Below are 567,767 nucleotides of genomic sequence, written 5' to 3'. Positions count from 1 at the left end.
TGAAAAAACGAGACAAGTTTTTCATCGAATCATTGCAAAAACTATAAAAGAGAACGCGTCGTTGTCTTGCTCAATTTCATAAAACAATGTAAAATTTTAGAGCGCAGGAAAGAAAGCCTGTCTTATATTTATCTGCAAAAATAAAGTACACTCGTAAATTTTACTTAAATCGATTTTGGTGTAATCAAACGAGCTCTTTGTCATTACATCAAGTTGATTTTCTTTTCAGTTTTTACGATACGTCGATATTAACAATGAATACGATTGACCCATTAGAAAAAAAAACGAATTCACACGGACAAATCTGCTTATCGTTTTCGATATTTGACCGCAGATGTATATCATATTAATTTTGAAAACTGTACCAGCATTTACTTAATAAGCAAAAATTGAAACCTATCCTTTGCTTTGTCATTCGATTTTCATTTAAAAATTAAATACCTATTGTAAATGCGAGTTATACATATATTGTTAAGAAATTGAAGATTCAAGAAATAGTTATAAAGATTTCAAATCAAACTGATATGTAATGCGTCACATTAACATGAGCAATTCCAGTTAAATTCTTCAGTAGAATCTGGTTGTATTTTTATTCCGTTTGAAATACTGACTGGCCGCGAAAAAACGACCAAGATCAGGGAAAAAAACAACTTGCCATAACCGAATCACCTTGAAAAAACGGACGCGTTTAAATTTCTTGTACGTTCGATAAAACTGGTTTTGGAGGTACAAAGACAATTTAATTGAATATGCTTACGTGTTATACCCGAAAACAACGCGCACGTCAACTGATTAAATTTCACTCCGTCTATAATATAGCGATTCCAAAATTATGCGGTTACGTAAAATGCGATATATATATTTAAAGGAAAATCAATGGAATTTTAATATATAAATGAAATAACAATTCGTGTGCACGCGAAAATTTTTGTTCGTCAATTATTTCTTGATAATTAATTTCTATAAACATACGCATAAATATTTTCTTGCCAATGATAAAGTATCTTTGACTGATTCATTCATCGGAAATGAAATCATGAGTTTGTTGATTTATGAGGATAAAGTTAATAACATTAACATAACGAAACATCAGGAGGGAAACTGTGGAAAAATCATTATTACGCTGTTTTATAATGACATTCAACGAGTTGGTTTTACAAAATATGAATATATTTTCATTGTCATAGTTTACCAAACAGACATTGCTTACGGTGTGAAGTAACGATTTTTCCTAAACATACAATATCGTTACAGTAACGTTACTAACTTCATACTAATGTTAATTTCAATTTCCATAAGCACGGCGTAACAACGTACGGGACATATTTAAAGACCCGCGTAAATCATTTCCACGTGAAGAATAAATTTATTCGCGTGTCCGTGTAAGAAAAAAAGACGATTAATTATCGCTGTTTTTCATCAAAAATTCCATGACGCAATATCTACAATAATAACTACAACCTACCTTCCTAAAACATAAACGGAATTACTTCGAGATAAACGAGAAATATGAGTATTTTGAAAATGAACAACTTCATAGGGTACTGTTATTTATTTAAATCCGGTTTGAAGCCATGCTAATTATTATTTAAAGCTTGATTTCCGACCTCGAAGTCATGCTTCCGACAGTCGATAATCGTCAGTAAAAAATTATGCGGCTTTACGGAAGCGTATTTCGACAAATTATGGAAACTCGAATATAATTGTGCACAAAAATTGTTTAAAACATACATCCAGAGACTGCGATAATTATCGGACGTGAACGGGAAGCACTGAGTCGAATTCAAACAATAAAATCAGCCCTCGTTGCCCGAAAGATACGGGTTACTTCATTTCATCCGGGTCACTATCTATTCGGTATTCCAAATGACGACATTCTTATCGAACATCGAGTTCCAAGTACGCGTGCCCCAGACTTTGAACTCTGACAATAAATTGCCTGCATCTGACACGCGTTTGAAACTTGATCATATCGAGATATGAAAGAGAATTTGTTAGTCACTGAGCATTGTGACGAGCTTTGTAATGCGTTGTACACATTCTAGATTACCAGAGTCACGTGATGTTTTTACAGTGCGATGGTAAGGCAGTATCAACTACACATGTTTGTAAAGAATGTATGCAATACGCGGTTCAATTTTCCGGTTGTTCGATGGAACTTCATGCGTCGCATACGCTTGATTTGCAGTACAACGTATCATGTATGTACTAAGTGATCAGCGGCAATGACATTCCGTGAAAATAAGGGTCGTTAGAAAAAAATGCAGATTCTACTATGCCGACTCGATTTTACATTGGGATCAGATAAGACGTGTCGGTAAGTGCAGGGTAGTAGTTACCACTAATAATAACCCACGGCTAGGCGATCATTACTGTGCCTGTAAGTTTTATTTGCCACTTTAGGGAAACAAGATGTTTCCTGTACGAAGCTGCCGATTAGCTGATTTTTGGATATCGACCAATCATAGGCGTGTTTCACTGTTCTTTCGTAGTCGAAAGGAGGCAAATAAAACACACCCTATATCTTCAGTCAATGCTCTTAATGCGAAAGAGCAACGCGCCACGCTTGACGAGTGTGTTACACCGGTTACACCGCGCGTACAGGTGTGGAACTTGCGTAGCCAATGCTCGAACGTGTTGTGGACATAACCTCGTAACAGGACGGCGATAATCTCTCGTATGTGATTTCTCGTTCCTGCGTGTCGTTTATTATCGTCGACTCCGACCTCGCTAACCCCGCTCAATTGTTTCGATAGTAATGGGCGTAATGTATAGGAGTAAACAGATGAACCCTCACGCATGAGCGTAACAAAAGCAACTCGCCGTGACCATGTATTATAACTTCCGTGACGTATAAATTACCTGCGACCAGAACGCATATTAAAGTAGTGAAGTTCCTCATTTTTGGCAGTTGATCAATTTACTCTTGCAACGTTATCACAAGTAACTCGAATATTCGTGCCAGCGACGTTACGGGAGTCAGATTTTCACGCGCGAATTACAACGCGAAGGACCACTAGAGAGATTAAGTTCAAAGCTATCACTGCATCTTTGCGTCGAAAATTAGAAACACAAATCCTCCACGATTTTTCCCTGTCTCGTTATATTACGAATATCCGTTTGCACACTTGTGTATTATACCACAATCAGCAGCTTCGACATCCACACTCAAAACGTTCTATCGCCAACCACCGACTGCCTGACTCAGCGCGTGCGTCTCGCTCTTATAACTTCGCAATCTCTCCTACCCAGGAGCCACTGCAGTAAATGACTGCACTCCCCCTCTCCTGTGATGAACGAAGCGCGATCGCTCTTCTCTCCGCTTGATCAATCGCTCTCTCATTTTCAATGTTTTTTCTTGAGCCTTTCAAGTACGATTGTTTGGTTTTGATTCGTTTTTTTTTTTGTTATTATTGTTATTCACGAACCTGTAACCATCGGTGGAATCCAGTCAGAGCCAGGGGCCTCTGATACAAAATGTTGGTATTTCCTGGCCTCCTCTTTTCCGAATGCAATGAAGAGGATTTTTTTCCGGCAATTCCACGTCTAATCGTAAGATAATTGACCGAATATTTTTTATGATCGATCGAAAACTTTTTTTACGTTGGTTATACGTAAAGAAAAAAGAGAGAATACGTACAAAATTAATCGTCCGAAATGATGTTTTTTTTTTTTTTCAAAGATTGCAAATAATTTCATAAAGTTGACAAGTGACCGCGACGTTTAACCAAGCATTTGAGCTAATCAACATTAATATTTAATGTATTTGTATACGTACGGTTTCATTCGTTTTAAATAGCGATGAACAAACACGAATTTTTCGAAGCGGTGGGAAGAGATATTTTTAAAAAAACTCGAGTGGCTCAAAATGTAAGGAATTTGAGTCGACAAAAGCTATTGAAATATTTTTTACACGGAATTAGGTCATTTTAAACATTGAACAATACTTGAATAAATATGTGGATAATTTTTTCTTCCGCTACTATGAAAAGTGCCAAATTTTGTGATAAAAATTATTTAGACATTCTAAATACTTGTAACAATTCGAATATCTTCCTTTTTCAGTAAATTCATTAATTTGTACGAAATTCTGTTTCTTCTCACCGCTGCAAAATGTGCATTCGTTCATCGCGCCAAATGATGACTAAAATCGGGTATATTAATCGTTAAGTTTCGACACCACGCTCACTGTTTAACGATATTCAACACATATTTTATCATTCTCGAAAAATAAAATCGACATTTCGATTTGTTTATTCAATACGAGGTTGAAAAACTTCCAAATCTGTCACGTTTGATGTTGAACCGGTTATTCTCGTCTACAATTTACTTTAACCAACATCATTTCAAGTATCAATTCAAGTCAAATGCTCTCAGCTTTTTATGTGACAAAAATATTCGTCGCTACGCTGAACCAACGGTCATATTTGTCGTACCTATCGCACCACGCTTTCCTTTCATCACCGATCAAAATTTACGAAACTCAAGTCCTCGGTAGTATAGTGGTAAGTATCCCCGCCTGTCACGCGGGAGACCGGGGTTCGATTCCCCGCCGGGGAGGATAATTTTTTTTTCCACTTCTTCGAGATATTCGCAAACCATTCCAATTCTCATCGATATCAACGTAAAATTTTTCGTTTGCAAATTTTGCAATATATTTATATAGGTATATAATGTGTTTGTGTGTGTGTGCCTAAATCTGGTTAAATGCGATAGATTATGCTCATTATTATATAAAATACATTCACTGTATACGCACAGCATCGGTGGTTCAGTGGTAGAATGCTCGCCTGCCACGCGGGCGGCCCGGGTTCGATTCCCGGCCGATGCATTTTTTTTTCATCTTTCTTCTCGGTCTGATCCATAATCATACAGAAGAAATTCGATTCCTGTAATGTAGACGTGTATAAAACCAAGCACTGTCGAAAAATTCATAGTATTGACAAAAGTCCACACCGATTAATGTCAAATTAAACATCATCGTAGTAAATCATTCGATTCTTAACACCAAGTGGTCTTAAAATCAACACCAAAATAATGAGGACTTTTATAGAATAATTTTGGTGTTACGTGTAACATCGCATTTCTAACATTGCGTTCAAGGAAATGCACGAACGGAATAAACCAACCTGCAGTTTGGATTTATCACGCAGTAATCACGGCTACAATTTATTATCCAAGGCATACATCATTTGACAATCTTTTTCGACCATTATCATGTACAGATTACCTCCAGCTAAGTATATCGGTATGCAATAATTACTGCACGCAACGCGAATGACGCAAGAGAACCGTGATTATGCAGTACGTTCTATCAATACAAAACGACCTGCTGCAACTGCGGCAGACGGCGAAGCAAAGGTTAATTATTATTTGTTTTTTTTTTTTTTTGAATTCGTTATCGTCGATGAGCAGGGAGGATAAAATTGTGGATTAAAAAATGATGATCAAGAAACAGCGACGGGAGAACGGGAATCTAAACATTTAAGTTACTCGCCATTGACCGAAATTTAGTCTCGTAATTGACTAATCTAAATTGCTCTTGATGACCTGCATTTGGACTGTTGCAATTATAACGAAAGCCACGATTTCTAAAGCTATTGAAATTAGAAGTGAGTTACGAAATTCTGTTTCTCTCCCGAAGTATATATATATGCAATAGTAAATTGTTTAATTACTGCAATATTGCCTTGATTCTGTATCGTAAAGTCCTCGAATCTGCAATCCGCATTATAAGATCAAGTATCAACAAGGCAAGAAACGTTTTGTTTCTGTTCACTCGTCATCTGTTTTTATAAATTTACCTGTGTTTTTCTTTTTCTTCCGTTTTTCTTGATTCATTCAACCGTTTTCCGTTAAATTCTAACGCAGCGTCAAACACAGGACTTGCTGTATTTTATGTTATTGTATGCATTTGTAATACGTAGAGGTGTTGACACACAAAAGATAACTTCAACATGGATGAGCGATAAAGCGAGTGCTGGGATGCGTGATACCCGTACCTAACTTAGTTACTCATACTTAGAAGGCGTCAAAGGGGATACAGTATGTAATTTGGTATGTAGCCTTGATTGCAGCGCCTCGACGTCGATAGAATTTTTTAACTCGAAACGCAACGTTATACGCCAAGTGAAAAATGAAAATTATTGTTCGATTCACCGCGATTGGATGTTTGATATTATGTAGTTGAAACTACATAAACGTCGTTTAAGTAAATAGTACTAATGAGTAAAACGAAAAGTATAAATTATGAATACATATTTTATTCCACTTTATACGCAGTAAACAAGTATAATAATAAAAATAATAACATGCCGGTAAATATGTAATCACAGGTTAGTCTAGACTTTTGGAGGTAATTAATAATAACACAACCTAGCTCCGGGGTATTATTATATGAAAAAATGTCTTTTTCTTTTGACATATTGTAATAATTTACGAACAGAACATTTGATACAGCAACTCACAAATGCGTGTATAAAATGATTGTGTCTTTTGCAGATATATAGATATATAGGATCTATAATTTGTACGCTTGACGCATCATGAGATCGAAGTATGCATCGTGGTCGATACTGGCGCTGATCGCGCTGTAGTAATTCATAAACTCCTCTTCGGTAACCTGAAAATTCAGAATCTATAAACTCGTGATCATTCGTTTATCTATACAGAGAAAGGTCCCAAATCGCGCCGATCTTAATCGAGAAGTGGATACATTTACATGCTAATGTGATCAAGGTTTAATCTTCGTTGCGGCGTAACTTCCTTGCAATCGACACAGTTTGGCAAAGCGTAAGGAACAAGGAAATATCATAAAAATATCAAAGATCTAAGAGGCATCATGGAAGTATCAGAATTAATAGAAGGAAGTGTACGATATACAAGGACTTCCGTGATTTCTAATAAGGAAAGAATTGAGTTGAAAAAAAAAAATGACTCACGACTCCATTCTTAGTCGCGTCTTGTTCAAAGTTCTCGAGAAACTTGTTGAGAATGCTTTCCTCGGACTCCTCGCCGCTCATGTAACGTGGATGAGATTTCACGTTGTAAACACCCTTCAAGTCCTCCACCGTTATCTTTCCATCTCCGGTTTGGTCCAACTTCTTGAATGCCTGCTCGACAACCTTCTTGCGCGAGTCGTTCATGTGCGGCTGAAAAAATTCAAAAAGCTTGTGAACTTTTCGAATTACAGCCCCGTAAAATAATCCCATAAATCGTAGGTTTAATTAACGACTTAGACAGCGAAACGGATGTATCAATTTCTCACCCTGACTGCCACAAGAAATTCCGTAACGTTGACCCCGCCGCTTCCATCGGTATCGAGAGCCTTGAACATCTCCGCTATTTCTGCGTCCGATAAATCAAGCCCAGTTTCGCGAATTCCATTGCTGAGTTCCTCCAGGCTCAGTTGTTTGTTTCCGTCGTCGTCCATTCGTCGAAAGCATCTGGAAGGTGCCGAAATAGTTATATGTGATTTGTTTGGAATGAAATCAGAGCGCACGAAACTGATTCGTCATCGGGCGTCATGCAATCAATGGTGCAGCGATGTCGTCATAACTACGAGGGCAAGTTAAATACGGACACAATGGCCTGCCGCTGCTGCAGCCTCGTCACCAATTGCAAATCGCTTAATCGCAATGGAAAAACAATTATTACCTAACGAGTATAAATACAGTATTCTGGCCATTATTGGGAAAGTTTTCTTCCACCCGATTCAGATATAATAAAACTTCAGAATAGCGACAAGGACCCGTTCGAATACGCAGATTATCAATACTTTGGCCTGAATATTCTTGCTCGTAGGTTTTTTAGGGTCACTGGTCACGAATCTCAAGTCAGAATTTGATAATTTCTAAATCCAAGATGGCGGATCCAATATGACGGATGAAAAATCGAATAAACTATCAAAATTCGACGATTCTGGGCGAAAATTAGATTTTTCCATATTCTAATAGTCGTACGAAGTTGTAAGTAAATTGTGACAAGGCAGCTGGGACATGGAAATTTTTTAGGTAGGACGCTGAGCATCTCAATTGACCCGAAGCGATTTCTATAACGAGTGCACCATTTATAAAATATTAGTTTGTATAAAATATTTTCAAATCATTACATCCTCAATGTCGTAATAACAGTGTGTACTGAAATTTCTCAATAATATTTTTTCACCGGCACAACGAACGAGTCATTAAAGTTAATATTACAGCAGTTAATAATACCCATGTATGGTCATTATTACGTCTAATTATAAGTGTTCAGTAAATCAACCGTCCAACAACGATCGTCAATTCCACGCTTGACGAGTTGTATTTGAAATGGCTACTAAAATGGACATTCATAAGCTGATCATAAATGCATTACCAGTGCAATTGATATATATTGAACCCAATTGTGTATAAGTAACCGCGTGATGTGAACGAGTTTTTCGCTTTCGTCAAGAGCGCGAATCAAGATGGCGTGAGAGTAAACCTTATCTACTGGACTTGCGGTTAGTGCAGCTGTTAGTGCAGGGCTCTGACAATAAATATATAATATCAGTGGTGCAGGGTGAGTAGATCGGAAATCGAACTCACCTACCCAAACCAAGGATGCCGTTGGCACCCCTGGCCAGGCAGAGCAGACGCAGCTTCTCCAAGATGTCCGTGGTTCCGTGTATGGCCCGTTGGGCCTTGTTCATCATCTCAGCCTCCTGTCTGGTAGCCGCACTCTGCGGTCTGTTGAACATCCCTGGAAACGTCATGCGAACCTGAGTCTGATGACTCACACGAATTCCTCCCCCCTCCGGACTCTTCCATTTTCCGTTTCTCTCTGGCAACTGCACGGCATTTAAAATGCGAAGCGATCGCCTCTCATCGCGCTGATAAAGAGGGAATGAGAATATGCCGTGCGTGCGACAAGCGTGTTCAACTGTGACGCAGTTGACTTCGGTGAACTAACTAGATAACTACATTCCCGGTTGTCTGCAGAGAGAGACGGCGAACGGCGTTTACGAATTACGTAATACAGTGAGTAATAATTTCAAGATCAACCAAGTAGGGCTGTATTATTTGGGCGTAGACAAGAGCCGCTTCGCGCGTGTACCAATTGCCTGGTAACTCGCTTGTGATGTGAAAATTCTATGGCTTAAGAAAATGATGTAGTCTCTTTTTACCGGCCGAGTAAAATGTCACTTATTTTTACTACTATCGAAACCTACGCAGCACTGATACGAAAATACCGCTGTCAGCGCAATTTCACATGCAATACCGAATAAAACTATGAAAGATTTTTTTACCATCGTGTCAAAATAACTCAAGGTAATTCAATTGTAGGAATACAGTTCTTCAGGCATTATTGTTGGGTAAAACAAATTTTTTTTTTCATTGCATTCCACTTAGCATGTAGAATTGCGCTGACTGCGATATTTTCACATCGATGATAAGCAAAATAAGTGATATTTAACGTGTTCGGTAAGGGCATCCTCTTAAGGGAGCATTTACAGGAATTTCAGAAAATTCCTGAGTATTTTAGTTAATTTTTTTCTCATATAGGAACATTTTTTTAAATTTTAGTGGTTTTAGGTATGCATTTCTTACATCTTTTAGAGTAAGTTTTTCCATTAGATTCTCATTTAAATGTACTAGGGTGATGCACCGAGTGTAAGCTTAATAGAGTCTAAAAAGACGAAAATTCATTGCTCGCAAGGTTTTTCACTTAATATTCGTAGCTTAACATACGGATTCTTCTGGCACAATCCACTTGCAATTGCCCACAAGTTGTCGTAGGATTTTTTCAATCGCTTCATTTTCAAAGCAAATGTATCATTTTTGAGAATCGTGACAAAAAATTACCCGTTTTTCAACATAATATTTAGGATATCTTTCTCCCACGAAAGAATTTAAGCCAAATCCTATGATAATGTGTGAAGAATACTTGAAAAAAAACAACGTGTAAAAATTTTACGTGAATCGATCAGAAAGTGTAGGAAAAACCTTACGCGTAAGTTTGAAAAATAAAAAGTGGATGAAAATGCATTTAAAGTTTAAATTCTCAAAGAGTTGCAGTATGCAGACTCATGAGAACCAAAGGTTTTCACCCCAAACATTTTTTTTAGGGCAAAAATCGATACGGGGATCCATTCAGAGGAGGGGTGAAAATATATAAAAATGTGAAAAACCGAAAATTTGTTTTTAGCCTTAAATGCCGCCTTAACAGATGTGCAAATTCAGCTTTGATCGGAGATCAGAATGTGCAGCAGAAAATTATCTCACGGAGATATCATGAAATCGCTCCAGAAGTGATAGAAAAGAGATTCTTGTCACAATTTCATGCTCTGATCATATTCTGTGACACAGTAAATAATGACTAAACCTTGAAATATTTGGTATTTGATCCAACAGAGCTGATTAGGTTGTATTATATTCAATATTATTCGGTGTTGATCCGAATGGTAAGAAAGTAAAATCAGTACAGATGTTATTCTACCCTGGCCAGAATTTATCACTAACGAGGACTTTACCTCTATTTTATAGGTATATAATAGAATTCAAATAGTGTTGGATTGTCGTTAGAAATTTTTTTTTACGGCTGGAAAGTTTTCGGCTTAACTGCGTTACATCCTTACATGGACGAAAATATTGACTTGCTCGGAAAGAAAAACGATAAACACACAAAGCGTAAAGTCTAATTCCGCGATTCGAAAACCTAGACCAATGTGTCCATGAATTTAGGTGTTTACTGATTCGGTATTTTTTGATTTTACAATTTGGTGTAGTGTTGACAAGTAAAAAAAAAAAAAAAAAACATATATCAGACGAATACTTTCTTCCCTTTCCCATGGCAAATTCGTTATTTTGTCTCATCGTTAGCGCCAGTATTGTACAGCTAGTAATTAGGACATAACCAAGTCACGTTTTGAGTCATAAATAATGGCTACGGATACGGTGTAAGGTCCAAGATCGTGACCTGCGCTCTGGCTTGATTCCCGACAGTTTATTGCATATATCGGTAAATGCCGTCAGATAAATTATTCAACGAATCCTTTTTTATATACAGTCTGGAGGAATGATAGCAGCCGGACGTGTTTCATGGTACTTATATGATCACCATCTGCAAACAGTCCAGGTCAAAGATGTCGCAGGCATGGCTTGCACATCTCATATGTATACGTATGTAGGTATGGTTTCACTGCGGTGAAGTTTTTTATATGTAGTACTACTGGAAAATTTCAACTATATGATCGTTTCCCAAATTTTCAAGAGTTTATACATGAATATTGACCATGCACTCGCTGACATTATACGCGATACACGTGGGCTTATGCGCGTGGGTATTTATTCTCCAGCATCACGGGTAAGATATAAAAAATACGGAATAAAATGAAATACGACATTCTGAACAGGCAATATTTATTTTATAGTGCAAGGTCACATCCATATCAGATTATCATTGGCTTCAGGGTGATAGCAGATTATTCAACCTACTAAAATAAAACACTCAATCAATGAGTCGAGTATGCGTGCCTGTGTGTGATCTTCCTTTGAAAGTACAAGCTTAAGGAAGATCAAGAGAATCCGAATTGGTTGGTGTCTATATATTTTTGAACCACGTGACGCGTTATTTATACAACTGGGCAAAATACTGCACGATTCTGGTCATGAAAAACTTAACAATATAATCTTTCGAGTCTTTAAAGCATTGCAGAAAGTATAAGTATCCGGAGCTACCGTAAAAATGAAGAAAATTGTATTAGTGAAATAAAGAAATTTTGGTAGAAAATGGTCGACACTGTATCATTACGACATCAATTATATTATTACACATTTACACTGCATCCACGGATGCGAACTCACTCAGCGACGTATTTTTATGTTTAACCCTCCAATTAAACATAATGCCAAGTTTAAAGTTAATTTGTTTTTATCCCTGAGTTCAGCCGAGCCCAACACCCTCAAAATCGCTTAAAAATTATTCCTTTCCTCCCTGTACTAAAACTCCCCGTGAAAGTTTTCAACCTCGCCTGATCATGCCGACACAGTCACTACTGGCCGGTCAGTAGTTCATACCCCCTGTGTCCGTAGTCCTGAACGTGTCTGACACCGCGTTGCTACTACCCCTGATCCATGTGTTATATACGCCGAAACAACGGCGGAAGTATCGGGGGGAAAATTCCAGTGGCGTAACCCCTCCAGGGTTCAGGGAGAAGAGAAATTTGTAAGAAAAAAAAAAAAACATCGTAGTTTGGAACGGTCAAGTTCCAAATATTGGAGACATTTTTTCCTTACATCGTTCTCGAAACATATTTTGAGAAGGAAACTTGGATATTGTAAAAGAGCGAATCGATTGAAATACACGCAACGTTTAATTAAACGTATACGGGAAATCGATCAACCAAAACGTATTCGAAGTTTGCACTTTGAACGACGATATATATCTGATATAATACGCTTATCATCGGATATTCTATAACTGGCGGATTAATAATGTCTGTAAGGTTCCTCTCGTTAAGCGTGGCTGAGGCCTTGATAACTCGATAATATTATAACATAATTTGTACAAGTGTGGTTTTTGCTCATTTATTCGAAAACTTTTATATCCTCTTTGACAGAAAACAAGAAAAAAACAAATTGACGATTCTTACACGAGTCATCTGACGAATCGCGCGGAAGTCAATGAGGATGATTTATTCAAAACACAGGCGCGCATTCTTAATTTCGAGACACCGGTTTCCTGTTCTATGTTATGTTACGTTATATTATGTATAACCCACCTTATGTAACCAGCCGAATTAATAATCGGCCAATTATACCGCACCATTGTATGCGGGTCACGGCACGTGAATGCGGGCAAGGCTACCGGCGTCTTCTTGGTGTAATAAATTCAACTTCCAACTTTGCGATTTCGTTGCTTTCGGACTTGGGCCTGAAAGAGTGAAGCGGTGGGGTTCACGGGGGGCAATCGATCAAATTCTATACATTTTTAAAATTGCACGAAAGTTGAACGAGCGTCTGTGAGTTCGGGTCAGCGACCCGTTTCCAACCGACGACTCGACATGACCGAGGAAATCAATGGATAAGTAATTAATGAAATTTTTATGCCTCATTGCCTTCGCAGTTGCGATAATTTTTCTGATTTTCAATCGCACATGCATGCGGTTGGATGAACTTTCAATTGGGATTTATGAAAATTTCATCAGCAGACGGCAATTTGTTTTGCAATCCTATGATCAGGGCCGTTATACCCAATTCGTATATCCTATGATCAGGCAATGAACTTCGTTCCTCCGATATAGGTATAGACCCTCATGATCGTCGCTATCTTATCTATAAAGTATTCAAATACGAGCCTTGTACTGTAGATATTTCGCACGTGGGTTTGATGTCGAAACACTTTCGCGGTTTCGTTTCTTCCGATAAATCTGTTTCTACGATAACTCTTTCCTGTTATAAACCGTTTACATTTTAACCTTAGTATAAATATAGCGTACATAACATATTTGAGGCAACGTCAAACTGAATATCAAAGCCAATTTGGTTTTCTGTTTTCCCTGTATTTGAACTCGTTTGAACGCGTTTGAATATAATCCGACGTTTCCAACTCTAACATATATAAAATAAGTCGTATTCGAAGGAAAGCTGTGGTCGTGTAATTACAAATTTTTTTGTCTATCGATTTCACGTGTGTCGACGACTATTTTCGTCGTATTATAGTGACAATTTGGGGCGGCACTCCTCCATGTAAAGTGTTATGACTGCTCCTAGAAAATAACGATCGTTGTGTTCGACCTGCGGTCGTGACGTGTGGATGACCAAATATATCCGCGAATATTAGTGAATTTGACAATTAATTATGTCACATGTATAATCGCCGTCTTTGGAAAAGCATACGTTGGCACTGAACATATTATTTGTGTTAGATAATTAGTGTTGTTTATGAATTATGTATTGACAGTCCAACGGTTCACAATCTTTCTCGACTTTCAAATGTACACACACACGCTGCCTCAGGGGACTATGGCAACATCACCATGTGTACTAGAACGGTTTATGATGATTAGATTATTTACTCTAGTTCCAATCAGTTGAAAAACAATCGTGTGAAATGCTCCAGATTAATGTGCATATAACAGAATCGAACTACCTGCAGCGTGTGAATGCTGACCTACGCGAAGAATTAGCAGTCGATTTCCAATACTTTATCAATAAAAACTTATTCCTTGAAAGTATGATCACGTCGATTTGTCGATATGTAACTACCAAACGATTTCACCAATTATCGGTTCGTTGCTGACTTCGATCCCAAGTGTACGGCCACATAAAGAGTCATACGTACTAAATTATTTATTACTACATACATGTTAGAAAGAATGGAATTAACATCCTATGACAACACTGCTGTAACTACACAAGTGATATAATCCACGTCAGCTCGCTGCAGAGAATAAGCGAAACAATAAACAAACGAAATAAAAAAACGATTATCATATAATAGATTGTTGATTGAATAAAAAACTTGAATATGTATGAACCTACATACATTGTATGTTATACTATGCAGCGGTTTACAAAAAATGCTAACGACCGACATTGAACTTTGCACTTAAATGTTTATTTCACTCCATGCGAGTATATAAATTTATTACCACCGCTGTAACAGCGTAGATTTTACAATGTTGAAACGATGAAATAAGACATTTGGCCGGTACGCGGTATTATAGCTGTATAACATAGATGCAATATTACTCACCGTTGGAACAATTCTTTGGAAATGACGAAAATCGTGGGAAACTTTTCAGCCCTCGGAACTGCGGCAGCTGATCCCGCGTCTATTGGCGACAGAACGACTGACTAATGACCAAATGCGATATTAACGCATCGACGACAAAAAATTCAGAGGCTTGTCTATCCGGCGTTTGAGAACAAAGTGGAACGATTCGAAATGAAGTTGAAGAAGACCGGAAGGCAAGTGACAGCGTCTGAGGGCTCCCGGTCATAGGTGGTATTATACACATGCGATTGTACGTATTGCATGGAGGCATACGTATGTATACACACCCCTATACGACATGCTCCTACATGCATGACACGCGCAGTGCCGTAGCTGATAACTGTAAAATATCCCTCACTCCTTTTTTATTCATACGGTTTGCGGCCAGGGTTGGATACCATAATATGTATCAGCTGATGTGGTCGATTTCGAACCGTTTACCCCCCTTCGTTGTCTTTGTACGTGCATTATGGAGTGATCCGTATATACTGACGTCGGCATTCCGTCGATTTTATTTCGAGCTAACCGATTTCGGTTCAATTTCGATGCGTCATTTCCTACTGAACTACAATACCAGCTTTTAGAAGCAGAGCATTTGGTGATAGTATTATGGCTGGCGACGCTACTTCGGCTTCGCTCGTACGCAAGTTTCATTTTTACATGTATTTGGGCATCGGTTTACCACTCACGGACACGTTGGTGGCTTGCAAAGGTGTGTCTGTTCCGTACGATACATGCACGATACGCAATCGGATAGACTTTGCGAAGTGTGAAGCACATGTGCGGCCGTTCTGCGTTCTCCGTTGCGTATGCACGTCCATGACAACCGTTTGTCAAAACACTTCGAGCAAGGCTGATTATCCGAGAATCTGCGGGTACACTCTTCGACATAGTCTATCTTGATGTCTGCATGGTTCTCAGGCACAAAACACATACAGTTCGCATTTTTGAAACTCGAACACACGACATGATTGTTAATTGTATTGGTACCGGTAATGTATACGGAAACGTTTTATTTTTCATTTGAATATAAACCTAATATGTTGTATGTATAGAGAGCTAATTAAAGATTCAACTGCGTGCAGGAACTTCATTCTATTGTTATATGAGACTTATACGTTGTATATATCCGCCGGCCCATTGTCTGATCGAGATGTTGGTACAGCAAATAGAGCATGAAGATACTTAATCTGTTTATTACACAACGTAAGCATACTGCCATTGTCGTTCGGAAATATCGTATTTCTTCAACGCCCGGATTACATGTAAGTATGACCTTATGTAGTTAATGAATGCATCAAAATATTCTTCACTAGATCCAATTATGGTGGAAGTTTCAGTGATTCCGATTTCCCAATCTTTGATTATTCTGTTTTGTTGACCCGATTCTGCATATCGTTTCAGTGCCAGAGGGAATGCAGAGAACCTTATCGCATATGGCAGTACCAGGTTAAAAAAATTAAAAAATTGAATTACATACGGTCGAGTTTCGCGATACACGAAAACATTCGCCGCCTGATTACCAGGGTATTTTGATGATAAGAGCAGCGGCCGCGTCAGGTCGCTTCAGTTTATGAACTTTGACCCCACGCGATATTAATGTATCAAAGGTAATGTCGTACAACAGTTGCGATAATTTTTTATTCACTTTTATTTTGTTATAACTAACTCATTAGAATCTGTAAACAGTCTATTCTTGCAGTGAGATTCCCGTGACTGCAATTTTTCACCAGCTGTAACTCAAAAACTCGAGTTTTCAATCGGATTCCTTTGTTACATAGACGTTCGAGTGTTTTATTCATTTCCCTATTGTACTGTAGCAAAGACCGATTAAATTTTTTTTTTTAATACAAAAATGTAGAAACAATTATAAAACGTGATTCGCTAGATCAACTTTTTCCCACAAGTTCAAGTCCCGTGAGAATCTCTCTTCACTCGTCCCTCGATGCCAAGGACCTTCCGGTCGGTAATGTCTGCGGTCATATAATACTACTCGGTCAATCAATACTCGGTTGAAAAGGACCCTTTACTACCGACTTACCGAAATCTGGTACCAGATCGTGCTGTTATCGACAGATGATGATTTCCATATTATACCTGGTAAAAAGTTTATCGTAACGTAACCAGAAGACTCTGTTGATAAGAAAATCCGGTCCGTTGATCTTGAATTTTCTAGAAGCAAAGTAGAAGTGTAGTCAGGGATGATCAACCAATGAAAACGAGACATATGGAGTCGCTAACACCGGTTGATCTTTGATTGGTCCACGTTGACTGCGTGGTCGAACACCATTGGCCGAACCCGAAACTCGCATCTTCCTAAATTCCATTTCAACTCTGAGTCTGTGACAGTCGGCGAGAAGCAATTAAAGAGAACACAGTGTGCCAAGGAGGCGTTTTGTATTTTGTGTGTTTTTCACCGGTTTGTTCTGCTGCTTAGGAGGGAGCGATGAAAAAGTTTTTCCTCTGCGTTGTCGGGCTTCTTTTGGTCGCCGGTAAATTATTTCCTCGTTTTTCTGACTCGCATTAATTAAATCAATCGTGAACTATTCGTGGCTCATTTCTACTCTGATCATCTCGAAAAGCATCCATCATAATTCTCTTCCTACGTTTAACCAAATATTAACGATTATATATATTGCTTTTCAGGCTTCGCCCGGGCCGAGGATCCCGCTGATGATGTTGGAACCGTCGAAAATGACCTCGGATCAAGTCGGGAGGGATCGAGAACAGGTAATGCATTATTTCATTGTATTACTCTCATGTTACCTGATTTTTTTACTTCAATTTTCTTACTTACATTCCGATCTTTTATATTATTTGTATACGCAGTTTCTGTACGGCATATCTTGTTATGTTGCGACAGATGGTGGCATGTTAAACCATATTTTGTCACAGCACTATTCTTATCAGTCTCTTGTCATTGTGAAAAGTAACCAACATTCTGTTTAACGATGTAATGTAGTATTTCATTTATTTTTTGTATAAAGTCTATGTGAAAAACATCAAAATAAGATGACGATTATAAGAAAAATAATGAAACTCCTCAAGTCAATAAACATATATGCAAAATTTATGATGAACTAAACACATTGATGGCACTGTTGTGAGAAGAAAATATTTTTCCAATTCTTACATTATCTTCCATGTCTAACAAAGTATTGTTGTTTTTTTTACCAGATGATGAAGTTGTGCAAAGAGAAGAGGAAGCGATTAAACTTGATACGTTGAATGTTGCACAACTTAAGGAGCTTCGAGACAAAGCGGAGAAGTTTACATTCCAAACTGAAGTAAATCGTATGATGAAACTGATCATTAATTCGCTTTACCGCAACAAAGAAATCTTCCTTAGAGAATTGATATCCAATGCATCTGATGCTTTGGACAAAATAAGATTGCTCTCATTGACAGACAAGAATGTATTAGAAACTAACAATGAATTGACCATAAGGATCAAGGCTGACAAAGAGAACAAGATACTTAGCATCACAGACACGGGCATCGGTATGACCAAGAACGACCTGATCAACAATCTTGGAACTATCGCTAAGTCTGGGACTGCAGAGTTTTTGGGAAAACTACAGGACACTGCTAACGCACAAGACATGAACGATATGATCGGCCAATTTGGAGTTGGATTTTACTCCTCATTTTTAGTAGCTGACAGAGTCGTAGTTACATCTAAACACAATGACGATAAGCAATGGATCTGGGAATCTGACAGCACCAGCTATAGCATTGGTGAAGATCCACGAGGTGATACCCTCAAGCGAGGATCGACAATTAGGTAAGCATTTTCATTTCTAAATTGCAATGCAAACAGTTAAAATCACTGGTTATTAACAAAATTTGTTTATTCTGCTTACTACCTATTTCTCCAACTTTACTTTATTTTTTAATTTTTCAAATACTATAGCTTGGAACAACCCTAATTTCTAGTTTTCAATGACAATTTTTTCTGATACTACTATCTTTTCAATTACAGCCTGCATTTGAAGGACGAAGCTGCAGACTTTTTGGAACCTGATACACTGAAGAACTTAGTGAAAAAATACTCTCAATTCATTAACTTCCCTATCTACCTGTGGGCCAGTAAGACTATGAAGGTTGAAGAACCCCTTGATGAGGACGAAATTACGAAAGACGAGGAGACTGAAAAAGATGATAAGACCGAATCTGAGGAGGATGATGCTAAGGTCGAGGAAGCATCCGAGGATGATAAGCCAAAAACTAAAACCGTTGAAAAAACTATCTGGGACTGGGAAATCCTGAACGATTCCAAACCTATCTGGACACGAAAACCAAGCGAGGTTGAGGACAGCGAATACAACGAATTTTACAAGGCACTTACAAAAGATACCAGCAATCCTTTGGCCAAAACCCACTTTGTTGCTGAGGGTGAAGTTACGTTTAAATCTCTGTTGTTTATTCCTAAGGTACAGCCTGGCGATAGCTTTAATAAGTATGGCACCAAGGGAGATAATATTAAACTGTTTGTCAGGCGTGTGTTTATTACGGACGAATTTAATGACATGATGCCAAATTATTTATCATTCATACGAGGTATTGTAGACAGTGATGATCTGCCACTTAACGTCTCGCGTGAGACCCTGCAGCAGCACAAATTGATCAAAGTTATAAAGAAGAAACTGATCAGGAAAGTATTGGATATGATAAAGAAGATCCCCAAGGAAGACTACGACAAGTTCTGGAAAGAATACAGTACAAACATGAAACTGGGGGTCATCGAAGATGCCAGCAATCGTGCCAGACTATCCAAACTCCTCCACTTCCAGTCCTCCAACCAAAAAGGAACGACGTCTCTAGGAGATTACGTATCCCGCATGAAGGAGCAGCAACAGCACATATACTACATTGCTGGATCATCGCGTGGCGAAGTAGAGAAGTCTCCGTTTGTTGAGCGACTTTTAAAGAAGGGCTACGAGGTTTTGTACCTAACTGAAGCCGTTGACGAGTACGCCATTTCCTCACTTCCAGAGTTCGACGGTAAGAAGTTCCAGAACGTTGCTAAGGAGGGATTCACCCTTGACGAAGGAAACAAGGCCAAGGAGCGCCTTGAGGAGTACAAAACCACCTTTGAACCCCTCACCAAATGGCTGAACGACGAGGCACTCAAGGATCAGATCAGCAAGGCACAGGTTTCCGAACGTCTGACAGACTCGCCGTGTGCGTTGGTAGCGAGCATGTTTGGATGGACTGGAAACATGGAGAGATTAGCGATATCAAATGCCCATCAGAAGGCGGACGACCCACAAAAATCGTACTACTTGAATCAGAAGAAAACTTTGGAAATAAATCCAAGACATCCACTGATCCGCGAGCTGTTACGCAGAGTTGAGGAAGATCCAAGTGATCCAGCGGCAAAGGATATTGCTGTTATGATGTTCAGAACTGCGACTTTGCGATCCGGCTACATGTTAAAGGAGACTTCGGACTTCGCGTTGAGTGTTGAACAGCTAATGAGAAAGACTCTGGGAATTCCACTGTCCGAGACAGCAGAAGAAGAAGAAGATGGTGAGGAGGATTCCACTTTTGAGACTGAAAAGGCGTCAGAACTTGACGCTGATGAAGAAAAGGAGGACGAAGAGCACGACGAACTGTAAAGAAATTTCTTAGCTTTAAGATATTAAAAGGAAAGACATTCAAATCTTCGAAGTAAGCTATACAATGTATAGCAGCTTCAAATAAATAACATAACGTTACAATTTTTACATGCAAAAGAGTCAAAAATTGTGCAGCAGGATTTAATTTGAACTTTGTTTTTTTTTGCCCGTTGATTTGTTCATTTTTTATTCGCAAAAGATGTGTAGCTGGATTATTATTAGCAATCAAGGTCGACGGAGAAAATGTGAGACTTGATATTCCGTACAGTGACAAGCTGCATACGTGATACATAGCATCGCAATTGTTTATAGTTGCCTGTCATGCTCGATTATAACAGAATATCAAGGTAGGATCGTTATAACATATTCATTGGTAAATTTTTCATACCAGTTGTTGAAACGCAATGCATTTAATTTATTTTTGTTCTTCCATCACCATACTTCGTGTGTAGTAATCGCGCAAATATCAATTGCGTGTCGTATAGATCCTGTGTATGCTTGTGAGAATGTGTGAGTGTAATTTGTACAAAAAATAAATAAAAACATTATTCAATTTAACTCGTCCCCGGACTTTTATAACAGTGTATAATCACTTCATCATATCTACGTCGTTATATTGTTCTAACGTACAGATATGCTTTTTGATGATAAATAAGAAAATTTATAGAATTTTCTATGTAAGAAAAATTACCTACTTGCGTATACCATGCGATCTGCATATATGATATTGATTTCTGTAGGTATGTAGACGTTATTTGATTCGCAAAATCTTAAATCAAGGCATTCGCGTCTGCCATTGTTCGTTCACGATAAAACTATAATATTCCGTGTTGAATTTATAAACCGGAATATTATGTATTACGCTTTTGAGATGTGTTAATATTTCTCAAGGATTCAACGTCGATCCGTGCTGAAATTTGCGGGCATATTCATATGTTCATTTTATTATTATTGTTATTGTTATTAGAGCTGATTGAAATGAAAACATGAATGCGAGACAGACACAAACGCAGCTGCTGCTAGGCGTGATGAACAATTGATTTGTTATTATTGTTGTAAGGAATAAAAGAATTCGTTATTCAACGCCGTGTTTGAAAACAAGACGCGTCTCAGGCATCCGTCGGACATTTTGAATTTCCGTTAAATCGGACGAATCGCGACGAACTTTTCCACTAGAACAAAGTGTAACGGGACAAGTTGGCTGAGCGTGCCCGAGTACATTTCCGTTTTCGAACCCGACGTCAACCATAGTCAAAGTCCGTGTGTTTTGTGTTTCTTTGGAGCCACAATGATTTTCGCTAATTTAACGTGAGTATGTTACAAATAACTGCGATAATCGAGGCCCTAAGTCGCTCAGCTAAACGAAAACCAAATAGCAGCCCACATGCTGATCTAGACGAGCTTGTTCTTTGAGAGATTCTGCCACCTAAAATGCCGTTTTCGCCATGCCGGCGAGGAAATTCCTAGCTAATGTTGACCGTTTTTACGTTGATATACTACTTCGAATAATGGGACTTGTTTCGAGCTCGGCTCGCCTCTTTTAACCGATAAAATAATTCATGACATGTTATACGTTGTGTCGTTGAAAACAGCATTGCTGTACACGTAAACAAAATAAATGGCGTCTCTAGTCACGCTTCTTCGGACACAATGCAGAATGGAAAATTTACTATTCTCGACTGTTCTGCAAATGTCCGAACGTAATGCACATCTTTTTTTGCATTATTTTATACTTCTAAACGGAACGTCCCGATTCATATGCCGACAAGCTTGACGGATCTTGGCTTATTCACTCCTATATTGGGTAATCAAATTAAAACCTCTATTTCACGGAACTTCGGCAATAAACCACGTCATGCTCTACCAGGAGCCGTCAAGAGACTGACAATAATAAAGCAATCGGAGTTTATGCGAACCATTTCATGTTCGATGTTCCTACGCGTTTTTCAGCGTATTAGATTTTCATGAAACTCGGCCGAAGTCAAAGTGACTAAAATTTATTAGATGAAGATTTATCTCTCAACTATTATTATTATGCTTTCTTCTGGGTGGAATAAAACCACACCAATTGTTCTAAACCTCTGTGCTAGCCGTTGATCACAAGTAAAAATTAAACTTGTCCTGATTGCATGATTATGTTCATTTTACTCCCGTTCTGATCTCATTTTTTTCCATGTAATAATTAGATCACTTTCAACGAAATATTATAATTTAGAGATACTTTTAATTCTTACAACTATTTTCGATTCAATTGTCAACTCATACTTGCCAGGTGTAAAGTTACTGAGCGAATAATTGGATCTAAAATAGGTACTTGTAGTTTTAAATAATGAGATGCAACGTTATCTGATATATTACTGTTAATGAAATATAGCTAATAGTTTGTAGCATTTTGAATGACGGTTGATATCTGATTAAGTTACACGAGAGATTTGATTATGTAGAAGCTTCAGATGTTTAGGATCAAGCTGCTGCCTGATACTAAAGTGCATGAGATTTAATATGCCGGCAAGAATAATCAAAGCTTTGAGCGTAAAACAAATATTCTCAAAGCATAATTTTGACTAAAATATCATTCACAAATCTAAAAATGAAGTAGATATAAGTGACATTTTGATTTTTTCTTTTCAGCTTTCGACTGTTGAAATTGGAGTTGGACTTTTCTACCTATTAAAGGAAAACATTGAAAATCTAATAATATATAATCTAGAGAAAAGTAAAAGAAATAAATGAATTGTTGGCTCTGAAAAATAAAATATCAAGATAAAAAAAAATAGTAACATTTCATTAAACAGTGTAAAGTAAAGTTGAATAAAAACAAATACTCTCTTTGTAAAGAGGAATATAAACCTGTTGCAATGGGTATACAAGATTTACAAGCATTTTTGGACAGCAATGCCATTCAAGGTGGCTCGGTACCTGTAGACTTACTGAGAATCGCTCGTAATGTCGCTCAGAGACAACGCAATCGTTCTGGAAAGGGACAACAACAGTCACCATCGTCCAAACTCAGATTAGTTCTTGATGGAGAATGTTGTCTGGACAGATTGTACGGCGGCTATTTCTCAGGTAAAATCATTCCCCAAACTCATTTGATTGAACTGGAACGAATTCTTAAAAAAAAAAAAATTTGAAAGTCGTCAGTCGGTAAAGTAAAGTGACTTCTGCACTCACATTTTAGACTGGGCTTGCGGTGGTCAATGGAACCGGATGGTACAATTCCTAGCAGTGTTGACACAAGCTACAGAAATGTCTGGAGTAGAGTTGGCTGTGTTTTTCAATGGATCCTTGGAGTCTCCTCGACGCCTTGATTGGATTCAGCAGCAATTGAAAGTTCGAATAAAAGTTAACAATGTAAGTGTCTTACCCAACTTATTTTATGAAATAGAATCACATTAACATACATGCATATAAATTGGATGTAAATTCAATCTCTGTTATAGGTTTTGAAACACATCACGACCAAAGGAACGCCTCCTCCAAAAATTTGGTGGACACCACCAGTCTGTCTACGGACCAGCCTTCGCATGGCACTCCGGCACTTGAATGTTGCAGTGGTAAGAGCTTATTTTTAATACATCTTGTGGAAAATATAACTCACTTTTCAAATACAGAAAATGATAAGTTTGGTCGAAAAGCGTCAAATCATGAGCTATTTTTAGTATTCCAAGATGTGTTAAACCCACAAAATATATATCAGGATATCTTTTCTTATCACGACGTTTTTAAAGACGTCTGAACGACCGGAGGACAGCTGATGCGAGAAGTTGTAAAAAATTTTTGTAAATTGTATTGCAAGGGTTGATATGATTAGTATTTCTAACAGAGGACGCTTATTGATAACTGTCGTCTAATTGAGGGAATCCATTTCTTTTTTCTCTTAACTGAACAGTTGTGCAGCATGGATGATCATCACCAAGAAGTTATCGCCTATTGCCGTGAAAATTATTTCAACGGATTGATAGCCGATGATGCCGAATATGCCGCATTTGATCCACCGAGGTATTTTTCGTCGGAACAATTGAAATTAACCTACAAGGTATTCAATACTCATTTTAACTAATTCGGTGTTCATAATTTAAGAATGATTTTTATAGAATTGGTTGCTATTTTTGATCGCAAATAACTATTGGTAGCTGCTGGTTGATTTTTAAAGCAAACTGCAGATTTTATATCGAATTATTATACCTCACATGTACTACGAAGGTTGTTTTTGTCATTATAGGGTTCCTTGGAAACAAAAGAATACATCATCTCTGAATTCACAAAGTCGCTCAATCTGCCATCAGAGAGACTTTGCATCTTGACTGCATTGCTCGGCAATTATTTACTTACGGAACAAGATTTAGCAGACTTTTACAAAAAACTAAACTTGAACACTAACCCAAATAAAGTAACAGCTGAACAACTAGTCAGAACAGTGGCTAATTTTGTAAAAGATTTGCATTCTGTTGAATTGGATGTTGTAGCACAAAATGTTTTCGGCTCTCTATCTGACCCAAGATGTGTTAAACTCAGACAGTCTGTACAGTACTACATTAACGGAACCAAAGAAGGATTTTTACATTATAAGCCAGTGAAACCAGCTAAAGGTAATTGACGAAGATTTTCTGTAACAAAATGTTGCCAGAAGTTTCCGGCATATTATGACATGTTTCATTCACTTATCTCATTACCAAAACAATGCAGTTCCTACATTTTTAATATTCTGTACAGCTCGCAAATCCGAATCTAAGCAAAATATACCAGTTCAGAAAAATATAGCAGAGGTTCCATCAACAACCTCTGAAGACGATGCTAATTTAGAAACATCACGTTTCGCCTCAGAGACTTTAGAGAGTGAACGTGACAGCTTGCAAGCGTACAAACAAGCAACAGCGAATGCCCAAGCTGCTCCGCAAATCGTAATTGAACCACCAGGAATTCAGGGACATGGAGATGCTGATAATAACCGAACCGATGAAGAACAGAGTAAGTCTAAACTAGCAGTTATGTGAATTAAATTTTCAATTAGACGCCAAACATCCTAGAGTTGATAAATAGAAAATATTTCATTACGCGTTCTGATCTAATTTGATTACTACATTTTTCCTTTTTGACAGATAACGGCCATGCCATAAATGGTACTCATAATCTACTGATCAGTTCTTCGAGCTCGAGTAGTAGTTCAACAGCTACATCTCCATCGCATATTACGATAGATTCCACTAAACAATCTGAATCAACAACAAGCATTCCCAGCACTGTTCCGGAAGTTATGCGTACAGCTTCAGAACGACATCAGAAAGGACTGATGTCTCCGCATATATACCAAATTTTGATCGCCGGAGAACTAAAATTGCCAGTTCTGTTAGAGGATGAAAGTCACAAGGAATTCCCATCCATCCACTTGATCTACAGACCTGTGAGGCAAATGGTTTACGCCATTTTGTTCAATGTGCACCACCGCATATACCTCGCCACAAAGAACAAGGAGAAAGGCGGTAAGTCAATTTCCGCCAAAAAATTTAATCTATGATAACAATCTGAACTTGAGGAACATTTGTAGGGCTAGTAATTGCTAACAGTACCTCGTCACTGAAAAAAGTGACGTGTAAAATCTAACGAGTTGTAGCATACTTTCAGTAACTTCTTACAGGAAGATTTATGTCACATTCACGATATTCATTATATCCATAAAAATTTTGATTAGATGCCGCAGGAAAGAATAGAAGACCAGACAAGAAAAGTAATCACCATTTATTCCTCTACCGCATGGCAATTAGATTATTTATTATTGAGTTTTATTAGGTTTGGACAAGCGATGTGTCATTAGACTATCAACTTCAGCATTTAGCATTCATTTACCTTTCCAAATTACCATCACCCAACGATATATCCAATTCGTGGAATAAGCTTATGGTAACAAGCATGTATAAATAAACTACTTTTCAACACGGTTCCTATGTTTCGGTGGATGCAGATTTAGTCCTAGTTTTTCTGATATTGCAACTTCCTGGTAGTCATGATCGATAGTTGTGTAAAATTTTCCCAACGTACCCATTTCGGTATTACTTTCCAAAATCAAAATCATGAAATCATTCTTTATCTAAAAAGTTTTCCGACAGTACAGCTACCAATTTTTATTCTCAACTATCGTGACAGATAACGAAAAAGTGGACGTACCTGACGTCGTGATCAAAGAATGGGTGTGGTCAAAAACGAACTGCTACCAGACACCCGAATTGGTAAAAGCTGAGCAAATTGGATGGGGTGTTCCTACAATACAGCGTTTATGGTTTGGGTGAGTATGGATATTTGATACGTAGCCTCATTTTCTGTTATAGTGATTGGCATAGCTGAACATGAAAAACAAAAAAACATGACTTTCAAAATTGTCAGGGCCTCATGAAGTACAGAATTATTGTTTAGCTTCTTTATCCATCCAACATACTCGTTCGTTGCAGCTCCCATGGGCATCATAGGTATGTCCACTGATGTTTGTGTTGATGTTGTAATTTGGGGCGAACAGAATCAATTTCAAAGTATAGCAATTCATAGCCATGTTTCGTTTAGCTTATATTTTAAATTACTGATTGCCTTGCTTGGATACGCTAAAGATGCGAATTTCATTAGAAGAAATGAAGTGGACGAAATATGTCTAGCTTGTCATGAACAAAATAAATTTAGTCTCTTGCAAAGGATTGCAACTCATAATTATCGGTTAACTTTTTTCAGTACAGGGATCGACGACAAACGCCGGAGACTTCGAGGATTCTTAACTTGCCTGAAATCAGACACACCTCTCATGTTGAATCCTTCTTACGTTCCTCAACATTTGTTGGTCATGGCTTGTGTTTTGAGGTAAATATAAATTAAATTATAAGTTATTGAAATTTTTTCACTGTGACTCAAAACAAAAGAAGATTCTTGTTTCGACCAATGTTCACGTCTTTTAACGTGTGAAAATTCATTCTAATGACATGACTTCATTCTCCCACCTTTTAAAATGGTTCAACCATTACCAGACCTGCCATGTCGAGCTTCCTTAGCATAGCTATGGTGTGAATATTAACTTACCATAGTCATTAGAGGAAGTAGAGGAAATGAAAAACTTAATTTTTGAGTGAATAAACAGCGTTAAAATATCAAGTATTTTCAAATATGGGTGTAGGAGTAGTTGAATTCCTTGTCAACTGTTTCTGAATGATATTTGAAACAAACTTGTCTAGTTATGTTCATGAAAATAGTATTTACTTATCTCTATTTTCAAATCTGCAATAGCAGGTGTCTTTCAATTTGGCTGTTTAAATCTTAGGTACGTAATGTGTTTCAACGACAAGGTCAAAATACTGCGACGTCAAGAACTTGATGCATTCATCGCACAAGCTTTCTCCCCGGAACTTATGAATGCTCAGTACCTCCAAGATTTACAGGTAAACATAATTTAATTTAATATTTAAGTCAAACGACTTGTGAATATTTTGAACAAACTGATTTCAACAATCGAAGAAAAACTTAACAGGTTTACAAATGGTTCAAAATATAATTAAAATTTTTTAAAGCTACCTCTGGTCACATCTCGTGGAGTTCAACTAGCGACTCTGTTCATGGCTGGTGTAGAAACTGCATTACTAGCAAATGATGCCTGCGGGGCTCCAATCCCCTGGCTGATGTGTTGCCCTTGGCTCTTCTTTGATGGTAAATTGTTTCACCACACCCTCGCACGTGCTACAATTGCCAAAAACCTTTTGGAGCTATGTGGCGGGGACATTGCAAGAGTTGTGAAAGTTGAGAGAATGCGAAAAGCTGTCTTGGAGGGAATCAACGTTGTCTTTGCTCGCCCCCCACTACCAGTTACCCCCGGTAAGTTCGAAATAATCCTCTAAAGAAGTAATTCTGACTTGTAATTTGCCGGACAATCGTTCTTTTACGCATCCAATCAAACTACGTCGTAAATTAGATGTTTTTCCAGGCATTCGGGTGTCAGTCCCACAAAATATCCTGCCTGCTGGATGCACCATCAGCGAAGGTCTGGTCCGTGGTCGTGGAACTGGGAACATTGCACAGCGTGGACTGATGCGACGTCCAGTACCATCTAGAGGAGGTCAATTGGAAGTAGCAGGCGTAGTTGTAGGGCAATGGGGCCCTAATTATGGCTCCATGCCACCAGGCCGTCTGCCACAGCCCATCCAAGGTCATACTCGTGGCCGACTTCCACCTCAGGTAGGATATCGCATGTGCAATCGCAGTCTCACTATGGTCCGCTACCGATGTGTCTATATGGGACAAGATTCTCAGGAGCCAAGCTCGATGACTGGTGTTGAAAAAGATGTTGAAAATATTCGATAGAATATTCATTAACAGTCGTTGTGCCAAAACAAAAACAAATATCACAGCCAAATTATTTCTTGTAATTTTTAAGTGTCAGGTGCTAAGAAGTTTCATATTTTTATAATAATGACGGACATATTTAACAAATGACCACTGCCTCTTTTTTTATTAACTTTTAATACTTTGATTTCGATCTGAATTAAATTTATTCGAATAATTCAAATATTTCATTATAATGTTAACATTGCGATCGTTTATTTTTTCAAAATTTATAAGGAGAGTGCTTGTTTTGGTGGTGTGAATTCTTGAGGATTCCGTACCCTCAACTCATTTTTTCTTGCACGGAATGGTTGCATTTTTTTATTCTGCATGAAATGTAAATTAAAATCTATTTCCACTGTACTATCAATTATTGCTATTCCCGCAAAACTAAACTAACAACTACTAAACTTACCCTGGCCATTAACAATTCCGAATCCTTTGGTATAGTAATGCAAGAAAATCATTTGGTAAGAAATTGTATTGAAATTGATGTTTTCTTTTATTGTCATTCGTTTCTAGTAATTTTTATATGTCTACGTTTATTCATTGATAAAAAAAAGTTCCTCGTCTTGTTATGTAATTTTTATAATTTTCTAACGTACTTACATGTTTTTATAACCCGCTTTTATTATATTCGTGAAAATAAAGAGACTTCAATTTTGTTGAAGACTTGAACTTGTGTTTCTTATTTACATTTTTATTTATTTTTTTCATTCAAACTCGAAAGACTCTAGGCTACAGATTTTTGAACATATATTTCTGAAGCTTAGATCAGGCTATTTCTCTTTATTGTCAATTTTTACTCAAGAATATAAAAAAGCCAACTCATACCATACCAATATTAAGTTTGAGCACAGCGAATGCGATGTACCTGGAATATAGCTTGTGATAAACGGACTGGGATTTTTCTGCATTCTTATTGAACTTTTGGCTAGAATTCGATTTGGCGAACATTCAAAATTGTTTGCATAGAACATCATTATAAAATCAAAAATGGATAAGATGCGTTCAATTGATCGAATAAAGCAATTTTCACTCATTCATTCTATTGTTATTGTTATATAATATTAATATTAATCCTACCCTTCTTGTCAGTTAGAATAAAAAACTGTTGTAAAAAGTTCAGGAATTGTTGAAAACATCGATTTAATTGTTATAGGTAACATCTATCGGTGGTCTGAAGTATGGTCTTCCTCGTGGATTTAACCCAATGGGTCGACCAACTTTTCCTACTCGCGGAAATAACAGAAACCAAATTGGTGGTCGTGGAAAAAAAACCCAAATGAAGGTGAAATATTATTATGCAATTAATTTCAATACTCTTGTAACATTTGAAAAGAGTGATTTTCTACACTAAGCATGAAAAAAATTTTAGGCAACAAACAAAAAGAGAAATAACAACAGGAAGAATAAGGAAAACGAAAAGAAAGATAGCAGAGGTCGTGGCATTACCGTTGAGGGCGTGACAGGTGAATACGTGTAAGTGGTTTTTTGTAATTACGCATTTACTCTTTGTTTAAAAAAAAATCATTTGTCATTTCATTATAATCTTTGTGTTAAATGTAAAACTGAATATTCCATTAGACAAGTTGTATTCTATGATTTCAATTTTTGGCTATAGAGGTGCAATATATTTCATATTCAGGTATAAACATAAAAAATTTGTTGTTACAGCGGTTCAGTTTTACCTGTGAATGGCACAAAGGAAACCACTTCAGTACCTGGCCAGTTTGACGATGCGCCAGAAAATGGTAAGCCTGTTGAAAAAGGGCAGGGTGATGCTCCGCTAGTTACAGTGATTCCAGTTGAAAATTAAATTATACAGAAAAACAATGCCCCGTATCAAATAATACGAACCTCTCGGATATGACTTAAGACTGCAACCAATCAATCTAGCTATATGTCAGTTGAGCAGCTACAGCAGCTACGTTTGCTAAATTATCAATGAAATCAGTGGCACGTATTTTATTACTGACATTTGTATCATACATTGTGGATCACTCACTTTAAATATAAAACACCAACTTTATTATTAACGAAATTGAATTGACAAATTTCGTCGTATCTTTCAACTTCAATCTTTTCCGTAGGCGCTCTATAACAATTTCTCAGAAAAGTGTTTTTAAGTTACTTCAAATATCAACTCATACTGGAAAATTTGTTCCATATTTATAGCAAACTTTATTGATGAAGTAGCTGCTCAAAGCATATACAGTTCTGGTGGGGCCAAACTATAAAATAACATAGGTAAAGTCACCGAATGGCGCCTAAAGAATAATTGAAAAGGTGCAAAATTAACCAATTTTTGACTAATACTATACGATGTCCTCACTGCCAAATTCACCACACTCTACACGATAGAAGAAATGTGGTGGTTGTGCTGACAGGCTCTACCGCTTGCATTGATACTACGGATAATGGATAAAACAAATAATAATAAAAAAAAAAACTTGACTGATTAGTGTACAATTGCGCTAATGTGTATCTAAGAAGAAGAGTCGTCAAACTGCTATACTATGTATTTAGTTGTTAAGAAGCATGATTATTTTTTTTACAAAGAAAATATATATTTTCCGGTATTATATGAAATGCTCGCTTCGGAACGTCTTGGCACTCATTTCCCTGGTGAGGATGGAGAGGTAAAGTATTGGCTCATTCTTAGAAGTCAGAATGAATTTCTTAGGCTGCAGGGAATCGAGGTCCAGGACAACCCTTAGCGTATGGAGACTGATGCTTTTCATATAAGTAAAATATATATTTATACATAATTTAGGTTTAGGATTCCCATAACGATGTAAATTATACCTAAGGTATGAGCATAGAGAAAGCTTGGCAGCGTGCTTGAATATTTGGAGAGAATGAAAATTACTAAGTATATCGTTTATATATTAATTATTGAGTTTGTGACGAGGGGTCGGCCGGCGAGGGCAGGGGGGGGGGGTGTACATAAAAGGCGCGGATATAATATTACAGATTCACACACACACACACACACACACACACACACACGCGCGCGCGCGCACACAGGAAGAAATATATTTATTAGCTGTTGTACTTGAGACTTTATGGATGGGGCTGTTTTGGTTTGATTGAGAGTTTAATATAAGACAGCTTTGAAATTGTTTGAGAAATGTCTGAAAATTAAATCTGCTGGAGTGATGTTATTACGCCCAGCTGACATGGTATGACAACCTTTTTTTCGTTCTTTTTTCAACGTGTAGCTTATCAAGTAGACATGTATAGTTGTGAAATTATGCCACACAATATTAGATCGCATGATGTATCCTCTATGAAGTGAGTAACTCTGAATTAATTAACTGGTATATAATTGATGAGAGATAGTTGAAAGTAATGTTATATGCTAGTTTTCAATGACGACGGCTATGAGAATATTATTCAGGATCCCTGAAGAATCAATTCGGTACGCATGCGCCTATGTCTAATACGATCATAATGTTGTGTTACAGATTTGACAACGTGAATTGTAAATAAATGTTGGTTAGATGTAAGATACAGTGATTACAGTGATAGTATGAATGAAGATGTATATAATAAGCAACGCCCAAGTGTGCCATTAATGCACCGAGGCTGCTAAATGATTGTGTTGAAAAAAATATTCTATTTATGTGTAGTATAGTCAATGAGACTTTCTACAGAAGATCACAACCAATTTGTTGATTAGAAAACCCTTTTGTTTTTTTTTTGTTCTACTTTTTCTTATTGTTATTGTTCGTTTTTACTAATTACAACAATCATGTAATGTAGTAAATTTTGTGGGGGGGGGGGGAGGGGGGGGCACCAGAACGGTGAAACACGATTAAATTGAGTAACTGACAAATACGAACAATTAAGGGGGAACGTATGAGTGAATACCTTATGAAAATGGTATTTGCTGCATTTAACAAAATCCATTTACTGAGATAATATAACGAGACGTGATCAGATGGAAAGGCTATATTTTTATAGATTTGTTATTGCATAAAAAGGCATTAAGACAATGAGAAAAAAAATCTTGTGACACGTAAGGGAAATAATGAGTTAAAATTTACGATCATATCGAGGTTGAATAATATGATTACTCCAAATCATATTCAGTATGTTAAATACATTTTGGGCAAGAAATTGCCGGATTGATCAAGTTTTAAGTAGCTCGTTGAACAGATTTTGAACATTATTTTCTGTTCCTGAAAAAATCCACTTTTCACTAGTGTCGCGAAAATAGCTGCCACTGATTCAAAAAATTCAAATAATTAAATCATTCGCATCTCATTGATATTGAATTCCACGTTTTCGTGTGTTTCATATTCTTCAATATTGTTGGTGTTGTTCAAGACATAATGAAACTAAAATAAAGTATGAATAAGTACAGAAAAGGAAAGAAATTTCAACCTAACGTCAGCTATGAGAACACGAAGGCAGTGTTGATGAACGTTAATTCAATATTTTAAATGGGTTACCTTCAAAGAGGCTGCTACATACAAAAAAATGTCACTAAAACAAAAGATATAAATACGATGAATTAATAAATGAAATCTATGCCGACAATACAGAGCACTGTGAACTTTCAAGTCTGAAACGAAAAGTTAGCATATACACATTATTTACTGAACATATAAGTAATACCTGATAATTGTATTGCAAACGCTACATTCGTTCTCAGTCTTTGATCTGTAAAGTAAACGAAATGTTTGTGATTTCAAATGGACCACGCCCTGACATATAACATTGAATATAAATCATGGAATTCGAGATTAAATGCCACTTTACGCTTTTGTAAAGCTAAATGATTAATTCTCTTTTCGAGAAGTCAACCTCTTGATAATAATATTAAATATATTATATGATATATCGTTGAAATGAATTACATGAAAAATAATCAGTTGCTGCTGCACTGATTTTAGTATTTACAGCATCGCATAATAATACACAATTCATACAAAGACAATGTGAAAAATCAAACTTAACTTAATATATATAACATAGAACAGAAATGTGAGAACAAGACAGCTTGAACATGAAAATAAACTAATATGGTCTATGCAAGACAGGTCCTCTCGTAGCGACCTGTAACTGATTTTCGTTGGAAGTGTAGAATAGGGGCCCACAAAAATTGTTTATGACTTGACATTATACTGTGAACAATACCTCTGTTATATTCATAAGTTAGCTTCTGTGTTGCGTATTAAAAAATTTCGCATCTTATTGTAATATGTGCGATATTAAACATTTCTATTTGTTGTAAAGCACGTTCATTGAAAAGAATATAAGTGAGTAAAGAATCGCCTTCAGCGGGTTCATTTATTTATTTATTTATTTTTTTTTTTCGATTATACGCAAAAAAATAATCAGTTGGGGATTCTTAGCAGCAATTTTCCATATTACTTTGAGCACAGCAATTTTACAACTTATAACATTGCAAAGGTTGTACTGACCAATTAATTTATCTGCAGTAAAATTAATCAATTTATTATTCTTTGTTTCAAAGAAAATTTTATTATTTCATTTTCATTTATGGCTCTTGCCGCTTATTTTCCTAGATACAGTGAGGAAAATTCAAAGTATAAAAGTAAAAAAAAAATTATCCCTAAAAACTTTCATTTATTAGATATACCTTTATATATTTTAAATGCTTATTTATTCAGCAGAAAAAAATCTTAATTGAAATATTTTTCATTTCTGCACATATCTTAGGTACTCACAAAAGGATGTGCATTACAATATTGAATTTTTTCATTACGTATTCTTTTGTTGCATTATCTATGAATTGAGTAATGAAGGTGCGACTCTAAATATTATCAATAATGTGGTATGTGGTTTTTAACAGAGATATGAGTAACGCCGCTCTTGTTTATAAATTATAAGTTTCTTTTATAATGTATTTTTGCTTGTATATGTAATATCAAATAGATTAAAGTATATTAGCAGCTCAATAAATAATAAAAGTAAAAAAGAAGAAAAAACACTAAGAAAAAAAAACAAAAAAAAAATTCAATTTTTATCTATCGATATAGCTAAAACCATACGTGGGCCCCCGTATTTATGTATTCTTAAATAAAATATTACATAACGTATATTCTGCTATCAATTCTCATAGCTAAAGGTGAAGAAAAAAGTAATAAATGAATTTAAAATAAAAAAAAAAAAAAAAAAAGCACCTACATACACGATATATTTTGTATGTTTGCTAACAACTTATATGTTTATTCCTCTGTTTAGTTTTTCTCTGGAAAAAAAAGTTGAATTAAAAATTTACGTAATATTATGTAGCGCATGGGCAGAGCTCTAGAGTTAAATATACATGTTTATTGAAATTTATTTCTTTGCTGATATTACGAGTAATATTCAATGTTTCCAAATGATTCATAAATGTTTAAATAAATGCATATGAAAAAAACGTTTCATTTCACAAAAAGCATTCCATGCGCTAAAGTATTATCGTTGATTGCATAAGTTAATATCAATGAGTTATAACACGCCAATGTGGTCGACTAAAGAGCTAACAAATGAAGTATAAATTGAACTCAAGACATCCAAGAAACGAAAATTTGAAAAAATTGAAAAAATGAACTGAGTAAAAGCAGAATTTCGCTTCTGAGTTAATTAATCATTGAAACTGTTTACAAGTAATAAAACTTTTTAGTAAATCTGGCACATTTTACACTTACCTGTGAACCGGTTTGACTTTTATGTCAGTGGGCTACATAAATGGATGTTTGATTGGTTCTATTTTATTTGTGAGCTCTCTGGAGCCAACCTTTAGGTCCTTGCATTTATTATTAAAACTGGATCAATATATCCTCATTGTATTATTCTATCTTATAACTTACTGTCGTAATGTGTAACCATTCGTGTCTAGTGTCAAGCACACCTGATTCTATGTCTTTACAGCTTGATAAAATGAACAGAGAAAAAACGCTTTGAAAACTTGTAACCTTAGTTTCAAACTACACTTTCAGAATTCATGGAAGGCTGGAAATAAAAAGTAAATCATCAACGGAATTTTAATAAGAATCAGTGTTGGCAAAAGCACGAACCGAAATATGACATAAAATTATTATTTTAAAATATGAATTCACATTTAAATATTCCTAAAACAGATACATACGTAAGTAAATATTTGGAACTTAGAATCTAATAATAATATTGTAAACCTAGTGGCAAACTATAGCACTACCAAAAAGAGGGTATAAAATAAAAATGATATATTCAATGATTATTCAAAATATAAAATGCAAAATGCACTTTTAGTGGATGTTGTAAACAATTTAGAATTATTCAAATTTCATGAATATTTGCCTGTAAGTCTCAGCAGAAAAATCCTACTCTGTAAATTAATTGAGATGTAATCGGTTCTTTACAATTGCAAGATCAAAAGTTTTGGTTGCATCTACAATCAGAGGATTCCAACTTATAATAAAACAAAATAAATAGAAAAAATACAATTTCTGGAGTTCCATACTGATATCTTTGAAGTAAATAAAGTAACCGAGTAGCCGATCAATCTGCAGACGCATTAGGTTTCGTTTTTGCAAGAAACTTCATTTTTATTTTTCTTACATGTTGTAACACAAAATAAATACACTCATCTACACATAAACACAAAGTACAGGCACTAGAGTGGTATGCAAATTAGATCCTCTTAGCCAGCTGTATATCAGTATAAGTATTTTGTATTCGTTGCTACATCATTAATAAATTTATCAGTACTATATCATTACTTCAAATATTGGCTGAAGAGGTTCTGGCATATAGTTGGCTGACATTTTCGCAAGAATAAATGATTCAATGAAACATGTTATCATATATTAAAAACAATAAAACGAATATAAAAAATATAAACCGTACAATTATAATTTTTATCGCAAGTAATCAAAAGTATTAATTCTTATTTATATATTAAATTACGACCTGTTTCTAGTTCATACATCTTCCCTTCCTATTCCAACTCTAAAGAACCTATTCTTAGATCAAAATGATTGGCAAAATATTCTAATGAAAATCATTGAAATCTGTGCTGTAATGTTTTCAATATTCTTTTTCAATTTTTTTCTTATTCATGTGGGATACAATCATTCATATAAATGAAAGTATTTTAATTTTAATCTTATACTCAGAATACAGAGCTGCCAGATAAAGTTGCTACTTAGAAATAATTTTCTATTTTACGATACCAGAGTAATGTATAATCAACTAACTAGTCATTTTCAAGTCGATAAATAATAAATGTACAGATAAAATATCACAAAATGTATAAAATATCTCCATGTACAGTTCTCGCATTCATCTCTTGTTTCATCAGCGTCTCTTCTTTTTCTCTTGTTTTCGGAGTCTATGAGGCCGTCTGGGTGTTACTTGAGGGCTGTTTTCGGAGCATTCAACATCACTTGGATCGTCCTGTGAAATATACCGATTATAATTTCTGATTATCCGTTAATGAGCACAAATTCTTGTTACCTTTAGAGCAGTCACCCCGTCTGATGGTCCTGCCTGGTACACTACAATTGCCAGGAGACAGATAATTTGAAATACAGCTCCCAGGTAAAGACCAATTCTCAATAATTGCTCAAACAAAGTTTCCTCCGTAGGCAACAAAAGCCTCTTTATTTGAGGGTCGGTGTCCACCATCGCAGTGCTTTCTGAGAGAAAGAAAACATTTCTGATATTGAGACCAAACCTAGACTGTTTGACGTTGAATCATGTATTAAAATTTTGAACCACGTCAGAAAAATTCAATCAAGGTAGTAACTGCAGTTCAAACCTGTACAGGTATGTTGGATGCGGGTTATTTGCAAACTGTTTAGATTGACTGCGTAAATTTGAAAATGAACTAATTGGTCTCTCCCCTTGAGCTGTTAAATCTTGAAGGCTGCCAAATAAAATACCAGGGAAATTATCAAAATGTATGATGTGAAATGTGAATAAAGTTGAGGATACATTGTTGTGTACAAGAGATGAAGAAATTCATTTTTATCGTTAACAGAGTGATTTTTACCTCCAACTTGCAAGTGCTGAATCTAAATTCTGACGGACTTGATATAATAATCTGTGTAAAACGATGTTTTTTTTTAGCAGAACGTGAAGAGGTTCGAATGCTCGAACGTGATTCGTGCGGAGTAGAAGTGTTTATTTTCAGCAATCCTTTTTTGATTCAAGGTTTGCAGTCGGCTGTTTTTTTGTTTCAAAATCTGGCTGAAGCATACAGCAGTGAGCAGTAGCACACAGAAGCCAAACGATCAGTATTGTTTTTTAAAAAGTAGTGTCAAGCTTCGCTAAGCACTAATTATCCCTTCGGGTAATCCGAATGGATCCAAATGATACTTGTGTAAATACGACAATATACCGCATGCCAGTTAGCACACAATAACTATCATTACATGCCTATGTGTCTTCTCCGATTCCTCTATTATTAAAACATATATGCCGCGTGTTGATCAATAATCCAAGTACTACATCGCCGAGGGCCGAGCTTAGCTTCTCAGTATCTATCTGCGAATTCTCCGATCCGAAGTTGCTGCATGATCGACAGTCCTGCCAACGTCGTCATTTGTCATTGTTGTTGCTTGGAACAATCGCTGCTGTGGCGCACGCAGAAACAGCTTGTGATTCAAAACGCAGCAAGCCTTTAGCGTTATATAGAAAGGGATAAAAAAAATTCTTGCGTCAGTTTTACAAACGTGTGCATGTCCGAAAACCGCATCAATTCACGATTCATGTCGTATAAGCAAAAAGTTTGAGTGAGAGGTGCGAATTATTCCAGCTGAAGTTGGCAACAAGAGGTGTATACTCTGAGATAACCGACCACAGATGGCGCTGCGAAACCATGAAAAAAAGAACTCATGAATAATTACGTTTCGGCTTAAGCGCTGACTGTCGGATTTTACTTGTACTAAATTCCCTACTAAAATTCGCGACGAATAACCGAAAATAATCCAAGATACGACTGGGAATAGCTTGAAATAAAATTCGCAGTACATTTGTTTATCCCAAATCTAGGCGAAAAGATCTCCCGCTGTGTAATTGTGGTGAAAATGATTGTTGCAAAAATCACTTTCGAATGTATGCGCCGAGACAGCAGCGCCGGAAACCGTCTGGGTTCGAGGCTTCGTTGCTCCGGAGTCCGTGGATGTGAACCTTTGTTTTGTACAGAAGAATGGCTGCCATCTTTAGTTTTCGATGGATGTTTTCCGAAGAGTTCGTGAATTCTTATATTTATTGCGGTATTTAATAACGTAATTAAATCTGAAATAGTTAGATAACGTTCAGCGCGATGTAACGAGTGTTCAATGCTCATCAATTTAAGCTGCCCTAGTGTCAATTCCGTTAAAAAATGCCTGTGTTTACATCCAAGTTTGAAGTGAGCTTCTGTATTCCTGTCATATTAAGGTAAGAAACTAATAACTTACCATTATTATCCTACGAATCGATGTTATATTTCGGTATGCGATGATTTCGCAGGCAAATATGCCCGCAAACTAACAACGAAACACTCCAATAGGGCGACTGCAATTGCACACGGCATTTTTCATTTCTGACGTACAAACCAACGTTTTAATATCAATTTTACCACGATTACTGAGTAAAAATGACTATTCTTATAGTTTTCAAAGGTTGTTCAATCTTCCCCGACTATTTCTTCAAAAACTCGATTTGTATTTTCGATGCATTAAACCCACACCTAACCAAGTAAACGTCGCTCGTACGTTGAGTTCTTTATCTTCACGTGAAAAAAATTACTCCTTTCTACTCTTACCGATCGTCAACCCTCTGGTTCATTCGATTTTTTGGTTAGCTTTTTTTACCATCAAACATTATAAATTTTCTTTTTCACTCTCGTATGATGGCAGCAGTGCCTGTTGAAGTAGCAAGGAAGGCCAGGTCAACCACATCGTACATACACACACTTGCTTCATAAATCCAACTTGCACAGCCATCAGCCTTTTTTGAACTTAGTTCGCAATACTTACAATTATCTAAAATCTTCAGCTCGAAATATTGAAGACATAATTCGGTTTCTTCACTCGTCAAATCGCTAGTACGATCAGGTGTTTCTGCCGTTGAAGCCAGGAGGTTCTGTAACTCTGGTATTAACACACGAAGAGTTCGGTATTTCTATCAGTGAGAAGATAAACACGCACCTAACTCATTTTTCATGTAAACTTTCATCCAAGAGTGGCAAAATTGTGTCAGTACAATTTCATTTTCTAATCTATGTAAATCAATTTCTTTACATAACCACCGTTTGTCTTGTTCGTTGCACGTAACTATTAAGATAAAGAAAAGGGGTTACAAAATTGTCAAAGGAAAGCAAGATTTTCTCTGAACTATTTTATTTTCAATATAATTAACCTCTTATCGCTGAAGTTATAAATTTTGGTTGTAAGATACAATTTCCCTAGTATTTACATCACGAAAGATGAGGACATGCTCTGAAGCCAAACCATATGTTTATGGTCGGCAGTAATCCGACTGTTTTTATATGTGCCTAACAACAAAGTTTGTTGGGTAGCTGACCCTAATCCTTTTTTGATCTAATCCACCAATAATTTCTATCTTGTGCATATATTAACTCATTCAATGCTTGGAAAATATCATCATCTTTGAAGCCATCGCTGAAAAGTTCGGGTCGACGTTATTGAGATTAAAACTTACAAGAGGTCTTGAGGGAAGCTAAGATCGTTGTTAATCGATATAAAACTACAAATAGAAACTTATCTGTGAATTACTTTCGTACATCATTACCTGTTCTCGTATTTTATTTATTGGTTAACAGGTCAGTAAGTAGCCAAATGAGTTAGACCCATTAAAATCTTTGACTCGTTGATTACAATTATAAATATTGTATACCTTTTGCAAAAATCAAACATATCGATGATGATTAATACGAAGTGGAATGATGGATAACATGGTGATTTATCGTCGTGATGTTAGAGGCTTAATTTACTGTACCACAAAACTAAAAAGTAAGAAGTAGATTTATTTCACCTGTAAGGAAAATTAAAAACGCAAACGATATAATTATAAATAAAAAAAAAATAGAAATAAGCGTCGCGATACATAAATTGTGAGACGTATGTAATTTTACTTCCATTTTTGTTATCAGACAGCGTTGCAACTTTTAGGTTAGGTTATGAAAAATGAAAGTGATATTATAATTTTCTTCGAAACTACAAGTATAAACAATTGAAAGACGTTCAAACTTCCAATATTCCGTCCAGGCGGCGCTCTGTTCGCAGGTTGGCAGCCATGTTGTTAGTTTCTTGACTGCCGCTCTGCTCCTCTCTCCTTCCTCCCACTCTTCCTCTCTTTTCCCTTCCCACCGCCCTTCATCCCATCGTTGCTAACCTGCGCCGCGGCGTTTCAAACACTGCTCATCGATTTTTAAGAACGCCATGATACGATTCCCCGCTTTCGAGAATCTACCCAAAGCCAAGAATTCAATTGTTATTTGCACAATATGATATAGCTGTAAGACCAATTACCCTATCTACAACAAAGTTGTTCATTCATTTTTCTCATTACACAATGTTTTATCATCTGTCCGTTATCATCTCTGTTGCTGTATGCATATAGGGAACGGATCGCGGATGTCCGGGTTTTACGTCCAACTGTTAAAACGTTGTTTGTTGTTTCGTTGCTATACCAAACGAGAGAAAGCCAGGATTGTTTTCGGCACATGTTAACAATAAGATACACGATGTAGAACGGTATAATAATCGCGATGTTGTTGTCGATTGGATATATGCTATACATTATATATTATCTCGTTGTCAGAAGGAGAAACGTACAGATATTAAAACCCATAAAGCTCATGTTATATTATTTTATTTTCATACGCCATATTTACTGCAGCGTAGTACAGACATGTACAAATTTATACAGGAACTCGGAGCATGGGCACTGTACTTTTAAGGTGGATAACGTTTTACATGGCTTCCAGCACAGGTATACTAAATCGAAATATACACATTCCTCTCTTGATGGGAGGGAAAAATTCGATTTTCGTAGTTGTGGAGGAATCTCGAGCTTTATATTTAAACTTTACCGACACTGCGGCGACTGTGGCGACTGCGGCGACTGCGGCGGCTAGGAAATAAATTACTAGTCTGAGTTAGATTATTATCTAATCTTGAAGAATGTAGGTTTTTTTTCCTTTACTTTTTTATTTTTATTTTCTGTTGTTTTCTTCGCTACGCGGAAATGACTGTTCTCCGTGGCAATCCGCGCCACATTGTAGATCATAAATACGGCACGAATATTACAAGCGATGAAACGTTAATTCGCATCGAGGCGTGTTCGTATCGTTTCGCATGAAATAAAACGATTTACCATATGCGTACCCTCGGAACTTAAGCTTATAATAGATGTGATAACATGTGTAACGTTACCATACGCCTCGTATATTATAATGTTTTGGATTCAATCTTCTTTCGTTCCTCTGCAGCTTCTGTATGAATTCCGATAAAAGATAATAATATAACGTTTATACATAGAAGAAATGATGTATATTTTTCGGCAAAATCGTTTATGGATACGGACAACGAAAGGTATGCATATATATATATATATACACACACACCTACCAAGGCTGCGTGAATGTTTTGAAAAATCGTTTTTCATGCCTCGGAATGTGGCGCTCATGGTAGATCGTCGTTAAGTAGCTGACAATGCGACTTATCGCCATCATTAAATAAATGATTGTTTTCTTGTGAGATATATTATGAAGAACCTTGCGTACATTTCTGGCTATAATATAAAAATAATTTTCAAAATTTTAATTGCAATTCTGGCAGTTCTTACCTATTTACATATTACATAATCTAAATAATTTTTGAAAATATTTTCATCGTATACTCTACGATGTGAATGTTTTCCGATTGGTGAATACGCTAGAAAGAAACAACACCAAACTCGAAGAAGAAGAATAAGAATAAGAAGACTGAAAACAACATCGAGGTGGATCAGAGAACAAAGCGTTCTATCTGCATAATATGTGTACAGGTATATACGAGGAATGTCAATGTATTGTACATACCATCGCGAATATACACGTGCCGTAATGCCGTATAATATTTAATGTATGTATGTATGTGCTGATCGCAATCCGGCTATAATATACAGCGAGAGGGATATATTTCATGGTCATTGTACGTGTAACTTAGAAAATCATCGGAAAAAAAAAAAAAATTAAAATTAAGCAAGAAAATGTTCCAACCGTCACGACACGACGAATCAATATTCAAAATTAAATTCGATCAACTTCAAGACGAATCCGCAACTCACAGCGTTCACGACTCACTCGGCACTACCCTTTGTCTAACAACATTCGTACTTGGTAAACCGAAAAATAGATAAAATGGAATATTCCACATATAAACTAACTCGCTATTATTTGAAAAAGACAAGTGCATATAATTCGTATCTAAGGTAGATGCAAAAGTTTAAATTGTAAAGTTGAAGAGTCGAAAAAAACTTTGCTTGAGTACGTATACTTCGAGAATACTGAAAATGATATGAGATATGTATATATTATTATGTATATACCTCCTGTAAATGAAATTTAAAAAGAAAAATATTCCCATGATGGAAATGTATGCATGCAGTCTACAATATCTCTCAATCTCATCATCATTTTAACGAATCGCTTATACTCTCCCCAAGCTCTAAAAGCGAGGTGCGTATTTATAATATGTATACCTATATAAGCCAAGCTTCTATGCTGGCCTCTATACCTAGTATCCTCTGATTCTAGTTCACGTCTAGAGTTGGATCTCATCGGGAGAGCGAGTGAGCGAGATGTGGTATATATGTATAATGATGCTGTGGCGGTCGGAACGTTGCTTCATGGATTTTAGGGCTCGAAATGAGAGGAGCAGTAGGCAGCTCTTGGTGTATAACAGAACATAGGGATACGCGTGTTTCATCTCACGCATTATTCATGTGTAAACATGATCCGTGTATACGTACACGCATCAATGTTTTGACGAACGGATGGGGGCGAATAGTCGTTATTATTCACATCCGTACCCCAGTCGGCATTTCGATTATTATATCGCCATTTTATGTTATACAATGGCGCGAGATTGTTTTGCGTGTATTTTTATTTTTATGATATGGTTCTCTTTTTTCGAATTCGAATACATTTTCATTTCTTTCGGTTTTCAACCTGATAAATTTGCATCGCCGTATTATCCGCATCACATTGAGAAAAAAAGTTATATTCTAAAATTTTGAGAAAACTCAGCGCAAGATAAATCTGACGGAGTTTGGTTATTAAACTCTTCAAGTCCGACACCCTGTAATTTGGTTGGAGAAAAATAATTATTCAACTTCTAAGCAATGTTAATCTTCGTTCGTCAGAATATGTGGAAAAAGAAACAGTTCCGAGAAATTGGGTTTTCTAATTTTTGTTATTATAAATAAACAAACTTCGGCAGTTCTAAATACTGTTCTTTACTGTGACAAAAAGTTAATAAAATTGTTTGAGAATTTTTTTGTTTGAAATTTATCGACTTACACGTTATTAGGACGTAGATAAATAAATAAAATGAACGAGGCTTTCCATGAATTAAATTCGTAACGTTTCTATATAAATCGGCGTAAATTTTTTTTAAACGATTCGAGGGTATTCGATATAGTTATAGATATAAGTTTGTGTATTCGGTCTTAGTCGCGGTGCAAAAAATGACATAATTATATTAAAAAAAATAAAGCAATTAATACGCGCGTGTAAAAACATCGGATTTGCGCTACAATACTGTAATTATCGCAGTATATAATATGTCTGAATTTGGGGCACCACCCAAAAAACCCCTGCGAATAAGGGTGTGCGACGAAATCCAACAATCTGTATACACATAACCTGTACATCGTGTCGCGTACATACGTATATCGACGCATGTAAACGACGATCAGCGCGCTCCGTTCCGCGGCTAAATTCATTCTTGTTAAACCGCCGAATGACGTCACAAACGCACGACGAGATACGACGGTATCGCCGTCGCCGTCGTCGCGCCGTTGCCCCGACCTACGCCCACGGAGATGTCGGGCGACCCTGTTTTGTCAACCGAATTGCGTCCTCAGCCCCACCCCCAACGATTCTCATCCCATACTCCTATAGGTAGGTACGAACTTCCTGCCGACGCGCAGCGAAGCTCAGCTTGCGTGGGCGTCCGACACGTCCGTGGCCTTTGACTAACAATAAGGGTCGTTCGCCGCGAGTCGAGGGCGCAGAAATATGGGGGGGATGATTCTTTCGAAACTCGTCGCCGGAGGGCGACACTGCCTCGGCAATAGAAACTTCGATCCATAGAGAGACATTGATATAGTTTGCAGAGATGCGGAGAGCAGAGGGAATCATCAATTTTTATTATTTATCGTCACTTCTATACATTTTTTCTTGTATTCTTTTTTTCTTTTATTCCCTCTGTACGTGTATGAAATTCAACGTCTCTCTGTCTAACTATTCGTATGTTCGCTTATAATTCCAGAAATATTGAACCGATTTTGATTATTTTTTTTTCTGTGAATAGCTACAATGTCTGGCCAGGTTTTAGGATATGTATCGTTACAACTAGATTTATAGTTTTGGAGATATAACGATCTTTGTAAGTAAAGTCGGAATGGCTTCACACACGCTTGACTAAACTCTTACAGATGGAGCAAAAGTTATGTTTAAAGAGTTTTCAAGGTTTCGATGAAGCTATACAAAAAAATTTCGAGAGCACATGACTATGTCTAATAGTTTTGTCACGAGAAACATTTGAAAATGTTAAAACCGGCGGAGCCGCAACGGACTGCCTAGTTCCATCATATTATACCTGAAAGCATTTCTTATCTTGCACCTGTAATATACATGTATATAAGCTGAATATCGTGGGTTGCATTTACATAGAAGCCAATTTTCTGATAGGACAAAAAGGTGTGAAAATTTATCGTTATTATATCGGTGATAACTTTATAGTTGATTATCGTAAATATTATGACATAATGACAAAAATCGAATAATTTTGAAATATGCTATTTTCTATTTCTCATTCGATACAACTGGACAATTAACTGTTTCTTACCGAAAAAACGATTGGTTCGTTCGCTTATATACGGAAAATTTCAGTTTTTTGGGGTTTCTTAATAGTAAAAAAAAAACAAAAAACTGTAACTATTGAAATCCGCAATGAAAGGATAAAGCATGCATAAAATGCACCAAACAAGAGTTAAGGAAATTCTTAATTCTCGTCTAATTCTCTGTATTTTACTCACCAAGCCGTTATCTTATACTTTATTACACACATAATAAACATAATAAAGAATTCACGCTTGTCTGCGTTTGTCGGTTTTAGGTTCTTCTTTGTCCAAGAGAGAAAGCCTTATACCTATGTGTTTTTATACCGTATTTAAATTCATCTTGACATATTTAAACCCATATGTGTCGTTACTAGGAATCCGGAGTCCGAGGTTTAAATAACGATTCGTCGACCGAATATCCGGCTGCTTTCCTGCTCTGGGTTGTAATTATTCATGCTCTCGTGTCGTTGGAAGTTGGCGCTATGCAAACTTCTTTAATTAACTCGCAATCCCCGCGACGACACTACAACAATATATGTAGTATACATGTTCGTTGTACAATTATTTATTTACAAAAACATGTAATTCGACCATATCTCCTATTTTTACAATATGCATTCTTTACTACAAAATTTATACAATCACACCATACCTATACGTACATATAGATTTTTGGTCACATATTTCGTCAAGTCCTGAAAATAATGATTTAGAAAAATTATAGAAAAATCCTGCATAAATTGTCTACGAATTGATCTTCAATCTCCAAAATACTTGCACAGAACTTGTACCACGTTACCAGTTATTAACCCTGTCCCAATCGTTGATATTTTTTTGGTTGTTCTGTTTGATCCTTATTTCTAAAATTACCAAAAAATAAATTTGTGCCGTCAATTTATAATTTTGATAAATGAAAGGGTCAATAATTGGGTCTAAACGTGTCTATAACTGGCACGCTTACCTTATATACCCTCTGTATTAAATCAAAGTTAAAGATGTATGTAATAGTTAGTCTGCATCGAATTGCATGCGGCGTAATCAGCGATGACGTTATCTAATTAAAAATTGATACGTGCTTTTATTTTAAATTGAAAATCTTACCTTTCACCAGCGTTAGGGAGAATGGCGGCAATACGGCACTGGCTGTAATGTAGTTTGACTTGAAAAAGGAGGAAGATAAGCACAGATTTTCTTATTTATACACGTCTTACACCACATATTCTTCGGTTAGTTCTATTTTTTCGATACTTGTAGTCTCTGCAAGATGTTTCCGCTTCGTAATATTTGGATTTGATTTAATAGAATAGACGATTTTGACGTTTGACGGATGTTTAGAAGAATATATTGTATAGAGCAGAGAAGTTTTTCAGGTGCACTGAAGTCGTGATAATATCGAGAAACTGTGATTAAATCACGTTTTCTGCGTCTGTAATTAAAACAGTTATACATGCATAAACACTTGGATCAAAAAAAAAAAATCACTGCGAGATTTCATTGCGTGTTAGCAAAGGGCGTGGTATTTGAATTTCTTTATGGAACCACACACTCATCGTTGTACTATAGTATACTATACTTGGGTAAATATGTAATTTTCTATTACGCTTTGAAGAGTAAAAGGTCCGCTATAGATATAATCGTATCTTGAACCATATTTGTAAAATCTTTCTTGGAGTTCTAAACGCTCAGGTGTAGCACTTTACCAAGGAAAAAAAAACCACTAGAACGGATCCGGAATTACAAATTTAAGAATACTAGAATATCTGGTACTATGAAAATTTTTATGTTCAGTGGTAGACGATTTTACAGTGAAAGACTGCCACGCGCAGATTTCACAAATTCGTTTCATGACAAACTTGGAAAAGTCATGATAATTAATGAATAACAATCTTAAACGTTGAGCCAAATTCCTGCAGTTAGTCTCATGGTGTGATCTGCAGTTTACAGACTGCAGGTGAAGTCACGCAGGTACATATACACATACATATACACGTAAATACCCATGCGATGGAGTACATGACATAATCTGGCAAATTAATTAAAGCTCCGAAAATGTCGCGTAAAAGGCGAATGTGAATAACCGCAATTAGCTACAAACCATTCCAACTTAGGCATCGGGATTGAGCTTCAGCGCAGAGAGCCAAACATGGAAATTTAGCAATGATTTAAAACGTTATGATAATTATAAATGTTTTAGCGAATTTCCGATATTCTTCATTACAAAATAAATTCTTTATCGTATGTTTTTTGACGACAAAGAAGAAGAAGCAGAAAAATCTCAATTGACGCAACTGTGCTGCAGGTGCAGAAAAGACGAATTAAAAAATAAACAAAGCATTTAATACTCGTACATATATACATACATCCATTTACATTACGTCAATGCTTGTGTTTCATCGAGCAAATATCGAATAATTTTTATCATATTACGTGTAATATTATGCACGTTATAATAAGCGTCAAAAGGAACGTCAATTCATATTTACTTTGTCATTTCATTTACTTTGCGGTATTTTATCAAACTTTTTCTTTTTATTGTATATTACAATAGATGCGCGTTCAAATGCTCAATTTTTCTCCATATCTCTTTTTCACTCCGCTTCACGGGTGATAAGGGGAAAAAAAAAACACAAACAAAACTACCTTTAAACCAGCTTTTATTCTACTTACTGCTTTTCTCTTATTTCTCACAGCTAAATGATATGAGCAATAAACGTGTATAGTTATTTAAAAAAATATACATTTATTCTTTAATTATCCTTTTCTTTAAAATTGAAATGAAAAATTTTGTTACAACAAAACGGTCGACGTTTTTCATTCCGAGGTCCACACTTAGGAACTTTTGCCAACTACCGTATTGTGAATACCTACGCGTAAGAGATTTGTATTTATGTACATATGTGTGCGTACAGTGTTCATGTCCTATTCCGAAAATATCACACGTGATATTATATATGCGCGTGTATAAACGAGGTTAACTTTGTTTACATATTACGTCTTTATCTGCGACGGAATTAATTTTTTATTCTTTTTTTTATTTTCATTCCTTTTTTATCACTTTTATGATACCAGTAAGCATGTAATACATGTAATGCATTCGGAACGATTAACGAATTACGTTATGCAACATGTATATCATGGATTTTACACGCGATTGCGTTATATGTGTGTGTATGTCTGTATAAGGCTGGCCGGTCGCAGTGAAAGTTTCAGCACGAGTTTTAAATCGAAGATCACGTTTCTTCTCCCAAGTTTCTTGTCGTCTTGTCGTCTTGTTGTTGTCATTATTTATTCTTCGTTATTATTACTGTTGTATATATGTACACCTTCGCTTTTACCCTCGAGTGTGTATCCATGAGACCCGATTAATGCCTCCCGTTATAGAAATATATATATATATATATATACATACATACATACATATATATATTGCATCGCAGCAAGACTCGTGTTTGTTGCAAATTTTCATTATTCTTTGATCAAATTTCCCCAATGGATTATACAGTTTAGAATAAGTTTTATATACATATACGTTATAGTGTAAAAATTTGTGGAAGAAAGGGGAGGAGGAAGAGGGAGGAAATTGAGAAAACGGTAGTTGATTGCTTGCGGTGTGTCACGGAGAATGCAAAGCGCTTCCATATACGTATGCTTTTCAATACTTATAATGAAAGCTATTGACTCTCTACGTATAAGTCATTGTGCGATAGGTATATTATGTATATACTACAGTTACGTCAGTGGCCTTTATACACCTATGTATTAAATGCGGTACATAACGTACATTATACCTACCTACACACGCATTAAGCACACAATTGTGTATGATATTTGTGCAGATGTATAATAACGTTGTAGCTTTTTGCACATTGTACTTATTTATTTACATGTCCCCGTTACATAAACGCGCGGCTGTTGTTTTCTTTTTTTCTTTCTTTCTCTTTTTTTCATGTTTGTATAACGTAAGGATGTATAAGCGGGGCGAACGATAAGCCGGGAGTTTCGGGAGGACGGGGATCACAAGGTGGAAGAGAAATAATCTAACAATAGACTAAACACAAGAAGCGAACAACAAACGGTCAACCATCGACAAGTCACGAACGAATAGGTCCCACCTCCCATCTTATTAAGGGCACTGGTTCACTTTGACAAATGGGAACAGTATAAATACAGATTCAGTAGAGCTACATGTTCCAATTGATATTTCGGGAGACTAGATTCTTTTTTTACTACATAAGTATTATATAACTTACAGAAGGATGCCATATGAGTCAAAGTTTCGTTGATTCATTTCATTGTTAATTATGATATATATACACACACACATATAAACATTTACATTGAACTCCGTTTTCAGACCACTGATGGTTCGATCTTGCAATTTAAGGTACCCGCATCATTTAACACGCTTTCATATCCGTCGCGTATATATCATACGTTTTATTTACACGCACGTAACCGAGACATCTTGCGTGTACTATCGCTGATACCATGTACTATTGTGTATGGTTTCCGTTTGCGTGATCCACTTTTTTGTTTATGGTCACATATACGTTTTATACTACAGATGAGAGGAAGAAAGAGAGAGAAAGAGCGATAACGAGGACCACGCTGCTTATTTATACCGTGCGTCAAGTTTCACAATGAATGACGGGGAAAAAGAGACAATAAAAAAAAAAAAAAACTTGGGTGCGCCGGCGGTTTTAGTGGTTTGATCATAAGTAGGGCGCGATTTTATTATCAACGATGAACGTACACAACGATGACTTTTTCTTCGTTGCATCGACGCAAGTTTTGTGACGAATCACTGACGCAGTTTATCACAGTTTATAATCGTGATGAAACTCACTGTCGATGTTATACCTTTTATACTATCAAAATACCATCTATAATGCACGATTTCTGGATATCCTGCATTGACCTCGTCTATGATGATGGACTGAAACACTGACTTCGATAAATTGATGTTTATAATCTCTTTTCAAGAGTATTGGGCGAAGGAATAAGAAAGATAAGAACACGCTCGTCAGTGCTAACTATCGGTATATCAAGAACACGAAATCGCCGTTAAACGAAGCTGAGTTGTTATTGGTCACCTTATATCCATCAAACTATTATGACTGTCAGAGAAAAGGAGATATCGCCCACTACATAACAGTCATCGTTCAGTTTCGTCTAATCGGTGCGAATGCATGCGTGATGTTAATTTTTATAATATTATTAAACCCTTGCTGTAGGCAATGTTTCAGGCTTGTAAGAAGGTAGGTAAAGAAAAAGAAAAAGAACAACCTGCATGCAAATGAACGTGAAGTGCGCTCTCGTACTCTGAACGAAAAGAAGCAACCCTCTCAACAGACATTTTACCACAACACGATCCCTCTCGTTTCACCATGCAGGTTTACCTCTTATACATACGTGCCGTAGGTATTATACATATAGTCCAGATCTCCAACTCGGCTCGCTTCGCACGTGTATAACACAATTCACCGCGGGTCTCCTCCTCCTCCTCCTCCTCCTCCTCCTCCTCCTCCTCCTCCTCCTCCTCGTCCTCGTCCTCCTCCTCCTCCATCTGCTGCTTCTCTTCTCTTTAACTTGTTTAAGTTAAGAAATACGCGGAGATACGTACCTGTATATATATGTATATATATATATATATATTTACATTATACACGTGCACATATATATGTCTCCATCCATGCATGCAGGTATCGCCGGATGTCGCTGTGTGTCGTGTGCGGCCTGTATGGTTTCAAGGATCGATAGAAGCTGCCTGCCTTTGCCTCTCCTCCCTCCTCCACCCCTTTACGCGTTGTTCTTCTCTCTCCGTCTCTCCCGTTACAAACATTCTCCATTTTCCATCCTCCTACCCAGCGTAGCAGAGCCTCACATTATAGACAGAAAAGAGAAACAGAAGAAGTAGAATAAGAAGAAGTGGCGGCGAAGGGGGAGGAGGAGGAGAGTAGCAATACCGGTTATTGGTGAAGAGACCACTTCTCTTCTCTACTCCGAACTCCGTACAAGAGTATGAGAAGGGAGGGACCAACATTCGTCGTAGGTCCCATTGTCCAGCCTATTGTATTTCGTTATACTTACATACCCTTCTTTCCTAATCCTCTCTGGTCTCGATTTACTTTTGTTATTATACTGTGTCATTCTTTCATGAGAAAAAAGGGCTTACCTTCGACTCCATTCTTTTTTTTTTTTTTTTTTTGACACGATCATGTCAAAATCCTTGTGAAAATCTTACGCAATTATCGAAGTGCCAATACCTGCGTATGAACTTACGTACTTGAACTTAGTTTGACCATTGGTTGGCTGTTCACAGCAGGCGGTAGGTTCGATAGAGTTCAATTAGGTATAACATTATTCGTTGATGCCTTAACCTTACGGCTAACTTGTTTTCGGTCCGAAACAAAATGCGAGTTTAAATCTATACGGATTATGTGACAGTGACTCCCGATTCTCTTACGTTGGCTGCATTGCAGGTCACTCTCACAAAATTCGTACAGATTTTTAAACTCGCATTTTGTTTCGGACCGAAAACAAGTTAGCCGAACAGTTAATGAATATTATTGTATCCTACTCGGTGTGCCGTTTCTGGCATTGTAAATCCATCACGGGTCGTGATGCAGAAGGTTATAACAGAGAATACGATGACTTGTTCATTTTTTCTTCTTCTTTCTTCCTTTAGTTTTCTTTCAAACGCTTCTTTCAGTTGACCCCCGAGGGGTTTTGGCGTGATTTAATAACCGTTATAATCTTATAAATGTCTACGGTCTAATGCCCATTGCGCATAGCACATATATACATATAATATATACACGATGCTGATGAGAATTATTTTTGTTCGTAAATTGTATCGAATCAATGCAGGGTCGAGGGCCGCCAAGTAGGTCGCTGCAAATCCCATTGCTATGCCAACTAAACGCAAGGCGACGACGACTTACACGCGCTCATTCACTCGCTACTCACTCTTCGTGTACTAACTCTGTTCTGCAGCTGTATAATACGTATTATAGGTTTATCCACTCTGCTGCACGCTAGTTTTGCGCGTACCTCGTTTCACCGAATCGACTCCACCTGGACACTGCTCCATTTCATGCACAATGCTTTACGCTCAGGTCAATTCGAATACACCGATGTTATTCGCTCGTCTATTTGGGGCGTAAATATTAATGCTTAGTTATATCATCGATTGCACCACACCATTATATAGTATGAGATCCGGGTTAAAAATAATTATTTTACATTATACAAGATACTTTGATGTATTATTTGGTTATAACCTTTACCCATCAGACTTGTTTCAGATCGTTGATTATACCGTTCAAATCAGAGGCTTTAGATATTAAGGGTCATTTATCGTCGAAAGTAGTCGTCTTCTTATATCAATTGGGAAAAAATAAAAGGAAAATGAAAGAAAAAAGAAACAACTATAACGTAAGAAAATTACTTGTATACTTCAGAATTAAATCGTAATACTATATCTTGAATAAATATTTTTCCAAGAAGAAGAAAAAGAAGAATGAGAATCATTTTGAAGGAGGCATAAAAATCAAATTACCGTTACTTTCTCGCAGCATTTATAAGGGTTAGTAAACTTTAGACGTGCAGCATAACATGTACTTTCTAATTCAATCGCGATACTTGCACGGTTGGTTCTCTTTAAACTCTGCTGATATATTTCTTACATGTAGTCCTATAAATTTCATTGACTATAACTAAATGAAAGCAGGAAATGATAGTGTCATAGTCTTTACTGGATGTAGTTACACACGGAGAATGGCAGAAAAATTAGTGCCAGTAAAATGTCGGAATTTATCCCGAATGTAGGACTCAAATCTGCACAGATATTGCATGAGTATATTCCGTATTGTTAAAGAAAATTCTTAATGTCGTAGTTGCCGTTTGCTGCGTGGATATTTTCATAATATAATGCCGTGTCCTAGTCTAACAAGTACTATTTCTGAGAAAATTATGGTTCTCGTTCTTTTCAGAATGACCACCTCTGCATGCATGTGAAATAACCTCGGAAATAACATAACGCCTATTACGATTAGCTGGCAGTGAAACAGCAGAGTAAAATTAACTTGCGGACGGCGGGTTTTGTAGCCGAATCATATAAGGGTGAAGTTAGTAACGTTGGCGTAACAAAACATTTGGGGGAGGGGAGGGGGATTACTATTTTGCAATTTTGTGGTGACTTTGTAAGTGGCTAAATATTGAAAATGTAAATCACCGCTTTGCCTTATAGTTATTATAATGTACTGCATTTCAGAGATTCCTAGAAAATTACAAAATAACGGTTTCTCCGAAACGTGAATCATTACAATAACGTTAGTAACTTCAACTTCGTCAAATCATAACGTCGCTTAACTCTTGTGTTCCGACAGGCCGCAGCAATTCTTGTGATGTATTGATGTAACACCTGTGCTATTACCTGTATTGTAGTAATATGTTCTATCGAGGAATTGTTCTTTTGCCGAAATGTCAAAAAAAACCAAACAAACAATAACAACAACAGCGCGTTTCCCGTAATCTTTTTCTTTTCTTAAATGCTTTTCGAAGAATTAAAATTTTTTTAAATCAGATTCTCAATACACGTACTGCACTCTATTTCTTTCTCTCTTTTTCTTTGCCAAAAAAAATATAGTCGAAACGCATAAAGTGCATGCAGGGCTGTTTGTTCGATATTTAAAAATAGCCGCAACTCGGTAGCTATTTGCATTTTTCAACCATTTTGAACGTGAGGCGTGCACATCATCAGCTATACGCTCGAAGGGGTGAATTAATTTTCTCATACTGAAAACTCGTCGGGACATTGTGGAATGGATCGATCGTTTACATCGAATTCTTCATTTTGGTCATACTTTTTCCTGTACAGGTATTATCGATTACTTATATATGAATTCATAATAGCCAGCTTGCCGATTGTTCGTCGGCGCAGTTTATCGTATAATATTTGCCTTACTTTGAACCAATATATCTGTTGTATCATAATCTTTGGGAAGCGGCAATGTCACGTCTAGTAGACGTTGGAATTGATTGGTGAGGTCTGACAATGAGTAATCAATAATTAACTGCCTGAGCTGTGAATAGTATAAACGAGTTATTGTACATTGACGATGCAGATAATTATTCAATGTTCACTTGGCTCTTTGATTAATCAATCTCTAACGGTGCAGCTTATATCTACGATACATTATGTATAAGTACACATACCGTTGTTTATTCAATCCAACTGCCTAGTCTAAAATGTTAACAGGCCTTGACGTAACTTGCTCGAACGTCCTAATAACTGCTTATATTGCAGCCGGATTTTTACTATATGTATACGTACGATTCGCAAAAAAAAAATAATAATAAACAATGTACACATATATGTATATGCATATGTGATTATTTGCGATGCTGCAAATTCTGCGTCAGTGAATCGAACCGATGCGCTATGGATTATACCTGCAGGAATTTGAACATGGTTAATGGAAATTACTTAATCATCACAAGTTATAATTAACGCTTCCTTGAAGATTGGCCTAATTAAGGTAACGATGGAACCTCGGCACACGGATGTCGTTACAATCTCTGGAGTTGAGAAGATGCGGCGGACGGACGAACGCAAGGATGGATTGATGGAATGGTGGATGGACGAATCGACAAGCAGGGGAAACATTCAACGTCGTTAGTTAAACAACGTTTGCTTGTAGTAATCGCGCTGCGCAATTCTTTGCTCTTTACGCGATGAACGGTGACTAATTTCTTTTTCACAAACTGCGTATGAGCTTGTTTTCGTTATACATAAAACGTATCGACGAATTGCGAAATATTCTGAATCTGAGCTAATGCATATTGGTACCGATGAAGCTTATCTTTATTCACTCGATCGAGTGGGAATATGCCGTTTTCAATACATATGGTAGTACCTACATATTTTTAGTCACGAGTAAAGACAGACACGGTTGACAACACAATGAAGTCATTATGCAGAGAAACAAGGCCTTGGTTCGCGACTATCATTATTATTTCAGCTTATTCGTGTTACCAAGTCAAGAGGCGGCAATGCTGCAACTCTGAACGAGCCTGTACACAGCCCATATTTGTGGTTGATATTTTGAAATTTACGTTTCTGTTGTTCCCTCAAGCTTCTAATGTGATCTCGACTGTGATTTGGTGCAAGTCGTAATTCTTAAATTTGAAACCATTTCGTACCACTATATTTTTAATCTTATATAAGGGGATGTTGGATTATAAAATACATGTTGAAAATTCAATCGTTTAAAATATGTATGTTCAATGCAACGATTTCAGATCATTCACCTTTTACCGAGTTTTTACTACAGGTCTTGTACTAGATATATACATCGACTGAAATGCCATCGTCGCGGCGTCAACTTCACCCGTCAATCACGTTTCTTCGAAGAGAGATTTCTCTGCAATAGTTATTCTAAGTCCCTGCATATGTGATGTTCATGTGACTACATTCTTCTTTATTTTTCTAATGCCTTATATGCGAGGTAGTAACAGCTGCGAGTACTTATCACCGGACGGTTGAATTTCGCTTGGAACTACAACTTTTACCTTATCTCAACAAACTGATAAGCGTGCCGCGGGGTAATGCAGGTCAATCTGTATGGATTCTTTGTGTCACGATCACGATCGCATTATATATCTACCTTATAGTAGTTGAAAACTGACAGGCTATAGATTGATTATCAAGAGTTAATTGTTAGTTATGTATGATATTATTTTACGCTAGAATTAAACGTTACTGCGACGTAGAGATGATTTAAGTTTTTTATGGAAATAAAAGTACTGCTCCAAGTCGTAATCGCTATAATAAGGAATTGTAACCAGGATATGATTAATTTAGGTTTTTTGTTGACTCGCTGAACTTGTAGCACGTGAATTTTTCGACACAGTCATGTAACCGGGATCAATTTTTATAGAAAATAACAATCACCCGTGGGTTTTTGTTTTTAAATTTATTTTCGTACAATGAGCGTCCGTTGGGGTGTTCCAAGAAAAATGGTCGTTTTCTTAGCAGTCCTCCTCCCTCTATCTAGTTTAAAACAGATCTACCTTGAAAGTAAAAGAAATTTCTCTTTTTTTGTTGCAGTTTCATAACCGAAATCCTCAAATAGCTCAACGAAGGAGAGAAAAAACGGATATTAAAACTGTAGTGTCAGAAGTTATTGTTGAAACAAATTTCGTCAAATTTCAATTTGGCGAAACATCAAAGCCTCCAAGACGTCGACCCCATCAGTGATCAAGTTAACCGGGGGTGGAACAGGTGGGGGTGGGGAACAGGTGTCCCCTGGCCCTGGGCTACCTCCCCCTGTCACCCCTGCAGAGCTAAATGATCCAATAGATAGTAAAAAAACCGGATCGGAGGCGGTTAACACGTTTGTACCAAATGTAACGGACGCTACCATGAGTTTTGTTCTTCAATTAGGTAGCGTTGAAAAAACATCTGAAGAAGTTAGCAACAACAACACTTCCGTACTACCTCAAGAATTGGCTGGATCGATACCGACGATCAGTGGGGTGATTGGTAAACCTTTGATTGCAACTGGTAACTGCAACAACAAAACCCAGAACTTGCAACAAAATTTAAAAACTGTCAACATCACGACTGTAACAGCTGGCTCTGCTTTATCGCCTACTGTAAAACCTGTAACTGTTACTTACCCGGTAAACAGGACTGTCAGAGATGCCCAGAGAATCGGGGGTACGCAGACCAACACTACACAAGTCTTGACTACTAGGGTTATTTCACAGAAATTACCACAATCCACCTACCAAATACATCCGACTTCTTTACCGTTGAATTCTGCTGCACACGCCGTTCATTTACCAATAAAATCATTGCACTCACCTGGCACCAATGTACCTAAGATCCAATCTTTGCCGTCTCCGACGGTTCCGCAAAATGCGAATGTACAAACTAAAATCTTGGCCACGCTGCCGAATGCGGTTCAAACTAAACAGCTGCAGCCGGCCACGATAACAAATTTCCAGACGACCATGCATCAGAAATTACAAGTTTCTACGCAACAAATTCTCAGCACAACTGGTGTGAAAACCATCACTACAACATCCGTGCCAAATGTGCAAAGGATACAAGTGAAGTCCCAAGGTATCGGTGGTAAATCGCAAACCGTTAATTTGCAGAAGGTCAAAACAATTACCAATGTAAACAATCAAACCGGGCAGCGAGGAGGCAATTTACCAAGAATACAAACTGTACCCAAGTCTCAAGTAATCACTCCGACAACTCAAACCATGCAAGTTTCAATGAGTCAAGTAATGAATAGCGCAAATATGCAGAGAATACAGCAGGTTAATTCTTCCAATGCACAACAACAACAACAACAACAACAACAACATGTGCAAAAAGTTAATCAACCATTGAACATTGGAAATGTGCAGAAGGTGACGCAAGTATTTAACAATCAGAAAGTTCAAACTCAAGTAATAACCAATACGGCCGGTCATGGTGTTCAAAAAGTACAACATTCTGGACTGCAACAAGTACAACAAATGCCACAAAAAAGGGCTCAGAGAGCCACTCATAAGGGACTCGGTGTACAGAGGCAGCAACAACCTGCTACATTGAATAATTTTTCAAAAACTGTCAACTCTGTAGCTGGTATACAAAAGATACAAACAAATGCCCAACAGCAGCAAAAAAATCTGCAAACAACACAACAGCAGAGGCCACAGAGTATGGAGGTTCTTCAAAAATCTCAAACACTTGCAACGGTAAATTCGAACAAAACGCAATCTGTGCCTAACATCACAAAAAGTAACAGCGTTCCAAATATTTCTAAGCTGCAGCATAATCAAAATTTACGTAATGTCGCCAAGCAGCAAATTGCTAGCCAACAACAACAACAACAACAACAACAACAACAACAACAACAACTAAAAGTTCACACTCCACAAATATCTCAGCTTCAGCAACAACTGATGCATCAAACCTCGCAACCTCAACAACAGCAGCAGCAACAGAATATTGTGCAAAAGCAACAGCAACAAATGAACGTTGTTTCCCAAACACAGAAATGTCAACCTAATACTGGAGTACAACAAAAAGTGGCCACTATTACGTCTGTTCCAAACAATCAGAGGGTACAGGCAACTGCCAATTCAAAAGCTCAGCAGCAGCAACAACAACAACAACAACAACAACAACAACAACAACAACAACAACAACCTCAAACTCAAATGGTGCTGAGGGTTGGTCCGCAGAAAAATCAATCTCAGAATATGCAGCCTGGAAATTTAAAGCCTGTTTCGCAGAAAATGATCAACAGTGTGAAACCTTTGAACCAGCAAAATGTTGTACAGCAATCGAATCGTACAGTAAACTCCCAGCCAGTGAAAATAATTCAACAGCAACAACAAAATATCATTGGCCCTCCGAATACCCAGAAACAGCCGGGATGTATTAAGACTATACCACCTCAAAAGCCGACGCAGAGAAATCATGTGCAAAAGATGTCCGGCATCAAGACATCTTTGAATACTAATTTAAGCTCTTTAAAAGGGCAGGGAACACCGTCATCGATTGCACAGCAGAAAACTTGCATTAAAACCTTACTTCCCCAACAACCTGGTGGGCCTAATGTGTTACCCCATAAAAATCAACCTGTCAAGATTCAACAGCAAACAATACAACAAAAACAACTTGTCATTACTGCTCAATATCCACAGCAAACCAGAGCTCAAACTGGTCAAATCAAAACACTCTTACCAGTCGCAAGCGCGGACACTCGCAGGGAAAGTGAGAACAAGTGAGTACATTTTCGTTTCTGAGAAAGTTTAATACACATCTTGCCATGATTAAAAAATTCTCCGCATCAGACTCACAAAGACTCGCCTGTTTTCATTTACTTACAATTTACAGTAACAGACTTTGCACAAAAATTGATAATAATGTAAATCCATTTCTTTAATAATAATCCTGATAGAAATGAGACTGAAGCTTACTCAGCGAAAGATGACAGCACACAGCCAGATCCTCAATCTCCGGTACGAAGAATGCCACTTCCGTACGAGGTATTTATAATTCTGAAATTGTTGTAAATATGCTATGATATGACTTTACAGTGGAATTAGTGTCTCTCTTTAGATTACCCTATTACTTCTTACTAAGGTGGTAGTTGTGTGCTCCCCTGCATGGTTTGAACAACAGCTTCTCTAATTGTAGTGTCTCCAGTTTGTCCTACAAGACCATAACTACGGTGCGCCTCCACCGAGGACACCTCCCCCAGCATCACCTCCGCCACATCCTAAACAACAGCCCATCAATGGTGGAACAAGTTCTGCTGCAGTGTCCCAGCATCCTTTCATTTATGGACAAGGTAAGCATGGAACGAAAGGTAAATTTATCATCTCGGACTGTTCTCAGTTACGGATATGATCATTCTTTATTGATTATTTAGCAGTGAGCAGTAAGAATGTTGAAGACGATGCAGGTAGTGCGATAAGCAGTGAGGCTGGAAGAGAGGCAGAACCGGAAGGTGAAGAAACAGAGACAGCACCAGAAGGAGAGGGAGATGACGAAGATAGCGTGACAAGATGCATTTGGTAACTATTTACAGTGTGCATTAGTCATTAATTGCGAATATTTGAATTTGTCCGTTGTTGGTTTTTGATGTAGTTGCATCACTAAACCTGATCTATATCATTGACAAAATTAACTTTTCTTATTTTTACAGCGAATTCGAACATGATGATGGATACATGATCTGCTGTGATCGTTGCTTGTAAGTTGACTATTTTTTTTTTTTTTTACTGAATCCTCATTCTGTTTGGTTATAATAAAGTATTAGTTTGTCTAATTTTCTATTATGCTGATCATAGCATGATAGTTAAAAAATGCAGGATACTTTATTGAAAGTTTTCCATATATTCAAAATCATTTACAGTATTGAACCCAGTAGAATATCCCGGTAGGCTATTGATTTGGTGCTGGCGATTATCAGCTCATAATAATGAATTAACAATAAAATACTTTTTGCACAGAGTTTGGCAACACGTGGATTGCATGGGTATAGATAGATCTAATATACCTGACGAATATCTATGCGAAATGTGTCGGCCACGCCGTGTCGATAGACAAAGAGCACGCGCGTTGCAACTTCGAAAGCGCGAGGAGCTTCTGAATTCAGACACATCTTCCGATTCGTCGTCTACAAGCTCAGCCGATACTGACGTTGGCGTAAATCCAGTACAGAAGAAGCGAGCTCCTCAGCAGCAACAGCAGCAACAACAACACCAGCAAGCCCAGCAGCAGCAACAGCAACAACAGCAACAAGTCCAGCAGCAACAGCAACCGCTACCGCAACTACAACCTCAGCAGCAGCAACAGCAGCAACAACAACAACACCAACAACACCAACAACAGCAGCAGCAACAACAACAACAACAACAACAACAACAACAACAACAACCACAGCAACCAGCTCTGAGGAGAAAATCTGATCCTCCACCGCAAGTTAGACGATTAAGCACTAACAACAATAACAATAATGTTGCAAAGAGACAAAGAAGGGATCCTCATCCAAGACAGACTAGCGCAGTGCGTAAAAAGGAAACTGTCAAACGAGGCCTGGGCAAAAGAAAGACTAAGAGAAGAATGAGCCTGGAGGATAGAGAGGAGGATACACAAGATGCATGGGGAACCAACATGGCTCCTTTAAGACAATGGATAGAGCGATATGAAGAGGCTGTAACCAATCATTATAGTCCTGAACTTCGGGCTAGGATATCCAGCATCAAAGTTAATGGCGCTCATGGTGACTTGAGACAAAGCAATATGAATGCTGCTGCGACTGGGAAATGTAGGCTTAATGTGCACAGTAATAACCTGAGAGTAAGTATCTGTGATTTTTTGTATGCAATCAAAACTTTTCAATTTGATAAAATGCTCTTGGAATTGTCTGCTTGATTTTTTGCATGAAATAACTGTTTTAAATGATATTTTCAATCCTCTTTTTTTTTCTTTCGCAAATAGTTCCTGGTCGCCACTATGTATTTGCCACCGAACACTCCAGTCGTTGAACTTCGTGGGAAATACATGCTGAGTACTCAGCACAGGCCTTCGCATCCGCAAGGTCGACAACACGCACAAAGACCAGGACCTTTTGTGTTTTTTTACCGACTACCACGCGACGGGACAGAAGTTTGTGTTGATACAAGAACTTATGGTAACGACGCGAGGTTCGTTCGTCGAAGTTGTAAACCGAACGCTGAGGTGAAACATTGCATAGAGAAAGGAACATTGCATTTGTACATTGTCACAACGACAAATATCGAGAAAAATGCTGAAATCACTATCAAGCATGAGCAGCACGATATCATGCTCTCTCCGAATCCAAATTCACCTGTTGCACCACTTATTTGTGCTTGCAACAATACGCGAGAGTGTCAAGTCGCCAGTATGGGACAACCAGGTAGACGAGGAAGCAACGGAGCCCTTGCAGAAAATGCCGAGTAAGTATCAGTTCGAAGTTATTTTTTTTAATTTCAAATATAAATATCTCTTAGCACGAGAATTTTTGTTTATACATGTTTACAATACCGTTACTCAATATCCAATATTTTTATATTTTCCATCAGCGGTAGGGAAAGAAGACGGCGAGGCAGAAGAAACACAGTGTGCGAAGATAGTGACTCCTTGTCTGCAGTTTCTACTATAAGTGTTACTCAGACGACTCCAACACCTGTGCCAGCACCAACGGCAGCTCCTCCTCGAAGAACTATCACAAATGCAAATATAAGTGCAACAGTGACACGTCAGGTAGCTAAAGAAGAACCATCAACTACAGTGCAGCAGCCTCTTACTTCGCCTTCTATTACACCATCGCAAGCTCCAGAGTCAAATAAAAAGGACAAAAAGAAAATGACGAGGGAAGAGCGTAAGATGGAAGCGATCATGAAGGCTTTTGAAAGATTGGAAAAAGCAGAACAAAGGAAACAGGAAGTTCAGGCAAGAAATGCACAGAGAAAAGAATCTGGTGGTACGCATAGTGACAACGAGGAAAGTCAAGTTACTTCTGCCCCTCCTTTGAAACAAAAATCCCAAAACACGGAAAGGCCTGTTCGACGAAAGAGGAGAAAGGGTCGCGCGCGAACAACCAGCAGCTCTCATTCACAGCAAAGCAGATGCAGGACAAGATTAAATTCGGCGGACTCTGATATATCGTCGGGAGAAGAGAGTAATTCTCTGCAGTCACCACCCCTTCCGAATCAGAGTTACCCACCGATACGGGGAATGCCTTCTTACACTTCACATCTTCATACTCCAACGAAAGATGTGACCGATAGCGGCAGCGTTGGAGCTGCTGGCCATCATGGAATTCCAACAGCTGCTGGCTTGCTACTTGCTTTAGCAAATTCTAATATACCAGGGCCGAGTTCTCCACCTCTGCAGCAGCCAACTCCAATCAAGAGTCCTACGTGCGATAGCGGCGCCAGTAGCAGCTCCCAAAGCTCAACTCCATCTACTCCTCTATCTTCCGCTTGTTTACTGGTCGCAGCAGCTGTCGGGCCATTAGCGCCAGGTTTCAAGTTTCCAAAAACTAAGAAGGTCCTTATGAATGAGTGGCTGAAAGAATCTCCAGATCCACCTCAAACCCATATTCCTCAAATATCCCCAATACCTGCTGTGCCTCCAGCACCATTGAATAATCCTGTCAATCAATTGAACAAACCGACCGACTTCTTGTCACCAACCGATCCATCGCCTGAATTTCTTACTCAAAGTTATGCAGCTAAAAGTTTGGCCACTTTGGTCCAGGCCGCGAATTCTGTTTCCGGAATTTGCGACTCTCCTCCTCAGCGAAGACAAACTATAACTGGAAATTCGTCGTGCTCAGGATCTACCGGCTCTGCAAAAAAAAGGTGGCTAAGACAAGCTATTTCTGAAGAATGCGATTCTCCTAACAGCAGGCCAGAGAGTCCACCCAACGAGATAGTTGCAGCTCCACCCAAAAAAAGAAGGATCGCCAGGGAAAGTTTGTCATCTGACAATTATACGCCGCCTACTACACCAACTCTGCTGACATCTGAACAACCCACACTTTCTCAGCCAACATGTCATAATGAGGTAAATTGATGAAAACAAGTTCGAATTTCATGTGATAAATTCGTTCTGTAATTGCCCTTGGTTATTTAGCCTATTTTTATTCTCAAATGTCGGCAATTTTTTTGATCTATAACTCATGTTGAAAATTCAAAGGAAAGTTATAAGAATAATCTACGCATGTCCAAACGAAAAACCCCAGTTTCCCGTTTTTTAACATCTTATCCATATCTTACGGGAACCTCGTCTTTTTTTTCAGGATGAATTCGTGGATATGCCTCAATCCCCCATTAATGAGAGATCTACACCGAATTTAGAATATGGACAAGACAATGTGAAGGATGAAGTTGATTCAGAGTCTGAAACAGCAGATGTGAACGAGGTGAAAGAAAAAATCGAGTTCACAAATTCTAAATTTGACAACCCTGAGTCAGCACTTTGCATAAAAGATGAGAAAGATGACGAACTAATGCCAATGGTTAAAAGCGGATCGGTCTTTCCAGAAAAAGCGCTAAGTAACGAGTTTGTAAAAGACGAAAAACCTTTGAAGAATTCACAGTCCCCTTGTAAGTCTGAACCAGCTGTTATCAAAAGTGAAATTTCTGATGCTCAACTAATGTCTGTCAATAAAACTGAACCAAATCAGGTAAAAGATGAGCCAACAGAACATCAAGGAGAGTCTCAACACATCAAAAAAGAACCGATTACGTTAAAGAAGGAAACGCAAGTGGTGCTAATTGAAAAAGGCACAGTGGAAATTGTCGATCAGAATGAACCAGACACAGAAATGGAAGACCTAAGTTCACCGATTGCTGCAATGGAATCGGACGCAGTACTGAAACAAAGGGCAGCTGAAATGCGGCTTGAATTTAGTGGCAGTATTGCAGAAATAGTAAATATTGCCAGTGAGAATGAAAAATCCGACGATGACAGGAAGTTTGAGAACAATAGATCCGATGAAGTGAAATCAGACGACAACATGTCTATTGATGAGTTTGATGTCGAGGCACAAATGATGAAAATTACTGGAGACGATGGAAACGATTACAAAGAGAAAGTCGATACAAGTTCGGAGAAAGACAAAAGCATGGACGGCATTGAGGGGCTAATGGAAAGTTCGAAAGAGGATTCCGAATCCGAAGATAGAGACATGGATGATCTTAAGGAGGAGAGTATTTCGTTTAAAGAATTCCATATAAACTCTAAGATGCGGGCATTTAGAGAGTTTGAGAGAAAACCCGAGAAGAGAGACTTCATCGACTTCGAAAATAAGCAAACGACAAATCGCGACAATTTCGAACCTCCGAAGGTAGACAACTTAGGTGAGTCGGTAACTTTGTCAGAGGAATCTATACTCGAGTCAACGTCGTCGAACATTGATGTGGAATCAATTGCAGATGCTCCGCAAATTCAATTTCCCATTCCACCACTTAGCGAAAGAATACGTAAAAAACCTGAACAAACACAACCCGCCAAGTTGCAGCTTGATTTTGAAGCATCGATCATTGAATCCACTATTGAGATTGAAGTAGGTAATGCTTCGACAGAAGATGGACAAAAATCAATGCTCTCTTCGGCCCTCAGAGAATTATTAGAGGCAAAAATTGATGTTGATCCAGAACCAGTGAAAATGGAGATACCCAACGAAGAAATGAACGTTATTTCTAATGATGATCAGATGGACCGAATTTCATGTACCAATCCTGTTAAAAATGACGATGATGTCATAAAAACTGATAAAGATCCTGTACGTGTTGAAAACGTTTCTGAGAGGGTGGAGGAAAATGTTCCAAACGAACCTAAACGTTTAAAAGATCCTAGAACTATTACGCCTACGGATATGCCAGCACCACCTGCCTCGAAGCCGGAGATTCCTGCTCCAGTCAAGCGCAAGGTTAGAACGGTAGGAATGTGGTAGAGAGCCTGTCTAGGACAGAATGCTTCTTCCTTTTTTTAGTTTTCTCTATTCTTTTTCGTTCTCTCGTAATTATTACTACTCGCAATGGCTGAATTGTCTGAAACATTTAGGGTGTATGTCGTGTGTGATAATTCAAGTGTATGGCATGACTGAATGATCCTTTTACACTCAAATTCATAAACACAATGCTATATAGATGTCACTGTTATTACATTGCATTTATTACATAACGGTCGCAAATTTATTATAGAATGGCTGGATATAGAACTGATTATATCCAAATCTCTATTTTAATTATCCAAAAGTACCGTTGATTTTATTAGTAACTCAAAATATATTCCAAGTTACCAAAAGCGTAATAAAGGTTGTGCATGATTTGAATACAAGCAAACGTCGTAACAAGTTATAAATTAACTCCAATCTATTTCACGTATGTTGTATTTATTCAACTATTTTTCTTTATATTTGCAATAGAACCAGACATTGTTTTTTTTATATCCAGTTATTCTCCATTTTGCATGTATTCATAAATTGTTTTCATAAACTGATATTTTTCTTTCACTCCCGATTCTAGGTGTAATCCATTGACGATTTACCTAGAATCGCCAAGACAAAAAATATGCTTAATGTAAGTAGGTAGTTGTAAAAATAGCTGTATGTTTAGCTTGTGATTAATTTGAAATACGTGTTTTTTTTCGATTCACATTCTTTTTCAAACCTACTTTCTCTCGTATAAAAGCAACAAGATGTAAGCTGGAAATCACGTTAATCAAGGAGTTCGATGTACCATTTTAGCGTTACCCTGATGAAAAATCTCTGCATTAAGTTGAATGTTTCAATAACTAAAACCTCGGATTCTGATTACTGACCATTTAATTTTATATGAATTGAAATCACTGACGTTAAATGTACAAATCTTAATCATACATTTCAGTAGCTGAAAGGATAGCAAATTGTTATTCAGTAAGTGTCACCTTAAATAGTTGAAAGAGTCTATTAAATTACGGCAGCAATTGGGACATTCATCTTAGCAATTTTATTCGTCCTTGAAATTGGATGATTGCTGTAAATACTTCTGAATAGGCTTTGCGCATCATTAGCAAATGTGCTATTCCATTACATGTGATGCGTATGTTATGAGCTATGATTGTTCAAACTATTCTCCAGCTTAAAATGATCAGATGCATTTGTGTGAAGTGAAATTTGAAAAGAATTCACCAACTTAGAAAACGTAGGCTTGCATTGAAGTATTATCTTGCACTGTTTTGCAACTAGTGAAAATCCCTAAACTCAGATAATCAATGGAGGCATTCAATTTTTTTGTAGTTGTCAATATCAGAGTATCGAAAACGTAAGCAACAGTCTACTGGCACGCCACCTGAGCCAGAACCAGAGCCATCAACTGACATGTTGTCAGAACGGGGGGGTGCAAGGGGTAGATCAGACAGTGCTAGTAGCGGAACTTCTTCGCTAAGTTCTGATGAAGAAGGAAATTCAAAAGTTGCATTGGATCTACCAAGCTTAACAACTCTACCACTGTTCATCAACGTAGATAGCGATGAAAAGAAAGGCGAGTGATCCTTGGAGCACTTAGTAAAAGATTTGCATATACAGTCGCTGCCATTACCAGTGAGCATAGGGATAGAGTGCTGGATTCAGCGTAAACATCTTTCGGTATATCGGCAATCTCTCGCAGGTCAGTAATTTAGACCTATATGTGACAAGGTTTTCTTAAATCTTAATGTTCTTCTACTATTTCAACAATGATTCAGAATAACTGATGCGCTTCAGAAATGAAACGAAACTACCTACCAGTCAATGCCTTGTTATAACGTAGCAAAGCACTAACCGTTCAGTATTTTGATACTTGTTTTTTTTTAACGTAGCATCCAGCACTCGTCTCTATTCTAGCATAGAATCAATAATAAACAATGCTCAAAATATGATAATTCTGGCACAAACTCTACGTATGAATAGGCAACCTAGGTAAATGAATTGCACAATTTTACAACTACTTTCACTACTTTGGTGTCATTTTATCCAGAAGTCTTCATAAATCAAAATTCACAATATTTTTCATAGATAGCCTTTAGGTCTTAAGACCTTTGTCTATCCTGAACCTATAAATTACAAGATTATACGAATTTGAACGATCAATAGGTGGAGAAGAAGGAGTAATGGGCTGGTCCGCTGCCCCAACTTTGGTTGAACGCCAGCGAGAGAATCTTACCGAGAGACTAAAACGCGAGTTTGGACTGTTTCTCAGTGATGATGAGGAAGAAAGAGCCCGCAAACAAGGTAGAAATCCTTCATCAATTTTCTAATGTAACCACATTTGAATCATTTTGCTTAATCTCTGACATCAGCATCTGCTATATTCTATAAAACGTAATTGAAAATATCAAATTTTGGTTCTATTTGCAGGTTTGACTGCAGAGGCAATTCTGAAGGCCCGAAAATTATCCCCTTCTGCTCATGCTCCGATTCCTATTGCAGCAACTGTGTATCCATCTCCGCAATTACCTCCTCAACCTTATATACCACCTCCTGGCTCAGCCCCGATCCATTTCCCTCAGTTTCAAGCTAAACCAGTGCCAGTGCAATACTCGAACTTTGCAGTGCCTCAAGCGGTGTCTCAGCCGATATATCCAAGCGCAGCGGCACAACCTTTGCCTAACAAACAGCAAACGCAACAATTTTTAATACCTCAAGCACCACCGGGTTCTAATCCTTACCCACCGCAGTTCGTACCATCTTCGTCGGCTGTTCCAGCCCAGAGATTTCCAACTGCGCCTCCACCACCACCACCTCCGCCACCGCTGACTGCTCAATTTTTTCCACCGCCATCCCAGGCTCAGAAAACGTTCTTCAACCATCCGGCACCAAGAACATAACTCACGCTAAGGCTAGTAACGTTGCAAATTTTTTAGTCAAGTGAAAGAACTTTGAAACTGAAATATTTGTTTTGTTGTTGACTACATTGATATTGTCAAATTGTGTATATGCTGGTCCAGTAATTATTATACACAAGGTTTATTACTCCTGGACTGCTGATGAAGCATAAAAACTTAGAAAGTGTCCTCTGAGTTTGAGACACTAAAAAAAAAAGGCTGTGCGTGACAGATGTGACGAGCCTTCTTTCAGAATGTTTTGTACATTTTTTCTCTATCTTTTATTCTTTAATTTTTCTTCTTAGTCCCTCTGCATTATTTGTATGCTTTCTAGCAATTACTACGAGAAAACAGTAAGGCATTGGATATTACGAAAAAAACATACCGTACTATCACCCAGTTAGGTCTCAATTTGGTTGTACATATATAAACAAATACGATTGGGGAGTATTTTTAGTCTGTTGTATTTATTCTGACTGTAAGTTAGTGCTGAAACCGGTGTTGCATTTTGTAGTAATGATTCGTCACATTAGTGTTGCGTCTTTCTGATGAAATGTTTTATGACAGAGTTCACCCAGCTTTCGATTGACAAGTTTAAGGCATAGTATTCAAACAGGGAGTGGGTGTTTTTGATATTTTGTTATGTTTTCAAAACGTTGATAATTCGAATATTTCATCACGCGTATTCTCGACCCCCTTTCTCCTCATCTGCTCCAAGAATAATCAGTTTAGAAGTCATACACTTCTCATAAACGAGTCATCCTAATGTGTTGAAACATAGCATTAATCTGTTATCGATAAAACCGATTTCAATTAACACAATATAAGCTGGAGAGATCAATCTCAAGATTTGTTTAATCAACTACCTTACGAACTCTGCTTTAGTTATAGAACAGAACGTAATAAATGATTAGTTCACGATCGTTACTAAATCGAAGATCCGTACGTATGTACATCTTCAACATTACTTGTAATATGCACATTATATAAATTTGAACCTACGTTGTCCATCTTGTCTGTACATATTATTTACATACATGCATAATATAATATAACGATATGAAAATTATATATTTAACTGTAGTTATTTTAGATTCATATATAAACTTATGTCGTATAGGTAAGTGGGGTGCTGTTAAATATTATCAGCATTATGCCCAAAATTCTCTATATTTTATATTTGATTGTAAAATGCCCAATGATTAGTTATAATAAATGAAAAATGCTAAAATTTATTTTTGCGTTTGGATTCGATTTATTGTATGACGTACTCATACACAGGTTAAATGGTCGGACTCTCCAGCTCTTTGCGACAGTTAACATTGATAGTTCAAATGTGAAAGTGCATTGATAACCGTTATTTTTATTTTTTATTTTTGTCGTTGCTGGAGCTGATCGACCAATTTGTTACGGCCTGGCTTAGCATTATCTAATAAACTTGAATCAAAAAATAATAATTTTTCTGAATTCCTCGTGTATTTGAAGTTTTGAAAAAATGGCGTTTATTTTCTGTATGTCAAAATGAAATTTTTTTTTTTTATGATACGGTTTTCGAATAAAAATGTTTTAAATTATATGTATTTTTAGTTAAATAGTTGATAGAGGTACAAATGTATATTTCAGTTAAATGAAAGCAGTAAACACAAGGCGCAAATGAAAAAAGTAAAAAAAAAAAATAAAGAAGAAAAAAGAATCATTTTTAAAACATGGGAAAATTATTACCCCAAAACTTAACATTCAACTAAGTACAAAACTCGATGAACGGCGAAAAAAATTTTTAATGTTTAAAACATTAAAACTAGAGTAAAGAGAAAAATATTTATCATGGCAGGAGAATTGTAGAAAAAGTTTTTAAGTAAAAATATGCCATTGCCATTAACATTTTTTACCTCTGTGTATCGCAGAGAACCAGCTCAAATTCTTACATTTTTGGTAAATTCATGACAAAATAAAATCAAAGCTTAAAAGTTTCATCAATAAAGAGCAGCTTTCATGAGAAGCGTGGAACTTTTCAGATTTTCAGATGTATGGAATTTCTGAAATGCATTGAAATGTAGATTGCATTTTCATATTTTTCCACTTTTGCACACACGTTGAAGATTTCTGATTTTATGACGTGCATGTTTGAAATTTCTTTCTATGGGCAACATTAAGTAAAAGTATACAGTCACACGTATACATATATATATAAATATTTTTTTGAATAAAATAATCTGCTAGTTACGCAACTACCCAGTGCATAATAATTATATTGCGTTATACATCTACATAGATAATCAATACTTAAGAATTAAGTCAATCTAACTATTGTATATGTGTACATAGCGTAAGTGTATGATGACTGATGCAGCAGTTAAAATTCGTCACAGTCATAAATTTTTTAAAGATAGGTGGGACACATGCTTTTTTTTAACTTAAAGAATATGTGATGTCAATTTTGCTGTAATTTTACATTGAGTTAAAGTATGAATCAAGTATGCAATTAATTCCATAAATTCTGTTGCATCTTACTAATTTATAAATTGGCTGAGTTTTCATCACATTATGTAGTTTGCTGCACACAATACATGTAAAGAACACATTCAAATATATGGCTAGCACTGGTAGTAACATCATCCTCTTTAGTCCCAATGAACCTTTCACGCTCATGGTTGTTTTCAAGCTGCATTATTGGTGCTGACGGCAGATTTAAAAATCTTGTACCTTTCGAATAAGCTTAAATAATGATGCTTTTCTTACATTAAGTTGTAAATTCATTTGTAAATATGTAATTCCTTGGTAAATTATAACTTATTCAATTCGACATTGAAGCAAAAATACATATGGGGCACTCTACGCCAACTGTACCAACGTTGGACCCTCAATTTTTTGATTTTGTTTGAAATTTTTTATGCCATTGTCCCATCTCCAAAACAGTACTCTCAATTTTTCAGATTATTTTCAGTTAATTTGCTTTATCTATGATTTTTGAAAACCAACATGTCTTATGGCATAATTTACAAACCTCATCAAATTCTCAAAAATCATGTGTTGGATATAATAATTGTCAAGCTGAGACTTAAAGTAAGCCGGGGATCACCTTGACTCTTTTGTAAGCTCTTCACAGACAAAAAAATATAAGAAAGAGTCAGTTTACTATGGACGTCGCTCAAATATTTTCTCATGCAACACCACATTTTTAAACTATGACATAAGACGTGTTGGTTTTCAAAAACCATAAGTAATATAAATTCACTCGAAAAATTCTGACGAAATTCAGAGTATTGTTTTGGAATAGGCACAATTGCATAAAATTTTTTTATCGAAATCGAAAATGGTGAATGCCCTATATATTTGAAATTGAAATATTAAACAGATTCACAGTATGACGATTTACAAAGCAACGAACAGTTTATTGTTGTTTTTTTGAAGCTTCTATTTGTGGTGGCGATGTGATATAATATTTCATTGAAAAAACTTCTATTGAAATAAATTATGCACAGACTAAATTATAAAGCTCCAGTGTATTAAAAAAATTTATTGGTCAATTCATTCTAATCAATCTTCTGTATTTTGATGTTGAGACGCAGCTCAATGCAATATATTGGTACAAAATTATGATAAATATAGTGTTAGTTGTTTTTATAAAAGTTCTTATTATCCTCGTAAGGTTGGTTATAAATTGGATGTCTTTATCGAGTACTTCAAATTTCTTAAGTTTTGCATTTTGATACTTGAGATAGAAAAAATGAACTATTTGAATGCTGTAAAGAATTACTTCACTTTATATCTTGCATTAGTTTAAGCTTCTCTGTATGTTATACAATGCTTTGCATCAACATAATATAAGCGAAGACTATTTCTGAGGTTGTGTGCAAAAGATTTAAATAGTAGTAATCTGCAAAAAAATAAAACACAAAATTCACGTAAAATTTCTTTAGGCTTGCAAAGAATGAGATCTTTGAACTTGACTTTTGCAATATAATTTTTCACATAAATTGCAGTGTTATAGAAGTATGATATGCTAAAATACCTCAATTTTGAGCTGCCTACGTTAAAGAACATTTCTTTTCTGTTTCAATGTACTGAGGCATAAATACAATTCATCCTAGTGCAGCTAACTGATCTATTTTGATTTTTTAAAAAGATCGAAAAACAGCTTCAAACAATTGCAAACATGGTTTACTCTATCAAATTCTTTTCATCTTTTGCATGTTCCTACTGAGAGTTCAAAACTAGTTTTAATTTAATTCGTTTTTGTAAGCCATAAACATGTTATGTAAATAATTAGTATCCTTCGAACAAATATTGTTACACTAAATATTTTATTGCTTTTTTTTTCTAATATGAAACTAATCATAGGTACTAACACTTGTATTACGTAGGGTTTCATGCATTGCAAACGCTCAATATTCTCTTGGCACTTAAAAAATTTTCTTTTCAATAATTAGCTACACAGCAAAAGTTTTGGTAGAACGGATGTAATTTTCAACTTCAACCAAGGAAACTCCAATAATCGTTACGCTTGCAAGACTTAATACATGTTTGAATAATAGGACGATATAACTGCATAGATAACTGATGATTCCCGTCTGGATTCATGTACAGTAATTAATGGTATACAATATTAATACTGTTTCAAATCTAAACACTTGAATTACTAAATCTGTGATAAATTTATCAAAAGTTCGAACTTTCCAGAAATACATTCATAGACCAAACAAGGGCGCAACTATTTCAACTCATCATTTCAAATCTCTGATTGTACTACTTCTAGTGTTGTTGTTTCACAATCGGTTGTACTTGGTTGTAATTGGAAAAAAATTCTCACACAATATCGTCTTCAACAAAGCGTGTAAATTTTTTTCGTTGAATTTAGATTCTTTGAGTATATTATTTACGTTTACTGTATCTTTTTTCCTACCATAAATTACATACATATGCGTATCGATAGTTCCGATGTTAAAATTAGAAGAAAAAAAAAACAGCTACACCCTTACGAATGAACAATTTGTGTGCAATCTCAAACAATGATACAGCATCTGTTTGCATAGTATATTATATGTACAGCGTGTAATCAGTGGTCTTGATATAGAATGAAGTATTTATTATGTTTGCATACAAATAAGATTCAATCTGGAGTAAAGAAGCTTGATTTTTTTTCAATTGTAACAAGATATCAGCACCAAAGTTCGAAAAATGTCTTAGTATATGGTCATGTGTCGCCCTATTTTAATATAAGCAGCATCTACAATCTCACAGTTAAGAGCACCAGTTTTATTGACATATTAAAAAATTATCCATCTCAAGACTCAATGACCTTAGGTAGTGAAAAAACTTACACTTCTAATACGTCCGAAAATAGGGTGACAAATTACCAAACAAGTAATTGATAAATCTAAATTGTGTTCACATCTGTATTTCAAAATGAATCGAAATATGCTTGCATAGCTTGTTGATTTTATTTATGCTACACACAGTCTTGGCTTTGCCTTGATTCCGTTCAAATGGACGCAATTAAGGAGTGACTTCAACGTGATAGCTCTGTTGATCGTCTGGCAGTTATCAGACCTTTTCATTCTGCACTCTTCTTGGATAGGAAATTACTGTTAAATACGTACTAAACTGAGAAATTAAGCAGATTTATACGATTACGCAAAAAATATAATATAAAAATACAAGTCTAAGTATCTCTCATATATTGAATATGCAGTGAAAAGTGTAAATACAAGATGTATAAATTAGTTTAGCTGTAGCACATAAATTTTGCAGACCTGTCTCATTTATTGTAACAATTGCAATCGCTTTGCTTGTAACCAACTTAACAACTACCCTGAATATTGTACAATTCTGTTACAACCCTGCTATATTTGTATCATAGATGTGTTAGCATAATAAGTAATTATTCGTACTATTCGACATAAGGTAGCATAAAAGAGAAAGAATTAAAGTGGTCTAAAATAATTGTTTCAGTGTTGTAAATAAATTAGAATATAGCTAATAATAATTACATACATATATACATATATATAAAAATATATACATAAAAATTTGAAATATTAATATTAAAAATAATATCAGAACACATATTATAATTTTTTATTTGCGATTCGCTGTTACATGTATGTGCCTAGATATAGCAATGTTATATGATATGATAAATTAATTCATGTTATTAAGTAATAAGTGTAACGAGTTCTTCAATATCAGATATTGGATATGGTATAAATTTATTATACAATATTGTAAAGAGCTCATATTTAGGCATACATGAAATTTAATAAAATCGAAATACATTTTACGAATTAAAATACAATTTCTTCATAGTTTTTTTTCAGAGAAAGATAGTCCTTCACTTTTTACCATCATATTTTTCAAAACGTGATATCAACTTCAGTAAAATAATGTTTAGACTTTACTTCTTATCTCATCCGAGTCAATAACTGCTTATCATTTAAACTCTTAATAATTTCCTGCAAATTCCTCAATATTTAATTTAATTATTAATTAGATCCGAACGAATTTAATTCGTATCCGAAAATTGGGTAACTGGAACGAGCACGACGATTTGAAATTATTTTCATTACGTGTGTGGATGTGATTTTAGTTGTTCAATTAATTCACGCAAATTCATTTACAAAATTATTCAATGTGTACATCTGTGCTGGATCTGGCAACTTGTACTCGATAAATAACGTGCTATAAATCATCGTCTTGTCTTATCTCTGACAATATATGGGCCTGAGTATCTACGCGCAATACGTTATCAGAAGGTAACTACTTTGAAATAAACGTTTTTACGTCGTATTTATCACAAGCTTACATGATACGTGTGCTGTATAAAACAACACGGGTAAGCATTGTTACGTCTAGCCAGTTCCATAAATATCCATTAAATATCTTGTGTGTAGAACGACTGAGGAATTAATTGTAAACAGTCTTACGCAGCCTATTCGCGAGGAACAATATGCTATTCAATGCAAGCAAGACGCCACTGATAATTGACCTAATAAAATACAAGTGAATAATGGTCCAGTTTTAATAATTGTTATCTCGTGATAGAGGACGCCTTCAGAGTCACTTTTGAACAGGGATTTAAATTATTGCATCTCGTGCCCCACCTACGCGCCACTCGAGATCGCGTAACGCGATTGGCTGAACGCCGTGACGTCATTATCAGGAGAATATTTCCATTGGTTAAATCGACGCAAAGCGTCTGCTATGACAGTCGCTTCACGGCGTCCGACGCGGCGATCCGATCAGCAGGTCACGCAATGTCCTCGCTGTACCCGAAACAGTCTCAGCTGGAGGCAACAGCTGTAGAGAATTTTTGTGAATATCTCCGAATACCAACTGTCCAGCCCAACGTAAATTACGGTGAGTAATTCGGCGATATATCACTGATAAAGCCTCGTATTCCAAGATTGAAATTTTCTACCGGCCGATAATCTGGTGTGAATTATAAATTTAAATTGAACAGTTTAAAAGTGCGTGCATAGCGATTGAACGGGGTCGTCCAACAACGCGTTTCCTCCTTAGCTAAATTAGCCGATCATTACCGGAGACCGACATCCGTCATGATTTCAACCACGGCCAGATAAATGTGGGCGTGTTGCTTGTGCCACGATAGTAGTTATCTCGGCAGCTTGGTCGAAGGTGAACTCTGAAAAGGACGCGGCGTCCAAGACGCTATCCAGCCATTGTCTGCCCCACCCTGCATGTATCAAGAAATGGTATATTACTCGTTTAGTCATTTTTTTTATCCATAGAAAGCCGATCCGTTTTATCGAAAAAGCATTCTGCAAAATTCCTCCGGCTTAAACGGCATACGTCTTTATTTAAGGTCTATTTAAAATTATCCCCCGCCGAGCACAGCCGAACTCTTTATTCTCAGAGTCCGTGATGTGTCTTTTTTTTGTCGCTACGTGTTTTTTTTATCCTCACGCCTCTTTCCCGGACCCGGAATCTTTGTTTACGATTTATGTGGCCAAAGTCATTGGCGGATACTCCGCGATCTGTTGTTTAGACACTCTGAAATACTCGCAATATTCGCGCATTTCGTTAAGTTTGTGAAACGCATTTTCGAAAACCTTTGTGCCTCACGCAATCATTTTGCGTTCGTATACCTCTACGGTCGCCGGTGAAACGATAAGAGATTTTCAACGTGAAAACAGGTTCTCATGTCGAGCGTATATAAATTTTTTAAATCGCAACTGATTATTGATTCGTGGTAAGGCGTTGTTTCGTTAAATTGATTTTTTTGCCAGCCAAGAAACAATAGCGTCACTTCTATTCACGTATACAATATTGGTTGCACGTCAGTTTCATCACTAATGGTCATTTTTTTATTCATTTTTTTTTCATAACATACTCATTCAAGTAACTATTCTCTTTGTTATAATCGTGCTAAATGCGATCTGAAGTTACATCCGCATTATACCTACACTGCAATTTGCATTTCAATTTTTCAATGAGATTAAAGGAACTACTCTGCTAATTACAAACATTCGATATTTTATCACAAATTAGTCTTGGAGGTATCTTTTAATAAACGAAGTAAAACAAATACCTTTGTTAATTTTAAATCATAGTTTGCAGTTCACGAGCTCAATTTATTACAAAAATTTGACAGCAAGCTCGTTCTGATGATCAATAAAATGGTAATAAAATGAAAGTACTAGTAGTAGTTGCAACACTTGTTGATTGTAATGATTGTGCAATTTTGCCCACCATTTTACGTTCAATTTATTCTTCTACACAATTATTTAACTATCCTGCTCTACAACATACCGTATTTTCAGATTGAGAATGCCTTTGCTACAATGTTATAAGCCATTCTCTGGCGATATTTTGTCAGTTGGCTAAATTTTTTTATGTATATATGTATTTGAAATTTTTTTATAATAAATTTACGACTTCATAGTTTTTAATTTTATTTTTGAATTAATCCATCAATGATTCTGGTGTAACTAACAAAGTAGATTATGAAGTTTGGGAACCCGTTCTACAGCAAGTTTTCGATTTCAGATGACTGCGTCGCTTTTCTACAAAAGCAGGCAAAGTCCCTCGACCTGCCACTCAAAGTGTATCATGTGCATCCTGACAAGCCAATCGTCATCATCACCTGGGAGGGACTCAAGCCATCCTTACCTGCTATTCTCTTGAACAGCCACATGGATGTCGTGCCAGTTTTTGCTGTAAGCAATGCTTCTATATTTGACTTTTTACCATCGCGCAGGTTCATCTTATTCTTGTTCCAAATCGCAAAAATTTCAAGCAACTTGATCAAATACTTAGTATGGGTACTAATTATGTCTGTATGGTGTAATTGTCTATGGAAGCGCTCAAGTTAATCGATCATCACTTTTGATTCACTTTTTATTACTTTCTGCAACAGTTTCTGTACAATGATGTAAAACTGTGTAACAATTCGGTTGTTACGATACTGGAAGTTTGTAACAACTGTCACTAAATTACAGTCTTTTGGCTTGGAGTAAGCCATGAGATGAATTAGAAAAATTTATTTCAGGATCAATGGACGTATCCGCCATTTAGTGCGCACATGGATGAGAAAGGAAATATATACGCACGCGGAAGTCAGGATATGAAATGCGTCGGGATTCAATATTTGGAAGCAATACGACGCCTGAAGTTGAAGGGTCAGTGTTTCAACAGAACGATTCACTTATCCTTTGTACCTGACGAAGAAATCGGGGGAGTACTTGGAATGAGAGAGTTTGTCCACACAAAAGACTTCCAGGCATTGAATTTGGGTTTCGCTCTGGACGAAGGAGTTGCATCACCGACCAATGATTTTTTTCTCTACAATGGCGAGCGATCTTTGTGGCATTTATGGATTTATTGCCCAGGTAATCCGGGCCACGGATCGCTAATGCTGGATAATACAGCTGGAGAAAAAATCAGAATTGTTATTGACAAATTCATGGACTTTAGAGCGAAAGAAAAAGCCAAGCTCAAGGATCCAAAAGTCAAGCTGGGAGATGTGACTTCAGTTAATCTCACGCAATTACAAGTAAGCCTTGAAACGTAATGAATTTTTTTCATTTCTTTAAATTCTGTTCATGTCATTGCATTTCGTTCAATTTAATTTCTTTCCTTACTCTTCGAAATAATGTTGCTTTAGATTTAAATTTAACTTTATATAAACGCTGTTTTACTTCAAGTATTACGAGAACTGGCAATTAAAGGTTATATGACAAATTATTGAAAGTTTAATCCGATAATTCCAGCCTGAGATCAAATCTTCGAAGATTCTAGGCTCCAGTATAAATTTCAAAAAGGCACTTGAATCAATATGATTTATTCATCCAGATATAGTGTGTGAAATGAACTTTTCTCAAATCTCTCATTATTTTTGATAATGATCGTACAATAATTTGAGAGTAAGCTACGGGATGCTTGAAAATACATACATTTATTAGGCGTTGGTCAAATTACTTTTCGCAATGTTTTTCTAAAAAATCAATTGCAAGATCAACGAATCTCTAAAGAATTCGTTTTTGTTTTATTTTACCATGCCTTGATCACTAGGATGATAATATTGGTGAGTAGCCTTGAAATCGATTGGAATATGAAACGTTTCTGACGATATTATAATATTTTTTTGGTAATTTTTGTGTCCAATTGTGCGAATATAATTTCAATAGCAGCCTACTTCTGAAAAAGATGCACTTCATAATAATGCAATCTTTATTTTTCAGGGAGGTATACAAACCAACGTAATTCCAGATCAATTGGTAGTTGCATTTGATATTCGTATTGCTGTTACTGTCGATGAAAAAAAATTCGAAGATATGGTGATGGGATGGTGCAAAGAGGCTGGAGATGATGTGCATGTTAAATTTGAGCAGAAAAACGAGAAAATCGAAACCACTAAAGTAGACAGTACAAATCCATTCTGGGTGGAATTCAAAAAAGCCAGTGATAAACTGGGAGTGAATCTCGACATCGGAATCTTCCCTGGAGCGACTGACAGTCGCTTTGTGCGATCGGTAAAAGATTTAAATATAACGCTAAAGAAAACCAGAGATCGAGATCGACATATCTTTTCAGAAGCGATCTATGATGCATTCGAAATTCGTCTTTTTAAATTTTTCGCGTCTCCAACAACTGTCTCGACCGATATGTGGAAATGACTTTCCATGACTTCATATAGACCACAGATCCGTACATTTATTTACAATTTTTGTATAAGATATGATTGAAACTAAATTCAACCCCATTAAAGGGAAAAAGAATTCTACATGTTCAAAAGACGTTATTAATTGCTTATATGACTTATTAAGTGCACGTACACTTCCGTTTTTTAATGTATGTAAATGATAACATTGACTGAATTTAACCAGGTTGGAATCCCAGCGATTGGTTTTTCACCGATGAACAATACGCCGATCCTTCTTCACGATCACAACGAGTATCTAAATAAGGATGTATTTTTGCGTGGTATTGAAATTTACACGGAATTGATACCAGCTGTGGCAAATGCTTAAAATTCATCACAGATCGTCTGAATATGAATTTTCATGACCTGATATTCCAAGGAAGATGAAGCAGTACGGAGTGAGAAGTATGAGGCATGAAGTGTGGTAAGAAAATATGAAATATAGTTGGGGTGAAAAGTTTGTTAAAGCTCAGATATATAATATTGTAATTTAATGATGACGTTAAACACAGTTTGACTGAAGTGAACTGAGACAATAATCAAAAATAGGTAATTCCAGTAATGAAAAATCGTTTTTTAAAACATTATTGAACAGTCAGCACGAGGTACATCCCAAGTTCTATGGATGATTCAAATTATTCTCAATTAAATGAAAATATATTCATGAGTAATGGTAAACTGAAACTTGAAGAAGAAAAACCTGATTAAAACAAAGCCCGGTGTAATTTGAACAAACATGCAAACAATGCAAGGTTTGATTTTTCATTTTGATCATTATTATTTTCGTTTTTGAACGATTTTTCAAGGATATATAATCATGTGAATATCATACGTTGATTGAACGAAAAAATTATAAATGTGTAATCGATTATTATCTTTTGGATGGGGTAAAATGTTGAACATTAATTTTGCCATTGTGCACTAAAAATGCAGTTAAGAAACATAAATTTGCTGAAGTTCTAATATGCGGAAACGAAAAATGTCAACATGAAAACGATGAAGTAGAAAATCAAAATCATGGAAATCAATGTCTAGAAAGAAATGAAACAGTGAAAGAGGAAAAGAAATAATATGTTGGAAGAGAAGATAAAAAAAATTATATTTCTACGTATGCGTACGTGCACATAGATATATTCATATATTTTTGAAATAGTTATTTTAAGCGTGTTATAATAATCATTAAGCTTGTTTGAAATATTACATGTTATTACATTAAAAAACACAAACAAAAAAAAAACGCATATCAACAAACGAAGACATCTGCATTGAACCCGGAGTTGATAGATTTGATATCGCGTCGTTGGCACCGCAACAAAAAAAAACAAAAAAAAAGACACGTAAAATTTGTGCTGTAATTTTCTCTTCATAATACCAGAATTCACAACAATAATTATTTTTCGTTTTCTTTCCTTTTTTTTTTTGCCTAGTGTGCAGGTGGCGGTGTTCAGCTGTCTTCTCTCTTTCTCTCTTTTCCTTCGCAAGGAATACAACGTCGGCTGTATCTCGATGTGTAAGTGAATGTGTCTCGTCTTCCCGCCATTATCTTACGGCACGTTAGAGCGAGTCAGAGAGAGAGAAAGAGAGGAACGAACGGTAAATACCTTTGCGGCTCAGTTTCATTCTTAACGGGGCAACCCGACTCCCCTTTATCGTAAAGATAATGGACTCGTCTGTGGCATGTGTATATCCTCCGCAAAATAAATCTCAGGGAAGGTTAACTTGTTAGAAATTTTGAAGGGAATCGATTGAAATTTTTTTTTTAATATTATTCATGACGCAGATATATCAAAATAACTCTTCATTTCTCTAATAATTATCTATTTGTACGCTGCACTTTGGGTTCGGCCATTTTGAAGAAGGGGGGGGGGTAGCGACGTGTAGCGTGCCCCAACCGCACCTGTCAAGTCGGTATAACGTTGTCGATAGGAGTAGGCATCGAAGACGTTAATTTTGGCGAAAATTGTATCGGAATAAGCCTGAGAGAGTGCACGAGTCATTTATACATGGTGAAATCAAGATGTATTTAATTTATTTTGTCAGCCATGTGCATTGGTATAGAATTTAAAATGATCTCATACCTCAATACCAGTGGCCCAATAAACGCCGAGCGGTATGTTCACGTGACACAAACCAGCCAATAGGCGTAGAGAGATTTGAAATTGTGCGTGGTCTTTGTTCACGAGTCCCCCGTCAACGTTACTTCAGTTCCGTAAAGAGGGCCTTGTGTCAGTGTTCGTTTATGTATGGTCTCTGCCTAAAATCGCATATTTTTCGGCTAAAAATTTATATGTGAAAGTTGTGATTTTTTTCATAAGACAACAACGTTTCGTCCAGACTGTTTAACAACCGGTAAGTGAAGATATTTAATTCCTAACATTAATCACGAAGTATTCATCGTATTTTACTTTGTACAAAATAATCACGCGGTCGAAGGAAGATGCCGGTTTTTTTCGGTGGGCTCTTGTCATACTATTACGCGCATACCTGGGATCGTTTCGATTCTTTTTTTTTCACCCTCGATACTTTTATCTGTGTTCGAGCATTGATCTGTTTACACGTTACAGTCTACGACGAATGTCACGTTGTCTCGTTACGTTTTACACCATCATGACTGATTTTGTACAATTTATTTTTCCTGTTACAATTCCTCTCTCCAATATATAACTACGTGTCAAACCTGACGTTGGTCGTGCGGAATTTTCAGTGCATATTATATTTTTAACCGCCGAGACGAGAGTCTTGTTACTCACACGTTATTCTATTTGTCATCGTTTTCCTCAAGGCGGGAACAGCTTGTGGTGTTGGACACGTACAGTTAATAAATTTCATTTCTGTGAATTTATATATCCCATCAAACGTCATGGCAACCGGGTGTACGTACCACTCATTTGTTAAACAACAAAGAATCGATACGATTTTCTTTTCTGATTTGACGGAAATGCGTGTCTCTTCATATCGTGAACACATCGTCGGATGTTTCGGCGGGAAAAATACATGCAATAAAAAGAGTAGAAGACCGGTCATTCCCTCCTTACCTTTCTCTCGGTGTGGAGATTTACCCGCCTAAATAGTTTACTATTCTTACTCGTGACACGTAGCTCTCGTCTCAGATATAATAACTATGTAAATTATACGCGCGACTGATTAAATTCGACATTTACGTTTGCTCGGAGTAAGATTACTTGATTATTTACCAAGAATTATTCTCTTCCTGTTTGCCTCTGTGTACGTACGTGTGTGATTTTTTTTTTTTTGTCTACCATTACGATTTTACTACTTTCCCGCGTAAAGCATCGATTAATCTGCCGTAATACACCGTGTGGCGTGTTTACAGACTTATCGCATTGCCCGGTTTACGAACGATAACCGCTTCGTTACTTGTTGACACTTGTAATTTGATAAAACAAAAAAATACCCGCTATACGCTATACGTTTATTCTTAATTCTTTCCCATTCGTTTTCTAGTATCTTTACTAACAATTTTTCTATCTCCTCTTCTCTTTTCCCACCGTTAACTTTCATTCAAAATTGACAAATATATAGTTAACACGCGTTAACTATATATCATGATAACGTTGAAAAAATTAAAACCTTGTATGAAATTGATTTCAGTCTCATCGTTCAATCCGTAGCGGTTTTAAATCGCAGTTATTCTTTACTTTGTACATCTTTGAACTGCGTTCAGAGATTTAATTTCGGTATTTTGACGTAGATTTAGTAAAGATAAATAAATAAAAATGTTACTCAATGAAAAAAGGAAAAATAAAATTCGATGATAGATCGTTCGTTTTTGAAAAATGTTTAGTCAGACACATTCCAGGTTAAATAGTTATTTCAACCTCAAAGTGGAAATTTTCCAAAAGTATAATACCCAAATAAAAGGCGGGGGGCTCTGAACGCATTTCAAGGGGTCCTTCTCCCGGCAATCCAACCCATGGTCGGGAAATTTTTGACCGTGAGAAACATTCTGGGAACTCCAACCCTCGCCATATGCCCAACACCGGACCCATCCTGCGGGCTTAAACCGAAATATAATCTTGCCAGCTCGTGTGTATATATATATATATATATATATATATATATATATATAAAAGTTTTATTGCCTTCTTTGCACAAATTGCGTGTTTATCTTAGCAGTTTTTTTCCTCCTTCCCATCCACAATCCCGTTCATTGAACGAAGTTTTTCCTTTTTTCTTTCATCTTTTACTAAATATTATCGGGTAGATTATTCAAATTCATCGTTCGATCTTGTCTCTCTCGGACAATACAATTTGCCTCTATACATAGTTTCCATAATAAGGCAGACAGGAAATTGAGAAAGTTATGCATGTATGTACAAATAGACTTTCAGTCTCTCATGTGTTATGTGCCTAAGGTACCTATATAATTCAGGCTCTCAGACCCTCAGGCGCGGAGTTTTGTTCTTTGCGTCGGAATAATCATCGTTAGAAGGAGGGAAATGCTGCTCGGCGCAGACCTTACACACATTATATACCTACCGATGTTTACATTTTCATTACCCGGTTCAACTACCTAAACGAATTTATATCTATATCCGTAAACGCGGTATATCCCACCTATATTCGAATATTTTTACACCCCGAGTCTGCCTGTAACGTGTATATTGAGTACGGTATATAGGCAGAGGTACGTGTCGAACATCATTTACGACACGCGCCCACGAAGAAGCTGCAAACATTGAATTATAAGTTCCATGAACCGCCGCTTACCGAGGACTTTGATATTATTCACGATATTAGACAAAGCTCGATCACGAAGTAGCGGTTCATTTTCTGCGATTCGTTAGTTGCGAAATGTGTATTTAATGTTTTCAAGTACGCGGTACTCGTACATTTTATTAAAAACATTCTTTCATCTCGACTAATTGTGAGTTGAAATTTTTTCGTTTTTTTTTTTTCTTTTGGTAATTTTCAAGTTATTTCTCGACTCCTCGGTCAATCGTGTCTTACGAATACATTTACGAAAATCTTATCCAAACGTAACAACCAATCCCCTTTCATATAAATTTTCAAACCATCCGTTCGTCCCCTCGTCGTTTTACGCAGAGAGGGTGCAGACAGTCGGGCATGTAGCAGGGGAAATCGGATCGATAGTCGAGAGGGTAGTAGAGGCTAAAGAAAATACAGTCGGTCCAACCCGAGATCATTCATTTTCCGTTTGCGTCTTTGCAGTTAAAACTGGCTCCCGTGTATACATCGTCGCAATATAGAATATACTATTTGTATAATTCATTTTGTAGGAATGTTTGACAGACTAAAATTGTTTTTAAAAAATTCCACGAGTTAATTTTCATCAAATTTTTGTTCAGAAATCCATTCCGTTCTTACTTTCATTCGGGTCAATATGGTATGCCAATAACTTATGGTGTTTGTACGTACACGTATGTAAAATGACGAGCATGTTATAACTCTCGCTTCGAAATCCCCTCGTACACACATTTACATGTATCTGTACGGCTAATCAACAGCTAATCAAACAAAGATGCCTTTCTTTTTGCGAACCGCAAACTACATACCGTTATACTCTAAATATAGCCGGTAGATATTTTTATATGCATCTCATGTATGCTAATCGGCGAAATTTATCAATCGATGCCGATGACAAACATTATATATTGTTTCTAAGTTTATAGTAAGTATATTCGTGATATAACGAATAATGTCGCACCATAAATCGGCGCAGCCAAACAGTAAAATATACAGTGTGCGTAACACGTGTGTGGCGTTGAGATTATTCGTCTTTTACTTCTTTTTTCATATTCCCTACCGAATTTTTTTTTTTCGAATTAATATACGAGCGCCTTCATGCAGGAAGTGGTCAACCGCCTTAATATACGTATCTACGTGTACGTATATATATATATATATATATATATATATATCTGCCTGCGATGTAATAATACTATCAATTCGCGGTCGACGTCTTCCCGCATATACCTCTACATTATAATATTCCGCGGTTATTAAATACTTGCATCATTTCGGTCATACGCAAGTTATTATACAGGTACAACGATGGGTAATATATCGATGAAAATCAGAATTTGTACAATTATAATAATTCCTCGTATGCACGATCGTTTATTTCTTTAGCTTACCTGAGTCTCTACCTAAATTGAGGATCTGTTTTGTACAACAATAATCATTAATGCCTTATTACCCTTACGGTTATTTGGTTTTCGACCGGAAAGAAAATGCGAGTTGATAACGATGAGTTCACAGAATGGAGTCCGTTGACACATAATTGGCATAAAATCGAAATCGCATTTTGTTTCGGACCGAAGACAGATACTCGGAAGGTTAAGGCATTAATGAATATTGCTGTACCTGACTGACTGCCTTACCGATTGAGGGATAATGAATCATTCCTTACTTCGGGGTAGGGCCAGTGTTAGAATTTATGGCATATACCTGCGGTCCCAAGAAAATTCCATATAGGTAGAATAAGAAACTGGGTGAGTTGGCAAGGGCAGGGACTCGGGTTCTTTGAAACAAACCTTAGGTATAAACTAGCAGGGTGCAAGGCGAAAAGTTTCACTCGAATACTCTCCCTTTTTCTATTGTCATTTACCCGATTTAGCAAGGATAATCCGACCCACGTTATACCCGGAAAAAGATTAACAGTCGAATACTTCCGGGAATCCGGGTCCTAGGCTTTTCGTCGGCTTTGGTATGCCTGAAGTCGTAAAATTCGAAAATCCAGACTCGACGCTATTGCTTCGGGGGATGGAAGGTCGGCGGGTGGTGTATCATTCAAGTGTACTGAATATAGATCTGACAAACTTACTGCTCATTGCACGATCTGCATATTCCACATTTCATCGTTTATACCTATGTCATAAGAATCGGTAAAAGGCGAATACAAAGTGCTTTTAAGGCGGAAAGCACGAAACTAGGAATAACCGTACTGGTTTTACAGTTTTTGTAAATATGTATGTATATATATGTATATATATATATACATATATATATATGTATGTGCGTATATGCATATGTATGCATTACATATCTACTACCGTATTATACTTATGCTCGAAGAAGACTCTTGTATGTCGGATTGGACCGAGGCATCGTCGTCGTCGTCTTATGAACGTATACTCGAGAAGAAGGCAGGTTCTCTCTCTTCTTTCTTCTTTGTGATCAAGAAAACCGGTTTTCATTCGGGATACTCACGAAGCTTGTGAAGTTCACCGAGTGTGAACTAGGCTTTCGGACGCAGTGATGGTACTATTGGTGTAATATTGATTTATTACGGTTCATCTCAGGGATCATTACATCTATGGAGGAGATGTATTCTGTTCTTCTCTTCTCTGATCTGCTCTGATCTGCTTATTCTCCCAATGCCTGTACAACGCCGCTGCAACATTCCGAAGAATTTCTATCCGTATCTCGGATCTTTCTATTGATCTTCGTGTTGTGGTTCGTTTTTTTTTTTTCTATTTCGGTTACTTCCCTCCCCCTTTAATTTTGTGCTTATCTCACCTTGCCGACAGATTAATTTATACGTACTGGACGAGTTTTGATCACGTGTAAAATGTTGAGAGGAATACAGGGCATAAAAATTTTTTTGAAATAAATAAATAAACAGCAAGGGATTGTCCAGCGATGCGGGAAGAGATATTTCCATTCTTCTATACTATAATTCTGACTCGAAACTCGGAACAAGTTTTCGTGATCACTTGACGGTTCGTTACGCTTTGCGAGTCGAATCTATCCCGTTAATTACCCGCCCAGGTCAAGTGTCACGATGCTATTAATGGTACATTAAATTCTCCTTGTTCCGCTCCCTGGAGTTTTTAAAGTCGTTCCCAAAAGCCAATTAGAAATAGGAATATTCATCAACGAAATTGGAAGTTAAATCCGTATCGTAAATATCCTCGAACCGCGGCTTTTATATAGTTTACCATCAACTACTTCCCGTCGACTCAACCGCTTCTTCTTCTTTTCCTTCGCTGCTACGCAATCAGCCAGCGGCTATAAGCCATGTGTCTCTCTGATATTCGAGGAACAAATTCTTACCAAGTCAGTTTTAACCGAGCCTCGACGTTGAGTCAAATAACCGCAATTTAATTCCGGTCCCGGAAATTGTTGTCTGCAAAAATCACCGAATTACAGCAGAATGTTTCTAACTTTTTTCTTTCCACCTATTGTAATCATTTTTCATCACCGATGATTACTTTGCAAACAAAATTATACATTTCAGTTTCGTTGTACTACGTTAGAAAATCCAATTATCTCTTGCCGATTCAGTTTCCTTCGGTTAAACATTGTCCGTTGTTAAACTTGTGTGAGAATTGGGGGGGGGGGGATACACAAACACGGAGAGTTATACGTTGCAGAGGCGTATAGACGATCCGACGGTCAGTCAATGGGTATATGTAGTAAAAAGTTGCGACAGTAAGCTTATTGTTACTCAGTCGAGTTACTGTACGCAGGGCATGGCACCACGCCACATGGTAATATCCACCGCACACGTTTGAATGGCCAGACTTGAAAACAGACGAAAAAAGAAAAGAACTAAACAGCCAAAGGCCCAAGGTTGTTCTTGTTTGGCGGAGAGAGCAAGTGTGAAAGACCGCCGACGTTCGTCTCTAAAGAGAGACAAAAGATTCTAAAATTATGCACGGTAATTGTTGCAATACCCGACATACGTAACAACATTTTTTTTATCCCTTTCAATTTTACTATTGGCTTCGGTCCAAAGGAAAGAAAGAAAAAAAAAAAAAATTGTACGCGTACATTGACCTTCGAAAAAATTCTGTTTTTTTTTTTCAACCTCTCACTATCAATAAAGGTCGTTGCTCCGTCTTAAGAAGCGCAAAAGAAGAAGAAAAAAAAAGTTACATCCGAGTTAAAAACATCAATTTTCAATATTCGAATATCCATGTCGTTACTAATTATAATTTTATTATTTTTTCATTTTTTCATTGCATTTTTTACTGTTTACCAACTTCAATCTTTCCGTCAAGGATAACACAATTTTTTTTCGCCTCCTTTTGATGCCAGAGTTGGTTTTTTCTTTCTTTTTCCCACATATATCCACATGTTTATAGATATTGAATATAGTCCTAATTTATGACTCGAATAATTCTAAAGAAAGCTGTGAATAAATATGGAATATTTGTATCTTACCCAATGTAGCGTTCTAATGAGCAAACGCATGTCAATTTGAAGTCGTATGTCGAAACAAATTTTTTTTTTTTTTGCATATGATGCTAATGTATGTTCATTTTTTGATACAGAGAGAAATTTTTGAATTAATACGATACAAAATAATGATTTATTCGCCATTCTTGGGTTGGGTCTGTCAATCAACTTATCAATAATATACTGTGTGATATGCATTATTCATGTACCTATACAATTGAAGCAGGGTCAGTTCCCTAGTCGACGATACAAGTTTAGTACGCTTAGTAATTGCTGCTTCTACGAGGAGTTGGCTATTTAGCATTTTACACTACTACGTGGCAGTACGTAGAGGTACCACTCCTCCTCCTCCTCCGTTGAAGTAAACTCACTATCGCTTGGAGTACTACAGAACTCTACACATTCTATAGTAAATCGGCTATAGTATTATGAGTCAGTCACACCCACAAGCTTAGCCTGATGCAGGAGTTCAAGACCCTCTCAGCACACATTCACTCCTCTCTGCCGCATGCGAGGTCACGTGTATACTACTTTATTGTACTGTATACCTGAACTCCCTTGGCTGAAATTCTATTGACTATACCTCGGATCACGTTACAAGATTACCTGGCAATCTAAATAGGAGCAAGACAATATTATGCACCTAATTAACTGTACCACAGCACTACCTTATACTTCTCGTATATCAGTTCTTCGACCCAACTTCAGGAATTCCTTACTTGCGATATTTAGTCCGTTTAAATTCTCGTAGTATTCTTTCCCGCGCCTCCTTTTTTTTCATCTCTTATTTCACATTGTTCTTGTCTGCCGATGCCGATAAATTTTCTATATTATCAACCCACCTTGTTATTACATGATGTCAAGCTGAACGGTTTCAAATCTTGATGAGAAGACGAACCGCTGGCAGATATGCTGAAAAATTTATTTTCTTGTCCGCCAATGTATTGTCAAACTGTAAGCTCGTCGAGTCGTATTTGATACCTTTGCAGACTGGAGGAATTGCTAGAGAAATATTCATGATTGAAAATGTTTTTTTTTCCAGTCGCGTGAATGTTGGACACGGAGAGCAGACACAGTACCGGGTTGGATCAAGGGTCCACAAGGGATCCTTGGCTCACGATGGACTGCTACCTAGGGACAGACAGCGTATCCTTGCAGGAGATGCTGGATGTTGACATAAAGTGTGAAGTCGAAGGAGTCATCGGAGGCCATCCAGAGCTAGGCTTCAATTTCACCGATTTGTCGCCCCTTGAGATGGATGACAATCCCGTCGGCTGTCAGGATGATATTAATGGCTGGTTTGGCTCAGCTAGTCTGTTGAATGGAAATAGCAATAGTTCCAACAGGTATGTGAGGTAAAAAATCGTTCAATATAAACTTTGGGGAAATAAATCTCCTTAATATTTTATCGCTGATAACAATAAACGACTTAAGTTTGGATGACAATTATGTTTGTATATACTTATTTTGAACAATTTTCCACAGCAATTTCAATTTGGATATTTCTGGAGGAGAAGCAGCTTCGGTGATGGTCAATCCCAACTCTGTGATGCCACACATAACTGTGAGAAGTCCAAGTCCGCACAGTAATCATCGCTCTTTTTCTCTCTCTGTGAAAAAAGATATCAAAGAAGAGAAAGTCAATGTGGAAGATGAGAACGATTCGGACGGAGAACAGTATGAGCATGATATGACAGAAACTGAAGATGAGGAGGAGGAAGAAGAGGACGGAGATGAGGAGGAGGAGTCGGAAGACGAGCAAGAACTTACAACGACGATAATTCCGCCCAAACTAAAGCAAAATTCGCTACCTACAAACACTATGATAAAAACCATATCTCCTCAGATACCGAAACCTCAAATGCAACAGAAATTAAACACAGTTACGAATATAAAAGTACAAAACTTCAAACTACTTCAGAATTCGCATCACGCTCAACACGTTAGAAAACAAAACTACAATAACAACGTTCACAACACAGTTACGACAATAAAAAGGGACAAGGAATTTGACCTCTCAGATTACGACGAAAGACCATATCCAAAGCCGGCGTATTCATATTCCTGTCTCATAGCGATGGCACTGAAGAATAGCCACACAGGGTCTTTGCCAGTTTCGGAAATCTACAATTTTATGTGGTGAGTTTGGTTTCTTATTTGTAGAGCTTATTGTAAGACTTACACGACAGAATAAAAGCTGCATACTAGCTTTTGTACAGAATTACGTAAATGTCTTGTAAATGCTGCCTTAGGCTACAATGATGAATCTCTTAGAAAACTTTTTAGTTCGGATTCAACTCCGCTCTTTTGTGCAGAAATTAGTGCAACTTAATCAAGGCCGTGTAGAATAAATTTCATGTACACACATCGATATTACTGAGACGTTATGGAATTGTGAAAACAGTTTATCACTCGGATAAGGCAAGAGACTTATTTATATTAATTGGTGGAGCAAGCTACATGCACAACTTTAATTCAATTTAGCTTCCTTGATAAACTGTTGATAAACTTCTTCAGTTGATTAAATTTTGCTCTGTGAGATGGTGATGTAAAAATCCTTTCAGAGTTTTATATAATGTCCAAAGAAGTGTGATATGTGAAACATGACATTAAAACTTTACTGAAATTTCTACAGCACCCTAAATTTGCTAAAAGATAAGGCACTGTTATTTTTAATCAGGAAGTAACTCAGACTGAAATTACTCGTGCATGAAACAGGATTTCATTACTTGTCTGAATAAGTCAAACCGGAAAATCTAGATAAAATGAATCAAAGCAATGTATCTATTGACATATTAGGTAACATATCTGCCCATTTTTGGGATTTGATACGTTTACGTATGTACATCTATTTATCTATTATTTTGGGGCTATTACTCAGGAAGCCTCACGTTATTACAAGTCATTTATTATCGAAAAATTATTGTAATTAGAACCATTCTTATGATGACTTGACATTCAAATAGACGTATCATTAGACAAAGGAAACTGGTGTGCATAATTAGTCTAGATTAAACAAGGCAATTATTTAAACAAAAAGCTAAAGAGCTGTTCATTCAAAGCTTGACAAGTATAACAAATTACGAAAGTAATTGCGATTAATAATTACACGCTTATTATCGCATTTCTTTAAACTGTTAATGCAGTTGAACTTTTTGCCATGTGGTCTGATGGTGCAAAATAGATTGAAACCCTGTAAGTGTGGAGGGGGCATGAGATGGAAAATTATTGTCCATGTCCCTTTATTCACAGGCTACTAAGGGGGGAGCAACCATTTTGTATGGGGCCCTTGGAGCACCAGGTGCATGTCAGGGTACAGTCCCATTCAAAACCTTTCACTTCTTTCTTTGTTTACGAACCCTACCATGCTGTTTAACATGATATATTTCGTTATAATTCGTCACAACGCGTGAATGTATAATTATAACTATCACCATCTACATTATTATCGCAATACTGATTCTTCGACCAAGCAATTTCAGTTTCATATATTGTTGTGAATTTTGAAAACTAGTAGTTTTGGCAATCTTTACTGCTTAGGCTATCATTTTCCGTAAGATAACTATAGTGAGTCTGATAATAAGAAATTCTCAAATTGATACTTTTTTCAAATACACTTGTTATCTTATATTTTAGTTTTAAAAAATATTTAAATCAGTGGAGCAAGTCCGACTCAAAATAGATGTTAAAAAAAAAAATTTCATGAAGAATGCTTGCGGACGTTTCAAAGTTTCCAGTTTCCAACATTTTGATCTATAAAAATTAAAATTCTACTTTTCATGACTAATTAAGCAGCTCTGTAGTTTTTGTTTAATTCGTCTATCCCAAATACTAATATCTCTTGAAATATCTTGGAAGTATTCTTCTAAGCCAAGCTTTTTTCTTTTATTTATTTCAGTGAACATTTTCCTTACTTCAAGACAGCACCGAATGGTTGGAAAAATTCTGTAAGGCACAATTTGTCGCTGAATAAATGTTTCGAAAAGATAGAGAAGCCTGCAGGTAATGGCAATCAGAGAAAAGGATGTTTGTGGGCGATAAATCCGGCGAAGATAGCGAAAATGGACGAAGAAGTGCAGAAATGGTCAAGAAAGGATCCTCTTGCAATTAAGAAGGCAATGATCTATCCCGACCACTTAGAGTTACTAGAACGGGGTGAAATGAGGTATGCGGGGAGCGGCTTTATGTCAGAAGAGGCGGAAAGCTCTGGCGATGAAACCGCGGAAGAGAATACAACGTATGATGAACCTGTTCATAATCATATTGCAGCAAATTCTGTAACAGACAGTTATGACGAGAGCAGTCAAGATTTTGACATAGATATTACTGAACATATCTATGATGAAATTGATATCGAGGATAATAAGGACACATTGCACATGCAGCTAAATATCGCTAAGCAGCCAACGTTTAAATATCAACTTAGTCCTAGCACGAAGAGACAAAAAACATTGACGGGAACGTTACAAAGAAACTATGTCTACCAACCTGTTACGACGACACGAAGGAAAACTCCTCTACTCTTAAGGCCAGGAGCGACGCCGAATTCATACCTTAAGATTGAATAAACGTTAGAATGAAATTGACGAAAAAAATTCATACATTTTCACTGTATAAAAAATGCATCAATTTTTTTTCTACCTCCGTTCACACTGGTAGTCGAATTCTATTGTGAAATATCGATTTGAGGTGTCCATGTTAATCTAATTTACCAGTTTCTATTCATTGTCTTTTTTCTTAAAACTCTTGACTTTCTACTCTAAGTCGTATTCTGGAAGTTCAGTGAAATTAATTCATTATTAATTACCCTCTTGTTACTTACTGTACCTAACTACCGTTTTTACGTATTTCACTTTTATTTGAAATGACTAATACAATAATAATATAACTCGAACATCGAAGACCAAACCAAAAAAGTTCGCAGTACTTTTAACTTATCCAGATATCATTTTTTCATCTGATATTTTCTTTTATCACATTTTTAGCAACAAAACGATTTCATTACATGAGAAACAATTGCAATGGGTACAAATTAGAGTATTGACAAATTTTTTAATTTGTCAGGATCGTGACCTGATCTGATAAAATTAATGATTATATAGTTCGAATTTATTGATTGGTTAGTTTTTTTTTCTCACAATAATAAATGAAACAGAAATGTTTGTATTAAATTTATGGAAAACAGCTGAACAACTGCAATTTTGAAAGCATGCAAATCAAGTCTCACTTTCAACATAGCAAGACTTTCTATAATTATGCATCTAACTGGGTAAAAACAGTTACAGATTTTGATTACATGGTAACGTTTTGAAACTTTGGATGATGAGCAAGTATATTTAGTAGATACTACTTAAGAAACAAAAAAGAAAAACAATTTAGTGCTCATGCAGTCAATTCATTACACAGCAAAATTTTGCAGTGTTCAAGAATTCCCTATTCGCACAAATTGTGTATGCAATAATATATTGCTATAAATAAGTCTTACGAATATAGATTTTGTACTATTGTTCAAATCCGTTTGGTTGATTTAGCTGGAAAAAAATTATTTTCATCGGCAGCAATCTTAAGATTTTAGTGTATCATTTTTTTAATTCGAACACGGTATATCGGATGTTTACCATATCTAGTGAAATTGAAAATAATACTAAAATTTGAGGGACGTTTTACTACCAGTCTTGTCACTCTTCGACATGTTGAATCCGATCCAATTAAATTTTGAACCCAAATATATAGACAAATTCACAGAACACTTTGTAATATGTGTATAGGTTCGTTACTAATCTTGTCTTTTAATAACGCTTACCTTCTAATAGTGTGAAAGAATACTTACATCATAATGGTGTAAAAGTACAACTTTTATTCTAATTCTTACATAAGTTTTTTTTTTTTTTTTTTTGCATTATCTCACTACACAAATTGTCTTTACAGTCAAAAATTTTTTTCACGAGCTAGTACTTTCAATTCTTACAATAATTATTCTCCATCGTTTGCATTGAACAACTGTATAGAATTGGCAAAATGACACATGATATAGATTAAGCAAAATTACTCAAAACTGGAAAAAAAAAATTGTAGATCAATAAGTATTTGGTCAAATATGTTGGCCAGACTGATGTATTATACATTTTTTTATATGTTGCTGGACTAAGTAAAAAGTGTAAATGTTTTTAATTTTTTTTTTTTTCCAACATAGAGATAACTGGATATATAATGCGACTTGACTTATTATATGTAGAGTACAAAGTGACAGCTATAGGGAAAAATTTGAATTGTAAAGTTTTGTAGCATAGCAAGTCAAGAATGATTATATATATATCCACTAATCCTGATTTAAACATATAAGTATCAAATTCCATTTCTTTCTTTTACTTGTCGGAATTTGAAAGTTAATTTGAATGTTCATTGTCTAATTTGAAAACAGGTCATCCAGTTTTAGGCCAGTGGTATGTTAAATAATTAAAAAATTATGATATCGAAAAAAGATCATTTATTATTAGTCTAAACATACGATACTACTTAACATTTTAGTATGATAAATATAGGTGACATCGGTAGGAGTTTGTAAAACCACTTGCAACGTTTCGATCGTAAATATCGTTATTTGGGTTTAATATTTCCGACAAATTTTATATTTTCACGCCTGTGATGAAAAGCAATTACAAATTGTAAAATCCCCGCTAATGAAATTCGACTAAAATTGTATACGAGAAAATGGAGCATAGGCAACCGCTGCACACACCCCTTAGTACAAATCTACTAATTAAAACCTAGAAAATGATTTTCAAATGTTGCATTTGGTTAGGTCGGAGTCACTGGTCGTCAAGCAACTACAAAAGAGAGTGCTACAAATGTATTACTAATAATAAGATTGTGCAAAACTGTATATACCTGGTAACCAAAAGATGGTAAACATCTAAACTCTAGATGATTAATCAAGGTATGTAATATCAGAGGATGCATTCATTGTATCATGAAAAATATGATATCAAGTGCATGCGTGATGCTATAAAATTTCCAATGACGTGGAAGGTTCCAGCTACGTTTTAGCTCTGTTTTACAATCGTTGAATGCACGTTACCAAATTTCAATTGAACTTTGACTTGCATTTAACTATTTTGTGGCAGATTTTATCGAAATCATTCGTCACGGAACAACTTGCTTCGCCCAGTCAATAACGGCGACGATAATACGGTTTCATTTTCATGCAGATAGAAATCGTAATTAATATCTCACTATAACTTTTGAAACGTGATCTCATTTACGACAATGACAATTAATGGTGAAACCGATGCAGTAAATGTTCTTTACCTTTATCTGACAATAATATGTGTTTTTCATTTTAATTTCAAAATGTTTTCTTATTATTTAGACATTTTGGAGCTGTGACTTGTTGACTCACAACTCCAAAAGGTCGTATTTAGAACAATTATTATTTCAGGAGTGCTGCACAAATAATGACATCCTGATGATTTTTCTTGTGAGAAATACAAAGTTTAATTTTATGGTGTACAAAGTCTCAGCAAATAAATTAGCATTAAAATGGGACCAACCACACAGAACTGTTTCTTACGATTAGTTACAGATTTATCGTATAAGTTCTTTTTTTAAGTTTACTCTCATAAGTATGATCTGGATCTATTTAACACGGAATAGATTTTGTATAGCCAGTGTTTGTATTGTTGTAAATAATTTTTTTAGAATAAAACACGTGTAGTTTTTAATTTATACACATACATTCATTTTTTTCATCTACTTTTAAAGCAAACCGTGACCCACTTGATATTCTTCGTTTTTCTACTTGTATACTTTTATTTTGATGAACAACAAGATTGTATTTCCATTATTTGCTATAATGTTCTGAAAGCAAAGAAGCTACTTGGATGTATATTACGACCCAGAATTGGCCGCTAATCAATTGATTAGAATTTTTGAAACGCTAGAAAATTTCAAGGTGCCTAATCTTCTTCATAGGAGTAACGAAAATCGTAGTACATGTGGCAATATGGAGTAAATATCTCGAAAATTAGCAATTGAAAAAAGTTATTCACATGCTGTGCATCGTACGAAAAACAATGATACACTGATACGATCATGTTATATCGTATCATGCTCTTTGAAATTTTTTTATTTTATTTTTATTTCCTGGGAATGCTGTGTTTTATCAAAAGTTGTCAATCACTCTTCAAAAGGCTGTTTTGCAGACGAGCTACAGAGTGCTAGAAAGTGTTTTCCCATTATTCCTAAAAAGAAATAATTTTAAACTTTTTCTATTCCATGAATGTTTAATGATGAATGATGAATTCCTCTCTAACAAGAACGAAATAGTTTAAGTTATCCCAGTAAACTGAGTTCGATTATTAAATTCGACATTTGAAAAATTCCGGATTGGAACAAATTGAAAAGAATTGACCGCTTCAAAATGAATTTCCGTTAAACCGGAATTTTCCAAATCAACTTAGCATGGAATAGTCAGTTTATAATTATGCTATAAAGTGCTAGACATTAATTTTCATCTATGTAAAATGCTGGCTGGAGATTACGAAACTATGCCATGTATAACTCATATTATATACAATGTACGTATAATGTGTAGTTTCGTATAAAAATAATGAACATAATGGAGTACACATTGTTTAGATGAACTTCTGTAATAAAATGTAGTCTAGTAGATTTTGTACCTGTTTATAAAATTTATATAGTATTATTATTATTATACCATTAGCCAATTGGACATGGTTATTGAATAAAGTAATAAAACAGATATGGCATTATAACGACATCTCATATTCATGGCACTAATTTCAAATGTACACAGTGATAACCAACGACGGTAAAACTCAATTGCGCCAAAAAAAAAAACGTCAATTACTAGTATTCTGTTCTTGAAATTTTGCCAAGCCCAAGCCAAATTCGGATTTTTAAAATTAACAATTAAAAAACAAGAATTTTATGTATACAATTAATTTCTGGCGCTTTTTAATCCCTATTTGAATTTGGCCAATGGTAGTGGAGCGAACCTAACCTAACTCCGCGTATCTTGTTTTCATTTCGCTTGTCGTAGGCATGGAAACACTGATATATATACTATACATATTAGTGGTAATAGCTTTATACGACTTCGATGAAACGGAATAGGCAAGGTATAAAGGTAAGCATAAGTCATAAGTCTATGTGTGCAGCGCCGCATTCTCTGTGACTAAGCCTTAACTATTTCAGAGCATTGGGGTAACCGCAGTTTCTTAAATTATCGACGACGTTGGTAGAGAAAGTTCTTCATAACCAACAACTGTTGTCACAGGCAAACTTTGTATGGTATGTATGCATACAACTGTTCAGTGGTACATGTATATATACCACTGATATTTGAAATCAGTGGCATACGTACATAGCTATGTATTTTCGGACCGCATGCGGCCAACAATGTGACGGGTAATACGCATGTTGCTCTAGCTTGAAGTTGGGCGGTTATATCCGTCATCTGGCGGCGAATGCAAGGCAACACGGCCAACATGATCAGATCACGTGACCGCGGCGTATTGAATACGTGTCGTTGGAGTGAGCCACGATTTGCTGCCATTTGCCAGCCGAGCGGTCGACTTTCGTTTAGTTTCCGACTGCTGGCTTCGCCCGAGTGGCAGTGTTGACCGTTTAACGCTTGAAAAAGCAACGTTGTTTAGTGTATAAGAAATATCAATCCAGAAATCATCATGGGCAGTGAGTATTAAAGGATAGTTGTGATAACTAGAAATAATTTCATTCATAATATCGATACAATTTCGAAGTTGTAACCTCTTGAAATGCTGTTGTCACGGATACTCGCTGCTGTCTGTCCTGAAACCGCAACGCAACATATTGTTGATTTATCATTTCTATGATAGTCGTTGTAAAAATGTTTTATGCATATAGCCTTTTTCATTTTCAGTAAAATTCCTCGAGGTGATCAAACCGTTTTGCAGTATACTGCCGGAAATAGCAAAGCCCGAGCGAAAGGTAAGTTTACCGTTTCTATATAACCGTTATACATGCCATATTTTATAATACATAAATTGATCCTCTACGCACATACTTCCTATTATTTGTACCTACTAGATACAAATCTCCAACTATCACACATGTTTGTCAATCAGCTAGCCTTACCCATTCCATATAGTAAGATATATTAATATTCTCTTCAACTCAGTTACTGCAAATTTTTCAGCATTGTACTATACAGTATTACACCTAAATCTAAGTAATTTTCCTTTTTTTTTTGCAGATCCAATTCAGGGAAAAAGTATTATGGACTGCCATCACGTTGTTCATTTTCTTAGTATGCTGTCAGGTGAGTTTACCAATGATAAATCTTAATTGTGACCTCTGTAAAGATATCAGTATGGTTCTATTACTCATCACTGAAAACTTACTCAATTACCATCTAAATGATGTTCTACTAATGATACTGTCCATATGGGATTCATTGTCAAGATGGTTCTCCCGGCACTGGATCACTGACATACTTCTGAATGGTGCACATGATTTTGACATTTTAGGCTTAGCACAAATATCTTGTATTACATAATATTGATATTTTAATACTCGAGACTTATAGAATTCAAAATTTTTTAATTCAAAGTATGTAGAATCGCAGCAAGATTAGTGGAATGATTAATTGTTATATATTTCCATTTGAAGGAGAAGTTGTGGTTCACCAGATACTTCTCATGAATCAGATTTACTTCTTTTTGACAAATGAAATGAGTGAGTTGTTTTGAGGCGAGTGCCTCTCCTTCATAGAAGTTAATCATTTAATTATATTTTTTGCAGATCCCTCTTTTTGGTATTATGTCTTCAGACAGTGCCGATCCTTTCTATTGGATTCGTGTTATTCTTGCCTCAAACAGAGGTACGCTGATGGAATTAGGAATATCCCCCATAGTTACATCCGGTTTGATTATGCAACTCTTGGCTGGTGCAAAAATTATCGAAGTTGGTGATACCCCTAAGGATCGAGCACTCTTCAACGGAGCTCAAAAATGTAAGTGGAGTTCTGCAATACTTTTTCCAATTACGAATGTAACCTGAATCAGCACGTCAAACAATTTAGTACTTTTGTACATTAGTGATACTATCAGTTTTACAATTGAATTTCACATTTCTCTTTCTTATCACTTTTCAGTATTTGGTATGGTAATAACAGTTGGTCAAGCCATCGTTTATGTCATGACTGGCATGTATGGTGATCCTGCCGAAATTGGTGCTGGAGTTTGTCTGTTGATTATCATCCAACTATTTGTTGCCGGTTTGATTGTGTTGTTACTCGATGAGCTTCTGCAGAAGGGATATGGTCTAGGGAGTGGTATTTCTCTCTTCATTGCCACAAATATTTGTGAAACTATTGTATGGAAAGCATTCTCTCCAGCAACTGTTAACACTGGTATGTATTACATTTTTTAAGCATTGCACAAAAATTTATCTCAATGAGTCATTGTTTCAAATGAAAATTGGTGAAACAGTTTCTCGGCGGTCATATATGAAAACTCAGACAGATTGCTTGATGATTGAACTAATTTATTATTTTCTGTTTCCAGGTCGTGGTACTGAGTTCGAAGGTGCGGTCATTGCACTCTTCCATCTCTTGGCCACCAGGCAAGACAAAGTGCGAGCTCTCCGCGAAGCCTTCTACCGACAGAATCTTCCAAATTTAATGAACTTACTTGCCACTATCCTAGTTTTCGCAATAGTCATTTACTTCCAGGTAAGCTTTTACTTTCTAAAGCTAAAAGCATAACGGGATATTAAGCCATTGGTTGGTAATCAATGTATAGCATTTTTTTGAACACTTATTTATGCTCACATTGTTTTGAGACAAATACACCACACATTTTCAATATTTATTCATTGACATATAAACAGAGTATTACTCACAACTATTCTATGTTTCTAATCGCAGGGCTTCCGAGTAGATCTGCCAATCAAGTCTGCCAGATATCGTGGACAGTACAGCAGTTATCCGATAAAATTGTTCTACACTAGCAACATCCCGATCATCCTGCAATCAGCATTGGTTTCCAATCTTTATGTCATCTCGCAAATGTTGGCTGTCAAGTTCCAGGGTAATCTTATAGTCAATTTGCTTGGTGTTTGGTCCGACGTTGGCGGAGGTGGTCCTGCTCGCTCGTATCCAGTAGGCGGGTTATGCTACTACCTATCTCCACCAGAATCTGTAGGCCACATTGTTCAAGACCCCGTTCATGCCTTTCTCTACATCTTATTCATGCTTGGATCATGCGCGTTCTTCTCCAAAACGTGGATTGAAGTCTCTGGAAGCTCTGCCAAGGATGTAAGTATTGTTGATGCTTTAGAAGATCTTCAAAAATTGAATATTTAATACCCATATATCACGTACACTAATCAACAAGTAGTAAACCATAATTAAATATCTTTTCCGTGTATTTCGACGTCACAGTTACATCAACTTTCAGGTTTTAGATATCGGAATAGCTGAAAAAATGTTGCGAATTTAATTATTTTACATTATAGGTCGCTAAGCAGCTCAAAGAACAACAGATGGTGATGCGAGGCCACAGAGATAATTCGATGATTCGTGAGTTGAATCGTTATATACCTACCGCTGCAGCTTTTGGAGGTCTATGTATCGGAGCTCTCTCTGTTTTGGCCGATTTCCTGGGAGCTATAGGTTCTGGTACTGGTATTTTGCTCGCAGTGACGATAATTTACCAGTACTTCGAAATCTTTGTGAAGGAACAAAGTGAAATGGGCGGCATGAGCACGCTACTATTCTAAGCTATAACCGCTTAGGTTTAGGGCGTAAATTTTTCAAACCTCACAAGAACTGAATAATAATTTATTGCCAACAAAGTCCAGTCGGCACTGCCCGCTCTGTTTATTGTTTAACTGTGGGGCTTATTGCGTAAAAAGTAAGGGGCTGCATTACCCGAAAAGATGGTGAAATATGTATGTATATTTACAGATTTCGTATTAAATTATTAATTGATAGAACTCTGTATTACGTGCAATTCTATTTACCTACAGTGCGCGTGGTGAAAATTCAGGTAACTGAATTAAACAATGAAATACCTAAAGAAAACTAAAATTATATTGCATATTAATTGCATTCGCAATGTACTGTAACGCAAAATTTTGATAACCTCAGATAAGGACTTACTGTTGACACTTTGGCGCGATTCTCCACTTATTCTGAACATTAAACTATAAAAAAAACAATTACGTTGGGTGCCAGACGCGTTAGCGTCGATTTTCAAACAATAATACGAACCAAGAAAAATAATACGAAACCATATGGAAAATAACTAGAGAACCCGTTGTATGGCTGGCTAGGCTCAGGTACTCACGAACTGGTAGAATAGCGGTATTTAAGGTAGCTAACGATAATTACAGAATTAAAGAAAATAATGAAATAAAGAATAAACTCAAGTAGGGGAAAAATGAACAGGTCAATCAGTCATATATCGTCGAGTAGGTTACAGGGTTAAGACAGGCAAATGAAATAGTATGGATAGCGGTAGTTAGTAAAATAGGCAATAATTGTTCACCAAAATTTCGATAGAATAGAATTAAATGGTAGCTTCGAAACGAGAGACGATAGGTAACAGTGAAAAATGAGCGTAGGTCGGGAGAAGCGATATAACGCAAGAATTTACTTAAAACTACACATCACTGGGCAACGTGATCTTACCCAAGTTGCAAATGACGCTACGCCAATCATTATTTTGTCAATTAAAAAAAACGAAAGTGAGAACGTTATTGCATTCGGTAGAAAACAAAGTAACGATAGATCGGGACATAATAACGGAAAAATACGACGAATTTACCATAGATTCTAACCAATACGAAAGATTGACATTCATCAATAATTTACAAAATCGGTAGGGTAAATGATCGACTAGATTTACGGTCAAGTACGATAGATAATTTTCGGGAGATTATTCATAAACGATTGAATCGATAATTTACAATAGTTACGGATCTGAAGAATTACACAATGAATTCTTAAATATAACTTTCGAGAGAATACAAAATTATGAGAGAATACAAAATTACGAGAGAGTGAGAAATTCGGAGAGTTTGCAAAATAAAGAAATACACTAAATACACCTCAGCACATACTCAGTAAGAATAATACGCAGAACTTAAATTAACACGGAAATGCGATACTGCAGACAGATACAGAGAAAAGAATAACAAGCAAAAATAATATAGGATTGCCAATAGCAATGGAAAAAGATGCAGTAGTATTTAGAGGCTGATTCTACTCTCGGTTATACTCCAAGGAACTCGATATATGATACAATAGGCAGGAAATAAATAAAAATATAATAAGCAATAACAGAAATAAAATATAAGTCACACTACTATTACAAAAAATTATGAAACGGAAGATAAAGCCAATAGGGCTCAAAATACGATGGAAACTACAGAAGCAGACTAATAGAAATTCATAAATACAAAAGAATTAATTATTCGGCAGTTACGAGGTTGCTCAGATTATTAATTACTGAAATCATGCAGTTACACGGCGGCTTACCGCAACTCTAAGCCGTGGACCATGATTCACACAAAATCGGCATCATACGATGCAACCAAGAAACGGTAAATACAATAAGAAAAAGAATAGAAATTATGAGCAACTTCGTAACGATACAATACAAAGGCAGAAGCCTTACCTTAGGGGATGACCTCAGGTACACAACATTGAAGTTACTTAAATACAAACTTATACCGAACAAGGGAAAACAGGAAGGAAGGAAAGAACTTGAATTTACAGGAAGAATCTAACAGCAGAGCAAAACGATACTAATAATGAAACGGTAGCGATAGAGGAGGAAGTATCGAGAGTTAAATCGGGAGGATGCGTAAACTCGTATCTGTCACTCAGCGGGTCAAGCGTAGAATTGCGTAGATAGACGGTGGTCGGAGTTCGGCTCGCCGATCTCGCCGCTGTCGTGAGGTGATTCTTCTTCCCTTTGATTGGTTGGTTGACCCCCACCGCAAATAGGCCATCCCCAGCCATCCCCCTGTCGCGAAAATCGGTTACGGCGTGGTCATGCGTTGTCGAAGATTACCGCTGGATGTGGCGTGATGTGCTGCTCGTGATTTCCTCGTTGACACCAACTCGTACGATTTATTAGCGGCTTCGATTTATTGTCCAGGTTGCCTATCATTGGGGACTCCTTTGACATTTAAGCATACGCAGGGAGCCTCTCGGTCAAAGTTACCGAGCGGAGAGTGACGCCTCATTGTTCACATCCACCGGTTTCGTTGTATTAGTCTAGTCGATAAGCTCAAAATGGTCTAAAATAGAGATACTGCTCTTAAAATTATGTGCGATAGCTCATTGGATTCGGAATGACGCCTAGACAAATGTGCTAAAAAAGTTTATCAGCACATAAAAAATTGCAAAAGTTATAAACAATTAAAGATGAAAAAAAAGTATTTCGTTTTTCGCTAATATCTCATAGGCTATTCATATTTCTGAAATTTTTTCTTGTTACTTTATAGAGGACTGTCAATTATGATTTTTAGATGAAAAATAATTTCTTAACTAATTATTTAAACAATAGAATTATAAAAAAAAACGATTATAATCAAGTAAAAATTGTTGCTAAGAAATAATTTTTTTTTCAAAAATCATAATATTTATAATATAATACAGTTGTCAAAAAAAATGTTGAAAACATATTCAAATAATCAATTTGTTTGTAAAAAATTTATGAACAAATAGTGGAAAAAATTTTTTTTGCAAATAAATTAATATCTTGTATTAATAAAAAAACGATAATATCATGATTAAGAAAAAAAAATTTTTTTTCTAACAGTATTACTTGGATTTTTCAGTTTTTGTTCGAGTAAAAAAATTATTTTAAACAAAGTATGAATATTTCTTCAACTATTATGGCGTGATATTGTTGAGTATGTATATAAGAAAGGCTCCACGAAGCGAAATATTTTTGCAACAATTATTTAAACATTTTTTTTCATTTACAATGAAGACGGAAGTTCGAGACAATTTTGTTACTTAACAATCTATTAACTTGTTTAATTAACTTTAAGTAAAATTTCCAACGGGGATAAATTTTTTGAAGTGTTCAAAATACACCACAATTATTTCAAATTTTTAAAAAATGTTCAATACCTTAAAATAATTAATCAATGCGTCGTACTCGCTTTTGACCCCGCGCGCCTGACCTAAAAACGAAGAGCGGAGACCCATTTTCAGCGTTAAATAAAAATTATAAATAATGGAGATAGAGTTCCGGGAGCTGGGACTTTTTTATTGGAAATTTCCTCCTTTTTAAGAATCTTTTTTTAAAATTTCAGAAATATGAATAGCCTATGAGATACTGGCGAGAAACGAAATACTTTTTTTTTCATCTTTAATTGTTTATAACTTTTGCAATTTTTTATGTGCTGATAAACTTTTTTAGCACATTTGTCTAGGCGTCATTCCGAATCCAATGAGCTATCGCACATAATTTTAAGAGCAGTATCTCTATTTTAGACCATTTTGAGCTTATCGACTAGACTATATGTATAGGCAGTGGCCGGCTGCCCATAATATCGAGGAGATCATGCAGTCACACGGTGGCTTACCGCGACTCTAAACCGTGGACCATGACTCACATGATTAGTCCTTGCTAATAGGAAGGTTGCGTCGATCCTCGAAACGAGGGCCTTATCAATCTGGACGTAGTGGTTTGGGGTCAGTCCGGTACCAGGCCGGTAACTCGGAAGATGGCAGGCTACGGTCTGCCCTGTATGCCATCCTTACGGCATCCGATAAGGCGGGCGGCTGGATTCTCCTTGAGGAGTGGTGCCCTCGGCTGTCGGGAGGAGTTTGACCTCCCTGTTCACCGGCAGTCGAGGCGATACGAGAGGTTCGGGTGAATGCTATCCCAGGTGTTTAGAAGTGCACCAAGGTAGCCAGTGTGGTATTGTTAGATCGTCGGTAGGCGAAGTCGTAGAGAGCTGGAAACGGTAGATATCGGTAGCTGTTGATCCCTCAGTGGCCGGGATCGTTGTCGTCCAAGTGCCTTATCAGCGTGCGCCGGAGCGCGAAATACAGAATTTACAAAGAAAGAATTAGTTACGAGTAGGTATTGCCTATTTTGTATAGAGTTCGGTTGGAGTACCCCGCTGAGGACGCGTTTCCTAGAAATTTCCTTTGGTTGTGTGCCCTTGTGACGGGCGACTCTAAAACGCCACGTTACAGTACGTATGAGATTTGTCTTTATTGCTGCGCAATGTTAGGATAATGGACGACATATTACTGGAGTATAGCAGTGACCCTTCATTATAATAAATGTCTTGACAACAAACAGAGCGGCACTGAAGACTAGGTGCGTGTGTGAGTGAGAGGCCACATCATGTTTATAAATATTTGAACATTGAATGCAGTGTAATAATTTAGACAGGACGAGACACCCACCTAGGGTATTCGTACAGTAACTGAACAAAACGTGTTCGCTCATCTTAGGTACCATCATTCCTGTATTATTATTAATAATACGATATCAATAATAATGATAATAATAATTAATTGTCTTTTGTATTTGCGAGAATGTGTTTGTATAAAATCTTGAAATTACTTGGATGCCTCTTCAATTACCTCTTTATCCGATTCTACAGACAGTTCGTCTGGAATCTATCTATTAAATACCTGTTCTGAAAAGTTATAATACAAGCTTACAAATGACCAGATTTTGTTTTGATAACCCTTCAGAACAAAACAACGAAATAAAAATGACTTGATCTTTTGGATACATATACATTTATCCTGCGTCACACATGTACAGCTATCACATTGACTTACTTATCTTTTTTTGAATTCTTGGGGTACAACCAATAAAAAAAAGGTCCTACAAATCGATTCTGAGACAAAAAGTTTTTAGTCCAAAAATTACGAAAAATTGTAGAATCAATTCATTTAGTTGCTCAATCAACATAAAGTCGCTGCGAACAGTAAATCGAAAGTTTTAGCCCACAAAGGGAAAATTTGTTTGTACTTTTGCCGTTTTCTTTTTTAAAATTCCTTGGCGCTCAATTAGTCTGAAAAGGGTTATTTAAATCGAAGACAAAAGGTTTGTGGGCTCCAAAATTCGAAAAAAAGAAACATTGGCTTTGGATTTTTTCAACCCATTTTGGGCTGATTTTAAAATCGGAAAATCATATCAGAGGACAACTCAAACTGTATTCACCAAACAGCAAAAATCGTCGATCTTCAAAATTTTGGTTGTGATTTAGTTGTCACCGAAACTGTGCTTGGGATTCGTTAATTTTAAATAACGTTGCTTAATAGAAAACAAACAAATAAAAACGACCCAAACTGCGTACAATTAATATAATAATTTTACTCGTTGAGCGTTGAGAGGCAGCGTGGCCGAGCGGTCTAAGGCGCTGGTTTTAGGCACCAGTCCGAAAGGGCGTGGGTTCGAATCCCACCGCTGTCAACGTTTTTTATTCAATTTTCTAACTTTCAATTATAATGAAATCATTGAACGAACAAGTAATGCAAGATCGAAAAAATAATTTTAAAACAATTTTAGATTAGTGAATTGTATAGCGAGTGAAAACTTAAAAATCAGTGAACTTTTGTATAAACGATGTTTCTAACATGCAAAAATAACTTTTGTAATTGTTAATGGTATATTACAAAACTTAAATTAGCAGATAATTAGATTGCAAAAATATAAACAGGCACTGTTGAAAGAGATTTACAACTTGACCTTCGTAGCTTACTCAATACTTTCAGATATAGACATATCACATTACGTGATATAGACATAGATATATTCTATATATCGGAGGGTAAGATTAGATTTTAATTTACTGCAGCTGTATTTACAATTCGGTTAACAAGAAGATTGTCTAATTGCGTGGATTTTCAGATGCCGTCTTCTCATCACTGAGAGTATCATTGTGGATCAAAACTTTCAAGTAAACCCAAAAATCTAGAGTACATGAGGTCTATTTGCGGTTGTGTAAAAACAGAGCGGAATATAGAGCCCCCATTCGATGTATATTCGCCAAAACAATGAGGCGAAGCGTTTCTATACATCGAGGATTCAATGTTGAGGCGTCTGGATCGCGCCATGCAACATTGCTTCCTTCACTGCGTGTAAACAGGGCTGGTGATGGTACGTTTTCATGCATGTAAGCCCATATGCACTCCCTCAATACCAGATTAATCTGTAAATAAAATTGTTTTTAGTTAGTTATTGAATGACTTCAGTTTTGCTAAAGATAGGCATCATTTGATAAATGTCATGCCGTTCACATTGCTCAAATAAATTTTATGAATAATAATAGTATGGCTTACTTGATGTTGTTTAATATTAGGCAAAACATCTCTGATACTCGCTAACGGAGGAGGTAGCAGCAATCCAAGAGCCATAACATTTGCAAGTAAGACACCTTCTACTGGACTCCAGTTAGCTAAAACTGTTGCAGCAATAGCTCTTAGAAGTACAGAGCAATAAGCCAGAGCAGGACGATAGCGAGCCGTCAGTTCTAGGTGTGACCACAGTAGTGGAACATCTTTGAACGTACGCCGTATTTGCAAGTCTCGTTCAACTGTTACCTGCAATCATATCACCATTATTAATAAATGCACAAAAATTTATTAAGTAAATGTTACTATCAACGCAACGCTATACCTTGGTAAATTCTTCGTCAGGCCAAGGTAGTCCGTTGTACATAACATCGGGGGAAACCAATTCCACTAGGAGCAAACTGACCATAGATATAGCATCCAAATTTACTGGATGTTGACCTAACTCTGGATTGCTGCAGCAAGACTGTAGCGAACAGGTGGCAGAGTCAAATGTTTAGCAAAATAAGTAATTTGTTAATATAATAAGTTGAATGATCTGGATTAATATTCTACTCAAATAGACTCCATGAAAGAAAAATGAAAGAAAGGTTGTTTGAAACCCTGTATCTTTATTTACTGTTATCATTTTACCTTTATTGCATCCATAAGTAGAGTTGTATTTAGAGTTATAGTTTCCTTATCGATCAGATTTTCTGGTGGTGGTTTTCGCGGACCCTGGCCTATCACGCCAGCATGAAATACAGAAGAATGTCTTTGAGCCAGCATTACACTGGTGCCCTACAACAAATAAGGTGAAATAATCCTGCATGAAGGACTCCATCAATCAGCAGCACAAGAATATCTCGCTTTACCGCACTCTACCTGTTTATGATTTTGTTGTAATAAAAGGATGTCTTCGGTCTGAGGATCAAACTTTACTTTCGCACCAAAATATTTAGCCGGTTCATTATATATACTTTGCTCTAAAAGTTCTCTGAGAGCTAAAACTCTTGCACATTGGGAGTAACAAGTAAGAACATGAAGAAAACGACAGACAATTTTGACACCCTTCACTTTCTTGATCACATCTGTAGAAATAAATATAATAATTGTTAATTGAAATACCCACAAATACCATAATTGCTAAATGAACAATGTGATCCACCAACTTATAATTATTTCGATCTATGTTTTGATAATGCCTACCATTTTCCTCAATGCAGATGAAAAAATATCGAATCATTGACCTAGTGAGCTGTAAGGCGAGTTGAATGCTTGGAACATAATGATCTCTATCGGGAATGCAAATTAGATTTAATATTCCAGCTATATCGTGAGCAAGGAGAGGGTTGTCTATTTTCATCAGCATACTGGAGATCTGTTGTAAATTTGATCTAACAGCACGTGTAACAATCCCCGACTTCAGGATAAGCACTTGATCGCTTTTCTCCCATCTGAAAGTATGAATGTCAGAAGTTGCTTTTCAACTTCTTTCAAAGGTATACAGGAAGCAGCTGCTTATGACTAAAGTAGACTTACTTCAATAGTGTTATTAGATTTTTGAACAACTGCCTTCCCTCACCATCATTTGATGAAGTTGTGAACTGCGATTCCCTGATTGCTTGCTCGACAGCTTGTGAAAAATATCCATTTCCCGCAACAGTGTTTTCATTATCAGTTGTATTGATGGCAAAAGTATTTACATTATCTGTGACGAGCCTCATAAGCGCAGCAAGGTGAAATTTGGTTTCTCCTTTTCGCAACATAAAAGAGGCGGATGATACTAAGACATTTGGACTCTGTGCACCCAGAAGAGAAAGGATACGAACTGCAGTTTGAACCCTTAATGGATTCGGATTGAGAAGTAACGGAGTAATAAAGGATAGTTCCTGTTTCACAGAATTTAACAAAGCTATGTTTGATGATTGCGGGCCGTGTGCTCTCACTAGGGAGTCAATCTCCTGAAGAATTAATTCAAGTATTTCTCTACAGACATTCTTGACACTTTGAGCAGCATTCACACTGTGGTAACCAACGTTGCTTTGATTTAAACTCGTATCCAACAAAATATTCACGATTTGGGATGCACCCTGCTCACACCCCAGCGCTAAGTGAACTGTTAAGTCTATCAACGCTTCTGGTTGATCATTGAAATATTTGCACCAATCAGAAGCAAACAAAGCCAACTGTGGTATTATGTCAGGCCTCACTAAAAATAATCAGCATTAATTCATACATTTGTTTAACTACCATTTACCCATGTGTGCTCGAATGTTAAAGTATGTGTATTATTAATTTCTACTCATATTTTAAGTAGTAATTGTTTGAAACCAAGATAATTACAAGTTTGTAGAACATCAGTCGTAAGGGCCTTCAAGAGTGTTTGTGACAGGGATGCTAAATTCAATAGGAATGGAACTGTAGCGAGTTTTTGTGATTTGGTATTCTCATCCAGATTGATATTTTCGTCCAAACTCCACTGTGATTGGAAATTTGCAATTTGTGTTATATCAATAGAAAAAATTATTTAGTCATCTTCTTGAAGAACTTACCCTGAACAAATCAAGCAGTGCAGTCCTAATATCATTGACATGACTGCCTGCCAAATGTCCGAGTATTCCGACAACGGAATTAAGTTTTGGATTTTTAATATTCTGATCGTATCCCATGGCACAAAAATCCTTCAATCCACAGGTCAATACTCTAGTTATAACGGTGTTTGGGAAGCAGCTACCAACATGAGCTACGACCCAATCAAAGTGGGGGCTATGGGACACGCTGGTGTCCAATAAGGCTTTGATACATGATTCGGTTTCTAGGTGCATCAAGCATTGCAGACACTGCGTCGTTATGTCAATCAACGTCCGTGTCGCTCGGCATGACATCCATTGCTGAAGGAAATCGTTAATACCAGCATTTTTCGGCAAGTTACCTCGATTAGCATAATCCGATGATAATTTGCCTGAGAAAATTGTACCCTTAGTTTACAAGAAGGCTGACGATCTTTAATAAAGTATTAAAAGTGAAAGAAGTTTATTTACCGAGCAATTCTAGGGACCATGCCGAAATGATTGGTGCCCAGGCTTCTGGATTGGCATTGACAAACGCACACAAGACATTGTGTATCTCAGCTATAGTCGTTTCTTCGTGTATAGGTTGATTCTGGTTTTTCTATAAGCAGAGTCGACTGTTTATACATTTTGTTCGTTTAAGCAATTGACACCAGTGTTACGGGAAATTATTTTATTTATCGTAGTAAATGCGTACCTACCTCGATCTGCCTAACGTGTTTGCTTACGCATACAGAGAATACAGTGCAAAAATATTCAAGTACAGCATCTCTCGCAGCAGGTAAATTTCGCAGAAGAGATAGAGCCGTTCTCGCTAATTCCAGGGTGTTCGTACCATGAGTATTTCTCACAGCCCCCGAAATGAACTTTCTAACCTCCGCTAGAAGGTCCTGGGGTGATAATATATCCGTGGATTGTTGCATTTTGCTTATTTTATTCACACGGTATCTTATTTCCCATCTAGAGTCATGACGAAGATACGGTCAAATTCAAAATCAAACTTGAATTCAATCTACAACACCATTTTATTTATTTACTATCATATATAAAATATATATTTCTTGTATATTTTTAAGTTACAGTAGGTAGGTCGTTGACTGAAGAATATAAAGACAGTTGCCCTAATGGGCTTTAGTGTGACAACCGAAAATCCTCGTGCGCTTGCGCCCCCTGAGATGTTCCAACGGTAGAGTTGAGAACTTTAGCAGAACATCAGAGAGTTACCGATTTCAACATGGTGCTGGCTGCATTCACCTTCCGATTAACTACCTCTAGTCTCCATGGATGAACCATTCAAAATGTTCAAAAAAGGGCGGGGTTTGGGGGTATTTTGAACGATTCATTCAGGAAGACTAGAGGGAAGGAGACCGAACGCTATACTGGGAACGTGGTCTATGAAGGTGGAGAAAAGTTTTATCGTTAAATCCGATAGGGGTGCTGCTGTCGCTAAGATGGGCAACAGAGAGAGAGAGACTGAGAAAAGAGAGAGAACGCTATATCGAACTGAATCGAACTGAAGAATACGTCAGGTCAAGGCCTTTGTCCCTTGTGCAGTTTCTTAGGTTATGTATTTGTTTTTAAATTTAGACCGTAAAATAAAAAACCTAAAAAAAATGGGACATAATGAAATTCTAACCTTTATAAAATAAAGCACATATTAAATAATAAATAAATAATAATAATATAATAATAATAAGGGCCTTCTCCCTTGTGTAGTGTTAGTTTGGGTATTTGTTTTCAATCTTTTGTTTAGATCGTAAAATAAGAAACCTATAAAAAAGGGCCATAATGAAATTTTAACCTTCATTTGCAAATATGCGAAAACATGATGTCCGACAAGAATGCGATAAACAGACGCCAATTAATACTTGATAATGATTTCACCATACTCCCTTCACTACGTTCCGAACAATACAAACGACAGTCTTCACGTCCTATCTTAGGAACACGAGCGCTCGTGGCTGAATTTTTAACTAAATAATTTTCTCCACTTTTGGCTACCACGTTTTCAATACTTGCCCCGCTTGCCCCATATGCGTTCGGTCTCCTTCCCTCTAGTCTTCCTGGATTCATTGAACTATTTCTCCCACCCTAACCCGGGAAGCCCAGCGCCGTTGACTATATTTTTTAAGTCAACGCCAGCGCGGAACAGGCATGCCATTTTAAAACAATAGATGAGAATTTTTCTAATTCAAAAATACAAGAAAACTCTAGTCATATAAAGATTGTTTAATTTTTAACCGTTATATGTCGAATTAAAAAAAATATATCTTTCACGAGTTTCAATAATATTGATATTTCGGTATACATACGTTTTCATGTAATTATTGAAACATCTTGAGCAATTTCTCAGCAACAAAATATCAGAATAAACGGATAATTATTGAAACAAAACTGCGAATTATTTATTGTGAGACAGGCCGGGTGTCACTGCTTTTCAGATAGGAATATAAAGCGTATAAATGAGTCACGATGTCCCTGCGTGCGTGAGGGCGCATTAACGACATCCAGAGAGCCTTCAAATAATTAACATCAACGATATAAAAGGAGAGCAGTAAGTATCTCTGAGCAGTAAGTCCCTGGAGAGGACCTTGCTTGGAGTTTTGCGCCGTAACTTCTTAAAATACTCAAGGAACAGATTTTTTTTGTTTTATATTACATTAAAATACACAAATGTCTGAGCCGCATTACAGATTGTTATTTAGAATGAATTCTTTTCGTAATTTACATAAATTATTACGAATCGGATAGCAGCAGTCGTTAACAAACAATGATTCTATTTTTTGTATGAATTGTTTTCTTTTCTACCAACATTCAATTCATGGGAAAAATTTCCTCACATTTTTATAATATTATTTCCCCGGAATAAATAGCCTATCGTTATTTGGCATTGCGATTGGCTGGATATACGTGAAGATTTTTCTTGTAGCCCACAATGTCTGTAATATAATACTCAGGTGGTTTGATCGTCTTGTCATTTGTTAGGTTTGTCAAAAACTCCAACGGGAATTTAGAATCACTTTTATTCTCCACAAAAGAATCACCTGCAAAAAAAAACTACGTATTACTACAAACATTTTTAAAATTTTCCCACGATATCGCAGGGATTTAAATTGTGCTCTCTCTACTTGCAAAAGTATTTAGAAAAATAAAGGCATTCATTGTACATGTTAATCAATAAACTACGAACTGAAAATTCACTACTAAAAAAACCGGTGGGTAAATTACTACTAAAGTGATATACTCACGTGATTTGGCGATACCATTCTTGGATGTCCCATTCATTCGCTTATTTTCTTCAGCATTCCTCACTACCTCAATTTGTTCACCAGACTCATTTTCAATTTCTTTCTTCTCTCGTGGGTTACCAACAACTTGAACGCTCAATTTTCTAAGATTATTTCCACCTAATACGTGATTTTCCATCCATTTTCTAAGCTCGACAATTTTTGTGCTGTTTACTGCACTGATTTCTTTATCCTGTCTGTCAAACATGTAATCTCTAGACGTAATTTCAGCCCAATTTCGATTAACTTCTTCTTTTAAATGAAGGTCTACACATTGCTTTAGTTTCACTAAAGCAACTTTAATATTGTTTAGTTCTTTTTCAGACATCTTGTTTAAGACTTTCAAGAACGATTTTATAAATGTTTCTATCCTTTCGTCTACGTGCTCGGTGGTAAATTTGTCGGCTTGCGTGCAAACGGTGATAGAATAACCGAGAATACCGAACGTATCGCGCATGAGGCAAAAAACATTGTAGCCCAATTGCTCTTGCGTTCGAAGCTGATTAAAGAGAGGCTCTTCCATTAACATCTGAATAAAATAGATTGAAAAAAAAAATTAAAGTTTCGTGTGGAGTTGAATGAATTATTTCAGTTATTATAGCTATTATTAGTCAATTAATTTTCATGTAATTTAATATTTTAGAATTCACACTTACTATTAGTAATTCAATAATGACGGAAATCTTGGTAGACCCGATTCCAGATTGGTAATAATTAGTTACCACTGAGTTTGTATCAGTCGTGTTAAAATTTTTCACCCTACAACACCGGACTCCAAGAGGTATTTGAGCTACTCTCAGTTGAGGCATAGTGTCTGGCAATAATGATTGACATTGTAGAATCTCAAGACAATTGCGCGTGTGGTTAATGACATCTTCATCCGTAATGTTTCCTTGTACAAGACATTGTATATAAATGTTGCGAGTAAATTCCTTGGCAAATGTTTGGAATTGTTGAAATTCAATACCAGAAACTGCTGCATGTCTGTCTACAGCTGCCCAATGTACGAGCATCAAAATAGACAGCCTCACATCTCTAGAAAAAATTGATACGTTACGCAACCAAAGGGATATTCATTAACTGTTGTAAATTATATGGTATTGATTTTTTCAAGTTCTAAAATAAATGTTAAGTCAAATTTAACCAGAACTTCAAAGATAAAACTACAAATCAAATTTTATGCAGATAGTATCGTATATATCTCATACTTTACAAGTTTCCCAGGCTTCAAAAACGTATTGTAGTAGACCTTTAGCTGCTCAGCTTTCATAACGTCAAACATACTTTGTGTTGCTAAATTTGGGCAGTCAGCTATGTATTTTGTTATTGTAGCAAGTAGGAGCTAGGAACGAGTGAATAATTAGTTAGATAAGGTTTGTTCATAATGAATGTGGATAATTTATTAATAAGACAATTTATTCGTAGGAAACGTAGAAACTCGATTTTAATCAAACTCTTACCGGCAATTTTTGATTGAATCCGTTTACTTTGACAATAATACCCTTGTCGCCTGTATAAATTAAATAATTAAGTTCAGCAGCATTTGCAGGATAAAGTTCTTCGACCAGTAATTGTTTCAATATCGTGACTAATAAGTCCATCAACGCCGCACTGAAGTAAAAAATGATCTTTACGTTTCTAGAAAGAATTAAATGTAATATACAAAGTGAAAGAGACTCACTTTTCAGGAGAAGTTAATGCCAATGGTGATATAAAGTAATAATACATATAGCATTCTGGAATTTTGAACTTTGGATCTGGTCTAAACCAAACTTCAGACATAGGATCACTGTGTATTTTCGTTGGATACTTGGGTACATCTTCTGGCAATGGAACTAAGGTAAAATCGTCTGTAAGGAATATATTGGGTTCAGGTAAATGGAATTCTGGTAACGGCTCAATAGTTTTCCAGTGCTCAATCCAGTCATTTGGTATCTCTGTATCCGTATATTTCGTGTTGAACCATGGTTCCACTTTATCAAATTCAGAGTCATTGAACTTCTTATCAAACAGTACTATATTCACATTGTCTGGAGTTAAAGCATCCATACAAGCTTTAATACCCTCTGGATTGTATTCAAAGTACAAGTCACTGCCGGTTATATAATCAGTTGATGCATATAAACGCATACTTTCTGACAAATTCTCAACGTAATCTACGGCAGATATTTCGTCTGTGAATCTGAAATATGATAAAATTTAATTTATTCAATTATATCAAGTAACTCAAAGACATCCAGCAATGCTAGCAGTATGTTATCTAAAGGAGAAAATTTACTAATAACTTTATTTAGCTTCAGAAGTCAGAGGATTCAGAGCATATTGATTACCTGAAACTATTTTCTTCAGTCTGATGAATTTCATCGTAAATCCGCTTCTGTGGTCCAGATTTACACATCAACTTAATATACGAAAATACGGCATCCAAAACCTCCTTTAAGTGCTTATGCCCATCCTCTGTCAGCACCAACGATAAACTAAACAAAGCATACAAGGAAGTATGCTCAAACGCACTCTCTCCGTTGCCGCTGAAAATATCCAGGCACCACATTTTCTTGCGCAAGTAGCTTATTAAAGATCCTTTTCCCTCGTGACCGATAATCCAGGAAACATACTGGTGAGGTTTACTCTTGTACAAATGATGCAAAGAAGGCAAAGCCCATGTTAGCTCTACCTGGAAATTCCCCAGAAACGAATTTTGTTTAAAAATGACTGGCTAAGAGTCGTAGACCAGATGGTCAAATTACCTGACAGACATCTTTAACTGGTTTAATTTTATATATCCTTTTGAAGTCAGGCGTTTCAAATGATTGGGTTCCCTTGAATCTGCTGAAATCTTCGGGTGGTAAGTTATTATTCGGTACAGTTGAAAAGCAATCCTTTACGTATTGTTCTAATGTATCCAGAGGTAACCTGGCCTGTTAAAAATAAATATTTTGTTTGTTCCTTTGGTACAATTTCACACAAATCCTAAGAGGAACTAGATAAATGAAAAATTGTATATTCACTTGTAAGGCTAAAGTCATTCTATGAGCACTGTAATGTCTCTCTCTGAATTTGTGAAGTTCTTCGTACAATTTGTCATCCACGACATTATCCCTTAAGGTAATTAGATTTCCCCAAGCAAATTTAGACGCTGGATGACCGGGTTGGGCCAAACTACAAAATAGTTGCTCCTTTCGGTAAAAATCAGATGGTAGGGCCATTTGGAATTCTAAAGTATTAAATCAAGGTGTTATATAGTTACTTCTATATTCAGAGGGCTTTACTGCAGATTGGAAATTAAAAAAAAAATTACAAAATGGTAGAGGCCATTACCATAACTTTGACAAGAGAATTATTATACGATAAATGACATCACATTCATAGACGTTTTCAGCAAATTTTAGAATAGGAATAGGTATGTAGGACGAACCACTTTCAATCGCTTCACGTTCACGGGTAATGGCATCTCTTTTCATCAGAGGGCTTATGAAAAATTGAGCAAAGCGATCTAACGCGGAAAATAATTGTTTTTCTTGAATTTCAAAGTAAAATGTTGTCTCCTCGTATCCAGTTGAAGCGTTATCAGACCCACCATGTTTCGAAACAAAAGAACTGAAATCATTTTCCTGCAATCAAATATAATATTGCATTCATTACTTTACCCATAAGGTTCAAGATCTGAGATTGTTGATGAGACAAATAGCAGATATTTAAATATAACCCATATGATTATCTGTGATCGCCTCATAGGTCGTTATAGTGTACAAAGTAAGAGACTCTAGCATAAGTGATCAGGGCATCATAAGTCGGAACCGTGTGTAGTATTTGTTGTGCAATAAATTCACAGTAACTGCCATGTTCAGTTCAACTGAAGACAGATGAAAATACAGATCCGTATATAAAGTTCCACATGAAGCCTTTGCACGAAATGAGCTCGTATGATATATTAACATACCTGAGGATACTTTTCAGAGCCCATGAACACCATGTGTTCCAAAAAATGTGCCATACCCGGTATTTCAGAGGGATCGCTAAAACTACCAACTCCAACACACAAGCCACAGGCTGCCTGAAATAAAAAATTTCGTTGATAGGTAATATTTGACTTAAAAAAATTCAACGCTATTAGAATAATTCATCCTAAGTTTACATGTATGTATTTTCAAACCTGGCACGGCACTAGACACAGATGACTTCAGATTTGGGTTAACAAGATCGAAATAACGAAATATGTACCATTTTCTCTTCTCTTCTTGGAGGTTTATTCCCATGAGAATCAATATCTCCATCGCTCAGATCACTCGCAGCATCGTTATCCTCCACTTCTTCGTCAGATTCAGATCCACTTTCTTCAGACCCACTTTCTTCTTCATCAGCTATGATTAAAATGCAATTGTTAGTAGAACTCCAAATCGAAAGTTGAATATATTAAATCATAACAGAGTATGTTTTCAAATTTCTATTAGTAACCAAATTGTTATAAAAATCCCTTTCCTCTGAAATGACTTGTATATGCACTATGTTATAAATTTATTTACATGAAAACAACGATTTGTTTTATGAACATGGGTTTTCCAAAATTCTAAATACTCTGTCGACTCATGCTAACAAGACTAACTATAATCATCGTCGTCGTCATCATCGTCAACTTGATCAGCAGAGATGGATCTAACATCAGATATGAGCAGCGCTGTCAATCCATTTGGCAGTTTGATAACTCTACAACATGTAATGAATATAAATCAGGGACCGATTACGAGCATGAATAGTTGAAATATGAATTTCACATTGGATCCATGTCAGTATAAAATCAAATAAAAATAGTAACTACAAAACATCTGATTCAGGAAAGTGCCAGATTAGGTTATATCTCGGTGCGAATACCTGTAGTCCTTTTTGTCATTTTCAGACTTGACTGGTGTGTCGAGGTACTCGCAAGTGGTAGAATTTTTCTGAATACATTTTTCCAGTTCAGCCATATTTAGGGATTCGACGGGATGAGGCTTATTCTGAGGCTTGTCAGCCTGAAGGGGGTTTGGATCTTCCGTGATGCAGACAGGCTTTGGCATATTAACTGAATCGTAATTTAATCTGAACTTTTTCTTGGGTGAATTCGACTGCTTGTGAGAAAGCCGCTTTGGCATTATTTGACTAACAAAGATTGTTTTATTTATGCATCTGTTTAAAATTTTGAACAGACTTATTTTTGAAGATACCACCATGTGATATGTGGCGGATGATGGCAGACGAGTGTAGGGCAGCCCCGTGACACTCACCACTGCTCGTATACTAAAAAATTGTACGCGTCTTGTCCCCGTTTTTTAGTTCCTCTACGTAGCGCTAGTAGACTTCTGACACGCTCGCTGTCCTCGCTGACCGCGCGCAAGCTTGTCATGTAACTACTAGCGCCACTAGTGGTGGAAATTGGCGGCAGAATCGAAGGACATTTTGCGAACCACTTTTAGCAGTGTGTGTCAGGGGGCTGGTGTAGGGATGGCAAAGTCAACTCTGAATTTAGTCGAAAATAACTAATAAAACGGAAATAGTCGATTATTCTGATTTGATCCTTCTCGCTTCAAGTCGATCAACATCCAAGTTTTTTTCAACCAAATTTAATATCTGGAGGTTTCTCTCTGTATCTGGGCTGTATCTGGATGGTGAAGCTGGTAAGTGGTATGTAAAAGACTGTGCACGGTCTGTGCAAATATGTACGACAGATTTATATTGCATATTTACACAGATTTATATTTGATAGGAATCTGTGGTGTGCACAAAGTTGAAACCGTCATAATTAGAGAGAGAGAAAGAGAGAATAGAATAGAATAGAGAGAGAGAGAGAGGGAACAGTATAAGCTGGAGCTGGTAACAATGGCTACTAAGTCATTTAAATCAGTAAAAACTATCCGATTAATCGGTTATTTCGTAATGTTTTTTTTTTTTTTCAAACGGTGCATATGAAACCAAAATTTCATAAATTTCAGTATGTAGTCTTAATAGCGGAAAAGTTCTGTGATAATTTATAGTTTCATTCAAAATATGTTGCAATTTCGGGTGAAAATATTCATTTATCTTTCGCTTATTAAATCAAATAGGATAAGTAAGTAGGACAATGATAATAATTTATACTTCAATCACATAAATTGATATTGCATTGCGTCGTTCATGGGAGTAAAAAACAAAACCGATTGTGAATCAAGATAATGGAGTCAGTCGATTAACCGAGTTTGAAAATAATCGATTATACTCGATTGATCGTGAAAAAATAATCGATTTAATCGAAATCGATTATTCTTTAACATTCTCAACTCCCCACTCTTTAGATCGTGTATCTAAATGCCAGTAAGGCGAATGAATCAAAATGAATGACGGTTGTTTAGCGCATCTGGCTCGTTATTACTGCCCTTTATATTTCTGAATGGCAAATTTATTGCAAATATACTATAAGGCTTATAAAATGCTGCAGCATATTATTTTATGAAATTGTTTTTATCTCAATTTCAGTCGCCGGGGTTTCCCACAGATAAAATTAACTTTCCGGAAATATTTTTGTATTCGCAATCATGCTCACGAGGATAACTGTCATTGCTGAAAAACCGCATTCATAAGAACACGCCGCTCTCTTTCCTGCATACGTAATACACGCAAAATCACTCCTGCCCGAAGTACCGGTTATGTTTTGCGGGTTGCGCTTGCTCAGGTAGACCGCAAGCAGTGATCTATAAAAACGAGCATTTAATAATTACGTTCAGAGTTACAATGCCGATCATATTATTCGATCTTTTTATGAAATACACTCTAGATCTAAAAAAATTCAATTTCACAAATTTCAAAAGTCGAACTTTCTTCGTGCTTAATTCATTATTTTTCTACCAAATGCTTACAGTACCTTTAATTTTTAATATGTTTAAGAGACGTCGTATGAATTTTTTGCTTAAATAAAATTAACATATTGATACGAAAAATTGATAGGAATAATATTTCACCCGAATATCAGGGTATCTGCTAAACAAATTATTAGGTCAAAATAAATATAAGGATTTATCATAAATGAGACAAAATATGGACAAGTAATAAATAAAGATTTACCTTTGATAAAATGTAAGCAGCAGTGCGTATATTTAAATTAATACTGTTTTTATGCACTCGTTGCTCCTTATTCGAGGTTTTATCTCTGAGTATTTGTGATGGCGGGATGACGAATTATAAATAGTGATTCTTATATAATTTGGCAATTTTAAATTTGCTTTTCGCTCTAGTGAGTCGGTTAGTGAAATATATAATCATAGGAATCAGGAAGTTAACGATTATAAAATTTTTATTACTATTGCTCAATATATTCGATGATATCCAATTGAATTGAACAGTGATACATTACACTGCATTATTATATAATTTTTGTCAAGATGTTATTAACGGATAGAGTTTAAATGTAGAATTATAATAATATATCATGTGCGTAATCGTATAAGGACGTATGCGCCAAAAAGGCGTACGCGACGATAAATGAGCGAATAATTTTTTTTACTGCATTCGCTACAACCACTCAAAACACATACCTACACTAAAGTAAGTCGAAAAAATAAATAAATGTAGAAGACCTTATGTTTGGTGGATACGCCCTTTCAGCACCAAAATATATTTTCATTTATCGCATTTATGAATGGTACATCGCACGGCCATTTTTGTTTCTTTTAACCTTCGAATCATAAAAATTTATCGATTTCGCGGAAAAAATTTTAATTTCTCATTTTCTCGAATTATATTTTCTCAAAAAATGATATCGAACGTGACTGCGTAAGGTCATATGTCGGCACATCCGACCTTCTACCGTTAGTTGATCCATTTTTCAATTTCAACGTTTTTAAACGTATTCACATGTTTTTCGCGTATATAAAAAGGGAAAAAGCCCTATACCTTTACGCGTGATAAATGGTCGTATATTTTAAATTGCATGATAAAATACATGAGCATTTCGGTCCTAACGCTATGTGATTTATCAGAAAATAATTCTCAGTAGAGAACAGTTTATAAATATCATCATGTGTTCATAATATTTTTCAAAGGGTATGAAAATGTTCGCAAGCTTCGTTGTACTATTCAATACTTGTAAAATTTTATATTAAAATTATTATTATTAATAGCTTGTTGGTAATGCGTCTTGTTGCTGTGTCAATCGAATACTGATCAAAGAATTACCAGATGCGGCCTATTTTTAAGTGTGAAAATTGAAATAGCTCTGGGGAATATAAAAGGCAAACGCGCGCTAGCTTGGCTTTAGTTGATTTTGAAGCGTATGCCGCTCTAGCCAATCACTTATAAAAATGCAATCTCACAGTACAGTGTTTATCTTCGGTATAATTCTTCTACCATTCGTTGCACTTGCCTCCCCAGATGAACTGTAAGTGAAAGTTGTTATAACTGCACATTTACTTTTCTAGTATTAAAGATAAAATAGATCTTTGTGTATTGTCTGGGGATAATCGCGCTGATCAAGCATTCAATTTAATTTTAAATAACAGTTATCATACTGCTATATTTTAACGGGAATAATATAAAACTGGAATTTGTAGGGCCACGAATATTTATGACACAGTGTATAAATATTGAAGAGTGATAATTAGACATTTCATTAGACTAATATTACGCTTCGAACGTATTAATTCAATACCTGAATACTAGCCCATCATTATATAAATTATTAAATGCATCCATGAATATTCATGATCTTATATACGCAAACAGTACACTTTTTTTTTTTAATGGATATTAAAGCAATAGTGAAATATATCTGACGAACTCGTCAGTTTGGTAACGAAAATTTCGCAGGGTACTTTGATTATTGCAGAGTAAGATTGACACTTTGATCATTGTATAAAATCATTGAGCCTATGATGGTCACAGCATGATGATGAAATCAGTTCGAAATGTATGCTAATGTGTGCACGAAGGTCATCACCATCATGCGAAAACATTCTTGATACATTTCACCCGTGTATATCTTGTCCATAGGTTGAGCAGTCTAAATATATGATTCTTTTGCGTTTCATTGTTTGGTACTGTTCAAACTTCTGTTTAATTTACATGGTAGATGAAATGTAATTGTAATTTTATTATTTGCTGACTTGTTTGTTTTTTTTTTTTTTTTGCTTTAACTAGATGATCCCGTTCGAAGAGATGAACGTATGTGTAAATATTTAATATTCACACAATTTATGATTTATTGTAGGCCGGTGATTACTGAATGCCTATAATACTGAAATAATGTAGATACATACATTTGAGGCTTTTCTTATTTTAAGATTAATGTAAAAAATATCCGAGAGGTAATCGTAATTTGTATTAAAAAAAAAATTGTGGCCAGACGTCACAGTTATATTTTAAAGCAATAAAGTAACAGTGTGGAAGGTAAACATATAGCTTACAGCAAAAATAAGGCAACGTACGAAAAACGGTAACCATGCAATTGTATGTATGACCGTACGTGAATAAGCATACTGGCATTTTCTGGCAATCCAGGGATAAATTTTGCTATGTAGGTGAAATAAAATGAATTTTTATAAATTTTTGAGGCAAAAACACTTTCACTTGCCCGTAAATTTTAGAGAACCATGATGTGGTAAGTATGTTGCAACGCATAAAGCATACAACGCAACTGATATTTCGGAAACCATCAAACTTTCAGTAACTAAACAAATACGTTTACAATTCCATGCATAGATCAAATCCAAGGGATCAGGAATGCGTTCAAATTCCAAAAGTAGTTACAGTGGAACAGGTCACTGAACCAGTACAGCATGCAGAAGGGCCTCACTGGAATTATCAATCCCAAACATTGATCTTTGTTGATATTCATGCACAGAGGATTTATCACCTGAACACAGTAACAGGAAAATTGACATTTGCTTATATAGGTATTTTTGATTAATCTTTTATGCATTCTCCCGCCTACAAGGTCCGGCTTGATAAATCCACTAATTTCTATCATTTTTATGTTGTGATTTTTTATTCAGCCAATGGTCCAGTCGGATTTGCAATTCCCGTTGAATCTTCGCCGGACCAATTCATAGCAGGATCTGGAACAGATCTTGTGCTTGTTACATGGGATTCTGAAACTAATTCATCCAATCCTCAAATTGAACTTTTGTTCACCGTCGATCGTGATCGCAATGGAACTCGTTTCAATGATGCAAAATGCGACTCACATGGACGCCTATGGGCTGGTGACTATACATACAATATATAAACAACAATATATCATGCAATATATAATCAACGCATTCATTTTGGAGAATTAATTCTCTTTCAAAGAACACCCATAAGGACTTATTCGTTACTACGTACCCAAAATCTTCGCACCATTTCCTGGAATCAATAGTTTTTAAGGATTCAATTTCTTCTTTTCATAAAAAGGAACTATGGGACTAGAAAGTTCAGCTGGTGATATTGTGCTTCATCAAGCATCGTTGTATCGGATAACGTCTGATTTAGTTCCTGAGAGAGTCATCGTACCAGTGAGCCTCAGTAATGGTCTAACATGGAACCATGGAAACAACAAATTTTATTACATTGATACTCCAACGCATCAAATTGCTGCTTATGACTTCGATGCTAATACAGGAAACATTTGTAAGTAATTAAGACATTTCGGTTGATGCGATAATGAGCGAAATATCTTTTTCAGCAAAGAAACGGATCGCATTTGATCTAGAAAAACATAACATCGGTGGTCATCCTGATGGTATGACCATCGATACTAACGACAATCTGTGGATAGCAGTATACGGTGGAAGACATGTAAGTAGATATTGTAGCAAAATAAAATATGTACACTATAACAATACAAAGTCCATAAACAATACAAAACAGTGGATACTATATTAATGTAGACATAATCTGTATTCACCTTCAATTTAACTTTCAATTGTGTATGTATAGATACTTAACATCGATCCAGTCGAAGGTAGATTGCTTCGAGCCATTGAAATTCCAGCTGACAAAGTGACAAGTCTAATGTTTGGTAGTCCTTCGATGGATATCTTATATGTGACGACTTCTCGGTACGGCATGACAGATGCTGAAATTACAACTCAGCCAAGGGCTGGCTGTGTTTTTGCAGTAAAAGGCTTGGGAGTCAAGGGTTACCCAGCAAACACATTCACCCGAAATGGAACAAGTTCTTAAATTAATAATTAACACATTACTGACCATAGCATATATTACTCTCGTGAAAGTTCCGCAGAGGTGATATTTTTTATACAACAGGTAACTGTGACAATATACATGTATGTACATACATCTATCCTATGGATCTGTTAATTTATTTCAATTTTCTGTAAGGCAGATTTGTATTCCAAAACACTGATTGTTTTTGTATATTTTCATATTTCTATGGTAGAAAGGTAATAGCTGTACGAGGATCAACAAAAAGTTCAAGAAATTTTCAATTTATAAAGTAATTGGAATATAATGTATGAGTATGTTATGGATGTAATAATAAGCGATTCGCTCTAAGGCGTCTTTTTTACCTTCATTTAATATCAAATAAAATATAATTTAATTCATAATAATTAAGATACAAATTTTTTTATTTCACCTACACTTTAAACGCAGGGGAATATTATTATCACATTTAAAAAGTTTCTGCTCTCTCACAATCAAGATATGCTCTTTAAGGAGCACGATATATGCATGTAGTTTTATAAAAATTTTATCTATATTCTTACAATCAGATTATTCATTTAAACACATTCATTCGCGGATAATTGTGACTTTGTTTGCGAAGGAAGTTATACTCTTTTGAGAAATATGAGATTAGTTAATTGTGGGAGTTCCTATACTTAGAAGCCTTGAGCATTAGTTAATAACATAGATGTACTGATGCAAGACGGTATAAGTATTCATTTGCAATTCATAATTAGCTTTAGAAATTTACTGAAACATAATAACATATAATACGTATATACTAATATAAACAGAAAAAAAATACACTAAGGTTGATTAGCTCTCTCGAATGAAGCGTCAAATTATAAAAACATGAGTTCGTGATTACTTCGATAGTCAATTTGTGAAAATATAATGGCGCAATTCCGCCTGATTCAACTAATTGTGGTAGCGTCCAAAAGTGACCTGATTGATAATGTAAAACACAATGCAGCTTACTCTATTATCGTACTTTACTAGTTGGCAGTTATTTTTCATATGATAATAATTAATAAAAAAAATATTATTCTAATCATCCAAAGTGATTATTTCAACACCGTCTTTTTTCAACTTTTCTGATTTTTTCAAAGTACTACTAGATGTAGTCATGGGTTTTCCTCTACTGAGTTCGTACACAGACATGTTATCAGTAACGGGGGGCCTGAGTGGGTCGGAAGCGATGATTTTTTGTTGAGTAACACTAAGCGACGATGGTAGTCCTATTGGGAAATCCATACCGGGCTTGGGTTGGCTTTTGTGCTGCGGAATTATTTCCAAATGGGAATGTTGTTGGAGTTGCGACAGTACGGACATCGCTTCTACGGATTGCGATTGACAGATGGGGTTGGAGAGAGTACTAGCTACGTCTGTTACTGCTGATTTTGATTTATTAGATGTTTTTCTGTACCCAGTTCCCTTTGAGCTCGACCCCTTTGATCCGGATAGTGGAGGCAGTTGGCTAAGTGAAATGCCACTCAATTCTGCAGAAAGATAAGGCGCTTGAGACATAGACGAGATGTTGGGTATACTGTTTATCAAATTTTGGTAGCTGCTAGGAATTGCTGGAAGCTTTTTTGCTGTTTTCTGCTTTTTGGGTGGACAGACTATGTTTGCTGATAGGTGGGCCTGTTGATGTTGTTTCTTAGATAATAATTTATGCTGCAAGGACGTGCCAGAACCCTGAGACGGCAAGTTCATCTGAATCAGAGGTTTCATTGCCATGGATGAGCTGATTCCAGAATGTGCAGCCTGGGGTAGAGAGGACGGACTTGTAGAGCTGGCACTCTTTAAAACCGGTGAATGCGACAATGAACTTTTGTGCGCAGGTTGAGGCTCGGTCAGGGTTTTGGAAACTCGAATTTGCGGAGCGCTCATTTGCTTTGGTGGTAAGGATTTAACTTGCTGAATTACCGAAGGTTTTAATAGCGACACTTGTGTTGCTGTTTTTGGTGGCTGGACAATTTGAGACTTGGAAGTATGAACTGACAATGGATCGTTGCTGGAGCTGCTTTTAGAGGATTTAGTGGAAGATTTGTGAGTGGATGAAGTATTAACAGGAGTTATTGAAATATTGGGCTTTTCCTTGGTCATTGTGGTCGTTGTGGTTGTTGTTGTTGCTTTTGGGGTGGCTTGATGATAAATGGGAGTAGTTCTGGATATAGACGATGTCGTATTACTCAAACTTAGATACTGTTGCATCGTAAGATTTCCCAAATTATTGAGATTGCCCAGATTGCCCAGGTTTCCCAGATTTGCCAAACTCCCCAAGTGACCTACATGGCCCAAGCTACCTGCAGAATTAGCACTACTACTTGCGGTACTCATCGTTGTGACATTACTGATGTTTGGTACAGTACTTGAAATCGCATTCAAACCACTAGCCATACTAGTCATAGTGGATAAACTATTCTGATACTGTCTGATAACTTCTTGATACCCTCCGATTCCGCCTACTTGATTCAGATAATTCAAAGTAGCCAATGTAGCAGGATCGATCATGTTACTACTCATGTTAGCTAGCATAGCAGTTAGAACATTCGTATCCATTAGAGGATTCATGAAATATGAACTCAGAAGCCCAGAGCTGCCATGTTGACCAAGGTAGTTGCCAAAACCGCTTTTCACACCGAATTGGTTAAACATGTTTGCATTTTGTTGCATCGTTTGGTGATATTTGTTGATGTTTGGTGGTCGTCCTCTTGGACGACCGGAACTACTTGATGAAGTTTTGTAAGGCTTACGACTCTGAGAATACTGCGTGAAAGTTGTCGTAACCGGCAGCTGAGTAATTGTGACCTATAATCAAGGAATGTAGTAATGGGTACAATAAGTTATAATTATTCACAATGACACTTTAAGTAGGTTTAAAATTTAGTAAAAAACATCATAGAACCAGAATTAAACTTACAGGAATTGGGCTAGCGATAGCAGCTGACGCAGCTTGTGCATTGACAGTCGGAGCACTAATGGGCACTGCAGTTTTATTCAAAGCTATTTGTTGTTGACACCATTTAGTTGCTGTGTCCAGAACATTTCCTTCAAGATTCTAGAAAAAATAGGTTTTTTTTATTAATGCGCTGTTTCTAATTTATGAATTTTTTGCAAATTGAATAAAATCTCACCCTATTTCCAATGTATGATTTATAAGTATCCGACAAGAGATCGGCAACATTCTTCACATCCATATTCGTGAAATGTTTCTGTACACATTGATATGTTTTGTAAACATCAAGAAGAACTTGTATTCTAGAATTGTTTTTCCACGAGGACGTGGTTTCGGCACCAGTAGGAGGACCCATTGTTGAAACTCTTGTGCGTAGTGATTGTAAGCATAACGTCATTGCTTGATCAGAAAGTTGTTCTCTTTCAGAGTCTCTTAAATATTTCCTGAAAATGTTCACACGTTATTTTATTAATTTTACGTAACTTAGAAACATGTCTCAATGGCTTAAAAATAAAACAATTATTATAATTAGATAATGCAATAAAAAGTATTTCATACTTATCATATTCAGGTTTTTTAGAAAGCTGTGATCCCAGTTCCATAAGCATATCGCTGTCATTAGTTTCCTTCAGAACTTGCATAAGAAGCGTAATGCACTTGGACATATGTGAAGCAAAGCTGCCACCTCTATCAACTTCCTCGACAGGAATTCGCCACACACCCTATACACATTATTTTCCGATTGAGACTTTGATTCTATAAAATTAATGGCAATATGTACTTACATTAAAAAAATTGGAACTTTTTCTTTCATAGAAAAGACCTTGGAATGATTTTCCTGGATAAAATTGGCAATTATATGTGCCCAACAGTAGATCTTTGCATTTTGTAATATCTTTAGTTTTATTATTAAAAAAGAAGTGCGAGAGACGATAAAAAGATTTGTAATGTTGTGGGAAACGCAGTATGCATTGCTCTAGACCTGCTAGGCAATAGGCCGTTAAAGTACCAACTTCTTCATCGGTTAAAAATTCTTCTGAAAAAGAAAGTGCTTATCAGTGAATGGAGGTTAGTCTATTCATTAATCACCTTACACAACTTGTAAAAAATTAATATTATGTGTGAAGACTAATCGGACGGTACATGAGAAACATTTCTGACCTGTTTGTTCGATTGTTTTCTTTTTCTTTTCGGCATCACTGTCAGAGTCACTGTCACTGAGACTGGATGTATCACTATCAGAGCTATCGTCACTGCTGCTCGAATCATCGCTGCTGCTTGAACTTGAGTTATTAGTTTCAGTTGTAGTTGTCGTCTGAGTTGTAGTTGTACTTTCCTGCGATCCTCTGCGGCGCAAAGCCACATCATCTTTGATTACTTCAACCGGTAACTTTTTTTTCTCTTCTTGTCTCTGTTTGATTTCTTTGCCCTGTTAAGTAGGAAACATGGCTGAATTAGGTAATCGCAAAACTGTATTACAATGTGACTGAGATTATCCAGCAGATGCCTCAAATATTTTTGTAACGCTACTACCAATATTAACATTATCTAATACATCGAGGAATTGTTTGAAATAACTTTACAGTAATTGGAAATCGGTTTAATTGAAAAGAAAGATCAAAAATATGGATGCCTTGTGTTGAACTATTTGATTAAAGTAACTACATACTGAGGAATCTTCATTTTGTAGCCACCTTCCTTCAGATTTTCTAATATCTTCATCATCAGGAGATGATTGTTGGGTTTCTTCTTGGCTTATTTCCATTGCTTGTTTCATTAGTACATCCATCAAATCCTGAATATTTTCTTCCTTTACTACGTTATCAACCTGTTCTCCCATTGCCTTTGATGAGTCTGCAACGTTGCCTTTGGATTCCTCAGTCTTTGCCTGTGTACAGTCTGTGTCAACTCTTTCCACAGCATTTAATTTATGCTTCTCAGATCTCAAGTCCTCATTTTCATCGCTAGATGTCAATGTGACGACGTCTTCCTCTGAAGTCTCTTGAGAATGAGTAATTTCGCAAACTTTTGTTATCAAGTCATCTATCAATGCAACCACGTCTTGCATTAATTGTAAATGCGAGATATTATTTAATTTTACTCGTTTTGTAGGATCGTTTGTGTCCTCTCTAGAGCGTTTCTTGGTTTGATCGTGCAGCTTACCAGCTTCTAATCTATCTTTGGATTTATCAATAATCTCAATTTCTTCGATACTATTCGAACATTGTTCTAATGTTGTGATGTGTCGAGGATACTCGATAATTTTCCTTGTATCCTTAGAAATAATTCTACTATCAGAATCTGACCCATCTTCTTCCCCTTTCTTAAGATTGCTTTTTGACTGATACCTCATGAAGGCACTATTTGCACAGTTCTTTAAATACTGTTGGAACAATAAACCCAGAGATTTTTTCAAAGGTTTTCCCTCATGCTGCTCAAGATATTTTAATATACTCGCGTGTATTCTATAATAAACTTCTAATGCTTCAACAGAAAGGTTGTGAGGGTTGCTGTAATTGATTTTTCGAGGGTAGCTTGCGTTGTTTTCGTACAGAAATAAACTGGCCTAAAACAATGATACCCTGATATTAAAATAGATAATCAAAATAAAAGATAAAACGACTAGAATCACGTTCACTATAACCAATACTGTATCAATCAATTTATGTATTTTTACCAACCTTATGATAATTTTCTAAAAATACAGGAGGGTCTTCATTTTTCTTCTCGGCAATCTTTCCAAGGATATAGTAAGTCAACCATCTGTCGTCCTGTAATCCCGCAGTTTCATTCAACAGCCTATTTGCTGATAAGAAACAATGAGCAGCAAGTTCAAGCATCGTATCTTTCCTTGTTTCCAATATCTCAAACTTCTCCATACTCAACTTGTGAGCTTCTTGTTTAAGAACTCGAGAACAGAAGGAGTGAACCATGTACACAAAATTTCCATATTCGATCCAGGTAACCGAGTGTCCAGGAGTTAATTCACTAGCTCGCTGATAACTATATTGAGCAATTTTAGCTTTGTCCAAAAAGCTATTTTCGTTTCTAATAACACATGCGAAAATCATCAGTTACGTCGAAAATATTGTACTCTTCAGAGTTTCTGAGTCCAACGCGGTATATTAAAAATTTTTGTAACATATGAAGATAATTTCTTTAAAAGTATACTCACTTAAGGGTTTGGCAGCTATTTAATCTGATTTGTAGCTGCGTACCAGTAGCCATGGCGAGACCAGCCCATGAATTAAATCTTAGAGGATGTAGGCATAAGTCCAATAAATAGTATCGAATACCATGCGACCAATCGCTCGACTTGAAATAGTAGTCTCCCAGCAAGTAATAGATCGAGGATATCTGATATGGCAAAGGTTTTGAGACAGTAGGCATTTTTTCTCTGTCTCTCCTTATATATGCCAACATGTCATCGGCTATTAAGGCTGGATCGCTCTCCGGTGGAACTAAGCGTGTTATTTTTTTGAAAAGGCTCTCCATTTCTGACGAAATTGACAGTACCTTGTAATCATCTATAGCAGGTAATACATCAAGTTTATAGAAATCGTATAACTGTTGAGCTGCTTCCCAGGTCAATTTCATTTGCGGCACTCCGTGCTCCTCCAAATATTTTGCTTTAGATTTATTGGTTTTACTCGGATAGGCATACAAGCAGTAGAGAACTTGCTCAACATATTTCCAAAGTTTATCTCTAATATGATTTAGTTGAGGCGTTTTTAACCGTGGTATTGTGACATTCATAACGAATAGCAATAGCTTTGCTTCGTTGATGCAACACCAAGAACGTCGTCCAAGAAATTCATGAGCCGTGAATAAGAGCATTAACGAAGCAGGAATGTCTTCTTCTTCATCATCAGAGTCGGAGTTGTTAAAATCATGCGATTTATTTTTTTGCTGTACTATTGGCTTAGCCCGTTCTTTGTCTTCCTCACTAGTTTTATGTAAGAAAGCAATCAAGTCAATTATAAGTAAACAAAAAAAATCTACTACAATTTTTTACTTACTGTTGCAGAATATGATGCAACAGAATCCAGGGCAACACTGTTTCCAAAGGCATTTCAATAGCATTTTCCGGTACATCTAGTTGGTAGCAAACTATATGAACCAAATTTTGTACCAATCTCGTAAGACGCGAGGCAGGTAGATATCGTACTGTGAAAATCAATGAAAACAATATATTAAAATAAAATTTTTAGGGCTTAGATTTCAAATCATGAATTCAAACTTTCAACTTAGACTTACCTACAAAAGTACTGACTTCTGAAACACAAGCCTCGAGTCTTGTGAGACAATTTAATACAGCCGTTGTCCACTTTTTTTGTTCTATTTCATCGGTGGCATTTAAATAATTGCGCCATGCTTCATTCAGACATGCCTCTGACCAGATGTAACAATCCTGCAAACATAAACAGCTTAGCTGACAAATCTTAGCCAACAAAATAATAATAAATTAAAATATTATTCAGAACTGTCCAAGAGGTTTCAAATACAACTTGTTCAGAACTCAGAAGTTTGTTAAATAAACAATCATCATGTTATTTTCATACCTCATATTGTCCAAGCTGCCACAAGCTATTAAGTAGCATCGAAAGTTGCTCAGCTCGATCAATAACTTCATCATTATTTACCATTAGCTTGTTCTGTTGTTTCGCAAATTTGAATGTATCTTGCAAAATGCTAGCTAACTCGAAATACTTTTTCTCTTCATGCAAGTATTGAATCTCTCGAAGTTTTTTGCCTCTATGAAACAAATAAGTTGGTTAGGATATTATCAGCTATTAATGCGTTGAGAAAAAAAAGTTCAGTTCAAAGTCAAAAGAAAAGTCGTATATTGCAGGATGTCAATAAATTTATAACAAACGCATAAATTAATAACGAAAAACATAACGTTACTTGATAATAAATCATCAACAAAATAATAATTATTCTTTACTCGCCGTATTTGCTTAATAATATTGTAACAACTTATAGATAGTTTTATAGACGAACTGAAAATTAACAATACTTGAATTATAATATTTTGGGCACAACAATTACCTTTGTACTGAAATCAGCATTTTTTCAACAGATTTAACGCTTATATACGAATTATGTTTGCAGTTCGGAAGTTTCAGAAACATATTGTCACCTTTGCCTTGTAATTCCTTTAGATGACATAATAGCTGAAATTACAATAAACGGATAGAATATTATATTAAATTTGGTCGAGTTGGTCTATTAATTATGTGCTTAAATATCACCCCATGGTGCAACAAATCTCTCTACTAACAAATTCAGCATCTTACCGATTCTAAGCTTTCAATCACGATATCAGTGTCCCCTTGGCACAAAAATAAGTTAGCTTTTAACCAGAGGACTCTGAAGAAGAATAACACGTATTGCTCATTGAACAAATCATCTCGAACACTCGTGAATATTATTTGACCCAACTCCTCGGATGGCAGTCCAGTGCCCATTTTATCAACACTGCAACATAAGTTGACTGATAAGTTTTTGTACCTCACAAAGTTACTATCGAGATAGATACAAAAACTTACGTTGAACTAGGCAAAATGCCTGGTTTATTATTCAGCCATCTATCTGTATGCAATTCTCCATACAAAAGTGTCATCTCGGCATCAAGTTTTAAAATATTATCGTCCGCATCGTCATTGAAGGGTGAAGGATGCGGAATGTGCTGCCTATCAATGTAAAACAAATAGGAGAGGCAATTTGAAATCATTTAAAAAATTTTAAGTAATATGCCTATTTACTATCTGACATTTTTTTCTATAATTGGACTATATCATTTTTAAAAATTTTTTTAAGACAACTCCGACATACTCTGAATACATGCAAGCTTTTTAATGTGCTTTTTAATAGTGCTCTTACCTGGTAAATACATATGTTTCCAAATATACTTCAGGCAATCCTTTGGGCCAGACATGATTCCATTTTGTGCACAAAAATTCAGTAAACTTGGCCATAATAATCATTAGATTACTTTTTTCGGTATGTTCAGCGATGAATGCTGCCACATCAGCTTTTTCCTTGTCCGTGCCAAAGTACAGCTCTTGATTCTCACTAAAAAGAAAATTGGTTGCTCACTGTCCGATCTCAGCTCAGAACTTTATTTTTGTGGATCATAAGATCATGTTTTCCATATTATTGATTAACTTTAATAAAATAATATTTACTTAGATATAGGACTGCCAGGTTTTGAGCTCTCTGAACTCTTGGAACCTTCCGTAGTGTTGCTTCCATTTTCACGACATGCAAATAGTCTGTACAAATCCATTGTATCCATTGAATCCTCCATAGATTTCAGTGGATTTTCTTTTCTGAGGCGCACAGTGTCTGGTCTGCATATTCAAAGTTATATGTTAATCTCTTAAGTGATCGTAGTTTTGTTTGTCTTTCTTTTTTTTTTAAATATCAAGATGCTGCGCTAAGGTCAATATTTCAAGAACTAGGATAAATATAAGCTGCAACATGTTTATCAATTTGCTACTACTCCTTTACTTTGAACCGGTTAGAATCTTTAATAAAATAAATAAAAATACGTACAATAAAGTACTGGGGAATATTCTTTTGAGCGATTCTTCTAACTGAACATCATCTCGTTCCGCCTCGCGTCGATTTGAACTTCGAACTCGTGCCGACCTCCTCATACTTCCACTGCTCCAAGCCCATTGTTCCAAAAAACAAAGTGAACTTCTACGTCGCTTCTTTACTTTCCTACCTTCTTCTTTGTCGTCTGTTTTTTCGCTGGATTTATCTTCAGTTTTCGAAGGTTTATCCAAAGATTTGTCTGTGGCTGCACCATCTGACTTATGACTTAGTTTCTCATCTAACTTTTCGTTGAGCGGTTCTTTTTCGCTCGACTTATCTTCCGAACTGACAACTTGCTCCCTGCATTTACTAGATGAGAATTTTTCTAAATCAGTCTCAGTCTCTGAGGTAATCTGATTCGACTTTTTATTAACAATTGGTTCTTCCAGTTGCAGGTCTTCTGGATCCAACATCTTTAAAGGATCTTCATCTTCTATTATTTGAATATCACTAGAAGATGATTTCCTTTCATCTTCCATATCGACTTCCATATCAGTATCAATGTTATCTTTAAGGTCAGAAGTCGGCGTATCATTTTTTCTGTCGAAATGATCAGCGTCGTTTTGGATATCATTTTCACTATCTAACGCTTGAACTTCATCTCCATCTTCGTCGACAAGCATAATGCTTTTATCTTCAAAAATTTGATTATGCGTTTCTTCGATCCTAACAAAATTTATGACGCTTTCAGTGTTTTGTTGTTTCTCATTCCCTCCAGGTTCCACATCGATGCAGTTTGCACCTGTGGCATTTCCATCATCTTTTCCTCTTGTGTCTGCCTGGTGTATATGGAGCTTAATGTGGCTGACAAAGTTACAATTATTGTCTGTAATGTGTGAATGCATGCTGATTAAGCTTTCTCCTAAATTGAGCCACGTCAACTCAGCGATGGGTTTGTTTAAGACCAAATCTGGAAGTGGCTTAAGGCAAAATTCTGGTCTACAAGCTTCAGACCATTTTTCAGCCAGGTCTCTAGCCTCTGCCAATAATTTATCTCCAACAACGCGATCATATTCTGTGTCTATTGACGGGTCCAATTCCCAATCGCTATTGTAAACCTTGTAGCATTCTTCAAAGCTAGGAATATCTTTGAAAATTTTATCTCTGAAGGCCAGTCCTTTAATGTAACTGGAATCTCTCTCCAAAGCCATTGAAATATATAAAAGGCAACTCATATAATCAGGAACTGCATACAAGACAGTTATTATGCTATCTAGACTTGGCCAATGATTAGGATTGCATTTTAAACCATATTTAAAAGATGAACAGGCTAATTCAAGGTTGTAAGTCTTCGTAGCCAGAGTTCCCAGTTTGTACCAAAGCATCACATCTGTATCGTCGAGATTCGTAGCTTCCCAGTAATTGTCTATCGCGTCTTGATAATTTCCCATTTGTGCCTGTATCGCGCCGATGTTTTTAAAACAAGAATATTTGAGGGACAGCATTGGCCGTGGTCTGCCATCGGGAATCTCAGGCTTTTCAACTTGATCTAATAGTTCAGTGTCAAGAAGATCTTTCAGGAGCGTCAAGGCGTCTTCGTTCCTATTCTGTCGAAGTAGGTCCAAGGCTTTGTTGTACTCCGTGAGCGCGATTTGTTCCTGTCATTTTTATTATTTTGATAGGTTAGGTTAGGTTAGGTTACGTTTTAGAGGTTAAAATCAGATATAAACGAAATTATATGCTACAGTTTACCTGAGCTTCCTTAGTTATCGTCGGTACATCCTCGTCTTCGCTCTCCTCGCTTGAATCTTCGTTCAATGCGGATATTTTAATCATTTTTTATATTTAACCAAATAACCATCACTGTTTTTATGTACAATTGTACGGTTTTCGTGCCTTCATAAACAAATCACCGGGTGCCAAAAAGTCCAAAACTCGAGTCAACCTTTCATATTACGAGTGCATTCTGATTGGCCTGCGTCGAGATAATTCGCAGATAAACTGCAGTCAGACTGCAGTCATCTATAACCAGCGATGTCCCGTTGTAATAAGGGATGAGATTGAAATAAGTTTAAAAAATTCATGAATAGTCGTTTATAGGTAATTGATAACATTTCATTAATCTAAGATTTATTGATTAGAAGCCAGAAGATTATTTCACATGGGAACGGCTTTTCATGATTCAATTCAGGGTCTTATTTTTTCTGAACTTTATTCTTGATATTGTAGTTTCATTAGCGGACACCCTGTACATACATGTGGAACAGTAAAATGAAGCTAATAGGTTGCTAGTGAATGTCATAAGTAAATAAATCTTACTGAGACGTATTTTTTTTGTCGTCTTATAATAAATATTTAGCAGTGAAATAAAAATAACTTCGAAACGTTGAAATATATGCTGAGGCAGAAACATATTTTGAAAAATGTATGGCTCCCACTAATGCGATTTCAATGGAATATATCGTCTCCAAGTATTTTGTTATCGTCATTAAACACGACTGAGTGTAAATAACGTTATCAATTATGGGCAGAAAACAAGTAATACATACCTGTTATAGTTCATAATCACATCAGTAAGAATAAATATGTAAAATCACCTCATTTTGTACTTAGATAATTGGTTGATAAAATTATCTGCCAACTGGAATAGATTTTACAATTGAAATAAAAACAATAGCACCTTTGACACCACTTATCTTGTTTGAACGGAAAACAGGATAAAATATAATGTTTGATGTCATTTTAAGCTGAGACATGAAATACTACTGCCTGGTATAACATCGTTCATGAGTTCTACTATAACTAACTGTGCAATTAAACAAAAAGAGAAAGAAAACTTTTTTATGTCACACACTGGCCATATGACTCGTTGTAGAATAAACAAATACTCCAATAAAGAGTGTTTCGAGCTGAGGAAATGTACATATCATGGGGTAAGATGAAATTCAATACAGTTAAACTCTCATAAATTAAACGCAAAAACGCGTCATCATCACCAGTAACTCCAGTCTATCAATTCTTGAACTACGATTTTAGATGTAACTACAGTAGAGATAATTATTAGTACATACTTATGTCACCACAATGTCCGAGTGAATTAAATGATGCATTATAAACCATGTATATTTGATATAATGTATTATTAACACATATGACAAGCTTGGTACGGAGGTATAATTTTTACAATGGTACAAAATGATTAATTAGAATGTAGCCATCCGAACTCAGTTATGACAAAAGATCGAAGAAACAATACGCTATATTGAAAGTTTGCATGAAAAACAGAGGTAGATCGAGCCAGAACTGTTTTTAAAGATTTTTTATCGGTTATTATCAATTTGGAATAATTACCAATAATTATTGTAAAAATATACATTGCCGAATTGTGTTTAAGCATCAATCATTAATTTAGAATTATCACTTATTGTAATGTATGATCACTTCATTTAAAACGACTGATTGATTTAGATATTCTAAATATACTCGTAAAATATATAAAATTCCTCTTTGGCTGTGGCACAGACATTTTATAAATGTATACCAAAACCGTTTACAAAATTATGTTTTTATTGTATCATATCAATGAGAAATGATTATAAAACGGCTATTACAAAATTTGTACAAATTTCAAATTAAATACCGTTTAATGCTATCAACATTTAATCCATAAATACGATACTATCTGACTTTTTATACTTCATTAGTAAACTGGTAGAATGTGTACTGTTCAACAATATGAACAAATCTCTAGAACAACGATATCGTTGCAAAGCAATCACTTTGAAATCTATTTCATTGACTGGTTGAAAGGTGAGCAGCAGACGCTGAGGTATTATACCTCTCATTTCTCTGTAATCAAAATAAACACCAGTGTTACATGAAGAGTTAGTGAGCCAGGATACAGTGGACACAACAATGGCTAGTATTACTGTGGTTCGTTTACTTTCAACTTTAAACTTTACAGTAGATACTCAAGTAGAAAGTAATGGAAATAAACCACAAAATTTATCAGTCCTGACCATTGACTGTAATTAACATTTAATCAGCCTAACCTATAACCCATAATTCTGAATTTCATTGTTAGTATGGTGGAGCCAAATCCTAATTTTGGTATGTTACAAAATTGCATAGTATTGAAACCAACGCCAACTTGTTTTCTTTCCAATTGTTCCTGATGTGAATTCTATCTACAACCTAATGCTTTTTTTTAATCAATTGACAGATGCTGAATTGAAACATCATTACTGGGCAGCATCGTTTTTTCTACCGTTTGGCTCGATTTTTGTCCTTGCTATCGTGGTTCTGCTAATGGTAAGATTATTCAATCTTCAAACGTTTCATACTGATTTTAGCCTTGAAGTTAGTGAAAACAATTTGCAATGTTTGTTAGAAGAAAACGAATTATTGGAAATATTTTAGGAAGTTAAATTCTTGTAATCAGAAAATGTGTTAGAAACCTTAGGTAACCATGTTTACTAGAATCGATTCATAGGTGATCAATGTAATTTAACCCGTTGGTTATTCTTTGTAGGTATTATTTAAAAGATGTCCATACGTAATAGCTGGAGTTGCTACATCACTACTTGCCATGACTGTTATATTCGTAATTATCACGTCCTTCAATAACACACCACTTTACTCTTAAAAATGTAGAAAAGAAAACGTGTTCACCCACATTTTCCAGAGGTTGCGATTTTTTCTTTTTCACTGGCAAAATGTGGTGCTGATTTACTGATCATCATTGTTATCCTACAATGTTCCGAAAATATACTTACTGTTAAACAACTCGACTGTTTGTTTTCATTTGTATCATATCTTCTGAAACTCTGATAACTGTTTCGATGTAGTAGTCTAAGGTTTCTTTCAATTCTTCGTAGCTCTGAAATGAAAAGTAAAAGCTTACTATCAATAACAATAGTACACTTCAGCTCTACCAACAGCTGTGATCAAGTAACTCTAAGATAATAGGAGAAGATCAGAAAACCGCTGAAGGTAGAAAAAACTATTTTTGTAAATATTTTCCAAGAAAATTGGTTTCTACCTCTATATACATGGGATCTGTTTTGCTAGCATGTTCAAGTTCTAGTAGAAGCAATTCTAATGTGTTCAATGGAAGCCACACAGCAGGTGACGTAGCTACCAGTGGTGTTGTCAAACCAAAATACTCTTTCCCTCTACCCAACACAGCACCAATGTATTCAAGAGCTATTGCATTCGCTTCTAAAAGTCGACCGGAATTTAAAATGAGTCTCAGAATTTCTGCCGCATTGCGTTCCTGAAAATAAAAATATAGGATATGAACTTAATTCGCTATTAACAGAGTTAGGTCCATTTTTTCTGCAGTCTATCACTGCGAGAAGAATAATAGTCAATGAGTAAAAACACTTCGGAAGAGAAATTACTTTGTAAGAAGACATTAGCCACTGTGGAAGAAAGGCACCGTGATGCAGTAGATTTTTCGTAACAGCTTTGTGCAATTCACTGCTATTATCCCGTTCGTGTTTCAATGTGAGATGCTCCAATAATCTCCAAGCAATATTTGTGACATTCGAATCTGATACACCTTTATCTGTAAGAAATATATGCATTCCTTGAAATTTGTCGACCTTATATACTCAATGTATAATTCCATACACAAAGACATTGTGAAATTAGCAAACAAATAAATTTTAACTTACCAAAAATTTCGTTATGTATTAGCCAATCCCAAGCGTCGATGTCTTCTTGATAGCTCAGAGTTACGCATTGTGAGGCCAGATTTTCAAGTACAGAAGTTTTCGATAAACTAAATCGGTCACACAAGTGTAAAGCAGTCGTGTACAAACCAACATTGGATAAAATTGCGACAAGTTCGGACGGCCCTATGAAATTGTATAAGAACAATTATTCAAATATTCAACTGTGGACTATTCATTGAGTATGTCCAAAGAAAGTCGATGTACATATTTTTAAGAAAACTCACCAGCATGTGCGATTGTTTGTAACTCCGGACTTAATTTGGCTAATTTTAATCTTGCTGTAACGATGTAATACTCATCTTTGATCTCTTTCAATTCTAACACTTCTACTTGTTTCTTCACTTTATAATGCAAAACTTCCCTGCCATCTATACTCCGTTTTTTTACGGGATCAGTTTCCCCCGATTGCCTTTGATCAGCCACAGGGCGCACAATCCATCTATATCTTTCCTTTACAAGATGCAGTGCATTGATACAAGCCAACAAACATCGAGACTGTTTCAGTATAATTGCAGGAGAATGGGATTCCTGTCCTAGTCGCATGCCTTGTTCGTACATCACTGAAGCAGCTGAAAAAATATGTATACATTACGAAATGAAATGATGCACAAATGGGAGCAAGAATGTATTTTCACTTGATACTAATGAATCGTACCTTTTCGCATGTTTCCCTTATTTATATGGAAGCTATAGAGAAAATTATAGTAATTATTTTCCATAAGATCCATACTCCGTGCCCTGCCTTCAATAATTCTTTCCAGATCTTCGTACATCTCGACATAAGGAAATGTAACTAATTCCAGTAATTTGTTCCTCTCAAATAATGTTGCTACTAGTTGCCTCAAGCAGTCAACTTTTCGGGAAGGATCTGGGTTAGAATTAAGCCAATGATATGCTTCTGTATGATGTTCGAGATTCAGATGTTGTCTAAATACGATTGAATGGAGCGTGGGCAAATTTGGGTTGTCATCTTCAGCTATTGTGATTGCAGTTTCTGCCAGCTCTATTATACAATCTGCGGCATTATGATGTTCAAACAGCTGGATCACCTTCAAGAAGTAATTAACTCGCATGCTACTTTCAGACACTATACAGGCATCTAGTAAGGTGCTGGCCAAAAATGTGTCTGTCAAAATCCCGTTGCACGCTCCAAGGAATTGATCACAGGCCTTGTGTGTTTCACCCATTTCAAGCAAAGACACTGCCATGATAAATTTGCGAGAGGCGCTGTTCCATTCGCACCAAGTACTTAACATTCTAACGTACTCTTGAACAAGCAAATGCTGACAGCTTGATAAAAGCCATTCGGGAAAAATAAAATTTCCTGATATTGGCCAACTGTTTTGAAAAGTCAAGGAAAAAGAACTAACGTGATTCATTGGATTTCATTAATGTATCATATGTTTCATAGTGTGATTAGAAGTTATTTTCTCAGAAAACTCTTTGTTGAAAGGATACACGAACTGAGCCATCAGAGTAACATGTGTTAGCATACTTTCATGCCATGGTACAAGGCCACACGTATCAGTTATCGTATGAGCCATCAAAGTGTGGGCATGTTTTGCACCTCCGCTATGCATAAACAATTCTAAAAGAGACAATGATCTCTGTTGTCTCTGAACAATATTTACTCCAGAATCTGAAAGCTTTAAAAGGCTTAGATGCTGAATACTGGTGTCTCTGAAATTCAAATTGAAATATATTAATTTCAAAAATGGTTTCAGAAATGCTAGGTACGAATGGATTGGATGATGTAGCATAGAAGAAATTGACTTTGAAGCAAACGAAAAGACTAAATTCTGCTAGAATCTCTTAGTTACATAAAAATTTGCACTTACAGTAAAGTTTGAGTTGGTGACGAACTGGCGGTTGATTCACAAATCCACATAACTGCATAATACGCTTGTGTTAGAACAACCGTTCTAGGTGCCAGTGAAGAATTTATGGAGTGTAAGGACCTTGGATCAAATGCTTCAGGCCGCTTCAAAACTAATTGTTGTAGGATCAGCAGATTTCTACAGATTGAAAATCTGAGCTGAGTAATTTGCGATACGCTTTCAGTTATGGCTGACATTCCTAACTGGCTGCTGAACAAGTGACTGACATTCAGCAGGATTCGAGAGGCTTCCTGCACCTCATCGAGCTGCAATTTACTTGGTTGACCAAGATCATAAGTCAGTGCTTCTACCAGCATAGCCATCGCTTGTGAGATGTCATTGATGTTCTCTATTTTACGATTTAATTCCGATTGAAAATCGTAATCGGATAACTGGAATAAAAAAAATGGCTTAGGTGACGTTATACTTAAGAACTTCGCAGAGTAAGTCTCAATTCTCTTCACTTGGTAAAGATAATAAATAAAATGGGCTTTAGGTAGTGTTACAAAAGCTTAAATAGAACTACTCACAGGGTCTTCAGTCTCTAGTACTTGTTTGCATAACAAATCTTCAATAATAATGTCTGGACTGCGTAAATGATATAGTTCGCGTTCAATTCCACTTTTCAAATCCTCAGTCAATTGATTGTCGAGCAAAACTAATGCGGACATCAATGTGATTAAATTTTGACAAGTATCTTCATCTTGGGACAAGACTGGTGTAGTACTGAATCTTTGCACATATGATTTGTCATTGCATAACATTAAATGTTCAAGCGCCTCCATTGGCCGTAACAGGGAAAACGCTGACTTTTTCAGCAAAACTGCCCCATATACATTTGGTAATAACAACAACCCAACAGGTTTTGTACCATTGGCGTAGTATTGGATTACACAGGAATAGAATTTGGACCAGCAGCGATTGGCTATCTCTAAATAGTCATCATCTGAAAGCTCGTAATCCATTACTTCTGCTTGAATTTGAGCTTCTACTGCCATACACACACGTTCCTTCAGAACTGCAGGAGACAGCGACGTGTCTGTTATAATGTTAGAGCGTCGATAAATGCTCAAGGCACGAGTTATGTCCGCTAACGGAAATTGACCAGGATGAAAAATATAGCCAATGTATGCCTGCCTTGGATCTGTTCCAGGATCACTCACGATGTAATCTCTGTCTGGCGGTTGCACTAGCACTGCAGTTTCCCATTCAGAGTTTACTTGTGCACCATTCAATGGTAGCCTTGCATGTGTCACGGCTACTGTGTCCATGTCTGTCGTTCGCCACACTGCCCACAGTCGAGTTGGTGTGAAGGAAAAATCGACCAAATGTTGCTACACAATAACGATTAGGGTGTTATGTTTAAATGGCAATAATGAATTTGAAAAACTAACTAATTCACCAATAGATGTTCAAGTGGCGCGTGAAATTCTTCATCTTGAAAAAGTTTGAAATTTGCAACAATGATTGTATACTTACATCTGGCGCAAATAAAGTACAAATCCTGACAAATTTGAAGAGTCCAGCATCCTGCAGTGGTTTAAGGATGCTAAACTCGCATCCAGTTCCAAATTTTAAAAATGTTCCCAAATAAAGTTCGTTGTCATTGACTCCAACTGTTTTTTTCAAAATGTGTCCTTGCACTCCCTGCAAAGGAACTCTGCTGTCCATGGCAATATCTGCAACTGCCACACACTGGGCTTTACTGCAGGCCCACATCCTGACATTTCCTTCCCGACATAGAGCGAAAAGGTACATTTCGTGACCATACGAATGTAGGACAAGAGACATTGGGACGTGCCCTTCAGAATTTCGGCCTCTAAAAGCAGTCGCGATGCCGGACAGAAATCGGGGAACAATTGAATCTTGTTTCAATTCAGTTGTATGAGTAAGCCCAGTCATTGTATCAAGACGGATTAATAAGATGTTTCCAGTGCTGTATGCGAGCGCAAACAATGCTTCTTCTTGAGGTAAAGTCAGCCATGAGGCTGCTGCATGTGGCACTGATGTGTCTAGAATAGAGAAACATTTCAAATGAATATTTTCAAACATTATAATATTGGTAAGTACAAATGTCAGCTTACTCGTTGTCCCTGTATTGGCATTAACAATATTTTTCGATGCATCGTTAAGGATTGATGGAACACTAAGGTCCGGGTGAGAGCCCAATACATGTTCCTGCAAAGGATATGACTTTGAATAAAACTGAAGATTTTAAGGTATCAGAAAAAGAAGATTAAAATTAAGTGTGTAACAAAATATTGGTCCTACCTGTCGATGTATTTTATCTGGATGTGGAAAAGTGAGTTTGTGAACACTGGATACAGTGACCACTAATATCACAACAGAGTTAACTGTCTCATGTATAGAAATTCCATCCAAGAGTGGCCGGTCCGTAAATTTGTATCTTACTTTACAGTTGGCAAGATTCACATCTAGACTGTGCTCGACAAGTTCAAGAACGTCGTGGGATATGCGCCAGTAGATGAAACGATTTCTTGTAAAATGCTTAGTGCTGTCTTTGTAAGAGTATCCGCCCGCTCTCTCAGGGACTTTTATATCTTGTAAAGTACTTTGACTACCGCCTGTAATAAGCGAAGAGTTACTGAATAGTATTGAACCAGAAAAAAAAATTAAGGGTTGTGACAGTTATACTGTACGAATTTTTATTGAATGCAATAATGCTCATAATCAGAGTATCAACAATAGTAATGAGGTATAATATTTGTTGGGACGTAAAACATAAAAGGAAAAATACGTGTCCGTATAAATAGGAGATAAACGGAGTGTTTGAATGTCATACATGTTTTATCGAGCGTAATTATTAATCGGTTCATACAAGGAATGCGAAAAATAATTCTTCATCGGAAGTTTGTGTGATAGAGGTTAGGTTATCTCACCGGCATTTATCACGATTTCTTTCCACTTCTCCGGTAATGTTTGATCGGGTATAACTTCCCTGTAACCAAGAGGGAACTCCATGTTGTCGGTTGCTATAAGTTTCTTTCAGATATTAACCATATTAAGGAATAATATTTGAAAAACCTTTAGCTCAATCTTCATGCCCAAAAAAGACGCTTTTAGTTGCTAAAATTTCCGCGCGCGGGTTTTCAGATCAATTGGCGCGCAGCTCGAGGGGAGTTTCGTCGTCATGGAAACCCCGGTAGATGGCAGCAGTGTTCGACAAAACATATACAATTGAATACATAACCCTAACTTGGATGAAGTAAAGATGCTCAACCTAACCTGTAACCGGTGACGTAAATGTCAGAGAATATTTATCGCGGCATAAAGATCTCAATAATAGTCTGAGAAAATGAACAAAAGAGTATTAACATTTCTCTGCTTAGTACTAAATATATTTTTTTCAATACTTATTGTATTGTTAAATAAAATGGTGTACGTGAGGATTGGATTTCCAAATGTCACCCTGTCCATGATACACTTTGCAATAACATTTCTTGGGCTAATCATTTGTGAAAAATTGGATGTATTTTGTATAAAAGATGTTGCCATTAAAGAAATGGTACCTATCGCCCTAACTTTCTGTGGGTTTGTTGTCCTTACTAATCTGAGTCTGGAACACAACACGATCGGCACTTATCAAGTTACTAAAATGCTTACAACCCCCTGCGTCGTTGTTATGCAGGCAATATGTTATAAAAAGAAATTCAGTTTGCTTGTTAAACTAACATTAATACCGATCATAGCTGGAGTTGTCATCAACTTTTATTACGACATTAGGTTTAATATTCTTGGGACTATTTACGCTACTCTAGGTGTTATTGTTACATCTCTGTATCAAGTTGTAAGTAGAATAACTCTCATTGCTTTATGATGAATTCCGTAACCTGTTTCATACTTGAAGCTCATGGTTTTGCACATTTTTTCCAGTGGGTCAGCAGAAAGCAAAAGGAATTCCAAATGGATCCTATGCAGCTCCTTTATTATCAAGCACCGTTATCTGCAGCAATGCTGTTTGTGATCGTACCATTTCTGGAACCCATTGGTAACACCCTCCAGCATAGCTGGACATTTACAGATATTGTAAGTTGAAAGAGACTTTGACTACTTTTCAATACTAAAGTTTAAACATTTGCTAACTAAAGGGATAATTTTTTTATTTCCACAGCTGATGGTGCTGCTATCGAGCGTCGTAGCATTTTTTGTGAACTTAACATCGTACTGGATAATAGGATACACATCACCATTAACGTATCCTTATTCAAACAAGGAATTATTATTTTAAATGAAATTTTTTAATTCGATGAAAGATTATTATCTACCCAATTTATTTTCCATGCGCACAGCAATTCTCAATATGTTCTTACATAAAGTTTTCCAGTTATAATATGGTTGGACATTCGAAATTTTGCCTTCTTTTACTTGGTGGCGCTATTATATTCCACGAATCACTTGCACTGAATCAGGCTATCGGAATTACTCTGACGTTGATTGGAATTGTATTATATGCTCGAGTCAAGGCAAGTATGTGTTTTCACCGTGCTGGTAAATTTACGGTGTGAAATTAAAATCAAATATGATCATTTTGTTTACAGATGAAAGACGGCATATCGAATATTTCACGTTTGACATTGGAAGAAGGCAAGCCACTTTATAAGACGTAGCACTTGAACAGAAAAATAATAAAAAGAAAATTGTGATACAACGTGCCGATTTTATTATTTATTTAATATTTCCCTTACTCAAACCTAAGAATATTGAACAAATAGGTCTTTTATAATGATGATATAACAAAAGTTTCAAAACATGTCCAATCTGTTCTGAATTCTTTGAATACAATTTTCCCCACCTAGGAGCAATCAAATTTTTTTTCCTTCACCCTATTTTCTCAAATATATTTAAACTGGGTGAAATAAAGTGTCTATTCTATTCGCCAATAGCATTAAAATTAAAAATTATTGCAAAAGCAGGTCGAAGTCATACCTAGGGCTGAACACTGAGTGCAGTATTCAAAGAAATGTAATGGTACTGTCAAATTATATCGATTTATTAGCTTTTATCCCAGGTAAATCGGACCCGACGGTTTAGCTGCAATTTGGGCTTATATACTGAATGTAGCAAGATCATAGTACTCGCGAGATTGATGTAAAAAGCTGCAGACATCTGTTGGTAAAAAGCATAACTTGACGGGATGAATCCGATTGGATGATGTCGTATGTACGTCACATGCCTACCGACGCATGAAAACGGTGAAAACATAATTCACCGCGGCAAACAAACGTAGAACGTAGTAACACCGCACGCCGCGTGAGAGATTTGAAATTGCTTGAAATTTTGCAAAATTTATTTAATTATCAATAATGAAGATTGAGGAGGTGAAAAGTACGGCAAAAACCCAGAGAATTTCTGCACACACGCATATTAAAGGTCTCGGTCTTGACGAGAATGGTATTGCAATTCAGATGGCTGCCGGTCTCGTCGGCCAAGAAATGGCAAGAGAGGTTAAAAAAAATTTTCAATTATTTATTCCACACCTACTTCTACCCGTGGATACCCTTTGAACTTAATGTTGTGTGCCTGTGTTTTCATTTTTATTTAAAATTCAAACCCGTTCCTTCTCGTGTCGTCGTCTTATAGATATATCAAAACAACATCGTACAATCTAACCTAACCTCACATCACTGAAAACTACATACTCCAAAAAGCAAAATACAATATCAGATTTAACAACGGTTTAGAAATATCTCATAAACTCAACAATCTGTGTGATACTTGGGTATTTATACTCTTACCGTTCTGAATGATATAATAAACTTCTTGCCCAGTGCCACTGATTTGTTCAACCGCTGTTGAAACAACTATTTCATCATTTATTTCTTTCCTTTGTAAATTGATCATTGTCGCTAACCCACAGCTTGAGTTATAATAACCAATTGTTCATTACAAAGAATTATTTTATTTTTACCTCATTCTTGAATGACATTAATTCTACAGGCTGCTGGTGTTGTCGTCGATATGATAAGATCGAAGAAAATGGCTGGGCGAGCAGTCCTGCTTGCAGGACCACCTGGAACAGGGAAAACAGCAGTTGCCCTTGCAATAGCGCAGGAACTGGGTAACAAAGTGCCATTTTGTCCGATGGTTGGTTCCGAAGTATATAGTTCAGAGATAAAAAAAACAGAGGTACTTATGGAAAATTTTCGACGAGCTATTGGGTTGCGAATAAAAGAAACCAAAGAAGTCTACGAAGGTGAAGTAACGGAGCTGACGCCTGTGGAAACTGAGAACCCAATGGGCGGCTATGGAAAGACAGTTTCCCATGTGGTTATTGGGTTGAAAACTGCTAAAGGAACAAAACAGTTGAAACTTGATCCATCTATATACGAATCTCTCCAAAAAGAAAAGGTTGAGACCGGTGATGTAATTTATATCGAGGCAAATAGCGGGGCTGTGAAACGACAAGGACGTAGTGACAATTTTGCAACGGAATTTGATTTGGAGGCAGAGGAATACGTGCCTTTGCCCAAAGGTGATGTCCACAAAAAGAAAGAAGTTATCCAGGATGTCACGCTGCATGATTTAGATGTCGCTAACTCTAAACCACAAGGAGGACAGGACATCATGTCAATGATGGGACAACTCATGAAGCCCAAGAAAACTGAAATCACCGGTAAAATTTGATTACTTAAGTGCAGATTTCTTTTAGAAATATATTTTTTTCTCGTAATCAGTATCAGTATTGTATTGATCAAACTTCAAGTATTGATTACTGTAGTTATATGCCTTAGCAACAGACAGTTCTGAATCTCATTGAATTGTCACCGAATATTTTGAACTTCTCAAAAGAAAAGTTGCAGATGATAAAAATTGAATGACACTTTACAAACCGGATGAGTCTCTATTTTTAAATGTGTTACATGTATATTTTCAGATAAACTGCGGAAGGAAATAAACAAAGTTGTGAACAAGTACATCGATCAGGGTATCGCAGAACTGGTACCTGGAGTTCTGTTTATAGACGAAGTACATATGCTGGATATCGAGACATTTACATATCTCCATCGTGCTTTAGAAAGTGCAATTGCTCCAATAGTTATATTTGCAACAAACCGTGGTCGTTGCATCATCAGAGGCACAGAAGACATTGCTTCGCCACATGGAATACCACTCGATTTACTTGATAGATTACTAATCATAAGAACTTTGCCATACTCGAGAAAGGAAATTGAACAGATTGTTAAATTGCGGGCTACGACGGAAGGCTTACAAGTTGAAGACGAAGCTTTGCAAACTCTGGGTGACATTGGAACTAGGACAACGCTAAGATATGTCGTTCAGTTGCTTACACCAGCTGCATTAACTGCCAAAGTTAATGGAAGAACTGTGATTAAGAAAGAAGATGTTGAGGAAGTCGGAGCTTTGTTTTTGGATGCTAAATCATCGGCTAAAATCCTGACACAGCATAAAGATAAATACATGAAATAAACGTGTTGCGTTGTTAATCCTGAGACTCGAATATTATTGAACAAATTTTTAGATTCGACGTGGTTATTTTGTTTCTGAACACAATTATAGCAGTTTTACAATTAGTTTCACATGACTTTTCTGAATGAAAAGACTATCACGAAAGAATACACATTCGCCAGAGAAAATACAACTTATATAAATGTGTTCCAATTACCAATATGTTGTAAATTTAAGATTCCCATAATTGTGAATTGTCTGCAATTTTCCAGTTTTATGTACTTCATATTTAGATTGTAATATGTTATGTTCCATAGACCATGTCAATAAAATTCTTTCATATCCTGCGAATTTATCAGTGTACTGTTATTAGATATAAAATTAAATTTCATTAGCCAAACAAGATGCTGCAAGCAAAATGGATTATATAAAATAGTACAAGCATTTGGTAACGGAATGAAATATTTTTTTGACTAATAGGAAAGGAAAGATTTCATTTGAAAAAGCGATTTCAAGTTATCGCAGATGTGAATAACATTCCGCAATGCACTAACACAGCGTAATCTCCATTAACTGATAAATTATTGCATTTCAGTCGCATTTTCATTGACATAGTCTAAGAATCTCCGTATTGTGCCAAGGTCAACAAAGTTCAAATCGCAATCGAGAGACGCGCACACATCACGTGGCGTCATCGCCTTCAAGTGGTATAAAATCTCAGCTCACGTTTTAAACTCTTAGTTACGCACGGTTTAATAAGAGAGTACAGAGTTCGTTACCAATAGCAGGGAAAACAAGTTTCTAAATATCACTATCAAGTATTAATTTGAAATAATTTAACACGATGCAGTCAATAATTAAAGTTTCTACCTGTTCCGGACTTTTACACACTCAAAAACATACGATCAAGTATGCACGAGCCTTAGTTTCAAACAGTATTAATGTATCCAATTTCGAGAAGTTATTTCCAAAGAGAGAAGAATTCCAAGTAAGACACATTGGACCAAGGGAACATGAACAATTTGAAATGCTCGAGACTATTGGGTTTAAGGTAAAACTGAAGTTTCATGGACATGTTCGATGATTTACGTTCATATTTTACAATAATCACGGAAACATTATTTTCGCAAAATTAGTTATTTGAAATGTTTTGCAACAGTGCTGTCTTTGTTGAATATGTAAATGTACATATTACACAGATGAAAATCCACTGTAACTAACTGAATTCCAAAAGTACTGATACAATTTACAAACTTGTATAATGAAAAGTGAAACAAACGTTTCAAATCTTTGTAAAATCTAACTAAACTAAAGAACATTTTTCTTCATCTTAGAGTTTGGATGAATTGACACGATCTGCTGTACCAGAAAAAATTTGCTTGAACGAGCCTTTAAAAATAGAGGAGCCAGTTAGTAAGTACAATATATTTGAATTTCTTAATAAACTCATAATCAAGGAAAAAAGAGAATTGTGTCACATACATTGTTTTCAATTCACGCCTTATTTTTAGTATATCATATCCAGTGTCTCAATGGAATTATAATTCATTTCAAAACATCTTTTTATGGAACAAGATTGTTGAAAGTGATAAACTAACTACGTATTTGGAAACGTACTTGATAAGTGTAAACAAGTTTGACAGAGCCCCCAGCAGAGACAGAGGGTCAAGTGTATTCATTGGGTTATCACAGGGTTGCTAATACGTAAGCTTTGCATATAAGTGGATGCCTGCATGTTATTCATGTTGCGCCACACATATTGTGCGATCTACTCGTAATAATTGAAGTATAGTACTTTGCCAATCGAATAGCTTAGAGGTCTGTCCGTGAGATTTTTTTTCAGCACCGTGACGATTGCATTAAACTCTTCTAATTCACACTTGACAATTTGGTGAGATTCAATTCATCACCGATAAAAATACAGAGTTAAAAAATTCAGTTTTACTATTTCTCCTCAATGAAATTTTTCCATGCAGACACGAGTTGGATAGCATGTAAAAATATCGCGTTATTTATGCGGAGAAATGATATTGCACATTAAACATGAGAAGTGGAATGAATTGATAAGAAACATAATACACACAATCTAGTATGGTTATTCGAATAACAAATTGTGGTAGAACACGTGAGGTCAGATAGGGGACACGAGAGTTGAGTTAATCGCATAAATGAATGTTCCATAGCTGATATAATCACTTTTTATAAAGAGCATACTTATCTTCGGTCAAGAGGTGAAACTGTGACTTGAGATGTGTACTCACGTACTTTTCCTATCAACATCTGACAATTTTCGTAATTGATTTTGTCGAATTTAATAACAACTTAGAACAGACTCAAATAATTTTATCATCTCGTCGGTGATGACTCGTATTTACACATATATTCATTCCGAATATCAAACCTAATTCTCTCACAATTTCTTTTGGCAATAATCACGAAGAAAGAAAGAAATTTTGATTACTTGAATACTTATTAATTCCGTATCCACGATCAAATTTTCCATTTCCAGATGAGTATGAATTAATTAAAAGAATTCGAGAGGTCTCGGAAAAGAATCAAGTTTGGCGTAGCTATATTGGTATGGGGTACCATAACTGTAGCGTCCCACATACAATATTGAGAAACATATTCGAGAATCCAGGATGGTAAGCAAACTTATCATTTAGTACATGGTTATTATTATGTGTCAGAGCATCAATTTCGGCAACAATTGTTTGTGTGTACTACAATCCATCAATAAACTATTAATAAGAATCTTAACTGAATAACGTTAAGAATCCTATCGAAGTTAACTAAAACGTATTCATATTTGACAATTACATTCCTAGGACGACACAGTATACGCCATACCAACCAGAAATTTCTCAGGGGCGATTGGAGGGGCTTTTAAATTACCAAACTATGATTTGTGAGCTAACAGGGATGGAAGTAGCGAATGCTTCTCTTCTGGATGAGAGCACTGCTGCTGCGGAAGCGATGTCGCTTACTTACAGGCATACTAGAAGAAAGAAAATGTTTTTGTCTGATAAATTACATCCCCAAACGATAAATGTTGTTGTAACAAGAGCTACATCGCTGGGACTGACTATCGTAGTTGGAGATGTATTTAAAGTTGACTTGGCAAAAAAAGATATTGCTGGAATTCTTTTACAGTATCCAGATACAACAGGGCAGATTCGCGACTTCTCAAATGTTGTTGAACAGGCCCATGCTAATGGAGTAAGCGATATTTCTTGTATAGAACAATGTGGTTGATTGCCCAAATATGAAATACGTTTCAGATCTAAATTGTCCACAATTCATTTAGATATCGCTGTGTCGTTGCAATCCCTTATTAAAGTATCTTGAATTTTCTCTTTTACAGACCTTGGTGTGTGCAGCGAGCGATTTGCTTTCCTTAACATTGATCAGACCACCCAGCGACTTTTCAATTGACATATGCATTGGTACAAGTCAGAGATTTGGTGTCCCACTGGGATACGGGGGACCACATGCAGGGTTCTTTGCTTGTCGTCGAAGCCTAGTAAGGTTAATGCCAGGAAGGATGATCGGTGTAACAAGGGATGCCAATGGTGTTGACGCTTATCGTCTAGCACTTCAAACCAGAGAACAACACATCAGAAGAGACAAGGCTACAAGTAATATCTGCACTGCTCAAGCTCTACTCGCCAACATGTCCGCTATGTATGCAGTTTATCACGGACCATCAGGATTGAGAGATATAGCAAGCAGAGTGCATAATCTAACTGCAGTTCTCGCTGGTGGATTAAAAGCGGGAAACAACAAAGTCCAAACCGAACACTTCTTTGACACAATCACTGTACTGCCTCGAGATGATCAAGGAACTGTAAGAAAAAGAGCAACAAAAGTTAAAGTTAATTTGAGGTAAGCAAGTGTAGTGTTATAGTAATCAAGACCACGTAAATGATGTATAATCTTGTTTCCTACAACTATTGCGATTTTCAAGGTATAACGATGACGGGTCAATTGGAATAGCATTTGATGAAACGACTACACTGAAAGACGTTGATGATCTTCTCAAAATATTTGGCTCAAAGATGACGGCTAAAGAAGTTGTAGAAAGTGATTCGAAAGGAATTTACAGCATCATTGACTCCCCATTTATGCGTACAAAACCTTACTTGGTGCACCCAGTTTTCAACACATATCATTCTGAAACTCGAATTGTACGGTACATGAAGTCTTTAGAAAATAAGGACGTTTCTCTCGTCCATAGTATGATTCCACTGGTAAGTGAAAGCTGGAGTGAAACATTGGTCAAAAACACTATTTACGTTACAGTATGCTCATAAGTTTTCAATTTGAATTGCAGGGCTCTTGTACAATGAAATTGAACTCAACAACCGAAATGATGCCATCCAGTTTCAAAGGTTTCACTGATATACATCCTTTCGCACCAATCGAGCAGGCCAAAGGATATCAGCAACTCTTTATGGAACTTGAAAAGGATCTTTGTGCCATAACAGGCTATGATAGGATTAGTTTTCAACCAAACAGTGGTGCGCAAGGTGAATACGCAGGATTGAGAGCTATCCAGTGTTATCACGAATCGCGGGGTGATGCTCACAGGCAAGTTTGTCTGATACCAGTTTCTGCACACGGCACAAATCCAGCTTCAGCACAAATGGCAGGGATGCGTGTTGAGCCGATTCATGTGAGAAAAGATGGTTCTGTCGACATAGTTCATTTACAGGAAATGATAGATAAATACAAAGTAAATTTATCCTGTCTAATGATCACTTATCCATCCACCAATGGTGTCTTCGAAGAAACCATTGCCGATATTTGCGAAATGGTCCACAACGGTGGAGGGCAGGTATACCTTGATGGAGCTAACATGAATGCACAGGTTGGACTGTGCAGACCTGGTGATTACGGAAGTGACGTTTCGCATTTAAATTTACACAAGACATTTTGCATTCCACACGGCGGTGGAGGACCTGGCGTAGGGCCAATTGGGGTGTAAGTAGTACAAGATGATTCTCAAAAATTGACTAAAATCAAACTGGGCATGATAAGGATTTTTTCGTTTATAGCAAAAAACACCTCGCACCATTTCTACCTTCTCATCCCATTATCAACCCACTGGCTGATGACACGGATGGCGGTAAACAGAGTTTAGGAACAATTTCTGCGGCACCTTACGGCTCGTCCGCGATTTTACCAATTTCATGGGCCTACATAAAGATGATGGGACCGAAAGGCTTGCGGAAGGCAACTCAAGTAGCAATTCTTAATGCCAATTATATGAGCAAGAGATTAGAAGGTCATTACGTGACGTTGTACAAGGGGACCACTGGTCTCGTAGCACATGAGTTTATCATTGATGTGAGAGATTTCAAGAAAACTGCCAATGTCGAGGCTGTTGACATTGCTAAGAGACTCATGGATTATGGTTTTCACGCGCCAACAATGAGTTGGCCAGTCACTGGAACTTTGATGATAGAGCCAACCGAGTCAGAGGATAAGCCAGAGCTTGATAGATTCTGCGAAGCTTTGATTAGTACGTTTTCGTTAATAAGTTACTATTGTTTACTGGCCTCTAAATAATTCTACATACTGTTCTTCATTTTTCAAATAATACTATCCCCTTACAGGCATCAGGAACGAAATTCGGGAAATAGAAAATGGTAAACTAGATCCCCAAATAAATCCTTTGAAAATGGCACCACATACCCAGGAGCATGTTGTTTGCTCAGAATGGAACAGACCATATACGCGCGAACAAGCTGCCTTTCCCGCTGTAAGAAATTAATAGACTATTAGTATCTTCAACTTTTCTTTCTCAAACACTGCAAGAATTTCAGATCCTTACCTTCTCAATTAGTTATAAAAAAGTATAATTTTTCTGTGCACTTAATCGTTTTTAAAACAAATGTTTTATTGTTGCAGCCATTTGTGAAAACCGATACAAAGATCTGGCCAAGTGTTGGAAGAATTGATGACATATACGGCGATAAGAATCTGTTCTGTACATGTCCACAGATTCTGCCGAAATATTAGTTGCCCATAATTAGTGCTATTTATTTATGTGTAAATATTTAATGTAAGATTAGGATTTAAGATTGTACTAGACATATCATCTCGACTCATTAACTTCAGCATAGCATATATTTATTGTATGACGTCTCATAAGCACAAGTATCAAACAATTTAATTCGATAAAAGCTATATTTTTCATAACACAATGCTGTATTTTCAGTTCTTTGCATTAGTGACACTATGCCTACAGACCGGGCATGATGTATGCAATATTGTCGAGCATTCGAGAAAGTGTTTGAGGTTTTGCACCATCTGTCTCTGGGACTTGTTGCGTAAGACAGATTAATGGACCGAGAGCACAGAGTAGTGAGTCTAACAGAACCGAAAGACTACCTGAAACTGCTATTTGGCCCTCGTGTTCTTTTAATCGTTCACCAATTATCGTCAGACTTTCACCAAGCAATTTCAAATGAGCAGCTACATCCACAGGCTGCATTCCTATCACTTTGTACATCCCTGTTCCAATGACTGGCTCATTTACTAGATCTTTACCACCACGATTAGATGGTGGTGAAACTGGAATATTTCCTACCACGGAAGGTACTCCAAGCTGTATTGTCTTTTTTGAAGGGGAAGGTTTTGTTTCTTTACCGTTTCCTGAAAATTGACGAAAAGTTAACTTAATATTGGCAAACCAGCTTCGTAAAAATTGAGCTTTCAGATGATCTTCAACATGTCCTTTACCAATTTTGTTGATGAATTTCTTTTTCGATGAAGGTGGAGGCATTTTCCATACTGATTCATCTTTGACTGCGATTGCTGCGCTGGGCTTTGACGCTAGACGTTTCGCCCGTCTTCTCCAATTGTACTTTTCCAAGTTTGGCACAGTTGCCCATAATTCACCAAGACGCTTTGAAATAGTTGCAAAATCTGAAGCAATCAATAAATCTCTTTCAACATGTAACCGGAAAGTTGTTCATTTTCACGATACATAAGATCAATTAAATAATTGATATTGAAGATTGTCATATCATAAAAAAGCAGTAATATTTATCAACGTTTGAAACCTTCTCAATGAAAAGAGACGTAAGGAACATCATACCAAATCTTTCAAAAATTATATCTGACTTCAGAGCATAACTAGCCACTATTTTTATCTACTAAATAGCGAGCATAGTATACGATTTTACTGCAGCGTATCAACATCAATATTCACTCACCCATTTCAGGATATTGCTTCATTAATTCGTGTCTTATCTCTTTTGCCCACAGCATATAGGCTGTGAAGCGTGTTTTCTGTAAGATGAAATTTTATTCATTTATCAATCAAAGAGCAAAGCAACATTCCATATGGTTAATTTTAGGATGATTTGTCTCTCCTACGTTTGAAAAGTAGTCATGAATAATTGAAAAGTAAAAGATATTATAGTTTACTTACACCCTTATCCTTTCGTTGAGCCTTCATTCTGCCAATAATCTTACCATCCTTGATAATTAATTTCTTCTTGCACTTCTCAAGCATGTACAAACTATTTGCCTGTGAGGGAGCTTCCTGACCAGGTGGTTCAAGTCTCCTGAATCCAGTTTCTCTATCATCAATCAATAAGGGATCCACTTCATCATCACTACCAGATTCTAAGCTATATCTTTCTTCTTCGTTCATTGCCGTATCATCTTCAGAATAAGAGCCAGAGGAGTGTCCTTCATTTTCGGACAACGGCTCAGCCTTAACTCTGCCGATGTGGGATCCAGAGTTTTTGCGTTGCCGTTGAACAGGGGCGTCTCCATGCTGAGATGAATGACTTTGAGTAACTTGCTGACGATGCGCCTCATAACGCTCTAGCAAATGCTGTGCGTGTAACTGTTGGGCTTTTTGTCGTTTGTATTTATTGTCTGCTATGTCATCAGGAGACTCAAAGTCCATAAGTTTAGAGGACTTTTTACGCACGCGACCACTACGTGATATCCCTGTAACCTCTAAATCTGAAATGTAAAGCCAACTAGATCTTGCCAAAAGAGGATCAGGGATAAAAACACATCGCATTACATCTAACTACGCTTTTAAATCCAAATGAAAGACTTGAAAACTACCAAACTATTGAAAAGTAGGATTCACTACGCAAATTGGATTTACTGGTCAGAACTGATGAAGGGTCGGCCTATATATTGGGTGTAACTCAAATAAAGTATTACTTGCAGCAATTTTCTTGCCAAAGTTAATTACGATGTAAACTTACAGGGTTGTTGCAAAAATTTTTTTTCCAGATTCTCAAGCTTAACCAGTTTTCAGGAACAAAGAGATGATTTCTCTCAGATTGTTTCAAAGTATAGCAATTTACAGTTTCAATACGTCAAAATTATCACATTCCAACTTAAACAATTCTAAATTTCTTTTAGCAATAAGAAAATGCTTATCAAGTTAAGTGAGATATGCAATTATTTGGGAACCATTGAATGAACAAAGTCCAATAGCACCCTGTAATACTGTTTTAAATTTCAACTTTACACAATTTACTTTATTATTCGCAATTATAATAATAATATTGATTTGCAGACAGCATTTTTTGAACACAATACAAATGTATTACTCCCTACGAACAGAAATCTAGTTCTCAGGTCCCTCTTTATTTCACAGGATGATTGACTCAAATTGAGTGGCTTGACTTTAGAATGGGATTAAATTTCAGGGTATTTAATAGAATTCTTTGGCTACATAGAAATTTTCACGTGTGCGACGACCCTGGTATTGGAAAAATTTTACGTGCGACTTATTGTGAAAAATTACGTAACATAATATGCGAAAATTTGTTCTAAATATTCGTAAAGTTGAATTAAATAATTGAATGTTAATTTATCGATCCGTTCCAAACTGCGCTCAATTTACGCGCTGATGAATTAGTTCCAACGCCGACCGCGACAAATACACAAGCGCTAACTACGTGGCAAGAGAACGAGAAACTACATGATACGGAGAATAGGCTAAATCGCAAAAACGAACGTTACTACTAAATGAATAAAATCCATGCGCCAATGTCTACGTAAATTTTGACACAGTAGTGTTTAGGATGCAGCTAAGCTAACCAAATTGCTTATATACGCGTTTTGGACGTATCTCACCATCCGTTTTTTGATGACGTTTCGGGGACGCGAACGATTCCATTTCGTCGAGCTGGTCGAAATGCTTCTTACGCCGCTGTGCTTGGGGGTTCTCAAGTTTTGGTACTTGTTTTCGAATGTCCGCCTGCATGACGGAGTTGTTTAAATTAAAATAAGCTTCAAGTTTAGTTAAATGATCGTACTTCTTTTTCAGTGCTCGTAATTAAATTAGACCAATTTTACACACACACAATTACCCTGATCTTTTAAAAACAACTGCAGCGTTGCAACCGAAACTGTAGTGCGCATGATCCGTCCATCTAGGTTGAATTACTGTTTCGTGGCGACTCAATTTGCGCGCGAAACTGACATCATCAATGAGTTATTAATAATTGTAAATTACTTGAAAAAGCGCAGATGATTCAAACATTCAATATTTTCCATTGAATGCACTGAATATCGAGTTACATAATGTTTAGAAAAAATTAAGGGTTAGATTTACGGTAAATGAGAAAAAGGTAATTTCATAGCTGTACATACAAAATTCATTTTATTTATAAAAAACCATATGTCTGACTTGAAGTGCATCTAAAAGTCATCTTCCTGTTGCCACCCATCTTCCTCAGATAAAAACCGTCTTTTATGAGTAGTATTCATGTACGGTCGCAAGGCCCACTCTGAATCAGCAGCAGCAGCATTGTCTAATGTGCCCAATTTGATTTCGTACAATTTAAGTTGAAACCTGGGACCGACTTCAGACATTTCAATATCCTTGCCATTTATTTTCTTGTAATTATGATGACGGAATGAAATATAGTCGTCGTGATTAGCAAAAGTGATTATTCTTTTGCTGTCCTCCTTAGGTACAGGAAACAAATGCTTTAATATGCTGACAGTCCTCTGTCCCAGTTTAGTTTTAAAGTTGTGAAATATTAAATGCGGATACTGTTCAGACATTGTTCCAATGTCTGGAATATCGTGACGCATGACGACGTCTGACATGGTGAAATAGGCTGTAGGTCCGTAGGGCAGATGGCAGATAACCAGGGTGTCTGGAATCCCTCTATGCTCGTGCACCATGATGAAATCGGTCACGTCATTGGCACGACAGGCGTGAATTAGCTGTTTCATTTCGTAATTACCGCGATTCATCCTTTGGGAGTTTGGAAATATGAGTCTGAGCTCTTTGACGAACATTTTCAGCCGCGAGCTGGGGTCTCGCGATGTCGTTATAACTATTTTCGGGTCCTCGACACCTGCCCATCGGTATTCGTCGTCCTCGTGCGTGCCCATTGCTCCTCCCATCTCCGTACCGATCGCTACGGCCATTTCGGGGCCTGCATCTTCCCACTCGATTTTTTTTTGCAAATGCAATGCATTCTTCCTCAGGTCGTGATGGATCGGAGTATTCTCTTCTAGGCTATGTTTTAACCTCTCTTTCTTGTCCTGGATCGTCTTCATTTTGTCCTGTACTGACTTTCGATAGAGGTATTCCCGCCTCAGTCGCGCTTGTCTTCTCAACATCTTCGATTTTTCGTTTTTATCAACCCTTTAGCACACAATAATGCGTTATTTATTTTTCACAATTTGCGAGGCTGCCGTCAAACAAGCATCAAATCCGATGCAACACACGTGTTTTGCTACTCGTATTCCATAGGTTGAGTAAAAAGTAGAGAACTTACGCTACAGTTAGATATGAATAGCTAGACATCGGGCAATTCTCGAAGTTTTTAAATTCGTCTCAAATTCGGTTGAAGCGTGAAATAAATAATCGACGTGCTATAATTATGAACGCATCTTGTAAAAAACGAACAAGGCTATGCAGTCTACCGTACAAATAATGATATTTTCCGCGCGTGTTGGAGTACGTTAATCATTTATTTCACGTTTAAATCAAATTTGACTCGGAGTTTCAGCCCTTTTTAAAGTTTTAACTCACGGCCACCAGCAGAGCGTTGCGGACACCTAAGACAACGAATTTGATGAAAATTTCGGACAATGTGCGTTACTACATCGCCCGTGAACACAGGCGTGGATGACAGTTGATGATAGATGCAGTTTTCTAGTGGTTCGTACAATCAATTTTGATAGATCATGGAAGAAGCACCGTATAAATTAAGTTCCGTGTTAGTTGGTCACAGTTCTGATGTGCGAGCTGTAGCGGCATTTAAGGATGGAAGTCTGGTGTCAGTCTCGCGCGATAAAACCGCTCGCCTTTGGAGGCCGAATGAGTATGTCGAAGCTATAACCTATATTCCTTTGAATGTTCCACAACGAATTATTATTGTCCCTGTGATCGAGGCAACGTGTAAATCAGGGATTTTCTTTTCATTGTCAAGCTCCCCGTTTCGTTGTTCCATAGTTGACTGGCGAACGGAAATTCGCTTCGTTGCTCAGGTTTTCATGATGCTTGACCCTCCGCAATAATTAACTTTCAGATTAAATGCCGGATACACGGAATCCGCAGTGCTAAAGGGTCACAGCAACTTTGTGAGTTCAGTATGCGTAATAAATCCCTCTGAACAATTCCCGGATGGCTTTGTAATTACTGGGAGCAACGACAACAATATCTGCATTTACCTGCCTGGGGAAGAGAATCCGCTGCACACTATAAAGGCGCACCAAAACACTGTGTGCAATTTGAGTGCAGGTAAGGAGGAGGGAACATTCCTATCCAGTTCGTGGGATCTTACAGCAAAATTATGGCATATCAACAAGCTGGATTCACCACAACTGACTCTGACCAGTCACACGGCAGCTGTCTGGTGTGTGGCAGATTTGGCCAATGGCGTCATAGTCTCAGGATCGGCTGACAAGCTGGTTATAGCCTGGCGCAGAAATGGCACCATACTCCACAAGTTCTCAGGACACACAGATTGCGTTCGTGGAATATGCGTGATCAAGGACGAAGAGTTTTTGAGCTGTGCCAATGACGCAACCATTCGACATTGGAGTGTATCCCTAGGGACTTGCCTCGGCACTTACTGTGGGCATACGAACTACGTGTATGGAATAGCATCGACGTTTCTGCTGGGCGGTTCACATGTTGTTACTTCCGGAGAAGATAGGACTGTTAGGATTTGGCACAACGCTGAAATCCAACAGACTTTAACACTCCCTGCGCAGTCCATATGGTCAGTTGACATTTTGCCAAATGGAGACATTGTCACTGGATCTTCCGATGGATTAGTTAGAATTTTCTCTGCTAAACCTGAACGTTATGCCGATGCTGCAACTTTGCAACAGTACGACGAGGCCGTCGCTAATACCCAGCTTAATGCTGAGCAGGAGTTGGGTGGCATCAAGATTAGTGAGTAGGTATTCTTCCCTGTTTCTTGTGAAACTTTTCTTTCATCTTTGAATATTACTTCTGGAAGAGAAGGGTGTACGTTTGATCCTACGCATCATTGACTTGTTCTAAAATGACATAATTTTAGAATGATTGTGCGAAATTTTTAACATCTTATGTATTTTGATCAAAAACATTAACAATGATGATTCCTGGTGACCCACAGTCTGCCAGATGCCAAAGCTCTACATCAACCTGGACAAAGAGATGGTCAGACAAAAATGATAAGAGATGGAAATACCGTCAAGGCTTACAGCTGGTCGCAATCAAGCAAACAGTGGCAACATGTGGGAGATGTGATGGGTGCCTCTGGTGGTAGTCCAGCCACATCTGGTAAACAATTGTATAATGGTATGGAGTACGACTACGTTTTCTCAGTCGACATTCAAGACGGTGTTCCACCTCTAAAGTTGCCTTACAATAATGGCGATGATCCTTGGTGTGCGGCCCAAAAGTTTATCCATGATAATAACCTTAGTCAACTATTTCTTGAACAGGCAAGATATCAATTTTATCAAACAAAATGTCTTATGCACATGGCTTACGAAGACCCTTCAATGACATTTTCCTGTTTGCAGGTGGCAAACTTCATTGTAAATAATTCTCAGTCTGCCCCAGTTCTGAACGCCGAACCCCAGTTCGCTGATCCTTTTACAGGAGGAAATAGGTACATACCAGGATCTGGAATTCCTGGAAGAACATTACCAAATAATGTGCCAACACCGTCGGCTAGCTCTTCCAGTAGTTCTGTGTCGCAGACATACATACCGCATACTACCTATTTGAAATTGGAGCAAGCCAATGTTCCAGCTATCACTGGTGATGAATGATTACATATTTTTTGCACATAAAATACCAGTAATTTTGTTACTACTAAAAATATACAACAAATAATTTGCTAAAATTTCCAGAAAAATTACTAGAGTTCAACAGAAAGATTGACAATGGCATTCACACAGTTTCGGAGGAATGCTTAGACCCATTTGTAAAACGATTGTGCAGTCAAAACGGAGACGAGGTTGGAGCTGATCCAATTGAAATGTTGAAAATATTTTTGAATTGGCCAAATAATTTGGTGTTCCCAGCACTGGACATTGCAAGGCTGGCTGTACTTCGACCAGATGTTAACTCGCAGCTATGCAATGACGGATTGTTGGCCGTGCTGAGGCGGCACATCAAAACTGACGCACTTCCAGCTAATCAAATGCTAGCTTTTCGAGTACTAGCTAATATGTTCTGCCATAGTAAGGGTGAAGCATTGGGTCTACATTATAAAGACGAGTTACTCAAGACGATACTCGACCTTTCGTCTCTTGGAAGTAAACATAACCAGGTATAACCGGTACTTCAACATTTATTCTGACATGCGGGACGGTTTGATCAGCGCCAACGTTCTTAGAGCTTCTATCCGTACATGTTTTCAATCGTACAATTAATCAATTTACAACTGTTGTTTCAGATTGCGATAGCGAGTTATCTGCTTAATCTAATAGTGGCATTGAATAAACTTGACGATACACCTGGCAGAACAAGGGTACTTAATGTGATGTTTGCCGTTTTGCCGCTCTTGACTGAGCCCGAAGCAATATTCAGAGGGCTCGTTGGGTTGGGTACAATTTTGGCAGCAACACCAGACCCCGAGGATCGTGATAAATTAATTACAGCTGTGCGACAGTGCGAAAGTGCACTGGCTGTTATCAAGACAATGTCCGAATGTTCGACCAATAGCCCTGCACAAAATAAACTTTCTAATTGTTCCAAGCAAATTATTGATCTAATTATGTAAAGAATTCTTACTGTCAAACTTTCGTATTTTTAATACTGAAGGAGAAAATATTCATTCGGCAATTCGGATTTCTCAAAATAATTAAATTCGCGATTTCTTCGTAATTGGTTATGAGAGACCTAGTTACTCGAATAGTCTACATAAAATTTTTAGGCAACAAATTCATAGCTTCTCGAAATGATTTGGCTCCAATTCGTGGAATTGGGACGGTTTCTTGTTCACGCGAGACCTGCATCAATTATGTAATGTTCATTTATGATGATATTTTTGCATTATTTACTGAATTGCTGTGTGAATATTGATTGATTACATCCATTATATGTACAGTGTGTAGTAGAATGTGCTACGTGTTACCCATTAAAATTAGCATCATTTGGAATAAAAGCAGTGTTCAAATTTATCGAGAGCACTTTTAAATGAAAGAGGCGAAAAATTATTTAATGATTGTCCCACAACTGTAGCATTGCTGGAGAAAATCTTACGTCTGCGTGTGGTAACAAATTTGACAATAATTGCGACCTTTGATACAAGAATTTTTCTAGTTTTTTTTTTTTTCTTTTCTTTTAAGCAACCCACAGGGAGTTTTTAATTTATCAGTGAACTTTACTTCCCATGTAATGTCTTGAATTCAATGCAGATCAAGTTTTTTTTTTTTAGTATTTGATTCAACATTGTCAGCATTGTAAGCTTCTATGATTTTTCTATTTAATTCGAATAAAATGCCGAATAGTTTAACGGGGAAATTTGGAGCGACAGAGAAATTGATGACATGTAATAGTGACAGTGATAAAACAAAAGTCGCACATGAGGTAAGATAACTTGTATATCTAAATAAAAATGAGCTCAAATATGTACAACGACGAATATAAAATAATAATTTATGTAATATACATATTTGATTTAATTCTTCGGACGTTCAATCCATTAAACATACAACAGACAACGGTGTAGTAGTAGAATATTGTTATTATAGTAACGTCAAATATATATTTCCTTAACAGATAAACGATCGGTCTTGAGTGATCAAGAGCCGGTTCATCTTAACTTTGTAATTAGTTACATGAAAAATAACATTCACTGTATATATTCATATTAATTTCAATTATGTTCGATGAAAAATACATACTATATATTGAGATAGTTTGTTTCAGCCATGTAGATTTAGGCTCGCGACGGGAATGTGAATGTGTTGGCTTTTTTCTTTGTTTTTTTTTTTTTGTTTTTTTTTACAAAAATAATTTTTTAATATATTCTTGAGATCTGTAGGACGATATTGCAGAAAAGTGATGTTGCTGCTCTGAAGTTCGAACAATCAATCAAAAATGTGCAGATGATTCAGACTGCGATATTCATTATTCATTCATTTGCTTAATTAATTAATTAATTAGTTATTTACTTTCTTTCACTAGTATATTATCATTATCCCAAGTACATTGGGCCACCGAATGCATATTTCAACAACCAGAAAAAGCAGTTTTTAACGCAGCCGTTACAACTTTTTAACAACATGCGTACTGATCTGACTATTCGATTTATCTTTTTTTTTATTTTCATCTAACACTAGCAAACCACTAGAGCAGTTTGAACCAATTTTCTGTTTCATGCATATCACCGTACACGTAATGTAAAATTGAGACAAATTATGCACGAAATGGGGTAGGGAATGCTCTCCAAAAAAGTATACCGAATAAAGATTTTACCCGAGGATTTCTTTACTCGTTCAATGTATCATCATAAAGTAACCGAGGCTTCGCGAAGTTTACAAGTCACGTATTGTGGAAGAACAGAAAAGAAATATCAAATTTAAATTTCAAATTTCAACCCAAACGGCGTTCCGGAATAAAGGTATTTTTTTCCTTCTGGTTTTTATCGGATAAATGAAAAAAATTTAAAACGAAGCGTATCAAAGTATCTTCAACTGTTAAAGACCCTTTCAAAATTCTCAGATAAAATATTCTTTGAATAAATAATAAAACTATCCTCGTTCTTTTTCCCGTATACCCGTAGCAATTACGTGGCCGCGTTGGGCTGAGCTGGGCAGAATGAATAGCTGGGAGGGACCTAGAATTTGTATTGGGTCCCCCCAGCCCCGTCTCATTCTGCCGGCGTACTAGCCGCCCATCTATCAAACTCAATACCTGAATCAGGACTAAGACCTAGATCGATAGGACTTAAAAAGCTAGGTACGGGACAATTGCAAGGACCTCCAGGTCGGCAGGCGCCGATACACCTTCTGTCGTTGCCTTTACTTCTATCCCCCCGATTCCTGAGCTCTATTTCAAAGCTGTGCAACTGTTCCATGAAGTGAAAATTCGGAGCTACGTTTGACTTCCGGCTTCGTACTAAATTAAAAGCGTCATTCAGGCTAAGGCTGCACTTGTGCATAAGGTAGGCAACCGTTATTGTTACGGAACGTGATACTCCGGCTAAACAGTGGACCAGTACACCTTTATCCGAACTTCTTGCTTCCTCTGGAAAGAAACGGAAAAAAAATCAGAAATCATTATCACGAGAGTTATCGAGGCTTATAAACGAGGTGGCAACGTAAAGCGTTCGTAAAGCAAACTTGTGACCAATATTTCGTCGATTACACATTATAATTGTATTCGACAGGAAGTTATGAAATGTTTGTAATATCGACGCATTTTAATGAAGCATATTAATTAGTTGCGGGAATTTCTCCAGGAAACTGTTTGAAGGATTTTGCGGCTGCCTGCGGAGCACGTATTTCATTACGCAACGCGAATTTCGTACTGTAAACAATGAAAATATTTAGAATAGAATTTGAATACTTCATAAAAATACAACGGGGCTCTCATTCTCAAACGGTGCTGTAGCATAACCGGATATCCGTTGTTTAATTGTCTAGAGTAAGTTCGCCCGCCACGTGGGAAAGTTTCTATTTATAAGAATCCCAATTTAACCACCGCGACTTTCTTAAACAGGAAATCCTGTTTAAGAAATGCTTAAATCTTAGAAATTGAGCTGAAAATTAAAACCCGTATACCGCGGCCAACGGAAAACGTACGTAAACCCGCAAATATTATTATTTACTGTATTGTTATTATTATTATTATTATTATTATTAAATAATATTTGCGGGTTTACGTACGTTTTCCGTTGGCCGCGGTATACGGGTTTTAATTATTAAATAATAATATTTGCGCGTTTACGTACGTTTTCCGTTTGCACCAATTTTGGCATTGTTTGTGAGCGACTTTAGTAATTTGATCTCTTCAAAAAATACACAGTACATCCAATTAAACACACTGGTAAACAAATTGAAGTCAGTTCTGTCTTTTTTACCGTTATGCAACTTTTTTAGACAGCCCATAATTTTCAAATACGAAATAGAAAACACGTTTATAAATATCCAATGATCGAAGTAAAAATGATTTACCGATGAACTGAATTGCCTGAGGAAAAAAGCTGGCCAAGTTTTGACTCCAGTGATCGCTGATAGGTATCTGCATGTATTTGATAGAGCCAGCATCTTCAAACACATTTGGTAAATCAGGTGTAACGTTCAGGATATATTGTATCCTGTGGCGAGCTAGGGCATCTCTGTCTTCGCTGTTGGCTGCATTTCCTAAATATAAGTGCGGTAGTATTTCCACTGGAAAGTCTTTGTCTTCCTCTGGCCCTACATAGAGAATAAAACATTTTGTAAGTTTGCAATCTTGTGTGTTCAACTTGATACTTATTAATTATACACATGATAAGACACTTCGTAAAACAACTTCTCAAGAGTAAGCTCAACAGACCTCCTCAACCTGTCAAGTACTGCGATATCTACTAAACAATCAACAAATAAATATGAAGATAGTTACATATCGTGGTATCGACCTGTTTAGAGTGAGTTTATAATCAAAGAAACTGCTGGTCTGAAATATATCTGATTTCAGAGTTCAAATTATTCTTATTATTCAGAGTTTTATTTCTACCAGGAATTTAATACTTAGCTGGAATAATAACTGTAACACGAATAGATATCAACCAAAGTTTAAGAGGCACACTGATTCTTTCGAGTGCTCGTATTAATAATCTAAAATAACGCTTGGTAAAATTTAATATGTTTAATACTTGGAAATAAAATTTGTTAGGGTGGGATTTTATTTTGTATGCTCACCGACAGAGTCACAGGTACTGTCGCTATCAGAATCGGAATAGGCTCTCGTTGTGGGTGGGGTTGAAATGCGAAGGGATCTAAGGCCCATAAGTTCTCCCTCGTTTGGATCTTGCCCAGTTAGTCCTTCGGCATTTGCCTGACCCCCTTCGCACCATTCAGGGTATCTGTCTCTGAACGCTCCGAAACCACCTGGAATAAATAACAAAAAGAATGGTATAAAAAGTTTCCAAATTCAACAAAACGAATGAGTAATTAAAACTGGTAAATTGAGAGGAATCTTTATGTTTTTCAACAGATCCTCCTTCGCATTCTGGATAGTATTCATCCAGCATTGATGCGGTTGTTAATAAAATTACAAAAAATCTAATGAGTCACTGATTAACAATTGATTAAAACGAGTATTTTTAACGCATTTTAGATAAGAGAAAATATTGGTTCAATAAAATATAAATAATAGTTGAAGAACGTATTCCGTTATCGCGAGGTATTGTATTGGCATAAATTTTCAATTGACGAACAACAGTACCGTAGTATGCAATATTATCAGTGATTAAATGATTGTGTAGAGATGTGGGTCAGGCAGTTGGTTCTAGGGCAAGAAATGTAGTGATGGCCTGTATAGTACCAGCCGCACACAAATCAATATTTCATTCAGAACTCCCTCTCTCTCACCCTCTATCTCTGTCTCACTTCCATTTCAGTTGCCATCTCATCTACTCTTACTGGCTTTAACTTACTAGGAAATTTACAAACCGCAGGCTATAAGAAATATCTTTCCATTCGCTGCCCACAATATTCATAAAGTGAATTTCACTTGTTCTCTTTGGAAAAAAATAGTTAGATGAAAGAAAATATTTTAATATTCTCAAATTTTAATGAAATTAAAAAAAATTGAAAATAGCGAATAAAAATTTATACCAAATGTAATGAAATTTCAATTTTCAATGTTGCTCTAAGTTGATTAATATAATCCAAAAACTATGACAAGCGGTGTTTTTCTCTCCTACGTCTGCGTTGTAAAAAAAAAAAACATATTTCAAAAATTGTTACCAAGTAGTTATTATTTATCCCTAGAACACCCTGTGCTGTGTTTAATATATTACAGGTGCACGTTCCAATACCTGTCTGCAATATAGATCTGATTGTTACTTGGTTTGTTTGTTTCTTTGTTAAAATAGAGCATCTTTTATCAGCAACCGTCAGATAATTTATCTTTCTCGTCAGAATTGTGAAGGAAAGGCGCCGCAGGCAAGCGAACAAGAAGGCAGTATTTTTCCTCGTCACTTATCGTGCTTACCAATTAAACTAGCTACTCTGCCGCCGCTGTTTCGAAGCCTCCGAGTCAGAACTTGGATCGTCTCGCCCTGGTGACCAGCAGGCTCGGTGGAATCTCCAATCAGTATGAAAGTCCCACGGCTCTCCTTGTCCCCGTACAAAAATACTTCGACTCTGGCCCTTAGATCGAGGCACCTGATCGTCGCCAGGAGATCCACCTTACCTGCAGCCAAGCGACGCAGCATGATGCTAGGAATCGCCAGTGGCACGGAGCCCCTTATATGCGCCTCAGCAAATTCTGAGTGAGCTCTGCAGTCCAAAACAAGTAGCCGACTCGGCCCCCCTAGCGAACGAAGTTCGCTAAAAAGCCATTCCGTGCTCACCAGACCCTCTTCCGTTGTTCCGCCCGGCATTCTGAGGACACCGTTGCACTTTTTCTGTCGTTACTTTTGTTATTTTTTCTTTTCCTTTATTTTTTTCTCAAGCGATTGCTTCTCCACTCGTCGATCTCTTCTTATTCGTTAGAGAATGTGAATTATTGGAAAGTTGGTATTGCTAGAGAATTTAAAATAAAACTGCCTTCTTGTCGAAGAAATTACAATTTGGTCCAAATTAAAGATTTTGGAATGGTGATGATGACAATGCTGCTGCTGCTGCTGCCTTGATTTTCTCTCACTTTTACTTTTTAGTTTAAAATTTTTCAGCTTCTCGTTTTCCAATAACAGAGAACATGTATGTGGATTTGTATTATTTACTTCTTTCGACTTCGTTTCAACAACAAATACGCATACGCGTATATTTTTGGATACTTTTTAAAATATTTTTAAAACTTTAGTATGGCACTTATTAAGAATATATAATTATAATTTATAAATATATTGGAATTATTAAAATCTTGACGAAGTTGTATTATCAATTATAATTTATAATCTCGATTTTTTAGTATTATTATTATTTTTTTTTTAATGTAATAGATAAAATATGTATGTATATATTTATGAACGTAAAGTTAAGTAAAAAATAATAATTTCGTTACATCTCGTACATCTTCGTGTGATTTAATACGATGATAGTATTACTTATTATTATTATTAGAAAATGGTTTATAAATTAGAACATTTTTTTACTTATTAATAATATTGCATATGAAATTACGTCAGGTATGGATAATTGATTACTTATTACAAAATATTATAGTATCGAAAAAATGGCACTTTTTTTCAACATTTGTTTTACGGAAGTAGTACTTGTAAAGTGTAAGCGAAGATTGATCAACCGATTTGAAAACACATCTCAATCATACCCAGTTCGTAAATTTTATACGACGGGTGAATTCGATGAAGTATGTACAAGGAGCATATTGGCCTCACTTTCGGCATAACTTCTTCCCTCTTCTTCTCGAATTATTGATTTTCAAACAATTCAGAATTCGTCTATTAAAAATATAAGTTAAGTTTGGAATGTTTACAGTAGTCACTTGGGAAATGCATGTCAAAAATCTTTTGATTATCGTAATGATATTTATCGATTTGCAGTGGCGTAGTTTGGGAATAAACAATAAGGGGACATATCCTTAGACGCGGCTCTTTCTTTTTTTTTTACTCTTCTTTATTCTCCTTCTTATTCTTCTCTTTTACTATTTTAAATCTTCATTCGTCTTACTTCACAAACTCGTATACACGGGTGCAATCACTATTCCAGGTATGTTGGTAGGTGTACAGGTATCAAACAAACTGATGCTGCGGCAGACGGTGTGCGAGTAAAGTAGTGGCTGGCTGACGATGAACTGACTGACCTGACTGACTGATTGACTGACCGACTAAATGAGTTACGCCAGGGCAACCCAACTATGCTTCAATTAATTAATTGATCAACAATTATTTAACGTGAATCATCAACGTTTTAACTTAATACACTCGTGGTTTCACCTCACGAAACCTTCCAACATCGCTGAACCGACTACCAAACAATTTTTCACTCAATTTGGATGAGTTTTCTTTACTTTTTTTTTTTTTTTTATCCCCCCCGATTCCTTCGTTTCTTCCTCTCTTCTTCTACATCACATCCAGTTCTACACTGTTCTGTTTTTTCTCTCTCTCTCTCTCTCTCTCTCTCTCTCTCTCTCTCTCTCTCACTCACTCACTCACTCACTCACTCGCTCGCTCACTCTCTCTCTCTCTCTCTCTCCCTCTCTCTCTCTTTCTCACTGTCTCTCTTCTCTCAAGTCCTCGTTTCTTTTATACTTTTCCCAACACTGTGTTCCACTGGCCACACCTTGCTCCGAGCGTCCCTCTGTCGAGAATGGGCGAATGGCGATCAGTTTTACGAGCACAGCGAGACCAGCCCTCCCACGATTGGACCGCGATCACGTGACTTCGACTCTGGTCCAATCACGGCCAAGACTGACGTCAGTTCATTGACAAAAGATGTTTTCATTAACTAGGCGTGGGTAGATCGGAGTTCGGCGGGATGCGCGGGTGTCCGGAGTTGGACCATCGCGACAGTTCCGCCGCGGGAGGGGAACACGGATCGTCGTCGCTCGACGGTTGCGCAGGAGGGGGGGGGGGGGGGGAGGTGGAGGACGGATGGGGGCTGCCACGACTCCCCTGCCGCACTATGCGCTCCTTTACGGCGTGGGTGCGTGCCACCGTATTATTGCGATACGGAGGCAGGAGAGAGACACGTTCGCCTTCGAGCAAACTCAATACGCGCGTAGGTCGTACAGGCATCGGCGCCCATACATTTCGCCATGTGTACATAACCGGCATACCATGTATAGGTATACCATACCGTACTACATCGACGTGCCCCCCCTTGGCTTCCGTATACCTATATCGGGTGAAAATGGCTCGACTACCCCTGAGATATAGCTACATGTGTATATACATATACATGTATAGGTATACATATGTAGATAGAGGAGTCCGGTTGCCATACTTATATTCATGTAATACATACTATGTCTATGTATATATAGGGTTATCCCGTGTGTACACAGCTAGAGCCAGATCAGACACTCACCCAGGGCTGCGGCGTGGGTTGACATTCCTTTCATTTAAATGTCGTTAAAATTTAATATACGTTTAATTATATCCATCCCCGTGTTATACGCTTAGGTATGCCATTGGCAGCGAAATTTTTTTTTATTATTTTTTTTTTTTCTTCTACGATTTCGCGTACACGTAACCGATGTCTGGTTGAATGAAATAGCTGTGACACTTTACGTGTATCTAATCTTCACTGCAGTCTGCGATAACAGCTGTGTATACATCAGACATCGCGATGGATCATTTATCGAACTCTCGCGTCTTCTTACGTATGTATATGTATATATATATATATATATATATATAAAAATATAAGTATTATGTCATACGCATCGTTAACAATTTCGGTTTGCAAGTATTATGTTTTTGCGTAGTCAAATATACGGTTACATGTTCTGCACAGTGGTTCCGGAATATTATACATAGAATGTGTTATGGGTATTAGAATTGATATGAATGTAAGCTATTGGTTGTTTTTATTTTTTTTAAATTTTTTTTCTAGTAAGCAATTAGTCGTCTTCAGTTATAGCACGATTAGACTTACATCCGATCACGGTACAAAGTTATGCGATTTTCCAGATATTCAAAGGCTGTGTTGCGTGATCGCAGTTCGATCCTTGACCGAAGACGATGACCTTGTGGCGTTGACGCTTGTGGTATTATCAATCGTTGCTTGGAAAATGTAATGCCTCATCGCTGCTTAGTCAATGAATTTACCGACGGAGTTTCCATCTTTTCTCGCGAGGATTGCAATACGTTATAACACGAATTGAAGTGATACAAAATTACATGTAAATGCGGAAAGTTTGTGGGCGTGGTCTGTGATCTGTTCCATGTTTTTATTATATTCCGATACACTCTTCTGTGTTAAGAAGGGGTGTTTCACTGACAATGAGAAAGAAGTGATACCATGATTGCAATGTTTCATGATTACTTACATTTCATAGAGTGATTTATAATATTTCATATGCATTCTTACGATCAAAAAAGACTTTACGGTAATCCTAAATGATTTCTCACGACTACCAATGATTACTAGTGCGTAATTTTATTTCAATATTACTGATTTCAGAGATTAAGGGATCATTTCGAATGTTATTGAAATCATGATTACTTGAGTGTAAGACTCATTTTGTATAAAATAAGTTAAAAAATACATCATGAACTCATAGTCACACCTTAAAATATTATACATAATATATGTATACATGTTCGAAAAATTGAGAAAATTCATTGAAATGAAATTTAATTAAATCCTCGCCGTACAAACTGATATTTGTCTGGAATCCGACCCACCTCGATACATACTGAACCTGAATGAAATTCCACGGGTGAAAATAATATTTTTCTAACTCGGTCCATTATATTCTTTCGAAAGTTTATTATACCCACACGAATGGCGGAAGCCACGTTACATCCATACGTGCATTGTAAGACCGACGATTGCCCAAGGCTTGAACTTTCTTGGGAATTTATAAAACCGAGTATACGGCTAAGTAAGGTTCGAGTCGACATAATTACATACGGAGAGTCGTAACCCATGAAGGACGTTTCATTGTTAACGCACGTCGTCGTGGTACCGAAAGAGTGCCTCTTCGCTCTTTGCGACATACCGCGCGGTCTACGTAAAATGTCGCATGTATGCGGTGCATAGATACATCATACATGCGTGATATACGCGCGGCAATACGTGAACCGGAAACGGTGCGCCATAGTGACGGGTTGTGCAGGGTATACACGAGGCGTGCTTCAATGCAGACGTGCGGACGTAGCGAGCGGAGTTGTAGGCCGTGTGTGTGATTGCCACGAAAGACCCAGGTTGACAGGAAATGGTTCGAGATAAGATAATGGCGTCCCTCGCCTCTCCTGCATCCGGCAGCTTTCTTTGCTTTCAGTAGAACCGCGTCGACGCCGTCGAAGCTGTGCCGCCGCACATAATCGGAGAACGGACGTGTTATTGCGATCAGCGAATAACGTGCTTAAAAATAAATTTAAAAGAAAAAGATAAACGACAGTCAATTATTCGCCTTCCTTCTCTATCGTGCGTACTTCCCGCACCCTCGAATAATTCTTATTATACATATACGCCTCTGCGGTCATCCGCCGCATTAATTATTCGGTTAACATACGTCGTGTACATACGTAGGTACGTCGTGCACACCCACCGTTTCTAATTCTCTTATGGTCACACGAGAATCGAGAAATGTCTTTGAACAACCCACACGTACGTAACCATATACTGCGTCGGTTTGTTGGGAATGAGACAAATCTATTATCTCTTCCGGACAGGTTTTATATTTTACAAGACGTCGTACATCGGTATCGGTCGAATTCACCGAAACTACTACGTACAACCTTAATGCTGCAGCAAGATTCATTAATAGTCAATGATTGCTCGTGCCGTGCGTATGCTTAAAGCTCTTTCATAATAATATCATGTATATCCTGTCAGAAGTTAGCCAAACAATGACCCGATATCTCGGGCTAGAACAGATTGCACCCATTACAGCGAGGCACTGAATGGTTCTAAAAACCGGCCGCCGCGGCGTGCCCAAATTCTTTCTCTGTTCCACGCAACCTACGGGTGAAAAATTTGTTCATGCAGTCGCATTCTCGAACGAACCCGTCGCTACGAAGCGTGTGCGTGAGTTTTAACAGACCCGTGAGCACCCGGGGCATCTCTACAAACCCTGCATTCATCATAAACCTGTAGTATGTATAGATATGCACCCGGGTTCAGAGAAGTACGCATGCACGTAGATACACACGAAACACGTACAGAGTCGCTACAACTCTGCCCGCTAAGGTGCGTGCACAGCACACCGTATACAGTGTATAATACGTTATAGGTATAGTCGCAGCTTCCCCTTCACGATCCTCGACGGGCCCGTCTCTTCTTCGATTCTCGCGACACAGGATGTGTACAGTGTACAGTCTATGCACGGTATACACTTGCAATCAACGCCGAATATTCCGGCTATATACTACGTGGTAGTAGTTGGTGGGCGGGGGTAGGCGCTATTAAAGTAAAGTAATCAATGAACCAGCGAAAGGAAAGGCGGGGGCAGAGACAGAGAGGCAGAGGAGGGTCGAACGACGGGGAATCATGCGCGCTCACGCCGGATTCTGTGCCTTATCGTAGCCGCGTTTTTATTTCGCACGCGTATCTTTACGCTGGCCGGTCCCGATGGTGGGCGGCGAGGCGGCGGGGGGGGGGGGGGAGGGGGAGGGGGGGGGGAGTATGCGAGACCCGTGTCGTGTAAGAACTGCACGACTATAAGCACAGAGGACACCCAGAGACGCGGGCGCACGTCTAATTCTTGGATGCTTTTTAATAGGGTCAAGAATTGACCCTTACGCGTCCAGCTCGTAAAAATTGATGCAACTCGCGACGGTTGTACATACATAAAGAGTACTTACAAGTATATTATAGGTATGTACCGCGTGTGTGTGTACAGACCCTTAGAATGATGCTGACGCGTTCAAAGTTAACACGGGACACGGCGAACCTACATACGAGAGCCGTATACTGTGCCGGTTCAAGTTATAAAATTAAATTTGGAGCTAGGATATTTTTTCAAACGATTTTACGATTTTAACATTTTTACGACAAGCGGTTCCGTTCGCTGCTGTTGCTGCAACCTCGGAACTTGATCTATATATACTTAACAATACCAACGGCTCATTTTTTCTAAAGAGATTAAACGCTTTGCTCCACATGCGTAATTGCGTAATTATAGGTGTAAGGTAGACGTAACGTGGTTGGACGAAATTTTTCATTTGCATTTTAGCATCCTGCGAATATTACATACGGCTATGCGTATGTACGTGCATGCCTATAATAGCTGCAGCCGTACAACCGACAAATTACAACATTTTTGTTATAGCCTACGTAATATCTGTACGAGCGCAGAAGAAACCACTCCCGACGTGAATGGAATCGTCTGTTCATTCCGACAACCGTGGCATCTAATTTATGCGATACTTGTCTCGAAAAATCTTCACGTTATGCACACTTGAGACGCCGCGCTGCAGCACTGCAGTGTGCATTCTAAATAACGTATTAACTCAACAACCAGATGATATTTTTACTGCCAGATTATTGCCAACATTTCCCTTTTCACGTGGGTAGGCACGTAATAAGGTTGAATCGATAGAGTTTTTGCAAGACGACTTCGCTGCACAGTCGGAATTTATGATATTATGTGGGCTTATGAAACTACCTACCTTCTGGAGGAAACCAGTCAGCAAGCCGTCATTTTATAAATTATAATCAGAATTCAAAGAATCCGTATCTTCAGTCGACGATGGAAGTAAATCCTTTTACGTGTTTTGTAAAGTCGCGGTAATACCTGGTAATCATTACCATCGATTTCAGAGTTAGTATAATCGGCCTTTAATGTGCATTGAGGTCATGCATTGATCTGATATTTTATTTTTCCTCAAATTACAGTATATTTGATATCAAATTTACCACGTTCCTATAGCGATTCGTTATTTTTTTTACCATACACACGTTCGTGTTACCATCTGATGGCAACGTACAGTCAGGTGAACACAAATACACTTGTACATGTGCTTCGAACGGTAAATTTCTGAAAAATCGACCAACAAATTGTTTGGTCAGGTTTCATTCCTATAGATGTAGAGCAATATAAAAAATTATTTATAACTCGAAAAACATCCGGAACTCCGGAAACAGCTCTTACCGACCTGTGTTGCAAAACTTCTTTACCGACGCTACAGGTGTATCACAGTAAACAAAAAGATTTTCTTTAACGGTAACAACAAATCAGTTGGGTGAAGATTGCGTATGAATGATGAATAAAAATTTAATTAATAATGTATCGGCAATGGACCTGGTGAGTAACCGATCACCATCAATTTTTTTATTCTTCCCATGAAAGTTTTCGAATCAAAAAACAAATATTTAAATTATACTATCTCGAATACACGAATTTTACTTGTTACATTTGAGTAGAGAAATTAAGAATATCAGCAAGGGAAATGCATGAAAACAAACACTTTAATTCGAAAGAATGATTTTCATGTGTGGATTGGGGTGACCTGTTCTACTAAATCTAACTGCTAAACTATCACGTATGCAGAGCAATTTTTACCTTTACGAAATTGCTATTCCTAAGGTTTGCCAATTCGCAAAACGCGCGGTAATCAATTTGCTGATAATCATGAATCTGAATATCTATTGAAATTGTGACATGATTGGTGGAATCATAATTTTCGGTTGAGACACCGCAACAGACGATTTCCGGGATTATCATAAGCTGGCGCTGTTTTTTTTTTTTTTCGTGACCTTCGGTATTTCGATTACATTGCGAAAACAAAAGTATGTGCCTCCTGTTATAATCCGAAACAGAGGAATACCGATGACTCCGCTGAGATCGAACGTTTTAACGCAAAATTTGAATTGATCAGTGAATATTACAAATTAAAAGCTGTATGAAAACAAACGAGTCTACGGACTGGTATAATATATAGACACGTGAAACGAAGTACAACCAGAAGAAGGTATATTAGGCTGGATTGGGATTTGGGTTGGATTTAAGTCAAGTCAAGAAAGTTTGTGAGTATTAACGGCTATTTTTAAATCACTTCTTGTATTCCAGATTTTCTCGATCACGTGTAAATCGAATCGAAAAAGGTGAAGATTTTTGCAGAAGCACAGGTAATTGAAAGCTCCTGGCAGCTGATAAGGAAATTTAATTCCACATGGATATACTGAGATTAAGCAAAACGGATACTGCTAAAGATACAACTATGGAGGGCAAACCATTGACGGATCCTCTTGATTCATATTTTCTAATTCCGGGTAACAACCTGTCTTTCACAGGCAACGTGCTTGCGCAATATTTCACAGTCACTACAGACAGCTACATTTCTCTATGCTTTCACTTGTACGAGTTATTATGTGCTGAAGATTCAAGGTTCAAAGACGAAGTTTGTGAGTCAGCATTTCATTATTACACCACCATGTTACTGTGGCAAAGACTACGACAGCTTTTGCCTCTCAGTGTGGTCAGATCATCACCATTTCTAGATAAGCTTTCTTACTTCGAAGAACATTTAATGATGATTCCCAGGCCGCTTGAAATATACTTGAAAGGTATTGGAAATTTTCGCCATCCCTACTTGGGTGAAATGCGATTTCAACTGCCTTCGGCTATCACTAGTCCAATATTTGATTTGACTACCGGTGCCTTTGGAAAAATAACCGACAAGACACATTTTCTGTATGAAGCATTTCCTGCCCCCGGGGTTGCAGCTCTGCGCATTTTAGCAGATCTGAAGCATACTAATTCTTCTGGCGATGCCATTTGGGATTTACCCCAACATCTACGACCTGATCACGAGGTTAAAACAAATCAGGTTCCTATGCCAACAATTAATCTTTTGGGTTGGTTTCCAGCCCAGAGTTTGACAGATGGTCAGCAGAGATTATTGAAAACTTTAGGGATACCGAATGATTACTCAGAAGACGATATGTCAATATTGTTCCTCAACAGCTGTAAATTGCTAAGAACGATCAGTGAATACTTTTGGTCACCCAAACCTGTTGCGAGTCGTCTCACTTCGCCACTTACATTCAAATTTGGAACATCTGCAATATCCACTACATCTAGAACAGACGAAGTGATCAAGAAAGTCAAACTGGAGGAATCATCCTCAAGTACCGTTATTGCGACTAAAGAAACCTCTACTAGCAAACCTGCATCATTCGAATTTGCACTTGCAGATTTACCTGCGAGCACTTCAAAAGAATTATCCTCCCAGCAATTCCCCAAAAATATCCCAGTGAATAACTTTTGTGGTGATAGCATAAGGTTTGGGTCGGTTAACAGTATGTCGACGACAGGATCCATAGTTCAGGGACTTTGCATAAAAAAAGTTAATGGTCATGAACCCTATGCGTTTGATAGGTACGCAATGTACTGTGAAGGAAAAATATCCGTGTTTTCGACAATGAAGGTCATCGATAACTTCGCAACAGGTGGTGCTATTACTGCGTATCGAATGCCAAAGGAGCAAATCCATAATCACCACACTTGGTCCTGCTATGATTATGACGGCTACAAAGAAGTTCCTGAATCCTGGATTCATACACGTAATGAAGTCTACAACCTGGGCAGTATCCAGGAATTAAATCAATCTATGTGGTTTACGGGAGCTGCCGACAAGTGGCTGTTGCAACACTTATTCCTTGAGAAACATGCGATTGTAAATTGAAGGAAGAGAAACACTGATGTTGATATTTGAAAGCAGAAAAAGAAGATGTACATACAAGTAAATTTTTCATATCACGCTTGTATCAAATGGCTGTTACGTTATTCACTAGAAAACCTGTGAGTCATTACTAGTCCATCTAGTTTGTCTATTCATTACGAGTATACCTAAGTACATTCCTTACTACTGACATATAACTTCATCTCACATATATTCTTCAGGAACTACTAAGTTAAAAATCTCAAATACAACCAAAGATTCTTCCTCAATTCGATGTATTTTGAATTATATGTAAAATGCATTCCTGAACTACAAGCTATTGATTGCGTGCATTTTTGGTTACTTTTGCTCAGAGTCTTTAATTAATCTGTTAGAGCCTAATGCTTTCCACATGAGGTATAGAAATTAGATGGAAATTTCAAATTACTGATCTTGAAAAAAGTTGTATTTGATAAGACTGAAAAAAAATGTTATACTTATGTCATGTATTCTGTTAAAAAATTTGTAAAGTAATGATAATTCTGAAGTTTCCTCACATATATTAATTTTATGAAAGCAAAATAAGTGTTGTCTTTTTAATCTTCAGCAAAATCTTCCGATACAAAGTATATTATTAAATTGTGTAATTCTTTGATTAAAATGTTTTGGATCGATAATTGAAAGTTTGTTGTTACTGAAAAATTTTTTGATACAAAATAACTTTAATAATAAAGAAAATTTCTGTTACAATTTTATTTTTGTTGATACCTAATCATACTTAAAAAAGCATATCTGGCAACCTTTGTGCAGAAAAGTCTGAGTCATATAGAATCGTTAGTGATTTTTACGCTATGGAATGCTAAAGCTAATAAGAGTGTTCTGATCTATTTTTTGCCTTACAAAAAATTGGAGAAGAACCTAGTTTGATTGGATTTGACATTAATAGTTAAAGGCTGTTCTTCCTCAACTTGCAACTTTATAATTCATACAAGTACGATCCATTTTTGTGTTTTTATTGACTGGTAATGTGTGTCTTATCTACATCTATATTTATTTTTCTATTGTACGTGTATATTGTAGATGTATAGCTATGTGCATTCATGTATCTATTTATGGTCATTTGTTCTACCGTAGTTTATGCTGAAGAGTATTTTTTCACAAGGATGATGCCTAACTCTCCGACAACATTTTATTATTTTATCCACGTTTATCTTTGTACTGTAAATATTTATATTTCACTTGATTTGGATAAAACTTCAAAACAAATAAATCTGTTTATTTCGTAAGAATTTTGAAACCGACCTTTTTTTGCTACGGCCCACTATTTTAGCTCGTGCTTAAACTGAGTTAACTCTAATCATTGTTGAATTTCTCTAAAGTTTTGCTCTAATTGGTTGAACTGCAAAGTAAAGCAAAGTTTAGAGTTGAATTTTGAATATAATTTCGACCGAAGCTTTTGAAATGTATGGCACAGATGAATTTTGAAAATCTCAGAAAGGATCTATGTAAGAAATTGTAATGAACTCAAATTACTGAAAAAATTCCGCGATTGTTTGAATGATAATTAATCTGTGAGAAACAATTAACCAAAAACTTGGCAGATTTCTCATTATGTAAGCTCAGCAATTTTTCTTTTTTAATGTTCAATCTATTTCGAAATAGTATTGACAATGAGAAACATATCTCTACTCGCCTGAGATCATCATGACGGTGAACATGATTTCCACAATAATTCAAAACTAACTATTAAAAATCTACATAAAATTGACAACATTTTATCTGCAAAGATCAGGAGAAGCAAGTCCAACAACATCCGCTGAAGAGTATTACATATATTGAGTTCAATAAAAGGTTAATTTGTCTTAATTGCTGTACAGAACAAGAGTTCAAAGGGCTAGAAGATTTGAAGTAATTTGCACCATTAAGAAGAGTATAGATGCTTATTAGGAAAATATTTGTACTGCATGAAATATGTTCTTTTAGCTGTTCACGCAACTATCCATGTATTTATAGCTACTGTGACAATCGAACAAACGTAAGTGTACAATGCCCTCCTCATATGTGATTAAAAATATCAATCTTCTCCTCGACCTGAACATATCTGGTAACGTTAATCACATAATTAGAAGACGGTTTGATTATTTCATTCAAGACACAGTTAACTGTGAAGTAATAGCAATACATGCGACATACTCATGGAACTTATTCATCAGCTGATAAGAATTTATCAAAAGTTAAAAGCCATTCATTCATCAGTAACGCATCTCAAAAATGGTGAGCTAAGCCTTGAAACATGATTAGATATGAAGAATTTCTCCTTTTTTCATTCTACTGATATCAAAGTAAATTGATATGTGTTTCACGCGAGTTATAAGTCAAGGCCAACAGTTGGAATTTATAAAGCAGATAACAACTTACAGTTTGCTGGTAGTTTTTTTTTTTTTTTTTTTGCAAAATATTTCCATTTCTAGTCTATTCTAATACGTTGTAATATCACTTAGGTGATGGACAAATTTTTGTTAGTCGAAGATCAGTGATGGACAAGTAGGTTCTGATATATCAAATGAAGTAATTATTATTCAAACTGATATTTATTGGAAGTGTTTTTATTTCAGAGAAAGTATATCATCCATTCTTTGTTTTATAACTGGTTTGCTCGATTCAGTAAACTTCATTGAAGATTACAATAATTAATACCACATTTAATATAATTTCGAATCTATTAGATGTCTATTCTGCAAGTTTCTAAAGCTCTTGGCTTTAAAGAGTCGCAGAAGCATAGACATCTCCAAGACAAGTTTGAAATAAAATGTATGCAAAAGTAAAAACTATATATTCTATACTACATGAGTTTGTCAATCACAGCATAAGTCATTCGACAGTAAATAGAGCAATACATGATTTCCATAACACTCGATACGCTGATTATCGACGGAAATGCAGGATTTATGAATCTTGATCAGTAAATCGAACTAATTTGGTAACGTGTAAAACTTGATGCTGTTTGTGAAAACTCATGTGAGAATCATTACCCGAAAGGTGTAAGTAAAAAAAACTTACGGTTTATTTGGCGCGCTTCTCGGCCGCTTCGGTGTTGCATATTTGAAGAATAAAAATCCTATTACAATTAGAATAACCAACACTGCTGTGGCTGTGCCCAGCCACAAAATAGAATGTGGCTTAATTTTATCCAGACCAACCTCTTGCAAAGTTACAAGGCCATCGGGCGTTTCACAAGTCGCTTGGAAGATGATATCTTGACGTAGAACTTGCTTCGCTTTGCAAGGTCCGTGAACTTCGGGAAGTAGTATCGACAGAACCCATTCCATGGGACTCCACTGTCTATACCACCACGGGAAATTTTCTAAATGTAAAGTTACACCTCCAGCTAATGTCAATTCACCAATAACTAATCCCGAACAAAAGGCTGCCAATCCAGGCCATTTACAAATATGAGCGAATAAGACACAAATTAAATGCTGGAACATCAAATACAGCAAGCCAATCGCCAGGTAATTCCACAGTGTTGATAAGTTTTCTTCCGGAGTTAAATGTAAGCCTGACATTGCAAATGCCGGTGCTAAATATATCAGAAAAATGACACACCATGTTGGTATACTGCACAGCAGCTGCAACAAAAAGAATCCCTTGTAAAAACACCTGCTAATCCCGTTTAGTAAAGTGAGCAGTCAAATGAAAACCGGACATACTCAGCTTCCAGTTGAAAAAACAAAATGAAGAATAGATATTTGTACACGGGTATATAAACGAAAAGTCTTTACCTCTACAAAAATGTAGACAAATCTTGCGTACAGTCCATCTCTGATGTCTCTTTCTACGCTTAGTCTGGCCTTAGAAACATCAATGATAGCTATGAGATTGAGTGGCCAACACAGTATTCCAAAACTAGCGTAATGCAGTCCAATTCTGTCTCGTAAATATAAATTAGTATCACCAGATACATCCCAAAACACTGCACCCAGGATTATACTAAGGGAAGCAGCAAACAGAATTTTTTGCAAAATTCGAGCCAACGCTCCAGGTTGGCTGTATATCAAGGTCTTCAGTAACAGAACGTAGATTTGTACAAGTAAATTTGCACTTGATATTGAAGGAGGCAACGGTCCAGGAGCTCCGGGATCGCTTATGCCTGGTAATCTCACTCTTGCCAGTTCTGCCAGGTGATCTATTCTTTGCGATGATTCCAGCATTGCTTCCGCTGACAAGTCGTCCAATGTGACCAAGTCAACTTTATGAAAAAATGTTTCGATTTAGCTTTATGATCCGTAACTACAGCGTGAGTAGGTAAATGAAGTAATACTTCGACGATGCATCTCAGTCTTCGATGTTACTTACGATAATAGTCCGAAGGATTTTTGAACGGAGGGCAAGGAAATTCGGCGAGGGCAAAATAGGGCAGCATGTCTCTTCTAGGGCCGGTGTACATGATTCTACCCCCAGAAGTAAGTGCAACCCTTGATACCATAGTTAATATTTCGTACGTCGGTGGATGTAGGGTTAAAATGACGAGTCTTTGTCCTCGGCTAGCCCACTGCCTCAAGTATTCGACCAGAAAAAATGCATCGAAAATATCCAGACCATGCGTTGGTCTGTCCAAGGCAAGAATATGGGAATTTTGAAGCAATCGACACGCCAAGGCAAGCCTTCGGACCTCTGATGTCGTCAAAGTATTCACAAGACAGTGTTTTGTTGCTTCCAAGCCAAGCTCTTGGAGTATTGCATCTGATTCCATAGACGATGATCCCGATCCTCCTCTGAGTCTCAAATAAAAGCTGAGTGTTTGCTCCGCCGTAAGACCCGGACTGAGGGTACTCTCCGCAGATAGATAAGCGACACGAGACCTTTAAGATGAAGAAAACAAAGTTCCTACCTATGTGGTACACTTATCGCTGAGAAATGATTTTCATCGTAAGCAAAAATAATACCTCAGCAAAGAAGCAGACATGGACCTTCCATTCATCAAAATATCTCCACGTTTAATTCTCCTACGACCAGAAATAGTTTCCATAATGAGGGTTCCCTCCCTTTCTGTTGTGGCCATCACAGCCATCACTTCGTTAGCCCCCACCTCCAAAGATATGCCCCTCAACAAAGGTAATCCATTGGATCCAGAAGCCTCGACACCTCGAAATTGTAAGTGTGGATGCTGCATGGGTATCGCACTAGGTCTCATTTGCATTGGTAAATTTTCAAAGGCTATAGCACCGTGGTGGCTGTATCCAGGCTCGGTTGGCGCCATGCTGTGCCTTCGGCTTGGTCTATAAGTGTTCAATAGATTAGCCTCGCTGGCACTTCTGAGCCTCGCACTCTCTCTGACATTGAGTTGAGAGCTAGCCTGATCTCTGGGCACCGCGTGAACTTGTCTAAAATCTGGATCGCTCCTGGCTGATCGCATCGCACTCGCATGGGCCCCACTTCCATGGAGAGGCACTCTGCGACCCTCTTCGCTGGAATCATAGCCACTGGAGCCGTCGCGGATTCTGGAGGGTGGCAGTACCCTTGGCAATCCGAATTTCAAATACGTGAATGAGTTGTTGGCCAACGGACTCTTGGGCCCATATCGTGGATGCCTCAGTATGCTTTGGACCGTCGAATCTCTCAGTTGAAAATTCCCGTATGGTAACGGTGATTTCTCGGCTGAACCCAACGCAGAGTCAGTGAAGTCAGAATTGAGGTTTTGACTGTAAAATGAATTGATTCCAGGTCGGTAGAATTAGCAAATGAGTAATATTACCATAATCGAGGATAATGTATGAAATACTACTTAGTATTTCGGTTAAATCGTATAAACATGTCTGTGAATCATAACACGAGTAGAATTTCTTAGAGAAATCGTTTCATGGAATTGATACACCGCTATTTAGAAATATGTCAAGTTCCGGAGGTTCAATGACGGTTTTCAAAATTTCTCTGACCCACCTTATCACTTTTGACTTTGACAAAATCTGAAGTTTTAACATTAATGAGAACGTTTCAATAGTTTTAGGCGAAATTTCAATTTACCGGTAAATGGACCAAGCATGTAGATCTTCGCTTGCTGGTGGTTCCAGACCCCGGGTGTCCAATGCTCCAGGAACGGAATATCTCCTTTCCAATTCCCAAGCCTCAGAGCCCATTTTAATGTTACCTAGAAACAGAAATGACAATTTATATATCAGTGAAACCTGATGATATAATCAGTAATATATCGATATAAACAGGTCTAATAGGGTGCAGAGGTCAAAATTCAGATTGACCGCGACATCGAATATTGTATCATTAGTTCGAATTGAAATTTAAAAATAGGAAGCAATTAGGGAATATCATATTCAGAAGTGTCGAAGATCCGGAAAGGACGAAGATTAACTATTAGAAATTTTGATTACTCTGAGTATCGACCAGTAGGAATGTTGATGTACGACGTAACGGTTGGTCTGAATTTTGACAACTCGGAATTTATACCCGTACCCCGAGGTATACACACTGAGATCTGCACACTGTCCTAAAATAATGTAGGATACCGTCGAGTGTATGTGCCTACATACATACATTAACTGATCTTTCCGCGCCGAAGGTAGAAAACGTCGAAGTAAAAAACGGGACTTTGAAATATAATTACTGCTGTAGAAGAACGTAGATTTGAAATCTAACTGACTCGGCGAACAGCGTAAAATATGTACGGATGAAACATATTGCGATTTGGCAGGCGAAAGAGATGGAGAAGGAAGAGCTATATACGTAGAACTCAGCAGGGAAACAGGTAGAAAGATAATGAGTATGATGTTAATAACGTTGCTTGGCACCTTTAGGAATGTCTGAAATTTAGTAAACTATGAAAAAGAAAACATATTCTTATTTTGAAAAACCGACTCCTTGAAAATTATTCTAAAAAACTATCGTTTATGATGAAAAACAAAGTCCTTAAAAATTCGAGCTCGATCAGATAAGATGAAGAGGTCTCGCTTTCGAGTTTCTGTTTTTTCATTGGAATAACACGTAGAAAAGTGCTTACTTTAAGTTATCGGCGATTTCGCGTGACAATACAGAAGAAAATGAAAAGTATCAAGAGATCATTTTGCGGAGGCAACAATATTTAGTACAAAAAAGGTATCCAGATATTTTATTCAATTTTGCATATTTTGAGAATTATTGTGAAAAAATAAAATCTTTTATTATTTTTGTATTTGCGGTATATAATGAATAGGTGCTCGTAAGTTTACACAGATTCTGCGAGAAAAACATGGCTGCAGCACCGGTCGCAGTATTTGGCTTCTCAGCACAGACATCAGATGACAATATATAACGGTATTCATGATTCCTCTCGTAAAAGTGAAAGAACGGAACTCGACTTTATGTATCTACACGTATACCGATTCGTTCTTCGCAGTAATGATCTGACCGCAGATGGCTCATCGTTGGCTAATTTAAGGGAAGACGTCATCTTGAAGGACGTTCAAATGTGGGTAACACTCGATGCGGAATTCCCGCCGTCGAAGTGACAAATTAACTAACAAAACGTTCCGAAACTGGAATTCTTAATGTACTTGAAAGCAAGGAGACGAATTAAATTTCTATTGTAAAAGATATCTGGCCGAGAGTCAACAGCCGATATACATTATAATTAATTTTTGCGATTTGTGCAGTTAAAATGCGGTTGAAATGCGTTTCCACATATATTGTACATATATACATTCGCAAATTCGTCGGTTTATTTGTAGATAAAAGAAATTTCTGAAATGATCGACGCGAAGATTTTCGCCGTTCGAAGTAGAACTGTAAAAATTCAATCTTTCTTATGCATGGTCACTGTGCCCCCGTTTTCCCCTCAACACACCAGTTTCGAAATAATTTCGAAATATTATGCAGCTCACGGTCGTTACTCGGCGATTTCTTATGCAGGATTTTATACTTTTGCCCAACTTTTGTAACCGTGTGTTTTTGCTCAATCAGTTCACTGCCAACTACTCATAGGTAATCTGAACACAATCGCAAATAATCATAATGGAACTTGAAGAATAAACGAATAAGGAAGATAAAAATGTCTTCGCAGTTATGTGATAATCGAAACAGCAAATTGAACATGAAAAATATTTATATACCTCTCGCGTTTCGAACGGATGCAATAACAGACAAATAGACGTTAAAGAAATAAAAAAAATATCTATCCGGTGGATATCTGTAGCAATGTTTGTACAGAGTATCTCGTACAAATCCTCTTCCACGTCGTTACCTACAGTACGTATAGCTTCAACGCATCCGCAGCTGTATTACAAACCCCCTAGCAATTGCTTGCCCGCATATGTTGTGTGTTTTGCTAAGATTTCCAGCTCATTACCTGTCGTTGCATTTGTTTTTGTTTTGCTACCTGCATACCTGCGTTATAGTGCGTTTACATACCCGCATATGTGAAGAGAATCCGTAGTATGTACCGCTAATCTGCTTCACCCGCGACAAAGATGAATATAACATAAACGAGCGGCTTTTGACTGGCCATGAACGAGCCCTCGAACTTCCCGTTCTCACACTGCAGGTTCCAAGTTTATAGGGAAAAAAAGAATAATATCCAATTTGAATTTCGAACTAGAAATTCAGGGTCGTGATCACCGCTTTGGAAGCTCTCGGATATCCAGTTATATGGAAATATGACAACTTTTTTTATTTAGCGTCACTATAATGGACCCACCATTACAAATTTTGGAAGTCTGACCTTGGGTTCGTTATGAGTGACACAAAAAAACCTCCGCCTACCAATTTCTACAAAATCGGAATATTTCTGGATTTTTTTCCACCATATTGCATCGCTGTTTTGGATTTCGCAATCTGACTTCAGATTCGTGATCAGCCGCCCAACAAACTGACGAATAGAAATTTTCATCAAAATTCAAATGTTTTTAATTCTTTTTCACTTTATTGAATACGGCAAATTTAAATTTCGCAAATCTAACCTTAGATTCATGATTACCGATCCAAGAAACCTCACGGCACCAATTTTCATTCAAATCCATTCATCCATTCTAAAGATATCATAATTTTTATTTGATTTTTGGAATTTTGTTATTTGAATAATTGAAAAAGTACCGGACCGATCAAAGCCAAAATCTGGTCAGTTCTAAATTTGGAAAGCCGCATCGATTGAGACCAAAATCAATGAAATCCGGTAATTCGTTCTCGAAATATTGTCGGCCAAAAAAATGATCACACGCGCTCACAGACGTTCATCTGAAAATGATCGAAGGTGATTCTCTAAACTTCAAAACGTGGTGATCTATGGAAAACTGGACTGTTCATTTTCGACATGACTACAATAACTTCGTTTTTTCTCTGAAACGGGAATTTAAAAACGTGAAACACGTTTGCACGGTGAATTATACATCGTGGCGTTATAAGCGACAAAATTTGGTCTCTTCCGAAAGAGCAGAGCTTCGCCTCGTCGATAATTCACCAATTTTTAACCATCGCGTATGTGTGTCACCCATTTTTTCAGGTAGATGTAATTTAGTACAACTTATAGTAAACGGGCAGGTTGAAGACCGGTTCTCGTATAGTAATAATTAGGCGTTCCACGGTTACACCACCGGTTTAATTATCGTACTCGCAACACGCGTGCAGTTATTATATTATTTTACGCTTATTAGCCCGGATCTTGTGTTTTCAGGTGACACATTCCGCAAGCATCCCGCGGCGTACCCATTGCGTATCCTACAAAGAGCCATCGCAGAGGGGGAGGAAACACCTTTTAAATTTCCACCCACACACCGAGGCCTAACGCTGTTGAAATACACGTTCTGGCACACCCATACCACCAACAAGAGATGGACATCAGGTATGCAGACACTGGAACAGCTCCTCACGCCTAACCGAGGCCTTGAATTGACGATGAATCTATGCTGAATCCGCCGCCAGTTCCGTTGTACTTACTTACACGGTACATAAGGGGCATTCCAGGTCAATTCGACAAGGGTCTGACCCTCACCCTCTCCAATCCGAGTCTTAATGACCGGAGGTGTTTCGCTAGCAAAAATAACATCTCCAAATTTTTCTCAGATTTTTGACCAACCCCCCTGACGCCCCCCCGACCCCTTAAGTGATGATATTTTCGAAAACGGTCAATCGGACATTTTTGAAAGTTATGAAAAAAATTACATAAATTCTGTAGCCAACAAGAAAAATATCCCAACCAAAATCTAAGTGGGCAGGCAAAACGGTAATTTTTTATCAATTTTTTTACCGTTTTCGAAAATATCATCACTTAAGGGGTCGGGGGGGCGTCAGGGGGATTGGTCAAATATCTGAGAAAAATTTGGAGATGTTATTTTAGGCTAAAGAAACACCTCCGGTCATTAAGACTCGGATTGGAGAGGGTGAGGGTCAGACCCTTGTCGAATTGACCTGGAATGCGCCATAAGTATTATACCTTTGCACATGTACACTCGTGGACAATGAATCTAAGCGGCTAATTTTTTTACACTAGACAGTTATGTTGGCAACACAGAGAAACCTACAGCGCCATAGTCGGCCGAGCGCGAAACAAACTCAATCTCAATAAACGTAACATAACCCATGACCGTCGAATCTAACCTTAAAATACCGCGGGGATGATGACTTGCTAGATTGACACCACTGAATAAGGTTAGTTTCGATGGCCATGTGTTATATTATGTTTATTGAGACTAAGTTTGTTCGCGTTTGGCCGACTGTGGCGTTGCAGGTTTCTCTGTGTTGCCAACATAACTGTCTGGTGTCAAAAATTAGCCGTCTCAAATTCATTGTCCCCAGGTGTACATACATACCTATACATACATAGACAGACACCTGTATGTCACTAACGGGACACTTTCCATTGTTGTAATATTTGACTAATTGCATATGTATGGGTACATACATACGTATCATATGTTCATACTGTTTATTTATGCAGACGTACGGAAGATCTCCGCATCACGTGTAATACGGCAAACCATGGAACGAAGGTGTGCAAATACCCAGGTATTATAATCCTGCCAAAGAGATATCGGGTATGCTTGCATCCGTTGTGGAGGGATGTGCCGCATGTGAATATGACCGTACATAAAAATATCGATATACCTGTACCTACATTTAGGTATGTACGAGTTTTATTATTTGATACATTGCTTTCTTACTCCGGGATAAAGATTGTTACACTGTTCACCGTGCAGAGGGATTTCTCTCGTAGTCTAATTGTAAGAGAGAAAAACTTTGCCATGCGTATGCGGTTCTCACTGCACCAGCAGATTTATAATATTATAGGTCCCAGTCCCACGCGCTATATTAGGTTTTTATTTACGGATCCGGATGTATGTGCCTATTACAGTTACTGCCGAGCCGGGGCTTCGTGTATATTTTTTCTAAAACCGGCTTTAATTACCCTGGGTATAAATTTTTCTTATATATGTACGTCAGAGATTTGGTATTTATTATTTATAGATTAATTATTATGGATAAATTGTACTCTCAGTTACTATTACACACACATCCCATCGTTATTTTCACCTGTGTCGAACAACGTATAACGAATGTTCCTACACGCGGATACTTATTTACACTGAATCAATGTTGATACAGCTAATTATTTTGAAACACCTTATTATTGCATAATTACAACGTAATCTTCAATGCGTGTCGAATGCTTGACGATAACTTTCAATTTGCACGTATATCGATGTAATATACGTATATAAAATAGTCTGTGCTTCAAGTGCAGGTTTATAATGTTATACGTGCATTGTATATAACATATAAATGATCTTTTATCTGCAAACACGAGTGTGTACAAGTCAGATGAGAAATTAACGAAAGTTTTTGCCAACAGTTGCAGGATATAGTACAGTATGCCTGTGTAATAAGTTGATTAGCGGTTAAATTACCGATCAAATCCATTACTTATCTGTGGCCCTGGGTATATACAAATATATCCAGATTTAGAAAAAAATGCAAAAAACGACAAATAAAAAATAGAACTTAAAAAACCACCTTCCACGATTACAGAAATGCGGATTTGGCGGGACATATTGGCCTCTTAAACTATCAACACCTATTCGGTTATGGCCATAGGTTATACCTGGAACTGCATGATATATTATATACAGAAAGAAAGCTGTTATACCTGTCGTTTTAATCGACGGACCCGCTATTTAGCGAACATTTATTAGTGTAATTTATATATCGAGCGCATGGCGTATATATAATAAATGTGGAACACTATAATATGTGTGAGGGATATATTTTAGTCTGTAACGACAAAATTGAGCGGAATCGTTAAAACTGACCTCGACTATCCGATAACACTTGGCGTATAGAGAAGGTAGGCATACAAGTCGGTAGGATAGTTATAACGTACACGACATCATGTGTGTGTACACATACGACTGAAGTTTGTCCTTCAATAATTATTACGTAGGTATACAGTTGGCGACATACCTTAGGGTACATTATGCGATTCACGTGGAGGTAAAGTAGAAAAATTTATTGCTTCAACGCAACGTGCAATAAACTTCGGTACTGCGCGAAAAATAACAACGACATTTTTCCGTTGTTACTCACGTATTTGAGCATTTTTCTGATTATACCTGTTCACATATCATATTTCTGCCTAACAGAATAACAAAAATGAATGATATGCCGAGGAGTCAGAGAAATATGCTGGAAAACGAAAAAGTGTCTGTAAAAATTCCTGCAGTAGGTACAATACCGTGCGGCATGCAATCTAGAATTTGACGTAATTTGCGACCTAGGTGCTAAATAATTACGTGTATTAATTTATGAACGGATATTCAAGGTGCAGTACATCGCCCGGCGTGCAAGTAATAATGCATGTTGGGATTTGCCGCTTTTGCACGCAAGGCTCTTTGAAATTCCGATCTGTGTGAATGATTCACTGCAGCATGCGCGCGATGTTTATGGGCTGCATGTATACACGTATACAGTATAGAGAAACGGGATCTTGAAATGACTCAACGAAGCTCTATCCGCATTTGTAATATACAGACGCATGTAAAATACAGCTTTATACACGTAAGAACAGGCATTTGACCAATCGTTATTATTGGAGCCAATACTGAAAGCAGCATTTAATCGGGTTTCTCCAACTTTTCCAAGGAAGTGTAATTAGGTGTAATTCAACGCGATGGTATTCAATATAATATTCATTTAAGAATATAGCCGGAAGACTTTTTTCATTCATGAGTTTTTCGATAACTTTTGATTTCCGATACTTATTAATATAGTTAGAATAAAACATTTTTCACATCGTTCAATAAAATTGCACAAGTAGACAATTATTAATCGTAATATCTATATTACTCAAAGTTCATTCTTACGGTAAGTACACCACGCACGTGCAAAACAATAGATATCCTTGTTTATACACTAAATAGATGCGGTAACAGCATGTATAATACGTACACTTTTCGCAAAAGTCCCGTCGCAAAAGATTTCCGCAATTGTTTTACGAATGGGGTAATTACATACATACGTGTACAAGCACATGTTTTACAAATTATGTTTTATATATACACATTAAACGCGATGAGTCGAGCCATTCAAATTATACTATACAATACAAGCACACGTATATTCACGACAATTTAAGCGTCATGCGCGCGCTACAAAATTACGCTATACATTGTTAAGTTAGGAAAGTTCACCAATCCTTATCTTTGTTCTGAATGTAAAGAATGACTGTAATTGAAATGAGGATAACAGATTGTGGTAAAAGCATAAAATAAATAAAAGGCAATGTGTGGATCCAGTATCAACGATATACAGGGTGGCCAAAAATTTTTGGGAAAAAAATGTCATGTCATTTCCAGGTTTTTCAAGACCTAAAACCCAGTTTTCCCTGACGTTTTCCCAGTTCTAGTAGTTACTAAAACCCAAATCGTTCAGCTTATTAACTCTATATTCGGTTCAAAAAATGATTTCTAATTCCCATGATAGAAAACTGATATTTCCAGTATTTTCCATTACCAGATTAAAAATTCCCTGACAATTCCAGGATTTCCAGGTACGTTGCCACCCTGGATATAGTAGTAGTATGCGTATAGTAAAAGTGGGAATTCGTAATGAAACTACTCACCGCGTTGCAGGTAGGTATATGTACCTAGTATCTCCAGAATACTCCACCGACGGTAACCGGATTGTCAAGTAAGTATTCTGCGGTGGAAGAGATCCTTAGTTTTCTATCTGCGCGTCGAAGTCTCCAAGAATCTCAGCTGCTCTTTTGAAAGCGCCATTTCGTTGTCCGTGATATTTCGCGAGTGATTATTACGGTACCATTAATAATGCACACACCGGTCTCGCGGCTCGTTCGAGACTCCATGTAACACGGACTACGTGTAGACACCGCGACGTTCCGGCACTTCAAATAAAGGAGCACATTCTTCATTCAAAAAGGAGCTGACTCCTCGTTCTATTCGTTTTAAAGGAAAAGCACGCAGTCCAGACGCGGCTTTGGCGAGGCTGGACGAAGCTAGGAATTTCTTGCCTCGCTGTCAGGAGAGCCGAGCGAGGCCGAGGGACTCGCTGCTGGTACTCCTGTATCTATCTACCTTTTCCCCGTCCTCCTCGTCCCGTCCCCACCTCTTTCTTATGCCACATCAAACGTCCCCACCGTTCTCATTCGCGAGCGAAGACGTTCACCTCACCGAGCATGGAGCAGTCTCCCACCAGTTATTTGTACCTGGTACCCATCGTTGTCGGTGACTCGGTTGGGGGCAGTTGATGGTAGTCGGTAGTCACTGGTAGTCGGTTACAGCTATTAGCTAGTGCCTCATTCACCGCTGCTTGGAGCGTTCATTGACTCGGTGTTGTTAGTTTTTTTTTCGATGGCAGAAATCTGTTACTCATCGTTGTGGCGAAGAGTATAGTTGTCTTCTATTTTCATCTTCGCTGTTTCAGAGAGAGGATAACAAGACTTCCCAGCCAATCCTTCGCAGTGAATGATCCAACGTAATACCATCTGTGCAAATAGGATGCGGCAGCATCCACAGTTGGGTAAAAAAAAAATTGGCGAATCTTCGTTGTGGTGCAGGATCGAATCGGACACATTTATACTTATCGTTAGCAAGTCTGTCTTCGCTTGAGTGCAATCTTAATTGGATTTTGTCACAAGATTTAAGAACAATCAAATGACGTCAAGGTTTCTAATGATGACCGAGCAACTATGGTGAAATTTCACAAATTGTAGACCGCTTTAACAAGGGGTGAGCAGCTTTAGGGTGAAAATGATGGCGGACTGCATTTTGGACATAGCTAATATTTTTCATTCCACAACGGTCGATCATGAAGGAAACTGTTTTGCTCGCACTGAGGCCACGACAGTACTCAGAGATGTTTCTGCTCGAGTTCATGGCGGAGAAGTTCTGGCTGTTTTGGGATCCAAGGGTTCGGGGAAGAGAGCGCTGCTCGATGTGATTGGTAAATCACCACTGTAACTGCATTGAGTATTTTTGAGCAATCGCTTATTTTACTAAATCACTTTTTGTAGCCGGACGAGCTGGGGGTGAGACTAGAGGACGAATCTCGTTGAATGGGAGTTTACTCACACCTGAGTTATTCAGACGCCATGGTGGATATGTTGCGCACAGATGTCATCTTCTGCCAGGCTTGACAGTGCGCCAAAGTTTGCTGTACGCGACATGGCTTGCAGGGTTGAGCAACAGGGATGCCAGGGTTCGTCAGACCTTGGCAGACTTAGCTTTGTCTCAAGTTGCAAACAGATCTGTCAGTGATTTGACCAGGCCAGAATATCGGCGCTTAATGTTGGGCGTGCAGCTCGCCAAGGATCCTGGCTTACTCTTGTTGGACGAACCGACGTGGGACACGGATCCTCTGAATACCTATTTAATTGTCTCCATGTTGTGGTCTTATGCGACCAGAAGGGGCTCTATAGTTGTCCTCACCATGGAAACTCCGAGGTCTGATGTATTACCCTTCGTCAGTCGAGTGGCGCTGCTGTGCTTGGGTGCTGTGGTCTATTCAGGGCCAACCAGAAGCATGCTAGATTATTTCGCTTACATTGGTTTTCCCTGTCCCGAATTAGAAAATCCTTTGATGTATTACTGTGAGTGATGTATATCTCGTTACCTCCTTCCATAATTACATTTTATTGTATATTATAATCAGCAACATGTTATGCATTTTAGTGTGTCTATCGACCGTAGATCGTCGTTCCAGAGATCGTTTCCTTGAGTCCAATCAGCAAATATCATTGCTGGTGGAAAAATTCAAAGTTGAAGGCGTTCTGTACATGAAGGAAGCTCCGCAAGGTGGAGTCAGCTTGAAAGACGCACCTTCGGGTGGACAGCACAAGGGCTTGGGTCGTGGCATAAAGCCAGGATGTTTCTCAACGCTCTTGGCTCTGTATTTGTAAGTTTCAAAACTTAGAGACTAGCTCGGATCTGGTTATGGCAAAAATTGTAAAAACTGACCAACCGTAACTTTCAAAAGATTTGCTCATTTTGAAAGGTTACTCTAATATGGAAAATTTTTAGGAGAGGAGTTGCAGCAACTTGCGCCTTCAACAGATGTGGCCTTGGACATTTAACTGCGAGGATTTTATTGCTACCATTTTGTATCGCTCTTTTGAGTATCCTTTACGCTTACTCCAGTCCAGTTCAGGCCAAAGTACTCTCTCAAACCGGAGGACTGATTTTTAACATGATTATTCTGTTTTACATTGCTGGTACAGCGGTGACGGCACTTCTCTGTAAGTGGTTCAAATAATTTTCTTCCACATTCCGCATTATATCATTGAAAAATTTTGCTGTGCACAGTTCCAGGTGTGAGAGCGAGGTATTACCAAGAGAGGAGAGAAGGACTGTATGGCGGTGCGATGTTTTTGAGTGCTTACGCTTTGTTAAGTCTGCCGCTGAGTTTTATCTCCACACTCGCAGCTGTTGGAATTTTGGTCCCGATTCTTGAGCTGGATGTATCCTCATGGGCTTACATTTCTGGTGTACTTTGGGCCAGTTACATTGCAGCGGAGCAAGTTATGATTGCGATATTAATGGTAGTCGGAAATCCTATGATGGGGACGTTGGCTGTTGTTTATGCATTGTTAGTATCAGTTGTAATAGGTTCGGGCGGGGTTCGAAGTCTCAGAAACTTACCAGACTGGTTAGCAGCTGTTTCAACAGCCTTACCTTCTAGGTATGCATCTCTGGCACTGAATCACCGAGTACTTAACGTTTCTACTTTTTCAAACTTGCCATATAATGAAACTTTCCCTTGTCCTGGAGACCCAAACTTTTGTCGATATCCGGATGGTAAAACGTATTTGGTGGAACGTTTTACTCGGGAAGGTGAAAATATTTCGGAAGTATTGAACATGGATTTGAATTTACTTGTATCGCTAGCATTTGCCTTTGGTCTTGTGATACTAAACAGTGTTTTATATTTGCTACCTTTGCCTGCTAGTATTAAAGCAAAATTTAGGGAATGACCATTTCATCACTATGTATACGCAGTATTCACGAAGTTCGATGGACTACCCTTAGATTTATTTCCATAATCTATTATTTTACAATTGATATATCTATATTTATTATACAATCATATATATATAGGTATCATAATTATTAGATATGTGAAATTAAAAGAAAGCCAAACCATATATCGCAAAATATACTATGTACACATTATATTTTAGGGCAGTTTTTGCAACTTATACAATCAAAGTACTTTTTCTAATTGTCGAAACAAATCTAGCACTATCACAAAATTGCAGTGCAAATTAACGGTTGGCAATTTCTTCGTAATAAAGAATGCAATTATTCAAGAAATAGATAGTGAATTCTGAGTTGTATTTTTATTTTTGTATATTTGACTCACCCCTATATATTTGCCCATCATGAAAATAAAGTATTACTGAAAATTACTAATGAATTCATAATGGTCTGTGATTCTCAATGAAGATTACTATTACAACTGCCAGCGATTATCTCTACAGTTATATTATTTTAGCGTAAAAAATCTTACCTGATATTACATCATATTGATATATTAACACTTTACATGTATGTTAAGCGTCATCATCGACCTCCACTTGACCCATTACTTTCAGATCGTCAGCAACATGAAACTCACATCCTGTAGAGCTAATAACCTCTGTGATATCGACGTTTGGCGCCAGTTCAATGAGTCTTAAACCTTCGCCTGGTATAACTTCAAACACGGCAAGGTCAGTGATGATAAGGTTGACGCATCCTTGACCTGTAACGTGCATTATTATTATTGTTATTATCGGGTGCTATTACCGATTCTAGAAACATTGATTGTTGTCAATTTTACCTGTAACTGGTAGAGTACAGTTAGCCAATATTTTAGGGCGTCCGTCACGTGACTTGTGTTCCATAGTTACTACAACTTTTGTATTAGATGCAGCAACAAGATCCATCGCTCCACCCATTCCCTTCACCATCGTTCCCGGAATCATCCAATTTGCCAAGTCTCCGTTTTGGGATACTTGCATTCCACCAAGGATTGTTAAATCGATGTGACCACTAAAAAACAATGAAGAATATAACTCATTGTCAGAGAAATGTCATAGCTCTCAAACGTTTACAAAAATTCCACCATACTTTTATCGTTTATATGCGAACATTAAGACGAGTCGAACTCCTCGCACTTTTCAATAAATACGTACCCTCTAATCATGGCAAAACTTTCATCGCTTCCGAAATAAGAAGCGCCTGGCAAGACGGTGACGGTTTCTTTGCCAGCATTGATTAAATCAGCATCTACATCGTTTTCGCTAGGGAATGGGCCTAGACCAAGAATCCCGTTTTCTGATTGGAGAGTGACCTTGATTCCTTTAGGAATATAGTTGCTAGCTAGCATAGGGATACCAATTCCCAAATTTGCTAGAGAATAAAAAGGAAATGATAGAATGAGTCCAAGATACAGAAGCTTAAGGGATTCGTTTTATAATTTTACTTCATTCAACATACCATACATTCCATTTTTGAATTCGAGCGCCGCCCGTCTTATGATCCTTTCCCTGGCTTTACCAGCAGGAGTTACTTTCTTTGGTTTAGCAGCCTTCTTCGTTGTAATTTTCTATAAATTACAGATAATGGAAAATGACTATCAAAACTAAAGAAGTTATCTTTGTTCATGTAGACTTTTCACAGAGATTAAACTTAATAAATACTTTTTGACAAAAATTTCGTGTCACTAATTTACTGCCGCATATGATAGAAGTCATAATAGGTATAAATATTTATGCTGACCTCAATCCGTTTCTCATACGAAGGACCTTTGATTATTCTGTTGACGTATATTCCAGGTACATGTATGTTGTCTGGGTCCAATTCCCCAACATCTAAAATTTCCTCCACTTCAGCTATTGTTACCTTCGCGGCTTTGCACATAACAGGATTGAAATTCCTGGCTGACTTTCTGAATATCAGGTTTCCCGCCTTGTCCGCCTTCCAGGCCTTCACCAGAGAAAAATCACCGGTGATTGCAGTTTCCAGAACATAATTCTGCCCATTAAATTGACCATCTTGCTTCGGCTCTCCCGATATCTCAGCTCCACCGTTAGAATCATACTTGATAACTGCGCTTCCATCTTGCACCATGGTCCCGAAGCCGGTGGCTGTGTAGAAGGCAGGTATGCCAGCCCCACCGGCTCGAATTCGCTCAGCCAAAGTGCCCTATGAGTAAAATGCTACAGGTCGTATAAGCTCAAATTTTGATTGCAATAATTCAGTGTCTGAGCTTTACGCTCGGTGTTTAGCTACCTGTGGTGTTAGTTCGACTTCCAGTTCTCCGGAGAGATACTGTTTCTCAAATTCTGCATTCTCTCCAACGTAGGAAGCGATGATACGTTTTATTCTATTCTGCTTCAGCAATAAGCCTAACCCAAAGTCATCTACACCAGCGTTATTTGAAACTACCGTCAGTTCGGTGGATCCCCTTTTGAGAAGCGCTGCGATGAGATTTTCAGGGATACCACAGAGGCCAAAGCCACCGACCAGCAGCTTGGCTCCATTTGGTATGTCGGAAATGACCTCCTCCGCTGATTTGAATATTTTCCCGTCTCCGACGGGGGGTTTCAGTGACTCAGATTCTTCACTCTTTGCGTCAGCTTCAGTGGAAAACCGCGTGATGCAAACCTAACGTAAATTAATAAAACTAGGTACATTTCGTGTAGCCTGAAAGGTAGTTTCATCAACGATTTAGAGGTTATACGATTTACATCATATTTTAACAATTTTTACTAACCCTCGTTAACTTTACTTGCTTACAACCAAATTTACATCGTCTTGTAAAAATTCCGACGATATTGCTAGTCAAAAATGCCATTATCTTCGACACGAGGTATGTTTATATACAGTGTGAGAATCTAGGTTACATCAATCGTAACGGCGTTCGCACATCACCCGAATAACGAATACTGCCTAGAATTCGTGAATAATTATTAACTAAGCAACTATATACATGTATTATGGAACGGTAAGTATTCGGTGACCCTTGACTTTAATCAGTTTTTTTGTTTTACATTCTTAATTGCCAAGGAACAGACCCGCCTGATATCAAGGCTGCTCCAGCATTTCGTTTTGATTGGCTGCTGGTTGATCACTCCTCATCCTCCTTATCAACCATTATCTGCAATACGTTCCGTATCGCTTGAAAGCTGTTTTCATGTTATGCAAATTATATTGCGTAGTATTATAAAAGTGATGAATAAAAATCTTATTTCGATCCTTCGCGAATAGTTGCTGAATTTTTATGAAATTCGTTCTGCGAAACTTTTTTTTTGATTTGGTAGAAGATGACCCTAAAAAAATGATAAATTAATATTAATAATAATATTCCATAAAAATTATGTTATGCTTCAGTTTCATTTTCGAGTACTCTACTCTATTGTTTGGTATTGACACCGGAAAGTTAATTCCAAAGAAGCACATATCCCCACACTCAAGACCCGTTAATTCATTACAATATCAGTATCCTCAGATATGTGGATAGAATATTATCATTATTAATATTTCCCCGCCGGCATGTTTGATTTCTTCTGAATTACGTATCTAATCCTGACATGGTACGAAAAAATAAAGTGCAACACCAAATGTAACCGAGCTTTTCGTACTGATTACAATTAGTACACATTAAATTTTGTAATGTCGTTCTTATCAAGAATGTTTTTGCACAGACGATATAGCCTGTCTTTCAAACTCAACAATGATTGCAAAATGTAGAAATGCCAGTACATACATTCTTATCCAATCTTAATAACTTAAGTGATGATCAAACAACGATTAGTAATAAATTAATTTTTATTCTACATACAACTTTTAAAGAACTGAATTTAATATATCTGATTATGATTTGGTGGTATACTTGTAGGAATATTTATACATATAAATGATTGGGTCTCACCACACAGGTGCAAGTTATTTATATCATCAACGAAACTGTTTATCATGCATTTGATATATCAAGTACATGCTTTTCTTCGATGTACTCATTCAACAAGTTACATAGTGTTATGTATTATTATACATAATATTTGCGCAGATGAAACAGTTATCCAGAATGATAATAAGCTCTTACAGTATTTTGTATAATTAATTGTAGTTTAACAAGAATGCACATCGTCATATTGAACTCGGGATCGAAGAAATTGGCCAGAAAAAATGTTATATTATTATATTAATCTTTCTTACATCGCTGTCTTTAATATAAACTTAACAATATTTAGTCATGCAAGGAAGTTCATCGCATTGTATTATCAGTATAATTACTTGTTTACCCTTAACGCTCAATCTATCTTATAATGAAGTCTAGTTCAACTTGTTTGTATTGTCAATGTTTAACCAGATCGATTAGTAAATAGTGTAGCGATGTGTACATTGACATTAACGTATGACTACTACTTGAATTTTAGATTACATAAATATACGCCTTAGTGGATATAAAGATTGAAAGAAAATCGTAATCTCAGCATTGACGTATTCGCTATCTATCAAAACATTGTAATAATTTCTTATTTGATATTAGAGTAGCACTTTTTTGGCTTTATACATGTTTCAGCTGTTGGTCCAGCCCGACAATTGTATTTTGTTTAAAATACAATGATCCTCATGGATGTGTAACATTTAGACATTGAAATTGAATAGCTTATACCTATTTAGAAATGAGCTACAAGTGTGAGAATTTTGATCGAAATCTTGATCGGCGGTAATATTAATCGTATAAACAAAACGTTGAATGCAAACTTAACTACAACAAGGTAACAATTTAAAACTTCTATGCTCGTATCATTTTGCTTCTTATTTTTTTCTGTTCACTTTCAACTTTGTATAAAATCATATTCGCTAAAGAAAATGAAAAAAAAAATAAGATACAAAACTATACATCTTTTTATAGTGTATGCATGTACGACTATTAAACAAACAGGAATAATAAATCGAAAACAATATTTAAAATATAAAAAGGGCCTATTTTAATGGTGTAATACCCTGTGATAATTGATGTCTGCATTATTATGGCAATACTGACCTATCTATGATTGCGTTTATATGAACAAGCAATAAAATTATTCGTTTACTCCTTTGCAAATAATAATCATCGTAGACGTCCAGCTCTTGCATCAGTTACAGCACCCCATAATTCGATAACAAAATCATCAGTGAAGCCAAATACTTCCAAGTCGGAATTGTCAATAGCTTCGGCAAAGTCCATGCTATTCTGTTTACCCTCGGCTAATTCCCAAATTTGTGTAGCTGAAGAACGTATCAAAATATAAATATGCTTGTAGAGAAGAAAATAACTCCTCCAGAATGTTTTTGCTTTACTTACCTAATTCGTTATCATTTATACCCATAAAACTTTCCAGTAGCCCATTAATTTTTTCAACTCCGTTTGTTGCATAATCATCCGGCTGGACAGAAAAGAAAACATTTATAAAATCGTCCAAATACATATATTTTTCATAAAATACTTTAGTGATTTTGAGATACAATATTAGCTCCCATTCTTTTATTAAACAATTGAGCAAACGATGAATGGACAAGTCTTTTTTTCCACTTACTTCGTTTTCAATTTGTGCACTCCCGTCAGCCCTAAACCTGAGAGTTCCTTTGCCATTGCCATAGCCTTGTTTCTTGCCCTTTCTGGGATCCCCTCTCGGACCGATGCTTCCAAATCCATTTTTCTGCGGTTCGACCAGTCTCAGTGTGAACGTGCTTCCTCTAGGTATATCTTTGAGCAGTTTTGCTACCTCGAAGTGCCTTTTGCCTACCAAAGATTCCCCATTTATCTTCTCGATATGATCGCCGACCTGAATCACCTTTGCTCTATCAATAACTGATTCCTCTCTTATGCGCTTTATAAAGGCATACCCTGCACCATTGTCTGTGATGGTAAGACCCAACGCGTCATCATTTTTAACGAGTTCAACTTCTTTTGGTCTACCTGTGAAAAGAATTTCCCATTATGTATATGTAGGTATATATGATATAATCTTACGCGTATCAATGAGAATTCTTCTTAACGATTTATCATTATTTATGCACCTTTAACTCAGATTATTCGGCTGGAAAACGTTTCTAACAAAAGATTAATGGCATTAAGCACACAATTAAATAGTCTTATTTGGACCTTCGTTCTTTTCATTGTTACATAATAATATAATCAACCGTATTTTATTTGAATAAAATTTCGAATTCAGATAATAAAATCAAAACCATTACTGGACACCAAATTAATAAATATCCTTCGCTTTGTCATTTTGATATGCATATGCACGTGCATTGGAGATTGTTGCGTAACCGTACATTTTGATAACCTAATGGTTACAAATCTTTAAATAACGGTAATCCGTTAGCGACGAAATTGAAATAACTTCTACTTTTTCTTGATTCAACGTGAGTAGAAAAAAGGAACGCATGGGTTTTACCAGCACTATCTGTAATATGATACGAATGTAAGTACTGATAACATGCAATTGGACACGAAAGTGTTGATTATATACCTGTTTAAGCTATAGCACAATTAATTTATAATTGGATAAGATGTGCCCACGCACATCGGATGTGATACATTAATTAATAACATTTGAATATACTTGCCCTTCTTGTGAGCGAAAATAAAGTCATCCAAGCCAATTTGACCCCCTAATAATTTCAGCATATCGACCTTGTGCGTATTGAGGGTGCAAAAAAGTATCTGAAAAGACATTTAAATCCGTTTGTTAAACCACACAAGATAATCGACATCGATTTAATGCTTATCATTTTATTACAATAATATCAATCATCATTACAGTATCGCGCCGAGTGAGGAAATATCTGGAAAAATGTGCATGATGCGATTTCGGGTAGATTCAAAAAGTTCTCCCACATGTTCCCGCTTATTCGATTAAAATTGCGAATAGAGACGCAACAGTAAACATAGATGAGGCTGAAGTTAGTAACGGTACTGTGATAATTAACGTTTCGGCAAATCGTTATTTTACGAAAATCATAAATTTTGAAAACCTAACTACTTCAAAGTCAATATAAACTTGCGAAATATTCATTTCTACCCCCCAACGTTTCGTTACGTTAACGTTACTAACTTCAGGCTTATAATTCTAGCTTATATGGGAGACGTTCGAAAACTATTCCATTCTGAATGATAAAACCTCTGCAGTGATAAAAGTAAAATGACAACCCTGGGATGTGAAATTAAAACAAATAGGATGTCGGTGAATGTATCCGCCGGATTATTGAGGGGAAAGGGGCTTTGGCCCGTGACCAGCGTACTTCCTGTGTCCGGTCTGTAAGGTCGTACTATAAATATGATTCATACGCATACGTGTGTAAGAGCTGTATAATAAATCTAGTGTAAATCGGTCTACAAACATCGCAGCGTGCTCAATATGAGATGAAATAACGTATGCACATAATATATATATATATATATATATATATATATATATATATATATATATATGATATAGAAGTTACCTCGCTCGCCGGCAATTCGTAACATTCTGCAATTTTTTGATACAACTCCCTGACATTACTGAATCCGGATATCAATCCCGTAGGACTTCCGTGGGCCAGTTGACAGTGGAATACCAACTGAGGTCTTCCGACGGGACTCGTCGGCGTATCTTGAGGATTTGTTCTTGTTCCATTTCCGGCGGTAGTTGAATTTCCGTTACTGTTAGGGTGACCGCTGTCATGATTAGAGGAAGAATTATTGCTGTTCTTTTCGTACGCTGTTGCGGACCTCGTAGAATTTTTCGGTTTAAACAGTGGCATTTCTCAAGAGAATTATCTCACCGACGGTCACAATTTTTTTTTTTTTTTATCTGATTGAACGTATTATTATTCTTGTCTTGTAGTAATTATACGATATTTATTTTTACGTTAAAATTTTTTTCTTTCTTTAATGCAACTCGTATTCCGCGGCGTAATCCACAAGGTTCAGATCGATGATACGTTACTGTGCGTTATTTTATCGGGTATATACAAGCATACACACAATCACAAGACAGTGACTGTGCTAACGCAACTTTATCCGGCACCTGGAGTTTAATTACGCAATTGCCGCTGCTAACTCGGTCAGATTTAAATATCTCTTAAAATTATGTTTATTTTTTATCCCTTATTTTCGTTTGTTTTTCACAATTTTCTATTCGGTGGGAATTTGAAAAATTTAATATCATATAGCGCACTCCGGGGATATCGTGCCTTTCGCTTGAGTATCGTAAAACGGGACTAGGCCTTTTTATCTCGCCAGTTCTCTTTATCGTTCTCAGATTAGGAGAAATATGTCCGAGGCTTATCTAAATTTAATATTATCATTGTAGAATCTTGATTGTGACTGATGTATTTTATCAGAATTACAAACACTTGACAATTTTCTACTTATTCATGTTTTGTTCCCTTCTTTTTGTTGTTTGTTTGTTGCTCTTTTTTCTCTCCTCTTTTTCAACAAGTATATTTAGCGATCGAAAATACCTACGGATGCATGAAAATGCATATGTCGCATTTGTGTTCCCATATGACAGCACGACTCATTACATTCCATACACATGCATATACATGTATAATATGCCTAAGTAGGGGCATTCGATTGTTGTTTATAACAGTATCCGCGGTATTATGCGTACGTACAAGTCGATTCGTCCTCGCGCACCTGATGATTATACAAGCTTATTCCGAACTTTAATCTCTTCGATTACATTGTAGAAATTGAATTAAAATAACACTTGTTGAGCTTCTGGCGCGTAAAACAGCGCACCTTGTGAAACAGAATATCACTTGCCATCGTGGCCCTCAGGAGCGTAACACCTGACTGTATTCGCCCCACCACTAAAACTGATTCTGCCCCCTCTCCGAGGCGAATTCCACCGTTCCCAATTAGCACATTTTAACGGTCTGTTACCCTCATTTTTGCACTCGGGCTTACAAATTCTGTCAATTTTTAAACGCCCGTTTTACTACGGGTTTCAGAACAAAAAAGAAACCTTTTAAAAGCACCGCTATGACTTTGAATATGAAAATTTACGTAAAAATGTTGATATTTCGTAACTCAAGTAGATGTGCCTACGTATGTATAATGTGCATACTTTCGCAGAGGTGAACGTGCAGTAAACAGTTGGCTGGAGGAGTATAATGTATATAAAGGGAAAGCATAATCGTGCATTGATTGCAATTTCATAATTTTAAACGCTCTTGCGTAATGCTAATTATTACGATAATAGTTTATTGTGAAGATTTGCTAATTAAATTATCTCTTACGCTATCTTACTTGTATTCATGTATACATAACAAGTATAATTATGTATATTTATACAATTATAGTACGATATACGATGTATAAAAAATTGGCTGTAAAAATTTGAACTTTGCGTTTCGTTAAATACTGGGTCCCCGTACCCTAAAAAACGTTACCAACGATCGAAGCAATTGTTTTGAAACAATCTAATCGATGCATATAAATACTTTTTTAACTAACTAAATTTCCAATAATATTGTGATAACTATTGGCAAGTGTACATTACGAGATTCTGGTAAAATCACATTATCAAAGGGGTCGATTTTCTTTCGGAAACGGGACAATGAAAGTTCTACAAGTTCAAAATCGATTTCGAGATAAAGTCTTCGCAAATAAAACGAAGACATAAACATGGAGTGTTAAACAGTTCTGAAATTACAGTACCTAATACGAGTTTCACTCGCGTTTCGCTTTTGGGCAACAATCGTTTCTTTTGCATTGTGACATTTGAAAAGAGATAGAAGGTTTGATAAACCGAAATCAATTCGGCGTCCTTGATCTAGAATCGAGATGAAATTCTGGCTGAAGAACAAAGACCTTCCATACTCTTCCACAATTTGATTTATCGTCGGTATTAAGATAATTTTTCATTGGTATTAAAAAATTATCAAACGGATCAGTGTTCAATTGATACTCTTCCATAGCACGGAAAACGGCTTTGAACGGCGGCTGTTTTTGCGAATGAAACGTTCCTCTGGAACCATGTAAAACTAAGGCACCATCTTTTTCCGCCTCCGTACAAACGGACATGTACATGCAATGGTCGGGCCTGTAATTATAGCGGCATGGATAAATGTAAAGACGTTCTGGATGGTAGTAAAATATTATGTTTATGATATCCTGGTCTCCCCAAGTTATTTTCAAACGGTATTCTTTGTGGATCGGAATCACGTAGTCTGTCCACCGAAATTCTCTCATTCTAGTCAGATTCATTAGCATCACACCAGAGTTTACTCCCAATTTTCCATAGTAAGGATGTTTAGCAAATCTGTTGTACCAGCCAGTGTTGGGATCTTCGTGCTCAGGACTTAAGCCAGCCAACTGGCTGGAATTCATCTTCTTGAATTCATCCCAGATAACTTCTGGAGGTGCAAGAAATAAAGTGTCCGTGTCCACATACAAAACTGCATCAATGTCAATCAGCATAGTCTGAAATAGAAATTTATATAATAAATATCACCAGTTAATTGCTTCGATTGAATGAAAACAAATCCAATCTTTCGATGAGATTCTTTTCAACTTTTCAAACAGCAAATATAGAAAACATTAATTCACCACTCTAATTGGAACGATACAAGAATTGGTTGCTTCCCTACATTTATTCCTCAATGCTGGGGAGACTAATAAAATGTAAGTAAAACACCACATATGGTACAGAGCTCTGTTTTCATTCCATTCTACAAAGATTAACGATATATTTGGATTGAAAAAAAAGATTGTGAATTATATGTGTTTAACAAATTATATAAAAAAATTGGGATAACTTACAGGTAAAAATAATCTCTGGGCTGCGCAAGGCTTGAAAAGTTTCCTCCACATTCTGACGTCGCTTCGTTCTGGGAATTTTATTTTCTTGACTACAAAGTCAAATGTCTTGTTTGACATTAACTTCCATACCGTTAATTTTTCATTGAAAGCAGGTATCAAATCAGTGTCGGATATGACGATAAATTTGAGGGGTTTTTTGGTAAAAACTAAGGCCGATTTCATCATGGTCAGAGATTCACTCAAGCGATCTCCGCAGGCTACAACGCATATCACTACTTCCTGCTCCGATAGCGAGTTGGCAGTAGGACTGGGCTCGACACTTCGTGAGCCAATTTTGTTGGGTTTAAAATGATCATCGGACAGCTTTTTCGATGAATTTGTTGTAAAATTGAGCAGCAATATCAAACCAGCAAAGGCAAGGCACAAGACAGCTAACCTGTACACAGACTTCATTGTAATATTTGAATTATCATACTTTTGGCAATATATCTTTTCTTTTTTGGTGTAGCTAAAAATTCTATACGAAAATATGTTCGAGTATGCGGCATTCTTCTATCATCGTATAGCTGGTAACTCAATATTACCGACACCGAAGCTAATCGTGCACGAAAAGTGACGGATTGCCATTCCTAACCTCGTTAACTTAGAATTTACTCCCATCTGTCAGCCATCCGTCAAATGTTTGTTGTCGGCATTCGAATGTTTTCATTTGTTTTGCACCCCATCAGAGTGAAGTATGTAGCAAAAGCTGCCGTTTTTCGAACTTGTTTTCGACATTTGAAGTACATACTGGATTACTAGCGCCCTCTAACACTGACATAAATAAGTTTATACAGTTTTATCCGTAAACACGATATGCGGATATTATGTTTTATTTCGATATTATTCGGGATCCACTTGGTGCGTCATATTTTAAGGTTATCAGTTGCTTCTGTATTTTTTCCGTCAGTTTGCGATCGACATCTTGATGAAATAAATGTTCAAAGTCACTATGGGTCATCAAAAGCTTCACCAAGCTTCGTGCATTCGCTCTGAAAAATCGGATGAGTGACAAAGATTTTTCATTCAAGTACAGATATCCCCAAACTTGGACAATTCTTGATCTCACGAATGATGAGAAAGAAGCTTATTTGTTAATTACCTTGTTTCACAATTACCGTCAACCAAGAACTTGGCGCACATGATAAATACCCTACCCCGCGTATCCTTTGTAGCTGTTGTTGAGAAGAAGGTATCAACCCCTTTCAAAGTAACAATATAATTTAGTAGGCGACTGACCGTTGCACGAACCAACGGATTTTTATGCCTGAAATAATCCAATCCACACAAATTCACTTATCAGTATTGTGAATTACATAAGTTGAAAGAATATGGTTTGATTAAATTATGTAGCCTTACCCTGCACCTCGACTAGTAGACATTACTCTGACACAATGTGACGCTGGTATGAAATCAGCCATTGTGTCCAAGGCACTGTTAGCGTCTTGGCGTATGCACCTGTTCATATCTCCAGTCTTTTGTAACAGCATACCGACCAACTCATCAAATTCAGGTCTTTGGGTACATTGCATCGTTCTGAACAATTCGGCGGCTACTTGGCAGGCAGTCCTTACTACATTTGACCTTATATTTCGCAATAAGCTATAAATCGTAATGAAGTAACTAAAGTCAATTACGTCCACGTGATAATCACGAATGAATGATGACGTCACCTGCATATGCTTCTATTTACGATTGGCATAATCGAATCTATCAGTTCTGGTTGAAGCCTTGATATATGCACAATGTCAATGAGTGCTTGCATGGTATTATCCCATTGATTTTCCTTCAACTTCAGTAACGCTAGCTTCAGCGCATCTTGTGGTCTTTCAAAGTTTAGAGCTGCTGTCGCATAATTTTTCTCCTGTAGCTTCATATTATCTCCACCAGGATAAAGCATGCTTTTTTGATTTAAACTGGTTCTGCTGCATTCGGTATATACGGAATTGCTGTGTTCAAAGGAGGTATACAAACAAGCTAGCATTGTTGCTAAGAACTTTGCAACTTGTCCAAAGCTTCAATCTTCATTAATTAAGGGGAGTCTTTGGTGAAACTTTGGCCAAAACACGGGTTTTTAATTCTTAACTGATTAAATAAAGTCGATTAAGAAAAATCTTCTACCAATTTTTAGATTATGGTAGTATAGGCATTGAAAAAAAAAATTCATTCTCCTGCGATCAAAATGTACGTACGTACATACAAGGAACCTCTCCAAGGAGATTCTGCTCATCGCTACCCAAAATTCTTTGCGCATACACTTTCATCACAGGAGATTGTAATTTTCTCTAAAAGCCAATACTACCATAATTTGAAAATTGGTGGACGAATTTTTTTTATATGACAACTTTCAACCGATAATCAAAATTGAACCGAATTCTCTCCGTAATGAATATAATATCTGTAGTACCTATGAAGTATTTTTGGTAAGTGTACATCCCCGACACCCTCTGTGGCAGAAAAATTAGAGCTGTAACTCGAAGAATGCCTCTTTAGCTTTGTATTTTCAGAATTTATAGCTGGTAGTCGTAGTGAACGCTTAGGATGAACAAGTGTGGACTTTTCTTGACTGAAAGAGAGCCTTGACTTATCTTCATTGCAGTACCCTAAAGTTAAATTAAATTGAATTTGACTGTTGATAAACTTTTACTGATATTTCAAGTTGACATAAGTTTTTTCATTACCTTTTCCTAGACACATAGGACAGGTAGTCGGTTGATTTTGACACTCCAGTGGCAACATGTTTAATCGCAGATTTGTGTTTTTTTAAATTTTTTTTAATTTTACAGATATTATTCAATATTTAATGGGACTAGTTTCATCTGGAATTTGAAAAGTTAGTTCTAGGTCTTGAACGTGCATTTTGATAAACAATGGAAATACAAAATGACTGCCTTCAGCTTGCAGTATTATACTATGTGGAGTAAACTCCTTTGATATTTGCGAAAAAATCAACATTCCAATTTATTCTTGTCTTTTTAGTCCTTGTGACAGGTACTGATATTAAAAAGTATTACCAATTAACGAATATCTCATGGTTTTTCCAATCACAAATTATACTATTAATTAGGTGTTTGTATAGTTACTAAAATAATGTACAACAATCAGTTGCGTAAACAGAATGAAGAGAATTATAGAAAATAGATCATTCGCCCTATAGTAAATATGGGTACATCGTTTTGTTACTGATTGAGTGATCTTTGGAATTGCTTTCTGCTTCTAGTTTGTATCACTAAGATTGTCCCACTTGCCTATTTTAATTTTTCGCTTACCAAAGATATCTAGGTGAAGAGATGAAATCGAATCAAACTTGTTTTGTAGTCTGTTTGAAGGAACTTGTGCACAGTTCACTTTTCTCAATTTATGTAAGCACTTTCTAGGCAACTCAGAATCCAAAAATATCCTCTGCATAGCTTCACTACCTGCTTGATTAAGATCAATCTCAATATAGTCTTATCTCCTTATACTATCGTTACACTATATTATTATACTACACGTCATTTACAAATAAATAAGTTAAATCGCGTCATCAGGTCACAGTATTCGACATAGGGTGTCAACATGTGCGTTTCGCTGATCGGTTTTCACTAGAAACAATGTGATGTTCCAAGTGATCACAATGCAACGGACATTGGTGATAAGAAACCGCACTCGCGTGACCTGATCTACCCGAAGTCATAGGCACTCCTGGTTCCCATTGATCCTTGGCTGGATCGTATATTTCTACTATACTTAAAAAGGTCTGTCCGTCATACCCTCCTGTAACGGAAAAGAACAATAAAACTTATACATGAAATGAGAGAATTCAAATTGTCATAAAAAAAAAAAAAGAATCGTGTCAATTACGATATATACACAAGACACTAACCCATTGCATAAAGTTTTCCATCTAGAACAGTTACGCTCAAAGCACTGCGCGCAACTGAAACATTGCTCACAAACTCCCATGAATCATGTTCCGTATCGTAACGTTCTACTGTGCTCAACTGACGAGATCCGTCATAGCCTCCTACCACATAGATGTACTGCCCAAGACTTGCTACACCAGATCCTGACCGACAACACCGCATGGGAGAGACCATGGTCCATTCGTCATTTTCTGGATGATAACATTCTACTGAACTCAATCTATGCATTCCATTAAATCCACCAATTGCGTAGAGCAATCTATAAATACGAAATTTCAGAGTCAAGGTTTTTTTTAAGTACCCGAGAAAGATTGCGTAATGGAATCTTGAAAAGCATTCATCATACCTATTTACTACAGCAACTCCGACTCCTAATCGTTTTGTGTGCATAGGTTTAACATTTGTCCAGGTATCCTGATCCGGGTCATAACATTCAACGCTGTTGTGATATTCTGCACCTGCGCTGCCACCTACCGCATACAATACACCATCCATTACAGCAACTCCCACTCTGTTCCTTGGCACTGACATGGGATTACAGGGTCTCCACTGGTCAAGAACTGGATTGTATCTGTCCACCCAATCACTGTCGTATCTTGAAGATGAGTAAAAAAAAACTGTTTGTTAACGATTACTTGAACTAAGCAGATGAACCAATATCTACATGTTATTAATCTCACCTGTTTCCTGGTGAATTGTTCCTTCCACCGATGGCGTAAAACATGCCTTTTAAAAATGCTCCTCCAAGTCCGGAACGAGGCACTGTTAACTTAGCATGTTGACTCCAAACTTTGTCGTCGGCATTATACCCTTCAAGAACATCCAACGAATGTCTAAGAAATCCACCTGCTATGTAAATGACTCTTGGTGTGTTGGGTGTCCTCTCTTTGACGACTGGTTTCTTATGCAATGTTAGGTCTTTAAAAATTTGCGCTAGATACTCGCGGCAGGCTGGCACTTTTTTTAAAACATCGCAATTTTTCATTTGTTCCCTAAGAAAGCTCGGAGTCAAATATTGACACCGAACTGCATGCAATATATGTTCCATTTTAATACCGCGAGATTCCTCGTTGTATTTCACCCATTTTAACACTGCATTATAAACTTCTCTTTCTTCCTGTACATTAAGTTCATCTTTTCTAATTAAATTAATTAATTGTATGGCCGTAAGTTGAAGGAATTCTTCTTCTTGACAAATTCTGCTAAAGTGTTGCACGATAAATTGATTTGCTTTGTGATGTAAATCGTGACAACCATGCTGTTCAGCAAAATTTGCAATTCCGATAGCATTTGTTGGGTCCAATTGCCTCTCGAGAAATACGCAGCATGCATCTATTACATTGCCAACCTGCAATTCGAATGTCAAATATTTCGACACATAGCTAACAATAAGAACGATCGTGTATTTTATTCAATACATATCAGCTATGGAATACTTTTGAACATTTCTCAGCTTATAACCTATGACAATTACCTAGGAATACTGTACCTGAAACATTGTCGCCGCAGGTAATAACGAACAGACTGTTACTTCAGTTACTCTTATTTGTCCCGTGTACATGAAATACATGAGCCGAGCCATCGCTGTTGGACAAACCCCTTGCAATTTGACTCTGGTCATTTCACATTCTTTAAGACCTCCCGTGAACATTGCCTAGAATTTAGAGTAAGAAAATTTTTATTATAAACAGACACGAGGTATTGACAGTATCACTGACTACGAAGCAGTAATTGAATGAACGCTTTCTGTAACTCAGCAGTGTTAAATTATTCCTGACCACCGGGATGTTGTACTATCAACACTTCAGGTATTATGAAAAAATCAGGACTTACAAAGTGAGGCATTGATTGATATAAATGAAAATCAGACGAATTTGAATAAAGTATGTTAAATTAGTTGAAGTGATTGTTTTTTAACCAATATACACGTAGTAACTAAAAGTTAAAAGATGTTTATTTCATGATTCTAGACTGAAAGTAATATTAGCTGGGAATAACTAGATGTGGATGAGGTGTAAAAAAATAAAATGATACCTTAAAATAAGGACTTGCCGCAGCCAAAATGACTTTGTGTGCATGGAACAGTTCTTGTCCAACTTCTAAGATAACGTCGGTAAGCATGTGATGACTTCGCATCATAAACATCATTTTCATAGCTTCTTTTATATAATTAGCCATGCAAAATGTCATATCGCCAAGGTCTCCATGTTTCTCATTACCCGGACTAAGGTTCTGGTCCTTTTCTTCACTGGTATCAACTGCTGCATCACTTCTACCGAATGATGTGAAATTACACCGACTTCCTTCCATCTGTGAATAATCCTCTTCACCATCCATGATGATCTGTCATAAGCTAGGTAGAAATTGAGTAAAATTACTTTTACTGTTATCAATCTGTTATCACACGTTCTGGTTGTTTTGAGAGACTAAATAGTTTTTCAATCATGTCGTTATCTCAGATTTGAATACAACGTAAAATGTAATTGACAATATTAAGCCTATTTGACAAAAGAAAATAATTCCATTCAAACAAGTACAATTTTCCATACAGTATGTGACAAAAGCCTAGATCGAAAATGACAATGAATAAATGATAAGAAAAAATGGAGTTAAGTGAAATCATAAGATATTAGATAAAAGAGTATATCGTTTTTATTTGTGGAATTAATAGTTTCATTGATAAACGTCTTAGCATTGTTATACATCTGGTCATTCTGATGGAATCTAAATATAATTAACTTTAGTATTACAAGTGCAGTTATTGCATATTGCGTATGAAAAGTAAATTTGCGTACAATCAGATAGGTGTACCAAAATAGGCATGTTCTGGCAAGCACCGGTATAGCAAACAAGGTGTACCAGAACAATATTGTGTGTGATGTAAACTATATTTTGGTTCACTTTGGTAGCTGTACCAGCGGCTTGCCAAAAAATGCCTCATATGGTTTTTAACACATGATACCGAGCATGGAGTATCGATGATGAAGAAATGCAACACATGCACGGGAGCAGCAAGTGTTTCGGAAATTTAAGCGGCCCATAATATTTATTAGGTATTTCTATAATAACTTAATGTGTGTATGTACCTTGTGTCCGTAGCGTTGAACAGATCCGAATCAGATTAACTTTGAGGTTATAAACCACACAAGTAACGATTTTGACTATGTATCTCCAGAAAATGACACCATTTACCAATTTTACATCCTGAAGAGTTTTCTGTTTATCATGATTCCCGCATGACAATGAGTGTTTCAAAGAAATTTGTAACGACTACACTTGGGCGAAACACAACAATACGGTATGCAAATTAGCGCACAGTAAGTTGACGGTGTTAAACGTCAGTTGTGTATTATTTTATTTTCACGAGTACTTAATTTTCCACCGCCCAACGTGTGACAAAGTGGCAGAAATGTCAAAACTGAAATTTACTATTTACGCAACGTGTCACTTTAAAACGCGCGAAAAAACCTGCACGTTGATATCCACGAGAAAAAGAAAAAGGATCAGCAAGAGGACAAACGTTTTTCCAAATATGCGATTTTAACATCTCGATTAGTTGTTGGCCATTGAGTATAAGCTCTATATCACCTGGAGGGGTCAAATTTCGGCTAGAATGACTTGCTGATTCAAATATGTAGTTATCTCCGATCATGCGAGCTTTCAGCCTTTGGCACGTAACTTACTGGCAGCGCATTCATACGATATGCATGTGTGTAGGTACGTAAGTACGTCATGTAGGCCTCTGGAGAAGGCACTCGTATAAAATATACACACATATAAGTCTATTGTTGATTGAATAGTTGTCGGACACTCGCGACCAGATATCCGTTGATGAATGGAATTAAAATGAAATAACCGCAAGGGGTGTTCACTATGCAGTTCTCAAGGAATCAAAACTGCCGTCGCAATATTTTGATAAAATAATTCGAGTAATATGACCTATACATGTCCACACATTCACGCCTGCAGGTCAGCTTAGCTAGCTATTAGCCTTGCTTATTTTCCGAAAGTCATTATGACTATGCGATTCACGGAACGTACCCAGGAGACCGAGTAAAAAAAATTTTCGTACATCACGTAGACAGCTGTTTTTTTTTATCACAATTATACTCAATGTTTTCTTTCGTCTTGTTCTTTGCACACCCAGAGGACCTACAACTGTATAACGATGTGCAACACTGATGCACCTTTATAAGATCATTTTCATTCAGTTTACGAGTGGTAGATTACTATTAGACCCGCGGGCCTTGAGGTAATAAACGCAAGTCTCGAATGACGATTGACATTGGTATTTTCTAATCGAAGCAACGTTCGGTTACGTATCGTTCATTTGACGAAGAATTTGGTGGAGAGGACAAAGCAGTCTCTTCATTTTAACATCGTTTCATACGGTTTGCCGCAAAGGACAATTCACACTGTGACCTCTCTCACAATAAATCTTCGGAGACAGAGCATGACTGGCTTAAAGCCACCGCAGCATGAGATTGCTTTTTCCTTTGTACTTTACACTTTATCTGTACATTATTTATAAATCTATCGTTCACGCATACGTGTTACGTATCGCGGCTATTATACAGGAATATGATTTAGGGAATTCCAGAGATAGATACAAGATGTAACATAAGGATCAAATGGGATGATTTAATATATAGTCTCAAACCTGAGACAATATAATATTTATTTTATAATAATATGGAGTTTTCATCAACAATAACAGTGTAGTAGTAGGCGTAACAAGAGAGACGAGGTAGGTCACGAGGAACCTAACCTAGCTTACAACCGTGCGCTACCAGGTCGCGAGTTAAAATGCCGAAATGCTTTGATTTAAATAACTGAAAAATGATAAAATTTCAGCCGGATATGATCGCGATTCTTTATACTGTTTATACGGTTATCTTCGTTACAGAGTTAAGCCTCCGTTATTAAAATTCTTTCAGAATTGTATACTACAAAGGCAGACTTGGCAGCGCATGATTAAGTCAGCCGGGAGACCAACCTTTGATTCAGACTTTATTTAGCGTGAGAAATAAGATGATTTTCGTTTTGTGAAAGATGGCACAAAACAAGATAAAGATAAGTAACAGAAAAATCTTACACGTGACTCACTGAAATATAGTACGCATTATTATATTTCAGCGACGTGTCTAGATAGAAAACAAAGGATAGTATAGCGACTCAACTAAATCACAGATTGATCCCACCTGTTTAAATATTACAGCTAAAATTAGTTTAGTAAGTCTATGTTTGATTTCCTTAGGCTCGGGTGACTCTAGACTGGCCCCCTATTATTTGTATTTTGATCACTCTTTAATAAATTGCAATATCAATTAGTTATTCCTCATCATCTACTGTAAGAATTCAATTTATTAGAGTTCGACATTGTAGTATATTATTATGTTATATATTATTTATTTGTTTATTTATTTACTTTTATTTATGTGTTTATTTTATTGAATTTTATTTTATACTTTTACTTTACTTCGATCTCCTTCCTCGACATTTTCTTTCGATATATATCTCATTAAATTTATGCTGCTTTAGAGATTTCAGTACTGATAGCAAACCTTTACCGAGCAAATTTTTTGTAAAACGCATATGTGGAAGCCTCATACTGGTAATATAAAATGACAAACTGAGTGCGAGATTCTGTACCATTTTATATTTGATACGTATACTCCTATCACTCCTCACTGGCAATTCCGTTAATTATATTCTATCTTCAGTCGGCAACCCATATTTCGTTTATATTGCATGTGAGAAAATTTGCATCGGTATTAATATCCATAGGAACCTACTGATTACGACTTTCGAGAGTTTAATAATAAGTATAATTATAGTCTTTCTAACGATAAACAGTCCAACTAAATATCTAAATATTCTCTAATATAATATAGTGAAATTTCCAAATACAATAATACTAGTAAGTAAAGTATTGGGCGGATACGACTACTCCTAAGGCCTCGCTTATGAATCATTTAAAATTAATTCTTTAATTTAGTCCCATGCATTCACTCTAATAGTCTAACGTTAGATAGTAGGAGTAAATAAATTTTTTTTTTTTCTTCATTAGATCACAAAGCGATTCTTTATCGGATAGTGGAGATAGATTTTTTTACTTGTTATTTTTTATAAATTTATAACGAATCAGCTTTTGACGAGCTTCGGTCGTCAAAAATTTTAATACTTTGATCACTTGCAGAGATATATCTATGTTTGCTAGTTTCTATAAATTTTTTTATGCTAGATATATGTTATATGTATCCATCACCAAGACAAAGGTATAACTTCGCCCGTGGTTTATGATCTTCTTTTATTTTTCTTTGCTTTTTCCTTTTCAATAATTATTCGCCACTCCATTTACGAGGAATGTGTGCATGTGTGCTTTGTGGTTGTTATATTCCAAGAGCCTGAAACGCGAGCCCCTCCTTCCACAATCACAAGTTTAATTAAAGTGGCAGTATTTAGTTCAATTCATTAAAATCCGTAGATCAGTGTCTCTCAACTTCTGGATTCATGGTAGAATTACAAATTTGTCTATATCAATTAATCATCATGGTGTTATTAGGTATCGTATAACTTTATTTTTGAATCCAGTGTCAAGTTGAGAAATACCGCAGTAGACAATATTATTTATTTCCATTGCAATTGAAAGAGAGACTCACCCGGGCCAGCGGTAAATTTAATAGAGTTAAAACGCCAACAAGAAAATATCTTAATATTAATATATCGTGTTACTTCACTTAATAGGACATTTCTACTAAGATTTTTTTTCTTTTTTTCTTTTATAGCACTTTTTAATGTAATGTAACCTAAGTTATCAATGTACATAACAACGAATGAACAAACAGAGGCAATCCCCATCATTGAGTCGCCTCCTGGTTATAAGGTCCACCAAGGCTGTCTATTTCTTATGAAGAATTCTCGTAAATTTTTTTTTTTTTTCCAGTTTCCTCTACAAATTGACCTATTATTCTGATATTGCTTAAATCAATCGAAGCCCCTCAAAGGCAGGAAGCTTCTAAGCTTTGTGCATTCAAGTACGCATGACCAGATCTACAGATCTATCAAGGAGGATGTAAGTCACGGTGATGTGCGCGGGCGCTCAAAATTGCTTTTAATTCAGACTCAAGTTGTTTTTTGGTTCGTTCACTTACCGATCGGCCCCCTACCACAGGCTGAACGTTCATTCTTGGTGATGGCAAATCTATCGAGTGTTTGGCGCTCTCTCGGGTCTCATGACTTCGTGCGCGTCTGACGGGTTTTTTTGCCACTTGTATTTCCTCCTGCTTCAGCTCTGGAACCGAACGCTCTATGATTAGTGTAGTTTCCTGCTCTGGACCAGTCCCAATCACAGGTTCAGTCTCTGCAACGGATGAGATCCTGAGGTCAATGTTGCTGGCTCCCCATTCCCTGGATAACTTTCGTCCGATAGCATTAGTCAGCTCGCTGTTCGGTGACAGTAACGGACTTTTGGACCGTTGAACACCGCTGGAATGTGGTGGACGAAGAGTAGCAAATACAGGGAATGATTGACCCCTCTTTGCCGGACTTCTCGAGGGTCGCGGAGTGGTTGCTCCACCTCCAAGGGAGTCTCCTCTCACCGGTACTTGCGGCCTCAAATTTGCACTCCCTCCAAAATGCGATCCGAGTCTGGGGGGCGGTGATCCCCCGTCACCGTGACTCAGTCTCCGACCCACTGTTTCTAGTGGACTTCTTGCACGTAGATTCGTGTTACTTAACGTGAATTCAATCGGCCGCATTGGCTCTTCAAGACTAATGGGAGACAGTCCTAATCGCGAGCCCGACAAGTTCGTTGAACTTCTACTTTTTTCAGTTCGTTTCGGACTTCTGGGCATCAAAGGGCTTTTGCTACGGCTCCGTTCTCTACCTTTTGATGTTTTATCGTCTTTCTTTGCTACTCGACGTGATTCTGCATCTTTCGAGACGGTCTCAGTTTTTTCCTCCTGTTGTACCCTTTGTCGAATGAAAATACAGTAACAACGTTAATTTATGAACACTGTTGTATTTAAGAAACCATTGTTGATAATTGTTCTAGTCTATCGCCTGTTGACCCCATTACTTTCCAACTTAGTTGGAAGATCAGGCAAAAGGTAATAAAATATTAATAAAATTTTAATCAATTTATTAATGGTCAAGTATGGAGACAGTTCTGATATTTACCTCCGAATTTCCTGTATCATCTCAAAGAATTGGGCTTTGCTTTTTCGTCTGCGACGTTGCTCGTGTTCCTTCTGGAACATGGGAACCTTGTACATTGCCCAATTATCATAAGGATTCAAAAAAAGAAATACTCACCCGCTTTACACTTTTTTGGAAGAGAGAAGTAATTTGTCCTTGTCTCAGAGTATGTACTAATTCTCTTGCAGCATGGTGAGGCGATACTAATTCAACGCAGTTGATAAATCTATATAACTTTTGGGAAAAGAACATTACGTTCCTGCTCCGCCAAATAGAGCTTCGTGGTCTGTGCCTTAGTCTGGGCAAGGTATATCTATAAAACAGGTGTTCTCCGGCTAATATTACAGCACCAAGAACAACTCCTAGCCCAAGGAGACAAAAGACTCCCGCAACGGATGCTACGCCGAGTGGTCGGGGTTGCCCTCCAGTTTCAGGGTCAAGCCCAGTATCCATTCCTTCTCGTCCGCGAATGCAGGGCAAACCTCCGTACCACTTCTCCTGTAAAATGTCAAGTAGACCGTTGCTAGTGTAATTGGCTATGGCTCTAGAAATACTCTCCTTTAAGGGATGGCCTTTAGCTAGTGCCACCGCGTAGGTGTCCTCGTTAATAGTATCCCCAATTTTTTGCAATATGCAACCATTATCAGTAGCTCGATAATAATCCAAGATTGGTGTATCCGCTATAAGAATATCCAATGTACCGTTCCTCAGTTTTTCTACTCCTTCCTCAACATTGGCTAACGAATACCGAGACATGTGTGACCATAATTGGCGATTGGCACGCTGTACGTAATATTCTGCTGCCGATGCTTTGGGAGCTCCTACTCTTTGCGACAGTAACTGTAATCAGAGATAGTGACAGGTCATGAAATTTCAAAAATTGGAACCTGCCAAGTGCTCTGCATACATTCCGCTACTCACACTGCGGTCATGGTAGTTGCTCACAGCCGAATGAAAGAACAGACCTGCGATGAGTGCCGCAATGTTAGCTGTGTACGAAGCAACGAATATAACAGAAAATCCTCCCCAAACATTGATTAAAAATTTGTTTGGCCATGATTTTGGAGCTTTGAATGCAACAAGGTGTCCACAAAGAAGACCCCACATTACCCACAAGGCAGAAGCTATGGAAAAGTTTTTGCTGCGTTGTCGGCCCCACGGATTGAGCCCAAAAGGGCTGAACCACTCATAAACTGCCACTGCCATTGCAGTGATATTGAGGGAAGTAAAAACTGCTATCCATAGTTCTGTACTAAAGGGCAGTAAAAATGCCAGCAACGGTATTTCAGATTTACGTTGTGGCGCAGCAAGGAAACTGACCCCACTGAAGAAGTAGGGAGTAGTAAAATCTACCACCTCAGCTCTTCTCGCCGAAACACTGAGGGGTGCAAATGCCAACTGAGCTTTGCCAGATGTGAGCTCACCCACAATTCCATTCCATTTACCACTTATTCCAATTCGCCTGCCAAACAAACCGTCTTGTGCAACGTACAACTCAAAGCGGAATCTAAGTTCCCGGGCAATGAGAGATAATAGATCCATACTAAGTCCGTAACAACATACGGTCTCGTCACCTTGGCGGCAAGCTATACCTCTTAGGCATAGACCTTCTTGTAAACTTGTCGCCATTACAAAAGGCGGGGAGAGTGCAGTCACGATGCGATATGCTGGAATCCCATCTCCGGCTCCCATCTGATCAAGGTAGGCAGGTATAATTCCTCCACCAGGCCAGATTATCGTTTCAAGTCGAACATCTCTTCCTCCTCCTTTGATTGTGCCTACCTTGGTCCATTTCAATTGAGTCTTATTACCAGGGACAGTTATAGGCTGCAAGTTCAAAAGATGAAATTCTGATTTGTCCCTAGAAAGTTGTCGTGTGAATTTCCTTAGTCTACTCGTTAGCAGCTGTGAAACGTTTTCTCTCTCCTCGTTGGATAAAAATTTTGCATCTGGACGGGCAAAGCATGAGGGAACGAAGTAGTCTTTCCATTGAGCATCTCGGAGGCGTGCCAATTTTGGCCGAGTTTCAAAAATTGTTTGGTCCAATGCCTCTGAAGTGTCCCTCAACATTCTTGTCAGCGTTATATCACCGCTGTTTATTTTCATACTACCAGACCTCAGTACAAGCATTCCTATAGGCATCACCATCTTTGAATTCAATTCTTTATCGTCGGCTTTCGTGTCTTCGTGTTCCTTCATTTTAATACTTCTTTCAGCTCGACTTGTAAGATGTAGATCTTCTTTCCATCTAAATTCTTGCAGTCGATGTACGTCATTGGCCAAGTTTGGCAGCGTATGCAAATGAATATCATCTTCTAATCTAAAATTTGTGTGGATATCGATGTGCTTTATGTCATCGGTATTCAATTTCACTGTAGAGCGTGCATTGTGTGTACTACTTGAAATAGGTAAACTTGGTTCATTAGGTTTCAATTCCATTTTAAGGTCCAACCAGAGCCATAAGAACCTTCCTGCAAGCATCCCGTATTTGTTACCTGCAGCAATAATTCGGCGTGCAGTACTCAAATCACAAGCCATTACAAGAACACCTCCAGTACTTCCACCCTCCGCAACGCGGCGAAGTCTTTTACGTAAAGTTTGATCATCAGCTGGAAGATGAATCACAGATCTTGGTGTCAAAATGGACAAATCAGCCAAAAGTAGCTGATTTATTGGAAGCAATGTTACGTCAATTAAAAGCGTGAATGCATGCCAGTTTGCTTTATGCATTAAGGCTGCTGCCGCTGCACCCATTTCCTCTGCCCCAGTACCTAATCGACTTTCGAATTTCTCTTTCTTTCCCTGTAACGAAATCATTTGATTATCAAAAGCAATGTGCGAATACATTATTTTTCAGTTTATTTTAATTTTTAACTAAAAATGATTATATAAAATAAATGAGACTTACTAATTATTCAGCAATTAACAGCAATGGTCAAAATGTAGGATCTTAATTTTGATAACATGATTCTTAATTGTATGTACAAACCTGACGGAGAAAGTCTCGATGTGAGGACGGTAGCCATAGTGTTGGAACATTTAAAAATGTTGCAGTTGTGATGAGAAATCTGGCTGCAGGTCCTCCTCCGATGACTATGCTCAAAATTGTTCGGCCACCCTCGACAGCTGTGCAGAACTTATCCAAAAGCGCCAATGGGTATGAAAGAGAATCGGTTGTTGTAGGTGCTGTTGCTTCGACGTAAGAAACTTCCATTTTGCCTTGCGTTGATTCCAGCCTCGCATCTTCCCATATCTTTTGAATATCCATTTTCAAAGGGTTCTGGGGTTGCGTAAGGCAAATGACCAGCCTCCATGGTAAATACGGTGCCCTGAGTCTTACTTTATTGCCACTCCCCAATTTTTCAGCATCTGGTGTGCATGCAACATGCCTGTTGCCAAAAGCAGCGAATAAAAGAAGAAAGAAAATCCTCGAAGAGGAGGGATGCATCTTTTCTTGTTTGCGACGTCGCTGTGTTGCCTTTTTTATTCCCTCTAGTCTATCCAACTGACGTCAATATCACGAGGCTTTTGTTTAGCCGTACAAAAGATTATTGGGTTTAACATTCTCTTGGTGTGTTAACGGAACACGCAATTCCTTGTAAAAAAAAATGTACTATTTTACATTTGGATTTCACTATTTTAGTAAATCTACCTTTGAGCACAGTTCAGTGATGCCAGATCTGGGGGTGGTCTCAACAAAGCACTGGGATTGCCTCTCAACAATAACATATTAATTATTGATTGGCTCACTGTTACTGTTAATATACTGTTACTATTGTGTCCATTTCTTCAGCTGGAAGACTGTGGTCAGTCAATTGTCTTCTTTTAGACGTCTTACTCTGTGTGTGACAGCCATTTTTGGCCAGCCCCTCCCTTTACAGATTTCCACCCTTATTCCACACACCACTAGCGCACAAATATTCACCACTACTTGTGCGATCCACTTCACACGTATACATGCATACCTATGTGTATATACACATATATATACATATATGCACTTCCAGTTGCATGTACATCATACAAAGTGGGGAAAATTCAACCCCAATTATATCTAAACCAGTGATGGTCAATTTATAAAAAGAAAACGAGGAGGGAGATCGACCTAGTATGTTTACATTTGGATTTAAGTTTAATTTACACTGTCATATATACACGTTACGTAATAGTTTCATCTTGTCTCTTCTTTTAGTCAGGAATTACATCTCTTATCATTATTCAGGATTCGAATAATGAAGTCGCTTAGGCAATGTATGTTTGAGTAGATATTTTCTTGTGATTCGCTGTTATACATTACGATTAATTGTAAGACTACGATATCGGAATGCAATAAAGACGAGAATATCTTACAAGTAGCAGAATATCATTAATCTAGTTGATTATTAAAGTATCGTAGTTGAAGAAGATACGGACTAATTATTAACAATTAATATCAATTGCTATAATTAACTAAACAGATTTTGTTGCGCAGCGTCATTTTCAAACGTACTCCAAGCGTTATTCAACTCCATGAAGATCAGCTTTGCTATATTCTCATTCGCTGTTCCAGCTTGCTGCAAAATAAATTCAACATAATTTATTTTAGACATCTACAGAAGGTATTTTTACGAAATTGAATTTTAAATTCTGCATTTGAAACTTGTATTGATTCATATAAATTTTGTTATTGTTATACAAATCATTTTCTTGATTCCATATTTCAAAGTCAGAAAGCAAGTATGGTTTAAAAAGTATAAGTTTCAATTTCGAAGTCAAATTCTGTAAAGGTATTAGTACCTTATCAGGATGCACTGCAAGACAAGCTCGGCGATATGATTTCTTAACATCTGCAGCAGTAACAAGCTGATGCATTTCACAACGCTGCCATCTCTCTGCTTCTGGCCATAGAACAGTATGCAAAGAGCAGAGAAGGGCTCTTAGATTTCCTTTCTTGCCTTCTGTCCATTCAGCAATTTTTAGTCTATCAGGATCCATCGTCTTTGCAGCTTCAACTTTACGCATTTCATTTATTGTCTTCGGACTTTCCTTCTCTAAACGTCTCGTGCTGAAGAAATTATACCCCTGACTACCCAACAAATCTCCAAAAGCATCTCCAGCAGCTTTTGCAGGCTTAGTGCTGAATACACCAGTATCATTTCCTCCTGAATCACTCGGCGGTGGGGGCTTTTGAATTCGAGGGCTAGAATGTACGGGCGTGCTACCTGCAGCTGGACTTGCTGATTGTGGTGTGCTTGAATCTCGCGGTGTGCCACTCCAGCTGGAGTTTAATCCTGCACCTAATGATCCAGCTAAATTGGCAAACGGATCTTTGGTCTGCGCTGCAAAATTTGGTGTACTCGCATTCCGTGGAAAATTTTCTTCAATACTTGGACTAGTTGCTCCTGAGCCAACCCATCCACCTAAAAGATCAGCATTTCCACTACCTTGGAGTGGATCGAATAGTAGATCGCTTGTAGACGATTTACCCTGCTGATTTTGTTCAAACAGTAAATTACTTCCTGTAGAAGAATTGGTAAGAGCCTCAGTATTTATTATTTCCGCTTGGCTGAAGTCAGCAAAGCCTCCGAGTAAATCACCAGTTCCTTTACCGTCGCTGGAAAATATGTTCAAATCGGGATTTACTATAGTAGGAGCAGACGCTGGTGCCGGCGGTGCAGGTACACTAGTATCTGGCATGCCTAAATTTAATAAATCTGCTTCAAAGAATTTAGGTTCTTCGGTTTGAACTTCCTCTTGAGGTAGAGCCTCGAAGCACTCACTCTCATTAGGATTCTCAACTGATAATTGAGCTGCAGGGATTTGTTGAGAGATTTCCGCCACGGGTACATTTGTTCGGAAATTTTCGAGAGTTTCTTCCATTTCAAGAGTGGAACCAAACAGCGGGTCGGGGATAGGTTTTGAAGATGAATCTTCATCCCACGGAGCAGGAGCAGCAATAGATTTTACAGGACCATCGGTTACGCTTATGTTCAGGGTGACTTTGAATCTTCCCCCGAGATCCGGGACGTCATCAAGGTCCGGTTTTTCGAAAATCATGACACTTTCTTCCGATGATATGTATCCCGTATGAAATTGTATGGATGCAATTTTGATACCCATAATTCGTCCCAACTGTTGTCGAGCGTGAAAAACGGCGACAGTGACATCTCCTTTCACCATTGCATCTCCCAATACTAGAACTACTTTTCCTTCCATGACACCAAATAATTTCATATCCTCATAATCAGGTCGTCGGGTCGAAAATACCAATGTCCCTCCACTGTAAATTTCTACATAAGGGCGGCAACCATCTCGTGCCCGAGTAAAAAGAGGCACTGGCTGCAGCAGGAGAGATCGTAGTGAAATTGGTTTGGTATGTGGACAGATTCCTTGAGCGAGTGATTTCATGTAGTATAGACTTCGAAGTTCTGATGGTTGCATCAATGGAGCCTGACAACGACGAGTCGTAAATAATGCTATAGCTTCTTCGCATGTTGCCAATGCTCCGGAATAGAGAAGCAGAGCACATGCAACTGTAGCACTTGCACGATAGCCATCCTGCAGGGAAAAACAATTTTCATTAAAATGAATTGTTACATAATCGAAAAGTCTATGTAGAATTCGGAGAAAGAGGTAGATATGGATGCAAAAATATTGAAAGCTACACTTACTGTGCAATATATAACGACAACGTGATTAAAATCAGCATCTAAATATCGATATATGTCTTGGCATAGTTGGTAGAGAGCTGATAGAAGCGGAGTGTTTGATTCGGGAGCAGCAAAGACAAAAGAGCAATCGATGTGCTTCCCTGGTAGTCTAGCTGAGTTTGGTCGTCCCCTGGATAAGTTGTACAATTGTATTTTAGCCGGGGGTGGATGTCTAGCTTGAAGAAAAGCTCTAACATCTTCGACGTGGTTAGATCGATATGCAGATTCAATTCCATCTGCCGGGTATGGCATGATCAATATGCGGGACGTCAAGTAGCTCGCATCTAGCTCGGTCCTTGCCATACTCTGCTGAACCGTTTGCATCACCTTATTTGAAGTATCCTTTAAATTTCGAAGAATACTTCCTGCTCCTCCTCGTAATGAGCTAAACAAACCAGAAGGTGGGGCAGCTGCTGACCTGGAAGGCAAAGGTTGAGCTGGAGGAGGTCTCGACGGCGGGACTGCTGGAGGTGGAGAGGGCCTAGGCGGAGGAACGACTGGCGGGGGCATGGGTCTCGGAGGTGGCGAAGGTTTGGCTGCAGTAAGGAGCTCAATGTTGGCTGATTCCCGCGGGTCAAAAGAATTGGACTCGGCAATAGCAGCAAGACGTTCCAGCAATGTAGCAGTTGTCATTCGTTGAACAGGTGAAGACTGCAGGCACCCTTTTATGAGATCATGAAAACAGGCCAGACGTGGGTTGGGCGGAAGCGGAGGATACCTTGCATTCACTATAGCTAGTTTGTTACTATCTGGAAATGGATGTCGCAGAGTAACAAGAGCATAAAGTACACATCCAAGGGCCCAACAGTCGACTGGGGGACCTATGGGCTCATTATTCCATGTATCCATAATCTCAGGAGCTCTATACATTGGCGTTGTAAACTTTGCCATTTGCTCTTCAAGCATAGAACGTCTCTGCGCGCTCCAAGAGACGTCGGGTAATATTTGCTGAGTAGTAACGCTTCCAAAGTCACATAATTTTATCAGGCCATTAGCTCCAATTAAAAAATTTTCTAGTTTTATGTCTCTATGTATAATCGGCTCTGGTTGAGCATGCATGTGGTGAATGGCTCTTGTCGCTTGGTAAGCTATACGACATATTTGAGGCAGAGTCAGAGTATTCGCAGCAACATTTCGCAGAAGATCAGCTGTCGTTCCTCCGTTGCATAATTCTGTTACCAATAAGTATTCACAGCTTTTTTGATCCTCTCGCTGAACTCGCTGAGCGCATAAGTATTGTATAATATTTTGATGGCCTGATAATTTTTTCAGGGTATCTATTTCTTGAATGATTATGCGATTAGCCTCATCATCAACAGCGATGAGTTTCTGCCAAGCCAAACAATAAAAAAACAGGTCATGAATGGTACCCGTAACTCTGACTTGAATGTGCAAACTTCTTTTATGTGAAAAAAATTAGACAACTTTTTGACTAATTTTACGTAGTGTAATTTGACAAGTCAAGATTTAGTGATAATGCAATACCAATGAACTTCTTACCGAATGTAAGACATAAATTTGTAAACACGGATTGAGCGGAGTAGTAGTAAGTGATATTCAAGGATAATACAATAATAGCCCAAAAAAAATAAAGCTGAATAAAACTATCTCTTACCTTTAGAGCATATTCTTTTCCCGTTGCCAGATCCTCTACAGCATAGACCATTGCCCATCCACCTGTCAAACCGACATTTGACAGATGTCAACAAGTAGATATAGCCATTGATTTATTTAGACAAAAAAGATGAGATTTAAAAGTAGATAATAAGCATTAAGTTCGGTTGAATCCGATATAACAGGTAGTTATTGAAAGGATGAACTGTTTTATGTGGGATTATTAATTCAGGCGAATCAAAAAAAAAGATGTGAACGATACGTGTACAACTATGTGAACAAGTAGGCGGATTTGACAGGGAGATTTGCTCACCCTCGGCAAGCAGTCGCGTCACCCGTAGCTTTACATTGTTGATTTCAATTGTCTGGCCAACGTATTCGTCGGAATTTGTTCCTCCGTTTAAATAGCCAAGGGCAGATCTGAAATAATCTGACATAGTTGCCCCTCAGCCCTTCTGCCCACTTCAGATCACAGTGGTGCAGGCAGCTAATCGTAAGTGTGGTTCTGCCATATTGGCTTTATGACGTCACGGGACAAGTATTGATACTTCTCTACCGACAGATTGAAACAGAGGCGCCACAATACACGACCGATTCATAGACTTTGACCGATTGTAGGTTTGCTTGCTTCATCGGCTCACACGGTCACGTCAAGAATAATCTTTGGATGACGCGTGGAGGGCGTTTTGAATATAAATTTTTCTAGCCAGTTGATTAGTTTTCCATTCCACGTCATTAATTATATGATGTAAAGAAATGTTACATCGTGATCTATATGATGTTTATCCATAGAGATATAAGAACAGAGTACGTGAGCCACAGGAGCGCACATAAGTGACAACCAGCACGTGATAGAAAGAGAGAGAGCAACTAGGGTGTCTGGTTGTCTTTGTCTAATCACGCATGTCTGGCGTGCCGAAGGTTGTTGACACAAACATAACCTGCTTCGTACTCTATTTGAACATGATTATACCAAAAAAGAAGGTTGGTGTTCCACAGAATATATCGATGAAGTAGTCAAACATATTAGCGGTTCTATAGTATTTTCATTAAAGAATAAAATTCATTGTAAACAGTGCGTTGCTATGATAGAAAAGAATACGGATAATAGCAGCAATTCCAAATTAACTAAACTAAAAAATCGTGGAGGCTTGCACTTTGCATCTGACGACGTAAACTTTATTTGTATTAGTGCTGGAAAAATTTTACGTCAAAATCGACATTTAAAATTTTCTTCAAATATTATGGATTGAGTTGTCTCGGAAACTCTGAAAATATTACCAAACACGATATTAGATGGTGGTAAACATTCTTTGTAACAAGATCCCTTGAGTGACCACAGACATAAATTGATTTCACTTATATTGTATATTAGTTGATTTAAATTATACTAATACTACTATTCATAGTCTTACTACTGTTTACATTATTTTTTTATATACTTATGTTTTCGTATTGAGTGCTGCCGAGACTCGCCTGCTGCGCATTCATGATTAGACAAAGACAACCAGACTCCCTAGTTGCCCTCTCTCTTTCTATTGCGTGCTGGTCGTATCGGCTGACTCACGTACTCTATTCTTATATCTCTATGTGTTTATCGCGTATATGTCAACATCTTTGTGTATTAAGTCTATGGTCAACCACATCTATATATGCGAGCAGCCTCGATTCAGTTGATTCAGTTCAACTTTTAATTATAGGGTGCCCATGTCGATGGCGACGTTGACGTATACATCTCAAAATATCCTCAAATGCGAAGAGAGCTCAACAGTCCCATTCTATACGCAATTCTAAAGAAACACACTCCAATAATTTATTGTTTAACGCAGAAATAAAGAAATAGCATGAATTCTATGAATTTAATATTGCGATTTCGTAGAATCCGTGCCATTTGTTTACTTCTACGTTAAGTGAAACTTTATTGGAATTTTGTTGTTCAGAATTGCGTATAGATTGGGTCTATTTAGCCCTTTTTTGCGTTCGAGATGCGTGGACTCCGATATTTGAAGATTAATACGTCACGCCGAAATCGACCGGGATACACCCTTAACATTTGTGTTCGTTGTGTGTTAAAATTTTAATTTCAGTTTACTATTTTCGTTCACACGTGGTGAACGCGCACATTTATCGTTAGATACATTGTTGTTGATAATTATACTTAGAGATTTGCCTACTGGCAACTGTCTATTTTCTTTTTTCGCAACGTCAAACAAAATACAGAAAATTAAATATTATATGCATCCCAAATACTAGCAAAATTCCAAAAATTATTCTTATTTATTTTCAAATAACAACATATCCACTTATCAACTATATTTACATCGATTTTGAGCTAAAAACACTCATTCTATCAGACAAGTTGTAATTTCTGCGTATATATGTATATATATACACCTTGTCATTTATTTTATTTACAAGCCCACTTGCTGATGATTTGTTCAATAATCAGTCATATTCTGCATCCTGCAACGGAAGAACGAAAAAAATAAAGAATGAAGATAAAGCGAAAAGTGCGAAAAAGTTGGAAGAAAATACGGTACATTATCAAACAAATATACAGTGCGAATTCAATGATTTCCAAGATTAATGGAATATATCAGCTTGTCTAGCTACTATTTATCCTCTTTTCCACAGTGATGTGATGATTGATCTACTTACATATCTTATGTACGATAAAAATGTATCGTAGATCATAGTCATTAGATTTGTATAGATCACACGATACTGTATAGGAACCAGTAGGAAATTAATAAACTGTACAGGAGGCCAGAAGCACCAGTCGATCTGGAAGAATATAATATCCACACATTATAAGTTTTAGTTCATCAATAACACTTAAATACTGGCAGACCAAATTTGAAAATTTACTATCAGTGTTTATTCATTTTTAAGCTTAACAGACTTTGATTTGATGTTTGCAAATAATGATCACTGTTTACCTTCCAGGTATCCAAAAACTTTAGCGCAACTTCATTTTGGATACTTCCTATTTCATTATGTTCCAGAGCTCCAAGACCACAGAAAAAAATTGCGAGGCATGCAGGACTGGCGATGAATTGGTCTGCAAGTATTTTCTTGACTAAGGAAACTGCATCTTTTTTGGGAATCGTTCGTTCTAATATTGCATAAAAGTAGTGATGAAATGGACCCTGTATACTGCCAACTATAATCATATTTTTTGTTCGTATATAATCGTGGACATATTTTTTATCATTATCGTCAATATTAGGTAGAGTTATTGAGTTTATTTCATTATCTATTTTAGTTTCTGAATCGAGCTTTAACAATTTTCCGCTCTGCAAGGAAACACTCTCGTTTCTGCTGCATTGTTTCCAATGCTCATGTCCCTGCTGGAAAAGATCACCGAATCCCATCATTAAGCCGCAACTCACAGTATTTGTCACTAACAGGTACTTTCCTAAAGAACAAAGTTTGTCATATCAGCAGATTTCGATTTCTTAAGAGAAATAGAAATATTGATTGAGCCAAGTCCAACTATTACTCAAATATACATTCGAACGTGTCATGTTAAATTTCTATTTATAGTCAAATAGATTCACCCTCATTGTCAATTATAATCTTTGAAACTTTTTCCTTCATATGATTGAAATTTCTAAGAATATATCAATCCTAATTTTACTTTTTAGAATACCATTACACATTCGGTTATTGTAACTAAATCCTTGTGGCCTTGACTCAGATTTGGACGAGTTGTTGATTGCCAAAAAAAAAAAGATTCAAGGCTACTGTTTGTATTAGGTAACAAACCAACAGACAACTGCTAACAATACAACTCATTATACTTACCAAACAACTTTCCAAGTATACCCATTTACCTAGCTGTCCAGTGAAATATTGAATAATTGGTAAATCTTTCAATACTATCTGATGGACTGCATAATTTTTTATTTGTAAAGGGATGGGGTAGCTGATGTCAGTGGGAATGGATTAAAATTTTGTTGGATTAGCTGAATATACAAGGGTAGAAATAAGTGTAACAAGGATTATTCTTATTTTATAAGCCTGTGTTATCTGATATGATTCTTAATTTTTTGGTGCTTGCGTAGAGAAAAAATTAGTTGAATTTGGTGTGGCATAACGTTTTGAAATTGATCAATTTAGGTTATTGAATTTTTACGTTATATGATTATGTAATACACAGGATAACTCATATGTTCCATCTCGCGCCAAAAACTGAATCTTACTAAGATATTTCGACAAGAGTGCGTTGATAAATAGACTCTGAATCGCTGTCAAAAACGCCGCGTTTGCGCGCTCGCGCCAAGGTCGATCATCATTATTTCGAACACCTACTAAAACCTGTAGTTCTTGGCGTGACAGGTGCATCCACAAATTATTACTTTTGGACTGTGATCTCAATTCTTGTCGATTGTGAGTTTTGTACGGAAATCCGACGTTTTATCTATTTTATTTGAACTACTGATACAATATTACTGTTCTGATACGTTTATTCGAGGATTCCGAAATATATACCTTGTTTTAATAAAACAGGAATTAGCATTAGTTACTATCGTATTCTAAAACTGACGTTTAATAATCTGTGTCAAATTTCCCGAAACATTGATTGACTCGTCAACATGGTATCAAATGTTGAGTTATTTTTTTAAGTTTAAATTGATGTGCAATGTTTGACAAACTCTTTTCATGAACTACCGCATTGTGTCGAATATAAACAGAGGTTTTTTGTAGTTGACAACACCGTCAAAATATCCATTTGATGTGCGGTTACCTGAGAAAAACACCCTGAAATACTATCTTAGAATGGGGGGCTGGTTTATACTCTGATATAATACAGTATTTATCGACAATGGGACTTTCTTGTTCATTGTTACAGGACATATGTCATGTAATTGCATCACCCTATTTTTCTAAAGGAACAAACTTTTATATACAGTTCAAGCTGTTTATTAGGTCTTAGAGTTTTCAAAGTTTTCACAAATCTTAAATAAAGTTTTTGTAAATTACTTTGCAGCAACAGCCTTGGGCTTGGGTACACCTTCCCTGAAGCCGTTCCTGCAATAAAAGATAAGATATTGTAACAATAAAATCTGAGAATAAGAAACTCATTACATCAATTACAATGCATTCATGAATTTGTTTTAAATATGATGGATTCAAGTTTTTACATGTCGTTACTTGCATTTTGAGTACGGTAAATCAAGTTCCATTTATGAATAAAAAAAAAGAAACAAAAAAGAAACAAAAAATAACTATTATTTGTCAAAGAAAAGGTATAAACTTACTTGAACTTGCGTCGAACGATTTTAAGGTGACGCATGCGGCCAGTCCCAGTAGTCTTCCTCCTTTTAGCCTTGATCGACCAATTATCTTCAAAAAAAAAAAAAAAAAAGGACATAAGTAAATAGAGATGGTATTGTTACAAATTAAGATAAAAACATTACATCAAATAAAAACAAATGGAACTACCTGATAGATTATAAAACACATTAATTACTGCTAGAAAAGCAACGGTTACATCGTAACTGTCTACAATATTACTTGTGAGTAATAATCAGTTACATAAAATAAAAGTTCTGAATATTGAAGCATCCAATTCTGAAGGCAAAAAAATAATAAAAATGTAAATGTGAATATAAATTAAGTGATCATACAAATTACCAGTGATTCACCTAAATAATATTAATGAGGAAGGTTACGAGTTCAGAGTATGATTACTTTTTCTAGAACTGTGTGAATCAGGGGAAAAACGAGTGGTCAGAAACTTACATGACCGCATCTTTCTCTGAGGATATCCACACTGAGCGCATTGCGACTTTTGGATGTGGTATGAGCTACGTCCACATCTCCTGCACAGAGTGTGTGTCTTGTTACGCCTTTTACCAAAGCTGGACGTTCCCTTCGTCTGTAAAGAAAATTATGAAACGTAAACAGACGTAGTATTTGTGCATAACTACCGTATGACGATTCTGAATAATTCTGTCAGAAGAAAATACCGCATGTAACTGCACACAATAAGGATCCTAACCTCCCCTACTAAGGAGAGTTAAACAATCTCTCATTTACGGAAATTTAACAGTAAAACTACAAAATTATTTACGAACAACAGAGCATTTAAGAGTTGTAGAGACTTATTTGTCACTCATTGAATTGTGGATTGCTTTTAAATAATTGGATTTGAATTTATAAATTATACGCTTACCATCTTGCACGAAGGCTTCCGTGACTGTCCGTGACGAAGGCTCACTTGAAAAGAGGAGATGTGCGTGTTCCTGAACGCTGCCTTCAGTTGTCTCAAGATGCCCACATTGAAAATGTTTTATCAAGGTCCTAGTTCGTAGTCTGGGTATAATTTCAAAGCCTATGCCACATAAAGCCCGCGTAAATTTAAAATTTCCCACGATCGTAGACAGTACAATTTACATGTCAGTCAACGGTGTATTTATCTACTTATATTAGTTTTTTTACCATTTGAGTTATTTTTTTCTACCAGAATGTCGGATGCTAAGCACTAGAAGAACAATTCACGTTTCCGGGGGAATATAGTGCCCACATCATACTACAATATTCGAATAATCAACTAGCAATAACGTATAATTAGAAGTAAACAAATTATTTATTTCGTAGTATTTGACATCATTAAAATACAGAGTTGCGAATAACGTTACTTTGTCAAATCTTTAAATTTCCATTAGATTACCAATATCGGTCAAAACTTCATCAGAATGCCGACTACCAGCTGGTACCGTATGATTGGCTCCTACTATACAATGATTTAGCTCGCAGCCTTCTTCGACTACACTGTCATTGCATAATATGCAATTGTTAATTACGCATCTGAAAAACAGACAAAACAGTGAGTGATTTATTTGGGTTTACTTTATTATTCAAAAAAATGTTTTATATTACCCTTCTTTGACCATAACGTTTTCCATTACAACGGAGTTTAAAACCCTTGTTTTCGTTTCTATAACTGCACTTGTACCAATGTGACTGAGCTTCAGTGATGTCTTTTCACTGATTGATGCATTATAACCAATTGTGCAATTTTCAACTTGGTTGGTTTTGATCATTGAATCATCAAAAAATATCGTTGGCGCCGCTGACAGAATAGCCCACTTTTCATGAATCTGAAAATATAATCAACTTAAGGCGTAATATAATTAGTAGGCTAATATTACTTCAGCCCATGTTTCTGAGATTTATGTTTTATGACACAGCCCCTCAGAGGTCACCAAGAGTGGGAACTGTCGGCACAAAAATTATTGTGCAAAAACCAACAAGCCATAACAGAGCAAATTCTGGATAACCAACTTATATTAATTTCTCAATTATGTAATGTAGAATGCAAATTTCCATAACAGAACAACCTACTACTGCGTTTGCCAGTGCGTACATATGTATGTTATTTGCTCTAAATCCAAATTCGGTATTTTGAATAAAAGCATAACATTTTATCAAATCTTCGTTATAAGCATTCTCCAAATTTGTCGAGTGGTCATTGAAGGGCGACATTTCACTGATCAAAACATCTAGACGTTTTTTCCGTTTGCTCAGAGCTTTTTCCGTTACCAATTTAAATATATCTCTGTCAGTGTTTTGTTTCATGATAGATGTACTTTTTTCTATTTTATTGGGGTTGTGTGTCTGCGCTGATTGTTTCTTGATAACATATGGCAATAATTCACCTTTAATAGAGCTGATGCTTCTGTAAAAAATAAACAAAAATTAATCAGTACTTCGGTAGTAAGGTAAAAATACACTTGTGGCGTTAACTGATCGTTACTCTTTTACTAAAAGACATACTTGTCAATTAGTAGACAATCCAAAATCCATTTATGGATGATATATAAGTGTACATCCAAAAGATTTGAGTTAATATTGAAGTTTGTATGTTTCTTGTACAGTTTTCGTGATATATTTATCTTTTCTTCAAAATCTGATGCAGAGGCGAAAAAAATTAATCGATTAGTTTCATTGTCTATTCCAATCAAATCTCTCTCTGGTTTTGGTTTGCTCTTTGGTCCAGGATTAATCAATTTGTCAGAAAATGTTGGAAGTTGGATCAGCATAGAAATAATGATTGCTGAATGTCTTCTATAAGAATTGAAAATGCCACTTAAATCGATATTCATGATCAAGTCGCAAGGGAGAACAATGATGTCTGTGTAGAACTTCTCATGGATTAATCGGAGGACGTCAGCAGTTCCTAGATCGTCCCCACCTGGGATTCCAACGAAATCACATCTGAGTCTAATATTCAATTTGTCTATAGCTAACGCTATTTCATTTTTCCATTCTTCTTGTACCACAACAATGACTTCCATGAACCCGTTACGTGCTAAAAGTTTTAGGGGATAGTAGAGCATGGGATAGTTTCCAATAGGCAACAAGCACTTGGCTCGACTAGCTGTCAATTCTGTCATTCGGGATCCTTTGCCTGCAGCAAGGACTACAGCTTGAAATTCCATTTGGCGCCACACGTTGTGTCATGCGATTCCAGGTGCAAAGGGTCTGCAATGTATAGGGTTAGATAAATTTTAGTGTTGCCGAGAATTTTACTATCATTAGACAGTACTTCCTGACTTTTCTGTGTTACTTATTAGCTGGCACAAATATAAACACTTATGACACAACCATGTGAGATATTACCTATTACAATTTAATGTGGTCAAAGTAGCAGTTATATTAGCCACTTCATCTGTAGATTAATTTTCTTGGATGTTAATGGAATCGAGCTTAAGAATTCAAAGTTATTCGTATCATAAATAACATTGTAGTAAAAGAAAATGTATATCAATTATAAGTACTAACAAAGAGCATCACTTTGGTGTCCCCCTCTGATTTTGTTGCCACTCATGTATGTTGTAGAATACTGAAAACTAAGAAATGTATTTTTTTTTTCAAGTGGAAAAACGTTTTGATCTAAATAAAATGTTACCAATTAAAATCAATTTAATTGCCAAAACCACTCTTGTTTGATCGCTATTACAAAATATTACATTTATATTATATTATATTCTTATGTTGTATTCTTATGATTAATATTACATATATTAACAATCATGGAATGAAAAAATTTTCAAAGGTTACGAGCTTTTAAAGCAGGTATATCAGAAAAATAATATATTATCTGACCACCCCATAGTTAATAATATTCTTATATTGCACCAACAGCCTTATCATTTACCAACACATTCAATTTTAACATGTCTTGTATATCATACGATATGTGATTAAAGAATACGAATCTGTTTTATTGTCTACGTGCGTGCGTAAAACAAGACCCTTAACATGAAAATATTATAAAATAAATTAAATCATATGTATTGAATCCGACTACAAATATTTTGAACGGAAGAATGGATTTTTACATATCATTCATATAGACATAATGCTAATGAATTTGTTCATATGGATCGTTGTTTAAAAACAAGGAACTGACAGTGAATGAGCCCATTTAAAAATTATGCTCTTACCTAGCGTATAAAAAAAGCACGGAAATTTCTCTAACGTACAAATATAAGTATTGATACCCACCCTCACTTGAGGGGTAGTCTATCCTCTTTGCAGAGGTAGTTTTTAAGTATGCAAGAGTGCGCATACACTACGTTCGTGTTTTCAATCTAATGGCATCAGCCATATCAAAATAAATTGGCACATGTTTGATGCCGCGAGTGAAAAGGAAAATGAAGAGGGTGGTTCACCCTCCCACATGCCTAATAATTTTGTAATGTGATGAAACTTCAACTATGAGCTGACAAATATATTTTGAATGAACAGAGACATTTTAAACAGATGGAAGATGGCATGTGAAGTAAATTTATACAGCGGGCAGTTTACTCCCTTGACTTTGCGTTTTTGAAAAACGCAAAAATACATGAACTTCCATTTTGTTTTCTCTATAAAATGGCATTGGTTTCATTCAATTAGGTCCACGATTTTTAAATGGCGAGTGCAAAAAAAAAATGAGGGACGGTTCACCCCTCAACTTTATTTATTTTGTTTCAATATGTATGGTAGTCGTCACAATGATTAACATGAAAAACATTTTCAATTTTGGTTCATTGAAATCAGCCGATTGCTTGCGGGTGAAACTGTCAAATCGCCCCTTGAAATGCCTTACTTTGGAGGGTTGTTTCACCCTTTTAAACCGTTTTTCCGCCGATAAAAAAAATACACTTCTTTTAATTTTCAAGGTTCAACATCATAGATGCGTTGCAACGAAATCAGAGGGGGAAACCAGAGTGATGTTCCTTGTAAGTACAAGTATCGATTCTAAGAATTGTGGATGTTCATACAATTTCTATTTCTATCATTTTCAGAAAAACTTACTAAATATGGAGAATTGATATTTTCTTGACAGACAGGTTAACTCATAACTATTATTGACATCACCGAACAATTACCATCTATTTATACTTTATTCTTCCGTGTGACGCTTCCCTGATCGGAAATATGGTGGAAATATGCCAATCCTGATCCCTCTGGTGCCAATGAATTAGTCCATCTGTCTTCGTTTGTTTATACCCGTGGCTGAGGCATTGAAGATAGGTGAAGCCAAGGTATTTTTGTGTAATATCACAGGTGGTATTATATAGTCACCATCTTTATCATTTGTAGGTTAGTAAACAATACTGGTAACGAATGTGTGCTTTCTTTGTAATTTTTGTACGCTACAGCCATATACATACATCGTTTGGGGTTCTTTTTATATCAATTATAGTACATTTTTTATTTATCATCACATATTATATCAAATACTTGTTCAACAATATTTTGCTTCACAAATTTCTACCCTATCGAACTGGATCTTCGCCGTACGTTGATATGAATTGTTTTTGCTCACCACGTCAGGCATAAATTTGAACTTCACCAGCAATCACAAGCGAGATCGGCTGGCTGTGATTTGTATTTCGGCCTACTTTGGCAGAGAAAATCACAGGATCGAATTAAGTAACAGAAGTCCTACGTCAATATTGATTGTAATAAAAATTTCAGGAATTTTGGAGTCACTCGATTTAGAATAAATTCGTGCAACAGTGCCAATCTAGATAGTGCTGCACTCTGTGTGAAGTTTTCACGAAATACCCTTGTAGTTGCTTTTTACAATAACAGATCGCAGTGTAGCGAAAAGCTTCGATTGTTTTCCGATCTTACTGTGGCACCTATACGTGCCTATGTAGAATTTTTTTTTAGATTCTACACAATCGAAAGTACACTATGCGAGTTCAACGTCCGTACGTGTGTCACTTGAATCAAATCATACTTGATTCATCAATAATTAAAGCCGTGATAGTACTTCGGTGTTTTAAGAATGAAATATCCTTTGTTTAAAGATACTATTAAATGGACGAAAGTATTAAATGTCCCTGTGGATAGCGGCCGGCAGTGAATAGCAATGGCTAGTTGGATGATTCGTGGAAGGAGTTCACGGTCTAATAGATCTCATAAAAGTATGCTCATTTTTCACATATTTTGAATGAACTCATTATCGAAAACTAATTCATTTGTTGCCGCAGGTCATCTTGATGGCGAAGACAATTCCGTGCAACTGGATCTGTCAAAAGGTTAGTAACCTAGCCCTAACCTGTCAATCTTACTTTCGAATGTTATACAACAGTATGTCTAATAATCACAGCAATTAAAATACCAATAATAACAATAACAGTTGAATATCTCCAACAATAACAATTCTCCAGTGTCAAACTAATCTGGAAATTTATTTTCCAACTGTAACGTGAAAACCATAGCACTGGGCATCTCAAACTTACTTTCTTATCACATTCATCTCGAATTTCTTTGCTTTTCAAAGTCAGATGTGAATATTTTATGAACCCTTCAATATCGGTACTAATTGAAAGTTTATATCCATACTCTTACTTATAGCAATAAGTAAATATCTGGAAAAAAGTAAAAATATCTTGCTCGTCACAATTCTAAACACTAACTTTACCTCTCTTTCTATTATCACAAATGCCTCTTGATACGAATGATTTGTTTTGTAGATATAAAAGAAAATGTACAAGAGGTATTAACGAATCTATGTCAACGCCAAGGAATATCCAACGTAAGAAAATTAGCTTATCTAAATGCTATTGTGAAATTCATCAGCGAGAATGATCTTGTGGAATATGGGTACTGTAATAAGGAATTATTTTGTTGGTGAGATATTGATTTATGTTATTTGTACTTTATTATTAAATATATAGCATGAGGTATTCTGTAAATTCGTCAACTATCATCCTTTAAAAGTTTTACTTAATATCACATATGTTATATCTTTTACCTTTTAAATATCCAAAAGTACAATCGTAATGTGAGAACTGATGTTGAAATATACCTTATGATGTAGACTAGTTCCTAGTAGTAATATGGTTGGCCTTCCTGACTCTCAAAATATATTGTTAACAATGTTTTGTTTTCTTAAAAATCGTGATTTTTTCTTTACAGTCTTCGTATTGGACTTATCAATGAAGCCACACAAGTCCGTGCAGCAGCTTTACGTGCAGTGCGATATATGCTTAAAAAAGAGCAGGATGTTATTATGCTGAATAAACTACAATATCCATACTTGGTTGCGCGAAGTATGGATTTAAATTTAAGGAATGAAATTGAAAGGATACAGGCGCTAAGACTAGTCAGACGAATCTTACTATTAGCCCCTAAGCACTTCAGCCCCGGACTTGCCAGGTCTTTAATAAGTTTGACAAATGGGGGCGTAGAAGAAAAGGATCCAATATTTCGTGCCTTTCTGGCAGCTGTGTGCGAACTAGGGGTATTAAACTCAGATTTATTAATAAGTTGTGGTGGTGTTGGAGCCCTAACCAGAGCTGCTATGACTGGACAGAGTCCAGCGATTACAGAGTCTGTTGTCGGTGTTCTTTTAAAACTATTGGGAAACCCAGAGACGAGAAACGGAGTTTCTTTACTGTGTCTTGCTGCACCTTATTGCGAACTCCATTCAACCGGTATTGAGAGAACAAAGGAAGAACGAGAACAAAGATTTGCAGCGAGCAAGCTGGCCTTGTTAAGTGTCCTACGTTCATATACTGGTATAATACACTTCTGTCATCCAAATGATAGTTCTGGTCTTAAAGCAATTGCTGGTATTCTGTATGTGGAGCAACTGGAAGTACGTGGTGCTGTTCTTGAGCTTCTCTACGAATTACTTGGGCTCCCACTGCCTGCATGGACAGATGAACCAGATGTCGCGTTAGCCGCAGTTGACCCAAGTCGTACACGAGATTCTTGGAAGCTCTCTGAAGGATTTGTGGCAGCCGAAGGGAAATCTATACTACCACCACTTTCCAGGCATAGACCTAATATCGTCGAGTTGCACTTGGCACTGTTGGTATATGCCCTGCTTGAGTGCGGCCTTCACAAAGCTCTTGCAGAGACTATTGTGACTTCGGATACCTTCATATCTGTACGAGCTGCTGTGCTCTTAGGAGCATTACTACATTTAGCTCACGCACTGCTTCCTCCAGAAGCTTGCGATCTTACTCCACCTTTGCCAAATTTACTGGAACATGCTAGCGCGGGTAGACATCAAGCTTTAGCGGCTGTTGCAATCCTGGGAAGAATGCATACAGTTATGAGACGGAGACCGGCACCTGCTAGTCTCTTTCTCGATCGAGTATTACAAGCAGGCACTTGGTTGAGGCCCACTTTGCCTCGGCGGCAAAGACCTACTAGTCGACATTGGCTGCGAAGGGAATCCCCTACGACACCCCTTCTGAGAGATGCTCATGTAATCACTTTCAAGGATGCACTGGCATGGAATTGGCCTGTTGTACGGTCCATATTACGCTCTAGAGATGACGCCCTGCGCAAGCTCCAAGACTCTGATCACAGACTATTTGTGAAACGTTTGGTGAGGTACTTCAAACCTTCGTGTAATCAATACAGTCGAGTAGAATTGGGAACGAATGCCGTATTGGCAAGAGAAGCTACGTTGGCAGGATGTGACTTGATCAATTGTCTACTTGAACTCCATGAGCCTGAGGGTAACCATTTACTGGCCGAACTCGTTGGCGATGTCGCAGAGCAAGTAACAGCTATTACATCAATGCAATCTGCTCATGACTGCTTATTTTCACCAAGACACATGTCAACGACCTGTTGTCAAAAGTATTTTCTATTCCTTGGTCAATTAAGTCATTCTGCCAAGGGAACAGTCGTCTTAAATCGGTTTAATTTACTTGAAAAACTGCAAAACCTTGCACTTGCAACAAACCACGACTGTTACGTAAAATTGATAACGTCCAGTCTGGATTATTCTAACGAAGGTATACCGCGTAAGGTATTTAATAAAATAATTGTTGAAGCACAGCTTGAAAGTACAAGGCTCTATGCAACTCACTTTTTGCGTGTAATATTAAGAGCTCCACTGTTAGATGCTCATCAATGGGCAATCGGACTTCTCTGGGGTAGATTGAAAGATGCAAGTAAAATTGTGGCTTTAGCTGCATTGGAGGTGTTACATGAAGCTTGTGACGAAGTCGAAAATTTGGAAGTACTTTTTCGTCAACGACAAACCAACACGAATTGGGCTAATTGGATGGATCATTTGGGAGACCGGGGATATTTATTGAAGATCCGGCTTTACTCATTGCATTCCATCTTTGGTAGTCTATCTTCACCAACTGATGAATTGGAAAAGTGGATAAATCCTGGTGGGTTTTCTGAAAGATACGTTGGGCTAGTTGACGGGGAGATACATGATTCCCTTACACGCCGCCAAAGAGGAGAAAATGGTACTTATCATAGGAGATCTAGTCAAAATCTCCCTCAGACACATGATGTCTTTATTCCACCCCATTTAATTGGCCAACTGGTACAGCATGATGCAGGAATAGAGTTGCTGTTGCGCCGCAATGTGATTCAACGACTCATTCATATAATGATGGTATTTCATATGGAATGTGGTAACATGAAACTTGATTTGGATTCAAAAAATAACAAAGGAAACCGTTTGATCCTTGACGATGGGCATATACTGTCAACTGAGTCAGGTACAGATGACACATTAGAATCGAGTCGTTTGGAAACGATCATCGATTCGGAGGATGTAGAACAGATAGATCTACCTTGGAGAACATCGTCCCCGTGCAAATCTTGGAAGGCAGAGTCTTTGGTCGAGTTTAGGCGAAAGTCAAGTTACGATGAGTCGTTGCGAAGCACTCCTGAACAAAGCTGGAAAGGAGATACTGAAACTCGGGATGATCCTTCAGCTGACATTGATAGTAGGATAATGAAAGTGAAATCGGCATTGTGGTCTCTGGGACATGCAGGAACGTCTGTGATGGGTGTTCAATTATTGAACAATTTGGGAATTATAGGTGTAATCGTGTCAATGGCGGAGTCCTGCCCCTATTATTCGGTTCGTGCGACAGCGATGTACACTCTCAGCTTAATTGCAATAACACACTCTGGTGCAGATATATTATTAACTTATAATTGGCCTTGTGTTAGACACAAGCGCGGAGAACAATGGCCAATCGTTCCTCCTCGTAGTCCTTATCCTATGCCAAGTCCTCTCCCAGTACACCGGCACCACCGAAGTCTAAGTGATGGAAAACCAGAATTACCAGAGCCCGTAGTCCACAGGAGTAGGAATCGCTCGGAAAGTGCTGCTACAGACCTTGAGGCTCGACGCTACCCATTCCTGTAAGTAGTTTTGTATAGCTTGCATAAAAGATATATTGTGTGATTTTTAAGGTTTCGTTAGTCATCATTGAAACTACCATTATGTTATTTTGTGATCTCTCGAGTAGAAATTTACACTTTCTAATTACTTTACTCTACCTTTACTTGCTGAAGCTTCTCATCAGAAATGTGATTCAATTGAAAGAATAATTTTTAAATATATAAACTTTATACTCAAAACATTGAATTCAGGGACCGAGGCGATACACCAAGTCCCATTGCAAGTACAGCACGATTTAGTCAGCATGATGCAGATGGTTATGCTCGTATTCGAAGTTTTCAACGTCACCATAGACCAAGCTACTCTCGAAGCAGCCTTGAGGTAATTTATTTAGATTCAGTTCAATTTATTGGTCTATTTAATTTATATGGGACTCCGTACTTCAAAGCAATTTATAGATATAAAATTATTTTCATTGCTACTTAACTTTAGTGCTCCACTTTTGCTACAGATGTACAGTTTGGATGAACGCTTATCACAACTTAGTATTGCTGATTCGGAGCCTCCTCGAAGTTGGGTACCAGATCATGCAGTAACTCAAACACCACCTCCTGAGAATGGATTAATGAATCAGTGTTACATGGGAATTTGTTTACCAAGAACATTGACAGCCATATTTCCAGACCCTCCTAAACCAGTTCCTTCAACATTTTCCGAAGATATTTCTAAACAAGAAGATGACATACCAAGAACTAGTGATGAATCAGCCTCTGGTAATCAAACAGAAGGAGAACATAGTCGTATATGTTTAGTTTGCAATAGTAAAATGAATTTAAAAAGCCAGGAAAGTGAAGAGGGTGAAACAAAATTGAACAGGTTTGTAAGCTAAATTGGAAATAAATTTGTTTGCACCAGTTTGGCTAATTAGATTCCCACATTGGTTGCTTATGTTTGGCTATACGGAATCTTTATAAATATTCATTACATTTCAGTGAAATTAATAATTTTGAGAACATTGTATACCATCATTATTTAAAGAAATCTACTTTTGTGCAGGGAAATTTTGAGGCACGTCGAACGTCTCGCGAATCCTGTTTGGTATAGGAACAGTCGGCAAGCACTGCTCAGACTGAGGCAGCAATGTCCCGAAAAGTTCCAGGTAAAAAGAATAGTTGCATTATTCCATACTAAGTACCGTACAGCACTAAAAAAATTACATTTGTGTTGCGGAGGTCATACAGATCTAATTGAGCCTATGGGCTAAATAATGGCTTAAGTTGACTTAAGTGTAGACAAGAAAAGGGGAAGTAAAGATTCAGCAGTCGGTATTTCAGTATGGTGTGCACGCCACTTATTATGGTCACTGCAGCATTAAGAGTTGACAGAATCATCCAGAATTTATAGTGAATGTAGACTATACCTCAGACCGAGATCAGTGTATTTGAAAAAATAACTCAAGTTGACTTGAGCTGTTTCCTTACCCATAGGCTCAATTATTTCAGGCAAAGTTGAAGTAAAAGCAAGTGAAAATAAATTGTTCATGAATTATTATTGAAATTTCTTGGGTGATCTCCAATTCACATAACAGCTAATTGTATTCATGTCCTTCTGTCAGGGTACCTGCCTCTTCTCAGAGGTTGGAGCACGTTTAGCTAGTGGTACCTACAGATTGCAAGCTCGACAATTTCTTCAAGAATTATTTCTGGATTCCTCTTTTGACGCTGTAAGTTGTGATCATATTCTGATGAATGAAAATTACAATTTTTATACACAGCTATGTGTTTGAGATTACTGAGTAAAAACTGCAAAGTCTTTTCCTTGTTCGAAGGCTTGAACTTTTTCTTTACGTATTTACAGCTTTACACTGAACCATTGAGTATATTGAAAATTCCAATTGGTACTGAAGAGAATCCAGTCCATTCAATAAAATCGCAATTGCCTGTTGAAAATGTCCACAAGAAACCAGTGTCGGTATCACTAGAAAACAGAGTCAACGGTCGGTCGCATTACCCGGATTCACAATTGGAGACTCTTTCGATTGTGACTGAAGAAACGAACGCCGATTCACAAACATCATTACCAGGTGGGAGAAGTAAGAATACATCTAGCCGAATAGACTTGTGTAGTGATGAAAAAATCATTGCTGAGATTTTGAAACCAGAGGAGAGGATACGAGTATCTAAAAGTTCTGACAAGTTATTAAAAATCACAAATACCAGTACTGCCTTCAGCCTCGATTAATATTCCTCGTTTTGTAAACTACTGTACATATTTTGTATCAAAGTATCCATGTAAAAAAAAGAAGAAACAAAGAAAGAACAATTAAAGAGACACTGCCAGTATTACATCCATTTTGTCGCCCTATCCTTACAATTAAAGCTGATTGACATTACGTGTATTCCAGCGGTGCATAATGAAATTGGATGAGGTATTACTTGAAAATTATGAAACTCTGTAGGCTGATGATAAGTATTGCATGCTTTATTTCACCTAAAAGAAGTATTACATAACACTACGACTTCTCTGTGTCATTTAAAAATTATTTACATTCTAGCGTGTACATGGAAAAGTAAAAGTTCCGGCATGTTAATGATTTGCAATAACTAACAGAATATTTTTTCATTTGTTCCGATGCAATTCAAGTGTATGGAATCTTGTATTCTGCGTATAGATAGGGCCCAACTCAGTCAGATTACTGCCAGATTAGTATCGTATGTCGATCATCAATTCAAGTATAAGCCTCTCACGACAGGTCGATGTTATTATTTTCATAAAGAGATATACTAGCTCATGCTATAAAACTGGGTGAAGTTTTATGTGCCTCTGTATTTATTCTCTACCAAGTGATATACTTACTGTATTGGATAGATCGGTTCCAACTTTTCAACAGTAATTTTCACAGACAATGGTGATCACCAAGAAATATGTGTTGACAAAACATTTTGAAGGCGAGCCCAAGCGGTCAGATTTGACTTTGGTGGAGGAGAAGTTACCTGCTCTGAAGCCTGGAGGTAAATGTAGAAATTTTTCACTGGTCACAAATAAGATAAAGTCGTTGTTTCTGTGGTTCCTCATTGATATTTAGAGTAGCTCCTTTCATCCATCAGGCAAAATAACAGTATTTACGTTGACAGAAATATTGGTGCACACAGATACAGGTACATTTCTCTAAGGTTACGACTATGGCATGACTTGTCATTGGTTGATGATTTAGCTAAAAACTAACTGAATTGTGTAACAATTGCAACACTGCAGACTATCAGTGTTGAGTTCCTGATTGGAGTACAAGTAATCAAATTTGCTTGTAACTATTAGTTCTATCAACGGTTGTATCATATATAGATATGTTAGCAGGTGTAGAAATTTATTATGGTATTTCATTTCTGAAGGCCATGATGTGGAAAATCTCTCCTTTGATGACTCACTAGATACAATGATATATCAAATACAACTTAATTAAGTAAATGAGAATGTTTTCAGAATTTCTTATCAGAGCAGAGTTTTTATCCGTTGATCCGGGCGTGAGAGCATATGAACCTAGACTTCCACTGGGTGCCACGATTATCGGATTTCAGATTGCTGAAATTGTAACGTCTAAAAACAGGGCTTATCCAGTTGGAAAACGTGTTGTTGCCAGTGTTGGCTGGCAAACGTACACTGTGATCGATGGGAATTTCGGTAGCAACAATGATCAATTTCTTTACATGCTGCCAGATTTCGATGGATTACCCATATCCTTGGGTCTGGGAGTGCTGGGTATGCCAGGGTAACGATGGTTGATTTGTTCCTCCTGAATGTTTCTATGAACTAGAAATATTTGATTACAATATTTCACCATTTTTATAGAAACTCTGCCTATTTCCCAATCATCGAAATTTTGCGACCAAAAGCTGGTGAAACTCTAGTTGTAAGTGGTGCAGCGGGAGCAGTCGGATCTCATGTTGGTCAGATTGGCAAGATTCGGGGATTGAAAATAATCGGAGTTGCTGGATCGGATGCAAAATGTAAATGGCTCACAGAAGAACTCGGATTTGACCATGCTATCAATTACAAAACTCAAAATGTCGCCGAAGTTTTGAGAGAAGTTGCGCCAAACAAAATTGATTGCTATTTTGACAATGTATGTGGTTCTAAAATTTATTACATATCATTGATTTTGATACCGAATTTGATTCTCACGTATTACAGGTTGGAGGAGATATATCTAGCATTGTACTTAATCAAATGAATGTTGGCGGTCGCGTCGCGGTTTGTGGTAGTATTTCCACATACAATGCAGACATTGAAGCGTTACCCAAAACTGATATCATTCAGCCCGCTGTACTCACTTCCCAATTAAAACTGGAAGGATTTATAGTGCTGCGTTGGAGGGATCGATGGATGGAGGGTATTGAACAGAATCTTAAATGGATAAAAGAAGATAAACTGAAATATCGCGAAACAGTTACAAATGGATTTGAAAACACGTTTGATGCATTTGTTGGGGTTTTGCGAGGAGATAATATTGGAAAAGCTATTGTCAAAGTGTAAAAACTTAGTTAGAATACGAAATTTTTGAAAGACATTCAAAAGAATCGATTATTGATGTTTGTATCATACTCAGAACATCTCATCGTTGATAAGAAATAAAAAAATAATATACGAGACGTAACGTTTCACTGATTGAACTTTCTGTAGATTATTATGTGTAATGTAACACATAATAGCATAAATATTATTCTTGTTTTAATTTGGTATTATAACTACATGTCTCTAGCTTTGAAATAGAAGAAAAAAAACCGCCAAGTCATCAGTATCATAGTTGGTGGCAGATGATGAGATTGGATAATGTAATGAAATACTTTCCGACATAAGTGGCTAAACTTTCAAGGGCAATGTACAGTAAATGTTTATACACAAATGTATCTATACATTGGTAAAACAGCCTAGTGAAGACCAAATTTTTCGTCATGCCACGTGCTGATCTCGTGTCAATGTCATAGCAATATTCTATCTCGCTTGTGTGCACAATCTTGACTGAAAAAAATAGACAATTAATACAAAGCGATAAATATAATTTTACCATATTATAACACACTTTCAAATTTTCGAACAATGGCATCACGATTATTACAATGACTAGTAGAAATCAACAGTATGGAAAATCAAGTTTTGTATTGAGTATTATGTAACGTACATAGCGCATGATATTCAATTCCATTGATACGTCATTACTCAATCAATATTTCAATATCATGTTAAACAACTAACATGTGTTGAAGAGAATGTGGTATGTTTTCATTTTAGTTATAAATATGGATGAAAAGACCGTTTCGAATTGAGCATCGCTGAGTGCAAAGATCGAGTGTATAGGTATCCCCATTGAGATGGCACCACTCTCCATTTATCAGACAATTGAGTGTAATCACCTACCAAAAGACTGTTGTACTTCAGTTTGTCTAAGACCAAACTAAGGTGCAGTTTGATAAACTGGAGAGGTCTACGATAAACACTTTGCTACAACACTGCCAAGAGTTAAATTAATTAATTCCAGTTTAACAGCATTAATCAAGGTTGTGCAATAATGGTTATTGCAAAAAAATACGTGTTGACGAATCACTTCAAGGGAGAGCCAAAAGCATCAGACTTGACGATCGTCGATGAAGAATTACCTGCTCTAAAAGATGGAGGTCTGTGTAGCAACGTTTGAATAAATATAAGATAAAGTGTATGCAGTGGCAAGTGGAATAATTTATTGACTATTCAACTCTGAAATTTGAATATGCTATTTAACTCAATTGAATCATTGACTCATTGAACATGCTTGTCAACATATTTGAAATTACCTAAGATCATTTGTTGCCTCGTGCATACAAATTTCATGGTTTAGTATTACAATTCACATAAAAATCATTTTTAGAATATCTCATCCAAGCTGAGTACTTATCTGTTGATCCGTACATGAGGGTGTACGCACAACGGTACCCAGTGGGAATTACGATGATTGGACGTCAAATTGGTAAGATAATAGCGTCTAAAAATAAAAACTATCCAGTTGGTAAACGAGTTGTTGCTAATGTGGGCTGGCGTACACACACCATCATTGATCCAAATTTGAAGGAGCACCTTGGTCAGCCACCATATATATTGCCTGATCTTGATACTCTACCCGCGTCTTTAGGTCTCGGAGTATTGGGCAGGCCAGGGTAAGATTGATATCAACCTCTATCTAAAATGAACATTTGGTCATATTGTAGATTTGATGTTACTGTGTGAAGATTTGCGCTGGTATTATTTTTACGTTTACTATTTGTATTCGATATTCTCAATGCGCTATTAAGTGCAATCTAAGAGAATTCAGAATAGAATAGTTTCATTTATGTATTCAGTATTGTGTTGTCATGACTATTGATAAACTAGTTTATTCTAATCATCTGATCTAACGAATATTTTTCCAAAGTCAAACCTGTGACATGTAACATTAACAGAAGTATTATATAATGTTTTTAGCAACACAGCCTACTTTGGATTAGTCGAAATCTGTCAGCCTAAAGCTGGGGAAACACTTGTAGTAAGTGGCGCAGCTGGTGCAGTTGGCTCTCATGTGGGACAGATTGGTAAGATTCTTGGATTGAAGGTGATTGGGATTGCGGGCTCTGATGCAAAGTGCAAATGGCTCAAGGAAGAACTTGGATTTGATCATGCTATCAATTATAAAACCCAAGATGTTACGGCAACTCTGAAGGAAGTCGCTCCTAACAAAGTTGACTGTTATTTTGACAATGTATGAATCTTCCTTATGATTACTTTAAAAAATGATTGCCTGGTGAAGTGCAACTTTCTCATTGCCTTCGATCCAATTGTTATGAACAGAGAATATTTTCACTTTCTCAGGTTGGAGGAGAGATCTCTAATATTGTAATGAATCAAATGAACACTTTTGGTCGTGTATCAATATGTGGAAGTATTTCCTCATACAATGCTCAGGTTGACGCTCTCCCAAAGTGTTCTATTGTTCAGCGAATAGTAGTCGGCTTACAATTGAGAATAGAAGGATTTATAGTGAGTCGTTGGGATCATCGTCTGATGGAGGGTATTGAGAAGAATCATCAATGGGTGAAGGACGGAAAGTTGAAGTACCGTGAAACAGTCACTAAAGGATTTATAAATATGTTTGAAGCTTTCGTTGGTATGTTGCAAGGAAAGAACACTGGAAAAGCTATTGTTGAAGTTTGAGATTCATGTCCACTTCCGCCCATTTTTACTCATGCAATAATATGAGGCTAACTTTAAGGAGATGTATAAAAGTAAAGGATTTTATATGTACCATATGATGATTCTATAATATATTTGGAATGAATTGTATGTTAGAAAGAAAAAATACCGTAAAGACTCTCATTAAAGTTTGATCTCTCTATTTTCTTCATCATCGATATTCCATAGAACAATATATTTTTGGCGTTTTCATCTATCAAATTTTACCCTAGAAAAGAATGAATTGTATATCGAAAGTACAGCGATGTGTTTGAACACCAGTTGCAGAACAGAATTTGTTTGTATGTTGACAAAATTTTATTCACTTTGGAGTTAGAGCGTTGAGCATCTCTCTATTTCTATCTTAAGGGTATTGAAAAAAATGTAGCCATAAAGTTTGTTCACGAAAACGAGTAGTGGAATATCACATTTCTTTATCTGGAAGAATATACATACAATGCAATGTTGATTTATTACCCAAATGTTCTATCATTCAGCTTGCTGTGATATTTAGACAATTGAAGATTGAGGGATTCATTTGTGAATCGGACTAATCGATGGATGGAGGGTAAAGAGAAGAATCTTCAGTGGCTGAAGTAGAATGAGCTGAAGTATAGTGAGACTGTCATTGAAAGATTTGAAAATATATTTGATGTATTTGTCAGCATGTTAGAAGGAAAATATACTGGTAAGACTGTAGTTAAAGTTTAATTCTCTACTTCGTTGTTTGTCACTGTAAAAATGCCATGGAATAATAATTTTTTTGCATTTTCATCCACCAATTATTATATCAAAACAAGTGGGCGTGAAGTACAATGAAAATACAGCAACTGATTTGAGCCTACGTCATGAACCTAGAAGCTTCATTTCTCGGCAAAACTTCAGTACCTCTGGAATATGCTCCAGGGTAGTGACTAACAAAAAATAAACTGTGTGTTTCTGTTGAAAACAAACTTCAAGGCTGCTGTCAACTTTATTTCCTAGACCATTGCCCTGAGGCATTAGTGTAATGCCTCAAAATTTAACTGAAATTACAGGAAATGTATTTAGATTAAATGAGCTGCCGGCATTTGAAATCTAGAAGTTAAGCTAGAGATGGAGTTAGTTCCCAACCAATACAACAGTACAAAAGAGTCACGTGCGGATGCTGATGGTAAAGATCTATTTTTAGAACTTGGTCCTAGTAGGCCTGAGAATGTGTTTGAGCATCTCTCTGTCTCTATCTGACGTACAAACAAGTAACGTCCCAGTCTGAAACCTGTTACATAAATACGAGATAAATTTGTAATTATGTAATATAATTATATTTTTATGTATAGCATAATTATCAATGCCTATGGATTTTTTTGTTTATCATCAAGTTATCTGTGGCATGTCAACCGAAAATTTGCACTACTTCAAAAATATTCCACTGATCGTGAAAAAATTGTGAATGTGTGCAAGTATTGTGTGTTTCTTATTGGTTACGGAGAGGGACTCTAGACGGTTAGTGGTATAAATTTTCTTGGGTCTGGACACCGGGATATTTATTCACTTCGTAGCGGTTGAATAGGTTCTTTCGACAAGTCGGTTTGAAATATCAGTTCAATATACACAATGGTTGTTGCTAAAAAATTTGTGATCAATAAATACTTTGAAGGAGAGCCCAAGCGATCAGATTTAAGTCTGGTTGAGGAAGAACTACCTGCACTGCAAAATGGAGGTATTGTATACATATTCTCGACTGAATTTAATTATTGAAACATGTTTCAAAGAGTTTTCATTATAGCGGATGTGTTTGCAATTAAAATTATGAATCTGTAGATTTACATATAAAGTTGTGTGTCTACACTTTATTATTGTACTGACATAATAATATATTTAGAAATAAATCATTTATTCTTTCATTTTGAATGTATGTTTCGCACTACAATTATTACATTTATGTTATAATAAAATCTGTGAATTATTTTAATGAGTCAAGATGGAAGAAATTATGGTAAAAGCATCGACTTGAGAGCACAAAATTCCAACATGGGACATTTTACGTCAACACGACTAGTCCTGACCTTCACCCTCTTGGATTTGCTCGACGATTTTTTGTATTGTCGTTCTAACTCTGAAAAGCATTCCAATTTTTTTCAGATTTTTCCCATACCCCTCCACGCCTCTAGGGCTCCTTAAATGATTATATTTTGACAGTGATTGCGACATTTTTGATGATTTAGAAAAAAATTACGTATATTCTGTAGCTATAACTGTATAAGAATGTTCCGACCAAAATTAAAGTGGGCAGGTAAATGGAAATTTATAATAAATCTTAATACATCTTTCCTAATACAACAACTACCTGCACATTTATATTAAAATTCGAAAAAAAATTAAAAATTCGAAATAATTTTTTTTTCAGTACATTGATGTTTGTATTTTATAAAAAATTTTGTAATAGTTTTACTAGGGAAGCTATATTGAACCCTGAAAATTCGGAAGTAAATTGAATTACCTAAGAAAAAATAATTAACTGGTTGAAAGATTAATAAAAAATTATTATTTTACCGGCCCGCTTTGATTTTGGTTGGGATATTTTTAGGTTTGGCTATAAAATTTATGTAATTTGTTTCATAATTTTTAAAAATGTCGCACTCGCTGATAAAATATTATCAATTAAGAAGCTCTGGGAGCATCAAGGGAGGTAGTAAAAATTTGATAAAATAATTGGAAGGCTTTTCAAAGTCTAAAGAACAATATATAAAATCGCGGACCAAATCCAAGAAAGTAAGGGTCAGACCCTTGTCGAATTGACGTGGAATACCTCATATGTATATGATATTGTGTTCATGTCTATTACACAATACCAAGTGCTGAATAACGAATGTTAATTTAATTTCAGAATATCTCATTGAAGCAAAGTTCTTATCTGTTGACCCATACATGAGGCCGTACGTATATCGCGTACCGTTGGGAAGCACAATGATTGGATCTCAAGTTGCTGAAATAATAGAAACAAAAAATCCATGTTTTCCTGTGGGTAAACATGTCATGGCCAATGTTGGATGGCGGACACACACTGTGGTTCGTGATGACGACAGAGGAGTCTTCGAACAGGCTCCCTACATCTTGCCTGATTTTGATGGCCTACCCCTGTCTGTTGGCTTAGGGGTACTGGGCATGCCAGGGTGAAAATGCACTAGATATTCTCAATCGAGACAAACTTCTAATTATGTTACGTAATTATGTTATATGGAGGTAAGAAATATCATACATGTTATGACTTCAGAAACACCGCGTATTTCGGATTTCTCGAAATTTGTAAGCCAATAGCTAAGGAAACATTGGTCGTAAGCGGTGCAGCTGGTGCGGTAGGATCCCACGTGGGGCAGATAGGCAAAATATATGGTTTGAAAGTAATTGGAATTGCGGGCTCTGACGCAAAGTGTAAATGGCTTAAAGAGGAACTTGGATTTGATCATGCTATCAATTACAAAACCCAAGATGTTGCTGCAGCTCTAAAGGAAGCTGCTCCAAACAAAGTTGATTGCTACTTTGACAATGTGCGTATGAATATTTTTAAGTACATTTACTACAGCGTTAAGTTTATAGTTTATTAACAATTTATAGAGGTTCTGTAGATTAATTGGAAAACAAGTAACCTCTGCAAATTCTAAAATATTATCTTTGTTCCTAAAGGTCGGAGGAGAAATTTCTACCATCGTGCTCGGTCAAATGAAACAGTACGGCCGAATTTCGGTATGCGGCTGTATTTCCAGTTACAATGCGGATCCCAATGCATTGCCTAAGGTTACTATCATTCAACCACTAATCCTATTCTCTCAATTGAGAATGGAGGGATTTATTGTGATGCGTTGGTTGAACCGATGGGAAGAGGGTATTAAACACAATCTTGAATGGATAAAGCAGAAGAAATTAAAGTATCAAGAAACTGTCACAGAAGGGTTTGACAATATGTTTGATGCATTCATTGGAATGTTGCAAGGAAAAAACACTGGAAAGGCTATTGTCAAAGTTTAAGATTTATTTCCATTTCCATTTATTTTGTCACATGCTTTTATTTTATAAGTATCATATGATGTTTGTACAATATATTTAAAATAAATGGATTGTACTATTCAATAATTTTTTATTCAATTAATATCTTTATGGGCTATTCCGCGTCAACCGGATCAGTCATCTCTCAGATATTTTTTTAATTTGGCATGTGGATTGTGTGTGAGGAGTTAGATTTTTGTGCCAAAGCGCGAATCTCATAATGCAAAATTCGATTTTTTATTAACAATAACAAATTAGACTCCCATTTTTTTCAAAAATTCATAACTTTGGCAAAAAATTAGATACAATATATTTTTTTTTTCAAATTACGCGGAAAGCTCCATAGAATTTAAAAAAAAATACTAAATGGTAAAAACAAGTTGTTATCAATTGTTTATTTAACATTTAATTTTTCAAAAATTTTTAAAACAGTGACTGACACGATCAAAAAATTTTTTTAAAATTCTGACATGTTCCTTGAACTATACTACAATCTGTGAATTAATTCCAGAGGGGTGTTTTTCTTCGTTTTTGAGTAAAAAATCATTAAAGGTGTCGATGCGCATGAAATTGCAGCGCGCCGAGTCTCTACGTAATGGCGGGCGACCGGTTGCCGTCCACCACTACCCCGCGGTGGCGTCGCAGCGTTATTTTAGAGTCATTTTCACGATGTAGGACATGATTGAAGAATCTGAAAAAAATACCGTACCTTCACAAGGCCTGCTCAAAGCGATAAGTGAAGTTTCAGGAATGTGTTTTTCACCGTTTTTTTATTACAGAGATTCAAAATAACGGTTACACACCATGAGAGTGCACATAAATCATAATAATTACATAACTTGCTACTTATTTTAAAATAAAAACACATTCTTGAAACTTCACTTATCGCTTTGAACAAGCCTTGTGAAGGTACAGTATTTTTTTCAGATTCTTTAATCATGTCCTACATCGTGAAAATGACTCTAAAATAACGCTGCGACGCCACCGCGGGGTAGCAGTGGACGGCAACCGGCCGCCCGCCATTACGTAGAGACTCGGCGCGCTGCAATTTCATGCGCATCGACACCTTTAATGATTTTTTACTCAAAAACGAAGAAAAACACCCCTCTGGAATTAATTCACAGATTGTAGTATAGTTCAAGGAACATGTCAGAATTTTAAAAAAATTTTTTGATCGTGTCAGTCACTGTTTTAAAAATCTTTGAAAAATTAATTGTCAAATAAACAATTGATAACAACTTTTTTTTACCATTTCATATTTTTTTTTAAATTCTATGAAGCTTTCCGCGTAATTTGAAAAAAAAAAATATATTGTATCTAATTTTTTGCCAAAGTTATGAATTTTTGAAAAAAATGGGAGTCTAATTTGTTATTGTTAATAAAAAATCGAATTTTGCATTATGAGATTCGCGCTTTGGCACAAAAATCTAACTCCCCCTACACAATACACATGCCAAATTAAAAAAATATCTGAGAGATGACTGATCCGGTTGACGCGGAATAGCCCTTATACATTTTAAGTACTTGTCATAGGTATATTTAAACGATATAGTATCATAGTTATAACCATACAGGTACGAGGTCAAATTTTATGTGCGAGTTTCATTACAGAAAAAATTTGACATTGATGTCAATTACATACAATACGAATAAACATATTGAACAAGCATGAAAATCCATAGTTCAAGTGCTCACAGATATTTCTACAATTGAGAAACACATATTGGTGACTCACTATTTTGATGTAGCCTTGTGTAGGTGTGTACTTGATCCCTACCTATTTGAAAATAGATAAAGGCTGACATGTGGTATAAAAAGAGCTGAGCAAAAATAAGTCCCTCATTTTGATGTGGCCGCGTGATTAATTAAGTCGTATTTCTGTAATTAAACTGTTTTGAACCCAACAGTCTGTTTAAAACATTTGATACAATGGTTATTGCAAAGAAATATGTGTTGGCCAAACATTTTGAAGGAGAGCCCAAACGTTCAGATTTACCAATTGTTGAGGAAGAATTACCTCCTCTGAAAGATGGAGGTACGTATAACAATATTCAATAACATGTTTTCCACTGTCCAAAACCGTTCTGAATAATGTTTTACATTCTGTAAAATGATATTGATTTTATTGGATATGACCCAATCCATTTGGATGTGAACAGGAAACCCGGTGGCCCTTTTCGATTGATCTCAAACTATTTTTTGGCTAAACTCTGAAACGCGTATCTCGTTAAATTGGTCCAAGAATGGCTTTCTATAGTTTGAGATCGATCGGAGAGTGTCACTGGATCTCCTGTTCGAATCCACAATGATTGGGTCATATGCAACTCACCTAAAGATATTCTACAACAAAATTCAATCCTTGATACACAGTGTTATGTGTGTTATATTTCATTGTTCAGTCATTAAAATTTAACCCATGTTTTTCAGAATATCTCATCCAAGCAGAATATTTGTCCGTTGATCCGTACATGCGAGTGTACGCACAGCGATACCCAGTGGGAATCACAATGATTGGAATTCAAGTTGGTAAAATTATAGAATCCAAACATAAGGATTTTCCAGTCGGCAAGCATGTTGTCGCTACAGTAGGTTGGCGTTCACACACTATAATTAATGGAAATGCAGGGTTATCAAGTCTTCGCATACCTGATTATATATTGCCTGATCTCGGCAGTCTCCCCGTATCTTTGGGTGTGGGAGTTCTGGGCATGCCAGGGTAGGTACAATTTCTATAATTGATCGATTTCTGATTAAATTGGAATGCCGATAGTGCTGTGTTGCCTGTTGTGTATGTGCCGTTGTAGAAGAGATTTTTGTCGAGTGATAAGATTACTTAAAAATAAAATCAGTGTAAGATTATCGAATATCACATAGTATATAGTACGTATTATGCAATATTAAGGTAAAGATTTGCGAATCATTGTACTTGGACCAGGTTTCGTTATACAGAGATCGCTTAAATAATTTCAGAAACACTGCATATTTTGGGCTTATTGAGCTCTGTCAGCCAAAGGCCGGTGAAACACTTGTAGTGAGCGGTGCAGCCGGTGGAGTTGGCTCTCATGTCGGGCAAATTGGAAAGATTCTCGGTATGAAAGTTATTGGGATTGCTGGTTCAGATGCGAAGTGCAAATGGCTAAAAGAAGAATTAGGGTTTGACTATGCTATTAATTATAAAACTCAAGACGTTGCTGTAGCTTTAAAGGAAGCTGCTCCGAATAAGGTTGACTGCTACTTCGACAATGTATGTGAAAATTTTCAATATTGCTACACAGTACCGATGTAATATTTCTATCACAATGTTATCACTTAATAATTGATATTTTAGGTTGGAGGAGAGATTTCTAGTATCGTTATGAATCACATGAATTTATTTGGCCGCGTCTCAGCATGTGGAAGTATTTCCTCCTATAATGCAGATGTTAAAGCATTGCCCAAGTGTTCCATCGTTCAACCCGCTGTCGTATTTTCGCAATTGAAGGTTGAAGGATTTATAGTAAATCGCTGGGCTGATCGATGGATGGAGGGTATAGAGAAGAATCTTCAATGGCTGAAAGAGAATAAACTGAAGTATCGCGAAACCGTCACAGAAGGATTTGAAAATATGTTCGATGCATTTGTTGAGATGATGAGAGGAGACAATGTTGGAAAGGCTGTTATTAAAGTTTAATTTCTCCACTCCTTTACCTGTTGGACTCCTTTATCAGTGCTCTATCTACACCTATACCAAATTATAACATGAAAAAAAAATCAATTCTGATATTATATTTCACCTATATACTTATGTGTAAATATAACATGTGGTTAGATAAACGAAAGATAAACAATCATTTGGATCGTAGTTTAGTCAGCTAGAGTAGGCTTTACTTGCTGTTGGTAAGTTGACTTTCAACTTCTGTGATCTTGGATATATCTTTCAATCCATTATAGTAATTTGTTCCTCTTTGAAAATAATGTTGATAATATAATACATTCATGCAGTTTAGTCTCAGTCACAGCAACATAAATTGCATGTTTTGCTACACAAACGCATAATATTTTCACTTCTATACACATGTTAATACACAACTGCGAACATAACCAGATTGCTCAATTGCCTGGAACTGTGTAACTCCAGGGTCCAAAGTTCAAGTATGAAGATAATCCCAAGCGAAGCATGACTTTGCATTATATTTTTAATTACTGTGTGGCTGTACCTATAATCTGGACAGTCTTCCTCCATCATAGATATATAATACATACATAATGTTGTTATCCCTTTCCAATGAGTAACGGAGTTATAAAACCAACAGGTATAAAATTGGATGAGCTATGATGAGATCATTATTCTCTCGCGGGCAGGTGCTCCTGACGAAAAGTTTCCAACCAAGAAGGATCAATTCAATACGTACAATGGTTATTGCAAAGAAATATGTTATTGGTAAATACTTCCAAGGAGAGCCAAAGCGTTCAGACTTACCACTTGTCGAGGAAGAGTTACCGCCTTTGAAAGATGGAGGTGAATATATGAGTTTTTAAAAAATATTAAGATCATCTCTGACATCTTCAAGAAAATTTTCATAAAGTAGATACGCGAGTGGTATTAAAAGCACGAAACTATAAAGTGGTTCTTTCAATATACTTTATATAATGACCGAGTTTGGACAAATGGAGATTGTTATATAATTTGTAATACTTTGTGTTTGACAAAATTCGTCAGAGGGTGAAAATTCAGTATTTATTCATTGACAAAGTTTAACATTATTTTCCATATTTATCGTCCACAAAATAATAATAGCAAAGCAAATGATTTTAACAAATCTGTACACTGATTTCTGCGAGACTCTTAATGCATGATATATCGTGTCATTCGTAAAGCAAGCTAATGAATCAATAACAAAGTAAATTGAAAATCATTTCAGAATATCTTATCCAGGCAGAGTATTTATCGGTCGACCCGTATATGAGACCTTATGTATATCGAGTACCACTTGGACGTACAATGATTGGTTCTCAAGTTGCAAAAATCATAGAGTCAAAAAATCCAAATTTCCCTGTCGGTCAGCGTGTTTTTGCTAATATTGGCTGGCGGACGCATACCGTAATTCGTGAAGATGCAGGTGGAGTCTTTGATCAGCCTCCCTACGTACTGCCTGATTTTGATGGCCTTCCTGCATCTCTTGGCTTGGGAGTACTGGGCATGCCAGGGTAGGAATGGTATCAATTTTTATTTACAGTAAATATTTGACTGAATACTTTCTGCATTAGCAAATCGCATGTTTATCGAATGGTCAAATGAATATAATTTTGGTAAATCACGTTTTTGTAGTATATTCAACGGTATACTGTACACTGTATACTGTGCATTACAGGAATACCAGTTATTTCGGATTTCTGGAAATATGTCAGCCAAAAGCCGGAGAAACATTGGTTGTAAGTGGTGCAGCAGGAGCGGTCGGATCCCACGTTGGACAAATTGGAAAGATTCTAGGATTAAATGTTATTGGAATTGCTGGTTCCGATGCAAAGTGCAAATGGCTCAAGGAAGAACTTGGCTTTGATCATGCTATCAACTACAAAACTCAAAATGTTGCCACAGCTCTGCGTGAAGCTGCTCCGAACAAAGTTGATTGTTACTTTGATAATGTATGTATGAGTTGTAGGCTCTTTAAAATCTCATTAAAAAATCTAAACGTAAATAAGCACCACATCTTGGCAAGGATCATTTAATTGCCGTTAGCATTTGAACATTGCAGTGCATACATGTTAAAATATAACTTTCATACTTACAGGTTGGAGGGGATATATCAGGAATTGTACTTAACCAGATGAATGTATTTGGTCGCATCTCAGTATGTGGAAGTATTTCTTCATACAACGCTGACATCAATGCAATGCCCAAGACCGCTATCATTCAGCCCGCGTTGGTCTTTGCACAATTGAAGATGGAAGGTTTCATAGTGATGCGTTGGAAGAATCGCTGGATGGAAGGCATTGAGCAAAACCTTAAATGGATAAAAGAGGGAAAATTGAAGTACCGCGAAACAGTTACGGATGGATTTGAAAATATGTTCGATGCATTTGTTGGCCTGCTGCAAGGGGAAAACACTGGAAAAGCAGTTGTCAAAGTTTAATTTTCAAGTACACAATATTACAGCGTTTCTACCTATTTCTATATATAAAACCACATCCCGCTGAGTATAATTCACGAACTGTACATATCACTGTAAAAAATTACCATGTGATGTCCATTTTTTTGCAAACGCATTTCCTGTCAATTTTTGCATTTGTATGTATGATGGTTTTAAGATTATACCGGTATTCTTTAAATACTTGTTTGTACTCAGTGCCGGCGTTAGGGGGGGGCGCGATGGGGCGACGGCCCAGGGCGCCAAATTTTGGGGGGCGATTGGTGGAGGTGGGATACTTCCCCCACCCCCCACCCCCCACAAAACTGGAACGCGTGGTGGATGGTGGGGATTGCTAAATGTTCGAGAGTGGGGCGCGAGGCACGTTCACATTGGTTCAGAAAAAAATTAACTCTCGATTTTGATTTCCTTAAGTGGGCGCCAAAATATTCTTGCCCAGGGTGTCAGTCCCTCTAACGCCGGCACTGTTTGTACTTTATATTGTTGTACTTTATTATTGTCTGAGGACCAGCAAAAAAGCGTACAAAATGATCAGAGCAGATTGGATCTGCCTGTAAGTAGTTTAGTATCTGTCTCTGGAATAAGCATAGGTAGTCCGCATTTCTCAACGTGTTACGTTTATTAGTGTCTCGTAAACGCCTAAGTTTGTCATGTTTTCGAACACCAACGTATTGTGTGTTGCCTATTAATCAGGGGTCATCAGCTCGTTACTGGGTCACTCTTTAGAGATAATTCCAAAACCTAAAGAGTAATTCAAAAAGTACACATTTTCGGTGCAAATATTCGTTCAAAAGTTATTCATCGATTTGATCCGTTGATTTTTAACCAATCAAAACATGGGAATATCATTCACATTTTGTCGCACATTCAGACAAGATTTATGGTGACATATTTATTTATCTAGATAAATGGAGAATATTTAGATGACGCGGACTGTCGTTCAGACCACTATGGCTGTTCGTGGCATTTAACAAGGTGACGTGTCATAACAATTCTTACAGCGAGTTACTTGAATTGAGGAAATATGAACTCCTTTAAGCGTGATAAAAAGGAAGAAGAAGATGGTGAGTTAAATTTCGTTTCGCGTGAATCCGTGAAGCGTTGAAATCCGCATCGTAACTGTCAATCAGACACACGGCTGGCCGCCGATTGTTTGCTCGACTATTTGACAGTTCCCCACATCTTTACTAGTTTTCTCTCTTGCTTGCAATCAGTAAATTATGCATTGAATTACACCTAAAATCTCCTTGGACGAATTTTCACGAGCGATTGATTTCAGCTCACTCAACTGTACAAATTTAGAAATTATTATAGGTTATGTTGCAATTAACTTTTCTGCCACTGCTCGCTAGTTTTCTTTTTAACGAGAGTATAATTGTGCATTCGAAATTTTACCCTAGGAGGAGGTAACCCGTTTCAGAACATGGAGAAGACGACCGTTCTGCAGGAAGCTCGGACGTTCAACGACACCCCAGTGAATCCCCGAAAATGTGCCCATATCCTTACAAAAATACTTTACTTGATAAATCAGGGCGAACAGTTGGGAACAACCGAGGCCACCGAAGCTTTCTTTGCTATGACTAAGTTGTTTCAGTCACGTGATGTGATTCTACGTCGATTAGTTTACTTGGGCATAAAAGAGCTCAGCCCTATAGCAGAGGATGTTATCATCGTCACATCCAGTCTCACTAAAGACATGACTGGCAAAGAAGATCTGTACAGAGCTGCGGCAATCCGGGCTCTGTGCACGATCACCGATGGTGCAATGCTGCAGGCTATTGAACGCTACATGAAACAAGCGATCGTTGATCGATCTCCCGCAGTCTCAAGCGCCGCTCTGGTGTCTTCACTTCATTTGACCAGTATATCTGGAGACATCGCAAGGCGGTGGGCCAACGAGGCACAGGAAGCGCTCAACTCTGATAATGTGATGGTTCAGTATCACGCTCTTGGAGTATTGTATCAGGCAAGAAAGACGGACAAGCACGCAGTCACCAAGTTAGTCTCAAAGCTGACTAGAACAAGCATGACGAGTCCTTATGCTGCTTGTATGCTGATCAGAATGGCGTGTAAGCTCCTTGAAGAAGAAGATGGTAACGGAGAACTACTCGATTTTGTCGCATCATGTCTGCGCCATAAATCAGAAATGGTTGTGTATGAAGCTGCACATGCTCTGGTCAACATGGGCAAAAGCAGCACTAGGGAGCTTGCACCAGCTATAAGTGTGTTACAGCTGTTTTGTGGCTCCCTAAAACCAGCACTGAGATTTGCTGCAGTTAGAACTTTGAACAAAGTAGCTATGTCTCACCCAGCTGCAGTAACTGCTTGCAACTTGGACTTGGAAAACTTGATCGCTGATCCCAATAGATCTATCGCTACCTTGGCCATTACAACACTTCTAAAAACTGGAGCTGAGAGTTCTGTTGATCGTCTTATGAAGCAAATCGCTACCTTTGTATCTGAAATTTCAGATGAATTCAAAGTTGTAGTCGTTCAAGCCATCAGGTAACTTACCTTCAGGAAGATATCCTGTGTAATAATATGTTTAGTTAAATTCAGTAAATTTTTTTGTGTCAAACTTCAAGAATGAACCAATTTCGATTGAATCTTTGAACAAAATTAATCAAAATCATTGTTATTTATTGATCAGCGTAAAGCTGGGCAATTGAAATCAACCTGTTCTGTATTACCTGTGTAGTCAAAGAAACGTTTTTATTTTGGTTGAGCGCTTACTTAGCTTTCAGTATTTTTTTTATAGTTCATAAATATTGCGATTTCATATTTTCTGTCATGTTTTCAGAGCCCTATGTCAGAAATTTCCTCGGAAACACGCTGTGCTCATGAACTTCTTGTCGGCGATGCTTCGGGATGAGGGAGGCTTGGAGTACAAAGCAGCCATTGCAGACACAATAATAGCAGTTATGGAGGGTAACTCAGAAGCAAAGGAGGCAGGGCTCGCACATCTTTGCGAGTTCATTGAGGACTGTGAACACATTTCCCTTGCAGTTCGCATACTTCATTTGCTTGGTCAAGAGGGTCCAACTTCCAAACAGCCGTCTCGCTACATTCGTTTCATCTACAATCGTGTTATTTTAGAATGCGCAAGTGTACGTGCTGCTGCAGTTACAGCATTGGCACGTTTCGCTGCCGCGTGTCCTCCGCTTCTTCCCAATATACTTGTTTTGCTATCACGCTGCCAACTGGATTCAGACGATGAAGTTCGTGATCGTGCTGCATATTATTGTGCCATTCTCCAGCAGCAGTTTGATCCTACGACTCTTTCTCTAGTACAGCCACCGCTTCTCTCCATTCCCAGTTTAGAGAGAGCATTGAATAATTATGTGTCTTCTCCGATGGAAGAACCATTCGATATTTCCCAGGTAACTAATACCTCAGGAAACTCTAGTTCAACTGTGGATGAAATATTGCAAGCTTAACCACAATCAGTCACTTTGGGTAAATTTCACCTCAGACATTTTTGAAACTCTTCGTAGAGTCCTTTAGTTGTGGAAATGGGCCTCGTGGCACCAGTCTTCATGCGAAATCAAGGCCTTTCTTTCGATATTTTAGACTCTTTAACTTTGCCGATGTTTTAAAATATTTAAACAATCAACTTTGGCTAGGAAAACTGAGCTAACATTTTCTGCGATCCTTATACAATACCTAGATATTTGTTACGATTTTTAGAACTCATTTTTGAAGCAAAAAATCGCTTTTCAGGTGAATTTCACCCAGTGTGACCATTGTGCAATTCTACTGAGGCGTGACCGACGAGTTCATTATTAAAAAAAATTCTTATTCACAGATACCGCCGGCTCAAACAGTAGAGGAGCCTACGCAACCAGAAATACTTGCAACTGCAAAACAACAACAATCGAGGTTGTCCCGCGAAGAGACATTCATGGAGAAACTTGCACAGGTTCCGCAACTGGCCCTTGTTATGTCAAAGTCTCCACTTTTCAAATCCTCTTCTGTTGTTGAGTTGACCGAGTCGGAAACTGAGTATAACGTGAAATGTGTCAAACACTCCTTCTCTAATCATCTCGTTCTTCAGTTCGATTGCCTCAATACCCTTTCTGACCAATTACTCGAAGATGTCAGAGTTGCTATCGAACCACCTGAAGGGTAAGTAGAGTTGTATGTATTTGGGGTTGATACAAACAGTACATTGCAGTTTCCAATTTCCTAATTCACCTTGTATTGCCGAATTACATGAGTAAGTTAATTGATTTGTTCATACGAGATGAGCGAAATTTATTTAATAGTTGAAGTCGGTTGCTCAAAAGTGATAGTGTAGGGAAATAAAAAATATTTGCTTGACACAGTTACAGAGTAGTCTACGAGATTCCGTGTCTCCGATTGGCATACAACGAGCCTGGAACAACTTATACAGTATTGGAATTCCCTGAGGATGTTCACGCCAGTATAGCTACCATTCCAACAACCTTGCGATTCATGGCACGTGACTGTGATCCAACGACAGGTGTTCCGGATGCCGAGCAAGGATATCGTGACGAGTACATGGTATGGCGATGTTTTTTTCTTTCGTTTACAGAACTTCAGATTTTGGGTACCACACTAACGAATATCGAATGTAATTTCTTAAAAACAAATTTTAATTTGTTCATAGCTTGAAGATCTTGAGGTAACTTTAGCTGATCAAATGCGCGGAGTAGGAAAGCAAGGTGTTGATTTTAATGCTGCGTGGGATGCCGGAGCTACTCGTGGATTCTCCGAACTGGAAGAAACGTTTGTTTTGGGAGCATCGGTGACTACCCTCGAGGGAGCAGTACAAAGTCTTGTTGGTTTCTTGGGTCTCGAAGCCGTCGAGCGAAGTCATAGAGTAGCAACAGACGCTGTTGGGCATACTTTATTGTTAGGAGGTATATTCAGAGGAGGAAAGGAGGTTTTGGCTCGCGCAAGATTAGCTTTGGCTGATAGCCAAGTTACAATGCAGTTGTCAGTTAGATCTTCCGATCCGGATGTGGCGGAACTTGTTACTTCCTCGGTAGGATAAATTGAACTCCATTCTTATAAATAGTACCGGTTGACAAAAAAGTTGTACTGCAACGGTGTAACAAGTAGTGCCGTTATTTGAGACCTTGTCATAAGTTTGTCAAGACAACTTATACAATACATTTCAATACGTGCCCTACCTTAAAGTGCCACCTCGTTATATCGCTGTCTTTGGGGTTGTAGAGGAGGAGAACCGTGATATAGTTTCCCTACTTTGCGCTGCGCTACCTCCATAGGCTCGTCCACTGTTTACTCACGTATAGTGGTGTTGCACACGTGGGACCGTATAGTAATTAAGTGAACGAGATAGCTTAATGCGGACGGCTGGCTGGTGGGGGAGTTAGCTTCGAGGAGAAATTTACCAACTGCAATATATCGAGGTGGCACTGTATTAGAAATTTGTTATTTACGACGATGGAAACACTATACATATACAATACTGTCAGATGATTAAAATCTGCTGCTATGTAACGTGTATACGTATGAGTATATTATTAGAGCGAAAAGAAACCTTGTATTAATTTTTAAAAACACTGTTTTTTTTTGTGGAACAGGTACTGTCGTTGGTAAGAAAATATATACAAGAAATTATATTACAATCATACTTATGAACGTAATGTTTATTTTTTAGCTCCCAACAAATAGTGGTTTACCTCCCCTTAAAGATTACTGCGTACCAGTATTCGTAATAATGTTTACTTGGGTTTGAAGTCAGTTTCGAAGTTGTAGTCATCTGAGGCTGTGATCTGTATATCTTCTAATACTTGAGCGAGTCCTGTTGCTGCTTTTTCTGAAATTTCATTGAAGCGAATAGTTAATACATTAGGTAATGCGAAATGAATGTAAAAATTCTGGGAATTTGATGCACATCAAGTTACCCACCTCCTCTTGCTCGTTCTTTTTTGAGTTTTTTAAACTGTATCTTATTTAGTTTATTCAATTTTTGATTTCCTTCGATTTCAAAGAGTGGTTCAACTTTTTTTTTCCGTCCTTCTATTGCAGTGGATTTAGGGTCACCTTTTTTAGCTTTCTTTTTGTCGACTCCAAGTACGGCCACCTTCTTTTGCTGCAATAAAAAAAACATAGAAAATTAAAACTACTTTCAGCACTTGATTGATCAATCTTTGAAACTTATGTACTTCCTACGACCCTGAATCAGATTAGACTTTTTACCGTGCGCTTTTCTTGAATTTCAATTTCCATAGCCGCATCAACAGGACCTGAACTGTCACAAACAAGGCTTCCAGCTGTATTTGCCTTTGCTGATTCTGCTCCAACGTGATCCAACATCATAGCTTCTTCAGTTGCGAAACTATCAATGTCGAATTCTTTTGCAAACTGTTGTACAATTTCAGCAGATAGTTGCGAAGCTGAATCTTCTGGAGGCAGCGTATAGTATCTGAGGTAGAAATCAGAGTGAAAATATTTATTCAGACAAACTGAGAGAAATGGAAAAATTAGAACATACATGATATAGCTTACCGAATTTTTCCTGAATTCCAATCAGCTAAGACTCCTCGGGCTGCTGCTGTAGCATCTGGTATTCCACCTTTTTTGAATTTGCCCATCCTTGCGGCTTTCATGGCAAAAAATTCGTCGGGAGAAGAATATTCAAGAATATCATACAATTCCATCATGTACTTCTTGGACACACGCTTCAATATCGCTGAGGCTGGTGTAAATGGGTCTTGCAGGGCTTCTATTCGTACAGCATTTTTAAGGGCAACTGAGGAGTCATCAGGACCATCTTTATCCTGTTGGGGATTGGCGAATACTATTCCAGGAGAATCTAATAACTTGATTTTTGAATCCAGTTGCACCATTTGGACACATTTTGTGACTCCTGTAAGGAATATCAATAGAAAATTGGTCAACAGGCTTATCAATGTTGATAACTTCACCAAAACTTTATATAATTTAAAGAATCGATGATGCTATGTGAAATAAACAAGTAAAATATCAATTCACCTGGAGTGTTTCCAACATCGCATGCTCTACTTCTTTTCAGAGAATTAATAACGCTAGATTTTCCAACATTTGGCAAGCCAACCACACCGACGCGAATGCTGGTCTTTACTGTTCCACTGTTTCTACAGTAATTAGCCAGCAAGGATAGCAGTAATTCGGCTCCAAAGCATACGCCTCCTTGTATCAAATCCTCTGTTTTTTTACCAAGTTTCTTTCTACCCAATCGCTTAGATTGATCTTGTGTTGATGATTTAAAAGCTACTGCCGGTAAACTGCGACGCAAATATTTAAGCCAGTTGTCCAAATTTTCCCTAGGTACTAAATCCGCTTTATTTAAGACCAGCACGAGCCTTTTATTTCCTTTTGCAGTTTGCACCGCCTCCTCGACCTGTCGATTAATTATTACTTCAGTTCTCAGTAACACCAAATGATTACTTTGATTTGATATTAATTAACTACACGAAAATCTTCTAAAATTTTTTGTGAAAATATAAAATTCTCAAAGATGAATTAATATCAAGGGAACGTGTGATTTCTCATTATTATAAACCTGTTTGCATCTTGTTCCCAAAGGATCTCTTGCATCGACAACTTCAAGGATCACGTCAGCAGAGTCCAAAACTTTTTTAAATTCTTTGTAATGTGCTTTCAAAGAGTTTTCTTCTCGCTTGACTGGTTTTTTCTCTGTCTCATTGGCAGAGGATTTTACTATCGAAGAATCATGTTGAATTTGTTTATTCTGAGCCTGAGTCACGAGCCCCTCTAGATTTCCGCTCAACTGTTCACGCTTTCTCTCACGAGCTGCTTCACGTTGTTTCTGCTTTTCTTCTTCTCGCTGTTTCTTAAGTACTTCCACCTCTTTCAATATGTCTTCCTTGAATGGACACGAATTTGGCACTTGGACGGTATTTGCTTTTTCTGAGTAACAGAGGATAAAGTTTCACAGAAAAATAACGAAGAATGTAAACCGATTTGTCAATTGATATGTTAAACTCGTTCGAATATTATCATTGTATGTTCCAATACTTACTCTTGCTCTTCGGATTTTTCTTTGCCTCTCTCCTGACCTTGCGATTGTGCTCGCGCACTTTTTTCTCAATCTTGTACCTTTTTCGTGCGGAAACTCTTTTGCTTCCCTTTTCTGTGAAAGTTTATACAAATTTAGTGACAATATTCTTACTCCTAACCTCTCAGTAATTTCGAATACGATTGCAGAGTTCTATGCGATTTATGATACTCACTTAAACAGAATTTTGCCATCTTACGTTCACAATCGTTTTACTAGGGGCTAATCAATTAAGACAATTATATATTTTCTTAAAAAATACACATAATCACAGACTCAACACGTGCTAGTTCAGTTCACACGTAATAAGAAACTCTGAGCTCTGCACTAACTGATAGGTAGGTCAGGTCAGGTTGGGACATTATTGTACGGTGTGTTCGAAGTTGCGGTGAGTGTATGTCGAGTTGCAGAATTCAGGCGATCCGGCATAGCCAAGGTTGAACAGTAGGGGTGAAAAGTTTTGATTACTGATTATCACAATCAATGACATCGTAAAAAAATACCATTCGCCAATCTTATGCGATTACTTCTTTTGCAAGACACTATTCATTACTCGATAAAACTAATTTTTTTCAACAGTATCACCGGAATCATCGCATTGCTAAATGGTGTTGCCATCTTGCGGTGTTCGGCGGAGCGGGTCGTACTGGACGTAGTCTGCTATTGCAGAAGCAAAGTGCTTACAGATTAGTTATTTTCCGACAATATCACTGAAGTTTTAATTAACAGACATATTCCGGGTGTTTATGGTAATTGGTTCCGAATTTGCTGGACTAGATTGCGGCGAATGAATACATTCAGTAGTTTAAAACCTCATTTAACGAAGACATAACCTGAAAAGTCAGTACATAACCTTAACCTTGGTCATAATAGTTACTTTACAGGTTTGTGCTATTACTACATATTCTGCAATCACGTAAAACCGACCTGTGGGATGTCGAAGTTACTGATCCGTAGGTGGACGACGCTCCAACGAAATTACAGGGAATTGGTGAGACGATAGGTTTTTGATGTGAGAAACCGATCTCTTAGACTGCTGAGAATATCTTTTTTATTTCTAACTCTATACTTTTACATTGGCTTCAAGTGTTTTGGATTCATTTTAGTTTCATGGTAAACCAGATCTCTTTATTTCACGTATGATGATTTTTGTGTTATGTCACAAAGGATAACAATCGGCTCAAATACTTATCTTCATTTCAGTGCGAGGTATCTCTCCAAAAGTCAGTCAACCAATTTTTAAATCTGTTTAACATAGAAATAAAATCATGCATCACACTTCTTGTGCCGTCTTACAAATGTAACTCTGTAATACTAACCATAAAATGAACAGTTTTTACATGTGTAAATTTATTTTACATAAGGAAAAATCTATACACACATCCAGTGTCAAGTATGATAAATTAGAGTTACCGAAGAGGTTGCCTTTTTGGAAAAACAAAGGGCCAATTAATTGGAAGAGTTTTGGAATAACTTGCGGGATTGGCGCTGGTTTGCTGACATATGTGGCGTACCTGAAACATGTGAAAAACCTGCGGATTGACCAAGAGCGAAAGCGTGCGCTTGGAAAGGCTTCGCTTGGTGGTAGTTTCGAGCTGGTGAATTCTGAAGGAAAGACAGTAAAGTCTGACGACTTTTTAGGACACTGGACCATGATTTATTTCGGGTTTACGCACTGTCCAGACATTTGTCCAGATGAGTTGGAAAAAATGGCTGCCGTCATTGACGAACTTGGTAAATTGATTCTACTTTTCGATGTTTGCCTTTAGAACTGACTGAAATAATCAAAGGATATTCAAAATCATTTTTCTGTTGTTTTCTAACATCAAATAGTAAATAACAAACTTTCGTTTTTCAGAGAAAAAACATGAGTTAATTGTAAAACCAATCTTCATCTCCGTCGATCCAGACAGAGATACGCCGACAGTAGTTGGTAAATACGTAAAAGAATTTTCGGACAAATTCATTGGGCTTACCGGAACAAAAGAACAGGTTGCACAGGCCTGCAAGGCATACAGAGTCTACTTCAGCAGTGGACCAAAAGACGAAGACAACGATTATATTGTTAGTAGCTGAAAATATGATGGAATAAGTTTTAGGCTTTCCTAAAATGACGTCAATATTTACGATGGAAATGTGTGTTTTGCTCTAAAAAGGTGTTATTTTTTAAGAACCGCACAAATCACGCATTTATATCGTTTTCTTGGCAATCATTAGTCACTGAAATTGCACACTGAGTGATATCTGTTCATCTGCAAATCATAAATAATTATGGAACATTCGTGTATATAAATATTTGCGATGAATTTAGTATAAATTGTGACTTTACAGTTACTTGTATGTTACAGGTTGACCACACCATTATTATGTACCTAGTCGGTCCAGATGGAGCATTTATTGATTACTACGGTCAAACTGCAAACGTTGAACAAATAGCGGCGAGTATCTTGTTCCACACAGAAAAACAAAAGGCTTTAAATAATCCTGGTTGGTTTTCATCGGTATTACCATCAAAACCTGCTATTGTTTCGGCCTGAACCATATCATCGCTCTGTAAATACCTTCTGTCATTTTATAAATCGTTCCAAATGTTGTAATAAAGTAGTTTGTATAATTACGGGGGTAATTTTTTGCTACATCAACACAATGAAACGTATTTTTCAGCAGTCTTTCGAATTTTCCCGCAACTTGTAGCGTAATTAGCTTACAAAATTTCTTGCAAGTCAAGTTATAGGATTAGACGAATATAAAATTATATTATCATGTCTTTCACGATATCTAGAATACTTATCAAAGTTTAAGATCAAGATAAATCGACATGGTAAATTAATAAACAATGACTCACTTATGTAACAAAATTTAGTAGAGCTTTGAAGCTTATGTTACTTCCTAGTCAAAGTAATGCAATAAAATAAATTGAGATACGAACTTACTTTTCGAAAAGATGATCTATCTACACACAATAATGAAAAAATCCTTTCCGATTTTGATTTACTTTAATGATAACCATCCGCTAGAGTTATTAATAATGTGAATTAATCATCTATTGATAAGTGATTCATGTAAAAAGTTGATTGATACGATTCAGACATGTTGCACATGCGGTTCGTATAAGTAACGTTTATTAAGACATAGAGAGCGGTTGAGGTATACAACATTCAAATAATTTTTCTTCACATCAATATTTCCTATCTTTGTATTACAATATAATAACTTTTATACATTAGTATTGTTGCAGTATTATCATTTCTGACTAACCTTTTTAAATGAATATTCTGTAATGTTTGTATAGATAGTCTATTTTATGATTTTAAACAATTTTACACTGCACGTCCCCCTTTTGGGAATGGAAGATAATTGGAATACCATATGCTTGTACAGTATGTAGGGAACGCGTATGTGCTTTTTCTTAAAATTATGACAAGTATCATAAGGTAGGTGCCCTTCATATTATAAACCGAGCGCTTTTCATTCCAAATTACCTCAGTAAAATTTTTCAGCGCATATATCACACACTCGATTATGTCAATCCATATTAACTATTTGTAACTATTCAGTCAATATCAAAATACTGCCCTCTAATTATACATATAAAACTTAAAATAACTTACTCAGTTAACAATCAGAAGAATCTTCAAAGGTACGTTCGTATGCGGTGTATATGTGGCTGTGTGTATTTTTTTTTTAATAATTATAAATCGCAAAATATATTAGTACTATATGTATATTATAATGTATACCTTTAAACCTGTATTTAAAATCTAGTCCATGACACGCTTTTACGAATACATATTCACAAATTAATATTTGACTGCCTGGAGTAATTTTATGACACACTGTTATTATCCTATATTAGGTTATTATTAATTCATTATTACTCTTATTCATTATTTCGATATTTCTTATTGAGAATAGGAAACAAATAACCGAAATACATGCGGTGCAGATATCTGGTGAGAAACCAACAGCAATTTCTGCTTAATATCTTAGGTAAATAAAACTGTTCACTGGAGTCACGGTGCGCTGAACATTCACGATCTAAGATACTGCAAATCGAGTAAAAATGTTGTTTTTGGTTTTGACTTTTTCTTTTTCTTTCATCACAATACTAAATACATCATTTCTGGTACATGTATTCCTGCTGAAAATATTTATGTGTCAAATCATAAAATGTTTTGAAAGAATTCAGTGTGTAATTTATTATATGATTTATCTTGCAAATTCGATAAAAATATATAATAAATTACAAAAGCACGAATCATCGGACATATTAGATAAAAAATTAGACAAGTCAACTATACCTATAGTGATTCATCTTGTAATATCGAAACGTGCTGAATTCTCTCGAAACGTTTTACGATTTAACATATAAATCACATTTTCAGTAGAGGCACACAACGCACGGGCGATACACATACAGGTTTACTTACATCGTTGGTGTGTGTGGATATGTTGTAAATGATTAACCAGCCAACGAGATATTTTTGGTATTGAATATATCAGCGTTTGCTGCAATTTCTCAATGAAGATTTACATGTAGTACAGTATACTTAAATTATAACTAAGGATGCGAGTGATTTTGTAAGCTGTGCAATTCGTAAGCGAGATGACAGCATTCCGAATCGCTCCATCGATGTTGGTCTCGTATTTTATCGCATTTTTCTATTTGAGGTGCCGTACCGCATCCAGACATGTCAGATAGCTGTTGAAAAATGAAGAGTCCACGATTACTTCCTGAACGAAATTGCATTCTATAGTATCAGCACTTCGATGCAGTTTTGTAATCCTTGATGATTTGAAAAATTAACTACAGACATTTTGAGAAGTGTAAAAGAATGGTACTCACGTTGGAGCAAAATGACAAGAGCGATTGCCCTGTGTATTTGCTACACATCGGAGACACATGATTCACTTGTATGCGATTTACAGCACCTGTACCAGCAACTTCGAGGTAACCACGACTACTAGCCAAACTCTCTCCTTGCGTCTCTATATCTAATTATATAATAAAGAAATTTTTTTTTTAAAATACACAAATGTAAATAATTTGACAATTATTGTGGGAAATTTAATGTAAAAATTATTCGCAACTACGGGAATTCTTGAATGCGTCTAGATGGAGATTTTCAGAACATTTCGTAGAATTTGAAATTTATACCGTTCACGTTTATGGAGATATTATGTGAACAGATATTACGAAAGACGTGTAAAGTATAAAATCGTGAGAAATGATTAGTATTCATTTCGTTTTTATGTGAAGTATATGCTATCGTAATTGTGCTCGTAGGTACTTGTCGCTAGATAATAATTTTTAAATATCTACCAAAAAAAAAATCAATACTTTTCAACTATTTGAAAAACTAATCGACGAGTATGACGATAAGATAATCACATGCGACAACCTTGCAGCATTGCTATTATACATGGAAACTCTTTGATGAGGAATTAATTTAAATAATAACACAGGTCTGCGATGAAAAAGTTTTCTGAATTGTACATGATATATAAATTTATAGATTTTGGTCAGCTGATTCAGAATATCAACTCCGTTTTTGCGTATCACATCATGATTTTTTGCTGTTCATATATATATATACACAGAGAGATACTCTTCTCAGATTAACCCTATTAAAATCAATATTTTTATCAGTTTCAAAGGAGTAGTCTAGTAAATTCATGTTTACTTCATTGATATGAAGATGTAGATTTTGAGAATGTCATGCTTACAAGCACGGAAAAAAATGTCTAGAATTAGTTCAAAACTGTTGATGCTAAATTGTTAGGCTGCGTAAAAGATCCTACTTAGAAAGTGTTGTCTAAGAAATTGGTTTCTAATATAATCCTGATATTATTCCTAAATTCTACGTTCTCAAACACTAAAATTTATGGAAAACATCAGAGTAAAAAAAAAAATTTTTGTTTCGGTGAGCTGTGTAATATTTTCTTGACAATCTTCAGATATTGAAAAAAAATAGAATTTTTTTATTTAAATTTTGCTTTTTGAAGTCATATGTGAAAAAGTTGATAAAATAAATAACTAGAGCCAATTTCGAAAAACTATGCTTGCTCCTAGGGTCACTGATATCAAATCTTACTAATGGTAAGGCTATTCAAATGTCAAGAGCAACAAAACCACTGTTGACCAGTGTAATCAAAACTTTGGTAGTTTTATTAATAAATTTGCCGAATGTGACGTGGTGTATATCATATGAACGTCGTTTTTGTATGACATTTGGGACTACTTTCACGAATATTAACACTTCAGTAAAAGAACTATAAGGAAAAAAAAAAAAGAAACGCAGACCTGTGTATTGGCGTGCTTATTGGTCAGTGTAATGTGCAGGGTGGGATTAGTAGAGCAATATAGAGGGACGAACGGACACCTTGCGTACTCGCCATGCTGTGCGTCGATCGGTTGACATTCACCCTACGGCACCAGCATGTCCACGGCTTGTTCCACCACGTCGTATCCTCAGGTTTCTTGTTAAGTTTAATCGCGTTGCAGCTACATGTGCTGCAAGAGTGAGTCGAAGCCCTCGGACCCCAACGGCCGCGTCGAAATCGATGGCAATTTTTTGTTCGCCATGCCCGCGAAACTTCGGCGCGTACTTCGCCATTCAAAAAGCAGTAAAGTACCGCGACGAAAAATCCCTGAAACGAAAAACGTATGGCTGATTTGGCAATGAAACTTATGAAAAGTTGTTACGTATTTTTAATTCAATTTTTGGGAGTCGATCGGAGATAATATGATTGTACTTGACAGCTGAACAGCGATCTTATCGTTATTTTATTTCAAATTGCTCGGGTTTGATTCCAATATGGCCGCCGTTCTCATGCCGGTTGTTCCGATTACTTCCGGCGATCGCCGTTTGTCATGCGGATGTATCGTTTAATTATACCTATGCATACGTACCTGAAAGGACGCGAAAAGTTGATCTCCCAAGAGCCACACTAGTTCAACCGTTTCGTTTTTAACCAGGCCATATTGCATTCCAGAAAATATGGTGTAGTGGATACCGAACAGCGGAACAAGGACCAAGGTACTCCTAGCCCATCTTCTGTTATTCAAAATCGAGAAGCGTTTGCGTTAGAATTAGTACGTTAGATACAACGGGCTGGTAGAGAGCTTAATTATTAATTGTAAGTTAATTAGAAATAAAAGGTTCGCTCACTTGTATCTCTGAGTCTCCTCGGATACGGTAGATTTCAGCTTTAACATCAGCACCCGAACTATGTTGATAAACAGCACGAAGTTTATCTAAAGCGTTAACGGGGAATTATTTCAAATTTTAGGTAGAGGGCGTTCTTTCGTCCGCAGTAGAAGTTTTCGAATAGTTTATAAATTCGTTAGAGCGACATCGTAGACTCACCAAAATTGAGAGCATCGTGGGCACGCGAATGATTAGAAACAGCAGGGAGTTCTTGTGCGTTGTCCAACAATACGTGTCCTCCAAAGCCGCTCTAACCGCAACCCAAGGAAGGACGAATATGGCCGGTAAACCTGGGAAGATTGGCTCCAAGGTATGAAGTATAGTTTAGACGGTGAACGTGATATATGTCTCGGATAAAATGCGTAAAGAGTGAGCATGAGTGATATACTGCAGGGTGCCAGTTCGTGGTCTCGTGCATGAGTAATGAGATTTATCCGTTTCGTATACATCGACGAAGCAATAACGATGCGACAAAATTGGCTCACGCACCCATATTTCAGGCATACCTATACTTTTCTATGGATTCGAAACTTGAAAATTCAAAATGGCCGCCGGAAATGTAAAAAATCATTTAATTCAGACAAAACAATTGGTGCTCGATCGTTTCTGATTGGGTCACTGATTGCGAAACTGATGTGGAAATTAAATAATTCAAAATGGCTGACCATTCAGATCTGCTGTTCAAAAGATGTACGTTAGAATTTTGAGTTCAGGCGCGTAGCCAGCATTTTCAAACCCTCTGGGTACCATGTACCTTTATTCGGATAAAGTAATTTCTTGTAGTTTCAACCGCCATATTGGAACTGCTATTTCGAATTTTGACATTTTAAGCTGAGGCTGTCGATCGGTAACCGTAAGAACCCCAGATTTATGAATACCGAATCGATAAGAGGCAGAGAAAATCTAATGTGTGCGGTAGAGAAATTTAATTGCGCTATATTATATAGATAAGCCAATTTATTACAACGGGTTTCACGCGTATAATAACATTGCAAACACACTCACGCGTATCATATACATAGATAGCATAAAATTTTTCCATGAATATAGCATAAAATCACCGTCAGTATTTCTGCAGAAAAATTTGATTTATTTTCTCGCCTTTGTTACAGGGTATATCGTGTGGATTCTGATGAGCAGCTACTGGAACCTACTTTACGTCCAGCCAACAATAAGACACGCATTTGGTTATTTTAGAGTTCGTACACGACGATTATACACTTACGTGCTACTACTCCCAATGCAGGAACTGAGTCGAGGTGAAAGGAATTGATATAAAAATTTGAAAATATTTGGGAATTATTTTCTAATTATGTGACGCCGATTTGAAATGATTTTTTTAAGGTCCACCCTAGTGTACACATACACCTATATTACGTGTCCAGTTTGATGGACGAGTATGGATTAGATGGAGAAGCTTTCAAGCGTTTGAAACTCCACCAAGTTTCAAGGCTTGTACGACTCACCCCAGCCGAGAACGACGTAGCCCGTGATGCTCGACTTTGAATCAGTAAAGAGAGCCAGAAAGATCAAGTTGTGAAGGTAGAGGCCCTCCATCAGTATCCAGCAATAGTTCGCGAGGATGAAATACTGCCAGACACTGGTGAACGCCTTGCAGTGCCAATTGCTCTCGTTAGGATCCGACAGCCAGTAACTTTCGCCTCCGCCTAGTACCAAAACGTCGGAGGACAAGCCGAGGCCGTCGACGAATATCGAGTGCTTGAGGAGGGCGATGAAGGCCCGCATCATAAACGAGGCGAAGAGGTGCATGTGCAGCATGTTCCTTGGGCATCTTAGTTTCCTGTAACAAAGAATCCGCGAAGCGTCAGAAAACTCCACAAACTCGAGTCCGAGGTCGCGGAGACTCGTGGGTAAAGAGATTTCCTAGTTTCAAGATGTATAGTCGTATATACATATAAGATTCACGGGTGCTCAGAAGTTAGACTTTTCTATACTTTTCCAATGTATCGCGGCATCTTCGTCGCGGTTCGCTGCGGAATAATCCACTCTGTTATTTCGGCGATGAAATATTTTTTCATCGATTTACTAACATTTATTTCTATACATATAAGTAGGTACAGCAGAAAGTTTTACGATCGGTTCATTTGTCAACGCTCTTTCCCTCTTTACAAACATTATGTGTTGTACTTCACGGTCTCTAAAGCGCAAACACATATTTGTGTTCACTTATAAAAACAGAACTGATCTATTCAACATATAAACAAAGTTTAGAATATAATCTCGCTATTATCTCGGATCCTGATCACCTTGACGATTTTTCTCTTCTTTTCAGCATCAATTACTGCAGTAAAAACGGGATTCATCTTTCGGTATGTGTAAAACAAGGATTATGCACTTACTTTATGGCTGCCAGTATGCAGAATGCAACTATCAGGGTTGACAGGGAGACGGAATACCCGGTCAGTGAAATCGTCTTGACGATCGGTATGTACTTCTGAAATATCCAAACAATATAAAAATTGTGAACGAAGGTTTTCAGTGCTGAAAAGTCGGACGAAAGCGAGGTGTAACACAAGTTTCGCTTCAAAGGGGGAAAGATTTATGGGCTCCACAGCTTTTATCGTTCAAGAATCGTTCATTCAAAGCTTGACACGGTTACGATATTAATGGGGGGGAATTTTTCTTCTCTTTGGCCAATTTTTGTGGCAGCGAATTCTTTCGGTTGTGTATTGCGCAGCTTTGAATTTTTCGTTACAAGTTTTCTCAAGGTTGGCGCGGTTCTGTAACACGTTACTGGAAAAAATTTCTAGAGGCGTGTAACAGATTTCAGTGGTCTGAAATTGAGACGCAAAGTGCGTACGTGTATAATCGATTATGCTTATACGTAAATATATTTCATTATTTTCGTTTTCATATTCGTGCTTTTTTCACGTACCCATACTACGCAGAAATATTTTCCTCTTTCCATCAATTCTGGTCAACTTTTACTATACATATTGTGACGATGCGAAGAAGTATATTTTTGTTATGGAGATGTGCGAGGGAAGTAGTTCCAGTTTTTAACGTTCCAATTTCCTTACGGTCGTTTAGAAAATTTTGTTTTGACCGTTGTACGAATTGGTAGAAAAAGAACGAACGAAAATATCTTGTGCCGTGATTTTTCGTTTGCTTCGAAGTAACGTGTAACCGTGACCCGTGATAACCAAATGAGCCAATGTTAACTTTTAATTGGTATTGAGTATGTTTATTAGGTTTAGAAACACCGCTGATCCTCAATGTAATTGAAATTCCAAAGGACCGATTTGCCCTTCGCTTAAACCATCCAATTTCGAAAGCCGATAGCACCCATTCTCCGAAATGAATGTTGCCTCCGCCATTTTACTAGTCACCGGATGCAAACTGGATGGACCGCATCTCTTCTCCCTCATTCAATATTGCTTACACCCAAAAAGTTAGCAGGGACGATGTTTTTCCCGGTATGAAGAACTCTACATCGAGGAGAATGTATCTTGGAAAAAGTGATGGAACACAACTTGAAGTTCAGAAAATTTTTGTGGAATTTGGAAATTAGCGATGGGCGAACAATGTGAGAATTTGGTGCAGCAAAAATGAACCCACCGGCTATACGTCGGACCAGCTCGTATTATTCTTTCCCCCGGTATAAGAGTATAATTGAAGGTGCAGACTGCGAGGGGTTTTGTCGTTACTCTTATTTTTATCTGAGATCTCACTGCACGATTATCGTTGTCATTACATTATACCAGCTCCGTTAGTGGCGTAGAAATTTTTGTGGAAAAGATACCAGAACGTGTCGCGGATTTCCGGCCCTGGAAAGGCATCAAGGAAATTAAACTTCTTGGGAATAAAGTTGACGGTCTCTTTATAAACGAATGAAACATGAAGAATAAACCATTATCGTGGGTATAAACGATCAGTGACATTTATTAGATTTAGAAGGTGAAGTAAAAAATGCGAAGGGGAAAAAATTGAAAAACAAACTTCATTTTTCGATTTTACTCGCTGGCATCTTCACAATATAATTTCAGCCGGAATACGCGGATATTGAATATGTAATATTAAAGAAGCTTAAACCACCTTGCAGAAGTCCGATTGCCCCTCGGTGAAAGAGGCTTTCGGTTCAGTGCGAATAGAATTTGGACCGATTTGCGAATTGAAAAACTGGGGAACCTTAGAAACGTTTCGTAGCTCTGGGAATATCAAAGTCGCGAAATTGGGGACTAAAGCGCGATTCAACGTCTAGTCGCAGTGTGATTCCATTTGGCTGATCCAATCATCAAGTGTTTCTTTAGACGCCAAGGTACTGCTTTGGTTAGCAGAGAGGTGGTTCTTTAGTGATTCCGGCGTCAGTAGAACATCCTTTTGGAGAATTGTATAATTTACATTGATGTTGCTGAAATAATGCACGAGAATAAAATTCACGAATTTCAAGAAGATTTTGGATGATAGTTTATTATAATTTTATTAATAAAGTTATGTCGATAGGTTTTCATTTAATTACAGTTATCATCAGATAGAATTAATACGGAGTGTATAGCTCCATTATTTTCATACATCTCAATGTACAGGAAATTTCTTTCGATAAAAAATGAACGTTTCAATTTTCATTTTGTTATTATTAGTAACACGTCAATCCAGGTTATGTGAAAATACAACTCGCGATATTCAAATTTCGCGCCATGTAATCGGATCCGGGACGCGAGATTTTTAACCTATACACCGTCGTGTTTATCATTAAAAATCTTTTCGAAACGGTCGGCAACGTCTCCTTTTCAACGTATCGTTGGATAGATCTATATTCCAACAACCATTCTTCACTTTTTTGTCAAGGTCCACAGATTTTATGAAACAATTGTGACAGCATTTCCGTTGAGAAAACTTGAAACGGCCATATGCGCTATGTTAAAAGTTCAATTTCCAAAAAGCTCGTTTTCGCGTTTTTGGCCAGTAATCTGGTCTGATATCCAACAAGAGGATTCACTTCAGTTCCATTACCAATCAGTCCAACTCTCGTATACAGCTAAGGACTTTGGATTGACTAAAGAACCACCTTAAGTACACTTAACGCAGTCACTGCGGTGTCAGCGGAAGTGCGACTTGGACACACAAAGGCTTTGTGAGAACTGAAAACGTCCATATAGTCTGTACCGGATCAGATCGCGGTTCGTTTGCAGCAGTTTGAACAGTTCCGGAGCTTTCATCAAAGTTTCAATATGTAAATCGCCCGGTGATTAAGGGGAGAAATCCCTTTAGAATTTTCAAAAAATCGATTTTTTTTTTTTTTTTACATATTTCGAAAGTATAATACCCAAAGAATATACCGACCAAAGGAAAACCCGAAATAATGAATATTTGCGGAGTTATCGCATATAGTGTAGAGCGGAGCGACAGCGTGCGGTCAGGTAGCGAGTCGGGCGCTCGGACCGTTAGAGGCGGAGCAACCTTCGCATCACAATGCTCCCTTATTTACCTTTTCTTTTGACCAGGTAGATGTTTCGAGAAATTTTATAGAGGGGACATTATAGATATATCCATATAGCGTGAACCGGTAGGTATACGGAACGAAACGTTGCCCGAAAAACAGATTCAGTTTCGTTTGAAATTTTGTCACGAACGGTCGTGTTTACCAAAGTAAAATGCCAAACTATCCGAAAGGAACGCGAGGCAACATAGCCCGAAAATGTGCGAGCAAAAAAAGAAGATTTCAAGGAAATCAATTTACTGATGCGAGCGGGGAGAATTTCGGACCGAGTACAAGTGACGAGATGAGTGCAAGTGCTAAAAAACTCAAGTCTGCGTGCATAGAGGATGTACGTACAAATCCTTTGCACGCATACAGAATTATTGAGTTTTTAACAGTTTTTACGGCTCTATCAGACATTTTAATTTGTTCTGTGTGCAAGCAAAGAGTAAATTTTAATGAGTCAGGCCATAGAGTGCTCGGTTTCAAAATTGTCGTTACGTGTCGGTGTGGCAATCGAGAAATTAAGTCAGGACCTTTGATTCACACTGGTTACGAAATTAATCGAAGGCTTGTGCTAGTTATGAGATTTTTGGGGGTCGCGAGACGAGGAATCAATACCTTTTGCAATCTGATGGACCTGTGCACTGGATTTAATCAAAGCAGCTACACCAAAATCATTGAGCATATTTATGCAGCTGCCAAGTCCTCATTCGATTTTTCAACGCAGAATGCTGTCAAAGAAGAGGTGAAAAAAAATATCGAGCATGAAAGAGGAGAAAAAATTCTCAAAGTCTCGGGTGACGGTACGTGGAAAAAGCCTGGGTCACTGTATGGTGTAACTACGCTCATCGGCTACTACTCTGGTAAAGTGGTCGATTTAGTTGTGAAAAGCAGTTACTGCCAAGGCTGTACGTTCTGGAAAAATAAGACTCGTACGAAAAAATATGAGGAATGGTTCGAAGATCACGAAGAAAATTGCATGAAGAATCACGAGGGCTCCGCGGGAAAAATGGAGGTTGATTCTATGATAGAAATGTTTTCCAGATCTGAAGAGAAATTTGGCGTAAAGTATGGCAATTATGTAGGTGATGGCGATTCGAAAACTTTTAAGGCCATTCTAGAACTAAGTCCTTATGGTGACGAGTTGACTGTTGTAAAAAGTGAATGCATTGGCCACGTAGAGAAGAGAATGGGCACCAGACTCCGAAACGTAAGAAAAGAAAAAAAACTTTCCGGAAGAGGCAAGTTAACGGATACAGTTGTCAAAAAACTAACGAAATATTATGGTTTGAGCATTCAAAGAAATGTAAATAGTGTTGAAAATATGAAACAAGAGATCATGGCTACTTTCTATCACATTTTTTCAACAAAGAAAAAGCCAAATCACAAATACTGCCCGACTGGACCCGAAAGCTGGTGTAAATGGCAAAAAGCAATCGCCTTGGGTAAAAATCCAAAATTGGAAGATCTTTCACCGTTACTTCCCGAAAATATCCAAGAGCATCTCCTGCCAATTTATCAAGATCTGTCCAGAGATGATTTGCTAAAAAGGTACTTGGGAGGCCATACCCAAAACGCAAACGAAAGCTTCAACTCGACGATCTGGCGATTGGCTCCAAAACATTTGCATTGCGGCTTAAAAATTGTTGAAATTTCGGCCTACATCGCTGCTGGTATGTTCAATGATGGCTTCTCTTCGATCTTGAGGATTATGAATGCATTGGACATAGTTGTTGGCACCAACTGCAGAATTTTCGCTGAAACTTCGGATGAGGAGCGAATTGTACGGCAAAACAGAGTGAGTCTTTCTGAGACGAAAGAAGCTCGTACTGCCCGGAAAAAACAGCTGGCGGAAGAAAATGAGCTTTTCGAGGAAGAAGAAGGTCTGCTGTACGCGCCTGGCATCGCTGATTAATCGCTAAGTCACTACAATCACTAGTTTTCACATGTTGAAACTTTGAACGCGATTATCTCGAAACAACATTTTCAAAAACTGCTCGTGTTGTAGCTCCAAAAGTTGTCGACCGATTTCGATGAAATTTTGGGAGATCACACTCAGTAATATTAACGGAAGGATGTACCTAAAGTTCGAAAGGTAGCGCGTAAATAAATACCTTTTTAGGGGTCAAGTATGTCGAAAAAAAGGTCGAAAATTCGACCTTTAGAATAAAAGGGCTCCGAAATTTTCAATTTTGCACTTTGTCATCATTTTTTAGGTACATCCTTCCCCTTAATATGTCAATAAACGAATAACACTTGTTAAATCTTATTCAGATCAACAGCAAAAGAGTGACAACTGCAGCACTTTTCGATGTCACGGAAAACAGGCGTCCCAAGACCCTTAATAACGCCGCCATTTTGTGTATGATCGCAACAAAAAAGATTGTTTCTCACCTTGAATGCTTCAATAAAATTATGCTAACATTTGAAAATTATTAGATAATTTTTTTCCCCTCTAAAAAAATTCTCGAAAAATACCTATTTTTCACGCTTCCAAAGGGATTTCTCTCCATTGGCCTGGAAGATGAGGCGAGGGTTCGATTTTCGTTTAACAGTTCACGGAGAAAACGTTTCCGTTAAATAAACGCAAAATTTTAACAGATCTATAGAACAATGCTTGAATAACTTTCAAGACGAGTTTCCAAATTCTCCAGTTATGTAAGTTATACTCCAATTGTGGAGGTGATTTTCCCGTTGAGCGAGCTGTTACGCTTGACTAGTTGTCCAAAGATTCGTTAAGATGTATCACATTACACAATTTCAGCCTGTAATCCCCGAAAATGACGGGTAATTCATCACGTCTCGTGTGTATTCACTTCAGAGCTTTTCCCGCTTGCTTTTAATTCTTTCGTTTTTACAGTTTACTGAACAAAATTTGATTAAAATTTTTGTTTATCCGCTTGGTATAAATATGAATATGAACGAATGAATATCCTACGCGAATGTCGCCTCGTTTTCTACGGACGATAATGATTATCTCGTCCACTGAATCACCAGGCCACCAGGGGTATACTTCGTCCTAAATTTACATTTGCCAACTAATTGTCAAACTACTATTACACCGCTCTCGTCTCGCACTCGGAATGTGGGAAATCTGAGTTTAGTTTTAGCCGCGGCTCGCCTCTTCTCGAACGCACCTTTACATTCGGGGATAATTGGGTCGCTACCCAGATCCTTCAATTATGATTATTCGCGAATTTTAATGCTGATTTGCTGTTAATTGGAGTTTTCTTCGTGGATTTCCAAGGGCTGAAATTGTTTGGTATTACGTAATTTGAAAGCGTGTTAAAAACCTCCGACTTGTCTTACAATGCAAGGAAAATCCTTATGTATAATATCCAAGGTGTACCTCACAGATTTCTTTATTCTTAGATGTATTTTGTCACATCAAGAATCGCGTTTAATCTTCAGAGGGCCGGCATTTTTCCCTGGAAATTTGATATTTTTCAGAGGTATGATTTGGGTGTATAATAGTCAACACGTCCGGTGGAGTTTCAGAGTTACCTGCTGGCTCTTGTTTGGGACACTCCGGCCCTCTAAAGGTTAAAGGGTGAAAACTACCCCTAAAGTTGACCCTCGTAAACAGAGCATGCAACCCCTAAGAGCGAAAGTACTGCGCATATTATTGTCCATTTATAGGGAATAACGTCCAATTGATTTCAATGACAAATTTTGTGTCATTTTCGAGAGATCCGAAAAGATCAATTTTGTGGGGTATGCTTTAGGAGTGGTTTCAGTAATACATGCTTGATATTTTTTTACTCTACTAACTTTTCTCTACTCAAACGTTGATGATTAAAAATTAAAATATCCCAAAAAATTTACACAACTATTTTCAATATAGTGAGGAGAAATTCTCACCGCAAGCGAAGCGTTCGGGGTTTCCAGCTGCATGACGACCTTGACGAATGGTGTTTTGAAGCACTGCGAGTAGTTGCTCCATGTGCTGTTAGTTGTGACGTTCCAATACCAGCTGCCGTTGGACATGCAAGACCGAGTGGCGTTTTCCTGTGAAGAGTAAAAATGAAAACAAAAAAAAAAAAAAATGCGACTGAATCAAAAACAAGCAAACAAACGGTCGAACAACATAATAGTCAGAAGAACGAGATTATCAATATCCCTTACGCTGCAGGCTGGGGTACAAAATCACCTCACGTCATGTTTACCGTAAATTTCATATGAGAAAGATCCGAAATAAATAATGTAATATCGCAAAAATCGTTAATTCATTCCTTTTCCAAAAATACAACTTCGCTCACTAAAATAAAAATACCTACTGTCTTCTAATCGCGCCGTGTGTCCATAAGTTTTTTCTCAAATGTCATGTGTCTTGAGAGTAACTCGGTTAATTTTCAGTTCAAAATAAATTTCATTGTTTCGTGAACGTCACAATGACGCCAACTGTGCGAGTTACACGGTGCTTACACCTAAAATGAATTAAAGACAAACAACTCAGGGTAATACCCAAGCGTTACGTGACAGCATAACATGCGCGAAATGCGAAACGCGAGGTGCAATTTGAGTATGGTGGTCAGTAATCAGCGTTCGACTTTACTTGGGGTGATTTAGTTTTCTCGTAAAGGGCTTCGCACTGCTCCCAAAAGGAGATCATGTCCGATTATCACGCATTTTTCAAACCTTTTTCTCCCATTTACCAACCCCTGTCCCAGCATGCTGACCTCGTCTTCTGTTTATAGCCGTGTAACTGGGCGCAGTCCACCATCTGTTTAATTAGTATTCAGACTTCGATCAGTTTAACGAGAACAATTCCGCGCAATGAGTTCTCACCGAGTCTAGACTCTGGACACTTTGTGAACTTCTGCAATCCTATGGCGGGGGGTTATTTCTCAGGCGTGAAAGTTTGAACGACAACTGACTGCCGTTGAATTTTTCTCCTAAGATCGTAATTGACAGTCACAAACATTTGCAAACTGATCGCATTCCAAAATTAACTGTCGTATTAGATCTCGCTATGCAGATAATTATCGTTTCGTTGAAACAAATTGGTTTATAATCGCGTAGAACTGTAGGTTCCCTTGACGATTGGCCCGATACAGGTCAAACTGCGATGTCTGTACGCCGGTTGTAGTGCAGATGGTCAAACATCACGCGAGATCTTCCCCAAGGAAGACCCTGATGGACTCTTAAAGTCAAGCGGCGAGCATTTCTGCTAACTCATTTAAGAGTTTTTTGTTTTAAATAGAATGAAAACACTTGGAAAAACTTCAGTTTGAGGGCTTTATTACTCGTAGTTTTGAAAAGATTTCACAATTTTTTCATCAAAATCAATAACGAAATAGCGGCATGGCGCCTCCCCACAACCCTTAAGTAGTTAAGTGGTGCAGGTATGACAGGACAAAGTTTAGGTATCTAGTGCATAGAAAACGAAATTTTTTCTTTTCTTCTTTTTGAAACAACTGTCTCCGAGCTCCACTGATATTTTACTGGCCGATTGTTATATTAACCTACTAATGTGAATATTTCATGAGGAATAAACCTCGCAATGAATTTCATCAGACACGGTTCAGTTGAAAGTAAACTTGAACGAAGCAAAGCAGCTTGATGAAACCGCTTTTATGCGGGGGTTGAAAATTGACGTTTTAAAAACACTTTTATAATGATGTACTGATACAAATTCACCGCGAGGTTTCTTCTCTTCTTCGCGCTTCGTGCCTGCGCACATTAACTTGGAATATACGCATTACTTATTTTCCCCATTACGTGTGAAGTATGAAGTAAAAGCCGATTTCTGCGAAGGGACGTTGGAAAAAAAAAAAAAATTCGAAACCTTCGAGATGCATGAAGAGAAGAAATGAAATGTTCTCGAGGCTTATGTCAATTGACTTTCCGTTTGATCTACTTAAGGAGATTGCTGATGAAAATTGGAATGTAGTCACGCGACCCAAGTATTTACACAACCTTGATTGATATTAATTATTAAACGTTACTATGCAAATTTTCGGATGGTTGTGAAATTGCTTATGGTACTGAGGATAAGAAGGTGCTTATAGTGAAATATCCTTTACCGTCAAAATCACAGACAAAAAATGTCGGCACGTCGATACAACAACTATCTTATTAGTAAAAGCTACTCTTAAGAAGGTATTCGTAAAGTATGAAGATCTTTTTATGTGTTGTTCGCTAATAACAGTAAAACATATGAAGTGTCTCATAAAATATTTTGTCGGAATTTTGTAACAGTGAAATATAATTCAGTTCATTCGAAAAAAGTGATTAGATGACAAACGATGAATATTAAATTGGTAATTTGTCGAAAACCTTTACTTTGAAATTTTTTTTTTTAAATTAACTATTACATTTCAAGACAAATTAGTTATTTTGAGCAAAATGAAATTTTGAACAGGAATAAAACAATTCAGAAAGAAACAAAATACCAGAAAATATATCATTTTATTCAAAAAATCATAATTCACTGAATTTTTAATATTTCGAGCTGAAAATTGACCGAGTCAACTCTTCACACACAGATGTTTTTCAATTGAAATTTAAAGCGAACGTCGCGGGGTCGTTTTCACCCCGGTATGGAGCGCAAGGGTGAAAAATGATATTGAACGTTTATACGCGCGTTGAAGATAAACCGAACTTCGATTATATGACGTACTAACTTCGCGCGAGGATTTCATAAAAGCTCACGATTCGCGATGAGGGAAACTTACCTTGTCGTTGAAACCAGCGATGTAATCCGGGCAGGCGACAGTCGCCACTGCGCCAGGGGATGTGGATGGCCAACAGAGGATGCCGTCCCAAAGCTTCGGGCAAAAGCCTGCAGAATTGAAAACAAAGTCACACGGTAGTCGGATGAATCAAAATACTCCTGAAAACCGAAGCCAGAAAGCTTCTCGTTACTGCGTGAGAACTTGGACTAAGCTTTATGATTAGTAAGGTAAGTGTACCAGTTACTGACCCTGTCCCAATTATTGACCTTTTTTGGTTCTTAGTTCTAAAATTACTAAGAAAACAAATTTGTACCGTGTAACCCTCTAGCGATTGGTTTTAGTCATCGAGAAGTTCACAATTTGTGCCCCCAGCTTATAATTTTGCAAAATACATGGGTCAATGATTGGGTCTAAACGTGTCAATAACTGGTATACACTTACCTTATGTTGAGTTTTCGGTCACGGCACGATGCGGAAACGCTTTTGGTGGCTAATAGTCCTTGATCGTAATCTCATCCTGTACATAATTCTACACAGTATGGTTCTCTCAAAGCATCATTTATTTCATCAGTGCTTGAGAGAAGGATTTAGCCGTCCTGGGGTCAGAGTTACGAGTCGACTCGGTGCACAGAGAGATAGAGAGAGAGATAGTAACCCAATGGAATAATAAGAAAAAGTGGCTAATATGACTGAAAGAACCGATGAAGGAACGACTGATTCAAAGGAGAAAGAAGATTACTCGTACGGTAGAGAGTATTAATAATGCTCTTTCATTGAGTATTGAACCTGCGTGTGTTGGACTTGTTCGGAAAGTGGAATTCCAAGTACTGTACGAAAATTGGGATCAGAAGTTTGGAACTTAATGGAACACGTCACGACTAACGACCATGGATGAAATTTCATCCAGCAACGGTGGAAGGAGGTGAAATTATAACGATATGCCTCGTTGTAGCGTGCACACTTTGTATATATATATACATATGTTGAACATAGGTAATGTGTAGGTGACGAAAAACCACTTCCAGAGGGTCGTAAACTGTTTAAACGGAGATGCGACTCGCTCTCTGCTTCCTGAACGCTTCCGAAAGTCGGAGAAATTCTCTCGTGACATGGTCGCATTAATTTATTTAATATATACCGCGACATATTTATGACAGAAAATACGCGTATCATATAAGCGTTCCGGAAATTGTGAAATGGAAACGCGTGACCCGCGTATTTGTAAACACCATGAACCTCTGTAGATGTGAAGCGGAAAAGTGACGAGGAGTTGGCGGGCGTTTTGAGGAACACTTATTTCGGTGTTCGCCGTTAAGGTAGTTCTTTAGTGACTCAGGAGTCGTTAGAACATCCTTTTTTGGATAAGTGTATAATTTCTATTAAAGTTATTGGATCAGTGCACGAGAATAAAATTCATGAATTTCTGATGAAAATTCATGATGATAGTTTATTGTAATTTTATTAATAAAGTTATGTCGATAGGTTTTCATTTGACTACAGTTATCATCAGATAAAATTAATAGGGAGTGTACAGTTCCATTATTTTCATACATCTCAATGTACAAGAAATTTTTTTCGATAATTAATGAACGTTTCAATTTCCTTTTTGTTATTATTAGTAATACGTCAATCCAGGTTATGTGAAAATACAACTCGCGATATTCAAATTTCGCGCCATATAATCGGATCCGGGACGCGAGATTTTCAACCTATACACCGTCGTGTTTATCATTAAAAATCTTTTCGAAACGGTCGGCAACGGTCTCCTCTTCAACGTTTCGTTGGAAAGATCTATATTCCAACAACCATTCTTCACTTGTTTGTCAAGCTCTACGGATTTTATAAAACAATTGTGACAGCATTTCCATTGAAAAAACTTGAAACGGCCACAAGCGCAATGTTAAAAGTTCAATTTTCAAAAAGCTCGTTTTCGTGTTTTCGGCCAGTAATCTGGTCTGATATCCAACAAGAGGATTCACTTCATTTCCATTACCAGTCAGTCCAAGTTTCATATACAGCTAAGGACTTTGGATTGACTAAAGAACCACCTTAACGGTTCACCACTATTGAACTCAAATTGATCGTTACAGTGTCGCGTACAATTACGCAATCCGCATTATACGTGTGTGGGTATCTATAAATGAGCCATCGGCCTGCACCCTGCGTTGTTGGCTAAAGGCGTTGCTTCACGAGAACCAACTGAGCTGCACTCCTTTCCAGGGTGTGTAAATTTCGGTCTCGCAAATTCTTACGAGGTTATACGATTCTCGTGAAAATGGTTCATGCAGCAAAGTACCGAATAGCATTTCCAAATCGTTGACGCGAAAAGAGTCATGATCATTCGGTCCTGTTATAGCATTTGTCCCATTACGGACCAGTAAGATCCGTTAAATGTTCTATAGCATTTTTACCGAATTGTATACAAGAGTGAGAACTGAACCCTTGTCAATGTCGACCTCAATCATCATGCTATTACTTCTGTTCAACAGTACGGGAATGGTTGACTTTTTCAATATACGAAGCTGGGTCAAACAATTTGCGAGTAGATTGAACGAGGAATCTTCTGGATTACTCGGAATCCTTTGTTATTTCCATAATTTCATCATATTTATCTCTCCGCACGCCTCCGTTGATTCGTTCGATTCGTGTCCGGATACCGAAGTATTAAAGACTTGTCACGTGCACTCGAGACGATCATTTTGGATTGGAAACGATCCGTCATCTCTCCGTGCAAAAGATCCTCCGGTACTCGTTTTACGCTTTCCCGTTCATCCTGGTAATCTAAAACTCGATTAGCACCATGGAAGCATCACGAACCTTGTCTGCGATGGAATCTCATCATAAAATTAGGTGGAAAAAAACTAAGGATTATAAAGAAAAGTCTCGAGATCAGAGTTCGCCGAATGGTCGAGTCGATTATGAGGAGTAGAAGAAGTGCATAAAATTTCGTTTCAACAAACACGAGCTTGCGCAAACTCTTCATGTGCGAAGTTCGTCGCTCTTGGTGTTGTATAAATTGGTCTTGGTACGTGTGTACTCCACTACGGTGAAATCGAAATGCAACCAATGGACCGAACGCGTATTGACGAATAGTGAACAATATTCACGTTCCACGTAATTTGATTTCGAGACACCTAAAAGCACGTATTGGAGAATTCAGGGTCGTGTGTAATTGGGCGTCCTTTGGGGGGTGAATAGTCATCGTGCTAAGTGACCCGACGTCACGTCTTCAATGAGGTTGGATTAAGGCGGTTTGATGGGAAAATATCGTCACTTTTTAGCCGTTTTATTATTAGGAGAAACTGGGATGGTCGATTCTTTTATTAAACCTTAAGCTGCGCACCTCCTGTGTATGTGACATTGGTGTCGCTGGAGATTCCACATGGAAAACTCATTGCGTAGAAACGGAGGTATTGAGTCGAATAACTTGAAAAGATTCTGCGTCACTCTTTAAATATTACATTTCAAGGCAAATTAGTTATCTTTGGCAACATGAAATTTTGAATATGAAAACAAGAAAAAAATTTTTGAAACAGTGAAATACCGGAAAATGGATCGTTATACTAAAAAAGTTACAAGTCGCTGAATTTTTGATATTTTGAGCTGAAAATTAACTGAGTTACTTGCGAAATACAGATATTTGAGAAAGTGAGAAAAAAAACCGGACACACCGTGTGATGAAAAAAATGGATTTATTTCAGTGCGTGATGTTGTATTTTTGAAAAAAGAATGAATTAACGATTTTTACGATATTTCAGTATTTATCTTGGATCAAATCAGATTGTTCTGGATATATTGCCATGCGGTCGTTTTAACCCCGGTGTGTAAGCCTAAGAGTTAAAAACATAAAAATAGAAAATAAGTTCTGCATTTACCTACAAGATTAAAGTCGATTCAGACAGGTACCGATTTTTCTATTCAAATCTTTTCAAGACTGTTGAAAACCTGGTAGATTCATTTCACTTCACTCGAGGCAAGAGTTACTCGCTTTATAATTCAGACGAATGTTTTCTTATAATTTGATAAACACTCGATGAAGTTTTCAACGAACGAGAGCAGACTTTATAAGCGAAGCCGTGCCTCCCCACCCCCCTCCCTCATTTTGAACTTCTGTTAATCAAGTCAGTCGAATTTAGTTACAAGGTTCTGTAACCCTTGCAGACAGAATACCCGGTAATTCATCATCTCGTCTTCAGACTCGAGTCGTTGTAAACGTCGCCTGCAACGTGTCAAGTTGGGAAATACCGGGTAACTTGGACATTTCCTCTCTCTACCATGTATTCAAATTAATTTAATACGTGGGAAGAGATGGTTCATGGTTCACATCGTAAGCCAGATATGGGGGTTAGTATCCTCATCCTTATTAGAGGCTTTTATAATTCATAATTATGCTAACGTGGGGAAAACCACATCATGAGGCGGATTTTCACGCGCTTTTTTTTTTTTTACCCATTTTTTGTTCAGTGGTAAAAATTAATTGAAATTTAATCCCAACTTTGTCGTTATTTTATTCATATTTTGAGTTACGCGTAAAAAATTTTTCAACACATTTGTGGCGAAAATTTAGAAGCTTTAGAAGTCCGAGTTCGTTGTTCGCGGAAAATATGGACGTAGCAATTTTTATCTGAAAGTGAAATGGTTTTTTGTTTTTCCTCTCGTTTTACAGTATTAGCATGTTTTCTAAGACTATGAGCCAACATTTCGCGTCGTATCATAATTTCGATGGTGTTTTTTTTATTGCAAAATAAGTGGAAAAAAAAATAAATAAATAAATAAAATTGTGAAAATCGAGATATTTTTTTCAAACACCGATTTTGACCCGCAATGAGGTTCATATTCTAAGAATACATGTTAATAGTGTAAAAAAAAAAATAAAAAAAACAAAACCATTCTGCATTGAGATAAAAATTGCTATCTTACTTGAACATTTCTGTCGAAAAATGAGTTGAAAAAATTTGTAAACGTAATTCGAAATATCAATAAAATAATGTTATTTAAGCTAGATCAAATTCCAATAAAAATATCCTACTCTGAAAAATTCATAAAAAAAACGTCTGAAAATCAGTATCTTGATGTGGTTTCTCCCTTTTCACGTGTGCAATGAAGATCGTTCGTTTGATCGATTGTAATTTTTTTGTTTTTTTTTTCCTTTTTATATTTCTATTTTCTCACCCCCTGAAGCGTTTCGTCGTAATTATATCAATGTCATGCTCCTTATAACAAAGTGTTGCTCTCAAAATTCTCGGTCCCCCATAATTTGACAGGTGGATAAAAACAAAACTCTTGACAAGAGCTTAAGTGCTCGGGACAAGAGGGGCAAGTTTAAAGGCTCTTTTCGTGCTATGGGGTGAAAAAAGAAGTGTCGTACGGATAAAAAAAAAAAAAAAAAAAAAAAAAAAACGGGTTGCAAAACAACGCTCGATCGATTATCGACGAAACGGGAGCAGCTGGTTTCGGTAAACGTTTTAAAACCATGGATTGAAACGTGCCGTATTAACCTGGCGAATTTTTTCCGGCGAAAGGGATTCTCTGCAAACGATATATTTTTTCCCACTTTTGCCACTTCGTCGTTTCGCGGGTAAAATATTGCCGACGAATGATCAGCGTCGTAAAATGAGACGAGGTGGAAAGCACTGTTTTTGAAGGAAAGTTAACGATCGTCGGTGATTCGAGGGACACAAAATGGACGGTTAGCGCAACTAAGTCTGTGGATGTAAAAGGTGTTCGAGGGACCGGGATAAAGTTCATCCGTGAGAAATGAATGTCCGTGTCTTTATTCGGTGTCGAGCAAAGATTTCCGTCACGTCTGTTTTTGCATGCGACGATGGTCGATGTCCGAACAGCCGAGAGCGATGAGTTTGCGAATTTGGAATTGCACGCAACGAAGTGCGAGGGGAGGAAACGGTGGGCAATAAATCAACCCCTCGATTCTTTATAGAATTTCTTTTATACCGTGGTCAGCGAGCCTCAAGATTCGTATTTATTTGGCAGTCCTTAGGCTTATTGTCGGGTAGGAGTAATCCTTGAAGAGGAATCCGCCCGAAGATGCATTAGAATTGGGAATGAGTGGAATATTTCGCTATGGGATCGACGGATATGGGTCACCTGTGTATAATATTATATTGGGGGATTATTGCGGGGATCGATTTGAAGAGATATTTCCATTCGGCTCAAATTTCCCAAATTTTGTTAGCCTCCCTCCCCTCCCGTAAGTCAATAATGACAGAGGAATTTCGTCCGGTTCTTCTCGCTGTTTTTTTTTTTCTTTTCTTTTTTTGTTTTTATCTTCCTCACTTTTTTTTTTCACTTCCCGTTTTTCTTCGCTCAGTGAACAAAGGAGGTTATTGCAATCCACCCGAAAATGAAAAGTTGAGTTTTTACTAGATCTCGACGATTCAAGATCTTGAGAATCAGATCCGACAATTTTCGGACGAATGCGGTGGACAAAAAAAAAAAAAAACTAAAAATATTCGGATTTTGGTTAAAATTAGTCGGCGCAGGTCTTTTGGGTCACCGACAACGAATCCAAGGTCAGACATCAAAAATTTGTAATATTGGATCCATTATAGTGGTTGAAAATAAAAAAAAAATCGTCATAATTTCATGTAATCCGGTATCCCAAGGCTTTAAAATCGTTAATCACGAATCCAAATTTGTAGTTCGAGATTCGAACTGGATATCAATATATTTTTTTTCTCTTAACTTTGAAGCTACGGTGCGAAAACTGGAAGTTCGAAGGCTGGCTCACGGTCAGCTTAATGCCATTTTTTCTCTCTGTGTATACACACTTCGAAAAGTCGACGGTTTTGTGTAAGCTCAACTCCTCTTTACTTGTCCGTTGTAATTACTCCGCGTTTTAAGCGCGGTCATTTGTTTATGTACAATTATATCCCCTAAATTTTCACTTCAGATTAATTATCGCGGCGAAAATGGGTTTGAAATTTATAAAGTAATACTAGATGACGTGAGAAAGATGACGAGAGAAAATCGTTCTGAAAGTAAATGCGAAGAAAGGATTTGTTGAATTTACCAATTACGACGACAGAAATCTTTGATCAGTAGAAACGAACGTTAATTAATCCAGCAAAATAATGAAAGAGAAAACGAGCAATTTTTGAGACTTTTGTTTCTTCTCGATAATCAGTCACGAGGATTCTTCGGTTTCTACTTGTATACGGCTTGAATATTAATTAGAGAATTTATTTAACAAGCAATTATCACTGCCCGTCTCGCAACTCAACATTTGCACGCGCTACAAGGCCAAACTTAACGACGATTTTTTTTTTTGTCTTTTTTTTTCTGTTCCTCTCATTTTTCCTCAAGAGTTACGCGATGTTTACACAAATAGATTTGTCTACAGTAACGAGCTACGGCTGTTTATCACTTACGATTTCATAAGTTAAATAATTTCCTCTCTTAAATTCCTAATTAAACACGCACGCTGTTTGCATGCTTGAAAATCAATCCGCCCTCATGGATAAGGAAATGAATTTCGGGTTGAACAGTCGCTAAACGCGACGTTTTTTTGATCCCAAATCTTTTTTACATGGCTCCGATAATGTAATCGGTTGCTGATCGGATCCACGTCGAGTGGTACTGATGGCACAAAGAATCTATCATCGAATTCTGCGCGATATTTTCTAAGCAATAACGTTTTTATATTTATTCGTATATTATACAAATAAGAGCTACACAGACAATGAGAGAAATTTTTATTTCCGGTTATTTTCCAACAATATTCAAACCGTTTTTTTAACGATACCTGTTTTACTGAATTTTTCTAGTCACTGTAACAAATGAAGTTTTTCTCAGTGTACTTAATAGTGCGCAGTGATAAATTGTGAAAACCACGCAAGCTAGATGAATAATTATATTACACAGCTGTAATTATTTACGCGTTACTTTCCGGTGTATTTCACAAAGTGCGGTTTCTCAAAGTTAGTCACCGTTCCCAACCGCTGTCATTCGTATCCGGCATAACGCACGGAAAAAAAAATTCTGTTCGGCGAGCTGTATTCTACAGCTCCAGTAACTATACGCACTCTACGGTCTATCTTGTAGTTACAGCAACTATATATTAGTCAGCTCTGATAGCTGCAAGTTGTTCAGCTCTCACAGCTGAATGGTTTTGCTCTAAGAGCTGTAAGTTGCGCTGTGCTCTGGTGCGTTGACATATTTCATAACCTTCAAATTTCATGAGTATGATTTGAATACGGTTGATAGATAATTGTTTAAATAGTCCATTCAAATATGTAAATGACACTGAATAAATAATGATAATAATGATGAAAAATAATACTAATAGCAATATAATTGTACTATTTAATAATAAGCGCTGTGAGCGGAGCCGAAAAATTCTGGTCTAGCTCTTCGAACGAAGCTGTTTAGCTGAGAGAGCTGAACAACGTACAGCTATGACAGCTGACTAACAGTCAGTTATACGAACCATGCAGTGCTTTTCCGATAACGGAACGTTTAGTTCGACGAATTGTTTACAAGTAACTATCTAATATTTAGTTCCACGAGCTGAATTTTTTTTCCGTGCGTTCTTGCACTGTCACCGCGTCATCGCTTTTTCGAGAAAAACTCACCGGCCATGTCCATCGTTCCGTTTTGACACAACCCAGCTTGCAGCTGCATGATCTTTTTCTGTATGCTCGGACTTGTGTAGCCCGAATCCTGAAATGATAAAAGAAAAATTTGGTTACGTATTTTCGGATCAGTTTTATTTTTATATATAAACAGTCGCGGCACGTCAAAAACTGTTAAAATTACTGCTCGAAACTCGCGAGTCTAGAGCTTAAAGAACCAGTTTCGAATGCGCGCCATTATCGAAGTTAGGTTAACCTTAAATCAGGTTGAACGCACGGAATAATCACGTGACAAAAATGGCGCGCAATACAAATCGCAGTTCCAAACGCCTCGGATTGTTTTGTAGATTTCTTTTTTAATTCTATTGATTTACGAATAGAGTTGACGTTTGGAAGTTATTGGCAGGCCGAATTTACGCGTAACCGCTTGATACGGTATTACGTAGAATTCAATGGGCTTAGAATTGGCAATGCACGTTTGTCTTGTCGCATCATTATTATAGAGAATTGAAATTCAAATTGAACGCTATTTGGTGCTGTGAATTCTGCTCCATTGTTTAATCATGCTGTTATTCTGAGCCTGAATAATCCGCTTCTCGAATTGCGCTTTCGTTCTGGTGAACAAAAATTTTGAGCTTTCGAGGCAATTTGTGGTTGTTTCTGTACAACCGAACGACTCACCACTAAAAAAAAGATGATATGATAAATCGCAATACGTTTTGTAAGAATTCAGTGTGTAATTTATTACATGATTTATCTCGTAAATTTGATGAAATATTTAAAAAACACAAATTATCAGATACACTACATCAAAAATCATATAGTTGACTGTATAGTTGATATTGTGATTTCGTGTTTTTGTAATTTATTACGTTATTTCTTGTATATTTTATCCAATTTACAAGATAAATTATGCAGTAAATTACACGGTGAATTCTTTCAACACATCTTGTGATTTATCACATCAACTTTTTCAGTAGGATTGTACCTGTAGGCATTATACAGATACGTAAGGAGCTCAAGTATTCTCAGGTCACAACGATTGCGAAGCGGCTCAAATAATGCAAATCCGGTTACATAATTCACAATTCATCCCTCTTTCTTGATTTTCGTTCTGTTATTCTGTATTACGGGCACTTCTGGTTAAAATGCTTCAATAGATCGATATCAATTGAAAAATGTAAAATGTATTGAAAAACATAATTTAAATTCATAAATGTAAATAGTTAATTTGAGATCATTTAAAATGTTGAATGCAAAATGCCGTTTAAATTTCAAATGCCTATTTTAAATGAAAACCATTTCAAATATATTACCCAGCAGTGATTACGGGGAAAACAACCCTTGCGAAGCAAACTCCTTTGCGTATGCTTATGAGGTTGATTTGATCAGCTTTGAAACGCGAATGTGATTTTAAATTCTCTTTCAAAATCCCCTTTCGTATGTACATACATAGTACCTGCGCTGAGACTTGTTTCTCACAGATCTATTCGCGTTATATCTGGTGTAAGGGAATCGTTCGGTTAGGTTTCACGAAGTTATCAAAGGATCCTCCCTTCTCAATCCCCTCCAACCCCCGTAGTTCTTAGAAAAGAAAGTGGAAAGCTTTCAGGTTCTTTTGTTTGCGCTTATTACCACGAAAGAATGAAACGGAAAAAAAGAAGCAAAGAGAGAAAGAGAGAGATAAAACACAAGTAAGTGTTCGTACGAATTATAGAATTGCATTTGGTAATCGGAAATTACGATTGTCAATCACCGTGAATAGCGAGTGAAGGAGAGTCTTACTTTCCATCAGTTCGAAAGTTGTAACCATAGATCATCCTCTTCGCCACTTTTTACAATACATCATAATCACAGTTTTTTTTTATTCTCTTTTTATTTTTTTTTCTATCTCGAATCACCTCCTCGGATTATTTGCTGCACGTTTGCATAATATAGCCAAATTATGATGCGCACGATTTATGTTATACAAAATGGTCGTTTTATATACCGGGACAATCTGTTGAAACTTGAAAAGCAACCGCGCATGCGCGAGTTTTATCGGCTGTTCGCACAGGCTGGCCAATCCGAGTTTTCAGCTGTCGAACTCTTTCTACCGGCGATGCGGTTGATACGAATTTTCGAGGTTAGAATCTCAAATAATCGAGGCAGCGACTCGGAAAGGTTTCGGAAGCGTTTGTTGTCGGGTCGGAAAGTTGATTCTTCGAAGAACGGTCGGAATTCAACGCTTACGCTCTTTGAAAATTCAAACGTAGACATTTTGCGTAGGTTGGCCCGCCTGCGTCGCGGACTGAAATATCGCTGCGTGAAGATTTGGCCGACCAATGAGATTCAATTATTTGGCGCATGGGCGGTTCAGACGCGTATTTTAAACTATTTTTATTATTGTTTTTGTTATTATCGTCATCAGAGGTACAATAATGCACATACTACGAATTTGTGTAAACAATTTTCTTACACACCTTCTATTCATACGATACAAATATTTCTTTACCCCGATTTATTCGTAACTATATCCGTATATTAAATATGTCTGGAGTTATATGACGCGTTATGCAGAGTTTTGTTGTTGTTGTTGTTGTTGCAGAGTAACTCATCTATAATAACGAGAAAACTGTGTACGCTGGTCGTTTTTTCACTTCGCGGAATATATGTCTAGGCGATAATAACATATTTGACCTATGGAAACGAATTGTATGATTATATATTATACCGTAGGTGTAATATTTGTGTGTAAATCGTATATTTCCCCGAATCGCTTAATTTTCTTAATTTTCTGACGCTGAGTAAGACCTCGTGAACGCAAAGCAATTCCATTTTTGCATGTTTGACTTACTCCGAACTTCCGTAATTTTCGCTCCCGAACTTCTTGCGCTGCAGGATTTATTTAATCCTCGAGGAAGATCCGCAAGCACGAGGCTGCAATCTGCGGCGATGCGGAATCATCAGCTTATAAGCTCGCTCGGGCGAAACTTTCGCTTCTTGCAGACAACAATATTAAACATTATCCATATTAAGCTTCGGATATAATTTCATCCCTCGGTACCGAATCTTGTTTCTATGTTTGTTCTTCAACGCCGATTAGGATACAAATCTTCAAGGAAATGGGTGCGTAATTAAAGATTCCTCGTTCAGTGTAAAAAGGGTTAAGGACGAATGGATGTACAGTCAGGTCAATAAGTGCCGGAAAAGAAGCAAAAGTCTCTTGAATTGAAATTTGCAGACTTGAAAAATTAAAGTTCGTTTATGTATGTAATAAGATTAGCAATTGTCACAAAATTAATCTACCTTTCGATTTTTATTATCCAATTACATATGCGTGCGGTTTAAAATAATTTATATATTATTTTTCGTCGCTTTGAAAAATTAAGGAAAAAAAAAAAAAAAAAAATTGATCCCGAAGACGAAGATGAATAAGGAGATACGATTCGCCGAGGAAATGATTTGGATTCTTTTTTGGCCAGAAAGCTTTCACCCTTTTTTGCATATGACTGAAGCAGAGAAATAAATATATTTCCTAATTTTTCTTTTTTTTTTTTTTTCCCTTCCATTCTGCAACATCAATAATCGGATAAAATTGGCTATTTTTCTTTTATACGAGACACGAAACCCTTATGGCAACGATCAATTTTCTCTCTTGACGAGCTTTCATCACCAGCCTCGTAAAGAAATAAAGTAAAAGCCGAGGAAATCTTTTTTCCCGGAAAAAACCGAACGTTGTACGCATTGTTGTTAAAAGTATGATTGTTGTGGCATAAAAAAAAAAAAAATCGCCAAGAACGGTTAAACCGAAGGAGAAATAGACGAAGAAGATACGCTATCAATAAATTATAATCAATAAACGGATTTGTTTCTCTATCGTCGGTTGTTTTATCCTGTTTTTCAATCCCTGTATTATTCATTACGAAACAGCTGCCGCCGCCCGCCTTTGGATTACACCCGTCGCTTCCCGAATAATAACGATCATATCTCGAGAACAAAAAAGAAGAAAGAAAATTAAAAGAAGTAAAAAGATTAAAAAAGAAAAAAAAAGAAGAAGAAGAAACAGGAAAAAAAAAACACAAAAAAATAACGAACGTGCCGATGAACGAAAAAAAAACAAAAAAAAAAAAAAAATGAAAAAGCGGAAAACGAAGGGAATATTAATTAATTAATAAACGCCGACCATAATCCATTTGGTAATTACATTCGAACACCCACACTGTACGATATATTAAGGCGGAGGCTTATACTTCTCGAGGGTAAATTTATGGGGCTGCTATCTTTGGATCAGACTTGATTTTCACCACCGAGAAACGCGGCGAACGAGGCATTGATGAATTTCTTGCGTGACGGCGCCGCCTGGTTTTAGGGTGGAAATAAAAAATCTCGTAGGATAGGCGAGATTGTACAGAAAATTTTCCATGCCGATATGCGTACGTCGAAGGCGGGATTCATCCCGTCAAAGAAAGAATTTTCCCTCGAGTGGTAAATATTTTTTTTTAAGTATCATGGCAGAATGTTGATTTTAATTAGATTGATTCACCGAATTTCGGCTTCGTCTCTGATTGCCTCGCTTTCCGATTCGCGGGTAGATGAAAAGGGGGGACAAAAAATTCGATCAGAATTAAAGGGTTAAAAACTGTGACACGAACTAAATTAAATAGTGTGTGTGTGTGTGCTTCTTTTTTATCACACTCTCGGAATGTATCTGATCGAGGAGAGGACGAATAGTTGATCCGAAAAAAAAAAAAATAACAAAAAAAAAAAATCAGTCTAGTCGCTTTCTTGTCTCTATAATGATATAATTTTTTTCGATGGTAAAAAGGCGTCTTCTTCCGATTGTGCAGTTAATAATTTAATGCAAAAAGCTTCGTAGTTGCAACAATGTCAATTTTTACTCTCGTTGTCGTTCTTGAATGGTTTTTTGGTTGTTATCTTTCAACAATCGATCGTCGCGATTATATTTGAAAATATAACTTACAACTTTTGCATTTCGCAACGGTCTAAAATTACTCGACTCCAAATGGCGAAAACAGAGATAATGAAATGTACAGCGAGAGAGAGAGAGAGAGTTTCGTGTGTCACGGACAGAAGTAAAAGGTCGATAATAACGGGGTCGAATAAATGCAGTTGAATCAAAACAACATAGTTTGTGCCCACAAATTGTAATAAAAAAAAAAAATTTGCAACACCCTATTTTCAGTCTGAAGAATAACACATTGTCGCGAATTCTGGGAATGTAATAAATTGAAAAAAAGAAAAAAACAAATAAACAAGTAAATAAACAATCAGCGATGTTCTTCTTCGACTGAACCGCAAGGGTGCGGTTTTTTCATATCACTTTTGAAACCCGATATCCGTCTTGTTGATTTCTCGCGTTAACCGTCAACGTTTCCGTTTCGTTTTTTTTCCTCACTTTTTTCCTTATTCTTTTCGTTTCCGTTTCTTTTTCTCTCTTTCTTAGCTTCACACACGATCATTGACTTTTCTGTCCTTTGCGTGCAGAATCCTGAAACTAGGATTTTCCTCCTTTTCTCGGACTTTGTTGAAAAATATTTGGTGCATTATCAAGCATCGCAGCTTTTATACCGTCAATATATGTATATACATATCCTGAGTGGAAAACGTAAGCGTGCCGAGTAACGTTTTCCAAAAAATTCGAATCAAAATTTCCGTTCAAATTATTTCACGGAAATGGAACGCCGGGAAAATAAAGAATGATACGTGACAAAAATCGCGAATCTATGTATATTTGTAAAAAAGCTACGTGCGTTTTTCACGGTGTCTGAAATCGAAAAGAAAATCGGCTAAAATTGAACTCACAATCTGTAAGTCAATGTTCTTAACACTGTCAAAAAAAAAAAAAAAAAAACGTTCATTATTCGTGAGATGAACGGAATAGGAACGGATGTAATGATAATGACAATAATAATAATAATATACGCGCCGTATTGTATTCATGTAAAGCAATGGTTCGCCTTCAGATATCTATAGAAAAAGAAGAATAAGAGTGATAAGAAGAAGAAGAAGAAGAAGAAGAAGAAGAAGAAGAAGAAGAAGAAGAAGAAGGCTTTGCCGAGTTGCTGAGCCATTTGCATTCCAAAGCAGCAAATGCTTCGCCGATGATCAACGTCTGCTTTCTGCATAGTGCATCACATGCTGTCAAATAAATTCTCACCCCACTTTCCGTTGAATAATTTTATTGTATCGTCACGTATTTTCAGTTGAACTTTTTACCTGACGCAGCACGATGTATGTTAAGCGAGTTTATATTTAATGCGGGGTCATATATTCGTGCGAGATATTATCTGCAGAATTTTCCGCAGTATCGTTTTAATATGTATATTAGGGTTAGTCGGAAAAAAATGATACGCGATTTTCCATCGTTGAACCCACTAAAAAGTTTTGCCCCGGTTAAAAGAAAGGCTACGGCAAACGAGATGAGCGTTCTACGTTATGTGAAAGATTACGCCGCTCGGTTGATTTTTCAATTTTTTTTAACACATTTCTTTCAAATTTATGAAGAATCGTGAATGAAATTTTTTCGTCATCGCTCACATCAATCGTAATATCAATTTACGTCGCAAAGAACGTAATATCAAGTCTCTGGCTGATATTTGAGAAGCTATCCCATGACTTTATCGTTATCAATTCAATCTCACGAAATAGTTGTAATTTAATATGAATTTTTAATTTAGGACAACAAGATTCCCGGATCATATATCGTTGTGTTTCGGATCGTGATCTTTAGGTTGAATATAAATGTCAGGAAAGAAATAATAATTGAAATGCCACAACGGGTTTCTTCACAAATTAGAAAAAAATTTGAAAAATACGAAATATCAAACGAGCGCAATCTTCCACGTAACGTAAAACGCTCATCTTTTTAAAAAATCTTTCTCTTGGTCTGAGCAAACTTTTTAGGGTGTGCCACGGTGGAAATTCGCAAGTTATTTTTTTCTCAAACACCATAATGTATATGAACACACGGTTACAACGAATCAAATTTCCAGTGCACAATATTCTGCTTTACGAGATAAAACGAGACGGATTTTATCTAACCTCCTATTACAGATTCGTTTTAATTTCTCCTAAAGTCTGCGCCGCCGGAGGGGATGAATTTTTTTCTCTCATTCATTTGTTTTCGTTATATTTTCTCGTGCAGAGGTTGAAACGTTAGCAACGAAGAAGGGAACGCCTCGAGGCGTTATATTACTTATACTCTGGTAAAAATTTATCATATAACCGTGTTACCCCTCTCTTTTCCCCATTTCTTCTCCGAGCAGGGAAAACTCAGGGTGAGATTGTCGGTGTATTTACGTACAATGCACGTATATCCGTATACATATAAAGTATAAGTTCGTGATATTTTCTGAGCTCCCGCACGACTCCTTGAGAAAAGAAAACGAAAGAAAACGAAAAACAAAAATAACCGCAGAATTGCTAACCATGCATTATTCGAACGGAAGTTACATACCTATATATTATTTTCTAGGTATTATATAGGTCATATTTTCTCGCATCTAAATTATGTTCCATTCATGTTATACAATTTCAGTTGCAGGTATATTTTCAATCATCGTATGATTCGTTTCGTTACAACTCGACAGAATCATTTAAAGCATTTAAAATTCCTCGGTGAACATGTTTTTTCAAGATAAGGGTGCACTCGAAACGCGTTCGACTTGTTTCACATTAGGAAAATGTGTGTATAGTATAAGTATAAATGTAATACATTGTAAGTACAAGATGCCAAAAGTACCGAATGGACGATGGAACGATTTGGTGGCTGCAGAGAGCTGAAAGCACATCCCCTCGTAAGATACGAACGAAGGTCTCGCTTGTATTTTCGTTACGTTTAAACTCGCCACCGAAGTGAAATCAATTTAGTACATCGGATCCATCTCGTCTGAAGCACGCTCGGCGAAAGCTGCATATACCTACTTTTTAGTTCTTCTCGACGGAGAGCGAAGTAAACATACAAATAGAATAGCAGGCTACTGGCTGCACGGCAAATAAAACGGAAGTCCCGACTCCCTGCAGGATATCTTCGACTAGAGTCTGAAATTACACAGCTGTGCCACAAGCGAGCGGCACGTTCTTTCCTTCCTCGGTTCAAATTCGTTTTCCTCGTTCCTGTCCGCGTGCAAAAACACACAGACAGACTGGCAGAATCATCCCGACCTTTTTTCCATCGGCAATATACGAAGTGAGCAGCGAATGGTGGAATGATCGAACGCGCATGCGCTAAAATTCTGTAGCAACAGCAGTTGTTTTGCCAGGGTGACCAACGCTATCGAGGTTTTACACACATCGCGGCGATCTGTCGTCTGAACTTGTGACGGTTGGTCAACCTGACGAAACAACTCTGCTTGTACTCTAGAATTTCAGCGCATGCGCGTTTGATCATTCGTCAAGGATCAAGGTGGCAAGGACCGATGGTTGAAGTCCGATCCACGATCGATTCCGCGCTTTCAATTACCGTACAAAGATCTCCTTCTTCGTCTTCGGTTTTTTCTCCATAATCCTTTGCACCTGCACACGCCATTTTTATTACTACCGTAGTAAAGTTGTGTAAAAATGATTGGAGAAAAACTTTACAACGATCGTCTTGAAAGTTTAACGATTTTATTAACGCCTTGCTCGCCCGTTGATCGCGGTATAATGATCGACTGTAGTCTCATATTGGTAATAAAGGTTCGCAAGACCGACAAATTGACTTCCGAGTCTCTTTTAGGTGGGCGTATAGAAGACACGTGGCAATTGGTTACAGCTATATACACATACCAATGAGCAATTGTAACGTGCTTTGCCACCCAGGGAGCTGGAGAATCGGACGTCTGTGCAGCCGTTGACAACCAGGCAGTTGTGTATTTGGCCTCGTTAAAACGGTCGTTATCGAATTATTGCGGTTGACGATGCCACGGAATATTGCATTATACACGGTATATAAACAGTGAGTCATGTGGGGAATTTTTTCAGGCTTCACACAGTCGCCTGTATTTATATGTTCGCGGTTACTCTACGTATATTTTACAATACCTGTCATGACCATCACCCCGTCTTTGTATCGTAATGGCAAGTTACGCAGGTTGTATCGGTAACTGTATAAGCATTGGTTCGTATACGTTGACCTACCCGGAACGGGCTCGGTGATCCGGCAGGAAAAAGCAACTATTTTCTTATTACGTATTAGTCATTCTAACTTTGAGTTTTATTTCATTGAGTTTTCCATTATACTTTGTTGCAGTTGTTAGGAAATCACTGCAGTGACAGGAATAACGTTGTACGGCGATGTTTAAATGTTGATGCGAGTACCAGGATATTTTGTGGAACTAGTAGATATCCAGTGTAACTATATAATGTAATGTAATGGTCTTAACATCGCTAATTTATTGTTGTAACAGTAGCAAGAATGTATATTACCAGTGACACTAGATGTAATTGAAAAAGAATAGTACACTGAGTTATCTTGTTACAATTGCAAAACTCATTTACGTTCTGTGCCTGCAGGACTGTAGTTTTTGGTTAAAGTAAATAAATAATAATTGTTGTAATCGTTCTCGTTGTAAAATAATACACCGATTCATACTCGTGCAATTGGTAGGTATCATTTTCGAAAACTTGGCGGAAGACTTCGAAGCTGAGAACGTTAAGAAAGACGACATACACTGGACTACAGAAATGGATATCCCGATCGAAGAGCCTCGAAGATATCAGTTCCGAATACGCGTTGAAAAAGTTCTTGCAAAAGCATTTCAAGTCAGTACATACTTGAGGAGGGCAAATAAGCCTTCGCTCAAATTACGGTTCAACAGGTATTTGCGTGTACCTAACTGAGAATGAATCAAGGGATAACTTTACGTGTAAAAATTGCACGGTAGTGACTTCAAGTCTTCAAAACCTTTAGTAATACGTACCAAAGGTGCGTGCGGATGAGCATCGGATGAACTAACGGTTCATAAACGAGCCCTTACACGTATACGTAACACGCGAAATACGCGTGTAATCGAGGAAATAAAGGGTGATGAATGTTGGGGGGCTCTGGAGAGACTCTCCTTTGTTTGTTGTTCCATTAGCAGTTGATTATACGCACACTTTGACGCCGTTGGCTGGGTGACACAGGTACATACCTATAAACGTATTCCATGGTATGTTGCGTGCGCGAATTCAGCCTCGATTTGCTATAGAACCCGGTCAGAAGGACCGCGCCTAATTTTTTCCACCCGAATTCAATAGGGTGGCATATCAGTCTCGATGTGTGCGTGCTTGTGACATCCGAAGAGGAAAAAACGAGCCGATGATGACCGGCACGCAATTAGTAATCCGATCCGGACTTCGAGCTGCTCAAATATTGCGCAAGGTCGGAAGGTCGAATCCTGATTCTAGGCCCAGCCGCTTGGCACATGGTTTCCATGGACGCAATTTGATCCTCGAGTTTAGGGAGAAAACGAGTTGTGGACTTGTTGAGTTTCTGTGTAGATACTGATACAGTCCCGGCTCTGCGTACAGATTCCGTTACCGACATTTCATTCACGATTAGCCAAGACGCAAACCTTACCCTAGATTCCCACTCTGATTGACCGACCTTACCGATCGTCGGTTCATTTCGCTGCTCTGCCTTATCGGCAATTCGCTCTGCCTTACCTCGAGATTCATCATCCGTACGGTTTGCTAATCGATGTTCGCAGATTCGCAAGTTCGGAATAGTAATTCTTCGAGTGTCCAACGTAACTGATCACTCGCTTTCGACACTCTCTTCGATTCGGCGAGCAACAGGTGCCAGTGACTTTTCAATATGTCGCTTTTGTGCCAGCTAACGCACACATGTCCGTATATCTCGTTCAGCCGAAGTTATTTCAAGAGCTTCTTCAAGTGCCCGACATTCCAGACTTAATAAATATCACGTACGAGTGGTTTTTTGTAATATGGTTAGGTTTAAAAATACCAACTTCACGTTTTATAAATAACGCAGAGATAATCGAACCGTGGATCGTAGAGCTTGAAATAAATGTAAATTGTACGTGTTGAATTCAAGTGTCTGATATTACGTACGAGCCAGACTTTTTAATACAGTCTTCAGTGTGTACGGATTCGTATTCTACATCACACTCCTACCGAAACTAGATATTATAGACACTATGTACAAAGTGTTTGGGTCCAAAGTTTTCCTATTTCAATAACACGGGAAAGATCGTTTGGTTTTATCTCAATTCTTCGTTATATTGTGGAGAAGTAAATCGAATTCAATGAGCGAAACCCGTTGCTCAATGTTAAAAAGTTAAAACCACCTCGAGATTCAATATTGTGCAACAATTCATGTTTAAACGTCTTTTGTGGCTAAACTACAGCTGACTTTTCAACAAAACTTCAAACGATAAATTTTCCGGCAACTAGATTTCGTACAAAAATATCTCTACACAGGAAAGATGTAGCTTCGACTTTTCACAAGTTATGTCTTTTCACGTAAAAATTTATCTTCAAAGGTTTGATTTTGTGCTTGGACAAATTATTGACCGCGAGGAAAATTCAATTGACACTTTTGAAGAGAATATAATTATAAGTAGCAATTTAAATTGAAAATGACTTTTCCATATTGTTTATAATAAAATTCAAAATTACAAATTTTGACCGTGATAGCGTCTTGTATTTAAGAAATATCTTTCGTTGAGGATTTCTTTCTTGCTATTTGCAAATAGTTTTCGATCCGGGAGCGAAAAAAAGTGCATTTTCCAATCGAAACAAATTCTACGACAAGACACGTGCTGCAGAAATGTAGGGCTCGGTCAGTTTAAAAAACAAATCCGTATTTTATTCTCTTCAAGAGAATTCAGAAATCTCCTTTTAATAAAAACTGTGGGTTAGCCCGAAAGTTTATCGTCATGTGTACGAATCGAGGAGATTTCCGCTGCTTGAGTTTTGTGGTATTTCCTTCTGCCAAGAAAGCCGCAAACCGCGCGTGTTCTTCGGAATTTTGTTTTTGCGAAAATCCCCAGCAAATATCGCGAATGTGTCGTATTTAAGTCGCTTTTCCATCGCGGATAGAGTAGAGAAGAAAAAAAAAATTTTACCACGGTATATTTTTCATCCGAGTTTTCATCCCGCGATACGTTACCCTGTCAATATAGTATGATTTACATACAATGTTATTTCGATACATGAAATCTCTAATTCAATCTGTACGGGAAGAATTTTCAACGCATTTTGCCATATCGACAACGGATTTATTAACGAGCATTCCACTAATGCAATAAAAATAGCGCAAGCGTCATACCATCGTCAAAAAGTTGTTTTTTTTTTTTTTTTACCAATTTTTTTGTTGCTTCCCGTTTCACGGTTCGCGCAATATATAACAGAAATTTTATAACGCGCCGCTTGTTTACAAAAATATATTCTCGCAAAAAGCTCGCCGATTAACACGAAATTTATTATTATTACAGACGAGCAGGAACGACGGAAAATAAAAAGACTTGTTTTTTTTTTTTTTTTTCTCACCTCTCTCTCAGTTTGGTAATACTTTATAGAAACCAATATAATATGCATTAGATTTGCTCATTTTCACGACGTATAGTTCTATTATTCGCGATCGAGGATCGATGGAAAAAAAAAAAAGAAAAAATATGACACCGGTTCTATACGTATACCGAATAACTTACAGTTTCACGCGACTAACAATAATCAAGTGAAATGAAACGAAATGGCGGAGTCTTAAGCTTCTTTAAGAGAATCCGATCGTAATGCGCGCTATTTCATTTATTTTCGCGTGCAAGGGTAAACCGCAACTGTATTGGATCGCGAAGGAGGAGAGGGTTGATCGAGAATGGCCTGGTTTGGTTTCCCGCCGTTTCCTAAGCCTCGACAAATCGAAGCCCCGGAACGCGTCGCGGCTTCGATAACGTTCTATATACGTATAAAGTAGAACTCGTCTACGGTAGGTTTGCAGATGATATATTCACGTAACAAGTTCGGCCGTGAATCCGGCGTCACCGATGTCGCAAGATCAAAGAAACACCCGCCATCTTCGAGCATCCGTCGGATGGATTTACGCCGGCACTTCTCCCGAGAGAAAGACAGAAAGACGCGACTTTTTGCCATCCTCCGTGATCTCCTTTTCGCAATCACGAATCGAATCGATCATGCGCAATAAATCCATTCGCGCAATCTCGCCACGCTACAATTTTGGAAAAATGAGATTTGAAAATCCTGAATTTACTTGTCGGTAGTCTGCTTTGATAATTTGTATATTTTGTACAATTTGAATGAATAGCGGTATATTTTGGCGGGAAATGGAGAACTGTACAAATTCTAGACGTATTGGATTTTCTGACAAGACGAATCGTGATATTGCTCATACATGCATGAGGCATTCCATTCCAAACCGACCTACGTCTGACCCTCGTCATCAATGATTTCGTTACTCTTTTTCAAGTATGCTGCAGAGTGTACAAAACAAGAACATCTTTCAACGAGTTTTTGATTTTTTTTGAATACGGGTTTCATTCCGACTGATTGAATCGATTGGCTTTAAATATTTTTCACAAATTCTTCGTTGAAAAGCGCGCTGCGAGAAATTTTTAGTTCCGGTTACCGCTCGGTCCTTAACTATCTTCATTTTTTAACACGATCGAAAAATATGGTTCTAGGTAAAAAATGATAATTAGTTTTCTAGCTGTTACCGAAAAGTCAAGTATCCGTTACTATTCTTTCTCATTACGATCACTGTTGCTACATTTTCTTGTAACTATTGCGAAAATTTAATGCTTGTGAGTATTTAAAACGCGAGAAAAATCGATTAAATATAAACTTAAAAAATGCCAATTTATATTTCAGTTCTTTTCTAAAAAAAAAATCACCGATAGTGTGAGTCAGCTGCTAATTTACTATACATACAGGTGCCTACATCGTAAACCGTACTTATTTTGCATACAAATTGTTTGTTCTATCGCATAATTGAAAAACAGATTGAAAATGTGAGTTCAGTCGATCGGCAGATAATATAATCACGTTAAAGAGCGACACCGATTTTCCTGCACTCAAAAAACGTCAGATTAACAACTTTAAAATTTTCTCTGCATTTCCGTTTTCGGTTTTCTTCGTATCTCTTATTTCTCTACACTTCTAGGGCGTCACTTTCGCCCAGTTCAACTTGAAAACACGTAAACTGTACTTGTTCGATGTTTATTTCGCGATACTTTCGCTAATGAAATATTTCAAGTTTACATTTCAAGTACCTACACCGATACATCCCTAAAGCCGGTATATACGAGGTCCTGTCACGTTACCAGCGCTCCTTCCCCGGGAGAAAAATCACCCCTGGAAGTAATAGTTGATCCCTGACAAGGATCGAACCTCGATGGAGTCGTCCTCCCGCGGGAATCCTCATCTTTCACCGGAAACCCCGAATATAACGGGCACTCTGACGGATCGATCGCAAATTCTTGTCACGTCAGAAGAGAGACACTTACTTCGGATTAAAAAATAAAGAAGGAAATAAAAAAGGGGGAAAAAAAAAGAAAATGAATCGAAGAGATATCCAATCAACCGTCTCTCCCAATTCACGATCAGTTAACAAAGTTTCCAATTATCAGATTTTAATATTCTCCACGACGATTCGATTCGTTCCAACTTCTATGGAATTTTTCACTGCCGCGTATACTTGTTTCGGAGAACAACGAACAAGACTGTAATTAAAATTGTTCTTTTATTTGACAAAAAAATTTTCAAAACGTTAAACGAATCAGAAAATAGTATATAAAAATTGTTCAATTGTTCATGTATTGCGATTCGCTTCAAAGTGCATGACGAAAAATCTGGTATCTTATAAATTTCGTTTGATTGAAGTATGATTTTCAAGATATCTAAGCGGTTTTTTCCTATCGTAAAATTAAACGGTTCATTTCGCCCCGTTTAACGCCATCTTACATCGCGTGTTTCCTGGATTCGTTTTAACGGATCGTACAGTCTCTGAATGTTTCATAATTAAAACTTAATCAACAAACGAACGAACGTAGGACGAATCGCATTAAAATTTTCACATGCCGTGCGGGGACAAAAGTTTCTGTAAATGTATCACAGACGGGTAAACGGCGCTGAATAAGTCGTGCAGGTTATCATATCGTTACATAGAAACAATTCGGAATTAACAGCTTTTGATTAAACCGAGCGTAAACAGCTGCCGTTGAGGTAGCTTTGGTTTTGACTTTCACATGTACGAACTTCGTACGCAAAATTCTCATTGTTCTGTCATTTCTATACCTTACGACCTCATCTCATTCCCCCCCATGTCTCGTTCAACGCAACGTAGGTAATCATATTTTCGTCTGCGTGCGTGGGTCGCTGGATTTCGAATATTATACACGTCAAAGTTTCATTGTACCGTGATCAGCATCAATTTTCGCTGCAGTTTAGTCACGCACGATATATTTATGCATTAATATAGATAGATATATATATATATAATATATATACACAAATAGGTTTTATATCGAGTCGACTAACATCCGGATTCCCGATTGGAAAGAAGGAAGTAATCAGCAGTGTCCAGTAAAAAGAAAAAGAATAAGAAGAATGGAGAAGAGATGCCCGTTGAAAAGCTCTCGATATCAGGTTCTTCGCCTGATTGATCCAGAAGATTTTTAAACAAAAACGGGATTGTTTCAACGGGGATAATTTTTTGTTCTTTTATAACCCTGAAGCGAGGAAAAGAAAAAGTTCATCCATTCTTTTTTCTCTCCCTACCTCTTCCGTGCGAAAGATCTCAGAGATTACATAAGCGTATAATATATTGCAAAGTTGTAAGTGTATATAATAACACTCGTTAACTGAGAGTGAAACAGTGTTTGTTATACAACGATTATTCTTTGCCAAGGTCGAGAGGCGCTTCATCCCTTGTACATGGAATTTAATGTCCTCCTCTTTTGAGGGATGTTTAATTGTACGAAGTCGTCTCGCGTGTACCGAGAGCTTAAAGGCTTTGGTCTTGTTTTCGTCTCGCTGGATATTGTGATCGACTTCGGATCTGATACCGTAAACGCAAACATTCGAAACAGTTGCGGGACACGCGAATGTGTGACGAATTTTTGCGAATTCAACGAACAATGCAGCTTGTTTAGATTTACTTAAAAAAAAAACGTCGAGAGTTTATACTTTTTAGCCACGAATCTGCCTCGATACGAAAACATGACCGAACAGACGTTCGAAAAATGTAACTCGAGCTAATCAGATTAAATCTAATTGAAAAAGTCTACGCGCGATGAGGAGAAAAAAAAATTTAAAACACCGAATATTTTTTCATTGCCAAAGTCGTAGAGATCACGTTATTCAATCATTTTTTTTTTTTTTTATCAAAAAATCTTTAGAGTTAGTCCGATTCTGATGAAATATAATTCGACAAATTTATTCCGTGCACGAATGAATTCTCTGCAAATCGTCGGAGACGGCTTTTTTTTTTTTTTTTTTTCTCGAGCTCGTCAAGCCGGCAAAACGAAACCCGACGTGTACAATCTTTATAACATTCACAGATGATAAACCTTACGATTCAGCCAGAGGTACATCATTTTTATACCTTACAAGATCTAACTTGGACGATTTGCGGTGGATATAGCGATAAAAATTACAAGCTACCGTTCAGCAAATTGTTCGGTGAAATAATAGCAGAAAAATCTGATTTCTTTGATCTAACAGAGTTGAATTTCAGTATTTTGAAATTTTTTCCGTACGATTGTGCGAATATTTACTTTAGGTTATAGTTACGTAAGTTGTGTTTAGCAGTTCCAATATAAAGACTTAGAAAACCTTCGTTTAGACACATTTTTGACCCAACTGTACATCCAGCATGCCTTTAAATAAATATCGTTTCACTCGACAGCACAAATAGTCGTTCAGGTGAATTTTCCTTCGGTTGAAAATAAAAAAAAAAACAAAAAAAAAACAAAATAAACCGTTCCCTTCGCCATGTTCTCGGTGAATCGAACAAATCTTTTATTATTACAGGGTGTAAGATTTTGTCGTCTGTAACTAAATTGCAGAACCCTTAAACGAATCGGATGCCTCGTTTTGCACCGAGGCGAGGATTTAGAAGTAAATTACACCGAGTGAGTGATAAAACTGTAGTCTTACCGGATGAAGTTAACCCGATCCTTAACGGCCATTGGCCGCGGTGTAATTTACCCAGAGGTTAAACGTGGCGAGTGTATTTTCGTTGAAGCGAACCTTCATTCGACGCAGATTTTACGATCGCATCGATTACTCGTCGCTCTTCACGCCGTACAAGCTGGATTTAATTCTCCCCAGGACCGAGCCAAGTTCTAATGAATTACAATTTGTAACAAACTGTACACGCCGTGCAGCTTTTCGTGACTAACTACAGCTTGACTTGACGTAATCTCACCAGCGGCGTTTCGTCGGCCTCACGCTCAGCTTCTCGTCTTAATCTCCGGCTAATCGCTATGGTTAAATGCCTCAATACAAGCTGCTCAATCTCTAGCGTCAGCTGGAACGCGAGACTTTTTGCCTCTTCGTGCTGACTCAAACTCGTCAAAAGATGAGCTTTCGTCGTTGGCGAACTTTGGGGAAGGCTCCGTTTTTTGCGGCACGGAAGAAATTTCCCTTCTAGGATTAATCTATTCTCACAGTTGCTTCTGTTTTGTCATCCGAAAAACGCATCGTTCACAGGTTTTATGCGCTATCGCCTCGTTTTGTGGAAGTCTTGCGTGACTGATTTAACGTACGGTGAAATCCGCCTTCGTTTATGCAATTCTGGTTACATTATGCCAAAATCCGCCTGACCTTAGGCAACTTAGGATACATTTTTAAACAGAATCCGCCTGCACTTAGGCAATCAGGTGTTCAATCTCACCTGTTTCGCGTATTGAAATGCGGGTCACTTCTGGCAAAATGTAGCCTGAATTGCCTAAATGCAGGCGACTTCCGGCAAATTGTACCCTGCATTGCCTAAATAAAGGCGGATTTTGGTAGAAACTACCTGTAACATTATGGGAATATATGCGTGTAGGCAAGTTTGTACACGTATTTATCGATTCAAAGAGAAATCCTGACCGCAATCAACGATAAGGAAGAAAATCTCTAAAAATACACCTATCGGTTTGCCACTTGGCGTTTCTTATGGTATTCAGAAATAGTCTCGTTATCAGTAGCTTCTCCAACGAAGCAGCAGTCAGACGAAGCGAAGTGATGAAACGAGATGCATTCAAAAAGAAAGACGCAACATTACGGGCGGAATTGATGGGAATAGAGAGAGTAAAAGTATAATAAAAAGCAATTTGACTCGCTCCTCTTCATCTCCATCATCCTATATATACTTCATATATTTTTCAAATGATTGTAAAAAATACCGTAGAGCCCTCTTGAATTGTTTACTGTTAAATTTAGCCGATTGCGTGGGCGTTCAAACCACGCGTTAAGCATTCATTCGTCTATATGTGACGATGCGTTTCTTGGTAAATGTACGAAGAAAAATACTTGTGTGGGTGTATTTTCACCCAACTCCCATCCGGAAAAATCCCCTCTAATTACGATGTATAATCTTACAAAACATCTCCAAGAAATTCTGATTACATGTAATTTATATACAGAGAAAAACAACCTTCTTCTCTTCTCAAAATATTGTTGCCAACGTGTTTCCGTTGGGCAAGTCTTCTTGTTTTTCATCGTTTTCTCTCCTCGTTATATATATTTTTTTTACACTCTTCGTTATATCCCAATTTCGTCCCTTATACACATAATAGATTCCAAATTGATCGTACATTTCTTCGACGAGATGAGCCGTTCTCATCGATGTAATCGGATACCGATAACAACAGGCATAACCCTGCAGTCCAATTACCAATTGTTATAGTTCACCACTATCGATCGATCGCTTAAAGTACATATATATAAGCAGGTATACAACATATTTATACCACTCGATGCAGACAGAGCGTCGAGTCCTCGCCGTCGTCTGCAATCGTCCCTGAGGATATTCATGTACCGATCCGTGCAGTTGATTCTCATTTTATGCATTCTCCAGTACAAGGAAATAAATTTGATACATAGTCGAAAACATAATTCACCCATGAACGGGGAAGTTTAATGCGAAAAACATTTCCGTTTTTCATGCGCGCATTGAAGACAGAGTATCTTGAATTCGTAGGATAGTATTTTTTCACTTGTACACTGAGAAAAATTTCATTTGTTACAGTAACTAGAAAAATTGAGTAAAACAGGTATCGTTAAAAAAAACTGTTTGAATATTGTTGGAATTAGGAAAAACGAGGTACGCCTGACAATTTTGCGCTATCGTCGATCCTTTTTTGGTTATTGCAACGCAGAATCAGTTTCTGAGGTTTACTCTACTTTTTTAGCTAAACAAGGCTTTAACGTCAATTTATCGTTGCACGAGCGTTAAATTTTCGCAACAGTTGTAAGAAAATATAGCAACGGTGATCGTAATGAGAAAGAATAGTAACGGATACCACAGTTTCCGGTAACAGTTAGAAAACTAATTATCATTTTCTACCTAGAACTATATTTTTCGATTATGGTAAAAAATGAAAATAGTTAAGGGCTGAGCGGTAACCGGAACTTAAAATTTCTCTCAGTGTACTTCCCAAGACGCGATATTTGTAAGAGTTATACGCAATTGTTGTTCAACTTATTTTCTCTTCTTTGTTTTTTATCAAGTGCGCAACGTTACATATATTATAAATTATCATACTTGCTCATAGTTAATTAGCTGGTTAATACCGAGATAAGACATCGAATAAGAATGTTTTAAAAATATACAGGGTCAAATCGAGATCTATGGAGAATGTTAAAACTGTGACGTATTAAAAATCACGTACGTTGGTTCGTTTGAAAGGTACAGTAATAATCTACCGAGAAGACGATTGAGTTTATAGACCGCAGGATTTCCGCGTTATCGTGTCGCAAGCCGCAGTCCAGCTGCTTTATGATGGTTAAAGGAACTACTTCGGAAAGCAAAGTGAATCAGCAACGACCTGTTGCAATAGTACAAGTCTTGCAGCTTGATCATGTTTTAATTAATATAATATAATTTTATTTAAAATTTTCAAATTCGTTAGGCGAATTATATCGTACCGTGAAAAGATTACAAACTCCGTTCGTTCGTCGGTGTTTCTTTTACTCGGAAATTTTTTTTCACCATGTTTGTATAATTGCCGATGGCCTCAATAAATCCGGAAATTGCGCTAACATTTGTTTATGATAAATAAATCTAGTTACCCACATGTTATTGATGATTTGAAGATTTTTCAAAACTGTGATAATAGGCGTTTTTTACATGAGAAAAAATTGGGAAACAGGGATGTTTAGTTTCTCTTCTTTATTTATATTTATACGAGTATAACGTAGAAACTCCAATAATTCACGGAGTTTAATAAAAAGATAATTCTATGATTTTTCTATATCTTCTTTTAGTTTATCTATGCTCAGATGCACGCGGTTTTCTTGTCAATAACAAGAGTAGTATACAATCGATCATCAAGCTGGAATTATTCAGCATGCAGGAGAAAGTCTAATAATAACTTGTCGATAATTACGACCGCGTTCGTGGCGATTAAATGTAATTGAAAATAATACCGTTGTATCGTTGTTGTTATCTCGAATTCGGCAAGATAAAAGGATTCGTTTGCTACAGAAGCCGACAACCACGTGACGACTGTAATTAATACGTGTAATTTTCGATTTACAGAAAGTTACAATTAAAAACAAAATTGTTTAATCAGAGTCGGGATTATTTTCGCGCGTGTAATTAACCCATACAACGATAATTTTCAAAAATTGGTACACCTTGCACGTATGTTTAACCGCATGGGTGTATACTTGATTACAGAGTCTGGCGTCGGGGTTTTAAAAATGGCGATGAATAAAAATAAAAATAATTACACGTACCCAGTAAAAACTGAATTTATACTCCGCGAAGTAGGTGAGAAAAAATATTTCCGTGCTTTCTTCAAGTCGAACAAAAAAAAAAAAAAAAAAAAAACACTCCACCAGGGGAATAACCCAAGTAGCTACATGAAAATTACTAATCAGCTCTTAGGTCTGGGGTAATAATTCTGTGTAAAATACAGACATAAAGTAAATTTAAGGGAAGGCAAACGGGTAAATGGTATTTACACCATCATTTTTTTTCCAGCTTTTTCAAGCAGCATAATATAAGCTTTGCAATATTTCCACGGTAGCTGGTTTGAACGCGCATTTTTCTTTTTCTTTCTTTTTTTTTTATGCTGCAAATTTCATCCATTCGCTAAGCTCGTGGATTGATTTTTATTTACGACATGATCCGCACCATCGCGATTATAAATGCCTAATTTTACGTATACCTATCCAGACGGGTTTTTTTTTTTTTACGCGCGTGTCCGGCGATCGATTGCGAGTATCGAAATGGCGCTGATCAATCTTTCGTGAGAACAAATATTGCGCTTGAAATGAGGAGAGAAAGAAAAAAAAAATAAAAAATCTCGTTACACCGTGAAAAAAGATTGGACAAATTGATGCCATACGCCAGCGGTTGAAATATCGCGTCGCGTTCGTTTTCACGAACCGTAGAATTAATAATGCTGATTGCAAACATTGAAGCGACGGACCGGCCGGCATGTGGCATTAATCCTAACGAGATTCAAAAAATTACACACATGTTTATTGCTTGTATATACCTAACGCGACATTGCTGAGATGATGTGTTTGCACTGGACGACGATTTATTATCGTCCCAGCAACGGGGAAAAATTGTGAATTCATGGAATTGACCAAAATGTGAAGGTTCCTCTCATAAATTATCGAGAGTCCAAAGAATGGCAAAGAAAAGGATAAAAAGAAACTGCAAATGATCGTTATACTTATTTTTATATTATTTTATTATTATCATTATAACCGCTGTTAGTTTTTTCACTTACCATGATCGTGCTGTTTCTTCTAGTCATTGCCACACTTCTTTATAATGATCTAGGAATCCCTGTTTCTTCTAATCGTCGCATACCCGAGTTTCAGCGACACAGAGATCGATTTAAGATTCGAAAATTATTTCCTGTTCACAGATGTTCCTAATGGTGTTTATGTAATATCGCGCGACTTGTTTTCTTATCCGTCAATATATCATTGTTATTATTATTATTATTATTATTATTATTATTATTATTATATCGTCATCTCGATTTACAGAAGATAAATCAGCACCGTCTATTCGACGACTATTATTTGTTCTCTACAGATAACCGCACCGTATCTTGTTGTTCGACTCGAATATGTGGAAAACAGAAAAAAAAAGAAAAGAAACAAAGCGGACATTCAAGAACCGTGTACGAGAATCATTTGGTTTCTATTCCGATTTAATTTACTGTTAATCGTCCCTCGATTTATCAATCCGTGTATTTATTTCTAATTCCGTTTTTTTTTTTTTTTTTTTTTTTTTTTTATTTTGTTTTTTTTCTCTCTCTATAGATTAACGTTCCGGGTTTATCCAATTTTTTTTTCACTCTAGTTACTCCGGCATTATATCTCTCGGTCCGCGATAACTCGCATCATTACAGTTGGAAAACATACAAGTTACATACTCTAACCGTAAACAATAACAAGATCATCTTCGAGTAATTTGTTGCGCAGGTGCGCTGCAATATAGTCTTTATCTTTACTTATTTTATCATCTGTTCTCCGTTGTTGTGTTTGAGAATAAACGCGACAAAAGGTAAAATGAAAAAAAAAAAAATAAAATAAATAAATAAAAAAAATTCAATCCTTATACTTTGTAAGAAATGTAAAAAAAAAAAAAAAAGTTTCCACTAATAATCGTGCCTCGTATACGTTATAAATACATACATGTATGTTATTTTAAACACGCTTTGATTCACATATTTATGTGAATGTGAAATCGTGGTAAAAAAAATTAGTGGAGAAAAGTAGCTTTCTTTTTTCTTTTTTTCCTCGGAATTTAAATACTTTTTAACTCCTTTGCCTTTGTTAACCGGAGAACGTGAAAAAATTTGGTGTTACTCAGGCTCTGATCGACTATCTTTAGGCACTCTTTGACAGGTTTTCGTATCATTTAGTCGCTGTGCAGAGGTTTCAAACAGCGCGTCCGAGTCAAAAGACGCGGTCTTACTGCATCCCTTGAACGGAAGGAATTCGCACGAGCCTTAACTTCTTGCACGCATGTCCAGAGGCGCCGCGAAGCTTTACGCAATAGGTCTCCTCCTCCTCCTCCTCCTCCCCCCCCCCCCCCCCCGCCCCCTCTCGTTTATACCCCCTCCTCACAGCTCATTTTGTTCAATGCGATGGTAACGCCAACCGACAACTGTTGCTGCTTAGTAGGTTCGGATGCGATCTTATCGAGCGAATTTCGACCCCCAAAAACTTGAGTCCTTCGAGTTGTTCAGGGTTTTCATTATGCAACTTTGTCCAGATTGGCAGGATCGAACTTCAATGTGTCCCGAATGAAAATTCCAATTGTAGCAACATTCGGACTGTGAGGATCAAAATTCAGATTCTAAGGTTCGAAATTTTGATTTTCGTAACCCAAGACTTTCAGGATTAAAATTATGACGTTTAGGAACAAAATTCGGATCGTCAGATTCAAATTTCCTATAGTCTGGATTAAAATTCATGGTATCGAAACCAATTTTCGGATTGCTTAAAGCAAAATTCGGATTGTCGGAATAGAAATGCGGACTGTTCGGATCAAAATTCAGATTTTTAAAATGTGAATTCGGATTATACAAAACTTCGGACTATCAGGATTAAAATTTGGATTTTTAGAACGGAAATTCGAATTTTGGCCATTACAATTTGAAACAAAAATTCAAAATATCCGAACCAATCTTCAGAATGTTAGGAACAAAATTGGAATTGTTAAAATTAAAACACGAACTGTGAAGACAAATATTCGGATTATGTAATATTAAAACTTGGACCAACAGGACAAAAATTCGTATTATTAGGATAAAAATTGCTATTTACAATTTTTGACCACTGACGAATTTCGTCAAGTTAAATTGTAACGTACGTTCAAGAATTTGATAGTTGACTTGCCGCTCTATTACACAGATCGATTTCGATCAGCAGTTAATTATATTCTATATATAGGCAAATACTATTCGATCGTCGCTATCTGATCTGTGGTTTTTAAATTCACGTCTCTTATCAGTCGAGTCGCAGAACAATACCACCAAGGATTAGGTTTCGTGTATGTAGATATTGTATTCAAGTCGTTTTCTCGCGACAGATGAACTTTTGTAGATAGATCCGAGATGCTGAAGTCGATTATCGCCCATTTCGATCTACCATTTACTCACACGTCGCTAATTGAGTCTTAATTAAACTTTGCACCTTTATATTCGGACTCGTTAATCCGAGATTACACGAAGACGATGTGTGCAGAGTACATCGCGATCGATGAACCAGGAGAAGTACTTTACGAAAACGTGACATCATAATCGCGTATAATGCAGATCAATCTCCGAATTTCACAAAAGAAGACCTTTCTCTGTATAGAGATAAATTCCTAGTTGCGATTATTATACAGTCGCTAGCTATTTTCATTTCTAAATAGTTGATTTTATCGTATCTTCTTGTACTTCCATTAACATTCAAACCTTTATTGCGACGATACCCGTTTTAACAGAGTATTCCATAGTCATTAGAGTAATGTGTCCACTCCTTTGACATTTGTTGCCAATTATTCGACGACATGAGTCGATTCGTGGAATTAATTACTCAGTTGATTGAAAGGAGAAAAAAAAAAAAAAACATTTGCTCATCGAGGAGTTCGACTATAGTTGCGTAAATCGTATAACAATAATTGGGCGTAAAATTTTACCTTGCAGAAGTATCGATATCGTGTTTCAATTTTTCATGATTCTTTTATAATCGATCGGTTATCGATCATGGAGAGCTTTCATTCACAAGCGTTAATAATATAATGGCTCAGGTAATTATTGATAATGCTCATCCGACCCGGAGCTGTTATATCAGTCTGAATTTTATCGTTAGTTTGTTTACGAGCTGGATATTCAGTTGGAGGAAAATATCTGGATTAGATAGATACGATAGTCGTGAATTAGCGGGGCGTCTGAAGAGTGTTTTCATCTTTGCGGTATGTATTTCAAATGTTTGTTTCGTTTTATCAGTTTCTTTGCAATGCTTGGAGTGGAAACTTTTTTACGATTTTTTTACGCTGCACGATCTCGGCTGATTGTTTGTCTTTTCCTTGTCTAAACATTTAAAGCGTATGCGGAAATTATGAGTTTCCTCACAGTTGGCGGAAAAATCTCTCGGGGAAAAAAAGTATCTCGAATTCATTCTACCTTGGCATAATTATTCCTGGCAAGTGATTTCTGATTTACATATCGCGTGTTTTTCAGTCACATCCTGTGTACTAAGAAGAACCTTAAACGTACTCTTTGTAAATTGATTTATCGCATGTTTCGGAACGCTGAACCGTTGGCAACAAGATGACGGTAAATATTTCAAGGATCTTCCTTATCGATTGATAAAAAGAACGACTATTATGATTTGCGATCAAACTTAACAACCGCATGTTGTGAAATTAGATGTTTACTCGATACGCAGTGCAGTCAGTTGATATCATTTATACCTGCTCTTCAACGTAGAGTGAATGATATATCGAAGATATCGACAGCAATTCATTATGTTCTTCTTTATCGTCCGAGTAAGCGGTCAGATTTCTTTGTTTCAAAATCGAAAATCTGTCCACGTCAAAACAAACCAAGAAATTGCATGAAATCGACTATATTTCATTTTAATTTCGTTATAATACCCAAGTACAAAAGGACGAATACAAGAAAAATGTAATTAGACATCGAGTACAAATATATTATGTACTTTAATTTACAAATGGGCTGTTCAAGGCAAATCCTGACGCTGGTAGTTCTGGTAAAAAATCACTTATCATTCTCGACCGCCGGAATTTTGTGGCGCAATTATATTAAGCTTTCCAGAAGCCAGAGTGAAAGAGAAGGATGGGGAGAGATAGAGAGGAAGGGGAAGAGAGAGAGAGAGAGAGAGAGAGAGAGAGAGAGAGAGAACGTGACAGGCAGGTGTAGGCTTGATGGGGTATATAGAGTTACCTGATTTCCTGGCGATCTCAGACACGCCCTGCAACTATACCGCTATCACGTTTGCACTGAGCCAATATTAAGGGAGCTTATAGTCCTGATGAAAATGGCGGCTGCGAAAAGCGGCGCACCTCTTCAACGTCTGGCGAATGACCGACGAGAGACTCGAGTTTCCTTTCGGAATTATTACTAAAATGTTTGCCAAGCGAAAGGGTTCACCCAATTTAGGGTTACACGGTGAAACCTAAGCCTCTGCGATTCTAGCAGCTACAACAGAGACGAGCTGCAGACGCTTATCAGCGATTTTTTTATAAATGTACATACCAGGAGTTTTCTGTGAAACTCGTCAATTAACGCCGGCAAGTAGGCAACCGCAGATGCATATCTGTTATGCAAGAGCACGGTTTGTACAGATCCGGTTGCCTACCTGCCGGCTGAAAGTTGCGTTTCACCGAAAACAGTGGTAAATAAAGTTTCGCTCTTTTTTACTATCGATTCCTTATCTTAAGTCCCGCCGATCGACGCGTTTCCTTCGTTATTGCTTTAGGATGATGTACATAATCGTCGTCAATTAACCTGAACTGCAGAAGTATACTTAAGCTTGTATAATTTTCGCTAATCCTTTTGTCGTGACGGTTTTTTTTTTTTTAACCTACATACTTGTAATATGGAAACACTGAGACTGTACCCTCATGCAAAGACAGTGTCCACATAATGCGATTATAGTCGCAAGCATCGAGTGTCGGGAGTTAAAAATACCCCAGGGAGAATTGGTTTTCAAAGGCGGAGTCGATCGGCTTCACGACGATTGAAACATCACGCTGTAGTCCAGTTCTTTATCGACCATTCGGCAAGCCGTTCCAACTATCCATGCGGTCTCCTTAGATCTTTTTGTAACATCCGTACTTATTTTCGTTCGCCTTTCGTTCCAATTCATTCCCAGTTCAGCTTTTTGGCAAGAGCCGATACATCAAAAGTACGAATTCGAGTCTAAGGTAGGAAAACTTGACTCGCAGGTGCGAAGAATATTCTGTAGAAGGAAGAGCCTTAAAAATTTTCTCGATAAAAGTATATATGTAGACGGTGAAAGACGAGAGCAAAAAAGAGAAGTATAAATTTATTGATTACTAATTCTTCCGTCGTATACCGATCGCAAGATTTAATACCTATGATATAAGAAAACCGGTTTTTGGTCAACGCTTAAGAGGCTGCAGGATTTGAGGACCCGATTTGGTGAGATGAGCCATGGTCTGAAGGTCGATTGTCCCGGTGAGGATCCCGAGGATATTCCCTACGTTCAGATGAGCTACAGAGGCGTTTATCCTCTGGGCGATGACTTCTTCAAGTTTAGGTTTCACCTCGGGCTTAACGACCTCCAAAAGCTGTGGTACCAGTTCGGAGATGATCTGAACAGATCGAGAAGCGCGATTAGTGAACTGGAAGTGAGGGATCTACTTACGTACACTTGGTGACAATGAATCTGAGACGGGTAATTTTTTACACCAGACAGTTACGTTGGCAACACAGAGAACCTAGAGCGCCATAGTTGGCCGAGCGCGAAACAAACTCAATCTCAATAAACGTAACATAACCCATGACCGTCGAATCTAACCTTAGAATACATGTAAATCCAACAAGTCATTATCCCCGCGGTATTTTCAGGTTAGATTCGACGGTCATGGGTTATGTTACGTTTATTGAGACTGAGTTTGTTTCGCGCTCAGCCGACTGTGGCGCTGCAGGTTTCTCTGTGTTGCCAACGTAACTGTCTAGTGTAAAAAATTACCCGTCTCAAATTCATTGTCCCCAAGTGTACATGGGGCCTAACGCACCTCGTTCATCGTCTTGTCCGTCTCCGGATTCTTGAACAGGTGGTAGAATCGCGCCTTAACGGACCGGATGGAGAAATCGGTGTCCAGTGACTTGACGTACATCGATCCTGAGTAGCCCAGGACGACGTGGATGTAGAAGCGGATGTCCTGCGCCTCGAATTCAAAGGGTCCAGTGCTGTTCAGAGGAAACAACCGGCCGATGGATCCGTGCACTTCGTAGTCTCCATTTCCCCGGATTGCTGGCACGCTCAGGTTCAACGCGAGGCTCACACCTCCAATCACGGATATCTTTACCCGGTCGATTACGAAGGTCGACAAGCCGGAAATGGTCGCTTTGTCCAGGGTGCTCGAAATGCTTATTGGTACAGGGAAATCGATCATTTAAGTCATCAAATTATCCGTCACTACTTTGTCGAATCAAATGGTTACCATTTTTTCAATTGACGATACAATTTTAAGTTATCAGACGAAAGACCTTTACTTCAAGGGTGTATGGCATACGCTTGCATTGAGGGAAAAATATCCGTATGGTATTACGGTCTTTGTATCGTTGTCTAGGACGTCAACTTCGATTTATGAATTCACTTAAACAGAATCTTCTAGTTTTTATCGCCCGTTTACAGTCACGATGGCAGCTTTAATGGTCTATAACTTCAAGCTTAAAACAAGGTTAAGAACAATTTTAACTTTTCTTTACCACCTCAGTGTGGAAACTGAATGAATTATTTCAATTCGTTGTATCCATTTAGAGTGGTTTCCGTGGTTACTCCTAATTTCCAATGGTTTTCCAGTAACTTACGGATTAGATAGAACCGCAGGAGGTCTATGGAAGTTGTCTTTAACGATGAGCAATTATTGGAAATCAATGAGACCGACTTGGTATACCTACACTTGAAATGAAGGCAAGTCACTTACAATTAGTGGGATGCAGAAATTGATTTAAATCACTTGAGATCGATACTGGTGGGTTGATACCATCAAGACATGATTTATGGCAGGCTTTTAAGGCCTTCGAGACTATCATGGAGTGATTTCCAACGATTTCGGGTACCTCAATTCAGTCGATTGATTCCCGATGGTTTGGAGAAACATTTGAGTCATCAGTGTCCTATGATTAGGAATTCAACTTCCAGCTTATGTCACTGGGATTTTAAGCGGCCCTCGCATTGTCGATTTCCTTAATTGAATGGCTACATCAGAATACTCACTTGCCGACATCCTTGTGGGACAGATCGTACGTCTCGTGTTCGATTTTGAGAGGATCTAGAGGAGGAATGTCAAGCGCGGGAATTCCGTAAGGCATTTTAACCCGGATGGTTTCCATTACCGCCCTGAACTTGACCTCCATACCCTTGGACGCCGTGCTGTCAACTATCCTTGTCAAATGTCAAAAATTAAAATACGTCATCAGGTCTGTCAGTTGGTCTTCGAGGCGACTTTACCGATATTGCATAATTCAACTTACTGTAGTTCTTGGTCGCGTTCTTGGCATTGATCAGCGCGTTCCTTGGCACTGCTACCGCATTCGTAACTGGAAGGTTAGAAAAAAGGAAGTGATCAAGTGTCTGCTCTATAAAAATTATTTAAACATTGTTCGAGGTGCTCGGTGAGCCGAAATCCAATTCTTTGATTCATTTAATCACAAGCTTCTTCAAGCTTGACTACCTATTTAGAAAATTGATCTCTTCGTGAGTCAGAATGATTTTGATCAAAAAATGTAGGATTGGGTATCGATTTGTTTAAATTGCAAGTCACTTCAAAATCGTCAAAAGTCTAGTAAATATGTTCTATTTCACTCCACTATTAGCTTATTGATTTTGTTGCAATAACTATTTTTTGTAAATTCACTTGAAACAGATGTTACATCTACTATTTTTCGATCGTAATCAATATCAATGCAATAAAAAATATGTTTGAATGGAATTTTAGTGAATATCATATAGTCAGCTTCTAACAAATAAAATCAGAGTAAAATCGAATAAATGTACTAGACTTTTGACTATCTAAAGTGATTTGAAATGGAAATCCGACATCTCATCTGTTGACAATAATAATTTTAGTATTATACTCTTTTCTCTCATTTTTTGAAAAATCGTCACAAGTTAAGAATAAATTATTTCTATAAATGTTCAACACGTGGGACAATCTCGCGATAAAATTGAGGAAAAAGTATCGAGTTTAAAGTCACCAACCCCGATAATGATTCAATTTTTGTGCAATGCCTGAGTTAGTGGAATAAGAAGCCGAACTTCGAACTCACAAGTAACGCATTGTTGTTTTGAATAATAATTCCAGTGATTCAAGGTAAACACGAACATCGGGTGTGTATATCAACGTTACGTGTCGCTTGGCTGGTTAGAGAATCGAAAGGACAAAAAATTCATACATAAAGTCAAGAAACGAAGACGGAATTACGTACGTGAGCATTGAAGCGGCGCTGCGGAAGATCGTTGAAAAGAAAAAGTATAACACGAGTATCGCGTGATTCGTCAAGTGTATCACGAACGAATTCTGTTACTCTGCACTTTCAGAATGGAGATGGATAATTGCGAGGTCCGCAAGATCATGGCCGTTCATGGAATAAGCGCGTAATCAACAAACTACGTAATTAATCCGACGCTAGAACATTTCCCACAATGTTATAGTTGTTCATTGTGTATTTTAGATAATTGCCTGCATACTGCACAGGGATCTTTTGAGAAAATATTGGATAAGATCGAATCAATCATCACGAGGCAAAAAGTTACGAACGATCGACTTCAGGCTGACCGTGATCCAGCCGTGATCGAACTTCTCGTTTTCACGATGTAGGTTCCAAGTTTACAGAAACAGTAAAATATTAATATCCAATTCGAAATTCTAGCTACTAATTCAGATTCGTGATTAACGATTCAAAAGCCTTCGGATACTATATTATTTGAAAATATGACGATTTTTTCTATTTTGAACCACTATAATGGATTGATTTACTGTTACAAATTTTGGTAGTCTGACCTTGGATTCGTTATCGATGACCCGAGAAACCTCCGCCTACAAATTTCTACTAAAATCCGAAAGTTTTTAGATGTTTTTTTCCACAATATTGGATTCGTCATTTCGGATTTCGCAAATTTGACCTCAGATTCGTGATCAGCCATCCAACAAACCGACGAATATCAATTTTCATCAAAATCCAAATGTTTTTACATGTTTTTTCAGCTTATTGAATACGGCAAATTTCAATTCTGCTAATCAGGCCTTAGATTCGTGAATAGCGACCCAAAAAGTCTCACGTTGTAAATTTTCATTCAAATCCATTCATCCATTCTCAAGATATCATCATCCACATTTGATTTCTTAGAATTTTGTTACTCGCTTCATTGAAAAAGTAAACTTTTCACTTTCTGCGTGATTACAATAACTTTATTCTTTCTCCGAAACCAGAGTAACGGGAAATTTAACAGAGTTCAAGAATCGGTAAAATGAATAACATTTAACTTGATAAGTACGAAGGCGACGTTGTATCTTTTTTTTTCTTTCTTGGTCGAAAAAATCTCGAACGTTTGTTAAGTAACGTCTAGCCGGATTAAGAATCGCCGACAAATTTGTTGTCTCCTGGTTAAAGACCCGTCGAAGCAGCGTCTGTGCAGGCTCTTGGATAAATAATTCATTCATTATAATATACTTGCTGTAGAGAAGGTCAAAAATCACGCATAAATTTCTACAATTGCGTATTTACCGACCGACTAGCCGACGCGTATAAATAATAATGTAACAATCGAACATGTATAATCTTTAATCTCATATTCCAATTACTCGTTCCAAGTTGTTGTGTTCAGTGTACGCTTGCACTTGCACTTTCAGAATCGGATCAAGTTTCGATCCAATCTTTCATTTTTCGTCTCGTTCTCATCTCGTTTCGTATATCACTTTATTTACATCACGTTGTACAATTGTGACCGGAAATTTGTACCAGAACGCTGATGATAACTCGGGGTTGATAAGACGACCAGTTAGTTACCGCCCACCGTATCATGTGCATAATTATAACGATAATTAGGCACTGCGCGTTGCCCTTGTTACGATTACGTTACTTACATTTAACGCAAACATGTTTCGTTGCAAATACGTTGCGCGTATGTTTTTTTTTATTGTCTTTCGTTCTTTTTTTTTTTTTTTACAGCAACGCGACGCTCTCGTTACGTCTTCCCGTTTTCGTCCACAAAAGCGAGGACGAATATCTAAAAGTGAAAAGTCGCTAGTTTTCGAATTTGAAAAAAACTCGAAAACTTTTCTTCGCCTCAAAATGTCGTTCGAAAATTTTTTAACGACAGTTCATCGTTTAATAAATAATCGATTATACGTGCGGTACAAATCGGAACAACGTAATCGAGTCTGCGAATATATCTGCATGGAAATAACGACGATGATGATAATGATGACGTTTTGCTCACCGTATTCACTAGCCGTGTTTTTCGCGTTAATGATCATCTCTTTCTGCTTCTGAATGCTGTCCGATACTGAAAAATTACGTGAGTTACGAGACGAACGACGAAGGTTTTGAAACAAAAAAAAAAAATATTTTCTCGAAAAGTAGCAAAACTAAGCCAAAGGAGCGAAAAAAAAAAAAAAAAAAATTAAAAAACACAACAACAGCGACAACATTAACTCTTCTGGATGTACTTACTGTAGTTTCCGGCTTTAAAGGTGGCATTTCGGAGGCTTCCAAATAGGTAACTTGTGTTCAGATCGAGGGGAAAAACTCCCTCTTGACAGAGCACAAGGCTCATAGCGGCGATAAGGAAAACGGCGGATTTCATGTTTCGAAATTGCGGAAAATGTGAGAAAGGAAAGAAGAAAAAAAAAATAAAAAGAAAAAAAAGAAACAAACACAAGAAGAAAAGAAAACACTCAAAGGGTGAGATCCGAATTACCTGACGATTTCAGGTCGCGATTCAGGGAGAAACACTGATATCAGGAGATAGAAGAGAGACTGCGTTTTATCACGCGGACGACGACAGTCGGAAACAGCTCCGACGATTCGCTGACTGAGAATAAAATGACTTTTGTGCCGAGCCTCGGCCACCCGTGACGTGTTCTTGGCCGCATAATGTACGGTAAATTCCGACATATGCTGGAGCAATTATCAAACGCTGGTGTGGGAGCGGATGGGTTTCTAATTTTTTTACTAACTTTTTATACTGTGGCGAGTTTTTTTTTTTTTTTTTTTTGACATTTTCTTTTTACTCACGACTTGCGGTTATAAAAACCGCGGTTTTGTCCGCGGACGGATGACGGAAATTTAGAATTCAACGTGCGGCGCGATTTGTTCTGTTTTCGAGAAAAACAATGTTTTATGTCTTAGAATTGCGATATAGTTTGCGCAAAGTTTTTTTACTCCAGGATTCACTGAGCCATGCGTTGCGTTCGCTTTTATTTTTAATTCTTCCTTTTCTCCTTCTTTTTTTTTATTGTTGTTTCAGTTCGTTGCACGGTCTGGTTCTCTTGGATGTTTTTGTTATCAGGTATCGGGTTGTCTCCGTCATTACGTAATAACGATGTCTCTGGCTCGTCGTTTGAATTTCGCGCCACGGTGAAAATATTACGCGAAGATTTTAAAATGCTCAAAGGTTCAATAGTGCATGGTTATTACATGAAGTAAATTTCTAACAAATAAATCATATGCACGTGATACAGAATTGCAATTGATTGTGTTTGCTATATAAATTGTATTATTAATAAATATTCACAATTTTAATTATACTACGATAAGTTGTTATCGTAATTACACTTAATATGCTTAATTTCTGTAGTACTTTTACAGGAAATATGTTTTTTCGCTATTGCGAAAAAAAAAAAAAAAGAACTTTGGGAATGTTCGTCTCATCATTGCGGTCTTCGGGTCGTTGGTCTTGGATAAGGTCCTAGGTTTGACGCGTAAAAAGGCCTTTGTGGTATGGGAAATGCGAGAATGGCACCTGCCGGAACCGGGAGCGGAACAGCGCTTGCAACGGCTGTCAAAAGCGCGAACAATAACGAAAACAGTCCTTTGACGATCTGAAATGATTAATTTTATTTATAGTGTTTCCACACTTTCGCAGTGTTGGTTCCATATAAATTTTGCCGCGAGTTTCCAGTAACGTGATTTCAATTATATAGCTTTAATGTTCAATTTTAATTACACTCGCAGGATTGATGATTAAATTTTTCCCGATTTTTATCCCACAACTGTTTCATTTTCAGGAAATATAATCAGAGAGACTAGTTAAAAAGGGCTGTAACTGATACTTTGAAAAAAAAAAAAAAAAAATCTTGCCGACGAACGCAAGCGATAAATAGAATAACAAAAAGTTTTTCCCCGTTTTTTCACTTTGTGTTTGGTTGCAGGTATTTACAGCCTTTCTTAATTCTCCACTAAAATTTCCACTTATCGATAAAAAATATAATACAAATATATCATACACGTTGCAATCGAAGATAAATATTGTAAAGTTGCATATTGTTTTTTGTAAATTGATTCCATCTGTTTTTTCACGTACGTTTCGTACGCGATTCGTGTAATAATTGAGCAATCTGCGGGTTCTTAGATTCAACGAATTTCTTTGAACGATAAATACAGCAGCGCTCAGAAGTATTTCGACAAAGATAGCAATTCAGTTAATTACATGCAAGTATAAACTACAAAAATCAGTAATATTATTTGTTGAAAGAAATTCGATGTTCTACATAATTGTTAAAAATTAACTCTAGATTGCTCGAAAATAAAGCGAAAGTAAAGAAACGTAAGAAAAACGATTGATCAAAGTAATTACGAATTTCATATTATCAAAATACTTTTGAGCGGTGCTGTATTTCAATTTATCGTGAAAAAAATACTTTTCTTCGAAGCGTGGAAATTCGAGAAGTAACTGACAACGAGTTAAACACAAAAATAAAAATAGTGATAAAAGAAGTTATAGCATCGAGCGACAGGAGTTTGAAAAAAAGGCCAATTGAAGATGGCAAATTGACAACGATTGAATTAAGGGAAAGTTTGACATTTTCAAACCAATTCACGGTGAGAAAGTAAGTAAAGTAAATTGAATTACCATGTTGAACGGAGATTTTGGGTCTCGTACTTTGCACTCTCTGGAGCTCTTTGGCAGTTCAGACTGTGTCGAAAAGTTGCAAGTATTGTCTCTTTATAAGCGAAGAGAGCCTCGATGGGCGTTGGCTTATGGTGGGACTGAATTTGGGTCAGAATGGAATACGGCAAATATTCGAATTACAGTTACGTAGAAAATATCATACATATAGCATATGCACTTTCGATTCTACAGGTATGACAATTTCGCAAAGGTTCACCTCGTAAACAAGCCTTCAATTCCCGTTTGCCATCTATTTTACATTTTTTCCACGTATATTACACTTTCGATTTTCCGCCTTGACATTACGCGACGATGGTCATTTTTTCGTATTTTTAACGGAACTTCTTTGAAGAGTTTCGTTATTATAGGTATGATATGCGTTGTCAGAAAAGCCGATTGTCGGATCTGAATGAAGAAAAAAAAAAAAAAAAATTAATCTACGACGATCGATTTCCATGTGAAATAAAAATTCAACGAGGAATAATTGATTCGCTGAATTAATCAGTTTAAAACAATCGTCTATCGAATCTAACCCGAACCGTATGTACCGAATGCTTTCTCTTTGCCTCGTTGTTCTATTACTAACGTAAATTCTTATTACATTGTAGAAAAATATTACAAATCATACAAGAGTCTTTACTTTAAATTAACGCTTATCATTCTGAATAGATAAATCTTAAATTATACCATAAAGTTTATATTTACTTGAGGTAGAATTTTGAACTCTCTCAAAGTCTGTGACGAATCACGATAAAAATTCTGAAATGGTTAGCCAGAATTGCATGAAAAAGATGAAAAAAAAATAATTATTGCCGCTCAATTTTCTAGCGATAATTCAAAAAAAATTTGCGGGAAATTTGCGAACGATCTACATTTCCGATTAAAATAATCATGTCCGGCACTTTGTTGATTCTAAAAAATGGGTGAACCCATGGAATCATTAATTCCTGCCATAACTAAATTAGAAAACGTTGAATTTTACGCATTTTCTGCCATTCTTACATGGCTAAAATGAAAGTTTCTCAGAGCGGTTATTTCGATGAGTTATCATCGGTATGTAGCGAGAAATTCGAATCATTTTACACGATCGTTTGAACGGTATTCCGGATTTTATAATCTACCCGAGTACATAATGTAAACACAGTATACACGTTACTTGCATCTATTTCAACTCGGTATTCCGCGATAATTTTTTGAAGCTCTCGTAATTATTTTCTTGCGTGAATTGTCCGTCATGCAAAGTATTTACGACAGTTCAGTTGAGTGTATAAATTTATACACACGGCGCGTGTTGGTTCATACATAAAACGAGCATAAGTTCTACACGAGATAAGCATCGCCGTTTGCGTGTTTATAAATCACACGAGATTCGATCTATATGCATAAAAAAGCTGCCGAAATCGCGCTGTAGTTTGAAAATTCACCACAAGTAATTTATTAATTTTTTATCCAAGTTTTTTGGATAGCGTGTGAGATTTCTACAAGAACAACGGCTTGAACCAAGCGTAATCGAAAAGCGGTAAAACCGGTTATCGCTAAAAACTTTGCACAACCGCGATTAATTCGCGACTGCACTTCCTCATCAGCTGTTAAAGACCGCAAGTTTTCTGACGTTAAAAATTCGGCGTATCTTTTCAATAATATTGTTCAATTTTTACATCTACTTTGCCTTCAACGTATTATTACAACATTTAAAGGTATATGATTAACTTATGAGAAATTTGCAACTTCGCGGTCCTTGACATCCTTCTACCAGCTGAATACAAATTAGGCCTTTACCGAAATATTCGCCGGTAGGAACTTGTTGGCTGTGTTAATTTTATTCGGACGCACGAGGCGAGGGTCGAGGACGTCCAGGTTCTTTTACCTGGAAAATGTATCCGTTCCGACCCTCGTTCGTCTCCCGTTTCACAGCCTGAATTGCGATAATCAATCAGAGCCCTGATTCGTATAAATGGAGGCGACAAAAAAAAAAAAAATTAGAGATTTTACACTTTCAAACTGGCAAATGTGTAACGCTAAAACTTTTTCTAATATCAATTTTTTCTGCAGAGCAATTTAGAAACAATGAATTTTGGAATTGAGAATTTTCAGAATTTAGTTATCGAAACAGTCGCAAATTCAAAATTCTGTCAAAAGTTGTTGAAAAAGTTATTGAGCGTTCAATTATGAGCGGAAAATGTTACCAGATAGCTTATGTCGGTCACAAAAATTCAATTCTTCGTTGTTGTCTTCGGTCTGATTTAAGACATAGTTAAGATTATCGTACGGCTACTGTGTATCATATATTATATTCGCGTCGATTCGAAATATATGTGACAACAGCTTATTGAACCCGTATAAATTTAAACATCACTGACAATTCTCAAGGTATGTAGCTGCTGATTCGAATGTAATGCCTGTACACTAAATATAGCAGTCTACTATGGCAGTGTATAAATTAATAATTAACTATAATTCTAAATCATGTTTAAACGCGTATTTTCTCGCGGGTCAAGCAGCAGCGTTTTTTTTCTTCTCATACGATTCAAGCGATGGATCATTCTTGGTGAGTACCGGAAAACTGCAGATACTGTCGGTCTCTTCATTCGCGGATTCCAACCGTCGGGATCCAAGGGACACGTGAATCACCCTTGAAGAACGGATGACAAATTAAACAGGTTCTTGATTAGCGATATAAAATAAAGATAACGAATATCTGCTTTCACCTCTGACTTAGAGAACTACGAAATGCAAACGATTCAAATGACATCACGGTTTCACAAGTTACCGAAAAATTAAATAAATTTGAATGATTCAAAAGTGACTTGGGTTTCACTTTTAAGATCATTTCGAATGACATCAAGCGATTGAACGACTTGTATATTCTTCAACTGACTTGTGATCAGTAAAAAGATTTCAAGCATGGCTTTATGAATGAAAATGAAGTCGAGTTAGTTTGTGCATGAGTTTAAAAAACCCGAGTGATCTCGAGTGACTTCGGAAGGCTTCAATGAACTTCTTTGCAAATGTATAACCACTTGCTCTTAACATGCTAGAAATCAGCTACCCGTTTTCAGGATTCCACTCCAATTTCGTTTCATACTCACATACTAAGTAGCAGAACTGCGATTTGAGTGCTGAACGTTAGCCAGTAAATCGAGCTTGGTGTCGTCTTCACAGTCGCGTTGTAAAGTTGAGAGTATAACACGGTGCTGACGAGTGGTACAGCATTGTCACACACGGACAGAAGAGCGAAAACTTTCCCTGAAAATGGTTTCGAACATGTATGCAATGCTAAGCATGTATGGACCGGTCGAACTTTAGACCCTGTCGAATGAGGCAACGGAAAATGTACCTCTTTCCGACACTGGAACCACCTTTGACATCATCGACCTGAGAACTGGTGCCACTACTGGACCCAAAGCAGCGACCACCGCACCTGAAAACAAGTAATTCGGTTACTTGAAGTTCATTGTTTACCAGTGCAGTGATTTCAATGACTTATTATTCTATGGATGAATCCATTCTTAGATTCGTATAGGAGATCGAGAAAATGCCAAAATTACTCTCCACTTATGCGCAAAATATTTTGAAGCGAGTTTGACGTTCCTGATCCCTGGGATTGAGCCCAGCCTCGATTGACTGTGTAAGTAAATGGTCATTCTGATACACCAACCTACGTAAAACAGAGATGGCTCAGTTGCGGTCGCGTAAAAGATTCGGCCACTCGCATGGGATATCGCTCCAACGGCTACAATCAAGGTGTCTCGCATCTTGAAGGCCTTACTCATGATCGGAATGCCGAAGAGCATTGCTGAAACGAAATGTGATATCGAGTTGACGAATATGTTGTGCATTGCGTTATTATAAATTGATCAGAATCGCTTACCTACGACGAATAAACTCGATTGGACAGTCCGGAATGTACTAAAAGTTCCAACGTCCCATGAGAATGTTTTTACGGTGTAAAGGTAGCTCTTCTCTCTTTCGTCTGAAAAATGCACGAACCACTTTTAAACAACGAGAAAGGAAAATACGAAGAAATTATACACGATACTACAGCGTCGACATCGTACTTGATCAAACGTGAAGTGGAATTCATGGAAGGTTCAAGATAAACATCGTACGCCGTTTTTGCCCGTTACTTTGCAATTCATATTATCTTTCAAGTTTCATCGGGAAAATCGGTAAAAGGGTGAATTACTTCTTTGGAAGGTGTAAAGAGCCATGGCCAATAGCAGAGTCCACAAGTAGAGTCTCCTACGTTCGGGTCTCGGCTTGATCAAAGTGTTTATACTGGCGACGACGTGTTTCTTGTCAAAATAATCGAGGAGTATGTTGGTCCCCTTGTCTATCGGCATCTGCTGCGGTGTCGTTCTCATTTCTAGTCTCAACACGGAGTAGATAACGGCGACAATTAGGAGGGTGCCATTGATGGCGAACATTATTGTGTAGGACTGGTTGACCACTTTGTAAAACAAGAAGGAGCCCAGGCTGATTCCTGAAACGGGAAAAGGGATTGTTAGCGACTTCTTTTGGCCCATCTGACACACATTAAACCTCAAGTTCTGACCTACGGGCATGGTGCTCAAGTAAACCACGTCCAGGATGGCGACCCGAATTGTTCGATGGGTGACCGAAGACACGTCGGAAATGTAAGAGAAACAGCTGGCGAATATCGCGACGTCGCTGCCGAGTAAAGCCATCGGCAAGCTGGCCGTGTAGAGGATCATGTTCAAAGTCCAGGTGTCCAATACCGAGTTCACCACGATCATGAAGGAGAATATTACCTTTCCGATCAGCGCGATTACCAACGGAGCTTTTCTCCCTCGGCGATCGCTCCAATTCCCGTTAAAAAGGGCCAGGATTATCGGGAATGCGTAGCTCGCGATGTCGTTCCATTGATGAAAGGTCGATACCGTCACCTGGAAATATTGTGCCGTGAAAAAGTGTTTCATTCATAGGAATGGTGTTATTTTTTTCGCGCTGACGTACAAGAGTGTAACGTGTTAGTTATTACAATATTTCATCTACCTTATCCAATTAATGAGTGTGACTTCTCGGTGTCTTAGATCCAATAAACAAACGTCAGAAGGCCTTTCGCACGACCGAAGGTCGAACCACGAGTCTTCCCTATTTGATTATATTTATTGGAGCTACATCTACCAGTTTTTAACTAATATGGCAACAAAAGAGTCTGCGATAAATCCTAAACGTACCCTAGAGTTCTATTTCAACGATGACCTTGTGCTGTTTCACTTTGATGTTTCAATTGGTTGTGATAATTTCTGGATATGTTACATCTAGGAATTTACTATTAACATGATTTTGGCGTATTTCACGTATTTTATCTTCCAAGGAGGGCCCTCCTCAAAGGGCCGAAATGTCAAGTTGTTTGGCTTTTGTTCATTGGACCTAAGATACCGAGAACTCGTACTTATAACGCGATAATCAACCAAGGCGTTAGAAATCGTGAAAAGGACAAGAAATGATACAACGAGATTAAAGTGTTGATGCAACTCTCTTATCGCTTGAATCTTGTAAAAACAGATGTTCAGGAATGGAAAGAGGAGAACGTGACACTGAAGAATCTGGTGGAAAAGTATTGACCGTGACTTAATGAAACAAGTAACGAGCTATCGTTCAGCTTACAGATCGTATCCAAGGGTTATCTGCAAAGCAAGATGTGACTGTAAGCCGATAAAGGCATTACAAGATATCCGATCGATTTCGCAACGACAAATCTATATCGTCAAAGTGGCCGTCAAATCCATCGTCATGAATGAATCGATTGGCCGGAGCGAATTGTCAAGTGAATATGGCGAGTTGCTTACTTGAACTTCTGTCTGCAGCGTATCGTTCTCGCTTAAATTGTCGCAAATCTCTTCTGATAGTCCGTGATCGACGCGGCAAGCTTTGTTCACGTAGAAGGCTTGCTCGACGACGGAAGTCGTCATGTAAGCCATCATGTAGAGCCACATGGTCGGCTCGATCGTCACGTAGCGAATCCATCCCAGATACTTCTTGCAAAGGTTCGGCTTCCGCACTTCCGCACTGATGGAGACGGTCTGAAACAATCGTTGGAATGAATTATTCGTATAATTGATTGATCGCGAGTGACGTCGGTGTTTATCTCGAGTGGAACGAATGACCCGCAAACCCAGATCTCGTGCTGTAGATTTCTTCGCGCGTCTTTGCGTCGACCTACCACCTCATCCGATCGTTGAAAGTAACGCGTTTGAACGTTTATCAACAAAGTGTTGCAAGTAAACAAATTCTGTGCCAGATTGATCGGAGGCTTGTATTTCACGGCAATAAATATTTTTCAACGTCTTTACGGATATGGAAAGGATTATGAAATCTCATCGAGAATGTTTGACGGCTTACCTCGGAGTTCGACGAGCTCATTCTTATCTTGAACCAGTTCTTGACGCCGGGAATAAACGCTCTTCAAACTTTTTATCTTCTCGCTTCGAAGTTGTTTCAGAATCCTCTGACTACGAAGCTGCTGCATAAGCAGGATTCATTTTTCTGCAACGGATCGTAATCGCGCGCTGTTTCAGTATTACAGGCAATCGCGCGCTCTGCTGGCAGCAGTTTCGTTTTATGAGTAAAAGTCGAACGTCGGTAGCTTATGAACTGGTTTTACTGGCCGTACGGTTTTATCCGGATCATTGAATTTATCACCTATTAAAGTTATATCGGAAAGTGAAATCGTCCGATAAGAGGCAACCGATGTAAATCTTTCAACCACCTGACGAACATATCTGCAGATCACAAAAGTATTGGCGTTATTTTTTCAGATAACAATCAGCGACGCGGGTCGCCGTTGAATAACATCCGTAACGAAGGGACTGTTTTTGTTACAAAAATAGAATACGTATATATCGTACGAGAGCGTGAGTAGACACAAACACACACGTATGCTTTTACCAAAATTTCATTAGTCTTCTTTGAAAATGTTTCTCCAGGCCCCGAAAAAGAAGCCACCTGAGAACATGAAGTACAAACGAAAACTCCATTTTTTGACTGCACGGTTCAATGTGATTTCAGGTGCCGAGTATCGCGACGAATTTTTTCACCTGTCGTGCAAACTTTATTGCTGTGTTAACATGTTTTTTTTTTGCTTTTTTTTTTTTATCTTTGCGTTGATCTTACCAGATCCAAACAATACTGTAAGTGGTATATTTTCGAAAGGGAGTTTAAGATATAGGAAATATGAATCTGGTCAATATCAATTCATGGGGGCCTATTTAGAAAAAATATTAATTTTTAAACTTTGTTTATCGAATCTTTTACATTTGTAGATTATTGTTAATTATTATTTTCAATCAAAGTGATTTAAATGCAAAACTGAAGTTCGTTTAATTGTTATTTAAAATCAATGTTTGAGAAAATATGTAACTTTTCTTAAAATCCGAAATATCGTTCTGGTTTCTGCAAAAAGCAAACTTTATTACCCAACAAGACTATTTTTTCATTCGTTAGTTACTTCGAAGAAATCAAAATCTCACATCCAGAACCCAGACTCAAAATTCTTATCGACGCGGTGTAATATGCATTCATTTCAAAATCACCGTACCAGAATCAGTATTACGATGTGCCGAAGGGTCAGGAATCTCCTCCAATCAATTGGCGGGAAATTCAAATCTACAAGTGTCGCTTGAACAGCGCGCGGTGCAATTAAAAACTGGAAAGCAAAATGAATCGCGGTCTGTATCCCCGAGCCCAATCATCCCGGCAAATGCGAAACCATCTCACCCAATCAAGTGTCCTTCATGTGAAATTCACTGGATCCACAGTTGAAAATGACCGGTTTCCTCATTTTACCCGCTGCTCATGCGCTCCGTCTGCTTCTCGTCTACCGCAGCGCTACTCAAAGCTGCATGCTAACCAGAGAACTGACACGTGTGTCCGACCACGCGGTGGATCCATGGACATAGAAACGAATACTAGATGGATCGGAGCCGACCGAAAGATGCTCGGTTAGTTTGTCATACGCATGATTTGCCGAGTCGAAAGCCGCGTGACTCGGTCTTGGCCGAAGTTTCGAGCTCGTTAAAAATTCACTCTAGGATATTTCATCGGCCTTATTCTTAATCGTCAGTCGCGACGGCAGACCGGCCGGCGTTCACTCCAAGTTGCCAATCGACTAAAGTGGGAACGGTCGTTTCTTGGCCTCGTCCGCGCAGTTTCGTTTCCTTCTGCGCAGGTGCCCGTGTCACGTGACTCGGAGCTATTGATTCCGATTGGACGGAGAATGTGAAACGATAACTTTGAACACGGGGTTATAGAAGGCATTGTTCGTCACTTATGCTCGTTGTAAGAGTGGTAACTTTTTCCCACGGTCACTAATCGAGTTCGAAAAACGTTCATTGATTAATTCTAGGTTTCCACCGGTGCAATGGTTGCGCGTTTCCATTTGCGTGCATCATTGACCTCGGAAATGAATAAGACTTTCAATAGGCAATTAATTAATCTCCCGGTCAACTTGCCCGGACTAAATTGCCCGGTTATTCAACCGTCCCGATGCTTGGGAATCATTTTTTGTTCTTTTTTGTTTTTTTTTATTAGGGCATTTAACAGACTCGCTTTGTTACGTAACCTGCATGCGTGTCGTTTTTATCAGCTATATTGAAGCAGTTTGGTTGACTGAGAGTTGTTGAAATTTCAACCAGCGACGTTTTTCTTGGTGGAAAAGTTTGTGAATAAAAAATAGAGACGATCGGTTATCACGGTTGTTGTGCCTATATGCTATGAGAAATACAATATTTACACTCGAGGATCATGTTTGATTCACCTTTGAAGAAATTTATTTTCTTTATTACTTTGATAAAAACGTATTTACTTTTCATTTGTAATTATGCTATTACAGTGAGAATTAATTATTCTCTCCTTATTACTGAATATCCTCACCGTCGTTCATTACACAGTGCATTCGTTTCAGGCCATTAAATATAATACACCAAGTTTGTCTTATTTACTTCATTACAATATAGCAACGCATTATTAGTTACAAACTATTTTCTCGATTCATTGTAGGTGAATCTAGTAGGCTTTGAATAAATACCGTCATAGATCACGAAGTTGAACAATTCGCCAATTCGTTAAATTGGTTGCGCAACGCGAGTCGGTCATCCTTGGAGAAAAATTATTGCCGCAATAATAATTGACGCCAAAAATATTTCAAACAGTTATAATATGTTAACCCATGATAAAACTTTATGTGTACACGTATTCAATATCTTGACGTTATCGTCTCGATATCGTTCAATCGTTCGACTTCTTACAACGAGGATTGATTCTACCTTGATATGGCGTCATATTTAATTTGAAATTCACTTTACTTATTACATATAGGTACGATACGATATATTCGTACGATATACGGACGATTGATGCAATATTGCCGCTTTTCTATATTCTCCTTTTTATCAGTCGAGTATTTGAAATAAGTTTCGTAAATTGTTTACACGATGAAACAAGCGTATATACTAACGCATGCGGGTTCAAGGATACATTTTTCTTCGTTTTACAATCTACAAGTAATATAATAAAATTGGATGAAATTTTTATAGTGGAAAAAAATGATTGATAGTATAGATATATATATATATATATATAATAAATATTATAAGTAGGTACATAAAGAAAGTCGTTGCACCGTGATTCAGTGAAACGCTGGGATCAACATTGCGCTTCTATCAATCTTTTCAGATAAGAGTATATAATGTATAATTTACGCAATATTGACGTCGATGAAATACTCGACTGATATTTTATGTACGGTACAATATACATATGTGTGTGTGTACGTATATGATAAATATGATATATATATATATATATATATATATATATATATATATATATATATATATATATATATATATATATATATATAACATACCAGCATATCACACATTTCACCTATTATTTATCACTTATCATACATATTAATTGGGTACACACATTTACAACCGTTAAGGTACTCGCCAGGCCAGACATCGACACATACGAGTACGTAATTAACATTATTCAATAGGTATATTAACTCTCTCCAAGCTATAAATTCTCTGCCTATACGCCCTCTTCGGCAATTCAAAATTTAAGAAATTTGTTTTTCATGGTGACGGGAGTTTCTTACGACAATATTCAACATCAATTTTTCATCTTTTTTTTTCTCGTCTCTTTCAGTCGTCGAAAAACGAGAAATCCAATTGAAAATTTCAATTCAAGTGTTAAATTTGAATAAATCTGAACTAAGATTCTATATCTTTTCATTATTATAATCTCTTTTCAAGGAACGATAACACAGATTGGATCGATGGGGATTAAAAAAATAAGTGATATCCACAGTTTATTTCATTATTATTTTCTTATCATCCAAAAATCCTATTATTTACCTCTATGTATGTATCTATATATTGTATATACCTATATTTTATATACGCACGATGTTTTATATTCGAATATAATAAATATTGTATGTATATTTACAGGACAATGACATATACGCTAAATAATAATATTAATAATATTAATAATAATAATTATTATAATAATGATAATAACAACAATGATCATATATACCTGTAATATGTTGCATTATATTATTTATAAGGTACAGCCAAGGATGAACTATATTTCGATTATTCGTTATTGTAAATTAATGGTTCTGATCTGATTTCTTTTACTTTCCGCGTATTTGTTTATTTTCTTGTTCTTCTTTCTTTTGTTGTTGTTGTCTGTTTTTATCCCGTTATTATTATATTATCTCTATCAATCGTTCCACGTGGTCCCGTTCGTATATACCATCATTTCTCTTTCTCAAAGTACAATATTCAATATAAATATGTATATATACACATAACATATTACTATACACATAATATACTTTTATTCACCTATTTTAAGCTACAGCTTCAATTCGCTTTTTCGAACCTTCGTAACTTTCGTCGTATTTCTTTACTCAACCTTTTCTTATTTTCGTTGTATTATGGTGACTTTAAATAACGACGATGAAATTTTTTTTTTTTTTACCTACGATTACCTCTCGTTTCATCCTCTAGGTATATTGACTAGAAAGGTTTAAGTGCGTAATTTAGCGCCTGTAAGACTTTAACTCGCGTCGTTCAAACAGAACCGTCGCATCTTTTTCACTTATTTATACACGTATATGTATATATGTATATATATTATTAATTGTTAAACACATATAATAACATGTTTTGCATATGTATAGAAAAGACGCAGCCCTATAATTTTTTATTTTTCAATGTTCGTAGTTATTCTCGACCATATTTTTTTTTTTTCGATTTTGCATTTTTGTTAATCCTAAAACCGTGCAGATCGTTCAATTAGCGATAATTAATGATAAGATTTAGAGATTAATCGCTCTGAGAGAAGATTGGCACGTTAAATCTGCAGAAGACATTTTAGCTCTTTTGTCTAATTACTTACGTACAAAATATTACTAATTAAAATTATTCTTACGGACATCAGCTGTGTCGTTTTGATTTGAATTTCCTCGCAACCTCAAACACTGTAAAATCTTCGGCGTGAGATATTAAAATTCTTGTCTACTAATTATTAACGGATAATATGTTTTCATTGCCTCTAATTATTGTTTGTCGGTGTTTTACTTCAAGCTTTAAAAGTAATTCAACTTCAAGTCAATTATATTATATTATCGCAAAGTTAAATCAGTTTCTCTGCTATCTGTTGTTTAAACTAATTGAAATAAGTAGAATGCTCAAAGATCAACTATCGGTATTTCGATTTACTTGTAAAATAATCAAACATAATAAAATTTTGAATGCTAAAAATTGATAATTTTACCTCTAGGTAATTACGACTTTGTTTCGAAATAATTGGTAATAATTAGTCAATTTCTATTAGGAAATTGGCAAAGGTGATTGATAAAATTTAATGAACTGGTTTGATTTCCACCGTGACGTGTGAAACGGAAGTGTTCATTTTTCTCTCTCTTTGTCAACAAGCAGCCCTTTATACTAAGCATCTAATCATCATTATACACTTATGGCTGTAACATTCACGTTAGACTTTTTCTATTTTGTATCCTTAAGATGAAAGTCTTTTCCAAAATAACTAGAATGTGAGAAAGTACACACCGGAAGCAAAGGGACGCGAATATTTTCTCCAAAGCTATGAAAAATTCATCACTCAACAGGAATATATTGTGTAATATGCACATATTTCGGAGAGGATTAAAAAAGGACATTAGAGTGATCGAACATTGTCGTTTAATCTCTTACGGGATTTCCCGCGTATTTACTTCCTCCCTTGACGAAGTGTTCAAGTTATGTATCTATTTTTATCGCCATCTTCCAACCTTAGCCTTTCCTCTAATCGATCGGAAAATTATAATCGGTATTATATCCCCACCGCGAAGCCGGAAGCCATAAATTTTCCATGCAGTTAAAGTCGTAGAGGACGATTCAAATTCGGTTGCTATTAATGCAAGCATCATCAAAGATTTCCTATTATAAGTAATCACTTTGACAATATGACAGTCGTATTGCGCAATTGGAATGTAAATTAATCGAGTTGCGGTCATGGTCAATAATCTTAACGCTCCGTCGTCACATGTGGCCTGAAAATTAACCCAACGTCCAAATTTGGAGCTTATAATGTCGGCAATTCTAATACATACACTCTTCAGAATTATTATTCACCTCAAAGTTGGACATATCTCAGGATTGTTGCCTTAAAATTGTCTCCTCAAGAAAAAAAAAAAAAAAATATTGTAATTCCTTTTAGCGCAGGAACAAATTTTTTTTCCAACTCCCATGTTCGAGAATTTTTTTGAGACACGTTGTCGCTTGATACAACATAAATCAATGTATTTTGCAATTTGTATAATATCTTTCATGTTTCATTCGATCGGGTAAGATGGATTACAGTTTAAAAATAGCAACCATTTGAAAACCGATGAGATCAATTTGCACGCACCAAGCGGAATTTTAATGAGAGTTCTAATAACGCGAGACGACTTTGCCAAGACACGAATTAAGCCTCGATTTTGAGACTTCCTGGCATTTGGTTAAGCGAGGGCCAACAGACTCTTCCCCACTGAACTTCAGCGTTACATCGAGTCTGCCGATTTGCACCAAACCTCGACGATAACCGACGTGAAAAAGCCCTGAAACCTCGTCAACTACCCTAAAGCGCCACGACGCCGTTTCTGGACGGGATCCGCTCGACGGTCCCCGAATTATTGTTGGAATTCGTCCGCTTTAGGGACTTGACCGAGTTCTGGTTCGCCTTGGAGAATGCGGAGTTGCTGTCCTCGCTCCTCGGCCCGTCGAGGAAGTATGTAACCATTGTCCCCTTCCCCTTGACCTGGATACTCCCCCTGCAGGTGAGCGGATAGCCCTTCTGATGCAGGACGTCGCGGACCTCCTGAGTCACCTGGATACCGTCCAAAACCCCCGTCGAGTCCATTCGCGAAGCAACGTTCACCGCGTTCCCCCAAATGTCGTACTGCGGTTTACGGGCTCCGATAACGCCCGCGACTACCGGACCGATGTTGATTCCAACCCGCATTCGAAAGTTGTTGAAACTGTGCTCGTTCACGTACGACAACTGGTCGCGAATCCTTAACGCGTAGTCGGCCATCGCCGTTATGTGCCTGTAGTCCTGCATGTCGCAGGTGCTCTTAGTCAGTCCTGCGAAATTCGTACAGACAATGTCAGATCATGCGAGATTTAAGTCGGTACTGGGAAAAAGGACCCCGTAGAATCGTTATGGAAATTGAATTGGTTGGAATGGATTGGTATGTTGTAGTACGCATCCTCCCGGACAAAAGGTCTCATGGACACAAGACCCAAGAATCATTAGTTTCCGAGATACAGGCTTCGGAAGAAAGGTGTACAGATTTTTTTTATATCAATGGATTTCGTGATGTTCATGAATGACAAAGCTTCACGGGGACTTGGAATCAAACGAATCTTTAAAAAACCTGCACGGTTGATTCCGAGAGATAAGCGGGGAGCTGTGATTGATTCCATCCATGAACTCGCTGGCTTAGTGGAAGGAGGTGAGAATTTTTGATCCGGAGGATATGTACTATAACATACCGAAAATCCAACAAATTTGACTGGGAGCCAATTTCCATAAGGGTTCTGCGCGGTCCTTTCAAATTAATGGAATGACTAGGACGCTGTAGTGAAACGAGTTTATTTTATAAAGTAACGCACAGATACTATAATACATATTCATGCAAAGACTGCGACAAGGAAGTTGATGCAAGGACTGTAACATTAACCTTCGACCATTCGATGATGATAGAATTTTAAGGAAAGACGAGACTAACCAGATGCCGCCATGTACGTGGCCCCGGTGCTCTTGATCTTCTCGATGTACTTGAAGTCGTCCTCGGCAAGTATTTCGTCAAAGTCAGCAATGATCTCGTTGAGGAGCCGAAGGCATTCGACACCCTCGTTATTGGCCTCGAGTTCGATGTAGAATTCGGAAAAATTCGGTATCGAGGCGAACATTATGCAGACAAAGGCGCACTGCTCGTGGTAGAGTTCCTGAAACATTGCAATCATATTGTGAGTCCATTTCCGTTATCCCTTCCTCGAGGGTGTCCAAGAACTCACGTCAGAATTGACGGTGTAAAGAAAATGCTCGGCAACATGTTCGGGAAGGATGTTCGCCAGCAGTTTCTGGTTGTAGGCCTTGAGGTGCTCCATGTCTTCCTTTTCCTCCGTCGCTTGGAGCTTCCATAAAAAGTCCAGCCTGTAAGTGGCCTCGGTGTGCTGGGAGTGGGCGACAAGCGCTGCCATGAAGGAGACGACCAGAACACCGGCCAGCCACCGTCCTCCGGGTTCCGAGTCGACCTCCGTCGAGGCCTGGTAGATGCTGACGGCGAGGTAACACGCGACGACGACGCTAAGCACAGCGACCTTGAAGACGGATGTGAGGATCTGGTAGGCGGCACAGGTGACCATGACCAGCATTACGAGGACCGGAAACAGCTGGAAGAGAACGGTGGGCGTTAACCGGGTTGGATCGAGAGATTCGAGACAAGAGGTTGCGAGCTGCTCTTACGTCGGCGAAGAGGACGTAGTAGCAGCTAGTAGAGATGCTCGAAATGCTCTTCATCACCGTCGAGTTGTCGAGTATTTCTGACGACGTGGTACTAGTCGCGTTGCTGCACTCTTCCTGCCCCTGGAGATCGATCTGAAATGGTAACCAGATAGGATGTAGAGTTTTTCTTTCGTCACTGACAAATTGCCGGTCGTTAGGACTCCTCGGAACTCCGTCGTCCCATTCCCATTACCTACGCCTCCTTCGGCCCTACGATTAAGCTCCGAGAAGCAGAGAAAATTCTCCTTATTTTCTTTCCCCAGAGCTGCAATTAATTCTATCCTTAAAGCGCCTTTTGCTCCACCCTGTACCCAATTTTGCGGACTACCATTGTCCAAATTATACCGCATTATTTAACCTGGTCTTATGTTTAATAATAGATTACAATCATTTCGTGAAACGATGTCTGGCGATTTATGCATCGGTCTATGAATCAGAAAGTTCCTGTCAACTACCCTTTTCTGAATACACCGTCGAAATCAAGTATAGGCATGCAAATGATCAGCACGTTGGTAGCTGAAAGTGCAATTATACTACTGTCGATGTTTTGTTCACCGAAGTAACCCCTCTAAGTTAATGCAAATGCTCATTAACATTCTCGCACAAATTATGTATGTACAGTCACTCAACAAATATTATACAGTGTGGAGCCTGTGAACATACTCCGTGGACTCAGTGCATGAATAGAATAGTACGTGAAAATTATTCAGCGGTTGCGAAATCTCCCGACTTTCTACCAACGAATCTCGCTCGAGGATAACTTACCAGAGGTGACAACACCGTTGTGAAAGTTAGGAAAACCACAATGGAAGCAATGCTTTGGGCCACTATACGCTTCTCGTAGATGTGGACAGATATGCTTCTCACCCAGTGCGGTACTACCTGTTGAACGATTGGTTAAAAAAGGGTTAGAGATTACCCTGCGGAAATATTTTGAGAAGGATTAGTCACCTCGTTCTTTTCGGCCAGTAGAATTCCGTTTACGAGGAAGATGACGAGGCCGCCAAACAAGCCCGAAACGTAGAAACTAATGCTCCTGTCAGGATGGATAGTCAAAGATTGATTATGAGCGTTCGAATACCTTATTGCCAAGCTGCGGTTACACGTGACTTATGACTCCAGGAAGCCTCTTTCTTACCCCGGTAAACTGATGGCAATCGCTGCTACGACGATTATATAGACGAATGCGGAGCAAAGGAAGTAGGCTGACAACATCCTGTCTCTCTCTCTGGAATACTGCAGAGTTAAGGATACCAGGTGTGAGTAGGTAAATTCAAGGTCAACGCGAAGTGTGATTCAGGGAGATGGAAGTGGCAGAGCTTTTTTCACCTTCTCCTCGATGTCTGGCCGCCGGAATGTCAGTATAAACGGGGTGCAGTGCTCCGCTCTCAGTCTGTCTATGCTTCTGGCGTCGATGGCCCTCATAAGGTACTCGTTAACCTCGTCATCGGGGTCTTTTTCGCACTCAACGGTATCGCCGAAGCCCAATCTGCAAGGAACGGAGGTTACGTGAGCTCGAAAGCACCGCGAGTCGTTGCTCTCTCACGGACGAGTTCGCTTTGCGAATGAAAAGAGGGGGGAGGAAATAGAGAGGGAAAAAATATCCACGTGGAGCGTATCAAAGCGTCGCTGCCATCCATCCTTTTTAAACGTGGGCATACCGGGAACCTTGAAGATGGCAGGAAGAATAATTTCTTGAGATTTAATGGAAACTCTTATACATTCATATAATTCACGTTTATTCCCCCCGGGGGTAGAATTATTATACGTCTCGGAAAAGCGTTTCACGGAAAAAGTAGCATGTGTAGGTACACCCGAATACCGAGTTACGTCTTGTAACGTCTTTTTTTTACCGTTAAACTTGACAACGTTCTTCCAAATTATACCGACCACATTCGTGTCACCTTTCATTTCGAAATATTATCGTCATGGTAATGAAGTTTCAGTGTCAAATTATTTGTACGAAAAACGCGAATCAACTAAAAGGGTAAAAAATGTTCACCATCACTTGGCGAGACGTTTCGTGGATATTTCAAACCTCGATGGTTCCTTGAACGAACGGTTCGATCTCCGTGTGAGAACTGTGTAAAAGTTGATCGTCCAGCTGGCGCACTTACTTTGTCTGCTTGCCGTGCTGAGAACCGTGACCCATGACCCTCATTTCCTTGGAAACGTTTCCGTTCACTGAAAAACCCTTCCTGAGTCCTGACCCTGGTGCCATGTTGTCACGAAACGTATCCCCGGGCACGATCAGGTATGTCTGAATGTTGTGCTCTCTGAGGTAGGGGTTTCTTTCGCCACCGTGACCTTCCTCGACCTCGTAGTCACCTTCGAGGCAGGCCAGAGTCTCTTTGGTGATGTGTACACGTCTGGTAATTGAATTTGGAAACAGACTTTGAAACGTTAGAGAAGCTTCGCCCTCCCCGGTAGTGAATTAATTATATGAACATGTTGAGGGGTAATTACTCCAGACGTACGCAGGCAATGAATCAACTAATCAAATTGTCATTATCATTGCTCAACCTTTCCCCGCCTCCGGTCATCGCAATATCTCAAATTCAACGCAGAAGAAAATTGCTTGTTCCAAGGATATGTCAGCTGATGTACGGTAATCAGTGAAAATAATACCGAAATGAAAGAGTTATGAAATAAAGATGGAAAGATACTTCATTGGGTTCTCGATTCTAAGACTCAGTTCGTCGATATCTTTTGATTCGACACTTTATCGCAGATGTGCTGTACACCGTAAAAAATGACCAACGTGGACTACTATAGAACACTTCTTGTGATCAATTGGGTACATCGACTTCATACAATATTGGACTGACATCAGATTATATGGAGTTGAATTGGCATCGGAAGAGTGTAGTTAGATTGGCACCAAATTGAAGTCCATGCCAATCAAGACCACACTTTTCTCACAGTGTAAGCCCGATGCACCCGTAACGTTGAAACAAATCGTCAGATGTAAAACGCGAGAGTTTACTTTCCCAAATTCGATTGGCATCCCTTTGGTTCAAACCTCGGCAATAAGCATCCTTCGAAGGTATTCGCGGTGGGTTTACTTACCCAGGTATACCGCCACTCTCCATGTAATTTGCCAGAGTTACGTCGTTACTCCATACGTCGAACTGCCACTTTCGAAGCCCCAAAACCCCGCAGTGTACCCTTCCGGTATGGATGCCGACCCTCATGTTGACGTTGACGGCCATTACCTCCCTTACCAGCCTGCGGAAACGTTCCTTGATTTACGAGCATGTCATAAAATTCGGGACACGGACCGTCCCGATATTGCAGAGCTTTGCGGAATGACGACTGCAGTTTCAGTCTCAAGGCTCGGCCATTTGGCTTTGAAATTTTGACAGACATCTTGTAGTTTAGAAAATTTCGCGACGTTTTTCATCCTTCAAAAATATTTCGCTGACCGGTGTTTGTCAGATTTTAAAGGGTGCAGGTTAACCCCGGAATTTTGAGCGTCGTTATTGGCCTATTAAAGTTAACGCGCGTAACTTGCGCGTAACTTTCGCAAAGATTTTGGATTTGTTGCGTTATGTGAAATCGAGAAACCATGTGACGATAAACCAGCAAACGGAGCTCGAGCGATTTTCGTTTCATCGAGTGATCTGCGGTCGGAAAAATCATTTGTGTGCGAATGTCGGGATTAAGAAGAGCGGAATTGGTTTTTACTTCGGAATATTTCGACTGATTTTTCCTTTGCCACGACAATTGAGATGCTCGTCGTGAAGTGGTTTGAGAGAAAAATATTCCAGCCACTTTGCGGAGCGTGGAAAGCGGGTCGAGCCGAATTCCACTTCTTTCAGGCACTCGCATCAGAAGAACAATAAAGGACTTGTTATTGTTCAGTTATTGCGTTTGAAAACGAGACGAACGGAGAATTGAAATTGCTGTTAAAACGTGGTTTCGGGTATCGAATCGAATCGTCATGCGCTCGACGATTTTTAGCCAATACAATTCTAGCTGCTGCAATTAAAGAACAACTCGGCACTAATAAGTAAACTGGATTCATTCGTCCGGAACTTCGCACGCTCGCAACAAAATTCCTTTGAAAAAATTCCCAATCCCGTCAGCTGGTTAATTTTCTCCCTTGTTTTCAAGCGTTCGCGAATTTTCAACACCTCGTAAAATTTCCCCAATTTGTACTTGTCTCACGTAACGATTTCGGTACGGGGAAAATATACTTCAAATTGAATCATCTCAATATTCGATATTGTTTTTTTTTAATTATCAACTAATTATTTTTATCTCGCTAATTGCGGATCGAGCTTGATTGCCGACTATGTTCGGGCACAGAGCGTCATGCGCAGTTCGAGAATTTGAAGGAAAGTGAAAATTGCTTACCGGTACGTTTGATCGCAATGCATATTTTATTCTACCGTTTTCATGCAACATTAGAATACTTGTCGTTTAAGAATGTCTCAGGTGTACAGTCCAGTCAAAACAACGTCGTCCAATATATCAACAGAATTACGAAATAAATATTGAACAATCACAAACGGTATTCACAATAAAGACACCAACGGATTTGTATGTAAAGCTCCTTAGAAATCATATTATTCTAACGTTTTTCAAACGGCAAAATTGTGCCCTGTATCCAATTTAAAAAAATCATGGCTTTTTTTTTTTTTTTATTTTTACCTAATTGAAATACATATGCGCAAATCACCTGAACTTAAAAAACGTGTCTTAATTTCCGGTTTTGACACTTTTTGACCGGCCTTTACACCTGATACATCCTTAAATTTTCGATGTTGTTGGTTTGTAAATATATTAAGCGTAAACAATTATGCTCCATCAATTCTTAGGCTGTTCCGTCGTTAATGCAACCGCGAAAATTAACCAGCAGTCATATCGTAACAACCCTTAGACGAGGGAATGGAACGGAGTCGAGTTTGTAAACAGTTGAGTTTGCGACGCGAAAGGGAATATATTCCCGCTTTGTCTTAGGTTTATTCAGCTGATCTCTCTCTCCACCTTGTTTCGCGAAAAGTGAAAGGATAAGAGACCGCTGGTTTGGCGTGAAAACCACCCTTCCAATAACCGCGAGTCATAGAAGTAACGCTCTTTGTTCTCCTTCGTATTTCAACTGTATCTCTTCCATGCGGATTGGCGCCGGCATTCTTCGTTTGCAAATTCAGAGGAAAAACTCCCTCCTCTCTCCCCACTCGCCGCCGGAATTTCACCGATGTATTCGCATCTGTTGCCAAATTCACGGATCGCTGAACGCAACCGCTTTATCCTAATACCAAGATATAATACGGGTATCGACTTGATCCGATCACAGGCATGTACAAATGGGTAGGTAATACAGATACAGAGTATACACTCTGTGTCAGCCTTTTATAGGTATTGTTAAGCTTTACCTGAAAATTTCTCCTCGGTATATTATTTTCTGGCATTCATTTGCGTCAGCGTTTATTGGAATTGAAATTCTTCCAAACCGAGAATTGGGAATATTTCCTACGGGGTAATCACAAGCTCCAAAGAGTTCTTTAGAGTCGATGTGTAGTATCGTCTTGAGGTGCTTACACATCGGTACACACGGTATGCTTAATGAAATAAGTTCGATCCGAGCTTTCACGTCTGAATGGCGAGTAATTTAACGAGGCTGAGGTAAATCTGTCTCAGAAACTTGTCCTCGTGGTTCAGAAAGTTGCAAAAATTCGAACCCAATCGGTAATACATTGAACCAGAATACGTCAAATCTCATCCCGTCATTAACGATTCCTCAATTATCATCGTTTCAAGTTCTCGTTTCTGTAATCCCATCAAATTCTAATTGGAAACCAGGCGACGTGAATTTGGGAATAATTGATATCTGTTCAATGCTGTGAAGCGTGGGAAATTATCCCGAGGTAATCAACCCTTGAACGAATGCCGAAAGGCTGAATAGCACGGGGTGAAAAAATGCTTGGTGTTAAGTGGCGTCAACTATAGTGATTACACGAGGCGGAAAGTTGACTGTCGTTGTAATCCGGTGAATAAAAAAAACTTTACTGTTTTTTAAAATGCTTTTATACTGGCTATTCGAGCCGGCTGGAGATTAAGCTTCATCACTCGAGAGTCCGGCGAGCTTACGTTACAGTTGGACCGAGCGACAGACTCGGTGAAGATTATCAGGGCTTTTCGAAAAGCAGCTGAAAAGAGGAAGCCGATGGGCAGTCGAGCTCTTGGAGAATTATAGCAGTAACGCGTCTCTTGGCAGTTACCTCTTCGAGCTTGGCTTGGCTCGACTCGGCTAATGGCTATTCGAGAGTTTGAAAGCTCAGGAAAACTCAGCGTCGTCGGATATCTGAAGCTTGGGTTTGTCAGGGAACTAAGGAGGGAAAAATATCGTGTATCGTATCGCGTATCCGAGACTCCGTAATCCCGCGCGCTCTTTCTTCCTCGTCTTCGTCTTATTTTCCATCATTTTTCTCGCCTTTTTCCGACACGTATCGCGTGCCTACCTTTACTCCCGTCAAAGCTCGAGCTTCGATACCCTTTCCACGTTCGTACATACGCACTGGAACGAGATTGCGGGTCGTATCAAAGTGCCGCGCGCTCCGCAAGCGCTTCGGGGAAGGATGAAATACATATTTCAGGATTTCACGTGACGTAATAAGCGACACACGGTATGCGAGTAGGTTTTTATTTATTACCTCAGTTTTTCGCCGAATTTTAGAATTTTAGTCGCAAGGTAGAAACTACGGTTGCAGTATTTCAGGGGATGTCGGATTTTCAATCTAACCTATTTCGGTTCCTATAACGAGCAACAAGTTCGCTAATTCAAACCTCGGTAAACGATTCGGTTTGTGATCGTTACTAAAATGAGTTGAAAAAATTGATGAAGTAATGGAAAAATTATGGAATTCAGCCATTCGGCAGCATGAAATAACCTCGAAACGAGGCAGAAATTGAACACGCAAGTGCGCATGCGCCGAGTTTTTCGTCTCTTCGTACAGGCTGGCCAACTTCGTTTGGTTTTTCACCGATGCGAACCGCCATCACCCGTAAGCGTTTCGAGGTTATGTTCACTTGAATGCGTACCCGTTACATTTTGGCTACCTCAAATTTTCAACCTAACGTAACCTCGAGATGCCTGCGAATTTCGATGGCAAATGTATGGCCGCAACTGAGTTGGTCAGCCTGACAAGCGGACAGAAAATCGGATGCCGATTAATCGAGGCTACCAATGAAATAACATCGTACAGCGCATGCGCATTCGGCATTTGATGTTAGACAATTTTTAGAGCTTTTCTCAATCACTGCACAAGCGGAGTTCTAAATTCTGTTATCGTTTCCCAAAATTTCAGACGAGTTTGTTTCTTGGGAATTTAAAAAATTGTGACATACGGCTCCATTACTCGGTCGGTATGTACTTGGTCCAATATTCAGTTGAGGTGCTTCAGTTTCTCCAGGTTGTGCTTGTTGTTGTGTTTCCCGAGCACATGCCGGGAATTCGACTACTGAGTCATTAGCGGGGATGCAAACTTCCACATATTGTTATAACGACTAACACCGCCGCTCCGTATGCAGTTGCATGTAAGTAGTGCAGTTTCGCTACGAACTTTACTGTCTGGCAGTTCAAGTCTGCGGCAAATTGCGTATAGTGTAACGCATGTCGGGAATGAGAAGCTCAGTAATTATTCACGGCGAAACATTGCTGCGAGTTCGTCATCAAAGCAGCGATTGTGTTCAGTCGAAGCTTAAACCGCAAAAGCTCGCTAATACCACGAATTTCAATCGTAACATCGCTCGGTCAATCAGTCAGCTATAAATTTCAAATATACCAAACATCAAAGCAGGTGTACTCATCTTGATTTTGAGTCCTGAAAATTTCGGTCTTACAAAGCAATGCGCAACAGAGCAGGGAGTGCAATCATAATTCCAACGACATACCGCCGATCGGAGTTCTCCGCATAATGAAATTGCGCGTCGTCGCTTGCAAGCTTTCACGTCACTCTGTCACGTGTCTCTGGGTCCGGCAGTGTGTATAACAGCTTACTTACACGTTGTCGCTGTTAAACGCTGAACATTAGACGCGACCGTGTGACATCGTCAACTTATAATTGGCGTATATCAGTTAATAGCTTTCGAGGTGGGGTGAAACCCTTGAAATCTGCACAAGGCTCGACGCTCACCGAAGTGCCGAGGTGCTTTTTGACCCGGTAACTAGACTGCGGTACAATATCTAAAGAGGAATCTGCCAATGTGCAAGCTGCGTTCGTCCATCGGTCGTCTCTATATTATCAACCCTAACAGGTCACACTTAAGTAGAATCGCGTAACGGTCACACAAGGCGAAAAGTGATATCCTGTTTCAGCGATGAGTTTTGAAATTTTTTTAAAAATACCTAGATATTGTTCAAGGGTCGCAGAAAAAGCTCTCTCAGTTTTCCGAGCCAAAATCGATTGTTTAAATACTGTAAAACATCGGGAACGTTAAGATAACATGTGTAATGTTTGGGATGAAATTCACCCAGAGTTATCTATTGGGATTAATTCTTCTTCTACACTGGAGAAAAAAAAAAAAAAAAAAAAACTAATACCTCTGTACGTAGGTATATGAAAACTGGTGGAAACGGTGGTGATATTATGGTTCTTTTTATCGAGGCTTGAAGGTAAATCAAAACGGTGACGTGTTATCCAGCCGCCGCTCGGACCGGCTGACATATCTTTCTGGAAACGACGTTAACGACCTGCGAGCCAAAAGTACGGTCGGATAATTTTTTTTTCTCGAACTGCCCCCCAGGCACACCGTAGCTTGTGATTCCGGTCGTACAAGGCCACTTATTATATAGCTCCAACTTTCCTCGTCGTCGAGTTGTCAACGTTGTTAGTCATTTCCCTCTCATTCGTTTTAATTTTTTTCACCTGTATTATTTCGCCTTGCCGCTTATTCTAGGACACGATAATAACGAAGCTGATCAATTTTCGCGGGGAAAATTAACGCGCAGACCGTATTTAATGGTTGGAATTACAAGCGGAGAGGGAGAGAATTGCGGTATCATCGACGAAAATGAGAACCAGATTTTTGTTTGCTTTCCAATACCACTAGTGCCGTTTTTTCCTACAAGAGCATTGTGAGGAGCTAAGAGTACCTGAGATTTGGTCTCAAGATATTTACAAGTACCTCGAATTTCCCTCAATTAGACTGAGAAAGAAGGGACAAGCGATCGAGAATTCGAATATACTGAAAAAATCAAGCTTTGTCTGGCCAATTTGATTTGCTTCCAACGTAACTCCCTTTGAAATCGGTGCTACAGTGGGATAAAGTCGTTTTAAATTAGTGCTTACACGTGGATTCGGATATCCGAATTAATTGGATCCGTTAGTTACGAAACTTCAAATCCGGATAGAACGAGTACCCGAATAATTCGGGTATCCGAGTGATTGGTACATCCTCCAAGAATTTGTGCAAAATTTGCAAACAAATTACGTTCACGCCACAAATTCCAAGAAATTTGAAAAACAGTTGTGTATTTTTTCAACAAAGTTTTACAAGATTGTGAGTTAGATGTCGTATCAACACGGAATATACAACAATCCCATTTTGCTGTACAGACATTGGTACTCTTACTCCGTTTCTGCGTAAAAAATTTGTAGTGAATTCGCAAAAATTTTCAAGAGTATTCATATAATAGTGGTTGTAACTAACACGTTACTGTGATACTTGCAGTACAACTATCTGAACAAACCCCGAGCGGAAAATCGAACCATTCAAGTTTAAGTATCGAAATGAATCAAGCGCTCCAACTATTCGAATTTGAAGCGTTGGATCCGGTGGATCCTGGTTGTTCGGATCATCCGTACGTTCGAAAAAGCGGTAGCTCTTCTTTAAACACTCACGTAATGGCGTCGATCATATCCAGGCCCATTTCAACGCAGCAGTGAGCATGATCCGGTCGTGGTTCAGGCAGGCCTGAAACACAGTAGTAACAGTCGCCAAGAAGCTTGATCCTTAGGCAGTGATGCTCGGCCGCGAGTCTGTCGAATCTGAAAACGGATGAAAAGGCGATTAGCACTTGAGGCACTCCGCGAAACTTGCAGGCAGTGGATGAACGAAGGAAATCGCGAGTTCCGGGGCTTCGCCTCCCTCGGGATAGAGGGGAGCAGATAACTGAAAACCGATCAGATTGTTGTACTGAAAAGGGAAGTGCCCGAGTTGTGTCTCATCGATTTTCTTCATTTCCTGTGATATCTTGTACACTGAGAAAAATTTCATTTGTTACAGTAACCGCAAAAATTGAGTAAAACAGGTATCGTTAAAAAAACTGTTTGAAAATTGTTGGAATTACGAAAGACGAGGTACGCGTAATCATTTTGCGTTATCGTCGATCCTTTTTTGGTAATTGCAACGCAAAATCAGTTTGCGAGGTTTACTCTAGTTTTTTTTTAGCTAAACAAGGCTTTAACGTCAATTTATCGTTGCACGAGCGTTAAATTTTCGCAACAGTTGCAAGAAAATATAGCAACAATGATAGTAATGAGAAAGAACAGTAACGGATACTAGACTTTCCGGCAACAGTAAACTAATTTTCATTTTCTACCTGGAACTATATTTTTCGATTGTGGTAAAAAATGAAAATAGTTAAAGACTGAGCGGTAACCGGAACTAAAAATTTCTCTCAGTGTGGTATATGAATAAAAAACCCATACGTATTGTTTTTATGCGTCAGTTTGGCCGTTTTAGGCGTAAAAGTTTGACCTCAAAAATCAATTTTTCACGATTTTTCGCGATGGTGTCAAAAGTTTTTGATAAAATAATTTCGACATTAGTTTCTGTCAACAGACGATGACAAGCGCAGTGTTTTTACCCTCTGCAGAGGCTCTGAATTTATTAATTTTTGGGAAAAATAAAAATAAAATTTTGAAAACTTTCTTTACGTTCTTTGATGTACTACGGCATGTTGTAGAACGAAGAAAACGAGGATTACGAGCCCAGTTTAGCACAAGGAGGTGAAATTTTGATTCAGCTTTTTTACTCTCTGAATTTACAGGTTGCAGAAAACAATGACGGTCACCTTTCATCCCAACGTAGGACTTTGGGACGGATGATGAATTATTCGTACCGAAAGTTTGGTACGCCGGCAGATGTTCGAGAGGTTGAAAGGCCCTGATCAACGCTTCAACACGCCTCGAAAATGATTTGACGACAGCAATTTACGCGGGTCTGAGGTTTCTTGGGGATGGGATCTTCTCGTTATAAGATCGCCTAGATTCCAGTTTCGAATTTCGTTTCCGTTACGGTCGAGCAGATGCTTCCAACCGCCGACTTGGATCAGTTTTCCTGACCCAAGAATTTCGCCCGCGGACCACAGAGCCTGCCTATCTCGAATCGGAGGAAAGGATTATTCTGATTCAATTCCCGTAGCGAAGTCCGTTCAGGGAGTTTGATGGTGATTAGACGAGTTTCGGGAGAAATACGAGCCTTTGCACTGCCCGCGCTCTATTTTACCTGAATTTACGTAAACCGCGATCGCTTTGATTTCGACCTTCGAATAGCTGCGCGGTTTGTTAACTATACTTGCAGAATCGTAGTTCTTATCGTAGAGAAATGCTTAGCCACTTTTCGCTAACTTACTCGAGGCACTACGGTTCGTGTGTAAGTGTTAAAATTGTGTTAATTCTCACGGTTAAAATGACACCACTTGTAACGATCGTTTGTCAACTTCACGGTAAGATACTCTTCGCCAAATTGTAAACGTTCTCCCTGGTACTCTTCCTCGCTTCATTATTTCAAAGCACGCTCAGTGCATTAACGAGCTCATTTCTCAAATATGAGCCTCATTAAAAACACCTGCCTTTCCCCCCGTGATCTTATTTCGCATTTTTTTCAGGCTCGCCTGTATTCGGGATACGTGATAAAATAAAGAAATACAATTGGAATTAATTTCTTCCACCTCGTTGAATATTCAAGAGTATTTTCTTTTTCTTTCTTACTTTTCCACAAATTATCGACACATCTTGGATATATTTTACATATTTTTTCTCATATAACGATAATTTTACTCGAAAGTTGGGCAATTATTAATTTTCAAAAACAATGTGCTCGAACAAAAATATATTAAATTCAAAAGGGAATCAAAAAAGAGAAGATAGTCAAGAACTTTAAGACGTGCATCTTGATCTAATCAAGTTTAATGTGATCGAAAAAAAAAAAAACTTTGTGACCCAGATAATAAAGTTAAAATTCTGAATTTCAACGGTTAAAACTTTACTTTTAACAATGTCAGCGTTATCACGTTATTTGTAGTTTTTCATTTGTAAATTCGTACAGTTAGTCAGATTTCAATGAAAAACATTCAATTTTAACCCCTTAATAAGCTTACCGAAATTCATCCGAAACAGATTTTGTCTTTAGCTCGTCAGTTGATAAAGACCAAAAAAGGAAAAAAAAAAAACATATAATTAACAGGTGTGAAACTTGTGATTCTGTAAAAATCAGACCTGGACGATTCGTGAAGAAATAATTCTAGAATAAATAAAACGAGCTAATCTCCATCGAAATTCGGACAATCAATGCAACATATGGATTTTACATTGAAAAAAAAAAAAAAAATAGCATAACAATGCGATTTCTCCGAAGGATTATTGTACCATTTAAACAAGGTGTTAATTGTTGATAAATAAAGTTCAGTGTTTGAAATTTTGTCTATTTCAGTACAAATTAAAATGGCACTTTTTTTCAGTTACATCAAATGTGACTAGATCAGTTTCAGTGGTAGTTTTTTTCAACACTCATGTTGTTTCATTTGTCAATCTTCGACAATCTTTTCACCCGACGAATCGTGCATTTCAAACTTCCCGCTCGTACCCGCGAGATCACGTGACACTCAGCACAAGTACCCCTAATTATAGGCAATTCAATTTAGTTATACAATCTGAGCAGAGCTCGGTGTTTCATATATTTGGATTTAGTTGCCTATAATTAGGGGTACTTTACGCTGCTCATCTACGTAATGTCGCCGTGTATATATATACAGTATATTTGATAATCAGTCTGCAGGGGTTATAACTCAAACAGAATACAAACGTGGCGAGTATTTAATCGGCGGCATTTTAAACCCACCCGCGTCACTTCCGGTAAGCACAAACGACCCTCGAAGCGCGGAGCATTTACAGAAAATTTACACAGAGCTTAATCGCGTCTCGGCGAGTTGATTATCGTTGTTTGTAAGCACCGGCTAAAAGAGGAAAGTGCGTGTGAAACTTTCACACCTCACGGAGTGGCGAAACTTTGCTACGATCACATTTTGACCCGATGATAAGGAAAACACACGCATTAGAACACAGTTTCGTTATTATTGTTTTTCTATGCACACGAATTCAGCTGGCACCTTGAGCTTTAACCTGCAATTTCTGTTTAGGAAGGAACCGAAGTAAATTCTCATCGAGATGGAAACATGTTTTTGTATTTTTTTAAATCTAGAGGAAAAGTTTTTACGGATTTTATTTAAAGTTGGAGGGAAAATCTAGCGTCGGGTAAAGATGATCCGTGAAATTTTGTGCGGTGGAGTTGGTAACGTTACTGTGAACGAGGCATGTTTGGGGAAAAATTTTTACTCCGCACCTTTGAGAATGTATGAAATTTAGTAAACCGTGGCAAAGAAAATATACGCATATTTTGCAAAACCAACTCATCGAAAGTCACTATAAAATTATGCAATAACGATTTTTCCATAACTTTCTACTTGATGTAACCTCACGAAAACTTTACTAACTTCAGCATCATGGAACTTTCTTACCTTCTACTATTTCCGGTTACCGATTTACGATTTTTTCAAACTTTCCCATTTCTAACTCTTATAAATTACGGAGGATTGGATCAATTGATTTTTGACAAAATTTCAGCGATACCTAAAGTATTCGGTACATAGACACGTGTCACAAAACTTTTGCACTTCTATTACTTCCGTTTACTTGTGCATCGAATTTCGCACAAACAGCCAAATCAATTTCAATGAAATAAAACGGTGTTCCTTCTCTCAATTTCGGCAAAATTTTCAAAATTTTCAACGCAACCTTTCATTTTCAGTTCACGAATTATAATTCTTCGTTAACTATTTAGATACGACTAATTCCCAAATATTTTTCTCATCCTCGCCTAGAAATCGTCCCGATTTCCCCAATTCGAACGTCCAACAAACTTGACTGAACCATTACAGACTGAAAACGCGATTATCCGATGACGCTTATCGCGAAAAAGGCTGAGCTTCTTTGTTCTCCCGTCTATTTAGACCCCCTTTCCAATCGCGCTTTTAATTGATCGACCTCGATTTTTAAACCGCTTATTCCTTGCTTTGAGACCCGACTTTTCCATGTACCCATTATCTAAGAAGCGAAAGAAGAAAAGGAAGAAGAAACTCAGTCAAAGTTTTCCGCCTGAATTAACCGGCTTCCCCGATCTTTCGATCGGCAAGCTTACGAGGATAAAGAGGGATTCTCGGCTCTCGACGTCGACGTTAACGTTGCCGATTTTTTAAATCTTTTTCTCCTCTCCACTCGGCCACGGCTCAAAGGATCGCTTATTTAGCCGGCAGGCCGTGCTTAGATGTTTTTTACCCCGCTTGACCGTTAGTTGTTTTCTTCTTTTGGTTTCCGGCGAGCAGTGCTCTTTCCTCGTTAAACGGAAACGGCCTGTTTGGTGTCTCGAAATCCTCCCCTCCCCTCATCTCCTCCCCCTCCTCATCATCCGCCCGTCTTATAGTATTTCCGGGTAAATTAAACAGTTTAAGAGAAACCGGCGATCGAAGATTCGTTTCACCAGTTTCCTCGAAATCTCATCCGCGTTTTCCTCTCAGAGTAAGGTTCCGGATTCATTTAATCGGCTCCAATCGAGGATAGGATTACAGATCTTGACTGGAAGTGTCGAAACTTTTACTTTCGATTATTCGAAGGAGAAAACGATTTCGTTAGCCAAGGAAATTGTAAGGACTTAATCGATTCACGACAAATCAATTATTCGACGTTTCTTAGTCAATGTTATATTAGATTTTTCTCAACACCGTTATATATTTTCAATTTTCTATTATTTAACAGAGCGAATTTTAATCTTTGATCAATTTTTTCAACAAACGGAAAACACTAAGTAAATATCCATCGCAAAATTGACGTAATATCGAAATGTAGAGCTTCGAGACGATTGTAAAAATTTCATCAAAGTGTGAAAAAGAAACGGCCCTATTTAAATCGATCCATCCCGCTGATACGGCAATTTACTTGAAAATAGTTCCTTCACGCCACGCGATTCAAAGTCTGTAACAAGTATAAATCCAAATCAAATAGAAGGGAGAAAGTTGAGAAACAAGCATCAGCAGAGTTGAAAAACTCCTTGGTAAACTCAGCCGCGGTTGATATTTTCATCGATTTTCTGCACGCGCAAGACGCGCAAGTACGTTAAAAAAGAGTAAAAGAAAAAAGAGTAAAGAAAGAAGAGAAAGAAAAAAAAAAAAAAAAAAACGAGTGTTTACCTTACAGCCGGTATTTGATCATCTGAAAATGAATAAGGAAAACAAATATTTGGTTATATGAAGGGCTAACTCGAATTCGTGTTTGCTTTGTATCTTCTTGCGGGTTTAATGCGACGAAACCTGCTATACGATATATGACGAGAAACATATAAGCTGTAAAATTTTAAGGACCCCAGAGTCGAAAAATTCGCTTATTTCAAATTTATGCCAGAATTGAAAGGTTGCGAATCTCTTGTTTTTTTTTTTTTTTTTTAAATTTCAACGCCAGAGTAAAGGTGGAAATATTTTAAATCAAGATTGACGATCAGAAAGTCTGTTTACTTATTCATTGCGCATGTTTGAATTTCGAATCTCTCGGGTGTCCGGAGATTTTCGAGGCTCCTCGTCGAGCCAATTGAAAAGAGACTAGCTGTCCTATTTCCGGTGTAAAAACCGAGCTTATGTAAAACTTAGAATTCCGTCTGCCATTTTGGATCCTAGGATTCAGTCTTGCTCCGTGTCCCTTTTTGCATCTGTTCTTAATCTTATTTTCTTTGTAAAATCTAGCGAAGAAAATGTACCTCGAATTTTCAACGTCTGTTTTCCCAAGGGAAATACCGATTTTTCCACCACACGGATTGTCTTTTCGTTTTTGAAATTCGAATAACGCGTCTGTTTTCTTACACATCGTTCAGTCTCGTTATAATGGATTTGAATTTAGTAAATTGTATGCAGGAGCGGTTATTCGATTGCCTTTTTTCCTCCCCACTCACCACGCATTGTCTTCTTTGAAAACATCCCTTATTTTTATAGGAACCGCCTGACTCAGACTCCGATCTGCAAGCTCCTTCGATCAATAATTTTGCCCTTTCAAGAATAAGCGGTGAAATTTCTCGCCGTTGTAATAGCCAAGGACGATCGATAAAAAAGAAATAACAATATGAAAAAGTGGCGAGAAGGAAAAATAAAGGTCTTTGCTTGACAGGACGAGTCTTTCAATTTCTCGCTTTTCTTCCCGCATTACTTGCGAAAATGAAAAACTCGCGAGCAATGAGATTTTCGATTCGCGAATAGCTCGGGAACGGCGCAAACGGTTATTATTGAAAATTTAATCACCGTCGGGCTAAAATATCGAGCTTAAAAATCAATCCGCAGAGTACAGATGTTACCATTTTGTCAGGTATAAAGTTATTCTAAAACTCTGCCTTGCTTACCTGGCGAAAAGCTCGTTCAAAAGCCGCACCAATTCCTCAGCTGTGCATTGGTCTGACAGCGATGTGAATCCGCAAATGTCGGCGAATAGTATGCTGAGGAAAAAAAGAAAAAAAGTCAATTCAGCATCGTCGTACACCGAGACTATTTTCTGGTAATGGTTACTTCAAAGTCCCCAAATATTTTCACTACTTAACGAAAATTTTAGTTCCGAGCATAAAAACTAGAAACAAATTTCGTGACTGTAACCAGTGAATGTTTTAAGTGTTACTATTCATTTCCGCCGTTACGATTCCGCCTAACATATATTTTCTTGAAACTATTACGATAATTTGATGGCGGTGCAGTAATAAAACAACGTCAAGGCCTTCCTTGACTTAAAAACGGTAGGAAACTTAACAAAAGCATTTCATTTTGTAATAATCAGACTATAAAGACACTAAGTCGTTACTTGCACTGGGAAAAAAATTTGCTCGTAATGACCAACATTTGGCTATCGTAAATGAAATTTCAGAGTTAATGTACCAAACATAATTTTTGCACAACCAAAACGTATAGTTGATTTTATAGAGCGCAGAAAACGAAACGTTTTGATGATGTCTAAGAAAATGTTTGGCATCACAACCCCATAGATTTTGTTGTGATTGCGAAATCAGATTTACACAGCGAAATTATTTTGTAAGGATTGAAAATTGATTGGCCAATCGTTGTAACTGAGAAAACTATCGTTTGATTGTAATTTATGCTAGACGAATCAAGTGCCACATCGAACAACGACGAAGAAATATCCCATTGCGAATCGACTGGCTGACTGAACGGTGTTCGACCACGAATGATTCAGTTTTGCTGATTATACTAGACGAACGGCTGCAGCCCCTCCTGATAACTGTTCGTCTCACTTCTCTTGCGAGAAAGGACTTTCAACGCGTTACAGAGAGTATTTTCCCACTTTGACAAATAATTTTACAGATTAACGATGTAACGTGTTACTTGATAGCGGCAATCAATTAGTAGCTCTCATGATTTCGTAAATTTGACTAATCTTTATCCACCGAATAGATTTAGAGAATTGCGTGACGCGATTTAGTCGAATCTACCAGAGGATATTCAATATTTTGATAATACCACGAGAAAAGTATTATTTCATTAAATTGACGAAATTAAAATCGAGATTTCGTATTTATAAATATATTTTATGGAATCAAATTTTTTTTTCGATTCCGAAACAATCGATTCAATAATTTTAGTACTTACAACAAAATATTGTGTTCCCACCAGAAAATTTTCTACAAAACGCGTTAACAATTTTTTTTTTTTTTGTTAAAATCTAGAATTCTTCTCTTCGTGCAGGGTCAAACATTGTATGATACACTCAATAATATGTTATTTATAAAGTTATTGTAACTATCATTTCCATTTTTTCAGAATTATCTAGTGATACTATAACAATCGAAATATGTCTCAATAAACATGAATCAAAATCCGAATAATTTACTATTCACGATCAATACAATTTCGATTCATCAGTTCGCATAATATCACGAAACCCATGACTCCTGAAAATAAACGATCCCTCTATTCAGTTTGGAGGGTGAATAAGTTTCGGAGCTTATATATTATACTAAGAATGCGCTCGGGGAAATCAGCAAAATCTTTGGACCTTGTCGGCAAGGATTCCTGTTTCACCTGCCATGGGATATTCCCTTTGCATCTCTCTCTCTCTCTCTCTCTCTCTCTCTTTCTCTTCATCGCTGTTTCTCTCGTCTCCTCGCCAAGAGCAACAGCGTGACACAAGCGGGGGTGGAGGTCGGTTGCTTTTGTGATTTACTCCATGGGGGCTAGGTAATAATCGACGTGACTGCAGCAGAGGAGAGAAAGCGGGAGGGAAAGGAAACCCCAGCGGCGGTGTACGGAATGATGAATAAGACGAGGAGAGAAAGAGAGAGAGAGAGAGAGAGAGCAAGAAAGCGAGTAAAAGTGGAAAAAAAAGGATTTCAATTCACCACAGGGTCGTTCAGGGCCAAGTAATTCTATGGGGTGTGAAGCCCCAGGGGCGCCTGTCTGTAGATCTCCGTAATGGCAGTAATAATAATAATAATAACAACAATAACAATAATAATAATAATAATAATAATTGAGTACAATAATTTCGGAAACCTGAAAAGATAGGAAGTTGAAGTCTTCTTTTGATGGATTATTAATATGGATTTTCAAAATACAAAATTTGTTGACCGCAATGAGATTCATGATTTTTTTTCAAATATCCGTTGCGGAACAATTTTGAATCCCTGGTATCTTCGCCAATATTATTGTTAACCATAGAAATTGCCCTGAAAACTGAAAGTCACCGAAAGTCGTTCGGAAGGGAATGTTTTGAACAAATCATCCGGAAATTACGGCAACGGCCGTAATATACAATATTTTGTGTTTCCGAAGATGAAATTCGAAGGGGAAAAATAATGCGGTGTGAAAAATTGAAGGTGGGATAAGAAATCGGTCTTGGGGAAACAGACTTGTTTGTAACGCGTGATTTATGAGACAGACCCTTACCTCACGTTCTCGTGCCTCTGTATGTAAATTTTATGAAACATGGTGTCCTTTGGTTTCCCAGCTATATCAGCCTTCATTTCCATCGCCACGTGGCGCGGCAAAACGCTGAGCAGCAGTCTCTCCTAGAAAAGAAAATGGACACGTAGAGATGAAGAAACAAAACGAAAAAACAGAAAAAGAAAAAAAAAGAAAAGAAACGAACGAACACGCGGAATAACAATTTATACCAGAATGAGAAGATGAGATGATAAAAAAAAAATTTCTCACCATTAATAAACAAGACACATATTTGAATATGAGTTTGAGAATTTTTATGTAGAATGATTTCAAAGGTGGTGGATTTCGAAATGATGTAAATGGTTTCAAAGGCACGTTTTTCAATACGCTCCTCGTATATTAACCCAGTTTCATATTTCGTAGTGTACTTTTTTATTTCTCTCTCTCTCTCTCTCTCTCTCTCTCGATTTCGTACATGTTCACAATCGAATTCGACGAGCGCAGCTGTGCTTAGGCGATAAAGCATTCGGTTTTATTGGGGCTCACGTAGCTCGAAACTTGTCTCAACAAAAGTGCGGCCCCGCCCCAACTCGGCAAAGACGCCATTGTGTCATTTGATTTGAGATTTAGTTCACGCATCGGCGAATTCGCGACGTGATCCAAAGACGGGATCTGTTCTTCGGCCAAGTTTTCGCACACGATTCCCCCTACGGGTTATTCGCCTTTTCTCTCTTTGTTTTTTTCTTCTTACTTCCCACCAGCAAAACTTTTGCTATTTCCCTCTCGCTCTTACTCTCTATTTTTCTCTCTCACTCTTGAGCTTCCGTTCGGATTCTCCGATGTTATTAACTACCGCGATGAAATTTGGCCAGTTCAAGTTTATCGAGGCCAATCACAATCGTACAAACGTTCCTACAGTATCGATAAAATAATATTTCCTTCCTGCAGTTATAAATATGGGTGAGTTTTTTTTTTATTTTTTTCTTATCGATCATATCCCGAGATAGTAGTATCGTTATACGTTGAGTATTTATAAAATTATCATGCTCGCTTGTTTTTCTCATTTTTTACCACAAATGAAAAATATGGTTCTAGATCCCTAAAGTTGTCAATTCGGTTCGTATTACACCGAATAAATCCGTCGAAAGATTGTACAATTTTAATCAAACAAATAAAATAACCGAGTCCCCGCCTTTCGACTCATTTCTCAAACTCGAAGCGTATGAAAATCTGCGCGTGTAATGAAAGACGTGAAGAAACTGCCGCAAGACGACTTCCTACGTGAATTTCTACTTCTGTCGAAGAGGCGAACGAATGATGAGGGGGGTAAAAGGCTGGCAGTAGTGAGACTGGCGGTTCGGTCAGGCGAGTACAAGTGGAAAGAACCGCGAGGATCGGACCGCAAAAATTAGCGAGAGTAAGGAAAATGATAGAGAAGTGAAAGCCCGGCGCGGTGATTGATCATAAAGCGAATCCGGGTCGTTTTTTATCCCCGAGACACCTTAACCCTGAATAATACCGCCGAGCTTTGAAAGTCCGTCCAAATTTCTAAGATCTATGTTGTCGCTGATACTTTTTCATTCATATTTTCCAATTCTTTAAAATTATATTCACGATTTTTCATTATCTTACCTTATATACGTATTGGACTGTTTCAGAAAAAAAAAAGAAAACTGTGATTTTCCGCCATGGCACACCCTGAAAAAGTTTTTTTTTTTGGGGCAAAAGAAAGATTCCGTAAAAATATGAGCGCTTTACGTTATGTGGAAGATTGCGCTCGTTTGATATTTCAGTTTTTACCACATTTTTTTCAATTTGCGAAGAAACGCGTTGTAGCATTTTAATTATTATTTCTTTCCTGACATTTGTATTCAAACCGAAGATCACGATCAATAACACAACGACATATCAACCGGGAATATTATTCTTTCAAATTAAAAGTTCATATTAAATAATAACTGTTTTATGAGATTGAATTAATAATGAAAAATTCGTCAGACAAGCTTCTCAAACATCAATTGCTGACTTGATGTTACAACCGCTGGTCTTCTTTGTGACGTAAATTGATATTACGACTGACGTGGGCAATAAAAAAAATTTGTAATTCACGATACTCCACAAATTTAGAAAAATGTACAAAAATGAAAAATCAAATCAGCGCAATCTTGCACCCAGCGAAGAATTCTCTTCTTTTGACAGAATTTTTTTTTTTATCCTCAACAAACCTTTCAGGCGGTCCCATGTTGAAAAATCGCAAACTGTTTTTTCTGCAGGATCAAAGTGCGTATGCATTTTCATAGAATGAAAAATATTTTAACAGGATTGAGATTTCTCTCGAGGATGATTGATTTTTTATAACCTTTCAAGAACAAAAAAAAAAGAAAAGAAATTGAAAAAATCCCCACCTAATTTAACAGACACATTTTTTATACCCTTACGTAAAACTCTTCGTCCACCGTATCAAAACGATCACGAATATCGACTATTCAATATGTGCAAGATTGACAGAAGAGATACTGGGACAAAGCGAAACGTTACAACCGATTACTCCTTACGATTTGAAGCAACGATTAGAATTCCACGTACAAGCGAAGTTGAAATCCTGCAGCCTCAAGGGCGGCAAAATGAGATTGGTGAAATGTTATATAAATCGCGCGATGGGTTTAGCCGACCGCGCGTTGTGTAATAATTTGTTGAAACCGGAGAAGAGAGGAAGGAAGGAAGGAAGGAAGGAAGGGAGAGAGTCGCTAATCAAGCGGAAACACAGTCACCGCCATGACTGTAGGATGCGTGCCATAGTCGTTACTGTTTAATGAGAACGCGATGCCGGGATCAAAGAGGCTTCATTACCGAAATTATACCGAGCCTGGATGATCGGAGTTTGGTTAATCCCTAAACTATCTCACCGCGATCCTCACCCTTCTCAGTTTCCATCAATTTCCCTGCAGACGAGTTTTGAAGCGCGCTCGTCTCGCCGCGAAGCCTTGTCCTTTCCATTTGCACCTGGGCATCATCGGCCTCGGTAAAATCGAAACAAATTGGGGATGATGGAAGTGGAATGGGAAATTCACGGGGTTTCCCGAATTCAATCCGATTTCACGCCGGACAGAATATATTTTTTCGCGATAAGGAATCTTTTTTAGCCGTTCGAAAAGCGATAAGACCCGCAGAAGATTGAAATGTCTTTTTTAAGGACGCTTACTTATCGTGAACCAAACCTTGTGGGGAAGAATTTTCGATCACCTGTTTTTTAGTCAAGGGAAAAACTAAATACTCGGTGTTGTCAAAATTTCACCCAAGCCTCGCGTTGAATCGAGAATCGGAAATCGAAATGCATGAGGAAATTGTGCGACAAAAGTTCCAAGGTTTCAAACGAAATTCGTGGACTTTTCACTGATTCGTGTACCTTGTAATTTGCTTCCTCTGATTTTCAGTACACGCAAGCGATTTCCATCGATTTCCAATTATTTTTTGGTGATTTGCGATTTCCTGTGATTTTATTCGATTCGGAAATCGCTGAAAATCCTTCGGAACGCTCAGAGATCATCGGAAATCCGGAGTATCATTAAAGTTCAACATAAATCACTAGATACTAAGACTGGAAACAACTGAAAATCACACGACAAGGTAGAAATCAATAAAAAAAAAATAAAAAATCACCCCACATAAATGTCGATGAACTGAAATCAATCATTCGATTTCCAATTGAACACTGAGAAAAATTCAGTTTGTTATATTAACTAGAAAAATTGAGTAAAACAAGTATCGTTAAAAAAAACTGTTTGAATATCGTTGGAATTACAAAAAACGAGGTACGCGTAACATTTTGCGCTATTGTCGATGACCCTAACGGCATCATAGTTATTAATGCAAAAGTTATTGCCAGCCGAGTGAAAAAAATCCCTGTATAATAGCATTTCTGGGTGAAAAAATTGACCAAAAATAATGATTTGATTTAATTTTATTTTATCTTTGGTTTTGATTGGACAAAAATTGCGGAAATTAGAGCAGGTTTGAAACTACAATAATTACGTTACGTCAGTCATGCTAATCAACCTATATCCGTAACATATTACGAAACAAGATAAATCGATTTGCTTGTATTTTTATTAATCATCTCGTAAAATCGAATCCTACGGGAAAATCATTTTTCATTTCTCAGTGTTTGAACGGTACGATATTTAAAAAAATTTTATTAATTTCCTTTTTCTTTTATCTTTCAATGCAAATACGCAACACGTTCGATCCTTCCCTATAATTACAATACCCGGAGCAACTTAAACGGTTTATGGGGAAAATCTGTGACACAAAAATCAAAATGACACGTAAGCAGCGGAAGACGCGCCCTCTCATAGCGGCGTTTAAGACCCAATTCCAAACCGAAATAGGGGACTTAATTTGGTGCTTCAGCGGTAACTCCTCCCAGCTTTGTAACGTTGTTTACAAATCCCGGGAACTCGAGCAATCGGTGCGGATTCATAAATATTCATCAATCTCGTACCGGAAGTTGATTGATTATCTTGCGAATAGTGATTAATCGATGTGTACATTGATCATTGTCCTCGTTTCCAATGCACACACTAGGTACGCGATTTGTTATACGGGTCACCGGCTGCTGCTGCTACTCGTGTTGTTATTACCGCGTGCAGTTGTCGCAGCAGCTCTGTGTACTAATTGTAATAATTTTCTGCATAATTACAGGCATCGAACGATCCGTAATCGCGTTGTTATTCAAGTGTAAAGGGGATTTATTACCCTGCAGGAAATCAATTTTCCATATTTTTCCCCGGGATTTTGATTAATGTATAAATTTTTAACGGATATGAATTTAAATCCCCTCAGACGCGTCATTTTCACAATTATTTAATGCGTGTATGGGGGATTCCACGGGATACCAACCGACGTCCAACCCTCGTCGTTTTTCATATTGTTCAAATTTTATCTGCAATTGTTATGTCCCAACTCTGAAACACTAGCTACCCTGTATTTTTTCAAATCTTTTATTCAACTGGTTCATTATTTATGAATATTGAAAGCGACTTTGAAAAGGAACTTTTTTTTTCATGATTTTCAAAAAAATGTGTTCTCTTTTCCAAACATTTCAAGACCGGGTTCATAATGAGACTATTTTACTTGACGCTTTTGATTTTTTTCATTAATTAAAACATTATTCAAACGATCTGAACACTCCTAAAAAAATTCTACAAACTTCTATTTTCACTTGGAACATTCCATTGTGAAGCGATTTTTGTTTATTTTTTTGACACATTCAACTTTTTTTTCTTTTTTTATAATTTTTAAAACAAAACCGGTCTAAAAATTTTCTAAATAAAAATAGCAGTTTTGAGAATTTTAAACAAGATCTTATTCAAAATCACTATCAATACTTACAAATAATAAACCAGTTGAATGATAAGTCTGAAAAAAATCTGGGTACCGTTTCAGAGTTGGGACAATTGCAGAAAATTTTTTCGAATAAATTCAAAAATGGTAAAATTCAGACGTTGGTTAGATTCCCATGGAATTCCCCATATACGGTATGCGTCCACTGCATGTATCTGCAATTGACGATTTTTCAGATTTCCGATTGATTGACACGAAATTCTTTTCCGCTTCGACCGTGTTTATAAACATAATATTCGACGATTGAAATTTCACTGAAGTGCTACAACGATTCAGATTCGTTTCGTTTGACAAAGTAATCATAACGAATGACTGGAAAGAGCGGCTGACAGAAAATTCGTCCCGAATTTTTCGCAAGTTTTTTTTTTTTTTTTTTTTTTTTGCAAATTAAACACGGGGAGTGGATAATGAAAAAAAAAAAAATTAGACAGCGGTCAGGTTTTTCGAAGAAGAATATGTATGTATAAAAAAAAAAGAAAAAAAAAAAAAACGTAGCGATCAGCTCCTTGAAGTTTAAATATTGTTTCTAAATTTTCCGTCACAACATTTCACTCAACCTGGTTCGAGTGACTCGACTTTCATAATTTCGAGAGTTCTCGCATAACGCCGGCCGATCTTGTCATGCCAAGAGATTAGGAGACGAGGATCAGGGGTGAAAAGGCTCGGCGGCGAAACTTCGCCTAGGCGGAAATAATGTTTGTCAAAGTTGTTTGCTCTCTTTACCTGCTGTTGGTTTTCCCTCTGCGTCGTAAGCCGGGCTTCGACGCACTGTCTCGTCTCAAGGAAGGCTTGTCTCTGGGCCAATTCCCGTGGATGATGAGTCAGCGCTCCGGCCACGTTCGTCCCGCCGACCACGACCAGAGAGCTCAAAAGCTGAAACAGGAAAAAGCACGGTCAGAATGGTCGGTCTTCGCCCGCATTCGGACGTCTTTGGTTATTTTGTCTCGGAAAAAAGGAAGTCGTTGTAAGATCATCCGAAAGTGAAAAAGTTGAGTTGAGTAGTGAGAAGGAGTGGTAAAGAGATACCGGACTTTCCGGTAACAGCTGGAAAACTAATTTTCATTTTCTACCCTAGAACTGTGTTTTTCGATCGTCGTAAAAAATGAAAACAGTTAAGGACCGAGCGGTAAACGGAACTAATAATTTCGATAAATGTAGATGAATGCTGATTCCGATATCCAAAATGGCGATGAAATATGATGGAAATCGATAGGCGAAGGTTTTTTGGGTCATCGGTAACGAATCCAAGGTCAGACTTCCAAAATCTGTAATGGTAGATCCATTATAGTGGTTCAAAATAAAAGAAATCGTAATATTTTCACGTAATATTGGCATCCAAGGGCTTTGGAATCGTTAATCACGAATCTGGATTTGTAGTTCGAAATTCAAATTGGATATTATACAATTTTCTTCTCCATAAACTTGGAACCTTAGTGTGAGGGCTGGCTCAAGGCCAGTCTGAAGCCGTTTGTTTCAGTATACTTAATTACGATCTAAATTTCTCTTACTTTTTTCACTATAAAGGATACTCAAATTCTTGCATTATAACGCGCGGCAAATTCATACAGAAATTTTGCTGCATGTATAAAGATGTGTAAGAAAATACGGTTGCAGAGTTTTAATCGTCGTGTCGGAAATGAATCAACGAGCGAAATTGAACCGGTTTCTCTTGACCCCGATATATTTCAACTCGGGAAGTTGCCTGTTATAATAATCATGTTTCAGAGCACGTATGGTTCCCGATCATAGCTTGATAACTAAACATTCTTCTCCGACCCTTCGATTTCTCAATCGTACGAATTCTTATTCACCGTCGAAAGTTGTTATACAAAAGTCAATTCTCATTTGAACGGAAATATTGAACGTAATTCATTGAAAATTTGAGGCTACACTGTAAAGAAAAATTCGAGCTTTTTCATAGAGGGTATTTAGGTTAGGTCAGGTTATCTGTGATAATTGGCTTGCAGTGTACCTACGATATTTTTAACCGGAAGAAATTTTTTTTCTCACTTCAGTTTAAATTATCTCTAGAACCAGAAGCAGCAGGATTTAATTTTCCGAAGAGCAAAAAACTCGCAAGATTCCTAATGCGAAAGAACGTAACAATGATTAACCCCCCAGAACCGAGAAAAAAGAAAAAGACGCAAGGCGAAAACAGCCTTCTGGGTTACGGTGTAAAAAGCTCTCGAATCACGATTCGCGTCACGTAAATCATGCATCACGTAGAATATTTTTCGCAGGGATCTGCAGTACGGGGGATGAAATTGCACGGTGATATCGTTGACCGGGGCTCGCAGCTATAACGTATAAGGCAACGTCGAATTGGCGAGTAAGTCCACTGACTGGCAATGAGCGGAAATTGGGACCTGAGGATATATCGGGGATGTTGTGAGACGCTGGGGTGAGCTTGCGGTCGATGAAACGTTTCAGGGGGGTTGTCAGCTTCCGGTGCAAGCTCCGCACGAGGCAATATGCGCCTGAGATAAGTATGAGACGAAGTCTGTCGTCCGAGCGAAGGAGCGTAAAGAAGCGAGTGTAAGAGACGCCTTGGCCTTCTTAAAATAAACTGTTTATCCGAACTCCCGCAAAGATTTTTCAGAGAGGTGTACAGACTCGGCTAAAAGTTCCTTTTTCTTTTTTTCTTTTTTTTTTCCGCGTGTATAAGCGGTGCAGAAATTTTGTTTATGTAATGCGAGCGTGTTTTACGCCGCTTCTCGTGCGTGTTTTCCGTATGAAAATTACTCGTTTCTACGGCGGCAGAGTTAGTCTGCTAATGCGCATGCGCGAAATGCAGGAAATACCAATTTTGAGTCTTAGGAGTTAAAAGTGGTCTTTCCTGCACTCCGCGCATGCGCCGTTGCGAACGAATCTGACGTTACGCGACCCTAACCTCAATTTCTTGCTTCGTGAAAAAACGCGAAACGTACTCTTGTTATGTATAGAATCGTGTGTAACACGGAGGCAACGGTCCTTTCGCCTCGCGTATTTGCAGTCACCATGCAATGAAGTTCGGTTGCGATAGTGAATTTTCAAGGATGCGGGACCTTAATTCGGAGAATTTAAAAATTTTCAAATTCAGGAATTTATTAATGTTAAAATTATAGGAGGGCAAAGTTTAGAAACGTGAGGATTTTTCTACTTTTTTTTTTTATTGGTATTTCTATATTCACTATGAACTGTTAATTCACTTATTACTTCTGAATGATAAAGATAGATTTTTATATACTTCAACCTTCTATATTCTGGAGACATTCTATGAATTAGATTTTTGCGTTTGTGAAAATGTAGTAACTTTAATACTTCTATAGCTTTTTTGACAATCCTAAATTACAGGCTTTCTACATATTTGCGTAGATATTGGGCTAAATTCAGTCTTACGTAAGCTATTGTTTTTTCTTCTTGTTTATTTTGACAGTAATAAATTTACTCCGAGGAGGTCCCTCATCATGGACTGAAAAGTCAGTTTTTTAATTAAATCGGCTGCGAAAATTATTGACCTACGTATCAAAGATTCGACTCGACATATTTCTAGATACTTGTCCTGTTTACCTTTCGACTTCTTTACATTTCGACATTAAGAAATTAAAAAATTCACAAATTATATTTTTTCCCATGTTTCTGTTTTAGTCTGAGAATCCTAGATCTTGAGCTTTTCATATTCTTGACTCTTTACATTTGGACTTTTCAAAAACTCTACCAATCGTAATTCCTTAATGTCTAGACTTCCCTTTATTTCTGCGTTTATTTTGACGGTTTAATATTTCACCTTTCTTCATGTTTTATCCTCTCTAGATTTCAACATTTCTGCATCTCGAAATTCAACGTACAAATATTGGCTCCACATATCAATTTTTCAGTCAGTCTCTATACCTCTCGATATTAATATTTCTACGTTTATTCTGAAAACATGAATTTCCGGCTCTCCATAATATTACCTTACCTTTCAACATAGTTCAAACTTTTCTACACAGCGATACTTTGCACATTATCACATTCTACAAACAAGATTTTCACGTCTTTGAAAAACCGTTATTATGACTCTGTTATACTTTTGCCCTACTACCTTTCGTTCCAAACTCCTTGAACCTAATGACCTGCCACCTGATGTGAAACTACGTTTACACCCTACGTCGAGTGGGCGTCGAAGCTCTCACAAGCCGAACCGTTTCATCCGTCGTCTCCTTCCATGGTCAAGCAGCGGATATGCAAGGGTAGATGGTAGCTGTTCAGTTCAGGATGCGGAATAGTAACAAGGATATGGATACGCCTGATTAATCCCCGAGTCCTTGTTCCAGTATCAAAACCGCGCGCCCCATCCGCAGGCCTAATCCAGGTATTACGCTACGAATTAACCATCGAGCCTGAGCTTTCGACCCTTCGAGTGCTTCGCTGTTTACACGCAGATTATTTATGGCATAAATTTTTCCTAACAATAAGTGCTAGTGAGAAGGGGGAAAGGAGATGAAGTTTAATTCACCGCGCGGATACTGCACTGAGAAACTTTTTTGATTTCTCCTCTTCAATTCCCAGCACGCGAGTTCGGACGCACTATTCCTAATGAAGTTAAGATCGTTTCGTTGGCCCCGAGCCTCGAAGAGTCATTAATAAAATAATCAAGTCCCTCGATCACTCGGAGCAGCGTCGGTGGCCTCGAAAGCATCGCATGACTGGCTCAGCTCTCTTGTTTGATTCGACGTTGGGTTTCTTTTCTGCGAACGAGGGAGCGAAGAAAACCTTCCGCAATGAAGAAAAAATAGGAAAGAAAAAGTAAAGTGTGCCGAGGAGCGTACGAGGGCCGAATATAATCACGGCTTGCAACAGAATCGAGTCGGAATTAACTCCCTTCTACGTCTCTCTTCCCGTCCCGTTCGTTCATTCGGACGATCGCTTCGAAACCCGACGAAACCTGCTTCCTGAATTATTGAAGTTAAGTATACGATTCACAGTGAAACTCCGAAATGCTCATGGCATATAAATCGAAAGCATCCGCTGGTACAGATCGAAGAGCTGTAGGTGTATCAAGTTGAAATTAGACTTCGAATATCAAGCGATACGAATTGCTGGTACAATTGGAGAAATTTATTATCACAATTTTGTTGCCCAATTTAGCAAAGCTTCTCAATTGCGGGGGAGCTTTTTTCACCGTACGCTTATACTGTAAAAAATTTCATTGAGAACGCGGCTCTTACTTTCTCTCTTGTTGTTATTATTATGAATACAGTTGCCTCTAACACGGTACGCTGTGTGGAACAACGCGAATATCTTTCTTGATTTTATTCTCACTCATGTATGTACGTATATACGTCTAGTATAAGCACGTCACGTGTATACACACCTAGGGGGATGAGTATATAAAAAAAGGAGTGACTAGCTGTGCAGTGAAGTGCGTGAATGGACCATTAAACGCTGGCTCCCGAGGGAATCGACGATCCGCGTATTTCACCTCCTGCATTTTTCCCGAGCGCGAAAAAAGGATGAAGAAGAAGAAGAAGAAGAAACAGAAATATAAGTGGAAAAAAAAGCAGAAATCTTTTTTCATGTATTATAGGTTACTTGGTCGTTAGAATTATTATACGTACCCACATTCAATTATTATTTCGAGAGTTATTTTTTCACCCGTCATTTCTATCATTAACATTATTATTATCGTTGTACATTGTTACGCCTACCTACCGTATCACTCAATATAATTGGTTGTGCCATACATTTTTTTTCGCGCTTCATCACGCTTCGTCGAATCTGTTAATTAATTTGATGATCGAGTTGAAAATGAAGAAGGCGAACATACCAGGTAATTAAAATAAATAAACAAAGGAACGAAAAATTATCGATGTACATCTGCCGTAAATACGTATGTTTGGTACTAATAATAATCATAATGAAAATAAACTGGGAATGAATTCCTGTAATTATGTCACTTGGGTGATAATTAAATTGGCTCCGTCGATTCGTTTTAAGCCACTTGACGCATCGGGCGCAAAACTTTTAATCAGAGACTGAAGACGATCGATAAGAGATTCGAATACACGACGGTTGAAAGTGAAAAGAAAGACAATAGGAAGGGAGATGAATTGAGGAAGTTGAAGTGTCTCGTTATAACAAATCATTGTAAGTCGCACGATTTATACACAAAAAATTCAAAATTCTCTAAAACCTCCACCAAGTACAGCTTTGATTATTTCCCAAAATTGCGATGATAATTGAGTAGGCAATATTGAGCTTTGTTCCCTCCGTCGTAAACTAAAATTGATTCATGAAGTATACATGATGTTGTAGATATATACGATACAGTCGAGGCTTTTCCTCTCTTCAATCTTTATTGTATAGATCGTCTGGAAGAACACAGCTCGACTTTTACTCGTTCACGGTGTGTATGTATAGTATATAGTATGTGTACATAACAGCTTCGCTCTGCCAATATACATGCAGTATGTACATCGCATATGAGATACCTATACGTACAATATGTGTATGCAGGGGATCAGTCGATATGTTGAGCAAACGCCCGCGTACAACGTTTATCCGATCGAGAAAGTGTTTCACTGTATTTCGCTCACAGTTCATTGCTGTTTGAACATAAATTCGTTGATGCATCTTTGACGGATGAAACGGTAAAACGGTGAATTTACACTCGGCTTAATTTGCCCGGTACATTCAAACTTTCTAGAACGACGGAACGAAAGTAAATTCGAAAAATTGAGGTGGAAGATTTCAAACAATTCCAAATTCTTAACGAATTGTCACCCGTATCCATTATTCGTATCGAATTATTTCGTAAAAACGTCAAACAAGCGATTTAACATAAGGTAAACTCGTCTGCATTTATGCAATCCGGAATACAATCTATCATCCAAATTCCGCCTGCATTTATGCAATTCGAAATACATGCTTCCATTTTCCGCCTGTATTTATGCAATTTGGAATACAATCTTCCAAATTCCGCCTGCATTTATGCAATATGGAGTGACTATTCACAGAAATATACTCCCGGTTGTCGAAATGCAGGCGGATTTTGGCAAAATGTATTTCAAATTGCATAAATGCAGACGGATTCACCCCGTGTGAAATATTTCATGCGCGAGATTTTCAGGAAATAACTCTGTATACTTGACACTTCATTTTACTTTATTTTTTTGATAATTTTTCCACAGGTAAAGGAGGCGAAAATTTAGCGAAACCTTGCAGAAAACGAATACCGAGTTTATTTATTCCCAAGAAGCACAGCGCGGTCTTGTTAATTTTATATTCCTCTCTCGTCGGAGACTAAAACTACTCTTGAAAGAACGAACCGACTCCCTTTCTTCGACCCTCTTTGTTTTTCTGTCTCACTTTCTTCTTCAACTAGCGGCGCCCAACTTGTTGCATAGCTTTAAAGTATAATCAGACGTGATTAGTGCCGCGTCCTTCAGCAGAACTGGCAAGAGACAGAGATACACTTTGTCGTTCTCGAAGCATGGAACCTCCATGGGTCTCTAATTAAATCGGTGCCCGCCTTTGGTGACCTTTCACTGACCACGGAGTTCAGAGCGAGAGCATGTGCGTGTTGATATTAGGACGCGTGCTTTGATCAACCTCGGACCTGCCTGAAATGGCCACGGTGAAACGACACGCAGATAAACCGGATTCTCGTCACTGTATCTACATCTGATGCCGCGTCGAAATAAGACTAATCATTTTTTCAAGGAGGATCAAATCGTTGAAAATCCATCCATTTTGGCAACAATTAGCAATTTTCGCAATGTATTTATCAAACTAGTACATAAATTGGTAAGTAACGATGATAGTTCTGTATAGAAATGAGAGAGTAAAAGCACATGAATTAGAAACAAGAGTTTAGATTATAAATCGATTTATCATATCAAATCGGTTCAGAATATTGAAATTTTAGCACGATGTGCTCATTTTGTTTTGAAGAACTTTTTTCACAAATTCATGAGCACAAATTTTTGTTCTCAGTTGCCTATCCTGTGCTATGATTTGTTGCTCCACGTCAGTATCGGTGCGATTTTCGAAAACTTCGGTATTCAAAGATACCAAAGTGATGAAAAGAAAAAAAAAAGAAACACTCAGCTGCACCGTGAAAAATAGTCTTCCGATTGAGATGAAAAAAAAAAAAAAAAATGATCCCCACAGAATAAAATCGGACGAATTACAGACAAGATTTTTCCCCATTGTAAATTAATTTTATGTGTAATTTATAATATTAGAATTTTACTTTTGCTCGCATTTGCAAGAAAATCTTCTCAAGTTCCGTATATATAAATTTGACAAAAATATACTCAACGTGTGACTATCTCGTTATAAACTCAGCGAAAAAGTATCTGTTTTCAAACCACCCGTTTCCTCGAGACGTCAATTCTTACGAAACGTGAGAAATAAAAAAAAAAAAAAACGAATACACGTAAGGTTCTGATGACGAACTCGTTCAGAAGCGTATAATATGAAAATTGACGCCAGCGATAGCGACAGACTGAAGCAGTCAAAGCCGTTTTTCATTCAGAGGAATATAAGGACGATCTGGTGAGAACCCGAAACCCATTAACTCTATAATGATACTCAGGTAACAAGAAAGGTAAAGCTATAAATTAAGTAAACAACAACACGGTCTGGCTTCCAGACGGTGTGAAAAAGTTCTGAACGAGAGATTAATATTTTCTTTAACGGTGAAGCCGAACAAGCCCCCATTATCCGTTGTTATTCTCAACCCTTATTATTTGTTTTTCTCGCGAAATTATATCACAAGATCATCTTCCGCATGCTTGCGAAATCGCTCACTGACTCTTCTCACGTTTCAACGAGGCAAATTGCAATTATTGTACTCTCGGTCGATTCCCCGCAGCTTAGCAGAGTCTGTAAACCGCAAATTTACCGCCAACGGACTTTGACTTTGTCTAGTCCAGTTTCTGCGGGTGCCTGTATGCAGGTACATGTATGATTCCGTTGACCCTCGAGTGACTCAAAATATCACCGTACTCGAGTCGTTAAAGAGAACAACTGGCGTCGTCGAAACGACGGTGAAAAAAAAAAAAAAAAAACTAGTCTCGATTTTTTTTTTTTTTTTAATGTACTTTCGTTTCTTTCGGTACATTTTTACTGTCTTGTTAGCATCGCTGCAAGTACACGATATTTATTTCTTTACAAAGTTTCTCTAAATTTTTGTGTAAACCCGAGATTGATTATAGAAATTAATAAGATAATCGGTGCAAGACAAGGAATAAAAAAAAAAGCTCCGTAGCAAATTCTTCGGATACGAAAAATTCATGCCGATATTGTGCAATAGTCAATGAGGTATGTAAAAAGTAGAGAAGAAAATGTAGAAGAAGAGTGCAGAACACACGACGCAAAGTTCTTGCAAAATCCCAAGAGGTGTGATGTATATCATAAGAGAGAAAAAAATTATGAAGATTTAGCGAGCCGATTTGTCTCCATTAGTTGCAGCTTATGCGTGGATCTTCGCTAACGATTTTTCACTCTTTTTGCGAGTCGAGGGGCGGTTTCGGGTGTTTTTTCGTCTTTTCTTCATTCCTCTCTTCGTTTTTCAGAATTAAAAGTGGCGTTAATCGGACAAAATATCGCCACTTCGATCCGGAGAACCGGGCGCGTTAAGTTTGTGAGTATTCCTTTACCTTTACCAACCGAGCGACATTTTTTTCTGACGATTTTCGGTACACGAACAACGTTCCCGATTTCCGTTAGAAAAGTGCGACGTACCGTCGAAATTTTAAGCCTTCTCGTTCGTTTGTTTATTGTTTAATGTAGGAAGAAAACGGGCGAGTTTGCTCGGTCGGTAAAGGTAGGACTGGTGCTTGACCTTAAATTCGTAGACAATGCCCGCACCGCGAGTGAAACTCGGATATTAATATCGGTGATAATATATAACCACACAGGTATTATATAACGGCAATAACTATCCAGGAGGATGAACAATGCCAGCCGCCGAGTCGCCTGGAATATCATATTCTGGGAGTGACAGGTTTTGGCGATGGCGAAGGACTTTGTCCTCCAAGGCAATTAAGTATGCCTACGCGCGGTTTTTGTTCTCACGCCCTCGGCGTCTTTTCGCCATAGCCGATGTAACCCCGTTTTACAATATATCTGTATATTACAATCTAATGCGAACACGCCTGTCTAACGAACCGGATAATATTTCAATTACCCCCTGATTATACACGCACATAATATAGTATATATAGTACAGAAGAGACGCGGAGCTAATTTCGGCAAATGAATGCCGTCAAATTGACGTCAAATCTTCGACTCAACCCGATCGATTTCCTCACCAAATTTCCTCTCTCTCTCTCTCTCGTCTCGTAGGGAATTTTGAAATAAATTTTGGAACACCTGTAACCGACACGAGGCCAAAGTTTCGACTTTTTTACAATATTTATATCTATTGTTGAAACAAAATTTTTTATATTTTATTTCGTACGTCAATGTAAAAATTCCCTCCAATCGATGTAGAAGCTTATTCTTTTCGCGGGTAACAGAACACACCGTAATTCCGAGTAATTCAATTTGGATTCGGTGCTTTATGGATTGGTTTTTTGCGACACGGCTTTTGCCAGTGACGCGGCGTATCGACGAGCAAGAAATAAATAAAAATTGACAAAAATAAAAAAAAAAAAAAGGGAGAAAAGAAAAACAATAAAAAAATTCTCAAGAGATTCCTTCATCTCCATCTCCTCATCCTCTCGTCGAGTGAAACCACATCACCGGCTCTGCAATTTCTTCCACTTTGAAACTTTCGAAAATTTATTCTGACCGCAACCTTGCCGGCGTATTTTTTTCACCTTATCCCTCTCTCTCTCTCTCTCTCTCTCTCTCTCTCTCTCTCTCTCTCTCTCTCTCTCTGTATCCCTGTTACGATTCTGCGTTAAACCTGCTCTAGGAATCTTTCACATTCCGTTTACAACTTACTCCTGAAAAAAAAAAAAAAAAAAAAAAGAACCACAAGCCGAGGGGCGAGTTTGATTCTTTCGTAAAGAAATATACGAATTAAGGGGGGGAGTCACGATGAGATTTAAAGAATTAGAGAATCTGCACCTCGGGCCTGAATTTCCCGACTTATGGTAGTGACAAGTCTGCAGGGGAGGAAGTAATTACGTCGGTATGTTGTTTCATTCTGGGGATGGATGGAAACAAAGCAATACGACACAACGCAACGCAAGAGCGGACTTGAATTGTTTCTGTCCGATCAAATTGGGGAAGAGATCTTCCCTAGTGTAGAAATACAATCGCGATTCACTCAAGTCGCGATGAAACGAAGAGACGACTGTAGCATACTGTGGATACAGATAAAATAGACAGGTGTTGCAGACGGGATAACAGGCCGCAGGCTTACTTCCTGCACTTTCGTCAATCACACTGATGGTCGGAAAAGCGGTCACGTTGCTAATTCTACAACCTGTATGTTACATATACCGCAGAACTTTGGCTTGAATGATGAAATTCTATCCGGGAAAACGGATAATGTACACACTGACAAAAATTTTATTTGTTACAGTAATTAGAAAAATTAAGTAAAACAGGTTTCGTTAAAAAAACTGTTTGAATATCGTTGGAATTACGGAAAACGAGGTACGCGTAATCATTTTGCGTTATCGTCGATCCTTTTTTGGTAATTGCAACGCAAAATCAGTTTGCGAGGTTTACTCTAGTTTTTTAGCTAAACAAGGCTTTAAAATCAATTTATTGTTGCACAAGTGTTAAATTTCTGCAACAGTTGCGAGAAAATATAGTAACAGCGATCGTAATGAGAAAGAATAGTAAGGGATACCAGACTTTCCGGTAACGGCTAGAAAACTAATTTTCAGTTTCTACCTAGAACTGTATTTTTCGATTGTGGTAAAAAATGAAAATAGTTAGGGACTGAGGGGTAACCGGAACTAGAAATTTCTATCAGTGCATATTGATATGTGCGTACTTTTGGGCACGGCTGTAGTCCAGAACAAAAAAAAAAAAAAAAAACTTAAACAAAGAAAATGAAAAGATTAACAAAATCTTGAGAAATTAACTACAACCAATACCAGCTTTCTCGAAGGCAATCCATCCCAGGATTCAATTAAGGATGTATTTATTGTCCGTTCGATCCTGCAGTCCAAACAATTATCTCCAAGTGAAATCGTTACAATAATGAACGAATTCTGAACCAAGCATGCAATTGAATTCGATTATAGTGTTAAGAGTTGAATTTAGAAAAAAAAAAAAAACAATCAACAGAAACCAACGGATTTTTATAAAAATTACAGCCAAAGTTATAAACAATTTTTTTAGACATCGTATCTACCAATCTGTATTTTTTTTTTTTCGTATGAAAAAATTATACGTCATATTCTATTTTAACAAATCACAAGACGTTCTTTTTTTTTTTTTTCCAGTAAACGAACAACAGAAAAATACGATCGTCGAGCGGAATATGTCGCGTAATTAATTTTCTCCGCAACAAATCTCTATGCGAAAAGTGAAATGAAAAATTCCACACGATTTCACCGATGAAAATATTATTCACGACGGTTTATTCATACGCCTTTGTATTTTTTATATTACACATAGATGCGCGTATATGTATAATATGAAATCCGATAAATTTTAATCAAATTTTTAAACGAATTATAACCCCTTTTTTTAGAGGGCCGTGATGCTGCTACAGCAATCCTTTGCTTACGGATCGTAAAGTAAAATCTCGGAAAGGGAGGATTTACGTGTATATCGCGTACACGCGGTGCGGTCGTTTTGCGAATGCTTTTAGTCTCGGTCTTACGGCGTGTCGTTTTTTTCTTTTTTTCCTTTTTTTTTCTCCTCATCGTATAACTCTTATACCCCTTCGTCATGTACTTGCGAAACTTTTCTTCAACGGATGCGAGCGGTAGTCCAGTTAATCAAAATTAACAATTTGTCAACTGAATCACTCAATTCCGAACTCAAGCTTCTTCAATTATTATCAACCGCCGCGCAAGTTTCTCTGCAAATAACATCAAGAAAATTGTAATAAAATTTAGTCATAAAAACAAGTTCTTATTTCGTAAAACATACAGTATACTTTTTCTCATTCACGTATAGTCTCAAATAAATTATTTCGATTTATAAAAATCGTAGCGTCATGTTTTAGCGAGCGATATTATTTTTTTTTTTTTTTTCAAATAATTGTCACGATCGTGACAATGTTTTTGGTACATTTATCGGTTTGAAGAAAAAACGCGGCGTGGCCGGAAATAAAACAAGATGGAAAACAACAAAAAATTTGGAAAAAAATAAATATAGAAAGAAAATGACGGATTAACGACCGGCGGAATATTTCCGATTCGTTGAAAATCGAGCGCTCCGCGCATCGTGAGGGAAAAATAATGGGGCTTAATTTTGTGCCGCATGGCGGCTGATTGACCGGCGTCACGATCATCCGCACGCGAGATCCGTGGACCAAAAAGCGGATTAGGAACAACGAGCTGTTGGGACTCGGTTTGCGGATCGCGTGCGATGCGTTTATCACGCGATATCGATTTCGGGAAATATGAATAATCGGCCGGAGAGGCTTTATTTCCGCGTTCAAGAGCCGCCGAAGGGGGGCAAAAGTCAGCTTTCTAGGGTGGGGGTGAATCTGTAATTCGTAGAATTATCAAAATGTAGAAAATCGAAATAATGAAAGACAAAGTATTGGTGGAAGGGTAAAACATAGAACGGCAAAATCAATACGAATTTTGACGGTTTTAAATTTACAAATTCTGTACACTGAGAGAAACTTTTAGTTGACTATTTTCATTTTTTTTAAATGAAAAAAACAAGTCTAGTATCCGTTACTATTCTTTCTCATTACGATCGCTGTTGCTAGATTTTCTTGTAACTGCTCCGTAAAATTTAACGCTCGTGCAACGATAAATTGACGTTAAAGCCTTGTTCAACTAAAAAAGTAGAGTACCTCGTTTTTCGTAATTCCAACAATATTCAAACAGTTTTTTTTTTAACGATACCTGTTTGACTGAATATTTCTAATTACTGTAACAAGTGAAATTTTTCTCAGTGTATTACAACCTTTCTATTTTTCAGCTCTCGCCACATTTCGACTATCTCCATTCTTAAATTCTCCAACCGAAGATTTCGCTTCTTTAAAAATTCTTTATTGTCGCAATTTTTTATTTTTTTTTTATTTCACCGTAGATACTTTGACCCCCGACCGCTTTTGAGTAGTGAATTTGTAATTCGTTAGATACACTGATCGTCATGCAGGACGAAACCGAAATTAACGCCGTGTAATTTCCAAGCGACGAATCAACTTTGATGTCACCCTGAGGGTTATAAACGGTAGAACGGAGATTATACAAGAACTGAGAACGAGGAGAAAAAGCTGGCCTGATATTGTATGAACCGAATTAACCGCCAGCTGCAAATCGTGCGTCTTAAAATTCGGTTTGCGGACGGCATCGCTGGACGGCACAAAGAAGCTTTTTGCGACGATTTAGCCGAGCCGCAGCTTTTGGCAATTTTCTTCTTAAATATCTTCCGCTTTGGTGTCGCAGCGAGAAAGGCTTTGTTCAAAGATTAACGAACCGTAGAGTCTGGGTAAAAAGCTCGGAGACGAATAAACCGAGGCACGACATTGGCTCGTGCAAGTCGCAAATTAATCTGCACTTGAAAAACTGTTTGTAAATTACAAGGACTGAAATTACTTGCAAACGGTTTTCCGAGATCTCAAGAAATCACTCGAGATAGCCAAAATCGATGAAAAAATTATTTACCGAATCGCCGAAAATGTACGAATAACATCGTATCGTATTAATATGAAAAAAAAAACCCGAGGGTTCAATAATTTCCAACCTTGTACGTATAAATATAAAACATTTTCTGAAATCGATGACGTGTCAGTTTGTGCCATTCGAATTCGCCTAGGTTCATTTCTATCGACATAATATTGCTGGAAATATTTGAAAGCTGTGTTTATACTATCTTCCTAACTTTTGACGCAGACTCTACGCGGCTTGTTCATATTTAATGATCTCTCTAAAACAACTCTCACTCTCTCTTCAAATATTTGTTAGTCATTAATTTTTTTCAGGATACGCTTCTTGCGCTCCAAACTCCACTCGTTTAACCATAAAATTTAAATACAGCCTGCCTTCTGCTGTGACCACAAAGTTTCCGGTTCGGTGCCTTCCGGTCACCGGAATATACGGCGTGTTTAAAACCTGACCACTTCCTACGACTCAAACCTTCTTTCCGATTACCATTTTTAATTTTCTAAGCTAATTAGCATCGAGTGATCGCAGCAATAAAATTTGTGTCATAAAACTAAAAACGTACGACTCAAATTATTGTACCAAATATGTATTAAAAAATAACGTTTCGACACTCTGCAATCGGAATAAACCTTGACGAACATTTACAGGCACGTGGCGATGATTGACTGGCGGTTGAATCGTTCAATTTGAAACGTTGAAACAGCCGTCAGAATGGCAACGTATGTACAAAGGGACGGCGTTTGCGCTGCCTGATTGTGAGACTTATCCGCAAACTCTGTCCGAGGTACAATTATTACGTCTGACGTAGAAGGACAGGCAGGTTGGCTACAACAACCGGAGTATTAATTAATTCCCTCAAATTTTAATTAGTCGTAAACAAAGAGTTTCAATTTACCCGCGACGGAATTGTTCGGCAAAGCTTGGGCTTCGCCGGCAGCCGTTCTACTTCACGAACAGATCTTTTCAGATTCTATATTAAGGGCCGAAATCCTTCCTTGCGGAACAATTAGTTTCCCCCTGTCGATTATATTGATCAATTTAATCGGCCGAAAGCGATGGAAAATGGTTGGACGGTCGATGGTCGTACACCGAGAAAAAGATTTGGTCGTAATGACCAAAATTTGGTCCTGGAAACGAAATTTCAGGGTTAATCGTATATTAAACAATGGCCAAATATTGTTTTTACACAACCAAAGAGTTTGGTTGATTTTATAGTGCGTAGAAAACTAAATTTCTTAATGATGTCTAAGCAAGGGTTTAGCATCACAACTCCGTAGTAGATTTTGTTGTGATTGCGTAATCAGATTTACACAGTGAAATTATTTTGTAAGGATTGAAAATTGATTGGTCAATCGTTGTAACCGAGAAAACTATCGTTTCATTGTAATTTATGCTAGACGAATCAAGTGCCACATCGAACAACGACGAAGAAATATCCCATTGCGAATCGACTGGCTGACTGAACGGTGTTCGACCACGAATGATTTAGTTTTGCTGATTATACTAGACGAACGGCTGCCGCCCCTCCTGATAACTGTTCGTCTCACTTCTCTTGCGAGAAAGGATTTTCAACGCGTTACAGAGAGTATTTTGCCACTTTGACAAATAATTTTACAGATTAACGATGTAACGTGTTACTTGATAGCGGCAATCAATTAGTAGCTCTCATGGTTTCGTAAATTTGACTAATCTTTATCCACCGAATAGATTTAGAGAATTGCGTGACGCGATTTAGTCGAATCTACCAGAGGATATTCAATATTTTGATAATACCATGAGAAAAGTATTATTTCATTAAATTGACGAAATTAAAATCGAGATTTCGTATTTATAAGTATATTTTATTGAATCAAATTTCTTTGCGATTCCGAAACAATTGTTTCGTTAATTTTGGTATTTACAACGAAATATTGTGTTCTCACGAGAAAATTTTCTGCAAAACATGTCTAGATACAGATGGATTTTTTCAAGAAAGCAAAAAGGTTTCTCTGATTGTAAACGTACAAATTATCAAGTTCGTACACACAGTGTAATCGTATTCAGATGACTTTTATCCAAGGTTCTTCGCATTTATACATAAAGTATAATGACAGTTTTTGTAGAATACACGAAACAATTGACAACTTTTCATCAACCGTCGCAGAATCCCTCTGTTTTTTTTATTTTTTCTTACCACTTTCAAAATTTTTGCTCAAGACGTGTTCAATAAATTCACGCTGCATATTGCAAACTATTACAGATAACTTGTACACATGACATAACGTACGATGCAAATCGAAACATCTCGTAGTCTCTTCGTTTCGTTTCGAGTGCCGTGTACGTATAATAAACGTCTCATGCATACCTATACAACATGCATAGAGAGCAGGTGTTATATTATACATGTAAGGTATTTCCGGGTCAGCAAAGACTCTCGCCTTTATATATTATACAAACGTAGATCTCCGACTCGATGCGGGAAATTTTCGCCTACGATACTGTCGTTTTGACGTTTCCCTCTCCGCGAGAGTATAAAACGCGAACAGAAAAGGGACGATGAAAGGAAAAAATACAGATTTTTTTAAAAACTGATACATACATTGTACGTAACGCATGGTAAATGCGATGAAATTTACAAGCCGACGCAGATGAGAAAAATATAACGTTTTATATCGAAGAGGGATGAATTCTTAATCGTTTTCAAAATTATAGAGAAGCTTGTAGATTTTTTTTTGATTTTATTCTCTATTTTTGAAATGTTTTATCCATTGAGGCTAACGACAAAAAAATTGGTCACGACGACAAGGATGATCCACACGTATAGACGGGGATTGTTATTTAGCTGGGATTTTTTGAATATATTGCGAATAAAACGGCCAACGAATTATTTTGATCGAGAAGTAAAAACAGAGAATTAAAATCGGTACACTGTAAAGTGAAACATTATACAATCCGTTTCGAAATCAATTCATTATCGGAAAATGTTCTCATGACGTCAGCGGCTGGATGTCGGCGCCATTTTATCACCACATAACCTAAGGTTATAATTTTAACGGAGGCAAATCGTATATCACGGGGTTTCAAATAACTCATGTCCCATCACCGCATAAACGAATGAAACGTAATCAATAATATTGTGACTGTTCTACACCATCCACAAGTGAAAAAACACGGTCAGCGGTCAGTTGTTAGCCTAGTTGCATAACTAGTTAGATTTCACTCCACCAGATGACGCGCTGCAAAGTGACAATTTCAATATTTAACGACGAACTTTTCAACCGCAATAATCGGGAAATGGAAAAGGAGAAGAAACTACACACCGAAGAATATCTTCTTCTAACTTGCTTTCAATTTTCACAGTGGATGACGATATTCCCTCGCAGAATCAGAGCCGCAAAGTTCTTCAACGCATTTTCATTCAACCGGTTATAGAAGCCGAGAGACTTGAGATTTGAATTTCCGCTGCGTGGGAGCGAGTTACGCATGCGAAAATTTATATCCCGCATTTATGAACGAACGCGTTGCCGGTACATTGGATCCGTATATCCATAAGGTATAAGTTATATACCCATGCAGCAAGCTCGCGCAAAGCTTCGGCAAAGCTCGCGCGTCTCAAACTTAAAGCCGTGTCAGAGGAGGGTGGATCTTATACTTCCTCGAGAAAAGTACGCGTGAACGCGTGCCTGTATATACATGTATATATATACGTAAGAATATTTTCGTGCGTATGTATATATACACACACATATATATATATATATATATAAATATATATATATATACATATATGTACCTAGTCTTCAAACATTGCATACCTAAAGTGAATATCGTTTCCTGTTCTCTATCTCGTGTTACGTTTTCATTCCTCGTTTATCCACTTCATCGGACTTTGTTTAAGGACATTTGTAACTCAAGTTTATAAAATAGCTGGTGTTAGGTGTAATCGATCGTTATACGGAAAAGCTTGCGACTGATCAACGATTATACAGAGATCGAAAGATGGTACGGTTTTATATTTATTAATATCGAATTTGAAATTTTAACAATTACACTCTCTTCATTTTTCTGTCAATTATGTTCCGTGATACTTGAGTTATCGTATTTAAATTCTCAACATTTCGCGTCATGTTTTTTTACCTCGTATCGTTGTCAGTTTCGATTTTTTACCCTGTTTTCATATCGCGGTCTCTCGTTCCGAACCAGTGTTGGTATTTCACGTTTTTGGAAACTCTCTTCGGGATCGGTATTTTTATGATCTGTATACGAGGAATTCCATGCATTCACCCAAACAACGTCCGACCCTTGCCGTATCTCATTTTGTTCAAAATTTTTTCTCTCAATGTCCCAACTCTGAAACAGTACCCTCGATTGTTTCAGATTTTTTATTCAACTGCATAAATATTCATAAATATTGAAAGTGATTTTGAATAGGGCCGTTTCTAAAATTCTCAAAAACTGCATTCTCTTTTCCAAACATTTCAAGACTTTTCTTTGGCGCTTTTAATTTTTTTCACCAACTGAAACATTGTTTAAACGGTATAAAAAATCCCGAAAAAAATTCTCGAATCCTGTATTTTCACTTGGAACATTTCTAAACCGGTTTCATTATGGAGTGATTTTCGGCTATTTGTTTTTAGCGAGATTGTTTTTTTTTTTTGTTTATAAATAGATTTGCGAATATACGGCAACTTTCAGACCGTTCAAAACAATGTTATAATTGATAAAAAAAAAAAAGAAAATGTAAAAAATGGAAGAAACTTGAAATGTTTGGAAAGGAAAATTCACTTTTTGATTTTCACCCTCAATATTTATAAATAATTAACCAGTTGAATGAAAAATGTGAAAAAAATTCAGGGCACTGTCTCACAGTTGGGACAATAAAACTGCTGAAAAATGTTGGGTTCGCATGGAATTTCCCATATGTATCCCATTGCTGCTGCGGATCTTTTCTTAGCTTTTCGGCTGATTTCAAACGTTCACGGTGTACCTTGAGCGTAGAATTTGATAATCTGGGGCATCGATCAGCCCTCCGCATGTTGGCTGACCAGCCAGGGCCTAACCAACCACCCCAATTACGGTGCACAGCCGTCAGCTCTGCAGGCATCAGAGCTTGAATTATCCCGCGAACAATAGGCGGAGGGTGCGTGGCGAGCGATGCTAATTCCCACTCCGATCGAGAAAAAATTTCATCCCTCTCTGGCCCTTTTTTTCGACGCAGAAAATTGGACGCCGATCGTTGTGCGAAAAGCGTCGAGGGCTTCAAAATTGAAAACCTGTATAATTTGCCCCGATTTTTAGTCACACCGAAAGAAATTTCAATTGTTACAGTAACTAGAAATATTCGGTAAGACAGGTATCGTTAAAAAAAACTGTTTGAATATCGTTGGAATTACGAAAAACGAGGTACGCGTAACATTTTGCGCTATTGTCGATCATTTTTTGGTTATTGCAACGCTGAATCAGTTTCTGAGGTTTACTCTACTTTTTTAGTTAAACAAGGCTTCAACGTCAATTTATCGTTGCACGAGCGTTAAATTTTCGCAACAGTTGCAAGAAAATATAGCAACGGTGATCGTAATGAGAAAGAATAGCAACGGATACCAGACTTTCCGGTAACGGTTAGAAAACTAATTTTCATGTTGTACCCGGAACTATATTTTTCGATTGTGGTAAAAAATGAAAATAGTTAAAGACTGAGCGGTAACCGGAACTAAAAATTTCTCATAGCGGAGATACTCTGTAGTTCAGTATTTTTTCTATGCAGCGCAAAGTATTCCAGGATTGTAAGCTCGTCATAGTTTTGTTACACAACATCGACGGTTATGTATCATTTATAGTTTGTATGCGTAATGCTGTAGATATACGAACTACACACTTTCGAGTGAATTCCAAAAGCCTTATTTGAAATTCCTGCAGGGCGAACGTAAACTTCTGCGCTTTGAGAATTAGTTGAAATTTGAAACGTTTGCACGCCGGGCTAAAGTAGAATTATGCAAACACGGACTGTTGGATTATTCAATTCCACGATGTACGGATCCTGTTGTTTTCCCTCCCGTGCAACCGGCTGTCCCGTAAATTTTATTCATTCCAGACTGCGTCGCGCAGACGAGACATTTTGGGCTATCGAACGGCAGGGGAATTCCGTCTGAAAAGCGTCTAGTCGATTCTAATCAAGTATGCTAGGCACTTGAAAGTTGACGAATGTGACGTTTGGGGTATTTTTACTTCGCTTGAAAAACCGACGTCACGGATATTATTGCGGGATGCGTATAATGCGTGAGAAACCTTCTCTCCGAAAGCTCCGTTCGATAAATCAAATGATGCGAATAAATGTGACTAACTATTAAAACAAATTAAAACAGTGATCAGAATGAGAAAGAATAGTAACGGATACCAGACTTTCCGGTAACAGCTAGAAAACTAATTATCATTTTCTACCTGGAACTATATTTTTCGATTGTGGTAAAAAATGAAAGTGGTTAATGACCGAGCGGTAACTGGAACTAAAAATTTCTCTCAGTGTACGATTGTTATTAGGAGTTTCGAAAGCCGGGCTAACTCAACATTTTCTGATCGCGTTCAGCGTCTTGTATTTATGAAAAGAGTATAATAAGAGTTGTGAAAAGAAAAGGGCGATTGAATGATCGATCGATTGATCGATCGACGGATCAACTCCGAGGGTGTCAGGTTTCGGCGGAAGAACTCTTTTCGGCTAATAAAATCCTGACATGTACAAGAAGAAGAAAACTGAAGCAACAAGTATGCGTGCATAATGTATACGTATGTACGGTGAGTTCGACGCGTGTATTAATTTCATCAAATTTTCTCTCTTTCATTCGTCGAAGCGGAAAACTCTGACGATAACGTCGCTTAAATCTTACGGAATAATCCCGCGGCTGGGCGGAGAGCCGAAGGCATTCCTGATCGTTTAAGCTGGCATATTAAAATACGCCGGAAAACGGGCGACAATAAACGCTCATCCCTGCAGTGTCAAACCACCCTCATCAGTTGAAATTTCAAATATCCAACACTGTTAATCGCAATTTTTTTACTACACAGCTTCAGGCTAATACACGAATACTTTTATTTATTTATGACATTTTTCTTTGTTTTTTTTTTTTTTTTCTTCTTTATCTTTAATTGGACCGACGTTAAATATTTAAGCGTATTACGAGTTCCTGGGATTCAAATTAATGGGAGGAAAAAAACTTACGGAACATCAATTCGCAAAGAAAAAGTTTATCATCTTGGAAAATTGTCGGACATGATATTTAAGCTAAACTCCGTTGTGTTTCCAAGTAATTTTAATAATTAGATAACGAGACGACGAAATGGCTTCGCTGATATTAGGCTCGATGAAGATAAAAAAAAATTACATTTATTATATTTTGACGTATTTCTGTTCTTAGTTAAAAAAAAAAAAAAAAAAAAGCAAATCACTGTTAATCGTTGAGAAACGATTTATTTTCATGTCTATAAATATACCTTGGTTATCGTACGTACGACGTTATTTCAGCGGGAGAGTTTCTTTTAACGGGGAAAAATATTAATTACAAACTTGAAAGCCGATATAAAAATCTGCTTCATCGAGCGTGTTATATACATCTATAATGACAGTCGAGTATGAGATTTTTATGTATAAAGATATATTTATGCGGAGGTATACCTACAAATATATATATATATATATATATGTATATACGAAAAAGCGCGAACTCGTACAGAAATTCCTGAGTTTCAGGGGAAACTGGTTTGTAAAGGAGAAAATAAAATTCAGGAGTAGGTAAATAAGTGCCCGAGTAAATAAATGAGAGAAAAAAAAAAAAACTGTTTTTTAATAATAACAAATCACTCTCCGCTTCGCGTATCCGTTTTCTCGTTGATGTTTGACATTGCCTTCAGCAATTCCTTAATGTTATATTATATATATATCTCTCTCTCTTTTTCACTGCCGCCTTTGATAACGTGTGTTTTCAAATTTTATCGCTTTAAATTTATCTCCCTCCTCTTCCTTCTTTCTTTTCCGTTCTCTTCATTATTATTTGTTTCTTTTCTTTTTCGCTATTTTAATCCACTATCCAAAAACGAGTATAATATTTAATCGTAGCTGCGCTCATGCGTTCAAACCTTAACCACTACATACATAATACATTACGTACACCCAAACACGTAATGTACGTATAACGAGATATCTCTTTTATCAAATTTTCACCGGCTGGTCTCGGAACTCGGAGTTCTCCTATTTAAATAAAACAATCTGGGATATCTAATTTCTTTTATTTTTTTATTTCATTTTATTTATTTTTTTACTCGTTAACACTCATCCGACTTTAACGCGATACCCACGGGAAAATTTCGTAGCAGAAGATCGGATTAGAGAACTTTGTTCAGAGGAAAATAAAAGAAATATAAATGAAGGAGCAAAAGAAAAAAAAAACGTGTGAATTTGACAGACGATTATCAAAGTTTATAAAAAAGATTTGCCAAGTTTTCGAGGAAAATGTTTCTTTCGGGAAATTGGGAGTCGTAACGTTGGCGTTCTTTCCGTTATTTCCTATAAAAAAAAAAATAAAAATTATCTCATGTCGTACACAATCAGATGTACAGATGATCGAATCCGTGCTTTTCTCGTTGTTCAAACCTGCTGCAAGCTCTAGCCTCCTCGCTTTAATTTCCTCCGCAACGTCGCCCGAGGCTTTTCCCGCACTTTTCACGGCGTCGTTTAAACGATCAAAATCTTCAATCTTGCGGGGTGGCACGGTTATTCCGAGCAACGTTTTCAACGAGGGAGACAACTCGTCACGTAGTATTCACGACAATGGAGAACCGCTAACGAGACTTTCGTTCGCAAATTTTCCAATTTCCTCTCATTTTTATCCCCTTTTCACGGTGGCGGAAATGCGCGTAGAGACAAAACGACCGTTAATTGCTAGATTTTTTTCACCCCTTTGTCCCTACATAGACGGTTTGTATTTTATTCTGCAACAAGAGCAGCTTCGTTCGTCGCGAAAACTTTTTTTTAATTATTGTGTGACCTGCAAAATATGCCGTGGACATTTCCTTTCCAATCAAAAAACATGCTGCAATTATTCGGTGTCGGTCAATTTTATTTTCAATTTTTTACATTTTTTTTAACGACTGATTCACTGTGCGAAAAAAAAAAATTGACCGATAACATTTGCACGATCAGATGCAGTTTTCATAAATTTGTTAATTTATTTTTGATTTTGTTTCAAACCCTTCGAATTATTGAGTATTATATGTAACATATGATATGTATCTGCAGAAAATTTTGCAAGAGAAATTTTTCTCTTTCTTCATCGTGTTCTAAATCACGTCAAATTCACTGACTTTGCGTACTTGACTAAAATCAATCAGAGTGACGTTCGTTCCACGAGGGAAAATAATTTGAGCACCCTGCAGTATACCATGTAGGAATTTGAATATTTTTTATTTTTTTTTTTAATCCTTCTTTTTTACTACCATGCCAGAATTCTCGCGCTTTGTTTCTTTGTCGATTACAAAGGCAATATTTTACGCTCGTTAATGACTTTACGAAATTTTCACAAAGTACCGGCCAGTGAGTTATTATGTTATAGAGTATAAAGCATCTCTCGTAGAAACACGAGAGAAAATAAACTCGGAAAATTTTCCTACACTTTCATGAAATTAACCATAACATCTTCAGACATTAAATTCACTCGATAAATGGATATGGAAATGGATATTCAACTTTTCTAAATTCACCCCGCAAGGGTATTATTTTCAATTTGTGTACAATCTAGTCGTAATAATTCGCATTTTTAGTATCAAAAAGTTTCCTTGAACAAAGCTTGCATCGTTTTTTCCGCTCTCCATTTTTATGATCCGTGTTTCTCACATTATTCGCTTACACCGTTCTTAATTTATACTTTCAATTTTTTTTCTCTCACCCTGCATCCGCAATTTTTCCTACGAATTATTCATATTATTTGAAGGGGCAGAACTAAAGAAAATAAAAAAAAAAAATTGAATCCTTCTCAGGCTCAAAGTTATCCTTATATTTTCTCATTACCGTAGAGAATCTCCCAAAGCTACGCAGGTTGTTTCCAAGTAAACGTCACAGTTTGTTGGGTTGCCTACCACTAAGAGGAACAAATATCGGTAATACAGACCTACAAACTTATCGGTAGGTAACACGTTCAAAGCCCCCGAAAGTGAGCTGAAACCGGCCGTATTGCCTAGTTGTGTGGATTTGGCCAAGTAGTTGTTCTTTTGTTTATAACCCACGCTGAAGCGTTCAGTCATCGCATTTCAGAGCCACGTTAAATTGATTATATACCTCGATTTGACCAACGAAGATCGAGTCACATAGAAGCGTACGGCTTATGGGCCACTTGAAGCAAAACTTTCCGCGACTCGTAAATCCGTAAGATGGCTCTACCCTCGGTCGACAATAGAGAGTTAACACGATCACCCCAACTCGCCGGTCGGAGCCAACACACCGACACTGTACGCATTAGTATAGAGCGCTGTACGTGAGCCACACAAGCAAAGGCGCCACTAGCGACACCTAGCTGTTGGGGTGATAGCTCGTCCGAGTACCCCAACTTTTCTTGCTTCAAATAGCCTGCGGGCCGTACGCTTCTATGTGACTCGATCTTCGTTGACTTGACTCAAGCGATAACGACTCGGTAAGTCTGTTTTACCGATATTTATTTCCCTTAGTAGTAGGCATCTGCGGCGTTTACGTAAAAACACCCTGTATAATAATAATAAATACACCGCGTTGTCCGATGGTTATAACAAAAATCGCCTCCAGCGGCTGGAGTTAATTGCGATATTATAAACGGTAAATTCAGAACGCTGTAAATATTTCAACCCTTTCTCAGACGTTGAAGGGTAAAAATGTATTTATAAAATTTTATTTCTTTTCATTTTCGTTTTCAATTTTGCCCGCATTGCCTTTCATCTACGATAAGCTTCGGGCAAAATTTATGTTATACATAAACTTTGCACCGCTCACTGATGTGTACAAAAACGACAGCCGGTACATTATGTACCAGGCATGTGCTCGGGATGTAATTTTCTTTCCATTCGAGAACTTCCGCCGGTTATATTATTGTTGCAAAAACTTCGATGTAGCATCGCGAACCGCGCAGAAAATGTGCGAGATGAAGTCTTGAGTATTTCACCGAATTCTCTCCGGAAATACGAATATCTATTCAGATCTCGCAAGTTAAATACATAATGGAAATTTCAAATTTCACTCAAATGCTATACAAAGTAGAGGGAATCACACAAAAAAAACCGTTTCTTCGACGAAAACTTTTGCAGACTTCAAATCCGTATTTCATACTTATAAAAAATGTCGACGTGCTAAACATTTTTTTTTTTTTTTCTTTGCAACAAAGGTGAATTACCAACAAGTGGATGCGGTATAATAATTGTTGTTATATTGTTAAACATTTGGAGTACTTTTTACATAAATTTTCACACGATTAGATACAAAACTGGCAATTTTCCTCATTCAATCAAGTCCATACACGCATTCGTGCAAAATTTGCAACAATCCGTCTAAAGTTTGCTGAAATTTTCTCACTCAGAGTGAAAATCTTGTAAATTTGCATAAACTCGAGTACAATTTGCACACGTTCAAGTAAATTTTGTAGGAGTCCGCTTATGGACTGCAACTAAACGAACTCTGCATGAAAATTTTGTATATTGTACTTTTTCGCGCCATCTTTTGTTTCTCCTGATATCCTTTGTCTCGGGTCGAAGAGCGAGGAAAAGACTCCGACGTATACCTATAACGCACAACATCCGTTGTTAACTCAGCTTCGGTTGAAGTTTGATGGAACAAAGAGAGTTCCCTGCGCTTGGTGAGCATTAAAAGCCCTGCTGTCTTCTTGTCTGCGGTTCAAATTCCCCGAGAAACGCGAGGACGGAATTAAAGAAAAAAGAGAAAAAAAAAAAAAAAACACGCAGAGGGAGAAAAAAAAACCGAGTTGCGGCAAGATAGAAACAAAGGCGTTACTGAGGCAATATGGCGGCGCTCAGGTTCAACAGCTGATTGCTTTAAGCTGATCGCGTGAAATATGAGGCAAGAAAGAATCCGTGCAACTTGTCAGCCTCTTGTTTTGTCGTAATAGTTTGACGTGGCGTGAAATATGCGACGAAATAACGACTTTTTAACTTCTCGTTTCTCTGTTCTCAAAAACAAAAATTAAGTTATTCTAATCGGCCCAAAAATGAAAAATTGAGTTTTTACTATATCTCGACGTTTCACCTCACCTTCGACTATTTTTGGACGGACGTCTGTGTATATTTATGTACGAACGTATGTTTGTTAAAAATTTCTTTTGTCGGACAATATCTCGAGTTTGAGTTACCGGATTTCAATGATTTTTGTGTAAATCTACGCGGTTCTTCCAAACTTAGAACCGATTAAATTTTGGCTTTGGTCAGTTCAGTACTTTTTGACCTTTTTAAATAACAAAATTCCAAAAAATAAAATAAAACTCACGATTGATTACCGATGAATGGATTCGAATGAAAATTTGTGCCATAGGATTCTTTGCCTCGCTGATCACGAATCTGAAGTCAGATTTGCAAAAGTTATATATGGCCAGTCTCGAGCCGTTTGTTTATGTTAAATGCGATTCGGTTGATACGGCGACGCATTTCTTCCCACCAGATGGCATCTTTCAATAAATACCTTGCACCCCAATGTTTTAATCTATATTAATTCGGATATGGTTTAGATCGTGTTCTCACATGGCTTAACTGTAAACCCTGTAAACAGTTTCACGCTGACAAATTAAGAATGAAAAAATTCTATCTCTTGAAGTCGAAACGTTCGATGTTAGACGAGTATATGGGATTTAGTAGAGTAGTTTGACCTCGTTGAGAAGCATCACGGTGTACACGAGTGCTTACCGACATACATGTGTATCTACAGTGTAGTAATTAGACGGAGAAATCGATGCCGAGTTACGCGGCTACATCATTCCACAATATACGGCTTCTCAAGAGTGCATATATCGTGCATATTACAGCGCGGAAGAGTTCGAATGCATATACATATACATTCCACGTCTCTTGCACGAAAGAAGAGGAAGGAGAAAAAAAAAGCAAAAAAAAGCAAAAAAAAAAAAAAAACATAAAAAGAAACCCGTTTGGCGAATGAAAAAGGAAATGGAAAAAAGTGTGAAAAGTCAAGGATTTATTTTTCAACCCCCGTAATATCGCCCTGAAAGCTCTTTGTTAAGGGTGGAAAGTAAAGGCTTTGCTGGGAATAGAAAAAATGTAAACGGGATTTTAGAAGCGATCCCGAAGGGATTCTTCTTCTCTCTCCTGATCGTCGTCCCTGCCTCCGTGGTATTTCTGCCTTTAGGGGGCGAACGGGATTTGTTAGAGCGGACTTTTGGTCCTTACTCGGCGAACCATCAAACGAAATTTCAAACGCACTTACGCGCAGCTCGGCGCTACGCGTGTTAAAGCCGCTTCGTACGAAACGAAGTTTGAGCTGCACGTTTCGTGAGCTTTGCTCGTTCCCTTTGGGAGGGAAAAATTGCATGTCGTCTCGATTCGCGGGAGGCGTGTGCAAACGTGTGCTTGATGGAATCTGCAGCCTGGCCGCGATGGAAGAATAAGAGCCCTCTGGCCAAAAACGCGATCCTGGCTAACGATTTTACCTTGGACACTGATTTGGATATTTTTCTCTGTTAACGCGGATTTTACGTTCAGAAAGTAATAATTTTCATCAGTTAAAATTCACTGCGAAAAAAAACGTATTACAATTGAACGCCTCGCAAATTATTATTGCAATTATTAGTTAAATGTACAGAGAGGTTTATTCCTCATTAATGTAGAAAATTAATTAAACTTCAACATCCTGCAGCGAGATAATTGAATGCAGGATATTTTTTTTTTATACCTATATAAACATATAGTTTACTCTCCGTCGACACAAGCAGACGACTTTTAATTTTATCCACACAAACTAAATATCTCTGGCCTCGTTTCCCTCAGGATGAATATTAATTTATTCTTCTTTTCCTTCTCCTTTATTTCTTACTCTTCTTACTTTTAATTTTTTATTTTTTTTTTTTTTTATTTTTATTCTCTCCTCTGGTTCATTATTATTCTTTTTCTTTCCTTACGACATCACTCAAGACCGTCTTGCATCTCGAGGATCAAGAAATTAATTGCTGAACCCTGTCAACGGTGTTGAGCGTATTCTTGGCAATAAAAAAAAAAAAAAAAACTGCTAGAAAAAATCTAAGGATGAAAAAATAACGAAGAAATTTAATAAAAGTAGCAAATAAAAAAAAAAAAAAAAAAAATAAATAAAAAAGAATGGAGAAACAAAAAGTTAAAACTTTTTTTTTTATGCAACTATTTATATGGAAATGGATGTTCGTAACGAATTTATCAGAAATTTGCAATCACTTGAGTCCAAGATAATAAACGGAAAAACTAAGACGAAAAACTTTCAAGAATCAACAGCTAAAGAATTATTTTGCGAATGTACTGTATTTCTTTCTCTTCTTTTTTCTCTCAATCGTCAGAAGAATTTCGAAAAGTAAGAGAAAAACAGAAGGGAGAACAAAATTTTTAACAAAAAGATCAAGATTATAAATCTCTCCTCGCACGGACGCGAATCTCAACTTACGATCCAAACGGCTACATTAAGTCGAGACTTACGCTTTTAATCTCTACCGCAGTGAAGGTGTTATTTCAGAGTATATGGGACGCAGGCAAGATAAGAAGAAAAAAAAAAAAAAAAAAAAAATGGTGAGAAAAAGGAAATTAAAGGAATTAAAAATCGCGAGAAAAAAAATTAAAGTAACAAATAAGCGCGAATTTTGCTCGTGATTGTTTCACTAGATTAGAGAAATATGGAAGAATTAATCTTGCATGAGAAAAAAGAGAAAAAAATTCCTTGTTTTTCGAGTTCGTATGAATCGTTCGGAAAACGAGGTAGGAAAATTTTCTAGCTTATTACCTTGACAAAAGAAAAAAAAAAGTCGTTAGCTTTAGATAAATATAATCACAGATATCCACAGATCTCTATCCGTTCTTGCTGATGATCGTATATTATATGTTTAATAGAACGTTGAGGATGCGAGATAAAATTCGCGCACAATTCGCAATATCGCACGCGGATATAACGCCTACGCTCCTGACTCACACAGTCTAATTAGAAGCGATAACATCTGCACCTTCCATGGTCAATTAACCTGTACCTATAACTTGAACCTATAATATCGCGTTTTCAAAACTTCGCTTGTGATTCATCAAGAGTAAAAAAATCAGGCGATCCAGAGAACGTGCCAGTTGTGTATAACTTTTGATAAATTAACGGGCAAACTACCGTAGAAATTAACGGTCACGTTTCACATTCGCGATTGCCATCGATTGCGATACGTAAATTAAGCTCAACTCTTCTCAATATTGAGTACCTGCAAAATTTGAAAGTAAAAGAAAAAAATCGCATTACACGAAAACGTTTTTCAAACCTCGATTTCTACATTTCTTTACGCGCACTGATATTGTTAGGCTGAAAAGAAGAAGAAGAAAAAAAAAAAAAAACAATTTTCAATTTTTCAAACGAAGATTGAAACTTCCTACGCGTAAAAAAAGTTTCGTTACATCAATATTTCTCGCGGTATTACGAAAAAGTTTTCAAGACTCGCGAAGAATTCGAATCAGACCAACGATACCGAGAGAATCTTTCCGTTTCTTGTTTTTCACGCAATAATTAATCAAGTTTTATACGAAAGGTAAAAATTTCGCAATTCAATTCAAACGAGCCTGTTTACATTGTAGATTTTTGAAACTTTTCAGGGGCAGAATTATAAATACGAGCGGTAACAAAGTTTGTAAAAAGTAAGCCCACTTATAAGTTATATGGCTACAAGTTATTTTCTCCTCAGATACTTGGCCGTGTATGCATAATAAATGATTATATACATATATATTCATACAAAATATACATGTAAATGTAAACATTTAAATTGCCGAGGGACAGAGGGGAGAAGATGGACCTGGGGGAACCCGATGGCGGATGTGCAGGAGCTGCGAGGGACGCTCGAAATTGTAATTGGTTTTGTCACTTGACACGTTTTACACCAAGGGACGATCAGTAAATTGTTGAAAATCCTTTTGCCGGTCGCTGAAGTGAGCCCAACTCGTTTTTTCCGTCAGCTTGTTCACACTGTGTGGGTATGATATGCGGAATAACCGTAATGCGATCATCGTTATCGACGGTTTTTGTTTTTTTTTTTTTTTTATTTCACAGCACCGCAATTTTGGAAAATATTTTTCACGCTTGATTCCGGCTTTGCAAGTAATTTTTTGATCTGCCAAATTCAAACGTAGTTATTGACGCAGTATACAAGGATACAAATTTAAAACTAAAAAAAGTTCCGAGCTTCGTCGTCTGCACCCTTTAATTTTCACCCGCGTTTATATTTAACACACCTGAATGCAGGCAAAGCAAAAGTGAACAGCGTATGTCTGTCGATTCGGATGAAAATTTCATGCTTCGAATCGACTAACAAACGCATCCGCTTTGTCGAGTTTCAACAAACTTTATAACGTGTTTCACGAGAAGTTAACAGAGAAAACGTAGAATGTCATCTAACGATGGTACATCAAAAGTTGCGGTATTTGTCTGGAATTAAATTTCATTCCAACTACAGGATTTGACGGATCGATTTTAGTATCCATGGAACGCAGTTAGATCAACGTTTGTGATTAAATAAAAGTTTGCCGTGTTCGAAAACTAAAGCTCTGATCAAGTTATAAAACATCATATTAAAAAAGTTGCTACGATCCAGAAAATAAATTTAAAAACACTGAATTCCAATCTGGTATGAACACCTTGTTATCATCTAATAATGAGTAAGAAAATCACATGGTTCTGCTATTTTTTCATTAGAAAAATCATACAGTTTTCGCAATTGTAACGAAAAATGGGTCATTGAATTTACAAATGAATTCTGATCTATTGCGAACTGCTTGAGCCGCATTTTTTCTACAGCTCGTAAGCTGATAGAATAAGAAAGTAGGATGTGTTCAATTGTTGAAATTTATTGATAGATATAGATGAATACACATTATTACTATCCAAAATCTAACTCATTGTTTGTATTACGTGGTGATTCTAATAACTTCCCCCCATTCTTTTTTTTCATTCCAGAAAAAGTAGCTGTAAGTTAAGAAAAACCGCGTTTGTCGTAGTGAGTATAGAAGGCCGGTTCTGGATATAGATTCCCATATTGACATTTACCGACACGTAGCCAAGACACAAACCCTTTTCCACAATATTTGATGGTAAGAGTTATCCGCTCTGTGATTGATTTTATCGTACATCCTATCATTTAGTTGTCCGACATTATCGATCAGAGTTTAGATAACTCCCATCCTCGAAGATTCCATAAGAAGGTTCGTGTCTTGGCTAACGGTCGGTAAATGTCAATACAGAAATCTGTTCCCAGAAACGGCCTTGATACCCGCTGTTGCGTATCTGAATAATGTGAGTCAACACACTCACCTGAGAGACGAAGGCCGGATAATCGTGTCGATACATCAGAAGCACGCTTATAAAATGAGCGAGGGAGAAAAGTATGCCGGCGATGCAGGCGTGCCTCAGTCTTATCGGCAAAAGTGCGTAGGCCATGTATATGAAGAAGCAGGCCGCCCAGGCGATGGCCAGTGGACCTCCCAGGCTGTAGGTGTCCTCCACGGCCTCCGAGTCGAGCGATCCCTTGGGGTAGGCGAGGTGCAAGCCCAAGGACACCTGGAGGGCGAGAAGGGTCGCCAGAACGGCGGCGCTGATGCCGGCAAGCCAGACCTCGTTCATTCCCGGCCTCGAAATGGCAGCGACGAGTCCTGCGTAAGGGATGAGAAACGGACGAAGTTATTTTATCATTCGAAGAACTGCAGAACGGAGATCCGGATGTCGCCTCATTGGATTCAGCTGCATCCGTTTCCACTTCCGACGGATATTTCCAGCCGCCTTGTTTACAAGGATACAGAATGGAATACAGGATACTCATATAACAACAACGAGAATGCAAAAAGAGCTGCAGGATTCTTTACGGGGTTTTGTTGCAGAGTGGATTTTGGGAAGGCTGGTTGATGAAAAAACGATACTTTTTGTCAATTCTCTCGAGAGAACGATGGGATAGGATTTCATGCATCCAGTATTTGTAAAGTTATGTAAAATAAACAAGAAGCAGCGGTGTTGTAAACGAAAGCTTCGGTATTGTGACGCTTCGTTTCAAATAGTCTTCTGAAGAAACTCAGCTATCGTTAAGTGAAATCGAACGAATCTACCAGTTTTTAAGAAATTCAAAATGAGACATCGATGTTCAAGCGTTTCTTTTCAATCACGGTATCTCCTATTTTTGGGTGTTTTGAAAAGATCTAAATATCTCAACGTACGGCTATTATCGTAATAAAATAAATAAAAAGTATCACTTGGTGATCATGATTTACGTTACTTGTTTCCACGCTGTTCGCTGATCCGAAACGAGTATTAATCATACAAAGTACCCATCATAATGTCCAGATGAATTCAAGCACAGAATTCTCGAATGATTTCGTGATCGCGAACTCGTGAGGGTTATTTTACCGAGTAACGAAACGTCATAAATCAAAGGAGTTTCACTCACCTGCGTAGACGGCGATGCACGCTATAAGCGTCAGAGCCAAAGTGAGATGTTGGGGTTTTTGTAGGAGGTCTACGAACGGATCGGACGAGTCGAAGGTCAGACTGAGGCCCAGGAGGATACCCAAGGCGACAGCGAGGCCCGAAAGAAGGCCCAAAACGTGGGTCATGTTGCTTTGGTTCATCCGGAGGAAGTAGCGCTGGTACAACATCTCGACCTGGAAGAAAGGGTCGTGAAATTTTAAGGATAACGTCACCAATGAGGGTCGAAAATGATGGCACAAAGAAACAATGAAGTCGGTGATGTTTCGAACTTTTATAAAAATTTACTCTTCGATTGACTCGAAATCGCAAAATAAGTGAAAAATAGACGAGTTCGAATGAAAATTGATCTGACGATGACAAGTTTGAGCAAGGTCGAATTTTATTTTTGTTTTTATCTTCGATTTTTAAACGCCTAAATGTTATTGTTAGTCCAAATTCAATTCGTCGGAAGTGAACAATTTAGTTCGCGATTGAATTCTTTACAAATCGTCTGAAGGACCTGAAATTGCGTTAACGCGTTTCTTGATAAATTCGGTGTGTACACAAGTTTATCGATTTTACATAATACATGTAGCTATACTTAATTTTTTCAATTAATTTCGAAGCTCGAGAAGAGAAATCGCAAAAATTCATTTTGGCTGGTAATTTGTAGGAACTAGATTTGCAAACAAAATCGATCCGATCGACTACGTAGTTTGTAAGTTTCAACCCGGATGACAAATCAGTTGCAACAAATTGCAACAAAAAAAAAAAAAAGTGACACCTTGACGTGATTGCTATGAAAATTCGTAAAAAAACGTAAACCAGCTCTCTTAGTTTTCAGATTAAAATAAATACGAGATTGTCGTAATGATATTTTATCCAGTAGCTCTGCAATAAGAATATCAATTTCATTTAGCATAAAATTAGGTTAAATTCGGTGCAGCAATTTTTAAGAGCCTTCGAGGATTTTCTCAACCTCCGTTCAAACATTACAGAAGCAAAAAAAAAAAAAAAAAACGATCTACCCCAATTTTCGTATATCTCCTTTAATCTCCTCGCAATCACTGCACGATTTGCAAGACGTTACAAGCGAATTGCAAACTGATCGTGACAGTAATTTTACTAGCTGGAATTTGGCGATGGGGTTAAAAACATTTCCGATCTTGGTCAAGCGATACTCGGAGCCCTGTTTCAACCTGCTGTGTATGTAGGTACTAGATACATGTATCGAATACTGTACGTTCATTTTCCCAAACCCATCGGCGAGATGAGAGGCGAACGTCTAGACTCTAGACGCCTGGCGCCCGGTCGTATCCACGATGCGAAACCCGACTTTCGCACTTCGCTAAATCTAATACTACTCAATGTCAGCTTGTTTTTTAGGCCCCGCTTGACGACAGCGTAAAATAGAGTGAATTACGAAAGATCTCGACTGATGCCGAAGGGACGGCAAATATTCATCCTCTCTGAGAGAGATTTCCGTACTTGTATAGAATTACTATCATTTTCGCACTCGATTATACGAGAGCCAAAGAACGTGTAATAAATCGGCGTCGAGATTATGTTTTTTTTTTCCTTTCAACACTAACAATACCGAGCAGCCGTCCTTTCAGCGACATTCATTTTGCTAAAAAAAAAAATTGTTGAATTTACGCTGATATAAGCTAGACGAATATCTTCCAGTATGAATAATTATTTACACGTATAATACAAGGTGTGTAATATACGGGAATATAATACGATCTTCATGCAAATTGATCCTTGAGTCAATCCGAGCGGGATAAACCGAATGAATAGACGAACGCGTTTGCGCATATTATTCGGTGGATGGGACGGGGAGAAACGGGATTTCGGTGTTTCCATCCAGGGCTTAAGCTGATGAAAACAAAAAAAAAAAAAAAAACGAGCCCTCGCCTTTTATCGGATTCTGTCCGACTCCGCCCCCACCCGCGAATATCAAAGAAAGTAAAATTATCCGCCCCCCCCCCCCCCCCTCGCATAATCGCTAGATATATCTATATTGTTGCAGACTTTCCGGCAGACGACGCCAGACGTCGAGACGCCTTCCGCGGCTCAAAAATTCCCGGGAATGATTTCGGAACCTATTTTACGTACCCTTATTTTTCCGAGTCGGATTCTTCTTCCGCGTTTTCCGGAGAATTCACCTTTTTTTTATTTACTTTCCGTTTCAGTCACACCGACTCCTGATTATTTCTCTTCTGTTAATCTTTCTATTTTCGTTTATACAAATCGTCGTGTGTGTGTGTATATATATATACATATATATATATATAACGGGAAAATATGTATGTATATATATATATGTATAAATAAAAGGCTGCAAGCGGCGATCCGAATCAGCCTTGGGCAAATAATTGATTGGGAGGCGGCGGCCGCGTTTTATCCGGCTTCTCAAATAAGCGATTCAATTATTTTCGCGTTTACGTTGCTCGTCGAGGGAGGAAAGCAAAGGGGGGTACGAAATTAGACGACCAAGTTTTCCGCATCCTTCGGCAGAGATTCGCGGACCTCTGAATAGGAAACCCTGTAAATTGAATCGCTGCAATGCCAAGGTTCCTCGCTTTTCTAGACATTGAGTGAGAATTCCGCCGTTTCTCTTTGCACAGTTTCGTTTTTATACAGCGAAAAGTTTGTATATTTATCACTCCTCCGAATTCTCGCGCTCTGATAAATTATCGCGAATCAGAGCGTGACTCGCCTTCTTTTATTTTACAGACATGGACTACGGAGCATATTTCTCATTGCGAAAAACTATCTTAAGAGTAAGAATGAGAAAAAATTTATACTTTTCGGACAAGATTTCGGTGTGAATAATCTAATTGGCGTAGGATAACTTTGAGGTGACAGGTCAGCGAAAAATGTACAATTTTTGCGTTTTTTCTTTTTGTGTATTCTGTTGATACAATTTCTTTGAAACATTTTCGCGGAAGAAAAACTGGAAAATTCGCAAAATTGTGCTCAGGGGGCTAAGAAAGCTTCAACGGCTGAAAATTTGATCAAAATTCAATTCGTCTTTATAAACTACCGAACAAACACATTCAAATTTTCATATTTCTAAGTCGTTTGTCACATTTTTGTGGATGAAAATCAGTGTTGAGCGTAAAAAAATAATAATAGTAAAACAAGATATTGAGCGTTGAAGACAAATGTACGTTCGGGTGTGGTACATATTCATAAATAACGCATTGACATGTCGCCTTGATTTTTTTTCTACAACGAAGATATCAACTTTCACTACAAACCGAACCAGCGTCTGTGTAAAAAAGTTCATTCATTATTGTTGCCATTTTTTTTAGTTCTTGTGTTATTTAAAAAAAATTTGGTCCAGTCTCTGGAGGAACATCCCACGAAGAGAATGGCGCTTGAAAATTGTCCAAAAATGTAACCATTCACTCGGGATCGTGGCAATAATGGAGCAGCACCTGAGACACGTACTCTGCTTTATCCGTCCACGTCTCTCTTAATAATTTATATTTTTGAAACTCAGACGGCTGAATTTTATAACCGAAACTCCAATAAAAACGTTGTAAAAAAGAAAATTTATGCACGTTGTTTCAGTTCTTCGCAAATGTCATTTGAATTTTATCCCATTATTGTCCTATTTTCGCTGTCTACTCCCCTTAACAACGATGTTTCATAATACTTATCGAAACTCCGTAAAGAAAATGTTAATCCTGAGAACTTTTAATCATTACCGTTCGTACGGACTTTCAAAATTCCGCACCGATGATCGATCAAAGCAGAGAAACGTTTGGAGTGATTTAGAATAATTGTCAACTTTTCAAAGTTTCATTATTATTTCCTTACGACGAAATAGTTATTATAATTAAGTACAACAAATTTCGAACCGCAATCGCGACGCCGCTCTCCGCAGCGAAGTTATAAAAGTTATGCTATTTGTATTGGTAGAATTCCTCTAAAACCACGAGACAAAAGTTCGCCAAGAGGGATAAAATGATAATCGAGGGTACGACGACTGCGGAACAGTGAAGAGGAGAAAGTGATGAGTGAATTTTTGCTCGCGTTAGCGAAAACTGGAGGAAACTGGAGGAGACTTGAGTAAATCGTCTCTCTTATCCGGTGACGATAAACGCCGGGTTTCATGGTAGTTGGACAACCAAATCCGCGCTGTTTAGAGACGGATTAATTTTCTTCACGGCTGGTACGAAACATTGACGTTACTTGAAACGCGGAATTTTGCTAGGAGGTTACGAAATCAGAATTGGATCAACTCCGAAAGAAGATTCGAACATTTTTTACTTATTTTTTTATTAATTTTTTTTTTTTGACATGGCTTGTATCGCATTATATGCCTCTGGAAATTCCGATAAGGAGATCGAATCTCGCCGCTGATTGTGAGTCGTACGGTTTCGATAAAATTGTTGTTATCCTCGGTCCTTCGACCGCTTTTATACTCGTGGCGTGACTCCGAGTCACTCGGCAAACTGTACAATTAAACAACCTCGACCATCACGTGCATCAGAAAACTTTCCAGCAAGCATGTATGCAGATTATATTCAACCCCGTCTGCATTCGAAATTCTACACTTTATTCGACGATTGTATTTATTGGGCGATGCATCGAAGCTTACGGCACTAAAAAGGATTCTCGAAACCCTTGAGGATAATTTATCGTAGATTTCCAACACGGTCGGAACGAAGTTCAGTGAAACGAACAGGCGGGAAATGAATATTGAACAAATGCAGCTTCGGTTAATTCTAAAACGGTAACATTATTTTGTTTTTTTTTTTGTTTTTTGCCTGTCCCGGTAATGGGGTGATAACGAGTCACGTGGGCCAAGGAGGTTCTTTTCACTCGAATAATGAAATTGAATTACGGTCGGTATATCGAGTCAAAAAAGTTGGCGTAGGGTGTTTTTTTCATCCCCCGGTTATCGGTCTAGGGTTCATAGAGTGGGATTAGATAAAAAACGACGTTACCTTGATGTACGGAGAAGGCTGCAATTCGCGAACAGCGAGGTGAAAAAATTGAATTCATAATTTGCCCGGCATTTTGCGCGAATTGATGAAACCTCGCTGAAGGTGAAAAAAAAAAAAAAAAAAAATTAAAAAAAGAACACGATAATCGAGAAGCTTAGAATAGTTGAAGCAAATTTGATCGAATAGAGGGATGACTGTGGCGTGACTTTTGGTGAAGTTCTGTGCTCTCATCCGGAAACATGCGTCGGCTACATTTGGTCCGAATATTGGTTCTGGGCTAATCTGTTCACGGACGGATTGGCTGTTATACAGGCCGAAGCCAATTTCGATTCATGTATGAAATCGGTTAAACCAACGGAAGACGATGAGAGAGTGCTGCGGACGTTCGCGTGTATGCATAAGCCGAATAAGCTCCCGTTTAGCCAATTTCCGAAGGGAAACGAGACCGGTTTTATAACCGCGATAGCTTGGCGAAGTTATGAACACGTGACTAAATGACTAGGCTGATCTCTGGAGACGCCCCAGGCTTCTTTAATTAAACGAGTCTCTCTCTCTCTCTCTCTCTCTCGAGGAGTCCTTGTCGGAATTACAATTAGCTCAGACTTCGGGTTAGTAATAATACGAGGTTCGCACTATAACCGGGTTCCGAAAGGTGAAAAGTCTTTACGCCTCTGACGATGCCAAAGAAATTGAAAGCTAACAGAATAATTTCAAATTTTTATCGTCTTCCTTTTTCGAGCGACAAAAGTAAATATATAAGAGGGGTTATGGTCCGATCTACCTTACCGACCGAGTATCCGAGCATTTGAGTACACGGTCGGTAAGGTAGATCGTGCACGAACCCCACTTGTACAAAAATTATTATACCCAAGTTTAACAGCAAATCGACCGAATCGCGAGGAACGAGTACGTATATTCGACTCGTGATAAATTTTAAAAAAGTAAGGCTAGGTATCAAATGCGGGCTAAAATTAGCTGCTCGAGTGAGTTTTCTGCACTTGGGATTACATTACGCGGCCGCGCACCTCGTGCTTGCTTGTCTTACTACCAAATCAGAACTTTTTGAATTCTTTTTTTAAACTTTTACCTCCGACGTGAATTTTTTAAAAGCGCGTTTTAACCAACGGAATCGTCAAACTTTTTCACGGTAAATAGGAGAAAGAAAGTCCCGCGAACCCGGTGTTTGAGGAACTCTTGCTTCGACGACCGTCGCTTTACCGTGCGAAAAACCTGATAGCTCGATATACTTGGAAAACGTTCCCTGAACGTAACCGATAAATAATAAGAAATATACGGTAGTTTTTAGATTCACCCGTCGGTTCGAAAGTTCGAGATAATTTGAATGAGAAACGATCCCGATGAATTTTAAAAACCGCCGAATCGTCGAATCGAAAATATTACGAACGTAAAATGAATATTTTGCAAGGGCGTGTTTAATACGCTATTCAGCATCGGTCGATAATAACACAGTTTCTCTTTCACTTTTTTTCATACATACGTACATATATAAAATACACAGGATATAAAATTCGATTTTATCGTAACAACTGATAAAGAAGCCGGCGGATACGTGTGAAAAAAGTTGCCTTATCATGAATAGCCTTTAGCCAAGTACAACACTCGATACCGAATCACCATGGAAACGTGTAATAATACCAGCCGGCTTTCTGTACACACCATGAGCTGCCGATGGGATGGGAAAAAAGTGCAGCATTTCACCCACAAGGAAATAATGATCGGAGATGCTGATCGTATGAATTCCAAGGATATTCAGAGGATTTTATCGTTTCCAGCGCAGCCTCAATGCTGAGTGCTGAATCAATCTAAGCGTCGTATAAAGAAGTTGCTTGATGCACACACATCGGTTGCACCCGATAATGGAATCGATAACAGATGTTGGGTTAGGTTTAATCATTGAGTTGGAAATTGAACAAGAATTTGAAAAATTTGACAAATCCTAAGACGATTGTTGTTTCTATCTTGCAAAACCTACGACCTTAAAAATGTTTCGGTTCAAGAGTGACTTCGATCGTATTACGATATCGTGTTGTAAAATGTTTGACGAGACAAGCTTGACGGCGGTTGATGAATTAAATATAGACATTTATCACCGTGACGGGAGTAAAAACTTCTTGTTTTTTTTTTTTTTTGCTTTTCAACCTTTTCTGACCCTCCGTTTTTCCTCCACTTTTCCAGCAGAATCCCTAGTGCGATACTCGTCGGTTATAGCTGGTTGGATGGGACCGAAAGGGAAGTCCTTGTACCTAGCAGAGCGAGGTGACAGGAGTGGGATGGAAACCATTGCGAACACCCAGTTGAACCCTCCGAACTTGCGGGTGAAAGTGTGTTACATAAAGCGTGCGTGTGTGAGTCTGTGGATGTGGGTGAATTTTTCATTTCCTTCGGAAGAAGCCTCTACCGTGCCTAAAGATGATATTATCCTCGCGGTGAGTTAACTCTACGCGACTCGATTCTACGACGTTAAACTCGCGTCACGTTTCAATGCCAGTCAGTCAGTCAGTCAGTGACAAAGACAGTCGGTCGAAGACGGAAAAGGAATACTGAAATCCTCCTTAATCCTCATCTCGTATGTATATTCGTGCGGTTCGATGAAAAAGCAAATTTCAATGGCGCCGCGGTTGGATCCCTTCGTTCATTTCTCTAATTTTCATCTTCCTCCTTCGAACTTGCGATCATACCAATTACCCCACATTTTTTGAAAATCTCAGCCACGAGGCCTGTGTGAAGCGGGATGATTGAAAGCGGCTTAAAATTGCAGGGGAAAACTTGACGAGTCAGTGATTTTGCGCTACCGTAGAAAAGGGGTTCTTGTATTTATAAAATGATTTCATCTCCCTCCGTGCATCCTCCGAGCGAACTTTTGCCATGAAATAATCAAGGCGTAGACGATATTTTTCTCGATCGTAACCAACGATTTCTTCTTCTTTTTATTCCTCCGGCCAACGCGCGATTCTCAGGAGTATCGGACAGATTTCATAGAAATTTCATGATCTCTGAGTGGAAGAGAAATGATTGTAAAGAGAAAAAAAAAAAAAAAAAAGAAATTAAAAACAAAATAAAATAAAAGGATAACTCAACAAATGGTCGAAGCTCGGATACGTTATGCATGAGATATTTTTCCACCGAAATCGAGGGAAGAACTTTTCGGCGGAGGCTGCGCAACGCGTTTGTCGAAAAAGTTGGGAAAGAAAGATTTAGAAACGTTCGGAGAACGGAGGGTAAACAGGGTGGGTTATTCGAAGACAGTCGAATGGCGAACTGTTGTAATCCACCCCTTTCCAATTCGCAAACTTTCCAAGTACCTACAAGGATCGAGACGGTGTTCCAAACGTACAAGGTATCGAGTATCGGAGAATAGCCGAGTAATTAATTACATCCATCTATCTTCGCCGGTTATCGACGTCAGTCGGGCATTTCCCCCGAATCGACTACAAACCCTCGAAAACCCGTTAACACAAGGATAAAAAGTACCTTAAGGATGTACCGGGTTTATACGGTCATGTTGATAAGGCGTTGAAACAAAGACGTGACGAAACAGAGCTTATAAACAGTGTCGGTGAAGCTAATCTAGCTTTGATATTCAATTAAAAACAGTTTTTCCTGATGGTAGAAAAAATTTTAAAACATTGAGATTCGACTATTCGAAACAGTAACTCATTATTTTAACGACTTTATAGAAATCTCATTATTCTGTTATCTCATTATGATTTTATTTGTAAAGAAATTCTGTCCAGATCGTCGAAGCTAAATTATGATCAACGATAACGTATTTCTTGTTCAATAGCAAGCTTAACATCTGCCAGTTATTACGATTGTATATGTATCGGATTTTTCTTCGTGTTTTTTGTATTTCTATTTTTATTTTTTACTTTGCCAACTGACGAACTCAAGAAAGGAATTCTATCGGATAATTTGTAGAGAATTCGTTTGCCAATAAAAGTAAACTAATTATCGACGGATAAAAATTTTCGAATAATGTGGTAATACTCTGTGCTTTGTTAATAACAAGGTGTTTACAATTGAAATTCAGCGTTGAAACATTTTTATCTGAATCAGCTTCATTTGCCAAATTTAACTCTCGTTCTGTTATCTTTTTGATTCCGCTCATTTTTGACCCAGCTATACGTTTCGCGCATCTTTAAAATCCTATCAATCACCGAAGAAATTATATCAACAACAATAGCAAATATCTTAAGCATTATACAATAATTCTCCAGGCCACATTGAGAAAAGAACATATTTACTGTTAAAAAACGTACATTTGGATATGATGGAACAAATGTTTTGTAAGTTATTATCATTAAATTTTTTTTCATCTGATTAATGATCGATAAAAATTTGTTAAGAGTTAAAAAATCGTATGTGGCGTAGCTAAAATCTGATGATAATAATAACGAACCATTTATTCCGCCGCAGTCAAAAATACGTAATTGTTAACAAAAAATAAACTATTTTCTCGTAGGTACGATGTCCATAGAAAGCATCAAGGCACGGAAATTGGACAATGCCGCATAGTACGGGAATTTCCGCCGGTAATTGAACCGTGTAATTTTGATCGTTAGAGGGACAATAAATTCGCGTGTCGCTGCAGCTGGTCACCAGAATTGCACCAGAGTGGTCCGTATTCAAATAGAGTATCTAACCTGGAGGTTTCTGAATCGATGAGAGGCACAGAGAGCGCTGAGAAAACGACTGAGGCCACATCGAGGCCTTCTTCGTGTCATCCCGGCGTTGACAGCTGCCTCCATGATCGCGTCCCTGTCACTTGACAGTCCGACTCCGACTTCCGATCCTCGTCCAACCTGCAACAGATCGAGATTTTGTATTAAACACAATGGCGGGTGTTTCACGGTCGAGTGAACGACCGATACGCTCGATATTGTGCCAATGAGTCAACCATGTGCTACGTCGCTTGATCGATTATCGAATTCCCCGCTGTTGCACCTTGTCGATGATGGCCAATTAGGCAAGCGTCGTCGCTTCGTGTGTCGCCACTTCCGGTCCCATTTGGAGAACTGGAGGATTGTTACGGGTCCGACAATTGTTGGTGTTGTTGTAGTAGAACGGTCGGTTAAGTCGATGAAAAAAGTCGAGATTCACACTTCCGAAAATGAAAAGCGGCTGCCGTGTTCGGTGGTTGATGACAAACAACATTTTTGAAAGAGAGAATTGAGGGAGCGGAAAACTGTGACTCTGAACCCTGTAACAATGAAACATTCAAAATCTGCCAGCGTGAAAAAGGAGCTCATGAAAATAAATGTGATCTGGAGTGTCACGTACCAACCTCCGGAAAGAGACAGGAAAGAGAGAGAGAGAGAGAGAGAGAGTGAAATAAATGTATTACTGGCGATCGTTCCAACGTTTCGAGCTGTCATCAAATATGACTGATAACCACCGGATGAAAAGAATGTAGGAAGTGAAAAAGAAGAGTAAGAAGAACAAGCAAAAAACATTTACATTGTAGGATAAACTTCTTCCACCAGCCGTGAGTACTCGTCATAATAATTCATTTTCACCTCCCCAAAAACGTGAGAGGAAACCCTGAAAAGCAAATTAGTGGCTGCGAATTTTTTCCACATTCGTAGTAACTTGGTACATATAAAAATCAACGAAAATTGGACATGTCATCAAGATAGAAACAGGCTTATAAGAGAGGTGGCAAATTTTCTCCAGCAGCATCAAACGGCTGTCCACCTATATTGGAGAGTGTGAGAGGACTTTCAATAGCTGCCGGTGAGGTATTTGAAAGTTCATTGATCGGGTCAAGACTGACAAGGAGGATATCCCAGATCGATCTCTCCGATTTCATGTCATTTGTAATATGTTACAGTAGACTAAAAACTAAGCGACACATATTTGTTTTATATGCCATTGAAGACGTTAAGGGGGTGAAACCAGCCTCCAAAGTAAGGCATGTCAAGAGGCGATACGGCTGTTTTCTTTTCAATTCAGAAAACTACATCTTTCATTTCTTGTTATGAGAAAACTTCTCCAGTTCTATTGATTTAAAAAATGCTACATTCCTGCGGGTGAAACTGTCAAATCGCCTTTTGACATGCCGCACTATGGGGGCTGGTTTCACCCCGTTAACGTGTTTAATGGCAGATAAAAAAATGACGTGTCGCTTATTTTTCACTCTACTCTAACATATTGCAAAAGAAATGGGATCGGAGATATCGACCTGGGGTACCCTTTCCTTGCGAGATAAGAGGAGCATCCCTCAGCCGAAGCATCAGTTTCGAAACGATTCTCGTCCCTCCTTTCGTCGCGGTCGAAGAGACGTGCATATCGACACAGGGCAGCGTATAACATGTGATTTCCTAAAAAACGACTCACCGTGACGATGGAAGGCCTCGGGGCTCCAGTGAAGTGTTCTATAACCTCCCAATTGGACTTCCGTACCGGAGTGTGAGGCGTCCTCGGTGTGTTTGGCGAGTGTGGCTGAGAGCCGGGTGTTCCAGGCCTCGATTGTTGGGGAGGGTCGAGAAGCAGCTCGATGGCCGGTTTCGAACCATCGGACATGGCGCCGTGCGTCACGTGTTGCCGAAGGCTGGTCCATCTCCTCGTGGTCTTGGATCCACCTCCGCCAGTCCTGCCGTGTCCAACGGCGCCCTGAAGTTCGCCCTGAATTGCAAATTCATATTTCGTACGTATAAATTAGCCACGTTTTTCTACGGGCTCGAGCCACGCGAGTATCTCGCTTGCGATCTGCCCGCGTGATACTCGAGCAATGTGTCATATACAACTCGAACATCGCGATTATGTCACGTCAAAGAGGCGGTGGTGGTTTTCGCCAATAGGGTTAGATCTACCGGTTCTGATCACCTTGGTACCCTGCTACCAGTTGTGGTCATATTTATCACGCCCAAGCCGAGGTTACCGTCACAAATGGTGTAAGGAACAAAGCGTAAACCTTGTACCAAGTATCTATACTGAAAACTTGTGCAGTCCAGACCTTCCTCCGAGTCGGAATTCAGTCGTGAATCGAGCGAATCAAGAGATTCAAGGTCAAGTTAATAAATACATGCAGAATTTTCTAAAGGCTGCCAAAACTGATACAGTGATCACAAACGGTGCACCTTATAGTACACTTTACAGAGTTTCAGCGTCGTACTTTTCCTTTGAGAGTACTTATTTCTGTTTGGTTCAACTGCAGGTCAAGAGGGAAAAAGCTGTGAATAGGAACACAGTTCGTCCATTCATCAACGTATGAACTTGCATGTCCTCCATACCTATCCTCGATGTAAACGTAGACCAAACAGATGTTGAGGGTCGGTTCAGCGGATTGCAATTGAAAAAAATTGTGATACGGATTAATCGGTTTTTCCACCCTTGGCCGAACGCTTCGACGGCGTTATTTACTTTCGATTACGTCGCAGACGAGCGAACTCTGGAGTGTAAAATCCGAAACCACAACCCTTTGACTCTCGACTGAATGGCGTTCGAGTAGCTTTTGTGGGTGTTATTTTTGTTCAGGAATCATGAACGCGCCGGTAGTATAGTTCGGTGTCGAGAATCACACAAAGTTCATGAATCCACGCAACTTTTGTGAAAAGTTGAAAGACTGCCACTTCGTACGTATCAAGTAGGTTGAACAAGAGGTCCGTGAAACGGCCGCAGCTTTACAGTGCTCGGTCTTTCAAGACTTGATATTACATTACAACTTGATCACGCTTGACTCGAGATCGGTTAAATATTCCGCGACACATGACGTTTCGCAGGAGTTTGCAGACCGGACTTGGAATTACCGGAGTGCAAGTGGCTTGGATGTATATCCCCTAACCCAGCATGTGGTTATTTCTGCAAATCAATATAATACACAACGGACAAACTCACTGAGCATAGTATCATCCGTGTAGAATCCGCTGTTATTCCAGCATTCGCATTAAGCAACAGTGTGGTATATTTCGCGACCTAACAATGTAACAATTGTCGGTTTTTCATCATCCTTTTTGAGGATCAGCGACGGTGACAAAGGGCTTGGAGAACACGGGATCACACGTGTCGTCCTGGAATTTGGAATACCACGGGAATTTCACCCGCTGTAAGTGCTTCGGTTTATCTCGAGAGTATGAGGACAAGGATGGATGCACGGCTTGATCAAGCAGCATCCGCTCGAGAGAGAGATAGAGATGGAGAGAGTGTCTCGAAAGCATTCCTAGGTGATGAAATCAACGCTGCTTCGCAACGGTTCTCGCTGGATATGTCGGGCGTGGGTGTATGGAAACCCTGAGGATTTCCGATGTGTATGCATACGTGTATACGTACATCTCGTGTATAAGGCACAGTACCTGCCTACAACCTAGAAGTAATATCGAGCAATGTATCACAGCGGAGAAGGCTTTTAGTCGAATTCCATGCCCCGCTAGGTTGCGTTCTTGCGTTTTGTGCCAGTGTGGCGTGGCAGTGCGAAACAGCTGTAGTATGTACGATGTATGTACACTTGGGGACAATGAATCTGAGGCGGGTAATTTTTTACACTAGACAGTTACGTTGGCAACACAGAGAAACCTGCAGCGCCATAGTCGGCCGAACGGCGAACAAACTCAGTCTCAATAAACGTAACATAACCCATGACCGTCGAATCTAACCTGAAAATACCGCGGGGATAATGACTTGTTAGATTGACGGGTATTCTAAGGTTAGATTCGACGGTCATGGGTTATGTTACGTTTATTGAGACTGAGTTTGTTTCGCGCTCAGCCGACTGTGGCGCTGCAGGTTTCTCTGTGTTGCCAACGTAACTGTCTAGTGTAAAAAATTACCCGTTTCAGATTCATTGTCCCCAAGTGTACATACTCGCATACATCCAAGCTCCGTTATGTAAGATGTGATACGGAATTAGGGTTTGTGCTTTAAAGAAGTTGATGCCGGGTCGTAAAATGGAAAAAAATATCGGGTGAATTTGCGTTAAGACTGTGAAAAGAACGAACTATTTTATCAAAACGCTGAGTAGTGTCCTAGTCGATTTCGACGTTGTCGTATATATCTCCAAATATCGAAGTCCACGTATCCCAAACCCGAAAAAGAGCTTGACAGCCCAAAGCTATACACAATTCTGAACAAAAAGACTTCAATGATTTTTCACTTTACGTAGAAATAAAGAAATTGCATGAATTTTACGAATTTACTTTTGCGATTTCGTGCGATTTCTACGAGAAAGGTTGCATCTTTGGAAGTATTGCTTAAATGAGATGCCCGACTGTTTCGTGGACCATACCCGTCATTATATGTTCTAATTATGCTCAGTTATTTTATTTATTTAGAAACAGATTCTTGAGCAGAGTGACATTTTGGAATTTTTTTTCCTCACTGCCGAATATGCGCGTGTATCAGTTATAACCTTATGCTTGACAAACGATGGATTAAACTCCTGTGACAGCGGATGTCTGACTGGAACTTTTCCGACGGCTCCTTTTTCCAAATCCAAACTCGATATCGCACGGATGTCGTAATCCGATTTTTCCGTCTTTCTTTTTACTCGTGTTCTTTTTTCTTCTTTTCCATTTGCTAGGCAATTTTATATCACTGGAAATCGATGCCATCGAGTTTAAATATTTCTTACTTTCCAAATTGCGGTACGAACGAATTAAACGATTTCCTCCATAAATTTGAGGAAAAAATTGATCGAGACGAAATGTAAGTAGTTTTGGTAGGAAAAAATGTCAAAGCTGCGGGCGATTTTATACCGTAAAGCCGCAATGCTTTGCGTGATAGCGTGATGAAAACGAATAAAATACTTTCAATAAAATTCGCGCGAGTTGCCCGTGAGACTGCAGTAAATTTTCACCCAACGTAAGTTACACTCGCGTCAAAGATAATAACTTACGTAAGGAGGCAGTCACTCGGAATGTCCTTTCCAACAGCTGTAAATAGAATCAGGTTACTTTGCTCACCCTCGGTGCAGTCTTGCAGAGTTTAGGTTCTCGGGCTTCGGCCCAAGAGGACTAGTTGGCAAATATAACGCACACGAGCCGATCAAAACCTCGCCCAAAATAACCATACAATTTTTCTTTTTTTTTTCTTTCGAAGACATTCTAACACTCGAGCATCACTGTACACTAAAAAAAAAATCTGCTCGTAACGACCAACATTTAGTCCTTGCAAAGAGATTCCAGGGTTTATATACATCTGACCACATATTATTTTTACACAACCAAAACGTTTAGTTGATTTTATAGAGCGCAGAAAACGACATGTTTTGATGATGCCTAAGAAAATGTTTAGCATCACAACCCCATAGATTTTGTTCTGATTGCGAAATCAGATTTACCCAGTGAAATTATTTTGTAAGGATTGAAAATTGATTGATCAATCGTTGTAACCGAGAAAACTATCGTTTCATTGTAATTTATGCTAGACGAATCAAGTGCCACATCGAACAACGACGAAGAAATATCCCATTGCGAATCGACTGGCTGACTGAACGGTGTTCGACCACGAATGATTCAGTTTTGCTGATTATACTAGACGAACGGCTGCAGTCCCTCCTGATAACTGTTCGTCTCACTTCTCTTGCGAGAAAGGATTTTCAACGCGTTGCAGAGAGTATTTTGCCACTTTGACAAATAATTTTACAGATTAACGATGTAACGTGTTACTTGATAGCGGCAATCAATTAGTAGCTCTCATGGTTTCGTAAATTTGACTAATCTTTATCCACCGAATAGATTTAGAGAATTGCGTGACGCGATTTAGTCGAATCTACCAGAGGATATTCAATATTTTGATAATACCATGAGAAAAGTATTATATCATTAAATTGACGAAATTAAAATCGAGATTTCGTATTTATAAGTGTATTTTATTGAATCAAATTTCTTTGCAATACCGAAACAATTGTTTCATCAATTTTGGTATTTACAACGAAATATTGTGTCTCCACGAGAAAATTTTCTAAAAAATGCGTCTACAAATTGATTATTTAGAAAAAAAAAAAAAAAAAAAACAACGAGTTTTCTCCGAGTGTAGAAACGGCAAATACATTTCACGAAATGTTGCATAAAAGATATGTTACACACAAAATTATTTCGAGTCGTGTTCCACAATAACATAACCGATCCGTAAAGTGAAACTGAATGTATCGGCGTAAAGATTTCGATTTAAAATCGAGTATTGTGTGACATAAAAGAGACGTTTTTCAATTTCCTTTTCCAGGCACACTGAAATTCCGTCTCTTTTCCAAACACACGTAGTCGCTGCAGTATCGTACGGATCTGCGCGTTATATCGCACAGGCATATTACGAAGATAGTAAAACGTGACTGACGCGATGTAATCCTGCCTGACAACGAAGGCTCTTCTCACTTATCGCAGGAGATTCGAGCAACATATTTCATTCTCTGCGCGTACCCATCCGGCTATACTTTGAGCTGTGCATGGTGAATGCATTTTTCTACAACGGCGTCCCTCTTCGATTCACCGGCGACTTTAAGTAAAGGCGTAAGCTCCGCGGCGTAATCTTTCTACGCGTACAAAAGACCCGCCATCCAGGTTTCCCCTTTCACAGCGGTAACATCAAGACGTCACGTTATCAGGGAAGCTGGACGGATATTTCACCCTCTTATTCTCAAAATCCGTTCAATCTCGCCTCCCTGCGGCCTTTAAGTTACGGCTGACTTTAATACGGGGTCGCAGAGAATCGCCGTTTTAACCGATTCGAAAATTCTTTTTCGTTTCAGTCTTTAAATATTCCTTCCGTACAGAAATTTTTCTGTTACTTTTCTGCAAGCATCGATCGAAAATTTCCAAACATTTTTTTACATCGGTATGGATTTCATCGATTCGGTCTGCAAGATAGAAAATTTTATGGATCACTCTTACATATTTCTATAAAGAATTTCGGCTAATACGATACGCGTATAAATAGCTCATAATTTTTAAGAGAAAATTTCCCGACTCAAAGACGATGTTGTATAACAAGAAACAGGTTTTCCTCGATGTTCCCCGGGGGTTTTTACGATTCACCGTGAAATTTGATTCTACGTATGATAAAATTCGATACCTATCGGCGTACACGAAACGGGAGTTAAAAAGAAAGGGAAAACAAGGGTCCACGAGAAATTTAAGATATTTAGAAAGAAAAAAAAAAAAAAAAACAAACCAACAACGGGAGCGGAATTTCGTAGCAAAGGAAAACAGGGCCCGGAAGAAAAGGAAAGAGGAAAAGGAGATTGGAATCGAAGTGCCGAGGGCGTTTACAGACCTCGTATTGCGTCGCGTTATCTCATGCATTTCTAATCGCCTCGAAGCCCTATATCGCCAACGCGTAAGACAACATCTCGAATATTGTATCGCGTGTCTGACTAAAGACGGACTTTTGCTACTTGCGAGTGAGCCGGGAATGGAAGGCAGAAGTGAAAGCACGTGCGAGTGAGTGTTTAATCGTAAGCTTGAGAGGCGCGCTCAAAGTTCCGAAAGTGGAAAGTTCCGAATAGCGTAACTCCGGCAAGTCAAAGTTCCGAAAGTGCAGAAATTACAAAATTTGAATGTCTGAAAATTTTTACTTATGCCTTACCGTACAAAATATACAGTTCTCTTAAGGGGGTATTCTAGTGTAGAAATTTGAAAAAATCGATTTTTTTTTTTTTTATATTTTCAAAGCTTAACCTTTCAAGAATGTGTCCTTAAAAGGACAAGTCAAAATTTCAATTATTTTCAGAGATATAGCTATTTTAGTGACACGTCTTCAATACTGGCTCGGCTGGAACGAATTTTACTCGAAACTTTAAACGCGTTTTTCTCAAAACTACATTTTTCAAAACGGTTGACATGATTTCTCAAGTTCTATTGAACCGATTTACTTGAAATTTGGTGAGAATCTTCTCAATACATGTCTCTATCGCACGAATTATTATTATAACGAAATAATAATTTTTACTATTTTTTAAAAATTCAGAAACGTCCAAAAAAGTCAAAAAAAAACGTATTATTTTTTCGGACAGCCGTAATTTGGCAAAAAAAATTTTTTTTTCGACTTTTTTTTAGTTAGTACGATAGCTGCATTTATGTAGATTAATAATCTTTTTTTTTTTTTTTCTGATTTTGAAAATACTTGCAATCGTGACAACATTGGCGCGCCATTTTTTTTGTACCCCCCACTTCAACAACTCATAGCACTTTCAATTTTGTATTTTTTGACTTGTTTTTTTTTTTTTTTGTAATCGTGAAATAATAATAAACGCCTGATAAAAAAAATGGATGGTAAAAATATTTTTTGTTTTTTGTTTATAGCACTTCAAAAAACACCGCAAATTCATGCCTCTACACTAGAATACCCCCTTAAAATATTTACATTTTTCACCGATAACAGAAAAATATTGTTCTAGATAAAAAAAAGGAAATTAGTCTTCTTACTGCAATTAGTCAAATCTAGTACGTTTTACTGTTCTTTTTGATCGCAGTCACTTGCATTACGTACATTTCCCATCGATTGTTGTGACGATGGAACACTGATATAAAAATAAATTACCATCGAGGTATTGTTTAATTCAAAAAGTGCAGTGAGCTGAAGAAAAAAATTAACACGCTGCACAGAATACAGAAAAAATTTGACATCGATTACTGTAATTCAACTAAATATAGCTGCTTGTACTAAATTTTCTTCCGATCTCAACAATATTCAAACTCTTATCTTAAGTACACCAAATTCATTAGAATTTTTTATCAGTTCTGTATCAAACAAAATTCTCCTCAGTGAATTACATCACGCATGGTAGTATATTTATTTAATCTCTCTAATGTTGAACCGGGAAACGCGGACTTTGTTATCCACGTCAGATGGGATTTTCCTAACTTCACGTTATTAAAGTTTAGCTGCTTCAAGAGAAGGCTTGAAAGCGGCGGCCTGAACGGATAAATTCAGAGGGAAAACATTGAAAACAAAATCGCTGTACAATCTCGATATTCTGTCGGCAAAAAAAAAAAAATTCAACATTCGCTATAAATGAGTACGAAATGCAATGTCTCGTTTTGTTTGTTTTTTTTTTTTGGAAAATTGTCCTTGATAAACAAATTGGTATTTCTCACTCCATAGAAGCCAATATTCAAAATCGATTCGGTGTTTCGTTCAAATTAAAAGAAATATTGGTAAGAACGAGAATATTGAAGATAAAAGAATTTCCGACGGTTTCCTGGATCATCCTTGCGAATTTCTGCAAACGCATCGGCACGCGGATAAGAGAGTTGTTATTTTTAAAGGAACGAAATTGCAGACTGGGATTTACATAATATCAACGCAACGGTTATAAAGTTTGCTTTCACCATCCCCGTTATCTATAAATCAGGCGTATGCGTGTATTAACGTTATGCATATGTACACAACATTTTTTTATCCTAAAAAATATCGTAACTAATTATGAAATAAACGAGCTTTGTATATAACTTTTTTTTTTCGCTTTTCCACGGTCTCCCCTTTTATCTATAAATAAAATAAAACGACCATCGACGATCGTAAACACCGGCAACGCGTCTTTCAAATTTCACGTCGCAGGTGTTAAACCTTGTGGAAAAGCAAAACATTAAAAATCGTCCTGACGCTGTAAAAGTTGTGCTAAAATTTTACTACTGATGTAAAAAGTAACATAAAAAAAAAAAAAAAAAAACTACCAATAAAAATCATGGTTACAATTGTATCGGGAAAATCGAATAGGAATGAAAGAAAAAAAAAAAACAAACAAAAAACGCCATCGGACATCAGTTTTGCGTTCGTCGGACGGTTTTTCGTAAAATTTTTTGGATCAAGTTTTTGAATTCACATTTCCCGCGTTATAAGTTAAAACTTTTATTACATTCACGAGTTTTTCATCCCGTTTATTTTTCATCGCGCGTTAAATTCTATTCCTACCAAAACGCTTGATACTCGGTCGTAAGAGAGTGAAAAAAAAAAAAAAAAAAAATTGTTGAAAAAACTTCCCCTCCTTTATCTGTCTTTCTTCGGAAAATGTACAGCTCCGCAAGTGTTTATCGGGCTTGAACGAGACGTTTATCATCGGTAACGATTCAGGTGTATATAATACATACATGTAATACACCGAAAGTTGGGTAAATCCATCGACCCGCATAAATAAATAGCCTGGATCTGTGAAATTCCGTTGTATATGATTTACGACCGATCGATCACACCGGCGTAATATTTTATTTAGGTACAAGTTATAACACGTGGCTTAGAGTAACATAATTTTCATTCCGATGATTTTCACTCTTTTCCCCAACTCTTGTAGCAGACCTCTACATTCAACGGGGCGGGGTTGAAGTTACGAATTTGAAAAGTTCCGAAAGCGCCGAATTCCGAATTATTACGCGGCGAAACTTGAAGTTAACAAATTAAACTTTGACGAAACAAGAAAGTTTCGAAAGGTCGGAAAACCGACGGGTCAATTTTCCGAAATGCAAAATTTCGAAAAACGAAGTATCGATGGAGTAAAATTCCAAAAATTAAAATACACTCACACAGCGAAGTTTACTCAACGAACGGTTGTGAAAAATCGGAAAGACCGAATATCAGAATTACCAGGATTACGAACGTAAAAATATCGAAAATTCAAAACGAAGATAGTTCAAAGCGGTGAAATTTCAACAAGCCAGAAATTCACGGAACTGAAAATCTTCGTTCGTTCGAAATTTCGATGTTTCGGATTTTTAAATTTCCCAAACTTTGACTTCTTCCCTTCATGTTTCGCCGTAGAAAAATTCGATAGAATTCGGAATTTGGCGCTTCGGCCATTCGGCCCATCCTGCTTAAACCGCGTAATGATAGTTTATGAACGGCAAACGGACACTCGCGGACGATTTATGGTATAATCGTGAATTACAATTACGTCGACAACGCAGCCGCATAATCACACCGGTTCAGTTGACCCCGAATCACCTTATAATTCCGCATCAGTTTCACTCGAACGATTATTTACGCGTGAGGGGATAAATTTCGCATGGAATGCCTCATACGTTTACATGCATAACGCCCGAGGCCTTTGGTTGTATTTGAAAATCATCCGATTTATTTCGCAGTGTTTCTGGGTTTATATTCTTGCGTTCGTACGTCCGTTGATGGTAAATATTTGACTTTGGTTGTTGAACAAAATACGTAGACATGGCGAAACAAGCAAAATGTTACACGCTCGCAATTGGCAGAATTGAAACAATGCCTGAAGGGTTCTTTTCAATACGTCCGTGATAACAACTCCGAACGTGCATCGATGCGTAAATGCAGGGATATTCGGAGTTCGCAACGTCTGAAAAATTTGCAAATTCATTGTAGAATAAAGGAAAAATGGCGAACTTTCTCTCACCGAAATAAGATGGCTTATAGAATTATCTCACGAATGACGTTCTCTCTATCTATCCTGTATGCTCACTCAACTATTCGTACTTAGGTATTGATTATTTCTTGACGCAAAGAAAGGAAAAGAAAAGGAATAAGCCACCTCCTTGGGTACATACACCGATGAATAAACGAAGGAAAGAACAGAGAGGAAATAACGTGAGAATTTCAGGTCAGAGCTGACTAAAGTTGCGGGAAGAAACTCGACGAGTCTTGTTCATTGTTTTCTCTTTTTCCATTTATAATTATGAGTATGCAGTCAATTTTTATACATCGCGGTGCGAAATTAGTCCTGTCAAAATTTTTACCGAAAATTTTCATTTCGAATTATCGTTAAAACGGTAATTTATTCATTATTTTAATTTTTTTTTTCTCCTCAAACAAATCTAATAATCGAAAAAAGCTTTTTTGGTAAGTAATTATTCAATAAGCTTGAATTTCATGTTTTTTTTTTTTATTCAAATTATTATTCGCTCACCGGAATAAATTATAATTCGAATCCTGTTCACGCATTAACTTTTTTCTAAATGTTTTAATTAACGTTTACTTCGTGGGTCGAAAAACGGCTGTATGTATGTATGTACATAAGTTATGTATGTACAGGTACAGGTGCTCGAATATCTGCCTTGCGAAGAGCGAGGAAATTCTTTCAAGCGTTAAGTAACGCATAGTAAAGATTCTTGTAATAGATTTTTCGATTAATTTTTTTTTTTTTTTGTTTTCTCGTCTTATTTCATTATTTTCTTATTATCATAAAAAGCGAAGAGAAAATAATTATTCAATTACAGCGTCGAATGCAGGGAGTGAAGAGAAAAAAGTGCTCGATTAGCTGTGTATAATACAATCGAAGAGAGAGAATAGAAATAGAAAAAAAAAAAGAAGAAATTGCATCACCAAGCTTCATTTTTTATTTTTGTTCTTCATAATTAATCGCAATAACTACATATAATGTCTGAAATAATTATTTATAATACAACGAACAAATTAGCTCGAATGTTCGCTTAATTTCGGTTCGGAAGTTCAGTTCGGTTACGTTAAATTAAATTCGAGTATTCGCAAAACTGATCCAAATACCAGCGAAAAGTTTTTAACACCGAGCTTAAACATTCCTGTACGAGTAAATGAAGTTCGATGAGTTTGAAAATTATTAATTTCTCTCCGGTATGATTCGCCCGAGGTTTGCATAAATAATAGAATAATCGTCTAACCTGATGGCTTCTTCGGCTGCCCCGAAGACTCAATCTCTTGGTCCATTCTCGCTTCGGAAAATCTGCTCCAACTTTATCCATCTTCAAATCCAACGAGCAGAAGCCGTCACTGGCCTCTAAAATTCTCGTTCGCTACTTCATGGCTGTTTTTTTTTTTTTTGAATTCTGTAAAAAAAAAAATTGCGTAAGAATTTTTTACACACTTATCGAAGTGGCGCTTTTTTCTATTGCGTGCTATTTTTGAAATTTTTATTTTATTCTTACGGTGAAAATTGCAGGGTGAGGGTGAAAATGTGGAAAGATTAGAAAATTGAATGGTCTCAAAATCGAATTTCAAAAAACGCAGAAATCCCTTTCATAGAATTTTAAAATGTATCAAGTCGAATGTAAATTTATGTGAAACAGAAAAAAAAATATTCCGGCTCATTTTGGCTTTTCTGTAGTTCGACTCACTTATTCATTATGCTAAAATTCCATGCGAAATAGTTCTTCGCGTCTTTGAAAATTCGACAATGCGCGAACTCAAATATTTTCTAATATATTTCTACATTTTTATCACCTCGGAAAATCGCACAACTGATCAAACTTCTCCTCCATTTTAATTTTAATTAGTCTTTCAATTTCATTCCCCGCCCGAATAAGTCGGAACCAATTACAGCTCGTCATTTTCCACCCAATCATTGATTCAAACGTCGAAAAAATCCGACGTCGTTGTTGTCGGCAGGCGGGGGGGAAAAATCCGAGCTGAGATTGCAGAGCCCCTAATTGATTCACTCCTCTCGTTACAAGAGAAAGCTCCCAGTGCCGTCGTAACAACGCCTCACGGTTCAGAGGCTTTTCAGAAACACCTGTTGTTCGCCACGTGACACGATCATCAACGAACGGCTCAGAAGGACTCCGAGTTTCTCCCCTAATTCCATTCACCTCCCTTAAATTTAGCTATTTCCAACTTTGTCTTTCTTTATTCTCTCCTCGACTCATCTTCAACTACAATATACTACGGAAATGATTTCTTGACCTTTACTCACACAACAATACACTATATTGCGCAACAAGGAGGCAAACTCGATCTTTTCTGGCCGAGCGTAACTTCGGAATACGAGTCGTTAGTGAGCCGAAGACGAATATTGCAAATAAACGAGGTGATAATACCGAATTTTCCTCCTTTGCGTTGCACGCTATTATTTACATATAACAAGAGTATGTCACGCGTATTTTCACGCAGCACGAATTTGAGGTTAGGGTAGCGTAATGTCGGATTTTTTCGCGACGGCGCACGCGCGAAGTGCGGAAAATACCCATTTCAACTCTTGGGACTTAAAAGTCGTATTTTCTGTACTCCGCGCATGCGCATTAGCAGACTCACTCTACCTTCGTAAAAACGGGTAGTTTGTGCACGGTTAAAACGCGTAAAATATTCTCCCGTTGTATAAATTCATTTGACACACTTTCTGTGGAAAAAAATCACCACGCGAATTATAAATCGAAAGCTGTATAACTATGCGACCTTTCTTTTTCTTATTTCTTTATTTTGCTTTCAGTGCACGGTTTAATTTCCGTCGCCCCTTAAATCGCCTCTAATTCCCACTTCGTCACTTTGGTTTTCACGCGAAACAGGGTGCGCCGCGTAATGCGACGTGTCGTGTTATTCACTGGCATTCTATGTTATAGGTACGTACCATTATATACGCAATCAAAATATCGCGTTTAAACGCGGCAATTATTGTTGGTCTGTTATGCTGTTACGATGATTAATTTATATAGAAAGAGAGAGACAGAGAGAGAGAGAGTGAGAGAAAACAACATAAAACAACGTGACACGTCGTCTAACGTTTCTCCCTGTGATATGAATTATTGTGTACCGCAATATTCTGTGAAATTTATTGTTCCCCTTTCGGTTTAAATTTTTTCCCACATTTCATTTATTGTGTTACGCATTTTCCTCAATAATTAAACGAGAAGGAAATGAAAAAAAAAGTTTAAAACACAAATTAGCCGATTACATACGTTCGAATAATTTTTTTTTTTCATATCCACACAAACTACTCGTATTTGTGTATCTTGAATTATACCGATATTTTATTGCGACGATCATTTTGTTAAACAAAAAAATACATCATACAAGATAAAGAGTTTGACAATACACAGGAAAAAATTTTCGTCTTGTGATATTTTATCGGCGTGTCGTTTTTATTGTTAGATTAATATAACCATTCTGGCCAAACATGTTTTATTGCGTACACTGCGTTTCATTGCAAACTTCATTATACGTTAATTCGGATATCCGGAAATCGGATTACGATGATCACAACAATATAAGCGTTGACATATTGGCGTAACGACGGATGCGATGGATTGAATCATCAGTTAGATAATATAACGCATCGGTGACGCCGAAACGATCGCTGTTAACGTTTTTTTTTTTTTTTTTTTAATTTTTTTTATCTTCTCGATGTCGTGTCTATTTTTAACTTTTTCCCGATCGATCATTTTTTATTACATCCTCCTGCAACTCGAATATGACTCATCGTGGAAATTATCTGCAAGCTCTGGCGTGTATAACCCCGCAGATATTAAAGCACAATGAAGATACGCGAATAATAATTGACGTGAAATATCGTTGACGCATAGTCACAACCTTTATAATACAATACAGATATAAATGTTTAAACATTGTCTCTATGGATTCGTATGCAAACAGTCACACGTCCCGAAAAAATTGTGTTTGCATCCGAATGACGCATTGATAAAAATTCGGTACGCTATATGTTACATGGATACATATATATATACGATATACACATGCATATATATTACATAAAAGAACGGAGGTTGACTTTTCTCACCTGATTTATTGTACCCAATGTAATTTATCATCGGTGCAACGTTGTAAAATAATGAAATTTGAAACGAAATAATTAAATCGAAGGAACCGAAAATTCTCAAGCTTTTTATCGAACATAAATAATGTTTTTTTTTTTATAATTTTGTTAAAATTTTGCCGATTTTTAGGACAAAACGAAAGCATCATCGCGTCCATGATAGTAATTACGATTAATAATTGTGCCACGTAAGGCCGACTTAGACAAACCAGTCATAAGTTATTCGGGGCAAATGTTTATTCGCTTTTAGTTGCGTTTGCCTGACGCCTATATTGAACATCATCGTCGTTGGGCTCACCTCGAAATGTTGATATAAGGTACCCAACCCAATCGTGCACGACGCGTCTACCGAAACACGTGTACACGGTACGAGTAATAATGTTAATAATAATATCAACAACAATAATAAAAAAAACAACAACAACAACGACAACAACGGATGTGCTCGAGTGACGCGTTGTAATTTCATCTAAGGTAAATTCTAGTCGTTATCACTGACGCGATAGCAACAAGTTTATTTTCCCTCTCTATCCATCTCTTTTCTTTTGTGCAGCTACGACTTTCCATTATTTTTTTTTCCGTTCAGCTTTTTTCTTTCCTCACGTCAAATACGAATATTAAGTAACAAGTTATCGGGGTATTCATTTTTTCAATAACTTTGTAGACTTAGATACGCTGTGTTTCTGAGATTTCAGTTTTCTAACTTTCATCCATTAATATATTCGTTCGTTTCAAGTGTGAGATATTTTTTATTTCCTTAATATTATTCTTAGCTGTATGATGATCGGGATGGTTAGAAGACAAGTATTTAATTCCAAGCTTTTTATTAACCGTATTTTAAATATTAAGTGATATTCTGTAAAATTGTATAATTATTTCAAACATTTTGTCTGCCGTAAAAATTAAAGTGCTGATCAGTTTATTAGAAATTTCCTTTGCAAGTTTCTTCCAATGTAATGAGTAAAAACAAAAAAAAAAAAAAAAAAAAACAAGTTAAAAGCTGAAACAGAAGCAACGTATCGCGAAAACTGTATTATTAACGAAAATACGCACAGTTTATTCTGAAAATGCGAAAACGCGGGTTTTAATGGGAAAGTGGAAAGGGAAGCGAGAGAGAAAAGTTTAAGCTCAAAGTTTCGAAAGTTTAATCTCCTGGCGTGACTTTTTTTCCACGTCAAGAAGGTATGGGCTTACTTTTAAAGGACATTTGCAATTAGTCACGATTCGAGGTTATTTCGAAAAACAAAAAGACGACAAAAAAAAAAAAAAAAAAAATAACGGTAGAAAAAAACGATGGAAAAAAGCATAAAAACAAGCTTTCACCGTAGACGTAAATGAAATTAATCGTCCCGGAGGGTTGAAAAATTAAACGGCGTTGCGGTTTTAGCACGATCGTATATAACTATACATACGTATGCGCAGGGATTGGGGGCGGTTTAAAATTTCAAAACCACTTATCCGTTTCGCTGATCCTTTCAAGTTAATTTCTTAACAGAAGGACCCGTTTCGTTTGATCGTTAAAAAAATGTGAGACCAATTACCGAAGATGTTGAATCAATTATTATAAGAGAGTATTTGAAGAGAGTATTTCATTTTTAGGTAACGAATTACTTTTCGTTCTTTTTAATAAAAGAGAAAATAAAAAAAAAAAAAACAATGGTGTGTACGCATATTGTACATGCAAAAAAAAATTTATAATGCAGGGAAACTTTGATGGCGATTGTTTACTCGTCGTAGAAAAGTTTTCAACTGTAGCATCTGCAAATTTCATCCCGTCGTTGCAGCAGCTCTCTTTTTTTCCGCAGTTCCTTTTTTCCTAGGAATTTCAATGAGAGAGCCTGCATGCACGGTTCGTTATACGGTTGCAGAGATTCAACTTTGTGAAAACTTTGGACATTATGCGGAAGGCGCGAATTAAAATCGCAGCTAAATTACCGTATGCAAAAATCACGGGCTAAAAAGCGGGGAGAAAGAAAAGTTTGGAGGGGTGAGAAAATTGTGCGAAAAAATGTAGTTCCGGAAATACGTGCAGGTTGTTTTTTTTTTTTTTTTTTTTAAGCGATTTAAGCATTTTTGTGTCGGTCGGCTCGGTGTGTTATTATTTTATAATATGAACAAATTCTGACGTCAATCTTGATCGTTAAAAATCTTCTTTCTGCTTCTCCGTGTTAGATTATAATTAGGAAGTAAAGGGCGAGCTTTGAGTTTCGGAATCGGTTTCCGGTTAATCAATCCGTTGTTGCGGACAAAAAAGGGTGGGAGAAATGCAAAATTTGATCGATAAATCGCTTTCCCAATTCCTCGCGACAATCGATCAACTACGGAAACCAATAAATCTTCACTTTTTAATAAGATATGTGACATCAAAAATCATTCCGTAGAGACGGAGATGTCGATTCGAATAGCTTGAAAGAATTCTCAGATACTCTTTAACTATGAAAATATGTCAAGGCAAATAAGTTATATTTTAGCAAAATGTAATTTTGAATGTGAAAAGAAATGCATAAGACAACAAAATGTCGAAGAATGGTTCATTCTATTAGAAAAATCATAAATCACTGACTTTTTCATGTTTTGAGCTGACGATTGACTGAGTTATTCTCGAGACGCAGATATTTAAGAAAAAAATATGGAAATATTGCTTGATAAAAAAAAAAAATGGATTTATTTGAACGGCTCAGGTTCAATTTTGGGATAAAAAAAATGTATCGACGATTTTTACGATGTTTCGTTACTTATTTTGGATCAAATCAGATTGTTTTGAATGATTTTCATATGGAATTCACGGTGAAGATGCCGTGGAAACATTTTGACCCCCGTGTGCAGTCTAAAGGTTAAATGTATCGACTCAGAATGAAACCGAAGCAGTTCAATTCGAGAATTTTCATACCGTCTCCGTATTTTCATTGAAACACTTGAAATCTCCGACTCACTCAAAAATTGAAAAGATAATAATATCCCGTATAATGTAATTTGAGCAATTTTTCTACAGACTTTGTGTTTATTATACAATATTAACATAATGCTGGTACTGTGTATTTTCAGAAAGTTAAATTATCAATAACCTGAAATCGTCACTTGAATTTTCACTCATGGAAACATGCAGATTATGAAAAATCCTTCAAGTATACATACATATATATATATATATATATATATACGTATAATAGAATAAAAAAGGCAAATTTAAACTGAGGTTTTGTTCGAGTGTACGCCAGATTTCGAGGGTGTTCAACCCTTCGAAATTTATCGGGTTCAGGTTTACACGTGTCGGTGTGGTGGAAAAAATGAAATGAGAAGAATTTTCGAACATATTTGCGAGAGCGCAGTGGGATTACAAACGTAACACGGTAACGAAGATGGAAAGAAAAGAAAGAGAATAAAGAAAAAAACTGCTAGTAGGGGACCCCCATGCGATTCGGCGCTGATGATCATGGGGAATTGGGTCAGCGATAACAACGCTCTTATGTAACCGGACAAACAAGCGCATGCAGGAACTGAGTCGAATAATCGTTGAAAAGCAATGAAAGGGGTTTGCCAACAGAGTTTAATGAACAGCCTAGGGATACTGGTTGGAGAAAAATCGATAACTTTCATTAATTTTATTGCGATATGGTGCGTGTTGAGTATTTATCGAATCATTACGTTAGTGAGCTGCAATCGATTGTTTAAAAATGAGAATGAAAAAAAAGAAAAAGTAACGGGTCCACCGAAATTGTTAAACAAAAGCTCGGACAAAGATGCGACGTTTCGAATTGCTTCGAAGCGGTTAAAGTAGTGCTGTGCGATTAATCGATTAACATAGGCAGCTTCGGTTAATCGTTTTTTCCGATTAATCGATTGATCTACGATTTCGATTCGTATACCGACTGTCCTGCAGAATTATTATGGCGCAACGTCGATTAAGAGATTAATCGAAACTGCCGATTAGGGAGTTCAATCGTACAGCACTGGTTAATTAAAAATCTGACAAAGTCGTTCGATTTCACTTTACGATGACTGATTTTATTCGGCAGATTCACTGAAACACTTTGTTTTAGTCACGTTGACATTGTTAAATATTCGATTTTGAAACATTGCACCGATATTGACAACGGTCAAGATATAGCAATGTTGAAACGACTACTGAAAAAATGAAGAAATCTCTTTAAGTGACTTTGTTGACAACGGTCCGTTGAAAAAAAGAATTATCTCACAGTAGAGTGCAGAAATCAAACAAATTTACCTGATTTTTAATCATTTTTAAATGGTTCGAAACGAGGCGTCGGTGTCTGTATAATTAGCTTCACCTCATGCCTTTCAATCACGCACTTCAGTTATAATACCTGAATACAGAAAAGAATTCGGGAATTTTTCTTTTTTTAAACGGTGCCACTGCAGTGGCTTCTGTAACTGAAAGGGTTACATTTCCGATATTTCCTATTTGTGTATTTTCAAAGGGATCGGTAAAATATTGCTGAACTTTACTGGAAAAAAAAAAATAGCCAAATGATTAAAAAACTGTTTTCAAAGATCTATAATTTATGCTCTTGTAATTCGCACGGATCTGTCTCTCTCTCTCTCTCTCTATGTACAAATATCTTTATATCGTCTAATATTGCCATAGACACAAGTAAAATATCTATCCATCTATCTCTCTCGCTCTCTTCGATGATTGGATATTGATAAAATATTTTCCCTAAAATAGGACGAAACCCTCGCGTGTATATATAGCGTATGTACATGTAGATAGGCGGATGAAATGCTCAGCTGTGAAGCGCGTCGTTCACCGAAGCGTGCCAGTATTACCACCACTTTCCTCTCCTCTCCTCTCCTCTCCTCTCCACTCCTCTCCACACCTCTCCGTGAGGCAGCAGCTGCCGAAGGCTTGAATGAACTTTTACTCGCTCCTCGGGATTGAAAAACGATTCAGATCAAAGGTGCGGAGAGTTTGAAGCCTGTCGAACCGGAAATACGCTCCGCTAGTAAAAATTTGAAGAAAAGAAACACATCTTTTTTTTTATATCCTTCCCTCCTTTTTCGCGATTGTTTGCTTCTAGTTAGACATCCGTCGAAAAAATGAACGCGCTTTCGTTATTACGGAAGTGAAATAAATCGATCCGATCAGTCACTGATTATAGATCGACGTACACTTTTTCAATCGATCTTAACTCGATGCGAATTATTACACCGGAAGTATGTATTGTATAGTGAATTACAATTTGTAAATTATTTCCGACGTTTGTTTTTCAAATACGAATTGCAGCTTAGCCGGATCAGCTGCTTGGCTTACAATTAACCGAAGCTCAATTCCAATTCCCTCATCTTATCAAATCTTATGCTTCGTCCTTGATATTAATCTTGTACGTATATCCTTGGAAGGATCTCGTTATGAGAATACAAATTCCCTCGGAATGGGGAAACATCCTTTCGACGGAATTCAACTGGCCTCATAATCGCGATCTGGGGATCAGTGTTCCTGGTATAACACTCTTCAAATTTATTCAATACGTCAGCTGTAATTCAAACAATTTATATCATTGACTAAGCGTTTATCGCGTCAACGCATGTAGTAAGGATCAATTTGAATCCGATATTTTTACGGAGAAATAAACTATACTCCGATATGGTACTTTCAAAAAATTAGACAATTTTGCAAAAGTAATTTCTGATCGCCAATCGATATCGGGGTGTTCAATTATTATCTCCGGATCGTGCTGTCGCGTAATTTGCTTTTGCTATTCGATAAATCCGATAGTCGTTGAGTAGGAAATTCAAAATTTTCGGTCGTTCAAGTTTCGCTCGTCTTACTCAGCTTACGATTATGTGTCCCACAAGCTTCGCAACCCTCTTGGCGGATGGTTAACTCGTCGTTTGTGGTCCCATAGAATTCTGAACACGTTTTCCGCATCGTCGAAACAGTTCTGTGGATTTTCGTCTAAATGTGTTTATTATTTTATCGCCCGTTATAATAATTTACACCAATGACTGGAATATGTCGGCTCGAGTGTAATAAGATACTCTGAAAAATATCGCACACATAGGTGTAACGCATGTTCCACATCGACTAAGTATAGGAGTGTACTATAATAGTCGCTTATTACCAATCCGTAATCCTAATCCCTGCAAGTTGCCTATCCCTTAATCCCTGCAGGCCCAATTAAAATGGCATTAAAGTCATGATATCGATAAGTATAATTTAATTGATAGATTATCCTCACGAAAGCTTTTTTCTCCTACCCTTATTCAGGCCGGGATAAAAATAACTTGCTGATGAGCAATTAATTCACCTTTTCTTTCCAATCATTTTTTTATACGTTCCACGTTTCGAGCTTTTCTCGCATAAAATTATAACGTAGGAAAAATCGGTCATTTTATACTCCTCATGTTTCATAACGCTTTGCGAAGTTAACTACTCGGAAATCCAGAAGATCGGAATATAAACTTCGAATTTCATAAATATACGAACACCACGAAAAATAAGGGCAGCTAATGAAAGTTACAATCTACGGGAATTTATTATAGGAAAAAATAAAAAATCACACACGTGGCACTTATCGTATTCGTTTCGTGAATGTATATATGCCGCAAGGCCAGGGCAATCGGGTTATTTTCGTTTTTTCGAGCAATAATAATATACATATAACTTAATTAGACATACAACGACGTAAGCTCGAGCAGCACGTTTATCTGATAAGACGCGTATATAATTCCTTATACAATCTCGTAAAAAAATATTTGCTTTTCAAATTTCAACGCAGACTCGGATCCGGCCCAATCGGATCATAATTATAGCCACGTTGTATTATATATAACTCGGTATACTTACTATACGAATGAATATGCCGCTGATTTTCTTCCTCTATTTCTCTCTCTCTCTCTCGCTCTCTCTCTCTCTCTCTCTTTCGCTCCATTTGTTAGCTTACAGTTTTTAGGTAAATAGAAACAATGATAAGCTAACATAACAAAAGTTATGTCTAGCAATGGAGTGAAAGAAGGCTTCCAAATATTTCAAATTATTTCTATGCCAGCAATTACAATATGCAAATCATTAGCTTTAATTAATCTTCAATTAATTTCCGAAGCTTCGATATGATAGATTAAATTTCTGAGACGATTAAAACTAATTCAATACACTTCATTTTATTAGTTACAGTTAACAGAATATTCTAGTTAAATGCTTACATCATCCTTACGATAACGGTTTGAATATCTTTGAAATTGCAAGCAAACTGTTTTACAAGTACTTACTTAATGTAACAATTATACAATTGTCAATACAACATTTTCCACTTAGTGGAACGCTAAGTCTGTTCGTTCGATTTACTAGATTCATTCACGTAAACAAGTCGTTAACATCCAATTGCTTTTGTACAGACGTTAAATTAATGGATAAGGTAAACGAAAATAAAGTACCGTAGATTATCTGATTATGGTAACAAAACTGTCATTTTCCATTCTGAACTATACTGCATGTATTTGGTAAAGAATAAAAGAATTCAAGGACTTAAGAGAGCGTAAACGATAACAAGAAATTTCTCTTGACGTGCTGAGAGAGGGAAGGAGAAAAGTAGAAAATGGAAAAAAGTCGAGAATGGGTTGAAGCCCCGCGTTCAGCGTCGCATCAGTGTGACGCAAATGCCTTACTTACCCCGTTAATCTCGCTTCGATCGCATCTCAATTGCGTAACTTTGCACTTGTTGTGTCACTCTCGGTATAATTCCCTCCCTCGCCCCTCCTTTCACTCCATCAACGTCCTTACGGTTGCAGTTTGAGGTCACAATTTATGCCTACAGTTAATACAACAAGACCGTGTACATACGACTGTTGCAGTGAATACGAAAAGACCGCGTACATACGCCTATTTGCTACGCTTCACCACAAACCAAGGACTATATTATACACCCGCACTGTTTATACACACAAGTTTGAACCTCGATATATTATATACGATACATAATAATCCCGCTCAATCAGTTCCCGACGATCCGGTCAACTCACGCACTTTATGCTCGTATATATGTTCACATATATATATTACGTACATTATATGCATACGACAAATTTAATACTCTTCGCTATCGTTACTTCGACACTCACACATGATATTTAAGAGGGCTTCATCTTTTTCTCTTCAATTTTTATTAATATATTGTACCTACACGATTGTATAATTGGTTCCTGCACTTTAATATTTTTCAGCACCTTCGGAAATGATTAATTAATAACGCAGCTTTTTACATCTGCATAATTATTCCGTACTCACTGGGTTTTTTTGTACACATTTATGTTATTTTTTTTTTTTTTTTATTTTTTTTTTATTTCTAGTACTATCAATCAGTGTCTGTTTGATATTACATCGAGGCTTTTGAGTTTCAGTTCTATATTACAATAATTTTTATTTCTCTTAAATTTGGAAAAATTTGACTCTCTGCTTTGTTAAACTTGTTACAGTTATGATTTTTTTTTTTTGTTACTTATTTTTTCATCGATCACTCTGATTAATTTCCGATCTATTGAGAAGGGGAATTCTCACTTACAGGCGGTCGTCGAGCCGCGGAGCGTCGCGTGTTGAGGCCGCGCGTTGACTGACTGCGGCAAGCCGAGCGAGGATCCGCCGGCTGTGATATGGAAAGGACGCCGGGCGTCGCGGCGCCGACGCCTCCAGCACGAACGAGGACCTTCGCCGTTTCGGTTCGCCATAACACAGGTATTAATAGGTATGTTATCTACTGGTAGGTTCGCCTTTGTAAGGTCATACTCGTTGTTGAATGTATGTACCTACAATGTAAAATGTTATGGAGGGCAGCTGCATGCAGTCTTGTTTACCTCATTTTAGCCGTCCCTAGTGCCTACCATATTTTTATTTACCGACGACCGTTGCGATCGAAACATTGACAATTTATTACCCTAAGACTCTCTGAAATAGCACTCAGTGCAAGCTGATATAAAGACAAAGAAGAAAAGAGACGTGAGTCTTTGTAACAGCGAAACGATCTCTGCGCCTGATGTAGGCAGGCGCAGTTACGTCACACGTCCAGGTTGAGCACCGCTTCCCACCATCTTATTATTGCGATGAATAACTGAATTTAATGACAGTCCTACTCTAAGTTGCTTCAGTGTTGCCGTAGTTGAATGTCCGAATTCCATTTTTCATCGTTTTTCACATTCCGTAATATTCAGGTTATTTTGACAAACGATGTTTTGACGTTTGAGTTGGCCATGGCGGGATACGGTGCTCAACTTGAACGTGAGATGTTATTCCGGTTGCCTGTATCAGGCGCACGGCGCGTCTAGCTGTTAGGAAAATTCACGGTATAATAATACGTAACGTAGAAAAAAGGAAACGCCTGAGAAAACACCGATTGAGGAAAACGAAGGGGGAAGGAAAAATGACCGACTCACATTTCGGGGATTACGGATACGACGTATAACGTGTACATGATGGAACATGACAGATTATGACGATGATGATGACGATGATTCTCTCGCATGAAATGAGCCTGACAAAAAAACCATATTTGTTTCGGGGTCGAGTTGAAAAGGGGTCACCTCCAAGATCAGATTTCGAAATTTTTTCACGTTCGGAATTCTGGTTATTTTGATTTTCTGTTTTCTCATTTTTTACACCCACTCGTTGAGTAAGCTACGCTATGTGAGTGTATTTTAACTTTCGGAATTTTACTCAATCGAAACTTTGTTTTTCGAAATTTTGCTCTATAACTTGTAATCTGAATCTTTTTCAAATTTTTGGAATCTTACATTTTGGAACTATGAGAGTTTCAACCCTGCCCCTTCGTTTCGTAAAAATTGTGATACTTTTTTGAAACTTTTTTCGTCGCTTTCTTCTTGTTCTTTGGATCTCGATTCGTAGAAATGTTGGACATACAAGCTTTTATCTTGACCTCCGATTGATCCGGCCTAAAGCTCGGATGGTGGGTTGTCTAGCAGTACGCGTCCAGTGCAATTTTACTTTCAAAGTCCGAAATATTATTCCGTTTCGTCCCTGCAGGGTCGAGTATTCTCGCTCGTTTGTGATGAAATTTGAAGATCAAAGGAAGAGTAAAAATTTATCGTGCCACACGGGTGGAAATTTTGCGATTCTCGTTGCCGAGACTCGGGGGGAAAAAAAAACAAGTGCAGGCTGTAACGAAAATGTAAAGCTGGCAAACATTGATCACGAAACGGTAAGCTTTTTTAGCGGAGGTCAAACTTGAACGCAAATTTTTTTTCCCACGTAATTATTGTTTGACATAAAAAGTACAATAGACTTTGGAATAAGTTGAGCTGCCGTAGACTAAAATTGAAAGAATCTACTAGATTTTGAAGCTTTTTAAAGCGATTTGAAACGGTAATACGAAATTTATACTTTTTTTTTACAAATCCAGTACCTTCAATTTTTGTATTTTTAAAGGGATCTTCGTGGCTGAAGAATACGATAATTTGATGAATACTCAACGTACGACTGTCTCTTAATGGAATTAATAAAAAGTATGAATTTCTTGCGAACTCACCTCTTTGAGGATTTTACCAGCTCTTTTCAAAGTATCAATCATCGACGGATGTTTGCTTTATTCCGGTATAATTACGTGCGGGATACAATTTCACGACTGGGTTCAATTTTCAACCGCAGAAATCCGATACAAATGCGGTGAGAGACTGCAACAAATAATTCTGCAAGCTCGAGTCTACACGCTATAATTATAATCTCCTTCTTTGATACCGTTGCGAATGTACCGAACACGACCGAAAGACAAAATATCCGATGAAATGCCGTAAATTGACTTTGAATATCCGCACACACTTCGAGATAATGGAAACATGTTTTTGTTCTCGTTACTTCACCGTTCATGCTTGAAATTTTTTTCCAACTTAATAAAATAATTGGAAAAATTGATTGTGCCAGAATTTTTTCCCAAATTTAATTTTCCCACTAAACAACATTAGTCAGATTTCATACGAAGGAAAACAAAACTGATTAATCAAAAAAAGAGATTTATTGGCAAATCAATTTCACGTAATGTCGAAGAGTATACACAACTGCACGGTAATTTTCAAATTGTCTAAACGACTTGCAAACGCGAGACGCGTCGCAGTCTAAGTTTCTATCAATTGTTAGTCAACTTCTCAACTCCAATTTCGAATTCCTAATTGGCAATTACGATTTTCCAAATTGTTGCCATGCCATTCCGGATTTGCGAATAATTTATTCTCCCCTTGCCTCTGCAGCTAGACCAGAAAGCGCCGACTAATTTTAAACAGAATTAACGGGTAGCTGTAATCGTGTCTGAGAATTTCAATCAAAGATTGGCAATATACGATCTTCATAAATTATCACCACCTTTTCGGTTTCTAATGTTTAAACGATATTTATTAGTCAGCTAGCAGACTAAAAAAATCATTGAACTTACCTGCGACTATGCCGTTAAAAACTGATTATTTTTATTTTTTTTTTTTTTTTTTTTTAATTTCAGTTTCACGTTATAACACAAATTTATTGATGTTTCTATCAGTTTTCATGAAATAAAATAAAAATTTTTTTATCATGAAAATCGTTTCCCGTTATAAAAAACGGCGTGTTGATTAAGTTTTAAATTCATCACGAATTATTGTTGATCGGTAAAATTTACTGATCTTCGAATCGAAATTCGTGGAACGTATCTCTCGACGGTCTCTCGACAATTCGTTAACTGAATGCGGTTACGATCACGGATAGAGTGGAACGTGTCAACAGGCATTAACTAATGCTGATAATTAACGCTCGAGCGATGAAACGCGCTTTCAGAGGTCAGCCAGCTGCATCCAACTTTGACTCGCTCCTCTCCCCTCTCTATATCTACGTTTCTCTATCTCCCTCCAACGGCTTATCTCATCTCTACTTTTTATATACCATTTGAACCCAATGTACCAAAGAAACGCCACGCCGTCTAGCGGCGAAAATCCGCATCTTCGGCCGGCTCATATTTGATTTTAAAATACGTTATTAGTCGCGTGTTTAAATTTCAATCGTCTCAACGTGACCAAATAAAACCCTGACAGCCTGCTCGACGTTTTCCGTGTCTTAATATTCGCGTGTAGTGCAACCAAAACGATCAGCTGTTCGCTTGGTACGACGCCATATTGAATACCGATCGTCTTTTTCCGTTGCGTATTTCCTGTTACCGAAAATATATTTAACCTTGTTTTAATTAACTAGATCGGTTTTTGCTTAGTTTTTCAAATATTTTTTCTTGCGTCAATTGGTCCGTGCTCAAATTACTTTCATTCTACTCGTATTTTTTCAAACAAAGCGTGGTTAGGGATACGTGAGGTGTTAAGCCGCGAAAAATCCCATGAAAAATATCGGTGACGAGCCTGCGGGCTACAGGAGCGAGCAAGAGACGCACTTAAGTACGGCTACGTGCCGAGAATCCAATTTTCCTTTCAATCCAATCCGGAAATTTTTACAACGGATCCGCGTAGCGATTTTTCCGGGAATTCGTAAATACGGTGGTGTTTGACTGATGAAAAATTCACTCACACACTGTGTTCGGAATTGAACGAACAATAATCCATACTTCTGGTGCCACGTCAAATTAAACCTCTCACTTCTATATTCATAAATGATACGTTCTGTGATCTCGGTGAAAGGATGATATTTCATAGCTTTAATCATTATACGAGTAATTGCAAACATCATTCGCGATTAGTTTTTGGGGAAAATATGCGAATCTTATATCCAAGCATCTATACCACTCGATCAAATGACACGATGAAAATATACCGAAAGTACTCAGAATTGTTCCTGAGTAATTTCTGAGGCTCCTAGTTAATTGCTATCGTGATATTTGATGATGAAATTTTGTAGGTGACGATGGAGAAGAGTGGAAAAAAAATCAGAGCTACGCTACGTGTCTCTCGAAATAGAGAGAAATATATAAAATCATGTGTTTTTTTTTCATAAAAGGGAATTTGATTGGTCAAGAGGTAATAATAATCGCATGTTTGCATTGCCTGAAGAGCTTGTAAGAAGAGCAGAAGATCCCGAGGGATGAGAGAAGGTATAAGTTTTACAATTAGCCTGATTGAAAAAGGATCCAACTCCTCAGGCGACTGCAGCAGGTAGACATTTAATGTAATTGAAAACTAGAACATGTGTATCTAATCAGTTACAGATCCTCGACAGTCTTCCCGATTAAAGTATGGAACTAATTGGAAGAAAAATTTAAACCGCAAGCTGCTGAAATAAAGGACTGAAACAATTAATCAAGCGAAAAAAACGTTACCACGTGGAAGTTCAGCCGATCGAATATCAAATAGTATAAACAAAAACCCTGCAAGAAAATAATTTAAGGAATCGATGTAATTTTTTTGATTTCTTTTTCTTTAAATACTTCATTAAAATTCCATAGAAGACGTCGGAGAAATTGACTAGGTCTTGGCAATGAATAATTGATGGAACGTGAGAAAGATCGGGATTGAAAGTGAAACAGGATTAAACAAAATGAGAGGTGAAGGAGAGAAAAAAAAAAAAAAACTAAAACAAAAATACGACATCTTGAAATAAATTAACTCAGAAAGGCTCATTAAACTTGGCTCGGCTAATGCAAAGTGTATTTTGCACTCTCGATGTCTGATGACATTTCGCTCATTGACATTATATTATCACGCCCTCTGTAATGGATTTTTCATACATATATATATATATATATATATATATATATATATATATATATATATATATATATATATTGTTACAAAGGGTGAAATCACCCGTTTTGCCCCCTTTTAATGATCTAGTAGTCATCATAGATAAAAGACGTTTATAAACCTCTTATGTCTTTAAAAAGAATAAGGTTGCTGCGTCAACCAACATTATTGTAAAAACAGTCTTGTTTCAGACTTTAAACGAGAAGCACATATTACGCAATTAAAGCTTTTTCACAACATTTTATTCACGCTTTTGATTTTGACTTGATAAGTAAACTCGCGGATCCATATTTATTTCCGTAACGTCAACGAACGTTACAATATATATATATATATATATATATCATATCCGTAGTATGCATGGTAAGGTTACATAGCCGACATGGAAAATTCACCCTAGCTTTAAAGGCCGAAAGCAATCTGAGCGTAAGGAACGCGGTAAATTGGCTAAGGATCGTACGTGTAGGTATGAAATACGACAAACGGAGCTTTATACGATCTTTTGCCTGTCAACACGCCTGCCAAACGGGACGCAAATCGCATCATCAGACCGACTCAACATTTATTGCCAATTTTCCCGATATCAAGAGATTTCTTTTTTTTTATGCGCCCGAGTTATTCTCGCCGAAGAAACAACGGAGGCGAAGTCGTAAAGTTTATGCCTATTCGATAGACTCGCGATCCGTAAGAAGCTCTTACTATCGTTTTACCACACACTAAAGATACGATAATTTTTTTTTTTTTGTTCTTTTTAGGAAGACGGATTTCGTTTGACAATGTAGTCAAGACTTTACGTCTCTTCGCGCTGAGAGTAGCTAATTTTCTTACGCTCAAAATCAAGTTCCCGGTTCATTATTCACCCGGTAAAGTGACGAAAATAAATAATGAAGGAGGGAAAAATTCGGGGGCACGTATTTTCAGATTTTAATATAAGTGTCAAGTCTCGGCTTAAGCGAGGCAATTACAGTTGTGAAAGTTTTCTGACGATCCTTACACGACTGGAGGACCCTACCATCATTCCCCCTCATTCGTCGGAGGGTCGAAAGTTGAAACAGAGAAGTGAAGAAGCCGGCTAAATTGGACCCACAAAGACGTAAATTAATTAGGCCTTGTTATATTCTCAGGCTTAATTAAGCCATACAGACCAAGTTCTCTCGATATCTCGAGACAAAAAGCTTGATTCTCCTGCATCGAGTCATCGCTTTCACCCAATTCCCATCCCACATGTTTCCTAAATAGCAAAGTTTCGCGCATTATTTTAAATTTAAGTTTTTAGCAGATTAGAACAAAACAGTTCGTTCGTATGTTGTCTGTTTTCATTTAAGAGCAATGAATTGAATTGAATGAAGTCACAGATTTCATATCAAAAGTAGTGAAATTCTCTACAGGTTTTCCGATTTTTTTTTTTTCAATCAAATCAAAATGGTCCCTCTCGATGAAGAATAATTTTTTTTTACCTTGAACCCAGAAAATAGATACATAAAAAAAAAACCAGTGAAATTCAATAGCACGTTCAAATTTTGCTATCGCATCGTTTTGCAACGAGAGATAAAATGATACGATATTTTTTGTCTACGAAACATCCCCACTCCCGATGAAACACCTTGCAAGCTGCATCGTAAAAGCTGGCAGCTGCTTATGGTTCGCGGGCGATTATCGATTGTCGAAGCTTCGAAGTGTGCCGAGCTTGCTGTAGGTAAAAAAAAAATTTAATTACGAAAGCTCGCGTTTCCCTATCGAATTATCAATTCTCCTTCATCAAATAACCACCGCATCTGATTGCCATAGTTTTAATATACAGGTATAAAAAAATATATAAACGAATGTTTCGCGGGTGAAATAAAGGGGTTGTTTTTTTATTATTCATTTTTGTTATTGTTAAATTTGAATGGGAAAACAAGCAGCGATGGAGGGGGGAGGAGGGTCGGATTTTTACGCTCCAAATAAGAAACAAACAAATTCGAAGAAAAGCGTTGAAGAAGAATATCACCCGGTAAGAGGGTTGCGGTGGGGTTAAAATCCGGCATTGAGCAGGCGCGCGGACGTTTCTTCGGCGTCTGCGCGTTGATCGGGCATCGCCGGGGAAAGCGATGGCATAGAGAGTCGGAGAAGCTTTGTGAGGGAAAAATCTGCCCGCGAGTTCTGTAACCGAGGAGGCCAAAGGGTCGCGTCAAATTGGCTCGTTCGAGAGGGATCAAACGGTGAGGAGAGGAATTTTTACTTTTCATCGGTTTTGCAGGGATAATCGTTGCCCGTGTGATTCAAGGGCTGAAGTTAAGGAGGATCGGAATCAACCGCGGGGTCGACGAGCACTCGAGAGAGAAAGAGAGAAGGGAAAGGGAGAGAGGAGGGAGGGAGAGAGAGGGAGAGCGAGAGAGAGAGAGAGAGAGAGAGAGACACCCCGCCCGTAACGACGACATACGGCAAGTGCAAGTGGGCGTCGTCGTCAGGTTAGGTTCACCACGAAACTCGGTAAGACAAACACTTTTATCTATCCTCTGTATGCCCATCCGCTTATCGGCCAAAAATTTAGCCAAGTAATTTTCTCGGCAAAATTGGGGATCGTTGGAATTTTTTCATTCTCGCCCTTGGGTTAATTTTTCGATTCGAGAACTGATCAGGTTTTTTTCGTTTTTTTTTGCTTTTCTTTTTATTTGTTTGATAAAAAAATTCTGCGCATTTTTGTTAAGAATTGTTTGGCTCGTTTCGATGGAATCGAAAATATTTTGGTGAATTCTTGAGGATGAAAATGTGTACGCGAAATTCGCGACAGCGTGATGAAAAATTTAAGTATAAAAGCCGCGTACCGTGTCATTCAGGTTTGAAAGAGTCTCGGGTCTTCAGAAAGAATCTTTAATGAACTGTGAGGCGAAACGAATAGTCAAATGTCTTCGCCTGTATTCAATTCGAGTGAAAGCGAGGAGGGTTTGAGAAATGGGAAACGGAAAACGGTGAATGAGGGGATGTTTTTCTTGTCCGTGAAACGCGCAGTTCCATCACTTCTCGTAAAAACCATTTTCGCGTGTTTACCGTCCATCTACGATTCCCGAGAGAGATACGTTGCGATGGATTTCGATGTCTAGACGACTCGTTCTTACCCGGTCGACCAATCTCTTATACGAATGTTTGCTTCGACGCGAATAAACCTAAACACACCGAAGAAGGTTCGCAACAAACGATCGGGGTTCGACGCAGAAAGAAAACCGTCGAGTGATCTTAATCCGAAAATTAGCCACTACGGTATAAATTTGACCAAGTGTTGAGACAGCTGAAAATTAACTCGCATCTCGAACATACTGAGATAAGTTAAAGATATCGGTTTTTAAATGATCGAATAACCGCCCCTGTCGCAGGGGATGAATTTGCAGATACGACGATGTCAGTCGATCGTTAAGACGTGGATTTCTAATTGGAGTATAAGTAGTTGTAAATTGATATTGGAATTGAAATGGCAGGATTGAGATTGGTGTCCAGATGGGCAATCGGCGTTTGGGTGATCAGAGTAAATTAAATTCGCTGATTCCTCGTGGCTGGCATCCCTCGGTAAATTGAACAGGTATTATTGATGTGAACCTGCAGGTTACGTTTTTGCCGAAAGAAAGAAGGGGCGGTCGAAGAAAGCGAGTTTTTCACAAACTGGCGAGCCTGACAAGCTGCGTGACGACAATGATGGATGACGATGATCAGGAGGAGCTTCACTGTACCGGAAGTGACGTGGAGATCGAAGAATACACCGACACAGAGGAGACGCCATATGCGGCATATCAGCCGGCAGATAAGCTCTTTGACACCGATCGTCCCGGCTGGCAAAAGTTTCGCTTTCTGGGGACTTTGATGGTTGTCGTTACTTCGGTTACCATGCTGGTTATCGTGTTTCCGCTTTATCTGGAAAGTGTCAGCGCTGTTTCCAGCGCTTATACAGGTACTGGTCAGCCACCGAGCTGCGCTTTGTTTATATATATATATATATATATATATATATATATATATATATATATATATATATATATATATATATATATATATATTTGTTATTTCAAAGGAACACGGCAGGGTTTGTCGCGTAAAACGGTGCACTTTGGAAAAAAGCATAGAAACCCGCCCCTCGATCGATCACCGTCAGCTTTTATTCAAATTCCTGTTCGCAAACCATCTTAAGAGGGGAAAACGGGGGTATAGCCTGGACGGTCTAAAATCATATTGATTTTTTTTTCTTCAGAAAATGAAGAAAGAGAAATTTGAGTTGAGGGCTTTGTTGTTAATTGTTTCAAGAACATTTTACAATTTTTTCATTGAAATTAATAACAAAATGGCGGCTTGGCGCATACAAGTAGCGAACGACCCGAATTCGAGGGCTTTTTTGGTGACGCTTCTCCTGACATCGCTGTCCATCTTATAATAGATAGAAAATTTTTTTTCAGTCAAAAACGCCTCTTCGGGTTCGAGCCCGTAGCTCAAATATTAAGAAAACAAAATTTATTTCAAACATATACGATTATGAACGAAAAATTTCATTTTTCGATCAAAGAAATTGATAACAATACTTTGGGATTGAAATTCGAAAACCAAGCCGTGAGCTCGAATCGATAAACAAGTTTTAAAGATTGTGTCAAGATTTCAGATCAATCGGATAAAAATTGACCGAGGATTGAAAATGTGGTCCTTCGCTACTTATATACACCATGCCATCATTTTGCTATTCATTTTAATGAAAAAATTGTTAAATGTTCTTCAAACAATAAATAACAATAAAAGCCCTTGAACTCAAATTGCTCTACGTGTTTTCACTTTCTTTGAAAAAAAAAAAAACAACTCCGAAAGATAGGTATGATTTTATCCCATCCAAACAGTACCCCATTTATCGTACCAAAATCGGATCGAAACAAGAGGCGAGACTCGTTGCAATCTCCATCAAACTAGTCTGTTCTACTGAACAGCCTGCGCCAATTAAACGAGCCCAGCCAATTAATGAAATCGCGATTAACCACATTCAATAATTGACAAAGGATCTGAAAACGAAATATTTGTCAAACTAAATCGGGTTTCACACAAAGTCAGTCGCATTCACAATTCTAACGTGCAATAGTGAGATATCGACCACAAGATGTGGCATTAGCCGTGATATAAACCACTCAGCGCCTTTTAAATACATCTGATGGTCATGGAAGGTGGTACGTTTGGAATTGATTGTGCCAACAGACGCTTTCCTTTCTTTCGCAACGTTAACTCCCTTTTCTGTATCGCACCAAACCAATGAAATCCAATAAAAAACGGACACCCTCCACGACGAGTAACGCTCCCTTTTTCAGGACTGTTGTTCACCTCCATCAGTTCGACGCTTCTCCTCGGAGTAGCGACCTTTGTCGTCGGTCGCGTATCGCCGCCTCCACCGATGGTCCCCAACAGTATGAAGGTGAGAATACCCCGGTGTTCGATGACGAAGATCGGCGCCGTTTACGCCCTAACCGGGATCTTCCTGACCCTGTCTCTTGACCAGAACAGGGTCCTCTGCCACGTGCAGGACCCCGTCAAGGCAATCACGCTCTTCTTCTCGCTGGTCTACTACTTCTTCTTCGGTCGAAAGAGTGAGTACCTATTTTCACCCTCGTAGTCTTTGGCTTTTCGAAGCGTTTTAACACCAGGCTAATTTCCTCTGACAAGTGATGACGCTCCAACGCATATTTTCCATCACTACCATTCTCGTTGGGCTCTTCATAAGCGTCGACTACGGACTCTGCGACGAGTTTCGTTGCAGAGGAAGGGAAGTCTCGGCTCACACAGCCTCAATTAGAGGCTCTTGGGGCACCAGAGCCGTCTGGACCCTCGTTTACTTCGCCAGCCTCGCCTCTTTAGCCATGTTCTTCACCATGCTCGAGAGGCATTACGCCAGCGCTGTAGGTACCCTTGATAACGTGACGTGTGCATGAAACGTACCTCCTCCATTATCAAAAAACGAACCACCTCCGTGCAGTTGTACGAAGCATTAACCCAACACAACGACCAATTAAGACCACGCACTACGTGGCGAAGGGTCCTTGTTCCAGTTAAGAACCTCCAAGTAACCCGAACCGTGTCTGGGTTTGAACTTCTCTCAAGTAGTGAAATTCATTGTAGTCCGGTCTGTTGCTCCGTTGAACCTCTTTTATCACGTACTCTCCGAAGTCTAAAGAGGTCTCTTCTCTTCCCTCAGCAAAACATCAGCCCGCTTATGACGACGCAGAACAATTCCTTCCTCTACACGGTCTCTCGACTTGTTTCGTCGCGAGACATTCGACGCCGCGGTTCCGAGGAGGAGGGTGGAAGGCTGTTGCACGTCACGGATCCGGACCCGAATATCAAGCCAAAGAATTTCCCAAAGCCACCGATCCTCCAAACTCTGCTCTACATCCACCTTACCTCGATGGTCATAGTCGTTGCTCTGAGCTGGATGGACACTTTGCCCGGAGTTGGAAGGGTGAGTCCACCAGCGGTTGGAAGATGGTGAAAGAACGGTGTATGAATAACAGAACATTATTTGACGACTCCTCCCATCGTTCCGCAGGGTATGTCGCCTCTTGAGCTCTATCGGAGGGTGGATAACGGGCTGCTCTGTCATTTCCGGAGCACAAACGACTGCGCGAATGTATCCGGCCACGGTTGGATCTTCCTCGTGGCTTACGTGGCCTTCGCCATATCGACGCTCAAGTTTCTCTCGATGTGCGAAAGCGCGGTTTTCACCGTAGCCGCGGCCACCGTCGCTCTACCCGTTTCCGGCATATGGTGGAGCATCTACAAAATGGACGTCGGCGTTAACGGAGGTGGGAAGCGCTTCCGGTCCTGGCAGCGTTATCTCTTCTTCCCCGTGCGCTCGTTATTGTGTGTTCCAAGGGACATGCTGGGAGGGGGGGGGAGGGGGGGGGGGGTTGGATGCCCCCGAGCTGTGAAACTTGCAAAGATACGTGGCCACGTATACGCGGACACTTTGCAGAGCTACTTTAACGCTGATGTTCTTCGTTATCTCATCGCACTGGGCAACTTCTCGGTCTTATCGTCCCTTGGAACCTGACGACGAGTGTGAAGTTGAACTTTTTACCAAGATTGGAATAAATTTCAGGAACGATTTTCTGGTCTCCGGGAGTAACTGGCGAACTGATCTGCGCCCTGCTCGGTCTTCCGGTGGTTCTGCTTGGTCTTGGCCTCTTGGTGCGAGCTCACTTCAAGGACAACAATCAGCCGTATCATTCGGTCCAACCGGCCTCCTTCGTTCGGCAGGAGTCTCAGGATTCCGAAAGATGAATCTCGTCGAGGATAAGTATCCGCATAACGACTTCCCAGATTCTCGCCTCGGGATACAGGTTTTTAAGAAAATACCGCATATTCGTATAAATATGCTACTGTATTTATAACCAGCACATAGTATAACACAAACGAGCGCGAAGAGCGGAAGACTATGTTCGAAAAAAAAAAAAAAAAAATGGAAAAAGGGAGATACTTAGTCCGCTATATTTTGTTTGTTGAAATGAAAATGAAGAAAAAAAAAAGGAGCAAACAAGAGAAGAAACAAAAACGAAAAAAAAAAAACAAAAGATTTTTCCTATACAAAAAGTTGTACGTAATAATAATAATAATAATAATAATATTAATAATATTAATAATAATAACAATAATAATATAATCGTCGTATAAATAGATACTGCGTGTCCATCCAGTCAAAGTTATTGCCAATTTTAATATTTTATTTTGATATACATAATACGTAATGTGTAACGAGATGTTTCATACTTTCAAAAGTTAACGCTGTGTGTGTTTTAGAAAGAAGAAAAAGGAAAATGAAAGTGGCGGGGGGGGCAGGGGGGCGGGAAAAAAATAAGTAGCGAAATAAAATAAGATATGTAACAAAGAGTAGCTGAATTTTCCTATCACGTTAATGAATGTTACAAAGGATACGCGCTTTTTCCGTGAAAACCATGAATGCTCGGGAAATTTTACTGCGGTACCGTCCGTACGTCCGTCCGTCATTGATTGTACTTACGATATTGCGTGGCAATTTTTGAGAATAAATCTATCACGTGTTTTTCACGAGCGAACGGACGCGTATATTTATACAATATATATACACTCACCATTATTATTATTATACTGCGTATATCCGGTAATCGCAACGCCTAAAGGCATCGGTATGTTTGTAACCGCAGACAAAAGTTATTACATAGTTTTTGGTAAGCAATTTTTACTTCAAATCTCTTAGTATTCAAAGTCCCGACGACGTTTTTACGTAATTCTAATGTCAGGTAATACTTTGATTTTTTTTTTGTTTTTTTGTTATTACTTTCTGATTTATAAACTGCTTTTTTACCCGAATCCATGTCTTCAGACTTTACGATAAAAGGTATACGCATCCATCGTCTAGAGCAATATTTTGCGTTACTGCATAGAATTAATAGTCGTTAAGCCAATTAAAAGGTCTCTAATAATTGTCCGTGGAGGAAATCGAAGAGCGTAGTTATTTCGGAAAACGCGCCACACCGCAATTAGACGTAGGCGTGAATTATATACACATACGGGTATAGATATACCTATATGTGTATATATTATAATTGCCAAACGTAATTTATAAGAGTATTAAATATGTAACGTAACGCGCGTTGCAATAAGGAAATCCTTCAGTATTAATCCTAAAAAGTTTACAATTTGGATGGGATTTAGGATCGTATTATATTGCATTATATTATCCCTCAAATATACCCTATTTCATACGCATAGAAATGTTACAACCTTAGCGCTTGTATTATGAATACGATAATTTATCGCTTACATGCATTTTCAATCTAGAAGTCGTTTATTATTATCTAGATGTGCCGTGATCTTTTTTTTTTTTTTTCATCTTCTCCCAGTCAATCCATTCCTTTTTCAAATATTTTTCATTATTCTTTTACAAGTTTCTTTAGCTTCTATTTCCTCGTAGTATCATGTCTGTTTTTTTTTTTTTTATTAATTTGTCTCCTTTTTCGTTCAAGCCACTACCATTATTAAACAGCGATTGAAAAGTGAAAGAATCCAAGAATGTAGGAACAATGAGAAATTTCGTGCCAAAATTCGTAGAGATATGGTTAATTTGTTTATCAATCCGAAGGTGTGTTATGTATGTATATTACACAGTATTATATTACGCGTTACTTTTCTGTCTAGTATATATGATAGGTAAAAAAAAAAACTCCCCAACGAGTTAATCGGTGTTAATGTTGGGTGTATGTTAACGTGAAGAAGTGAAAACAATGACAGTTGAAATTTGAATTCGAAAAAAAATCACACCAAAAAAGCAGAAATGAAAATTATAATTAAAATAAAAAGAAGAGATTACTGTATAACTATACTATACATATAAGTTACGTCAATGTAACAATACGTCCAGGTTTTTATATTAAAACAAATAGCGATAAATAGAAGCTACTTAAAATGGAATTAGCCGCAGAGTACAGACTGCTGAGTACCCTGATAAATTTTTCTGAAGCTTTCCTGTACCTATATAATTGTACAATGTATTATTAAATAGCATTTTTATATACATGCATACATAGATACATATATTAATATAATATTATACACATGACATTGTACTATCGATGTACGGAATTACCTCGGAGCTTTCCTATAAATCTAGTTGAAGTATTGTAATAAGATGTTATCAATGTTTAAAAAGAATATTGAGTAATAATGATTTATTATTACATGAATTAATATTTGCCTTGTCTAGCTCAGAGTTGGACACAATATATAACGTACTAGGTGTATGAGGTCATTAAACGTATATCCAGATACTACGTATTATGCTATCTTAAGGCCATCTTCATAGTAATCGTTTAGAATTCCCGGAACCCTTAATGTTACATTGTATACACATAAAATAGATACGATACCATTTTAAATACGTTTAGAAAGGTACTCGGCATTCTTACTCGACGTATACAGAACTATCTTGTGAAAAACAGTATTAAACATTAAATAATATGTAGAGTTAACAGAGAGGACAAAAGTAAACAAATAAAAAAAAAATACGTGCTCAATTGCATTTTGGAGTCAATCTTAAATTGTTACCATTTACGCGAGTAATTGTTACGTTTATACTGTATAAAAGTTAGCTCTAGCATGCGGACAAATGTGTAATACGGAAGTTTTGCATCAATACTTGTATGTGGTAGCGAATTGTGATCAAAATCAATTGGTTAGTGCGAAATTTCAAAAGGTTTAGTTGAAAATTACTGGTTGTTTGTGGTTTTGACATTCGTAATCCGAGATCTTCAAAATTTTGAATTTATCAAGTAGTTTTAGTTTCGTGGGATAGCTTCGTTGACTCTTACGTGATTTTGACTATCGTCAATTTCTGTCATTTGATGTTAACTTAATTTCTCATGATTAATCAGTCATTTGTGGGTCAATAATTAATGATCTAACGCGCAATTCCGCGAAGAGCGGAATGGATAGCATATATTATCACACATGGATAGAGTTCGTAATTGCAGTAATTTTGGAGGAAATTCAAATCCTTAGCAACGACATAAGTTTCCACAATGATCGATTGTAATATTATTTTTCCTTATATCTGTTTTCAGAAAATGATATGATTACAACAAATGATTCAACTTATAAATCAATGTCTCGTTAACATGTATGCGCAATATTTTCGCAGTTATCCTACTATTATGAACTCAAAATACAAAACAGATTAGTGCATAATTATTATATAAATATATATTATTATATTCGCTAGTCGACTATAAATTGTGAGTGTGCTCAATATTAATTAATCGATAACTATATAATTATGTACCGAATTGTATATGTATTTAAATACAAACTTATATGTATGTTAAGAAGATGGAAATTGAATTAACTTTCACAACGTGATACATAGCAATCCTGGTTCTAAATTAGCAATCACGTTCGTGATGATTTGGCTGCAAAAAGTCTTCCAGCCTTCGACTGATGTGATTAAGATGACTAGGCATCGAAAAATGTAGAATTATTTCAGTTTATTGTTGTAATCCTTTGCAACAAATAGTTTGGCGCAATAAAAACTGAAATATTCGCGAAATGGAGCTCAGGAGGACTAGGAAGATTTTGCCGGCTGAAAATGTGGTAAAAATTCAATTCGCCTGTAGAAACTACTGAAAAAATATGTGCGACTTTTGCTATTTGTTTGTCACATTTTTGTGGATCAAAATCAGTATTACACATAAAAAAATATTAATAATAAAGCAAGATATTGAGCGCTGAAGAGAAATATCCGTTTGGGTGTGGTACATACTTACACGTATTTTTCTCTAAACAAACAACGGACGATAAACAACGCTTCGAGATGTCACCTTGATTTTTTGTTTAATGAAAATATCAACTCTCTCTGCAAAGTGAACTAGATCTAAAAAAATGTGTCTAGATAAAAAAAATGAATTCATTATTATCGTTATTACAATAATCGTCATCCATTTTTCGATGTTTTTCAAGTTTTAGCCGCCATTGTTTGATTCTTTTGCTTCTTCAAAAAAATTTGATTCATTCTCAAGGGGAACGTCCCACGAAGAGAATGACACTTGGAGAATGCCGAGAACATATCTCAATTAAATATTTATATTTTTGAAACTGCAACCACTCCATTTAATAGCCAAAACTCCAACAAAAACGCTGTAAAAAAGAAAATGTGTGTATGTTGTTTCAGTTCTCCACAAATGCTATTTGAATTTTATTCCATTTTCGGCCTTTTTTCGCTGCCTGGTCCCGTTAGAGCGATAGGATTCGTAATCGACATTAATACAATGTTGACGTAAAAAATGTTCGAAGATGCAGAGAGCTTACCTCAAAGTTGAGTAGCGTTACAAAATTCAACTGCTACGTAAAGGCATTCAATAGTTGACGTAGTCTTTACAATAAATTGTCAATTTTTAAACTAGATATCAATGTTCAAAGTTTCAAATTTTGAAAGTGCCGCTGTTCGCGCCGCGCGATGCGGCGTAAAGCGGCTATCCCATTGGTGGCGCCATTTTAGAAGTGGCGGCGGAATCTACGGTTACTAAAATGTTCGCGCCGAGCAGATTGAGAGCCACTGTGACCGCGATCGCACGTTGTTTCTCTGCCATGTCGCCCTGCTGCCCCAATCTCATTTCGAAAATGGCCGCTGTCCTGGACGAGGTTGGCAAATCCGCCGAGAAACCAGTTGACGAGGAGAAGGATGATATCGTCGAGGTAGAGGACGAGACCGGGGCCAGCGAGTCCTCGAAGAAGAAGAAGAAGAAGAAAAAGAAGAAGAAAGCCGGTAAGCGCTCAACCCCGTCGCCCTTATAAAATTGGGTGTGTTTCTCCCCATCGCGTGTTACTCCCACGTCGCGAAAGCCGCCGCGTGTTTTTCTTCATTCCTGTATAAATTTCTTTTAATTATTTCATGTGTTACCGGCTATCCTTGACTTTCGATGAACTTCATATTCTAACCACCGATACCGGCTCTCGATGCTGTTCTACGCAAGTTTCAACTGCGTGTTATTACCGTACAATAACAAAAAATATATGTACTATCGATAATTTCCGCCGCGAATCTCCTGAACGATATTCGTTTAATTAGGAGATTTTTTCACATGTCCAACTCTTGGTAAATCGCTGTGTTCTTTACCCAATTACCTTGGATTAAAGCGGTGAACTAATTTCATCTACTATAATCCCGATTTATCAAACCGATTTGTCTTAGCAGCGGCTCTCATCTCTCCAGGAGATTGTTACTTACTGTACATAGAATTTTGTTGATTTTTTTCAAAAACATTTATAGATAAGATAACTTCTAGTTGTTTGAACAATCTGAAGCTCTTCACCATCCTCGACGATACACCTCTGTTTGCTTCACTCTTATCGTTTTTTTCTTATCTAGCTAATATTAATTCATTAATTGCCACACCAAGGTGCTGGAGAGGCGAGCGCCGATGTTCCTGAGGGAGAAGAGGACAAAAGCAAGAATAATGTGCCCGCAGCAGCCGAAGGTAAGCGAATAGCAAATCCTCCTCTCAATCACCAAATTGGACACACCATATGAAATTCAATAGATTGACATATATGTACTTACTACATGTCATAATTTTCGTTCGCCTCTTTATCGTCTTCGTCCCAGGATCGGCAGAGATCACTGAGAATGGTGGCGAATCAGAGGAAACGAAGAAGAAGAAAAAGAAGCGCAAGCCTCGTGGAAAGGCTGGGGGAATAAAGCAGCAAACTGACCCTCCGACTGTGCCAATATCTGATCTGTTCCCTGATGGAAATTTCCCAATTGGTGAAATTATGGTCCATCCTCCAGCAGCTGGAATCGACGATAGGACAGCCAAGGATCGTTTCAGCAGCGAGGAAGCTCGCGCCTTGGACAGAATGCATAACGATATATACAACGAAGCCAGGCAAGCTGCTGAGGCCCATCGACAAACCAGAAAACACATCAAGAACTGGGTTTGTAGCATTCTTTTTCCTCTACTACATAATTTTGACTAAAATGATTTTATGATTTACACTTAAAACCGGATGCTCAATTAATAAACTTTTATTATCAAAGTTCGTTACCTTGGGAAAATGATCACGGAAAACAGTTTAAATTTATCCTTAGTCACCTGTTTCCCTTATCTTGAAAAAGTCGTTTGCTACCAATTCTGTAATATTCCTTTTTTTTTTTTTTTTTTTTAATAATAACTTTCTCATGAAATCAAAATCCATCTGCCATATTGCGCACCTGGACTGCTGAAAATTTTTCAATAAATAATTGAATTGAGATCTTTATTTCCAGGTGAAACCCGGGATGACAATGATAGAGATTTGTAACGAGCTAGAAAAGACGGCGAGGCAACTCATCGGGGAAGATGGGTTAAAGGCTGGATTGGCTTTCCCTACGGGATGCTCGCGAAACCATTGCGCAGCCCATTACACTCCGAATGCTGGAGATCCAACAGTTTTGGAGTACGATGATGTGACAAAGATCGATTTTGGAACCCACATCAACGGACGTATAATTGACTGCGCTTTCACGCTCTCGTTCAACCCAAAATACGACAAACTAATCGAGGCAGTTAGAGACGCGACAAACACTGGTATAAGAGCAGCAGGTATCGACGTACAGCTTTGTGACGTTGGTGCTGCAATTCAAGAAGTTATGGAGTCGTACGAAGTTGAATTAGATGGAAAAACTTATCAGGTACATTGCGAAAGAATCCGGAAAGCAGGAAATTTTTAATTTCTAACTCAGAAAATCAACGTGTTAATTCTTTCATTTTCATAAAATTTCTTAGGTAAAATCCATCAGAAACCTTAATGGGCATTCCATAGCACCTTATCAGATTCATGCGGGAAAAACTGTACCGATCGTGAAAGGCGGGGAAGCTACGAGAATGGAAGAAAATGAATTTTACGCTATAGAAACTTTTGGTTCGACTGGTCGAGGCGTTGTTCACGATGATTTGGAATGCTCTCATTACATGAAAAGTTTTGACGCTGGATTCGTTCCCCTAAGACTGCAGAGTAGCAAATCCTTGTTGAACACAATCAATAAACATTTCGGTGAGTATTTCAAACGCTGTCGAGAGTCCTGCTAGATATATGTTACTGTATCATAACTGTTTAGACTGCAAATCCAAGAATTTGTGAAAACTGAATTGCATTGTAATCACTCTTCAGGTACTCTGGCATTTTGCAAGCGCTGGCTAGACCGTGTTGGTTGCACAAAGTATCAGATGGCACTGAAGGATCTTTGTGACAAAAATGCGGTGGAGGCTTACCCACCATTGGTAGACATCCGAGGATGTTACACAGCTCAGTTTGAGCATACTTTGGTGCTGCGCCCGACCTGCAAGGAGGTGATATCCCGGGGTGATGATTACTAGATGTGTTGAGGTCAAATGCAGCGAATAAGTCGTCCGTGAATGCTCCTCAACGGGGAACAGAGGGCGAGCCCGTAATAGTATTCTAAAAATTAAAATCAGACTTCTAACAACGGCGGGAAGACTTTTACCCCCATGACGCATCTAGAAAAGTGAGATTCCACCTCTGTATCCTCGTCTTGAAACTCTCTTTGATTTTCATTCGTAGAAGTTAGCACGGGATCCTCTTTAACAAATACTTCAACTACCGAATGAGTTTGATATTTTGAAAAATCGTGTGTTAATTTTTTGTCATATGTATATGTATGTATACAACATAGCAATGTATATATGTGTATATATATGGATGATACAGTGTACCCGTATTTGAGCAAGACTTGTTTTCCATTTTTCGTTTGTTCTTTGTTTTTTTTTTCTTTTTTGCGTTTTTTTCATCTGATACGCTAATGTTGGAAGCCCATTTAATCATATTTATGTATCGCTGTATTTCGATACCGGAATTTTCTTTTTTATACGTACAGTTGTGATTTTTCCCAGTACGATTGCAGTTCTGAATTAAAGGGGAAAAAATAAATAAATGACAACAAAACACAACAGGAACAAAAAAAAATGAATGTCAATGTTAAATAAAATATATTTGGGAATTATAACTGTAAAATGCTGCGTGTGTGCTTTTATTAGACATATTTAGGTAATATTCATATTAATGTAATCTAACAATAAGTTGGGTACAATTTAGCACAACTCTTAATTTCAGACAGTACATTTAAGTTCGGTATAGAAAAAAAGAACACTTGTTTCAAAAATCCTCAATCTCTGTCTCCGTAACAGAATGTGTGTAAGGTGTACATTATTCTACTTCAGGATGTTGGAAAGAGGACCTGGTAAGGCATTTTATTTTGTATGTGTTGGGCGTAGGTGGTGGTTCCTATACAGGCATTAGATATTAGCCAGCTATTTAGCTAACTGCAGGTAGTAATAATTACATTAATATTACTATATACGATTCATACTTTCTAAAATTAAAACATTAAAACTAGTATAACATAGAACAATATGGTACAAATATAATATGTACACATACATATAGTATATGTATATATATATATATGGTATCGATTATTAATTGAAGATTCAAAATAGGCATCAAAAAGTAGGTAGCTCCGTTTTGTCTTTTTTTTTCACTTTTCGTTTAATATAGGATTTTTATGAAAATTAATCTGTTTTTTTTTTTCTTTTTTGTTATACATATATATATATTATCTCTTTTTCAGTCAGATCTTCTGTAAGTCTATCGAGTAATGAGACGAACAACGTAACGTAACCGATACGCGACTCGAACGCAACTAAGAGTACTAAGAGTGTCGATATCGTTCACAATTCACGTTTCGTGTTCGTTGCGGGGTTCGTCATGGGTCGAGCCTCGAGTTCTATTATCAATTGTGGCTTTTTCATTTCTACGAGGAAATCCGTATCAGAAGCCCACTGTCTGGTATTGCTGTATTAAATTGTAAAAGTAGTTGTTTGTTTCTAATTCTTCGCTTCGGGTAGACTTTACGTAACGCAATAAAAGCCCTTGACAGCTTGTACGTGATTTTTTCCGTCTTGATTGATATTTATACAATCGAACTAAAACGGTCGACTGATTACTCACTCTTTGACGCCGTATTGCCTAGCACTATCAGACGTTGGATTCCAATACGATTGAATTTTATCTTGGTTGCACATGTGTACGTAATACGTGTACATGAATTGTGTTGCAATAGGTATATAGGTATTAGGTATACTTTAACGTCTTTTGTACTATGTTTTCATCGCAAAAAGTTGAGCTGCCTCCTTCTTGCGCAGGATGTGATATCATACATACTGGATTGAGAGGAAGGTGGTGATGAAAAGAGGCTCTAGAGCAGGTTAATCGTTATCGCCTTTCGTTTCTTCTCACTGCGATTCCGTCCGTGTTCTCAACTTTGCTCTCGCTGTTACCAAAGGATTCGGAGGTTCCATACTCTCCGGCTGTTCCTGGATATAAGAAGAAAAAAAATAATCGTATTATAATGATAATCGCGTGTTTCGTCTATACAAATTGTTAGCAGATAGAATTTTGCATTTCTCTCTATGTAATTCGGAAAACTTTATTACTAATATTAACGACAGTAATAACAATATTGACAGTTATTAATAACCACAGCGCATACCACAAAGAAACAGGTAGGTATTTGTGGTAGTTTTAGGACATTTTAATATTGGATTATAAGCCAATGTTATGAGAAAATATTGAGACAATAACCACGATGCCGCTTCTCGATTTCCAGCGATAGATAATTATCGTTTCACTACATTCCAATTTTTTTTCTCGATTCCGTATAGAATGTTCGAAAGTGTTAAAAGTAACGAGTAATGATGCAACAAAAATATTCTCCTATCCGTATATGCTTAGTAATAAGACGACGAACAATCAATTGGATTGGCTCGACAGACTGTTTATCACCTGTGTATAACGTCTTATTGATTATTGTTTTCAATCCTTGCTTTGCATATCCGTCGTGTAATTTTAATCCCGTAGTACGTATGTGTCACGTATAAGACTATGTATCACGTTCCGATCAAAGTTTCACCCAACGCATTGTCCATACGTATATCTAACCAAACAACGTGACACTGACACCGTCGATATTTGAGACTGTCCGCATACCTGCATAACTATACCGATATGCGCCGTGACTTGAGGTGTGGTTCTTTTCTTTTTTCCTTCTTAAACATCGTGTGCATTTATACGCGCGTGCTTGCGTGCGTAAATATATATATTTCGTTGGGTTGCACCCAAATCGCTCGATCATTTTGTTTGTTTATTTATTTTCTTTAGCATCGGATCGCGGCCACAAAAGATGAGAACCGTTCACGATGCACGTTTTGTTGGATTTCGAATAATTTTTTTTTTATCCTTAACTAGTTCATTCAAATTAACATTATAGAGCCTAAATTATAATATATTGATTGATGCAGTCATTTCGAGTTTTCCGCGGCAACGCGTTACGTGACCAAGTTTTCTTTGTTTCAGAACTCGCGTTTCAAACTTCGATGTTTGATCTCGATATAAACGTATCGCATAGTTTCCGTTCATACCGAGTGAGTCACTGACAGGTTCCGAGTCGCGCGTACGACACACACATTCGTACACAAGTTTGTATTATTACGGTTACGTGCGCCTTTTCTCGCAAACATTCCTTCGGGAAATCAAGATAAACACGCTCGCAATTATTGTTCGTCTCTCTCTTCTGTCCAACTAGTTTTCGGGGCGGTCCTTGGTCTGGAACAATCAGTTCCATGTGGAATGTTTGCACGTCCTGTAATATGTTACACAACCCGTGTGTGTTGAATCTCATACACGTCAATCCGACCATAAATTCAACGAAGACGCGTCGCTGCAGGGGTTCGCCTTCTAGAATCTAAATATTCGCTGATCATACGTTACAGAGTTCATAGATAAACAACGAAACTAACTCGGATTAGTTCGTTTGAAAAAATAAATTTCACCGCCGTTTCCATACAACGTTATACCTGCGTAACTTCAGAGACTGTAATATTTTCGACTTCGTCGACGGAGAACGAGGCTATGCTTCAGGTTCGAAATTATTATGTATGCGTGTATTACACACTGCGTACGATGCGAGGCGTCAAGTGAAATGAAAGTTTTCACACCCGAAGTAGCTAGGGGGCCTAGTCAAACGATTTCGTATACGTGAATGTAATCGGTCATCTTGCGAATTTATTATCCAATGATTGATGGACGGCTGACTGCGGTAGAAAGTGTATTCCTCGTTTCGATTATGTAGCCCAATTCGATCTAGGAAACGCGTTCCGTTTAACAGAAAGAAAAAAAAAAAGCAGTTATGCGATCGGTCGACAGAGTTATGCGGTATGTGTATAAATCGTGTTGTGATATTCGAGTGGGGAATGCAGGGCGTCTTAAAATAAGTCGAAATATCCATCTTGAGGGGACGGGGATAGGGTTGAGTGTAGGGCATGAGTGTTGACCTAACAAACAAGCGAGCAAACCCTTTTCGAAGGATCATATCTCGCGGGTGGGAAAAAAAACACTCGCGATCAGGGTTCACTCTTGAGCTTCTTTTTTTTATGGTGCGTATTATACCTATATATATTTACTCTATGGCGCGTCGTTTCCTAAGACAAACAATTTGGAATTTATGAAAATTCAACGGGTTTCTAAAAGAAAAGTGAAACGCGTACAGTATGAAAGTTCAATTTTACTTTGACCATTATCACCGCACTGATAGCGTTTGTTTTAAATTGAAAAAAAAACGAATACGACGCATTGAACCAATAATGAATGCGGAGTGCTTTTAGGAACACGCGATATCAACAGCCGCCGACAACTTTCTACGAAGGGGAATCCTTAAACTCGGAATCAGGCAAGATGAAATTTTTATCGCTGAAATTCCGTGATGGATATATATGAAAATGAAAGAAATCAGTATGAGAGTCGTTTTGATCCGAGTCACCTTAACTTGCGTTAGGAAAGTGCTTATAATATTTAAGTACGTGCGTCGTTTATTTTTTTCTTTTTTCGATGTCCGATCCGCTATTGACCTTCCATTTCGTATGTACGTATGTGAAATTTGTCTTCTTTCGTTATTAATTCGCGTCTTTTCTACCACGTGAGTAAACTTTGCGCAAAGTGTAGGTACGTATTTACAATTATAAGCTGTATGGATAATGTACACGTGTATGTATATCTATATACCCCGTGTATCGATAAATATGCATCGTGACCCCGACCCCTGACCCGAAAAATAAAAATACCGACCTTGAGTTGAATGTGTCTGGCTCTCTGCTCGATGGCACGTTGAAGCGCTGTCCTTGGGTCGTCCTTGAAGGATTCCTCCCGTATTCTCTCGGCCTCCTTTCTCGAGGCTGCCTCCCGCTGTTTTTCGAGTGCTCGTTGAAGCTCGCTTTTTTGATTCAGTATGTTCTTACCCCTGTTTGAATATTGGGCAAAAACATTTCACTCAAAGGAATTTCAGAATCAATTTAAGCCATTCTATAATGTATATTATGTAATACATATATATTCTACGACTACTCGGAGTGTTTCGTTCACACTAAAGAACATTCCAAGATTCTCTCTCTCTCTCTCTCTCTCTCTCTCTCTCTCTCTCTCTCTCTCTCTCTCTCTCTCTCTCTCTCTCTCTCTCTCTCTCTCTCTCTATCTATCTATCTATCTATCTATCTATCTATCTATTTCAAGAACAATAAGAAGTTCAGCGTTGAAAGGACCCTTTGAACTTGAAGTGAAACGAGATTTCAGTGTCCGTCATAGTTACTGGAAAATAATCATTCCGTCATTAATTTTTCCCTTCTGATATCAGCAAACACTTTCTGAAAAACCCGCTGTTATAATTACATTCCTCTATATCTTTGTCCTTTCCACACCCTGAATTTTAACGCGTAATGATAAATATGCATTTTATAAGTATAATCGAAGTCAGTGCAGAAACTTTCCTGTTCATCTTCCTTATCTCGTTCTTATACACCGCTAGTGTAACGCCATATACGGCGTGACAGAATTTCTACATACATATACATAAATGCACGCCTGTACATAATGTAATCTACACATATACATAAGTCCAGAGATGACGTACATCCATAAAGCAAACAGAATAACGCAACCCACCGAACGGAAGGCAACGCTCCAGCTGTGCTGATAATACGTTAAGTATACTATAACATTATAAATGTATACAGATAGATATATACATATATACCTATATATGCACAAGAATTATAAACTCGCGATTCATCCGGACTAAAACAATATTATCACTATATACGCACGTATAATTATTTCATTCGCACCAAGTATAATAAGTTGCTAAATACCTGAAGCACGTAACATCCTAATACGAGTTATGTGGGTATATTACAATACACACACGCGCACTGATCGTTACGCAATCCGCGTTTATTATTATGCGATACATAATACACTATTATACCTCAACGTATTGTATAAATCAGGAATTATGCTCCTTCTCGTACAATACTCACACTCTCTGGTTGAACAGCAATTCTCGGTGAAGGTCCTTGTGGTTCATCGAGCCGATGTAGGGGTTGTTCGGCTTTCGCGGCAAGATAAGACCGTCTGGTCCCATGTGGGGGGCTGGCGGAGGCGGCGGAACGCCGAGGACCGGAGCCATGTCCTTGCCTGAAAAGCACAACGGAGTAATGATTTGAAATTATAGATAACACAACAACGTCTCATCTTATCTATCCCTGTATGCTATAAAAATAATAATAATAATAATGTACAGGTGTATTCTTCTTATATCATGTATCTTATATTCTTCTCCGTTCTCGCGATGGAAATATCTTCATATATAGGCGAGGCCTCGACAATCGACTCGGAAAACCGTCTAATTGTCACGTGCCCTGCCCCCCCTCAACTTTTTTCTTTGTATCTCGCGCAACAAAAGGTTGTGCAAATTTATCCCGATTCATGACACGTATATAACAATCATTTAACAAGGTATGACATAATCGCATAAATAGCAGGAAGAACCGACCGACAATCTTCGTGAATCGAACACCGCGCACGCCTTGTTTCGTATTTTTGATTCTCTCTCTCTCTCTCTCTCTCTCTCTCTCTCATTCTTATAAATATATAGATATACGGTATATATATAACGTATTCTGATGTAAATTCGTTATCAGAGTAAAACATAAGTATTAGAAAATTCGCCACATGTAACTGTCTTTCGGAAGGCGAATGAATGAAGAGGAATTCTTCTTTTCTCATTTTTGTTCTATTATCAAGATAACAATAACGGCACGTTTAATTATTTCATCGTGCGTGTGACAGTGAAATTTTCGAGATTGTTTTATTATACCCTCCAAATACGCTATCCGCGATTTAACCGTTCCTTGTTCGCACATTTTACAGTACTGAAGTAAAATATACTCGGACGACTTGCCTGTCGCGCTCTCAGCTATGACGGCCGAGAATCAAAGAGCTATATACACGTGGCTATATATTTATCACGCTGATAGGGCTTCGCGTACCCTAATTAGATCAGCTTATTGCCCTGCGAGTCAAGGCAAACCGAATATATAATCATGGTGTTTGTATAAAAAGTTGTACCTTTTTTTATTACTACTATTCTTGTTCTTATTATTTATTTATTTATCATCTCTCACTAGTTGTAACTTCAGTTGAGAAAGACTTTACAGGCATGTATGTTATACGCGTTTAATATCACGTAGCAATTATAACAGTCTCGTAGACACACTTGTTAGAGAAAAAAAAAGATGTAACAAGTTTTTCGTATCACCAGACCGCGAGTTTACGATATACGGTTTTTTCCTCACGCTTTTTACTACGCGTAGTGAGTTTGATAAGCCGCGTAGTGGAATATACGAAATATGAGGTCAAAAAGAGCGGAATTGGGAGCGTTAAACTAGGTCAGGATTTGTGGATCGCGTTCCAGATACCCAACCCATCCAGTTCAGGGTTTGGTCGTTCTATTTCGGTCTTCCGACAGCTTACTTTACTCGTTTATATCACGTTGTTTTGCCACCAACAGGTACGTGCACGTGGTTAATAATAGCCGGCGACAAACTTTGTCGCGTGATGGATGGATGGATGGCCAATTTCTACGTGAGTACGAGGAAATGGAAAAATTAATTCACACGCAAGGTTCAAAAAAAGTGTCGAACGATATTTGAAAGAAATATACAAGATTCACATAATTATTCATGCATTAATTAACGTGATTTTTCACTAGACTGAAATTAGTACAAGATTTACGCGAGTAAGAAAATACTGTCAAAAATATTATAATTCTCCTGAGTTTACTGGAACGACTTCGAAGGAATTGCGTTTGGAAAATTTGAGGACACATGTTTTTAATCATTTATAAAATTTAACGAGCACTTGTAGACAGTCCCGAATTAGTTGCGAAATAACGATTATACCTAAAAACGCATCGTTACGTTATCTTAATTCCTAACGAATTTTAACTCGATTGATGGAGCTGCACCGTAGGATGATAATAATATTATATGTAGGTCGTGTATATATACGTATTACATACCTATTTAAAAACATGCAAGTTCGCGTGACTTCACTCGATTCCGAAATTGACGATTATAATCGATAATCACGACTTCGAGTATATAATATACGGAATTCGCCAAACGACCATGGTCAATTTGAAAATAGCAGAAAGTAATTCGCATCGTGACGCGACATATTTTTTCACGACTCGCTATCTTCGCACGTGGTTTAAAAATTTTTGTTTACACACCTGTGTGTTACGTAATTAATTAAACTTCGTATACGTCGTCTTCAAAATTGAATTTCAACAAAATTTTTTAACTTTCTTACGGTATTTAACGTCTATAAATATAACAATATATATATATTTATTTCGTGCAAGAGTTTAAAAGCTTGCAGTGATGAATTGGAGTATTAAATTCTCTCCGTATCTTTCTCATTAAAAAAAAAAAAGAAAATTACATAGCGCGCGTTGTGAGATTTGAATCATTACAATTCTGCGAAAATGAAAATCCCTTGGATAATGAGGGTGGAATTACGCATTTCGAAACGGCGTTAAACGTCGACCGCTTTTGTTCGAAGGTTTATAAAACGTCGGTATATTCCGTATGGTCAGATTGAAAAAAAAAAAAAAAATACCACCGCAAAGCAGAGTCGAGAGCTGTGCGGTATGATACGTACCTACGAGTAAACCGCAGGCAGCATCTGTTAAGCTGTGCTGGCATTCGAAGCGTCATTATTTCATGGCGTTTAAATACCGACCGTTAAACTGCAGCGAGAGGAAGGTAATTCCGTCACGCGTATTATGATATTAGTAGAATAAAAAAACAAACGTTTTAATCGGGTTCAAATTAGAGAGAGAGTGAGAGAGAGAGAGAGTGAGATAGATTAAGATTTAGATTCCCCAACTAAAGAATTGCAGAGAAGACTTAAACATGACTATAAGTACAATTTTGTCATAAAAAAAAAAAAAATTAGAAAACATTGCGAACACAATGTTAAAAATGATTGTAAATTTACTACGCATTTACTGTACGAAAGAGTTGCAGATTTACAAATTCGGTGCATCGGCGTAAATTACTATGTATTTGTCTTATATCTACAATGAAAATTTTCGATTTTACTAAAATTCATAAAAAAAAAAAAAAAAACATAAACAAGTAATTTCAATATTCCAAATTGTGTAGTAAATATATCGTATGGTGAATTCGGTGTTTCGCATCCGAATAAGACTTCCGATACGGCGAAGGAAGTTTCCGTGCGGAAATTTTTCTTTTTTCTTTTCTCTTCCTTTTGCTTTTACACGGGCACTTTTACAGAGCCTTTTGTTGATCCTCCTCTTCAATTGATCAAATTACATCCCGTATCTCGGGGCGATATATATTGGCGTGGGTAAATATTACCAAGCTTGGACCACCGGCCGTCATCAATGTCACCGTACACATTGCATGGGGGTGTAAGTACCGTAATTGAGGCTTCCGTTTAGGCGTACGAGCTATAGCGCTAATTTATGCACCCACTTTCTAAACCCGTGCAGCACTCGCTTCGTGCAGCGCGTTGCATTCGTTCGATCGTTGAATGAGGGACCGTTTTCTATTTGTTTCATATTTTTTTTTTTTTTTTTCATTCATTTATTTATTTTTTTTTTCTTCTTCTTTTCTTTTCTCGTCAGGGTTGACGAACGATACCGTCAGAGAAAATAAGAAAATTTGAAAGATACGTTTTATAAAACTGTACGACAATTAATCGGATTAATTGATGCTCGATACTTGTTCAAATAAAGTATAATATTCGGTGTAATTACAGCATCGAATGTACGCGTTTAATCGGAAAAACGAAAGAAGAAAATGAGACCTTTCTGATCGGCGATTTGAATCGTAAAACCCTGCTTGCAGCCAGCATGAAATCGTTCTTATAACCATTAATTGTGTTGTATCTTCGGCAGGCTTTGGCTCGTACCGACTTTTTTACGACGAGACGGGAACATGTCGACTAATTTCACGATAATAACGTTCTCTGTGCCCATAATATAATATAATATAATATAATTCGTCTTATCTTGCCTCCATTTCTTTGTTTTATGTGATTTTTATTATCGTGATTAGTATTGGTGTTATTATTATTATTATTATTGTTGTTGTTATTAGTATTAGTAGTAGTAGTAGTAGTGGTATAGATACTTCAAATTATGCATGAATGATTAAGCAATAAATATAGATACTCGTGTAATATAATATCAAATTTTAATACAACGATTTTCTGTGCATTGTAATTAGTTTTATTCGTACCGATTTTATTCAAAATTCTAACTGATTTAGCATGACATTTATCACCGGGCTTAATTATGTGTATATATTTATATTTAAATACCGCTTTGCGTTATATTAAATTAAGAAAATTGAATAGTTTCAAATACAGGATACAGGATGGAAATATAATCGATCATCTCGAAATATCCGTTACCCGTGCAAAGTTTTCGAACGGTTCAATTTACGACGTTGTGCAGTTAATAACGAGTTTGTACACTTTCCCCGGGTTCACCTAGTCGTTCAGCTGTATCCTGTACCGTAAATATAAAATACGTAGCTACGCACTCGATACTCACACGTTCATGCGATGAGCAATACACACACACACACACACACACAGAAAATCCGTTGAAAACAATCCTGGGAAATCTCTTTTCTCATCGGGCGCCGGGAAAGAGAAAGACAAAGATAGAATGGGAGAGAGAGAGAGAGAGAGAGAGAAAGGAAGAGAAAGAAAGAGTTTGGCTCGTTGTCAATTTAAAAAAAACGATGCGTCGTACGTCAGAATGTGTCACAGATTTTTCTTCAAGAAGATAAAGGATTTTTTGTTTTCTGATCAGAAACAAAATGAACGAAAATTGTGAAAGACTGCAAGGTTGAGAAAATATTTACGGAAGGTACGATTTAGTAATATCTATTAGAATGTGTGGAAAATTGATTTGAATCCTTTCGAAATTTCCATCGTATGTAGGAATATATTTCTTTGACAAATGTATTTACAATGCGAGCCGAGTTTCTATAATATTAGCAAAAAGATATTATACCGGTTAGTTCGCTTGTGGATTCAACAGTTTATTTATTTATATACATATGTACATACATTCAATTTAAACTTAGAAATTATTCTTCTGGTAAAAATTTTTCTTGCAGCGAATTCACCGCATGTAGGAAATAAAACCCTTTTAATTTCGACTTGTATAACGATAAGATATTGGAACGAAAATCAATATCGTGCAAGATGGGTTCATTGGGACTTGGTGCTGAAAATAATTCGTGATTTGAATATAATTAATACCGTAAATGGAAATAAGGTGGATAAAAAAAACCAAAAAAAAAAAAAACTAGGAGTGACACCGTTATTAAGGAACCGTAAGAATTGGGCGTGTCACAGCTATCACGTATGCGTATAAAGAGCTCATCGAATCGCGAGAGACATTTTTTATAACGAATGTAAAGTACGTACACGTATGCATGTATGTACGCACAACACGTGTATATGAAGCATTCCGCGTCAAACTTTTTTTTTTAATTTTCGCCGCAGCGTAGAGTGTACAAAAAAAAAAAAAAAATGAATACGAAAATTTGGTTTTTGTGTTTTTCGGAGCAACAAAAATCAAATCCGTAACTCGAAATAATTATAAACTCAGTGAAAGACGTTTTTTCTTGTACGCTTCGCATGATACTTAAAAATAGATAAAATCACCAATGACGAGGATCAAGCGTGTATCGGTTTGGTGTGGAATACCTCACGTATAAGCGGCATAGATAATCATAGCGGTACGTGATCTCTAGTCGGTATATATGACTGATGAAAGGTTGATTGCGTACTCGAAGGGTCACCGGAAAATGATAACTCGAGCGCTCTTGAAAGATACAGCAGACTCATCTAACTCAAAGATGGTTTATCACGTATGTATATTTATACGATGTATCTGTAATACGAAGACTGACAGATATAAGACGGAATAACTCAGCTAATAGCTCAGATAACTACTATACGACGCAGTTGCATCTCTTGAAAGACGGTAATTAGTCGAAATTTTTCTTTGAAACATTCTTTCTTTATTCGTATTATAAAGTAATCTGAACACTGTTTTAATTATTTTAATTATTTTAATTGAATTTATTGTATTTCATCAGAGTTGATTGTGAAAAAAAATGACACCCGGTCCATAACAGAAAATACTACAAACTGTTTATAAAAATCTGTAAAGTATAATGAATAATACGATATATGATACATTCTTAGTTATCGTACAATATGCAGAGTGAGAGAAACTCGACGAAGAATCGAGCGGTTTTTGTCGAGTGAGAAAAAATGAATATTGAACAAGTTATAAGAACCGAGTGGAAGAATAATGAAGTCGTAAAGTTCATCGGGCACCAGTTAAATATTCGCAATATTAAAAGCTGCGCTTAACGCGACCGACGAAGAATGCGGAGAATTACATGCTGGCTCGTAAAAAGCTTCTCTGCAATGTCTCTCTGCCTCTTGTTTTACATTTTGTACCTACGAGTGCTCGTTACAACATATAATATTATAATATATAATGCATCGTTTGTCAGAAGTGCGGGAAGAAACTGCATTATAAGAGAATTTAAGATATGATGGTGATGAAAATTTTTTTTTTTTTTTTCAAAACATCCTATGAAATAATATTCTACATATATTGAGCAGTTTTTTATTACACTAGTGGTATATTACATTACATACATAATCAAAAGTATAATTACATTATTGGGTTGAAATCTGTTGTGAGGATTAGTCAAAAATCGTGGTGTTAAACTAGCCTATGAATTTCTTGATGTATGATCCTTACTGTCAATTATCTAGGTATTTTCAGATCAAAGTGTACCGATGTTTGATCGAATTTTTTCCGATCGATTATTATTTGTTGCTGAAAAATGATGAGGATAAAAAATGAAAAAAAAATAGACGAACGTACAGGTTGTCCCCTTGCCAATATTACACAGGTTTATATCTTTTTACGCAAAGACGATGAAAAATCATTACACGCGATAGTTGTAATAATTTATGGTCTTGAATCTGTGGAGAGGTGGGAAAAGCGAGAGAGAGGCGAAGTTCTAGCAATTCCGGGCGCGAATTGTAATTACCGTATAATCCAATTACAAAACTATCGAGACTGTAGGAACCGCTCGACGGGGTTTTCGTTTTATATAAATTGCCTCAGTACTGCAGCAACGACGGCGATGCCGAGAATCGACTTTCCTGACGTCATTGTGGCTGCGACGAGAAGACGAGAGACGTGCTCAGAGCTCGGGAACGGAAAGAGAAATACTGCAATTTAGGTTTACGAGATGAAAGTGAAATTCGTTCGTCCGCAGGTCTGTCTGTATAGGTGCCTGTAAGCGCTTCTAATCTCCTCTCCGTCTCCCAGCGACCTGACGCGAATCGATTGATGTACGTAAAACGTTGAGAAAAACCAACATTCAATTCCCCGTGAATAACGATCGCAAATGCGAAATCACTCGGCCTTCTATATAGCCTGTGATAATTACTCTGCAGCTGCTGCTCGACTTGCCGCCGTTGAGACGTAGAATTTTATAATACGCGTACCTTAAAATTCCTCCACTGTAAAGTATGGAGGAGAAAAACGGAAGTGAAAATCAATCGAATTAACGCCAGCTGCGTATATTTAATATGTTTCAAGCAGAAATTACTTATTTTGCTGCACAGGTATATAATTCAAGTGGAAAAAAAGTGTCACTAATTATTAAGAACCGTACGATAAAAGAATATGTACATATATTATATCTATATAACTACAGCTGAAATAAACGTTTTTGCTTTTTTTTTTTTTATTGTATAATATAATCGAATTTGTACATTTTCATTCCACCCCTGGAAGTTTTCGGTGACGAATTTTACACTTGACCTAATTTTCGTGCATTTGTATACGGATGTTTGTAAAGGGGATGATACGCTGTGTGTAATAACGAGTTGAATTTGGTGAATGCAGAGAAAACAGATGCGGAAAAGATGATTTTTTCGTCTCGTATTCGGGAAGAAAAAAAAAAAAAAAAAAAGGTAAATAAATTTGAAAATTAAGCGTACAAGCTGCGATTGTGAGTGTATCAATTTTATATACGAATAAATAATATCTACCAATGTATCAAGCGCTTTCTCGAAATAGTGTACGTATTCATAACCGTTCCCAGCAAGCAACGGGATTTTTTTCTCTCTCGATTTTACAGTAAGTAAAATATAAAAAAATATGAACGGAGTTCGGCAAGCCGGTGGGTAAAAGTTTATTAATAAAAAAATCAGGTATGTAGAGGGCTAAGGACACGAGCCACGAGTCGCGGTCTTCATTAAACGTGATGAGTTTATAATTAGAGAGGACAATCTTCGCGTCGAGACCGCGATCGTAATTATACGTTTTATTCAATTAGCGTGTCAGAATCGTGAATTGCGGTGTAGTCAATGCCCACCTGAACGTTAATTACCAAACACATGTAGGAGCATTCACGTACATATGTGTTCAAGTATCACTCGTATTATCTGGGTGCAATGCAAGAAACTGCACCGCGAAAGAGTGAAAACAATGTTATATAGCATTCCGAAAATTTACAATTGACAATCAATCATCGAGAATTTAAACGAGTCCGTTGAAGATTTTTATTTTTATTTCATTTTGTTTTTCTTCTTTTTATTCGCAACTTTCACACGGAAACATCGTTTAGTGTAAGATTTATAATTTCAGATGTATTATGCAGCTCTGATACATCTTCAATCTGACACTCTTTAAATCTTTATACTCAAGTCTATCCTCCGACTGAGTTTTTGATCCGCTAATTTTTTTTCTACTGCTTTATTAAAACGTTTCGTTATACATAATCAGCGGTGAAATTTCAAGCGATTTAATTTATAGTCGTAGAATTTGATTAATCTCGATACGTTGAGAGGTGTTTCACTTGTGCATACATTATACTTTCTTTGTAAAATTTGATGTGAAAAAAAATAATAATAATAATAATCATAAACATTATACTTTTTTTCTTTCATCTTTTTCAAGATCGGTATCGTAATTCACCGGACAATCGGAGCGAAGCAATTTTTCGTAGAAGACGAATAACGTTGATGATAATAGAAAATGTTGTAGCAGATTTTTAATCTCGGAAATTAGTGCAAGAATGAAATAATTTGCAGCTCATGTACCAACAAAATAACATTGTAAGAAAAACGAAAAAATATCCTTATTGCAGCGGAAGTTTTCCGTGAAACTAAACGATCAACGCTGCAACAGTTATACATGGAATAATATTCCATAATGCGTTAACCTTATGTCTAACTTGTTTTCTGTCCTAAACAAAATGCGAGATTCTACATACGAATTAGTGACAGTGAGAATCGGGAGTCATTGTCACATAATTCGTATAGAATCGGAACTCGGAATTTGGTTCCGGACGGAGAACAAGTTAGACGTAAGGTTAAGGGACTAATGAATATTACTGTACACATCAAGCAGCCTGCGTCAAGTTTCACAGAATACTCCCATTAATAAATACAATAATATTCCTTAATGCGTTAACCTTACGGCTAACTTGTTTTCTGTCCGGAAAAAAATGCGAGTTCGATTCTACATAGGAATTATGTGACAGCGAGTGGAGATTCAGCCGACGTGAGATAATCGGGAGTCATTCTCAAATAATTCGCATAGAATCGGAACTCGGATTTTGTTTCGGACCGAAAACAAGTTAGACGCAAGGTTAAAGGACTAATGAATATTACTGTATATACATATCACGCAGCCTGCGACAAGTTTCACAGAATACTCCCGTTATATTGCGATAAAATAACAATAACAACGTTTAATGCGTTCAACACGTATTATCATCATGTAATAAGAGTGAAGCATAACCCTCTGTGGCGGGTGGCGGTGGCTGATAATTGGCGTGGAAAAACTGTCTACGAGACGGGGGGAATTACTATAGACATGGAGAGAGAGAGAGAGAGAGAGAGAGAGAGTGAGAGATTGAGGGGGTCGGTGCAGGAAAGGGACGAAGGTCCCTCGACCCGTGAAGGAAACGAATGAACATCGGTTGTTATCGCTGTGTAGTTCTTACAAGCTCCGCATGAGCGTGCGCTGTGTGTCATAAACAATTAAACCCAATGCACGTATAACATGTATAAATACAGTTTAAGCCTGAAGTTTAATTGACGAAAATTAGAAGAGCCTTAAATAACACATGTACAATACACTTATGTATGTCCCTGGATTATAAAATCCAGTAGCTGTTGTCAGAGATGCAGGGATGCATGGGAGGCGGTTATGGGAGGAATGAAGAAGGATTATCGCATTATGAAACGTATTTATTATCACATGCCTGACTGACTCACCGTTTGTCACTTTGCTCGTACCGCTGGTGCAGCTGTCAGACTCGTTTGTCGTCGTACCGTTAAAAACCACCTGTAACAAGTTCGAGAGAGAACTATATATAGATATCACACACACACACACACACGCATATATATACATATATATAAACACATGTATGCAATGCTTGCAGAGAAAATTGTACATGCGGTGGGGAAAATCGTTAACTTGTATCATATCTAAAAGAAAGAAAAAAAAAAGAAAATAAAACAAAACCAGAAAGAGAGGATATTTATATTCTAATCGCGACTTCCGTGACCGCGCTGCGCAGACCTGCATACCTGCGATGCCATGCCCATCAACTGATGTTTATATGTGTCAAGTATGCCAGTGAAAATAACGGGTTTGTTTAAAATAAGACAAGAGAGCGAGAAAGAGAAAAAAAAGAAATTAAAACCGCGCGAGCACACAAAACGCGTTTCCTCCTAAATGTTATTGCGTCTTTATATTGCGAATTGATTGTTTTTTGTTGTGTTTTTTTTTCCATTATTTCCGCTTGTACTTGCATCACATTTTTTTTAAACCCTTCTTTTCTTTATTGTTGATTTCAGTTTGTTTCTTTTTTTCTTTTTTTTTTTTTTATTCCGTTTAATATCTTTCACTATATCGCAGGAACTGAAAAGGTTGTCGTATAGAAGTTAGTAACGTTATCGTAACAATTAATGCTGAGGAAAAAACGTTATTTCGCCATTTTGCAATTGTGTGAAATTCAGTAAAACTTAATAAAACGAAACATACTCATAATTCGAAATCTTAGTTGATTAAAAATCATTGTAAGATTGCGAAACTAGTAATTTTTTGTTCCCCAATCTTTCGTTACCATAACGTTACTAACTTCAACCTCGTAAAAGGTTCATCAATTATGTAAAATCGTACAGGTACGTTATTTGTCGATTTATTTTTTTAGTTGACAAACTAATCTGTATGAAAGAGAAATTTTCAACGTAGGAAAAATTATAATTCTTACAATTAGTGAGATTGTTTCTTTGCAGTATGAAACAAGTCAGCTCGGACCGCAGATAAACAGTGAAATATATATATATATATATATATATGTGTGTGTGTGTACACGTATGAAACGTAAAATAAACATTCGTTGCACGATGAAAGACGCCGGACCACGTGGGCATGCGTATGTAAGAGTTGTATATAAACCGTTTTTCAGAACATTAATTTTCCCTCGAGTTTACGTACCTATAATAAACGGCTTATAGACTATTTTTTTCTTTTTTATACACATCTATAATAGGATACAAGATGTAGAAAGATGTACACGTATAATAATTCTTGTCAAGATTTTCTATTAAATTGGCAAGTAGCAAAACTTCAAAATGAAAGTAAAAAATTTTTGGAAAGTGTAAAAAACTGATCGATTACGTGGTGGTGATTATATTTCGGAACACGGAATTATCATTATTTCTTAATTTTTCATGACAACTGTCGTAAGTCATCGGGATTCAGCAAACAGCAAAGACTAAGATTGATTATTATAATTATTATAATTATTATTATTATTATATGCTTTCTGAAAATCATTCCAATCTGTCACAGATTACTACCGCGGACATTGGTGAGAGTTAAACGGAAACGAATTAGTCACCAATTTTCAGAAGGACGAGCCGATTGTCGCATGTCGTAACGTTTTAAGTCATTATATAGCCGATGCCTGATTTCAATTAGTTACGCAGTTACTCTGAATCTTCGAGAAATGGAAGAATTTATCGCTTGAATAGATTATTTTCCCAAAATATAAATTATATAAATACCTCTTACAAAAATGTAAAATAGAACGTCTTCTCTGCTTCTCCCTTATCGACAACGCCTTTCGAGTACATAAATATTACAAACATTCCCAAGCTTGAAATTGTATCTATTGATTATCATGTAAAAAATATCATCTCAATATGACTTGTACCGATTATAATCGATAGATTAAATCTCGTATTTCCCTAATCTTTGTAAATTAACAAAACTTGCATTTTGTTTCAGGAATCAACTATACATAGTACACATCGTGCAACATAAATCTCTCCAATTTTCTCCCATCAGTCAAAATCTCACGAACACAAACTGCAGAGATACGGAGTCGCCTTAATGGAAAGATATTGTACACGTACAACTGCACACGAGAATGAAAACATGAAGATGAAATATGACGAAGAAGAAGAAGAAGAAGAAGAAGAAGAAGAAGAAAAAACGAAAGTGTTGATCAATGATGAATTCACTTTCTTCGAGATATAGACGACGATGTAATTGAGAACAAAACGGCGGGAGTGGGGAGGGGAGGGAGAAAAATAATTTAAAAAAAAAAGGAACAAAATGAAAAGAAATATATAAAATGAAGAAAGAAACTTGAAAGATGAGACCGGGAATCAAGCCCAGTAAACAACCGGCTCTGCGGATCGGATGAGGACTTAATTTGAAACTAATGAATCCTATGGCTGCACGCTGAGCATCAGCTCTCTGTGAGATAAGATATGCATGGTCATTTAGCGCCTCAAGCATACCTATTGTATATACGTAGTATTTTGTAAATACATATATACAACATATATATACACAGTATGCACATAGATACTCGGCTGTATCGGTATAACGGTACAAGTGTTGCTTTCCCTTCGTGAAAGGAAAATAGATTATAGATATGTGTGAGTGTGTGTATTTGTGTATGTGTTAGATGTACGTACAAATTGACAGAACAGCCGGAATTTTGTCGCTTTGACAGCTGCACGCTAATGTCTATCTAGTATTAAAACGTAGTACAACGTACAACTTGTCACGCATTGCGTTGCACGCACTATATGTATGTGCATAATATGCATTATCTGTCATACGTATGTATACTTTGGGACAATCAATTTGAGACGGCTAATTTTTTACATTAGAGACAGTTACGTTGGCAATACAGAGAAACCTACAGCGCCACAGTCGGCCGAGCGCGAAACAAACTCAGTCTCAATAAAGGTAACATAACCCATGACCGTCGAATCTAACCTTAGAATACGTGTCAATCTAACAAGTCGTTATCACCGCGTTATTCTAAGGTTAGATTCGACGGTCATGGGTTATGTTACCTTTATTGAGACTGAGTTTGTTTCGCGCTCGGCCGACGATGGCGCTGTAGGTTTCTCTGTATTGCCAACGTAACTGTCTCTAATGTAAAAAATTAGCCGTCTCATATTCGTTGTCCCCAAGTATACGTATCATACACGTTGTAAATATGTTTGTTTTTTGGTTTCTTTTTTTTCTTTTTAGCGGGAAATATCGTGAAACGAACGGTTCTCTCTCTCTCTTTCTCTTTATCTTCTTAGTTCTTTCTTACTGTCCTTCTTTCTTTCATGCGTGCACCGAACGCACGTGGATGTCGAGATGCATTATTATTACAACCCGCGCGAGCCTGGGGGGCCGAGTCTTGTGGCAATGCACGCCTGTAACGAACTGTATATTTATGTCACGGGATATCGTGTGCACTGCAGTCATGATGCGTGAATGTGCATACGAGCATTGTAATATGTAACTATAACTACTTTTAGCCCCGGAAGCAGGCAGGAAACTAACTCCGATTTGTTGTACGGAATAATCTTACTTGCGATAGGATAATTCAGGATGCGGTTATACCGACTTGTCGAATGTTCTAAATCCGTTGTATTCATTGATGTAATAACGTTCGTATTATACAGATTATAAATCCCGAGTACGATATACGTTGCACTTTCAATTATCGAAAACTTGGAAGAGAATTATTTCTTCGTCGTTGAATAAGACAGAAGTATATTTGTTTCTTCTTCTATTTTTTGGATTTATTTATTTATTACCGATAAGTGAAATTCGAATTATAGCTGCAGACTTTTTCCGAGTTTTCGATTACTTGGCTCGTAGATTTTTTGTTATAAATTCTTGTTTTCTTTTTGTTATAAATATGGGATGCAACGTAGGGATTGTATTACAGAGTTTTCAGATATTATAATCTATTATTCAAATGGAATTACAATAATAAATAGATAACGCTATACTCGTGCGATTTCAGTGGCGTTCTCGAAACGGACCGGCGATTTGTTTTCGCTGACAAATCAGAGTCTCGAATGTTGCTGCTGCAGCTTTCTATAGCTGAAAGAAATATTGTGAAATAAACAAATAATAATTTTTCCCCGTAAATAACTAATGTTCGTGATGATATTTTAATAGACTATCGTTCATCTGATATTTCAATCATTGCACCTATTAACCGTCATTAATTTATCTTCAAAGAGAAAGTATCTATACAATTAATACAATTGATTGACGAACAGAGCAATTTTTTAGAGGAGAATTACGGTTTTTCAATGTTTCAGTAAATTTGTACACTCGATCGTAGAATCTTTAATTCGGTAGGTATAATGGATTAAAACCTAGGTTAAAATCTGAAACGTCACAAATACATCGTCATACTAATATTTTCCGTTATATACGATGGAAGAATTGAAGTTTTGAAAATGATGATGATCGATCGTAAATGCAGTATTTTTTTTTTCCTTTCTCTATCCAACGAGTTAGTTTTCCTATTTTCGTTTTTACATAAATACTATAAATACTATACGAACTTTGTACAACGGATTGCGAATGGAAAATTTTCAATCATTTTTATATCGATAGTTTGTGAAGTAAACTTTCCATCGAAACAGTCGGGCTTGATAATTATGTAAAAATATCGAAGAAACGGAAAACTTGGAAAAAACAACAACACCAATTAGGCAAAATTGTACTTTCTTTCCGTTGCTGTAAAAAAAAAACCGAACAAAGAAAAAGACAATGTGCTCACCAGCTATTTCACAGCATAATTATATTAACAATGAAGAATTTTCCGGTACAAAAAACAACCAACGTCATATCCATACGTTTATATCTGTACTTATAGTACGGCTACTTCACAACACAATAATTGTTTTGCACAAAAATTTCGAAAGGTATGACTTGGTTTTCTTTTTTCTCTTTTCCACCTTTCTTCATCGGGTGCGCAGCGTATACATATCAAGCGATCAAAGGGTGACGCGGAAATAATCCTACGGTTGCAGGGTTGAGATACGTGAGGGGGAGGCGTCCTTTGTCTTTTCAGTTTCGATATCAAACAATCTGCATGAATATTCTACAATATTTATCATGTCGACGTTAGTTTCGTTACTGTAACGATTCATGTTGATTAAAAACCGTTATTGCGACGATTTGAAAATTGTTTGAAATCCATATGATAAGAAAAGCCAGTACTCATGTTTTATAAATTTTAGTACCTTCAAAATCATTACAAAATTGAAGAACACTGAATTTTCAACACAATCATCTCGTTACGATAACGGTACTGATTCAATTTTTAAAATCTAACATTCAGCAATATCAAATTATATTCTTGTGCAACTCACGTTCGATGATATACGTCGAGTCGAAAGTATAAAAATAAATGATCGAAATACGGAAAAACACTCCGAAAATCCAATTGTAAACGTTGTTCGTTGTAACTGGGCGTTTATTTTTTCTTACAATTTATCGAAACACCGCACGAAACGAGTATTTAAAAAAAGCAAAAGATAAGAACGAGGAAAAAAAAAAAAACGAAATGAAAAGAAAACAACGATGTACAAGTAACAAAAATTGCCTCGCGGTGCTTCTCCGCGAAGCTGTTTATAAAAAAAACTATGAACAAGTTTAACGACAATTAAAATGTAACAACTACCGGACACGAGGATGATTCAAACTACCGTAACGCGAATAGACGGCCAGTCGACTGTCAACTGTCGAGGAAAAATCGTAGAAACGCAAGGCAACGCGACGCGACGCAACTCGCCACGCGACTCGCGGGTAACTCAGCGACTCGCAACTCGCAACTCGCGACTCAGCGACTCAGCGCGGTGAGCTTGACGCGGCTGCTTCAACCTTCTCCGGCTCAGCTTATCCGCCTCCCCCCCCCACCTGCCGCCTTCTCCTGCAACGCGCTGCAAGCACTGGCTGCCCGTTCTTGATTCTGCTCTGCGCCGCTACGTAACTTCCCCCTCTCTACCTTCACTGTTTAACCGACCGACCAACGTCGCGACGGCTGCACGGACCTGAAAGCGGTGATTCTTATCTGGTCGGGCGCGTCTGACGCGAACGGGACGCTACCACTTTTGAAAGTTTTTATTTATCTTGTTATTTAGTCTTATATTTATTTATAGATGGTGCGGTTTTCAGGTACAACTACGCACTTTTGGAACTTGTTTTCGCGGGAACAAGTTTGCAAAAGTCTAATAAGTAAAATAAAAAAAAAAAAAAATACAACAAATGTATGGAATTTAATTAATTGAAAAAAGCGAGGAGATGTTAATATTTTGGAGCAAAAGAGAGAGAAAAGAAACGACGTTTCTTAATACCAGGGGCGTTAATTGTACGCGAAAATTGACCTAATATTAGAATTATAGAAATTATTTGAAAGCTCGTTTGAAAATTGTACGTTTTATATCGAAAACCAGTAAAATGTCGGAATCAATTGAGACCGAATGGAATCATTAAAATTGTTAGAATTACCGAAGCCTTGAAGTTGTTTAGACCATCTGAAATCTCTTGAAATCGTAGAAATGCACTCGAATAATTACAGTTGACATGATATCTTATATGTCATCGATGAAACATCTTGCATTGCCATCCAGTTGTCAAGGTTTTAAAATCGTCAATATCATGAGTGAAATGAAATGTCAATTTTACAATCCTTGAAAAATATTATATTAGGTATAATTAAGGAATAAAATATCTGAAATCTCCGGTACTTATAATTAAAATCCCGTCAACTCGATGAATCCAATATTGAAATCATTCTAACTATTCGAAGTAACTTGAAAGGGATAACTCAGCATTGATTGTTAAATATAACTACGATGATTAACAACGGTATAATTGCTGTAATGAGTGTTACGGTTGAACACCGGCACCAGCCGATAATTCCTGATGGAAATAAGCAAATAACTAAGCGAATCGATTTTACCTTACAGCTATAATTATTATTCCGATAACGTCATTTTAATTCTAGCTTCTTTTCCACTTTTTCATCTTTCGGATACTCGTGGAATACAATCAACTGGCTATAAATCAAAAATCAATTTACTACTCTTTTTGAGTATCTGAAATAATACGATACGTTTGATTTTTTTTTATCACCGCAGGCGTCGCGTACCGAATGCGTTTTATCAGCCGTTGATGATCACCGTTACAAAATCCGTCACAATTATTGTCCGTTTTATTACGCGATCTCCAAGATCGTATCTGCAGCGATACGTTATTATATACACGTCACAATTAGCTGTCACGTTACAGTGGACTTCTCTCACAGAACTTGTCGGTGAATGCACATTTACAATTCGATCGGTATTATTCTTACAGCGAGTTACTTTCTACCGCGGGAGGAGTAGATAAGTCAAAATAAAACAAACTAGGATAGCCGAGAAGAGAAAGAAAAAAAACATTAGATATTAGACGGTATAGAGTGTAAAAAGCGATTAGCGAAACCAGCACGATGAATTACCTCATCAGACGTAATACTCGAAATAGTTTTCAGTTTCATCCTAATTAAGGAAGACGTGTAATATTAATTCTTCGTTTTAATTTCGTTTGTATTCTTTTTTTTTTCTTTTTACAATCTGCTCAAATTACAACTACGTTAATTATCAATATAACGAGTATGACATTGAACGGGAATCACGCAAGGAGTTTTTAATCCGCGTTAATCTTACCGCTAACAATTTTTCCCGTATAGTGAAAAATACGTAAATACGCTATATTATACATATACGTACCCACATGTATTCCACATATTATTATTTTGGAAACGCATCGTTGCCTCTAAGCGAGGCCGTGCAGGCAATTACGCAAGGCTCATCACGCTGCCGTGTGTGATGTTCTAGGTATAATAATAACCTCTATAATCTACGTATAATGCCAGATTAAAACATATTCAACTGGAATTGGCGAATACCCGTGAGTGAGAAAGAAATGGAAGATAAAAAATTAAATAAAGTAATAAATTAACGAAAAGTAGACGTGCGTGGTACGTGCGCGGGTATGATTGTAAAATGATCGACAGTTCAATTTAAAATCGTTAGAGGAATATATCGTGGCCAATTTACACAACACATCTACGTCCATGCTTGTAAATCCGTTTGTATGTGTATATATAAGAAATAATTAATGGAATTCTACATTTATTATACAGATAATTTCGTAATAAATTTTTTACCTTCTATGTATGGTAACGAATGAATTTATCGACATTTCGGATTTGGCTTGATTCACGATTATTATGTGCTAGTTTAGCGGAATCGTATCCCTGCAGTGATACAACGTGACACAATTCATAGTCTAGCCTGAAATTTAGAAAAATGTCACCAAACTTGTTCTTTCAGCCTGATATCATGTATATTATACACATACACATACACATGCATAGGTATATCATTCGTAAGACAAGCGAGTGAAAAAAATCATCCCGCGTTCCACAGCTGCTTTACATCCTTGTTACATATGCATGACCACGATACATTATCCCGTCAGAAAATCCTTACATGTATCTATCGTCTAATTATACTGTACAATAATCACGTCAATTTTTCCCACAGACTTTTCGCCTGCAAAAGCTAAATTGTAAAGAAAAAGAGACAAGAGAGAGAGAGAGAGAATTATAGAACAAAGTTGGCGCGATAATTTCACTTCGTTTATGTATAGAAATAAAATATATGCTATAATTACAATGTCAGAAACAATTTGACTCGAGGATGTTGACCTGAAGGATACCTGCGGTTCTCTGCAGTCAGAAAATCGCTACTCGAGTATACGTGTATAATATACTTTCACTCCCGTTTATAACTTCGTTATACCGGGGCAATCTGTTGAGACTTGAAAATCAACCGCGCATGCGCGAGTTTCATCGGCTGTTCCTGCAGGCTGACCATCCCGAGTTTCAGCTGTCGAACTGTTTTTGGCGGTGACGTAGTTGATACGAATTTTCGAGGTTAGAATCTCAAATAATTGCGGCAGCGACTCGGAAAGGTTTCGGAAGCATTTGTTATCGGGTCGGAAAGTTGATTCTTCAAAGAACGGTTGGAATTCAATGCTTACGCTCTTTGAAAATTCAAACGTAGGCATTTTGCGTAGGTTGGCCCGCCTGCATCGCAGACAAAAATATCGCTGAGGATAGATTTGGCCGACCAATGAGATTTAATAATTTGGCGCATGCGCGGTTTATTTTCAAGTTTCAAGAGATTGTCCCGGTATGTAGGCAGACAACTTGATCAGGGACAGCGATTGCGGTTCGGTGGTTAGAAATTCCCCACAATTCATTCAACGGCGTACGAATTGCTAAATATTGGCTTTTTTCCCATTTTCACATCGTTATAGCGAAGTGATATTTATATACGGTATCGCTGGAATTTTCTTTGAAGAAATTGATACGTATTGCTTACAGTCTTCTCGCTATCGTTGTATTTATAGAATATATCCATTAGTAATTATATCCTGAAATGTTGCAGAACACAGAGTGACGAAAGATCTCGCAACTCAAGCATGCAATTATTCACCGAATTTCGAGATTTTCCATTGCGTGATTCCAACTGCACGTCGGAAAGTAGTTTCTTCGACGTGAAGCAGCTTTCCACAATTTAAGCACTCTGGTTTCCTCGTACAGCTGATTGCTTCCTTGCTGTACACTTTCGCCTTACACGCTTAAGAATTGATACTGATTGCGCGATATTTTATACTACTCGAACTTCTTTCGACGTGCTAAAAAACGAACGACGATTCGAATTGCGTTGATTTATAAAAGAGTGTCTGTAATATCGAACGAATTTAAACGATCGTTTCATAGTGAAAACAGTTTTGCAAAAGGCACGTGATTGTTTATTATATACGTACCTGTAATGAACGCGTTTGTATTCAATGGAGCAATCGGAAAGTCAATGAAACGGAAAAAGGATTTCGTTCTACACTGACAGCGACTGTTCTATTAACCCAGTGAACGAGTTTTCTGTTTCGGAACTGCAGGAATGGAAAGAAATCTCGTACGCATTAGACACGTTTTTTTTTTCTCTTTTTTTTTTATATTTCACTGGCATTTGACACTTTCTTCTTATAATTATTCAATGCGAATACAACAAAAGTTGGTCATTTTGAAAACCGTGACGATCCGGCGTCGCGAGAATCAGGTTCAAGTGCATGATACACTTGTTCGATGATCATATTTCGGAAATATGAGAAGCAATTTTCATCCGAAATATCACAGTTAAGTAAAAACAGCAACGGACTTTAATTCGGTCAACGACAATTATTACTCCACAGTTTTCACGCAAGTTACAGCGATAATTTAATCATTTCCGCCACTTACTTAATTTTTTTTTTTTTTTGCTGGCTTTTTGCAGCCAGAAAGATACACGTGCATACATTAAATTATTCATACGTATGCATGAATAAAAATCTATAATTTTTTTTTACCTGGTAGTAAAAAACACTAACATGAACGCAACATCACTCTTACTCCTTTATTTCCGTTTCACCACTTCCGTTTCCTCTTTGCTCTTTACACAACGTTACGTATAAAAACTTTACAGCTTATAAAGTATGTGAAAATTCTAGACAACTCGATGGTAAAAATTCTTCGAAATATTTATCACGAGTTTTATAAATAATACAATGTATAATTCTAATTAAGAACTAATAAATATCAAGGAGAAATACATCTTTGTAGAAGCACGCGAAGCGTAAACTAATATGTAAGCACAATGAAGATATCATGGGGGCCATGAGAAAAGAAAAACATATCACATTTTCGTGCTCTGTGCAGCTCTGATGAAATAATATATCATCCCATATTATACACAAACCGTGCATTGAATAAAAACAAATTCTTCTTTTCAGTGGGTGGCATAGATGAGAAAGAAAGGGGAGAGTCAGAGAATAAGAAAAATTAGAAACCCTTTATTACACTCGAGGAGACGCAAGAACGATCACAAGGCATAACGAAGTCATTCTCTGCCTTTCTTGACTCTGGAATTTGATAACGTAACTATAATTCCGTTACATGATCGTGAGGTTGTTACTTTCTTTTTTTTTTTTTATCTAATTTTTTTCATTTTGCGTAAAATTTCAACTGCGTAAAACGTGGAAGAGCAACCCGGTCGAATAAAAGATTCGATGTTTGAAGTGTAAAAGCTTGCAGGCAAATTAGGAGTTAACGAATCGAATCGAGGCGGCTTTGAATTAGCAGCTTCGCAGAAACGTCGCAACGCTTATAAGTCGAAGCCTTGTTCCGACGGACTGATAGGCCAGGTTTAACGTTCGGCAAACTGCAATGCAGAGACTGGCTGCCGTATAAACCGCGGACAGATAAGTTATCTCCTTAATTAATTAATATTGCCCAAGAGAAATAGCTCCGCGATGCTCTTATCTCCGTTATCCAATCCCTTAAATACCGCGCTCCGAACGTCAATCAGCCCTGTGTTGTTGTATCCATAAGCCGGATCTCTTGCCTTTTTTGGTAAATTTTTAACGTCTGACGATATTACTGTATAATTATAACAGTCGGGAGCCGCCGGTCTGCGGTGAAAACTTAACGCCGATAATTATTATCCGCGTCAATAATACAACCGTGAGAAATTTACTGTCTATATTATTTTCGCCAGCTATGAACTATTTCCATTTTATTTGCCACGATGGTAAAAATGTGTTAGGTAATAGCTCGGGGTAAAAATTAAAAACGAATTTTCTACCTGCGATCGGAAAATCTGGCACGTGCAATAATATGCTGTATTCTATTTCATTATCTACTGAAATCCCGGCAGTTTTACGATAACAATTTTTATACATACACGGTTCAAATTCTCTGATCACTATCCTCGATTCTTACGATCAATATTCTTTTTTCGGCGAAAGAAAACCCCTGCCTTATACAACTTAATTCACTTGCGGGCACACCCACGGTGTTTTATTATACCTGTAATACGTTTACCCGACCCACATTCGTTATTTGCGAAAAAATAATTTCGTTAGAGTGGAAATTGGCGTACAGTCGTTAATTAACAACGAGGCATCACGTGGGCGGTGATCTGTCGGACGGGTGTATCATAGGAGAAGGGATGGCGGGGGTGGATAGAGGAAAACGTCGATGGTTTACGAACTCGGCACTCCCATTAACCCCCAATGGGTCTTCACATAATACATTTACATAGCGCTGGTTATATACCCCAGATTTTTAACCCGTGTGATCGGAAGATTACGCGGATGACGTGATCGCGATTATTTGCAATCCGCGAGCATGTTCGACGTCCATATATCGAACGATGAACGCACCTGACGTCATCGACGTGGACACGATACGAATAGAAGTAGAAAAAGTCAGCTGGTCAAATGACGTATTTCAATGAGAATTAGAATTGACGGATGCGAGCTTTTTTCCAAAATCCTCGAGTTATCTTATAATAATCCTAATAATCATTTTCTGCCCTTTTTTTTTGTCCCATCAAGGCTGATCACATCCATCGATCATCGCGTTAGGTAATTAGTAACCGAGTTCGTTAATTAGATAATAAATATGCTGTGATCAGCGACAAATGAAGTTTAGGAAAATCCGGGTAACCGGTCTGCCCGGTTTCGTGGTAAAAACTTCATCATCATCGTCATAGCGTTCGTTTTTCTGCATCCCCATCAAGGGTGATGGTACCTACACCTAAATGTGCGGTACATACCCATATATTTATAATACCTTTTCACCTTCGCACATACCTATTCTCTAACGACTCTTCAAAGATTCCATCTCAGGTGGCTACTTCCGGGTCTCGCTTTACGCTAACCAATCTTTTATGCCCCCCCCACCCCCCCCATTGGTGGTTGAAAAAAAGCCTCGCTGTAATCTATCCTCTGCAGGACCGGAAGTGAGCCGTTGACACGTAGGCCGGCAAAAAACAAAGAAATATCGATCCCGAACCGGGTGGTATACCACCTGCACCTGCACAGAGTGGAACCCTCAAACGCCCTTAAGGACCCTGAAGAGAAAGAAGAGGAGGAACCTTGAGGACACGGGAGAGGAAAGAGTTGCGGGAGGGTCGACACGTGCACGTTCTACGTTTCACACATATCCAATATAATTCATGAATGTGTAGTACGCGAACCTTGGGTACCACCACATGACGGTACATGGGTACGTGCAAATGTGCCGTGCGTTTCATTTGAATGATGCATAGACAGGGGTTACAGAAGGGGTTTGAAGTGAAGTTTTTGTTCTTTTTTCGAAAAATTGTTTCCTTTTATGCAGGAGCAGAATCCCAATGAGTAAAGGAAACTACGAGACTCCGCACTTGAAGTTTTCAAATGAGCTAGTCATGTCTGTCAGGCTGTCACTGAGTATTAGGGTGTTTATTAGATATATAAAAGATAGTACCGAAGTGTCGAAGATGGTTTAGTAACATGTATTGTACAAGACGTCAATCAATTCAAGAAGCGATTTAATCCTTAGGTACTTGTAACTAGATAGACGGTAGAATCGAAATCTTTTATCTCTGAAAGTGCTTCGAATATTGAAGAAGAGAGAATAATAAAAGGCCAACTGTAACATTCGCGTATAATGAGGTATATAATACCTGCAGCTTACGATCCTTGCTGTCCAAAAGGTGTGCAAAAAGCGGCACGCAACGAGTCTCCGAAGGAACTTGTTTCGGAGGAGAATCTCGTGTTCCCAGATTTGCGTTATCGCGTTGAAGGAATTGAAAAATTTATCACTTGCCCGACGCTGGACGACGATTTTTAAGCCAGCTTTATACAAATGCGTCATTCGAAGCTCCGTCTCCGGCTCGAAAACTGTTTAAACGCCACCGAAGTAAACAGCAGACTGACTCTCGGGGTCGGCCTAACAGCTGGCCATCAGCAACACGCTGGTAAGCCGCCTCTTTACCACCACCTACAGCGATTCTCACACCGAGAAACTCCGGGGTGGGCTGTTTCCTGGAAGTCATCTTCATCGGGGGGATAGTGCAGCATGGCAAACCCTTGACGCACTACACGGTCCACGATAGATACGCTCCATTAACGAGACCAAAATCCCATTCGAATGAAACGCGGCCCGGAATCAAACTCGTTACAAGTCGCTGCATGCCCACATGTGCTGCACCAGTCCCCATTTCCCTGAACAAACATTCTACGCCGTGATGATTTTTACATCCTTTGGTCCTCGTCGGTTTCCCACGTAAGGGATCTCGGCTTTCCTTGGTACAAACGTTGCAAGAAAGGAGAAAAAAAGCACGCAAATGATTTTTCTTTTTTTTTTTTGTCTTTTCTTTTTTTTCTCTCTTTTGACAGCATCCATTCGTTACCGTGTCACGTTTACGTTCGAGCAGCCTTACGTCGAAGCCGCGTTTCACTTAGACTCTGATCAGATTTCTGCCCGCTCTTCTCCGGCTCCTGGACTTTCGTTACACGACTTGATCTCGGTGGAATCTCGGCTTGATAGCCGGTGGAAACGCAGCCTTATATTCATACCTCGGACAAAGAAATGATCTCGTGCGAGAACCGGCTGCACCGGCATCGGAGTGCAGCTCTGCTGCAGGTTGCGCGGTGCAGCCTGACGTAGATTAGCCGGCTGCATCCCCTGGACCGTTTTTTTTCTCTGATTCTATATTTCTCTCTCTCTCTCTCTCTCTCTCTCTCTCTCTCTCTCTATCTCCGGACGTGCTTTCCTCAGGCATTTGAGGCCATTCCAGGTATTCATCTTTGTAATAAACTCAGCTACTCCATCGAGCATCACGCTAATCCTGAACTGATCCTGCGGATGTGATGTTTCTGAACCTAGTGTTGATGCTACTGCGATTAAAATAGTCCCGTTTATGATTTGTTCTATGATCCAGGCGCTTCATGCTGTGTGGAATGGTGTTATATCTGGTTGGATCACTCTTCAATGCCCCGAAATGCCCGAATTAAGTTTGCAGTTATACCTTCGGTGTTACCAGAAACCTGGGTACGATAGTAAGAAATTTACGATTCACCGGTACTTCGAGAAGACTTACGAAGGAAACGCAACTTTGATTTGCAGATTCGTGTCAGCAGCATGATAAGAATAAGCGGTTTCAGACTGGCCACGAGCCAGCCTTAAAACTTACCGTTTTACTCACTGCCCGCGCCGGTTCCAAGTTCATGCAGGATAAAACAAAGATATTATCCAATTTGAATTTCGAACTACAAATTTAGATTCGTGATTAAATATTTTAAAGCCCTCGGATACCATATTACATGAAAATATGACGATTTTTTTTAATTTTGAACCACTATGATGGATCTAACATTACAAATTTACAAAAACCCCCGCCTACCAATTACTACCATAATCGGAATATTTTTAGATTTTTTTCGACGATATTGGATCGCCATCTTCGATCTTGCAAATCTGACCTCAAATTCGTGATTAACGACCGAAAAAAACCTCACGTTACCAATTTGCATTCAAATCCATTCATCCATTCTCAAGATATCCTAATTTAGAAATAGTACCGTACCGATAAAAGCCAAAATCTGATAATTTCTAAGTTTGGAAAAGCCGCATCGATTGGGACCAAAATCATTAAAATCCGGTAACTTGTTGTCGATATATCATCGGTCAAAAAATTGATCACATACGTACATGCATGAACACACTCAAAACGTCCGAAAATGGTCGGGGGTGATACTTCCGACCTTGAAGCGTCGAGATCTACTGAAACCTGAACTTTTCATTTTCGTATTGATTTCAACAGCTTTTTTTTCCCTCTGAAACCAGATAAATGGGAAGTTAAAAAAGAGTTCACACAAGCTAACTTGATCCAGAGAGACTTAACAAATGGCCAACTAAATCAAGAGGATGCGATGACCTCGCAAACGGTCGGAATCCATTCGAGTCATTTTGCGCATCCAGACATCTTCAATCAACTCAAGTACATACCCGTTGCACCCCTTGAACCACTTTGCATTAATCCAGTGGCAAGCAGTTTGATTCTCACGAAGTTTGCAACACGTTCGTTGAATTGTTATATATATGTATGTGCATTAACTACGCACGCGTCGAATCGAAGTTACTTCTAATCGAGTAGCAAAAACTCGCTGATATTATTACGATTTTTAGTTTCATCGTTCGTTTTCGTCGTTGAAAGAGGTTCGTTGGTAAAAACGCGTCGGTGGAATGACGTCAACGGTGACATTATACCATCGTCGCTCTGCGACCAGGGCGTGTAGCTTTGTGTCAATGAAGCTTCCCATCGGGTTACGTACTTCGTGCTCTTTTTAGTGAACTTCGACACGCGATAGAAGACACGCCGTTAAACGACCGCTTCACAAGAACTCACCGGGCAGACACAACAGGTTGTTACTACTTCGAAACAATGACCACCAAAACGAAGTGACATGAGCTGAAGCTTATAGACGACTTTCAAAATGGATTGCAATAAGATCCAAGACTTTCGCTTCGGAAGTAAAAACAGCTATGGAAACCACAGTGAGCAAATGGGTAACATCCAGGAAGGCACTCAATTCCGGTTAGTTTATTACACGTAACATACAGAAATAATATATAATATCATTCCGTGAAAGTTTTCTACGAAATGGAAGAAACATTTGGCAAGGGGAGTAAAAAAATCCTGGAACCTTACCTCTTTTAGGATTTTAGACGAAGGCACTTTGGCTGCTAACTCTTTCGCGAAATCTTCGCTGTTCCAGGCGTTCCTCGATCCAATTTTATCGCATTGATCCGCCGACAAGTTGTCCTCGCGACTGGAACTGGCAGATGGGTTATCGTTTCGCGAAGGATCGATATCGGCGATCTTGATCGTTGGGTTTTTTTGTTTCTTCGAAAAGTCCGGGTCGCTGTAGCATTTTTCTAAACTCGCAACGCGCTGCAGAGCCGTCGGCGAGTTCGGAGTCGATCTGCTGGATGTCTGGAACTCGTTCCTCAGCAAATCCTCTGTGCTTTTATTGCGGATTCGCGGAGGATCTTGATCCCGGTACGCTCTCCTCTCGATCCTCGACATGTCGCACATCTTCGAACCCGTCTCAGAGATTTTGTACGCGTATGAAACTGCTTAATCGGAATATCTTACATCCGCTATTCGAAACACGTTTTTTTCCTAAATTTAGACTAGTAAATAATACCGTAACTCGTTTACGGTCTGGATCGTTTATGTAAGTACGTAGTAAACAAAGAAAAAAAAACCGGTATTATACACACCGAAATTATTTTATCCTCGATATAATAAATCGGAGCTGTTATAGCGTAAGAAATTTTTTTTGTCGGTGCAAGGTTTTCTTGTTTCTTTTAAAAATATTTTATTACCTCAACATTGTACAGACATACGCCTTGCAGTCGTCGTTTACTTTCTTCACATCACCTGGTCCGAAACACTATAATATGCGAGTAATATAAGTCCACATGGCTCAGACTGAACTTTTACTTTACTTAAAAATGTTAACGGTCCTTATGGGTTATATTTACGCGCCAAAATCGAGCAGCATGTACACGACGCTCGTAAAATCGCGGTAAGTTTCGTAACGATTTTTTATTAAAAAGTCAAAAACGAATCATAATTTAAACGTTGGCCAGATCTTTCGTCGCCGATAAACGCGTGAGCTCTTCTTTTTTCAAACTGCACGTTAAATATTTTACAACCAATTATACGTATGCACACCGTTTTCGAAATATCGAAGCGACCAATCTTCGACGGGTGTCAGCCGCGAATAACGCTGCACGTGCATACGCGACGGGGAAATGGGGCAAATGCCCTGCGAGATGGCCGTGCGTCATCCACGGGCACATCTGTCGCCCCTTTTCCCCTCGCCACCCCGCCCTGAAACCCTTCTGCAGTTTTCTAGGTGGTCGTAGACCGTAGTTCCCACCGCGTCACCCTATTCCCATAAAACGCGGTCCGCGGCGTCCCCTGCAATGGGCACGGAAAGCCGACTTTCAGTGACCGTCGACTTTGCTGATCAACCCCTCCGGCATTGCTTGGGATTTTTGCATATGGATTACACGCCTTGGCTTGGGTTGCAACGACGCCGAATGACGTGCCGGGCTCAATGCTCATGCGTCGATCGATGCGGTCGTCCCTTATTGACGCGGGAAAAAAACTACCCTTTTTAAATTTCAATCCATTGCGGGACCGTTTCAGCTGCGGCAGGACTCATTGTCAATGCAATTTTCATCGTGACTTGACACCCTGAGTTCACTCGGTGAGGAAATCTGACTCATGATGCGCTCTGACCGGTATGGATTAAATCGCTAATCTGAAGACTGAAGAAACACAATCGTAACTAATGGGAACGCCGCAAGTTTTTTTTTTTTTTAAGCAGATAGACCATTTCCTTTATAATTAACCTGAATCGTGTAACTCGAAAAATTTAACAATGCACGCACGTATTTGTTTTACCTCAATTTTTTATTCTTATTAAACAATAGTGCTATGGATTTGAAGTAATTTATTTGGATTCTTGGTAAAAAAAAAAATTTCAATCCGTTGAAATTCAAATTCTCTTTAGTTTTTGTCAAGTTTTCAGAAACGGCTTGCCATCCTCTTGACTTTAACGACGTCACGACAAACGTTCAGCTATATGACGGAGAGTCGGAGTATCTATCGAACGTCTGGACGCTAGCAGAACGTGGAAGATGACTACTGACGTCATCACATTCCAAGATCCTTAATCTTGTAGGATGCTTGTCACGCGATGACGTCAGCTTTACGACCACCTCGACGCATTTTTAATCGCAAATTCTCCCCTCAGACAACCACTCATCTGGTTTATAGGAACCTTAAGTAGCTATCGAGTAGTTGATTCGATTGAGCTTTTAAATTCTAGACTCTGAAGTTGGTTTCAGGCATTTCATTGAATTCGTTAGATCGAGTGTGGTGTCGATAGAAGTGAAAAAAATATTGCGAAAACAGTTCTGATTCAAGTCAGTAACGCATGGATGAGAGTTACGAGACTGTTGTGGCAACATTGGGGGATGTGTTCCGAAATATGTTGCCAGTACTGTGAGTTTCACTTTCAAGAGAGATAGGAAATGGCAAAAAAGTCACACGAGTGACGGAGAGCGTCGATAAGGCTAATTTGCAGTGCTGGCATTATACCTTTTTAGGAACACACAGCGCGCCTCCGCGAAATGAAAGCCACAGTCTGCATGTCACCCAATTGATTCGACGTCCGTTACGTGCAAGGTCATCGGATCATTCGAATATGAAATATTTTTGACATCCTTTAAAATCAAATTATTCACAGAGTTCGATTGAATCGATAATCTATACGTTGAAAAAAAACTGTCTAATGGAATCATTTCCTGGTAGTTTCTTTTTCCGTTCCGTTATAATGCTCATCTATAGTAGCGTGAAAACCTCTTGCGTTTATTCGTTACTTCCGTCCTGTTCCTTAAACACATAATCTAGCGCGAAGTTTGCTGCATAATTTTCATCGTTAAATGTGCGTATACCATATTGTCTGCAATATAAAGGGGAAAGTACCGTTTTTCTTTGATAGAAAGCAGTCAATGAACCGCGTTACGAAAAACTTTAAAAAGACAGTTACGCGCGATTTCCTTCGCTGCGTTGAGCGGTAATAACTCGCGTGGTTTTTCGCATTCGCTTAAATACCCGCATGAGTCTTTTATTACACTGGGTACATCATGGTCTCAAAATCTCACTGGCAAATGGCTGACGCCTGGCCGCCGTAAATCAGATTTAATAAGTTCAGCCGGATTCATCCGACTGACGTAATCAAAAATTGCGGACACTGGCGCCACCGCTCATTCGTTCGAGATTTAAATGCTACGCGGTGTGTTCACCAACCGATAACAACGCGACCTGCACTGCAGCCAGAAGACGAGAGCCGTGATTGGTCGAAACGTTGCGACCGCCTCGTCGCGGGCCAATCATAGTTCCGCGTGAAGTTGCGCAGTCTTGAATAGCCCAAACCCGTATCGATACTCCAGCATTGAGACCATCTGCAACTTCACAGTGTTCGGGGTTTTCCTTCTATTTAAGGTGTCTAACCCCTCTTTTTCCCCTGACTGAACCAACTTGTAATATCGACAAAGGGTTGCGATGCAGGCGAGCCTTTGGAACCTGGTAAACACGTCCGTTCGGGTGAGAAATTAAACGAGTATAATTCTTACGCAATTGTTATTTGTCTATTAACGTTTCTGAATTTCTCATCGCCCACTTCTTCCTCTCTCCTTCGCATGTCCGTGAAGGGCAATCGTCTGCTAATAAGCCAAGCCATTGCTCTGCAATCCTGGTTATGTCATTTGTGTAGTTAAAACTTGACTCTTATTCGGCAGAAAATTATCTACCGGATCTATGCCAATTTTTGTAACACGATCTATCTATCCGACCCTTAATCAAATCATGCTTTGCTTAAAATCTACAGTTTTATCACTTCTTTCCTGAACTCGGGACTAGATATCCGGTCGTTTCCGCCTCCAATAAGGCGAATATCTTGACCATGAATTGTTCATCTTTTATGAAAACATCTACAGTATATTTATGAAAAAAGAAAACTACCGTCTTTCCAACTATTTTGAAACAATGAATAGTAAAGGTACATCCTCAATTTTTTCAAAATTTGAATAGCTTTTTAATTAGATTTATTTAGCATAAAAATTGTTCCCGTAAATTGACGAATTAATTATAGGAAAGAAAAAGTCAACCTGGATTGACATAATGTGAAGCATTTCTACAGCACATCTAGGCAGCAGAATATTGAATAAAATTTAATGTTCTCTTTATAAAATAGAAATAACGATTCTCATAACTTTGCTATTTTCCATTATTTACTTAAGAATTATTTTTCGGACACACCTGTGAGACACGGAAGAAAATCGTGTCCTGTATTTATATACAAGACATTTATTTGTTCGATCATATTTACTTTCAAATTTCATCACGTTTTTTGAATAAATAATAAATTTTCTCCACACCAGCCGGCATGCGTCAAACGAGTTGTAAACCCAGTACTCTCGGTCGCTCAGCAGCGAAGGTATGCCAGCTCGATCGATGCTGACGTAGTAGTGATTGGATCAGGTCCTGGAGGATATGTAGCAGCTATAAAGGCCGCCCAATTGGGCATGAAGACTGTGTGTGTGGAAAAGGACCCAACGCTCGGTGGAACCTGCCTCAACGTTGGATGTATTCCATCAAAGTCTCTCCTTAACAATTCTCACTATTATCATATGGCACACAGTGGAGATTTGAAGGATCGTGGAATCGTAGGCAAGTAGTTTGTTAGAATTGTAAAGACTTGGATCATCACAAAATATTTGGCGTTTTTTTAAACTTATTGAGAAAAATTTAGGAAAATCAAGGAAATTCTACACATTTCTGGATCATAAGTATGCATCTGTAAAAGATTAATGTCCTCGAGTATTCTCACATTTAGATTTTGGTAACATCTGTTACTAGATTTGTTTGGGCCATGTCTACATTTCATATTCTCTTATCCATATAGCTGATAACAGTATGTGGAAAGCTAAATTTGATATTCAACTAATTAAATTACAATAAAAAATTACGCATATTTAATTCTTCTATTTTGTAAGTTGAAAAAAAAAAGAGGAAATACCTATTGGTATAATCATATGTTGTTTTCGACTGTATGCAATAGTTTTGAAAATAGCAATGTTTATTTGCAACACGACTTTATTTTACCTCGTTATGTTCACAGTCGAGAATGTCAAGTTAGATCTGGACCAACTCTTGCAGCAAAAAACGAACGTGGTGAAAGCCTTGACTAGCGGAATAGCTGGACTTTTCAAAAAGAACAAAATCGAATGGGTTAAGGGACATGGAAAAATAACTGGAAAAAATCAAGTTTCCGCACTAACACCTGACGGCAGTGTTGGTACTACCATAAACACCAAGAATATTGTGATCGCTACGGGCAGCGAAGTAACACCCTTCCCCGGTATCGAAGTTGACGAAAAACAAATCGTTTCATCGACTGGCGCGTTATCATTAAATCCAGTACCAAAACGATTGATAGTTATTGGTGCTGGAGTCATCGGCTTGGAGCTCGGCTCAGTCTGGCAAAGGTATTTTACCATTTTTCCATGGCAGTTATTATTCGGTACTGTAAAATACAACCCTCAAAATCTTGTAATTATTTCTTCATCCAAAAGCTTCTAAAATTCTTAATTTAACAAACAAGGAATACAAAGACAAAACTATATCGACTCATTCACATTGACAGGTTGGGTTCAGAAGTAACAGCCGTCGAGTTCATGACGTCAATTGGTGGTGCTGGTATTGACGGAGAAGTCAGTAAAACTTTACAAAAAATATTGGGAAAACAGGGTCTGAAATTCAAGTTGGGAACCAAAGTTACCGGAGCAACAAAAACCGGTGGCGAAATCAAAGTTTCGATCGAAGACGCCAAGGATCCGAGCAAAAAGGAAGAATTGGGTTGTGACGTGCTGCTCGTCTGCGTCGGCAGAAGGCCATACACGAACAATCTCGGCCTTGAAGATATTGGTATTGAAAGGGACGAAAAAGGCAGGATCCCAGTTAACAATCGGTTCCAAACTGTCATACCAAAGTGAGTGTGCGCTCTCCGCATCATGACTTCAGTTTCAAAAAACGTGCTCAACTCAATGTTGATTTATTTTTTCGTTGTTTAGCATCTACGCCATCGGAGATTGCATCCATGGACCTATGTTGGCGCACAAAGCCGAAGACGAAGGCATCATCACGGTAGAAGGCATCGCCGGAGGTAAAGTAAAAAAAAAGAAAACTCCCCCTGGTCTACTGAAAAACCTGCAAACCAAACCACAAATCGTTAGAATTCACCTAATTCACGGTAAATCCGAATCAAGTCGTATATTTTTAAAGGCGCTGTTCACATCGACTACAACTGCGTACCAAGTGTCGTTTACACGCATCCCGAAGTCGGTTGGGTCGGCAAAACCGAGGAGGATCTGAAGAAAGAAGGCATCGATTACAAAGTAGGGAAATTCCCATACCTAGCCAATTCTAGGGCTAAGACCAATATGGAAACGGACGGTTTCGCCAAGGTGTTGGCAGACAGTAACACTGATAAGATTTTGGGTGTTCATCTTGTTGGACCGTCCGCTGGAGAGCTGATTAACGAGGCTGTTTTGGCGATGGAATACGGCGCGAGTGCTGAAGACGTCGCGAGAGTCTGTCACGCCCATCCGGTACGTAACATACTTACCACTTTACAGACGGGTTACATAAAACGATCCATACGTCAAATGGCTGTGATTACAAAGCGTATTTATCGTCAACCAGAAAGGAACGATTAATTAATTTTTCCTTTGTTTTATTACAGACGTGCTCCGAGGCTCTCAGAGAGGCTCATCTCGCGGCGTACTTCGGCAAGCCTATTAATTTCTAAGAAATATTACACGGCGATAGTCCGAAGCGTTGTGAAGAAAGATCGTGAACGCCCCACTTGGGTAGTTCAAGTTGTAATAATATCGTGTAAGCAAGTCGTAATTAGCTAAAAGGCAATACCGTCAGATGAAAGAAGCAATGAGAAGACGAAAAAACACCAAGCAAAATAAAACAAGGTTGTAAATAAAGTAAATATCGTTACGCAATGCGGGATCCCGGGGATTCCGATTACGATAACCGACAGTTCTATTACTAACGTAATATCACACGAACCCCCATGTATTTATTAAAATATCAAACAATAAAACCCTATCTGCTTTTGCGAGCAAGTGGAAACCGTATCAAGGTTCAACAATGTAATAACACCTCTATCCCTGATCGGATATCAATCAAATCGCAAACTCGCAAGTTTTAAGAACTCTTATAATAACTCGCTGTTACAGACAAATTCAATTTTTTCCCGGAATATCATTCCTGCACAAAGTTCGAAATGGCGAAATGCCGTATTTGGTTAATATTTGAGTGTCTTTAAGCAAAAGCGAAAGAAGTTTAAAAAAATCTTCAGTCATCACACCGTCGGACTATCCTGCGCTTCGAATTCCACGCACAAAGCGAATGACGCTGGTTGTTCGATGAAGCGAGGGATGGCAGCACGCGAGGATCGAATCGAATTGGATAAGCCAGTGCTGCCGCATCTTGGACCGCGAGTGCAACATCGTTGGACATACGGTTGATCCGAGAGCTGAACGGAGCCGAGGGGCAACTGCTGCGTGGTGTGTGGCAGCAGCACACACCCAATGTTTGTGTTTTCGAATATCTCGGGAGGGTAATATCGGCGTGATAGAATAACACGGTAGAAAAATGTTCGTAACAAGCTAGAAGTTAAAGGATGTAGCCTGTCCGATATCGAGTATCAAGATGTGGACACCGACAAAGACGACGAAGTATGGCGTTGGTAAGTCTAACAACAGTGCAACAAAACCTTGACGCGTTTCGTTCGTCCAGTTCGAAACTGTCAAATAACGTACGAAATACGGACATACTGAGAGATAGATGGGCCGGATACGCCGAGCTGTCAATTGTTTTCTGTCTCGACGATCGCTGTCGGTATTATAGAGTTCCGTAATTAAAAATCCGCGAATCCAAATCTTCTCGCGTCCGTTTCTCATCTCCATCCCCTCGTTTCGCCGACCTACGTAACGATCTCTGCAGACTCAAAACCGTCACATCACCTCGTCCGGGCGGATTAGCCGCACGCTAGACTCGCGTGTGCGTAAATTTTCCCCGTGTGCGTATTCGTGCACGCGAGAGGCCCATTCATCCATTGATCGAACCTCTCTGACAAGGAGAGACGACGGCCTCTGTCACTCTTGAGGCTCGAATTATCATTGCAATTGCTCGAACTCACCGCAATTCATCACGACAATGTACGCGGCCACTCTCGCTCGAATTTAATACACTCGTACATCAGGCGGGACTTCGCATCGCTATCGCACACGTAATTGCGTTAATCATTTCGGTAGCGTGTGTTTTTCCGGGCCACGCGATTATTGTACTTGCCAGCTCGCGTGTCACATCGTGTTGAAGTTAGTAACATTACCGTGACGATTCATGAGGAAAAACCGTTATTTCGCGATTTTGGAACTGTTTGAAATTCGGTAAACCGCGATCAAACAAAACATACTCATATCTTACAATCTTGATTCCTTAAAAATCAATTTTAAACTAAGAAAATAGTGTTTTTATCTCAATGTTTCCTTACGATAAAGTTACTAACTTCAATCTCGTCGCGTATCGATAATCGGCTATCTTACGCTACTGGAAAAACCACCGGAAGATTAAATTTTTCTGCTTATCCGCAGCTGATGAACAGTCATTGATAATAATCAGATTGTCAACCTGCTGTTAAATTCTCTATGCATATATCTCGTATCAAACGTGTCCTACATCGTAGTTCTGGGATAGGACTGACAGAAATAGGTTTATTGTTAGCCAGATAAGTAAGTAATCGTAAGGGTGCATTTCTGTTCAACGGAATACTGCATGGGCAAGGTCAGGCACGATTTGTTATCGCTAATTCGTTGAATCTTGTTTACCCACTGAGTCAAGAGCTACAAGAGCTTGAAACCCTAGAAAAATAGTCAGGGAACTTCATTCGGAAGCTTCAAAGTCAGGGTATTGACACTTCTATTCTTGTTTCCTTGACTTGATAACTGATATTTGCCTTCGATTCAACGGCGCTCTATTGCATCGACACCAAATCTTTTCGTTTTCCATACGAACACGTGAAAAAATTTGTATTACTCTTGTATAAGTCAACCGTGATTGTTGTTCGCAAAATGAAAATTGTTTCATTTCTTTGACGTATGTATAGATTAACAAACTTCAAGTTGAGAATCTGCATCGTCACTTGAGAGAATAACTTACGATCAGGTAACAAGAATCGAGCAAAAAAAGAAAAGAGAAGAATATATTGCGTATACATATATACAACACGTCAGAAGAATTACGCAACGAATCCACTATACACGTGCATATTGCTTATACTTATATACCGTGTACGAAATATTCCCCCCCCCCCCCCCCCGAAAAAAATTAGACCTCATCGCGTACACGTATAATAAATACACTCCGATTAAATCGCATCGTTTGCAAATGTTAATTATAAAATGCGTCGTCGAATTCCATCGCGTGTGGATTAATTGGAATGTGTATAATGCGCGTATAATATCCATACACCGCCGAAATGCGTACCGTGTAACAGCTGCGTGCCAACGAAACACTTTTGAGAGATATTTTTAAACTTTCACGCGAAAATCTGCAGCGTACGGTAAAAGCGTAGTATCTGCAGGGCAGCAGCGAAGAGAGCTGGAGAAAATCGCATGGACGAACGGAATAATAGACAGGGATTGAAGATCCCCGGAATCGTTTTTAGTTCCAGGCTGGAGAAAAACCGGGAAAAGTTTAGGGAATTATGATGGACCACAGTGACAAACGTACTTGTATTTTATAAGTCGGTTTCAAACTTTAGCTATGCTTCGTAAATTCATTTCAGATAACTCTCGTAAACGGTATATTTGTTCAATTTCTAATTGTTTGTACGAAACGAAGTTAATACTACATGTTTCCAAGATCCAAAGTTATATATTCAAGGAGCTTTTGGTCATAAAAGCTGCCCAACATTACGAATAAGTTTCGTGGGAAAATGTCGGGGAATTCGGAATTTTTTTACGTCGAAAAGTCGGGGAATTTTATTCGAACAAAATTCTCACCACCCTGAAATTCACAGCAATACTGCACCTTGTTCGAAATTCCACGCAGTATAACCGTAAAATTTTTCTCGAGGGAGGCAGATTTTACCCCGAGATTATATTTCCCCTGCATCGAGTTTCGGATCTTTTTCCTAAAAATTCCTAATTCAACAACGCTACGTTTTACCTACCTACCTTATTACATGTATATGATAGCTCCTCTCTCTTTTTCTATCTCTCTCTCTCTCTCTCCCTCTCTCTTTACGCCCAAGTTGTAATTCCACGCACGTGGCTACGTCCCTACGCTACGCGCCTTGCACTAAATACTAATTCGGTTAGCCACCTACAACGCGACGTTTAAACCGCACGGCGCAGTACGTTTAGTATCGTTATTCTATGGCACGAATACCTGCGAAGACTGTTGGACGTGATAAAAACCAGAAATCTCTTTTCGGAAGATTCGATGCATCCTCACCGCGTGTGTTAAAGTATGATAAAATATATGCTGAAACGATGTTATATATAAGAGGAGATTTTTGAGACGTTTTAGAAATGTTTATAACGAACGAAAGTCGAATTTTTTTTTTTCCCAATCAATCACTTGGATAGAGAAGAAAAATTTTACGATCATTTGTCGACTGAAGGATTGGCTGAAAAAATTACAGAATTGCAGATTAATCTGAGACTTTTGTTTTACCTGAATAAAATCGTGAATAACTAAAGATATATTGTCGAATTTTTGGAATAATTGAAATTTTAAACACGAACTTTCTTGTCGTTTCTAATATTAGAGTTTCAGTGAAATATTTATAGCATACATCATGTGGCGTGATTCAGTTTCAAACAAAAACACTCTGACGTACCTGAATTTCGTATAACGAGGACTCGAAGAAAAAGATAATATATAATCTGAAATGGTAGATTAAACTTTTCTATTCTTTCATTATTTCAATTTTTATAGACACGAAAGATAGGTACACATATATCTGGAGAATTTCAATTTTTCATTTGAAAATTCTGAAAATGTTGGGCCAGTCTTGATATCCAAAATTAACGATATTACCTGAAACGATGAATCTTTTTGAACTGAGGAATTTAGACAGACGCTGTCGTTAATATCAATAAATAAAAATTTGCAAAAATTTACAGGTATATATATACAATAATTCAGAACGTTCAATTGCAGTTTCAATTTTCATACGCAATGTTATTCTTATTTTGACATAACATTCTCGAAGTATAGTACAATTTTACTGTTCACTCAAATTCTTTTCTCCAACCTTTCTGCTCCCTGTAACGATTTTTCAAAGAAGCGAACCGCACAATACGTCCAATTTTTCCATCTTTCAAAATAGAAGGTGGAAAAAAAAAAAAAATCCGTCTGTTTCAACAAATGTAGAGGAGGTTTGACAAAAAAGAAAAACGGTGAAAAACTGTTTGTCTATTTATTTTTTTTTTTTCTCAACTGCACAGTTTTATTATTTTATCGCTTGACATCGTCCGTGGAGAAAAAAAAAAAAAAAAAAAATAATGGCGCTTCCGGTCTTTTTTAATCATTATTCTCTTGAAATAATACGCGTAGCTTGACGATTTGGCATCGAAGTGTGCCTGCCTACATTGTAGCAATGAAAAATGCTCGGGGTAATCGAGACTCTCGGGAGTTGAAACGCCTGGTACGTTTTCGGCTGTTTTGTTTACGTCTGCTGGGCTCATTTAAACCGCTCCCCTTTACACCGAGGTCCATTCAACCCTCCTACGCCGACGAGCAGCAGCCAGCTAGGTTCGACTCCCCTCGGCGACTACGACGCTCTCTGTTTCATTCTCGAAAAGCGAAGGGAGTTATTGATTTCATTCCCGAGGCCCTGGGTACCCGGGAAAACTTGGGAAATTTCCTCTCTGCCCGATATCTACGATAGGGTGTTTCGGAAAAAAACAATTTGCTATTTTCCTTTACGGCAACCCTCGAAAAAGTTTGTTCAGGTTAAGAGAAAGATTTTTTAAAAAGATGAGCGTTTTGCGTTACGTGGAAGATCAAGCTCGGTTGATTTTTTCATTTTTTGTCACATTTTTTTTTTTTTGAATTTGGGAAGAAACACGTCGTATCACTTCGGTTATTATTTCTTTCCAGACATTTATATTCAACCCAAAGATCACGATCCGTAACACAACGATGTATCAAACGGGAATCTTATTCTCGTTAATTAAAAGTTCGTATTAAATTACAACTATTTTATGAGATTGTATTAATAATTAAAAAGTCATTGAATACGCTTATCAAACATCAAACGGAGACTAGATGTTATATAGAGTAACGGATACTAGACTTTCCGGTATCAGCTGGAAAACTAATTTTCAATTTCTACGTAGAACTATATTTTGTCGATTGCAGTAAAAAATGAAAATAGTTTAGGACTGAGCGGTAACGAAAAATTTCTGTCAGTGGAAAAATGTATAAAAGTGAAAAATCAACTGAACCCGATCTTTCACGCAACGTAGAACGCTCATATTTTGACAGAACCTTTCTTTTAACCTAAGTAAACTTTTTAGGGTGTGCCGGTGGTGGAAAATTGCAAATTATTTTTTTCCTAAATACCCTAAACTACAACCTGCACATACACATTTTCGACACCCTACGACCCGACCTACGTCTCGTTCTCGACGTGGGGGACCGTCCCCCGGCATTTTGGGCCCCCTGCCTGCATGGGCATTCATTCCCTTTTACCGAACGAAGGATGTAACGCCCAGAAATCGAATTTTACCATCGCGAGTAAAGCTTTCCTGAACGGAACAACGTGAATTATAATTGCAGAGCTTACGCCAATTACAGCGATAACTATAATTGAAGAGGAGAATTAAAAAGGCTACATATATATATTAAAAAACAATGCCATGTACATGGTTTTTTAATTCTCCTCTGCAGTTGTTATGCATGCAGCGATATTTTTCATCAGTATACAGATTTGTATATTATAATTGCAGCAATTGGACTGAAATTTACGACTCGGTGTGTAAACAGATTTCATCAAACCTGTTGCTAAACATTTAACCGTATAATTGCTCCAAATTCTACTGAATAATACCGCTGGTACGTTAGCCGACGTTGTTTCTTTTTTTCGTTAGATATAACTACGGACTTTTTGTTCAGTAAGCGTAAAAACGGTATTTTAATTTGCATCGAATATAAACAAAACAATGCCCATAGAACGAGAATCGGAAATTGTACCTTCCTGTATAAATATATATGTATATATAGTAAATAATAAGATTCTGTCCTGAAGAGTATAAAATGAAACTTGGTAAGCTACGATTCCAAAGCACGAAATGGTGAAACTGACGCTGAACACATCACAAGATTCGTATTTTTTCTGTATCGGAAGACAGCGTCAACAAGAACTTATATTTTCGGCGTAAACTACGGATACGTAAATTGACAGCTCCGGGAATAATCAATGAAACATCCGACATGAGTTTAATAAACATAATCGTGCAGGACGGTACAATTTCCGATTCTCCTTCTATGGTCACGTTTATGCAGGGCATACAATCATAAAGCTGTCACGTGTCAACGGTCAAAGACACCGCGCCGATGACTGGGAATGAATGAATGAATGAATGAATGAACGAACGAACGAACGAACGAACGAACTCGACAATATCGTGTTTGTATAAAAGACAACGCGTCGAACGAGTCGGACAATGACAGGTGTTTGTACTTTAAACTTGCATTGTGATGGCAAAAGGTGTCGAATGTAGGTGTTAGAATTACAACAATCTTATCTTTACACCGAATAGAGGTACACACTGATTCAAAAGTGCTTGTGAAACGTACGGAATTATTCTTCGAGATGTTTCGATCTGTTTCTTAGATTCTTTCCCTATTTTCTGCGTTTTTTTCACCTTCCTCAATTGATTTATTATTCACCATTCTTTGCGGCGCGATCAAGCCAACTATTCCAACAATATTCAAACAGTTTTTTTTAACGATACCTGTTTTACTCAATTTTTCTAGTTACTGCAACAAATGAAATTTTTCTCAGTGTACGTACAATTATTGAGATCACGCGGTACTTCTACTTTTATCGACCGAGCAAACTCACCCTTTTTCTTGCTGTATTGAATAAACAAACGAACAAAAAGGGTGTCAAATTACGACGGTGCATCGCTATTTTCTAGCGAAATTTAGGAAAGTTATTCATATCCCGAAAATCGTCGAAAAATGGCTGATTGAGAGCATCTTTTATTTACGAAATTATTGTAATTTCTAGTTCTCAATATTGCTTGAAAACAGTCTTACGATGGTTCATTTTACCCCGCATTATTTCTGGAATTGCGCAAAGTATCTCAACTTTGCACTTTTTGGCCCCTGAAATGCGGGAAATGTGGGAATAGTAACACGTGTCAAAAAACCACACATTTTTGGACGATTTTCGTGATACGAGTAACTTTCCTGAATTTCGTTACAAAAGTACAAATTTGAACGCTTTCCGTTCGGTTGTTTGTTCGTAATATAGAAAGATAAGAGGGCGAGTTTGTTCGGTCGGTAAAGGTAGGAATACTACATGACCTGAATCGCGTGAGTAACCTTGAGATGCGTTTACAAATCTATGCGTACGATAAACTATTTCAGATACAGCATGCATTTGTGTAATATACTTGTATTATCGACGTATATAATGCGTACAATTTGTTTGCAGAACAGGCATTACAACCACGAATAATATGAATAATAAGTTCAACGTATTCGCAATGGTAGTAAAATATGATTTATTGGTAACCTCGTTGTTTCATCTGCGCCCTGCACTTTGCCACGCATCATTTCGGCACTTTATTCGCGAGATTGTTTAACAAACAATGGAAACAATAAATCGTTGTACCGAGTTTTGTATTCAAGGTTTTTCTTGTTAAAAATGACCAGACAAGTTTATTTATACGCATTTAAGATAGTGTGACGTATCAGGCAACGGGAGGCTTTGTGACGTCTGTCATTCGCAGCCACATTTTGTCGGTGTCGCCGTATATTAATTAGCGAAAATGTTTTATCGCGAGAAATTTGTTTGCGGTAACTTGATTACACGGTTTGCAAAATCAGCAACCGTCGTCTTCTTTTCTCTTATTTATCATATGTATGAAAACGAATTTTTATTTCCCTTTCGGAAGCGGAAATCATACTTTAAAACCAAACGATTTCCTCTCTCTCTCTCTCTCTTTATTATACTAGAAATCATATTCCTTGTTCTTTTTTCAACATGTAATAATTGAATCGTGAATAAAAATGAAACGCGATTTCTAAATCGAAAATATTTGTACGTATATACATATATTAACGTGCAATAGAATGTTTCGTTTGAAACGTTTTCAAGTTATGAAAGAAGGATTAAGGAAAAAACAACAACGTCCTGCAAACCAAAGGAATTGTTTTAATAGTATTGTGTTATGCCATGTTTTGAGCCGGGTTTAAAAGTCAGAATTTTCAAAAGTTCCGAAAGCGCCAAATTCCGAATTATTTCAGTGCGAAACTTGAAGTAGCGAAATGCAACTTTGACGAAACATCAAAGTTTCGAATGGTCCGAAACGCGACGCTCAAAGTTCTGAAATACAAAAATGAGAAAATTAAAAAATCCGAAATATCGAAATCCCGAATGATGGAAGATTTTCATTTCTGTAAATTTCTGTCTTGGAGAAATTTCCTCACTTGACGCAAAAATGCAGAAATTGTAGAAGGTAACTTTCATACGTATCTGTAGGCATTCGTTCCTACGACTGCTTCTTCTTTTTCTTCGTCCTCTTCGTCTTCTCTTTCTTCTTGTCGAGCTCTCGCGCGAACTTTGCACGTATTTTATATGGAATTAAGGCCGGGCAAGTGTTTGAAAGCCTTCTTCCGGTCCCGGCGACGCAAGGAAATGGGAAAACTTGACACAAAGCTCCGTCGTTGATACGAGTTCAATGTCCGAATTTTCACACACCGTGTTTCAAAATTCTAAACTTTCCTAGGGACGGTTTCAACTCACAATAGACGCAAAATTCGTGGCGAAAAAAGTCTTTCTTTTCGTATAAAAATCTTCACACGCTTTGATATAAAACAATTATAATTATCTACACTTGTATTCTATACATACATATGTATATATATATATATATATATATATATATATATCTACGTTTGAATCGAGATGTATATAACGTAATAATTCTGCGTAGGTATAAATTAAGGGCACCAGCTGTATAACAGTTTGGTTAATTTGCTCTGTAGTAAAAAAAAAAGCTCACCCACGTTTACTTCATAAATTCTCGGGACATGCGGTGGAGTAAAAACGGGGAACAAATTAAGAGATTACATGGTTCTCAGATTATAGACGGTAAAAAACCATCCTGTAATCTTTTTAAATCCATTAGATCTGTCAAATTCTTCAGTGATTTAACAACGCTTCGATTATTATAATAATATAATATACATGTGTAAATGATTATAATTGAATGGTAATGAAAATAATGAGTCTGAAGTTGACTTTTTTAATATAACTTTTCACGTTAATAGTTTAAAAAAAAAAAAAAAAAAATTCCAAATATCGTCAAGATCAAGTTTGTATTTCCATTGTCGAGAAAACGAGAAGCTGCCGCACGATGATCTCGAAGTTCGGCGAATACGGTGAGAAATTGTTGGAAAAATTCGCGCCATCGTCGATTTCTTAATTGACGGGAATACCGAAATATTTCGTAGACTTTGCGGCACGGAACGAGGAGACGTGAAAAGAGAAAAAAAAATAGTTCATCATTCACATCGTTCGTCGAGGGGGAAAAACTCGCGGCAGTAAAAGGAACGTAGAATGTTATACCAGTTCTACCGCTCGTACAATGTGCGTATGCGTGTATGCACGGTTTGCACACGTATGTCGGACTTGTACGCGTCGCACATTCACATACAATCGGCTTGCTCATTGAGATGCATCTCGCGTAGGAGCGACGGAGGCAGGAAGCCTGTGTCATACGCGCATTGTTAAGCGTTTCCGGTGACTTTAGTTCTTATCACGTCAAGAGTTCCCGGAAGAAATAAATATATATATATATTATATATATGTATGTATATGTATGTACATATGGGGCATTCCATGACATCTCGATCAAGACTCTGCGTCAATGTTTCAGATTGGTTTTACAGTTTTTTTTTTTTTTGTATTAAAAGTACACGACGACAAACGCCATCGCAATGTTTTTCAGACTTTGTCAATCCAGTGTACATACGAAGTATGATTTAAAAACATGAAACAGAAACCCGCACTTTCTATAAGCTGATAAAAATTCGGTAAAATTCTTGTGAGGTACAAGAAAAATTTTGACACTTATTAGAAGATGGAGATTTCATAACTTTAGAGAGACAAATTAGAAAATTATAATATTATTATTATTCGATTGCATTTTTTATATAAATGTAAACACAAAAACTTTCATTCTTTACAGTAATAATATAATTTTGGTAATGACAATTGTTTCTTTTTTCATCTTGCTTATTTATTTGACGAGATTATTCTGAATTATTTAGAGATTTTCGAAAGTAGGGGTTTTCGTGTTTTTGTTTCAAGTTTTTGAATCGTACTACAGATAAATAGTTTTGCTGGATCGAAAAATTGTGCAGAAAAATTGCGATTGCGTTTTTCGTCGTGTACATTCATGCGAAAAATTATGAAGCTAATCTGAGATATCGACGTAGAATCTTGATCGAGATGTCATGGAATGCGCTATATATTAATAATAGCAAAAATAATAATATTGTATGGAGAAATATAAGTTGAAAAAAAAATTTATATTTTTTTATGTACGTACATATAATATGATTCAAATCTGCGGTTCGTTGCATTATCGCACTCCTACCAGCTAAAGATTATTGTTATATTCGTCTTTGCAATTGTCTGCTTTGTTCCCTCGATACTCGTATTACATTCGTTATCTTAGCTGCAATTTCTTGGTCAGCTATAATCGGCATTCAGCATCATAGGGAATTTCATGCCAACTCTACGTGCGATTAATCGGCCCTGAGCGTTTTTGATTTCGTTAATCTTATCTTTTCATCTCGAACGCGTTCAAAACAGAACCTGTGATTTTTTTCAGATCATTCTATAATACCAAAGACTGACAAAAACTGAAATTAATATGAACGAAGTATAAATAATGATAATTATTTTCACATGTTTATATTGCTATATTCAAATTCCTTTCTATCAATTTTCAGCCCTCTATAACTGGAGAGGAGACACGCGGTATGGTTTGCCATTGGAAATTGGAGAAACTGTCCAGATTTTGGAGGAATGCGCTGGTAAGTTGAGGAGGATAATGTTGCGCTGAAAAAAAAACACGATACATACCGGCATGATTTTTGCAAATATGAAAGAGATTAGAGTGATTCGTTGCTTTGAACAAACCGCAATCGTATTTCGATTCGCAAATTACTCACATATGTGTTATAAAGTACGTTTAAAATTATTGTGTTTTCAGGATGGTTTCGGGGATTCACAACAAAAAATCGGACGGTCAGAGGGATTTTTCCAAGTTCTTACGTACAGCTGAAAGCTTGCAAAATCGAGAACGAAGGATTATTCGAATCGGTTATCCCTCTGGAAGATCCTGTTGTCCGAGAAGTTACTTTGGTACTCAGAGAATGGGGAGGAATTTGGAAAAGACTATACGTGGTGCGTTCTCTGTTTTCAAAATTTTAAAAACCCTCATATTTTCATGTAATAACCGAGGGCTTTAAAATCGTTAATCACGAATCTGAATTTTAAGTTCGGAATCCAAATTGGATATTATTCTTTTATTTTTTTTTTCTCCATGAACTTTACTTTAGCATCCCAAGTTCTATAAATATCGTTATTTATCGTTACCTACCGCGTTTCAACACCGTGCCGAAAATTATTACTTGTCTCGACGAGAAATGAAAAAATGGCTCAAAGCATAGTGCAAGCCTTTTGTTGCGTGTGTTCTTGATCATATCTAACATTCAGTAATTCGAAATGAAAAATCATTTTCAGGAAAGAGAAACGTACAAATTCAACACCCTGCGAAAAGTGATGCGAGAATTGTTGGAATGGAGACGGCAACTTTTGGGCGGCACGCTGACGAGCGATCAAACTCGGGAGCTAAAATTACGAATCATCAACAAAGTGGACTGGGGAAATCGGTGAGTCGATATTTTTCTCACATTATTTTACTCTAGCCGATGAAATTGATTCGCCGCTTCTCCGCTCCAAATGAATTATTACACATAGGAAGAAATAAACCGTGGATAAGTTACAAGCATTCTGTTTATTGAATTAAAAAATTTTTTTTTTTTTTTTAATTATCTAATTTTTCATTCGTTTGTCGGGGTTTTATTACATGTATATAATTTTATAATATAATATCTATAGCTATCTAGGGCGTTGCACAAACTGGCAGTCTTTCTCTCACTTTCCGTGCGATTTTTACAAGTGAGCGTTATTATAGTATTACAATTGTTTTCTCCGCTCGTAAAATATCAAAGATCATACGCTAATATCACTAAATTCTATACGAAACTTTCTCGATATGAGTAATTCTGCGTTACCCAATCGATCACGTCTCTCTTATTTTAGTTTATTCCTTTCTCTTCTTTGAGTTTTACTTCAACAACTATATTTACCTAAGTATATCACTCGTGTAATGAAGATCAATCCTTATATTCAACGATACTCTAATCTAGTTGCTAAAAAAATAATCGTAGTATTCTTCTCTCTGTGTTTGTTTAGCTAGAATCGTTGTTTAACGTAAAAAATACAAAAATTCATGGACACGAAAACCTGCTTAGTTATTTATACATACATATATATATATATATATATATATATATATATATATATATATATATATATATATATTTGCGGAAAATTGCAAAACGATATTTAATCAGCAATTGAATAAAGAAAAAGGCAACGAGAAAAAAAACTGTATACATGTTATTCTCGAGGAATGAATACGTGGTTATACTTTATCCAAGATATAACGTTACACATTTTTTATAGGCTATAACGCTTCGGATGAGATTTACATATAAATGGAAAACAGGTTCTAATAATATATATAACGTGTGTATATTTATATTATATCGAACCAGATCAGTCACAGTAGATAGTATGCCGTTTATCCCGAATTACAGAAGTATAATTGCCCGTTGGCAATATATTTTGTAATGTATAATACTTTTATATACTATATCGCGTATACTGCGAAAACAGTAAACACTTTTTTTCCTTCTCTTTGTTGATATTTATCAGATATTATGCGTAAGTTTTGATGATAATGATGATATTATGGTTCAAAATTAGAAGGCCTGATGTAAGAAAGAAAAAGGCGTCTTCGGTAATCCGTTGAAATGATGTTTACTTAGGTTTAATTTGATAAAGAGTAAAACGAAACGAATCGTCGAGCAAATTACCCAGTAATAAAGCCCACTAGTAAATTTAATACTAATATTTGTGAATAGATTATTATCTTTCATAGGCGAAATTAGCCTAGAGTATTTACGCGACATTTAAAAAAATGTACAATTACAATTTCTAGTGGATTACAGGAGTATACGATTCTCATTTTGATACACGACGAAGTAATGATAAAATGTCGAAGTGATGATTGGATGAACTTAAAGTAAAGAAAATCTCTAATGGCTCTGACAAACTTATAAACGCGATATTTGTGATGTTTTGATATCAATATTTTTGTTCAGAAGACAGGAACTGAATTAATTTAGAGCAAAATTTCATATCGCGCTTAGGACGAAACTCATTGTACGCCTGTTTTAGTCGACGCAATGCTTAGATTTAAAGCATTTTTATTTAATTATTATTTTTTTTTTCTTTCTACGCTTTCACATCGCGATCAATTGTTTATTATTGACGCACGCCCGTACATCATCCTCTTAAACAAATTATTAATGTATTCGAGACCGTTCAATCATTCATTCACCCCGCTATTATCATCTATTGCAAATATAAAAAATCGTTTAGCAACGATGAGATGAAGTAACTACAGCATTCGGATGCTAACGAAACATCGGATTTGTTTTCCTACCAAACACGTAAAGCGGACCAAAATTGCAAAAATACTTGGAGCACTTTTAACAGCGTTTTAATTGAAAATCGAGTAAGACAATCGTTCCTATAAAAATTTCTGTTCATGGAGCGATTTTAAAGATAGATCATTATCTTAGCAAAATAATAAGTCATAATCGTATCGTTATTAATAATCCTATGAAATCTAATTAAATCGAAATCATTTATAGACCCATCTAATCGATACATTCGTATTTAATTAGCACGTATCGTTTACAGCGATACGTATAATTGTTTTGTAAGGAAAAGTCGAACTAAAGAAAATATGTGTTTGAATTTGAAATCGAAGTGAAAATAACTGTACTTCGATGATGATTGAACAAAATTTCGTTCACCTTCCCAAGAAAATGAAAAAAGAACCAGGCGCTCTTCTCGCATCAATTTACCTCAACGTTTTATCACATGGTTTAGATTTCCGTGTCCTTGCCAAACTTTTCTATTTCCGGATATATAGGAGACATTTCTAAAGTACTCGGAGCCGATGGCACAGAGGTTGGTGAAGCTCCGCTACTAGATCCTAGGTGCAAACGACGCGATAATTCTTCCAAAATTTCTCTGAATATTGAGAGGTGCATATTCTGACCGAGGAAATGAAGTAGCAGAAAGTCTCCGACCTGAAAACATAATCAATGGGTTAATTACGGGATCACACATTTGAAGATGATCAGAGCTGGATAAATTATAAATGTGAAAACTAGCAACCAATTGCAAAGCCCACCTGAGTCTTTCTGATAAGAGCGTTAACTTCGGCGGAGCTTCCAAATTTGAAACGCTTCTTCAATATGGCTTCGCGAGTGCTCGGTAGTAGAACAATAGCCATACTGTACAGGAGACCGATTCCCGAAAAAATGGCCAGAATGATAAACCAGAACCATAAAAAGATGTATATCTTTTCATTGAGAATGTTCAGGGCCAACACGCAGAGGAAATCCAATTTCTGAACGCTGCCGGACGGACCGAATTTGTGGAAATCGCATTTTGTCACGCGCGGGAATATCTCTATCATCGGATCTCTTCGTTTCTCCTGATCCATATTACTGAACGCAACCACTTCCGTTCCGTAAGTCAAAAACGCACCGCCCAAAAATGTGTCGATGAAAAATATGTTCCCAACCTGAAATCAAAAGAAGAGTTATAAATTACATGCAACCCGAACGGAAAATCGTTCGTAAATTTAGCATCCAGCTTCTTCCAAGTGTCGTTTTAAAAGCTAAATATTGCATAAACGTGAAAAGAGTTTAAAGAAAAAAAGAAGCCTCACCACATTGACAAAGTTGAGAGCCTCGCAGAAGAAATATCCGGCTGCATAACTGTTGTGCAGATGTAGAGTTTCGTACATGTACTGTACTAGCCGATTCGTTCTGACCAATCGTTCCTCCTTGGTTTCCACCAACGCGCCGCGGATTCCCTCGGATATATTTTTGACCTTGCCCTCTTCCCACTGTTTCCACATCCAATGTGGAATGTAGAATAGTATTCCTTGGAAAAATAGCATGAAAGGAACCCACTGGTAGTAGGAATGATACTTTCTATCGCCAGTGTCTGGACCGAGGCCTGGATGCGCTGTGTCCGAGGGTATAGGCTTGAGACTTTTTCCAGGAATAGTGTAGCTGACCATCACCCAGCAATAGTTGTTCACCACGTGTCCCGGGACCGACGGATCCGATATACAATTTATCGGTTCACCTGGAGAGGGTTGAAAATCAAATTGACGAAAATTGTTCACTCGTTCACTAACCGTTAACGATTATGATTACATAAATCTCGATTATCACAACTGGTCAAAACACCTCGAGGAACTTACGGTTCTTTGGAAACATAGGTCTGCAAAAAAATATTTCACTTCAGCTGCACTGGATGTATTTGGTAAATGTTATGTTTTCGAGTGTGCTGAATCCAAAAATTACTTTCATTTCCCTCCATCACGTACAGTCGCATAAAAAAGCGGTGATGAAAAAATCACCATTTCATTACAATGAACTAAATAATATTTCTTGATGAAATGTACTTGACATTTCGTGTTCATTCTTTTTCCCTATGAAACCATTTCTTCTTCTCTTTGATACTTTTCCGAATACGGTTCCGTTTTCCAATTTCTGTTTCCCTTGTTTTTATTTATTTTTTTGAGTCTCACTTTAATACATATTAAATTGAAGTAAGAAATCACTTTTGCTTAAGATTTTCAGAAACAAGAATGGGATATCAAATTTCGAGTTAAACGGGAGTTTTGCGCTAAATGAAACCACAAACACGAAGTCAAGAAAGGACCCAACGCGATGGAATTTTTGACAATTTTTTTTTGGTGTCGGTGGTTAAAAATCGTTAACAAAACAGTGTAAGAAAAAAAAAAAAAAAAAAAAACCAGTGTAGTTTTTTTGTTTACAGACCTGTGATATTGGATGCAACGTTAGTTTTGTTAAGATATATTCAATTCGGTAACATTAGGAATAAAAAGTGCGAAATGTTTACTCACCGATCAAACTGTTCGCTGTGACGATGATGCAACAGACGAATAGAATTGCAGAGGTGATTCGATAATGGGCCCGAAACACCATATTATCGATTACAGCTTTGTCGATCAAGTATCGAACCTTGACGAACCCAGCTACAGCCGAGACCAGGCTGAAAACCGCCATTTTCGATCGTTTTTACACCCTGAAACAAGAATCGTGAACATGTTGAAACGTACAAGTCACAATAACAACGTTATATCATTTTTCAAATCATCCTTTACCACGAGAAGATACATTCTCTATCTACGCACATTTAATTTCTCGACGTTTCGATTTTTAAAACGTACCACATAAACAGGCCCATTCAATAAGAGAGTCTGATGAAACTTGTTAAACGGCCAGAGTTTCGTTATTTAGTAAATTAGTACAAGTTGACTCAAGGCGCATGCCGTTACTCAGGGGTCAATCACAGCGTGTTTTACGGACCATTCGTCGTTGTTTCATTCTTCGTATAATACTTCCCAGTAGACCGAAAATGTTTCTACTTTAAGAGGTTCTTCAACGTTTTGCAATATCGCTCCATTAATATAAGAAAATTTTTGAATCTTTCGCACAAACTTTTTCGCGATAAGAATAAGGAGGAAAAATAAAAAGAAGAAATCAGTTTCGTTGCTTAGTGTAAACGTGACGCAAATCGTATTATTATTCCTGCAGGTATTCTTTATTTACTTGTAGAAAACTGGCGCAAAGTTCAGATTAAATTTACTCCTTCGATCACCGGCATCATCGGGCTTTACTCGGATACTTATTACTCGTAACTGTTTACGGATCTCTGGGAATAACGCGCGTCGTTGTTCCCATCTCGCTGCGAAATTTTATCGAAAATGTTACAGCTTACGTAAATGATTTCCTGTTGTCTGCATCAGGAACAAAGCGGGTATTATAATAATAGCGACGTAAACTTATCTCGAGTGAAAGGACATAAACTGCTGCTGTTGGTGGGAGCTGCTGTAGCAACAAGTTCATATCTACGTCAGAATACACTGCGAGATGATTCAACCTCGGAAATATGTCGTCCCTGATAATATACGTTACATCCTGTGCACAGCCGACAGGAAGATGTGACAATAATTATCATTAAATGATTTTAGATTGAAGAAAGAGAGCGAAAATTTTCTAGTCACAATTAAATATCGAACCTTAATATCGTTGAAGCACAAACATGTCGAAATGGAACGAGCTATCTGTGCTTAATAAACATATTACAGAACGAATTCAATTTCTTGTTATATAATCACAGATGTTTGCAATATGTATGTTTAAAACGGTATTCATTAAGCCTGCAGTGCGGCACAATAAACCGGCGACGGTTCTACGCTCTCCGCATGTGGCTAACGGATTTTTCTAACGTAATTGTATATTCCGGCTGAAATTGATTGCTTCAATCTTTGTTTGAGGCGGAGTTTTACGCCCCTGTTTTACCGACCGGAATATTGTCGTTGTACTGTTTTTCAAATCCATTCGTCAAAGCAGACGAGATTATGATTTTCCTTCTCGCATTGGATATAGTATCGTGTGACGAAATTGGAGTACATTTTAGTAAAGAAAACGAAGAAAAAAAAAGTATACTGTAATTGCAATAATATCATCTTGAGGTATTCTGCTTATTACGTTATGCCTAAACATGGAAACGTTTGCCATGCGGTTTCCACGAAATTTGCATTAAACAAATGCGAGAAAAACGAGCATTATGAAATTCCACACACACGTATACTACGGAATGTATGTACGTATGAAGAAATGCCGATATCACGTCGATTTGTTAACTACAAGCTGTCGCTATTTCATTTCGTACAAATTTCATTTTTCCGTCTTCCTATTTTGAGGTAATTCTTTATGACGTTATGTAATGGTTCAGAGAATAAAGGTCTATTCGGTAGCTCCATTTTCGATCCATTTGGAAAACGGTACCGACCATTAACCAAGCGGCATTCCTTAACGAGTATAGCCGTAACAATAAGAGAAAATTGTGCCAAAATCTTCGGGATAATCGATAAGATATCGAAAATACCGTATAGATTAATTCCGTGCTGTCGTTGTTCGAAGCATGTGTCAACATTCCGAGAACTAACACAAGTAGAACGCAGCTCGTCAGTGTCTAATCACGAAATTCGTGGGCGTCGCGACCTTTATAACACAGTCGTACGATCTCCTGCACTCGCGTTACGTTGTAAGATAATTTTTTTTTTTATTCTTTATGTTGTCCAATTTTAAGATTCCGCGGAATCTTATCAGACCGATGGCTCGATATTTACTGATCCGAATGTTGATTCGGCGTTCGGCGAATCATCCGGTGCGTCGAATTTCTATGGATATAATAACTATGGATTACTAGTACGCTCAGTTCCAGGAATTGACTCAACTTTCGTTTTTATACGACTTTCAAGATAGCCGGGTGACCGGTTTGCTCGCCTCTGTATCGTTGTGTAAACCCAGAAAGGCAGGCAGCCAAATACCGAGACGCGGCAGGAGGGTCGTCTGTCGGTCGAGAGAATATGTACGAGACAAGAAAGAAAATGAGAGAGATAGAGCGAGAGAGAAAGAGAAATGAACAGACGCCGCACGCCGGTCGGTGTAAATTGTCTAAATTCACTTCGTCAGTTTCCTTTCTTCCTAAGCAGTCGAGAATCGGCGCAAGAAGCGTCGCGTATCCGTTGATAAAACAGAACAAAACAAAACAAAATAAAACAAATGAATCGAGACTCGGAAAGCAAACGGCGAAAAGAGATTGGATAGGCAAAAGCCCTGCGGCAGTAGTAAAATACTTTTATAGTAAAATGTTGCAGAGTGGGTATCCTTACAGCTCAAATGAGATACGGCGCCAAGATATTTTTCTATTTCCCTGCAAGAAACACACACACGCGGTTATCTTCTTTCCGTCGATATTCCCAGTCGCGTCGTTGTTACATTGAAGTTAAGAGAGAAATAAAACAAATAAATCAAACCAAACCAACTGACGCACGCACTTATAAACCCGAGGAGAGACAACAAGCGTGTCGCACCAACGGGGCCCGTCGAACAACTGCCACGGATCCGACCGTAGGGCCCGAGCCGGACGCCATCTTGATTCTTTCCTTGTTCGTGTTCCAACTTCCATGGAAAGCCGGGAAGGGGATGAGACGCGTTCATTACCTAGCATACGCTGCGGCTCTCTGCCCTTTTCGAAATACCTCATTGTGGCAATAAGGCATGGGAATCCCCTCAATCCTTTCTTACTACGTGAGGCGTCTGTCATCCTCCTTCCCTCTTTTCCCCTCCTCTCTCCTATTCTGCAGTTCCATATATGTATAAACTGATCGTCACGTCGCTGGGTATAATCCCGTTGGTAATTTCTTATTCTCACACGTACAGAAACTTGACTTTTCTCGGTCAATTTCAACCGCTGTCAATAATGCTGATTGTGAGACTGCTATAAGTGGCGAGTGGATACCCACATCGACCGCAATTTGATATATTTCCCCAACTTATACTTTCCTCTTCTCTGTTGTTATTAAAATCCACTGTCGGGAGATATCGCGTTTATTACGCAATTATCGCGTAGCTTGGACAAATAAAACGACTTATAAGCGATGTTCCGTGCACATGATTTTCATTGCAATATTGAAATGTTCTTCCGCTTTATCGTTTTCTGATATATACTCTTTGTACAATTTATTTTTTATTTTCTTCATTCTATTCGACCTTGAAAATTTTCGGTAGACACGAAGCCTCTTTTTAAACAGTTGTGCGATATTATTGTACAAGCGGTGGAAAACTCTTAATTAATATAATTTATAGTAAGCCTACAATAGTACAGGAATCGCTAATCGCGCTAAGAACACAACAGATTTTTAATGCTTGGAAAACGAATTTTCGCTTATACGTGTACGTCTGAATTTACATTTACACACATAAGTATCCGTTAGTGCTATATACGTGTATTGCTTTGTTGCAGAACCGTACGTATGATAATTATAATAAGCTGCTTCTTCCTCGACTAGAAACTGTCACGTAGTAAACGACGTCAATTCCCCTATCCAATTTACAATTAGTACAGCCCAATCAGTGTTGAAACAAAAACTGACGAAACCGAGGTTCAAAAGAACCACTTAAACGTGCTACCTCGCTCATTTGACGATTTTTGAACAAGCCAGGGTATAGACCATTCCTCTGATACATAGCGTCGTTTCAAAATTATTCATTTCTCTCGTCGCATCTCACGCGATAAAATTGTCGCATGTGTATAACGTACTACTTATGATATATAACATGTTGGTATGTATGTAGTACGTACATGCACGCACGTAGAGGCCAGGCGTAATCCAATATTACGTATTATACGTGGAAGGTTTTATCCTCCCCAGGTCGTTTCAGCTATTACGTTGATCGTGAGTGCGCGCATGCTTGCCTCCGCAACGGCGACCGCAGCATCTCGACACGAAATCGTGATGTTGCGTTCTTGCTCCGACACATGGTCACGCTGCTGGTGGCCGGTCTGCTCTTTCCGCTGTACCATACCAGAGTCAAGGTTTGTGGCTCGGTGAATACGCCGCAACCATGCACGGAACCTGTTCAACTTCAGAACCATTGCCATTTCGGACTCGAGGATCCGTCTCTCGTCGGCTTTTGTTATACTATACCTCGATCCTTACAGCTCCGGGTCCCTCTTCAGGATCCTTTAAACCTCATTAGATTTCATTCGTTTCCTTACACCAAATAGGAAAGATCATGTTTCAACCAACCTTCGGTGTTGCATAGATTATGGAAAAGCGCGGAACTTTTTACGGCCTACCTCTGAGTACGTGCTTCGTTTTTGCCGATGTTGCTACTGCTGCCCTGCCGATGCTACCGGTTTTATAATTAGCTCGAACAGACGGACGTATGTTCGTTCAACCGTTTAACTAATTACATATTAGTATAACAGTGCTATTTCCTCGGTATTGCAGGATTGCCGAGAATGTGCCAACTTTAGTCGTTTTTTTATACTTCAAGTTTTTATACCTCTGCAATATAAGTATAATATAGGTATGTATATCAGGATAATTTGAATCGTTCCGCGTCGATTGACCCATATTTTTCATTTCCCTCTCTCCGATTTCGTTGTAATTCATTCAGCAGCAATAATTGTTACGGGTAATAAAAATAAAAATTTGTAATAAATATCATTCTCAGTTACAATTGCATGTACAGATCAAGAATAAAGGGTTTCCCAATATGACGTTGCAATGTCATGTGGCGGCAGTATTGTCATCGAACATCCTGGAATAAGAGGAAAGAATTATGTTCAGGTTTAACCGCATGTAAAGCCATTTGCATTGCTGCAATACGGAAAATATGTGGTTCGGACTATCAGTTACGAAGGCGCAGCTTCCTGGTTTCCGTTCACCATCGTATTATATCTCTGCGAACTCCCGTGGCCTATAGCAGCTGAAATAATAGCCTACCCTACGACTATCTTTTATTTTTAGCCTGAACAGAGTAAATCGTCATGCTATATGGGACTTAATTAAGACCGTTTGAGCTGGACTGCCATGCACAGCCCTCGCAGCCCTGACATCCATCGCAAATTGCCATTTTATTCCTGTGTGTGTGCGTGTGTGTGTAAGCGCACGTTTGCACGAATGGATATGAAGACTTTTTACAATGCGGCATGTGCAGTACGTACAGGTTTATTATTGTATATACGTAACTTTCAGATTAACCCGGTTCATTGGTTGTGCAATAACTCTGTGCACACTCTGTTGTACCTTATTATACTTATCTTCGCAATTATCGTCGATGATGGATTGATTCCCTTCGAATATGAGGTGTCCTTTTACTTTGTCGATGTTTTAAGGGGAACGGTCGATTCGTCATTTACTTATATTCGGCAAACGAGATACGATAACGGTCTCTTCGTATAGGTGGCGTGAACTAATCTTTATACGATATATCTTAAATAACAGGTGTGCAGTTATACGTACGAGAATCGGTTATAACTGAAACTAATGACTCGGAAGTCTGGACACGTTTTGTAGAATGAAACCGCCTCGTCAGCTCGTATCTTGGTGTTTGTTTCTACTCAGGTATAGCTATGATGAATCGTTTATAATATAGTTAGGTAGGAAATTCCAGGTATACTTTATACAACGGTCTAAAAGCCGGGTTTAACATCGTCGAAACTGCGAACGCTGGGAGGTACGACTTGTAGGAAAGTATATCTGCCAATGTTTGAAGGAAGAATAGAGTTTATAACTGCGAAGGTATATTAGAGACCGAAGAGAGAACGTCGCGCTTCTAATTACACGTATCAACAGGCTTCTTTATTCTTCGTATCAACAGGCTTAAGACTAGTCGTTCTAATTCATTGAACAAACTCACCCATATACCTACATTACATACTTCAGGCGTTTAACTCTGAATCACGCACACGTGAAAATCAGACAAATTCTCAGCTGGGTAATGTGCATAACGAGCCCAGTCAATAGTAGATAAATATTTCTTATTTGCGCACTGCACTTTCTATGTACCACACGGTTGTAATATACTTTGTCTACAACTTGTTGACATGTTAATTACAGATATACTCGTTGATAGTCGGTGATCAAATTGAACTCTCTAAAAAGACATAGGCAATTGGACTTGACTTTGAGAGCTCCATTCAATTGATAAACAATCGATATAACTTTAGCTCCTCTTAAATATCATAATAATATTGATTTTCAAATTTGTCAAACTTACAAATACTGAAGATACTAAGCAACATGGAAGAATTTAAACATTATTGACCAGTATAATAAACCCAAAGCATATATTCATCTGACAGTTTCTCTTTAGTCACAAAGTTCAGTTGCAAGTGTGAAACAGTGGACACTATATCCGTAACTTGCACTTGTATTTATTTTGAAGAAATACTGAAAATTGCGGCATAGCTTCTTGTAAAGTTTATAAAATGTTGATTTGTACAGCGGCTTTGGTTAAATATAAAGTCGATATTAGAAACCATTCTACAAATCATTCTGAAGCATTCCAACTGCCGGTTGAATAGCCGGGAGATGACGTCACGCCATAACTATATCCGTTTGCCGGTGAAATTCTTCTGGACGATGTTTCTTCGTGGAAATTCGGTCTACCGTAATCGTATATATATGTATACCTGCACCTATATATACGAGTCCAGGTATATCCTCTGGGCATAACCAGCAAGACCCATTTTACACTATAGGAAGACTGGTTTTGTATGAATGTGTACCTTACCCACAGCGTGTGCACGCGAGGTTACCTCGAGGACATAAAATCGGCTGATGTCCGTGCAGACGCTGCTAGTTGTATGTACAATCACTTTTATTCTACGTTACTGCGGAGGGGTGTGCTTTTATAGTGTCCATTTCATCAGCCGAGCACGACTGTAACTTTGAGGTTTTAGATCGGATCTCGAATCCAAAGGTCAAGGAAAAATGAAAGAGTTGGACTCGCCGTAGGTTTTCCGAGAACGTAACAGTGAAAAGCAAATATTGTAACCCTAGCGATCCTTCCTGAAATATGATTAACTTTACGATGCTATAGTCAGTCCTTACCGACCGAGTAAAGAAAGGAAAAAAGTTTTTCAACAATTTTCTTCGTCGTTATATCTAAATGGTAATTAAATGATATAATATTAAAAACAAGTGGCATTCAACGCGGTCGGTAAAAACTGACTACAGCATCCTTTTAACTTCATTGCTTAGGTTATAAACTTCGAGAGCATAATAATTATGATATCCGCAGCCAAGGCTTCGTTCGATGTCTGTTTTAACCGTTCGACAAGGATTTAACGATGCCTTTAGTTCGATTTTGTGGTTGCGATGCGATATTTTTTGAACGGGACATAGGGTGAGCGGAGTCATAAATATAGGCGGTCACGAAACGACGGACATTGCCCGAACCTGTCTCCGCGCATTCAGGTCTCCGCAAGACTCGCCTGCATTCCTTTGGTGGGGGCAACCGAGGGGCCTGACGTTGGTCTCACGGGGCCCGAGCACGGGAACGATGGGACTTGCCTCACTCGATCGGGCGTGGGTCCTGTCTGGTACATTGAAATTCCCGGACGCACCTCGGCGTGCACAATACCGAGAAATTGTGCTATACTCTACGACCTACGGACACATATTATACATCATAAACCCTCCCATCAATCTCTTCCCTAATCACGGTTTTCACCTCGTGCTTGCAGGCACGCGTGTGCGTGATCCGAGTATCGCAAAAGTATATATAAATATCTATCGGTTGCAGCTTGTGTAACATATTTACGCAGGGTATATTTATCCAATTTTTAACGGGGACTCTTATATACTGTTTATCGGCTCAACGGGACACGAGTCGGATCGACACTTATCTCCGTATCGCAGCGAGGAGTTGACTTGCCGCGATTTCTGTGTATGCAAATGAATAGCACCTGTTGAGATAAATACTGGGCTACTTACACGTGGTACGTGTCTTTAATTGGCACGCATGCAACCCGGCAGAGACATATTAGCCACCTCATAAAAAGGCTCCGTCATAATTATTGTCATTCGATTTCATACTCCGTATAATCTGTCCGGGATTAACTGATCACGCTATCGTATACGGGCATGTCATGTTACTGTTGATTGGGGATAATTTAAATAACACGTGTTAGAAATTTAATGAAAGGTCATGCGGCCATTTACAGTTATGGATTATTATAACTTAGTCATCCATTAATTCTACATTTTTTTAACGTACCCAATATTCTCGATCCTGCGATTCAGGTCAAAGACCCGCGGTCACCCCACCCCCGATTGCCCTTGACCTCGACCTGCAACTTACTGCCGTACAGGAGCATCAAACTCATGCATTTCCACTGGCGGATCAAGTCTGATTCGAAAGCGCTTACTTTCACCCTGAAAAAATAAAATTTTCAATAAACTTGTATAAATTCTTTCTTTCTCTCATTTATGATTCAGAAAACTCGGCTTGGACCTTGTGCCTCGGCAAGGATCACATATGGTAGATCCCGATACGATGTCTGTCATCGAATTATACCACGTGGTAAGTCACTTGGGTTTTTCGCATTCGCCTGTGATCGGAACACCGGCGTTACTCTCATGCGTACTGGGTTGCCTAGCTGCAAAAGGCGTACCGCACTCGTTCAGCAAAATCCTAATTTATTCTAATACTCAGCTACACTTAGAATGTGAAGAAAAGTACGTCTGTATGGACGAAAAGTCATCGCATAAGTGAAATAAACAAATTATTCATTTTTTTAGCATGTACAAAGCGCGGAAAATTCTCAAGGTGCATCAGCGCGCGGTACGCTACGGCGCAAGGAACACAAGAAAGTTTTGACTCATCACTTGTACTTCAGTATGCGAGATTTTGGCCACACAATCGGGGAGGATGTTGAAATTTACTTTTCACTATACGACGCAAGGCACTCTCAGTACCTGAGCGAAAGATTTTTAGTCAGAATATCTAAGGAAGGTTTTTCCAACTATGTTGAAAAATTGCACAGCAACTGTACAATTTTTACCGATCTCGGTAACGCCGATTTGAGCAAAGATTTGTACATGGTTGCCCACGTAATGAGATGCGGACGAATGCTTTACTCGGATTCAGGAAAAAATAAGGCATGCAGCACCGTTTATCGGAGGCCACACGGAGTCGCTGTTTTGTGTTTGGCTGAAGCCACGCAGGATCACAGCGAAGAATCGGAAATGACTTTTAAGGTACAATGGAAATTTTTTTAAACATTATTTACGTACAAAGTATGTTGTTGGTCGTTTTAGGAAACGGTGCCTTTGAATAGTCTTGTATTTCCCATGGAAATTATACATCCGTGTATTGTATTTCAGGTATATCAGGGCGAAGAAAAGGAATTTCATCAATTGCACGAGCAAATAATTCGAAACAACAAATGTTCCCCCTTAACGGGACAGCCAAATTATGGCATCGTGGCATCTCTGCGTGTTTTGCATGGAGAGTTGTCTCAGGTTCGAGAAGAGCATCCCTTGTTATTTAAAAATATTTGCTTGACGAAGAAGCTCGGATTTTCAGACGTTATTATGCCGGGTGATGTGCGCAACGATTTGTATTTAAAATTGGAAAGGGGGGAGTTTGAGCGTGGCGGGAAATCTACTGCTAAAAATATAGAGGTAAGTGCTAGGCTCGGATACAGCTGTGATGTATTGTATAATTTATTCTTTACATTCCACAAGAATTTCACTAAACCGAACTGCTGCAATTATAGGTCACCATATTAATGCTGGACGCGGAAGGTCAGCCCTTGGAAGGTTGTTTATTCGGAGCAGCTGGCATGGACGCGAGTTCGGAATACCAAAGTCTAATTATCTATCACTACAACAGTCCATCATGGGCTGAAACAATCCGGCTTGCAATTCCAATCGATAAATTTTACGGATCTCACGTACGCTTAGAATTCAGACACTGTTCCAGTGAGTATAACGATAAACAATAATGCTTTCAACATTAATGAAATTTCTTAAAAAATGTTTTATCGACTCGAACAGCCAGCTACTACATGTCCTAGTACAATAATCATTGTTTCTTTGTACTTGGTCGTCTAGCCCGTGAAAAGAACGACAAGAAGTTGTTTGGATTTGCGTTTGTTCGTTTGATGGAGCCGGGTGGAGCCACGCTGCAAGATGGTCAGCATGAACTCTACATCTACAAGTGCGAAGATCGTGCCAAGTTGGACACTCTCAGTTATCTGTCATTGCCAAGTAGCGCTCGAGAACCTAATTCTCCAGGTAACTATTATCTGTACTGTAATACCATTTTTCACATACTACCGATTAATTGCCAGTACATTTGTCATAACGTGACTTTGGTAACGTTCAACCAAATTTAGTACTGGTTCTATTCAAAATTCGCATAGTGTAGAATCTGAGAAGTTTGCTTTAAATCTTATCATCCTACGGTATTAATAATTATAGAAAATATTCGTATTACAGGCACACCGCCGTTCACGAGATCGCACAAAGAGGCTGTATTCGTGCACTCTTTACTCTGCAGTACAAAACTAACACAAAATGTTGACCTACTAAGTCTTCTACAGTGGAAAGAGCATCCAGAAAGAATATCCGAAGCCCTAGGACGAGTGTTGAGATTAGGGGGTGAGGAGTTGGTTAAATTTCTTCAAGATATACTGGACGCGTTGTTTTCCATGTTTCATACAGAAGATGGGAACTCGACCGCTCACTCCGGCTTGGTATTTCAAGTCCTTGTTTCAATATTCAGTCTACTAGAGGATCCAAAATTCGAGCACTTCAAACCCGTCATGGATGCCTACATATCAGGTCATTTTGCAGCCGCTTTAGTTTATAAAGGGCTATTGAGCAGTGTGCAGCACTGCGCTGACTGGGTAACTGCTGCTGAGAAGCAAGAACCGATTATGAAGTGTTTTAGATCTCTGGAATACATATTCAAATTTATTATCCAGAGCCGTTTGCTGTTCTCCAGAGCAACCGCGGGTCAATACGAAGACAGCTTCAAGCGAGATTTATACTGTGTGTTTGCGGCGCTGAATAAAATGCTGAGTATATCATCTGACGTTGTACTTTTGTCGCAAGTGGCATTGCTTCTCTCAATTTCGGCAGTGTTCGAACAGCTTGTTGCCGTTTTACCGGTCCTAGAAGTGGCCAGACTAACATGCCAAATGCTTGATTCGCTGCCGCGAGAACCCCCTCCAGAGTTAATGCGGTCTAAGCTCACAGCCATAAAAAATATTGTCACATCTCAGCTCTTCCAAGACGATGAGAGCAGAAATTTATTATTGACCACAATTTGCAGACATCTAAGGGTACACTTAGCCAGAAGAGAAGAGCTCAGAGCTTGTACGGACATTTTAGGGGAACTTCTCAGCTTCCTCTATAAACGAGCACATGATACAAACAAAGTTAACAATTGCATACACCATGACGTTGAGACTCTGTGTCTTTCGACATTGGATATCTTGATTCAAACGATATTGATCGTGATCGATTCTAGCTGTCCCAACTTGGGATGTCTTGTCGGTTGTTTAATCGGTCTTCTTCAGCTCCTTGATGAGTATCACTATTCAAGACTGTGGGAAGAGTTGACCCACGGCGGTGAGCGAAAACCATTGAAAGATTTCCTTTTAAGAGTGTTTCTAGTCTTCAGAGACCTGGTCAGACAAGAAATATTCCCTCCTGATTGGTTAGTGATCAGAATGCAAGCAAATAACATCATTTTGAGGTCGCTGCAAGAGCTGGCGCAACCGTTGGCCTTCAGATTTTTACACGGTAGCTTTGACTCTCAACTCTGGTCGACCTATTTCAATTTGGCTGTGGCCTATTTGACTCAACCTTCCCTTCAGTTGGAACAATTCTCTGAAGTGAAGAGGGAAAAGGTTGTTGAAAAGTATGGTGACATGAGAGTTTTAATGGGATTTCAAATACTATCCATGTGGTCGCATTTGGGTGAACGAAAATTGGACTTTATTCCTGGAATGGTGGGACCGTTTCTAGAAGTTACTCTAGTGCCAGAGAGCGAGCTGAGAAAAGCAACTTTACATATATTTTTCGATATGATGGAATGCGAACAACGCGCTAGAGGCAGTTTTAAATCTGTTGAATCAGAATTAATCGATAAACTCGACATTCTAATCAGCGAGAACAAAGGTGACGACGAATATCGACAGTTATTTAATACCATGTAAGTATGTGTTATAGAAACAAACAGTTTCTGCAACTTTTAACTGCAAACATAAAGATTTATATAATTTGTGTCATTGTTGCTAATTTCATTTTGAATAACGTGCAATGTTTAATTCCATGCGGCTATAGGGAGCACCTCAGTGCCGTGTAAGTCTGTGTATCATATGAGAAAATTATGCTCGTTATTTTACTGTTCAATGATAGCATACATTTAAATATGCTGACTTGTTTTTGTTGAACAAATTTTCAGATTGCTGGATAGAGTTCAATCAGAAGATCCAACGTGGAAAGATAGTGGTACAGCATTTATCACCTCTGTAACACGCTTGCTAGAAAGATTGCTAGATTACAGAAGCGTTATTCAAGGCGATGAGAACAGAGATAAGCGAATGTCTTGCACTGTGAATTTGTTGGTAGGTATAAGTGATACTTTAAAAATGTGTTTGCAGTTGGTTCGATAGAGATGCATCGTTCTTACAGTCAAACTTAGTTTAGGGGCTTAAGTAACCTACGTCTAGTTGCAGTAACAGATGGCTATAAAATCAGTCTATTATTAATTGGCAATGTGTTAATGTCATTATGCTGTTTGTTAATTTGCTACTTGTAGCACTCGCGTGGCTTAGAGGGTGCTAAATATACCAACAGCAAATCATATTGAAGCGTTAGACACATGATGTTTTACAGAAAGTCTTGCGTCATTAAAGTTACTGGAAGATTCCTCAAGTTCTCTTTGTCTTCATTTGTCTCTTGAAAGACGAGTTTGTGTTGCTTCCAACACACTTATTGCATAACTAAAATGGGTATATTTCTGTGTTTCATTCAGAACTTTTACAAAAACGAGTTCAATCGAAAAGAAATGTATCTACGCTACATTTATAAACTTCACGACTTGCATCTGGCAGCTGAAAACTATACAGAAGCTGGCTTCACAATGAAATTATACGCCGATCAGCTAGGATGGGGAGCAACAACATTACCACCTGATCACGCACATCCTCAGCAGCCAGAATGGCAAAGGAAAGAATTGCTCTATCATCAGATAATTCATTATTTCGATAGAGGCAAATGTTGGGAGAAAGGAATACCTTTGTGCAAAGAATTGGCTGTGTTGTACGAATCGAGATTATACGATTATGCTAAGCTTAGTCACATATTAAGAACCCAGGCAAGATTCTTGGATAATATTCTTACGCAACTGAGACCAGAGCCAGAGTACTTTAGAGTAGGCTTCTATGGACTAAGCTTTCCGCTATTCGTCAGGGTAAATTGATTATCTTTAATAACAAGATTTGAGCAAAATTGCGAACCTGAGCATATTAAAATAATCCGGTACATAATCATTGTTTTTTTTTTTGTTTTTTTTCTTAGAACAAATTATTCATTTATCGAGGTCTGGAGTACGAGAGGATTGGAGCTTTTACTCAACGATTGCAAACGGAATTTCCAAGCGCACAAATTCTGATGAAGAATTCACCACCCGACGAAACTATTATTTCTTCTGAGGGCCAATGTGAGTTTTATACTACATATATTATATTCTGTGACAATTCTCAATTTCCTAATTTCTGATCATGTAGTACAAGTATTCTCCTCTAAAATCCTGTAACACAATTCTAGTTATTCAAATCTGCAATGTCAAGCCGATACCAGAGGAGGGAAGCCTGGGTTACGGTATGACGGAAGTCCCTGAGAGAATAGTGGCATTTTACTTGGTGAACGACGTTCGAAAATTCACATTCGATCGTCCCCTGCATCGAGGTCCAGTTGACAGGGAAAACGAGTTCAAATCTTTATGGATCGAACGGACATTGCTAACGACAGAAGCAAAACTTCCTGGCATACTTAGATGGTTTGAAGTGATAGAAAAAAGAACGGAGCTTCTCGCTCCGGTACAATTTGCCTGCGAGACAATGCAATCTGTGGAACGTGAATTGCGAAAACTTGTTGCACAGTATACAGCAGAACCCCATAGAAATATCAATCCGTTTAGCATGAGGCTACAGGGAATAATTGATGCCAATGTTATGGGTGGTATAACGAAATACGAGGAAGCATTTTTAACATCAGAATTCTCGAGGCAAAACCCGGACGCTATTCCTCATGTAAACCGTCTAAGAAGTTTGATTCTCGATCAAATGAGCGTTCTGGAATCAGGTCTACTTTTGCACGGGCAACTTGCTCCTGCCGGTGTACAACCCTTGCATAAAAGACTGATCGAGAGGTTTACTCAATTAAAACAAGGTTTGGGACCTTTGGCAAGGCAGAGAACGATCCACCAAGACAGCATCATCAAGTGAGTTTTATGTTTCTGATAGAACCAATTTTGTTGAAGATGTAACAAGCCTTTCAGAATGGAACATTTATATGACTTCACTCAAATATTACAGTTCGCCATTACCGCCATTGCCGACAAATGAAAAGCAGCGTCCTGCTACTCTGGAAACAGCTGGTTCCAGAATATCTCATACGGACAGTGAAGGGCAGATGGAGGACGAAGGATTTTACACCAGAGTTGACGGTGCTCCACCTCCGATTCCGCAAAGAGAAGTGAGACCGCGTTCTGTGGGCTATGGAACCACTCCGCCAAGACCGACCCATCAAAGATCTCTGAGTAAACCCATCAGCCCAAAGTTACCCTTGAGACATTCTTTGCCAACACCAACAGATGGAAGTGATCAGACTAATATGAGGAACTCCTGGAGTGAACCAGGACCTGAACCAGCTCCACCGTTGCCACCCAGAGGTTGCAGTAAGTGAAATTAGACACTGTGGTTGTGTTTTAGAGCTGAAAATGATTTTCTCCAATGATAACGTGTTTGTTGTAATTCGTATCTCTTTCAGCTCCTGATAAGAGAGAATCGAATACAAGTTCCATCGGTCCACCTGCTCCACCCAAGCGTCTTACGCACAAACGTACATCGGAATGGAATACAGAGGACGATACGGAACAGCAGAGTGACCCTAATGACCTGAGAGATAGCGGTATTTCAACAGCTAGCCTTTCGGACTTCCAATCTCACCTAACAAATCTGAATAACTTAAGCTACGAGGATTTTGAGCCCAGGGCAAGGTGCAATGATGTTATGAACATTTCTCCACCTACTGTGATAAACGCTCTGAACGTTTCACTAACTAATTTTTCTAATAGCACATTCCAAAGCTCGCATACTTTTCAAAGTAGCTTCCAAGAGGTAAGTTGTTTGGCGTGAATAGTTTACCTTCTATTTTGTGCCCCTACGTTTTTTTCATTCGATATTACAGGGCTTTCCAAATTTTTTCAGATAAGTCCACCGCCTATACCTCCTAAAGCACATCAAGACACTCCTTCAGCCCCGTCAACTTTGGAAAGGGTCACAAGTCGTTCCCAGATATCTGGCCATACCGAAAACTACACAGTACCCAAGTTGCAAACACTTTCTGTAGCTTCTGATACAGAGAGTAGCGTTTAGCAATGATATTACCCTAGTCTCTTAGTATTTAGTAGCGGGTGTGCGGGAGTCCCAAAAGACAAAAAAAAAAAAGACAAAATTGAAAATCAGCTTAATTATTAAATTGGACTTCGAAAACACAAAAATAAATATCGCATAATCATGATTATTATTGATATTAGGTGCTTAAACTTGTCCTAATTCAATCAATACGATTATGTTTAGTCAATAATTTGTGCTGATTACTTTACCATTGGAAACGCGCTATATAGATATATAATTGAAACGTGGTAGTCTTATCTGTGCAGTTTAAGACTGAAAATATTTTGAAACATGTGCATCTGTATAGATATGCATGTGTATTGCTTATATTTATTCCTGCATTGAAGAGTCGTTAAGTCTATTTAACCAGAAGATTAATTAAAATTGATATCAAATCGTTCTATTGCCAACCAAAACTCTTTTATAGCCCGATCTATTTCTGGGATTGATGCTTTCATTCAACTGAAACTGAAATTGAAAACGAAATATATTATTAATAATAATATTATTGCGGTAATCAAGGATTCGCGCATCACCAGCCAGTTTATCCATAACGGAATATCTCACAATCTGAACGAGATTCATCTTATGATTAAAGTTCGAGGTATTCGTTTTTTGACCCACTTACACCCATATATTTGTACCTTATCATTGGTAGATCTGCTCAGTTATAATACGGGAAAGATTTTTGATCTTATATGCGCAAGCAGTCCTTCCAGCTAGACGTACATTTTCAAGTTACCAACCAATTGTTTGTACTCAAAGATATTACTCGTACTCTCTTGCCTGTAATACAGTGACTGCAATTATCGCAATAATCTTATAGAACAGTTTTTGCGGTCAGCTTGATAGACAACTGTAAAAATGTGCTAGTAATATTCTAATGAATTTAAACCAACTCCACAATCCGATGAAATAATATGTATAGATTTTCTTTTAATACATGTAGTAATTTGACAATTGAATTTTACGCAGAGTGTACTGACACCTGAGCCGACTTATGAGTTCAATGTGTCGTGGATAAATGTTTGGTTGGTAACTCTTTTCGATTGAGAAGTAGGCCGCTGCATCTTAATCTAGTAAGATATATTCCATGTTAATGGTGAGTCATCGTTGAGTTTCTATCAAACTGAAAACAGATTCTGGTGTTGGAACCCGCGAGAATTTTACTTTAAAGACAACGCTCTTCCGAGTATCAATCTAACTATATTTTGTAATTTATTTATATTTTCCATAAGAATAAAAGTCATTTTTCAACAATCTGGATTTATGATTCATAATTCCTAATTATTTTCCACAAATTCATTGAATACTTTATGTAGCGAACTTTTGTATAATTTTTTCAACTAACGATCTATTCGCGAATTATCTCATACCCTCGAGAAATGAAACGCTGAAGAAAAGAAGGAGTTTAGAGAGAAAACTGAGGATTTTGCAACATCGGAACCACTGACGTATATTTTTATGCTTCGTTCATTATCTGCATGAAAAGTTTAAATATTAGACGAATTTGCGCGAAGCCCAACGTTTCGTTTTCGGGAATCTGCCGTTCCTTAGTCTGCACGATCTTCACATTAGAATATAATCTGAATTATATTCATTTTCAGAGAAGAAATGTTATGAAGGATATAAATGTCATACATATAACAATCACAGTACGGGTATATAAATTATGTATATTCTTCATGTTTCTCGATATAAATATATACAAAACTTGAGTATTATCATATAATACTATGTCTCGTCTTAAGAATTACATTGGCGTAGAAAAACAAAACAAGATTCCAAAAAAATAGTAATGTAAAACTACCTGGAATGTATACATTGCACAGTAATGTGTATAGAGAAATACTTAAGGTACGTAAGAAATTAGTTTCGTGTTAAATACGTGAATGAAAAATGAGCTAGAGATCATTTTACCGGATATTCAGTCCCGGCGATTGTCGTTATAATGACAGCAATAATTGCAACAATATAAAACGCAACAATTATTAAGACAATTGCCGACAAAACCCAGTTACGTAGAATCGACAATTCAAAGCTAAATTATTTTTAAGTTATGACAGATTATGATTAACAGGCTAAATTTCTTAAATACAGTCATGGCAGCTGTATAAAATATACACAAAAGTCCATCTGCTTTATTAAATAAATGGCTAAAATTATTCTTTTGTACGGTAGTTGTGTTCTCAGGGAATGTCAGACTGACGTCTCCTCGTTAGTATCCTTCCTGAAATAGCATTTCAATTAATTTTTCCAATCTGATCTCAATTTAAAAACAATAGTTGGTATTCTACTAGATACAGACACATTGAGATTGAGATATTTTAACAGTCCGCTCACCTCCTCACTGGTTTCCAAAGCACCCGCAGCAAGCAGGGAGAGAAAGTAGGTATATCATTATTTTAGAATGTTCCAACGCCACCTTTTCAAAGATCAAGTTAGCACCGATATCAGTTATCACTAAATCATTAATGATTACTAAATACTCAGTGCTTATAGTAGTAGAAATTAGTCAATTCATAGGAAAACTGGTTAGGAATAATATTTTACAAAAACAGAGTTTAAATAGGGAGTACAGGGATTTTTTAAGTATTAATTTATAATTCTTATATTTTTATAATTCTTAGATATTAAAATGAATTAACTAATACTCACTCGGTCTCTGTAATAGTTTGTTCATATTGTTGTTGTTGTCTTAGCGCGGCTAATTCGTTGCTATGCTGTAAGTCGTGTGTCAATGAGCTAGACAAAATTCTTCCACTCATCGGTAAAATATATTCGGGTGTTTCCAGAACACTAGGAGTAATCTTTCCTCTTTTCAGACTGCCGTACCGCTCTGAGCTACTTAAATTGTCGTGCTGCGAGCCGTGCAAGCTTTGTCCTCTCTTCAAGCTACCATACCTCTCCGATCCACTCAAGTTGTCGTGATTTGAATTCTGCGAATGATGACTGAGGCTTGATGCGAGAATCCTCGACGACATGGGCAACATGTAAGGCGTTGGTGAGATGGTATGGTCTTCTTCCGCCGTGTACGGAAAAAGATATTTTTCACCAATATGGTGAAGTTTTTCTTCCCCCTCAGAGTAATTTTCATCTGGATGGTTCTTCTGCGGTGAATTCATATCTGGATACGGCAACGGATTGGGACTCGAAGTTTTGTTCGAGGCCATTTCATTGTCCGATATCGTGCCTCCTGACCATTGACTCCCACGTGCATCGACTGTAGTGAAATGAGTATCGATGAAAATGAATTGAAACATTAAAACAGTGATGAATCAATGTTGTCAATGAACACATTCAGCCTACCATTAGACGGCAAATAAGCTTCCGGCAGTTGCGAGCTCCATCTGGGTGCATAGATTGGTTTGATGTTTGGGAAAAGTTCAGAATTTGAACAGAGAATATTCAAATGATCTGAGGTCGGGTTGTTATGGATGTTGGGTAAATAACTATGCGCTATCGACTGCTGAGTTGAAACACCCATATCCTTGTGAGATCTAGACGTGACATCTTCATCGTCACTACTATGCGAACTAGCCAAGTCCAGACTAGGACCTCCCCCATCAGCTTGCGAACCATCCGAATCGGATTCAGAGTCTCTGCGATGTCTACGAGTCTCGGGTGGATCTGTCAAACAAAGTTTAAATAATAGTTCAAAAAAATTTGATACTAATCACGGATTGAAAAGACAGAAATGATCAAACAATTGGCCAGAATAATGTATAAACTGCAGGGCAGACCTTGTCTGGCATGCAGAGCAGATTGATGACTTCTGGACGAAAGATAAGGATCTCTATCGCTGTTATAGTTGCTTGTCGATGTCGATGTGTGTCTAAGATGTGTATCACTTCGATATGGACTTGAACCAGTCTTATTTGTACTTCGCGACGTGGTACTGCTTGTTGATACGCCGACGTGAACTCTCCGACACGTTGATTCTGCTCCGCTATAGGCCGACGAGTATGCCAGTGCTGATCGCTACACAGTATTCACAAGGGTCATATTGAAAAATTTTGCACGTGAATCGAATCCTATTGTTGTGAAATGATTATCTTGTTTCAACGAGCAATATTAGTCAGAAATTACTTGAGACACGGAAAAAAGAGATAATTATCGACTTACCGAATGTCCATTCACATTTTGGCTGCTACTTCCGTTTCCAATGCTTCCTTCTAGGAGGGGCGATTTTTTTCCAAAGCAATGCAATAAACTGAGATATAAGTTCCGCCTAACTCTTCCATTGATGAAACAGTATCCGATCAGACTAAAAGCGGCATGAGTCAAGATAGCGATACTCAGTAAGTAAGACAAAGTTGGCGATTGCTCCGAAGCACTGAGTACTGCCAGAGACCAAACGGTCCCAAGTAATGGTAGCGATGCGATTGACAGCCACAGCAGCGTCCTGAGATTTCCAAAACCCATGATATGTTCTTTCAATGTGAACGCAGCACGAACTGACATTACAAGAATGCAAAGGTTTATTATAACAGCGGCACAGACCGGTCCTATTAAAGCCCAAATAACAGGCTCGTAGATGGATAGCCAGCAACTGAAAAAAAGCGTTAATATTGAAATGCATGCTCAGGTGGTTAGCTGGAAGAAAAGAAAAGCGTAGCTTACAAATAAAAGTTTCCGTATTGATCAGCTCGTACGCCGACAGTGAGTCCGACAATAACAGCCGGTAGTCCATACCCCATTGTGTAATAAAATCTCATTTGCCCATGGTTTACGTCGCGCATTTCGGTTAACATTCTATAGAGATGTACCGAGTCGACCAAAGTCCAAGCAAAGGTGCTGAGCCAGGCGTAATGTAGACTGATAGCAGTCAACTTGCAGGGGAATTCGTTTGTAACCAATGGATTTCTAGCTTTCAACGCAATCAGGTATAGCAGTTCAGCTATGAATACACATAGGACGAGATTTTTGTGTATACTGTTCGAATTGGTACCACCTCCTCGTATCAGAGCGAGAATTAGCAACGTGGACAGCAAAAGGGGTAGCGCAAGAACAAAGGCGCTGTAACTTGTCACGTCCTCCAACAGAGACGGTTCAGGTACATATTCAAGATCTAGAACATCGGTCAAGAGTGCAAACGTTGCCAGGTGTAAGCACGAACAGTTTATTATGGAACCAGGCGTCAGCATGGTGTCGTCAATTTCGGTTGTGCAACCCATTCGACTCCATTCTCCAATTCTGTACAGCAATGCAGATTCAAATTTTACCAATGATGTCCGCCGTACAAGGGTAAGGAGTGATTGAATGTTTATAAAGAGACTTACCCTCTCGCTGTACTCCAGTGAACACATTGGGGATTGGTTCTCGTTTTAAAACCATCATCTTCGCTGAGCCAAAGCCGGATTTGAACGGGAGACTGCAGTGGAATTCCAGTTAACGACTCATGCCCATTTGCGCTCGGAACCAGGATTGATACTGTTACGACTGGGGATCCGACTGCTATTTCTACGCCCCATCTCATTGCTACCGAATCATCGAATCTGGAAGTCAAGTAAGTGTGAGTTACAGCGGGAGTATACAGCTCATAACTGCATTTAGCCAAAACGATTAAAAATCTAAACAGATATAATTTAAGATTCGCGATGTGACGTCAAGGTATAGCAATTCTAGAAGAATGAATAATAATACGTGGCGGAAAAATCGCTTTGTCTCACCTTTGAGGCAATAGTGCGCCCATTTCTCGATATTGGACATAGCTTATGACAGCTTTTCCTGTGCTCAGGCTGTTCTTGACATTCAATTCACCATGATTAGGTGGTTTAATCCCAAGCAAATTTAATGGCACTTGAATTTTAGAATACGGATCGAATTTTTTGGGATCTTGCATGTAATTGTTGTATTTTGGGAAACTGACTGAAGGCCCTAAGTGTGTCAAAGAGCTCAAAAAGCTGGTGGTATCAGGTAAAACTACTTTTTGATCGGCTCCGCCTGGTCGCGCCGTTGATTGGGTGGGGTCCTCTTTGTAATCTGCTGCTTCATAGCCAAACAGGCTTTCCGAAGTTACGATATCCAAACCCAGTACTGTAGTGAAAACGAAAAGAAAAGTTTTCTTCTTAACAAATAGGTCAAGCGCTGCGTGTATCTACCATTTCATCAGAGTATACGATGATACGGACTTACCGACGTTAGGATCGACCACTTCAAACGGACTCGTGAAAGTGTCGTGCTGAGAGGCCGTCAGAGTCTTTAAATATTTGCTAATAGCCTCCAAGACCTTGTCAGGACTGTCTCCAGTTAGCGACTCAATTCTGCCCCAATTTTCCAAATGTTTAGCTTCAAGAATAGCCCCGGAAATCGCGACAAGATGTGATATATAGTCCTTGTCCTGGCTGTGCGTCAGGTTCAATCCGGAAAGATTTTCTTCGTAATTAAGCAACGTGACAAGCAGCGATTCGGCGACTAAAATATCCGCGCCGAACATGGCTTTGGTGATATTAGTCGCCCTGTGCAAATCGGCTGCCATTTTAATAGCAACGTAAGTATTGAGCGAGAGTCCGTCAGTCTCAATAGCCGCCAACTGATGTCTGAGCTCCACAAAGGCTTCCGAGGTGCAATTGAACAAGTCCGGTGGCTGCCAGCCGCCAAGAGTGTCGTCGCAGGACCTCGACGACCTTCCTTCCGCGGTTCCGGGACAATCTTCTACCGCAGTAATGCCGAATTTAGTTCTAGGCCACCACAGACCCTCGGAATAGGACCTGGGGCATCCGTCGTAGATGACTTCGCACCCGCGACGCGTCACCTCCGCGTAAGGATTCGGACAAGCGGTGCAGGTCCTGCCGATCACTCCTGTGCGACACCTACACTGTCCCGTTTCCGTGTCACACCTGGGACCGAAGCTCCCAACGGCGTAGCACTCGCACGGTGTGCACTCCGTCTCACCGGGTGGTTGATAATGGTTCTCCTTGCAGTAGCATTCGCCCGTCGTCTTATTGCAGGCCGGATTGTAGCCCCTTGTCTCGTCGCAGTGACACGGACCGCACACCGGACTACCCCACCAGGTGGCTGGACACGGTTGATCCGTCCTGACTTCGCAATACTCACCAGAGTACTCCTCCGACTGGCAATTGCATTTGTACCCCTTCGGTTCCTCGACGTTTTCGAGGCAGAAGCCCCCCTCGCTGCAGGGGTTCAGTTCGCAGACAGGAGTGCAGTTGGGACCGGCGTGGCCGAGAATACAGACGCACTCGTTGGACTCCCACTGAGCTACGCAGGTCGATGTTTCGGGACAGTCGATGCTGCACTCACCCTCCGCAACGCACCCAGATCCGACGTTCTCCTGAACCGTGGGTCGTTGAAGCATGCTTTGATTGGATCCTATCCTGATGTCCTGAATGCACCCGTTGAAAAACGGTAGCTCGGTATTGGTTGTCTGGTCCGGACCTCCGACGAGTATTCGCCCGATGTAGAGGCCCTGCAGCTTCGCTGGTAGTAACGAGTTGATCGGTCTGTTTCTGTAGTCCATGTCGATCGAGACTTGGCCACTTTGCCAAGCGATCTCAACGCGGTGCCACTCGCCGTCTGCGATATTGGTAGATGCTTGAATGATGCTTATGCCGTCCAACGATGCATCGATTCTACCGTCCTTTATGCTCAGCATCACCGAACTATTCTGACCAATTTGTATGCTAATTACGAACGCCTGACTTTCTCGTGTTCGCAGACTCAGCGCGGTCAACCAAGGTAGCTGTATGGGTCTGAGCAGCGGATTGAAGCTGAGGAGACCGTCGGACTGGAACCTCCAGGGCTTGCCGATTTCCTCGGTGCATTGAGGGCCCGAGAAGCCCTCTTCGCACTCGCAAATGTAGCCGGACCATACCTCTCTGCACTTGCCATTGTGTTTGCAGGGCATCGAAGCGCAGAACGCTCTCTTCTCGGGACAGCCAGCAGTGGTACCGTTGTCGGCGACGAACGAGTTGAGGTCGATGAATCGGTGATCGATGTACAGATCGCTTATGCATCCGACGAAGTCCTTGTTACGGATTTGAAAACTCGATGGTATCGCCGGCAGACCGCCGACCTGCAGGGGTCCCGTCAGGTCCAAGAACCGATGACAGGTCTCGGTAACCAGGGTGCATCGGTACTCGAGTATCTGCTCCCCTCTTCCTGCACACGACCATTTTTTACCAAGGTTCGAACCGTTCTTCAGAGCCAGAGCCACGTCGCATTCGTCCAGCGATATCGTCACGGTTTTATTCCAATAGGAAACTTCCACGGTGTGCCACTGGCCGTCCGACACACCGCCGACCACACTGGCCGACGCTCTGCTGATCTCGTCACCTAGTGAAAAGCTGAACTGCACTTGCGAGTCTATCACTTCGAGAGCGATGAAATCGTGCTTTTCGTTGTAGCGTCCGTTATAGAGAAGCAAGCCTTGCGACGCTTCCGTAGCGAACCGGAGTTTCAGGTGCATTCTGTGCCGTTGTTTCAGGGATGGAAACGTCAGGAAAGTAGCGGGTCCGAAACTCCGTGCTTTCAGCTCGCAGAGGGGTGTTGCGTTCTCCAATACGGATACTGGACAGCCTTCACAAATGAATCCACCGTTTGCTTTCGTCAGACATTGGGAACTTCCTTTGCACAGGGTGGGTAGACAGCTGTCTTCGTTCAAATTGATCTCGCAGTTACTCCCGATGAAACCGTCCGCGCAGCTGCAGGTGTAACCACCTTCGCGCCGTCGGCAAGTACCGCCGTTTTCACAGGGGTTCGAATAGCACAAGTTGACCTCGGTATCGCACAAGTAAGCTTCTCGACTACCGGTAAAACCCGTTGGACATTTACAGGAGAATGTCGTCACCGGATAAATCGGTCTGAATAGAACTGTGTCGCTGCTAGCGAATCCGGAAGCGTTGCCGAACTTCAACACCGTGACGCAGTCCTCAAAATTGAGGCAAGGCTCCCTCACGCAAAGGTTATCGTCGAATGGTAAGACCGTGACGGTTGCGAGTCTCGCCAGAATTCCCCGGTTTAAGTAAACTCTTTCCTGAAGGAATTGGGGACTGTAGAACTCGTCGGTGGATCCCGGTTCCGCTTTACGGGCTGAAAAACTAACGTTCAGTATCTTGCCGCGTACGTCCGTGTCCTCCTGGACGTTAAAGAGGTATATATTTTCACGGGGACATGGTATGATCGCAGCAAGACCATCGAGGAAGTATCCGAGCAAAGGACTAAGGAAAGCCTCGACGGTCATTTCATCCAGTCTGACGGTTATGGAATTGAACAGCATCGTGTCGGTTATCAGTCGCACGGAAAGCGTCATCGTTGCCTTGGCCTCGTTAACTCCATCCGTGACCGAGACTTCCATAGTTGCGACTCTGGGCACATTGGTGTTCAACTGAGGAGACAGCGATATCTCGCCAGAGCTTTTATTCAGCGTAATCAAATTGGCATTGTTCCCGGACAATATGCTGTGCGTTAGTTTGTCAGTAACATCAGCGTCGAAGGCGGGAATTTTGCCGATAGGACCGGATGGAAAGAAGTCCTTGAAATTGTTGAATAGTATTTGAAAATCCTTGAGGACCGGGGCGTTGTCGTTGATGTCGGTCACCATCACCTGCACCAGGGCGTCAGATCTCAGGGGTGGAGAGGCGGCGCGAACGACAAGCTCAAACTTCTTCTTGTGAGATTCATAGTCTAGTTCCTCGAGCGTGATCAGCTCGGTTCGATCGGCACCCGGTCGAATATTTAGAGTAAAGCTGTTTGCATCCTCACCACCGATAATCGAATACTGAACAACAGCGTTGGGTCCCTCGTCAGGATCGTGGGCGTATATTTCACCCACGGTAGAACCGATCGGCGAGTTTTCCTGAATGTAAAGCGTGATCTTGTCGCTCTCGAACACCGGCGGAGAGTCGTTGACGTCTTCGATTTTCACCACGATCGGTACGACGGAAGAGAGGCACGGCGATCCTGTGTCGACGGCTATGGCTTCCAGAGAGTAACGCGCGACGGATTCCCGGTCCAACGGTTTGGCAGTTCGGACGACACCGGAGGAGGGGTCAATGGCGAAGGAGCCGTCACCATCGTCCTGAAAAGCATAGCTAACCTTTCCGTTTCGACCGATGTCCGCGTCGGTAGCAGCTATCCGGAGAACGCTGGTACCGACCAAAACGTCCTCCGGAACCGAGCCCTGGTACTGTGGGGCGTCAAAAACCGGCGCGTTGTCGTTGACGTCCATGACCGATATGTCGACGCCAGTCGTGTCTGAGAGCGGCGGAACGCCGCCGTCTCTTGCGATGACGGTCAAAAGGTATCCGGAGAGCGTTTCTCGATCCAGGGCTTGGGTCGTGGTGATTGCACCGGTCTGAGGATTGATCGTGAACTTGGACGCCTCTGGTTCCCCGGCTTCGCTGCCCAGGCTGTAAGTTATCTGAGCGTTTTGTCCGACGTCGGAGTCGGTTGCGCTGACAACTAGAACCGTCGTGCCAATGGAGGCGTCCTCGAAGACGGAAGCGCCGTATGGGGCGTTCTCGAAAACCGGTGCGAAATTGTTAGCATCGGATATGTTGACGTATACGAGAGCCGTGTCGGTCCGACCGCCCGAATCGGAGGCAGTTACCGTCAAAACGAACCTTTTTTCCTGCTTGTAGTCAAGCGGTTGAGCTATGGTGATAAGGCCCCGACCGTTATGCGAAGTTATAGAAAAGCGACCCCTCGTATTGCCGGCCGTGATCTCGTAGTGGATCCTCGAATCTTCGTCAGGATCGGTAGCGGTTACCGATGCTACCGGTGTTCCCGGCGAGTCGTCCTCAGCGATGACGGACTCGTAGTTCTTTGGTTCAAAAACAGGGTCGTTGTCGTTTATGTCAATTATCGTGAGGACGACGGAGGCGCTCGCGGATCTAGCCGGCTCGCCGGAATCGGTTGCTATAACGATGAACTGATACTTGGAGCACTGTTCCCGGTCCAGCTGCATCGTAGTATATATCCACCCGGTCTCCGGGTTCACAGCTATCGGAAAGTTCTCCGTCGACGTGCCGGAGAAGTCGCGGGGCCCGATGGAGTACTTTATCTGAGCGTTGAGTCCCTCGTCCGCGTCGTAGGCTTGGACCTTGACCACGGAATAACCGATCGGCACCGACTCGGACACGGACTCCTGAAACAGGCTCGTGTAGAATCTGGGCGCGTTGTCGTTGACGTCCTTGACAGAGACGATGAACTGCGTCGTGTTTCCCCTGGTCGGAGTCCCGCCGTCCTGGGCGCGGATAACAACGCGGTAATTTTTCATAGTCTCGTAGTCCAGTGGCTTGATCAGGATCACGTCGCCGCTCAACGAGTCGATCGAAAACGTGTTCTGCGTGTTCCCGCCCATGATGGAGTACCTCACCGCAGCGTTGACTCCCGCGTCCGAGTCCGTGGCGCGAATATGCGCTACCACAGGACTCGTAGTGTAGTCAAGATCCTCGGGGATAAGCGCCGTGTAAGTTCGCTCGGAGAATTGCGGGTAATTGTCGTTGTCGTCTTGAACGTGAACCACGAGGCTCGCGGAGGCGGTTTTACGGTCTGTCAGTGGCATGGCGAGGTCTGTGGCCTGTATGATGACGGTGTAGACCTCGGTTCGTTCGCGGTCCAGTCCGCTCCTGGTGGTAACGACGCCGGATCTTGGGTCGATCCTGAAGGTCGACGAGTCTTCGGAAAGGCTGGTGGTGCCACCCCCGCTAGTGGATACGATCGAGTACTCGACCTCGGCGTTCCTCCCGTCGTCCTGGTCCGTCGCTTTGACAACGACGACGGTGGTGCCGACGGGGACTCCCTCCCTGACGGAGGCCTCGTACTCGTTCAGCTCGAAAACCGGGGCGTGATCGTTGGTGTCGAGGACATTGACCTGCAAAGTCGTGGTCCCGGTTCTAGGTGGAAAGGAATCATCGACGGCAAATATCTTGAGGTAGTGCACGTTGCCGCTCTCCCTGTCCAACCTTGCCCTCGTCGTCACTCGGCCCGTCGCTGCGTCGAGCAAGAAGAGCGCCTGCGTCCTCGAGTCTATGAGCGAATTCATCGAGTACCGAACCGCCCCGCCCTCGGGGTCGCGGGCTCTGACTACGGCGACGTTCAGCCCCGGGTCCTTCTCCTCGTCGACGTTGGCTAGGTACAGGGGCTGCTCGAAATAGGGTGACTGGTTCCGCAACTCCCTTCGCACCCTGCGGCCGAGGTCCGAGTCGTCGAGCTGCTGGTGGTGGAACACCACCTTCAGCCTGTGCTCCGCGTCGGCCAGATGAGGCGAACCGCACTTGAGCCTCATGGAGACCGATATCTTCCAGAGAGGATCGACCAGGCATTGCTCAGCGGCCGATACCAGGTCGCCGGCCGCACCCTCGACCAGAAACCTTGGGTCCCCGACGCCACCCCACTTGGTCTCGCACTCCTTGATGGCGGTCAAGGGCAGGAAGTCGCTGAGGGCTGCAACGAGCTGCGAGGCCCTGAGACAGACCTCGGTGAATCTGTCGTTGCTCGGCATCGCGTAGGAAGCAAGAGTCTCCGGCATCCAACCTTTGGTCGCAGCTAAGTCTTGATTCTCCCCGCCGCATCCCGTGATTAATACTCTTAAGGGTAAACTATAATAATCTATGGTCGGTCGGCCCAGTCTTGAACTCGTTGAGTCTATGTAAAAGGTGAAGAGTCGCGGGTATTGGAGGCCCTCACAGCTCAGAGTCTTCGCCAGCGTTACTCGACCCGTGTGCGGATGCACCTTCAGCAGCTTCCTCGCGAACCATGCTGTCCTGTCCACCGATGCTTCGTACTTACGCTTACCTCCGAGCTGAGGCACTCCGGCCTCGAATACTACGGTTCCAGGTTCTAAACTCGACGACAATACCGCCAAGTAGCCTTCCGCGAGTGGCCATAGACCAAGAAGGCACAGAAGTATCCATATTGCTCTTGCCATGTCACGTCGCGGTCCCGATACTCTGCATCATATATTTGAACATCTTATTCCTCTAGTCTCCATTTTCACTCTGAGCAATAATCCGCATTGTAATTATCGCGTGCCGATTCAATATCTGAAACAAAAAGGATGATCCAACGTCATTCGAGTTATGCTCAAGTCTCAGGATCCCTCGTTAACGTTATAGTGTAATGACTAAGGTACAACAGAGTGGTTAGCATTCTACTGTAGTCTTGTTTGTTTCGCCTTTGTTTCAACTCCGATGAACTTATCTCTGTTCCAATTCATTAGTTCTACATTACACAGACGGTGTAAAAGGGACATGGAGAGACAGGTTCATTTAGAGATTGGTTCGACTTTCGCATTCAGTCTTCCGAAAGAGTTGGTAGGTGAAAACCGTTGAGTCGTTACAAATGGAATAAAGTTGGTTAAGTATTGTGGGCAACGAGGTATAACATATGGATACCGCACGCGTGATGCGAGTAATAAAATTATCGTGCTTGTGTGTCGAACGTACACCTCTACCGGCGAATCTCGCGTGTTTAGGGAAATTTACGACTGCAAGACGACGGAATAACGCGCGCAGCGGGGAAAGAAACAACTTTGAAAGTTTTCGGTTTACATGCGAGGTTCGGGTGTTGCATGGGTGTTGGGCAGCACCTGCACACGTATAAAAACTACGAGGATGAGACGAGACGCGTGGGTATTATTTCGACGGGTCGAGTGACTCCGGTCCGAAACACGAAACGAACGAAGGGAGAGGAGGAGGACTTTGGAACTATTAATTACGAAGGAGGCGGCTGACTTGTATGGAATCCGGTCCGTCCAATTATCTTAGGGCCGCTTGGCTGTAACTTTTTCGGGATTTAGGGTTTCGGTGTGTTTTCTCGCCCCGCCGAATCGACGAGTTTATTAAAACCTTAGCCTCCTCTTCCATATCCTGCACCAATGGACGACGCGCTCGCGTGCACCGAGTGCACGATTCGCTGAACATTTCAGATTTTCTTTTTCTCTGTCTCAACGTATAATCATAGGGGAAAAACTCGTTTATGCATTATACAAACACCCTGCAACGCGTCGCCGTGCAGGCTAGACGAATAGCAGGTGGAAACTCGGACTCTACCTGCATCTCAAATACGTGAGTATATTTACGTAGGCGCATATTACTATACGAACTTGGAAGCCTGTTACGCACATAAAGGTTTTTCTTTTTTTTTTAATTAATCCTTCTTTGATTTCGTAATTTTACATTTGTGTAGTACAAATTCTAATGCGAACATTGATTAGCTATGGATTCCGAAAAGAGTGCGATTTTACCGCTGAAACAATGAAGTCGAAAAAACTTAATCGATATTCTAGCATCCTGCTACTGAATTCTTCTCGTGACTGACGTGAAAGCCAGACGGTATTTTAGCGATTTTTAAAGAGCAGAGTGTCGGGAAACAAAGATATGAAATATGTTTAGTAGCAAATGGTATTCGGGTGTCGGCGCGGTTATACTTTCATTTAATTATATCTATATCCTCCAACGTTAAACTCAACGAGTTGTTCTGCCGGTGGTGGTATAAACAGCGAGCAGCAAGCGAGCGGGAGCTGTGAATAAACATGGATAAAAATCGTTTCTAGATTAAGTTTCGAGGGAACAACTTTATAGGAGAACGCTAATCGTCGGTTGGAGGAATAACGTTCAGAGGAACAGGTTTCAGGCGTATAAATTCCCCCGTGAAACGGCGTGGCCGCAGTTTTAAACCCTTCATCGGTATTAGCATATCAGTTTATTTTTTATTTATTTTATTTTTTTATCGCATACTCATGCTGAGCTTGAACGTACGTTTAAATACAGACATGAAAAAGGCAAGATTCTCGAAAGATATCTTAATCGCGTTTTGCTCTCGCTACCATTGCTACATTTCTGTAATTTCTCTCAAATATTCAACTTCTTGCTACCATAGTTTCGTTATATTACTCGCTTTCAACACACATCGCCGGGAATATTTAAATCGCGCACGCATATACGTGATACGCATTCAAACAATGAAATGTGAATACCCGCCGTTTGCTGTACCTTGTATGTCATGTGTATCCTATGTATATGTACATCTACGCTCGTTTCACCCAAGCGCACGCGGGTTAGATATCGGACATGGCTCTGGCTACACGCTACAAAAGAGTACCACCACTTCAGCGAGGGTGAGTGACTCATGTATTGCTCCGACGTCGGGACGCCGAGCGTCGAAATATCGATCTTCCTCCCTCGAGCGAGCCAATGAACGAGGGATGCGTCAACGGCACTCGCCTCGCATCGCAAATCCCAACTTTTATCGCACAAAAAAAAAAGAAATACAAAGAGAGCGCGAGGAAGGGTGAGCGTTATTGTATTTTTTTTCATTTGCCTCGTATCGACAACTCGCAACGCGTGCCCAGAATTTGACGAACCGGATTTTTTCTCTTCGAATTTCGCGCTCGTTCCCCGTCGTTGCTCAACTATTTTATTCCAAATTTCTACGAATACGAAGGCTACGCTCATCTGCCTCTGCGTGAAACGAATACCGGTTCCTGACGGTACAGTTGCCTGCACCCTAGGCGTTCTACTACAGCGATACGCGATACCTACTCGTCAAATAAACTATATCAAGGTGGAAGGAAACACCTCATTGAGCTATGCCTACGGTAGTGGCAAGCAAGGATCGGGATCACGGCACGGCTCGTCGCAACGGAATCACAACAGAGCGTAAGACATCATCTCTACGCGTACTATTTTCCACGCATCGATCACTCACTTTGCCGCTCCGGTAAACGAATCGATGCAAATTTCGACTTCTCTGGGCTAGGCTAACGGTTATTTACTTTTTCAATGCTATGCATTTACTCATTGAATACATAGAATACCCACGGCACGGTGCATTCCCGGCAAGCGCAATCAGTGTTTGAAATTCACATTGTCCTGCAGCGTGTGAAATCTTGTACCGTTGATTATGCCTTTCTTTCCTACTTCGAAATCGCCATAGAGGAATTCAATATTTGACCATATACCTGTGCAGAAGTTTTGAACCTTTAAGAACGAAAATAAAATCTTTATAATCCATCGGTTAAAATGAGTCGCGTGATTCGAATGGAATGTATATAACGCATGCGGCGTCGATCGAATTAAAAACAAAAGACGCCCGTTTTTATACCGTGCTAGTAAATAGCGAACGTTAAGAAGGCAAGTAGGTGCATAGGGGCTTTGTGCATCCGGTTGCAGCAGGCGCGTTCGTATATTCTAGTTTCGCAGGATCATTATCCTCGAGGGGAACGAGCCCTGTATGCAATTAACGCGGCAGGTATTTTTTGTCGTGGGAAAACGGAGGCGGCGGGGTTCGAGTCCCGGACGGTGAGCGCGTACGCACGAATGGCACACACGCCACTGCACGCATAAGATGCCATTCAAAAAGGTCACTCACCGCCCCCTCAAGGCCGTCCAAGTCCTGGCTTGTGTCGGGTCAGCTCACATTATTCCTGAGGACGAGAATTCGCGCCGTTGATAATTTTCCACAACCGGGAAAAATCCGCGATTCGAGATTTCCGAACGAAAAGTGCACGCTGAGAGACCCTCTCTTCTCTCATACACGGAGCTCACTCCCCGCTCATCTAACGTCAGGTCGTGTTAAACCACTACACGCACTTCACGCACTACACAACCACTTGCCGCGACTCGGGCTCAACTCCCGGTCATTTCTTCTCTTCGTACACACGGTGCACACGCACTTCAAGACGGGGATATTCTACCTCCGTGCAGCACACCCGTCGAACGGTCATAAGATACCCTGGAGTACGGCCAGCCGATCCTGACGGAACGGCGTCGACGCACCTGGCGGCTCTGCGAACAACCAATGCGTGGATACCTTTATTTTCGTTTGCAGATTCCTGTGTTATCGACGCACGGGGTCCAACGCCCAGCGCCTGATTGCAGGCAACTTGTCGTTCGTCCCTGTATGCGCTGCCCCTTGTACGTGATTACAGATTGCTTAACAATACCGTCAGATCGTTCTCATCAACGGCATCGTTAATCATTATTCTCGAAATGATGAATTTTAATGCTATGAAATGACAGTCAACAGGTACTGTATGTATGGTTTGGATGGCCAAGATTATTAGGAATTGAGAGTTACATGTTGCACGATCGTAACGGTTTTGTTGTCAATTTGTGTGTGGTGTTGCGTATTTTTTAGATACGTTTTTCTCGTTAAGTAGCCGAAAAAAAATGCTGAAAGCGTGAAAATTGACAATCAGCGGTAGCAGAACGTGAATCAACACATTTACAATTAGTGCGAGCAGCCGTTGACTAATCTATATAGTTGCTTTTGATGATCGGCAATTTGAACGATTAGAATTGTTATGAAACATGTAATTATGTAGAGGCGTTGACACACAAAAGATAACTTTAATCAATGGGATATCAATGTATGCATAATATTCATTTCCAGGGCCGGCGACTTAAGGAATCTCAGGATTTCGGAGTTCTTTCAGGTGATTTACGGGGTGAGGGGGATTCGACAAATATGGAGATTTTGTTTTCATCACAAAATTTAAAATGAATAGATCTGTCTGAAATTCTTCACACAAGGATAGTACGTGTATTGAGAATAAGTTGCAACCTTTTCGCAGCGAAATCAATTTTCCGCGGAAGGTTCTTTGAACTTTCATGTTTTCTCGGTACACACACTACCAAAAGCTGAAAAACTGCAGAAATATTGTTCAGTTGAATTCTTTCATTTATCTACAGAATAAAAGTTTGACTTACGTTAAAGTTTCACCGGCCTTTCGTTTTTTCTGTAAGAGCTAAATTAGCGTATTATCAGTCGGCATGGGGTTCTTCTACACTTCGTGTAAATCTAGCAGCAAAATTTTGAATTTTCAACAGGCTTTTCAGGGTATGAAATTTCCACTCCGTGAGTAATCAGGTTGTGGAGGTCTCTACACTTTCTAGACAAACGTCGCCAGCACTGTTCATTTCAATGTAAAATGCAAACACACACGAACATCGATCAGTTTGTATTATTTACACTGAAATGCGATAAGGCAAGTGCATGCATGTGTAATATAGTTATCATGCCTTGCTATATTCATACCCAGCACGCATCAGAGACGGGTCAGTGTAATTAGCCGTAATGTCGTATAATTAGCTGTAATTATACAAGAAGACTGACAATTAGATTATTCAACCGGACATTTGAGAAATTTTCCACACAAAGCGCTGCTCACACGACGGAAAATATTGAAATATAATCGTTGTGGTGTAATCAAACTTATTTTAATCGCTCAAAACAATGAAGACGATGAATGTATTTGCCGTTATTACTTTTTGCGCTACTGCGCGGTAGGAAATCGGTAGGGAAGATAAAGTGCGTATTTCTTGTCTGAAACGTAAAAACTAAAATCATTATATATCATATCATTTCATCATACATCATACATCATACAGCATACATAGTATTAAAGTTCAAAATGAAAGTTTGGATGTTCAGAAAGTGACGTCACCCAAAATTTTTTTTCTCTTGATATCATCGATCTATATAGACGAAAATCAGCTAATTGAATTCCTCAGTCCGGAAACAAACGCGCAGTAGAGCGGACGTATGAGAACCGCGCTCCGCAGACTTCGAGTACCGCATTCTCTACCTCCTGGATCCTGCTCTCCTGGTCCGCTTCCTTGTGCTACTCGAGTTCTAGGAAAAGCGCTCCAGGTACGCTACCTGGTGAAACTCGAATTCCACGACAAGCGCTCCTTAGTTTCTGCACTCAGGGTCCGCGACCTGGTGAAATTCGTCTTCCAGGACAAGCGCTCCAGGTCCACTACCTGGTGCAACTCGACTTCAGGGACGAGCACTCCGTAGTTTCTGTGCTCAGGGTCTGCTACCTTGTGAAACTTGAGTTCCAGGACAAGCGCTCCGTAGTTTCTGCGCTCCAAGTCCGCTACCTGGTGGAACTCGACTTCCAGGACAAGCGCTCCGTGGTTCCTGCGCTCCAGGTCCTGTGCGTAGTCTTTCAAATCTCTCAGGACTAAGCTGATCGTTCTGTGGTATTTTTTGACGAAATTTATTGTCATAAAATCACAATACGTTATACCCACATGCATGTGCAAACGTGATTTGTAGCATTATATAGAAAACATCTTACGGGCAGAATAATGAAGAATAAACAGTACATATAACTGTTTTGTACTAACGTAGGAAAATACAATATCCAAGTGATATCGAGGCTCATTTAGAATTTATTGAAGCAAAAGACCGTACTCTTAGCGGAGTGTAGCACACCTGTAGAAAAATATCGATTGAAGTATAGAAAAGCGGAAGAAAGCTATGGGTATATTGAAAACAGCGCGAGAAAACTATAGAACTAAAAATTACAGGTTCAAAAAGTTTCACTAATTAACGAAAACTATGCGATATATAAGAACTGCACTAATCGTTATGGTGCAGAACGCAGAGTATAAATCGAGGTGGGTGAATTTTGGGAATTTGAATCTTTGCAACCAATTATTCAAATCTATGGAGGTTCGTTTTATTCATGAGTATGTAGATCGAGCTTCGTGTACATTTTTTTTTTTTCTTGATTATTGTTAATATCAAATAATAGGATAATCAATAGTATAATTGTTACTGACAATTTAATAACGGTAACCACTGAGATCAGTGACATAATTTGTGGTGTCGGCGGTGCATTTGTTCGACTTGATATTGCGGATTGTATTGACTTTTAGTTTTACTGTAAACATCACCGTCCGTCTGACCGATTAAAAAGCATGAAAGCAGCACGTATATACTGCTTATTAAACGAATATTTAAAAATATACGATTATAGCTACTGTAATCTACTATCCGTGTTCTATATTTGAAATTGCAGTTAAAAAATATTCATAACAAACTTAACGAATATTTAGGCAAACACATAACTTAATAATAAATCGAACAAATCTGTAATCAGAATCTAGATCTCGGAATTAAAAGTAGGAATGAATAACGAGTGGTACTTTTAAGGTAAACTTAATTAAATAAATATTTTGTCATTTATTAAAAATATGAACAATCTATAACTTTTCATTCAATTAAATAGGGCATTTATTTATCAACAGCTTGATAACCTAGGCTGGTATCCACTCGATGATTTTCTTGATTTTGATCTTCACAGCAGTCTTCTGGGAGCTCCAAGTAATCATTACGATCCCTGTAAAAAAAAAAAAATAATAATAACAATATAATCATAAATTGTATCCAAATATACGGAGATAAATTAAGATATCTATCTATATACATATGCAATTATAAAATAAATTAATGTTTTATCATGAAGTTTGTTCTTTTATATTTTTAATATCATTTCAAACTTCAATGGGGCCCGAGGAACGAATAAAATAAAACAGAAAAGTTGTATTATCGAATGAAATACTTTTCAAATCAATGATAAATAAAAAATAGAAAAGATTAAATACTTCTAATGACAGCATAAATTGTCAAAACAAGCCAGTGTCACATCAATTTTAGGGGAGATATCCCCCCCCCCGCCGCTGACTCTACTCCTTTTTCCCACGCGTGTAAAGTTCGGTATAAAATTGTACGTACCATATTAGTTATCTGTTTAGACTATTAAAATTCTTTCATAAATTACTTATAATCATTTCTTGGTCCCTCGTTCGTCGTGCTCTTCATAAAGCAAAACTGATAAGTCTTATTTTTAAATACCAAAGTCTCTGCTAATTTGACTGTAAAATGCGCACAGAGACAAATTTTAAATGTGAATTGTACCCCAGATACCCTTCCAGTGATAGTTGAGAAATGTTTTTCATACAGAATTAGTTTCAACAAGATTAGTAAGTTAAAATGATAGTTACGGTATGAAACGCAATTAACTTGTAAAAAATCCAAAATTACTGTACGCGCAAACCTAAGATCAGATTTTCTAATCGTTACTTATCCATTTTGAAGGCATTTGAATTATCCAACTGATAATCATCAGCCACAAGTAATCCTTCTTTCAATATATACTTGCCATTTTATTATACATTTTGTTACTGTGAAACCTTTTCAACCGCAGATAAGAAATTCAGTGTTAATAGTAATACTGATAGCAATAATAATAATATTAATTTGAATAAGTATCATAGAATTTTTTGTTTATTACATTTAATTTAGCAATTATTTAAAGTTTTGGAAATTTTTATAAAGATAACAGTACCTAACACAGGTTACGGTAACAATGCAGATCTGTCGTTGGGATGGAATTTATGCGTAACATGAAAAATCGCAATCATCTGTACAATATACAGTGTACATTCATGCAGCATGCAAATCGCCATGCATAGGTGTAACAAATGTCATAAGTAAATATGTACGTAAATTACATGTATAAGGTACGGGCTTGAAACACATGAAATCAACGCCGAGATACTGGAGTTGCACGATTTTGGCTTTTACTCCTCGATCCTAAGAGGCTGCGATATCGAACAAGTAGTGTTTTATTTGCCTTACCATTTACTGTTTGCAAGAAGAACTACGGTGCGATAGTCGCATCAGACCCAATCACACGCAAGCTGAAGTAACCGTCTTGCTGTCTCCTAAGAAATAACGAACTGCGTCTAACTATGCGACCGATCAGAATTTACCATCGTGGAGACTTATTCTATGATTTCTAGCTACTGTAGCTGACATCGCCTCGTGTTCTACGATCTACACTCTGGGTACAGTCTACTATAATTATGGATGGATCGGGCAGGTGGTAGGTACCCAAATCTATAAACATAACTTCCAATTAGCGTACATTTGCATCATACAGAAATTATGACAATCATCGCTCACTCTCCTGTGACGCCAAACATAAATGATTGGATGTTTGTTCTACAAATGGTTTTTATACTTTATTTTGTCATATGAAAACTATGCCCGTTCAAACATAAGATGGAGACAGATGGGCAGGTCATAGATTCATTGAATTATATTTCATTCTTTAACATTTATTATATATATATATATATTATATATATTAAAGAAAAAATGGGTCTGATATGCATTCTTTTAAATTTACAAATACTATATTCAATAATACGTAAGATTCTTGATCTACACACAAGAACAACTACGACATTATATAAAAATAAGCGTATTCTGATGTTGGATCGATTCGATGCAAAACTTTTTCGATGTAATTCAACACCAGTTTTTTTGGAGTAGATCTGTATCTCAGATATGGGTATTTCAAAGTTTTTTTAGATGGTCGTAAGTTTTTTTATATGATATCCTGTTTTCATTAAAGCTAAATATGCAGAGACGAGAGGCTTGTAACAAATATTATATAATGGAATAGTATTTATACCAAGGCTATTCTTCTATTCAATGCGACTTCTGCAACAATTTCTTTTGCAACAATTACGTTTTGTGAAAAGTCACACTTTTATATTTGTTTATTGTCAGGGTACGTAGGACGGTATTTATAGAGGATTTCCTTACGGATAATGAGCGGATATTTTGCTACAAAATAAAAAAAAAAAATTTCTATACACAGCATGCTCTACAGGCAAAAATATACACACGATGTTGGGAAGCATCGATAGGGAATGACGAAATTGTACAAAAAGAATTTTCTAATCATTCACGTACATAAAATTAAGACGGTTTGGGAACATGAGTATAATAAATATGTTTATCATATATATGTATGGATAAGTATATATATATATGTAGGTATATATTTGGGCTCTAGGCACCACCTAATAATATAAAAATAATAATGATCAATGCACACAGTGTTTTGTTTCAATACCATAAAAAAAACTACATAGACTCATATCTACATTTCTAACAACCAAAGAGTATAATAAGAGAAATTGAGTACTTGACTCCTTACTTCGCATTGATGATAAAAATGCATACAAATTTAATTTTTTTTTTTCACTAGAAAAAAGTTAACATTCTCAATTTCATAAATATTCTTTACATTATATTACATACATTTATATACAAAAGTGTAACAGTTTTGAACTCTAGCATCTTATTATACTCTTCTAAGGTAACTACCAAAAATTTATCTACGTACATCACAATCAACTATACTGCAATATGCAGTTCGTTAAGTAATAAATATATATATATAAAAGGTGAAAATGGCGTGACGTGTAAGCTAAAGTTGCACCGCCGGCTATACTCGTCCATTCAGGTCAATCTGCTTTTCACTGGCGTGTCTGTAAAGGTAAAAACTCTTGCTCTACCCCAGTTGCGGTTTTAACAGCGAATCACTTTGCAGTGATACTTGGTAACGGGCCTTAACATTTACCTTTGCCTAATATCCGCCAAATTTATTCTCCGATTGAAAAAATAACATTGAGTTTGAAAATTTTATTTAAAAGTCAAAACCTGCAAAATAATGTCTTACGGAATGTTCGCCACAATAAATGGTTGGCCGAAATACACCTACGGTCAATTTTATTCATTCATTTTCTTTTGGCTCAAGCTGTGGATAATTCTTATCTCTAACTAAAGAAAATGGCATAACAAGCTCATTTGTGCAAAGTGCATGTTGAAGTGTGCGTGGTTTAATTGTTAAATAAAGCTGGTTAGTAAAGCAAAAGCTGACATGCAATAGTTTGCCTATTGTTTGACATAATATTTTCGAACATATTCCCAGATAAATGTTCACCGTGATAAATATTCCAATCAATAGTAAGCCTTATTAGAATCGGGACCGATTTTAGCTACTTTCACATACCTGTATAATACGTAATGTTGTACAAGGAAGAAAATGTCAAAAGCAACGGAGAAAAATCCTAGTCCAAACTTTGTTGGATCTCCGAAAATGCTGTCCCAGTCATCTGTCGGAAAATATCGAATATCATCTTTTGGGGAAATCAGATAAAGCGCGTACGAATATGACTTATTTGACTTTGAAACTTGGCAATTCAAACTATCAAATATATTCCAATGACAGTTGAAAAAATTTTCTTTCGACTATAAATAACACCTTCAATTGAAAGTAAATTTAATGTTGTTATAACGAAGTTTCGTTTTCATTTTTACCATAATTGTATGCATCGAGTATCATTTGCAGCATTGATAACATGCCGCCGGTGAAATCCAAGAATATATTTCCGATACTCCATCCTATTGTTGATTTTCTTTTGTAATTATAAAACGCCTGTGGTACGTATTTGATAAGCGTAATAGCCAGTTTTACGTAGCTGCAGTAATACAAAAAGTCTAACCACTTGATTGTGTCTATTCCAGCTAGAATTATTGAGACTAGTATAAAAATTGTAAAAATTCCATGTATCACACGCGCCATTATTGACACTCTCTGCGTCCCTCTCTGAAATTTAACAAATTACACTAAGTTACATAAATTTTCGTTCCAGTTGCGATTAGTATCCGTCTGTTGTTTCATCATGCCGATATTATAAAACTTTCATCGCTGTTTGATATTTATTAAACATATTTATTCATTATATATTTATTCATCATCTGTGCTTTTTTTGTGGTAATTTACTTTGTAGACGCGACTAATGAAGAGTGGAATATCTACTGCGTTACGAGTCAATTGTTAGTTTATTTTTCCTGAAATATAGGCGAAACATCTGACCAAATGAATAAAACTTCACATTCCTTTCGCAGCGTCTGTTTGTAATCAGTGGAGCGGAAAAAAACTTGACTTCTTAACCAGGCCAAGTTCAAAGTTCCACAAACTAATTTGGTTTGATAAAGTAACATACTAACCTCGTAAATGAAACACTGAAGGATCGTAACTGTCGTTGCAAACACGGCGTGCAATGCAAATACGACATCGTTCACTTTGACAGGGTTTAAACCCTTGGGATAGCGATTGAAATATTCTTGCTGCAAAATGAAATGACCTAATTAAGTTTGCGAAAATATTGCCATCGAATCGGAGACCTGGAATTAATATTTTGGTTTCGAAATTTACCTCGATTTCGGGAATCCAATATAGTCCGCAGTTGAACAAACTGTACATTACAAAACCGACGATATTTAACGATAGGAAATCAAAATTCAAACCCACTACACTCTTGCGTTTGTAGTTGATGTGAATTTGGGGATAAAAACTGATGCTCCATGCCAAGAAATACACCCAACCAACTACGACACTCACGTGACGCAGGGTTTCTGACTTTTCTATAGTCACACGTACGAAGGCATTGGTAACACTGAAATTAATATTGATAATTTTAATGAAAAATTGAGACATAAATTGGTCAGTGAATGGCTATTTGTGCAATTTCTTACTCGAAGTCAAAGTTTCCCAATCTATACTCAGATTCGGGTATTATTATAACTTTGTAAATAGTCATTTTAGATTTTTTATCGATATTCAAAAGTACACTCGCGAAAATAACGTTCACAAATAATTTATGAGTATACCAAATTCACTACTTTCGAACGAGCACAGTTAACTTTTGAAACACAATATTATTTCACCTTCTTTAGGAACACGTCTTTACGGGACGAATTTCAGAAGAATACTGACCAAGCATCGTACTTGATCACAGACAAAGTTCAGAAGGTTATCAAGCGAAGTGTACACCACCACGAAATGGATAAACAATAAACATCGATACAACTATCATCTGCTTCAATTATTTGATCGTTTATTTTGATGAAAACAGAAAATAAGAGCGCACCGAAATATTTCCGACAGCTTTCCAGATAACGTGAGTAGGTCGAATGGTAAATAGCACAAATATGAGTTACATCACCGGAATGGAAGATTTATTCAACCAGGTTCAATTCATCTGCAAATTACATACTGATACAACTACGAAGAGACTGGATGAAAATATTTTGCATTTTTTAGTATGTAATTCCCTGTAGTATTGACGATTCGAATTGATTGAGTAAACTGATTTAATTTTCAGAGGTTTGTTTATACTTACGATGCGGCATCGCTAGGTGTAACATTTGCGGAAACTGTAGAATAGCCCGCACTTAGACCAAATACTGTGATAGTCCATTGTGCGGTTGTGTTTGCAGCGGAGAGTGAAAAATTTGCAGGATTTGTCTTCACCAAATCTGAATGCTGTATGTCAAATCTTACTTCTACATCCTCGGACAACGAGTTGCTGTAAAGATGTCGTGACAATCAATTTTCGTTGTGCAGAAATGATTAGTTTGAGCAAAACTTCATAGGCAACTGTTATGTTTTTCAAAAGTTTTAATCATTATTTTCATTGTTTCTCAAGCATGATTTTACATACTTATTGCTTTAGTGCAACGGTCTTAATTTTACTACGGAGAATTTGCTAAGTCAACGAATTCTTCCTAAAATTTAGGGCAGTGCTTGTTTAAAGCATTCGATGTAATTTGAGGTGTCGAAATTCTTGGGACTTTTCCAGCTAGCTGTCGACATTGAGGAATGAAACAATATTGCAAGATATGATTGTGCAAATACAAGTATAAGAGGACGCCGTTAGAGGTCAATGAAACCGGTTCATCGACATTAATCAATGAGTCGTTAAAAACGATTTGAATGAAAGCGTGAAAATACAAGTTTCGAATCTGCACACTTTTAAAGGGATGTGAACATCGCGTACTGAGCATATTTTCTCATTCTGGGATTATAGAGATTATAATTAGGTCAAGGTATATATTATACATCGTAATATGTAACCTACTTAACAGCTCTAGAAAGCTGATAAGAATGCGGAGGCAGTACGAAGAGTTAAGAATAACAGATAAACAATAAGTGATGAGCGGAATATGGGTATATACTTGCTTCAAATAGAGATCGAACGTTTTCTGACCATCGACGGTGACCGTCAAATCTTGCTCTGACACAGTGAAGTCGGCCAAAGACTGTCCGATAGCTGCGGAAAGCAAGAAACAAGATGAGCACAAGTATGGAATATTTTTAACACTAATTTCCTACAGATACATTTAAAGAGTGAACTACTTGCTTTGATCTATACGTACCTAAGAGCACAAAAAGCCATGTGTACTGTTGAATAATCATTTTTCAAATTACCTGTAACAGAAAAAGTAACAAAGAAATGATTAAAGTGTTTTATCGGTGTCTCTGGTTTAATCATCTTTACTTGAATTTTAATATGACGTTAGAGAAGATGTCAAGCATCAATTGTATTACCAGATATTATCGACAGCAGAGAAGAAAAAAAGGCAAATCATTGTAAGTAGTTGGAATTTCTTTACCAAAGAAAAAACAGATCTCACTTGTCCATTGGATTGAGATTATGCAATCTACTCTGTTAATTGTTTCAAATACATGTGTGAATGGAAAGTTTTAGTTTTCAATTATTTCCATATCTACATGGGGTCGCATAAGTTGCATACGCTTCAACAATTCGAGAAAGTTATGCCAAATTTATATCAATGTAAAAATGACCGGTCGACAATCAATTTAGGACAGATTTTTTTGTAAGATATTACAACTGGTTGTCTAAAATCAATCCTTTTTTTTTATTGTTAAGAGTAATCATAACCTACAAACGTCACTGTCATATCATAATAAACTGGCAAAATAATTATCGTTTGAATGTAAGTGATAACGATCGGTTACACGGTAATATTGAAAAAAAACTTTTGGCACTTCAACACAAGGTGGGCAAGACTTTGTATGTTGTTTAAATACGTGCGAATCGATTGCGCGTAGATTTGACAGGTCGAGTGACAGATGCGAGACAAAGAGAAAAGAGGTTAGGAACGAGTCGTTTCAAGCTGGGATTACATTTACCAATAAGATGTTTATTGCACGATAGAGTCATTTCACCGGCGTGGTGGTATTATTTATGATTTCTTCATTCAATGCAGATTTAATGGACCATCCTGTGTGTATGTGTCATTTATATTTTGTATGTAGTATTTACATACAATACGTACTGAAAACACGGAACTCAACGTCTCGTGCAGCCCCCACTACGATACTAACAGATACTAAATTACTAAGCGTGATTCAAACCTGACACATGTTGTGATCGAATCGCTCAATACAATCAATTCTGGGAAATAAGAAGGTAATTGTTTAACATTCAGGGTCGAAATGATTATTTAAACTCACAGATTTAACTTGAGAAATAGATTTGGTCACTGGTTGTCACAATTGGCTACAGATTCGGTAGTTAAATATATTTGAAATGTGTTTGAAAGCAAACACATTCGAACCCTGTCATAAAATCAACATGGCCACCAAAGTGATGCACTTGCAATTTTATTCCGGTCGTATAATTATATTTAACTCTGACTAATCATCGCCAGCTACCTTATGCTGGAAAAAATTATGGCAAAAACGGTTTGGCTATTATTTCACTATTGATGATCGCCTCGAAAACTGTAAATTTAGCTTCCAAATTCGTCACTTTATCACGTGCTTTTGAGTACAATTCCCGGGCCGGCAGCTTTCTAGTAAAAGTTTACAGCCACGTAGCAATTCTTCACATCGTGAAGTTTATTTCTACTTGAAACTGCAGTCACTGCCCTCGGCTACTCGGAATTGATAAATCGAACAGAGTTTAAACGAACAGCTGATCTGGGGTGCTTGGGATCAACGTCATTATTGCTATAGTGTGGCTCAGCTGCAGTTTTCAATACAGCCAATGGAGCCTCGTACTATTTGCTCAGTTACCTATACTCATACTTTTGAAATATTTTACCAAAGGTCACGTCTTCTGATCATGGTTTTTCTTTCTTGTGTGACGCTCGAAAGGTGTGTGCAGTGTTTGTTCCGACCTTTAAATTGAAGTTCAAATTCTAATTCCATCCCGCGAGATCCTCACGTGATTGTCGTGATTCCTGATTCGCCGGAGACTCGTGACGCAGTCGAATATTTGAACGAAGTTTATTAATTGACGGGAAAATTATTGATGGGAATTCGAAAGCTCGCGATAGATTTTTTTTTTAATTTTCGTACAGTAGTAGTATACTTGATCATTTTTTCTTGAATCTTTTCACATAGCCATGAACAACTCCAGATTGCATTTATTATAATTTTTATTGGTACTGGGCTTGAGAGGTTAAATTGGGCGAATATATTGATGCAAAAATATGTTATAGACTTCACGTTCACTATGTATCATTCGGCCTTCTAGTATATGTACATTGTACATATTTGGTCTTGCGATGGATACTCGATCTGTCTTTGACGCGTTCAGCTGAAAAAATATTAATGTTCCACCGTATTTTTCCATTCTTTCCACAGTTACTCTGGCACGATTATTCTTCTCACGCTTCTATTCATACCGTTAAAAATTATTATACGCGAAATGAATACTTAGAGTATGGTATATATATCGGGCATATGAGAATCAAGCGAACGTTCACCGTCGGCATGTACATGTACAATATTAAGAATGAGTGCCATTCTCCAAGGACTTGGGCTACAAATTTATTTTTGAAAAAAAAATAAAAAATAATAACCACGTATAAAGAGAGTCTTTCTATTTGCCGTAACCGCAACTTGTCCGACAGTTTGTTTTTTCCCATAATTGTGATAAGCAGTCAGGTAAAGAGGAACGAGGTGGCAGTAAATCGTATGTATGTCTAGAACGCGCCTATTGCAGGTATATACCAATCGTTTTAGTGGGTCACCTGACAACTTTCCGGTCTTAAGATCAAACGCTGCACGTTCTTACCGTTGCAGAAACGGTACGGTGTGTAATGATATATGCCGAGCACACTTCAATATAGCAATAATTACTCCGAATTAGAAAATTCCGTAATAATTCAGAAGATTTTTAACAACCGTAACATTATTTACGTTACAATACCGCGCAATTTAGGTATTACTCAATCGGCAGTGCCATTTTTCAAATTCTTTCATCAGTCGTTGAACACAAATACTACTCTGTTTCCACAAATTTTATAGCAAATATGTACCAGATTTCGAATTTGCGATTCCTGCAGTCGACACGTGCCGTTAAATATCGCGAGCTAATCGCATGGCTGTTTGAAATATTTAATGTCGGTTTGAGGCCGCGTTTCAACATTTGATCGTTCAGACAAGCTCGTTTAGACCACAATTATCAGTCTGGGAATCTGTATTGACACGTCGCGAAACTTGACCTGCAATAAAACACAACGATATAACATTGTATAAAAATAATTTACTCGAGAATGATTGAAGTCTGGTGACTGATTAAGTTCTATTTCCATCTATATTACACACTTCTTTTTGCGCAACCTCAACATTCATACCGTACATGTATTTCGGCAATTAATTTGCCTGACAGTTATTTTAATCTATCCAAGACTACTGAATCGGAATTAATTCGGGGCACTAACCCTAAAAGTTGGTTAAATTTCGTGCGAACAGAATCGCTGCTGCAGTTTCCAAGCTCGTGATTCTCATATAGCGACGTTCGAAATTCAAATTCTCGAGATTCGCGCGGCTTGCGGCTAACCTTCGGTAACTGGGACTGGACCAAACAGGTTCCTGATTGAAACTGGCTTACGTAGACGGAGATATCCCGTCATTATATTATAAGACGCGGTTTATCGGTGGGTACAAAGAGATTACTGGAAAAGCAACTCGTGACCGGGCTTTTTCGACGGAAATTCAGTCATGTTACACAACTGTCTGCAGCCTTTTACTCTGGACAAAATCAAACATGGCACTTCGACAATTAAACTGGCCTCAAACCCCAGACGTGGACTTTAGTAATATTTGCTTTACGGTTCATAATAAGTATAAAACTCCGGGCCAATCCATAGGCCGGAACACATGTAATGCATGTAATAAAAAAGAAGGATTAACGAGACAGAAAGAGTATCTTATTATTTGAATTGAACATCGAGACTGGAATCCGATTGAATTCTTAGTTACAGGTTTTATAGCAAGGCCTGTCGTGCACGCAACAATTTTTTATAGCGAAAAACCTGTCTCGTGCAAATATAAATAGACTAGAAATAGAATTTGATCAATTAGGACATTGTGTTATGCTCTAGTTCTAGAGCTTGACCGAAACGGAGATGATTACCGTAATTTCGACCAAATTACTGGTTTACACTTTCTCGAATCGCTGTGTCAGTGAAACTTACGGCATGTGTGAGATTGATAATACAGTCACGATGCACACTTTGTATTGTTTGGAAATGTGTATTACCTACTTTATCTCAATTGTGCTTGCGGATAAGGTTTGTCCGACAGTTCTTGCATCAGGCTGAGAGTTTGATGGGAAGTTTTGTTTTACGTCAAATTGGAAACATCTCGTGACAAATTGTTCGTAACTCATTGAAATACATTCAGTGAACACGCAGCCACGTTGGGATTTTCCACCTTTTGTTTAGCCTACTATTAGAAAACCGGCTAGACTTAACCGTTCGGATTACACAAGGATTTCTTTTTTCATTAAACCTTCGGCAGGTTTATAAGGGCCATGTCCTCGATTTTGCGGAATGCAGAGAAAGTTATTTCACACAAGGCTTATCGCACTTTGTTGTTTTCGGACGCGGTCTGATCACCACACCGCGCGGGTTAAATCCGTCCACAAATAGATTAAATTTAATTCCTAACTCTCTGAGCGGCGTTTGCAAACTATAGCCGAAGCTGCTGTGCTCAGCATCTGCAGAGAAGCAGAAATATGAAGAGAAAACACGAGATCGGATTGGAGATGATGAAAATTCCTCACTGTCTTGGCTAATTAAATTAGCTTGTATTTTTATGATCATTAAACTTGAGAAGAGCTTGCAGGTTGAATTGAAAAACAAAAAAAAAAGAATAAAAAATATACAAGTTTAGGCAAACCTTGGAAACAAAAGAAAACTAATAACACGATGATCTAGGTGTAACTTTTCGAACAAAAACGAAGTGATTTGGGGAAAAATCCCGATATACTTGTTTCGGAGGTTTGGAAATTCTTCGATCAATAAGAGCGGGCATTTGGGTATATTTATAAATCGAAGGCCGACGAGATAAGGAGATAATAAGAACAAGTAAAAGAATGCCTAGTTTCGATCCCGCTAAAAGACAATTCGTCATTTATCGTCACTCCGGTATTACGTCAAATACATGGAATGCAAAAAATTATGGTTAAATCGTGTCATACACGCGCATAACTTCGGTAGTTAAACGATTTTCTTATCACTGTACAACCGCACGAGTTATAGGAAAGATATTTTCCGCAACAATTATTCCGTGAAAGATTACCAAAAGGAAACTATGCACGAGATTATTGTCACGACAAAGATGAATCATTAAAAAGTAAAAATTCACCTTTTCCTCGACAAATAATACGCGGCACGCTCCAATTATTAAAGTCGAGTATTTCCGTGACTGAATGCAACTGCAACTGTCACAAAAGAAACAACAAATAATCCCAGATTATCTGAAATTATCTAAGAAACAAAAAACAAACGCGTCTGGCGTAAGCGGCTTTACTTACCAACCTAAAAGCATGATGCCGATAAGCGCGCGAAAATTCAAACTATAGTACAAGATAATTACGCGGCCAGTGATTGGTTCAGAAATGAGCTGCACAAAGAGCTGATATATATTACAGTAGCCGATGAACGACACATACGTACCAGTCTGACTAATATATTCCTTATCTCCTTCGGTACTCGGACAATGACTTCAGATCGCGAGTGATTTTGTTATAAATCCGAGATGCGTGCAACGGCGCCGGTTCGACAAAATAATCTCCACACTCTGTAGTTATATGCGTAAGATTATTCGCTCTGGCAAATTATCTCGAACCGATTCGTTTTTCCCCACAGAGACACGCGTGTCGTGACGCACAGCCTTCCTCCGGATTTTCTTCCCTTCCCGGTCCTTCGTTGCCCGGAAATTCAGCCACTGATCGGTTCCCTGCTCAGCTTCGAAGTCATCACTGTTGTGTTGGCGCCTCCTGCCGCGTAGCCGACTATATAAATTCACCACCGCCGATTCCTCGCACGGTTAGTCGTAATGTCAGTTCACGCGGTATATTACTCCCCCCCCCCCCCCCCCCCCACCCGCCCCTCTCCTAAGTCTCTGTCACTTCCCCACTCAGCGACTGCTACACTCGCTCTTCTCTCTCTCTCTCTTTTTCTCTCTCTACTCTATTCTATCAATTTCCTTATTAATTTTGTTGTTTTTTTGTTTTTTTTTTTTTTTGCAATATCGTACAAAGCCTGATATTTGTTGTATTTGTTACGCGTCTGCCGTCGTTTTAATTTATTAAACACGTTTTATATCGTACGTATCAAACTGTTTTTATATCCGTGACTTTTTACTCAACACATTGTATTTATTTTATTATCTATTATGCTCAACTCTGTACATTGTTTCTGATACATTTGCTGTTCTTAATTTTATATTGATCGTTTTTAAATGTGTGTTTTTTTTTTCTTGCTTTTTTTAACGCGTTTAACGCAATGTCGCGCAGTCATTCACTTCGCGCATCACTCAAACCGCTGGTGTCGTTACGTTAATTTGTGAAATGCTTAATTATGATCATTGGGCTTGTCATAGTGCCCGGATATTGTTTCACTTTATTGTTTCAGGTTTTTCCCGACATGCGTTTGGAAATTTTATCATCCGGCGAATGCAACTTACGGAGATTTAATCAAGTAGAGGCGTGATTAGAGCAATATGGCGTCGCACTTCGCCAACAGCTGATCGGTTCGGCTAAAATGTACGAACATACAAATGTATAAAAACTTCTTGGAAAGTTATTCAACTTCTGTTTATGTATAATACGTTGAGTTAATATACCGAATGAAATGTACGTTGAAAAACGACTTTTATTATTAAGTACGACCCGATTTGCGCGTTATATTCGAATCTTCTTTACCGATCGAACTAATTTTCAACGTTCTTCCGAATGATCGGAAGTTTCACTTTTGGCGCATTGCTACTGATTTTTTCCAGCATTGACGGGTTCAAGGACACTGGACGTGTCCAGAAACGAGATAGAGTTCATATAATGACCGTTGTTTAAGATTACCGAGCGTCCTTATATCGGAGTGTGTCTCCGTTTCCGTAAATAGCATCGATTTCCTAACAAACGTTAACCTCGCGGTGTTCCTGGAGTTGTTTTTTTTATTTTATTTACTCGTGATATCGGTACGCGAGAACTTTTTTCGTAATGTAAATGTAAAAATGTACGCAAAATGTGTCAATGTTTCGGCTCACAAGTTATGACGCTGATCGGTTAACCCAGTGCAATGAAATTGTATACATTTAAAATGGAAATGTTTCGTTGAAACGAGCCGCTTTGATGCGAATATCGATCTGCATACTCGTTTCAATCCAGTTTAGCAGCTCTTCGTCAGATTCGATTCCTTTCACGTTCGCGGTTAGAGCCACGAGTCTTATATTTAACGTCAGTATCAATATAATTTCACCGAGTCGCGTATATAGTGTGTAATAATAACTTTGACTTACGCTACTTACACGGTGATGATTATCGTAATGATAAAAATGTCATACATTTTAGGCAACGTAAAAGATTCCACGTCGTTTAAAGCTTCACAATTGTCAACCGTTACACAATCTTACAATCGGTCAGAGAATACTTCGCGGATTGCAGTATTCTTATTTTCACTATATCGTATTCGAGTGATAATATCGTTAAGCATTGCGATGGTTACTATAAATTTTTCATTATTTTATAACATTCGTTGCAATTTATCAGGGATCATTGCAGAACTGACGCAACATTTCGCATCTTTGCCCTGGATCTTTGCTGGTCATACGTATAATTCGCGAGTATTAATTAATATCAATTATTCGGCACGAACCGACACGCGACGTACAAGCCGCAATTATATTCTTAATAATCGCACGCTGCTAACGAAAAGAAGGGTAAAAATTTCGTCAGCCTCGTCCGGTCCGTTTGTACTAAGTCTGTAACGTGACGTCCACTCCAATTATTCGTACACATGGTATATTTCGTTATACGCCAAATGCTTGAGAGGCGGTTTACAATTAGGGTTCAAATGACCGACTGACCCTCTTTTCGTTGAACCTTACCTCGTACTTAACTCATCGAACGCCCATATGCAAATTAGCCCAGGGGATCGAGCATCGCTTAATTACCAGATTGGACGCTCATCTTTTAATTTACACTCCCGAACAGTCCGATTACAGCTGATACAATCTGCGTTACCAAAATACAGCCTCGACACGATTGGTATCACAATTTTTTCGATTTCGTCGGAGGGAAATGTTCCGTGTAAAACGAACGACTAAAAAAAAAAAAATAATATATACACGTACCATTTTATTTACAGGCTTTGATATTTTTACAATGCGTGGAAGAAGCAGAGAGAAGTCATAAAAAAATAACAATAACAACGGAGGCACAAAAGTAACAATTTTTATTTACATTTGCACAAATGCAAGCGAATCGAAGTCTCTTATCCAGGCAACAACATTTATCCGTTGGACGTTTGTTCGCCTTGCTGCGACGATCGAGACA

At 37.9% G+C, this 567,767-nt stretch overlaps 56 protein-coding genes, 3 long non-coding RNA genes and 3 other non-coding genes across 130 annotated transcripts in view; 30 read left to right on the top strand and 32 right to left on the bottom strand.

The window, feature by feature from the left end:
- LOC124179587 (27 kDa hemolymph protein-like) overlaps window positions 1-3,216 on the bottom strand; it is a 5,912-nt gene extending 2,696 nt beyond the window's left edge. Inside the window, exon 1 of one of the 2 annotated variants that reach the window (XM_046564145.1) lies at window positions 3,142-3,216. Coding sequence is in view for 1 of the 2 variants with exons in the window: in XM_046564144.1 (XP_046420100.1) it covers window positions 2,863-2,902 (40 nt within the window). In the remaining variant the exon portion in view is untranslated. Of the gene's footprint in view, window positions 1-2,862 lie in introns of both variants that reach the window. The other variant, XM_046564144.1, reaches the window with a different exon arrangement.
- A 1,272-nt stretch (window positions 3,217-4,488) lies between these two features.
- On the top strand, window positions 4,489-4,560 carry Trnad-guc. Its single transcript has one exon. It is a non-coding gene; the product is annotated as a tRNA-Asp (tRNA).
- Window positions 4,561-4,760: 200 nt separating this feature from the next.
- On the top strand, window positions 4,761-4,831 carry Trnag-gcc. Its single transcript has one exon. It is a non-coding gene; the product is annotated as a tRNA-Gly (tRNA).
- Window positions 4,832-6,243: 1,412 nt separating this feature from the next.
- LOC124179535 (calcyphosin-like protein) lies at window positions 6,244-20,355 on the bottom strand. 3 transcript variants are annotated; one of them, XM_046564039.1, is made up of 6 exons: window positions 20,343-20,355; window positions 11,796-11,827; window positions 8,571-8,724; window positions 7,268-7,445; window positions 6,942-7,151; window positions 6,244-6,622 (listed from the first exon to the last, which is right to left on the bottom strand). In XM_046564039.1, exons 2-6 carry the CDS (start codon window positions 11,797-11,799, stop codon window positions 6,521-6,523), a joined length of 648 nt encoding a protein of 215 aa, XP_046419995.1. In that variant the 5' UTR covers window positions 11,800-11,827; window positions 20,343-20,355; the 3' UTR covers window positions 6,244-6,520. The 3 variants fall into 3 exon arrangements, with proteins under 3 accessions (XP_046419995.1, XP_046419996.1, XP_046419994.1); XM_046564040.1 differs by lacking the exons at window positions 11,796-11,827; window positions 20,343-20,355 and adding an exon at window positions 14,722-14,935; XM_046564038.1 differs by lacking the exons at window positions 11,796-11,827; window positions 20,343-20,355 and adding an exon at window positions 11,829-11,883.
- LOC124179532 (endoplasmin) lies at window positions 17,076-20,921 on the top strand. The gene is made up of 4 exons (XM_046564035.1): window positions 17,076-17,234; window positions 17,389-17,472; window positions 17,920-18,526; window positions 18,725-20,921. The coding sequence occupies exons 1-4, from the start codon at window positions 17,189-17,191 to the stop codon at window positions 20,361-20,363; spliced, it is 2,376 nt and encodes a 791-aa protein (XP_046419991.1). The 5' UTR covers window positions 17,076-17,188; the 3' UTR covers window positions 20,364-20,921.
- Window positions 20,922-21,558: 637 nt separating this feature from the next.
- On the top strand, window positions 21,559-34,539 carry LOC124179530 (constitutive coactivator of PPAR-gamma-like protein 1 homolog). 4 transcript variants are annotated; one of them, XM_046564027.1, is made up of 17 exons: window positions 21,559-21,671; window positions 22,995-23,432; window positions 23,545-23,717; window positions 23,807-23,920; window positions 24,256-24,402; window positions 24,589-24,955; window positions 25,080-25,334; window positions 25,466-25,846; window positions 26,056-26,091; window positions 26,508-26,646; window positions 27,081-27,206; window positions 27,661-27,778; window positions 27,908-28,208; window positions 28,318-28,568; window positions 29,878-30,006; window positions 30,094-30,197; window positions 30,393-34,539. In XM_046564027.1, exons 2-17 carry the CDS (start codon window positions 23,222-23,224, stop codon window positions 30,532-30,534), a joined length of 2,994 nt encoding a protein of 997 aa, XP_046419983.1. In that variant the 5' UTR covers window positions 21,559-21,671; window positions 22,995-23,221; the 3' UTR covers window positions 30,535-34,539. The 4 variants fall into 4 exon arrangements, with proteins under 4 accessions (XP_046419983.1, XP_046419982.1, XP_046419985.1 ...); XM_046564026.1 differs by having other exon boundaries at window positions 28,306-28,568; XM_046564029.1 differs by lacking the exon at window positions 26,056-26,091.
- Window positions 34,540-36,236: 1,697 nt separating this feature from the next.
- LOC124179536 (protein anon-73B1) lies at window positions 36,237-38,245 on the bottom strand. Of its 6 annotated transcripts, none has more exons than XM_046564042.1 (3): window positions 38,097-38,245; window positions 37,173-37,354; window positions 36,237-37,112 (listed from the first exon to the last, which is right to left on the bottom strand). In XM_046564042.1, exons 2-3 carry the CDS (start codon window positions 37,341-37,343, stop codon window positions 37,014-37,016), a joined length of 270 nt encoding a protein of 89 aa, XP_046419998.1. In that variant the 5' UTR covers window positions 37,344-37,354; window positions 38,097-38,245; the 3' UTR covers window positions 36,237-37,013. The 6 variants fall into 6 exon arrangements, with proteins under 6 accessions (XP_046419998.1, XP_046419999.1, XP_046420002.1 ...); XM_046564043.1 differs by having other exon boundaries at window positions 37,173-37,350; XM_046564046.1 differs by having other exon boundaries at window positions 38,093-38,240.
- Window positions 38,246-38,858: 613 nt separating this feature from the next.
- LOC124179529 lies at window positions 38,859-74,971 on the top strand. Of its 12 annotated transcripts, none has more exons than XM_046564021.1 (14): window positions 38,860-39,101; window positions 56,893-58,160; window positions 58,659-59,572; window positions 59,750-59,837; window positions 59,989-60,142; window positions 60,224-60,368; window positions 60,500-60,547; window positions 60,807-61,656; window positions 61,798-62,276; window positions 62,403-63,891; window positions 64,127-65,770; window positions 67,112-67,355; window positions 67,946-68,083; window positions 68,210-74,971. In XM_046564021.1, exons 2-14 carry the CDS (start codon window positions 57,207-57,209, stop codon window positions 68,677-68,679), a joined length of 7,617 nt encoding a protein of 2,538 aa, XP_046419977.1. In that variant the 5' UTR covers window positions 38,860-39,101; window positions 56,893-57,206; the 3' UTR covers window positions 68,680-74,971. The 12 variants fall into 12 exon arrangements, 8 of the variants coding, with proteins under 8 accessions (XP_046419980.1, XP_046419981.1, XP_046419977.1 ...); XM_046564022.1 differs by having other exon boundaries at window positions 56,893-58,161; window positions 58,663-59,572; XR_006870093.1 differs by lacking the exon at window positions 68,210-74,971 and adding an exon at window positions 67,672-67,771 and having other exon boundaries at window positions 38,859-39,101; window positions 56,893-59,572; window positions 67,112-67,481; window positions 67,946-68,085.
- An 899-nt stretch (window positions 74,972-75,870) lies between these two features.
- Window positions 75,871-80,892, top strand: LOC124179534 (aminoacylase-1-like). Its single transcript, XM_046564037.1, has 5 exons — window positions 75,871-76,032; window positions 77,683-77,852; window positions 78,185-78,688; window positions 79,377-79,667; window positions 80,022-80,892. Exons 1-5 carry the CDS (start codon window positions 75,930-75,932, stop codon window positions 80,163-80,165), a joined length of 1,212 nt encoding a protein of 403 aa, XP_046419993.1. The 5' UTR covers window positions 75,871-75,929; the 3' UTR covers window positions 80,166-80,892.
- A 936-nt stretch (window positions 80,893-81,828) lies between these two features.
- On the top strand, window positions 81,829-97,753 carry LOC124179537 (forkhead box protein P2). The gene is made up of 4 exons (XM_046564048.1): window positions 81,829-82,186; window positions 90,048-90,351; window positions 90,491-91,144; window positions 92,904-97,753. The coding sequence occupies exons 2-4, from the start codon at window positions 90,056-90,058 to the stop codon at window positions 93,571-93,573; spliced, it is 1,620 nt and encodes a 539-aa protein (XP_046420004.1). The 5' UTR covers window positions 81,829-82,186; window positions 90,048-90,055; the 3' UTR covers window positions 93,574-97,753.
- An 807-nt stretch (window positions 97,754-98,560) lies between these two features.
- LOC124179533 (protein transport protein Sec61 subunit alpha) lies at window positions 98,561-102,004 on the top strand. The gene is made up of 8 exons (XM_046564036.1): window positions 98,561-98,719; window positions 98,928-98,995; window positions 99,261-99,326; window positions 99,809-100,019; window positions 100,161-100,418; window positions 100,573-100,739; window positions 100,935-101,324; window positions 101,525-102,004. The coding sequence occupies exons 1-8, from the start codon at window positions 98,713-98,715 to the stop codon at window positions 101,786-101,788; spliced, it is 1,431 nt and encodes a 476-aa protein (XP_046419992.1). The 5' UTR covers window positions 98,561-98,712; the 3' UTR covers window positions 101,789-102,004.
- Window positions 102,005-107,392: 5,388 nt separating this feature from the next.
- On the top strand, window positions 107,393-107,472 carry Trnal-uag. The gene has a single exon. It is a non-coding gene; the product is annotated as a tRNA-Leu (tRNA).
- Window positions 107,473-107,602: 130 nt separating this feature from the next.
- Window positions 107,603-112,817, bottom strand: LOC124179531 (integrator complex subunit 5). 4 transcript variants are annotated; one of them, XM_046564031.1, is made up of 12 exons: window positions 112,707-112,817; window positions 111,607-111,865; window positions 111,377-111,506; window positions 110,888-111,297; window positions 110,679-110,814; window positions 109,875-110,544; window positions 109,542-109,789; window positions 109,218-109,423; window positions 108,987-109,133; window positions 108,679-108,819; window positions 108,342-108,602; window positions 107,603-108,211 (listed from the first exon to the last, which is right to left on the bottom strand). In XM_046564031.1, exons 2-12 carry the CDS (start codon window positions 111,826-111,828, stop codon window positions 107,990-107,992), a joined length of 2,793 nt encoding a protein of 930 aa, XP_046419987.1. In that variant the 5' UTR covers window positions 111,829-111,865; window positions 112,707-112,817; the 3' UTR covers window positions 107,603-107,989. The 4 variants fall into 4 exon arrangements, with proteins under 4 accessions (XP_046419987.1, XP_046419986.1, XP_046419989.1 ...); XM_046564030.1 differs by lacking the exon at window positions 112,707-112,817 and having other exon boundaries at window positions 111,607-112,254; XM_046564033.1 differs by lacking the exon at window positions 112,707-112,817 and having other exon boundaries at window positions 111,603-111,729.
- Window positions 112,818-113,581: 764 nt separating this feature from the next.
- On the bottom strand, window positions 113,582-119,450 carry LOC124180476 (nardilysin-like). The gene is made up of 14 exons (XM_046566063.1): window positions 119,062-119,450; window positions 118,796-118,896; window positions 118,414-118,553; window positions 118,133-118,246; window positions 117,608-117,803; window positions 117,201-117,406; window positions 116,940-117,110; window positions 116,523-116,866; window positions 115,874-116,374; window positions 115,653-115,803; window positions 115,401-115,534; window positions 114,849-115,227; window positions 114,154-114,721; window positions 113,582-113,949 (listed from the first exon to the last, which is right to left on the bottom strand). The coding sequence occupies exons 1-14, from the start codon at window positions 119,397-119,399 to the stop codon at window positions 113,786-113,788; spliced, it is 3,507 nt and encodes a 1,168-aa protein (XP_046422019.1). The 5' UTR covers window positions 119,400-119,450; the 3' UTR covers window positions 113,582-113,785.
- A 2,442-nt stretch (window positions 119,451-121,892) lies between these two features.
- Window positions 121,893-125,528, top strand: LOC124180483 (regucalcin-like). The gene is made up of 6 exons (XM_046566072.1): window positions 121,893-122,575; window positions 123,895-124,088; window positions 124,188-124,397; window positions 124,588-124,803; window positions 124,859-124,971; window positions 125,113-125,528. The coding sequence occupies exons 1-6, from the start codon at window positions 122,499-122,501 to the stop codon at window positions 125,356-125,358; spliced, it is 1,056 nt and encodes a 351-aa protein (XP_046422028.1). The 5' UTR covers window positions 121,893-122,498; the 3' UTR covers window positions 125,359-125,528.
- An 829-nt stretch (window positions 125,529-126,357) lies between these two features.
- LOC124180473 (calcineurin-binding protein cabin-1-like) lies at window positions 126,358-136,759 on the bottom strand. 2 transcript variants are annotated; one of them, XM_046566060.1, is made up of 19 exons: window positions 136,619-136,759; window positions 134,882-136,524; window positions 134,512-134,676; window positions 134,207-134,398; window positions 133,873-134,016; window positions 133,621-133,801; window positions 133,373-133,497; window positions 132,883-133,075; window positions 132,578-132,731; window positions 132,340-132,487; window positions 131,496-132,266; window positions 131,002-131,368; window positions 129,990-130,886; window positions 129,482-129,749; window positions 129,106-129,356; window positions 128,879-129,042; window positions 128,499-128,763; window positions 128,285-128,422; window positions 126,358-128,172 (listed from the first exon to the last, which is right to left on the bottom strand). In XM_046566060.1, the coding sequence occupies exons 1-19, from the start codon at window positions 136,700-136,702 to the stop codon at window positions 126,406-126,408; spliced, it is 7,917 nt and encodes a 2,638-aa protein (XP_046422016.1). In that variant the 5' UTR covers window positions 136,703-136,759; the 3' UTR covers window positions 126,358-126,405. The 2 variants fall into 2 exon arrangements, with proteins under 2 accessions (XP_046422016.1, XP_046422017.1); XM_046566061.1 differs by having other exon boundaries at window positions 129,106-129,353.
- LOC124180475 (nuclear pore complex protein Nup160 homolog) lies at window positions 136,618-145,601 on the bottom strand. Its single transcript, XM_046566062.1, has 15 exons — window positions 145,382-145,601; window positions 144,753-145,066; window positions 144,566-144,659; window positions 143,961-144,493; window positions 143,012-143,815; window positions 142,443-142,873; window positions 142,063-142,284; window positions 141,260-141,942; window positions 140,829-141,173; window positions 140,545-140,727; window positions 140,269-140,435; window positions 139,908-140,141; window positions 139,642-139,745; window positions 137,938-138,715; window positions 136,618-136,888 (listed from the first exon to the last, which is right to left on the bottom strand). The coding sequence occupies exons 1-13, from the start codon at window positions 145,461-145,463 to the stop codon at window positions 139,644-139,646; spliced, it is 4,194 nt and encodes a 1,397-aa protein (XP_046422018.1). The 5' UTR covers window positions 145,464-145,601; the 3' UTR covers window positions 136,618-136,888; window positions 137,938-138,715; window positions 139,642-139,643.
- On the top strand, window positions 138,808-139,653 carry LOC124180487. The gene is made up of 3 exons (XM_046566082.1): window positions 138,808-138,976; window positions 139,089-139,177; window positions 139,398-139,653. The coding sequence occupies exons 1-3, from the start codon at window positions 138,952-138,954 to the stop codon at window positions 139,509-139,511; spliced, it is 228 nt and encodes a 75-aa protein (XP_046422038.1). The 5' UTR covers window positions 138,808-138,951; the 3' UTR covers window positions 139,512-139,653.
- Window positions 145,602-145,634: 33 nt separating the features above from the next.
- LOC124180484 (solute carrier family 35 member E3-like) lies at window positions 145,635-147,150 on the top strand. 7 transcript variants are annotated; one of them, XM_046566078.1, is made up of 6 exons: window positions 145,663-145,741; window positions 146,261-146,289; window positions 146,376-146,528; window positions 146,614-146,696; window positions 146,827-146,965; window positions 147,041-147,150. In XM_046566078.1, exons 3-6 carry the CDS (start codon window positions 146,406-146,408, stop codon window positions 147,107-147,109), a joined length of 414 nt encoding a protein of 137 aa, XP_046422034.1. In that variant the 5' UTR covers window positions 145,663-145,741; window positions 146,261-146,289; window positions 146,376-146,405; the 3' UTR covers window positions 147,110-147,150. The 7 variants fall into 7 exon arrangements, with proteins under 7 accessions (XP_046422035.1, XP_046422034.1, XP_046422033.1 ...); XM_046566076.1 differs by having other exon boundaries at window positions 145,711-145,809; XM_046566079.1 differs by lacking the exon at window positions 146,261-146,289 and having other exon boundaries at window positions 145,635-145,736.
- A 543-nt stretch (window positions 147,151-147,693) lies between these two features.
- On the top strand, window positions 147,694-150,260 carry LOC124180479 (ruvB-like helicase 1). Its single transcript, XM_046566067.1, has 3 exons — window positions 147,694-147,946; window positions 148,440-149,115; window positions 149,377-150,260. The coding sequence occupies exons 1-3, from the start codon at window positions 147,806-147,808 to the stop codon at window positions 149,928-149,930; spliced, it is 1,371 nt and encodes a 456-aa protein (XP_046422023.1). The 5' UTR covers window positions 147,694-147,805; the 3' UTR covers window positions 149,931-150,260.
- A 276-nt stretch (window positions 150,261-150,536) lies between these two features.
- Window positions 150,537-156,113, top strand: LOC124180477 (glycine dehydrogenase (decarboxylating), mitochondrial). The gene is made up of 10 exons (XM_046566064.1): window positions 150,537-150,960; window positions 151,244-151,322; window positions 152,419-152,554; window positions 152,738-153,128; window positions 153,274-153,794; window positions 153,877-154,159; window positions 154,243-154,892; window positions 154,967-155,433; window positions 155,528-155,673; window positions 155,823-156,113. The coding sequence occupies exons 1-10, from the start codon at window positions 150,754-150,756 to the stop codon at window positions 155,931-155,933; spliced, it is 2,991 nt and encodes a 996-aa protein (XP_046422020.1). The 5' UTR covers window positions 150,537-150,753; the 3' UTR covers window positions 155,934-156,113.
- On the bottom strand, window positions 151,889-153,408 carry LOC124180488. The gene is made up of 3 exons (XR_006870268.1): window positions 153,276-153,408; window positions 152,996-153,192; window positions 151,889-152,907 (listed from the first exon to the last, which is right to left on the bottom strand). It is a non-coding gene; the product is annotated as an uncharacterized LOC124180488 (long non-coding RNA).
- Window positions 156,023-159,296, bottom strand: LOC124180481 (HMG box-containing protein 4). 3 transcript variants are annotated; one of them, XM_046566068.1, is made up of 5 exons: window positions 159,030-159,296; window positions 157,351-157,895; window positions 157,133-157,208; window positions 156,657-156,842; window positions 156,023-156,569 (listed from the first exon to the last, which is right to left on the bottom strand). In XM_046566068.1, the coding sequence occupies exons 1-5, from the start codon at window positions 159,157-159,159 to the stop codon at window positions 156,157-156,159; spliced, it is 1,350 nt and encodes a 449-aa protein (XP_046422024.1). In that variant the 5' UTR covers window positions 159,160-159,296; the 3' UTR covers window positions 156,023-156,156. The 3 variants fall into 3 exon arrangements, with proteins under 3 accessions (XP_046422024.1, XP_046422025.1, XP_046422026.1); XM_046566069.1 differs by having other exon boundaries at window positions 157,351-157,889; XM_046566070.1 differs by lacking the exon at window positions 159,030-159,296 and adding an exon at window positions 158,150-158,900 and having other exon boundaries at window positions 157,351-157,889.
- Window positions 159,297-159,541: 245 nt separating this feature from the next.
- On the bottom strand, window positions 159,542-160,672 carry LOC124180486 (U3 small nucleolar ribonucleoprotein protein IMP4). The gene has a single exon (XM_046566080.1). The coding sequence runs from the start codon at window positions 160,530-160,532 to the stop codon at window positions 159,597-159,599; it is 936 nt and encodes a 311-aa protein (XP_046422036.1). The 5' UTR covers window positions 160,533-160,672; the 3' UTR covers window positions 159,542-159,596.
- A 353-nt stretch (window positions 160,673-161,025) lies between these two features.
- LOC124180478 (phospholipase A-2-activating protein) lies at window positions 161,026-164,565 on the top strand. 2 transcript variants are annotated; one of them, XM_046566066.1, is made up of 7 exons: window positions 161,026-161,076; window positions 161,140-161,239; window positions 161,447-162,322; window positions 162,524-162,854; window positions 162,936-163,176; window positions 163,269-163,690; window positions 163,817-164,565. In XM_046566066.1, the coding sequence occupies exons 1-7, from the start codon at window positions 161,061-161,063 to the stop codon at window positions 164,141-164,143; spliced, it is 2,313 nt and encodes a 770-aa protein (XP_046422022.1). In that variant the 5' UTR covers window positions 161,026-161,060; the 3' UTR covers window positions 164,144-164,565. The 2 variants fall into 2 exon arrangements, with proteins under 2 accessions (XP_046422022.1, XP_046422021.1); XM_046566065.1 differs by having other exon boundaries at window positions 161,031-161,239.
- Window positions 164,566-166,136: 1,571 nt separating this feature from the next.
- Window positions 166,137-171,672, bottom strand: LOC124180482 (dual specificity protein phosphatase Mpk3). The gene is made up of 4 exons (XM_046566071.1): window positions 169,570-171,672; window positions 168,273-168,461; window positions 167,544-167,786; window positions 166,137-166,614 (listed from the first exon to the last, which is right to left on the bottom strand). The coding sequence occupies exons 1-4, from the start codon at window positions 169,958-169,960 to the stop codon at window positions 166,238-166,240; spliced, it is 1,200 nt and encodes a 399-aa protein (XP_046422027.1). The 5' UTR covers window positions 169,961-171,672; the 3' UTR covers window positions 166,137-166,237.
- Window positions 171,673-177,921: 6,249 nt separating this feature from the next.
- Window positions 177,922-181,152, top strand: LOC124181606. The gene is made up of 2 exons (XM_046568318.1): window positions 177,922-178,123; window positions 178,222-181,152. Exon 2 carries the CDS (start codon window positions 178,325-178,327, stop codon window positions 179,837-179,839), a length of 1,515 nt encoding a protein of 504 aa, XP_046424274.1. The 5' UTR covers window positions 177,922-178,123; window positions 178,222-178,324; the 3' UTR covers window positions 179,840-181,152.
- A 1,253-nt stretch (window positions 181,153-182,405) lies between these two features.
- LOC124181599 (ATP-binding cassette sub-family G member 8) lies at window positions 182,406-194,345 on the bottom strand. The gene is made up of 6 exons (XM_046568308.1): window positions 193,911-194,345; window positions 185,840-185,963; window positions 184,762-185,517; window positions 184,172-184,677; window positions 183,598-184,064; window positions 182,406-183,444 (listed from the first exon to the last, which is right to left on the bottom strand). Exons 2-6 carry the CDS (start codon window positions 185,950-185,952, stop codon window positions 182,872-182,874), a joined length of 2,415 nt encoding a protein of 804 aa, XP_046424264.1. The 5' UTR covers window positions 185,953-185,963; window positions 193,911-194,345; the 3' UTR covers window positions 182,406-182,871.
- A 148-nt stretch (window positions 194,346-194,493) lies between these two features.
- On the top strand, window positions 194,494-197,676 carry LOC124181601 (ATP-binding cassette sub-family G member 5). Its single transcript, XM_046568312.1, has 6 exons — window positions 194,494-194,642; window positions 194,732-195,250; window positions 195,321-195,896; window positions 195,979-196,201; window positions 196,327-196,541; window positions 196,609-197,676. Exons 2-6 carry the CDS (start codon window positions 195,058-195,060, stop codon window positions 197,274-197,276), a joined length of 1,875 nt encoding a protein of 624 aa, XP_046424268.1. The 5' UTR covers window positions 194,494-194,642; window positions 194,732-195,057; the 3' UTR covers window positions 197,277-197,676.
- On the bottom strand, window positions 197,304-200,378 carry LOC124181605 (probable succinyl-CoA:3-ketoacid coenzyme A transferase, mitochondrial). Its single transcript, XM_046568316.1, has 7 exons — window positions 200,063-200,378; window positions 199,579-199,953; window positions 199,066-199,491; window positions 198,784-198,892; window positions 198,480-198,696; window positions 198,125-198,336; window positions 197,304-198,046 (listed from the first exon to the last, which is right to left on the bottom strand). The coding sequence occupies exons 1-7, from the start codon at window positions 200,141-200,143 to the stop codon at window positions 197,856-197,858; spliced, it is 1,611 nt and encodes a 536-aa protein (XP_046424272.1). The 5' UTR covers window positions 200,144-200,378; the 3' UTR covers window positions 197,304-197,855.
- A 1,096-nt stretch (window positions 200,379-201,474) lies between these two features.
- Window positions 201,475-205,095, bottom strand: LOC124181612 (PDZ domain-containing protein GIPC1). The gene is made up of 5 exons (XM_046568331.1): window positions 204,793-205,095; window positions 203,914-204,010; window positions 202,875-203,257; window positions 202,643-202,724; window positions 201,475-202,566 (listed from the first exon to the last, which is right to left on the bottom strand). The coding sequence occupies exons 1-5, from the start codon at window positions 205,090-205,092 to the stop codon at window positions 202,409-202,411; spliced, it is 1,020 nt and encodes a 339-aa protein (XP_046424287.1). The 5' UTR covers window positions 205,093-205,095; the 3' UTR covers window positions 201,475-202,408.
- LOC124181608 (glucoside xylosyltransferase 1) lies at window positions 205,061-208,918 on the bottom strand. The gene is made up of 3 exons (XM_046568324.1): window positions 208,737-208,918; window positions 208,103-208,538; window positions 205,061-207,763 (listed from the first exon to the last, which is right to left on the bottom strand). The coding sequence occupies exons 1-3, from the start codon at window positions 208,760-208,762 to the stop codon at window positions 207,095-207,097; spliced, it is 1,131 nt and encodes a 376-aa protein (XP_046424280.1). The 5' UTR covers window positions 208,763-208,918; the 3' UTR covers window positions 205,061-207,094.
- LOC124181609 lies at window positions 208,605-210,957 on the bottom strand. Of its 3 annotated transcripts, none has more exons than XM_046568325.1 (6): window positions 210,823-210,957; window positions 210,549-210,744; window positions 209,815-210,090; window positions 209,501-209,743; window positions 209,244-209,408; window positions 208,605-209,133 (listed from the first exon to the last, which is right to left on the bottom strand). In XM_046568325.1, the coding sequence occupies exons 1-6, from the start codon at window positions 210,878-210,880 to the stop codon at window positions 208,974-208,976; spliced, it is 1,098 nt and encodes a 365-aa protein (XP_046424281.1). In that variant the 5' UTR covers window positions 210,881-210,957; the 3' UTR covers window positions 208,605-208,973. The 3 variants fall into 3 exon arrangements, with proteins under 3 accessions (XP_046424281.1, XP_046424283.1, XP_046424282.1); XM_046568327.1 differs by having other exon boundaries at window positions 210,549-210,707; window positions 210,823-210,939; XM_046568326.1 differs by having other exon boundaries at window positions 209,815-210,707; window positions 210,823-210,945.
- On the bottom strand, window positions 210,766-215,698 carry LOC124181600 (kelch-like ECH-associated protein 1B). Of its 3 annotated transcripts, none has more exons than XM_046568309.1 (7): window positions 215,133-215,698; window positions 214,081-214,399; window positions 213,536-213,700; window positions 212,727-213,394; window positions 212,393-212,641; window positions 212,007-212,305; window positions 210,766-211,897 (listed from the first exon to the last, which is right to left on the bottom strand). In XM_046568309.1, the coding sequence occupies exons 2-7, from the start codon at window positions 214,381-214,383 to the stop codon at window positions 211,695-211,697; spliced, it is 1,887 nt and encodes a 628-aa protein (XP_046424265.1). In that variant the 5' UTR covers window positions 214,384-214,399; window positions 215,133-215,698; the 3' UTR covers window positions 210,766-211,694. The 3 variants fall into 3 exon arrangements, with proteins under 3 accessions (XP_046424265.1, XP_046424266.1, XP_046424267.1); XM_046568310.1 differs by having other exon boundaries at window positions 214,099-214,399; XM_046568311.1 differs by having other exon boundaries at window positions 214,266-214,399.
- Window positions 215,699-218,941: 3,243 nt separating this feature from the next.
- Window positions 218,942-224,247, bottom strand: LOC124181596. 3 transcript variants are annotated; one of them, XM_046568302.1, is made up of 6 exons: window positions 223,898-224,247; window positions 223,235-223,840; window positions 221,167-223,047; window positions 220,363-221,085; window positions 220,228-220,298; window positions 218,942-220,020 (listed from the first exon to the last, which is right to left on the bottom strand). In XM_046568302.1, exons 2-6 carry the CDS (start codon window positions 223,691-223,693, stop codon window positions 219,111-219,113), a joined length of 4,044 nt encoding a protein of 1,347 aa, XP_046424258.1. In that variant the 5' UTR covers window positions 223,694-223,840; window positions 223,898-224,247; the 3' UTR covers window positions 218,942-219,110. The 3 variants fall into 3 exon arrangements, with proteins under 3 accessions (XP_046424258.1, XP_046424259.1, XP_046424260.1); XM_046568303.1 differs by having other exon boundaries at window positions 223,235-223,770; XM_046568304.1 differs by having other exon boundaries at window positions 220,228-220,295; window positions 223,235-224,247.
- Window positions 224,248-224,358: 111 nt separating this feature from the next.
- Window positions 224,359-229,911, bottom strand: LOC124181597 (cyclin-G-associated kinase). The gene is made up of 5 exons (XM_046568306.1): window positions 228,862-229,911; window positions 228,550-228,611; window positions 226,896-228,263; window positions 225,022-226,782; window positions 224,359-224,798 (listed from the first exon to the last, which is right to left on the bottom strand). The coding sequence occupies exons 1-5, from the start codon at window positions 228,983-228,985 to the stop codon at window positions 224,691-224,693; spliced, it is 3,423 nt and encodes a 1,140-aa protein (XP_046424262.1). The 5' UTR covers window positions 228,986-229,911; the 3' UTR covers window positions 224,359-224,690.
- A 1,027-nt stretch (window positions 229,912-230,938) lies between these two features.
- LOC124181619 (mpv17-like protein 2) lies at window positions 230,939-233,311 on the bottom strand. The gene is made up of 4 exons (XM_046568340.1): window positions 232,356-233,311; window positions 231,488-231,966; window positions 231,207-231,332; window positions 230,939-231,011 (listed from the first exon to the last, which is right to left on the bottom strand). Exons 1-4 carry the CDS (start codon window positions 232,378-232,380, stop codon window positions 230,994-230,996), a joined length of 648 nt encoding a protein of 215 aa, XP_046424296.1. The 5' UTR covers window positions 232,381-233,311; the 3' UTR covers window positions 230,939-230,993.
- Window positions 233,312-233,461: 150 nt separating this feature from the next.
- LOC124181620 (60S ribosomal protein L37) lies at window positions 233,462-234,800 on the bottom strand. The gene is made up of 4 exons (XM_046568341.1): window positions 234,730-234,800; window positions 234,297-234,432; window positions 233,813-233,897; window positions 233,462-233,582 (listed from the first exon to the last, which is right to left on the bottom strand). Exons 1-4 carry the CDS (start codon window positions 234,730-234,732, stop codon window positions 233,531-233,533), a joined length of 276 nt encoding a protein of 91 aa, XP_046424297.1. The 5' UTR covers window positions 234,733-234,800; the 3' UTR covers window positions 233,462-233,530.
- A 323-nt stretch (window positions 234,801-235,123) lies between these two features.
- LOC124181607 (translation initiation factor eIF-2B subunit gamma) lies at window positions 235,124-239,480 on the bottom strand. Of its 5 annotated transcripts, none has more exons than XM_046568321.1 (6): window positions 238,863-239,480; window positions 237,342-237,409; window positions 236,334-237,041; window positions 235,902-236,235; window positions 235,437-235,657; window positions 235,124-235,364 (listed from the first exon to the last, which is right to left on the bottom strand). In XM_046568321.1, the coding sequence occupies exons 3-6, from the start codon at window positions 236,996-236,998 to the stop codon at window positions 235,208-235,210; spliced, it is 1,377 nt and encodes a 458-aa protein (XP_046424277.1). In that variant the 5' UTR covers window positions 236,999-237,041; window positions 237,342-237,409; window positions 238,863-239,480; the 3' UTR covers window positions 235,124-235,207. The 5 variants fall into 5 exon arrangements, with proteins under 5 accessions (XP_046424277.1, XP_046424278.1, XP_046424279.1 ...); XM_046568322.1 differs by lacking the exon at window positions 237,342-237,409 and adding an exon at window positions 237,180-237,265; XM_046568323.1 differs by having other exon boundaries at window positions 238,937-239,480.
- Window positions 239,481-239,665: 185 nt separating this feature from the next.
- LOC124181595 (rapamycin-insensitive companion of mTOR) lies at window positions 239,666-246,538 on the top strand. The gene is made up of 9 exons (XM_046568301.1): window positions 239,666-239,983; window positions 240,050-240,097; window positions 240,536-240,692; window positions 240,981-244,199; window positions 244,431-244,560; window positions 244,691-245,055; window positions 245,236-245,338; window positions 245,795-245,902; window positions 246,037-246,538. Exons 1-9 carry the CDS (start codon window positions 239,929-239,931, stop codon window positions 246,418-246,420), a joined length of 4,569 nt encoding a protein of 1,522 aa, XP_046424257.1. The 5' UTR covers window positions 239,666-239,928; the 3' UTR covers window positions 246,421-246,538.
- A 230-nt stretch (window positions 246,539-246,768) lies between these two features.
- Window positions 246,769-248,819, top strand: LOC124181616 (prostaglandin reductase 1-like). The gene is made up of 4 exons (XM_046568335.1): window positions 246,769-247,190; window positions 247,660-247,945; window positions 248,026-248,299; window positions 248,368-248,819. Exons 1-4 carry the CDS (start codon window positions 247,085-247,087, stop codon window positions 248,707-248,709), a joined length of 1,008 nt encoding a protein of 335 aa, XP_046424291.1. The 5' UTR covers window positions 246,769-247,084; the 3' UTR covers window positions 248,710-248,819.
- A 754-nt stretch (window positions 248,820-249,573) lies between these two features.
- Window positions 249,574-252,365, top strand: LOC124181615 (prostaglandin reductase 1-like). Its single transcript, XM_046568334.1, has 4 exons — window positions 249,574-249,848; window positions 250,079-250,364; window positions 250,669-250,942; window positions 251,053-252,365. The coding sequence occupies exons 1-4, from the start codon at window positions 249,743-249,745 to the stop codon at window positions 251,392-251,394; spliced, it is 1,008 nt and encodes a 335-aa protein (XP_046424290.1). The 5' UTR covers window positions 249,574-249,742; the 3' UTR covers window positions 251,395-252,365.
- On the bottom strand, window positions 249,890-250,808 carry LOC124181621. Its single transcript, XR_006870513.1, has 2 exons — window positions 250,682-250,808; window positions 249,890-250,387 (listed from the first exon to the last, which is right to left on the bottom strand). It is a non-coding gene; the product is annotated as an uncharacterized LOC124181621 (long non-coding RNA).
- A 255-nt stretch (window positions 252,366-252,620) lies between the features above and the next one.
- LOC124181614 (prostaglandin reductase 1-like) lies at window positions 252,621-255,522 on the top strand. The gene is made up of 4 exons (XM_046568333.1): window positions 252,621-253,114; window positions 254,282-254,567; window positions 254,669-254,942; window positions 255,079-255,522. Exons 1-4 carry the CDS (start codon window positions 253,009-253,011, stop codon window positions 255,418-255,420), a joined length of 1,008 nt encoding a protein of 335 aa, XP_046424289.1. The 5' UTR covers window positions 252,621-253,008; the 3' UTR covers window positions 255,421-255,522.
- Window positions 255,523-256,956: 1,434 nt separating this feature from the next.
- Window positions 256,957-259,124, top strand: LOC124181613 (prostaglandin reductase 1-like). Its single transcript, XM_046568332.1, has 4 exons — window positions 256,957-257,473; window positions 257,866-258,154; window positions 258,409-258,682; window positions 258,767-259,124. Exons 1-4 carry the CDS (start codon window positions 257,368-257,370, stop codon window positions 259,106-259,108), a joined length of 1,011 nt encoding a protein of 336 aa, XP_046424288.1. The 5' UTR covers window positions 256,957-257,367; the 3' UTR covers window positions 259,109-259,124.
- A 295-nt stretch (window positions 259,125-259,419) lies between these two features.
- On the top strand, window positions 259,420-261,747 carry LOC124181611 (prostaglandin reductase 1-like). 2 transcript variants are annotated; one of them, XM_046568329.1, is made up of 5 exons: window positions 259,420-259,569; window positions 259,731-259,936; window positions 260,340-260,625; window positions 260,790-261,063; window positions 261,210-261,747. In XM_046568329.1, the coding sequence occupies exons 2-5, from the start codon at window positions 259,750-259,752 to the stop codon at window positions 261,549-261,551; spliced, it is 1,089 nt and encodes a 362-aa protein (XP_046424285.1). In that variant the 5' UTR covers window positions 259,420-259,569; window positions 259,731-259,749; the 3' UTR covers window positions 261,552-261,747. The 2 variants fall into 2 exon arrangements, with proteins under 2 accessions (XP_046424285.1, XP_046424284.1); XM_046568328.1 differs by lacking the exon at window positions 259,420-259,569 and having other exon boundaries at window positions 259,636-259,936.
- Window positions 261,748-262,474: 727 nt separating this feature from the next.
- On the top strand, window positions 262,475-267,186 carry LOC124181598 (coatomer subunit gamma). Its single transcript, XM_046568307.1, has 6 exons — window positions 262,475-262,630; window positions 262,967-264,071; window positions 264,367-264,946; window positions 265,372-265,691; window positions 265,892-266,090; window positions 266,197-267,186. The coding sequence occupies exons 1-6, from the start codon at window positions 262,591-262,593 to the stop codon at window positions 266,581-266,583; spliced, it is 2,631 nt and encodes an 876-aa protein (XP_046424263.1). The 5' UTR covers window positions 262,475-262,590; the 3' UTR covers window positions 266,584-267,186.
- LOC124181603 (guanine nucleotide-binding protein-like 3 homolog) lies at window positions 267,171-269,958 on the bottom strand. The gene is made up of 8 exons (XM_046568313.1): window positions 269,792-269,958; window positions 269,581-269,691; window positions 269,101-269,468; window positions 268,551-268,938; window positions 268,065-268,425; window positions 267,756-267,981; window positions 267,465-267,648; window positions 267,171-267,372 (listed from the first exon to the last, which is right to left on the bottom strand). The coding sequence occupies exons 1-8, from the start codon at window positions 269,808-269,810 to the stop codon at window positions 267,278-267,280; spliced, it is 1,752 nt and encodes a 583-aa protein (XP_046424269.1). The 5' UTR covers window positions 269,811-269,958; the 3' UTR covers window positions 267,171-267,277.
- Window positions 269,959-270,141: 183 nt separating this feature from the next.
- On the top strand, window positions 270,142-272,231 carry LOC124181617 (protein SCO1 homolog, mitochondrial). 4 transcript variants are annotated; one of them, XM_046568336.1, is made up of 5 exons: window positions 270,142-270,399; window positions 270,501-270,607; window positions 270,981-271,350; window positions 271,475-271,680; window positions 271,965-272,231. In XM_046568336.1, the coding sequence occupies exons 1-5, from the start codon at window positions 270,363-270,365 to the stop codon at window positions 272,151-272,153; spliced, it is 909 nt and encodes a 302-aa protein (XP_046424292.1). In that variant the 5' UTR covers window positions 270,142-270,362; the 3' UTR covers window positions 272,154-272,231. The 4 variants fall into 4 exon arrangements, with proteins under 4 accessions (XP_046424292.1, XP_046424295.1, XP_046424294.1 ...); XM_046568339.1 differs by having other exon boundaries at window positions 270,164-270,399; window positions 270,490-270,607; XM_046568338.1 differs by having other exon boundaries at window positions 270,165-270,365; window positions 270,490-270,607.
- A 490-nt stretch (window positions 272,232-272,721) lies between these two features.
- LOC124181604 (parathyroid hormone/parathyroid hormone-related peptide receptor-like) lies at window positions 272,722-320,653 on the bottom strand. Of its 2 annotated transcripts, XM_046568315.1 has the most exons (13): window positions 320,477-320,653; window positions 319,438-319,620; window positions 297,539-297,626; window positions 288,948-289,054; window positions 286,132-286,278; window positions 279,188-279,282; window positions 278,294-278,628; window positions 276,987-277,117; window positions 276,789-276,874; window positions 276,530-276,674; window positions 276,000-276,267; window positions 274,463-274,611; window positions 272,722-274,318 (listed from the first exon to the last, which is right to left on the bottom strand). In XM_046568315.1, the coding sequence occupies exons 2-13, from the start codon at window positions 319,462-319,464 to the stop codon at window positions 274,178-274,180; spliced, it is 1,719 nt and encodes a 572-aa protein (XP_046424271.1). In that variant the 5' UTR covers window positions 319,465-319,620; window positions 320,477-320,653; the 3' UTR covers window positions 272,722-274,177. The 2 variants fall into 2 exon arrangements, with proteins under 2 accessions (XP_046424271.1, XP_046424270.1); XM_046568314.1 differs by lacking the exon at window positions 320,477-320,653 and having other exon boundaries at window positions 319,438-320,218.
- On the top strand, window positions 304,359-318,480 carry LOC124181622. The gene is made up of 3 exons (XR_006870514.1): window positions 304,359-304,425; window positions 312,201-312,203; window positions 318,470-318,480. It is a non-coding gene; the product is annotated as an uncharacterized LOC124181622 (long non-coding RNA).
- A 4,058-nt stretch (window positions 320,654-324,711) lies between the features above and the next one.
- Window positions 324,712-330,490, bottom strand: LOC124179402. 5 transcript variants are annotated; one of them, XM_046563713.1, is made up of 6 exons: window positions 330,109-330,490; window positions 329,876-329,941; window positions 326,908-326,973; window positions 326,651-326,813; window positions 325,443-325,797; window positions 324,712-325,016 (listed from the first exon to the last, which is right to left on the bottom strand). In XM_046563713.1, the coding sequence occupies exons 1-6, from the start codon at window positions 330,239-330,241 to the stop codon at window positions 324,804-324,806; spliced, it is 996 nt and encodes a 331-aa protein (XP_046419669.1). In that variant the 5' UTR covers window positions 330,242-330,490; the 3' UTR covers window positions 324,712-324,803. The 5 variants fall into 5 exon arrangements, with proteins under 5 accessions (XP_046419669.1, XP_046419670.1, XP_046419673.1 ...); XM_046563714.1 differs by lacking the exon at window positions 329,876-329,941; XM_046563717.1 differs by lacking the exons at window positions 329,876-329,941; window positions 330,109-330,490 and adding an exon at window positions 327,862-327,884 and having other exon boundaries at window positions 326,651-326,818.
- Window positions 330,491-330,928: 438 nt separating this feature from the next.
- LOC124179399 (solute carrier family 46 member 3) lies at window positions 330,929-340,668 on the bottom strand. 3 transcript variants are annotated; one of them, XM_046563710.1, is made up of 11 exons: window positions 340,292-340,668; window positions 338,918-339,297; window positions 338,365-338,598; window positions 337,104-337,455; window positions 336,735-337,031; window positions 336,420-336,521; window positions 336,207-336,344; window positions 335,886-335,969; window positions 335,638-335,794; window positions 332,510-335,180; window positions 330,929-331,478 (listed from the first exon to the last, which is right to left on the bottom strand). In XM_046563710.1, exons 2-10 carry the CDS (start codon window positions 338,936-338,938, stop codon window positions 335,042-335,044), a joined length of 1,524 nt encoding a protein of 507 aa, XP_046419666.1. In that variant the 5' UTR covers window positions 338,939-339,297; window positions 340,292-340,668; the 3' UTR covers window positions 330,929-331,478; window positions 332,510-335,041. The 3 variants fall into 3 exon arrangements, with proteins under 3 accessions (XP_046419666.1, XP_046419667.1, XP_046419668.1); XM_046563711.1 differs by having other exon boundaries at window positions 338,918-339,061; XM_046563712.1 differs by lacking the exon at window positions 340,292-340,668 and adding an exon at window positions 340,113-340,281.
- Window positions 340,669-343,490: 2,822 nt separating this feature from the next.
- LOC124179398 (adenylate cyclase type 6) lies at window positions 343,491-440,601 on the bottom strand. The gene is made up of 20 exons (XM_046563709.1): window positions 438,679-440,601; window positions 428,167-428,331; window positions 416,975-417,262; window positions 415,282-415,440; window positions 405,634-405,847; window positions 404,511-404,848; window positions 372,984-373,133; window positions 366,861-366,982; window positions 364,313-364,405; window positions 357,496-357,642; window positions 350,717-350,875; window positions 349,765-350,016; window positions 348,977-349,136; window positions 348,786-348,883; window positions 348,599-348,683; window positions 348,413-348,529; window positions 347,609-347,740; window positions 347,158-347,535; window positions 346,869-347,088; window positions 343,491-346,221 (listed from the first exon to the last, which is right to left on the bottom strand). The coding sequence occupies exons 2-20, from the start codon at window positions 428,245-428,247 to the stop codon at window positions 345,716-345,718; spliced, it is 3,699 nt and encodes a 1,232-aa protein (XP_046419665.1). The 5' UTR covers window positions 428,248-428,331; window positions 438,679-440,601; the 3' UTR covers window positions 343,491-345,715.
- A 5,720-nt stretch (window positions 440,602-446,321) lies between these two features.
- LOC124181530 lies at window positions 446,322-452,215 on the top strand. Its single transcript, XM_046568174.1, has 8 exons — window positions 446,322-446,412; window positions 446,956-447,188; window positions 448,296-448,638; window positions 450,026-450,301; window positions 450,378-450,610; window positions 450,907-451,170; window positions 451,258-451,513; window positions 451,810-452,215. Exons 1-8 carry the CDS (start codon window positions 446,355-446,357, stop codon window positions 451,989-451,991), a joined length of 1,845 nt encoding a protein of 614 aa, XP_046424130.1. The 5' UTR covers window positions 446,322-446,354; the 3' UTR covers window positions 451,992-452,215.
- A 4,596-nt stretch (window positions 452,216-456,811) lies between these two features.
- LOC124181528 (methionine aminopeptidase 2) lies at window positions 456,812-461,397 on the top strand. Its single transcript, XM_046568172.1, has 6 exons — window positions 456,812-457,002; window positions 457,637-457,714; window positions 457,843-458,171; window positions 458,503-458,907; window positions 459,002-459,269; window positions 459,387-461,397. The coding sequence occupies exons 1-6, from the start codon at window positions 456,825-456,827 to the stop codon at window positions 459,590-459,592; spliced, it is 1,464 nt and encodes a 487-aa protein (XP_046424128.1). The 5' UTR covers window positions 456,812-456,824; the 3' UTR covers window positions 459,593-461,397.
- Window positions 460,013-493,142, bottom strand: LOC124181529. Its single transcript, XM_046568173.1, has 5 exons — window positions 492,741-493,142; window positions 476,055-476,124; window positions 465,659-465,815; window positions 464,415-464,586; window positions 460,013-461,608 (listed from the first exon to the last, which is right to left on the bottom strand). The coding sequence occupies exons 1-5, from the start codon at window positions 493,125-493,127 to the stop codon at window positions 461,528-461,530; spliced, it is 867 nt and encodes a 288-aa protein (XP_046424129.1). The 5' UTR covers window positions 493,128-493,142; the 3' UTR covers window positions 460,013-461,527.
- A 2,917-nt stretch (window positions 493,143-496,059) lies between these two features.
- On the top strand, window positions 496,060-499,822 carry LOC124181527 (dihydrolipoyl dehydrogenase, mitochondrial). Its single transcript, XM_046568171.1, has 7 exons — window positions 496,060-496,217; window positions 497,054-497,342; window positions 497,794-498,160; window positions 498,319-498,663; window positions 498,746-498,837; window positions 498,957-499,282; window positions 499,417-499,822. Exons 1-7 carry the CDS (start codon window positions 496,176-496,178, stop codon window positions 499,480-499,482), a joined length of 1,527 nt encoding a protein of 508 aa, XP_046424127.1. The 5' UTR covers window positions 496,060-496,175; the 3' UTR covers window positions 499,483-499,822.
- Window positions 499,823-500,176: 354 nt separating this feature from the next.
- LOC124180500 (dedicator of cytokinesis protein 3) lies at window positions 500,177-533,745 on the top strand. Of its 3 annotated transcripts, XM_046566099.1 has the most exons (19): window positions 500,177-500,436; window positions 510,957-511,040; window positions 511,220-511,413; window positions 511,753-511,901; window positions 525,284-525,368; window positions 525,587-526,045; window positions 526,172-526,471; window positions 526,567-526,771; window positions 526,904-527,086; window positions 527,291-527,700; window positions 527,779-529,013; window positions 529,145-529,162; window positions 529,266-529,428; window positions 529,839-530,276; window positions 530,384-530,525; window positions 530,633-531,308; window positions 531,403-531,764; window positions 531,857-532,206; window positions 532,297-533,745. In XM_046566099.1, exons 1-19 carry the CDS (start codon window positions 500,400-500,402, stop codon window positions 532,462-532,464), a joined length of 5,658 nt encoding a protein of 1,885 aa, XP_046422055.1. In that variant the 5' UTR covers window positions 500,177-500,399; the 3' UTR covers window positions 532,465-533,745. The 3 variants fall into 3 exon arrangements, with proteins under 3 accessions (XP_046422055.1, XP_046422053.1, XP_046422054.1); XM_046566097.1 differs by having other exon boundaries at window positions 527,291-529,013; XM_046566098.1 differs by lacking the exon at window positions 529,145-529,162 and having other exon boundaries at window positions 527,291-529,013.
- On the bottom strand, window positions 512,698-520,764 carry LOC124180504 (innexin inx3). Of its 4 annotated transcripts, none has more exons than XM_046566113.1 (5): window positions 520,633-520,764; window positions 516,320-516,501; window positions 515,108-515,532; window positions 514,565-514,960; window positions 512,698-514,460 (listed from the first exon to the last, which is right to left on the bottom strand). In XM_046566113.1, the coding sequence occupies exons 2-5, from the start codon at window positions 516,480-516,482 to the stop codon at window positions 514,254-514,256; spliced, it is 1,191 nt and encodes a 396-aa protein (XP_046422069.1). In that variant the 5' UTR covers window positions 516,483-516,501; window positions 520,633-520,764; the 3' UTR covers window positions 512,698-514,253. The 4 variants fall into 4 exon arrangements, with proteins under 4 accessions (XP_046422069.1, XP_046422066.1, XP_046422067.1 ...); XM_046566110.1 differs by lacking the exon at window positions 520,633-520,764 and adding an exon at window positions 519,161-519,406; XM_046566111.1 differs by lacking the exon at window positions 520,633-520,764 and adding an exon at window positions 518,371-518,601.
- Window positions 533,746-534,561: 816 nt separating the features above from the next.
- On the bottom strand, window positions 534,562-549,214 carry LOC124180499 (protocadherin-like wing polarity protein stan). Of its 3 annotated transcripts, none has more exons than XR_006870272.1 (11): window positions 548,821-549,214; window positions 538,624-545,492; window positions 538,158-538,524; window positions 537,768-537,983; window positions 537,109-537,681; window positions 536,611-537,037; window positions 536,229-536,466; window positions 535,795-536,115; window positions 535,144-535,708; window positions 534,829-534,910; window positions 534,562-534,715 (listed from the first exon to the last, which is right to left on the bottom strand). XR_006870272.1 is itself a non-coding variant. In XM_046566096.1 (11 exons), the coding sequence occupies exons 2-11, from the start codon at window positions 545,375-545,377 to the stop codon at window positions 534,704-534,706; spliced, it is 9,480 nt and encodes a 3,159-aa protein (XP_046422052.1). In that variant the 5' UTR covers window positions 545,378-545,492; window positions 548,821-549,214; the 3' UTR covers window positions 534,562-534,703. The 3 variants fall into 3 exon arrangements, 2 of the variants coding, with proteins under 2 accessions (XP_046422052.1, XP_046422051.1); XM_046566096.1 differs by having other exon boundaries at window positions 534,829-534,835; XM_046566095.1 differs by lacking the exon at window positions 534,829-534,910.
- Window positions 549,215-551,898: 2,684 nt separating this feature from the next.
- LOC124180506 (cystinosin homolog) lies at window positions 551,899-565,200 on the bottom strand. 6 transcript variants are annotated; one of them, XM_046566114.1, is made up of 9 exons: window positions 564,889-565,200; window positions 559,327-559,378; window positions 559,130-559,220; window positions 558,291-558,476; window positions 557,324-557,564; window positions 557,116-557,235; window positions 556,423-556,711; window positions 556,115-556,217; window positions 551,899-552,583 (listed from the first exon to the last, which is right to left on the bottom strand). In XM_046566114.1, exons 2-9 carry the CDS (start codon window positions 559,364-559,366, stop codon window positions 552,478-552,480), a joined length of 1,176 nt encoding a protein of 391 aa, XP_046422070.1. In that variant the 5' UTR covers window positions 559,367-559,378; window positions 564,889-565,200; the 3' UTR covers window positions 551,899-552,477. The 6 variants fall into 6 exon arrangements, with proteins under 6 accessions (XP_046422070.1, XP_046422074.1, XP_046422071.1 ...); XM_046566118.1 differs by lacking the exon at window positions 564,889-565,200 and adding an exon at window positions 560,251-560,268; XM_046566115.1 differs by lacking the exon at window positions 564,889-565,200 and adding an exon at window positions 560,105-560,244.
- Window positions 565,201-567,767: the final 2,567 nt, after the last annotated feature.

The sequence above is a fragment of the Neodiprion fabricii genome, chromosome 4, assembly GCF_021155785.1.
Source record: "Neodiprion fabricii isolate iyNeoFabr1 chromosome 4, iyNeoFabr1.1, whole genome shotgun sequence".
Lineage (NCBI taxonomy): Eukaryota > Metazoa > Arthropoda > Insecta > Hymenoptera > Diprionidae > Neodiprion > Neodiprion fabricii.
Note: the sequence above shows the minus strand (reverse complement) of the source record. Positions and strands in the feature narration are given on the sequence as shown.

Coding starts and splice junctions, on each gene's coding strand:
- LOC124181619 (XM_046568340.1), bottom strand. CDS start 232,380: ATGGGTATACTTGGAAAGTTGTTTG. Junction 231,967..232,355: donor TATACTTGGAAAGTTGTTTG/GTAAGTATAATG, acceptor TTTGTTCTTTAG/GAAAGTACCTGTTAGTGACA. Junction 231,333..231,487: donor AGTTTTTGGATACCTGGAAG/GTAAACAGTGAT, acceptor ATATTCTTCCAG/ATCGACTGGTGCTTCTGGCC.
- LOC124181612 (XM_046568331.1), bottom strand. CDS start 205,092: ATGCCACTGTTTAAACCGAAAAATTCTACGAGGTCCGCAACAGCGTAC. Junction 204,011..204,792: donor ACGAATTGCCGGCGAGCGAG/GTAACTTCTATA, acceptor ATGTCTTTTCAG/ATACTTTTTTGCACCCTCAA. Junction 202,567..202,642: donor TATAAATGATAACGAATTAG/GTAAGTAAAGCA, acceptor TACGTTCTTCAG/CTACACAAATTTGGGAATTA.
- LOC124179533 (XM_046564036.1), top strand. Junction 98,996..99,260: donor TAGCAAAGCCCGAGCGAAAG/GTAAGTTTACCG, acceptor TTTTTTTTGCAG/ATCCAATTCAGGGAAAAAGT. Junction 100,740..100,934: donor CAATAGTCATTTACTTCCAG/GTAAGCTTTTAC, acceptor TTCTAATCGCAG/GGCTTCCGAGTAGATCTGCC.
- LOC124180482 (XM_046566071.1), bottom strand. CDS start 169,960: ATGCCGGGCGGAACAACGGAAGAGGGTCTGGTGAGCACGGAATGGCTT. Junction 168,462..169,569: donor CAGAGTAGCTAGTTTAATTG/GTAAGCACGATA, acceptor TATTTATTCCAG/GTGGTTTCGGAGCGTTCAGA. Junction 167,787..168,272: donor CAGTACCTGTGACTCTGTCG/GTGAGCATACAA, acceptor TTCTCTATGTAG/GGCCAGAGGAAGACAAAGAC.
- LOC124179529 (XM_046564017.1), top strand. CDS start 57,207: ATGAGTTTTGTTCTTCAATTAGGTAGCGTTGAAAAAACATCTGAAGAA. Junction 62,277..62,402: donor GCCCTTGCAGAAAATGCCGA/GTAAGTATCAGT, acceptor ATTTTCCATCAG/CGGTAGGGAAAGAAGACGGC. Junction 67,356..67,945: donor AGATAGCGATGAAAAGAAAG/GCGAGTGATCCT, acceptor AACGATCAATAG/GTGGAGAAGAAGGAGTAATG.
- LOC124180506 (XM_046566114.1), bottom strand. CDS start 559,366: ATGATTATTCAACAGTACACATGGCTTTTTGTGCTCTTAG. Junction 557,565..558,290: donor ACACCTAGCGATGCCGCATC/GTAAGTATAAAC, acceptor TATTAATTTCAG/TGTTACCAATGCCTTCGTAC. Junction 556,712..557,115: donor TTCAGTGTTTCATTTACGAG/GTTAGTATGTTA, acceptor GTTAAATTTCAG/AGAGGGACGCAGAGAGTGTC.
- LOC124181620 (XM_046568341.1), bottom strand. Junction 233,898..234,296: donor TCAGAGAAAGATGCGGTCAT/GTAAGTTTCTGA, acceptor TTTTTTTTGAAG/ATAATTGGTCGATCAAGGCT. Junction 233,583..233,812: donor ATCGTTCGACGCAAGTTCAA/GTAAGTTTATAC, acceptor CTTTTATTGCAG/GAACGGCTTCAGGGAAGGTG.
- LOC124181604 (XM_046568315.1), bottom strand. CDS start 319,464: ATGACTAGAAGAAACAGCACGATCATG. Junction 286,279..288,947: donor TCGCTGGTTTCAACGACAAG/GTAAGTTTCCCT, acceptor TACTCTTCACAG/GAAAACGCCACTCGGTCTTG. Junction 274,612..275,999: donor CAGCATGGCGAGTACGCAAG/GTGTCCGTTCGT, acceptor TTATATAATTAG/ATATAGAGACGCAAGGAGAG.
- LOC124181529 (XM_046568173.1), bottom strand. CDS start 493,127: ATGTGCGACATGTCGAGGATCGAGAGGAGAGCGTACCGGGATCAAGAT. Junction 464,587..465,658: donor TTGCTGTTCAACCAGAGAGT/GTGAGTATTGTA, acceptor ATATTCAAACAG/GGGTAAGAACATACTGAATC. Junction 461,609..464,414: donor CCAGACACATTCAACTCAAG/GTCGGTATTTTT, acceptor TCTTATATCCAG/GAACAGCCGGAGAGTATGGA.
- LOC124180475 (XM_046566062.1), bottom strand. CDS start 145,463: ATGGAGTTCCCTCTTGGTTACAGGGAAGTTATACCCGATCAAACATTA. Junction 142,285..142,442: donor TCACCAACTCAAACTTTACT/GTAAGTGCAAAT, acceptor TTTGAATTTCAG/AGACACCAGTATTCAGCATC. Junction 140,436..140,544: donor AATACATAACGAAATTTTTG/GTAAGTTAAAAT, acceptor TATTTCTTACAG/ATAAAGGTGTATCAGATTCG.
- LOC124180476 (XM_046566063.1), bottom strand. CDS start 119,399: ATGGTGGTATCTTCAAAAATAAGTCTGTTCAAAATTTTAAACAGATGC. Junction 117,111..117,200: donor GAATGACTTTAGCCTTACAA/GTGAATATACAA, acceptor TATTTTTAACAG/GCCAGGTTACCTCTGGATAC. Junction 116,867..116,939: donor CAGTTAAAGATGTCTGTCAG/GTAATTTGACCA, acceptor GGGAATTTCCAG/GTAGAGCTAACATGGGCTTT.
- LOC124181530 (XM_046568174.1), top strand. CDS start 446,355: ATGGTTCGCGGGCGATTATCGATTGTCGAAGCTTCGAAGTGTGCCGAG. Junction 447,189..448,295: donor TAGGTTCACCACGAAACTCG/GTAAGACAAACA, acceptor GTGAACCTGCAG/GTTACGTTTTTGCCGAAAGA. Junction 450,302..450,377: donor CTTCTTCTTCGGTCGAAAGA/GTGAGTACCTAT, acceptor TCCTCTGACAAG/TGATGACGCTCCAACGCATA.
- LOC124181528 (XM_046568172.1), top strand. CDS start 456,825: ATGTCGCCCTGCTGCCCCAATCTCATTTCGAAAATGGCCGCTGTCCTG. Junction 458,172..458,502: donor GAAAACACATCAAGAACTGG/GTTTGTAGCATT, acceptor CTTTATTTCCAG/GTGAAACCCGGGATGACAAT. Junction 458,908..459,001: donor TAGATGGAAAAACTTATCAG/GTACATTGCGAA, acceptor AAAATTTCTTAG/GTAAAATCCATCAGAAACCT.
- LOC124181599 (XM_046568308.1), bottom strand. CDS start 185,952: ATGGGCTCTGAGGCTTGGGAATTGGAAAGGAGATATTCCGTTCCTGGA. Junction 184,065..184,171: donor AAATCCTTCGGACTATTATC/GTAAGTAACATC, acceptor TTTTTCATAAAG/TTGACTTGGTCACATTGGAC. Junction 183,445..183,597: donor TTGTCTACATTTTTGTAGAG/GTAAAGACTTTT, acceptor TTTTTGTTGCAG/CTGCTGTGCAGTATACCAAC.
- LOC124181616 (XM_046568335.1), top strand. CDS start 247,085: ATGGTGATCACCAAGAAATATGTGTTGACAAAACATTTTGAAGGCGAG. Junction 247,191..247,659: donor ACCTGCTCTGAAGCCTGGAG/GTAAATGTAGAA, acceptor GAATGTTTTCAG/AATTTCTTATCAGAGCAGAG. Junction 247,946..248,025: donor GGAGTGCTGGGTATGCCAGG/GTAACGATGGTT, acceptor CCATTTTTATAG/AAACTCTGCCTATTTCCCAA.
- LOC124180504 (XM_046566113.1), bottom strand. CDS start 516,482: ATGGCGGTTTTCAGCCTGGTCTCGGCTGTAGCTGGGTTCGTCAAGGTT. Junction 515,533..516,319: donor CACAGCGAACAGTTTGATCG/GTGAGTAAACAT, acceptor AACCCTCTCCAG/GTGAACCGATAAATTGTATA. Junction 514,961..515,107: donor CTCTCAACTTTGTCAATGTG/GTGAGGCTTCTT, acceptor TTTTGATTTCAG/GTTGGGAACATATTTTTCAT.
- LOC124180478 (XM_046566065.1), top strand. CDS start 161,103: ATGGAAGAAGCACCGTATAAATTAAGTTCCGTGTTAGTTGGTCACAGT. Junction 161,240..161,446: donor CGCCTTTGGAGGCCGAATGA/GTATGTCGAAGC, acceptor ATTAACTTTCAG/ATTAAATGCCGGATACACGG. Junction 163,177..163,268: donor CAATGTTCCAGCTATCACTG/GTGATGAATGAT, acceptor TAAAATTTCCAG/AAAAATTACTAGAGTTCAAC.
- LOC124179534 (XM_046564037.1), top strand. CDS start 75,930: ATGTCCTCGCTGTACCCGAAACAGTCTCAGCTGGAGGCAACAGCTGTA. Junction 77,853..78,184: donor ATGTCGTGCCAGTTTTTGCT/GTAAGCAATGCT, acceptor AATTTATTTCAG/GATCAATGGACGTATCCGCC. Junction 79,668..80,021: donor ACAGTCGCTTTGTGCGATCG/GTAAAAGATTTA, acceptor GAATTTAACCAG/GTTGGAATCCCAGCGATTGG.
- LOC124180484 (XM_046566073.1), top strand. CDS start 145,798: ATGAACAAAAGAGTATTAACATTTCTCTGCTTAGTACTAAATATATTT. Junction 146,529..146,613: donor GCTGGACATTTACAGATATT/GTAAGTTGAAAG, acceptor TTATTTCCACAG/CTGATGGTGCTGCTATCGAG. Junction 146,966..147,040: donor TATTATATGCTCGAGTCAAG/GCAAGTATGTGT, acceptor TTTTGTTTACAG/ATGAAAGACGGCATATCGAA.
- LOC124179398 (XM_046563709.1), bottom strand. CDS start 428,247: ATGGATAAAGTTGGAGCAGATTTTCCGAAGCGAGAATGGACCAAGAGA. Junction 364,406..366,860: donor CAGAGGCACGAGAACGTGAG/GTAAGGGTCTGT, acceptor TTTTTTCCTCAG/CATACTATTCGCCGACATTT. Junction 348,684..348,785: donor ATTGCCATCAGTTTACCGGG/GTAAGAAAGAGG, acceptor CCATCCTGACAG/GAGCATTAGTTTCTACGTTT.
- LOC124180499 (XM_046566095.1), bottom strand. CDS start 545,377: ATGGCAAGAGCAATATGGATACTTCTGTGCCTTCTTGGTCTATGGCCA. Junction 537,984..538,157: donor GGCGCACTATTGCCTCAAAG/GTGAGACAAAGC, acceptor CTTGACTTCCAG/ATTCGATGATTCGGTAGCAA. Junction 536,116..536,228: donor TGCTCTGCATGCCAGACAAG/GTCTGCCCTGCA, acceptor TTTGTTTGACAG/ATCCACCCGAGACTCGTAGA.
- LOC124181611 (XM_046568329.1), top strand. CDS start 259,750: ATGATGAGATCATTATTCTCTCGCGGGCAGGTGCTCCTGACGAAAAGT. Junction 260,626..260,789: donor GGAGTACTGGGCATGCCAGG/GTAGGAATGGTA, acceptor TGTGCATTACAG/GAATACCAGTTATTTCGGAT. Junction 261,064..261,209: donor TTGATTGTTACTTTGATAAT/GTATGTATGAGT, acceptor TCATACTTACAG/GTTGGAGGGGATATATCAGG.
- LOC124181596 (XM_046568302.1), bottom strand. CDS start 223,693: ATGCATCCCTCCTCTTCGAGGATTTTCTTTCTTCTTTTATTCGCTGCT. Junction 223,048..223,234: donor ATCGAGACTTTCTCCGTCAG/GTTTGTACATAC, acceptor ATTTCGTTACAG/GGAAAGAAAGAGAAATTCGA. Junction 220,021..220,227: donor ATGATACAGGAAATTCGGAG/GTAAATATCAGA, acceptor CATTCGACAAAG/GGTACAACAGGAGGAAAAAA.
- LOC124181597 (XM_046568306.1), bottom strand. CDS start 228,985: ATGTCAGATTATTTCAGATCTGCCCTTGGCTATTTAAACGGAGGAACA. Junction 228,612..228,861: donor GACGCGACTGCTTGCCGAGG/GTGAGCAAATCT, acceptor TCGGTTTGACAG/GTGGATGGGCAATGGTCTAT. Junction 228,264..228,549: donor GAAAAGAATATGCTCTAAAG/GTAAGAGATAGT, acceptor TTGGCTTGGCAG/AAACTCATCGCTGTTGATGA.
- LOC124181614 (XM_046568333.1), top strand. CDS start 253,009: ATGGTTGTTGCTAAAAAATTTGTGATCAATAAATACTTTGAAGGAGAG. Junction 253,115..254,281: donor ACCTGCACTGCAAAATGGAG/GTATTGTATACA, acceptor ATTTAATTTCAG/AATATCTCATTGAAGCAAAG. Junction 254,568..254,668: donor GGGGTACTGGGCATGCCAGG/GTGAAAATGCAC, acceptor TTATGACTTCAG/AAACACCGCGTATTTCGGAT.
- LOC124180473 (XM_046566060.1), bottom strand. CDS start 136,702: ATGATTAAAATATCCGCATTGAACGAAGATTCAAGCGAGGAGAGCGAA. Junction 136,525..136,618: donor CGATAACTAAGGAAGCTCAG/GTAAACTGTAGC, acceptor TAAAAATGACAG/GAACAAATCGCGCTCACGGA. Junction 134,017..134,206: donor GAAACATATGTATTTACCAG/GTAAGAGCACTA, acceptor TTACATTGATAG/GCAGCACATTCCGCATCCTT.
- LOC124179402 (XM_046563713.1), bottom strand. CDS start 330,241: ATGAAATCCGCCGTTTTCCTTATCGCCGCTATGAGCCTTGTGCTCTGT. Junction 326,814..326,907: donor GAACGCGACCAAGAACTACA/GTAAGTTGAATT, acceptor TGACAAGGATAG/TTGACAGCACGGCGTCCAAG. Junction 325,017..325,442: donor CGGACAAGACGATGAACGAG/GTGCGTTAGGCC, acceptor CGATCTGTTCAG/ATCATCTCCGAACTGGTACC.
- LOC124180487 (XM_046566082.1), top strand. CDS start 138,952: ATGGTGGAGCCAAATCCTAATTTTG. Junction 138,977..139,088: donor GGAGCCAAATCCTAATTTTG/GTATGTTACAAA, acceptor ATCAATTGACAG/ATGCTGAATTGAAACATCAT. Junction 139,178..139,397: donor CTATCGTGGTTCTGCTAATG/GTAAGATTATTC, acceptor TATTCTTTGTAG/GTATTATTTAAAAGATGTCC.
- LOC124181598 (XM_046568307.1), top strand. CDS start 262,591: ATGAACTCCTTTAAGCGTGATAAAAAGGAAGAAGAAGATG. Junction 262,631..262,966: donor TAAAAAGGAAGAAGAAGATG/GTGAGTTAAATT, acceptor ATTTTACCCTAG/GAGGAGGTAACCCGTTTCAG. Junction 264,072..264,366: donor GTAGTCGTTCAAGCCATCAG/GTAACTTACCTT, acceptor TCATGTTTTCAG/AGCCCTATGTCAGAAATTTC.
- LOC124181606 (XM_046568318.1), top strand. CDS start 178,325: ATGGATATACTGAGATTAAGCAAAACGGATACTGCTAAAGATACAACT.
- LOC124181608 (XM_046568324.1), bottom strand. CDS start 208,762: ATGGGAGTAAATTCTAAGTTAACGAG. Junction 208,539..208,736: donor GTAAATTCTAAGTTAACGAG/GTTAGGAATGGC, acceptor GTCTGTGTACAG/GTTAGCTGTCTTGTGCCTTG. Junction 207,764..208,102: donor CCCAGAGATTATTTTTACCT/GTAAGTTATCCC, acceptor TTTCTATTTCAG/ACTATGCTGATTGACATTGA.
- LOC124181615 (XM_046568334.1), top strand. CDS start 249,743: ATGGTTATTGCAAAAAAATACGTGTTGACGAATCACTTCAAGGGAGAG. Junction 249,849..250,078: donor ACCTGCTCTAAAAGATGGAG/GTCTGTGTAGCA, acceptor AATCATTTTTAG/AATATCTCATCCAAGCTGAG. Junction 250,365..250,668: donor GGAGTATTGGGCAGGCCAGG/GTAAGATTGATA, acceptor TAATGTTTTTAG/CAACACAGCCTACTTTGGAT.
- LOC124180479 (XM_046566067.1), top strand. CDS start 147,806: ATGAAGATTGAGGAGGTGAAAAGTACGGCAAAAACCCAGAGAATTTCT. Junction 147,947..148,439: donor GCCAAGAAATGGCAAGAGAG/GTTAAAAAAAAT, acceptor TTAATTCTACAG/GCTGCTGGTGTTGTCGTCGA. Junction 149,116..149,376: donor CAAGAAAACTGAAATCACCG/GTAAAATTTGAT, acceptor GTATATTTTCAG/ATAAACTGCGGAAGGAAATA.
- LOC124179536 (XM_046564042.1), bottom strand. CDS start 37,343: ATGGTGGACACCGACCCTCAAATAAAGAGGCTTTTGTTGCCTACGGAG. Junction 37,113..37,172: donor ACGGGGTGACTGCTCTAAAG/GTAACAAGAATT, acceptor TATATTTCACAG/GACGATCCAAGTGATGTTGA.
- LOC124181601 (XM_046568312.1), top strand. CDS start 195,058: ATGATGGCGGACTGCATTTTGGACATAGCTAATATTTTTCATTCCACA. Junction 195,897..195,978: donor AAATCCTTTGATGTATTACT/GTGAGTGATGTA, acceptor TATGCATTTTAG/TGTGTCTATCGACCGTAGAT. Junction 196,542..196,608: donor AGCGGTGACGGCACTTCTCT/GTAAGTGGTTCA, acceptor TGCTGTGCACAG/TTCCAGGTGTGAGAGCGAGG.
- LOC124180483 (XM_046566072.1), top strand. CDS start 122,499: ATGCAATCTCACAGTACAGTGTTTATCTTCGGTATAATTCTTCTACCA. Junction 122,576..123,894: donor CTTGCCTCCCCAGATGAACT/GTAAGTGAAAGT, acceptor TTCCATGCATAG/ATCAAATCCAAGGGATCAGG. Junction 124,398..124,587: donor ACATGGACGCCTATGGGCTG/GTGACTATACAT, acceptor TTTCATAAAAAG/GAACTATGGGACTAGAAAGT.
- LOC124179531 (XM_046564031.1), bottom strand. CDS start 111,828: ATGCAACAATCCACGGATATATTATCACCCCAGGACCTTCTAGCGGAG. Junction 110,545..110,678: donor GACTGATGTTCTACAAACTT/GTAATTATCTTG, acceptor GATTATTTTTAG/TGAGGCCTGACATAATACCA. Junction 109,134..109,217: donor TACAACAAAATCATAAACAG/GTAGAGTGCGGT, acceptor TATTTGTTGTAG/GGCACCAGTGTAATGCTGGC.
- LOC124180477 (XM_046566064.1), top strand. CDS start 150,754: ATGCAGTCAATAATTAAAGTTTCTACCTGTTCCGGACTTTTACACACT. Junction 150,961..151,243: donor TCGAGACTATTGGGTTTAAG/GTAAAACTGAAG, acceptor TCTTCATCTTAG/AGTTTGGATGAATTGACACG. Junction 155,434..155,527: donor ATTCTGCGAAGCTTTGATTA/GTACGTTTTCGT, acceptor ATCCCCTTACAG/GCATCAGGAACGAAATTCGG.
- LOC124181603 (XM_046568313.1), bottom strand. Junction 267,649..267,755: donor AAATTCAAGAAAAGCGCACG/GTAAAAAGTCTA, acceptor TTTTTATTGCAG/CAAAAGAAGGTGGCCGTACT. Junction 267,373..267,464: donor AAAAGAACGAGCAAGAGGAG/GTGGGTAACTTG, acceptor ATGAAATTTCAG/AAAAAGCAGCAACAGGACTC.
- LOC124181613 (XM_046568332.1), top strand. CDS start 257,368: ATGGTTATTGCAAAGAAATATGTGTTGGCCAAACATTTTGAAGGAGAG. Junction 258,155..258,408: donor GGAGTTCTGGGCATGCCAGG/GTAGGTACAATT, acceptor AAATAATTTCAG/AAACACTGCATATTTTGGGC. Junction 258,683..258,766: donor TTGACTGCTACTTCGACAAT/GTATGTGAAAAT, acceptor TTGATATTTTAG/GTTGGAGGAGAGATTTCTAG.
- LOC124180486 (XM_046566080.1), bottom strand. CDS start 160,532: ATGTTGAGAAGACAAGCGCGACTGAGGCGGGAATACCTCTATCGAAAG.
- LOC124179535 (XM_046564038.1), bottom strand. CDS start 11,868: ATGTTTAATTGGAGGGTTAAACATAAAAATACGTCGCTGA. Junction 7,152..7,267: donor AATTTCTTGTGGCAGTCAGG/GTGAGAAATTGA, acceptor GAATTTTTTCAG/CCGCACATGAACGACTCGCG. Junction 6,623..6,941: donor ACGCGACTAAGAATGGAGTC/GTGAGTCATTTT, acceptor CTGAATTTTCAG/GTTACCGAAGAGGAGTTTAT.
- LOC124180481 (XM_046566068.1), bottom strand. CDS start 159,159: ATGCAGGCGGACATTCGAAAACAAGTACCAAAACTTGAGAACCCCCAA. Junction 157,896..159,029: donor ACGTCATCAAAAAACGGATG/GTGAGATACGTC, acceptor TTTACATTTCAG/ATTTAGAGGTTACAGGGATA. Junction 157,209..157,350: donor CTCAACGAAAGGATAAGGGT/GTAAGTAAACTA, acceptor TTCATCTTACAG/AAAACACGCTTCACAGCCTA.
- LOC124179399 (XM_046563710.1), bottom strand. CDS start 338,938: ATGAGCTCGTCGAACTCCGAG. Junction 337,456..338,364: donor CGCTGCAGACAGAAGTTCAA/GTAAGCAACTCG, acceptor CAATATTTCCAG/GTGACGGTATCGACCTTTCA. Junction 337,032..337,103: donor CTTGAGCACCATGCCCGTAG/GTCAGAACTTGA, acceptor TTCCCGTTTCAG/GAATCAGCCTGGGCTCCTTC.
- LOC124181600 (XM_046568309.1), bottom strand. CDS start 214,383: ATGGATGGTGAAGAGGATTATTCACAGATGGAAGGAAGTCGGTGTAAT. Junction 212,642..212,726: donor AACAATTCACCAGGAAACAG/GTGAGATTAATA, acceptor CTCATCTTCAAG/ATACGACAGTGATTGGGTGG. Junction 211,898..212,006: donor TGGAAAACTTTATGCAATGG/GTTAGTGTCTTG, acceptor TTTCCGTTACAG/GAGGGTATGACGGACAGACC.
- LOC124181617 (XM_046568336.1), top strand. CDS start 270,363: ATGGTAATTGGTTCCGAATTTGCTGGACTAGATTGCG. Junction 270,400..270,500: donor ATTTGCTGGACTAGATTGCG/GCGAATGAATAC, acceptor GTTACTTTACAG/GTTTGTGCTATTACTACATA. Junction 270,608..270,980: donor AACGAAATTACAGGGAATTG/GTGAGACGATAG, acceptor ATTTTACATAAG/GAAAAATCTATACACACATC.
- LOC124180500 (XM_046566097.1), top strand. CDS start 500,400: ATGTGGACACCGACAAAGACGACGAAGTATGGCGTTG. Junction 500,437..510,956: donor GACGACGAAGTATGGCGTTG/GTAAGTCTAACA, acceptor ATCAATTTTCAG/CCCTCTATAACTGGAGAGGA. Junction 532,207..532,296: donor TTCAAAGTAGCTTCCAAGAG/GTAAGTTGTTTG, acceptor AAATTTTTTCAG/ATAAGTCCACCGCCTATACC.
- LOC124179537 (XM_046564048.1), top strand. CDS start 90,056: ATGTTGGACACGGAGAGCAGACACAGTACCGGGTTGGATCAAGGGTCC. Junction 90,352..90,490: donor AATAGCAATAGTTCCAACAG/GTATGTGAGGTA, acceptor AATTTTCCACAG/CAATTTCAATTTGGATATTT. Junction 91,145..92,903: donor GAAATCTACAATTTTATGTG/GTGAGTTTGGTT, acceptor TATTTATTTCAG/TGAACATTTTCCTTACTTCA.
- LOC124181595 (XM_046568301.1), top strand. CDS start 239,929: ATGGCTAGTTGGATGATTCGTGGAAGGAGTTCACGGTCTAATAGATCT. Junction 239,984..240,049: donor GTCTAATAGATCTCATAAAA/GTATGCTCATTT, acceptor TTGTTGCCGCAG/GTCATCTTGATGGCGAAGAC. Junction 244,561..244,690: donor ACTCTCGAAGCAGCCTTGAG/GTAATTTATTTA, acceptor CTTTTGCTACAG/ATGTACAGTTTGGATGAACG.
- LOC124179532 (XM_046564035.1), top strand. CDS start 17,189: ATGAAAAAGTTTTTCCTCTGCGTTGTCGGGCTTCTTTTGGTCGCCG. Junction 17,235..17,388: donor CGGGCTTCTTTTGGTCGCCG/GTAAATTATTTC, acceptor ATTGCTTTTCAG/GCTTCGCCCGGGCCGAGGAT. Junction 18,527..18,724: donor AAGCGAGGATCGACAATTAG/GTAAGCATTTTC, acceptor TTTCAATTACAG/CCTGCATTTGAAGGACGAAG.
- LOC124181607 (XM_046568321.1), bottom strand. CDS start 236,998: ATGGAATTTCAAGCTGTAGTCCTTGCTGCAGGCAAAGGATCCCGAATG. Junction 236,236..236,333: donor GATTGTCTACTAATTGACAA/GTATGTCTTTTA, acceptor TATTTTTTACAG/AAGCATCAGCTCTATTAAAG. Junction 235,658..235,901: donor ACGCACTGGCAAACGCAGTA/GTAGGTTGTTCT, acceptor TTATATTTTCAG/ATTCATGAAAAGTGGGCTAT.
- LOC124179530 (XM_046564026.1), top strand. CDS start 23,222: ATGGGTATACAAGATTTACAAGCATTTTTGGACAGCAATGCCATTCAA. Junction 23,433..23,544: donor GTACGGCGGCTATTTCTCAG/GTAAAATCATTC, acceptor CTCACATTTTAG/ACTGGGCTTGCGGTGGTCAA. Junction 27,207..27,660: donor GTCATGGCTTGTGTTTTGAG/GTAAATATAAAT, acceptor TTTAAATCTTAG/GTACGTAATGTGTTTCAACG.
- LOC124181609 (XM_046568325.1), bottom strand. CDS start 210,880: ATGTTGCCACTGGAGTGTCAAAATCAACCGACTACCTGTCCTATGTGT. Junction 210,091..210,548: donor TTACCAAAAATACTTCATAG/GTACTACAGATA, acceptor CTTTGAACACAG/CAATTCCGTATATACCGAAT. Junction 209,409..209,500: donor TCTACTAGTCGAGGTGCAGG/GTAAGGCTACAT, acceptor GGATTATTTCAG/GCATAAAAATCCGTTGGTTC.
- LOC124181527 (XM_046568171.1), top strand. CDS start 496,176: ATGCAGGCGAGCCTTTGGAACCTGGTAAACACGTCCGTTCGG. Junction 497,343..497,793: donor GAAGGATCGTGGAATCGTAG/GCAAGTAGTTTG, acceptor TTATGTTCACAG/TCGAGAATGTCAAGTTAGAT. Junction 498,161..498,318: donor CTCGGCTCAGTCTGGCAAAG/GTATTTTACCAT, acceptor TCACATTGACAG/GTTGGGTTCAGAAGTAACAG.
- LOC124181605 (XM_046568316.1), bottom strand. CDS start 200,143: ATGGCATTTTTGACTAGCAATATCGTCGGAATTTTTACAAGACGATGT. Junction 198,337..198,479: donor AGTTTTGCCATGATTAGAGG/GTACGTATTTAT, acceptor ATTGTTTTTTAG/TGGTCACATCGATTTAACAA. Junction 198,047..198,124: donor CTGTACTCTACCAGTTACAG/GTAAAATTGACA, acceptor TGCACGTTACAG/GTCAAGGATGCGTCAACCTT.